This window comes from Schistocerca cancellata, unplaced genomic scaffold (assembly GCF_023864275.1).
Source record: "Schistocerca cancellata isolate TAMUIC-IGC-003103 unplaced genomic scaffold, iqSchCanc2.1 HiC_scaffold_718, whole genome shotgun sequence".
Classification (NCBI taxonomy): domain Eukaryota; kingdom Metazoa; phylum Arthropoda; class Insecta; order Orthoptera; family Acrididae; genus Schistocerca; species Schistocerca cancellata.
In genome coordinates, this window is record NW_026046729.1 from 12,988,571 (window position 1) to 13,565,286 (window position 576,716).

At 42.7% G+C, this 576,716-nt stretch overlaps 2 non-coding genes and 2 pseudogenes across 2 annotated transcripts; 2 read left to right on the forward strand and 2 right to left on the reverse strand.

Moving 5' to 3' along the window:
• Positions 1-76,165: 76,165 nt before the first annotated feature.
• Positions 76,166-76,240, reverse strand: Trnas-uga (transfer RNA serine (anticodon UGA)). The gene has a single exon. It is a non-coding gene; the product is annotated as a tRNA-Ser (tRNA).
• A 200-nt stretch (positions 76,241-76,440) lies between these two features.
• Positions 76,441-76,517, forward strand: Trnas-cga (transfer RNA serine (anticodon CGA)). The gene has a single exon. It is a non-coding gene; the product is annotated as a tRNA-Ser (tRNA).
• A 150,497-nt stretch (positions 76,518-227,014) lies between these two features.
• LOC126141550 (5S ribosomal RNA) lies at positions 227,015-227,132 on the reverse strand (annotated as a pseudogene).
• Positions 227,133-318,318: 91,186 nt separating this feature from the next.
• On the forward strand, positions 318,319-318,436 carry LOC126141552 (5S ribosomal RNA; annotated as a pseudogene).
• The last annotated feature ends 258,280 nt before the right edge of the window (positions 318,437-576,716 follow it).

Below are 576,716 nucleotides of genomic sequence, written 5' to 3' on the forward strand. Positions count from 1 at the left end.
TTATACCTGAACGCACAGAGTTTCCATCACCCTGCTCAGAAGAGAGCCGTTTTGAACACGTTGGTATATAGAGCCAAAACTGTTTCTGACGAGGACCACTTAAGGTCCGAGATTAATCACCTGAAGAACGTGTTCCGAAAGAATGGCTATGGTGCACGCGATATAAAGGCAGCTTTCTCCAATACAAGGATACGTGAAAATGCTGCAACCTCACAGGATGAAACACCGATTGCGGTTCTTCCTTTTTGTGGCGCAATTTACAGCAAAGTAGGAAGAGTCTTGCGTAGACGTGGTATAAGACCGATTTTTCGTCCTCCTAAGAAAATTAAGGTGATGATGCACCTTGTTAAAGACAATCTCGGCCTCAGGGTCCCTGGAGTTTATAATATACCCTGTGAGAGTGGAAGCAATTATATAGGTCAGACTATTCGTACCGTTTCCGACCGCTGTGCTGAACACCAACACCATATTAAAAATAGAGAGCTGGAGAAATCGGCAATTGCGGAGCACAGCCTCACGAACAAACACAGAATATTGTTCGATGAAACTAAAATTCTGTCTCATGCCTCCACGTACTGGGATTCTGTTATTAAGGGGGCTGTTGAAATAACAATGAGCCAAAAGAAGTTTAACCGCGATAGCGGATACCATCTGAGCTGTGCGTGGGAACGAGCGCTTGATGCAGAGAAGCAGCAGAGACGTTCCTTCCGAGGTTTACGTTCAAACGGAAGCGGTGGCGCCACAGGCGCACACAGTGACACCGTCTGAGACAGCAGTACGTAATCGCCGACCAATCATAAGCCGACCTATCAGAAGCCGTCTTCGGGCTATATAGAGGCTACCATAGCAGCAGTGGAGACAGTCAGCTCCTGACGATGACGATGGAGGTAATCGTCGAAAGCTCGAGATTTTATCTAGAACTGACGCGGCAAGAATACCGAGAATGTTTTATACATAAGTGCCGCTGCGAGAAACTTCGTTCCCATACAGGCGATTTACTGCATGTATACCTCTAAAAATGCTTATGCAATACTTTGAGCACTTGAGATGGATTATTATGAAAGCTAAACAGGAACTCTTTCTGATGTGGAGTGCGACGGACAATAACTCATACATTGAAGGAGCTCAAGAGAAGAATATGATCACAATCAGCAAGATAATATGGAAAATGCCTCACATTAGTATATCCGACGAGGATTTTTTTAAGCTTTTAAAAGTCCTGAATTCTGGAACATTTCTGTCACTGAAATTTCACTCATGGGAGGTTTTCGAGTGCCCATTGTTACCGACTGTGAACAGACAAATAGGGAATTAAAACCTCTTCACAGCTAGAGACACCTGGATTCATCATATTGCGTTTCATACTGATATAAGAGGTAATATAGCAAATGATTCCACTGTGCTTGGCAGCTGTAAGTTAACTAATGCTAAAGTGTATCTCAATTCAGAATTATAACCATATGACAATTTACATCTACTGTGGATTCAAAATGTATGCAGTCTAGCCTTTGACATATAAGCAAGGGTTCGTGCTTCTTACTATGAAATTTCCGAAGGAGAGGGAGGAGGGTGTTTACTCAGTCCACATAAGTTCAAGGAGCTTTCATTGACCATCTTAATAGACTGCTCGAAACGGAACGAGATAATTAAGTCTGGACATTTAGACATGCGAACTGAATTAGAATCTTCGACAAATTTCACACAACACACAGCTGAGTATGCTCTAGTTCTACATGAACATGTGATCAACTACTGCCTGCTCACCGGTGTTGTGCAAAGAGCTGTATAAATGAATAAGTGCTGCACTATACACAGTTAAAATTTAAAGATGCGTCGTCTGTAGCATACACAGAAGGTGCTGGAATAAGAGAGACATTGACAGCTAACATTGCTTCATCGAGGTCTTTCAACTATGTGAAGTGTGCTGAGACACAGAAGAGTGCAATGTGGTTAACACATTTCCAACCTGGAATTCACTGGGATGATCCTGGCTCACCCGATAAAGATATGGCAATTGCACTTAAATTATTTGATCACACGGATACCATTGTCTACGTGAAGAGGAAAATGAAGATGTCTTGGATGCGTCGAATCTTTAAGTTTGTTGCTATTCAAGCCTTGGAATTCTATGGGTGTCCCTCCCTCTATCGAGTCAAGAAAATTTATAAAAAAGTGTTGCTGTGTTTGCTTATGAAAATGTACAATTACTTTCTAGATGGATGTGGAATAAATGAATTTTTACCTCACAACCTCTTTGTTGTTTTTTCTCAACCATGTTAACACTGTGACAGTGTACAGTTTTTTAACCACATGCTGTGTCTGTGGTTTTCTTCTAGAACAGGAGATATAATTTGAAACATGTCTGATATTTACAGGGAGTTTCAAAAATGACCGGTATATTTGTAACGGTAATAAAAACTAAACGAGCAGCGAAAGACATACACCGTTTGTTGCAATATGCTTGGGACAACAGTACATTTTCAGGCAGACAAACTTTCGAAATTACAGTAGTTTCAATTGTCAACAACAGATGGCGCTGCGGTCTGGGAAACTCTATAGTACGATATTTTCCACATATCCACCATGCGTAGCAATAATATGGCGTAGTCTCTGAATGAAATTACCCGAAACCTTTGACAACGTGTCTGGCGAAATGGCTTCACATGCAGATGAGATGTACTGCTTCAGCTGTTCAATTGTTTCTGGATTCTGGCGGTACACCTGGTCTTTCAAGTGTCCCCACAGAAAGAAGTCACAGGGGTTCATGTCTGGCGAATAGGGAGGCCAATCCACGCCGCCTCCTGTATGTTTCGGATAGCCCAAAGCAATCACACGATCATCGAAATATTCATTCAGGAAATTAAAGACGTCGGCCGTGTGATGTGGCCGGGCACCATCTTGCATAAACCACGAGGTGTTCGCAGTGTCGTCTAAGGCAGTTTGTACCGCCACAAATTCACGAAGAATGTCCAGATAGCGTGATGCAGTAATCGTTTCGGATCTGAAAAATGGACCAATGATTCCTTTGGAAGAAATGGCGGCCCAGACCAGTACTTTTTGAGGATGCAGGGACGATGGGACTGCAACATGGGGCTTTTCGGTTCCCCATATGCGCCAGTTCTGTTTATTGACGAAGCCGTCCAGGTAAAAATAAGCTTCGTCAGTAAACCAAATGCTGCCCACATGCATATCGCCGTCATCAATCCTGTGCACTATATCGTTAGCGAATGTCTCTCGTGCAGCAATGGTAGCGGCGCTGAGGGTTTGCCGCGTTTGAATTTTGTATGGATAGAGGTGTAAACTCTGGCGCATGAGACGATACGTGGACGTTTGCGTCATTTGGACCGCAGCTGCAACACGGCGAACGGAAACCCGAGGCCACTGTTGGATCACCTGCTGCGCTAGCTGCGCGTTGCCCTCTGTGGTTGCCATCTACGGTCGCCCTACCTTTCCAGCACGTTCATCTGTCACGTACCCAGTCCGTTGAAATTTTTCAAACAGATCCTTTATTGTATCGCTTTTCGGTCCTTTGGTTACATTAAACCTCCGTTGAAAACTTCGTCTTGTAGCAACAACACTGTGTTCTAGGCGGTGGAATTCCAACACCAGAAAAATCCTCTGTTCTAAGGAATAAACCATGTTGTCCACAGCACACTTGCACGTTGTGAACAGCACACGCTTACAGCAGAAAGACGACGTGCAGAATGGCGCACCCACAGACTGCGTTGTCTTCTATATCTTTCACATTACTTGCAGCGCCATCTGTTGTTGAAAATTGTAACTACTGTAATTTCGAAAGTTTGTCCGCCTGAAAATGTACAGTTGTCCCAAGCATATTGCAACAAACGGTGTATTTCTATCGCTGCTCGTTTAGTTTTTATTGCCGTTTCAAATATACCGGTCATTTTTGAAAAACCCTGTATCTTAGGAAGCAGACACGGTCCCATGCCTCATTCGTGCTGCACGATAGGCGCAATTCCATGTAACCATTCTATATATTTTGTTATCTTCCATCATAAACTTCACCTCCTTAATAGCACTCATCTTCAGCAACACTAATATCACTGGAGACATGCACAGCCTTTATATACATATACATATACATACATAATGCAATATGGGATAGGGTTTTTTGTAAATTACAATTATAACAAAGTTGTATGGTGAGTAATTTTTTCTTGTCTCTGCTATTCCAATGCAGATATACTTTTAACTTACATGCTACAGCAGTAACACTGGTATGAATTTTTTTACATTTATAAATCTATGTTAAAAAGTAATTTGGAGATAATTTCTTTACTACTACAACTAAATTCCACAGCCCCAGGAGCATAGCTTTTACAATAATTCTGATGGACTGTACATGCTTAGAATATAATTTCAACAGTACACAATGGCAAAGGTATTTAGAATAACAATTCTGATGGACTGTGAACTATATACGCTTAAAAACTATTCTGGCTAGCAGCAGGTGAAAAACTGTTCTATTTACAACATGCCCATAACACATACATTGCGTGTGAACAAGTAAATCAATCTATAATTTTTTTCTATTTTTTTGCTTTTCCTAAATATTTTTTTGTTTATACTTTTCCCTTTGTTTCACACACATGGTGTGCATGTATAAACATAAATTTGCTTTTTTTTCATTTCATCCTTTGTTTTCCACAATTTCTTTCTCTATGCATGTATTCACACGTGTACATACTACATGAAAATATTTCACCACACACACAAACACACACACACACACACAAAACTACTTACACTATAATAAAAGGATCATACTGCTACTCTGCGGACACTCTCTCTCTGTCTCTCTCTCTCTCTCTCTCTCTCACTCACTGTCTCTCCCTTTCTCACTATCACTCAATCAGAGACCCCACCCCATCTCTTGCTACTACATCAGACCAATTTTAGACTGGAGAACAGTGTACATCTCGTGTCCTCTCGATGGAATACTGGTCTCCCGTACCATATGCAGTGGTTGCTGGGCAGCACCGTGAATACCACTGCACGGGCACGACACGTAGCCTTCGATGGAGAGGGCTCTTGATGCCATACAACACACACCCTTAACCCGCGTCTGGGTGGCACATTCCAACCTGCGATACACATACATTTCTAGCGTAGACCTACAAATTCCGCAATCGGCAATCCATTCACCTCATCCTTCATAATCCCTCTAACCCTCTTGTTCTGTGGAACAATATCATGAAGATGTGTCGAATTCATTACTGTGGCACCTAATTACTTCATGTGGATCATAGTTCTTCACCCAATAGATGAAGCTATCTGTATCCATGTAAAGTAATTTTTGATCTCAGAATCTCTCTGTCCCGTATTCAAATCAGTATACTCCTTCAACCAGCTACATACAAATTTCAGACACTACTGGAGATTACGATAATGAATGAGGTATCTCTGTTTATCCCCCAGCGTTGTCATCAGTTTTGGTGTAAAGCCTCCTCGTGGAACTAGTTGCTCTGGAGACAGTGGCAAATCGGCGTGTGCATCACGCAAACTAATAGGGTATGTGGATTCTGCCTCCACCACATACCCTACATCAGAATCAGCTGCCATACCCCCCATGAATTTTCCGCCTAATCCCTTGCATTGGTCTTTGGGCAGCCATCGGAATTCACCAATCGGCAGTGATTGCTAAATGGTGCGCCCGTATAAGTTATTTACATCCAAGTACATTATGTAACTCGAATAAAAGGAAGTGTTGAACCTGTCACCAATCTGCTGGTTATTTCCCTTCGCGTGCTTATGGACACATTTGCAAAGTTCCCCATCGATCCCTTGCTCAAAGAAAATAGGCATGTCAGTATCAGTCACTAATTCATTGCTGCACTTCGTTTTCTTGAGCATTGTGTCCCAAGAGAATACAGGTGCTGTGTAATAAATGGCGGGATCCAGAGAATATGTGGTCATGTATAGACTCCGGAATTTCTCTAAAACCTCTGCAAGCAAGCGCACGTCTGTGTCCATGTAAAGCCACGCATACTCTCCTAAAGTGGAATATTAAATTCCTGCCAGACATTCACGGCATGATCATACAGTGCATCCGTTATAACATCGCCTGTAAGATTGCTGGAGAATTCGGTAAAGTCGGGTAGCCTGGTTTCGTTCAGATTCGCCGTACTATCCACACACTCATATGGGAAAACCTCCTTCCTAGTCACATGTTGAAACTTTTCCTCATCAGGAAATGCAGCTTGAGTGAGATGCATATCCCCCCCCCCGCCCCCCCCCCCCCCCCCGAGGTAGAGTTTCAACAATTTTCTGGAGTGGTGCCTGCATAAAACGTAGCGTATCAAGGAAGCAGAGAATAATTCTTGGCGTCATTCATTTGGAGAATGCATTGTATTTCTCGATGCTCTCTTTTAGGTCACTGACCTGATCTTTCTGTAAACCGAAATCATCCAAGTACTCAACTAGAAAGTGAGCATCATACACACATAGATTGTGGTAGGAAATGGGTATATGTCTAGGTAACTGGTACTTCAAATTGAATATGTTGTGAGCTGCTCCACGGAATTTCCCCATAAGATGACAGTGGTCCCTACGAGGAGTTTCCGCTTTTCTATCTAATGGTAGCCCACAAATACGACAATCAAACATATTATTATACAAATCTTCATTCTCCTTCTATTTGGTCAGTGTGCACATTGCCGCTGTAAGGCTTATCAACTTCCATTGATAATTAATCGAGCTCAGTGCGCAACCAAACTGCAGGGCTGTCCACAACATAAGATTTGCAGCAATTAAGACTGTAACCATATGACGATACAATTTGGTAAACGGCCACATATGGTACATGTTTTTCTGTAAAGGTGATGTGTGAAGCTGTAGGGTCACCTTCGCAGTGGGTCACAGGACCGAGGAGCCAGTCAAGGTCCGCGTACACTACAGATGGGCATCGCTCCTGATGGTGAGCATTCTTCATCTTCATGAATTTTTTTTTCTCAGTAGGCATAATAAAATGTACCGGATCCTTGAAAGTGCAATCTACTACATGCACAGCTAGTAGCTTGTCTGTGGAGAAATAACTGAGGCACCTTAAGCAATTATGTTTTACACCATGATCAGTTGGTTATTGGGCAGAAAGGAGTCTGGACATGTCTTTGATCCAAGCACAGTGATAATTATCAGAGAAGAGAAGCATGATTACGTGCAGTTCATGATGACCTGCAGATTTTGAGAAATGAAGAGGGCCAACGACAATATGCATGTCTTGCTCATCTGACTTATTTTTTATCTCCAGGCCATAAACATGAAACTTCATACCGTTTTTCTGAGCCTCAAATTTAGGTATGTCCTGGATCGTGACGGGGAACAACCTGGAATATTATTATCAGCTACATGGCATGTACCCAGACGCTCAGGATGATCTCTGTAATTGTAGTTTCCTTGGCAAGCGAGGACTGACCATGCAAAACAAGCATAATCACATTTATTTTCGACGTTAATACAGGGTTATTACAAATGATTGAAGCGATTTCACAGCTCTACAATAACTTTATTATTTGAGATATTTTCACAATGCTTTGCACACACATACAAAAACTCAAAAAGTTTTTTTAGGCATTCACAAATGTTAGATATTTTCCCCTTTAGTGATTCGGCAGACATCAAGCCGATAATCAATTTCCTCCCACACTCGGCGCAGCATGTCCCCATCAATGATTTCGAAAGCATCGTTGATGCGAGCTCGCAGTTCTGGCACGTTTCTTGGTAGAGGAGGTTTAAACACTGAATCTTTCACATAACCCCACAGAAAGAAATCCCATGGGGTTAAGTCGGGAGAGCGTGGAGGCCATGACATGAATTGCTGATCATGATCTCCACCACGACCGATCCATCGGTTTTCCAATCTCCTGTTTAAGAAATGCCGAACATCATGATGGAAGTGCGGTGGAGCACCATCCTGTTGAAAGATGAAGTCGGCGCTGTCGGTCTCCAGTTGTGGCATGAGCCAATTTTCCGCGGGCTACGCGTGAAACTTGCCCGCACGCGTTCAACCGTTTCTTCGCTCACTGCAGGCCGACCCGTTGATTTCCCCTCACAGAGGCATCCAGAAGCTTTAAACTGCGCATACCATCGCCGAATGGAGTTAGCAGTTGGTGGAACTTTGTTGAACTTTGTCCTGAAGTGTCGTTGCACTGTTATGACTGACTGATGTGAGTGCATTTCAAGCACGACATACGCTTTCTCGGCTCCTGTTGCGATTTTGTATCACTGCGCTCTCGAGCGCTCTGACGGCAGAAACCTGAAGTGCGGCTTCAGCCGAACAAAACTTTATGAGTTTTTCTACGTATCTGTAGTGTGTCGTGACCATATGTAAATGAATGGAGCTACAGTGAATTTATGAAATCGCTTCAATCATTTGTAATAGCCCTGTACATGCCCTTTTGTTAGCTATATCTTTAGGGGGCGTTATATAGCTTGACCCTCCATTTACTGTATGTTCATGGATGTCTAGCTGTAGAATTTTGCTGAGTGCTTTTAGCTGAGCCTCTCACTCCCATCTCAGAAAACCAGCCCAATATAGCACTCAAGGTGGATTTATGACACCACTCAGAGATTGATGTGATCCGCGTTATGACGCCATTGTCCCCCCAAACATAATGTGTAGCTGTCCCTTCAACACCAAACAAAGGGGGGGAGGAGGGTGCAATAATTCGATGCAAAGCATGGTAATGCATTTAATGACGGGATACCGTGGATCATTGACTACCTTGAGGATCTCCGTTTCCCTAACAGGAAGGCACGCCCTGAGAATACCAACAGGGTCGTGGTACCTTCCTGCCGCATTCTTCGTCCTGGAGATGGAGATGCTCCTCAAAAGCGTCTGCACTAACCATGTACTCTAACTGCGGTATGGTATCACTGACCTGATGTCCTTCACTAATAGCACGGGAGAGGAAACTGCCACTAGCCGTAGGATCTTCTCTATTACTAATAATACAGGGTGATTCAAAAAGAGTACCACAACTTTAGGAATTTAAAACTCTGCAACGACAAAAGGCAGAGCTAAGCACTATCTGTCGGCGAATAAAGGGAGCTATAAAGTTTCATTTAGTTGTACATTTGTTCGCTTGAGGCGCTGTTGACTAGGCGTCAGCGTCAGTTGATGCTAAGATGGCGACCGCTCAACAGAAAGCTTTTTGTGTTGTTGAGTACAGCAGAAGTGAATCGACGACAGTTGTTCAGCATGCATTTCGAATGAAGTATGGTGTTAAACCTCCTGATAGGTGGTGTATTAAACGTTGGTATAAACAGTTTACAGAGAATGGGTGTTTGCGCAAAGGGAAAAGTTCTGGACGGCCGAGAACGAGTGATGAAAATGTAGCACGCTTGCAGCAAGCATTTGTTCGCAGCCCAGGAAAATCGACTCGCAGAGGTAGCAGGGAGCTGCAAATTCCACAATCCGCGGGAAACAACTCAGTATGAACGTGACTCGCCTAAGGTGAACGTTTTCTGTGCCATTTCAGCCAATAAAGTTTTTGGTCCCTTTTTCTTCGAGGGTGCTACTGTAACTGGACTACAGTATCTGGAGATGTTAGAGAATTGGCTGTTCCCTCAGCTCGAACAAGAAGCACAACAATTCATATTTCAGCAGGATGAAGCGCCACCACATTGGCACTTATCTGTCCGTAACTACCTGAACGTCAACTACCCGAGGCGATGGACCGGCCACCAGGCAGCCCGTGACAGAGCACTTTATCACTGGCCTCCAAGAAGCCCTGATCTTACCCCTTGCGATTTTTTCTTATGGGGGTATGTTAAGGATATGGTGTTTCGGCCACCTCTCCCAGCCACCATTGATGATTTGAAACGAGAAATAACAGCAGCTATCCAGACTGTTACGCCTGATATGCTACAGAGAGTGTGGAACGAGTTGGAGTATCGGGTTGATATTGCTTGAGTGTCTGGAGGGGGCTATATTGAATATCTCTGAACTTGTTTTTGAGTAAAAAAAAACCTTTTTAAATACTCTTTGTAATGATGTATAACAGAAGGTTATATTATGTTTCTTTCATTAAATACACATTTTTAAAGTTGTGGTATTCTTTTTGAATCACCCTGTATAACTACAACTAGTCGATGGAGTTGGCGAGGTGGAGATGGGTGTGCGCTGTACCTCACATGACGGCGCAGGAGGAGACGCTGCTGAATTGAGCCGCTGCGGGAGGGCGGCCCATGGCCGCCAGAGTGATGCTGACGTAGCCGGGGCAGTGGAAGCGGCGGTGGCGGTGGCGGGGGTGGCTTCAGCGGCCGCTTCCCAGTGAGAACAGCCCAGGCTGGGTGCAGGTGCCGATGGAGCATAGCAGATTCGCTTGTCCAACCGTCACTTAGCCCACAGCCACTTGCAGAGGCGCCCGCAGCCACCTGCAACCTCTGACGAGCAGCTGACAAAGGGGTGCGAGCTCGCGATGTGTGCTGGCGGCAACCTGTCGCTTTCGCAGCACCGCATGTATCTGGAGAGGCTGTAGGAGCGCGCACCATGGACTGAGAAGGTTGTTCCGTAAGGATAGGACGAAAACAATAAGTAGTAAGATCGATATTGTATGAGGAATAGAACACTTGTTGATATAATAACAGTATGGCTTGCACGCAGTTGGATGTTGTATATCCCCAGTCTCTGGCCATTTCATGCGCCCACTCAGGCTCTGGGGAAGATGTACATGGATCTACGGACTGAACATGAAGAGCATGAATTAAACAAAAGAACTTCACAAAACATTCTAATACACAACTGAGCAAGGTAACACCGCCTTCATCACATGTCTGTGCATATAATCTAAAGTAGGATGCATGGAGAGAATCACAATATCACACAATAAAGAAATTCAGACTGACAGTTTTGAAGTGATGAAGACTGCTGTTGCTCTCTTATCTCCTCCGCAACCTTCGGATTTATTTCTGTCTAAATCTCTAGCCCGAATGCTGAAACTAAGAGAATATAGTGTAGGAGAGAGAGAAATAAAATTTGAGTGAGGTGAATGCACAAGAACTGGAACACTTATCAGTTCAAAGTGCTGAAGATTGATCACACGCAAAAAAAGATAATCGTAACTTATGCAGTGTCTCGGATTAGCGGACTCGTTTGACATCGTCGGAATCGTGAGCAAGACCGATTCCACTGCTCTTCATCTTGTGGTGACAAAAGTACTAGTGATCACAGAGACACACACATGAACGAATGCTGAGACCAACTAAAGACGAGTGTGAAAGACTGTTGGAGAGCGATTCCTTACACAGAAGTGATGACGCAGCATCACGTGATCTCAGCATGAACCAATGGCTGTTGAACACTTTGCGGCGGGGGGGGGGGGGGGGGGTTGTTAGTGGGGGCAGACTCACTGGCAGTCCTAGTGACTGCAATCTGAACTACGCAGATCCTTTCAGTACCTCAAGGAGACCTGAGTCCATGATACCTTATGGATTTACAGCGAAAGAATTCGTACTATGAGTGAAGATGCTTTTTGGAATACACACTGGATGATATTGTATTCAGCCTCTGAATATGAAGTCATTATGTGTATATTACGATCTCATCTCAGCACAACGCAATTAGATATATTCTTAATCATGGAAGGTATGTTTTTAATGACGTATCGCTCAATGTCTGTAAACTTAGTGATTTTCGAAGGTGAACGCTATATACAGGTAATTCTATATTGCTGGTATTAAAACTAGTGTTTCTTACATTTAGTTTAGCTTTGTAAATGCTGAATCAAATCATATAGAAAGTCTTCAGATGATGGAACAGAGATTTTTTTAGTATTAGGAATGGTGTACAGCAGGAAAGATGAAATACTGGGCATTTTGGTACACAGCTTATGTTAAGGCGAGAATTTTGCTATGCAGAAAAGCTGAGGCATCAAGAAAGTGAACGTTAATTATTTCTGGGACACTATACAATTTCCGAGAGTTCGACTTACTTCTTAGTTTATAAAGCTATGTGACTTCAGTATAAGATTCAGAATGTGGTTAGAGGCGCACTTTTCCTGGCGATGGGTCAGCTACACGTCACACATGTCCCATGCCGTTGAATAAACTTATAATGCCCGATCTGTGATGTCAGAATGCATGCACTCGGGCTAGATGCATCATGTATGTCCCGTTAGGATCGCGAGTAGTGTAACAGATTTCTAGAGCACGATCTGTGACGTCAGTATGAACAGCTATCACGTTAGCAAAGGTGAACACATACGCGAGCGGCCCAGAGGATGACATGGTGTTTATTTAGATAGACATGTGATGTCAGTACAACGCTCGAAGAAGTCTAACTGTAGAGGCACATTAAACATGCCTTCGGGAAGGGGGGCGAGGGTAAATGGCTAGCGCTCCTGTGCTGACGTGTCTGCAAAGCGCGTTGGAGCCTCTGATACGTTGACAAGAGTTCGAAAGCGTTTTTACGTGCAATGTATGTTTGTGGACTACATCATTTTCGGCTGTTTAAGCGTAGTGAGCGTGTTGGCAGGGCGTTATATATGCATTATTTCAGTGAATTACGAGTAGTTTGCAGGTCAGCAGATCAGTGTACCACATTAATTCGGTGATTCAGAAGTAATTTGCTGGTCTACATGCTGTGTACTGCATTATTTTGACAATATATGAGTTGATTTCGTGTTTCCTCATCAGTGTAACGCATGATTTAGGAGTAGTTTGCTTTAGTGCGTTATTTCGATAATTTACGAGTAGTTAACAAGTCTGTAGGCTGTGTAGTATGATCCTATGCATGTAATAGCTTGTTTTTTTTATCAGTGTGATAAATGTACAATCTTAAATCCATCCCTAAATAAAGTACACTCCTTCTTATCTACTGCAGGCCAGCAAAGGCTGAGTCATTTTCCCGCCATTTTTCCCCCCAGACCGCCATCTATGATTACATCTCGAGAGGGATGACAGTGCGATCTGCCGGCAGTATTGTGTACTAGGTCAGTCCAGACCTCGTTGTGGGCAGACCAGATGGCGGTACGGCCTCAAATAGTTTAAATAAAGAATTCATGCAAAATAAAGACTTATGTCCAGCACAGGCTGAGTCCTTTTCCCCTCCAGCTCCTAGCAAGAAGTGGTGGTTGGATGACGTAGGTTAGTGAAGGTGGGCCAAGTGCCCTTTCTTTCCCATCATTTTCTTAGGTTAGTGAAGGTAGCCATGTTGCATTGTCCTGATGAAATTTGAACTTCCCGTCATTTTATGGGAGAGGGGAGTGGGTTAAGTTTTTTGGAGGTAGCCCTTTCCTCTAAAACTCAAACTTCCCGCCAAAAGCCGCCATCTAGGATAACGGTACTCGCATCATCAGTTGACGCCACAGCAGTCATCTTCAACCACGTCAATCGCGTCATCATCTAACGTCACATGACGTCACATACTTGCGTCATCAGCTGACGATATGGCCACCATCTTGGATGACGTCATAAGTTGACATCACGGCCATCATCTTGGATAATGATACATTGGGGTGACACGAAGGTAGTCCCACTACTTACATTTATTAGAGGTGCAAACATCTTCAGTTTCACTTACAAAATAATACCTAATTTGTGACTATGATAGGTCGTTTTTCATATCGATGGGGGTGGCTGCACTTTACTCTGTGGACTGCGTCTGCAACGACAGTGAGTGGTGGTACTGATCATGAATTTGTAACTCAGGTAGTTCAAACAGTCGTCCGATCCATGTGATTTTTCGACTGTTGTGGTCTTGTTACGTATTGTATTAAGACTGCAGTTATCAAACGTGCACATCATGGAAACATACACAATAGCAAATTACTGAGTATAATTGAGATTTGTGGCATGTATTTCCTAGATTTAAGATATTTGTAGTATTTTTATTCACGTTTCCTTTCTTACACGTAAAATTTTGTAATTAATAAAGAGGAAAAGTGCCTGACAAAGTAACAGAGCAAAGTACTATACGTTAAGCACAGACATGACGTAATACGTTATAACAGGCTTACATTGTTTCATTTGTAAAAGTGTAAATGCGATGAATTAATGTAAAGTAATTCATTCATCTTGCGATTCCTATTGATATGATTCATGTAAGTGTATTCGAGTTTAAAATATAATTTAACAGCTAAATTTAACTGAGAAACGTGTGTGTTATTTGGGTATACCGTGGCATATTTCGTTTTCAAGTAAATGGCAAAAGCGCCCATCAGCATTGTAATAACTGAAGCTTTCGATGGAGGAACTTTTGGCTGGCTTCACAGACAGTCAAGGAACCAATTATATCTGCAAAACGGGACCTTTATCTCTTCCAAATTAATTTTGAGGTTGTGATATTTTTTCTACAGGTGACATGGTGATTATTCGTTCCATAACCTCAAAGAGACCCCACAAGTCGATGTTGTTCAAATTTTGTCTTGGAGTTTAGTGAAGAGGGGGGGGGGGGAGATAATATCGTGGTCGCAGAAACGGCATTTGTACCCTACTACATAAATTCACCATGCTAAAGCCGTTCCTAACAGTGACAGCCCTGTGCAGATGCGGGACAAAGGGATAAGAGTAAGAAACAGGAATAATAATGTAACTGGTATCAACAATTCTTCATAAAATGTGGTTATCTGCTACTGCAAATCAATATGAAGTCATCTTTATGCTACTCTACGGCATGAGTAATTCTGTGTTAGCAATATCCCGAGCGGTAGACATAAAGTACTTCTTCTGTGTGCCGCCTGTTCTACTGAGTTTGCCCACACATCGCGACAGCGTTTGACCCATGGGACTTCTCTTCCCATCGAGTCGTTTCGCTTTGCTCCCTTTCCGAGGTAAGTGAAACCCGTTATTAACGTCAGCTTGGTGCGAAGTTTATCTTCGGTGGTGGTGCGAGGCTTCTGGCGTCTTATTGGCCGTCGTCACCGTGTCACTCAAGGCGAGTTAAACGTGGGGTGGGGGGGGAGGGGCGGGAGGGAGGGGCGGTAACAGAAGGGTGGAGGAGGTGGTGGGGGACTCAGCAGAGAGACGCGCCTGGGCTCCTGCTTGGCTTCGCTTTGGGCGCCGCTCTGCTGATTGAGAAAGTTGTGCCGGGGTTTCCACAAACTGCGCGCTAAGAAGGGCGAGCGGCTGCTGCAGGCGTGCTGTCTGCCCGCATGTCGCACAGCAGTGCAGCCGAGCGTTGACTTCCCACAGCTGTGCGCATAACACCTCGTCAACTGCAGTCTTACTCCGCGCGTCACTGAATATTTCGAGTGACTTTTGCGACAAACGCCACTGTCATTATGGTGCTACGTTGCGTTGGCTACATATTGAAAGATAACACTCACCTTAGAACGCTTCCAACATTTCGTCCTGAGTGCTAGTGGGGAAATCTTGAACACCATATTTCGTTGCATATTCAGTAAAACACCCATAGAGATACATATGATGCCACTGTACAACACCAAGCACATAACTTGCCATAATCTGCAAAGATTTCCATACGAGGGCAGTTCAATAAGTAATGCAACACATTTTTTTTCTGTAACAGGGGTTGTTTTATTCAGCATTGAAATACACCAGGTTATTCCCCAATCTTTTAGCTACACAACACTATTTTTCAACGTAATCTCCATTCAATGCTACGGCCTGACGCCACCTTGAAATGAGGGCCTGTATGCCTGCACGGTACCATTCCACTGGTCGATGTCGGAGCCAACGTCGTACTGCATCAATAACTTCATCATCCGCGTAGTGCCTCCCACGGATTGCGTCCTTCATTGGGCCAAACATATGGAAATCCGACGGTGCGAGATCGGGGCTGTAGGGTGCATGAGGAAGAACAGTCCACTGAAGTTTTGTGAGCCCCTCTCGGGTGCGAAGACTTGTGTGAGGTCTTGCGTTGTCACGAAGAAGGAGAAGTTCGTTCTGATTTTTGTGCCTACGAACACGCTGAAGTCTTTTCTTCAATTTCTGAAGAGTAGCACAATACACTTCAGAGTTGATCGTTTGACCATGCGGAAGGACATCGAACAGAATAACCCCTTCAGCATCCCAGAAGACTGTAACCAAGACTTTACCGGCTGAGGGTATGGCTTTAAACTTTTTCTTGGTAGGGGAGTGGGTGTGGCGCCACTCCATTGATTGCCGTTTTGTTTCAGGTTCGAAGTGATGAACCCATGTTTCATCGCCTGTAACAATCTTTGACAAGAAATTGTCACCCTCAGCCACATGACGAGCAAGCAATTCCGCACAGATGGTTCTCCTTTGCTCTTTATGGTGTTCGGTTAGACAACGAGGGACCCAGCGGGAACAAACCTTTGAATATCCCAACTGGTGAACAATTGTGACAGCACTACCAACAGAGATGTCAAGTTGAGCACTGAGTTGTTTGATGGTGATCCGTCGATCATCTCGAACGAGTGTGTTCGCATGCTCCGCCATTGCAGGAGTCACAGCTGTGCACGGCCGGCCCGCACGCGGGAGATCAGTCAGTCTTGCTTGACCTTGCGGTGATGATGACACACGCTTTGCCCAACGACTCACCGTGCTTTTGTCCACTGCCAGATCACCGTAGACATTCTGCAAGCGCCTATAAATATCTGAGATGCCTTGGTTTTCCGCCAAAAGAAACTCGATCACTGCCCGTTGTTTGCAACGCACATCCGTTACAGACGCCAATTTAACAGCTCCGTACAGCGCTGCCACCTGTCGGAAGCCAATGAAACTATACGAGACGAAGCGGGAATGTTTGAAAATATTCCACAAGAAATTTCCGGTTTTTTCAACCAAATTGGCCGAGAAAAAAAATGTGTTGCATTACTTATTGAACTGCCCCTACTTTACGCGATTTCAGTAGCTGAAGTACTAAGTTCCTTCAGCAGACACTGCCAGCATTTTTGTTTTTCAGAAAACATTTATCCTGAGGACTTATAAATTGGTAATTGAGCCGTGGAAAAAATTGCTGTTTTCAAGAGCGTGCCGCAGCGCGTTGTGTGAAGCAGTCGCCCTCCGTTTCTGGCGTTGGCACCGCTGTGACAATCGCAGCTTTGGTGACTCCCGATGGTGGAATAGGGGAAAGGTTGCATGTTCACGTGCATTTAAGGGGCACTATATGCTCACCAGTGGCAGTTGGTCAGTCGGAGTGAAGCTGGGTCAGTCTCGCGTCACCAGTTTCTGGTCTGTCTCTCGTTCGCATTTGTGCGGCAGTGAGTGTCTGTCTGTCGTCGAGGTGCTAGTATGTCTGTCGTTTGGATCGAACTTTAAAAGCCAGAAATTGAGAGTCTTGCCACTCCGCCAGTAACAGAACTCAGCGAGTGGCCGCCCGGTCGAGGCTGAGTTCCTGCATCTGAGTCTGCACGTTAGACCGCCAGACTGCTCGAGTTGCTCGTGCAACGGTCATTGGCTGTTGGATCGTTCGGTTGGTCGTTCGCGCACTGAGACACAAGATGACTTGCCCGCCTTGAGCGTCGGCGCATGTGAGGTCCCCACGTGAGTCCAGTGGGCCGCGCCGTACAGAAAGGGGTAGTGGCTTCGCAGCCGACACGAGAGCAACATGAGTCAACCCACGACATCGGGCTGGCCGGCGCGAGCTGCGACGCTGTGAGACGGGAGATCGGCGCGCCTTCCTGCGTCCGTTGAAGCGGCTGGCAGCGGACGGTTCGGGAGAGCGTTTTCGCTGTGCTGCGCCAGGTCTTCGCCTCAAATCGCACTTTATTAGAAGCAAAGTGATTGCTGATATGTTGTTTCGTTTACTTGTTAACTTCTACTTGTTTTCTTCGACAGTCACTCGTCCCCAGCTTGCTCGTCTGTCTCTCGTCCGCGTTTGATAGGCTGTTAGTGTCCGTCTGTCCGTATGTCGGTCTGCCGTACTTTAATAGCTGCCTGTTTGCCGGACTCGGTGTTAACGAATTTATTGCTTAAGGTGTAAAGGCCGCTTTATGTGTAACGTAGAGCATGTTTGTACATTTTATGTAAGACTGCATTTCATGGGTTTTTATTTAAATGGTCATTTTAGTATATAAAGTTGCCACCATTCCACCGTAAGAGTTTTCTTTTAAAAACAAGTTGTGCTTTCGGTGGCAAGTAATTTTTTTTATGTGAGTCTTTTGTGCAATTTCCATCCCTCCTACGGGGTCTATAGTTTATGTGTTTGTGTGAGTTGTTAACATTTTTAGTTTAAAGTAATCTGGTGTGTCGCAGATTTGCACCAGTGTAGTCTTTCAGAGGTTGTTGTGTGTGGTCATGTTAAAAGGGAGCGGCAAGGTTCTCAGCCCGGAAGCTCATACAGTCAAAAAAAAAAAAAAAATTGTTTCTGCCTCTGAATACAGTGTAACTTGATAGGTGCTTTCTGATTATAATTTTTAAATTTGTTGTTTAAAAAAAGAAAGGGTTTTTAGGAATAAAATTTCCATTTGTTGAAAGAAATTTGTTTTCATCAGTTACCCGCTGGTAACTACTTCCACGCTCACATACTGTGATTAAATGTGTTAATGTTCTTGATGAATCGCTAGTAAATAAAGTAAGTTTTTTAAGAAAAGTTTGACAGTAAATTCACGGTTCAGTGATAATATGAATCAATTTTTGTTTTATTTATATTATCTTTTTAGACGACCCTTATCACCTTCATGTCCTAACTCCAGCGTTGTATAAGAAAACGTATTCCTTGTTTGTAAAAGCTCTTGTCCTGTACCTCTCGCCATGTTCTCACCGCAATAATTACGTTGTCACCATCTTCTAAGCGTGCCCAAATTCATGCCAGTCTGAAAGTTCAACCCCTGGGTTGTATGGTGGGTGATGCAATGATGTCAATCCAAAACTGGCGACGAGTTCACAGTTCCTGAGTCTTGTGTATGAACGTACACTGTAGTACTGTATCAAGAATCATTCTGGAGTCTTGCGAGAGCGAAAATGTCGGAAATGGTTCTTGAGTTTGTACAGAGGCTTAACACATTTCTCTCATTTAATGGCTGATCCTTTTGGCTACATATCCACTGTCATCATGCCAAAAGAAGGATCTCTCTTCTTGCTCCTCTTTTCGTAACTACAGATGGCAGCACTCCAGTGACTGCTATATTGTTTCCGGCTTCAATTGTGCAACAGAGTTTTGTCACAGCTGCTACCAGTGACAGAAAGCCTCTGCAACGGCTTAAAACTGCTCCAATAGTTCAGAGGACGTTTCTTGGAACCTTGTGGTCTGTTTTCAGCATTCGTGGAACCCATCATCACCCTGAAGTAGCTAAGTGTCGCAGTCACTACACACATACACACACAGCGCTCACCAATAACTGTGGAGCCAGTTGCTGAGTTCTGGTGCTCCAGTCTGCCCGAATATTGACATCCTCGAAAGTTACCACGACGGGAGGGAGGTGCCTGTGACAGTTAGTGCCGAATGTGGATGTGGCGGACATTATAGGTCAGTTTCTTCACTTCCTGACGCTTTAACTCTGATTTTTTAATGTTACTTGAAATCCGTCTTGATTGCAAAAGAATTTTTTATTATTCATATGACCGGTTTCGGTTCATTCAGAACCATCTTCAGATCTGTAAAAGTAATTATAATAATTAACTATTTCACGGAAGCAAATGTTTTTCATCCTATCTAATCAACATCAAATGTACCAGAACGTACCTGATATTTCAGTTACAGGAGTAACCCGTCCAAATCCAGCAACTTTCACATGCTACGTCACATAAAATTGGTTGGCAGAGTGCACGTCATTTATATTAATTATAACACTATAACCGACAGGTGGCGTATGGTACATTTGTTAAATTCCATTTGTACATACTGTATTCAGTAGATCTTTTTTATATTAAAAATATTTGGTTAAAATATGTAGATGTCAAAGTTAAAATCTGTACTTGTCAGGATTAAAAAAACAGTAAAATTATCATTTTTAAACGATCTAAAAGCATAGGGCGATTTATATATTTATGGTGCTGGTGTGAACTTGTTTTCCTCTACGGTCTGCTTCCGTGGTTCCCGCCATTTTGGTGTTGTGCCGCGGTGCGCTCAGTCGTCTGATGTCCATCGCCGCGGGCAAGAGGGCCGCACAGGAGGGCCCCGTCAACGACGCCAGGCGCTGCACGCGTCTTCCGGCTTCTCCACCGCGCACCATCTCTCAACCCTCGGCCTGGATGTCCACCCAAAAATTCTTTTGCAATCAAGACGGATTTTAAGTAACATTAAAAAATCACTGATTGCTGTTATCCCATAAGACATTATGTCTGTTTTTGCATTGTTAACTCTGATTGTCTGTACCCCAAATTTAGAGTTATCTGCTGTATCATTAGCATACTGCGCATAAACGTTCCTGGATGTCCACTACGGTTTATATACCCGCAAAATGAATTCAGTTACAGCACGGTACTTGTAACAAGCGTAGACACTATTTGGTTGCTTACTATGCCATCAGTCGGAATTGTTCGAGACTTCTCACGCATGCAAAAGAGACATCTACAAGTATGATATCCTATTTACAGGGTAATTTTGCTAAACGGATACTAGCTGCATGGCCAGTTCCTTAGCTGTTAAGGAGAAAAAAACGTCAGACGGACATACGACGTGGAATCCGTTCAAAGCCACTTGAGAATAGTGGTAAAGAACCCTTGACTGGGGCCCGGCATCGCTACCAGTTAGGAGGCTCGCCAGCATAGCGTAAGCCAGACAACCGTGTGGAACATTGGATGATTCTCCACAACTGCCACTACACATTTAACTAACAACACATTCAGCCCTTACTGCCTATGGACTTGCCCGCGCGCTGACAATGTTGGCACTGATTCGCAGTGGAGACCGACACAGTACTGGGATTTCTGTCGTCCATTGTGTTCACAGATGTGGCTGCCATTACGACGGGGATATTGTCAACCTTTGAAACACCCATCTATGGCCTACGAAGAATCCCCAATGTGGGGTCTTGCCCAATCGTCCCTAGTAGGGTGCCTAAGGGGTACATCGTTCTCGGAGTACTATACAATCATTCAGACAAATTAAATTAGTAGTTTTATTTCTAGAAAGGAAATTGACAATACTTCACTTTGATTACAGCAAATGTCACTAGCAAGAGCCGATATGAAAATAGTAAATTTCTTGACATACACAAAGTCCACGTAAGCACTTGATATGGATCACGACAATCTGATACCGTAACAACGTTGCAAACTGGGGCAATCTGAGCGGCCAAGGCTAGCAGGAGCGGCTTTTATATTCAGTTCTTGAATGGGAGGCTCCTGGTGCGGTGCGGTCCAGTTCCGCCCATCATTTGCCGACGTTTCACCACCGCCTTCTTTAGTCTTGCGTACTGCGTCTTCGTTGCGGCGTTTTTGGTTACGCCAGAAACTTCCTACCCCTCCCCACCCCACCCCCGTCTACCCCACACAAAGCGACGGACTGTCATCGTGTATGGAGTGTGAGCATCGCGGGGGATGCAGAAGAGTGGGCAACTCGACGGGCCGGCAGCTGTGGCTGCAGGGGACGTCCAGCTTCATGCCGTACCTCACCATCTGACTTGCGCTCGGGTGGCGTCCCTACCACAGGTACGCGTCCACTTCCGGCTGCCATGACCCAGATTAAGAAGGCGGTGACTGCTGCGGTGTGGGCGGGTCCAGCTCCATCGGTGGCAAAGGCTCCGTCTCCATGGGGTCGTCCCGCGTTGTCGTGATGCTGCCACGCAGTCCTCTGGACCCGTGGATCTGGGGAAAGAGAGGCTGAAAGGTCATCGTGTGCAGGACAGTTGCGATGTTGATTTTTGATGGCGGCGCTGCAAGCCATCGGGACCTGAAATTAAATACATGCAGGCGCCAACTCGACGGACGACCTCGTCTCGCGCCCACCGTCTTCTGTCGCTAAAAACCCTGTAAAAGACAATACCATGCGGCGCGAGGCGATGCTTGGGACCTACCTTCGGCACCGGATGCTCAGAAGGGTGGAGCAGGTGGAACAGTGTGCGATGGCGATGGCGGTGAAGCAATTCCGCCGGCGATGGTCCATCTCGTGGGTGCGAACGATACGAGGCGAGAAACAGTTGCGATACTTTGTCCCTGCTGTGTGTGGAGCGAAGTTTGGCCATATGCTGCTTGAATGTTCTGACAAAACGTTCCGCCTCGCTGTTTGACTGTGGATGGAACGTTGCACTAATTAGGTGCTGTATGTCATTGCGTTCACAGAACTTGTAAATTCATTTGTCGTGAACTGAGATATTTTGTCAGACACTATTACTTCAGGTAAACCTTCAAGGCAAAAAATCGATGACAGCACCTGAATTGTGCTACGTGACAGTGTTGAGTTCATTGGCACAGCAAAAGCTGTCGACGCGCTATCTGTTTCGTACAAACAGTCCCCCCGTACCCTCGATGAAGTAGCTGCAACACTTCTTTTTGAAAAGCTTTACGGATCAACACACGTGACTGTCCATTGTCGTTCTGAATGAGAATCACACATTTATGTGCAGCGAGGTTATGTCGACGTGCAGAGTATCGGCTCACTACAGAGTTCTTTATGCTATTCAGTGAGTGAGGTCAAGATGTTCAAATGTTCAGATCTCAATCAGCTTCTGTGGCCTGCGCAGTTTTCTTATAGTTCAGTGAAAAAGATTAAACAAATTCAGAATCCTGACCAGCGATGTGACAACAAGATGCAGCAGTAGTGTCAAAGTCTGTATCTGGGCAAATTAGAAGACTTGAAGGTGCGGACGATATACAATCTCGTATTGATATTGTGACAACAAGAAAGTCAGTGTTCACTTATGCGAGCGATACACAGCAGGGAAGGTACACTCGACAGCAAAAAAAGAGGGTCACGCCTGAATTCCAATGTATAGGATGCACCCGAATGTATGTAACCAACGTAGCGTATCTGTGTTCCACATCGTCGCAACCCTCCAGAGTACAGTTGTTCTAAGATACACAATGGGTACCGCTAGAGACTACTAGAGAACAGCGGTCTTTATGACAGTCCATTCAGATGTAAAGTAACACCACGATAGTACAGAAGAGCTCAGACACTCCTTAACATTTGTAAACTAAACTTAATCACAATAAGTGGCATTTCAAACGTTATGGGACAACTAATTATGTCACATAAATCGTTCAGTAATCCTTAGGCACAATTAAGTATTTGAGACAGTATACGGATTTATAAAGTTGTATGGCAATTGGAAACAAGTTCTTTGCTGTCTAAAAGGCTTACCGAACACATGCTGAACATCGTTCAACGTTCAACGAGGAGTGGTTTCGCATCAACTTCATGTAATACTAAGCAGTTAAAAGAAAATGTGATTAACGGCGGCAAGAACTCTACAGAAATCCCAACATTAACAGCGAATCACAAGTAATATCATGTTCACATTACTTATCAACAGTTACTTGTACACAAAGTTGTACTTTAAATGACATGACCAACGTCTTCGTTCTGGATCGGGATGCAAACCCAGAACCTAAAGCCATTGTTAACAAAGCAAAGCTTTGTGCCTTGTCGAAACTCGATCACTAGGCAGAAAGAGACGGTAAATATTGACGTTAGCACCAGTATCAGTTATCAGTTTTGAACTTGAACATAAATGGCGATAATGTTTGTACGAAACCAGGAACCCTAACATGAAAATTACCTACTTGGTAATTAACCTCGAAAGACGTTGTATATAGTTGCAGTGTCAAGGAACAAAGGATACACATGTTTAAAATTGAAATGCCATCATGTAATGCTGGTGACAAAGATTCGAACCCAGCACCTAATCGGATTGTTGAATAAGTACGTAAAATCAGAATGTAAATATCACAGTTTGGCACTAGTAGTGAGGTTGGAACCTTAAATGAGGACTGAAGTTGTATTGCCTGAACGGGATTCGAACCCGGCGCCTACCGCCATTGTTGTCCAACGAGAAATGTCCAATTTTGGTCCACCATTAGCGAGAGGTGCGCACGTTAATTTGAATTAAGGCGACGAAAACATCTATGCTGACTGAGAGTCGAACGCCGCACACATGGTTATGAAGACACTTTAATAATCAAATTCTTATTCAGTAGTAGCTGGGAGTAGCATGCTTATTTGAAAACCTGAAGGCCTTTCTCATCCCTGGTAACGTGTTGCCTAATATCTGCTATATAATGGTGTTAATTTACAAGTGGATTGACTGTCGTAAATAGCAATGTTGTCTAGTAGTCGTGTATCATTGAGATGTAAATGAAGTGTCTCAGCAGAAAGTAATTTACGTAGTGCAGCACGTATTGTTTGAGAGACACTGAGTAGTGTGCACAAAACGTAGTATATAATATTATACGTAGTATATAATATTATTTGGTGAAGCATCCGCCAAACCTGTTTACTTTTACACTCCGCTTAGTTGTCGTGGTTCAATACTCGTTTTCTTAAGGCTACATCTAATCCAGAGCACTTACAAGAAAGAATAGTTTCCTGCCTCATGCTATTGCTAGCTAGGTGAAATATTTTGTGGTAGTTATGTTTAAAATGAATGTATTTTTGAACAGCCCGGGACGAGCAAGCCCGGCTGCGCCGCATGCCCCCGCCTCTGCCGCTCCGTTTGACGTAAATATGTTTACCACCTCTCTTGGCATCAGTGTAAGAGCGGCAAGCTGAATTACATATCAGATTCCACCAACTCCCCCACCCTGATGATGCCCTCATCCCCTCCGTCTATTCCTCCTACCAACTTTGATCCTCCCTTCCTCCAACCCTCCTCTCCCCCGGGGTTCCCCTACCCCCTACCTTTATTCCTCCCCCTCCCGTCTCCTCTTCCACTGGCACCTACACCCTCCCCCCTCTCTCCACCCCCACCTTTCTCCCTTTGGCAGGTCCCCGGACACGTACACGTACAGTGAACATTGGCGCGCCGGCGATCATCGCCACCGATTCTTTGTGTGTGACGTCGTGTTAGTTCTTCAGTGTTTCACCGCCCACGCTCCATCGTTCAAATGTGTCATTTGAGTCATCAGTGTTCGTGTGTATCTTAGAACAACTGTACTCTGGAGGGTTGCGACGATGTGCAACACAGATATGCTACGTTGGTGACATACATTCAGGCGCATCCTACACATTGGAATTCAGGCGTGACCCTCTTTTTTTGCTGTCGAGTGTACCTTGCCCGCTGCGTATCGCTCGCATAAGTGAACACTGACTTCTTGTTGTCACAATATCAATACGAGATTGTATATCGTCCGCACCTTCAAGTCTTCTGATTTGCCCAGATACAGACTTTGACACTACTGCTGATCGTTAATTTATTTTACTACACCTCTGAATGGCTCCGTGTTTTTTACTCATGTGTCTACTGTTTTCTGTCCATCACTATGATTTGTTTTTCTATGTCTTTCTTGTTCTCTATGTCTTATCTGTGGTCGAAGAGCGGCGTAATATTGTCGCTGCTGGCCTACCTTTGTATGAGATGTTAAAACAAAAGAAAGAAAAAAACCAAAGAAGAAATACACATCAGGCTGTCTGCCGTAATAACTCACTTGGCGGTGTCTATTCGAGATAGAGTCGTCGCTCTCATTGAGGAAGGAGGATCTTCCATCAGACTGTATGGCGTACCACATATCACTGCAACGAGATGGTGGAGGATCTGCCTTGAAAGAGGCACCACCAATAGGGCTCCTGGTTCAGGCAGGAAGAGAGTGAGCTCACAGCAGGAAGACAGAGACTTAGTGACTAGGAGCAGAGAAAATCCCTTTCTGAACGCGAAGCAGTTGCGGCGGGAGACCAACTTCCCCGGCTCCAGTGACACGATTCGTCGAAGGCTGAGGGACGCTGGATTGCATGCACGACGATCCGCCGTGAAACAAGAGCTCAGCGAAGACAACGTTTCATACCGGCTAGCATTTGCGGAGGGGGACGACGTCATTTTCACTCATGAGAAGGTGTTTCCCACCAGTAGCGACGGTCCACGAATCGTTTACAGGCCGCAAGGTACTCTCCATCGACGCAAATATGTAACCACGACGAGAAGAAGTGGCCAGGTATCTGTTACCTGCTGTGGTTGGATTTCTGCGAGAGGGGCGGGTATTCTTCACAGGATAGAAGGAACTCTGGACATCGTTCAGTATGCCCACATATTGGAAAATGTGATGCTTCCGTCAGTGCGAATGCTGTACACAGAAAGGGCGTCACATTGCCAGAGGACCATTCTCCCATTAACAAGTCTGCATTTTTTCACCAGCCGCTCTCCACGATTGGCGTCAATGTCATGGACTGGCCTCCATGGGCTGCTGATATGAACCCATGGACAACATGTGGGCTGAGGTCGCCAGAATATTAACAGAGAACTGGGCACGATACCAACCAACTACTGCGGACGCTCTTTGGGACTGCGTCCTGGAAGCCTGGGAGGAAGTTCCTTCTTCAGGCTGTTCCGTCCGACAGCTTATACATTCTATGCCAAGACGCATGATAGACAAAATTTTGTGTATGGCTGCACGTTCAGAGACCGTGAATAGTTATAATTGAAAGAAAAACAGCCCCCAGTCACTATATTTAAACGAGTTAACCGGGTTTCATCACTGCTAGGAGAGTCTTCCCCAGAATTTAAATCAAAGAATGGTCTGTCTTCTATAACATGGTCACATTAGTCATAATTCTGTGCCTGTCATAGAACATAGGCCAATCTTTGATTTAAATTCTGAGGAACACACTCCTAGCAGTGTTGAAACCCGGTTAATTCGTTTAAATATAGTGACCGACGGCTGTTTTTCTTTAAGTTGTACGCATGATAGAAGTACAAAATAATGAGGGATTCTGGATAAAATATTAGAGTCCTCAAAATGTTTTGCTATATCTTCTTTTTCGTCATTTTTCCTCATTGGGAGCTAGTGGAAGATCGCGTGGCAACAGAATAGATACAATATGGGTTAGTTTTCCTTTGAGTTGTCTTTTTAATTCAAGTGGGTTTCTTTTGAATATACAGTTTGTTAAATATTTTATTTTGATGTTATTTATACAAACTAATCAGCGTAGATGGACTCTGTCACAGTAGTTTTTGTTTTTTCAAATACATCTCTCTCCTCCCCTCCATCCACGAATACATCATCTGTCCTCCACACAATACGCAAACGATTTCATATTATGTTTACTGTTCTCTCGCACACTCTCTCTCTGTTTGGCACTATCGCCACAATGGCCTTTCTATTCCATTCCCTAAAAACTTTATAAAAAAATCTAGCGGTTTCCATTGACGCTATATTTTCTCTTTTAATTGCTGCTGTATTTACTCTCTATCATTCCTCTCAACACATATGAAACCGTATTCTTTGATCTCCCTTTCCCTATAACCCATTCTTCGTTCTGAAAACAGTCCTTCCTTTACTCTCGGTCCTAAGATAAAACGAACTGTGGCACACATCTAAGTAAGCAATCCTTTTCAAGCATTTGACGCCCATATTTTGCACTTCTGCACTTCTATCCATTCCCGGATCTGGCCCTCCTTCCTGTTACCCATCCATTAACATCTGCATCTACATCCAAATGAATACTCTGCAATTCATAATTGTGTGCTTGTCAGGGGGTTCTGTGGTCTGGTGGATTAATCTTGCATTGACGTGTAAAACGTGTAGATTCACATATCAAGCCAGGCGAAGAATTTTAACACACCCAAGTAACTCTCCTTCACCCCTAGTAACGCCAAGTGCAGAACGCCAGTAAGCTCCGTAGTTCAATATCCGCAGTAAAGATAACATCCCTTCGCTGTCGACTCGGCCAGAGCGGCATTCGTTTGCGCTGTGGCACGGTTTGAATTCCATTCAGCACAGAACTTTTCGCCGCCCGATGCCTAGCTAAACATGCGCACATCTCGCTACTGGTGAATCAACAATAGCTATTTATCGTCTGTTACTGGCTAGAAAACGATGGCGCTAGATGCTGGGTTCGAATCCCAGTCAGGCAAAAGCGATTCTATCGTCATTTAAAGTTCCAACATCTCGCTATTGGTGAAAACATTTGATATCTAACTTCCGATTTTACGCACTTCGTTAACATCCCGATTAGGTGCTGGGTTCGCATCCCTGTCACAAGCTTTCCATGATGGCATTTTAGTTTTAAACATGAGCATACCTTGTTCCTTGTGAATTACACCATATTAAACGTCGTTGGGGGTAGTTCCCAGGAAGGTGCTATGAAAGGATTCCCAGTTCAGTGCAAAAGTTTTCGTAATTTACTTTCAGGATCTGAATTGATAACTGATACTGGTGCAAACGTCTATACTTCACGTCTGTTTGTGCCTAGTGATCGGGTCTCAATAAGGCACAAACAAAGCTTAGCTTAGTTAGCAATGGTTGTAGGTGCTGGGTTTGAATGCAGGTCCAGAACGACGACGTTGGACATGTCATTTAAAGTTCAAATTTGTGTACACGTAGCTGTTGATGTGTTATGAGGACAATGATATCTCTGGTGGACAATGATTTTACTGGTGATTCGCTGTTAATGTTGAGATTTCCAATTGCCGTACAGCTTTGTAACTCCATATATTGTGTCCGGTATTTAATTTTGACGAAAAATTACTGTACTATATATGTAAAATAATACGTTTTCTCAGAACTTTTGGAATGTCACTTGTTGTAATTAAGGTTAGTTTATGAGTGTTATGGGGTGTCTCATCGCTAAGAACGTGTTTTCTAATGTGTTTTGTATGACGATATTAGTTGACGCTTAGACTGACTGCCATAAAGAGCTTTGGTCTCTAGTAGTCTCTTGCGGTACCCATAGTGTGTAGTCAAACAACTGTACCCCAAGGGTTTCTGGTGCTTAGAGGACTTGCAACACAGGTACGTTATGTTGGTTGTATTGTATTCAGCAGTGACCCACTTTTTTGCTGTCAAGTGTACATGTTCCGACGATGGGAATATCTTGTCCATTACAAGCTCTTAGTATTGTGCTAGGTTCACACAGACATGGAGAGCCTAATAGTTCATATGTGTGACGATTGAGCAATGAGACAGAGGCCCCCGTGTCCAACTGAAATTACACACGTTTCCCACAGATAAGAAAATGAAAAAAAAGTTTGTTTGACTGATCCATCACTGACGAAACTGAACGCTTACTGGTTGCAGACATGGAATATACTGCATTTATGACATGGGGCTTGTGACGAGAGTTTCGTGAGTTGGCTGAATTCTTATGCTAGTTCCGTTGCAAACATACGGACTGTACATGTCCTTTCCGTTCACAAGCGTAACACTGAGTTTGTCGTAAGGGGCAGTCTTGGTGTTTGTGCCTTGTATAATGGCGAGAACAAGACTTAATTGTGTTAGATGTGTAGCCGCCTGTTTAGCGAACTGCTTAAGTGACATGGAAGGTTGTTTATCGAAGTGGCTAGAGCACGCCACCGGTGCGGAATGGGGCGATCACAAATAAGGGATTCAACCCGACAAATAGCTGGCTGGTCAGAATGTATGAGCCGACAAGCTTTGCGAAAGAAGCGGTGAAACTTTCTGCGCAACTCACCCATCATTCTGCATGACAGTGCGCGGGCGCATACAGCGGAACCTATAGCTGCACTGTTCGGTCGATGGGACTGGGAAGTACTCTACCATCCAACATGTTTCCCGGACTTATCCCCTTGTGACTTTGATTTGTTTCCGAAGGTGAAGGAACCACTTCGTGGTATTCGCTTCAGAACTCTTCCAGAGACTCGACAGGCAGTAGACCGCTCCAGTCGCAACAGGCTCTCCTAACGGTGTACTACGCCTTCCACATCGCTGGCAACGGGTTCTACACAATGCAGTAAATGGTGCAAACATGTAACTCTTTTGTATCGGTTGTGAATAAATAGTTGCCACTAATGAAGTTCCAACCCTCGTAACTAAACTATCCCGATTCATCACGTTATACCACGGGAAATAATTACCGTGCGCGGACCAAACTTGGTAGCATTAAAGTCAAGGACATGAGAAAGAAAAGTAACGCAGAATAAATTCAACTGAAACACTTCTAATATGCAGCTAAGGTGCATCATATCATTACACACTGGTACCATTACTGCTACGAAAGGATCTCAACATGGCCTTCATCACTGTGCAGAAAAGACTGAAGGCGCAGGATGGTATTCCGCACAGCAGAATGAAGCATGTCTGTGGGTATTCTGACTACCTCTCTTGATATGCTGCGCTTCAGTTCAGCATATGTGTGAATATTCCAGAGGTAAATCCTGTCCTTCAGGTGTCCCCACAACCAGAAATCACAGGGAGACAGATCAGGTGGCTGTCCCGGCCTAGCATCTGGAAATGATCGGCTGATAATTCGGTCGTTTCCAAACGTGTTTCGGAGAAGGAGGTGAACTTCACGAGCGAGTTGCGGTGAGGCATGAAAACTTGAGTTCAATGCGTCTCTCTCCTGTAGGTCGGGCGTGACATGCTGGAGAAGCAAATCGCAGTAACGCTGGCCAGTCACACTGCACATCTTTGGCCCTTAAGCGATAAACTATTCAAAAAAGATTGGACCAATGATGAACGTAACCGGGAAGCTACACCACACAGTGACACGTTCAACATACAGAGGAATTTCATGCTCTGTCATTAGGCCGTGAAATTGTGTGTTCGCCTCACCCTCCAGAGGAAAATGAGATTCGTCTGTCCATAGGATGTTCCAGGGCCAGCCCTCGTCATCTTCAATCCCACCAAGAAAGTGGAGAACAACGTCAACACTTCGTTGTGCGTCCTGTGATGCAAGTTCCTGTACGATAAGATATTGTACGGATACCGTCTTCCATACAGTGAACCAGGTGGTGTTCAGTTGTCATGACACAACATACGTACTGCCTGACGATCAGGAATTGAGCGCAGCGTTGTCTGCCATAGCAACAGCGATTTCATAAACTATCTGTGGTGCTACCAGTCGTCGGCCTCTTCACATGGCGACGCCCAGTCCTCCAGTTGGTTCAAACTTCATGCTCCGCACAGCAGGTGGAGGAAGAGGACCAATTCGTAATTTTTTCTGACGTCGTTATTTTCGAATTGCATTTGCAGCATTACCGTTGTTTTGATAAGAGAGCTTCACCAATGATGCCCCGTTCCTTTTGTCCTAGCTCATGTTCACACGTCAGGAAGAGCACTGCGAGTGGTCAGGTGTGTGAGACTACGAATCACGATGACTGATCACAGCATCCGTCGGCCATAGTTGGAACCGGACGGAGGCACAGTAATGCATGGAAATTATGCACCCCATACTTTGTACATTAATGCTACCACGTTTGGTACACAGACTGTAAATAGTTTCCATGTTACAAAGTGTTAAATAGGGAAAGTGTAATTACAAACCACCAGCTATAAAAATTAAGGGTGTAGCTCACGATTTGGAGATTGTTGAGGAGCTAATATTTTTCTGCATGTGAAGATAATAACATTTAGCATCACTTTGATATATACACTCCTGGAAATTGAAATAAGAACACCGTGAATTCATTGTCCCAGGAAGGGGAAACTTTATTGACACATTCCTGGGGTCAGATACATCACATGACCACACTGACAGAACCACAGGCACATAGACACAGGCAACAGAGCATGCACAATGTCGGCACTAGTACAGTGTATATCCACCTTTCGCAGCAATGCAGGCTGCTATTCTCCCATGGAGACGATCGTAGAGATGCTGGATGTAGTCCTGTGGAACGGCTTGCCATGCCTTTTCCACCTGGCGCCTCAGTTGGACCAGCGTTCGTGCTGGACGTGCAGACCGCGTGAGACGACGCTTCATCCAGTCCCAAACATCCTCAATGGGGGACAGATCCGGAGATCTTGCTGGCCAGGGTAGTTGACTTACACCTTCTAGAGCACGTTGGGTGGCACGGGATACATGCGGACGTGCATTATCCTGTTGGAACAGCAAGTTCCCTTGCCGGTCTAGGAATGGTAGAACGATGGGTTCGATGACGGTTTGGATGTACCGTGCACTATTCAGTGTCCCCTCGACGATCACCAGTGGTGTACGGCCAGTGTAGGAGATCGCTCCCCACACCATGATGCCGGGTGTTGGCCCTGTGTGCCTCGGTCGTATGCAGTCCTGATTGTGGCCCTCACCTGCACGGCGCCAAACACGCATACGACCATCATTGGCACCAAGGCAGAAGCGACTCTCATCGCTGAAGACGACACGTCTCCATTCGTCCCTCCATTCACGCCTGTCGCGACACCACTGGAGGCGGGCTGCACGATGTTGGGGCGTGAGCGGAAGACGGCCTAACGGTGTGCGGGACCGTAGCCCAGATTCATGGAGACGGTTGCGAATGGTCCTCGCCGATACCACAGGAGCAACAGTGTCCCTAATTTGCTGGGAAGTGGCGGTGCGGTCCCCTACGGCACTGCGTAGGATCCTACGGTCTTGGCGTGCATCCGTGCGTCGCTGCGGTCCGGTCCCAGGTCGACGGGCACGTGCACCTTCCGCCGACCACTGGCGACAACATCGATGTACTGTGGAGACCTCACGCTCCACGTGTTGAGCAATTCGGCGGTACGTCCACCCGGCCTCCCGCATGCCCACTATACGCCCTCGCTCAAAGTCCGTCAACTGCACATACGGTTCACGTCCACGCTGTCGGGGCATGCTACCAGTGTTAAAGACTGCGATGGAGCTCCGTATGCCACGGCAAACTGGCTGACACTGACGACGGCGGTCCACAAATGCTGCGCAGCTAGCGGCATTCGACGGCCAACACCGCGGTTCATGGTGTGTCCGCTGTGCCGTGCGTGTGATCATTGCTTGTACAGCCCTCTCGCAGTGTCCGGAGCAAGTATGGTGGGTCTGACACACCGGTGTCAATGTGTTCTTTTTTCCATTTCCAGGAGTGTATATTTATGATAAAGCAAGCGACCGCTTGCACTTGGCGACCCCTAGCCAGGATGTCGGCTCATGGCACATTTTTAACGTACTTAGTGCGTTGTCTTGCGGAGTAGGCGCGTATTTTGTTTTTTTTTTTTTTCCATGCTGAGATTATGGTGCAGTCAGAATGTTTAAATTCTGTTTTGGTGCTATGCGTTGTATCTCGCTATTTTTTGGTATGTTGCAGTCATTTTATACCAGTGTATGTATTGTCTGTGTCATTCATTTCGTTTTTCATTGAGTCTCGTCTGTGACTTCTGCGTCACTCCTTGTCTGATGTTGTGTCGTTGGTAACAACATTGTACAAGCTTCTGTGAAGCAAATTTGTTTATGGGGATGTGTAGACCATTTCAGAATACGTTTTCTTTCATTGGCTTAAGCGTAATCGTGTGCATTATTTGAGGAATGGTCAGTGTAGAGTTGTGGCACGTGATGCATTTGAGTCGGAATTTTGCGGAAGTAGCAATTGATTTAAATACTTAGGAGAAGCAAAGCTCGTGTGTACCGTGAGAAAGGCTGCGCACTATTGTTGTCCAAAAATGGAACATGATCCACTGATTGATGCAGAAGAAGACAGGACGGTGGAAGAAGCTCTTTTAAATTACTTTGCAAACGGGCCAGAAGTGTCAAATACAGAAACTACGATGATGAGGGTTCAGTTTACTCAGTAAATGAAAGAGAAAACAATGCCGAGTTGGCTGGTCACGTAGATTCTGTAGATACGAAAGAGGTACAGTCAAGGACAGTAATAGTCAGATTACATAGAGCATTTGGGTCGCGAGCGCCTGATCTTGTGGACGTTACTGCAAATGCACAATTAGAATCAATAATTCAATTTATGCAAAAGACAGAGAAGTGATGACGGGAAAGGGAATGAAAGAGACGGCAGGAAGAAGACCAGAGACAGGTGATCCTCATTAATGAGATTAGGGAAATTAGAAGCTGCTAGACAAGGAGATAAAGGGACGAGACGAAGTAATGAAAAATTAAGGAAATTCAAAGGAGGGCTGATGAGTTTGTTGAAAACGTAAATCAGTTCAGGAAAGAAGATAAGGATGTAAAAACAGAGGTTGCAGACATAAGGGAAACGTCAGATGCAGCGCGAGAAGCAGCACTAGATTCCAGACTTGAGGCAAGGTATGCCAGATTACTAGCACGAGACGCACAGAAAAATGCCCAAATTTCGCGAGATCAATCGGCAGTACCAAAGGTCGAAGAGAGCGCCACCAAGAAGGCTATTTATGATCTTGAAATACAGGGACAGAGATAGCTGAAAATACAAAGGAAGAAATGTTAGAAATCGAAGACGAGGAAATACATTCCAGCGGAATGAGCTGGCAGATCAGATGAGACAAATGTGTGAACGGGTCGATCGCGCAGAAATTCTGCCAAAAGCAACAGCTCGTCGCCGTAAAGCGGTAAAGTTCTTCGAAACGCTTGTCAACCACAACTGTTACGTGGACCAAACCAACCACGGTTCGTTGGTTACGAGGAATGTCAAAGACAAAACAGTGAAACCCAACTGGGTGCCACATCCATGGTTCAGGCAGATATCCGGCAGGAGCGCTTGCTTAACGGGGTGCTACGCTAGGCCGTGCGCTCGCAGTAAATCACGCGTAGTACGCAAAGTACTGAACAGGACCACAACTGCGCGCGACTCAGACGTATGGAAACATTCTGATGATAGGAGCCGTGGGTACAACAGCATACAGGGTTCGGTCTGCCATGCAACTCTGGCACACGCGTGTCAGAATTTAGAGAATTTCCAGGGGCGCAAAGTTACGAATATCTTGACTTAAAACATTTTTCCCTCGATTTAAAATATTCAGGTTTACAAACACAACTACAATTGATTACGCCCCAATTCATGGTTTCTTCAGTATGATAGGGTACTAACAGAGTCATGGGCACTAGTATATAATTTAGTGTTAGCAGAAGAGCCAACACCGTGTTATGAGTGGAGGCCGAAATGCACGCGTTTTTAGCTCACGCAGACTGGTGTGAGGAGGGAAGAACTATACTGACGTAAGGTCTGGAACATGACAAGGATTGAGAATTCAGAAAGCGGACGTAATTAGTTTGATACTTAGCTTTAATCCATTAAAGATGAACGTCGATCATGACAGTACATGATTCACAATATTATCTGTTCAGAATACATTCTCGAAGATAGTAATTATAGTAGCTGAATATGGCGCCTTGCTAGGTCGTAGCAAATGACGTATCTTAAGGCTATGCTAAACTGTCGTCTCTGCAAATGAGAGCGTATGTAGACAGTGAACCATCGCTAGCAAAGTTGGCCGTACAAGTGGAGCGAGTGCTAGGGAGTCTCTCTAGACTAGACCTGCCGTGTGGCGACGCGCGGTCTGCAATCACTGATAGTGGCGACACGCGGGTCCGACGTATACTAGCGGACCGCTACCGATTTAAAGGCTACCACGTAGCAAGTGTGCTGTCTACCGGTGACACCACATATAAAATGTAATTTGTCTGTGGATACCTGAAAGGTTCAATAGCAGAGCACATGCGTAGCGTTGTAGCAGACTGTCGCAGCAATGGGAAATACAGAACGCCTTTCCTAAATTCTTGCTGGTTGCAGGACACCCAAGAAAGGATTAAACAGGAGATTATTTTAGAGAAGTATTACGAAGCATCGGGGTGCCGTAGTACGGTAAAGTTTTTCGAGACACTTGTCAACAACAACTGTTGCAAGGAACAATCAACCGACCATGTAGTGATAAGGAATAAAGCGATACGGCTACATGAAAGTACCAGGAACCAATGAAGTAGTCAAAGAATCTGTTTAGTTTGCGGTTCAGTTGCGGTTGTACTTAATGTGAAGTACTGGTTCAAGTCTTTGGCAAGAACAGTGGTATCAGCTGCAGCTTTTACTTTTCTTATAAAAGGCTAAGAAAGGTTTTTCGATAGCACAGCTGGGTAATTTCTGCTGTCGGTTAATGTATGGACATGTCTTGGTGTTGCGTTTCTCACAGCGTGACTGACCCTTTTCCGTACCTGCGTCACTGAAATTCATGAACTCTTTGAAGTCTTCGCATGTTTGTTTTCGTCCGAAACGTTCTAGGAAGTCCATCATGAAAACATGGGTGGACACGCCAAGTGCTGATATTTGAGAGATATAAATTACTGTGTTTGGGAATTTCATTCCAGGTAAATTTATGAGCGTGTGACTGCTGTTTGCATGGTGCATGCAGACCCGTAGTTTCATCGTTGAATATGCAGAAACCCCTTATCCTCAGTCAAGTGTTACTACATGCTCCGACGAAAGCTCGTTTCATGCGAGAGCGTACTAGTTTACAGTGCATAATCACTCAGTGTTTATCATAGATCAGGTTACGAATCACATGCTCGCTGCACAGATACGATTAATTACGGAGTGGCAAGCTATGATCTCAGTTACGCAAACAGGATGTCCCGATGGAGCAGCTGCCTTTCAAAACAAACACACTAACGGAATGACATATGCCATAAACGTGGCTGACGCGTTGAACCATTGCTACAGTGGCGTGCAACTAAGAAGGCGGTAAAGTGAAGTGCTTAGCAAGCAGAGAGGCGGAGTTTAATTTGCATCGTCGCCACTGTGTCCTCGGTCTCTGTCCACTGCCTCATGCTCCATCCATTGCCTGCCCTGTATAATGAATCTTCAGTCCGCGGAACTTTCGCATGTAAACTGAAATGTTCGATTCCTTATAAATTTTGGCCTTACTTGGGTTAATTTTCATACTTTATACGAGGGACGTTCAGCAAGTAACGCAGCACAATTTTTTTCTCCGACAGATTCGGTTGAAACAAATCTGAAGTTTTTGTAGAACATCTTGAAATATTCTCAATTTAGCCCCACAGTTTCATGAAGTTCCGATAGGTGGCACCATTGTACGTAGTCTTCAAAATGGCGTCCATAAAGAGATGCGTTCCTAGCAGAACGCAGTCATTCAGTTTCTTTTGGCGGAAAACTAGGGCAAGGCGGATATTTATAGACTCTCGCATATGTCTACAGAGACCTGGCAGTGAACAAAATCACGGTCAGTTTTTGGGCGAGGCCCACACTAGCCAACGGTTTATCGGCTGAAGCAGGATATGATTTCACATCCCTAAATCAGCGACAGCCTATATTGGTGAACTGTGAACAATGCGTTCGCCAGAGCCAATAAATTCCTTTCCTATTTGTCAACATGTTGCTTATTTTTTGTTTCAGTTTTTAATTTATCGGTTATTTAGACTTCCGGAGCCCTCCGTAACAGATCGTAGGTAAGCACCTCCACTCCACTTTCCTCTCTTTCATTAGATTCAAAATAAATAAACATCACCTCGGAAGCGAAAGAATCCTCAGGAAATATATTCTTCCCACAATGCAGGTAGCTTACAAATCTCTTTCAATTAGTACTATAACGCTGCTCGTCACTCTGGGAACCGCAGCACTTAGGAGTGACATAGTAAACAGAGTAAACCGAAAGAAGAGCAATGCGTTAGGTTACTGGTTCATTAAGTAAGCATCAAACGGAGGTATTGCGCCAACTCCAATCGTAAATGCCGTAGGAGAGCCGTTCCACACCACGGTGTAGTTTACTGTCAGTTCCGAGAGCATACGACTCCAGAAGAGTCAACAAATACAGGTATATTGCTCACTTCTAAGTATTCTTCATGAAAAGATTGTGAAGATTAAATCACAGAGATTCGAACTCACACACAGGCTTACTGGCTACCTCTCCTGTCGGGAACCATTCGTGAGTAAACGAGGGAATGGTGGGCAATAACAGTGGTATACAAAGTACTCTCCGCCATACACCGAATAGTGGCTTGGGAAGTATAGATGTAGAGGGTTAGTGTTTTAGACATTCAATGGTCTTGGAGAAGAACTGAAGGGTTGGCTGCTCCTGTAACTGTTCTATTACATTTTTTACAGGAGAGGGTCCTATGGTGACACTAGGAAGTGAAATTACTCGTATATAGTTGGAGTCTGGGGGATTACAGGGAGGAATGGAGGGAGGGATGGAAAGCCAGTAAAACAGTGGCATTTATGTCAGATTGGACTTGACATTTCGTTAGAGACAGACGATACAGTTGGATGGAGAATGGATGTAGTGCAACAGTCTCCGACACAAATAGACCAGAGGTAGTGGATCCCCGACGTGGTACCGATAGCCGCACCGAACTGCTGGAGAACTATGAATCGGCCGACTCTGACAGGTGTGACTGGACGTCGATTGCTGTGGGCGTCACAGCACCCCTGTCAGCTAAGCGGGCATTCCTTTCATGCAGAGAGTCTTTCAGCAACGAAATCATCACACGGTGATGAACAGTACCAACAGATACCTGACACACGACAGTTCCAGCTCAAAACTTCGGAACTAGATTTCTACGCAGCATCCAAAAAATAATACCTACACATGGGAACTTCAACATTTAACTTGATACACACTACCAGTGGCTCTTACAGGTGGGAAAACATGTATAATACCTACCTGATGAACACTGGAAGCTGCAATGGCGAACTGGAGAAAAATAGAAAAAAATTATTTCAGGACACACTAACACATATTATGTGCTAATAGAACAGAACACTCTTAACTGAGTTAAGAGGATATCTTAGAACGATTATAGATAGGAAGTAATATTGTCAACATATATTTTTTTACAATTTTAAACACGGATGTCAGACAGCAACCGTACAAGAATATCTATAATACAGGCCGATGGCAACATGATTGTACTTTCACTTACTTTGTACTCCGACTACGGGTGTCTTCATCAGAAAATTCCAACAGCTGCATGTAGTAACAGAAGAACAGTTTCAAGAGCAAACTGCTCTCGTCACATAAATTATTTCATGACAACATACTACTTAAACCACATAAAGTTGGTCACTGTCGCTTAAATTATAGCTACTTGGCTTAGGACACCATTAGCCGACTGTAATTTTACTCTATTTCATTCTGCTCTTAAATCGGTTCATCTGTTACTACATGTAATAGCTTGGATTTTTTTGATGAAGATACCCAAAGCCAGAATCGAAAGCAGATTAAAATAAAATCTTGCCCGCATCTCGTGGTCGTGCGGTAGCGTTCTCGCTTCCCACGCCCGGGTTCCCGGGTTCGATTCCCGGCGGGGTCAGGGATTTTCTCTGCCTCGTGATGGCTGGGTGCTGTGTGATGTCCTTAGGTTAGTTAGGTTTAAGTAGTTCTAAGTTCTAGGGGACTGATGACCATAGATGTTAAGTCCCATAGTGCTCAGAGCCATTCGAACCATAAAATCTTGTAGCAACAGGTTGGCTGTGTTATACAGGGTTGTCCACTGATAGTGACCGGGCCAAATATCTAACGAAATAAGCATCAAACTAAAAAACTACGAAGAATGAATCTCGTCTAGCTTGAAGAGGGAAAGCCCGCATCTCGTGGTCGTGCGGTATCGTTCTCGCTTCCCACGCCCGGGTTCCCGGGTTCGATTCCCGGCGGGGTCAGGGCTTTTCTCTGCCTCGTGATGGCTGGGTGCTGTGTGATGTCCTTAGGTAAGTTAGGTTTAAGTAGTTCTAAGTTCTAGGGGACTGATGACTTAAGATGTTAAGTCCCATAGTGCTCAGAGCCATTTGAGCCATTTTTGAAGAGGGAAACCAGATGGCGCTATGGTTGGCCCGCTAGATGGCGCTCCCATAGGTCAAACAGATATCAGCTGCGTTTTATAAAATAGGAATTCCAATTTTTATTACATATTCGTGTAGTACGTAAATAAATATGAATGTTTTAGTTGGACCACTTTTTTCGCTTTGTGATAGATGGCGCTGTAATAGTCACAAACGAATAAGTACGTAGTATCACGTAACATTCCGTTATTGCAGACGGTATTGGCTTCGTGATATATTACCCGTGTTAAAATGGACCGTTTACCAATTTGAAAAGGTCGATGTCGTGTTGATGTATGACAGTTGTGATCAAAATGCCCTACGGGCGTGGACTATGTATGCTTCTCGGTATTGTGGTCGACATTATCCAAGCATCCGGAACGTTCGCCGGATAGTTACGTTATTTAAGGAAACAGGAAGTGTTCAGTTACATGTGAAAAGTCAACCACGATCGGAAGCAAATGATGATGCCGAAATAGGTGTTTTAGCTGCTGTCGCGACTAATCCGCACATCAGTAGCAGACAAATTGCGCGAGAAATGGGAATCTCAAAAACGTCGATGTTGAGAATGCTACATCAACTTCGATTGCACCCGTACCAATTTCTATACACCAGGAAATGCATGGCGACGACTTTGGACGTCGTGTACAGTTCTGCCGCTGGGCACAAGAGAAATTACCGGACGATGACAGATTTCTTACACGCGTTCCATTTGGCGACGAAGTGTCATTCACCAACAGCGGTAGCGTAAACCGGCATAATATGCACTATTGTGCCACGGAAAGTCCATGATGGCAGCGACAAGTGAAACATCAGCGACCTTGGCGGGTTAATGTATGGTGCGTCATTATGGGAGGAAGGTTAATTGTCCCCCATTTTATCGATGGCAATGTAAATAGTGCAATGTATGCTGATGTCCTACGTAATGTTCTACCGATGCTACTACAATATGTTTCACTGCATGACAGAATGGCGATGTACTTCCAACATGATGGATGTCCGGCACATAGCTCGCGTGCTGTTGAAGCGGTATTGGAGAGCATATTTCATGACAGGTGGATTGGTCGTCGAAGCACCATACCACGGCCCACACGTTCACCGGATCTGACGTCACCGGATTTCTTTCTGTGGGGAAAGTTGAAGGATATTTGCTATCGTGATTCACCGACAACGCATGACAACAATCGTCAGCGCGTTGTCAATGCATGTGCGAACATTACGGATGGCGAACTACTCGCTGTTGAGAGGAATGTCGTTACACGTATTGCCAAATGCATTGAGGTTGACGGACATCATTTTGAGCATTTATTGCATTAATGTGGTATTTACAGGTAATCACGCTGTAACAGCTAGCTTTCTCAGAAATGATAAGTTCACAAAGGTACATGTATCACATTGGAACAATCGAAATAAAATCTTCTACGTTCTTTATTTCAATTTAAAAAACCTACCTGTTACCAACTGTTTGTCTAAAATTGTGAGTCATATGTTTGCGACTATTACAGCGCCATCTATCACAAAGTGAAAAACATGGTCCAGCTAAAACATTCATATTTCTGTACGTACTACACGAATATGTAACAAGAAATGGAGGTTCCTGTTCAAACAACGCAGTTCATATCCGATTGACCTATTGGAGCGCCTCCTATCGGGCCAACCTTAGCGCCATCTGGTTTCCCCCTTCAAGCAGACAAGTTTCGTTCTTCCTAGTTTCTTTCGTTTGACTCTTATTTCGTCAGATATTTGGCCCGGTCACTATCAATGGACCACCCTGTATATATCACATATAATTCCTTTTATTTTAACTTTTCTGTTTCTTATTAGATACTTGTATAATGGAGGTTAGATATAAGATACTGATCGGAAACAATGTTATTACCACTTCTTATGTTTATAACGTTTATTCATATTTCATGTCCCCAACAGTAATTCTTCTGTCGGTCCGTGTTTGCATAAAGACCACAATATGGGATTGTGGTTCCGCCTTGATACAAAACACTTTTGTTTCATTTTCTTCTGCAAACTAGTTTCAGCGATAACATCACCATCATTTTTTTATTCTAAAGTATGCTAAATTAGCATCTTTATAAATATTACGGAACGCTGTAACATTGTAATGTTTGGTTCCAGATACTGTACTTTGTGAATAGTTTTATTATACCTCATTTACCTTAAGTCACAGAGTGGTTTCTACGTTTGTTGCCGTTATTTTCAGCAAGTTTTCTTCCTATTGTTACAGCTTCTTCGGTATGCAACACGGCTTCTGTAACTTTGAGAGCGGTTGTTATTAACAAATATGGATACGTGAGTGCTATATTATGGGAAGTTGCGATAGTGTTGTCATACTGTTCTGATGTGCAGTAGTTTGCTATGTAATCTGTACTCACGTTCGTTGGTCGGCTAACAGTTGCTTTTAAACACAAGAGAACGTAACTTTTTCACCTTGCTCGTAATTCAAAACATTACGTAATCCTGCTGTTCGCGGGTGTCGCCAGAATGTATCCAATATTGCGAGAAGCTTTTGAAAAACTTAACGCCAGTTTTGACTGCTTCGTGTTTCTCTTTCTCTCTCTCTCTCTCTCTCTCTCTCTCTCTCTCCGCGCGCGTGTATGTTTTATGTCCTGCGTCCGTTCGCTTGAATCCGTGAAGAGTGTGTTGTTACAAAGTTTTGTGTTTTCATTTATTAGCTTTTTGCCTTTAACCACAGCTTTTCGTGTGTATTCTGTCGTTAGGTTTCGGTGGAAACTGTTACTGTGTTGCAGGATGTGTAAATCAGGTTTGAAATTTGTGGTTCGGTAGTTCTCATTTATTATATGTTCTGCGAAAGCGGAATTTATTCTGTCGCGTGCTCTCACGAGCTCTGTGTACGTTGCGCTGAAGGTTCCCCTTGTTTGTCCTGTTTATTGTGCTCAACATGAGTATTTTATCAGTTGGTACATTGCTGCACCGATGAATTTGTCTTATGCCCTTCTGTCTGATCTTGGACTCTGTTGAACTATCCTGCTTGCTTAGAAAGTTACTGCGGTCCTTTGTTGCCTGAACATGTTTTCAATTCTACGTGCTATTTTATTATTGTGTGTTAGTATGTACCATCTGTTTCTTTTTCCTGGTGTTATGTGGTCTAGTGCGTTGTCTGTGTACTCTGCACTCTGTTCTAAGACTATTTGGCTGTGGTCTTGTGGCGATGGCCACACTAATTATCATTAACCTTTACCTTGCTTACGGAGTGTTTTATATTCATTGCCTACAGCAACTTCACTGACTATATTTAGTTCCTGTTTGCAGTTTTCGGATTTAAGAGGTGCTCTGTTTATCCTGTGAAGCATATGTGTGAAACTGGCGTGCTTATGATAAGTCAGGAGATTGGATGAGCTATGGATAACAGTCCTTATACATGCAGGTTTCCTGCAAACAGAAAATTAATTTTGATTGTTGTTTCTTGTAATAGTAATGTCCAGGAAGTTTCGATTCTCTTTTATCTCAATTTCCGTTATGAAGGTTATTTGTGGCCATACTGTGTTGGTGTTACTGCGTATCTGACGTATCCTAAATTGTGTGCTTTTGGTGTGAGACAGATTCTTAACAGTTTTCTACTGTCGGAAGATAGTCTCATCGGCTCACACCTAAAGTACCAGTCATCAGTTATTCTTTTGCCATTCAGTAACGAATTCTTGAGACGACGATTTACTAATTCAAGTGTTAACGTCAAAGAAGCACATTAGGTGAGACGAATGTTGGCTAAAAGAAGACACTGCGGCAATGGAAATCACAGATTGGGCTTGCAATGTGGTACTCACTGAAGACTCGCTTCCGTGAAGACTGCGAAACGAATGACCAGCTGACCAACCTGTTATTAAATTCCCATAGTTTCCTTAAATCTCGTGAGACACCTACCAGGATCTTCCTCGTCAATCCTCAGTACGTGCGTTTACCGTGTCCATTGGACGTTACATACATGTTTTCCTGCCTTCATCGAAATCACATGTAAGTCCGTCTCAAAACATCGTACGCACATTTTAAGCAACACAGCGCATACTCTCAAATTAACATGTTATATTGTAGAATTAGACACTGGATGGTAAATCATTTATAACACGAGAACCAAGTTTTGCAAGTGAAAAGACATACTAGAAATAAATCGTGTATCACTATGGTTTATAACAAAGTGGTAAATGCATCGTAACTATCGACGCGGAAAATTTAATCATGAGAAAACATGAATGACACTTTGGGTAAAATTTCTAAGTTTATATCATATCCGTATAAAAAGACTCATAATTTTTGTTTTAAGTAATACAGAAAGGTAAAATCTAATTGTTGGTTCAGCATCAAGCACCTGCTGATGAACTATGTTGTTGAGAACCGGCTATGATATGCAAGATGAAAATGAGAAATAACAGCCATTAAACATGTGAGGTAGGCCCACAAAATTTGCATGAAATGCTTGTTGGGGCTTTCACCTAAGTGACTTATGATACTTTATGTATTGAGATCATTACTAGTATGTTAAAAACACTGAGCCCATAAAACTAGTATTTCACAAGCTAGAAGAGGGATGGTTACTTTGGAAATATGACTTGTTTAATGGACGTCATAAAACACTTTGAATACAGTTTCCTTCACTAATATTGACAACGAGAATTAATGAGTAGGATTTATATCTGTAGGAGATTTCAGGATGATTGTAAATATTCCGATTCTAAAGAAGACAGGTTCTGATGGGCGTGAATAATATGAAACCGTCAATTTAATAGATTGTGTTTGCAACATACTGATACGAATTGCTTGAGGAAGAATGGATAGACTAGCAGAAGCAGCGTTTTGGAAAGATGCGTTTATGTTACGGAGAAACGTAGGAATACTCCAGCTGTTAATAACTCTAAGTTTTATTTTAGAAGATAGGTTCCAAAAGAACATTGTAATAGGACATAAAAATCTAAGATTACTTATTAGATGAGGCTTGATGTTTGGTCAGGAAAGTAACAAACTATTTCCGAAGTATATATGACATCAAAAGCGGATATGCAATTAAAAAAATCTCCAAAGATGAGAAATTTTCGAATCTCGATTATAAACACAGGTGTTAAGAAGTTCAATCTGAAGGTGTTTGTCTTGCGTGTAGCCTCTTGCAGAAGCGATACCTGGAACATTAACGTACAACAAGACGTAGATAGAAGCTTTCGGAAAGTGATGCTACAAAAGAATGCCGAATATTATATGACTGTATCGGATATATAATGGAGAAGTACTCATTCTAATAGTGGATAAAAGGTATTAAAGACACAATTAAACCAAAAGAAGCCATCGTTTGATACGACACATCCTGAAGCATCGAAGTGTCGTGAATTTAGTAATGCAGGAAAGTGCGGAGGGGTAAAAATTATTGAGGGAGATGAAGGCTTGCCTACAGTAGGCAGTTTCAAGTCGATTTTTTTGCAGTAACGATGAAGAAATGAAGGAGTTTTCATAAGATAGACTTGCAGCGACAGTTTCTACAAAGCAGTCTTCGAACTGAATATCACTCTCGTAACAACAACGGTACAATGGAAATTGAGGTTTCGAAAAAGATTTAAATACGAGGTGTGGTTATAAAATAACCGGAGTATTCCTGTAAAATAATTTAGTTATTGTCACCCTCAATACACTCCCGTAACCTAGCCCTACAACGCTCCATGCGAACTTTCCATTGATGTAAACAGTGCTGGAAGCCTTCCTCTGTGGGCTCCTCTCTGACGTCTGCCGCTTTCCCTTTCACTGTTTCAAGGGACTCAAATATTATTTCTTTTAATGCAGATCTGACCTAGGGGCACAGATAAACGTCACTTGGTGCTAGACCAGGTGGATAAGATGGGTGCTCTGACAGCTGGATGCTGTACTTCCCTAGAAACCTCTAAACAGACAATGCGGTATGAACCGGTGCAGAATCCATGACTGGTTCTTCTCTAATTATGGTCGTTTTCTCTTATTTCTTCATGGAGTCGAGCAACAACTTCAAGTTAGTAGTAGTGACTAATAATCTGACCTTAAGGTACTCAGTGAAGATACACAATTCTACACAATTACATGAACATCGTAAAAAAAACAGTCATCATCGTTTGAATCTTGATTTGCTCTATCGAGCTCTCTTCGCTCTCGATGAAGTTGGGCCCTTCCACTGCGTGGATTGGCGCTTACTTTCTGGACCGTAAGCGAAAAACCAAGATTCGTCACATGTTATCACCATTTCCAGGAAATTACAGTCATTACCAATGGTATTCAAAGTGTCAGTACAAAAATATCCACCAGCTTCTTTTTTTTCGATCGTGAGAATGTTTTTTTTATCTATTCCTTCCCTTTCAGCAATCGATCCAGTACTCGACCAGGGGCAGATCGAATCCGATAACCGACTTTTTCGATTTTTTAAAATCCGTTTTTGATGCTGTAGGACGTCCAGGGCGTGAGTCAACTTAAACATTTGTGGGCCTTCTTGGAAGCGCTTGAACCAATCAGAAACTTGCGCACATGATGAACAACCTTCGCCGTACAGATCTTTTAGAAATTTCTTGGTTTCAATAGCAGTTTCTCCAAGTTTCATGTGAGACTTCACGAGACTTCGTTCCTCTGTCGTTACATTTGTGGGTTTCTCGGCAAAACAAAATGACAGCTCATATGCAAACGAAGGCCACGCTCATAAATATTATTATAGATACAAGAGTCACGCCTCAATCAACTAAAAAAGCTTCACGCTTCATAGATATTGGTGCTTCATTTTTGGTGCATGTGTACATGCGCTGTGACAGCTGCAGTCCCTTTACTTTATAGCCACACCTCGTGCGTCTATCACCACTGGATATAACCGTACTAACTCGGTCTCAACAGATGCAATGATAACAGCACTACTATTAATAATTTAGTGCCTATTTCACTCTAGACAAAATTTATTTGTATACTTCTCTTATTATTTATAACAGCAACAATAATAATAATAGTACTAATAAGAGTCTAATACGAATTTGTTCATGGGTGAAGCGAAGAGAAATATAATTCTATAGCGAGTTGTAACAGAGAGATTTTCTGTAGACTGCCCAGCTAAGGCAGTGAGAAACAAAGGAGCTGTGCAGTATTAAGTTGTTGGAAATTTGTGGCAAGTACCAATGGGACGAAACAGCTGAGGTCATCGGTCACTAGACTTACACATTACTTAATCTAACTTAAACTAACTTACGCTAACGACAACACACACACTCATCCCCGAGGGATGGTTCGAACCTACGACGGGGGTAGCTGCACGAACCACGGCAATACGCCGTTAGACCACGCGGCTATTAATTTGTTATTTGACACAGTTGTTAAGAGACCAATCCTAAATGACGTCCTTGCAGTGGGCAAGGATTTGGAGAAGGTGGCTCTGTGACTAACTGTGACACACAAAATTTTTGCCAGGTTAAAAAAACGGCTGTCTGATTTGCTGTTCACCTAACTGTTAAGGTCGAGGAGGGACAGCGGGAGCTGTATACTGTAATCAGACAGTAATTCAAATTGTATGATGTGAGGGCCCTGCGGTTGTCTACATTTAACCTAGATTTCTACAGATAAATTGTCAAATGGTTCAAATGGCTCTGAGCATAATGGGACTTATCATCTCAGGTCACCAGTCCCCTAGAACTTAGACCTTCTTAAACCTAACCTAAGGACATCACACACATCCATGCCCGAGGCAGGATTCGAACCTGCGACCGTAGCTGTGTCGCGGTTCCGGACTGAAGCGCCTAGAACCGCTCAGTCACAACGGCCGGCACAGACAACCATAAAAATGAACTATAGACAATGCCTGTTCACTACAGTACTGAAAAACATTACCAAAACAAAGCTTTAGGTTAGTGGAACTTCCGGTGCTGTTGATTTTTCTTAGCTCTACAGTGTATCAGAATTCGAAATTAGTGATGTCTGTTTAATTATGCGCCAGAACACGCACCATGTCGGTTTACACACCACAAATTACAAGTAAAACCAATAGCACCTCTCGAGAACCGTGTTATATAGTGTTCCATGTTCAAACTCGGTATTAGAGAAACATGTAGAGGTCTCTACTGTAACAGACCTTGTACTGATGTGTCATCGTAAGTGTTGTTGCACTACTTTCTATTCAGAGAGGTAAGAAAGGAAAATGTAGAATGATTTAAATAAAATTATGTATTCTCTGAAAACTGAGGGGAATCAGAACATCATTTTAAAAAATCTGGGAATCTGGCAATGTTGTGAGAGCATTCACACTTAAGGTCTAGTAAGCATGGTATGCGAATAGCATTCCGAAAGCACAACTGTCAGGGGAAATATAAACTTTCTTATTACTTCTATTATTGTGAATATTTATCCAGTTACCAAACGGCTTTTAGTGACACTCTATGGCTATACGCTCAACCAGATGTAAACAAACAGGTGTTCAGTTGGTAATAACACAAAGAAATGATATTTATCTGTCATTGCAGTCTATCTCGGCGTATTCTAATTATTAAATCTTATCAGGTTACTAGCCGAGTAGTGGCGTCTTCTCGTCGCAATGTTTTGATGAGTTTCTAACCCATCATCTTCTGGCGAAGAGTCGGGATCCTGTGTTCTGCGTATCTATATAGCTGCTTGGCCGTCGTCCGGTTCTCTAGGCCGACCAATCACGTTCTTCCGAAAGGGGCTACCACGTCGGTGGTTGGGGGGGGGGGGGGGGCGGCGGCGCGGCCCGGTGTCGAGACCCGGTGGCTATCCAGTATGGCTGCGAACGCCGCTGCCTTCAGATAGGAGCGTTCCTGGCGTATTTTGTGAACTGCGCGATTCCACGCTGCACTGAGCTGAAAACCACTATCCCTGCTTACTAAGTTCTTGTGCAGACGTATCTCCACTGCCTCTTTGAAGACCGAGTTCCAGTAACAGTTGGCGCTGCACAGCTTCTTCGTTTTTTTCTAATTTGGAGGTGTGTCCCTTGATAATGGTACCTCAGTCTTATTTGTCTATCCTAGTCGTACGTTCCTGATGTGTTCAGTACAGCGCCGGGAGCTAAATCGTTGTGTCTGCCCGATATATTTCATCCCCCACTCGCACTCAATACTGTAAATTAACGGCGTCTGCAACCTCAGTTGGTCTTTGGCTGAGCCAAGTGTATCTTTAACATTTTTCGGTGCATGAAAGATGGTCGTTATTTCGTACGACTTTAATATTCTTTCGATCTTGGCTGTCAGCGTTCCAGCAAACGGCAGAAGCGGCACACGTTTTGCTTCGTCTCCCTCTGGTTTCTCCTCCCGCCACTTGTCTGCACGCAAGATGCGTCTTATTTCTGTCTCGGTTTAGCCGTTCTTTCGGAAGGTTTCCCGCAGATGCGCTATCTCAATCTGCAAACTCTCGCTGACACAGATCGACCAGGCTCTTTGTAATAAGGTGTTCAGTACCGAGTTACGTTGTGTGGCAGGTGGCAGCTCCGAGCATGGAGATATAAGTCCGTGTGCGTCTTCTTCCTGTAGATCGAGAGTCCCAACGTAACATCAGGACTTTTCTTAATCAGAATATCCAAGAAGGATTTTGCGACAAGACGACGCCACCACTCGGCTAATAATCCGAGAAGAATTCATCATGATATCTATCGACTACACCCTCTGCGTAAAACTGCCTCTAATCTTAAAACTTGAATTAGCGACGAACATTATGAACTGAATTTCAGAAAATTCAGTCTTTCAAATTTGTATCTCCTGTTTCACATATCTTCGTAACAAGCGTTAGTTACAACCACTGATGTATAATAAGTAAGGGTGGTGCTACAGACTTAAGCTGTACATCGCTTCAAAAGCGGTACCACCATGCTAGTAGCCCTTAAATATTAGCAGACTACAGTTTGTAGCTGCTTTTTGTACTTAATTTCTATAGTGTACACGCAACAGTTGTTTAAAATAGTGAATTTTACAGTGATTTCTTGAATAACACAGTGTCGGGTCTTAAAGGTGCATTTGACTCAGTAATACAGCGCATTTGGCTCTCTTAATGCAAGATTCTTTTTGTTGGCCCTTTCGAATAAGGAAGAAGAGAAGTATGCGATGTGAAGAGGTTAATTTCCTAATTCAGAAATTTTCTCATTAGAGAGTAACGAAACTGATGTTCCGACATGTCGTCTTTCCGAAAATGCTGCGAATAAATGTAACTATATCTGGAAATTTTGCCAAATTTAATTCTCACAGCTTCAACTAGAGATATCTTCAAATTGCTTTGATAGGAAATCTAAAGTCAGATTAGAGATGTAAAATCAATACAGTAAAAGTAACCTGCGCAACTAAAATTCATGTGTATAGAATGTTGTGTTGGCAGAAGAGCCAACACCATGTTACTAGAGGAGGCCGAAATGCACGCGTTTTAGCTCATGCAGGCTGGCGTGAGGAGGGAAGAACTATACTGACGTGAGGTCTGGAACATGACAAGGAATTAGAATTCAGAAAGCGGACGTAATTAGTTTGATACTTAAGTTTAATCCATTAATGATGAACGTCGCTCTTGATGGGACATGAGTCACAATATTATCTGTTCAGAAGACATAGCAGCTGAATATGGCACCTTGCTAGGTCGTAGCAAATGACGTAGCTGAAGGCTATGCTAAACTGTCGTCTCTGCAAATGAGAGCGTATGCAGACAGTGAACCATCGCTAGCAAAGTTGGCTGTCCAACTGGGGCGAGTGTTAGAGAGTCTCTCTACACTAGACCTGCCGTGTGGCGGCGCTCGGTCTGCAATCACTGATAGTGGCGACACGCGGGTCTGACGTATACTAACGTACCTCGGCCGATTTAAAGGCTACCACCTAGCAAGTGTGGTGTCTGGCGGTGACAGCACATTCCTCCTCCGCAAATCGGCGGACGGTTGTGGTATAAGGCCTCCGCACGCCGTCGGGAGGATCCTATGTTGACGTTTGCGACGAGGTGAGGAGCCTAACAACAGGCGAGGCTGTGCCACCCGCACCCTGCCATTCGGACAGCGGGGAGCTAGGGAACGCCTGAAAACCTACTGCATGGTGCACGCTAACATGCGGTGTATACGGCTGTAGAGAGACAGGAGGGGCCGAAGGGTCGACCTCCATCGGGCCGGGGCACCCGACGGGTGAAGACGACATATGGTCCGTAGCGAGCAAGGCTTCCATGTCGGAGGGCAACTGGTCCCGGGGAGCGATCGGCGTCGCGTGACCCAGGGAGGCGCCCGGCGGCTGCAGCGACGCGTCCACTGCTGGCGTCTCCGGCGGGAGAACAGGCGGCGGCGGTGGCGCATCGCCATGGGGCAAAATGAAAGGCAGCGTCGTTAACACCTGGGGCTGAGGCGAGCCAGTAGATGGGTCCCAGGGGCGCTGACCGGACGGCACTGTCGCTGAAAGCTGACGGGGAGCGGCAGAGCCCGTGCGATGACAGAGGCGCAGCTGATTGAGATGCCGGCACACCTCACCAGCAGCCCCAAAACCAGATACATAGCGCGTCCGAGGCAGCGAATAATGCGCCCTTCGAGCCAACGCCGTGAACCTCGAAAGTTGCGGTAGTAGGCAACGTCGCCTTGGGCAAAAGCAGGTTTCTGCCGCTGCACAGGAACCTGATGCGGCGGATGTAACAAAGACATCAAGATTCGATGAAGGCGAGCGTGGAGCAACCTAGCCGGCGATCGACCATCTCGGGGCTGAGAGCGATGCGAGGACAAAAAGAGCAATAACGCGTCCTCCCGAGAATGCGACTCTTTTAACTTCAACATCTGTGACTTGAAAGTCCTGACCAATCGTTCAGCGGCACCGTTTGACTGTGGCGAAAACGGCGCGGGCGTCAGATGTTGAATACCACTGGCCTTGCAGAATGACTGAAATTCTGCAGACATGAACTGTGGGCCATTGTCGGAAACAATAGTCAGTGGAAGACCTTCAATGCAAAAGATAGCAGATAACGCTTGGATGGTGGCAGATGATGCTGTGGAAGACATCCGGACTACAAAAGGAAAATTACTGAATGAATCTATCACAACCAACCATCGAGCATTCCAGAATGGACCAGCAAAATCGATGTGTAAGCGTTGCCAAGTGAAAGTTGCTTTTGGCCATGCAAAGAATTTCCGTGGTGGTGCTGATTGTTGTTCGGCACACACCATGCAAGAAGAGCACATATTCGTAATCGCGGCATCGATTCCAAACCAAGTACAGTGTTGACGAGCAAGTTATTTCGTTCTCACTGTACCCCAACGTCCTTGGTGGAGAAGCTGTAAGACAGAGGACTGTAACGAACGTGGGACCACGACCCTGGACTGATCATTATCAGGACGCAAAAGCAAAACATCACGTCGAACAAAAAGTCTCTGCTTCTGTGCAAAAAGTTGGCGAACCAACGGGTCCCCGATCCGTGACTTTGACAAGGGCCATTGCGTAGCAACAAAACGCAGAATGGTAGGAAGGACAGGGTCGGCAGTTCTGGCTGTAGCTACACGACGAGTATCAATCGGAAACGATTCGACCACGTTATCAGTTTCCGAATCAATGATTATGCAAGCAAGTTCGGAGGAATCGAATGCCCTATCCTCAGCAACAGGCAAACGGGACAACGCATCGGCGTTTCCGTGCTTAACAGTGGACCTATACAAGATATCTTAGCGGTACTGCGAGAGGAAAATAGACCACTGAATGAATTTCTGCGCTGTACGTGGAGGTACAAGCTTGTTCGGATGAAAAAGCGACGTCAAAGGTTTGTGGTCTGTGATTATGGTAAAGTGACGATCGCACAAGAAGTCATGAAACTTTGTAACACCAAATACGAGAGCCAATGCTTCTTCCCCGATCTATGAATAAATCCTTTGCGCAGACGGGAGCAATTTGGACGCAAAGGCAATAGGGCGATCGTCTGAGCCATATTTGTGCACAAGCACAGCACCGATCCCGAAATCCGAGCCATCCACCTTCAACAAAAGGAGCTTTTGGGGATAGAATGGAGTAAGGCAAGTATTGGATGGCAACGCCGATTTCTACTGGCGAAAGGCACGTTCGCATTCCGTCGTCCAGACGAACGGAACACCTTTACGGCGTAAGCGATGAAGCGGAGCTGAAATGGAAGAGGCATGAGGCACATATCTGTGATAATAATTGATTTTTCCCAGCACACTTTGAAGTTGCTTCAAATTCTGCGGCGAAGGCAAGTCTTGGATAGCACGGATGTGTGTGGGACTGGGATGTATGCCTTGGGCATTGAGTACATATCTCACGTATATCAAGTCACGTGCAAAACACACACATTTCTCCTTACGTAAGCGAAGACCATTTTGTCGCAAGGCCTGAAGTAATGTTCTGAGATTGGCGAAATGTTCTTCTTCCGTCTTTCTGGAGATCACAATATCATCGAGATAGTTTGCTGCAGTAGGGACCGACGCAGAAACAGTTTGTAGTTATTGCTGAAACAATGCAGGGGCAGATGCACACCCGAATGGTAGTCGTTTGAAATGATACAAACCAAGACGCATGTTGAGCACCAAAACGCGCTGGGATTCTTTGTTCACCGGTATTTGCAAGTACGCATCTGCTAGGTCCAATGTCGAAAAGTATTTGCCCGGCACCGTTTGTAAAAAGATCTTCTGGGTGGGGTAAAGGAAAAGTTGCAATCACTAGTAGTGGATTCACTGTTGCCATGAAGTGCACACAAAGTCTCAATTTTCCCGAAGGTTTTGACAAAATTATAAGGGTGATACACACGTTCAATTACACCTTGTGATTCCAAATCGTGTAATGTTTTTGCGACCTCATCACGCAGTGCGTGGGGAACATTGCAAGCTCTGAAAAATGTCGGTTGAGCGCTTACTTTCAGTTCCAAATGTGCTTTATAATTCTTAGCGCAACCGAGGCCCTGTGCAAAAATGTCTGCAAATTCTTCACATAGACGAGGAACACTGTCTGAAGGCACAGTCTGGTTCACTGATAGGACCTGATTTACTATAGACAAGTTAAACAACTGAAATAAATTGAAATCAAACAAGTTCACAGCAAAAGAAGAATGAAGGACGTAAAATGACACTAGTTTTGTTTGTTCTCTGTATGTTGCAAGAAGGCTGCACTGTCCTAACACAGGGATCTCTTGACCTGAATAGCTATTTAACTTAACATTTGCAGCACACAACGTAGGTGTGCCCAGCAGTTTGTAAGTGTCTTGATTGATCAGTGAAACTGCAGCTCCGGTATCGAGCTGGAATGGTATCACTTTGCTGTTAATGTCCAAGTCTGCAAAAAGTTTATTGTCCTGCTGATGACAAGAGCGACTGTCTCATGCTACGTGAACTGACACTGGTACAAAATCACTTGCGACTTGATGGGAGTCCCAGCTATGTCAACGCGCACTATTTGTGGGATGAACACAGTCACTGTTAGAGAAAGTGGCACTGGGCGGAGTGGAATGAACGACATGAATTCCCATGGGTGAAGTTTCGCGAGCCTGAGTATCCTTGGTTCGATTCCGATTCCGGCGCGAAGCAAAGGGCCTGGAATGGTTTTGAGTTTTCGATAGGAGCTCTTTCTGGCAAACACTCTGAACATGTCCTTTCTTATTACAGTAAAAGCAAATAGCTTGGCATGATGGGCAATTCTCACGCGAATGTTTAGTAGCGTACCGCAGGCATGATTTAAGCACTGTATTTGCTTGCCAGTGTGGCACACGTGGCTGCGAGCGTGGTGGCACCGGCGCGGCCGGGCGCAAGGGCTGTTTACTGCCCCGTGCAGCTCGCCCGGCGGCCGGTTAACGTGACACACGGCTGCCGAAGTTTCAGATGATTTCTGAGCAAAGTCAAGCGTGTCCTGCCGATCCAATATGTCCATCACTTGTTGAAGGGAGGGATTGACTAGTTTTGAAATCTGTTCCCTTATACGAACATCGGAAACATTATGTGCAAATGCATCACGTACCATAGTACCTGAATATGGGAGTCCACATTGACACTCAAAAGCACAATCCCTAGTAAGGCCTTGCAAGGTTGCAACCCACTCCCGATTAGTCGGACCTGCCGTATGTTTTGTACGAAAGAAGGTATACCGTTTTGCAACTATATTGACTGATTGTTTGAAATATGCATCTAATGCAGACAAAATTTCATCGTAGGACTGAGTTGCTATGTCACGCCGGGGAAATAATTTGACTATCACATGGTAGGTTTGCACACCGACGGACAATAAAAAAAAAGGCTGCCGCTCGTTACCTTCAATTCTGTAGGGGGCCAGATGGAACCCAAACTGGCATGACCACATCGTCCAGCTTTCCAGTGCAGCATCAAAAGGTCTGAAATTAGGTGCAACTGTGTATTGTGGCTGCGTTAGAGGTAGAGCGGCGGCTGCAGCATCGTTTTGCATTGCATGTTGACTGTGGACGAGCTGTCCTTGGTCATCCAGTATTGCCTGCGTCTGCTGCTTCTGTAAGGGATAAAATTCACTTAGTACATCTGGAGATTGTGGCGAAGCCATGACACAATGATATCAAGGCAGTATAGATAAGAACACAGTATTTACACTCATCGCCAGTTTCATATAGGCAGAAGAGCCAACACTGTGTTACTATAGAAGGCCAAAATGCATGTGTTTTAGCTCACGCAGGCTGGTGTGAGGAGGGAAGAACTATACTGACGTGAGGTCTGGAACATGACAAGGAATTAGAATTCAGAAAAAGGACATAATTAGTTTGATACATCACTTTCATCAATTAATGATGAACGTCCTACTTGACGGTACATGAGTCACAATATTATCTGTTCAGAAGACATAGTAACTGAATATGGCACCTTGCTAGGTCATAGCAAATGACGTAGCTGAAGGCTATGCTAAACTGTCGTCTCTGCAAATGAGAGCGTATGTAGACAGTGAACCATCGCTAGCAGAGTTGGCCGTCCAACTGGGTTGAGTGCTAGAGAGTCTCTCTAGACTAGACCTGCCGTGTGGCGGCGCTCGGTCTGCAATCACTGATAGTGGCGACACGCGGGTCCGACGTATACTAACGTACCGCGGCCGATTTGAGGGCTACCACCTAGCAAGTGTGGTGTCTGGTGGTGACACCACATAGAATACATCTCTTGAATAAGTCCACTTACGAATGAAATGATATTTCTTTACACTATTATCGGAACGGCTAGTACACCTGTAAATGATGCAAGCAGGTATTTTTTTTCCAAAGACTTTCACCAGAAGCTAATGTTTGGGGCCACTAAAATGGCGCACACGGGCTTCAAGTCTGTGACGTCGTGACACCACCCATTACTATACCATTACGGTTACAACATGTGTTGCTTATTTGGATAATACCGTGTTTGGCCCTGCAATTTGTTTCAGTCAGTGAAATCATACACAGAAGAATGATGATGAAGTATTGCTTTGGCTACGGAAGCTAACTTCAGACATTGTAATTTCATTTTATCCTCAAATGTTTACTTCACGATTACGATGTTACCGGGAAACTATGTAGTAAAAACGGTTATTTGTTTGGTGAAGCACTTAATGAAAAGAATTTTTTTATAAGAAACTCCATTATATTCCTTTTCATTAAATTAAGTGATGGAATTCTTTAACGAAGATGATGTAAGTGGATGTTGCATCTATTGTTAAACATGTTTTTAGAATAGACGTGGAGTTGAAATGATGCTACACTAAGGAAAATGATCGGGGGAAGAGCCATTGTAAGTCTGCTCATATGATATAAAACTTGCCCAATCCTTCTGTGCTCCCTCTTCTGTACGCGAAGTCTCTAAGGTAATAACGATATCACGGTTATTGTTCCTATTTCTTGCGCCTGTGACTTTCGTTTAGTCCTTTGCACTTCAGTTATGCTTAGATCCAGAGATGTTCCAATTATTTGGAGCACACGCCTATGAGTAAAACCTTAAGAGAGGGGACGAACCTAATTTTCGAATTCAAAAGTTAAAGCACATATTAGATGCTTTATCTCTGCGTGTAAAAGACAATGTCCTGACTGATTGACTGAAGACTGACGCATAATCGCCCAGCCCAAACCGCTAAGGATAGAAATGTGAATTTTGGTAAAGGTGTGGATTTTATACCGTGGGCGTCGTTTAAGAAGTGATTTCTCGAAATTCTACCCCTAAACGCGTGAAATAGGGGATATATATTATTTGAAAAATGCCGCTATTAAGTCATTTTCGAAGTTAGACCTACGGTAACTGCTATTTGGTTTCTCGAACGGAAATAAGAAATACATGTTTCAACAATCTTTGAAATTTAATCCTATGGGAGCGAAATAGTGGGAGAAGGCTTTTTTTGAAAATATTTCATTATTAAAGAACTATTAAAGTACTTTTAAAGCTACACCAATGAACACTGGTATTTGACTTCTCGGATACAAATTAAAAAAAAAAGTACGTAGTTGTTGTTGTTATGGTCTTCAGTCCTGAGACTGGTTTGATGCAGCTCTCCATGCTACTCTATCCTGTGCAAGCTTCTTCATCTCCCAGTACCTACTGCAACGTACATCCTTCTGAATCTGCTTAGTGTATTCATCTCTTGGTCTCCCCCTACGATTTTTACCCTCCACGCTGCCCTCCAATACTAAATTGGTGATCCCTTGATGCCTCAGAACATGTCCTACCAACCGATCCCTTCTTCTGGTCAAGTTGTGCCACAAACTTCTCTTCTCCCCAATCCTATTCAATACTTCCTCATTAGTTATGTGATCTACCCATCTAATCTTCAGCATTCTTCTGTAGCACCACATTTCGAAAGCTTCTACTCTCTTCTTGTCCAAACTATTTATCGTCCATGTTTCACTTTCATACATGGCTACACTCTATACAAATACTTTCAGAAATGACTTCCTGACACTTAAATCTATACTCGATAATAACAAATTTCTCTTCTTCAGAAACGCTTTCCTTGCCATTGCCAGTCTACATTTTATATCCTCTCTACTTCGACCATCATCAGTTATTTTGCTCCCCAAATAGCAAAACTCCTTTACTACTTTAAGTGTCTCATTTCCTAATCTAATACCCTCAACATCACCCGACTTAATTCGACTACATTCCATTATCCTCGTTTTGCTTTTGTTGATGTTCATCTTATATCCTCCCTTCAAGACACCATCCATTCCATTCAACTGCTCTTCCAAGTCCTTTGCTGTCTCTGACAGAATTACAATGTCATCGGCGAACCTCAACGTTTTTATTTCTTCTCCATGGATTTTAATACCTACTCCGAATTTTTCTTTTGTTTCCTTTACTGCTTGCTCAATATACAGATTGAATAACATTGGTGAGAGGCTACAACCCTGTCTTACTCCCTTCCCAACCACTGCTTCCCTTTCATGTCCCTCGACTCTTATAACTGCCATCTGGTTTCTGTACAAATTGTAAATAGCCTTTCGCTCCCTGTATTTTACCCCTGCCACCTTTAGAATTTGAAAGAGAGTATTCCAGTCAACATTGTCAAAAGCTTTCTCTAAGTCTACAAATGCTAGAAACGTAGGTTTGCCTTTCCTTAATCTTTCTTCTAAGATAAGTCGTAAGGTCAGTATTGCCTCACGTGTTCCAGTATTTCTACGGAATCCAAACTGATCTTCCACGAGGTCGGCTTCTACCAGTTTTTCCATTCGTCTGTAAAGAATTCGTGTTAGTATTTTGCAGCTGTGGCTTATTAAACTGATTATTCGGTAGTAGTTGAAAGTTTTTATGAAAATATTTGATTGAGCAAGCAGTTTTGATTAACTAAAAACAAAATTGCCTCTGCTGGCCATTCTGTCTACACGAGAGAAGCAGTGGGTGCTAAGATAGTTGCTAATAAAATCTAATTAGTTTAATTTGCTACATGCTATTGGTTATACAGTATTTTACACCAGAAAATCAGACGTGGAAATGAAGATGTGCCGCACTTACAAATTTCTTGGAATGACATCTCGTTTCCATTTACGACAGTGAAAGATGTTTTATCCTTTATATCTGAAAACGTATCTCTCTTTGCATCTCTTTTTCCGGTGTTATACTCTCACGTCACGAAATGGAATTCCCATTATGAGACCGCAAGCGTTTCCCGCAATTAAGGCAGCCAGTTATGGGGTCAGCTCGCTCTCCGGATTTACATAATATCAACGAATTTCTCGGTGCCTGTGTGTGGAAAATATTCAGCCCGTGACTCACAGCCAGACAAACCTAGATTTCGTTTAAGCATTGTCCACGATAAATGCTCACACGTAGATTAAACTGTCTCGTACAGTAAACAAAGAAGAACATTGCTTTAGACTATATTTATCTAGTGAATGAGTTGTTCACATTTACACATTTATTTACGTTCCACTCTCGGGAAAATTTATGTAGTCTGTAAATCCCAATATTTTTTATTATGTCAGTTTCATGTAATATAATTTGCAAGGGATGATTACTAGGTATTCAAATTATTAATCGAGACTCCTAACGCCAATACGTAACGCTTATTGACTAATCCTTTATCGTATCGTCATAGGCTTCCGCAAATGAAGGAAAATGGGGCAATCCTCCACCTCTCCTCCCCCCCCCCCCCCCCCCCCCATCGCCACCATCCATTCACTCTGAATTCTCACAAACTTTTACCAATGATACTTGCCGATTGTACTAGACTACAGATTTAACATTCCTTAGCGTAATAAGTTTCCTTTAATTTACGTCTATGGCCACAACCTTTTTGTTAACAGAGTACCGGTTTCGGTCTTTAATTAACATCATCAGACATGTTTCATAAAAAGAAAGTCCTAATGTACTCTGTTGTAGAATTCCTGAGCGTGGTAGGAAATACCGGGGATTTATCATTTACCTGTAACAGCTATATTTTTTGCGGGAGTTTCACGCCATTCGAGAAAAATTTACTGAGGCGGGCAGCAAGGTTGTATCAGGAGACTTAATGTCCGCCGACAACAATCACGGCATTCAATATCTGCAACAGTGTTACACCGCTCGTCTGAGAGAGGGCCGTTTGAGAAAGCAGGAAATCGTGAAGAGCGTACCCTAAATTTTCGGACATCAGACTTGGAGAAGGAGAAAAATGTGATTAACACTGAGTAAGGTGGCCGCCGTGTCTGTAGCAGGCAGTTGTCCCGTCAGTACAGGGTAAGCCAACTGTTTCAAGTGTTGCGCAGCAGCCTCCAAATTCCTAATATTACTACACGAACAAAGAAATAACATGATCAAAAGAAACCGTTTCCTAGTATTTGAGAGAGAAAGAGAGGTAGTGATTTGCACGAGGGCTCACGAATGTGAGACATACAGCAGGATATTGTGTCAGTAGCAGGCCGCTGTCCCGTCAGTAGAGGGTAAGCGAACTGTTTCACGTGTTGCACAGCAGCCATCAAATTCCTAATATTACTACGCGAACAAAGAAATAATATGATCAAAAGCAGCCATTTTCTAGTATTTGGGAGAGAAAGAGAGGTAGTGATATGCACGAGGGCTCACGAACGTGAGACATGCAACAGGATATCGTTATCCAAGTGGACTGACGTTTCCGAACCTAATAACGAGGAAAGCTAATTTCCATTCATCTACATCTACATGGATACTCTGCAAATCAGAATTAAGTGCCTGCAAAGGGTTCATCGAACCACCTTCACATTATCAATTATTCCACTCTCGAACAGCGCGCAGAGGAAATGAACATCTGTATCTTTCCGTGCGATGTCTGACTTCATTTATGTTATTATGATGTTCGGTTCTCCATATGTAGGTCGGTGTATACAAAATATTTTCATCAGGTTACCTTCCATTGAGAAGGCTGTTGCACGCAGCGACTGTTATATTAACTTGTAAATAACAGATTTCAGCTATCAATCGCCCTTTTTAACTTTTATTGGCGGATCTAGATTTCAGCTAGAAACTAGCCATTCTCAATGCATTGAGAAATTTAAAAAGGGCGGCTGATAGCTGAAATCTATTATTTACAACAAAATATTTTCGTATTTGGAGGAGAAAGTTGGTGACTGAAATTTCGTGAGATGGTTATGCCGCAACGAAAAACGCCTTTGTTTTAATTATGTCCACCCGAAACCCTGTATCATTTCAGTGACACTCTCTACCCTATTTCGCGATAGTAAGAAACGTGTTGCCCTTCGTCTAACTCTCTGGATGTACTCCGTTAATCCTATCTGTTAAGGGTATTAGACCGCGTAGCGTACTCCAAAAGAGGACGGACAAGCCTAGTGTAGGCAGCCCCTTTAGTAGATCTGTTACATTTTCTAGTCTTTGGTTCGCCTCACCCACAACACTTTCTATGAGTTCTTTCCAATTTAAGTTCTTCGTAATTGTAATTCCTAGGTATTTAGTTGAATTTAGAGTCATTAGATTTGGCTAATTTACCGTGTAACAGAAGTTTAACGGATTCCTTTTAGCGATTATGTGGAATACCTCACACCTGTCATTATATAGAGTCAACTGCCAATTTTCGTACAATACAGATATGTTACCTAAATCGTTTTGTAATTCGTTTTGATGTTCTGATGAATTTACTAGATGATAAACGACAGCACCATCAGCAGGCAACCTAAGATCTCTGCTCAGGTTGTCCACTAAATCATTTGTATAGATAAGGAGCCACAAATGGTCTATAACGCTACATTGGGAGCGTGAGTATACTAAGGGAACCAAAAACAAGTTTTACACAGATCTTCTGGTTCACTCGATGACTTTCCGTCCATTAAAATTGAAACAAACCCACGACGTGAGTAGTTATTCCGCTTGAAACATGACTAGAAGGAAAAAGAAAAAAAGAAACAAGACACACGTCCTGCACGAAACATTACTGAGACACGCATAGAAAAGATATTGTAGCAATGAGTATGTAGTGATGTCATCCAAATACGTAAATAATAATACGATCTAGAAACCAGAGTACAGACTGAACAGAAGCCAACGGTCAAGTTCAACACGGTGCAACGCCGTGCAGCCGCCAAGTATGACTTCTTCCTCTCACCCACGTTCTTCCAAATCGAATTTCGCACTGTAGCCTGTGATTGGCTCCCCCAAAGCGAAATCATTGGGGTCCGCAGGACATACAACAGTTGACCACGGAGAGGGGCTGTGGAAGCCAGCCATGCAGTGAAACAATTGAGAATTACTGTACTTTGAAAGGAACAGTGAATTATTCCCGCTCATTGTCCACGTGTTTGAATATGAATTCTTCAACGAAGAATGATAATATTGTAACAGCATTTATGCCACGCTGTGAGTCATAATGTAATTTCATTTCAGACTGACATTCGCGTGTCTCATGATATAGGCAGATTACCTACTAGACTACTGCAGATGCCCTAAACACCTCGACCTGGAGAGTGGGAAGGTTTCAGTTGGTGTGAAACTTTGTCCTAGGGCTACAGCATACCGTAGAAACTCCATATGAAATTGACGCCATTATGCATGACTTCAAGTGATAAAAATTAGTTAGTAGCTTTTTAAAGTACTAAAGGTATCCTTACCTATACATACGTTACGTGCTTGCAATACTGTTTATATAAAAGAACTTTTGGGATGCAAAGCAATGAATCGAATTAACATGATGAATTTCTTAGGAGACGGACGGTTGCTGAAGGATATGCGCCTTGCAAGTGACAGTTGCAGCTAAGCCGTTGCTCGGTGATGTTAACACATAACAAATTATCGTAAACATTGTTTTGTATTTAAGACTGAAACAAATGTTAGAAGACGAGGGCTACTGAGATGAGTAGGTCACTCCCCGATCCATTATAAAATTTAAATAGAATTTACAGTAAAGCTTAAAAATCATTAAATATCAAGACATGGCCACGTGATCGAAAACACTCTGTTAGTGGCTGATGTTCTGACGACGTTACAGACCAGGAGTAAGACGTAATTATATGTGTGTTATAGGAATGCTAGCCAAATTTACGAGGGTTTTACGTACTATTTCTGCAAACAGATTAGATGTTTAGTGATGGAAAACACAATTACAACTTTTAAGTAGCTATAGAAAGGAATTTTGTGAACAGTGATAGTGAAGCTTTGCGAAGCATTTAGCTCTACCAATTTGGAGCGGCGGTATACGCAACGATGTACATTCTTTTCCCTGTTCCCTGCAACATCATTAAACTCGCTCAAAACTAAGGAACTGTAGAACTGTTGCAAATGGGTCCGTGTATTACAACTAGATCGTCGGCTATCAGTCATGAGCTGCGACCCAAAACACAATAAAATTATTGTTGCCAAAACTTAGTGCCGGTTTCCTTTCTAGAAGATACTCAGCAGGCGTTCTGTGGCGCAACAGATAGACTATGGTATTGCAAATTAACAGGTTACATGTTCGACTCCTGGAAGGGTCATGTTTTTTTAAACTTTTACACGAAATACGAATATGGCTTTAGCAAGATCTAGTTCTAGCAGTTGTTTCGATTGTGTGTTTATTAAATATAGCTTCACATTACCCTTAGTCTGAGAAATGTACGACAGAGGATAAATGCATTTACTTTGCGAACAACAATTCATTTTCTTGGGAAGCATTGTTAGTAGTGAAAATAACACCATACGCCCATTGTAGAAAGAGGTGTAGGACGATGATGTTATACGGTGAGATATAAAGCGTGTACAACACGCAGGTGACACAAACGTAAGGGCTGCGATGTTTGCGACAGTAAACTAACGTCTGAAGTCGACTTATTTCATTTTTATGTATGATAACGAAACTGCAAAAGTTTAAATAATAAGGACCTTAACTGCAAATTGCGAATTGTTTCTAATAAAGTAAATAGTGTTTTCTCACATTAACTAGAAAATATCTTTCTGGGCATGACATGTGTGAACATCATTTGCAAATATAAGCAGATGTAAACAGCAAGGAAAGCAGGATCATTTTCTGTTTCTGATCGGTGTGTTGAAGTCTTGCGATTGTGAAGTGGCTTTCATACGAGACTGTTGATTCGTTTTACAAACAAATTAAAATGTTATTTCGGGATAGATTCTAACCAGCGATCTATGGATATCATCTTATAAAAATCGACGTTCTGTCACTCCAACAATTGAGCTATTGATAAATTCAGTTATACACTCCTGGAAATGGAAAAAAGAACACATTGACACCGGTGTGTCAGACCCACCATACTTGCTCCGGACACTGCGAGAGGGCTGTACAAGCAATGATCACATGCACGGCACAGCGGACACACCAGGAACCGCGGTGTTGGCCGTCGAATGGCGCTAGCTGCGCAGCATTTGTGCACTGCCGCCGTCAGTGTCAGCTAGTTTGCCGTGGCATACGGAGCTCCATCGCAGTCTTTAACACTGGTAGCATGCCGCGACAGCGTGGACGTGAACCGTATGTGCAGTTGACGGACTTTGAGCGAGGGCGTATAGTGGGCATGCGGGAGGCCGGGTGGACGTACCGCCGAATTGCTCAACACGTGGGGCGTGAGGCCTCCACAGTACATCGATGTTGTCGCCAGTGGTCGGCGGAAGGTGCACGTGCCTTTCGACCTGGGACCGGACCGCAGCGACGCACGGATGCACGCCAAGACCGTAGGATCCTACGCAGTGCCGTAGGGGACCGCACCGCCACTTCCCAGCAAATTAGGGACACTGTTGCTCCTGGGGTATCGGCGAGGACCATTCGCAACCGTCTCCTTGAAGCTGGGCTACGGTCCCGCACACCGTTAGGCCGTCTTCCGCTCACGCCCCAACATCGTGCAGCCCGCCTCCAGTGGTGTCGCGACAGGCGTGAATGGAGGGACGAATGGAGACGTGTCGTCTTCAGCGATGAGAGTCGCTTCTGCCTTGGTGCCAATGATGGTCGTATGCGTGTTTGGCGCCGTGCAGGTGAGCGCCACAATCAGGACTGCATACGACCGAGGCACACAGGGCCAACACCCGGCATCATAGTGTGGGGAGCGATCTCCTACACTGGCCGTACACCACTGGTGATCGTCGAGGGGACACTGAATAGTGCACGGTACATCCAAAAGCGTCATCGAACCCATCGTTCTACCATTCCTAGACCGGCAAGGGAACTTGCTGTTCCAACAGGACAATTCACGTCCGCATGTATCCCGTGCCACCCAACGTGCTCTAGAAGGTGTAAGTCAACTACCCTGGCCAGCAATATCTCCGCATCTGTCCCCCATTGAGCATGTTTGGGACTGGATGAAGCGTCGTCTCACGCGGTCTGCACGTCCAGCACGAACGCTGGTCCAACTGAGGCGCCAGGTGGAAATGGCATGGCAAGCCGTTCCACAGGACTACATCCAGCATCTCTACGATCGTCTCCATGGGAGAATAGCAGCCTGCATTGCTGCGAAAGGTGGATATACACTGTACTAGTGCCGACATTGTGCATGCTCTGTTGCCTGTGTATATGTGCCTGTGGTTCTGTCAGTGTGATCATGTGATGTATCTGACCCCAGGAATGTGTCAATAAAGTTTCCCCTTCCTGGGACAATGAATTCACGGTGTTCTTATTTCAATTTCCAGGAGTGTAGATGGGTAAAATGTCAATCTTTACTAGGAGTTTAATTTCGTTGGATGACGGTATCCTGCGATGCAATAATGGGAGAACATATCTCGGAGGTAAGTTAATGTTAACTTCGCTGTGCAAGTTAGTGAACCTGTGCGTCGACGTGGTGGCAATTTTCCGATACAGTGCAACCTCACTTTACGCATCTTCTTATTACCTGGAACGCTAAAAAATTGCTTCTCGCGAGTTTTAATGGATGTGTTTGTGCAGTATGATATTACACACCGTTTGTAACACGTTTTCGGAAACGTAAATTCTAAAACATGACATCACTGTGAATTAGCAATATGGTAGTAGCAGCAGCAGTGAGCCAGCTAATAACATCATAGGCATCACATGCCTCGAATGAACCTTTCAGCGGGCTTTCAAAATATTTGAATTTCATTTCCATTTTTATAAAAGGATACTGAAATACAAGTGGGAAAAAGGACGTTGGTAGCATAAAATGATATAATTGATCATTTAAGAAAACTTCCAGCAAACAGTCAAATACCCTGTTCTAGAGGGAACAAAGTCAACTTTAGAAGACATAAATGTACACAGTTTTCTCTTCCAGCAATCAGTGAAACACCGAGTGCAAACTCGTTGTTTATCCACGGTAGTCTTCCACGTGAAGTCTAACATAGGGAACAATTTACGGAGTTAGCATATTCAGATGCAATAATATATCGCGGCAGGAACATTCAGTTCTTTTCACTCATGCTGTAATCGCAATCGCTGCACTGTGCTTACACAGAATGGCAAATCCCACGCCTGGAATCAAGTGAAAGTGTAAAAAAGTTACTGTTTCCAAGGAGGAAGTTAGTAGATAAGGTATCAGGAGTAGTGTGCTTTAGTTTAAACGTCAAACTTGGGAATTTCTCATGAGCAGTAAGAAAAGAAGTAAGATTTTAAATGACACAGTTTATTTTATTTTTTGATTTGTTAATTCAATATAAATTAGGGCTACCACGTCCGCTTTTACATCAGGCTAGACGTTTTGCACGCATTACATTACATTCATTACAGGAGGCACAGGGGTGGACGAAAATATGGAAACACCAAAGGACAGCACATTACCATGCCAACGCGGAGCGGGGAAACCTTTGGCGTTAGAAACAGATTCCAGTTACCTGGGAATTGATAAATACAGGTCCTGTATGGTTTTCTAGGGAATCTAGTACCACTCATCATCATCATCCGTTATCTGCTATATTAGCAGGTCCTTTGCCTCTCCATTTTCTGCGATCCATTGCTTCCTTCTTAAGACTGCTGTATGTTGTACCGTCCATCATGTCATCCAGTATCTGGAATCTCTTCCTTCCTCGCTTCCTTTTCCCTTCTACATAACCTTCTAAAACTGTTTTCATCAGTCCGTCGTTTTTTCTTAATATATGCCCAATCCAATTTCTTTTTCTTCTCTTTATTACATCTAATAACTGTCTTTTCTCTCCCACTCTTCTCAATGCCTCTTCATTTTTTACTCTGTCCATCCAACTTATTCTTTCCATCTTCCGCCATGTCCAGATCTCAAAAGCCTCCAGCCTTTCTCTGTCTTTTTCCCTCATAGTCCATGTTTCAGCGCCATATAGAAGAACACTCCATACAAGACATTTTATGAGTCTCTTTCTGTTCTCTATCCAGACCGCTCCAGAAGATTCTCCTTTTCTTATAAAACGCCTCTTTTGCCATTTCTATCCTTGTTTTAATTTCTGTGGTGCACTTCCAGTCGGTGTCTATCCTGCTTCCAAGATACTTAAAATTTTGCACCTGTTGAAGTGTTTCTCCATTCAGCACAATTTTTACTTCCTTATTTCCTCCTATTGCCAATACTTTTGTTTTATTTGTGTTAATTTTCATTCCATATTTTTTCCGTTGGTTGCAATGGTGTCCACCAAATCCTGTAATTCTTTTTCCCCTGTGGCTAGAAGGACCATGTCATCAGCAATTCTCAAGCACCTTACTCTTCTTCCTCCAATTTCTACTCCTATGTCATCTAATGAGCATTGGTCAATCATATTTTCCAAGTACAGGTTGAAAAGAGTAGGTGATAAACAGCATCCTTGTCTTACTCCTTTCCCTAGTCTGATCCAGTTTGTACTTTCTCCTCTCACTTTAACTGAAATTTTTTGATTAAGGTATAATGAGCTTATAAGTCTTCTGGTTTTCCAGTCCACTCTCTTTTCCCTCATAATAGTCGCCAGCTTGTCCCAAACCACATTGTCAAATGCCTTTTCTAAATCGATGAAGCACATATATAAGTCTCTTCATTTTTCAGTAAACCTTTCTCCCAAGATTCTTAGGAGCCCTATTGCATCTCTGGTGCCCGTATTCCGTCTAAAGCCAAACTGCTCCTCGCCGAGATTCTCCTCTATTACTTTTTCAAGTCTTTTATTAATTATTCTTAACATCACTTTGGCTGCATGGGAAATGAGGCTGATTGTCCTGTGCTCGCTGCATTTCTTGGTTCCTTGTTTTTTTCGGTAATGGAATCATTACTGTTGTCAAAAAGTCCTCAGGCCACCAACCACTGTCATATATTTTATTACATAACCTCAATATTTCTCTTATTCCATTGTGGTTCAAGCATTTTAGTATTTCTCCCGGTGTTGTATCCGTACCTACTGCTTTGCCATTTTTCATTGCAGCAATGGCAGACTTTACTTCTTCCATTATGATGGCCGGTCCTTTCTCTTCATCGCTTACACTGTTGTGTGATTCAAGTTCCAGAGTTTCTGGTTTGCTATTTGTGTCATATAGCTCCTTTATATATTCTTCCCATCTCTGTAGGACATCGTCACGATCTTTGTACACTACCTCTTCGTCTTTACTCAAAATTTCCATAGTAGCACTTCCTGCTCTTTTTTGTTCTTATGTCATAGTCTTTACTCTGTTGTATAGTAAGTCGTATCTTCCCTTCCTGTCCAGTTCTTCAATTTTCTGTTTCTCTTCGCAGTTCGTTATTTAACCTTCGGTATATCTTTCTTGCATCTTCAGTGTTCTTGTTTTTCAATTTTCTTCTCTCCTCCATCTTGGAAATTATTTCCTGTGTGACCCATGGTTTTTTTTACCTTTTCCCTTTTACATATCCTATATTTTGCTGTAATGCTTTAATGATTCCTTCTTTCAGCATATTCCAGTACTCGCTGGCATCATCAGGTGCTTCTTTGTCTCGTACTGTGTTTAGAAAGTACCGAGACAGCATTTCTGTAATTTGTTCTTTGTTGAACCTTATCTTCTCTAGATCCCACTTCTTCACCATTGTCGCCTTTTTCAGTTTTTTTCATTCTTATTTCTATTTCTGCCATAAGTAAGTTGTGGTCACTATTAATATCTGCACCTGATAATGTGTGCACCTTCTTGATTCCATTCCTGTATCTTTCTTCTACCAGTATAAAATCGATTTGGTTTCTGTATTTATCCCCTGGTGATTTCCAAGTGTAGAGCCTCCTCTTATGGTTCTTGAACCATGTGTTTGCCGCTATCAGCTGCCTTTCCCTTCAGAACTCAATTAACCATTCACCTCTGTCATTTCTCTTTCCAAGACCATGACAGCTTACTATGAGCCTAATACCACTGTTCCCCCTGAAATAGTGAAAAGCTCAGCTGACGTTGAACTATGTGGATACCGATCACGCCCCTTTCTCTCCAATGTAGGTCACACACACTCCATAATATTGAGATATTGTGACTGCAGCGGCCAGAGGAAACGAGACAGTCCATCCTCGTACTACCAAAACCAGTTCTGGACTACGTGAATTGTGTGAACAGGTGCTTCGTCGTTATGGAACACAGCATCGTCGTTAAACCATGGAATGGACTGGATTAGCTGGAACGGTCACGTAATCCGTGACAGTACTGTCACGGATTACGTGACAGTAATGCGACCTTGCAGGGTAAGCATGGGGCTGATTCCAGAGTGAGATTTTCACTCTGCAGCGGAGTGTGCGCTGATATGAAACTTGATGGCAGATTAAAACTGTGTGCCGGACCGAGGCTCCAACTCGGGGCCTTTGCCTTTCGCGGGCAAGTGCTCTACCAACAGAGCTAGCCAAGCATGAATCACGCCCCGTCCTCACAGCTTTAGTTGTGCCAGTACCTCTTCTCCTACCTTCCAAACCTTACAGAAGCTCTCCTGCAAGGTTCGCGAAAGGCAAAGGTCCCGAGTATCTAGTCTCGGTCCGGCACACAGTTTTAAACTGCCAACAAGTTTCATATCACCGCACACTCCGCTGCAGAGTGAAAATCTCATTCTGATGATGTGGCTGCCCGAATCGTCATCGACCCCCAACGTTGTTTCACTCATGGTAGCAGGCAGGTTGCATCGTAGGCTTTGTACAGCGTACGTTAGGTAAAAACTGGGCTAGAAGCTGGTAACATTGTCAGTAAGACTCATCCCAACAACAGACTCTCTTCTCCATAGTCCAGTTATTATGGCTTCAACGTTACGTTTTCCAGTTACGGAAACTTGCATGAGTGATGTGTGGCTTCGGAAGTCCCGCTCGCCTTGTGATTCCCTGCTTATGGAAGGCACTTCGTGTTCCGATGGTGACAAGATTCGTGAGTGCCACATTTACCTCTGCTATGACTTTTGCAGTTATCATCCTCTTATTTTTCCTCACAGTCTTCATCAACGGTCATCTGCCACAATAAGTGAAAACCAGCTTTTGGTCCGAATTATGACATAGAGGATGATATTTTCCGCTTTCCCCGTATGCGGTATAAATCTTCGATACAGTGCCTCCTGAAACACCAAACACGTTGAATGGCTCAAATGGCTCTGAGGACTATGGGACTTAACATCTATGGTCATCAGTCCCCTAGAACTTAGAACTACTTAAACCTAACTAACCTAAGGACAGCACACAACACCCAGCCATCACGAGGCAGAGAAAATACCTGACCCCGCAGGGAATCGAACCCAGGAACCCGGGCGTGGGAAGCGAGAACGCTACCGCACGACCACGAGATGCGGGCCAAACACGTTGACTAACTTGGTTTCGGAAACACTCACAGTAAGAGCACTGATAACTGGACCTTGTTCAAATACACTTAGCTCCGAAGTAATGTACTCACAATTACACAGAACCATTATTGACACCTCCAACGTACTGAGGGCATTGGACAGGTGCCGTCCGTGGTTAAATACAATAGAGCCACCTGCACGCTTGGCTGGCCTCTGTATTTATGTTCGAGCATGCATTTCTCGATTTTGGTCAAACCTCCGTACGTCGTAAGAGGTCTTACATGAAGTGCAGAATAAAATAACCAATAAAATTGTCTTTGCAGTTTTAATTGCGTATATTTCACGAATAAGCATACATAGGAAGGTGCGGTGGGCGGCATAATGTTCACATCCTCCTAACATTTTTATTTGTTTTTGATGGTTAGCTATTCACGAAAAGAGCCATAGAACATATCCGTCAACCAGATCCAGTGCAACTTCTGAATTCGTCACACAAGCGTACTTATCACCTCCGACTACCAGACAGCGGTTCACGGTGCTCAAGGAAACCGAAAGTCACCTGAAGAGCACGAGATCTGGGCGTCCGATCACGGACATCGGAGGAACTGGAATATATCTTGGAAATCCTGCGGGCTACAGCTGGCACACACGTTGAAGTATCTTAATCAATACTAAACAGATACTAAAAATTCAGGTGTGGGTGAACATTATGGCCCAAACTGCACCATCAGACATTCCGATTTCTAAAATATACGTGATCAAAGTTGTATGGATAGTTTTGGGAACGCAAAACACATTCGTTCGTGAGAAGTAAAATAACTTCAAGTTAAAGGCAGATAGATCTGAAGTATCAGCACTCGCAGCAATGCCCAAAAAGGAACGAGTGGGTATGAAATATATTGAGGAGTGTGATAAAACACGTCTAATGTGGATGGAGGAAATCATACTGATTGACAGACTAATAGCGGAAGAAACATAACACGAAGAAGATGGAAATATTTCTTTTATAGTTTGACGGAGGCAATCTGGCAATAGACTTAATTCTGGGACGGGAAAGCTTGACAAATGGAATTGTCGTTGCCATCACTCGTTCACCCTTGATGAGAACATTCTGCTTTGCAGAAGTGGTTTAGTGACATTTACAAACTGACTATCTTTAAGTGTGGCAAATAGTTTTGTCATGCTTCACTGGGCCGTATGCAGATCCTACGTGAAGCTGGTCTAGTCCATTTGTTTCTTAACTTCCTATCCTTCATTTATATATTCAGTACGGGACACGATTTGGCTGGTGTAATATTTTCCTCGCCCCTTATGATAGGAGCTATGGAGCTACGAGGACAACAATGTGGTTCAGTATCACACGTTCATACAGTTTGTATTCGTGATATAACTGCGATATTGGGCGACAACAGTTCGGAGGATCTGGCTCTTTCCCACGCTTTAGCAGTGCCACAATCATTGTCGACATCATTGGGATTTTGGACCAGGTCCAGGACGTATTGTTTATCTGTTTCATCTGTTCAACACAAATGTCTTCATCCGAGACTATTTTTTTATATTTTAGTCATATATTGAGGTTTTTGCAATGAAAATGACATAAATAAGTTATTCGAGCTTCGCTGTGGGCATCTGTTGATTTTTGGTTTTCCACATAGAAGGAGCTGATGGGCAGCTTTGATGGGTGCTACTTTTGACATTTGTTTGACTACTTTAGGGTCACTGTCCAGTGTTTTGACTAAATACCACGCCCTTGTTCTCCTGGCAGTCACGTCCATTTCTTCCAAGGTTCTAATCCACTTTCTACGGCTTTTCTCATTTAACATTTTCATTGGTGCAGTCACTCATGAGATAGACTCTTCACCAACGGCATGTTGCTTGTGAAGTACTTCGTATTTGTTCAAGATTTCCCTTCATTCATCTTTGAGACATGAGATAAGACACTGCCTACAATTTTGCTGCATATCTCCCTTCGAGGTTTTTAGGAGATCATCTACGAAGTTTTGTAATTTTTGGTGGTGAACTGAGTTTCCTTATGTCTGCAGCGAAATCTTCAGCGTAGTGTATATATTTGACATTTCTAAAATTAGACGTTCAATGAAATTACAATTGTGTTGTTCTAATAGGAATACATGTCGGGATTCGAGTTCACCTGTGTTACATTTTAGGGATGGTTACCTATACCGTTTTGAGGCATCAATCTCGCTTGCATGCGTTGGCGAAGTAGTGCCGTAACTGAGACTTCACATGTAGCTGTTAAGGGAGCATTTCGGGTAATATAATTACAAGATATTTATTTCAGCGCATTTTTCCAATATGTGGCCGTTGTCAACCGTTTATTTGTAGCGGTATGTGTTGCTGTGACGGTTAAAGTCTCGAATTGTTTTTTTTTTTTCAGATTATGGAATTTTTGTGGCGATGTCAGGCATTGCTGTAGGGGATCTGCGTTTCGTGCTGCGTTCGACTGTTAGCAATTCTCCGTGATTGCACTGTGTATTGTAACACATACAGTGCTGCGTTCGATTGTTTGTAGCTCAGGGTGTTTGCACTGGAAATTACATGCTATATTGTTTCCTGTGGACATTGCGCTGTCATGTTTAGGACGTGTTCTGCGGCTGAGCGCTTACCCTTTGCTTCCCGTCTCCTTTCTTCTTCGACACGGTGCACTTCTCTGATTCACACTATGACCGATTTGTGGGTGCGACAAGGCTTCTACGTTATTTGGTTTTATTTTTTTTTGGGGGGGGGGGAGGTTGGGATTCTGTCAGCGTTTATGGCTTCGACACGTCACGGTTGTCTCCGAGTAGTGACAGTTCTCTTCCTCGTTTCGCTCTGACTTTCGGTTATGGAAGGATTGGCCGTTGCTTTTTATCCCAACATTTCCGTGGGCCGCCGACATTCTCTGTCTGGAAAGTATGCAATTGTGTGTTCCTCCCGTGACCAACCTGCTCTTACTGAAATGAAACAGGGCATTAAATTTTGCGCAGACTGCAGACTAACTTGTTGAAGAGGAGGACTGCAACAAAAGAGAAGGAGATGGAGAGGGGTGTCATAATTTATTTTGTCTGTGTTTGGCAGTGGTAGGATAGCAGACAAGTGAGACTAAGTATTGCGTTATGATGAGCCGACAGATGAAGCGCGCATAGTGTATTGCAGTCACGTATTTTGCGTGGCCGTAACCATTCCAACTGGGCAGTTAAGGCACAGAAATGATGAAATAGGTAAATGTTGCAAATGTAAAGCTTTCAAGTATTAAAAGTCAGTTCTATCCATAAAGTGTTTTCACAGCTCACGTCGTACTGGATTACACAACATTGACATCTAGCTCCGCTTTGCAGCAATGTTGTTATTTCGTCTTTCAGATGGATTTCATTGTTGTGATCCCCACGTAGAAATGCAAATAAAATGTGTTTCATAAGAACGAATATCCTCAGAAGTGCGATTAACTGTAGCAGTGTACTGTGTAGCAGCTTTGCGCTGGCAAAGTGCAACTGCGAAAGAGGCTTCGAGGAGTTCTGCGGTCTCCTAGCAACGGGTGCCTCGGTTGCCACCAAGCGGCAGCAGACGGTCCCCGTAGGCTCGTCTCAGCTCACATCACCGCCGATAATTAAACGGTGACGGCCGCTGCCGCAGAACCGCGCAGTTCTGTGCGTAACTTCGCTGTGCAGAGGCCGGAAAGCTGAGCAAAGTGACGGGGCTGCCGATATATTGAACTACAGACATTAGAATATATTCAGAAGTACACTATCCGCCAAAGGAGAGAGACGGTGTACTGCGCAGCACGGCCGAAGCTAGCTGAGTGAGGCTAGGACCGAGGGCATGGAACTGCCGTTTCCTGGCAACGGGAGCCTAAATTGCCCCAGCGCGACGCAGTGCCGACGTCATTATCCCCGCAGCTTAGTTCATAACACGGCAGATAATTAGAAAGGCGTGGCCGGAAGGTTGACGGCGTTGTCTGTGTACATTCACAACAGCACAGTAGGGAATTCTGTGCAGGCGGTGACCCCTACGAGGTCGCTGTGCTGCTTATTTTCTGCTGCGAATGTTGCAACTGAATGTTACTATCAATTCAGCCCAGGCATCTCCTGTAGCAGAGAAAGTGATTTTACAGCCACAGTTCTATAAAAGGGGACTGGCATCACACTCACTAATTAAGGTTGCAAATAGTTTTATTGTCTGAATCACCGCCGGCTTCGAGCGATAAAAACTCATCTTCAGGTGAATAAGAGTATAACCGCAATATGGAGAACTATAATAAGAACGTATACACAACTTGTCATTTGTTCGGCATAACAGCGTTGGTAATTCGCAGGCCAGCTGTAAATATGATGTCGATACGGTCGGGTTAGTCAGACTGAAACAACGGTTGCAATAAAATTATCGGTATTACTTACAGTGGTGCCATTTAAATAATTTTTATATTTTTAAGAAATGTGACTTCTGTGTAACTATGTTCTTTGATATAACATTGATGTAAATGATTTATTCTTTATTGATGATAATTTATATAATTGTTATTGACCTATGACAATAATTTCAAAAGTATTGTGCTGTAAAAGAATGTAAAAGCTAAAAAGTTAACTGTAATAATGGTGGTTCATGCATAGAGCAAGTACGTTTGTAATCCTGTAAAACTTGGAGGAAAGTCGCGCCACAACGTATCTGGCAAGGCTACCGTCTGCTTCACATCTCCTGTGCAACAAGCTACGTAAATTTGAGTATTAACTGTGTTTTTCTTATTTATTACTTATTCTTCTGTGTGATTTTGCTTTTAGGAAGCTTTAATTTTCGAGTACTAGTAACAGTGTTCCATAGATTTCGTGTTTGTTTTAAATACAGACCAGAGACAGTTTGTGCTTATTTTCATTGTTTCCAACAAGGAGTGTCTAGGAACCACCATTTAGTCAGCTATCAGTCGCCTTTAGTGAATTATACTTAACTCTCTACAGTAAATTATTGATTTCTTAGGATGGATAAGATGTGTGACTGCTGTGTACGGACGCAGGAGGAGCTGGCCACTGTTCGCGGGCAGCTGAACGTGCTGATGGCCGCGGTCAGCCGTCTTCAGGCTGCTGCCTCGCAGTGTAGCGGCAGTGGGGAGTCTGGTGCGTCGCATGGTACACCCCAGGTGTTACATGCTTCACCCTCTGTCCCTGCTGTTGACACATCTTCGCGGGTACCGGGCGCGTTTGGGCCACTCTCTCCCCAAGGGGAGTGGCGGGTTCAACGGTTCGCGTCACACGAGGCGGAGGGTCGATGTGGAGGCTGGCCGTGTGGCATAGCCCGCTCTGCCTGTGCGTGAACATGTGGCCGCTCCTTCACCAAGGTCCGAGCAAGCACAAGGGGGGAGGGGTTTATTAGTGATTGGGAGCTCCAATGTTATGCGGGTGATGGAGACCCTTAGGGAAATAGCGGAAAGGTCGGCGAAGAAGGCCAGTGTTCAATCTGTCTGCTTGCCGAGGGGTCTCATCCGAGATTTGGAGGAGGCCCTACCGGCGGCGATAGAGAGCACTGGGTGCACCCGACAGTAAATTTTTGGTCATGTCGATATCAATGACTCCTGCCGTCTGGGTTCAGAGGTCATCCTCAGTTCGTACAGGCGGTTGGCGGCATTGGTGAAGGCGGAAAGCCTCTCTCACGGGGTGGAATCTGAGCTAACTATTTGTAGTGTCGTTCCCAGAACCGATCAAGGTCCTCTGGTTTGGGGCCGAGTGGAAGGCCTAAACCAGAGGCTCAGGCGATTCTGCGGATATGTAGGGAGCAAATTTCTTGACCTCCGCAATCGGGTGGAGAAATGTAGGGTCCCCCTGAATAGGTCAGGCGTGCACTACACGCAGGAAGCGGCTACAACTGTAGCGGAGTACGTGTGGACTGCACATGTGGGTTTTTTAAGTTAGAGAATTCCCTCCCTAGGCCCGACTAGACACCTCATCAGACGCGACAAGATAGCAGTAGACCAAACGCAACAGGGAATGACAATATTAATGTGCTAATAGATATCTGCAGGAGCGTCTATAGAAAGGTCTCAGAACTGTTGTCATTAATAAACGGTCACAATGCCCACGTATTACTAGGGACGGAAAGTTAGTTGAAACCAGATGTAAACAGTAATGAAATTCTAAACCCAGATTGGAATGTATACCGCAGAGACAGGCTGGACAGTGAAGGGAGAGGCGTGTTCATAGCGATAAGAAGTGCAATAGTATCGAAGGAAATTGACGGGATCCGAAATGTGAAATAATTTTGGTGAAGGTCACGGTTAAAGCGGGCTCAAACATGGTAATTGGATAGAATGAGATTTTCACTCTGCAGCGGAGTGTGCGCTGATTTGAAACTTCCTGGCAGATTAAAACTGTGTGCCCGACCGAGACTCGAACTCGGGACCTTTGCCTTTCACGGGCAAGTGCTCTACCAACTGAGCTACCGAAGCACGACTCACGGCCGGTACTCACAGCATTACTTCTGCCAGTATCTCGTCTCCTACCTTCCAAACTTTACAGAAGCTCTCCTGCGAACCTAGCAGAACTAGCACTCCTGAAAGAAAGGTTCGCAGGAGAGCTTCTGTAATGTTTGGAAGGTAGGAGACGAGATACTAGCAGAAGTAAAGCTGTGATTACCGGGCATGAGTCGTGCTTCGGTAGCTCAGTTGGTAGAGCACTTGCCCGCGAAAGGCAAAGGTCCCGAGTTCGAGTCTCGGTCGGGCACGCAGTTTTAATCTGCCAGGAAGTTTCATGGTAATTGGATGTCTCTATAGGCCCCCTGGCTAAGCAGCTGTTGTGGAAGAACACCTGAAGGAAAATTTGGAAAATATTTCGAGTAGATTTCCAGACCATGTTATAGTTCTCGGTGGAGATTTTAATTTACCAGATATAGACTGGGAGACTCAAACGTTAATAACTGGTATCAGGGCCAAAAGATCCAGTGAAATTATTTTAAGTGCATTCTCTAAAAACTACCTTGAGCAGTTACACAGAGAACGGATTCGTGGCGATATCAGACCTTCTGGTGACAAACAGATCCTAACTATTTGAAATAGCTAACGCGGAACAGGGAATCAGCGATCATAAAGCTGTTAGAGCATCGGTGATTTCAGCCGTAAATAGAAATACCGAAAAAGGTAGGAAGATTTTTCTGTTTATCAAAAGTAACAAAAAGCAGATTTCAGAGTACTTGACGGCTCAACACAAAAGCTTTATCTCAAGTACAGATAGTGTTGAGGATCAGTGAACGAAGTTCAAAACCATCGTACAATATGCAATAGATGAGTATGTGCCAAGCAAGATGGAAGAGATGGAAAAGAGCCACCGTGACGAGTTAGAAAACTGCTACGGAAACAAAGGGAAATTCACAGCAAACATAAACATTCCCTGCAGACAAACAAATATTACACGAAGCGAAATGAAGTGTGAGGAGGGCTATGGGAGAGGCGTTGAACGAATTCGAAAGTAAAATTCTGTGTACTGAATCATAAGAGTCCAGACACTCTATGACCAAAATGGTACTGAAACAGAGGATGACAGACGGAAGGTCGAAATACTAAATGACTTCTTTCAAAGCTGTTTCACAGAGGAAGACTGCATTGTAGTTTCTTCTCTAGATTTTCGCACAGATGATAGAGTGGTAGATATCGAAATAGATGACACAGGGATAGAAGAACAATTAAAATCGCTCAAAAGAGGGAAGGCCGCTGGACCTGCTGGGATACCAGTTCGATTTTATACAGAGTACCCGAAGGAACTTTCCCCTTTCTTGCACCGGTGTACCGTACGTCTCTGGAAGAGCGTAGCGTTCCAAAAGATTGGAAAAGGGCACAGGTCATCCCCGTTTTCAAGAAGGGACGACGAACAGATGTGCAGAACTATAGACCTATATCTCTAACGTCGATTAGTTGTAGAATTTTGAAACACGTATTGTGTTAGAGTATAATGACTTTTCTGCAGACTAGAAATCTACTCTGTAGGAATCAGCATGGGTTTCGAAAAGACGATCGTGTGAAACCCAGCTCGCGCTATTCGTCCGCGAGACTCAGAGGGCCATTGACACGGGTTCACAGGTAGATGCCATGTTTCTTGACTTCCCCAAGACTTTTGATACAGTTCCCCACAGTCGATTAATGGACAAAGTAAGAGCATATGGACTATCAGACCAATTGTGTGATTGGATTGAAGAGTTCCTGGAAAACTGAACGCAACATGTCATCCCTCAATGGAAAGAAGTCTTCCGAAATAAAAGTGATTTCAGGTGTGCCGCAGAGGAGTGTCGTAGGACTGTTGTTATTCACAATATATATAAATGATCTTGTGGATAACATCGAAAGTTCACTGATGCTTTTTACGGATGGCGCTGTAGTATATCGAAATTTTGTAACAATGGAAAATTGTACTGAAATGCAGGAGGATCTGCAACGAAGTGACGCATGGTGCAGGGAATGGCAATTGAATCTCAATGTAGACAAGTGTAATGTGCTGCGAATATAGAAAGAAATATCCTATATCATTTAGCTACAACGTAGCAGATCAGCAACTGGAAGCAGTTAATTCCATAAATTATTTGGGAGTTGGCATTAGAAGTGATTTAAAATGGAATGACCATACAAAATTAATCGTCGGTAAAGCAGATGCCAGTCTAAGAATCATTTGTAGAATCCTAAGGAAATGCTGTCCGAAAACAAAGGGAGTAGGTTACAGTACCCTTGTTCGCCCACTGCTTGAATACTGCTCACCGGTGTGGGATCCGTACCAGATAGTGTTGACAGTAGAGAACATCCAACGGAGAGCAGCGCACTTCGTTACAGGATCATTTAGTAATCGCGAAAGCGTTACGGAGATAATAGATAAACTCTAGTGGAAGACTCTGCAAGACAGACGCTCAGAAGCTCGGTACGGACTTTTGTTGAAGTTTCGAGAACACACTTTTACCGAGGAGTCAAGCAGTATATTGCTCCCTCCTATGTATATCTCGCGAAGAGACCATGAGGATAAAATGAGAGAGATTAGAGCCTACACAGAGGCATACCGACGATATTTCTTTCCACGAACAACACGAGACTGGAGTAGAAGGGAGAAACGATAGAGGTACTCAAGGTACACTCCGGTCAGGTGGCTTGAGGAGTGTGGACGTAGATGTAGATGTAGAATAGGGAAGATGGGTCTGGCAGACGAAGCTCTTGTGTGGCAAGAGTCAGTCGGGGACTAGCAGGCAATGGGTGCACATCTTCTGAATAAGAGGCGAGAAGAACTGGAAAATAATACAATACAGTCTCGGATGCGGAAGTAATGCGGCTTATTATTCATGGTATACGAGGTGCATTCAAGTTCTAAGGCCACCGATTTTTTTTCTCCAGACTGGAAAGAGATAGAAACATGCGCATTGTTTTAAAATGAGGCCGCGTTCATTGTCAATACGTCCCAGAGATGGCAACACCGTACGGCAGATGGAATTTTACCGCCAGCGGCGAGAATGAGAAATGTTTTAAATACTTAAAATGGCGACGTTTTCCTTACTTGAACAGCGTGCAATCATTCGTTTTCTGAATTTGCATGGTGTGATACCAATTCAAATTCATCAACAGTTGAAGGAGACATGTGGTGATGGATGTATGGTTGTGTCGAAAGTGCGTTCGTGGGTGTGACAGTTTAATGAAGGCAGAACATCGTGTGGCAACAAACCGAAACAACCTCGGGCTCGCACAAGCCGGTCTGACGACATGATCGAGAAACTGGAGAGATTTGTTTTGGGGGATCGCTGAATGACTGTTGAACAGATCGCCTCCAGAGTTGGCATTTCTGTGGGTTCTGTGCACACAATCCTGCATGACGACCTGAAAATGCGAAAAGTGTCATCCATGTGGGTGCCACGAATGATGACGGACGACCACATGGCTGCCCGTGTGGCATGTTGCCAAGCAATGTTGACGCGCAACGACAGCATGAATGGGGCTTTCTTTTCGTCGGTTGTGACAATGGATGAGACGTGGATGCCATTTTTCAATCCAGAAAGAAAGCGCCAGTCAGCTCAATGAAAGCACACAGATTCACCGCCACCAAAAAAATTTCGGGTGACCGCCAGTGCTGAAAAAATGATGGTGTCCATGTCCTGGGACAGCGAGGGTGTAATCCTTACCCATTGCGTTCCAAAGGGCACTACGGTAACAGGTGCATCCTACGAAAATGTTTTGAAGAACAAATTCCTTCCTGTACTGCAACAAAAACGTCTGGGAAGGGCTGCGCATGTGCTGTTTCATCAAGACAACGCACCCGCACATCGAGCTAACGTTACGCAACAGTTTCTTCGTGATAACAACTTTGAAATGATTCCTCATGCTCCTTCCTCACCTGACCTGGCTCCTGGTGACATTTGGCTTTTTCCAACAATGAAAGACACTCTCCGTGGCCGCACATTCACCAGGCGTGCTGCTATTGCCTCAGCGATTTTCCAGTGGTCAAAACAGACACCTAAAGAAGCCTTCGCCGCTGTCATGGAATCATGGCGTCGGCGTTGTGAAAAATGTGTACGTCTGCAGGGCGATTACGTCGAGAAGTAACGCCAGTTTCATCGATTTCGGGTGAGTAGTTAATTAGAAAAATATCGGAGGCCTTGAATGCACCTCGTAGTTCGGTTAGCTGTGCGCTACGACAATCCGACGCTAGGAAGAGGATTTTCAGATCGTGGTACACAGGAAGAGTCAGGGATACTTTTCCCATCCTTTTTAGAATATCACATGAGATGGACGCTGCCGCCACCTTCATCCCTCATTAGCAATTGAGTACCGTAAAATTGCATGGACCAGGTATGTTGTTCAGTTTTCAATAATAATTTTGTGTTCTGTGAACTTCCTGTTGAACCACCGTATATGATCCTTAGTCATTTACCTAGAGGGGGTCCGATCCTAAGTGCAACGGTAAATCCGAGAACCCTGTGTAACTGAACTGGAAAGGAATTATTTTCCTTAGCAAAAGTTACAAATCTTCTTGGAGTTGTAATGTGCATAATTATTTAGTGAGCATATGTTCTGAAATACACCACGTAGTTTTCATTGATACAGTTAAAGCAGTCATTTTGAATATTCTTTTAATTGAAGTAATAGTGTTTACAGTTTCGTGTGTAATGTAGTTAACACTGTTTTCCATTGTGTGTTGTAACTAAAGTGTTCAACCACAGTCTGAACCTACCAATAAATTAGTTTCTGGATGTCCAGGATGGTTGTTGAACGAAGCTAAAATGTCACGTGTTAACACACACCAGAAATAAGCCTTTGGCTTCAATTGTTTAGACTGTACTAGATCCAGGTGCCACACACTCCATTTCAGCTAGATAATGTAAGATAATGAACATTCCTTGGGAATGGAAATAATATTCAATACAAAAGGTACTACTAGTTCAAAACTATTTTAATGGTAATAATTTCCTGTAATTAAACTGACAAAAGAATCGCTTGTACGTGTCAATAGTGCTCCACCATTAGTAATCATTTACCTATAATTATCATCATTTTCCTACTATAAAATACAGATAGTAATTGTTATTGAGGGCCAGTTGACGCCTAAACACATTAATAGGTCTCCAGTGTAGTTCAAATGAATTCTCTTGAACACTGCAACACAGAAGTTTAGTATTAAGTAAGGTCAACCCACATACACTATGTGATCAAAAGTATCCGGACACCTGCCTGAAAATGGCTTACAAGTTCGTGGCTCCCTCCATCGGTAATGCTGAAATTCAATATGGTGTTGGCCCACCCTTAGCCTTGACGACAGCTTCCACTCGCGCAGGCATACGTTTAATCAGGTGCTGGAAGATTTCTGAGGGAATAAAAAAGCCCATTCTTCACGGAGTGCTGCACTGATAAGAGGTATCGATGTCGGTCGGTGAGGCCTGACACGAAGTCGGCGTTCCAAAACATCCGAAAGGTGTTACATAGTATTCAGGTCGGGACTCTGTGCAGGCCAATCCATTACAGGCATGTTATTGTCGTGTAACCACTCCAACACAGGCCGCTCATTATGAACAGGTTCTCGATGGTTTTGAAAGATCCACTTTCAGTGGATTCTGATGCAATTTGGAATTCCTGTGTGATGGTCTGGATAGATGTCTGCCTACTACACGTTACGACCCTCTGCAACTTTTGGCTGTGTCATTCAGCAGACGAGGTCGGCCTGTACGCTTTTGTACTGTACGCGCTTCCACTTCACTATCACATTGGAAACAGTGGACCTTGGGATGTTTAGGAGTTTGGAAAGCTCGCGTACAGACGTATGACGCAAATGACACCCAATCACCTGACCACGTTCGAAGTCCGTGAGTTCCGCGGAGCGCCCCGTTCTGCTCTCTCACGATGTCTAGTTACTACTGAGACCGATGATATTCAGTACCTGGCAATAGGTGGCAGCACAATGCTCCCAATATCAGAAATCTATGTTTTTGGGGGTGTCCGGACACATTTGATCACATAGTGTAGTTAAATTTCTAGCTACTACTGAGCACAAGTTTGCCTAATTAGGCTGGGGACCGTTTATTTCCACGTAATTACAATTTGAGTGATTACTAATAGAAACTCAGTTCGATTTCCATTTTTTTTGCTATTGTTTCCCCTCGATAGCAATCTTCCTAGAACCGAAAAATAGTCCTATACGTTCCATTATACATAGTCACGGCCACAAAACTCCTTTCACAGATGTATCGTTATCGGCATAGTACTAATGTAGTAGCAGCCAGTAGTGTTATAGGGTGTCGCACCTGGTAATCAAGAAAAGTACCTAAAGAGATGAACGCTCAAAGCATGAGAAAAGGAGGAACAGTATAAGAGAAAATCAGCTTAGATGCGGTATGATACAGTGGTAGAGCGCAGTTGGACAGTGAAATCTCATTGCTGTAACAAACAGGTTTTCAGAGATATATAATCTCTTATTATAGTTCTTCCGTTTTTCTATTTCTTTCACGTTCACCTGAAGATGTGTTTATAATTGCCCGAAGATGGTCGCGATTGAAACAATTAAATTATTTATAACTGAAGCTGTTTGTTACCTGATTCCATGATCTTCAGTTACGAATGCTCTGTTAAACTAATTTTATTTTACTAGTTAAGCACTTGCTTGACAGCGAGCCTTTAAAAAAAGGAACTTGGTGACTCAGTAAGAAACAAACGTTTAATTAAGAGTCCGTTCAGAATAGTAATTCACATTGGTTCAGTTTTGAAGCATGTCACTTGATGTCCCAAGCATAAGACGGTGGACTCTGAACAGCTTTGCTGTCTCTAGGCAGACTATGATATTTTCATTACAACTCTAAATAACTTTGCAGACTTTTTGACTCCCCTACTACTCCATAAAAACCGACTGCTGAGTAGAAGTGTACTCTTGCAGGAATTAACTGAGCTGACTGCAGATTTGCAGCCACTGATCTAACCTGTTTGCATCATGATTCAAAACAGTGTTCGCATCGGCAGCCTTGTGCAGCGACGTGAAGGGCGTGGTTAGGACTGTTGATATTTTCAAAAATAGCGTGAATCAGATTTATTGATACTTAAAAGAATATTATTGTCGGTTCTCGATGTGCCAAGATAGAGCATCGATATGTGGACAATAAAATATCGACATACTTGCCTATAAAAGCATCGGGTGCACATTCTGTATATATTGCCGGTTTTTGTACTGTGTATTTAAGTATTGATTTACTATTTACTATTGGATATTCTGTACATCAACGAGCCAGCAGCCAACCAGTCCCCTTAGAGTAAAACCTGAAGGAAAACGATGCACGTTCACGCTGGGGGACAGCCACTTTGCTAACATCCGTAACTGCATGTAAGTTGCACAGTAGAAGGTGTCCGACAGGTTCATCGTTAGGTTTCGACGCATATCGTATCTTCACGGAAAGTTTCATGTCGACTTCCCTGTTTTTTTTTTTTTTTCATTTCCCTATTTCTGCAACTCCAGCGCCCTAGCAGTCGCAGTGTAAAAACTGTGTGTTGAACTTAAACGTTGCAGTTTCTGCTGGTAGCACCGAGCGCAGATTAGGTCAGAATTTCCTCTCACCCGTCTCTGCCCATCGTTTAGACGAATATTATTATTTAGTGCTGGTGTGCTAGTTCTTCACATCTAAAATCATGTTACGCCATTCCCACCGCCACCTCCGACTGCAATCGGACTTGTTTTGTACCACATGTTCTTGCTTCACTCAGGCAAAGAGGTACACGGGATGTGACGAAAGCTTCAAACAGTGAAATTAAAATTACGTTCTACTATAAATTCAAAAGAACAACTTCAAATATTTACCAAAAATTGTGAAAAAAGTATAATGTCAAATAAATATACCGGCATTCGATATTGCCATTTTGATATCGATATATCGTGCGAAATATTGTCGTCAAAATATATATGATTAACTTTTGGGAAGCTTGTCGATATATTGATATATCATTAACAGGCCTCAGCGTGACGTGGAAGCAGAGGACCATCTGGAGAATGCTACACGTAACTGAGAAGCACCAGACCAATGGTTGTGCCTGTGTGGTTTCGGCCTCTTGTGGTATTTGATGTGTACCTCTTACGTGGTTCACAACGATTACATTACAACTACAATCAAGCTCTGAAATTTACCGCATCTTTGGATTTTATTGTGATACTGAGGGCACATATCCGACGCCTTGTGAAGTTGTATGTTCCCCACTACGTTTTTCGGAATGAAATTTAGCCCAAATTTACCTCTCACTCTATAAGAAGTCTACGTATTACCCAAACTATGTACCCACAAACTATTCTCCAACTTAAACTCATACGCTAACCTTAGACTAAGCAGAACCTAATTTGAATTGAACTGTATGTAACTGTCCTGAATACAACTTGTCTTTATATTAAATGTCCAACTGAAGTAAAACAGTTACCTGGCCCTAATCAAAATTTCGAATTATCTCACGTCTTCACAAAAATGTTAAACAGTTCTCGGAAGCACAATATCAAACAGCAAGCAGATTTCTATATTTTAAATAAAATTTTTCAAACAGTGTTCTAACTGTTGCATGCTATATAGCGTGATGTGATAATGGGCAACGGTAAAACTTATTTAAGTAGTGTGATGAGTATAGCGACTATTCCTATGAAATGATATCCCAAAACAGAAAATATAGAATGAAGAATGTATTCAAAAAGACAAACAAAATCTTCGCGACACCTTCAAACACAACATTGGTCCGAACAATACTATGCTTAAAAAAGTGAGTAATAATTTAAAAAGAGTCTAACCTTAAAGGCCCCCCCAATCCCCATGAACCATGGGCCTTGCCGTTGGTGGGGAGGCTTGGGTGCCTCAGCGATACAGACAGCCGTACCATAGGTGCAACCACAACGGAGTGGTATCTGTTGAGAGGCCAGCCAAACGTGTGGTTCCTGAAGAGGGGCAGCAGCCTTTTCAGTAGTTGCAGGGGCAACAGTCTGGATGATTGACTGATCTGGCCTTATAAAATAACACTAACCAAAACGGCCTTGCTGTGCTGGTACTGCGAACGGCTGAAAGCAAGGGGAAACTGCAGCCGTAATTTTTCCCGAGGGTATGCAGCATTACCGTATGGTTAAATAATGATGGCGTCCACTTGGGTAAAATATTTCGGAGGTAAAATAGTCCCCCATTCGGATCTCCGGGTGGCGACTACTCAACAGGTCGCCGTTATCAGGAGAAAGAAAACTGGCGTTCTACGGATCGGAGCGTGGTATGTCAGATCCCTTACTCGGGCAGGTACGCAAAAAAATTTAAAAAGGGAAATGCATAGGTTTAAGTTAGAAATAGTAGGAATTAGTGAAGTTCGGTGGCAGGAGGAACAAGACATCTGGTCAGGTAAATACAGGGTTATAAATACAAAATCAATTAGGGGTAATGCAGCAGTAGGTTTAATAATGAATAAAAAAAAATAGGAGTGCGGGTAAGCTACTACAAACAGCATAGTGAACGCATTATTGTGGCCAAGATAGACACGAAAACCATGCCTACTACAGTAGTACAAGTCTATATGCCAACTAGCTCTGCAGATGATGAAGAAATTGATGAAATGTATGGGAAAATAAAAGAAATTATTGAGGTTGTGAAAGGAGACGAAAATTTAATAGTCATGGGTGACAGGAATTCGAGAATAGGAAAAGGGAGAGAAGGAAACATAGTAGGTGAATATGGATTTGGGTTAAGAAACGAAAGAGGAAGTCTTGTGGTAGAATTTTGCAAAGAGCGTATCTTAATCATAACTAACACTTGGTTCAAGAATCATAAGAGAAGGTTGTATACATGGATGAATCCTGGAGATACTAGAAGGTATCAGATAGATTATATAATGGTAGGACAGAGATGTAGAAACAAGGTTCTGAACTGTAAGACATTTCCAGGGGCAGATGTGGACTCTGACCACAATCAACTGGTTATTAACTTTAGATTAAAACTGAAGAAACTGCAAAATGGTGGCAGTTTAAGGAGATGGGACCTGGATAAACTGACTAAACCAGTGATTGTACAGAGACTCAGGGAGAGCATGAGGGAACAATTGACAAGAATGGGGGAAAGAGAAACAGTAGAAGAAGTATGGGTAGTTCTGAGGGATGAAGTAGTGAAGGCAGCAGAGTACCAAGTAGGTACAAAATCGTGGGCTAGTGGAAATCCTTCGGTAACAGAAGGATTATTGAATATAATTGATGAAAGGACAAAATATAAAAATGCAGTAAATGAAGCAGGCAAAAAGGACAAACGCCTCAAAAATGAGATTGACAGGAAGAGCAAAATGGCTAAGCAGGGATAGCTAGAGGACAAATGTAAGGATGTAGAGTCTTATCTCACTAGCGGCAAGATAAATGCTTCCTAGCCGGTCGCGGTGGCCGTGCGGTTCTAGCGCTGCAGTCCGGAACCGCGGGGCTCCTACGGTCGCAGGTTCGAATCCTGCCCCGGGCATGGATGTGTGTGATGTCCTTAGGTTAGTTAGGTTTAAGTAGATGTGAGTTCTAGGGGACTGATGACCTAAGATGTTAAGTCCCATAGTACTCAGAGCCATTTGAACCATTTGATGCTGCCTACAGGAAAATTAAAGAGACCTTTGGAGAAATGAGAGCCACTTGTATGTTTATCAAGAGCTCAGATGGAAACTCAGTTCTAAGCAAAGAAGGGAAAGCAGAAAGGCGGAAGGGGTATATAGAGGGTCTACACAAGGGCGATATGCTTGAGGATAATATCATGGAAACGGAAGATGATGTAGATGAAGATGAAATGTAAGGTGGCTCGCGGAGTATAGATGTAGATACTGCGTGAAGAGTTTGACAGAGCACTGAAAGACCTAAGTCGAAACAAGGTCTCGGGAGTAGACAACATTCCATTAGAACTACTGACGGCCTTGGGAGAGCCAGTCCTCACAAAACTACCATCTGGTGACACAAACGAAATACCCTCAGACATCAAGAAGAATATAATAATTCCAATCCCAAAGAAAGCAGGTGTTGACAGATGAGAAAATTACCGAAGTATCAGTTTAATAAGTCACAGCTGCAAAATACTAACGCGAATTCTTTACAGACGAATGGAAAAGTTGGTAGAAGCCGACCTCGGGGAAGATCAGTTTGGAAATGTTGGAACACGTGAGGCAATACTGACCTTACGACTTATCTTAGAAGAAAGATTAAGGAAAGGCAAACAATACGTTTCTAGCATTTGTAGACTTAGAGAAAGCTTTTCACATTGTTGACTGGAATAATCACTTTCAAATTCTAATGGTGGCAGGGATAAAATACAGAGAGCGAAAGGCTATTTACAGTTTGTACAGATTCCAGATGGCAGTTACAAGAGTCGAGGGGCATGAAAGGGAAGCAGTGGTTTGGAAGGGAGTGAGACAGGATTGTAGCGTATCCCCGATTTTAATTAATCTGTATATGGAGCAAGCAGTAAAGGAAACAAAAGAAAAAAACGGAGTAGGAATTACGTCCATGGAGAGGAAATAAAAACTTTGAGGTTCGCCGATGACATTGTGATTCTGTCAGAGACAGCAAAGGACCTGGAAGAGCAGTTGAACGGAATGGACAGTGTCTTCAAAGGACGATATAAGATAAACATAAACAAAAGGCAAACGAGGATAATGGAATGTAGTCGAATTAAATTTGGTGATGCTGCGGGAATTAGATTAGGAAATGAGACGTTTCGGGTTGTAAATGAGTTTGCCTATTTGGGGAGCAAAATAACTGATGATGGTCGAAGTAGAGAGGATATAAAATGCAGACTCAATGGCAAGGAAAGCGTTTCTGAAGAAGAGAAATTTGTTAACATCGAGTATAGATTTAAGTGTCAGGAAGTCGTTCCTGAAAGTAATTGCATGGAGTGTAGTCATGTATGTAAGTGAAATATGGACGATAACTAGTTTGGACAAGAAGAGAATAGAAGCTTTCGAAATGTGGTGCTACAGAAGAATGCAAGAGATTAGATGGGTAGATCACATAACTAATGAGGAGGTACTGAATAGAATTGTGGAGAAGTGGAGTTTGTGGCACAACTTTTAGTATATACATCATATTCATCCTTGCTATCCATTACAATAAATCTTTTTTCATCCTACAGCTACGATCACAACAAAACAGTGTTTAATATGTTCATCGCCTATAACACTCTACCTAAGAATGCATCAGAATGCGCAGAGGCGAAGACTATGCCATACCAAACCAAAGATTGTTTAACAATAACATAATGTGCACACTCTGACGTGCACATCGGTAAGTTACAAAAAGAAAAATGACATGCCTACCTAACAAAGTGATTACCATCTTCAGAACTAGTACGAACATTTTAGGCGCCTATGAATCGCCTCCAAAGACTTGACTCGACATTCCGCAGTTCAATCAACACTGTTTACTATGTTAACTGCGTCTGGCCGATTTCAAGATATCTAAGGGAGAGAAGAAATGATCTCCTGCTGTTCTCAGATTTTGAACATAACTAAGTGGCTACGCTCTCCTAAAAACGAAAATAGCACACCAATGGATAGATACTGTGTGGCCGTAGTCATGGGAAAGCAGTCGGCTATCGAGTGCTGAAAGTTATCATCTATTAGTCTCTGTAAAGTTCTTACAGAATAGGGTTTCTCGCACCCCACATCCCCGATGACTATCCGTACTTATGATGTAATGGCATATGATGCCACGGTATTACGGTCTTCTGATTCAGGCTATCAGCTAGGCTCCAGCTGTTTTAAATAACGTGGAGAAAAAAATTACTCCAAAACTGCAAGGGAATGCAGCACTGACATCATGATGTTCTGCCAATGAACACAAAAAATTAAACACCTCATTTCAGCAATCATTGATAAGTAACAATGAGGAGACGTAAATTTGATAAAGCGAAGATAAAATGGCTCTGATACTTACATTACAAAACAATATCCTGAAGATAATTGTTAAAACTGATGACAATTATTGATCTAATATGTGTTTTCGTAGCAAAATTTTAATATTTTGTATGTTTGGCATTCTGTTGTTCTCGGTGTTCAAAGATAATAATAGCGCAATGCACTGAACTCTTTATGCAAGTTTACTACTGTTCTGAGGATTTGATATCTGGTGACTAGTACAAACATAGACTTTTGGAAGAAAATAATTACCTATTTATGTGAATAATAAGTACACCCATGAAGTGAGTCACAAGGCTATGAAATACTGAAGTTTTTGATTATTGTAAATATATATTATAGTACGAAGAATATTCGAAGGAATGTTGGGTGAATTCTGGATATAATGGAAGAGAAATTAGTACACAGGGGTGCCACATCTGGAAGCAACAAACGCGTCAACCCATATGGAGGTCGAGACGAACAGAGCTTGGATAGAATGCGTGGTTGCGTCATTCTGTGGTACTTCGATTTCAAGTGGTCGGGCAAACAATGACCCCATATGTCTGGAGGATGATAGTTCTGGATAACTTGCTGGTCAGGATAACACTCGAACTTGCTGAGAGGGAGAGAATGATGCCAAGTGGCCTGAGAATCGTATTTCGCATTTTCCCTGTTGGTGTATACTTGAAACAATAAACACATTCGTTTCCTGTTTATTTAGTTTGGGTGCTGATGATTTCATCGTTGAGTGACCTATACATCTGACCGTCACCACCACCACCTGTAAAGAGTTAGATCAATATAACAATGACAAAAATATGGTCTTGTATTTTCTTATTGACAGACAACGTCACAGAAGTCTCGAAGATATGACACAAGCACTGGGCTAACCGATCAGAGGTGTAATGCGTGGCTCTCAAATTACTGGCTGTGTGTATCAGAGGTGATCATGTAGTGTACCCAGCTGTACCTCGTATCATCACATAATGGGCTGTTACTGTGTGACTGTGACGAATGACATTAGCAACAGGTTGACCACCATTATTGCGTGTGGTGTTTGGTTGCAACGTATTTACTTGAGAGCTATGGTTCGAATGGCTCTGAGCACTATGGGACTTAACATCTGAGGTCATCAGTCCCCTATAACTTAGAACTACTTAAACCTAACTAACCTAAGGACATCACACATTTTCCAAAGTTGTTTCACAGAGGAAGATTGCACTGTAGTTCCTTCTCTAGATTGTCGCACAGATGACAAAATGGTAGATATCGAAATAGACGACAGAAGGATAGAGAAACAATTAAAATCGCTCAAAAGAGGAAAGGCCGCTGGACCTGATGGGGTACCAGTTCAATTTTACACAGAGTACGCGAATGAACTTTCCCCCCTTCTTGCAGCTGTGTACCGTACGTCTCTGGAAGAGCGTAGCGTTCCAAAGGATTGGAAAAAGGCACAGGTCATCCCCGTTTTCAAGAAGGGACGTCGACCAGATGTGCAGAACTATAGACCTATATCTCTAACGTCGATCAGTTGTAGAATTTTGGAACACGTATTGTGTTCCAGTATAATGACTTTTTTGGAGACTAGAAATCTACTCTGTACGAATCCGCATGGGTTTCGAAAAAGACGGTCATGTGAAACCCAGCCCGCGCTATTCGTCCATGAGACTCAGAGGGCCATAGACACGGGTTCCCAGGTAGATGCCGTGTTTCTTGACTTCCGCAAGGCGTTCGATACAGTTCCCCACAGTCGTTTAATGAACAAAGTAAGAGCATATTGACTATCAGACCAATTGTGTGATTGGATTGAGGAGTTCCTAGATAACAGGACGCAGCATGTCATTCTCAATGGAGAGAAGTCTTCCGAAGTAAGAGTGATTTCAGGTGTGCCGCAGGGGAGTGTCATAGGACCGTTGCTATTCACAATATACATAAATGACATGGTGGATGACATCGGAAGTTCACTGAGGCTTTTTGCAGATGATGCTATGGTGTATCGAGAGGTTGTAACAATGGAAAATTGTAGTGAAATGCAGGAGGATCTGCAGCGAATTGACGCATGGTGCAGGGAATGGCAATTGAATCTCAATGTAGACAAGTGTAATGTGCTGCGAATACACAGGAAGATAGATGCTTTATCATTTAGCTACAAAATAGCAGGTCAGCAACTGGAAGCAGTTAATACCATAAATTATCTGGGAGTACGCATTAGGAGTGATTTAAAATGGAATGATCATATAATGTTGATCGTCGGTAAAGCAGATGCCAGACTGAGATTCATTCGAAGAATCCTAAGGAAATGCAATCCGAAAACAAAGGAAGTAGGTTACAGTACGCTTGTTCGCCCACTGCTTGAATACTGCTAAGCAGTGTGGAATCCTTACCAGATAGGGTTGATAGATGTTATAGAGAAGATCCAACGGAGAGCAGCGCGCTTCGTTACAGGATCATTTAGTAATCGCGAAAGCGTTACGGAGATAATAGATAAACTCCAGTGGAAGACTCTGCAGGAGAGACGCTCAGTAGCTCGGTACGGGCGTTTGTCAAAGTTTCGAGAACATACCTTCACCGAAGAGTCAAGCAGTATATTGCTCCCTCCTACGTATATCTCGCGAAGAGACCATGAGGCTAAAATCAGAGAGATTAGAGCCCACACAGAGGCATACCGACAATCCTTGTTTCCACGAACAATACGAGACTGGAATAGAAGGGAGAACCGATAAAGGTACACAAGGTACCCTCCGCCACACACCGTCAGGTGCCTTGCTGAGTATGGATGTAGATGTAGATGTAGATATCCATGATCGAGGCAGGATTCGAACCTGAAAGCCTTGAAAGTCATCTCACTTTTTACTGCCTTTACTGAAACGTAGCGTCCGTGCAATGAACGTTTAGTGAAATCTCTAGGTACTAGATGTTTTCTTAATTTGCGTCAAATTTGGCATACACGTATGTATAGACACTGACAATATAAATTAAAAGATTTTTCTTATTCACTTCTCACACCTCCATGGACAATTGCTTAAAGCTGAGACAAGGAGATCCGACATGTTTCGTCTAATCCTATTCCTCTCATTTTAAAATTTTGACGCTGCTCTAACATGAATGAGAATAGAAAATAGTAGCTACACACATTTGCCACTTTTGTACCACAAAAATATATTCTGGTCACTGTTTAAAGTGTACGTTGCTCTCTATAGTTGTCTCGGAAATCTCAGATCCCAACTCTTCGAAAGGAGAATAATCTTCCTCATGTTCATTTCACACTATTAATGATTACTTTGAAAAGATAAACTGTAGATTTCCACTGTTACAAAATATGTTTTCATTTACCAATAGTTGAACTAGAATCACACTTAATATGCAATAATAACGGATAACTGACGCCTGATCTCTTAATACTTAGTTACAGTAATGTTAATCAACATAAGTACGACCTAATTTGCACACTCTCGGCATGCGACGTCCGCTCCCGTAATACACATATAATACTTGAATTACAGTCAAGACTCTGAGATCCTTTCGGTTTAAATGACAACTGCAATCGTTCGGAAGAAATAACACAACACAGGAAAGAAGTCGATGGTTAATAGTATCTTACTATGCCTGTGCACTACTGCTAAGTACTAGTAAATGACCCCAAAAATGTGATGTTACAGCATCTTTGAGATATGTGAGCCGTTCTGTTAAATATTAGGGCGTGTTGCTTCTTCTCCTTCATGGATAATTAGATATTGGACATTGAGTATTGTCGCTACTCGTTTGTTACCTCCTAATATTAAGACAATACACAATTTATGGTAGACACTGACGCTTTATAGTACACAATCTGATATGGTGGTACACTCTCGATCAACTTGTAGCTAAGAGTATTAACTATACACGTTTCTATTTATAGTATCCATATACTCTAACGTTCCTCTGTCCTATTTCGTTTATTAATTTTGCAGCCTTTGGACTGAAGTATGTGATATATACAGTGATAACCCCTCATCGTTACTAAATAAACCTGAAAATGTAGCCTAATAGGAACACGTCTGTTATATTTTTCAAATATTAAACTTCCACAACAGTAACATTCGAAACGTCACTTTGAAATAATGGCAGTACAGATCATATTACTTCGTTTTATCGTCATTTAGGCATGCAACAAACTCTGTAACAATGTCTAGGATCATTGTATTGACGTTTAAGGAGATTCAGAGTCATGGTGATGTAACTATTGCCAAATTGTATTTCAAAAGTAATTTAAGAAGTAATTGTTCATGGAAGCCCTTCATATCTGCTCACATAGCAACATGTTTCATTGTCTGAAGCTACTGACTAACGGTCACGAGGCAGTTTCTTCAACAAACGTAATAAATAATTCTGTGTGCCGTTTGTCAAATAAACCTAATCGTAAATTACTTTTACACTACAAAAAGATGTAATGTTTTAGAACTCCTAATCAATTGTACAGCTTATTCTTCAGACAATTTATGCAAAAGCATAAGCACGGGACCACACCTAATGGAACCCATACAACGACTCCCTGCTCACAATCATGCATTTGACAAACAGCACTTGGTATTGTTGGCAATAAATAGCAAGACAATGGCCGCACCAGAGAACATGTGTGTGATATGCGTGTGTGAATGACCAGTCTCCTGAGGTCTTCGGTCCCTAGACTTACACACTACTTAAACTAACTTATGCTAAGAACAACTCACACACGCATACCCGAGGGAGGACACGAACCTCTGGCGGGAGGGGCCGCGCAATGCGTGACATGGCGCCTCTAACCGCGTGACCAGCTCGCTCAGCGCACCAGAAGAAAGAAGCTCTCAACGTATAAACATTCGAAAATCAACATTGTGTAAAGAGTACAACACTACTGTGTCGTAACATCAAAGGGTGCAGTACAACTTACATCCCATTTGTAGAGTACTATTTTTAAAAACTCCTAACAAAGTTTTTTGAAAACCCAGAGAGAAACTTGAAATCCCGAAACACGTCCGGACCCAACAACCCGCCCAAATGAACAACCCAAGTGTAGCTCTCTCCTCTAGTGTTATCGTATTATAATACACACACACACACACACACACAGATATATATATATATATATATATATATATATATATATATATATATATATATATATATATATATATATATTATTGTGTTGGCCGAAGAGCCAACACCGTGTTGCTAGAGGAGGCCGAAATGCACGCGCTTAGCTCACGCAGGCTGGCTTGAGGTCTGGAACATTACAATGTAATTAATATAGCAAATAGTTGATGTAATACTTAACTTTATTCCATAATTGGTGAACATCGGTCTGACGGTACAGGCTTTATAAGATAACCAGCAAAAGATAAATGGCGCCTTGCTAGGTCGTAGCAATTGACGTAGCTGAAGGCTATGCTAACTATAGTCTCGGCAAATGAGAGCGTATTTGTCAGTGTAGCATCGCTAGCAAAGTCTGCTGTACAACCGGGACGAGTGCTAGGACGTCTCTCTAGACCTGCCGTGTGGCGGCGCTCGGTCTGCAATCACTGACAGTGGCGACACGCGGGTCCGTCGTATACTAGCGAACCGCGGCCGATTTAAAGGCTACCACCTAGCAAGTGTGGTGTCTGGCGGTGACACCACATATATAAGGTAAACACCGAAATCAAATGAATCTTATTGCTCGGTTAAACAGCAACAAAATATTAAAATTCCATTTTAAAGAAGTAATCAATCAGTATTGATTAAAATAGTGTGGCAAGCCTGTGTTTCATATAGTTCATCTTAAAGTTTTAGATTTCCTGTAGTACGATAACATGTTCCTATTATAAAGAAATATTCAGATAACGGTGCAGATGTAATAGGCCTAGGGTGTGAGAAAAACAGTGTCACTATCTATTAAACAACTCTGAAACATTGCATTAGGTTCCCTTATTCAACCCGATATCAACAAAAGATACTTTGTAATACAACATCAATGTATGATTACTATGTACTTGAAACTTATTTCGGAAAGCTCAGTGAATACAGCACGTGTCCCCTACAAGTAAACATTGGTCACTTCATGTAAAAAGAATCAGCACTCTCATGACCATTACACATTGAACTTTAGTTAATATGTAGAAGCAATCAAATGAAATGCGTCTATTATCAACAAACTCGAATTTCATTAGTTACCAACTGTTTGCCTTAGAACATTATTTCTCAAGCGAAAATAAAATCAATATGTTAATATAATAAAGTAGAAAAACAAAACTACCTTCATCAGAGTAGTGGGTTACTGAGCATACAAAATAACCTTCAAATAACCTTTGGGGTCATATTATAGCACAGACAATAGCACATGTCTTACTCTTATAACAGTGACATGAGTACTTTCATATCACAAAGGTCATTCCAGGTAACACATCCAGCAAATTGCCATGGTCATGGAGGGTTATGAGCAGGGGAGGGCCAAAACCAAGGAAGATAGTTATGTGAGACGCTGCAGTCTGTTGCGAACTCGACTTTTATCTCATCCCAAAGTTGTTCCATTGGGCTTAGGTCGAGTCTGTGGGCAGACCAGTGTATTTCAGGACTGTTATTGTCCACAGATCAATGGCTTGCTTATTCTCTTTTATGACAGGGTCATAGAAGCAATCATCGTCAGGGAACTGATCCCCTATTGTGTGCGGTAAATTTTCCTGTGAAAAGTGTTTATATCCCTCCACATTAAACATTTTTGTAAGCTCAATAACACGACGAACACGCAACTACAAAAATAATCACTCCCAGCAACACCACAACCTCTGTACATCACTGTTTACGCTACACACCACGACTGATCAAGTTCTCAAAGCAATCACCAAACTCAAACCATTCAATGGGAAGCTCATATGTTATAACGTAATTAACCCTCCAAATAACTCGCCTCCATTCATTCACTGTTTACTCATGTCGCCCTTTACTGCACCTCTACCGTCGCTCAGTACCGACTGCAGAAACGTGTGGCATACGAGCAGCCTCTTTGACTCTCCCTGCACTTCTCGACGGCCTCTGATCAACAGTACATGTGGTCTGCATGGTCGGCGTTTTGTCGTGGTATCTCCTTCGCGTTTCCAGTACGCATTCGCATCACCAACGTTCAACTTGCGAGCTTTATAAAGCTTGAAATGTCACTGATGGATGTTGCTCAGGTGACGTCCTGTGAGTATTCCACGTTAGAAGTCACTAAGCTTACCAGATCGTCTAATTTTCCTGTTACTGCTCTTCTCTGGGCAACACTATACCCCTGGGCTATTTCGGTAATGTTGGGTCGACCTCTCGAGACATATAGCGGTCAGTTCTGCTTATAGGAGTATCCAGATATTTTCATCAGGTAGTTTACATCCCATAGGGGGAATTTCGACTAACATCCACAAGATCCGAAATGTTTTCGTGGATAAGAGTGACAAATACTCTGTTCAGCGTACATATATGAAAATACGCTACCTACATTTGGAACAATCAGTAACACAAGACACCATTTTGGATTAACTGTAATGCTCCTGATCCAAATCGAGTACATTCATTTCACTAACCATATTAATTGCATTTCGAGGTTTTAGTGAACGTAAGTTTGTGAAACACTGTAATATAAGCAGACGAATTACTTCCGAAAAAAAGTATTTGCTGTCACGTACAGAACAGCAAACTGGATATTTTTGTCCTGGTATCTCATGTATGAAATTGCGCCGATTCCTGATTGCGCATCGTCGTCACTTGAGAACACTACCGTCAAAATTTCTTCGTACTGTGTCTGCTGTCACAGTTAGCTACGCAACCCATTAGCCATCAGCGTTAAGGGGGTGAACGGACCACGAACAATAGCCTGCTGTGGTATGCATTGCATCACTGTGCGGTGCTTTGTTCTCATCGTAATTGGGTTGTTGTGTTTTGTGCCTGCCAAGTAGCCATGTTGACAACGTTATGCTGAGCACCAGAATACAGGTTTCGAAACTGCTCAAATACTGCCTCCATAACAATGGCAGGGTTGAAGCATCTTTTTTTCTAGCTTGTGTCATTCGTTACTCATGAAAGTGGACGGGCTTTGTTCGTTTCAACCATTACTCCAGCGAGCTGGGATTAGAACAGATGTGAGTCACCAATAGAGAATATTTGGAATCGCATTTACGATTTCAGCACTCGCCTGCTAACGAAGGGTAAACTCTATAAGAACTGATAGGTACGGTGGGACTGAAACTACTTAAGTTTAATGAACGACAATGCTGCCCATTGTTCCAGACTAAAATCTAAATTTTGTGCTGTTTTGCGTTTTATTGTATGTGTGTGTGTGTGTGTGTGTGTGTGTGTGTGTGTGTGTGCGCGTGTGTGTGAATGTGACAGTGAATGTAATTTACTGTCGTAGTCTTCGGTAGCTGATCACGTGACGTGCCATTCAGGTAAGGATTAGGTTGCTGGTTCAAATCTCATCACTAGGAACATTTACTTTACTTTTACTTAAATTCCGTGTATTTTAACCTATGTAGCTGTAAATTAAGAACTGTTGTACCATAATTTTAAAAAAAGTAATGTACAGGGGTCGTTCCGAAAATAAGGTCTCCTACTTTGGGATCGGTTGGTAGCATATTGTCTGAGACATCAAGGGATCACCAATTTAGTGTTGGAGGGCAGCGTGGAGGGTAAAAATCGTAGAGGGAGACCAAGAGATGAATACACTAAGCAGATTCAGAAGGATGTAGGCTGCAGTAGGTACTGGGAGATGAAGAAGCTTGCACTGGATAGAGTAGCATGGAGAGCTACATCAAACCAGTCTCAGGACTGAAGACCACAACAACAACAACATTTTTATTCCTGGAAACTACAGGAAATATATAAATTAAATCGACACCGCTAAATAGAGCAATACTTCACCTACATACTGTGATTTTTCCACATAGTCACCATTATTTTTATGGCGTATCAAGAGAGCCACGCCAGTCGGAAGTAGCCAAAACGCACGCGTTTACACACGCCTGCTGGCGTGAGGTCTGAAACAGAATACGTAATGAATGCTATAAAGAAAAGTACGTAGCTTCTGTAATACTTAACTTTAATCCATCATTGGTATACAGCATTCTTGATGATACAAGTGAGACTCTCTGTAGATATGGTTAATGGCGCCTTGCTAGGTCGTAGCCATGGACTTAGCTGAAGGCTATTCTAACTATCTCTCGGCAAATGAGAGAAAGGCTTCGTCAGTGTAGTCGCTAGCAAAGTCGTCGTACAACTGGGGCGAGTGCTAGTACGTCTCTCTAGACCTGCCGTGTGGTGGCGCTCGGTCTGCAATTACTGACAGTGGCGACACGCGGGTCCGACATGTACTAATGCACCGCGGCCGATTTAAAGCTACCACCTAGCAAGTGTGGTGTCTGGCGGTGACACCACAGACTTTTGCCAAGGGTGAACCAGATCCAAGCCGCATATTTAAAAACCGGAACCTGCTGAGGCTAATCCCAATCTTGAAAATGTTCGCAACCTAATCCACTGTTCAGAGGCCCAAAGAAACAGAGGTCTGAAGGCGCTAAATCGTGACTGTACGGTGGATGTGGTAACACAGTCCTGCCGAATTTTGTGATGAGTTCCGTGGTCGCAAACCTGGTGTGGGGCCTGGCTTTATCACGTTGGTCTTATTCTCTGGCCTTAAGCTGGAATTTCGGGCTTTCAGCTTAGTTAATGTCGTCTCGTAGTGTGCTGAATTGACAGTTTCTCCAGTTTTCAGGACATCCAAAAGAACCACGCTCTGGCTATCCGAGATAACTGTGCACATCAGTTTGCCGGCAGTGTCTTTAATCTGTTCTTTGCCGGATAATCTCCATGTCGCCTTTCAGTTGACCGTCTTTTGGATTCCGTATCGTAGTGGTGACTCCACGTCTCATCGGCGGTGACGATGCCATTCAGAAAATTGTCACCTTCAGCATTATATGGGTTCAGCAAGTCCCGACAGATTTCCAATCGATGTTTTTGTTCTTCTGTAAGCATTCACGGGACCCATCTCGTACAGACTTTGCGACAACCAAGATGTTCCAACATTGTTTCCAAGGAATTTCAGCTGACATTCAGATTTGCACACATTCCCTGGTGGTTATTCGCCGATCTGTTGTGATGACATGATCACGACGCTCTTCGGTGAGAGGGATGACAGCTCTCCAGTGTCGACCGGACCATAGCCTGTCATGCACACACTTTTCACCAACTTTAAAATACCATACCCATTGCATCACATTGCTCACGTCTACTGTATCATCTCCATACAACTTTAGCAAGCGTCAGTGGATTTCCGTCGGTGCAATTTCTTCAGCAGTGTGGAATTCAATCACAAATCGTTTTTTCTAAATGTGCGTCCATATCAGACTAAATTTCGGAACAGTACTCTGCTGGCGCCAGCTACCGCAGAATAACGGAACCACCTGCAAATTAAAGAGGAATGTTCAAGAATTAACACTACACCAACGACATCTGGCACCGACATCCAAAGTCACCACAAAATAGTAGGAGACATTAATTTCGCAACACTCCTGGTATTTATGTTTTTAATTACTGGCTGTAGGGAGGCACTCTACAGCATATTGGAAAAAATTGGATGTCCCGCAACTTTTATGCCTTTAATAGGATCTTTTCACGACAATATGCGTGGCTCTGTAATCTTCGATGGCAGTACATCTAAACCATTCAGTATGAGCTGTGGTGTAAGACAAGGCTGTGTGTTGGCACCTACACTTTTTGAAATTTTCCTCTCGGGTCTGCTCCAAGTGTCTTTCGAGAATTGCAATGTTGAAGTACATCTGCATACTAGGAAAGATGGAAGGCTTTTCATTATCAGTCTTCTGAAGAGTAAGACAAAGCGCTACGATATAGTCGCTCGTGAACTCCTGTATGCTGATGATGCTGCAATTGTTGCGAACTCCGCAGAAGAGCTGCAAGAACTAGTATCAAGATTTAGTCACGCATGCCACCTATTCTCGATGAATGTAAACAGCAGTAATTATGGTTCAGGATGCTAACACAAAGGCGAATATCACACTAGATGGCACATCTTTGCAAGTCGTAGATAACGCCTGCTACCTTGGATCTGCTATAGAATAAAACATGTCTGTTGACAAGGAAATTGATGCTCGCATTGGAAGAGCTGCGACAACTTATGGCAGACTCTCTACACGTGCTTGGAAAAACTCTCTTGGACCACCAAAATTCTTTTGTATCAAACTTGTATCCTCAGCATCCTTTTGTGTGCATCGGAAACATGGACTACCTATGCGAAACATGAACGTCGCCTTAATACTTTCCACATGCGGTGCCTGAGATCCATCCTCGGAGTAACGTGGTAGGACCGAGTGACCAACGAAGCAATGCTATCTGAAACTAACTGCAACAGTATTTTAGCTATCTTGAAGCAGAGACGACTCCGGTGGCTGGGAGACGTCCACCGTATGGACCCTGACAGATTACCACGTGGAGAGATCTCTATAGCCAAAAGACCTGTAGAACGTCCTGTATTGAGGTTCAAGGACTCCTGTAAACGAGAAATGGAGAGCATTGGAATCTACACAAACAGATGGGAGGCACGGACTAGGATGAGACCGGAGTGGCGTGATGATATAACATCTCGAATGTCGAAGCATAATGAAGGCTTGTTAGACAGATTAAGGCAGAAAAGCTTCGCAATGCTACCACTAATCCTGCCTCAGCAGCCAGATACACTGGTGACAAATGCGGCAAGAGATGCCGTGCTGCCATTGGCTTGACAAGTCATATGAAAAAACGCAACCCATAAATACACAGACACTGCAACAATCATCTACCAAGATGTCGTGCTCAATATATAATTACTGGCTGCATATAAATGCCAGCCGTCTCAAGAAATAATTTTTTTGTGAAAATCTGATATGTACTATAAAAAATAAAATACTTCTAATATCTGGACATTAAATATAATGAAACTCAGCATTTTTTTCCTCATACACTACTGTGAACCATGGAGTAAGGGTACCAAGTGGGATCAATGCACCTAGTTTTACGGAAAGTATTTAATGGAGTTTTCCACACCAGACTGTTTGTAAGGTATGAGCATAGGGATCATCTTCGCAGTTACGTGAGTGCTTCGAAAACTTCTTAAGAAATAACCCAAAATGTTACCCTGGAAGGCGACTGTTCATCAGGATCAAGCATATCGTCATGAATGCTCGTTGGAAATGTTATAGGGCTTCTCTTATTCTCCACATGCACAAATGTCTTGACAGGATGGGTGATAATCAATCTGCGACTGTTTGCTATGGTGTACTCAACGACGAACCTGGGTGCAGGAATGGCAAAACGTCATTTTTTCTGATGAATCCAGGTTCTGTTTACAGCATCATGATGGTCGCATCCGTGTTTGGCGACTTCGCGGTGAACGCACGTTGGAATCGTTTATTCGTCATCGCCATATGGCGTATGACCCGTCTTGATGGTGTGCTGCGCCATTGCTTACACGTCTCCGTCACCTCTTGTTCGCATTGACGGCACTTTGAACAGTAGACGTTATATTTCAGATGTGTTACGACCAGTGGCTCTACCCTTCATTCGATCCCTGCCAAACCCTACATTTCAGCAGGATAATGCACGACCGCATGTTGCCTGTATGGGCTTTTATGGTCACATAAAATGTTCGGCTGCCACTCTGGTCAGCACATTCTCCAGATCTCTCACCAGTTGATAACGTCTGGACAATGGTGGCCGAGCAACTTGTTCGTCACAATAGGCCAGTCATTACTCTTGATGAACTGTGGTATCGTGTTGAAGGTGCGTTGGCAGCTGTACCTGTACACGCCATCCAAGCTCTGTTTGACTCGCTGCCCAGGCGTATCAAGGCAGTTATTACGGTCAGATGTGGATGTTCTGGGTCCTGATTTCTCAGGATATATGCACCCAAACTGCATGAAAATTTAATCACATGTCAGTTCTAGTATAATATTTTTGATCAATGAATACCCTTTTATCATCTGCATTTCTTCTTGGTGTAGCAATACTATTGGCCAGTAGTGTATGTCATTATACAAAGATCTCACTAGTGAAAATCAAATGTCTGAGCTGCTACTTACGTACCACTGAGGTGACGAAAGTCATGGTATAGATCTTAATATCGTGTAGGACCTCCTTTTGCCCTGCGTAGGTCAGCAAATCAACGTGGTATGCGCTCTGAATTTCGTTGGAAGTCCCTAGAAGTATGGTCCATAATTTCTAAAGTGTTGTCGGTTCATGGATTTTGTGGATGAATCGATCTCTCCATTGTTTCCCACAAATGTTCAGATGGCGTTCGAATCATCCAGAATGTTCGTCAAACCAATCACGAACCATTGTTTGGCAGTGACCTGCCCGCGCCATTATGGATCCACCACCTTCTTATGTAGAGCCCTGTTGACGACTTGGATCCATGACCCTGTAGGGTCTGCGCCACACACGAACCCTACCATCATCTCTTAGCTCCATAGGTTATGGTCACGAAGCAACGATAGGCGCTACAGATGATGTCGTGTTGTACGTAAAGGCACTCGGGTCGATAGTCATCTGTCAATCCCATTAACGCCAAATTTCGCCACAATGTCCCAACTGATACTCTCACTCAATGTCCCACATTGATTTCTGTGGTTATTTCACGCAGTGCAGTTTGTCTGTTAGAAGCGACAACTCCACGCAAAACCCGCCGGTATCGGTAGGTAAGTGTTAACCATCGGACATAGCGTTGTCAGAGCGCCCTGAGGATGAAGATATCGACTTCGGCTTGGCCAGTTGCCGGCCGAATACAGTCCGCCAGTGACAGGACGACAAAGAACAGAAGCCTACTGGGAAGAGGGAAGAGCAGTTGTCGCTCACTTCGTTATACACTCCTGGAAATTGAAATAAGAACACCGTGAATTCATTGTCCCAGGAAGGGGAAACTTTATTGACACATTCCTGGGGTCAGATACATCACATGATCACACTGACAGAACCACAGGCACATAGACACAGGCAACAGAGCATGCACAATGTCGGCACTAGTACAGTGTATATCCACATTTCGCAGCAATGCAGGCTGCTATTCTCCCATGGAGACGATCGTAGAGATGCTGGATGTAGTCCTGTGGAACGGCTTGCCATGCCATTTCCACCTGGCGCCTCAGTTGGACCAGCGTTCGTGCTGGACGTGCAGACCGCGTGAGACGACGCATCAACTAGTCCCAAACATGCTCAATGGGGGACAGATCCGGAGATCTTGCTGGCCAGGGTAGTTGACTTACACCTTCTAGAGCACGTTGGGTGGCACCGGATACATGCGGACGTGCACTGTCCTGTTGGAACAGCAAGTTCCCTTGCCGGTCTAGGAATGGTAGAACGATGGGTTCGATGACGGTTTGGATGTACCGTGCACTATTCAGTGTCCCCTCGACGATCACCAGTGGTGTACGGCCAGTGTAGGAGATCGCTCCCCACACCATGACGCCGGGTGTTGGCCCTGTGTGCCTCGGTCGTATGCAGTCCTGATTGTGGCGCTCACCTGCACGGCGCCAAACACGCATACGACCATCATTGGCACCAAGGCAGAAGCGACTCTCATCGCTGAAGACGACACGTCTCCATTCGTCCCTCCATTCACGCCTGTCGCGACACCACTGGAGGCGGGCTGCACGATGTTGGGGCGTGAGCGGAAGACGGCCTAACGGTGTGCGGGACCGTAGCCCAGCTTCATGGAGACGGTTGCGAATGGTCCTCGCCAATATCCCAGGAGCAACAGTGTCCCTAATTTGCTGGGAAGTGGCGGTGCGGTCCCCTACGGCACTGCGTAGGATCCTACGGTCTTGGCGTGCATCCGTGCGTCGCTGCGGTCCGGTCCCAGGTCGACGGGCACGTGCACCTTCCGCCGACCACTGGCGACAACATCGATGTACTGTGGAGACCTCACGCCCCACGTGTTGAGCAATTCGGCGGTATGTCCACCCGGCCTCCCGCATGCCCACTATACGCCCTCGCTCAAAGTCCGTCAACAGCACATACGGTTCACGTCCACGCTGTCGCGGCATGCTACCAGTGTTAAAGACTGCGATGGAGCTCCGTATGCCACGGCAAACTGGCTGACACTGACGGCGGCGGTGCACAAATGCTGCGCAGCTAGCGCCATTCGACGGCCAACACCGCGGTTCCTGGTGTGTCCACTGTGCCGTGCGTGTGATCATTGCTTGTACAGCCCTCTCGCAGTGTCCGGAGCAAGTATGGTGGGTCTGACACACCGGTGTCAATGTGTTCTTTTTTCCATTTCCAGGAGTGTAGATCATCGTCCAGGTCTGACTTAGAAAGTCGCTGAGTGAACTCTTATAAGGGAACAGACAGTTGTAAATAGAATTTGCTATGTACTGTGAAGTGTACCTACGATTATTTGAACTTAGGCATTGAGATCCTTTTTTGTGTTATATCACAAGCAGTGTTGCAGACTCCTTCATCAGCTAGTCACATACAAAAGTAAACCTTTTAACTCATTTGTTTCACTTTGTTACTAATATCTTGGAGTGTTGTGGAACTTTCGTTTGCCTATCCTGTTACCTGACCCTGGTGCATAGCTATGCTGCAGCGGCAGGGTGAGATTGTCTTAGCTGTGTAATTCGCCAGTAGACGTTTCCGGAACTCGCAAACTCGTCCTACCGGTAACAACAGTGGCATCTCGGCCTCCACAGCAGTAGCGACGGGGCCGTTGCAGAACTAGCGACGAGGGTTTTGCAAAGAGATAATGAGTGAAATTTAGTTTTCTCGACAGACTCTTCACACTGAGGATCTCGGAATGTTGAATTCCCTATTTCCGAAATGTCAGTGACTACCTTCTGGTACCTCGTTGTCACAGTTTCTGGGACCAGGATAACATCCACAAGCGTTGTACCAAGAGGCCGGCTTGCTCCTAGTGTGGATTATAATTAAAGATAAAAACCGCTGTAGAAATAGCGCCACTATTCAGAGTGACGTCACATTGGAACGGAATATTATCGGAGAAGGCGGATGACGTATAGCGCAAGAAAATTAAGTAGTTACAAAAGGAAATAATAGATGGCGCTGTAAATGTCATAATGTAATGGTGATCGACTACAAATGAAATGAATCATACGGCAGTGCCTAAGGTGTATATTTCACGTTAAGCAAATTGTACTACTCAGTGTGCATGGGTGTACAGGTGTGATACTGTTAGTTACGGATGCCGATCCACCACGGCATCCACCACCGGATGGGGAAAATCGGGTTTTAATTGTCCTGAGGCAAAAAAAAACGCATAAAAAACATCAGTCACTTCGGTTTTTAACTGTCCTGAGACCAAAAACAGCATAATGAGCATCAATCAAAACCAAATCAGATTATCAAATCCCCTGTGACTGGCGGAAAACATGTTCAGTTTGCTGACCAACGTTTTCTGCAACAAGTTGGAATCGAGAAACCGCATGTTCCACACTGGTCGACGTGTTTCCGGGGTCATGTTCAGAATGTGTTGCGCAGTGCGTGCGTTCAATGCAGCTAAGTTTGCAATCGGAACACTGAACACAACATCTTCCAGATAGCACTACAGCCCGAAGTCACACGATTTAAGATCAGGTGATCGGGACAGCCAGGCTGTAGGCAAATGGCGGATGATGATTGTAGCATTATGCGGCGGCAATGTGCGGAGGTGCGCCACCTTGCATAAAAACGTTCCCATCCACACATACATGCTGTTGGAGAGCTGGAATGACTTTGTTGCGCAAAAGATACTCATAGCGCTTACCAGTGACAGTACAGGTAACAGGACCGGAAGCACCTGTCTCTTCGAAAAAATATGACCCCATAATAAACCCGCACCATACAGTGACCATTTCAGGATGAAATGGTATTGATTGATTTGCGTGTGGATTTTCCGTTGCCCATATTCGACTATTCTGTGTATTGACATATCCTGTCAAATGGATTGTGCTTAATCTTCCACTGCTTATCATTGTCCACATCCATGGGAGCAAGAAATTCTAAAGCAAAGGTCTCCCTTACTGGCAGGTCAACAGGAAGCAACTCGTGCACATGGTTGATTTTGAATGGGTAGCAAAGTAAGATGTTTTGTATGGTTTTACGCACTGTGTTCACGGATATGTCCAATGTTCGGGCAATTCTCTGTGCATACCTCCACTCGTCTCCTTCTGCACTGCTGTGGCCACTGCTTCCACCGACGTCGAATAAATTTGGTTCCTCCCTCAACCAGGCTGCACACCAAAAGAACTTATCTATTAGAATTTCCGAATCATTTTCTCCAGACCCACTACAGTCATTGGTCCGACGCCGTTTTTCAAACCCTTCAGTGTCCGGAACTTCTGCAGAGCGACGTGTGGGTACTCAACATTCTTGTAGTACGGCTTTACAAACGGAGCCGGCCGCAGTGGTCTAGCGGTTCTGGCGCTGCAGTCCGGAACCGCGGGACTGCTACGGTCGCAGGTTCGAATCCTGCCTCGGGCATGGGTGTGTGTGATGTCCTTAGGTTAGTTAGGTTTAAGTAGTTCTACGTTCTAGGGGACTTATGACCTAAGATGTTGAGTCCCATAGTGCTCAGAGCCATTTGAACCATTTTTACAAACGGAACGCGATCCTGCATTGGGAAGTCATGGGAAACATCACAGATGCGAAAGAAGGAAAAGTCGTGTACTCGGAGTGTTTATGCCAACTCAGTGGGTTGTGCGCATCACAGGTGTTTTCATTTACGTATTCTCACACATACAGCACCATCTGTTGATTAATTTTTACATTATTTTTTTCTTCTGTCATAAGTTTTCCCCCTTCTACGATAATATTCCGTTGCAATTTGACGCCACTCTGACCAGTGGTGTTATTTCTATAGCGTTTTGAAAGTTGAACTTCAATTATAATCACCTTGTATATACAGTCAGTGTTGGAGAATGGATGCTTTGCGTTCGATTGACGAAAAAATGGTTCGAAAGTCACGTCCGTACCTACTTCCCGTACTGAATACGGTAAATATTGATCACCTAAATGCCCAAATTAGCTGCCTTGTGTTTCAGAATCAGCGAAGGTTGGTGAAGGGAGGACGCTGAATGTGCTCTGTCTGCAGGAGCAATACTCCCAAGCTGCACGGATTGCTTTTGCAGCCGCAACATTGCAAGTTATGAGCAGCATGGGTGATCTAAGGGCGACAATAATCATTACTATTAAGGCACTACGACTAACAGTCCTCGCACAACTTTCGAGCAGGTACTGTAGAATCGTGGAGATACAGTCACTAGTGGGGGTGCTATACGTCAACAATACGTACTTTAAATATGGCGAAGAGATACAAGAGCACCTGGAACTTCTCACTAGGGTGACAACGGCGATGAGGGGCTCTAAGGTGGTGGTCACAGCTGTTGTAAATACCAACTCCTCTGAATGGCTCAGTGACACAAGAGATCCAGATGGAGACAAGGCAGAGGAAACGATTATGTGCTTGCTGCTCGAGGTGACCAGTAGGCTTGGTAATCACACAACCTACAATGTGGGATGGGGCGAAGGCAGGAATATTGATATCACACTTGCTACAGAAGAAATATTGAATTTACTTGATGAAAGGAGGAAATATAAAAATGCAGTTAATGAAGCAGGCAAAAAGGAATACAAACGCCTCAAAAATGAGATCGACAGGAAGTGCAAAATGGCTAAGCAGGGATGGCTAGAGGACAAATGTAAGGATGTAGAGGCTTATCTCACTAGGGGTAAGATAGATACTGCCTACAGGAAAATTAAAGAGACCTTTGGAGATAAGAGAACCCCTTGTATGAACATCAAGAGCTCAGATGGAAACCCAGTTCTAAGCAAAGAATGGAAAGCAGAAAGGTGGAAGGAGTATATAGAGGGTCTATACAAGGACGATGTACTTGAGGACAATATTATGGAAATGGAAGAGGATGTAGATGAAGATGAAATGGGAGATACGGTACTGCGTGAAGAGTTTGACAGAGTACTGAAAGACCTGAGTCGAAACAAGGCCCCCGGAGTAGACAACATTCCATTGGAACTACTGACGGCCTTGGGAGAGCCAGTCCTGACAAAACTCTACCATCTGGTGAGCAAGATGTATGAAACAGGCGAAATACCCTCAGAAGAATATAATAATTCCAATCCCAAAGAAAGCAGGTGTTGAAAGATGTGAAAATTACCGAACAATCAGTTTAATAAGCCACAGCTGCAAAATACTAACACGTATTCTTTACAGACGAATGGAAAAACTAGTAGAAGCCGACCTCGGGGAAGATCAGTTTGGATTCCGTAGAAATACTGGAACACGTGAGGCAATACTAACCTTACGACTTATCTTAGAAGAAAGATTAAGGAAGGGCAAACCAACGTTTCTAGCATTTGTAGACTTATAGAAAGCTTTTGACAATGTTGACTGGAATACTCTCTTTCAAATTCTAAAGGTGGCAGGGGTAAAATACAGGGAGCAAAAGGCTATTTACAATTTGTACAGAAACCAGATGGCAGTTATAAGAGTCGAGGGACATGAAAGGGAGACAGTGGTTGGGAAGGGAGTAAGACAGGGTTGTAACCTCTCCCCGATGTTATTCAATCTGTATATTGAGCAAGCAGTAAAGGAAACAAAAGAAAAATTCGGAGTAGGTATTAAAGTCCATAGAGAAGAAATATAAACCTTGAGGTTTGCGATGACATTGTAATTCTGTCAGAGACAGCAAAGGACCTGGAAGAGCAGTTGAACGGAATGGACTGTGTCTTGAAAGGAGGATATAAGATGAACATCAACAAAAGCAAAACGAGGATAATGGAATGCAGTCGAAATAAGTCAGGCGATGCTGAGGGAATTAGATTAGGAAATGAGACACTTAAAGTAGTAAAGGAGTTTTGCTATTTGGGGAGCAAAATAACTGATGATGGTCGAAGTAGAGAGGATATAAAATGTAGACTGGCAATGGCAAGGAAAGCGTTTCTGAACAAGAGAAATTTGTTAACATCGAGTATAGATTTAAGCGTGAGGAAGTCATTTCTGAAAGTATTTGTATGGAGTGTAGCCATGTATGGAAGTGAAACATGGACGGTAAATAGTTTGGACAAGAAGAGAATAGAAGCTTTAGAAATGTGGTGCTACAGAAGAATGCTGAAGATTAGATGGGTAGATCACATAACTAATGAGGAAGTATTGAATAGGATTGGAGAGAAGAGAAGTTTGTGGCACAACTTGACCAGAAGAAGGGATCGGTTGGTAGGACATGTTCTGAGGCATCAAGGGATCACCAATTTACTATTGGAGGGCAACGTGGAGGTTAAAAATCGTAGGGGGAGACCAAGAGATGAATACACTAAGCAGATTCAGAAGGATTTAGGTTGCAGTAGGTACTGGGAGGTGAAGAAGCTTGCACAGGATAGAGTAGCATGGAGCTGCATCAAACCAGTCTCAGGACTGAAGACCACAACAAACAACTTGCTACTCCAAGCGAGATAAATGTAGTAAATAATTAGAAAGCGAATGATAAGGCCACCACAAGTGATCGTAACTTGATTACTTTCACCCTACGTGATAGAGAGTGTCATTGGAACACAGGTTGAGAGGTGCAATTAAACTACAATAGGACTGATTGGAAGTGCCTAGTTAGGGAGTGCCACATCCCTTGTTTTCCAGATAGTGAAGAGAATGTAGACGAGTGCGACGAGGAAATGATGGGCGCAACCTTTAGGGCGGTAAAGGCAGTCGTACCAACAAGGAGGAGAGCAGTTGCAGTCTCTCTGTCACCACGATCTGCCGATCTGGAGCAGATGCACCAGTTGTCATATGGACGAGGAGACACTACCAGAAGAGTGTCGTCTGGTTGGAGAAACAGAGATGACTACAACAGTACAGAGAGTTAAAAGTCGCAATTGAGTGGGAGCTTCGAGCTGTTAGGCACCAAATTTGGGAGCGGTTCGTACTAAAGCAGTTGGCTACTGACCTTTGTGGAGTACCGGATTCCCGTACAGGTTAGTAAGGGAAAAGATTCGCTCCCAGTTGTGTTACGTACCTTTGGATGCGGAGGCAGGATGACAGAATCCTGTCAGAGTATTGCTGAGTCTCCCCTCCGATCACTGCAACCTGATGATAGCGAAGAAGGAAAAACAGTGTCAGCTCCAGGTACGAAAGAGGATAGAACTTACGTGAACGATAGGAAGGTATATCCTTTTACAGAGAAAGAGGTGGCTGCCCAGATTAAAGCATTAAAGAAGGGGAAAGCACTGTGGCTGGACGACATTGTCATGGAGGTGGTGCAGTTCCTCGCCCCTCAGTTAGTGACACCACTAACAAAGCTATAGAATGAGTGACTCAGTTTGCATAGATTTCCAAAAATATGGAGAAAGGAAAGCATGATGATCATTAAGAAGGGATCAGACAAGAACCCAAGAGAGACAAAACAGTGTAGGCATATTTGCCTATCTGACTTTATGGGTCTAGTAACTTCCACCGCGGAAGTCGAACGCGCGGCTGAACAAATGGACGTGGTCAGCCCATAGAGGGCTCCGCGTCCGCGGCGGCTATTCCGCGCAGCGGCTCTCGCGCAGCAAGGGCGCCACCGCTAAGCCACGTGCAAACAGCGGCCAATAGCCGCTCCCTCCGGTTTCGTATACAGAGACCCGCTCTGCCCTAGTCCAGCCAGTCAGGTACTCGCTCTGGATTTTGTTTCTATCTCGGCGTTGACATTTGCCTGGCTCTGGTTCCGAGTGGATTTACGTTTGGTGTTTGCTGTTGTGGTTTCCACAAGCCTCCGTTGTTTATCTCTTCCTTCTTCTGTCGCTCATAGTCGGTCGTGGTCGGTTGTCGTTGGTCTGTCGTCCGACTCGTCCTGTGTTCACCCGGTGGTGCGTGTTCCACCGCCGGAGGCTTCCCCGCCTAGCGGCTCCGATCCGCAGCCCAAGGCGTTCCCGCTGTTGGTTGTGGTTACTACAATGGGGAGAGTCTTTGAGAAATTACTGTCTGATAGACCAGCATCACACCAGGTGGTATGCAGGATACGTGACAGGCAGTTCAGATTTAGGCCTCGAAGGTCAGTATCTGATGCAATGGCCCTGGAAGCTGACGTCTGTGGCTCCGCCCTGTACAAGTTCATCATTGGCATCACGGTGGATATCAGAGGTGCCTTCAACAACCTGTGGTGGGCTTCGCTCTTCTCCTGCGTGCGGGAGAAAGAGTATCCAGGGCCACTACACGGTTGCCTGAGGAGCTATTGTGACGATCTCGTGGTCTGGCTATAATCTCCTAGCCGTAAAATTAGGAAAATAAAACGAAGTGGTGCCCCTAGGACTCAGTATTGGGGCCACTTTTCTGGGACGTCCATATGAAGCCCTTACTACACAGTATGCAGCAGAGTGAGGACGTGCTAGTGATAGAATATGTGGGCGACGTCCTCTTGTCGGTGGCCATAGGCAGGAGGATTTAGAGCCGAAGATCGAAAGAGCTACGCAGTTACCACAGGAATGGTTCCAGAAGAAGATCAAGATTGCTATCGATAAGTCTACTTATCTTCTCCTAAAAGGGCAACTGGTAAGCAATCCAACAGTAAGAATTGAGGGCTCACCAGTTCTTCAGCCTAGAGGCATCGTAATTAGGGGTCATCCTCGATGACAGGCGGATCTTTGCAAGGCGCATTGAGACTGTAACTCAGAGAGCCTTAGATGTACCCAATAACCTTATAGGTACTGGGCACAAGAGATTTCATTTATTGGTGGAGCTAATAAAATTATATGATAGTAGTACACTGGCACCCATTCTGGGTTATGGTTTGAGAGTCTGGGCATACAGGCTCACAAAGGCCGTGCCTGTCATGGTTGGGAGAAGGGTGCAAAGGAATATGTTACTACATTCGGTAGGGACATATTGGACATCACCAGGAGGGACTTTGTTGATGATAATGCGCCTTTGTACCCTAGACATCAAAATCAGGGAGCAAGCCACATAGTTTTGTGGCAAAAAAGGGGAAAATGCAAGAACACAGAAAATTACGGGTGTTGAAATTGGGGATAAGAAGCCAATCAAAATAAGTGGGTTAGATATGTGGCAAGATTGATGGGAGGCAGAACGTAGTGGGAGAAGAAAATTCCAACTCCTGCCTGATGTTAGGGCACTAATAGCTATGAGGTGTTTCTAGTCAATGAGTGAGGTACTCCACTTTCTCACTGATCATGGAGAATATGCAGCATATACACTCCTGGAAATGGAAAAAAGAACACATTGACACCGGTGTGTCAGACCCACCATACTTGCTCCGGACACTGCGAGAGGGCTGTACAAGCAATGATCACACGCACGGCACAGCGGACACACCAGGAACCGCGGTGTTGGCCGTCGAATGGCGCTAGCTGCGCAGCATTTGTGCACCGCCGCCGTCAGTGTCAGCCAGTTTGCCGTGGCATACTGAGCTCCATCGCAGTCTTTAACACTGATAGCATGCCGCGACAGCGTGGACATGAACCGTATGTGCTGTTGACGGACTTTGAGCGAGGGCGTATAGTGGGCATGCGGGAGGCCGGGTGGACGTACCGCCGAATTGCTCAACACGTGGGGCGTGAGGTCTCCACAGTACATCGAAGTTGTCGCCAGTGGTCGGCGAAAGGTGCACGTGCCCGTCGACCTGAGACCGGACCGCAGCGACGCACGGATGCACGCCAAGACCGTAGGATCCTACGCAGTGCCGTAGGGGACCGCACCGCCACTTCCCAGCAAATTAGGGACACTGTTGCTCCTGGGGTATCGGCGAGGACCATTCGCAACCGTCTCCATGAAGCTGGGCTACGGTCCCGCACACCGTTAGGCAGTCTTCCGCTCACGCCCCAACATCGTGCAGCCCGCCTCCAGTGGTGTCGCGACAGGCGTGAATGGAGGGACGAATGGAGACGTGTCGTCTTCAGCGATGAGAGTCGCTTCTGCCTTGGTGCCAATGATGGTCGTATGCGTGTTTGGCGCCGTGCAGGTGAGCGCCACAATCAGGACTGCATACGACCGAGGCACACAGGGCAAACACCCGGCATCATGGTGTGGGCAGCGATCTCCTACACTGGCCGTACACCACTGGTGATCGTCGAGGGGACACTGAATAGTGCACGGTACATCCAAACCGTCATCGAACCCATCGTTCTACCATTCCTAGACCGGCAAGGGAACTTGCTGTTCCAACAGGACAATGCACGTCCGCATGTATCCCGTGCCACCCAACGTGCTCTAGAAGGTGTAAGTCAACTACCCTGGCCAGCAAGATCTCCGGATCTGTCCCCCATTGAGCATGTTTGGGACTGGATGAAGCGTCGTCTCACGCGGTCTGCACGTCCAGCACGAACGCTGGTCCAACTGAGGCGCCAGGTGGAAATGGCATGGCAAGCCGTTCCACAGGACTACATCCAGCATCTCTACGATCGTCTCCATGGGAGAATAGCAGCCTGCATTGCTGCGAAAGGTGGATATACACTGTACTAGTGCCGACATTGTGCATGCTCTGTTGCCTGTGTCTATGTGCCTGTGGTTCTGTCAGTGTGATCATGTGATGTATCTGACCCCAGGAATGTGTCAATAAAGTTTCCCCTTCCTGGCACAATGAATTCACGGTGTTCTTATTTCAATTTCCAGGAGTGTATTTGCTGGTTTGGGAGAAGGGCTACCCCCATGTGTGACTGTGGAGCACAGGAGCAAACCCCTGATCATGTGGCTATCGAGTGCAGCCTGTATGGCGATGTGGCAGCTGCGTTAAGGCAGCAATTACACAATCACGAAACTTTTAACTTGCTACGATAAGAGGATACATTCCAAGTCTTAAATAATTTGGCCAATGTGGTATTACACAACGTCCTTCAGGAATACTTGAAGCCAGTCACGATTACCTCCTTGTTTCCCTTCGGTTTCTGTTCTCTTTTCCTTGTGTTTCCTTTCCTTTTTAGTGTGTTCCTTCTCCTCTTGTTTTGCCTCCGTATGTGAAGATTTGGTACTGCGTCAGGTCTGTGTCTTTTAGCCGTTCTCCTTGTTCGCTGTTCGACTTAGTACCTTCACTGCATGTGTTCCTGTTTTTATGCGTTTGGGCGCTGATGACCACGCTGTTTAGCGCCCGTTAACCTGAACCACAAACACACAGGAATACTTGAGGGAGAATCGCGAAATTTAGAAAACCATGAAGTGTACACCCATACCGCGGTGGCGTGGGCTGACCGACCGCCGTTATGGTCAGGATTCATCACACTCCGGACTAGGGAGATGGGTGTGCCAAACACTAGACTTGGTAAACACACTGAATTTGACGGAGGATAAGTTTGTGCAGTAGTCATTAGCTGTATGGTAGTATTAGATAACTGAATATTGGGGTGAAAGATAAAGACCTCTGGGCCATCCCACTGCCATGTACACATTCACTGGGATTAGCTCGGTGGGCATGGCCATTTCATAGTAGGTTTGTCTTAAACTGGCCCAACGTGTAATGCTGCAGGTAGTGTAGTAGGTGGTTAGTGTAAAATACTGTTACAGCATTGTCAGTAGTATAAAATAACATTGCAGATTGCCCATAGCAAATTAATCACCAACACACTACTTGAAAATTGTACAACTGTTGGAACAATTAATCAATAATTGTAACATCAATATGAATCACTAATTACATAAGGTCGTGGTTTATTTGGTATAAAAATAAAGAATGAATACAGAATCTTTTTTTAAAAAAACAATGTGCCTCGTCATACTATTACTTTTTTTTATCTTTTAACTCCGAGTGTTTCCCCTTCTCATGTGTCAGCTAAATCTTTTATCCCCATATTTCATAAATTTATTTCTACTGTGACATTTTATGTAGTCTCTTGGCTGCAACTGCCAGCCCACTCCTGCCTGCTGGGGCACTGGGTCGTTGTTTTAATAGCGTTATTACTCATCCTTATCCCAGCAGCAGCTATTCACTTGTTGTTTGACAAGAAGCTACTCTCCTTCAGTGATAGACTGTTTAGAGCAACTCTCTAATGCTAGACTAACAGCGAAAATACCCACTCCACATCCGGCAGTTGTTGATGAATCTGGAGAGAGCTACTGTTTAGAACCCGGTCAATGGCATCTCAAATTATTTAAATGAACAATACACTACATTACATACAGAATGAAGACCATCCTATCTGGCAGCCTAGTGCAGACTTTGTGTTTCCTGCCCCCCCCCCCCCCATTTCTAGATAGGATAGGATAGAGGGTATGGGTAAGATTTGGATGGAGAGGTCCAAGGGTACCCTCTGTTGGTAGTGTTACGAACTAGGTCAGTTGGTCTCCAGACCTTAGGTTTAACACAAAAAATGATATCTTCCCGCCAATAAATTTGAATTTTCCACATTTGTTTTAAATTTCCTGCCTATATTCCCTTTTTACATTTTACCTAGCAGCGGTGGGAGTGGAGTGGAGGGGGAAGATACTCAATTAATTGATAAATTAATTAATTTGCGTAATTAATTTTATATAATTAATTTTATATCAGTTTCATATGAAAAATGTACTAGTACCAGCTCTGTTGTAATAATATGGTGTTCTCTGGTATCTAGATCCCATCAGTAATTTAAATTATAAACAGGCCATTTTTATTAAAAATTACAACTCAGTTACGTTAATCGTCATTACTCTATATCAATTATTATGAAATTTAGATTTAATTAAAGAAAGGTATTGCCACTGGCGAGATCTAACTAGGAATTCATGATTATTAGATATGCATACTACACGTTCAGCTGCCAACACCTAAAAATGCAATTAACATATTTTTGTACTTAACACCAGTCTGAAATGCGATTGTTTGTTTGGGGATTATGTAATGTTGGTATATGGAACTAGTATGTGGCCACTGACCTCCAGATTCTAAAGGGTCTTAAAAGAGTGTCGAACACTTTAAGAGGTGGTAGTGCTCATTGAAAGAAGAAAACTAAGTCCAATACACAAGGTTCGGAAACGGGTGTGTTTATGCGACGTCTGCGCGATACTGGGTGATAGATATCATAGTCGCTGTACTGGCGCTCCGTCAAATGTGTCACAAAAAGAAAGCACTCCGTCTTCAGGCCACTAATGGCCTACCGGGACCATCGACCAACGTATCATCGTCAGTGGAGGATGCGGATAGGAGGGGCGTGGGGTCAGCACTCTGCTCTCCCTGTCATGATGTAGTATTCTTGACCGAAGCCGTTACTATTCGGTCGAGTAGCTCCTCAATTGGCATCACGAGGCTGAGTGCACCCCGAAAAATGGCAACAGCTCATGGCAGCCTGGTTGGTCACCCATCCAAGTGCCGACCACACCCTACAGCGCTTAACTTCGGTGATCTCACGAGAACCGGTGAAGCCACTGCGGCAAGGCCGTTGCCAAATGTGTCATCAGGGTATTATAATCTTACAGTACTCTACCTACGCAGTGGTAGCACACTGGACTCGCATTCGGGAGGACGACGATTCAATCCCGCGTCCGGCCATCCTGATTTAGGTTTTTTTCTGTGATTTCCCTAAATCGCTCCAGGCAAATGCTGGGATGGTTCCTTTGAAAGGGCGCGGCCGACTTCCTTCCCTAATCCGATGAGACCGATGACCTCGCTGTTTGGTCTCTTCCCCCAAACAACTCAACCCCAGTACTACAACTACTATTAAGTGCTCTGCAGTCAGTTGTGTGATTCGAGTCGTGTTGTAACTTACTTTACTTTTCATCGTAATTGTATGCCGTATTATTCAGTACTGTGAAACCTGGGTACATATCATGGTGTTTACCTTCTTCCAAACGCGGTTACACTTATGTGTTTTCTATTATTGCACTGTTTGTACACTCCTGGAAATGGAAAAAGAACACATTGACACCGGTGTGTCAGACCCACCATACTTGCTCCGGACACTGCGAGAGGGCTGTACAAGCAATGATCACACGCACGGCACAGCGGACACACCAGGAACCGCGGTGTTGGCCGTCGAATGGCGCTAGCTGCGCAGCATTTGTGCACTGCCGCCGTCAGTGTCAGCTAGTTTGCCGTGGCATACGGAGCTCCATCGCAGTCTTTAACACTGGTAGCATGCCGCGACAGCGTGGATGTGAACCGTATGTGCAGTTGACGGACTTTGAGCGAGGGCGTATAGTGGGCATGCGGGAGGCCGGGTGGACGTACCGCCGACCATTCGCAACCGTCTCCATGAAGTTGGGCTACGGTCCCGCACACCGTTAGGCCGTCTCCGCTCACGCCCCAACATCGTGCAGCCCGCCTCCAGTGGTGTCGCGACAGGCGTGAATGGAGGGACGAATGGAGACGTGTCGTCTTCAGCGATGAGAGTCGCTTCTGCCTTGGTGCCAATGATGGTCGTATGCGTGTTTGGCGCCGTGCAGGTGAGCGCCACAATCAGGACTGCATACGACCGAGGCACACAGGGCCAACACCCGGCATCATGGTGTGGGCAGCGATCTCCTACACTGGCCGTACACCACTGGTGATCGTCTAGGGGACACTGAATAGTGCACGGTACATCCAAACCGTCATCGAACCCATCGTTCTACCATCCCTAGACCGGCAAGGGAACTAGCTGTTCCAACAGAACAATGCACGTCCGCATATATCCCGTGCCACCCAACGTGCTCTAGAAGGTGTAAGTCAACTACCCTGGCCAGCAAGATCTCCGGATCTGTCCCCCATTGAGCATGTTTGGGACTGGATGAAGCGTCGTCTCACGCGGTCTGCACGTCCAGCACGAACGCTGGTCCAACTGAGGCGCCAGGTGGAAATGGCATGGCAAGCCGTTCCACAGGACTACATCCAGCATCTCTACGATCGTCTCCATGGGAGAATAGCAGCCTGCATTGCTGCGAAAGGTGGATATACACTGTACTAGTGCCGACATTGTGCATGCTCTGTTGTCTGTGTCTATGTGCCTGTGGTTCTGTCATTGTGATCATGTGATGTATCTGACTCCAGGAATGTGTCAATAAAGTTTCCCCTTCCTGGGACAATGAATTCACGGTGTTCTTATTTCAATTTCCAGGAGTGTATTTTCAAATGGTATAATACATATACACTTTCTCTCTTCCATCGCTTGTTAGAAATGCGAGATTATTACTCCACAGGTGAAATGGCCAGTACGATATTCTGCTAAGGGTTGGAATAAGGATGGAGCCTGCAAGCCCGTGCCCTCTGTGCTGAAAACTTTCCACAGCGCAGAGTGCCCTCTGATAACCTGTTCGACAGAGTTTTTCAGTGTCTGAGGGACACAGCTAGCCTTCCACATCAAAAGACTGACAGTGGAAGTCTTCGCACAGCCCGCACACCTCACATGGAGCCTGTGCTGCTTTCCGTGGAAGAAACGCTTCGGACCAGTGTGCGGTGATTAGCAGCAGCAGAAGGCGTGTCTCACTCTCTTATCTGGGGGTACTTTATGAACAGTTGCTACTCCTATATCATCTACAGCGCGTCATCCTCTAAGCCCACAGGATCATCATGATAGACGGCGATTCTGTCAATGGCTGTTGTAGAAGCTTGTCGCAGATCCACTGTTCACGTCTAAGTTTTTATTTACCGATGAGACAAGGTTCATAGAGACGATGATGTGAATTTCCACAACCAGGATGTATGGGAAGATGTAAATCACCAAGAAATTCAGTAAAAAGGGTATCAACATCTATTGTCAACCAACGTATGGGCAGGAGTAGTTGGCGATAGATTGCTACGGCCATAAGTGCTAACGCAACGGTTAAATGGAGCGAATTATCTGGCATTTCTCTTCAATATATTTCCTACGTTGCTGGAGGTTGTGCCGTTGCAGCAACGAATACCGATGTGTTGTATTCATGATAGCGCACCAGCGTACCTTCGTTACTGTGTGCACGAACATCTGATGCAGACAGTCCAGGACCACCAAATTTGTCGTGTATGGGGGGGGGGGGGGGGAAGGCGAGTTGGGGTTGGAATGGGGAAGCACACACTTTGGTCTACTCCTTACCCAAAACACAGTCCTCTTGACTTTTGGTTATGGGGGCATTTGAAGATATGGATCTGTGCCAGCCCATCAACGATTTGCTGGGGTGCGTCTTAATGTTTGCCAGCAAGTACAACAGCTACCAGGTATATTTCAAAGCATGCGTCATTTCTTAAGCCTGAGTGCAGAGGAGAGCATTGTCATGAATGGACGCCTCGTCGAACACATCCTGTAAACACGTTTATGTCACAGACAATATACATTTTCGGACCCAAGCTTAATGGACTTATCTCAGAAAGTATACCTTTATAGACCTATGTTTGCTGGACTTATTTTTCTGGTTTCAGTGAGTACTACCACCTTTCAAAGTATTCGATACCTTTTTTTAACAGCCTATATAAATATGCAGAAAATCCGAGAGGGCTAGTTCTAGGGTCCCTCTGCAAGAAAATGTTTTCAATGAATTTTGAGTCAGGTTTTGCCAACTAGTCTATAGCTTTGCCTACGAGTCTATCAAAAATCCTGAACAGTTATCATATTATATAAAGCAGTGAACGCATCAAAATTATAAATCATCTCGCTCAGTCAGCATATCGTGACCGAAACAGAAGTTCATAGATGTAAGTCACAGACAATGAAATCAATCATCCGTATTTATATCATGGGGACAGTAGTTCAATTTGTCATTTCAGTCGTCTCGCGAAATTTTGTATACTGTGGCAAATGATGGCGGAATAGAAAATCAGTCAAAATCGCTCAACGATTGAAGGTTATCTTAAATGAATGAAATGTGTAAATTATGCGACTGTACGCAGATTGTGCGAAGCAATATGCTATTCTTCAAGCATCAGTCTATGCTATTTCACAAAAACACCGAAGGAAATCTTGTGACTGGGAGAAAGCACAGGTCGTTCCCATTTTTATGGAGGAGAGAACGTTGTACCTAGTAATACTTTTGACATTTCCTCCTCTATTCAACCCTATAAAACAAGTTTAATATGTTTTCTTATTTCATTATCATGGCACTCAGTTCATATTTGCTCCCCCCCCCCCCCCCCATGGTCCTCAATCATACACAATTATAGGCCGATATCTGTGACGTCAAAGTGTTGCAGGATTATAGATCACGTTATGTACTGAAGTATTTATTCGTTATGGGACAACAAAATTCACTTGCATGAAAGTCCACCTCAGTCCCTCGGCAGATGAAGCCAAGATCGCCTTCACGACACCAAGGGCGATGATGTTCTTGAGCTGCGTAAGGATATAGTTCCGTGCTGTGAAATAGCAAATAGAAATTTCTTACAGCATATTGGATATAATTGTGGTTGTATTCAGAATTCCGTAACCGCAATAGTTAATATATTTTCAAAATCGTAACATTTTAAGATATGAGAATAATTTAGAGAAAACTTAGAATGATATACGATCATTATTGTTTGAAAAATGTATAACTGATCTGTCGTATAATGAGGCTGTTCGTAAAGGATGCCGATGTCTAAAGGAAAGATGTACCAGAAAACAGTGTAGTTACTACCTGAATACGTACAGATGGTCGTTGACTGGCGCATGAAGAGGAAGTTGACCCTCAACGTAAATTTATTGCCCACACAGGGGCTGTGAGATCTATTGCTGTTAGAGTTCACGACTCGTTGTAAATTACTGAAAGTAGGAACAATCGTAAAATACCTAGGAGTAGCCGACCCCAGCGATCTGAAGTGGAATGACCCCATAAAAGTAGTTGCAACAGTGCTGAGATTCGAGGAAAGAGTGCAATTAATCCACAAGAGAACCGACGTGAAAAGTTCACAGTTGTCTGACAGCTCGGTGCTGCTGGCCCGTGTGGCTTATTCATCACGTAAAATTAATGTAAGACGTAGAGACAGCGTGAGAACAGAGGAGCGTCCCGTTACGTATCCTCTTAGTAATCGCGATCAAAAGACGCTTATCAAACACCAGTCTCAGACGGTACGAGAAGGCGTTTTGCGTCACTGAGATATCCAATGTTTAATTTCTGAGGACGTACCTCTCAAAAAAAGAATCGGCTTACTACATCCTCAGGGACCCACCACGCTATGTGAACATGTCGAGACTGTCTGAAGTATTCCATTTCGTATGGACACGTAAAGACAGGCGTCCTTTCCATACACCTTTCGCGATTGTATATGGAAATGGAGAAGGTAATAATGTGATCAGAATCACTCTTTGCAGCACATAGTAATGTTTCCTTCGTAGTACAGGTGTATATGCAGTTGCAGATGTGGGCCAGCCTTGCGGCCGTGCGGTTCCAGGCGCTTCAGTCTGGAACTGCGCGACCGCTATGGTCGCAGTTTTGAATCGTGCCTTGGGCATGGATGTGTGTGATCTCCTTAGGTTAGTTAGGTTTAAGTAGTTCTAAGTTCTAGGGGACTGATGACCACAGATGTTAAGTCCCATAGAACTCAGAGCCATTTGAACCATTATTTTATTTTATTTATTTATTTATTTATTTATTTGTTTATGTGGATTGCGAGGTTGCCTATTTCCATCTCAGAATGCCTTCTTAAGTAAAGCATGTACGTACAGCGAAGTGTATTATCTGTGCTCGATACGCTGCCTGCACGCATAGCATCGTTGTAGAGATATTTACTGTAAGCATAATAAGTCTTCCAAATTCTGGAGCAGTTTTCCAACATTTCCATCCGTCAGGTGTGAAAAAGAGATACCGGTCGCCCTCGGTTCTAAAACTTATCTTTGAAGAGCACGTACTGATGTTCAGTCGTGGACAAAACGAGCGAGACCCCTCGCCTTTTCGTTATGCTCATCCGCACAGCTTTAAAGTCAGCTACACAGCATAACAGGCAAGGCGACTAAGTGCTACCAACTTACTATGCACAGGCGTGAAATTTAAAAACTATCCGAACTTTGTCAGACTGTTTTCAATCATCTGTAAGATTATACTAATGCTGACTAGTGTGTTAAACGCATCACGTAACTATAAGATATAAATGATAGAAGAAACGCTAATTAGTACGAATTGTGTTAATAAAAATGAATGTCAGCTTATCGAGATAACCTAACTGTTTTAGTAAGACAAAGTACCCCAGGTCGTTACGAATTAGCAAAATATTATGCGCGTTCAGCCGCGAAACGGTCTGTGTCATCGTTCAGACCAGTCATACTGGATCCTAACATAGATGCTCACTTTTTTACACCACCAAGGGCCGTATACCGCAGGAAGAGCGATACATTTCGCTTATTAAGTCTACTCGAGGTAAACGGGTTTTAAGAGTTGGGTAGACAGTTAGACGGTTAAGAAAGTGAGACTAGTGGGGTTCAATTTTTCCGATTTAGGTGACGAAATCCTAAGACCGAAATAGCTACGACAGTTACTGAAGATGAGGGCCGCATAAATAATTCCCTCTAGTCTTTATTCGAAATGTACATCAGCATATTAATCGTAGCTACGCTTTCGAACCCGTTTACAGGAACGCAAATAAAGTCCATTTCACTATACACGTGATAATTCAGATCCCAGTATTAATGCCAATGCGTTTTAGAAGTGCGATCATTCCCATTGCTAGCTGTCTTAAGAAACACTTCCACTAATGAACGTATTCTCGCTGTGGCGGGTCTAATGGAGAATTCGAAACATTGTAGAATACGTTTGGCAGCTATGTCGCCGTTTATTTCCTGGGGTGGTGCAGAATTATCCCACTAAATTTACTCGCTAGTAACAGTATTTTGTTATTTCGATAAACATTCCGAATGATTGTCACATGAGCGGTGACATAAACGTAGAAAATTCATGTTTTTGAGTCCAGAAAGCTCTGTGCAACAGAAACTGCAAATCATTTTGCATTTTCATTGCGAAAGTGCTGGCTTATTCGTGTTCAAATTATTCAAATGGCTCTAAGCACTATGCGACTTAACTTCTGAGGTCATCAGTCACCTAGGACTTAGAACTACTGAAACCTTGCTAACCTAAGGACATTACACACATCCATGCCCGAGGCAGGATTCGAACCTGCGACCGTAGCGGTCGCTCGGTTCCAGACTGTAGCGCCTAGAACCGCACGCCCACTCCGGCCGGCACTTATTCGTGTCTGGGGTAATACAAGAGGGCTGTTTGCCTGGGTTGTCTGCTAGTGTAGTGAAAGGTGTTTGCTACTGCAAGGGAAGTGTAGTTTGTTTTCTGCTCTAATCTCGAAGGAGGCAGACTATCAATAAAGCAATTTTAAGAAATTCTCGCGCCCCCAATACATTTTATTGCTACCTTTATTCTGTACTGGCTCCCTGTGGATGTCAATATGAAACTCTTGTAGAATTTCATACCTGTTACTGCCTACTTTTTCCGCTTCTGTCAATAGTTGAATTGACTTAAGTGTGGCACTGAAATATTTTTAACTGAATTTCGTTATGAATCTTCACGCATTGCTAAATTTGTACACTTTTATGGTAAGTCAGCTACAATTATCCAGTATGAGTGCTCTGAACGTTGACACAGACCGTTCCGCGGCCGAATGCGCATAATATTTTGCTAATTCGTAACGATCTGGGGTGCTTTGTCTTACTAAAACAGTTGGGTTATCTCGATAAGCTGAAATTCATTTTTATTAATACAGTTCATACTAATTAGCTTTACTTCTTTCAATTATATCTTGCATTTACGTGTTGTGCTTAACACACTAATCAGCATTAGTATAGTCTTGCAGATGATTGAAAACAGTCTGACAAAGTTCGGATAGTTTTTCAATTTCATGCCTGTGCATAGTATGTTGGTAGCACTTCGTCCCCTTGCCTGTTATGCTGTGTAGCATACTGTAAAGCTGTGCGGATGAGCATAACGAAAAGGCGAGGGGTCTCGCTCGTTTTGTCCACGACTGTAGTTTGTAGAGAAAATTCCCAGCAGCGACCATTGGGCACACTAGTACGCAAGCCACGTAATAGTGTGTGGCGGAGGATGCTTTCGGTACCATTATTTGATCCCTCCAACCCTGTTCCACTAGCGACTAGTGCAACGGCGACACTGTACGCTACACTGTTATTAAAATAAAAGCTTGTGCCTAGTAAGCACTCGAACACTTGGGAAATAATCTAGTAACAACACAGATATCTATAAATAAGGTTCACCTGTTGCTAGCTCGTAAAATATATATAACAAAGAAATGGGTACTCGCCTTCTTAGCAGGAGGTACACGAGGTGCTCAGTCTCTGACGGTCTATTCGACCCTTACACCGACCCTCGCATCGTACAGGATTTTGTTTGTTTTTGCTAGTAAAGCTCAGTGTCGGATGAACCGCACACTCAAGTAAACGCAACTCACACACACATGAACGGAGTCTCTGGCCCTATACTGGAATTTCCATAGTTTGATTTCATCTACTTTTCCTGAAGACGTCATGTTTATTATTTATTGGTTAATTTCTTAGCTATTCGTTCAAATTATGTCAAAATACTGTCAAAATGACTGTTGATACTGTGAACTGCGAACCTAACGATGATTGTTGTGTTAATTAAAATCCAGAACAAAAATAAAGTTCCTTCCAGGGTCAAAGAAAGCGTCTAAGGTAATAGCTTTCAGTCACAAATAAAAAGCTGCGAAATTTTTTTGTCAAGTGAAGGCTGGAGAAAAGGCTTCAAGTTAAGCAGAGTGCAAAGGTGGTTCCGTTTCGTAAAATCTGAACAAAAACTGCGTAAATGCAGGAAATATTTATACAAAGTAGGAAATGTGTGCTCCACTGCAACTCGAAAAGTTCGAAAGAAAAACTGTTCTTTACTCAGTGAGATCGTCGAGACTCAGCCCTCTGAATTGCAACTAAGACGGACATTACTAGTATCCAAGCTTCACTGATCCTGTTAAGAAAAGTCAGGAAATTATACAGAAACGAAAGTCGCAAAATCATGAAATTATTTCAACTGAACGTGTGTATGAGACATCATTAGTAGGTAGTAATATAGAAAAATTCGTAGCTGACATGAAAACGAAACTTCTTGTTGTTCCTCACAATGTTATGCATGAAGTCAGTCAGAAACGTTTCGTGCAGTAAGTTTGTACAGACCACACTCTTCATAGTTTCGGCCAAAAACAGACTGAGTAGCTAGAGCAGTGGATGAATCCTATGACACGTTCTCGTAAAAAAAAAGCCTTTGCTTACTATCAGTGGATTACTGGTTCTGCAGCTTTATGTATTTCTTCAGGAACCTCAAGGCAAATTAGGACAAAAAAATAAAAGGAGGAAAGTTTAGTTGCAAAAATATTATAAACGAGGTAGCAAAAAATGCAAAAAATGGAATTAATAATTTTCGGTATTACATACGAAACGGCTTCTTACCAGTTACAGAAAATAATTCAATGTTTTTATTGAACTCTGACGTGAAATGATGACATCTCTATCTTTCGGAGGACAACGAAAATAAATTAATACTCCACATAGAACTAATACTGTGATTTACCCTCTCGATCAAAATGAGGAAAAGTCGGGGATGGTTGCTTTGAAAGTGTACAGCCGTCTTTCATGCCTGTCTTTCCCTAGTCCTCACACTGTCTCTAATGACCTAGTCGTTGACGGGACACTAAATATAAATTTTCAAAGTTTAATGTTACAGCGCCGTTCCTAAGAAGTAATATGGCAGCTGTGACGTCCGCACTGTCAAATTACACAGCCTTAGGCGTTGTATATCCGGTAATATATTCTAGTGATTTACAGTGAATCTGAAAAGGGTAAGATTACACTTTAAGGGAAATTGCTACACTTCATTTCTAACATGCTCTGCTTCTAGGAATAATGTGTCTCAGAGTCTCAAGTAGGGCAAGTAAGGCAATTATTTCTTATTATATGTGTGGACAGTTTAGAATCTGAGTAACAACGCGGTGTATATGGTGTCTCCAGCGTTACCTTGGAAGTCCTCATGGAACATTATTTTAAATCCTATCACCATTGCATACTGTGGCCACATTGTTCTCATCTCTTTCTTCATTATCCCCTCAGCTTCTACAGCATCGTTAAGGTCTAAGTTTAAGTTGTGACTTAATTTTTTATTGCATTGTGTACGTCAATCGTGACGGATGCTCCGTCATGAACTTGGCCGGAACATTTGCACACACCTAGTTTAGAGCTACGCATTCAGTTAAGTGATGTTCGTACCTTAAAGCAAATCTTTGACGTGAGTAAACAAGATAAAGGGTTCGCATATCTTCATTTCCAAAATAATCTTTCACCACTTTAAAACAGCGAAGGATTTCTCGTCACTGTTGAAGTTTACTAATTTTCCCCTTTCCCTTCCCAATTTAATTTTTCCTCATTTTTCCTCTTTTCTCTTCTCTTCTTTTTTCCATAGGTATCTTATCCTCTGGGTCATTGCCATGGTCGTTCCAATCCTGTTATGCCCCTAGTATCGTCGCTGGATACTAGGTTATTAGTATGCGCATATCGTCTAAGAGCAAACAACGTATCGCAATGTGGCGCGATTCTCTACAATACAGAGTGGTCTCTGCAGCGGGCCTCGCAGTTGCTGAGCAACAGTCTGACAGGATGCGACTGGTAAGAAACGTTCACAGGCAACAAAATCTGAGGAAGGCCATGAAATGGAGGAAGTACAGAGAGCAACGACAGAAGTCAGAAGGTAAGCCGTCAACGAACATATGACTTCCGCCAATCCCTGACAAAGCGATGTAGTTTCACGGGGACAAGTATCATAAATTCTCACAGGCAAATGTATTTAATGGATGTGGAAACCATCGACACGACATTTACGCCGGCCGAAGTGGCCGAGCAGTTCTAGGCGCTACAGCCTAGAGCCGCGCGACCGCTACGGTCGTAGGTTCGAATCCTGCCTCGGGCATGGTTGTTTGTGATGTCCTTAGGTTAGTTAGGATTAAGTAGTTCTAAGTTCTAGGGGACTGATGACCACAGCAGTTGAGTCCCATAGTGCTCAGAGCCATTTGAACCCTTTGGACTACATTTACATTGGAGGTAATTAGAATTTACAAACCACTCATCCAGACTGTTTGTCGTAGTTCGTCTGAGTCAGGTTGTGTTGAGTAGGCATAAATATAAAAAAAATATAATTACAGAAAACTCGCAGCATTACAAATTATACATTCTGCTACGACGTTTTACATACCAAATGGTCTCTTTATTCTTTCTGTTGTGGGTTGGCAGGAGAGCCAACACCGGTATGAGAGGAAGCCGAAAGGCACGCGTTTTAGCTCACGCAGGCTCGCGTGAGGTCTGGAACAGGACAAGGAAATTAGACTTTAGCAAAATAGGACGAAGCTGTAGGAATACTTAACTTGAATCCGTAAATGGTGAACGTCGCTCTTGACGGTGCATGTTTTACAGTATCAATACTAACTGGTAATGGCGCCTTGCTAGGTCGTAACAAATGACGGAGCTGAAGGCTATGCTAACTATCGTGTCGGCAAATCACAGCGTAATTTGTCAGTGAACCATCGCTAGCAAAGTCGGTTGTACAACTGGGGCGAGTGCTAGGAAGTCTCTCTAGACCTGCCGTGTGGCAGCGCTCGGTCTGCAATCACTGATCGTGGCGACACGCGGGTCCGACGTATACTAACGGACCGCGGCCGATTTAAAGGCTACCACCTAGCAAGTGTGGTGTCTGGCGATGACACCACACTCTCATATAGATATTGTTCGACAACAACACTAAAAAAAAGTCGACCAAGAATTTCCTTTCTTGACTTCTTCGTGAGTGAATAACGTTGCGTTAAAATTCTTCCAGTGAACTTCAGTCTGATATGTAGTCTGTAGCTATTTGTTCCACATGTAATTGGTGCGGGCTCAATCCCTGTTGCTAGAATCGATTTTCGTGGCGAGAAGTTCACTTGCAGCGGAAGAAATTTGTAGGTGTAGATTTACTTATAGCATAACAGAATGCCATTACTTTGGTTATATTACAAATCTTTCTATAATCCTTTGTGTATAGTGATACCCAGACACTCTCGGTCAGACTCGAGTAGACGGTACATTTTTAAGAGGAGCTTATTGTCATGATCGCCTCATTATCGTTGTTAACACATTTGTACATACTAGAAACGCTCTGCTACAGGCGTCACACATTTGATAATCTATCCACTCTCCAGAAGAAACTGACACAGAAATTAATTTTCTGTTCCTTGGTCTGACAAGCATGATGTTACGCAAAACTGCTGGGCAAATTACTTAAAGATTTGGACGCGTCGGCTGTGTAGAACCACAGTTCTCCTTATCCGGTGCGTCCACTAATTTCAGCGTGAGTCTTAGTATTTCATTCTTCTTACATTTAGCCCTTTGTTGGTTTCTGAAGACGGTGTGTGAAGAAAGAATGGTTTTTACATCTGCAGCCAGGTCCAGTGACTGAAAGATGCTGTGAAGTTCAGGACAGAGGGTAATTTCTTTTTTAGCAAATATTACGGTTTGTTCCCATTGATACTCACCTTCATAGGTTCCAGTACAGGTTTCCCAGTGAAATAAACTTGTTATCATTCGTGTTTCCCTTCTTCGTGAACCCTGAATGTTCGCTGTTAGACCTATTTCGTGCGGCTCCCAACACATTAACTGTAATTTTTTAAAAAAAAAAGGTAGTTCGAGAACCGATCTTCTGTATAAACCGACTGCGTTTTCGCAGTATCCGGCAGTAAAACTAACTAAGAAGAAATACAGTCCACGCCCATTCAAAGTCTCTGTTATTTTACGTATTATAAAAGGCATTGGAATGTCGCTGTGTCAAATGCCTTTTGGAAAACAAGAAATACGTAGTCAACAGCATACAAATGTATTTCAGGTTGTCACGTGAGACGGGAGTGTGTTGGGTTTATCATGGACGATGTTTTCGGAAACTACGGCAGTTGTCATAGAGATGATCATTCTCTTACAGATATGTCATTACATTATAATCCCCTATACGTTTTAGGATTCTGTGACGAATGGATGGCGCCGGCCGGAGTGGCGGAGCGGTTCTAGTCTCTACAGTCTGGAACCGCGCGACCGCTACGGTCGCACGTTCAAATTCTGCCTCGGGCATGGATGTGTTATATGTCCTTAGGTTAGTCACGTTTAAGTAGTTCTAAGTTCAAGGGGTCTGATAACCTCAGCAGTTAAGTCCCATAGTGCTCAGAGCCATTTCAACCATTTTGAACAAAAGGATGGCAAGAAGTTAGTCGATCAGTTCTGCGATCGATTTTGCAGACAGATGCGACCCATGATTTCTGCCGTGCATGGGGCAGTGTTACTAGTTCGTGGGGCTACGGTGTTTTATGATTAGAAAGTCGGCGAATTTAGCTATAAATTCCGTACAATGTCTGTGAGACATTACATCAGACCTTGCGACAAGATCAGCTTCAACGATTTCAGTGATATTTCAGCGCCACTTAAACTAATTCCTATATTAATCATCTCATCAATAGCGTGAGAATTATACTAAAATATACAGGGTGATTCAAAAAGAATACCACAACTTTAAAAATGTGTATTTAATGAAAGAAACATAATATAACCTTCTGTTATAAATCATTACAAAGAGTATTTAAAAAGTTTTTTTTTCACTCAAACACAAGTTCAGAGATGTTCAATATGGCCCCCTCCAGACACTCGAGCAATATCAACCCGATACTCCAACTCGTTCCACACTCTCTGTAGCATATCAGGCGTAACAGTTTGGATATCTGCTGTTATTTCTCGTTTCAAATCATCAATGGTGGCTGGGAGAGGTGGCCGAAACACCATATCCTTAACATACCCCCATAAGAAAAAATCGCAGGTGGTAAGATCAGGGCTTCTTGGAAGCCAGTGATAAAGTGCTCTGTCACGGGCTGCCTGGCGGCCGATCCATCGCCTCGGGTGGTTGACGTTCAGGTTTCATAACTAACCTTTTTCGTAGGACTCTCCATACAGTTGATTGTGGAATTTGCAGCTCTCTGCTAGCTCTGCGAGTCGATTTTCCTGGGCTGCGAACAAATGCTTGCTGGATGCGTGCTACATTTTCATCACTCGTTCTCGGCCGTCCAGAACTTTTCCCTTTGCACAAACACCCATTCTCTGTAAACTGTTTATACCAACGTTTAATAACCACCTATTAGGAGGTTTAACACCATACTTCGTTCGAAATGCACGCTGAACAACTGTCGTCGATTCACTTCTGCCGTACTCAATAACACAAAAAGCTTTCTGTTGAGCGGTCGCCATCTTAGCATCAACTGACGCTGACGCCTAGTCAACAGCGCCTCAAGCGAACAAATGTACAACTAAATGAAACTTTATAGCTCCCTTAATTCGCCGACAGATAGTACTTAGCTCTGCCTTTTGTCGTTGCAGAGTTTTAAATTCCTAAAGTTGTGGTATTCTTTTTGAATCGCCCTGTATCCTGAAATAATATTTATTATACTGAAACAATATTTTCTAGTAAGAAACATGAAAACAGATTTTACGATTTATGCTTTCCTTTTGATACTCCATTTTAGTCTGTATCATACATAATGGATACTAACTTTGATGTCGGTCAGAACGTTAATAAACGATAAGAATTTCTTAGCGTTTGGCTAGGTATCTCTGTACATGATTCCCGTAGGGTAGCTGAAGGCTTTGCGTAGTATCCATTGAAATCGAAACTCTTTTAAATTTGCATCTTTCTATTCAAGTTCCAATGTTTTCGTTATTGTGATGTAGTCATTGCTTCTTTAGATGTTTTCTTTGCAGAGAAGGTGTAGCATGCAGGGTCCTATCCGTCACGAACACTTCCGTTAGATGATGGTGATGTTTGGTTTGTGGGGCGCTCAACAGCGCGGTAATCAGGGCCCGTACAAAGTCCCAACCTTTGCTCAGTCCAATCTCGCCACTTCCAGGAATGATGAGGAAATGATGAGGACAGCACAAACACCCAGTCATCTCGAGGCAGGTGAAAATCCCGGACAGCGCCGGGAATGGAACCCGGGACCCCGCGCTCGGGAAGCGGAAACGCGACCGCACTGCTGTTAGATACATGTATTTCTAGTGCTTGGTCAATTATTCTGTTATACGTGAACCTCAGTTAACATACACACTTCGGTCCAGGGCTAAAAGTTTCGAGTTGCTCCTTGTGAATAAGCATCACTAATTCCTTATTTACTTAACATATAATTCATTCTGCTTGTTTTAGTTACCTTTCATACTTTCTTGATGAACATGTGCACCTTGTTGAATGGTGTCAGTTTAAATATGGACGCCCTCAAAGCGTCCAGTTCAATCTATCGCCACAAAATCTATACTACAGGGTGCGGGAGCGTTGGTAGTAGGATATTAAAAACAGATCATCAGGAAGTAAGTGTAATTTATTTATTACCTTTTATGCCAATTAGTAGTTAAGGATATGCCATTTACTACAATGTAAGACACTGTCCATTGCGTGGATTACATTTTGAATATTACTCCTGTCAAATGATGCCCCCTCTGCACAACACATTCATCTAGGCGGCGTTGGAAGCTTTCCATAACTCGGCGTAACGTATTCCCTGGGACATTACCGGCGGCAGTGCTGATGCGGTCCTTCAACTCAGGAATGGTGGCCAGAATTTGTATGGGTTTCTTGCGACAGACATTTCCCGGTAGAGTAATTGGTGACATTTCCTGGCCGACTCGCTCACCTGACCATTCTGGTGCACACTTTCTCCTTTGGGGCTACCTGAAGCAAAAGTGCTCCGAACACGTTGTGCCATTATTCCTGAGTTGAAGGATCGCATCAGAACTGCCGGAAATACGTTACGCCGAATCATGAAAAGCTTCCAACGCCGCCTAGATGAATGTGTTGTGCAGAGGGGTCATCATTGGACAGGAATCATATTCAAAAAGTAATTTACGCAATGGACAAAGACTTACACATTAGTAAATGGCATACCTTAGACTATTAATTGACATAAGAGGTAACAAATAAATTACAGTCACTGCCTGATGGTGTGTTTTTAATAGCCTACTACGGCCGCTGCCGCAGCCTGCACTATACAGAGACAAGTCGTTGTCTAAAATCTCAAATAGTTCTTCACCTATTTGCTTCAGATGTCTATCCGATACTTTAATCAACGTTCGAGCAGTATTGACTAAAGAGCGTTCGGAAATTCATGTCACACACTTCTACCCCTTGCAGAGGGGAGTGAGTAAATAACATTTTGAATAGGAATCCATGTCCGGAAACGTTGGTGTGCAGTAGGGTAGACAGGATGACGTGTACTACGTAAGACGGTCACCTGATGTCACTTAACATCTGCCTTGCACGAGATCTATTCAATGGCTGTGCGTCACCGATACGGCAGACATGGTTCGGTACATGTTTTCGGTTCAAATGGTTCAAATGGCTCTGAGCACTATGGGACAACATCTGTGGTCATCAGTCCCCCAGAACTTAGAACTACTTAAACCTAACTAACCTAAGGACATCACACACATCCATGCCTGAGGTAGGATTCGAACCTGTGACAGTAGCGGTCGCGCGGTTCCAGACTGAAGCGCCCAGAACCGCTCGGCGACAACGGCCGGCAAACGTTTGCGGAATACACAGACATGCTATTTCCGTATGGCGAAGCTCGAGGTAACAGAAGAGCTGCAAGTCGGCTCTATCACGAGCTTTTTCCAGAACGTAGCTCGAAATTGCACAAACGTCTTCCTGATGAAGCCTTGGTGTACGGTAAGGTCTCGAAGTTGAGGGACTGTAGAAAGATGCAAGGCGACTTAGTCAAAATTTCCAGCTGTTGTGATAAGTGGCAGCTAGTCCTAAACGCCGTTTAAATATCTCAAATTCAAATGGCTCTGAGCACCATGGGACTTAACATCTGAGGACATCTGTCCCCTAGAACTTAGAACTACTTAAGGGGCTCCGGAACGCCCTATACTTGCAATGTTAAAATAACGCTTATAAATTACATCTTTCCTCACAAAGTATTTGAGGTAGGAAGTTGAACTTACAGATTATTTATTGGAATATGGGCTACAACTTAACACAGGGATTTTACAAAATTTTAGTTCAGTTATTAAAGATGATTTTTTTTCAATTGTAATGAAAATTCACAACATTTTTTTGCAATTTTTTATTTACAGATTCAAAAATATACAGTTTTTTGGAAAAAGGCTGTGTTAAATTATGCAGAAGGTACTGTGTAACATTTACTGAAAGTTTGAAACAAATATGTTTGGAAAATCCTTAGAAAACTTGTAATAAGTATGAGAAAATAAAAGTTTTGGGAATCGAGCGACCAAGATTGGATTAACTTTTTAGTGAATTCCAGGTTCATAGGATGGATTATCTTCATCCTCTGCAAACTCCTCCTCCAGCTTCCTCTTGTTTCTCCTCCTGTTTACTCTTGCTTGTATTTCTAGACTCTTTACAGCCCTGTCTGCAGCCCGAAGGCGTTCCTTGTCTAAAGCAAGCATTGCTCGTACCATGTTAGAACCTATCTTCATTCCCATATTTCTAAATACCTTGCACCTTACAATGTTGCCATCATTGAAAGTCGCAACAGCATCATACACACCAAAGTGAAGTGTTTCTATTCCAACAAATACAGTCTTGGGGATTCTCGACCATATAACACTATTTACACTTTCATTGGGGTTTCGAGTTTTTCCGTGAATACACTTTTTCAACAGTTCAGGTGCTGCTAAGTCTCTGAAAATAGGTTAGCCACAACACATACTTTATCTCACATCACTAAAATGTACCTGATGAACACGGACGTTAATAATAACACCATTTGACAGCAGTTTAACAGCGCCACAGTGGGTCACGCCCATATAGAACACATTTCAAAAAACATTTAAAAATAGTTGTAGTCTTCGGAATTGAATAAATTATATATCTATTAAAAGGTAATAGTCTGTAGATTCTGAAAATGCAAAAAAGTAAAAATTGAACTTTTCATTATTTTGAGCCATTCCGGAGCCCCTTAAACCTAACTAACCTAAGGACATCACACACATCCATTCCCGAGGCAGGATTCGAACCTGCGACCGCAGCGGTCGCGCGGTTCCAGACTGTAGCGCCTAGATCCGCTCGGCCACCCCGGCCGGCTTAAATATCTGGGCGTAACGTTACAAAGCGATATAAGACGGAACGAGAATGTGGGAATTGTGGTAGGGAAGGCAATTGGTAGTCTTCAGTTTATTGGGAGAATTTTGGGAAAGAGTGGTTCACCTGTAAAGGAGACTCCGTGTAAGACTTTTCATACTGCTCGAGTATTTGGCATTCGTAGTACATCGGATCGAAGGAAGACGTCGAAATCGAAGCAATTCAGAGACGGGTTGCTAGATTTGTTACCAGTGGTTTGGAACAACACATTAGTGCTACAGAGTTGCTTCAGTAGCTCATGAGGGAATCCCTGGAGGGAAGGTGACGTTCTTTTCCTGAAACAATATTGATAAAATTTAGAGTCTCGGTATTTGAAGCTTATTGCCGCACTATTCTGCTACTGCGAACGTACACTGCGCGTACTATCACGAAGATAACATAAGAGAAATTAGGTTTCATACGGAAGCGTGTAGACAGTCTTTTTATATCGTTCTGTTTGCGAATGGAACAGGAAAGGAAGTGACAAGTAGTGGTACTGAATACCCATCGCCACGGACCGTACAGGGCTTGCGGGGTATCGATGTATATGTAGGTGTGTACGTTACGCAGTGGCTCCGGGAAACAGGTACCTTCATCGTGAGAAGGCAAGACTGTGGCAGTCAAAGGAAACGCTGCGACGCCAAAATTTGAAGAAGATTGTAATGGTCGCCTGGTCGTAGATATTGCTAATTGCTCTAATCGCACTATTTCACTCCCATTTACGGAGCTTCTTAGCACTTGATGTTAGGTTGGCGCCATTACAATGCATTGTAGTACTCACTGCTGCTTGCTGGATCGCTGCTGTGTCTCGATGTTGATGCTGGCTCTAAATCTGGTTGTCTAGGGTTAAAAACATGAGGTCCCGTGTTTTGTTTTATGTGCTTTTGATGATAAAGGATGAACGAAACCAACAAATATGTAAACTTCAAATATTTATTTCTCTGGTGGCCATCTTAATTCCACTGTCCACCAAAGACTATGACACAACACAACTTCCTTTACATGTTCTTTGCATGGTTTATCCACCTCAAACAATAACACACAAACACACTGTACCAAAGTGACATTCCGACTGCCTCTCGACCCTTCTTGCTGCTCGTATTTATAACATTGTCAAAGAACTACTAAAAAGAGATATAGTTTACAAGTCACATGTACATCTGTTATCCTAATTTGTGCAGAAAAGTTATTAATTTGCATCGAGTGACATAATTTAACATGTTATTAAAATGACAGACAGATTTGTTGACTTGACAGAATAATTCTTTGTTACAAAAAGTCCGTTTTCTCGAAGTTTGTCAATTGACTTCTCTAATTTGCATAAATAAGTAATTAACATGAATTATTAAGAAATACATTGGTTTTCGTCTAAAACAGGATTGATTTCGTGAATACTAAGTGAAACCGCTCCTAGTGAACAAATAGGTTTCACTGGGTGATTTTTATTTAAGGAGATCCAAAATACCTAAGTTGGCCACTATTTTTCGTACTTCATATTACTTATTTAAGATGAACTCAGTGTTTTTACATGATGACATTTGCTGTATCAGTGATCAAGTGATATTAACTTTTGTGTGGGTTAGTTATTCAGTATAATTTAATGGGTTGACTGTTTATGGAGACATGTTACGCAATCATTGTCAATATACACAATAACTTTTCTATAATCATAAATACTCGTTAAACTGGTTGAATTTGGAGGGTATCGCATACTTCGGTACAGTAAAGCCTTTAATATGTTCCGTTACAAGATCTACTGTGTCACGTTGAAGAGGGCCCGTCAGTGGGTACTCGAAAAATTGCTTGTTCAGTGGGTGTTAGTCACGCAATCGTCTGTACCGTTCTGCGCAAGCAACTACATCCGCACCAGTTACAGATGGTACATGCTCTGGATCCAGCTAATTATCCACGACGCGTTGCCTAGTGCACGTGATTCCTGCACCGTTGTATCGTCTCACTTCTGTTTCCTCGTCGAGTTCTGTTCTCAGATGAATGTAAGTTCACTAGAGACTGTGTTCTGAATTTGCAAAACAGACACATCTGGGCAGACGGAAACCGTCGTGCAACGCTATTCATGGATTTCGATACCTCTTAGATATTAACGTGGAGGCAAGTATTCCGGGCGGTCATGTGATTGGGCCACAAGTCTATCCACTCAAGCTAACTGTTCTGCATATTTAACCTCCTATAAAACGTATTGGACCCGTTCTTGGATGCTTCGCCACTGAATGTCCGTAAGGAAATGTGGTTCCAGCATGATGGTGTACCACCTCAGTTTTCATGTGCTGTTCGGAGACATCTCAAAAGAGGATATAGTGAAAGATGGGTAGGCCGAGGTAGTAGAACCGCATGCGTGAGGTGATCGCATGATTTAACTGCTATGAACTACTATTTACAAGACTCCAGCAGAGGGAGGGAGAAAAATCTGTTGGCACGACTCTGTCCCCTGCACTAGAAATTGAAAAGAGGACAAGTGGGATGGAGAGTGTAAGCCAGAGTACGTTTCGTAGCTACAGTCTGTGTAACAACGTTCGTTGTCACCACATTGAACAGCTGTTGTAACGCATAAGTACTGTTCTGTACTTACAGTATGCTGGGTTCTTTCTTTCTTTCGGAATAATACAAACACGTAGCGTTTAACTATTACTACAAATGTGCTTAACTGATAAATGGACCTTTCGTTATATTTACTTTCGCATTTTCACCAAATAATTGTACTGCGTCAGACTCAATTCAGTTCCTCAGGAACAATTGGATGAACTGAAACCATCATAGAACGGTAACGGTATTCCGGACATGACTTCATCTTGAGAATAATACGTATTCACTCCCTCTAGAGCTTCTAGAAGTTTGTGACGGCTATTTCCGAACACCCTGTATAAAAAGGGGAAACGTTGTTACCAAAAATCTCATTTCTTTTTTGACCGATTTACTTCAAATTTTCCCCTAACACTGTAATACAGTTTTGGACGCACACAGAATACATGTTTGGTTCACACACACAGAAAGCGCGAGTATTGCTAACAAAAATCGGGAAAATTTCTTGAGCGATTTACATCAAACTTTTACACGATGCTCTGATAAACGTTCAGACGGACGCTGCCTACATACTTTTTTTAATGTGGATGTCAGATAAAAATATTTGTGTAATACATAAAAGAGAAACGTTGTTGCCAAATATTTCGACAAGATCTTGAAAAATTTAGTTCAAATTTTTACTCGACACTCCGATATACGTACCCTAATAAACGATAGGACGCTTACACGTTACCCTTTTTTTTTAAATGTATATGTTAGAAGTGAATCACTCAAGAACTTCTCGAGTGTTTTACTTTATCGAGAGTTTTGCTAGAAGGTTTTCCACTTTCTATAAATGGAAACGTTGTTAGCGAACTCACGAGAAGTTCTGGAACCATTTACATCAAACTTTTATATGACCTTATAACAAAAATTCAAAAGGACAAGTGCTAAATTTATTTAAAATACAAAGTAGACGTTTTCTGTAAAAATTGCTATGCTGTGCTGCGAAAACCGTGGTACTGTTTCCTTTCTCGCTGTCAGTTTCTAGTTCCATAGTAGGGCATTAAAACGATTAAGAAAATCGCTTGTCACATATAAACTTAGGTGACAAAAGTCATGGGACACTTCCTGATATCGTGTTGGACCTCCTTCTGCCGGGATAGTACAGCAACTCGATCTGACATGGAGTCAGTAACTCGCTGGAAGTCCCCTGTCGAAATATTGAGCCATCTGTCACGATGTCTATCCATTGCTGCAAAAGTCTAACCGGTGCAGAATTTTATGCACGAACTGGCCTCTCGGTTACGACTCATAAATGTTTAATGGAAGTCATGTCAGGTAATGCGGATGGCCGACTCGGACTCTCCAATTGTCCAGAATGCTCTTCAAACCAATTGCGAGCAACAGTTTCCCGGTGACATGAAAACGTTGTTTGGGAACATGCAGTCCATGAATGGCAATAAAAGGTCTCCAAGTAGTCGAATATAACCATTTCCCTCCCGTATATTATCGAGAGTATGCGAAAGAACTTGCCCCCCTTCTAACAGCCGTGTACCGCAAGTCTCTAGAGGAACGGAAGGTTCCAAATGATTGGAAAAGAGCATAGGTAGTCCCAGTCTTAAAGAAGGGTCGTCGAGCAGATGCGCAAAACTATAGGCCTATATCTCTGACGTCGATCTGTTGTAGAATTTTAGAACATGTTTTTTGCTCGAGTATCATGTCGTTTTTGGAAACCCAGAATCTACTATGTAGGAATCAACATGGATTCCGGAAACAGCGATCGTATGAGACCCAACTCGCTTTATTTGTTCATGAGACCCAGAAAATATTAGATACAGACTCCCAGGTAGATGCTATTTTCCTTGACTTCCGGAAGGCGTTCGATACAGTTCCGCACTGTCGCCTGATAAACAAAGTAAGAGCCTGCGGAATATCAGACCAGCTGTGTGGCTGGATTGAAGAGTTTTTAGCAAACAGAACACAGCATGTTGTTATCAATGGCGAGACGTCTACAGACGTTAAAGTAACCTCTGGCGTGCCACAGGGGAGTGTTATGGGACCATTGCTTTTCACAATATATATAAACGACCTAGTAGATAGTGTCGGAAGTTCCATGCGGCTTTTCGCGGATGATGCTGTAATATACAGAGAAGTTGCAGCATTAGAAAATTGTAGCGAAATGCAGGAAGATCTGCAGCGGATAGGCACTTGGTGCAGGGAGTGGCAACTGACCCTTAACATAGACAAATGTAATGTATTGCGAATACATAGAAAGAAGGATCCTTTATTGTATGATTATATGATAGCAGAAAAAACACTGGTAGCAGTTACTTCTGTAAAATATCTGGGAGTATGCGTGCGGAATGATTTGAAGTGGAATGATCATATAAAATTAATTGTTGGTAAGGCGGGTACCAGGTTGAGATTCATTGGGAGAGTCCTTAGAAAATGTAGTCCATCAACAAAGGAGGTGGCTTACAAAACACTCGTTCGACCTATACTTGAGTATTGCGCATCAGTGTCGGATCCGTACCAGATCGGGTTGACGGAGGAGATAGAGAAGATCCAAAGAAGAGCGGCGCGTTTCGTCACAGGGTTATTTGGTAACCGTGATAGCGTTACGGAGATGTTTAACAAACTCAAGTGGCAGACTCTGCAAGAGAGGCGCTCTGCATCGCGCTGTAGCTTGCTCGCCAGGTTTCGAGGGGGTGCGTTTCTGGATGAGGTATCGAATATATTGCTTCCCCCTACTTATACCTCCAGAGGAGAGCACGAATGTAAAATCAGAGAGATTAGAGCGCGCACGGAGGCTTTCAGACAGTCGTTTTTCCCGCGAACCATACGCGACTGGAACAGGAAAGGGAGGTAATGACAATGGCACGTAAAGTGCCCTCCGCCACACACCGTTGGGTGGCTTGCGGAGTATAAATGTAGATGTAGATGTAGATTTAGTTGGACCAGAGGACCCACTTCACCCCACGTAAACACAGCCCACACCGTTATGGAGCCACCGTCAGGTTGCACAGTGCCTTGCTGACAACTTGGGTCCATGGTCCCGAGGGGTCTGCGCTACTCTACAACCCTACAGTTAACACTTACCAAATGTAACCGCGACTCATCTGACTAGGCCACGATTTCCCTGTCGTCTAGGATCCATCACGGTCACAGGACTAGGAGAGGCGCTGCAGGCTATGTCGTGCTATTAACAAAGCCACTCGCGCCGATCGTCTGCTGCCATAGTCAAATTTCGCCGTACTGTCCTAACGAATGAGTTCGCCTTACGTCCCACACTGATATCTGCGGTTATTTGACGGCGTGTTGCTTGTTCTTTAGCACGGGTAACTCTGATCAAATGCCGCTGCTGTCGCTCAATAGAAGTGAACACCGTCGGCCACTTCATTGTCCTTGGTGAGAGGTAATTCCCGGAGCGTGGTGGTCTCGGCACTCTGTTGGCACTGTGGATCTCGGAATATTGCATTCCCAAACGTTTTGTGAAATGGAATGTTCCATGTGCAAAGCCCCGACTACCATTCCGCTTTCAAAGTACGTTAATTTCCGTTGTGCGGTAATAACCACATCGGAAAACTTGTCACACGAAAAGGTACCTGAGTACAAATGGGAGCTCCGACAGTGCAGTGCCCTTTTCTACCTTGTGTATGCGATACTACTGCCGCCTGTATATGTGCACATTGCTATCCAGTGGCTTTTGTCTCCTCAGCGTATATTACTTCTCCGTATGTTTTATTTTACACAGAAATTATATGAACAATGTTCTGTCTTGTTTTCTTCCTCGCGGTGGTTGTAACAGAGAACAGGAAAGCTGTATTTAAGGCTAACTTTGTAACACTACCAATACGCAGATTAGAACTATGCGCCGTGGGACTGCTACGGTCGCAGGTTCGAATCCTGCCTCGGGCATGGATGTGTGTGATGTCCTTAGGTTAGTTAGCTTTAAGTAGTTCTAAGTTCTAGGGGACTTATTGTTATGTGTGTCGACAGAAGTGCCGACACAGTGTTATTATGAAGGGGCCGAATAGGGCACGCGTCAACTCACGCCGTCCTGCGTTAAGTCTGAAACAGGATACTTCATAAATGCTATAAAGAAAAGAACGGAGCTTCTCGTATACTCAACTTTATTCTCCTGTGTGGTACATCTCCATGGTGAATACAAGTAAGACTCTCTCCAGATATGGTTAACTGCGCCTTGCTAGGTCGTAGCTATGGACTTAGCTGAAGGCTATTCTAACTGTCTCTCGGCAAATGAGAGGAAGGCTTCGTACGTCTAGTCGCTAGCAATGTCGTCCGTACAACTGGGGCGAGTGCTAGTCCGTCTTTCTAGACCTGCCATGTGGTGGCGCTAGGTCTGCAAGTACTGATGGCGGCGACACGCGGGTCCGACATGTACTAATGGACCGCGGCCGATTTAAGCTACCACCTAGCAAGTGTGGTGTCTGGCGGTGACACCACACTTATGACCTAAGATGTTGAGTCCCACAGTGCTCAGAGCCAACCAGAACTATGCGAAATACTGTCGTTGAAGCTACCATCCTCGCAGGTCCAGCAGCTAAGAGGTGTCTCTGATATCCCGTAAGTCGGTCGGAGTGGCCGTGCGGTTCTAGGCGCTGCAGTCTGGAGCCGAGCGACCGCTACGGTCGCAGGTTCGAACCCTGCCTCGGGCATGGATGTGTGTGATGTCCTTAGGTTAGTTAGGTTTAATTAGTTCTAAGTTCTAGGCGACTGATGACCTCAGAAGTTAAGTCGCATAGTGCTCAGAGCAATTTGAACCATTTTTTTGAAATCCCGTACACCAAAGATCCCAGCTGATTTAGTCATCCTTTTTAAGCGACTTCAATTAGCAATCGAGATTTCGTTTGTATTAACAGTAAACAAGGGTGACTGTGAGCTGCTCATCAAAGAACGGGAGGCGGACAGAGAGTGAGAAGGAGTGGATAGACACAGAGAGAGTGAGGAAGAGAAGATGGAAAGACAGAGTGGGGAGGAGTGGATGGACAGGGAGACCGAGGGAGGTGATGTTCCAAGATAGCTAGGGACAGGGGAGGAAATTTTGGTTTGCATCCAGTTCCCATGCATATTTACCAATTGCGAACCATTGCATTCTTCGTTAGTGTTAACACAAAATCAACTGCCTTCTGTAGAGAGTCCGGACTGTGGAGCCCCCTTGAAATATTAACAGATGGTGGCAAAATAAATAATGCGATTGTGACTGTCATTTTGAATAACTGATTATAAGTATATTAATCGCCGTTTATCTCCGTACAACTATGTTGTCTAAAAAGAAAAAATGGCTAAATTACTGTGCTGCACAATACAGTGATCATTTTGGACGTGCTCCCAGTACACAAAGTAAATGAAAAGAGATAATACACCAACGCTACAATAAAAAAAAGAAAACTATATTTAAACTGGTACAGCACAGATGTGTATGGCGAAATTTTGGCTATTCGTCGTATGAACGTCATGAGACTATTCAGTATTAATTATTACAGAAACAGGTGTAACTATACAAGTCAAAAAATGATATGTTGGATGCGTATTTTTTGAACCTGTTGATGCGTCTTTTCTCACCCTGCTTGCTTCTAAGTCTTACATCAAGTAAATCTATTTGTAAATGAATTGGACCCCGTAAAATTAATTTGTAATTATAACTTAAGTTTGTTTTTAGCTGCTGAACGGTTCTTTATTTCATTAGTTTATAGAATGCTTAACTATGATTGACATAATGTTTATATCTTTATATTCATAAAAATGGATGAATATAATGTTTTTAAAAATTTCACAGAATTCATCTCTCCATAACGCAACTGTATTTTAATTTTATCTCACATTTCTGAAATTTGAACTTACTTTTTCGAGCGATTGCGGCACTTATATTTGGAATAAAATAAATAAACTAATTAAAGCGTCATGCTTACGTAAAGAATAAAATATAATGAATAGAACTCAGTGCTTTATAAGGTAAAGCCTTGTTGAATATGTCGTCCATTTGCCTTTGCCAGACCAATTAAAACACTTCCTCACCACTTTACAACGGACGCTAGAGTTTAAGTGTTCGCATTAAGTGGTCACATTAACAAATCATGGTCCAAGTTGGAAGAAACAAGATTTGTAGCTCAGTCCATATCGAGTGCCACGCAATTTAATGATACTATTTTACATGCAACAAAAGGTAATTTAACACACAATAATAAAAAAATATATATACAAGGGTTGGAACTTAAATAGTGGCTGGTCGTAGGTTGTGTTCCAAAACTGAACGGAACAGAGGCAGAAGTGATGACACTTTCTTCAGGACCTGACCATCATTTTGTAGGGCAATGCTCAAGCACGTACAGTGGAAGCTGTTCCTAATTTGTTTGACTGATGGGGTTGCTAAGTGCTATATCATGTACTGCACTTCCCTGACTTTAGTCCTCGTGCGTTCAACGAGATTTCTAGACTGAGAGAAATACTTAACGGCATTCGCTTCAGAACTGCTGCAAATTCGTCGAGCAATAGACCGCGCCGCTAGAACTGGCAACACAACTGGCACTGCCAAGAGTATCCTAATACTTCCACACCGCTAGCAACGGGTTATACATAATGCTGATGACTACGTTGAAGGTCAGTAAAACTTTGAAAAACGTATCTATTTTGCATGAGCTGTAAATAAATAGTTGCCACTATTAAAGTTCCAACCCTTGTACGTACTGTCAGCTTGTATGAAATGGAGGAATCAAGAAATTAAAGCTGCAAAATAGTGGTCACGCTAATTACTCGTAGTGGACAAGGCGAAACAGTATTCACAATATGAAAAATTTCTTATATGCCTTTCTTGAAGTCTTTTGTAACTTTCTGATAAAATAGCTTTCATTCAGTCTGCACAGTCTTCTCATATTGTTAGTGATTCGGTGTCTCTATGATGAAGTGCCACACTCTGGATGCCAACTTATCATGGTCGCTGTCTGCTTAGTCATCGTATTTTCGTGTCACTTATCAATTCCTTAACGTTCGGCGGTCTCTGGTGATGTGAATAATGTTCTCGGAGTCTATTTTAAACTGTATGTCACGTTGAAACTATCAGGGAAAGTCATTTCAAATCATTTCCAGCATCTGAACAAGGCAATGGCATAACTCGTCCATTATAGTATGAAATATCAGGCTTTAATGGATGCAGGTGACCAGACAGGAAGCTTACGTACGTGTCACCTATCAGAGTCGTATCTAGATGCACCACCAGCGGTCCCATATCTCCCCAGCTCGGCTGGTCCCGGCGGAGGTTCGAGTCGTCCCTCGGGCATGGGTGTGTGGCTGTCCTTAGGATAATTTAGGTTAAGTAGTGTGTAAGCTTAGGGACTGATGACCTTAGCAGTTAAGTCCCATAAGATTTCACACACATTTGAGCATTTGAATCTGTCCAACTGGACGCGCCCAGCACCGTTACGGAGCCTCCACCAGCTTCAACAGTCGCCTGCTGACACGCAGGATCCAAGGATTCATGAGGTTGTCTCATACCCGTATACGTCCATCCGGTCGATACTATTTGAAACGGGACTCGTCCGACCAGGCAACATGTTGCCAGTCATCAATAGCCCAATGCTGGCGTTGACGGGCCCAAGCGAGGCGTAAAGCTTTTTGACGTGCAGTCATCAAGGGTATGCGAAACGGCCTTCGGCTCCGAAAGCCCATATCGATGATCTTCCATCGAATGGTTCCCACGCTGACATTTGTTGATAGCCCGTCACTGAAATCAGGAGCAACATGCGAAAGGGCTGCGCCTCTGTCACGATGAGTGATTCTCTTCAGTCTTCGTTGCTCCCGTTCTTGCAGGATCCTCTTCCGGCACTAATGATGTCGGATTTGATGTATTTTCCGGTTTCCTGATATTCACGGTACACTTGTGAAACGGTCGTACGGGAAGGTCCTCACTTTATCGCTACCTCAGAGATGCTGTGTCCCATTGCTTGTGCGACGACTATAACACATGTTCAAACTCACTTAAAGCTGGATGACCTGCCAATTCCATTGTAACAGCAGTAACCGATCTAGCAACTGCACCAGACACGTGTCTTATATAGGCGTTGAATTATACAGGCCGGCCGAAGTGGCCGTGCGGTTAAGGCGCTGGAGTCTGGAACCGCAAGGCCGCTACGGTCGCAGGTTCGAATCCTGCCTCGGGCATGGATGTTTGTGATGTCCTTAGGTTAGTTAGGTTTAACTAGTACTAAGTTCTAGGTGACTAATGACCTCAGAAGTTGAGTCCCATAGTGCTCAGAACCATTTGAACCATTTTTTTTAATTATACAGAAAGGATCGACACCTGGTGCAAGACTAACAAATGAGGCTCATCATAATCAAATACACAGTATAGCGTATACATGGAGGGAAATATCTGTTATTGTACGATTATACGATTGCAGAATAATCACTGTAAGCAGATACTTCCGTAAAATATGAAGGAATATTAGTACGGAGTGATTTAAAGTGGAACGAACACATAAACGTAATCGCAGGAGCGTCAGATGCCACCCTGAGATTCATTGGAAGAGTTCTCAGCAAACTTAGTCCGTGAACGAAAGAGGTGGCTTGCAAAACACTCGTTCGAATATTACATTTTCTCGTCAGAATGGGATTCCTACTATATGGGATTAACAGAGGGAGTAGGAAAGATCCGAAGAAGAGCAGGACGTTTCGTTATAGATTGTGGGAGTGGACAAGAAGCCGTCACAGAGGTGATCAGCCAGTGGCAGGCGCTGCAAGAGGGGCGTTCTTCTTCAAACAGTGATTTACTGTTCATGTTCCTACTACACGTATCTCACTACAAGAACACCAATATGAAATTAGAGATATTGGTGCCCGCACGGATTGCCAGCAATCGGGGTTCCCCCGAACTATTCGCGAATGAAAAGGAAAGAGGGGAGTGACAGTCGTATACGGAGTACCCTCCATCACACACCGGAAGGCGGCTCGCAGGGTATGACTGTAGATGCAGACGTAGAAAGAGTTGTAGTCTTCATACCAACATGTAGGTTGATGACATTTTTGCCTCTCTTTGTCTATGAAAATAGAATGACGCCAACATCTATCTGACCATACATAGTTTAAGACCGAAGTACTGTACGAATGAACAGTCTTTGTATTCTAGCCATCAACACTTGATGGACCGAAGCAGGTACTTGATGACTGTGATAGTAAAAACAGTTTTATTCTTGAGTGGTCTGGTGGAGGTTCAAACTGTACAACAGATATTCATCATCTTTACGCAGAGCGATCACTTACGATGCATTCGTAGCAATTTCGATTTGTTGTTGCCATAAAATTTCCACTGTGACCTAATGAGACACAAGAGCTGACATGGAAACTTATTTCAGCCAACAATGAACCTTCTAACCACAGGAAAGGCTTTTCAAATATGATATTCCTCTCTCCGCACTGATATCACAATACTGCAAATACTTCTCGCCGTTGAAAACAAAGCTTTCGGCCTTAAATATCCAGTCATTAACAAGGAACCTGTTTCCGTACATAACTATTAGTATAACATCACAGATATATTTCGATCTATAATGTAAGTTATTTGTATTCTTGTATGTAAGACATGGGATGTATAATTTCAAATTGTCATTGCGTACCAACGGATAAAGTTTCACGCCAAGCGTAGCGACGTTCTTCCTTTCAAATCAGGAAGCTGAATATTTTTCCACAAAGGACCTTTCGACTTTACCTACGGGTGGGATAAGGTTACACATAAATGCTGGTATATTTGGTACCTGCGCCATTTCGTAGCCAATTTTGCTCTTTGCTGTTGCTGTCTACTATGCAATTCCCTTATGCAGGAAAGCTACACAGCCATCACGAATTATTTTTAAGTCACCAGAAGTACGTTTTTCATACGTCTTACCTTCCATATTTACATACTTTTGTAACATACAAATGTGTAGTGAAAGCAGCCTACAAATATTGTTTGTGAATCTGATACAGAATCCAAAACGTCGGCCATAATACTGACATATCCAACGAATTGTAGAGGTACAAGGAATGCAGAAGATGTAGATGACAACTCTACATGAAACGAGATAATTCTGGTTCAATACATCTTCGATACACGTTTTGCCTATGAAGGATTACTACATTCCGGCGGTTTGGTAATTCATGTTTTGCCAGTAAGGTTTGGCGATGCTCTCATGTGGAAAAGATAACTTAGGTACCAAAAGTGCCTGTAGAGTAAATCGTGCATCACACATCTTTATATGCGCTAAATGCTTTGCTTTGCGAAAGGTCCTCATATTTTTTTGGGACAGTCTATTTCGTAATACATTACTGGCCGTTAAAATTGCTACACCAAGAAGAAATGCAGATGATAAACGGGTATTCATTGGACAAATGTATTATACTAGAACTGACATGTGATTACATTCTGACGCTGTTTGGGTACATAGATCCTGAGAAATCAGTACCCAGAACAACCACCTCTGGCCGTAATAACGGCCTTGATACGCCTGGGCATTGAGTCAAACAGAGCTTGGATGGCGTGTACAGGTACAGCTGCCCATGCAGCTTCAACACGATACCACAGTTCAACAAGAGTAGTAACTGGCGTATTGTGACGAGCCAGTTGCTCGGCCACCATTTACCAGACGTTTTCAATTGGTAAGAGATCTGGAGAATGTGCTGGCCAGGGCAGCAATCGAACATTTTTTGTATCCAGAAAGGCTCGTACAGGACCTGCAAAGTGCGGTCGTGCATTATCCTGCTGAAATGTAGGTTTTCGCAGGGATCGAACGTACGGTACATCCACGGGTCGTAACACATCTGAAATGTAACGTCCACTGTTCAAAGTGCCGTCACTGTGAACAAGAGGGGACCGAGACGTGTAACCAATAGCACCACATATCATCACGCTGGATGATAAGCCAGTATGGCTATGACGAATCCACGCTTCCAATGTGCGTTCACTGCGATGTCACCAAACACGGATCCGACCATCATGATGCTGTAAACAGAACCTCGATTCATCCGGAGAAAGGACGTTTTGCCATTAGTGCACCCACATTCGTCATTGAGTACACCATCGCAGGCGCTCCTGTATGTGATGCAGCGTCAAGGGTAACCGCAGCCATGGTCTCCGAGCTGATAGTCCATGCTGCTGCAAACGTCGTCGAACTGTTCGTGCAGATGGTTGTTGTCTTGCAAGCGTCCCCATCGGTTGACTCAGGGATCGAGACGTGGCTGCACGATCCGTTACAGCCATGCGGATAAGATGCCTGTCATCTCGGCTGCTAGTGATACGAGGCCGTTGGGATCCTGCACGGCGTCCCGTACTACCCTCCTGAACCCACCGACTCCATATTCTGCTAACAGTCATTGGATCTCGACCAACGCGAGCAGCAATGTCGCGATACGATAAACCGCAATCGCGATAGGCTACAATTCGACCTTTCTCAAAGTCGGAAACGTGATGGTACGCATTTCTCCTCCTTACACCAGGCATCACAACAACGTTTCAGACTGCTACGGTCGCAGGTTCGAATCCTGCCTCGGGCATGGGTGTGTGTGCTGTCCTTAGGTTAGTTAGGTTTAAGTAGATCTAAGTTCTAGGGGACTTATGACCTAAAATGTTGAGTCCCATAGAGCTCAGAGCCATTTTGAACAACGTTTAACCAGGAAACGCCGGTCACCTGCTGTTTGTGTATGAGAAATCGGTAGGAAACTTTCCTCATCTCAGCACGTTGTAGGTGTCGCCACAGGCGCCAACCTTGTGTGAATGCTCTGAAAAGCTAATCATTTGTATATTATACCCTCTTCTTCCTGTCTGTTAAAATTCGCGCCTGTAGCGCGTCTTCGTGGTGTAGCAATTTTAATGGCCAGTAGTGTACTTCCACGTAGGTTGCATGGAAAAGTAACACCAAGATGCGAAGAGATACGAGAAAACTGCGAAGAGATAAAGAGAAATCCATATAAAAATATCTACAACACCCAACTTAGGAGAAAAATGAAACATACCAGAAGTTGCTACAATGAAATTAACACCCCTGGCTGCTTACAGGCGTTGACATACGTCAACGGGGACAGATGAAAACTTGTGCCCCGACCGGGACTCGAGCGCTGGATCTCCTGCTTACATGACAGACGCTCTATCCATCTGAGCCACCGAGGACACAGAGGATAGCGCGACTCGGATTTATCTCTGGCACGCTTCCCGCGAAACCCACATTCTCAACGTATTGTCCCGCACTACATTCGTAGTGCCCCGCCCATTATACTCATTACTCGTAGCGCGTTGCCGATTCGCGTAAGAGTTCGGGCACTGTTTGTGCATTCGCACAGAAGAAGAAGATGGTTAAGTGACCGGTGAGCGTTAGCTATATATTTACTAAGATAGTCCGAAAGAACAGATACCATCTTAATATATATACAAGAAGTAGACAGCAGAAGTTAAAAAACTATGCAGGAAGCTCCATCAAGACGGTTGGGATAACTTTGTTGCCAGGATGGAAAACGATGTCCATGGGAGAGAAATACTTGCATATAAAATGGTAAGACACTTGAATAAAACTGAAAATGATGTGGCAGATATCAGTGTAACAAAGCACAAAGACTGACCGCATTATTACAAGGGAATGTGGACTGATGAAATGAACAAAGAAAATGATGAAGATCTAGAAAAAAATCCAGATCATCTTGAATTCCAAAAATTATAACATGCTCTCACATATATGAAGAACGAAAAGGCAATAGAATGTGATGGCATTAAAAGCGAAGTAATAAAATATTCTTCAGTAGCATTTAAAAAAAGGTTGCTCAGATTTTTTAATCTTTGCTGGATAACAAAGGAAATACCAAAAGTATGGAAGATTTCACTAAATCAAAATTTAAAAAAGGAGACAGATCCCAACCCGAAATTTGGAGGCATATCACTATTAAATATTACGTATAAGATCTGTTGCTGGCGAATAGCCGAAAGACTAAAACCCATTATGGAATGCCTGCTGTCAGAAGAACAAAATTAATTGAGAAAGGGGAGAAGCTTTACAGACAACATATTTATGATACTGCAAATTACAGAAAGACATAAGGAATTCATTAAAGAAACACACATCCGTTCGTCGATTATTTAAAGGCTTTCGATAAAGTAAATAGACAGCTATTGAGGGAAATTTAGTAAGAAGAGGTATACCAATACACATTCTACAGGTAGTTCAAAAGATCTATGTTCGCACAAAAACCCAAATGATTGGGGATAATCACGGAACAACAAAGGTTATTAATTTAGGAGTTCGACAAGGTTGCAGCCTCTCTCCATTGCTTTTTAATACGTATATTGACGACACTATAGGGCACTGGAGAATGAAACTGAAGAACTATACATATAACTTCAACCAAAAAATTTACATTATGACTTTGTTATTCGCATGTGACCAAGTGTTAATTTCGAATAATGAAGATGGACTGCAGAGATCGGCTTACGAACTATACCAAACATGTTAGATATATAATATGTCAACATCAATACGAAAAACAAAGTCCGTGGCTTTCTGTGTAAAAAAATTCAGTAAGATCAAAAGTAACTATTGACAAGATTATAGAGCAAGTAGATAGATCCAGATTTCTAGGAACCATTCTGTGGTACATGGGAAACCTAGATCAAAAATTGAGAAATTTAACTACTTAAATGGAACTATCACAAGAGCCCCTCAACGTAAAGTAAGAAGCGAAATATATCTAAAATTTTACAAAATTATATCAGCTCCAACATTACTATATGGAAGTGAATCTTGGGTAGTGAAAAATATAGATAAAATAAGATTACAAGCCAACGAAAAGAAATTCCTCATGTACATAGCAGAATACATCAAGCTGAACTACAAAGGAAATACAGATATCAGGAAGGAATGAAGTAGTTTCGATATAAACAGTAAGGATGTCGAATAACGACAAAAATGTGTATACCCTCTGTTACTAATGGACAAACCAAGGTTACCACTACATATTTGACGATATACTGACAAAAGATGCATTGGAAGACTTGCAAAACGATGGAAGGACCAGGTGTAGCTGCAACAGGCAGAGGGATAGCCTAATGCATGACGGAAGAAGAAGAAGAAGAAGATGCGAAGAGTAGCTTAGAGAGATAGAGTGCGCCCTTTTTGTTCCTCAAAGCTCTCCCACAAAGCGAATGTACCTCTCCCGTTACTACTTACAAGTTCCCGTGGACGGAAGTTCCTAACAACGGACCACAGTTTATCGGTACAGTACTACTCCCAAAAGGCCATCGCGACTTTCACACCAGTAACATGTCTCAGAGGGAAACTGCAAGTAAGTTAACAGGAGGAGTAGGCCACAACGAAACTTCGGCGACGTAAGATGTACACACAGCATCATAAATTACACGAAACATTTACAGCTCTGTGATAAGGGAAGGGGCTCAGTGGAACAGAAATTGACACCAGTCTTAGCTTACCGTATGAATCATGAGTGTCTCACCAGAAAGGAATCTGGGATACCCTCAAAAAAAATCTGTAAGTATGGCTTCGGAAGAAGAATCGTTATCTAATGTGAACATTAACTACAGCGATAAAGTTGTCCTCATGTTGTATGAAAGTGATAATATTTCCCGATTCCAGATATTGGATAACTTATTTGAGTGATTTAGAGAAAACTGCAGCTCTCTCTCTCTCTCTCTCTCTCTCTCTCTCTCTCTCTCTCTCGGTGTCGTTGGGTATGTGTTTTTGCGAGAGTGCATGTGTATGTGTGTGTGTGTGTGTGTGTGTGTGTGTGTGTGTGTGTGTGTGTTTGAACTTCCCTGGAAGAACAATAAAAATTCTCACTACATCTACAGTGAAAATAGATATTAAAAGAATCTGAGTTAGGATTAATTCCACGTAAAGTATTTGTATAAATTTTGCATTGCAGTTGCTTTCAAGATACATAATCCCCATTGAAAGATAGCTTATCTGGTATGAAAAATAATAGGTAGAAGTAATTAAATAATAAAAGGAAAGTAAATTTTTCATCTGCCTGACGACTGGTACGAGCACCACAGTGCTTTCCTAGGCACGGTCCAATTGGAGAAAGTATAACCTAGTCTCTCTATGACATCTGAACTGATCCAAACAGCCCTTTACAGGGGACTCGGAAAGACGGTGCGACTTGGCATTTTTCAGACTGAAAAGAGGAGGAAAAAGGAAATGAGTTTCAGAAAATGATGTTCCGGCACACTGAGGATTAGTTGTACTTCTTCTACCCAATAGGCCACGAGTATGTGGGACTAGTTATTCTGGACAGATTCGCACTGAGCTGTTAGACAGGTTTCGAATCTATACCCTTATTTTCAAATGGCTCTGAGCACTATGGGACTCAACTGCTGTGGTCATAAGTCCCCTAGAACCTAGAACTACTTAAACCTAACTAACCTAAGGACATCACACACATCCATGCCCGAGGCAGGATTCGAACCTGCGACCGTAGCGGTCGTGCGGTTCCAGACTGTAGCGCCTTTAACCGCTCGGCCACTCTGGCCGGCTCCCTTATTTTCGTGGAGTTAAAAGCCAAGTTCGGAAACAGCTTCAGTCTGTGAGGATTTCTCATATTAATTTTCACTGCTCAGCACAGAGGTACATTCGTTAGAAAGCGGTGAAATAATTACATATGGAGGCGGAAAATTATTATCTTTACATCGCAACAGTTTACAAAATATTTTTTACGACTGTTAAATACCTCCGTTGTATCCAAGCAGCAAGAGTAGAGTAAATATTTCATTGCACAGAAGCTCTAGAAAAAAATGGTCGACAAATTATACTGATGCTTTTAACGGAAGAGTTAGCTTCAGCTAAAAGAGTCGCAATTCCGAAAGCATTCTTTGATTCTAAATGATTAGGAGTGCAGTGTTTTCCTCTGCCGGGCCAACTGAGTTTCGTCTCGGCGTTCCTTTTAGCTCTTTTGAGAGCGCCTTTCTTTTCGGCGGGCGTGAGTTATTGGAACTCAATTGAGGAGGACTGGAAGTGGGCCGCATTCCGAGCTTACAACAACGGACGGAGGGGTGAGTGAGTGGATGGGGGAAGGGGTGTAGGGGAGGAAGCAGGAATATGGTTGGGTTGCAAGGTGGCTACGAGGACGGAAATAAAAGACTAGAAGGGCCAGCAGGTGGGCAAACCAGTGAAGATACTAATGCTACGTGGAATAAATTCGGATGACGTAGTACTGGGTTGGTGCGTATTTCCACAAGTTTAATTATCACAACAGTTACCAATTACAGATACCTTACTCATCAACTGAATATCCTCCTTCATTACTCACAAAGTCTCCCAACTCTGGCGCAACTTTTAGATTTCGCAGCAATTCGTGGAACACCATACTGTCGCGGTTCCACAAGACACATAACATTATCTTTTGTGGATGCCCACAGGCCTTTGTGCGAGGAGTTTCTACCTTGTTTTGGCTCAATCACTCCGTTCTTTCCCCTCCGTTAGCATACAGACACCATTCTCTTCACCAATAACGATACAGTAATGAATGGTCGGCGTTTCTCAAGAGCCAATTGATGACGAGCAAGAAGAAATGCACATATGGCAATCTGCTGATTTTCTGGGTTACGCTAAGAGCACCCAGTACCCATATACCCGAGTTTTGAACCTTCCCCACTGCATGCGAATGCCGAACCATTGTAAAATAACCACAGTTATTCATACACTACACTAAGGTGAACCACTCTGGGTAAGGTGGGTTAATGCGTTTAAACGACCTTCATCAATCCTCGAATGTCCTCCTGAAAGTGGAGATTCACTAAAGTCAAAACTACCCTCCTTAAAACAAGAAAACCATTTTCTAGCTGCGCTCTTTCCAGTGGCATTAATCCCATACATGACGCCAATGTTTCAGGTTGCCACCTATCTATTGAACTCAAACAGAATACTATGTCGGAAGCGTTCCGACTTCTCCACTTTGTACTCCATTATCTGCCACCCACAGTTTTTTAATTATTTCCAAATGGTGAAGTGACAATATGTAACAGCAACAGTGAACTGCAGATAAAAAATGGCACTCAATAAGTAAAGCCATAGTAACAGGAATACCAACATGCAAAAAAAAAGAAGAGAGGGCAAACTTACGCACCAACCTAATATGTACTGGTAGAGAGCCAATTGTGTTAGGGGAGAGGAGGTCACAGATTTTCACACTACCCTTCCACCCTCCACCGAATCTAACTTTCGATTAGTTGCACTTTTAATGAGTCCCAGATTCAGACCATTATAATAAAATGAGACAATATATTACAAATTATTTAACATATTAATAATAATAATAATAATAATAATTTGTTCTCGTCAGTCCTTTGTACATCACTGTAGCACACGCACTAAGAAATGTAATTCAGAGAAATGCAACATCTAAAATCATATGTCGTAAGATTTGAGATGGTATTATGCAAAATTAAGTTCTGGAGGTTATAATTAAAGTGCAATTACTAACAGTGGTCCAGTGTGGGATTCTGTTAACTTCATAGATATGCTAACGTGTTAAAGAGGAACTGATTTAGCTGGAAAAAAATTCGTTCCAGTTTTGGTCACCAGATGCAGATCTGGCGCTGTGAATGCAAACAAGATTTACAGCGAAGCGTAATGTAATGGGTTATGCATGGGACGTGAGCAGAAAACGTCAGACAAGTGAGAAAGGCGTAATACTGATTTCTATTATTAAATGCCACCTACACAATTCGTTCAGTACGAGCACTGATGACGTCGGCGAGATGCTGATTCCATCAATAGTTGCTCGCAGATGTTCTGGTAGAATCTGACCAGCGTTTTCTTGTATACTGGCCGTCAGATCAAATAGAGACCGAATGAGTATATGTTACACGCTTTAGCTATTCCCAGAGAAGAATGTCACATGGATTCTGATCACATGATCTTGCAAGCAATGCATCTGGAAAGCCACTGGAGATAACACGTTTGTGGAAGGTTTTATTAAGCAGATCTTTCAATGGGCGAGCGTCATGGGTTGATGCCCCATCTTGCATGAAAACAGTAGTTTCCACACAGTCGGGCTTTTCGTAAGCAGGAATTAGCATGCCATACAAGGAGGTCTCGATAATGTCAGACATCGTGGTACACCTAACCGGCACTCTGGATGAATTCTCTTACAAGAACAATTGCCCAACTGTAAATCAGCTTAAAATCAATAACACACAATCCTATATGACTGCAGTGGCTTTTCATGCACAACATGCCATTTAACAGTACCCCATACTGGCCATTTTTTCTATTCACTGTAACCTGTAATGCAAAATTTGCTTCATCAGTCCATAAAATACTGACTGGACATATGTTATCAACGTCGATGTGTGCCAGAAACCAACGAGGAAATTCAGAATTAGTTGTGGATCATGAGCTTGCACTTGCTACCATCAGAATCAGCCGCCATACCCTCGATTTCTCCAGCTAATCTCTTGCATTCTTCTTCTGGTACCAATCGAAATTCTCCAATAGACGTCGAATACTGCACGGCGTGCGCGTCTATGTTACTGCCACTGCAGCACAATATGTAACATGAATCAAAGGACGTATTGAACTCCTCACCCATACATCGTTTTTACCTTGGTGTGTCTATGGCCATACGGAGAAAGTACCCCACAGAGCCATCGGTCAAGAGAAAGAAGGATATCAGCATCGGACAATACTTCAATGCGGCACTTCATTTTCTTGAGCATCTTATCCCAAGACAGTTGGGATCCAGAGAATCTACGGTCATGCACAGACTCCTGAATTTCTTGATAACATCCACGAGCTAGCATGCATCTGTGTCCCTACAAAGCTGTACTTACTCTTCTATTGTGGAGATGCTGCAGTCCCTCCAGACATTCACAGCATTCTCATACTATGCATACATTATGGCATTGCCTGTAAGTTTGCTAGATAATGCGGTTATGTTAGGTAGCCTGGCTTCTTTCACTTGAGCCCTGTTATCCACATACTCATATGGAAAGACCCCTTTCATAGTCGCGAGCTGATACTTTTCCTTTCAGGTAAATTAGGTTCAGGTGATGTGCCTAACCTTCTGAGACAGAGTTTCAACAGGTTTATGGAGAGGTGTCTGCATAAAATGCACGGAGTGACTGTGATATTTGTGGGCTGCCATTAGAAAAGTGGAAACTGCTCATAGGGACTACTGTCATTCTACAGCACCGCCCATAACACATGCACTTGAAGTATCAATTCCAATGACACATTCCCATAGTGCTATGATGCTCACGTTCTTGCTGAGCACTTGGGTAATGAAATGGGGAATGAAATACATTGCTCAACACTCTCTTGCAGGACACTCACTGATGCTTCTCCATACCGAAGTTACCCAAGTGCTCAGCAAGAACGTGAGCATCATAGCACTATGGGAATGTGTCACAAGAATTGATACTTCAAGTGCTTGTGTTATGGGCGGTGGTGCAGAATGACAGTAATCCCTATGAGGAGTTTCCACATTTCTAATGGCAGCCCACAAATATCACAGTCAACTGTGTTATTGTACAAATCATCCTCCTCCGATTTCGTCAAGGGAATGTTGTCGCTGTGAAGCAAATCAGGGTACAATTAAAGTTTTTCAGGCTCAGTGAGGAGTTAAACCGCAGGATTATCCCTGACATAAGATTTGTGTAGGTTAAGAATGGAATCATAGTTGATGCAACTTTTTCTATATGAGGTTGTAGGGTCATCTTCACAGTGGGTCACAGGGGCGAGGAGGCATTGAAAATCAGTGTACACTACGAATGGACATCGCTCCTGATGTGAACGTTATTAAACTTCACGAATTTGTTTTCCTCATAACATGTGCCGGGTCCTTGGAAGTGCAGTCTACTAGATTCTTTGCTAATGACATGCCTGAGGAAAGGGGATTGAGGCATCTTAAGCAGATTTCCTGTGTATGAACATGTTTACTAATGTGGGATGGAAGGAAGTGGGACATGACCTTGATCCAGCAGTAATGATAATTCCCTTGCTTCTTATTTTCATCAACTTAGAATGTTCACAAGCATGTTACACTAACCAGTAAATTTTGAAAAATGGGGGTGTCCCACGACTTAATGTTTATCCTGCTTGTTCTGCCCATCTGACTTGTGACTCTCCAGGCCATAAACATGAACTGCGCCTCAAATGTAGGTATGTCCTGGATCTTGATAGGGAACTTGATACCATGAAAGTTATTACACGAAAGTCACTACCTACGCCATATCGAGATGTGTGCTCTGGATTATTTTAATGTTTCTTTCTCAAGCCAGGATTGACCATGCGAAACAAGCCTGCTCTGTTTTATTCCTTACATCTAATACACGCCTTCTTATCAGCTTTGTGCTTAGGAAAGTTGGTATAGCTGGACCCTCCATTTACTGGATCTTAGACATGCATATTGATGTCGAGGTGTTGTATGCAGCTGAGAGCTTTAGCTGACCATTTACGTTCCATCTCCAAAAAACGGTCCAGTATAGCACTCAAGATGGGCTCACAAAATCACTTGGCGACTGATGTTGTCCTCGATATTATGCCCCCCCCCCCTCTCCCCCCCCCCCCCAAAGACAGTGAATGCTATTCTCTTCAGTGCCAGAGCCCTCTTTGGAGGAGAGGTGTTGCAATGAGCGAATAATGAGAAACAAGTACAAGACTGTAGACATTGCCTGCTGCTGCAAGGAGGTTATGCGTGATAGTTTGGTGTACAGCACAGCACTGTATCTAATGGTTGGATACTGCAAGTAATTAATATCCTTGAGGAGTTCCATTTCCAGAACAAGAAGAAATGCTTTCAGATAACCTACAGGGTACTGGTGCCCTCTTGTTGGATTCTCATTCCTAATGAGTGAGATTCGCTCCTCGAAGGCGTCTGCAGTCACCGAGTATTCTGTTGTGGTATGGTGTCCCCATGCCTCGGGAGTTTGGCAATACCACTGATGCTGCTGCCGGGTCAGCTTGAAAAATGCTCTGTGTTGCAAGCAGGCTAACACAGAAACAGACGAACTGACGATCAAACAAACACAGATGTGGACGACATCAAATGGTTCAAATGGCTCTGAGCACTATGGGACTCAACATCTTAGGTCATAAGTCCCCTAGAACTTAGAACTACTTAAACCTAACTAACCTAAGGACATCACACACAGCCATGCCCGAGGCAGGATTCGAACCTGCGACCGTAGCAGTCCTGCGGTTCCGGACTGCAGCGCCAGAACCGCTAGACCACCGCGGCCGGCTGGACGACATCACAATGAGGGCGAGAGTGGACAGGATAGCCTTCATTTCTTTACACTGGTTCAGCATTAGCCAATAGGAATATGGTATTCTGAGGAGGGTTCAAAACCTCAGTCTGCATCTTTCGACACGTTGGCCCACACACAAACTGGAAGTAGGCCTTGAGTGAGAACAGAGGTGATCTCCTCTCTTCATGCCCCTTTTCACGTGTGCAAATAAGAAAAAAAAATCGCACGGAGCCAGGTCTGGAGAGTAAGGCTCGTGGGGCAACAGAGCCTTGCCATTTTTAGCAAAAAACTGTCTGACAGAGATGGCTGTGTGTGCAGATGCAGTTTCCTGCCTGCCACAAATCGGGTGTTTTCTGACGAACAATTTTGTGCAATCTTCTTAAAACTTCCAAATAATAGGTTTGATTGAGGGTCTGATCTACGACCTTGGCATCAAAAAAGCAAATCAGTATCGCTTTGACGTTCAATTTGACTTGACTTTTTTTTTTTTTTGGAAGGGGTGACGATGACATCTTCCAACGCTTTGTTTCTAGGTCGTTACCATAGCACCATGAATCATCACCAGAATCACCTTTGGCAGAAAATCTGTATTAATTTCAAGCTGTTGTTTCAACTTACGACCTGTTTCAACTCGACAGTCCTTTAGATTGTCAATCAGAAACCGAGGAACAAACTTAGCAGCAACCCTTTAATTCCCAAATATTCCGTTATAGTTAGGTGAACCGAGCTCCAAGATAACCCACTAATCACTGACCGTTGATCAATTCTCTGTCGACGGACAACCTCTCAAATTTTTTTAAATATTTTCGTCTGTTCGGGCTGTTGATGGACGTCCAGAACGAACTTCATGGTCAATCGATATGTTGTCATGTAGCTTAATCAGTACAATTCTATACTCTGAGCCTGAGGACTTCTACAGTATTGCTACTTTTGCTCTGCTGCTACCAGTCTGAGTTCCTGTGTGATCCATGAGTGTTTGGACACTAAGTATGGCGCATCTAACAGCCTTTGCTAAGATTTTCAAATGAGGAATTAAAATTCAGGGTGAAAAGATATCGGTGGTAATATTTGCTAATGGCAGTGCTGTGCTCAGTGTAGACGAAGAACAGTTGAAGGCCCTGTTGGGTGGAATGAAGAGTGTACTGTGTGCAGAATGTGTATTGAGAGAAAACCGATCAGAGACAAAAGTAATGAGGAGTAACAGACAGGAGATTAGCAATAAACTTGTCACCACTGATGCCCACAGAATTAAAGGAGTCTGCTATCTTGGAAGTAAAATAATACATGATGGATGAAGCAGGGATGACATGAAACCAGACTAATCAGACCAAAGAGTGCATTCCTGGCCAAAAGAAGTCTGTTAATATCAGACATAGTCCTTAATTTGAGAAAGAAATTTCTGAGAATGTAGATTTGGAGCACACCATTACATGGTAGTGAATCATGAATTGTGAACGCTCGTACAATTGAGTTTTTCCCATAGCATAATCTTGGTAAGCTGTTTTAAATATTAAAACAGTTTCAGAAGCATTTTTACCAAGTAGGAAACAAAATTTCACACTTGCACCTTGTTCACTTAAACTTTCAAAGGTAAAAAACTAAACAAAAGCAAAACAGAGCTAGCCGGAACAATCACAGCAGAGTAACAGACCAAGCCAGGCAGACAACACAGGCGGCATTGAACTGGCAACGAATTGAGCTATACACACCTACCGGCAGAAATGCGTACTGCACACGCTCTGCCCACGACAGTGTTCTTTTTTTTTCCTTTTTTTGGCGTCTTCTCATATTTTAGCCTTGAGCTGCTGGTAAAGTACTTTCTTTGAAAAAGGAGTTTCCGTCATCTTAACATTATGAGGTTCATAACAGTATTCACAGAATCCCGTTAGATGAAATAAAGATTTTATATTTCACCTAATATGACTCCGGGAATAGTTTTATGAACTTGATGATCGTCAGACGACTGAGGCTTGTTGTATAAATAATGCACTTTACCAGCAGCTCAGAGAGGTAATATGACGTTTTGCCGGCCGGAGTGGCCGTGCGGTTCCAGGCGCTACAGTCTGGAGCCGAGAGACCACTACGGTCGCAGGTTCGAATCCTGCCTCGGGCATGGATGTGTGTGATGTCCTTAGGTTAGTTAGGTTTAATTAGTTCTAAGTTCTAGGCGACTAATGACCTCAGAAGTTAAGTCGCATACTGCTCAGAGCCATGACGTCTTTCGAATGTAACGTATTACGGATACCTTGACAGAAAGTCCTTTTTATTTTACGATCACACAAATTCAGAACTATCACTCGAAGCAATTGCTTCCATAAAATAACAATGAGTATGCGTACAGAGCTTTCTGAAATGCAAAGATCTCATAAAACTGGTCGCGAGTAACGCAAATGCCAGGCTGAGACTCACTGGAAGACTAATCACGAAATATAGTCCATCAACAAAGGAAGTAACTTACAAAACACTCGCTCGAGCAGAACTTGAATATTGCTCGTTAGAATGGGATCGGTACCGGATGGGATCGATAGAGGAAATCGGAAAGATACAAAGAAGAGCGGAACGTTCCGTTACAGGTTCATTTAGTAAGCATGAAGGCGTCGCAGAGGGGATCCTTCAGCTCCAGTGGCAGACGCTGCAAGAGAAGTGCTGTGCGGCACCGCGTGGTTTGTTGTTAAGGTACCGAGAGCGTACGTTGCTAGAAGAGTCAACAAGAAACTTCCACTTACGCACACTGCGCGAAAACACTGGGAAGATAAAATTAGAAACATGCTAACTCACTCGGAGGCTTACCAGCAGTCCTTCTTCTTGTGGACTGTTCACGACTGGGTCCGAACTGGAGCAAAGCGACAGTGGTGCGGAAAGTACCCTCCTACGCACATCCCAAGGTCGTTACGGAGTATAGGTGTAGATGCAGATGTAGACGCATATCTACAGTTCCATGGTATTAGTGTCTCGGATAGGTGTTGGGTTCGCATGTGAAGGTGTTGAATGACTCTGTTCTGCTTCCCTGCAATTGGTAATTAGAAGCACAGTCAGTGTCAGGCACCTGGATGCTGAGGATACTATCTACGTAGTACTCGCCGACGTCGACTAAGTGCTCCACATCGTCGCCTACAGACAAAACGCTTTTGCCTTTAGTACTAAAGAACAGCAATGGCTAACATCTGTTAGGTGTTGTTTTGTGAAAATATGGACAAAATTTAGTCACGTGTGAATACAAATTATAGGAACCCGGTATGAATACTAAAATGGACCTTATTGTTATAAACATATTGAAAAACTTTTACTTTTGCCCTAACAGTAGTCTGTTAGTGATTAGTACTTGCCTGAAAAACAGTTTACTTGCTGAACAAAACTAAGAACGTGGTATTCAGGTATTGCGAAATATTGAAATCGAATTTGAATTTCATAAATAGTTCTTTCTTTTAAAAAAATATCTGCATTCTGACACTAATATGCAACAAAAATTTGAGATAATGTTTAAATTTTGTTCAACATTTCACTGTTTCATCACCCTGACAGCTGCTTATTCATGGATGTTCAGTTGCGATAATAGCATCAAGTCAGTGTAAAGAAATAGATAGACACGTTTATATCATTTTCGTAAACTTCAATGGGAGAGCGAATTCATTTATAATTTATATCACACATAAAAGTGCAAAATCATTACTGCAGTGAACAGTGGGTTCCATGACATAGCTTTCTCATGAAAATGAAATTTATTTATTACTAGAAATTTTGGGTTTAAAGATCACCATTATATTGTTTACTCACATATATGTTTGATTTGGCCTAGCAACTATGACATTAGCTGCGGTCGCAGGTTCGAATCCTGCCTCGGACATGGATGTGTGTGATGTCCTTAGGTTAGTTAGGTTTAATTAGTTCTAAGTTCTAGGCGACTGATGACCTCATAAGTTAAGTCGCATATTGCTATAAAAAAAATAAAAACTATGACATTACCTGATACAGTTCGTTACAACAGCCTATGTAATTTGACACAAGCGTCTCAAATAGCCCTTTTTCCGGCATAATGTCTTTCGGGGACGAATAATTAACTATGAGTCCGAGTGATTAAGCAAATGCTAAGTGAAAAAAGCCCTGTAAAATTTCATAAAATAGCAGCACAGGACTTACAGAATGACGACGTGTTGATACGGTTTAGTTGCAATCAAATTGCCGTAAGTTTTATATGACGTTACAATTTTTCGAATCTGACGTGACACTTTGAGCCAAAAAGAATATGCATCACGAAGAAATTATCTGAATGGGTAGGAAATCTGAAGATTTGGTGCACATGCAGACAAACAGATGATTACAGTTTTAGAAACACTGAATTATTTATTGCAAGGATGGAGCCTCACAAATTGAGCAAGTCAGTAACGTCCTGGTCTACATGTGACCCTTATACAAGCAGTTATTCGGCCTGGCATTGATCGACAGAGTTATTGGATGTCATTCTAAGGTATATGGCGCCACGTTCGGTCCTCCTGCTGAGTTAGATCACCAAACCCACGAACTGATTCGAGGGCTTTGTCCATTGCCCTCCAAGCGTTCGCAGTAGAGATCCGGAGACCATTCTGGCAAAAGTAGGGCTTGACAAGGACGAAGACAAGCAGGAAGAACTCTCGTCGTGTGCGAGCGGAAAATGTCTTGCTGAAAAGTAAGCCCAGGATGGCTTACCATAAAGGGCAACGAAACGGGTCATAGAAAAATCGTCGACGTACCTCCATGTTCTAAGGGAGCTGCAGATGACAACCAAAGCCGTCTTGCTACGAAAATAAATGGCATCCCAAACCATAAATCCCGGTTGTATGACCGCAACGCTCTCTGGGGCATCTCCAGACATATCTTCGCTGATCATCGGGGCTCGTTTCGAAGCGAGACTCATCACTGAAGACAGCTGTGCTCCAGTCAGGATTCCAGGCCCAAGACGTGCCTGAGACGTTCCAGACATGCAATCCGTGCATGTCAACAAGCGGTACGTCGTCGATATTTTGCGCCTCGTTTTGTTGTCCTTCATGCCAAGCCATCTTGGCCTTACACGTCAGCAAGATAACGGCCACTCGCACGCGGCAAGTTTCTTTGTGCCCACTAAAACCCTTCTTGGCCAACAACGTCGCTGGATCTCTCCCCAGTTGAGAACGTTTCGAGCACTATGGGCAGGGCCTTCCAACCACCTCGGGATGCTGACGGTCTAACGCACCAATTGCACAGAATTTGGGAAGATATGCCTCAGGAGGATATCCAACAACTCTATCAATCAAAGCTACGCCGAATAACAGCTTATATAATTCCTTATTCACTTCCTCAATTTCTTAAGCTCTTTCTCTTGAATAAATCATACAATTTTTCTGAAATTGCAATAATTTGTTCATTGTGTTCATCTACATTACATCTACCGATTTCCGTCTGATTCAGATAATTCCTAAGTGGTTCTTTCTTTTTACTTTCGTGTATTTTACATGTTTCTGTTTGCAGCGATGACAACTGTGGTATTATGATTAACTTACATGCTAGAATTTTCTGTCTATGCACGTGTGACATGTTTTGATAACTGTATGTCGAAATTCTCCTTCCCTTAGTTATATTCACTGGTGTTAGCTCTTAGCTGTTTGTATGGTAAGCATAGAGGATTATTCTGTATCTATATGTCATTAAGACTATGAACCAGTGGAACAGTGTAGGCTGGAGGCTTGCGTAACAGTACAGACGAGAGCAGCGCATACGTATAAGGGAGTCTGTGGAATCAGTTTCGGGGAAAAGGTACCTCAAACTGCGTTGCGTCACAAACTCGTTCAGCAGATGTCTTACTTATGATTTCAGAAATGAAGCAGGATAACGAAAAGAAGAGTTGGAAGCATAAGGGACGTACAGGTAAAACCTGGCGCAAATAGAAATAAGTAATTATTAGGGAACTTTTAGAGCGTAATGTAAACATTAGAAGAGAAATGGACGAGGTAGCTACTACTTTATCCGAAGATTTCAGAAAGAGAATGAACGAAGAATACAAGGCGCCGACGAAGAGAATCCACGCGAAGAAAGCCTGATGACGTACAAGACACACTGGTCGACGATACACAAACGGAGAGCTGGAAGCAAGTGACATAGTTGTAGGTAAGGTCAGTGACTGAGTGGCTCGAGATATCGACAAACTCAATTGAAAGCAGGCATTGAAGACAATCATTTTTCCTCAGTCGAAAAAAATGCAGTTGTAGTTGTACAGAGCACTACACCCCGAGTTATCGGAACCTGTGACAGAACATGGGGTAGAAATAATACAAGAATCACTGAGCCGTGTTCCTTCCTGAGATGTCAGGGCTCATTTCTAAAGACGTGGATGTCTCCCATAAACTTATCGTTTCGATACAATTGCTTCACTACGAGGAAAGAGTACAGTTTGAGGTTTCTTGTGGAGAGTGTTCAAAGTTTGAACACTTTAGAAACAAGTTCCAAGCATACTACTCGGACCCCACAATACAGACAGCAGTGAAACTGGAGATTATAAAGGGGCACTAATTATTTCAATCACAGCGATCGATGACAACATACATCACGAAACTAGCCATTCTCGTAAGCTCTCCACTGTAACTAGCGAAAAAAGTATCGAATGAATTCGAAAGCAAAAGCTATCAAACAATCTCTCAATAACCTTCAGAAGTTTTATTCTTGGGTAAAAGGGAACAGAAAAATCTGTTCAGTCGCTCACTTGCTACACGTACATCGAAACTGAAGATGACAGAGAGAAGGGTGAAATGCCGAATTCGATCTTGCGAAACAGTTTCACCGCGCAACATCATAATACGATCACTTCTTCCAATCATCGCACGATCTCCCAAATGGAATATATTGAGACATGTGTTCTCCGAACTGAAAAGAAACGACAATCGCTAAGTAGTGGAAAGGTACCTGGACCAGATGAGATACCTGTAATATTCTACACAGATTATGCGAATGAACTTCCTCCTCTTCTTGTAGTAGTCTGTCGTAGTCACTGAAGCAACTAGGGATAAACAGCAACTGGAGAAAAACGCAGGTCATTCCTGATTTCTGGACAGCATTTAGATCAGATGCACACACTTATATGCATATTTTTCTGACGTCATTCAGTTGCAGAGCTGTGAGACATATTTCATTCTCTCGTGCTGTGACGATTTCGATGAATAAAAACGTCATCTACAAAATTCAAAACCGAGTATTAGGACACTCTTCTAACTCCAATCGTCAATGGGATCAAGAGCACAGTAGACAAGGTTGATGTCGCGTTCCCCGATTTAAGGAAGGCATTTTATAGAGATCGTCACTGTGGTTTCGTGAAACCATACGAGTGTACGCTACATCAAACCACATTTGTTGCTGCATTTAGGATTTCCTTGCAGATAAAACTCGAAGGGTCGCTCTCAATCGTAGAACATACATACATAAAAAACTTTTTTCATCAGCCCGGTTCCCACAACTCCTGAGGAGAGACGTTGACTGTGGATATTGTTCACAGACGCAGTCCCTTTGACTATTCAGAGATATAACAAAATCCGCCCAAAAATGTAGACAACCATGCATGAGCAGCGCCTATTAGACCGAGAGTGTACACGACTCGTGTTGTGTGTAGTTCAACCTTGACTAGACGGTTCGATCACGTCCACAATGTTATGTTGTACCAGGAAGGTCGTTCTGCAAGGGAAGTGACTATGTGTCCCGGAGTGAACCAAAGCGATGTTTTCGAGCATGGAGGAGATACAGAGAGGTAGGAACTGGGGATGACATGCCTCTTTCAGGACGCCCAAGGGCTACTACCGCCACCTACGGAATATGGCTCGGAGGAGCCCTGACAGCAACGCCGCCATGTTGAATAATGCTTTTCGTGCAGCCACAGGACGTCGTGTTCTGACGCAAACTGTGCACTATAGGCTGCATGATACGCAACTTCACTCACGACGTCCCTGGTGATGTCTATCTTAGCAACCACGGCACGAAACCGCGCGGTACAGGTGGGCCCAACAACATCCCGAATGGACCGCTCAGGATTGGCATCACTTTCTCTTCACCGATGAGTGTCGCATATGCCTTCAACCAGAGAATCGTCGGAGACGTGTTTGGAGGCAATCCGGTCAGGCTGTACACCTTAGACTCACTGTCCAGCGAGTGGAGTAAGGCGGATGTTCCCTGCTGTTTTGGAGTGGCGTTATGTGGGGCCGCTGGGGAGGGCGCCATAACGGTTTTACAATAGGTGAATGCCATTCTCAGACCGATAGTGCAACCATATCGGCAACATAATGGAGAGGCATTCGTCTTCGTGGACAACAATTCCCGACCCCATCGTGCACATCTTCTGAACGACTTCCTTCAGGATAACGACATCGCTCGACTAGAGTGACCAGCATGTTCTCCTGACATGAACCCTATAACATGTTTGCGATAGATTGGAAAGGGCTGTTTATGGACGACATGACCCACCAACTCCTCTGAGGGATCTACGCTGAATCGCCGTTGAGGAGTGGTGCAACCTGGACCAACAGTGCCTTGATGAACTTGTGGATAGTATGCCACGACGAATACAGGCACGCATCAATGCCACAGCACGCGCTACTGGGTATTACAGGTACTGGTGTGTACAGCAGTCTGGACCACCACCTCTGAAGGTCTCGCTGTATGGTGGTACAACATGCAATGTCGGGTTTTCTTGAGCAATAAAAATAAATATGTTGATCTCTGTTCCTATTTTCTGTACAGGTTCCGGAACTCTCGGAACCGAGGTGATGCAAAACGTTTTTTTGCTGTGTGCAGATACCAGGTGTTGAAGTATGAAACCGGAATTACCCCACAGATGATGCTAGCAGTCAGTCCAGGGCCCGTGAAACCGCGCCTACAACGCCATCTGCTTCATGTAGCGGCTGAGGACGAATGTCAACATACAGTAACCCAAGCGCCATACATCGGTATCTGTTTCAAACCGATAGGCATGTCGAGTTTTGTGCCTAATAACTACGATTTACGGGCAGGAGTGGTTTTTGTTATCATTTGAAGAATACTGCTGCAGAATCGCGTCGATTGCTTGTCGAAACTTTCGGTGAACATGCTCTTAGAAAAGTACAGTGCTTCAAGTGGCTCAAAAAATTCAAAAGTGATAATTTTGACGTGAGAAACGACGAGCGCGGGAAACCACCGAAGAAGTTCGAAAACAACGAATAGCAGGCTTTATTGGATGATGATGGTATTGAAACTCAACAGGAACTCGCGAAACAATTGAATGTAACGGTTGAAATCTATGGGATAGGTGCAGAAAGCTGGGAAATGGATTCCGCATGGGCTGAATGAAAGACAGCAAGCAAATTGATAGACCTTTTGTGAAATGCTGCGCGCCAGATAGAAAAGAAAGTATTTTCTTCTACGAATAGTGACAAGTTAGAAAAATGGATGTATTTTGAGACTACTAAGTGTGATTAACACTAATCCCTACCAACAGCAAATGATCGATTTAAATCGAGCATTACGTGAAAAACGATCGGAATATGGAAAAAGGCAACACAAAGTGATAATGCTCCATGATAACGCCGCATCACACACAGCAAAACGGATCGGGGAAACGATCGAAGCGTTCAGTTCGGAAATACTTGGGCAAGTGGTTTATTCTCCAGACTTGGCTCCGTCTGATTACCATTTGTTTGCATCACTGGGACATGCTCTCACTGGACAACGCTTCAATTTATATGAAAAGCAGCGAAAATGGCTCACTGTCTGGTTCGCTTCAAAACAAGAATTTTTTTTGGGGGGTGGGGGGTGGCATTCATAGCCTGCCGGAGACTTAAGAAAAATTTGTAAAAAACAATGGAGATTATTTTGAATAAATTTTATTAGTTTCTATTTTATTAGTTTCAGACAACGAACGTGTAATTACTTTAACCAAATTCCGGTTTCATACTTCTACACCTGGTATATGGAAAGTTAATGTCACGGACATTACAAGATATATAAAACAGACTTCGTAGTTTCCACCTAGATTGCTTTAATGGAAATACAGAAGCGTCCGATCTTACCCGTCGGCTTTGACCCATGACGTCACAAATACCGCGGAAACGACTATAAACAATTCCAATATGGCGGATATAAAAACATCGCATACGTATTGTAAACACTGAAATCCACAAGTTTCACAAAAAGCCTAATGACTGTAACGGGACAAGCGTGGGAAATTAGGGGTTTTTGGGTGCGGAGAAACTAAATATACAGAAATGTAGCCACCGACCGCCATTCAAAACCACGCAAAACAACGAAATAAATCAACATCACAAAACTGACCAAATACCAAGAAACACATTCCTATCCATAATCGGACACTTCCCTTAACCTATATAGCTCAACAGAACCTACCGATCACATCCCCCAATAGAAAACTAAGAAACGAAAGCTTCCCTTACACCTACATACATCGGCACTTATGCAGTTTAGCAGGTACGGAAAAAATTTTTCATTTTTTTTCAAAATTTGATCATCATGTGTCGTTATGCGGGGGGGGGGGGGAGTCTGCAGTGCCCCCCCCCATCCCCCCACAGGCTTCATTAGTGTCAAATCAATATTTTCGAATCATAGGCGGCCGCTGCCGCGGCCGCATTCCAAAAAAAAAAAACTCCCAACCTAACCTCAAGTGGGCTACGCTACAGATCAATATGTTCATCAAATTGCTTCATATTACGTATACATGTTCATTAGTGTCAAATCAATATTTTCGAATCATAGGCGGCCGCTGCCGCGGCCGCATTCCAAAAAAAAAAACTCCCAACCTAACCTCAAGTGGGCTACGCTACAGATCAATATGTTCATCAAATTGCTTCATATTACGTATACATGTTCATTAGTGTCAAATCAATATTTTCGAATCATAGGCGGCCGCTGCCGCGGCCGCATTCCAAAAAAAAAACTCCCAACCTAACCTCGTATTCAGGGCTACGCTACAGATCAATGTGTAGGTCCCTTACGTCACGGGTCAAAGCCGACGCGTGAGATCGGATGTTTCCAACCTATACCCAATACACAAAACATACATAAATAACAAAAAAAAAAAAACTCACTAATAGAAATTCCGCTTCAAATCCAACACCTCAGCAACAGAAAACTGACCCCACCACACGAAACAAACGAAACAAACGAAAACCATGAACACACCACCAGAGAGCACGACAAACAAAAACAAGACATCTACAAACACGCCACAATCGCAAATCAAACTCCGCGCCGTAATGACGTCACACACCACAACACGCTTACGTCACGGGTCAAAGCCGACGGGTAAGATCGGACGCTTCTGTTGACCCGCTTTAATATTTTGAATTGATCAGCTTGCCGCACGTAGTGGCCGTGCGGTTTGAGGCGCCATGTCACGGATTGCACGGGTCCCTCCCGCCGGAGGTTCGAGTCCTCCCTTATCGTTCTTAGCATAAGTTAGTTTAAGTAGTGTGTAAGTCTAGGGACCGATGACCTCAGCCGTTTGGTCGCTTAGGAATTCACACACATTTGAACATTTGAACAATTGATTCGTTTCGGTTTACTATGAATTAACCTCATGTTTGATTGTACTGTTTACGAGAGCAGACGTCCTCTGACCATCTAAATTCGCTCTCTACCCAACAGTATAATCCTGTGACGCGTCTAGTAAATTTTGCTGACAAGTGACCGAGTTGCTCTTGTAACCGATGTATTCCTAGATGAAGGTCGTTCATGTTGAACGGAAACCGATCAATTTGAAAATTTGAAGCAGTATACACAGATCATAGAACATTTCTTTTACAACTTATGATTTCAGATAATCTCCGTCGAAATTGCGCAAATTTTCGCGTATATGAATGATATGGTTAAACAGCGTCAGAAGATTTGTGAGGCAGCCGATGATGCAATTGTCAACGCGAGTATACTGAAGACAGAAGAGAGTAACGTACTACAGGAAACCTGCCAAGGGTTGACTTGATTGCTGTAGGGACTGGGAATTGGCCATAACGTAAATAACGGTAACATATTTAGCCAAACTGGCGAATAAGTCGACAACTGAACAATTAATTTACTGGCGACAAATCGTTTTAATTTTCAGCTAACGTAAAATATATAATCGTGAGCATTTTGAGAGTTCTAAAGTAGAACGACCACATAAAACAAATAATAAGAAATCAGATGCCAAGCTGAGATTAATAGGAAAAATATTACGGGAATGCAAGTCATCAACGAAAGATGTGGCTTAGAAAACTTGTTCGACCGATTCTTCAGTACTTCTTATCGGCCGCGGGCCCTAGTCTGATTGGATTAACAGCAGAGATAGACAAGTTTCAACAAAGAGCGACCGTTTCCTCATGGAATCGTTTAGTCATTTCGAGAGATCATGGAGATGTTCAAAAGATTCCATTGGCAGACGTTACAAGAGAATCTTTGTGCACTCCGAAGATATTTTCGATTGGAACTCTAAGACAGTAAGTTCTGGGAAGAGTCGGTCAACATATGTCGGTCCTACATATGTGTCAGAAAGTGACCACAGCCAGAAAACCCGAGAAATTATGGGTAACAAGTAGGTTTACCAACAACCATTCTTGCCACACACCATTAGTGAATGGAACAGGGAAGGGGGTGATTTGATAGTTGCACCAGAAATGCCAACCGCCACACTCTACATGGCCTACCGAATGTATTTGTACTTGTAGGTGTAGGATAATTCCGAACTTTACTATTGTAATTACGCAGATGGGCCAAAAGATTATGACCACCTGATTACTAGCTTGTATTTGGGACGAAATACATCACTCATCCTGCGTATCAGGGATCCGACAGTTCTATGGTGGTCTTATTGAGGTACGTATAACTACATGTCTACACACAGGTAATGTAATTGGTTTAAATGACAGGCCGCTGGTTTGCATACGTGGTGATGGCGCTCGACAGCTACCCAGAAGTGTTCCGTAGGATTCACATCAGGTAGGCTCCTCACATAGCTGTAGCACGGTTCTGGCTCCGAGACGCGGGCAAATACTACGGACAGGTGACATCGACGTTGGGGAAGTCATCAAGGACGAAGGGGTGCAGGTTGTTCGCAGATGTCAGTGTGTCTTTGATTATTACCACAAGTCCCTGGGAAGTGGGGGAGAATGTCTCGCACAGCATAAGACTGCTCGCCACCAGCCTACGCCCATGGCATGCTGCACGTTTGGAGCCGCCGTTTACATCAATGAGGGCTTTTGTGGAGACGACTATCGGCCTAGAGCAGCAAAAATGTGATTCACCCGAAGAGCCGACACGCTTACATTGAGCGATGGTGGAATCGCGATGTCCTGTGCCCACTGCAGTGGTGGGTCAATATATGTACACACAGGGGTAGTGTGGTGCGGAGCTCCATGTTCAACAATGTATCATCAATCGTCTGCTCCGAAACACTTGTCCGTACACAAGCATTGTGCTCCTTCTACAGAGATGCCACACATCACCATCTATCCTACTTTACAGAGCAGACAAGCCTCTAAACACTACGTTCAGTGATGAGTCGGGGACATCCAACCATTTAACGTCTAGTGGTAGTTTTGTTGTCCTTTATTTCCTCAGATGCTAACGACAGCAATACGTGAACATTCGAGCAGCTTCGGCGCTTTCGGGATACTCGTTCACAGGCTCTGCATAATAATAATCTGCCCTTTTTCGAGTCGCTTATCTCTATGGATTGCCCCCTTTTTAGCCCGTATCTTCACCACCAGGTAGTATTCCAACATCGTGGTCATAATGTTTTGGATGTCACGGAGGCAGCCTAGGTATGGCGTGTTATCATTCACAGGTGGCGAGCGATATTAAAAAATGGCCGCGGTATTTCTGCTGAGAGATTACTCAATGTAAGCACAGTGAGTGACAGTAGGCGCTGCGACAATAGATTTACGGAGAGGAAAGATCTATCCAGCGTGGACTAGTAGACGTCATGGGCGGTAAGAGTGACACGCGACGGAATGAGAGAGTAACGGGTCCCTACGCAAAAAGAATACTTAAGGCTATTGAAAATAATTTGTGTGTGTGTGTGTGTGTGTGTGTGTGTGTGTTTTGGGATCTTATGAGCTCCCAACGGCCCGAAATTAATGGGGAGCCCACACACTTCATTATGCAATGAGTAAGGGTCAATAGCGCCATTAGGGTAAGAATCAATTATTACGACATGAAGTCGGTTTCTGGCAATCGACAACCAACGATGCTTTCACAGAAGACTTTGGCGCACCAAGTCAAGTGGAGCAAACAATCCGACGTTGTATCTGTATATGCGTTCCAGTTGACATTATAGAGACATGAGCATGTATGCATCCACGATCAGAAGTGCCCATCAAAGCGAACACTTTCTGTGATAACCTGGCTGAGGGAGGTAACAAGCCCCATGAAATTCTTATAACTGAAGATACACTAGTCTCGTGATTTTGTGACAAGAAGAAGCAAGTCGAAAAACAAAAGCTCACTGATACCGTGATTCGCACATATACGTCTTTGGGAAGCTCTCCTGGGAACCAGTAAGCTTCTGTATATTTTGGGAGGTAGGAGACGAGGTACTGGCAAAAATAAGGCTGTGAGGATGGGGCGTAAGTCGTGTTTGGGTAGATCAGATGGTAGAGGTCCCGAGTTCGTGTCTCGGTTCGGCACACAGTTTCAATATTCCAGGAACTTTTCTATCGTAAAATGCATAGAAATTACTGCATAAAACTTGATAAAATTTTGAAAATTAATGGAAAATATGCAAAAATTAGGAAAATATGTCAAAAACGTGGATGAATGATGGTACTTAAACGGGGTACTAAAAATTTTACAATGGAGCGTGTACAACATTCCACGTACACACCATCTGCTGATGCGTGCATCATTCCAGTGATATTGCGAGGACGGAGTGTGGAGACGGAGTGTGGATGAGGACAAATAAATAGCCGGTATGTCACATTATTGTACACAGCACGCATGGCAAAATATGGAAACTGATTCATTTATTTACGATATACCACAGTAACGAACTTACGTGGGTTACCAACAGTGATATTTCTTTTGTTAGACAGACAAATGCGGCGACTGCTGAGTATTCAGACTATGTACAATGACGTTTGTGTAGTGTATATGCATATGATATGGAATACGAGAGTGTTGCAATGTATCCATCAGTTTGAGGGAAGAGCAAGAAGAAGACGAAGAAGATGATGATGATGAAGAAGAATTAACTATTGGATTGAGTACTTGTTTTTTTCTACTGCAACCCAAGTGACAGGTTAGGTTTTATGAGTGTATCAGTAGGAGTATGACTGAATGCAGGTTTGGAAACTATCAGGTTACCAACATCATTCACTAACAGGACACACTGATGAGTATTACTACACCAGCTTGACATGCCATTGCAATGGTAAAAACAGGACCTGCAACAGTGTACAAACAATATTTGTTCAGACTGCAGTTTGTTGTCAAACATAAGAAACAGACTGCTGTGTTTTTTTCCTGACATATGAATAGATAGCGTGACAGACCATTTCTGTATTGATATTTCAGTGTTTAAATACCCACTAGCACAACAGTTTATTTCAAAGATATTAATTTTGAACAATCTCAAGGTATCTCAAATCGTCAACTGAAAATGTCGAACTGAAAGAAATCGACCATATCTGTTCCTGTGGAACCATGATTGTTTCATTATTATCAAGTTGTAGGAGCTGTAACATACTGATTAACTGCTCATGTACAAAGTTCCATTAGTGTATGTCAGCATGGTGACTGCCTTATGACATTTGTGGAGACAGAATAACATGTAATCATTCCCCTTCAACCAGTCAACACAGTATCATGACTCTCGAAAGTATGTGAGAGAATTCAACGTTTGATTTTATAATGGTATGAAAATATTTGAAATAAGTAATGCTTATGACTGAATTGACAAATTCCTAGCAAATACCATAAGGAAGGAAGATTACTCTCATTCTTTTTGAAGCGCCATTCATTGACTGATACGGGAATTCAGTGAGTTGCTGTAGTAAAACTGAGGTAAATATGGCAAAAATATGGATGAATGAGGGTAGTTACGTGTTCGCCTGGCTGCGTGAAAATCATTCCATGGGGAACGACTGCTCTTGGTTGCTTCCAAACCGGAAAACCGAGGTGTCAGCTATCCCATCAGTGTGGAGTGTGAGTTTAAATGTAGCTGTTTGCAGACTATCCACAAACACCACCTCGATCTTCTTTTATTTCAACTTTCCCGTGTGTTGCGGGAGCAGCTTAACTTACATCTTGTGATGCCCAGCCTTGTGTGAGAGCTGGTGGATCGAAACGTGTTAATGCCGGTTTAGCACTTGAAAAAAATCTCAAAGTCTTGGTGGAAAAACAAAATGTATGGCCGTGTACAAAGCTGTAGTAATATACTGTTTGGCTATGTTAAAGCAGAAAACCTGCATCGAACTGTTTATGAAAGAACAACACAGGATCTCTCTCTTGTGACTGATAGTCTGTGGGATGTGGTCCTACTACATTACGGGCGACAATACTTTACCCATGTCTGTGGTTGTGACTTTAATTGCGGGCCACCTGCTCGAGTGGACCAATATGTGTATATTTAATAGGGTCACCAACTAAGCTCGATGTCAACAGGCAAATGGTGTTTGTTTTCGATACATTGGGAGAGACGGACAAGGTAATACCTTATCAAATTCTCTCTGGGTGTCATTAGCAAACTTTTTATATTTCATAGTTTTGCTACATTGGATGCCACAAGAATAATGAAGATTTTCAGAGATACTGTACTATCAACAAAGTCTTTGACACCATTACAGTGTCATATTTCTAGCGTAGTAATAATAGAAACACGATAAAGGAGATCAGGGCATGTAGAAGGTGATATTTATAGACTGTCATTCAGTATCAATGAATTTTAGGTGTTATGCTTCTTAATTTCTTTCTGCAGTTCATGAATAACGTCCATAGTTGAGAATTTGCTCCTGTATGACACTATGCTATTTTTATCGTTGCGATAGCTCTCTCCCTAGTCGGTGATGGATGTATGTCTAGACAGCCTAGTAACTAATAGAACAGTACTGTCAAGATGTAATGGGATTTCGAGAGAATTAGCCGGGGTCTGTGACTTGGATTCATCTATCAGTTCTACTTGCTGTCACAAACGCTTGGTCTCGTGCAAGAACGTATGTAGCATAGGTGAAAGATGTGATGGTATTTTTATAGACGAGGTGGGAGGGTTTGCTTGTGGGAGTCTATGGTAGACTGTACAAAATGACACCACCCAGCTAGTGAGAGTGTGGTCATACCATAATTTTTCAGATGCTATGTACCTACAAAAGATAATCATGCTGTAGGTCGGGAATGTAATTCTGTGGGATCGTAATGTCAGTGTAGTCAGTGTTCTGGCATGTGAAGAGAAAATAACTATGTATATTTGTAAGGGAGGTATAGATCTGACAATGGAAATTACAATTTCAAAACATTAATAGCTGTAAGGCGTATGAATGATTTTACAAGGAAAACTATACCCCATATTAATGAGGGTATGGATTTACATGGATAATTGATACTTCCAGTGACACAGCCATTAGAAGGAGGTATATACAGTGCATGTGTTTATGTTTTTGGATATTTATGTCTATCTACTATATGTATGTGTGTCTGGTGGTCGATAGATATGTGCGGGGTACACAAGTGACGATTTGGCACGATGCAGGATACGAATTGTGTGTTTACTACAACAACATGGTATGGTGGTGCAATTGTTTGAGGTGAGATTTGTTTCATGACGAAACATACATGATTTCTTCGACAGCTGTAGAGCAGTGTAATTGGGGAAGTGTCTCAGGCGATAGTATTCATGACCTATAGAACACTACTGTGGGGTTTAACTGTCTGTTCAGTATGACTGATAAATGTTTTTCGATCAGTAAAAAATAGTTTTCCGCTGAAATTCTCGTAATTTGGCCTTCTGCAGGAAGTGGTGCAGTGTTCCCATGCCAGAAGCAGGATTTTGACAGGTAAATTCAGTAAGAACGAATCAAAACATTCCATTCATAGAAAAGTCCATGACGTCAGAGAGTCACAAGGCGACCTCGGTGGCAGGCATAGGAGTCTCTAAAGACTGGACAAGACAGGAGCAAGGTGTCTGGGGCATGTTCTGTGTCATCTGACAGTCAAGTGCTTTCTTTTTGGTTAGAATTCTCAGAGACACGTCCAGTCGGACCAACGTCCTCTGGTTTGGACAGGTGGAAAGCTGTCCCCCATCTGCCACTGCGGTTTTAGAGCTTCTCCAAATCAGCAGTTCCAGGACATCGAAAGTTCGCCGAAAATTCCAGCAATTTTTCTTTTCTATAGGACAGTGCTTCGAATTCAGTCTGTATTTTTTCATGATCTGTTGCGGGTCTCGAAATATGTCATGAACGTTTTCGATATGTAATTATTTTGGTTTTCCCATCTGTGTTTACATACTAGTGTGCTTCGAAAAGTGAGGAAAATAAGAGCCTTAACATCCCTGACTCCAGCAGCCAACATAAAAAAGTCCACTCAGCGTTTCAGAAAGGTGATGAAGACCAGAGCAGCTAAAGAACACAGAAATTCTTCAGTCTCAGACAGTGCCTTCAAACAAGCAACTGAAACGTCAGAATTGAGGAGTGTCCTATTTAAATTTACAGAAGCATTTATTTATTTATTTCAAGTTGTGGGTTAATTAGTGCTTTGAGTCTGCATTGTACTACTTTCGAGTGGTACCGTCAATTTCTTTAACACCTGTTGTGTGACATCATCAATTTCAAGCTGTATTGCGATTTTTAGAATTAAATAAATAAACTGTGAGAATTCCATCCCTGCAAATTGGTTAAATAAACAATATTCTCCACTGCCTTGTCCCTTCTGAATTATTTAATCAATGTTGTAAAGCCTTGAATTGTTTGATGGAATGTACCTGACGATATATTAGCCTACTGTTATGAAGTTCTCCCAGTCCAAGAGGTCAACTGAGACCCGCCATTTTTTCTGGCAGTGGTGGGAAGAAGGAGGCGATGGATGGGACATCTTCTGTTGGTGGCATTCCTAATTGTTTAAATAAATAAACATTATGAAGTTGTTTGAACAAATACTCTATTGATTCTGCCAGTCTTGCAGCTCAGCACAGGCTGATCGAGTTTTCTGCAGTTTCCAGGGATGGGGGGGGGGCGGGGGGGGATGGAGGGGGAAGGAATGGGTCGTACGTAGCATTTTCCAGAAGGTTGGAGGAAGCAATCCATGTGCTATATGGGGAAAACTCATGATGACGTTAGGCGGTAGGGGTAATTAATTGATGAATTAAGTAATATGATGTCGATTTGGTATCGAAAGTGAGCCAGAACCTGCTTTACCCTACACTACCTACTCCAGAGACATGGCCAGTGGCGCTATGATGCTGGGTTGAGAATCCATGGCGTGAACAGCCCAGATGAGTTTGTCCTACGGATTCTCGATTGAATTGAAACAGGGGACGAATGGTTGACAAGGGTATATGGTAAGTTCATCCCGGTGTTCTTCGAACCACGCAGATACGCTGCGAGCTGTGTGATAGTGTATACTTGTGTTGATCAATTGTGCCTTTCAAAATGATGAGGTCTCACAGGGGATGCCACGAAAATATTCTTCAGATCATAACGATCCCACCTGCGGTGTGGAGCCTTCCATCGAATATTGCAGAGTGTTTACTTTCAGACGTTTAACGTCATACAAACCAATGGCCGATGTGCGATGGAGCAAAAACATGATTCATCTGTAAAGGACGCCTGTCGCCACTTAGCTCACGTCGAGTTTGGACTGGCATGCAAATACAGCCTTATACGCAGATGAACAGCAGTCTGCGAGAGTGTATGAACCATGCGCCTGCCGCAGAGCCTCAGAGCAGCATAATTAGCTGAACCATCATTGAGAAGATAGTGTTGGTAGGGCCGTAGTTCGTCCTGGCTGTCAATTTCTCAACAGTTAAACGCCAGCTATCCGTAAACTTTTCCGCAGACGTCGTTAAGCCCTGTCTTCTATGGCCCATGGAGCACCACAGTTGCTGCAGTACTGGGTTTTGGTGTGCTTTAATCAAAGAGCCATGCGAACGGTTTAAAAATTGAGATATTTCAGAAATGTTTCTCTCCTAATGGTTCAAAAAAATGGTTCAAATGGCTCTGAGCATTATGGGACTCAACTGCTGTGGTCATAAGTCCCCTAGAACTTAGAACTACTTAAACCTAACTAACCTAAGGACAGCACACAACACCCAGCCATCACGAGGCAGAGAAAATCCCTGACCCCGCCGGGAATCGAAACCGGGAACCCGGGCGTGGGAAGCGAGAACGCTACCGCACGACCACGAGATGCGGGCTCTCTCCTAATGCTAATGGTCATGCCGCTTTGGACGTCGGATAAATCGCTCCGTTTCCGCATTACGACAACGACTGCACTGTCTTCAGCGTTCCCACGACACGTTTTTGTTGGCTCAAATGGCTCTGAGAACTATGGAACTTAACATTTTAGTTCATCAGTCCCCTAGAACTTAGAACTACTTAAACCTAACTAACCTAAGGACAGCACACACATCCATGCTGGAGGCAGGATTCGAACCTGCGACCGTAGCAGTCGCGCGGTTCCGGACTCAAGCGCCTAGAACCGCTCGGCCGCCGCGGCCGGCACGTTTAATGTAACCTCAACTGAGACTGCTGCCATCTGTCTTCTATGATTGGCTAATTCACTCTGACGTGGAGCATAAAAGGTGCTCACATTAATGTGACTGGGTATTGTAATAACATGACAGCGATTTGAAACGTCCTCTAAGATAAAAGAAATGTGGACAAAGAGGAAACCACATACATGTACTATTGATCTACAACTCCCAAACCCCTATCCTTCCTATCTTCCTATCCAAACACACACACACACACACACACACACACACACACACACACACACACACAGAGAGAGAGAGAGAGAGAGAGAGGGGGGGGGGGAGTACACAATAATTATTCAGCTACTTTACAGAAGTAAACAATACAGAGTGATTCAAAAAGAATACCACAACTTTAGGAATTTAAAACTCTGCAACGACAAAAGGCAGAGCTAAGCACTATCTGACGGCGAATTAAGGGAGCTATAAAGTTTCATTTAGTTGTACATTTGTTCGCTTGAGGCGCTGTTGACTAGGCGTCAGCGTCAGTTGATGCAAAGATGGCGACCGCTCAACAGAAAGCTTTTTGTGTTATTGAGTACGGCAGAAGTGAATCGACGACAGTTGTTCAGCGTGCATTTCGAACGAAGTATGGTGTTAAACCTCCTGATAGGTGGTGTATCAACTACCTGAGGCGATGGATCGGCCGCCAGGCAGCCCGTGACAGAGCACTTCATCACTGGCCTCCAAGAAGCCCTGATCTTACCCCCTGCGATTTTTCTTATGGGGGTATGTTAAGGATATGGTGTTTCGGCCACCTCTCCCAGCCACCATTGATGATTTGAAACGAGAAATAACAGCAGCTATCCAAACTGTTACGCCTGATATGCTACAGAGAGTGTGTAACGAGTTGGAGCATCTAGTTGATATTGCTCGAGTGTCTGGAGGGGGCCATATTGAACATCTCTGAACTTGTTTTTGAGTGAAAAAAAACCTTTTTCAATACTCTTTGTAATGATGTATAACAGAAGGTTATATTATGTTTCTTTCATTGAATACACATTTTTAAAGTTGTGGTATTCTTTTTGAATCACCCTGTATATAAGGATGTAAATAGTATTGTGCATAGCATTGAACTTGGAGGCTGTGCGACAAGGTGTGAAGCATCCAGTGTGCGGACTGTAAGCGGACCGAGTAGCCGATCGAACGGAATCCACTTACCAGGAGCTGTTAGGAGGGATAGGGGCATTTGGCGTCCGGTCCTGCCGATCAATCGGCAGAGATGGTATGGCGGTCGCTATAGGCGCTCAGCACAAAGGGCTCAAGGGCTGCTGGCTACCGGCTACCGCCACGTCACCCTTAGTCATGAAACTGTGGTGCGACAATGCGCTTGGAGAGAAACATTTTCATTAACACAAGAGCCTTTTAGTTCGACAGACAATAAATAACTCCTCTGAAAGGTAACGATAATACGAAACAAGTCAGTAAGAAGGTAATTTTTACTTACACCGAAGTTTGACATTGCTCACCCAACGATAACGCATTCTTATCCTCATCCTCGCTGTTTCTCCTGTTCGTTAGCCATCTCGAATCGATGAATAACCGCTGACGTATTGATTTAATAGCATTTCATTGTTACTACTCTATTGTTCAGTTTCACCAAGGAAGATATGAGAGGAATGCTTTGTTTCCTGTACTCTCAAGGGGCTAAAGATGCGAAGATTATCTGGACGATTGTGTACGATGTCGTTATAAAAATTCCAGAACGTTCGTTATTCCGCGCCGATGTCGTGTTCGAGCGAAATGCGGTTGACATTCCCGTACAAGCCTTTCTTTAATATGCAGGGTGTTTCAAAAATGACGGGTATATTTGAAACGGCAAAAAAACTAAACGAGTAGCGATAGAAATACACCGTTCGTTGCAATATGCTTGGGACAACAGTACTTTTTCAGGCGGACAAACTTTCGAAATTACAGTAGTTACAATTTTCAACAACAGATGGCGCTGCAAGTGATGCGAAAGATATAGAACACAACGCAGTCTGTGGGTGCGCCATTCTGTACGTCGTCTTTCTGCTGTAAGCGTGTGCTGTTCACAACGTGCAAGGGTGCTGTAGATAACATGGTTTATTCCATAGAACAGAGGATTTTTCTGCTGTTGGAATTCCACCGCCTAGAACACAGTGTTGTTGCAACAAGACGAAGTTTTCAACGGAGGTTTAATGTAACCAAAGGACCGAAAAACGATACAATAAAGGATCTGTTTGAAAAATTTCAACGGACTGGGAACGTGGCGGATGAACGTGCTGGAAAGGTAGGGCGACCGCGTACGGCAACCACAGAGGCAACGCGCAGCTAGTGCAGCAGGTGATCCAACAGCGGCCTCGGGTTTCCGTTCGCCGTGTTGCAGCTGCGGTCCAAATGACGCCAACGTCCACGTATCGTCTCATGCGCCAGAGTTTACACCTCTATCCACACAAAATTCAAACGCGGCAACCCCTCAGCGCCGCTACCATTGCTGCACGAGAGACATTCGCTAACGATATAGTGCACAGGATTGATGACGGCGATATGCATGTGGGCAGCATTTGGTTTACTGACGAAGCTTATTTTTACCTGGACGGCTTCGTCAATAAACAGAACTGACGCATATGGCGAACCGAAAAGCCCCATGTTGCAGTCCCATCGTCCCTGCATCCTCAAAAAGTACTGGTCTGGGCCGCCATTTCTTCCAAAGGAATCATTGGCCCATTTTTCAGATCCGAAACGATTACTGCATCACGCTATCTGGACATTCTTCGGGAATTTGTGGCGGTACAAACTGCCTTCGACGACACTGCGAACACCTTGTGCTTTATGCAAGATGGTGCCCGGCCACATCGCACGGCCGACGTCTTTAATTTCCTGAATGAATATTTCGATGATCGTGTGATTGCTTTGGGCTATCCGAAACATACAGGAGGCGGCGTGGATTGGCCACCCTATTCGTCAGACATGAACCCCTGTGACTTCTTTCTGTAGGGACACTTGAAAGACCAGGTGTACCGCCAGAATCGAGAAACAATTGAACAGCTGAAGCAGTACATCTCATCTGCATGTGAAGCCATTCCGCCAGACACGTTGTCAAAGGTTTCGGGTAATTTCATTCAGAGACTACGCCATATTATTGCTACGCATGGTGGATATGTGGAAAATATCGTACTATAGAGTTTCCCAGACCGCAGCGCCATCTGTTGATTAAAATTGTAACTACTATAATTTCTAGAGTTTGTCTGCCTGAAAATGTACTGTTGTCCCAAGCATATTGCTACAAACGGTGTATTTCTATCGCTGCTCATTTAGTTTTTATTGCCTTTTCAAATATACCGGTCATTTTTGAAACAGCCTGTATAACTGAAGGAAGTTACATTGTTGTATGTCTGTTACTTATTGTTCAGTGCTGTATTGTGTAGGACGTTGTGTCGGACAGTTTGCGAAATTTGAGATGGCAGAGTTAGAGGAGCAACGGGACTGCATTAAATTTTGCATAAAACTCAAGAAAACTTTTACAGACACACACCCAATTATGCAGGAAGCCTACTGTGATGAGTGCTTATGCTGTATTTGGTGTTGGGAATGGTTCACACGATTTCAAGATGGGCGGACGGGAGCTACAGATGACCCTCGTTCAGGTCGCCCTTCGACGTTTGCCGCCGACGGTCATGTCACGAATGTCAACGAAATTGCACGTTACAATCGATGATTGACTGTCCGAGAGATCGCAGAAGTATGTAACTTTTCAGTTGGATCGTGTCATGAAATCTTGCCACAGAATCTTGGAAAGCATCGTGTTGCCCAGCTCATGTAATCTTTGATGTGACGTCACGTGTACTGGATTGCTGTTGAAATTGCTCGTCGATGTTTTATAAAGTATTACTCTTCTGTTACTTATTTTAAAGTTTATTTGTGTTAATATTTGCTGTAAAAGTAACCTATTAGTAGATTGCCATTAATCTCAGTCTTTGTTCTTGTGTTACTGACTCCAGTGGTCTATTACTTGTGAGTGTGCTTACGTCGTACGTCTATGCCTCACGCCTCAGTAGTGTGTTTACATTTTGCGCCTTGCACTGCAGCTGTAGCTGCTGTAAAGCTAAGTACTGAGTAACGTTTTTGTGCACTGTTATGGAGTTACTAAATTTAATAGTTTTTAGCGGCGTTTCGTGCCGTTTGTGGCGAAATAACGATTTCATAAACTTTTGGAAACGTTCGCTCGCTGTGTCTTTTAGAGTTTTCTGTGCGTCGAAGTCGTTTAGTAAATTTCGTGCTTTAGTTTTCAACTGACGTTTCGTATTGTTTCTAGTGAAATATTTAAGTAAAATTTCCATTCAGTCTTAGTGCTCCAGTGGCCGTTTGAATTTTTTGGTTTTAGCTACAAATTTTGAAGTTTTTATAGAATTGGTATTAGCTGTGATACAGTAGTATTAATACAAGTACTTGCTTTCTTAGTAGACAGAGAATATCGAGACTGCTGTTGTTAGTTCTAATAGTTCTACTGGTGTAACTCAGCTTTGGGAACATAGACTTATAGTTTTTTTCAGTAACTGTAAAATTTTACTTTTAGTGAGAAGTGTTGGCTCTTTCGTACGTTTGTGAGTATTTTCATTGAGGGGAATACAGTGGGGAAGCCAGTGCACATTCTAGCGAGATCCTCTCCTGGGAATGCAGAATCTGTAGTAGAAATGAGCTGATATAGCAGCAGGAGCGTAAGATCTGTGCCCTTCAGGTGCAGTTACATCGCGCAAGGTTGAGGAGGGTGGAGGGTGGTGGGGAATAGGGACTGACAGTTGGAAAGAAGGCAGCTAGGAACAGGTGGTATTGTGACAGTTATATGCGTTGCGTGTATGCAGTAGATTGGACCAACTGTCACAGTTGAGAGGAGAGGATCCTCGTGTAGCTGTAGATGTAGGGAACATGTAGCAGTCCTCAGCAGTTAGGAGACCTAGGTCAGTTGCAAAACCTATTAGAAAGAAGAAGCTTCTTCTGCTAGGTAGTTTGCATGGTACAGACGTAGCCCAGAAGTTGCAGAAAGTGTTGGGGAGTGAGTACCAGCTCTCCAGCATTGTGAAGCCTAGTGCAGGGTTGGCTCAAGTGACTGACAGCATAGAGGAGTTATGTAGGAATTTTGCAAAGGAGGATCAAGTAGTAACAGTAGGTGGAGCAAGGAATAGTCCTGATAGGGACGGGAAATATGATGTAGGTCCTGACCTGATAAAGATAGTTACTCCAACTGGTGGCATTAATGCGCATTTCGGGCAACTGTTTCAGTGTCATGATCGGCCTCACCTTGATGCCCCTGTTAAGCGCGTTAACATGTGGCTGAGGAGGGCGCTGATGGCAGAGGGCATGGGTCACACCTCATTGGTGCCGGTTGGGTCTATTAGTATATTAGGATTCACTAGGCATGGCTTGCACCTCAATAGGTATGGGAATGGGAGGCTGGCAAAGCTTATAGGTGACAGTGTAGTGGGTGATGGTGGCGGTGGGATCACTCATGGAAAAATTCCAGTAGTAGTTGATGTTAGAGCTGAACCTTTTTTTAGATTGAAATCAGCTGATATGTATACCTGCTTAAAGGAAGTCCCTGTAACTAAGGGCTCACCCTCTGAGATGTAATGATTCCAAATAGAGAAGGAATTAGCTTATTTCATCAAAATATAAGATGTATTAGAGATAAATTTAGTGAACTGCTTATTGATGTTGACTCTGAAATTAGTGGTATATCAGAGCACCACTTAAATAATTTGACAATTCAGAGGCTTCCTTTACCGGGATACAGATTAGCTGGCTGTTTTTCAAGGAGTTCCTTGCAGGGTGGGGAATTGGCTATGTACGTAAAAAACAGTATTCCATTTGAGTCCATAGAAGTATCGTGAATGACCAGACTTTTGGGTTCACCAACACCGACTTCAAAGCATTTCTACTCAAGCTAGAGAGGGTTATTGATCCACTTTGAAGTAAGTATAAGAAATTAAAATTAGTTATATGTGGTGACTTCAATATTAACTTTTTATACGATTGTGCAAAAAAAAGGATGTTGGTAGATCTCATAAATTCTTATAATCTGATGCAGACTGTTTTTTTCCAACTAGGGTGCAGGTGAACAGTAGCACCGCCATAGACTATAAATTTATTCATTCTTCATTACCTGATGGGCAATCTGTCAGTAAAAGTGTGAATGGCCTTTAAGGCCATGATGCACAAATTGTAACTCTAAATGGATTTAGTACTCAAACGTCATATTTAATTACAAACTATGAAGAAAGATATATAGAAAGCCATAAAGTTGTTTTAACCTTGACAAGGAACGGGAGTGGCTAGATGTTTATAGTGCCCATAACTTAGATGCTAAATATAATGCTTCCCTTAAAACATTTCTCATGATCTTTGAGAGCTGCTTTCCATTAGAACGTTCTAAAAGGGGTACTAGGAGTAATAGACGGTCGGAGTGGGATAAGGATCACTTGTAGAACGAAGTGGGAACTATATCAAAATGTTAGAAGAAGTCACAATCAAATTTCAGTAGCCCATTACAAACACTATTGTCAGGCGCTTGAAAATCTTCTTAGGAAGACTAAGAGTATGTGGTATGGAAGTAGAATAGCTAATTAACAGGATAAAGTTAAAACCATATGGTGAGTTGTGAAGGAAGTGTCTTGTTAGCAGCACAAGGTCGACGATATAAAGTCAGGCAGCAGCAAAGATGTATGTACAGTATTTTAACAATCATATTTTGAGCATTGGTGGTGAATTAAATAAAAATTTTGTTTCTGCAGGGAATCATATAACTTTCTTGGCAAATGCCTTTGTGTGATTTATGTCTGAAATGCCCCTCTGTGATACAGACAAGAGGGAGATTGAGTCAACAATTAAATCACTGAAGACCAAGAACTCTCATTGTTACAATGGAGTGTCTAGCAGAATATTAAAGTACTGTTCTGCACATTTTAGCAATGTATTTAGCCATATTTGTAATTTTTCCTTTAGGAATGGTCGGTTTCCTGAATGATTGAAGTACTCAGTAATAAAGCCGATTTATAAAAAGGGAGAAAGGGATAACGTAGATAATTTTAGACCTATTTCTAAGCCATTAATGTTTGAGAAAGTTATTGACAAGGCGGTATGTGTAGGAATAATTGATCATTTTATACCACACGATTTGATATCAAATGTACAGTTCAGCTTAAGAAGTCGTTTAACAACTGAAAACGCTTGGCATATTTTTGGATTTAACTAAAATATTGCTCCAAAAGTTGGACCATTACGGAATATGGGGAGTAGCTCACAATTGGTTCACCTCTTACTTTAGCAACAGACAGCTAAAGGTCATTATTCACAATGTTGATTATGGCTGTGATGTGGGGTCTGCGTGAGGTACAGTCATGTGAGGGGTGCCCCAGGTTTCAGTGATGGGGTCATTCATGTTCCTTATTTATATAAATGTAATGCCCTCTAATATTAAAGGTAATTCAAAAATATTTCTGTTTGCTGATGACACTAGCTTGGTAGTAAACGATGTTGTGTGCAATTTTGGCTCGGTTTGAAACAGTGCAGTACATGACCTAAGTTCATGACTTGTAGAAAATAAACTAGCGCTAAATCACAGTGAGACTACGTGTTTACAGTTACTAACGCACAGTTCAACAAAACCTGACGTTTTAATTCCACAGAACGGGCATATGAATAGTGAAACTAAACAGTTTAAATTTCTAGGTGTTCATGTAGATTTTTAAGCTGTCGTGTAATCCCACATTCATGATTTTCTTCAAGGACTTAAAACTGCCATTTTTTTATTCGAATGGTATCTGAAGTGAGTGATCATTCGACACGAAAATTAGACTACTTTGCTTATTTTCATTATCTTATGTCGTATTTTATTATATTTTGGGGTAACTGCTCCCATTCTAAAGGTATATTTTTGGCTCAGAAACGAGCGGTTCGGGCAATAAGTGGTCTAAGTTCATGAACCTCTTGGCGACCCCTGTTCATTAGCCTGGGTATTTTGACATTGGCCTCTCAATATATACATTCCTTACTGTCATTTATTGTTAACAGTATTAGCTTATTCCTAAGAATGAGCACTCGGTTAATACTCGGCAGAAATCAAACCAGAATTTGAATCGGACTTCCTTAACTCTTGTGCAGAAATGTGTGCATTATACTGCTGCATCCATTTTCAATAAGTTACTACTCCAATTAAAAAATATTAGCAGTAGTCCACACGCTTTCAAATCGAAACTGAAGTGTCTGAAAAAACTAAATGTGTGTGAAATCCTATTTGACTTAACTGCTAAGGTCATCAGTCCCTAAGCTTACACACTACTTAACCTAAATTTTCCTAAGGTCAAACACACACTCCCATGCCCGAGGGAGGACTCGAACCTCCGCCGGGACCAGACACACAATCCGCGACTGCAGCGCCTTAGACCTGAAGGGTTTCCTCATGGGTCACTCCTTCTATTCTGTCGAGGAGTTCCTTGAAAAATTAAGCTGATTGTTGTTGTATTGTTCATTGCGTTTACTTAAACTTATGGACTGTCGTTTTTCGGGTTCATAAAGATTTATTCAGCAGTAGAGGGTAGGAGGAGTCAGAGCAGACCGAGGGGAAGGTACCTGGATTCGGTTAAGAATGATTTTGAAGTAATAGGTTTAACATCAGAAGAGGCACCAATGTTAGCACTGAATAGGGGATCATGGAGGAACTGTATAAGGGGGGCTATGCTCCAGACTGAACGCTGAAAGGCATAATCAGTCTTAAATGATGATGATGATGATGATGAAAGATTTATTTTTATCTGCTATTACTTTTATGTTGTAATTTCATGATTGGCATGTTCCATGACCTTGTAGATTTGCTCCTCAGCTTCGTCCTACAGAACTTGAAGAGCAAATAAAAATAAATAAAATGAATTAAGACCAGAACGACCATTGCCTCTCAATCTGTGGAGAGCTTTTGGATCGTCTACATGAGAACGAGATGTTTCTTAAGAGAATCATAACTGGTGATAAGATGTGTGTCTTCGGTTATCATGTAGAGAGCAAGGTTCGGTCTTCACATTGGGTCGGGAAAGGTTCTCCAATACCAAAAGGGCTCGTCAGGTCAGGTCAAATGTCAAAGCAATGCTGATAATTTTCTTTGACTTTGAAGGATTAGTTCATCATGAATTCATGCTACAGGAACTATCAGGACGTATTGCGACACCAGCGAGAAAATGTTAGAAGGAAACGACCTGGAATGTGGCGAGACAAGTCTTGGCTCTTGCATCACGGTAACGCACCCGAACGACTGTCCTTGTTGGGGCGTTACTATTGCACAAAAAACGAAATCACTGTGCAGCCTCATCCTCCGTACACTCCAGACCTGGCCACTTCGGATTTTTTTTTTAATTTCCAAAGTCGAAAATTCCGTTGAAAGGACGAAGATTTGCGACGACAGACGTAATAAAAGAAAATTCGCAAACGGCGCTTTGCGCGATCCAGCAAGAGGCGAACCAACACTGCTTCCGAAAGAGGAAACGGCGCTGGGAGCGGCGTCTCAATTGTGGAGCAGAGTAAGTCGAACGAAACCATGCACAATAAGTGAAAGATAAGAGAAGAAAAATTTTGTAGACATAGTTCCGGAATTGTCTGAAAAGACCTCGTAGGTGTGTTCGCGAACGAAAAATATGCGAGTGGATAAATCACTTGATAAGTGACCTTTCATCTGTTTGTGATAAATGGCGTCCGGGTAGGTCATTCTCTTCGAAACCAGAAAGCTGTAGAAGGCATATTTTCTGTCCTCTGAGCCGAAAGACTTACTTTAATAACCGCGTTTCTCTCTGGCAACAAGAATCAGAACACCTGAGCGAATGGGTCTTCATGAGCGTCGTATAATAATGTGCGTAAGTTAAAATTTCTCTACTATTCTGCCTTTGGAATCGTACATAAAACTCTTATGTTTGTGGTCGTAGGGTATCAAGTCAATCGACATTCATGCTCAAACATGAACTAATGTAAATGTCAAAATCACATTTAAAAATTTTGCAGAGAATAAAGAATACTTTATCATATACCTAGCTTCGCCAGTTTTTGGAAGAAAATCTATGGTAGTCTTTTGTGGTGTGGAAGGAAAACTGCTGATCAGTTATACTTCCAGAAGTTAAATACTGAATACTGTAATCTAATACAAGCAATAAAGAGATCTACAACTAAACCTCAAAATGAAACAGATAGGTAAGGTTTAAGAAATTGTGACTTTAACTCAGGGCTACCAACAAGTTTCGGCTTCTCACATGTAGAGCTAAGCAGCTACTTCTGTACGAGATACATGACCTGACAGTAATAAGTTTTCTATACAAACTTTCCTCGTGCATGGGTCTACCTGCTAGTGACCACCGTACCAAAATGCCTACAGTATATTCTGTGGTCAGCCAGAAAATATTGGTTCAGAGCTGCTCGGACGCCCACCGTACAGCCGTGCATCAGGTTTTTACCGTTTTGGCACAGTTAAGAACAATTTTTGTGAGTCGAAATTTTCGTCGGACGCCTATCTTGTGCAGGCAGTGCAAGAGTGGGTGTGCACAATGACACAAATTTTCTTCCAGGATGGAGTTATGTAGCTTGCCGAGATGGACCAAGTGCATAGAGGTTGTGGGAGGTTATCTACAAATTTTATATCACCTGCGAAGGTACACTCCGCTCCTCCCCTTTCCCGCAAAAATTATTGTTTTTCCTTTTTTTAATTGCCTACTTATAACAATCGTGGCCATAGTCAGCATGAATTATTTCCGCCGAAATCAGTAAAGAACTTCCCAGAGCAGTTCGTCATACTGCGGTTTATCAAACGTAAGTGTCCAGTGGGTTCCTGTGACTCTCTGATGCTGTTATTCGCAGTTCGTCGTCAGTTCCGTTTTCGTAAAAAGAGGAAGCCAATTTCTCTTCCTTTCGTCTTTAGTTCGTTACAGAATGAAATGAGAATATATTTGCTGTGACGGTTTTACGTTGACTTTATTCTGCTCGACTTGTGTTGAAAAACACAGTGCAAAACTATTGAAGGATCACTTATTTGAAACCCAATATAATTTTCAACCACTGCAACGCAGAACCGTGAAATTTGGCCCAAAGGCGCCTACAGCCTTCTTCTGTAGCAGTGAAAAAGTACGGCGTCCTGTGACGTCACTCTCTGGCTCGGTGACGCTTCAGACAACAATCTGTCAACAATTATGAAAAAAAAAATCCAGAGGTCAGAATTTCATTTGACATATAATATGGGTTAATTATGTCAAATTGGCACCAAATTGCATCACAATTCAGCCAAATGCCAAGGTGGATGTGTCACACGAGAGGAAGATCGTCACACCATCGTTATCCACATCTCACTCCTTCTCTTGACGCCTCTGCTTCAGAGATGAGAGAAGCGACGCCGAACGACAGCCACCCACAAGAAAACTGCATGATTTTAACGTTAGGCACCTGTGACCGTTGATTTTCTCCAGATACCTGATTTTAAGCTTAACACTTTCCTTCTAATTTTCTACTGGTTGCTTATTGCGTCAAGTCCACTGATGTCTTAGGTTTAACATATTCAGTCATTATAACCGTAGAACTGCCATTATAATTCTACCACCGGATACACGTAGAATCAAACATATGTAAAAAAAATTTAGGAAACGTAGTACCAAATGTTACTTTCGGTTTCTATTAACAATTGTTCTTTAATTTCGGATTCGCTTATACTTTTATCGCTGGTAAGCTCCTAATTTCGTTCACTCTTTTTCTACATCACAAACGTCTTTCCTTTTTCATTGGTGGGCTGCCAGATGCAATGTTGCCACGCCCCTCGTGTACGCATATTAAAACGTGCAAAAAATGGTTTGGACATTAAATAGGAGGTAGAACGTGAGTAACTCTGAACACTGGTGATAATTATGCGATGATGTTACCTTCAAAATTTGTCTTGTAGAAGTTGGACTACTGCTGGATATTTTCCCCTTTCTCACAAATTTCGTCACAGAGTGTCTTAGATCGGCAAAGGGGAAAAGGGACCCACTTGCCATGTTGGGAATGTACCGTATACCATGCACATGCGGAAAAGTTTATGTCGAAATGACTGGACGATCAATCAACACCACGATCAAAGAACATAAGCGACATTGAAGATTAGGGCAGGTGGAGAAATAGGTCGTGGCAGAGCACGCACTGAGTGAGACCGACCACGTAGTAAAATTCGCCGTCACGGAAGTTCTGGCTCTAGAGGAACACTATCACACGCGCTTCTTCAGAGAAGCTGTAGAAATACAAAAACACGTCAACAGTTTCAACAAGAAAGAGGAAAGCCTTAAGGTAAATACTGATCCTGGCTTCCATACTGCAGCGAACGACCGTCGCAGGTAGAAAGAGGAGATCTGCACCGGAAATGACCGCGGAGAAGCCCTCGGACGTTGTCGCGTCAGGTACAGTCATGCTCAAAGTATCCGAACGACCTGACTTGCATTTCGCCTGATTCGCATGCAACCCACATAACGCAGCTGTCTAGCAGGTCCTCTAATCGCTCCTTGGTACAGTCGTTTGACTATTGAAAATGGCTCCAACAAGTCACCACTAGAAAACTCTGCTCTATATCGCAATAACTCAAGATGTAAAGTAATACCATGATACCATAAATATCAGGGAACACCTTATCACAGATAAGACTGTCCTTAAGGCTTGTAAGCTCACTCTTATTGCAATAAATGACATACCTGAAATGTTACCACTCTCATTCTTACGTAGTAAGTTCGTCGTATTCATGATTTCCTCTTCAACGTAACATACTGTACTAGTTATTTAACACAAAATGACATTAAAAATTAAGTAATTCACGAGCAGCTAGTTAAGAATATGTATCAACTTAAACTGACACGACGAACCGTCTCGTTCTGCATATGGATTCAATCCCAGGTCATGCAGACTAAGATTTCGTGACTGACAGAAAGTAGCAGTCATTGATGACTATTCATACAGACAGTGATATACCCCGATTTTAGAAGGTATCAGTTAGCAAATATCAACATTAAATTACACGACGTAAACATATTTAACGGACGCGAATTCCTACCCAGCATCGATTGTCCCCGTCAACGAACTACGAGAGATGTTAAATAATGCTTCTTCACAAGTAACTTACTTGAAACGCCGTGAGGTAAAGCTTTGTTTTGGACCGGGATTCGAACCAGAAACTAATCGGATTGTTATCGAAGCTCAATCAACTGTGACATATCGGATATTCTCGGCGGTAGCCAGAGGTTTTAATTGAAATGACGAGATGAAACACAATTTTTTTCCATCCCAGGACTCCAACCCAGAACCTATCGCTGTTATATCCTAGAGAAAACTAACTTTAAATATGGGTTTGTTACATCAACAGCGACATGTGAGCATGTTTGAACTAGAAATAATATGACGAAGAGTTCAGTGATGACTGTGAATCGAATCCCACACATACCGTTGTTGACTACACACAGAGAGACGTCAGCTACCTAATTTTCTCTCCACCAGCAGCTCGGAATAACATCCTTAAACTTACACTGATCTCTCAAATAGTTGTGTGTCTGACTTAGAGTCAAAGACGTCAGATATCGTTAGTGTTGACAACGAATGAAAATGCATTAAAAATCAAAGTTTTTATCCACCAGCAGATAAGTGTTCTCATGCTAGAGCTTGATAATACATAATGAAAACTTAAGTGCCGGGCCAGAAATCGAACCCATTCACGCGCAATATGTGGAGATGTTGAGGAATCTGCAATTTTGAACAAACAACAAATTGTAGTCAAGCTGTATTGTCACGAAGCGATCAAAATCCGCGTTAAGGGCCGTCTGAGTTGCATTCCAAGTTCAGAACCAATTGAATCGACATACACAAGCTCAAATAAAAGATGGAATAAGGGTCCTGTGACCCTACAAAGCGTTTGTTTCGTTATTAGAAATAGGTGACTAGTATAAGAAAGGTTACTGGTGATGGAGTTCCCTCATTTTGCCACTCCTGACTTTATTGTGGTTCAACATAACGTCTGCATGGTAGAGAAGGAATATCATATTTAATGTGAATTTCAGATCACAATGCCATTATATCTTCTTCACTTTGCGTAGCCAGATGAGAATAGAATCTGTCTATCCCTATTAAAAATCATCGGCAGAAGTTGGAATCGAACCCAGACTATCAGCGTAGGAACCCAGCATCAACTCATTTTTCTATCATATCCCGCTTGCGGCACAATCGATGAGAATTCTGACCCACAGGCTCCCTGTAGAGGTTTGCAACATGTTCAGTATAATCTCGTACTTGTTTGACCGTATCTCAATGAACTAGCTGCCTTTGCTTCCCAGTGCATACATTCGACTCTATTTTGTAATCTCCGAAATAAAATCAAGTAACTGCCACCTACACCGAACTGCTAACAGTGTAGGATGCAGAAATTTAAAATGGGAAGAGTTCCTTTCCATTAGAGCTACTCTATTGCGCTATCTGTTTGTTAAAAACGTCCTGCAGCTCAAAAGAAAAGCTGTAACTGTCTGTCTCGCAGAAGTCTAGATCCTGCCATATACATTATTTCACAGAACTGTGGAATGCGCAAATTCTGTTGGAACTGTTGTTGACTTCTGGAGGTGCTGTAGCTAGATGACAGCTAGCAGCTGGTTAAAGTAGGTGGCTGCCAAGCGAAAGGTGCTGAGTTCAAACCTTCATCGGCGCTTAATATTCTCGGCACGGTCGCTCAGCGTGTTCGGTCAGAGAGCTGGTTGGCCTCAGTAATAAAAAAAAAAAAACTGAGTGGAAGGATCAACAAACGAACTTGACCGGATGTCATGCGACGTCCGTAACGGCCCAACAAAACGATCAATAACGAACAAAATGAAAAAAAAAGAAAAAAAAGCAGCGTCTCGGTAAGTCTCGCCTACTGTAGGTGAAAAGTCGCGGGTTCTATTACATTCGCTGCTACATTTTCTACAACGCAATTCTGCTGTCTGCTGAAGTTACCAGTTTAATGGAACTTTGAACATAATTCCCTTCACCTCTCAACCAAAAATAGCCTCATGTGCAGAAAATGACTAACTTCTGCGACATTTTGTTCTTTTCAGGTGTAATAGACGGCCAGGCAGCAGATGCACCTCGAAGCTTTTGTATTATGTATAGGGAGAGCGCATCGTGCCAAAATAGTCAGAAAAGTGTTTTCTATATTAACTGTCGTCTGGTAGTGGCATTTTATTCCTTTCAAACCTTGTTTAACAGCTTTAACTCAGAACAAGTTTTCTACATGCATGTAATCAATAAACTGCATGTGCATGTCAGACTGTTAGAGAGAACATCAGAGAATTCGTATATATTGTTGGTGATTAATTTCTCTCTCATGTTTAGTATTGTTTTAACAACACTAAAAGAAACCTTACGAAAATTGTGCACTGTATTATAAGAAATGAAATAAAACTACCCACGACAACGTTACGACGAAAGTCTGTTTCGATAAAACTGAGTACCTGTGCGCAAGCGTGTCTCTGTCGGTACGAATTAGTAAAATACTACCCACTTTGATCTCGATTGGGTCTGTGTTTAATTAGTATGCTGTGTCATACTCAACAGGTATGCAAATGTAGCATTTCATAAATAAAGTTATGTATTCCTAGCGACCCAAAATTTGTTTGCCAGCAGCGGAAAGAGGCGTTACCTGTTGTGCAGCATTGTGAGTTTTTCACCATTGCACTATTAGCTGAAAGTACTTTCTTGAGATTTCCTTATCGACGTTTGAGCTGACTGCCTTTAGCTCTTTCAGAGAAGGGATAAAAACGTTAAAGTTAGCGAGACTGGAACTGCGAACCATAACAGCCACTTTTTCACAGGCTGGCGCGTCACCATAGAGCTAGCGAAGAGGTACGTGTTGCATATTTCTCCTACGAGGCCAACAGTGGCTACAACTCGTAAACCGCTATTTAAAGGACGACTTTGGTTGCGATCTCCACATGCAACGACTTTCCTGGGCTGAAAATCGTAAATTTACAATCTTTTGTTACACCTCAAGCGATAATAACTCAGATTACTCAATAGAAATGACAGGAAAAATCAAGTGAACTTTTAGGCTTAATTCCGTGCACACCAGGAAGTAACTCGTCGATCACAGAGCTGCCAAATATACCTTGCCTTGTTTTCAAATTTCAGTTACAGTACTAGCAGGAAAATGACGAACCGATGTGTTCCTACAGCGGGCTGGGAAGTGACCTTAGCTGGCGTCTCAAAGACGCGGCTGCTACGGCCTGGAATACGTAATGCGTCTGATTCGCGTTTCTGTGACTAGGTTTAGGGACCGGATCGTAGTTACTAATAATACTTAGAACTGACTGCTAACTAAGCATCATAAATCAGTAATTCTCCTAGATGTTTTTATATTTCTTGCGTAACTGTACTCAAAACTAAGAAACCCAATCACGGACATTTCGTGCCTCACCGATAGTCAACCACACCAAACAAATAAAAATAGAAAAGCAATGTGTGTGTGTGTGTGAGAGAGAGAGAGAGAGAGAGAGAGAGAGAGAGAGAGAGAGAGAGAGAGAGAGAAATAAAGATAAAAAGAATGAGAGAGAGGATAAAAAAATGTCGTAAAAAATTGAATGCTCATATGTAAAGAAAACTTTCATTAAAATAACAGATCCACATCATTACGAAGTGTCGTATTTATGATCTATGGAACAAGTATTAATCTAATCTAATCATATCATTTTGCTGACTAGCCGTAAAAAGTCATGAATTTCCGAAATTTTCGCCAATATTAGTAACCAAATCTAAACTTGAAAATAAAAGCCTACAGTTATTGAAATAAACCGGGACTCCTATCTAGAACCTTTCATCCCTATTAACTAACCACGAAATATGTCTCATATACCTCCATTGGTGGTGGTGGTGGTTAGTGTTTACCGTCCCGTCGACAACGAGGTCATTACAGACGGAGCGCAAGCTCGGGTTAGGGAAGGATGGGAAGGAAATCGGCCGTGCCCTTTCAAAGGAACCATCCCGGCAAATGCCTGAAACGATTTAGGAAAATCACGGAAAACTTAAATCAGGATGGCTGGAGACGGGATTGAACCGTCGTCCTCCCGAAGGCGAGTACAGTGTGCTAACCACTGCGGCACCTCACTCGGTAATATACCTCCATTGAGATGTAACAAAGTGTGTATGCACTTAAAGATGGAGTGCATGCTGTGAAGTTCTGTGACGGAAGTACGAACCCAATACGTAATCGGATTGTTAACTAAATAAAATCAAATGTTAGGAAAAGGTTTTTCTTACCAGCTGCTGGGTGTTTGAGTCTAAAATAATGATACAAGTTTGTGTGCCTGTGCGACAATCGAACCGCACTCCTATCGTTCTTCTTTATGCTGGGTTCCTAGGCTGAGAGTCGGGTTCGATTCCAACTCCTGCCGATGATTTTTAATAGGGATAGACAGATTCTATTCTCTTCTGGCTACGCAAAGTGAAGAAGTTATAATGGCATTGCGATCTGAAATTCACATTACGTATGATATTCCATCTCAACCATGCAGACGTTAGGTTGAACCACAATAAAGTCAGGAGTGGCGAAATGTGGGAACTCTGTCACCAGTAAACTTTCTTATACTAGTTACCTATTTCTAATAACGAAACAATCGCTTTGTAAGGTCACAGGACCCTTATTCCATCTTTTATTTGAGCTTGTGTATGTCGATTAAATTGGTTCTGAACTTAAAATACAACTCAGACCGCCCTTAACTCGGAATTTGATCGCTTCGTGACAATACAGCTCGACTACAATTTGTTGGTTGTTCAAAACTGCAGATTCCTCAACATCTCCACTTACTGCGCGTGAATGGGTTCGAATGCTGGCCCGGCACTTAAGTTTTCATTATGTATTATCAAGCTCTAGCATGAGAACACCTATCTGCTGGTGGATAAAAATTTTGATTTTTAATGCATTTTCATTCGTTGTCAACACTAACGATATCTGACGTTTTTGACTCTCAGTCAGACACACAACTATTTGAGAGATCAGTGTAAGTTTAAGGATGTTGTTCCGAGCTGCTGGTGGAGAAAAAATTAGGTAACTGACGTCTCTTTGTGTGTAGTCAACAACGGTATGTGAGGGGTTCGATTCACAGTCAGCACTGAACTTTTCGTCATATTATTTCTAGTTCTAAAATGCTCACATGTCGCTGCTGATGTAACAAACCCATATTTAACGTTCGTTTCCTCTAGAATATAACAGCGATAGGTTCTGGGTTGGAGTCCTGGGATGGAAAAAAATTATGTTTCGTCTCGTCATTTCAATTAAAACATCTAGCTACTGCCGAGAATATCTGATATGTCACAGTTGATTGAGCTTCGAGAACAATCCGATTAGTTTCTGGGTTCGAATCCCTGTCCAACCCAAAGCTTTACCTCACGGCGTTTCAAGGAAGTTACTTGTGAAGAAGCAATATTTAACATCTCTCGTAGTTCCTTAACGGGGACAATAGATGCTGGGTAGGAAATCACGTCCGTAAAAAATGTTTACGTTGTGTAATTTAAAGTTGATATTTGCTAGCTGATACCGTCTAAAATCGAGGTATATCACTCTCTGCATGCCCAGTCATGAATGGCTGCTACTTTCCGTCAGTCACGAAATGTTAGTCTGCATGACCTGGGTTTGAATCCATATGCAGAACGAGACGGTTCGTCCTGGCAGTTGAAGATGATACATATTCTCAACTAGCTGCTCGTGAATTACTTAATTTTTAATGTCATATTGAGTTAAATAACTAGTACGGTATGTTACGTTGAAGAGGAAACCATGAATACGACGAACTTACTGCGTAATAATGAGAGTGGTAACATTTCAGGTATGTCATTTATTGCAATAAATGTGAGCTTACAAGCCTTAAGGACAGTCTTATCTGTGATAATGTGTTCCCTGATATTTGTGGTATCATGGTATTACTTTACATCTTGAGTTATTGCGATATAGAGCACAGTTTCCTAGTGGTGACTTGCTGGAGCCATTTTCAATAGTCAAGTGACTGTACCAAGGAGCGATTAGAGGACCTGCTTGACAGCTGCGTTATGTGGGTTGCATGCGAATCAGGCGAAATGCAAGTCAGGTCGTTCGGATACTTTCGAGCATGACTGTACCTGACGCGACGACGACCGAGTGCTTCTCCGCGGTCATTTTCGGTGCGGTTCTCCTCTTTCTACCTGCGATGGTCGTTCGCTGCAGTATGGAAGCCAGGATCAGTTTTTACCTTAAGGCTTTCCTCTTTCATGTTGAAACTGTTGACGTTATTTTGTATTTCTACAGCTTCTCTGAACAAGCGTGTGTGATAGTGTTCCTCTACAGCCAGAACTTCCGTGACGGCGAGTTTTATTACGTGGTCGGTCTCACTCAGTGCGTCCCCTGCCACGACCTATTTCTCCACCTGCCCTAATCTTCAATGTCGCTTATGTTCTTTGATCGTGGTGTTGATTGAACGTCCAGTCATTTCGACATAAACTTTTCCACATGTGCATGGTATACGGTACATTCCCAACATGGCTAGTGGGTTCCTTTTCTCGTTTGCCCATCTAAGACACTCTTTGATCATACTTGTGACGAAATTTGTGAGAAAGGTGAAAATTTCTTCAGTAAATCGCTGATTGGTTCTAGTAGGGTGGAATGTATTTTATTCGGGTGATTGCATCTGGGCTCTAAGACGGGTAACGTACGTACCGAATCAATGAACAAGTGAAAGAGGAATACGTAACCGGGACTTTTGCAGATACAGAACAATTTATTACCTTGGTGGCAGGGCTGTAGTTGAAATCTCGTTCCACCTCGTCGACCGTGACCTGAAGGACCACAGCACTGAGTTTGGGCTGGCGATTGGGAGGTTGCAGTTGTCCGGTGCAAAGAGGACTTGCTGAAGAGTGCAACACAAATAACTGACACATGCATTCGTTAGATACATTAGTATTTGACTTACAACTCTTCTATGTAACAGCATCAGCGCACCCAAGACATGAGTACGTGCCACAGTGGTTCGTGTCAACCAATATTTATCACAAGCCTGAAGCTTTTCGGTGTTGGTCATCTATTCAACCAGAAGTCTGCCAAGTAGCAATAGCTGATTTGCGTAAAAACAGGATAATTGTCTCCCTTTCCGTGTATCTTGTCTCACTTGGAGTCTCTGACACCATCGTTCTATAGCTACTTTCCGTGTGACAGGGACTACGCTATGGCTGAAAAGATGTGGCTGTACGAGTCATTTGTACCTAAAAATATGAATGATGCTGTAGTATCTGCTGCATATGCTAAGAAATTTGAAGTCGTTGACTAAAGCGAAACAAAAAATTAAAAATTCATCAATATTCACTCTGTTGCCGACTCCTTTGTAACGACAAAAAAGCAGCAGATCTCAAAGGTAACGTTGGTACGATTCTCACCAAATATCCCGGAATGACGGAAGTGAAACATATCTTCAGCGAATTGGCAACTTAAAAAATATGTAAGTTTTTAAAAAGTGAGTGGACGTTTTCAATATGAGAAGTGTAATATTCAATCTACTGTAAGGTAAAGAGTACTTAACAAAGAAAAAAAAGTAAACTTATTATCAATGACACCGTATTTTCATGACAAATGCAGACCATTTTACGAGAATTTGTGTCATTCTTATGTGGACTGATTTGGACTTTGGGTTACTTTCAGATAGTGCACTGGTACTAAGCCTGAAACTAACTTTAGCACTTACATGATTTTTGACGGAAATAATATGGATACTAAGATATGTTAGTATATCTGACGTCAATAGTTCATAATACTTATGAGAGATTTAATGTAGTTAATAAAATAAACCAATCTACTTACAACTGTCCTTGAACTGAGTGTACACTAAATTTTATATTAAAATATAAAATGAAAGCTCCTATGTTCCTTTTTTTTTTTAAATATAACTGCTAAACAGCTTTTTGGTAGTTACCAGGCTTTTGGGTTATGCTCTTCAGTTCGGAGCAGGAAACATGGAGACCAAAGAGTATAGTAGGGAGTTTCTGCAGCGGACTGGAGTAGTTATATAGAACAGGTGGAAACTACATGCACAACATTTAGGAAGTTGCTCAACTATATTTTGTGACTGCTTTGGAACACGTGATCTTTGGTCTTAGATGGTTCCGTACAGTGATGATACTGTATTATTTATTCGGTTTGTTACCCCAGTAACTTTCTTTTCCGTGAAAAAAGCTTCAAAGTAATAAAGTAGCCTGTAAAATACAGTCAACCAACCGGACATCACAGCACACAGAGTAGCGAAACATACTCAGACAATGCGTAGACAAAAAAGTATTGTGGTGCCGCTGGCGTCACTGCAGAAACAACTCAGCGAAGCGCCATTGGTCACTCTTCCTTCGCAATCATTGAACCAGTACACGTGGAAAATAGCCAATTCCTTATCAACACACTTACCTATCCATACTGCTTAGTACCACTGATAACGTACAATCTACGCCGCCCGAAAAACTATACTGAGACTGAACCGAAAACTATTGACATTCAGACACAGCCGTCACTTCGTTTGTGTAGATATCTTCAGTGAAAAACAGATACTAAGATAAATGCGTATGAGAAGTTAATCCAAATGCAATTACTCTGTAGTGAGCCACCAAAAATCACGTGTGCCTTACACTAGAACACTTGTAAAGTATCCCTTATGTATGTCCGATATACTCTTATTGTTGGAGGAACTGGACTTAACATTGTAGAGATATTTTTGGTATATGTCATCATGAGGATGTAATAATTTCAAAAGAGCAGGCGGCACTTTATGAGTTGTATGGGGCCCGTTCACGTCCCACTAAAGATAGAGTATAACGGCTCTTCGTGTCATGGTCATCAATTTGGCATAGTACGTGTACGTTGTTCATCACAAGCACCAGTGCGAAGAGCCCACTCTATCTTCTGATACTTTTTCGCTCATTACCGTTACTTGTATGGCAGCAATCCGTCTCAGGGAACTAAACAAGCGGCGAGTGTGACAAGGCAGCTAGAAGTGGAGGCAATATTTCTTCGTGCGCTGCCGGCAAACAGCTGGACTGTTGAAAAGCAGGAAATGACTACTAAACATCAGGGTACAGACTAATGCTTAGAAATTCAACAGGATTCATTCAATCCAACAAAAGACCCTGTATTTAATTAGAACCAGAGAGGCTGACGGATTTAAACATTTTCGTAGAAATGGGCTAAATTTACTGTCATATTGATGCGTTGAATGAATGTTTCTGAAGAGTAAAACTGGTACTTAAACGTTTTGTTATTTGTTACCTGAATACAAGTCTTCTAACGATCAAAATAAGGCACCTGAGTTGATTTCATAAAGTTAAAAATTATATTGTGGTAAGATCTTTGAGCCTAACGCTATGAAAAAGTTTCAAAATACAATGACCGAACTTCTGGCACCGTGAAGTCTATTTGGTATCGTGCTAGCAAAAGAGACATAAATGTATTTACGATAACCGGTCTCGTTACTGAAACGTATGATCTGCCGAGAGTTTTAAGGCGACCATTTTTACATACTGTCATCTGCAGAATGATTTAGCTAATAACGCATTTTCATTTGGATACTGAATACCAGCAAAGTAAAAATCTTCCATAAAACGGTTTAAAGAGAGAAAATAAATTTTAAAGTGCGTTTCAGAGCGTCGCCGAATGCTTATTCTCTTTTGAAATTACGTGCTACGTTAAATATATGGAATAACATTTGTTGCTTTTTTGTTGACCAAATAAATGAGCACTAGATGCGGAACTATTTTATGTTCTGCACCGAATTCACTTTTAACTTACCTCGTTTCTGTCATATACGACAAAAGTGCTGAACACGAGAACCTCACGACACCGTTATAGATTTAAGCAGATGATAGCTTAAGAATGAAATGTGTCTCGAATTTAGTTCATTGCACTACGTTGTTGTCCATCTCGGTAGGTTTAAAACGATTTGCTTTACTGCTCACTCGATGAATGTATGCGCGAAACCAACAGAGAGAAACTCTTGTTTAACTGTGAGATAGAAATATCGTGCTTTGAATGACGTTTCATGTGATGCACGTTAAAGATCGTAATATGTAAAGGAAGTCTACGAATGTTCTGGTAGGGCTTGTTTAACGGTGATGTCATGTCAGACATTACGAAGTCTCTCAGACAACAGATACCGTGTAGAACCACCCAGCTCGCTCTTTTCGTACATGAGATCAGTAGGACCATTGAAAACGGCGTTGTGGTTCATGTTTTGTTCTTTGAATTGTAAAGCAGCTCTGGACTGTAGTAGTCATTTCGCGTTATCTACGTGGGAGGAAGTATTATGTTGCTCGACTGTTCCCGGAACGGGTGCTCCCATATTTGCAGTAGCTGACCTCTCCGTGATACACAACCACACACGTGTATCGTGTGTCACTGGAGTTTCTCTAACATCTCTGCGAAACTCTCTCGCCGAAGAGCCGTTACCCTGAAAAAAAAAAAAAACAATCCACCCTTCATTAAATCATCTCTTGTATTAATACTTCTTCGTAAAAGTCGCAGACTCGTGTACAATAATGGAGAATACATAGTACTACGAGGTGCATTCAAGTTCTAAGGCCTCCGATTATTTTTCTAATTAACTACTAACCCGAAATCGATTAAACTGGCGTTACTTCTCGACGTAATCGCCCTGCAGACGTACACATTTTTCACAACGCTGACGCCATGATTCCATGGCAGCAGCGAAGGCTTCTTTAGGAGTCTGTTTTGACCACTGGAAAATCGCTGAGGCAATACAGCACGGCTGGTGAATGTGCAGCCGCGGAGAGTGTCTTTCATTGTTGGAAAAAGCCAAAAGTCACTAGGAGCCAGTTCAGGTGAGTAGGGAGCATGAGGAATCACTTCAAAGCTGTTATCACGAAGAAACTGTTGCGTAACGTTACATCGATGTGCCGGTGCGTTGTCTTGGTGAAACAGCACACGCACAGCCCTTCCCGGACGTTTTTGTTGCAGTGCTGGAAGGAATTTGTTCTTCAAAACAATTTCGTAGGATGCACCTGTTGCCGTAGAGCACTTTGGAACGCAATGGGTAAGGATTACGCCCTCGCTGTCCCAGAACGTGGACACCATCATTTTTTCAGCACTGGCGGTTACCCGAAATTTTTTTGCTGGCGGTGAATCTGTGTGCTTCCATTGAGCTGACTGTCGCTTTGTTTCTGGATTGAAAAATGGCACCCACGTCTCATCCATTGTCACAACCGACGAAACGAAAGTCCCATTCATGCTGTCGTTGCACGTCAACATTGCTTGGCAACATACCACACGGGCAGCCATGTGGTCGTCCGTCAGCATTCGTGGCACCCACCTGGATGACACTTCCCGCATTTTCAGGTCGTCATGCAGGATTGTGTGCACAGAACCCACAGAAATGCCAACTCTGGAGGCGATTTGTTCAACAGACATTCGGCGATCCCCCAACACAATTCTCTCCACTTTCTCGATCATGTCGTCAGACCGGCTTGTGCGAGCCCGAGGTTGTTTCGGTTTGATGTCACACGTTGTTCTGCCTTCATTAAACTGTCGCACCCACGAGCGCACTTTCGTCACATCCATAACTCCATCACCACATGTCTCCTTCAACTGTCGATGAATTTCAATTGGTTTCACACCACGCACATTCAGAAAACGAATGACTGCACGCTGTTCAAGTAAGGAATACGTCGCCATTTTAAGTATTTAAAACAGCTCTCATTCTCGCCGCTGGCGGTAAAATTCCATGTGCCGTACGGTGCTGCCATCTCTGAGACGTATTGACATTGAACGCGGCCTCATTTTAAAACAATGCGCATGTTTCTATCTCTTTCCAGTCTGGAGAAAAAAATCGGAGGCCTTAGAACTTGAATGCACCTCGTACTTTTTTGTAAGCCACTTCTTATTTGGAAGAGCTACACTTCGTAAGAATCTAACAGTAAATCTCAGTGTAGCTTCTGTTTTCTCTACTACTTCTTGTATTCAACTGTTGGTCGTTCTGGACTGTTACCACTTAGTATTTAACGGTATTTATTGTTTCCCCTGAACGGGGCTCGAACCTGGGATCTTCGCCTTTCGCAGGCAATTGCTCAACCCTCTAACGTACCACCCTTTTATAGGGCCTCCCTTCTACCAGGTAGCCCTCCTTTGATTGGCCAGTCGTCGCGTTTTCGGAACTGACTGCCCCGCTACTGAGTTGTGAATAAGCGTTGATAGCGGAACAAGATCTTCTTCGCGAACAAAAATTGAAAGTCCTTGTGAGATGCTCTTGCAAAGCAGCACAACTTTCCATGGAACTAAGATCTTTTCGCACACAGTCTTCCTCGCAATTATACTCGTAATTAGTATTGTTCAGATGTTTCCAATGGCTCTAAGCACTATGGGACTTAACATCTGAGGTCATCAGTCCCCTAGTCTTAGAACTACTTAAACCTAACTAACCTAAGGCCATCACACAAATCAATGCGCGAGGCAGGATTCGAACCTGCGACCGCAGCAGCAGTGCGGTTCCGGACTGAAGCGCCTAGAACCGCTCGGCACCAGCGGCAGAACATTTAGTATTGTTGTGATCGAAATTTTTAAGACGATTATAAAACATGTTAAATTCCACTTATGGGGGACATTTGTGTATTGAGCCATAGGAAGCACATTTTATATTACACACGAGTGCGACTCTTTCAAATTACCTAAGCGATCAGGATTGTTAGTCGCTGGAGATTAAAGTGATTTATTGTTAAAAACAACAGAGCATTTGGATCATGAATACTCAAACAGAATTTTGAAAATTTATTTTCTCATCAAAAAGCAAATACTAATTTGTCTATTATTCTCGAGCGTACTTAAATCCTGTTTGCTATGCTACAAACTGAAATGGCAGAGGGACCCGAATGGGAGCTGTAGTGCATTTTCTGACGCGGTGATCAGACTGTTATAGGTATGGAGATGCCATCGTTCCTGATGTCAAGTGTCTCTCCTTTCCATCTCGATTATAGGTGCGTCCTCGCATTCCCACTTAAATTACATGTGTCCTTCTTGGACGATCTCTGTAAGTCCTCCAAAGCTATGTTCTTGAGCATGTCCTCTCTATTGTCTCCAGATACTTATTTGCTCGTCGCCAGCGTTCAGTTCGAAGCGGGACCCACCACTGGAGACAATTCTATTCGAATCAGTGAGATTCTAGGCCGAAGACGTTTCTGGAGGCTCCCTGGACAGTGGATGGATACCCATCAGACTTTTTTCTATCATACGGCTTCACCGCAACAAGTGATGGATCGAACGCTCCCTGCAGGAAGAAAGCTGTCGTGTAAGTATTAGTGCTGATGGTGATGAATGTAGTCGGAAAAAAGGAAAACACTTATATTTCTTTATCTTCTCCCTTACATGCATGGTAACATCAGTACCTGATTCACAAAAGGGAAAAGGAAAAAGAAACAAAGCTGATTCTTAGTATAATCCAAACGGTACTACATGTAAGGGCGTCAATGTTAGGATGTCTTCGGATTGTGAGTTTTTGAAGTAGTGATGTTCAAAGACTCCAAATATAGTAATACTAGAGTAATACTGGGACTGCCTGTGTGAGAGCACAATACAGATTGTGTCCGTGATACGTGGGAGCCTATATCCGCTATCAGTGCAGCTAGACTACAATACAGTTACAGCAGAAGACTTCCCAAGAAGAGTAGAACTATGTCATGAGAGCGAGTGAAAGCACTTGCGGGAACCTATCTTCAAAAACTTAATGTAAGCTAGTTATGTGATCAAACAGACACTAGTCTACAGACTCATTTGACAGCCAATTTTCAATGTAAGCTAGTTATGTGATCAAACAGACACTAGTCTACAGACTCAATTGGCAGCCAACGTTCTACTGATTCCACAAGGAATTATGGGTCAGTTTACTGCAGCTGGTGTGACGAACCACCTACACCCTATCTCAGGAAACGGTTGCTTAATTGTACCGCACTTCCTGCTTATCAGTGGATGGAGCTATATATGGTGCATCTGTGACAGATACCGGAATGAGGTTTCAATCATATTTATGAACGTTTATATATCCATTAATATGTAAGAGTTCATAACAATAAAAAACAAGAAGTCAAATGGATACGTATCTATAAAAAACACTGAAGAGTAATACAAATGTGCAGTCATCACCTTGGCTGAGTGGACAAAGTACTGAAGTCGTAAGGAGCTTGTGGTAACATACTTCTGCAGTGATGTTGGGAAACAGAAGAATGATTTGTTAGTGCCTGATAATATACACTCCTGGAAATGGAAAAAAGAACGCATTGATACCGGTGTGTCAGACCCAACATACTTGCTCCGGACACTGCGAGAGGGCTGTACAAGCAATGATCACACGCACGGCACAACGGACACACCAGGAACCGCGGTGTTGGCCGTCGAATGGCGCTAGCTGCGCAGCATTTGTGCACCGCCGCCGTCAGTGTCAGCCAGTTTGCCGTGGCATACGGAGCTCCATCGCAGTCTTTAACACTGGTAGCATGCCGCGACAGCGTGGACGTGAACCGTATGTGCAGTTGACGGACTTTGAGCGACGGCGTATAGTGGGCATACGGGAGGCCGGGTGGACGTACCGCCGAATTGCTCAAAACGTGGGGCGTGAGGTCTCCACAGTACATCGATGTTGTCGCCAGTGGTCGGCGGAAGGTGCACGTGCCCGTCGACCTGGGACCGGACCGCAGCGACGCACGGATGCACGCCAAGACCGTAGGATCCTACGCAGTGCCGTAGGGGACCGCACCGCCACTTCCCAGCAAATTAGGACACTGTTGCTCCTGGGGTATCGGCGAGGACCATTCGCAACCGTCTCCATGAAGCTGGGCTACGGTCCCGCACACCGTTAGGCCGTCTTCCGCTCACGCCCCAACATCGTGCAGCCCGCCTCCAGTGGTGTCGCGACAGGCGTGAATGGAGGGACGAATGGAGACGTGTCGTCTTCAGCGATGAGAGTCGCTTCTGCCTTGGTGCCAATGATGGTCGTATGCGTGTTTGGCGCCGTGCAGGTGAGCGCCACAATCAGGACTGCATACGACCGAGGCACACAGGGCCAACACCCGGCATCATGGTGTGGGGAGCGATCTCCTACACTGGCCGTACACCACTGGTGATCGTCGAGGGGACACTGAATAGTGCACGGTACTTCCAAACCGTCATCGAGCCCATCGTTCTACCATTCCTAGACCGGCAAGGGAACTTGCTGTTCCAACAAGACAATGCACGTCCGCATGTATCCCGTGCCACCCAACGTGCTCTAGAAGGTGTAAGTTAACTACCCTGGCCAGCAAGATCTCCGGATCTGTCCCCCATTGAGCATGTTTGGGACTGGATGAAGCGTCGTCTCACGCGGTGTGCACGTCCAGCACGAACACTGGTCCAACTGAGGTGCCAGGTGGAAATGGCATGGCAAGCCGTTCCACAGGACTACATCCAGCATCTCTACGATCGTCTCCATGGGAGAATAGCAGCCTGCATTGCTGCGAAAGGTGGATATACACTGTACTAGTGCCGACATTGTGCATGCTCTGTTGCCTGTGTCTATGTGCCTGTGGTTCTGTCAGTGTGATCAGGTGATGTATCTGACCCCAGGAATGTGTCAATAAAGTTTCCCCTTCCTGGGACAATGAATTCACGGTGTTCTTATTTCAATTTCCAGGAGTGTATGTTGTATAGTTATCAGTCCATCTGACAGTGCAAACACTAGTCTTATTCTGTCACAGTTAACAAATCTTGAGTCTTTTCAATTGACCGTCTATACTTACAGGGTGTTTCAAAAATGACCGGTATATTTGAAACAGCAATACAAACTAAACGAGCAGCGATAGAAATACACCGTTTGTTGCAATATGCTTGGGACAGCAGTACATTTTCAGGCAGACAAACTTTCGAAATTACAGTAGTTACAATTGTCAACAACAGATGGCGCTGCGGTCTGGGAAACTCTATAGTACGATATTTTCCACATATCCACCATGCGTAGCAATAATATGGGGTAGTCTCTGAATGAAATTACCCGAAACCTTTGCCAACGTGTCTGGCGGAATGGCTTCACATGCAGATGAGATGTACTGCTTCAGCTGTTCAATTGTTTCTGGATTCTGGCGGTACACCTGGTCTTTCACGTGTCCCCACAGAAAGAAGTCACAGGGGTTCATGTCTGGCGAATAGGGAGGCCAATCCACGCCGCCTCCTGTATGTTTCGGATAGCCCAAAACAATCACACGATCATCGAAATATTCATTCAGGAAATTAAAGACGTCGGCCGTGCGATGTGACCGGGCACCTTCTTGCATAAACCACGAGGTGATCGCAGTGTCGTCTAAGGCAGTTTGTACCGCCACAAATTCACGAAGAATGTCCAGATAGCGAGATGCAGTAATCGTTTCGGATCTGAAAAATGGGCCAATGATTCCTTTGGAAGAAATGGCGGCCCAGACCAGTAATTTTTGAGGATGTAGGGACAATGGGACTGCAACATGGGGCTTTTCGGTTCCCCATATGCGCCAGTTCTGTTTATTGACGAAGCCGTCCAGGTAAAAATAAGCTTCGTCAGTAAACCAAATGCTGCCCACATGCATATCGCCGTCATCAATCCTGTGCACTATATCGTTAGCGAATGTCTCTCGTGCAGCAATGGTAGCGGCGCTGAGGCGTTGCCGCGTTTGAATTTTGTATGGATAGAGGTGTAAACTCCGGCGCATGAGACGATACGTGGACGTTGGCGTCATTTGGACCGCAGCTGCAATACGGCGAACGGAAACCCGAGGCCGCTGTTGGATCACCTGCTGCACTAGCTGCGCATTGCCCTCTGTGGTTGCCGTACGCGGTCGCCCTACCTTTCCAGTACGTTCATCCGTCACGTTCCCAGTCCGTTGAAATTTTTCAAACAGATCCTTTATTGTATCGCTTTTCGGTCCTTTGGTTACATTAAACCTCCGTTGAAAACTTCGTCTTGTTGCAACACCACTGTGTTCTAGGCGGTGGAATTCCAACACCAGAAAAATCCTCTGTTCTAAGGAATAAACCATGTTGTCCACAGCACACTTGCACGTTGTGAACAGCACACGCTTACAGCAGAAAGACGACGTACAGAATGGCACACCCACAGACTGCGTTGTCTTCTATATCTTTTACATCACTTGCAGCGATATCTGTTGTTGAAAATTGTAACTACTGTATTTTCGAAAGTTTGTCCGCACTGAAAATGTACTGTTGTCCCAAGCATATTGCTACAAACGGTGTATTTCTATCGCTGCTCGTTTAGTTTTTACTGCCGTTTCAAATATACCGGTCATTTTTGAAACACCCTGTACTTTGAAAACCATTATTTAATCCAAAATACCAGCTACTGCAGAAGATATTACACTGCGTCAATGGAGTTACTTAGTAGTCATTCAGCCAAATCTAAGGTGGTCGTAGATGGCGTTCAAAATATAACGGCATAGAGACAGAAGTGATGACACTTTCTGCAGGACCTGACCATCATTTTGCAGGACAATGCTCAAGCACGTACAGTGCAAGCTGTTACTGATTTGTTTGACAGATGGGGCTGCTAAATGCTATACCACCTACTGCACTCCCCTGACTTAAGCCCTCGTGAGTTCAATTCAATTTCTAACCTGAAGGATACAATTCACGGCATTCGCTTCAGAACTGCTACAAATTCGTTTGGCAATAGACCGCCCCGCTCGAAAAGTCAACACAACTCGCACTGCTAAGAGTATCCTACGACTTCCACATCGCTGGCAACGGGTTATACACAATGCTGGTGAGTACTTTGAAGGTCAGTAAAACTTTGAAACACGTATCTATTTTGTACGAGCTGTAAATAGATAGTAGCGACTGTTAAAAGTTACAACCCTCGTATATTAGTGTTTGATTCATTTTCTTGACTGCCTCTGTCTGATGGAAATCCCTTGTCCGTCAGTAGAGTGCGATATCAGTTTTTATTTCGAGCATTTATGTTCCTGTATTGTATGAAAAAGGGATGTTGTCTCGTCTTTTAGATCGCTGTCGTTACCCGACTTCTGCCCTTCAGAGCAGTTTGCTATGCTCGATGCATCTGTGGTACTTTAAGCCAAGTGATTTCATTTCCTGTTAACGCACCATAGAGATATCCTGTCCAAGTCATTTTGCAGTTCTTTTTGATCATTCGATAAAGTTACAAGATGGTAAATGAGAACATCATCTGCAAACTATCCTAGAGGGATATTCATATTGTCTCCTAAATAATTTATGTGGGAACAACAAATAGTGTAAACACTTCCTTGGGGAACTCGAGATATTAATTACGTTTTTTCCATGACTTTCTGTATTTTATTACGAAATGTGACCTTTCTGACAGGATATTATGAACACAGTCACACAGCCGAGACGATACTCCGTAGGCAAGCAATTTAATTACATGTTGCTTGTGAGGAATGGTGTCAAAAGCTTAGGGAAATCTAAAAATATAGGATCAATATTATATCCCATTCAGATAGTACTCATTACTTCTTGAGAATAAGGAGCAAGTGGCGTTTTACAACAACAATATTTTCTCCTCATCTTTATGACGAGTGTTCTGTCGCCACAAACATTTTCCTAGATGATAACAGCCGTGTTAACAGCACACATTTCTGTTTCGACGGACCGTCGGCCATCCTTTCGTACTCGATTAACCCCATAAATCTCCAGGTCATTTCCCATATGACTATTTGGAGCGGTACGTGAAATGTAGCCATCAAGATACCGGAAATATGGTAGCTCCTTCTGATGTAATAATGAAATGGTGGCTTCAGTTAAGTACGACATAAGCTAAGAAACTTCTGGCAATCGAAGAACTTAGATTATTATCAAGTCTACTTTCCCCCCATGAACCATGGACCTTGCCGTTGGTGGGGAGGCTTGCGTGCCTCAGCGATACAGATGGCCGTACCGTAGGTACAACCACAACGGAGGGGTATCTGTTGAGAGGCCAGACAAACGTGTGGTTCCTGAAGAGGGGCAGCAGCCTTTTCAGTAGTTGCAGGGGCAACAGTCTGGATGATTGACTGATCTGGCCATGTAACAATAACCAAAACGGCCTTGCTGTGCTGGTACTGCGAACGGCTGAAAGCAAGGGGGAAACTACGGCCGTAATTTTTCCCGAGGGCATGCAGTTTTACTGTATGATTAAATGATGATGGCGTCCTCTTGGGTAAAATATTCCGGAGGTAAAATAGTCCCCCATTCGGATCTCCGGGCGGGGACTACTCAAGAGGATGTCGTTATCAGGAGAAAGATAACTGGCGTCCTACGGATCGGAGCGTGGAATGTCAGATCCCTTAATCGGGCAGGTAGGTTAGAAAATTTAAAAAAGGAAATGGATAGGTTAAAGTTAGATATAGTGAGAATTAGTGAAGTTCGGTGGCAGGAGGAACAAGACTTCTGGTCAGGTGACTACAGGGTTATAAACACAAAGTCAAATAGGGGCAATGCAGGAGTAGGTTTAATAATGAATAGGAATATAGGAAAGCGGGTAAGCTACTACAAACAGCATAGTGAACGCATTATTGTGGCCAAGATAGACACGAAGCCCACGCCTACTATAGTAGTACAAGTTTATATGCCAACTAGCTCTGCAGATGACGAAGAAATTGAAGAAATGTATGATGATATAAAAGAAATTATTCAGATAGTGAAGGGAGACGAAAATTTAATAGTCATGGGTGACTGGAATTCGAGAGTAAGAAAAGGGAGAGAAGGAAACGTAGTAGATGAATATGGATTGGGGCTAAGAAATGAAAGAGGAAGCCGCCTGGTAGAATTTTGCACAGAGTACAACTTAATTATAGCTAAAACTTGGTTTAAGAATCATGATAGAAGGTTGTATACATGGAAGAACTCTGGAGATACTAAAAGGTATCAGATAGATTATATAATGGTAAGACAGAGATTTAGGAACGAGGTTTTATATTGTAAGACCTTTCCAGGGGCAGATGTTGACTCTGACCACAATCTATTGGTTATGACCTGTAGATTAAAACTGAAGAAACTGCAAAAAGGTGGGAATTTAAGGAGATGGGACCTGGATAAACTGAAAGAACCAGAGGTTGTACAGAGTTTTAGGGAGAGCATAAGGGAACAATTGACAGGAATGGGGGAAAGAAATACAGTAGAAGAAGAATGGGTAATTCTGAGGGATGAAATAGTGAAGGCAGCAGAGGATCAAGTAGGTAAAAAGACGAGAGCTGGTGGAAATCCTTGGGTAACAGAAGAAATATTGAATTGAATTGATGAAAGGAGAAAATATAAAAATGCAGTTAATGAAGCAGGCAAAAAGGAATACAAACGTCTCAAAAATGAGATCGTCAGGAAGTGCAAAATGGCTAAGCAGGGATGGCTAGAGGACAAATGTAAGGATGTAGAGGCTTATTTCACTAGGGGTAAGATAGATACTGCCTACAGGAAAATTAAAGAGACCTTTGGAGATAAGAGAACCACTTGTATGAACATCAAGAGCTCAGATGGAAACCCAGTTCTAAGCAAAGAAGGGAAAGCAGAAAGGTGGAAGGAGTATATAGAGGGTCTATACAAGGGCGATGTACTTGAGGACAATATTATGGAAATGGAAGAGGATGTAGATGAAAATGAAATGGGAGATACGATACTGCGTGAAGAGTTTGACAGAGCACTGAAAGACCTGAGTCGAAACAAGGCCCCCGGAGTAGACAACATTCCATTGGAACTACTGACGGCCTTGGGAGAGCCAGTCCTGACAAAACTCTACCATCTGGTGAGCAAGATGTATGAAACAGGCGAAATACCCTCAGACTTCAAGAAGAATATAATAATTCCAATCCCAAAGAAAGCAGGTGTTGACAGATGTGAAAATTACCGAACAATCAGTTTAATAAGTCACAGCTGCAAAATAGTAACACGAATTCCTTACAGACGAATGGAAAAACTAGTAGAAGCCGACCTCGGGGAAGATCAGTTTGGATTTTGTAGAAATACTGGAACACGTGGGGCAATACTGACCTTACGACTTATCTTAGAAGAAAGATTAAGGAAAGGCAAACCTACATTTCTAGCATTTGTAGACTTAGATAAAGCTTTTGACAATGTTGACTGGAATACTGTCTTTCAAATTCTAAAGGTGGCAGGGGTAAAATACAGGGAGCGAAAGGCTATTTACAATTTGTAGAGAAACCAGATGGCAGTTATAAGAGTCGAGGGACATGAAAGGGAAGCAGTGGTTGGGAAGGGAGTAAGACAGGGTTGTAGCCTCTCCTCGATGTTATTCAATCTGTATATCGAGCAAGCAGTAAAGGAAACAAAAGAAAAATTCGGAGTAGGTATTAAAATCCATGGAGAAGAAATATAAACCTTGAGGATTGCCGATGACATTGTAATTCTGTCAGAGACAGCAAAGGACCTGGAAGTGCAGTAGAACGGAATGGACAGTGTCTTGAAAGGAGGATATAAGATGAACATCAACAAAAGCAAAACGAGGATAATTGAATGTAGTCGACTTAAGTCGGGTGATGCTGAGGGAATTAGATTAGGAAATGAGACACTTAAAGTAGTAAAGGAGTTTTGCTCTTTGGGGAGCAAAATAACTGATGATGGTCGAAGTAGAGATGATATAAAATTTAAACTGGCAATGGCAAGAAAAGCGTTTCTGAAGAAGAGAAATTTGTTAACATCGAATATAGATTTAAGTGTCAGGAAGTCATTTCTGAAAGCATTTGTATGGAGTGTAGCCATGTATGGAAGTGAAACATGGACGGTAAATAGTTTGGACAAGAAGAGAATAGAAGCTTTCGAAATGTGGTGCTACAGAAGAATGCTGAAGATTAGATGGGTAGATCACATAACTAATGAGGAAGTATTGAATAGGATTGGGGAGAAGAGAAGTTTGTGGCACAACTTGAACAGAAGAAGGGATCGGTTGGTAGGACTTGTCCTGAGGCATCAAGGGATCACCAATTTAGTATTGGAAGGCAGCGTGGAGGGTAAAAATCGTAGGGGGAGACCAAGAGATGAATACACTAAGCAGATTCAGAAGGATGTAGGTTGCAGTAGGTACTGGGAGATGAAGAAGCTTGCACAGGATAGAGTAGCATTGAGAGCTGCATCAAACCAGTCTCAGGACTGAAGACCACAACAACAACAACAACTGTCGGTGTTACATGATAACATCGTGGTGTCTCTAGACGTTCACTAATTTTTGGTTTATTGTTTTAAAAAATATTGAAAAAGATTGCAGTTACCGGAACAAGGTCGTAGTGGGTTTCAAAATTAGTTTGTCGATACAGTCGGAGGGTATGTGACATTGTATACCACTGGTTGGTACTGGCCGGAAAGCATTTAACAAGGTGCTGCATTGCTGGCTGTTAACGAGGGTACGAGCACATGGAATAAGTTCACAGATATGTGAGTGGCGCGATATCTCATCACATAATAGATCCCAGGTTGAGCAGCAATCTGAGTATGTTGCTGTTGTTTGCTGATGATGCCGTGGGGTACGGTAAGCTGTCGGAGCTGAGTGACTGGAGGAAGATACAAGACGACTTAGACAAAATGTCCAGTTGGTCGTGATGAATGGCAGCTAGCCCTAAATGTGGGAAAGTGAAAGTTAATGCGGATGAGTAAGAAGATCCGACCTGTAATGATCGGGTAGAGTCCTGCTTGACACAGTCAACTCGTTTCAATATCTGGGCTTAATGTTCCAAAGCGATATGAAGTGGAACGAGCATTTTGGAACTGTGGTACGGAAGGCGAATGGTCGACTTCGGTGTATTGGATGAATTTTAGGAGAGCGTGGTTCACCTACACTCCTGGAAATTGAAATAAGAACACCGTGAATTCATTGTCCCAGGAAGGGGAAACTTTATTGACACATTCCTAGGGTCAGATACATCACATGATCACACTGACAGAACCACAGGCACATAGACACAGGCAACAGAGCATGCACAATGTCGGCACTAGTACAGTGTATATCCACCTTTCGCAGCAATGCAGGCTGCTATTCTCCCATGGAGACGATCGTAGAGATGCTGGATGTAGTCCTGTGGAACGGCTTGCCATGCCATTTCCACCTGGCGCCTCAGTTGGACCAGCGTTCGTGCTGGACGTGCAGACCGCGTGAGACGACGCTTCATCCAGTCCCAAACATGCTCAATGGGGGACAGATCCGGAGATCTTGCTGGCCAGAGTAGTTGACTTACACCTTCTACAGCACGTTGGGTGGCACGGGATACATGCGGACGTGCATTGTCCTGTTGGAACAGCAAGTTCCCTTGCCGGTCTAGGAATGGTAGAACGATGGGTTCGATGACGGTTTGGATGTACCGTGCACTATTCAGTGTCCCCTCGACGATCACCAGTGGTGTACGGCCAGTGTAGGAGATCGCTCCCCACACCATGATGCCGGGTGTTGGCCCTGTGTGCCTCGGTCGTATGCAGTCCTGATTGTGGCGCTCACCTGCACGGCGCCAAACACGCATACGACCATCATTGGCACCAAGGGAGAAGCGACTCTCATCGCTGAAGACGACACGTCTCCATTCGTCCCTCCATTCACGCCTGTCGCGACACCACTGGAGGCGGGCTGCACGATGTTGGGGCGTGAGCGGAAGACGGCCTAACGGTGTGCGGGACCGTAGCCCAGCTTCATGGAGACGGTTGCGAATGGTCCTCGCCGATACCCCAGGAGCAACAGTGTCCCTAATTTGCTGGGAAGTGGCGGTGCGGTCCCCTACGGCACTGCGTAGGATCCTACGGTCTTGGCGTGCATCCGTGCGTCGCTGCGGTCCGGTCCCAGGTCGACGGGCACGTGCACCTTCCGCCGACCACTGGCGACAACATCGATGTACTGTGGAGACCTCACGCCCCACGTTTTGAGCAATTCGGCGGTACGTCCACCCGGCCTCCCGCATGCCCACTATACGCCCTCGCTCAAAGTCCGTCAACTGGACATACGGTTCACGTCCACGCTGTCGCGGCATGCTACCAGTGTTAAAGACTGCGATGGAGCTCTGTATGCCACGGCAAACTGGCTGACACTGACGGCGGCGGTGCACAAATGCTGCGCAGCTAGCGCCATTCGACGGCCAACACCGCGGTTCCTGGTGTGTCCGCTGTGCCGTGCGTGTGATCATTACTTGTACAGCCCTCTCGCAGTGTCCGGAGCAAGTATGGTGGGTCTGACACACCGGTGTCAATGTGTTCTTTTTTCCATTTCCAGGAGTGTATAAAGGTGACTGTACATAGGACGCTGGTGCGACCTATTCTTGAGCACTGCTCGAGTGTTTGGGTTCCGTAACAGGTGGGATTGAAGGAGAACTTAGAAGCATTTCAGAAAGAGACTGCTAGATTTGTTACTGGAGGTTCGAACAACACGAAAGTGTTACCGAGGTGCATCGGATCTCAAATGGGAATCCTCGGAGGGAAGGCGAGGTTCTTTTCGTGAAACATTATTGAGAACATCTTAAACATGGCTGCGAAAGAGCTACTGTGTAAATTTGAAGGAGTTGAAAAATCAGACAACCATTTGCTAACAAAGGTTTATTAGCCCTTGACCTAGTTTTCCATATTTGTAAAAACATCCTCTTCATTTGTAGTGGCCTTATTACATCACAGGATGACACAATAGATTAGATGAAGCTGAGCGGCTCTTGTCGTAAACAAAATTGATACAACAAGAATTACTGAAAGCCATGGCTTTAGATGGCGCCAGACTACATATGTCGTGCTTCAGAATGAATACTCATTAGTAAATGCCCACAGGTAGAGGCTGTTGTCAATATAAAATTGTAACAGGCGTCACAGGATAAAATATTTGCGTAAGTTACAAATATATACTATTAAAAACAGTCTTGATCACAATTTATTTATTATGGTGACCGGTTTCGACTACTATTGTGATCATCTTCAGACCTACAAGTCGTGTACAAAACTTCAATTAAAGAGCTACATAAATAAAATAAATACATAAAGTTATAAAAATACATGAAGTTAAAAAAACAAAACTAATTGCAATCTACATACGAACGTCATAGACAATATTTCATAAATATGAACAACTACTTAGTATCGTATCTGTGCAGCATGTACTGTACATGTCAGCTAAAGTTTATTGCAGCCTACTCATTGAAAATCGTTTCAGTAAAGACATGTTGCTGCTCAATAGTACATCATCTGACGTGACAGTCTTTGCCATTCGACTTTCGCAACATCTTCGTTTGAAAGAAACCTGCTGCCACATCTTTGCACTGGGGTTTATCCTCACCATGGCAACCGCTACTTTGCCTATCGACATTACAACAACATCAGTGGAAATAAGCCTGCTGCCTCATCTTTGGAACAGCGTCCAACTTCACCATGGCAATCATTGGTTCCAAATGGTTCACTAACAGGCCTTGAGAGGGCAACCCATGTACTGTCAAAACGAAGTTCATTTATCCTACATGTTTAAATTTTTTTAACGCTTCTTAATTGACAATAGCTGTTAAATAAGCTAAGTTTAGTGTGTGTTTATTTTTATTTCTTGACAATTTTCTTTTAACTAAGATACTTTACATTGTTATTCGACTTATAACTCATTGGTTAGTAATGACATCATACCGTCAGAAGTGGCCGGAGCCTCCATTATACAGGGTGAGTCACCTAACATTACCGCTGGATATATTTCGTAAACCACATCAAATACTGACGAACCGATTCCACAGACCGAACGTGAGGAGAGGGGCTAGTGTAATTGTTTAATACAAACCATAAAAAAAGGCACGGAAGTATGTTTTTTAACACAAACCTACGTTTTTTTAAATGGAACCCCGTTAGTTTTGTTAGCACATCTGAACATATAAACAAATACGTAATCAGGGCCGTTTGTTGCATTGAAAAATGTTAATTACATCCGGAGATATTGTAACCTAAAGTTGACGCTTGAGTACCACTCCTCCGCTGTTCGACCGTGTGTATCGGAGAGCACCGAATTACATAGGGATCTAGAGGGAACGGTCATGCGCATACTGCATCGTCACCGCTTTCGTCCGTTTCATGTGTCGCTGCATCAGCAATTACATGGTGATGACTTTAATCATCGAGTGCAATTCTGTCAATGGGCGTTTACAGAGAATGCGTTGCAGTTCTACCTGTTTACCGATGAAGCGGGTTTCACTAACCACGGGGGGGTGGGTGCTGAATCTACGGAACATGCATTACTGGTCCGTGGACAATCCTCGCTGGCTGAGACAGGTAGAGCGACAGCGACCGTGGACTGTAAATTTATGGTGCGGAATCATTGGCGACCTCCTCATTGGTCCTCACTTCATTGCTGGGGCCCAAAGAGCTGCAACATACATCGCGTTTCTACAGAATAAATTGCCAACGTTGCTCGAAAATGTCCCACTGGAAACGCGTCGACGTATGTGGTATCAGCATGATGGTGACCTGCACATTCCGCAATTAACACTAGGCTGAGCCTTGACAGGATGTTCGACGGGCGTTTCATAGGACGTGGAGGACACATATATTGGCCAGCCCGTTCTCCTGAACTTACACCTCTGGACATCTTTGTGTGGGGTACGCCGGCCGCTGTGGTCTAGCGGTTCTGGCGCTGCAGTCCGGACTGCTACGGTCGCAGGTTTGAATCCTGCCTCGGGCATGGGTGTGTGTGATGTCCTTAGGTTAGTTAGGTTTAAGTAGTTCTAAGTTCTAGGGGACTTATGACCTAAGATGGTGAGTCCCATAGTGCTCAGAGCCATTTGAACCATTTTTTTGTATGGGGTACGTTAAAGGGGATTGTGTACTGTGATGTGCCTACAACCCCAGAGGATATGAAACAACGTATTGTGGCAGCCTGCGGCGACATTACACCAGATGTACTGCGGCGTGTACGACATTCGTTACGCCAGAGATTGCTATTGTGTGCAGCAAATGATGGCAACCACATTGAACATCTATTGGCCTGACATGTCGGGACACACTCTATTCCACTCCGTAATTGAAAACGGAAACCACGTGTGTACGTGTACCTCAGCCCTCATGGTAATGTACATGTGCGTCAGTGAAAAAGACCAATAAAAAGGGGTTAGCATGTGGACGTAATGCGCCGTTCCAGTCTCTTCTGAACCTAAGGTCCATCACCGTTCCCTTTGGATCCGTACGTAATTCGGTGCTCTCCGATACACACAATCGAACAGCGGAGGAGTGGTACTCAAGCGTCAACTCTAGGTTACAATTTCTCCGGATGTAATTAACATTTTACAATGCAACAAACGGTACTGATTACATATTTGTTGATATGTTCAGATGTGCTAACAATACTAAAGGGGTTCCATTTAAAAAAACGTAGATTTGTCTTAAAGAACATACTTCCGTGCATTTTTTTTTGTTTGTATTAACCAGTTACACTAGCCCCTCTCCTCACGTTCGCTCTGCGGAATCGATTCGTCAGTATTTGATGTGGTTTACGAAATATATCCAGCGGTAATGTTAGGTGACTCACTCAGTATATAGTAAGACATGCACTGGTTTCTCTGTGGTGTCACCGCCAGACACCACACTTGCAAGGTGGTAGCCTTTAAATCGGCCGCGGTCCATTAGTATACGTCGGACCACTGTCAGTGATTGCAGACCGAGCGCCACCACACGGCAGGTCTAGAGAGACGTCCTAGCACTCGCCCGAGTAGTACAGCCGACGTTGCTAACCATGGTTCACTGACAAATTACGCTCTCATTTGCCGAGACGTTAGTTAGCATAGCTTTCAGCTACGTCATTTGCTACGACCTAGCAAGGCGCCATTTATCATTTGCTATTTATTATGTGATGCCTGTACCGATGTACACCAATTGTGGATTAAAGTTAAGTATTCTACCAGTTACCTCCCTATTTTAGTAGACTCAACTCCTATAACTGTTCCAGACCTCACGCCAGTCTGCGTGAGCTTAAAAGCGTGCCTTCCGGCTTCCTCCAAACTCCGTGAATTGGCTCCTGCCAATTCACAACATTCTCCAGTAGTGATTCTCCAGCAGAAGGAGGTTCTTACTCATTGGTAATTCATCGTTTTATAGATTTATAACTGTATGTTATTTTTTTAAATGTATGTAGCCCTCTAATTAAAGCTTTGTTCACGTCTTGTAGGTCTGAAGATGATGACATTAGTGGTCGAAACCAGTAACAATAATAAATAAATTGTGATCAAGAATATTTTTAATAGTATACAAGAAGTTAACTAAGAGCACAGCAAGTAGCTACAGGGAGTCAAGACCTTCCATTACATTACATTGTCTATGTCCAGCCAGTGCTATAATGTAGTTCAAACCACCTGATACTGAGGTTCTGAGATACCGACTGGAGTACAGCTGGAGCCCTCTAGATGTGACCTGTCGCAGTGCTGTATAGTAATTGTCTGCGCCGCTGCGTGTCTCCCCAGGGCACTGGCTCGGCTTCATTGCATTCATCGCAAGGGAGACTCTCTGCACTGGTTAGGGTAGATATTTCATTAGGAGGATGAGATGCCGAGTTCTCCGTAAGGACAGGCCTCCTCGGAGACCTACAAGTACCTCTGCCGTTCCATCGCATCCCTAGTTTAATATGCTGCGCCACAGGTCCCGAGAGACAAAGGGGGAGGGATAGAGGGAGAACGATGAGAGAGAAATTTCAGCGCAGCCCAAGGATGCTATCAGTAGGATAATTTGTTACGAACGAGCATTTCAGTTACTTACTTATCCCGCTGCTACATCATATAGCATAAATAATTTAAAAGTATCTGTAACGTAGAAAGTAACTTATTTTTTGGACTCCGTACCACAGTCAATTAAAATCGCAGACCTTTAAAGGCTCAGTTTGTTGTCCGTCTGTCTGTCTGTCTGTCTACCTGCCAGTCTGTCTGGTTCATAAAAACACATCTCTTCAGGGGCAGGTTAACGTATCACTTTTAAATTGATGCCACATATTAAGATATACGGTCCCTTGGCCGCGTACAACACTGAAACTCCTACGTAAACGCCGTCAAAACATACGGCAGCTTATGCCACATGTTTCGAGGATCGATAACTCACTCATCAAAACATATAGGGTACGTCCAGTTGACCTAGAATTTCGAAATCTCGCAAGAAGCTAGATCTTACGGTACAGGTAATGGAAAAAATCTGGAAGTTGTTAATTTGTAACTGTATCACAAGAAAAAAAGATTTCTTTGTTTGTGTGCCTGCCCGACTGTTAAGACGGCTTTTTGTCAGGAACAGGTCGACTTATCGAGTTCAAATTTATGTCACATATTAAGGTCTCCAGTCCTTTAGAGGTGTGCATAAGTTAATGTTCTAAGTGAATACAATCCAAAGATACTGATATTTATGTAAAATACTTTGATTCTCACGAATTCATTCATCTAAAACTATAGGTTGCTTTCCGTTTAGCGAGAATGATAAAATTTCAGAAAAACCGGTTTCACAGTACATATAAAGGAAAAATAACCGAAATTATTAAACTCTAAATATATCACAACAAAAATTATTAATGTTATTTGTTTTATTTTGTCATCCGACTGTGCCGGCCGGAGTGCCCGAGCGGTTCTGGGTCTACAGTCTGGAACCGCGCGACCGCTTCGGTCGCAGGTCCGAATCCTGCCTCGGGCATAGATGTGTGTCACGTCCTTAGGTTAGTAAGGTTTAAGTAGTTCTAAGTTCTAGGGGACTGATGACCTCAGCAGTTAAGTCCCATAGTGCTCAAAGCCATTTGAACCATTTTATCCGACTGTCTGTCTACACATCTGTTAAGACCCTTGTCTCTCATAATGGGTAGACGTAAATGTTGCCCATATCGATATAGATAACACGAATAATTACGTATGTACAGAATCCTTGGTACGCTAGTCCATCTCACACTTATTCCGATGTCGTATTACCTGAAATTTCTCCTGTCTCTCCCGAGTCTCACATCTCACAAACTTTCCATCGCTCTTGATTATAACGTACACGCGAGTGGTGGGGCAGGGGCGGTATTAGCGGGAAGTTTCAGTGCGAGTTGCCTACATCAGGGGCGAGCATATATTCAGAGATAAACGTGTTCTTCCCTTTTGATTCACAGGTCCTGAACCTACTGTTCTGCTGAGAAAATTAACATCCTGAGGATAATACACGTCCTTTTGATTGACAGGATCTTAACCTATTGTTGCCCCACCCCTGCCCCCTCCTCCTTCTCCTCCTCCTCCTCCTCCTCCTCCTCCTCCGATTTTGTATCCCGCATGGAAGGCGGCGCGTGGGTCAGCTCCTGTGATCTGCAAAATAGGCCGAATGAAGGAAGCGAGTAGGAGCAGGAGAGGTAAAGCACTACGGTACTGCATGTAAAGTAAGAGCATATTTAATGGAGAATATTAGTCAATGACGTACGACATATAGGTAACTTTTGGTAAAGATGAGCATGTAGGTGGGAAGCCGTTTTCCATGTATCAAAGCTAACAGTTACTAGTAGTTGGACAAACTACTGTATCATCGAAGTAACAGAGGCAAAGTCCGTAATGGCTAGCCCCTTATGAAGTAGAAGCTAAGTTGCTTCGTCGTATGCTGTTGATCAACTTGGCAGAAAGCAGATCGGTGCTAGATGAGCTCCACGGCGTCGGCTAGAGGGCGCTGTGGTCGGCGTAGTTCGTCCGTTCTCGTAGTGACAACCTACGAGCGTATACCTACGTTGTGGCATTGGAACTATCGACGCCACAATCGATGCGAACAAACATTTGCCATCTATTTGATTGACTAACTAATTAAATCTATCAATTAATTAATCCACCCTCTGAGAACCCTCAACCTTTCCTCCCCCTACCAGAAAATGGTTGTAAAAAGCCCCAGTTCATTGGCCATTTAGGGGAATCGAATGCAATGTACGGATAATTGCTTGAACAATTTAGAGTATACAGTTTATTCATTTATTTATTCATTTTGAAGAATTTAATGGGAAATTGATTGCTATGCTGGAGAGAAAGGTTCTCCCGACAGCATAGCATCATATAGCATAGGATGTTGTTGTTGTTGTTGTTGTTGTGGTCTTCAGTCCTGAGACTGGTTTGATGCAGCTCTCCATGCTACTCTATCCTGTGCAAGCTTGTTCATCTCCCAGTAACTACTGCAACCTACATTCTTGTGAATCTGCTCAGTGTATTCATCTCTTGGTCTCCCTCTACGATTTTTACCCTCCACGCTGTCCTCCAATACTAAATTGGTGATCCCTTGATGCCCCAGAACATGTCCTACCAATCGGTCCCTTCTTCTAGTCAAGTTGTACCACAAATTGCTCTTCTCCCCAATCCTATTGAATACCTCCACATTAGTTATGTGATCTACCCATCGAATCTTCAGCATTCTTCTGTAGCACCACATTTCAAAAGCTTCTACTCTCTTCTTGTCCAAACTATTTACCGTCCATGTTTCACTTCCATACATGGCTACACTCCATACAAATACTTTCAGAAACGACTTCCTGACACTTAAATCTATGCTCGATGTTAACAAATTTCTCTTCTTCAGAAACGCCCTCCTTGCCATTGCCAGTTTACATTTTATATCCTCTCTACTTCGACCATCGTCAGTTATTTTGCTCCCCAAATAGCAAAACTCCTTTACTACTTCATGTGTCTCATTTCCTAATCTAATTCCCTCAGCATCACCCGACTTAAATCGACTACATGCCATTATCCTCGTTTTGCTTTTGTTGATGTTCATCTTATATCCTCCTTTCAAGACACTATCCGTTCCGTTCAACTACTCTTCCAAGTACTTTGCTGTCTCTGACAGAATTACAATGTCATCGGCAAACCTCAAAGTTTTTATTTCTTCTCCATGGATTTTAATACCTACTCCGAATTTTTCTTTTGTTTCCTTCACTGCTTGCTCAATATACAGATTGAATAACATCCGGGAGAGGCTACAAACCTGTCTTACTCCCTTTCCAATCACTGCTTCCCTTTCATGTCCCTCGACTCTTATAACTGCCGTCTGGTTTCTGTACAAATTGTAAATAGCCTTTCGCTCCCTGTATTTTACCCCTGCCACCTTCAGAATTTGAAAGAAAGTATTCCAGTCAGCATTGTCAAAAGCTTTCTCCATGTCTACAAATGCTAGAAACGTAGGTTTGCTTTTCCTTAATCTAGCTTCTAAGATAAGTCGTAGGGTCAGTATTGCCTCACGTGTTCCAATATTTCTACGGAATCCAAACTGATCTTACCCAAGGTCGGCTTCTATTAGTTTTTCCATTCGTCTGTAAAGAATTTGCGTTAGTATTTTGCAGCCGTGACTTATTAAATTGATAGTTCGGTAATTTTCACATCTGTCAACACCCGCTTTCTTTGGGATTGGAATTATTATATTCTTCTTGACGTCTGAGGGTATTTCGCCTGTCTCGTACATCTTCCTTACAAGATGGTAGAGTTTTGTCAGGACTGGCTCTCCCAAGGCTGTCAGTAGTTCTAATGGAATGTTGTCTACTCCCGGGGCCTTGTTTCGACTCAGGTCTTTCAGTGCTCTGTCAAACTCTTCACGCAGTATCATATCTCCCATTTCATCTTCATCTACATCCTCTTCCATTTCCATAAAATTATCCTCAAGTACATCGCCCTTATAGCATAGGATGTGCTGTTAATTTTTAAAATTCATTTCGCGGGGGCTGGATCTCACTTTTATTTGGTGTTAGAAGCTCTAATCCAGCAACTACATGTCCTAACTACATAATTACACTGCTGAATATAGGAGGTGTCGTCTGACTGGAAAATTTTCATATGTGTGCTCACTTTAACTTTCAGTGATCGACTGAGCTAGTGCATGGTGCCATCACCGGAGGGCATCACACACACCTACCCTCCACCCTCATCCCTCTCCACACATAACAGAAAAAATTGCTTGGAAAAAGATTCAGTCTGTACTGGAGAGGAAGGATTCCGTGACATGAAATTTAAATGAAAGTCAATAGTACATTGATACATCCTATTTATTTAATCATTTTGTGGGAGATGGGGCTCCCCACTTGGGTATACATCATGACTACACCCCTGATCCTTGTTCCCCATAGTATAATGACTGTAATCACTAGGGAATAGAATGAAGTGTGGTACAGTAGGTGCAAGTATGTGGTTGAGTGGAGAGACTTGATTCCAAAAGGCAGACAGCTTTTCTACCAGAAACTGTAACAGTATGAGCTACACATATGTGTGCCTGTACGACCAAGACTGCTTTCGATGCAGGGTGGCGTTATAACTGTTGTTGTGATTGTGTTTGTTAGTCGAATGCTCCTTATGTAAAATGTATGTTGCTGGTGGTAGAATCCTTCTGTGGTCAATTTCAAATATCAGTTCTCAATAGTGTTCCTCGAAAAGAACATCGTCTTCTCTCCAGGGGTTCCCATGTGAAATATTTGGTGAGAGTAATCCGATTACTGAAAAAGCAAAATTTCTCTCCATGCAAACTGACTCTCATGTTCAATTTAATTAATCAGGCTATCAATTTGATATCAGTGATATGCTGCATGGTAAGTGGGGGCGATGGCTAGGGCACCAAACGTATAATTCTTCACTTGGCGTTTTTTTTAGTTGGGGCGATATCTTTTAACGATAATTGAATCTGTCGCCTACACACGGAGAGACGAGTATCATAATAAAATCAGCTGTATTACCGAATTTATAGAGTGATACATAGTATAAACCTTTGTAACTCACCGGTTACTACGGGTTATTACGTTATTATTGGGAATGTAAATGCTTATTGCTTGTGAAGTTAACTTGAGAAGGTTATTGAAGATTAGGGTCGCCACCGACTCTAACCATACAACTAATCGAAGGTCTGGTCGAGTCGGAAAATAAATTAATTTGATCACAGACCAAAAACTCACAAAATTGCATACGTTGTGAGGTCGCTCACGGCGGATACGATGTAATTAATAGTATTGCCTGTGCACTGTTCACGACAATCAAACAATTAAAATAAAATAGAAAATCCATGAGCACTGCATAAGATCAGCTCCCAGCAACACACCTGAAAATATGACTTAATCTAAAGCATTTGTTATAAAATAGAAGAGGAGACTAATCACTGGACCTGTGCGTAGGGAAACGCATTGGATGTGCTAACGGGAAAGCTACGAGGTGAGTGACTTAGGTGCAAAAACGTAATCTCGGAACACAAGAGAAAATTGTAGATAAAATCATTTATTCTTAAGATAAGGGTGTGAGGCATGTACACGATTCCTGATAACACGTGGTTTGTGGAGACACAATTTCTAGGTATAGTGCCAAATTCCAGCAATATCACATCACACAATCGTGTTAGCATGATCTAAAACAAACATGCGATCTGACAGTTAGTGATGACGGTAGCCCAACAATTATAATGTTCTACCACGTGGTTGGCTCCCCACGGACGAAAGACACATAAAGAAAGGAAAATTTACGAGAAGCCAAGGCTCTAAATATTTAGAAAGGTGAAAGCTTATGCAGGCACAGCTGAAGGCAAACAGACATTCATACAGAAGCGAGTGCTCACTTCTTATCGACACCTTTGTGTGGCGCTCTTCCGGTGGATCCAGGTCTGCTACAGAAATTGTCTGAAAGAAAAATCTGCCAAAGTTTTGCATTCGTTGCTGCGACAAGCCAAAGCAATCTTCCAGATTTCAAAAGCGAGACCAAAAGCTAACAGCTCTCCCCTCGCCAAGTAACAACGCGCCACGCGGTCAGTCTAACTCAGCCTTCTTCGACTGGAGCACAGCTGTGGACGCTTCCCGTACCGGTGGCAGACTGCCCCCTTTTTCCTCTCCAGCCTCCTCCACCACGCTCCGCGTGGACCGGAAAGCCCAAAGATACCATTTGCGCCACCAACCTAACGCAGGAGGATTTCTCACAAGTAGGGAAAACCTCTTTGCCTACTTGACCACTACGAGAGTTGGCTATTCTATACCAGGGCTGCTGAATCTGTACGACTATCGCAGACTTTCTGCAGCAGACTACGCCACCGTCTAGCAACGTGACACACAACCACATTCATTCAATCACGCCACTATGAGAGTAAAGAGAAAATAGAAACAATGAAAAGAAAGAGAAATACTTGTGAAATTGGGCTACCGGACTAATGAAAGGTGGCTACAGGACCCTTTCACCTTATAATTTACAACCTCTCTGTGCTGTTACCTTAAGAGAGAGTCTGAAAGTGAGGGGGCGACCTGTGACTGTGATAGATGTTAGCTCTCCACACTAAAAACTAGACTCTTCCCCAACAGGCCTTGAACACCCAACGGTACTGACCGGCCGCCGTGTCATTCACAGCCCATAGGCGTCACTGGATGCGGATACGGAGGGGCATGTGGGCAGCACACCGCTCTCCGGGCGGTATGTCAGTTTCCGGGACCGGAGCTGCTACTTTTCAATGAAGTAGCTCCTCAGTTTGCCTCACAAGCGCTGAGTGCACCCCGCTTGCCAACAGCGCTCGGCAACCCTGTTGATCACCCATCCCAGTGCTAGCCCAGCCCGACAGCGCTTAACTTCTGTGATCTGACGGGAACCGTTGTCACCACTGCGGCAAGGCCGTTGGCACTCTCTTAGCTCTCCAACATGAGCGATAAATAAGTTTAATAATCTAGTCCTCTGATGCAGGACATGACATATGAGAAAATATATTTTTCTACCTGATGAGACAGATCTTAGAGGAAATATAGCCTATGCCGTATTCCAGTGTAGGATTTTCACAGCCAGTAACGATAATTTAGCGATATGAAAACGCGTGTATGGTCCTGTTTTTTTCTATGTTCGAGAATAACTCGTATAAAAGGGAGAAATTTACATTTCGCATGAGAAGTTCCAGTTGTATCGTTAACAACATAGCTGCCTCGTATTGGGCGCAAAGACTATTAGGCGACCATAACGTAGAGATACTACGGACTGAGTATGAACGAAACAAAGACAAAAGTGTCGAGAAGCAGCAGAAATGAGATTAGCGACAAACTTAGGATGAAGCTAGTAACTAAACTGAAGGGATTCTGCTACGTAGGAATGAAAATTACATTTGAAAGACGAAAGAAGAAGTTCATCCTCACCGAATGACGCGTTGTAGTACAAAATACAGACCTCCAGTAAAGAAAGAAATTACTGAGAATGTACGTCCGGCATCGCTTTGAATTAATCATGGACTGTGGAAAAATGGTTCAAAAGGCTCTGAGCACTATGGGACTTCACATCTGAGGTCGTCAGTCCCCTAGAACTTAGAACTACTTAAACCTAACTAATCTAAGGACATCACACACATCCATGCCCGAGGCAGGATTCGAACCTGCGACCGTAGCAGTCACGCGGTTCCGGACTGAAGCGCCTAGAACCGCTTGGTGGACTGTGGAAAAACCAGAAGAAGACAAATAAAGTGTATAAAATTTGGTACTACAGAAGATGTTGAAAAATGAGAACCGATCAGAAAACATACAACGAAGCATTCCACAGAAGCTCCTAACGCCTGTAGCAGTGGTTTCTATAGGTAAGAAGCCTTTAATTTAATGTTTCTCTGGCGTTCCTCTCTTAACGAGTGGGGTATATACACTGGTGGAAAAAAATTGCAGCACCAAAAAGGAGTTATTTGAAATCAACGAGAGTTGGCAGGCAGTTTTCTACACCTGAAAGATGCTCCAGTCGCATAAGAGTGAGCCAGCAGCGCACTATGAGGATGGAAATCAGATTTGCTTGAGATACGCGCTGTATGGGTCGTGACCGTTAATTACCTTCGAAATTCGACGTGGTGAATAGATGTTAGTCAAGAATGCCTTTAAAGCGACAAAGGCGCCTGAATCAACAAATCACCTAGTTTGAATGAGCTCGTGTGATAGGGTGACGAAAAGTTGGCGGTCTCTTCTGCGATACTGTGGAAAGACTTGGCAGGAATGCAGCTACTGCATACGACTGCTGTCCGCGGTGATCAGCAGTATGCTCTGTTGCAAGAAAACCAGTTTACAGACGGCCACATGGCACCACCATGAGGAATTACCGTCGTTTTTGACGTATGGCTGCACCACAGTGAGACAGAGGACTGTTACAGATCGGTTACTTTAATGAGAGTACCGAGCCAGACGCTTAGCATCGTCCATTCCACTAACCGCAAACCACAGCCATTTCCGACATCAGTGGTGTCTAGCCAAAGCTCACTGGAGGGCAGGGTGGATGTCTAATGTGTTTCCTGATGAAAGCTGGCTCTGCCTTGACACCAGTTGTGGGCGTATGATGGTTAGACGGAGGTCAGTTGAGGGCATGCAAACAACCTGTCTCAATGTTAGACACACTGGACCTCCACCTCGGGCTACGGTATGGGGTATGATTGCGTATGACAGCTGGAACACTCTCGTACTGTAAATCAGTATGGTGATTCGACCTGTTGTGCTGCCATTTATGAACAACATTTGAGGGAGTTTATTCCAACAGGATTACAGCAGCCTATACACCGCTGTTTTAACCCAGCCTGCTCGACAGACTGTTTACGTGTCGTCCCATCCTGCACGATGACCAGATAGATTTCCATTCGAGCACATACTGGACATCATCGGACTACAGCACCATCCACAGACAGCTTTAACTGCCCCTGTATTGAGCGACCAAATGTAACAGGCATGGAATACCATCCCATAAACAGACTACCAGCAGCTGTACAACATAATGCCTGTACATTGGTATGCTTGCATTCAACATTCTGGCGGTTACACCAGCTACTAAGCTACCAGCATTTCACGTTTGAAATGACTTATTGCATACTTACATTAACCTCTGATCCCGCTGTTAGTCACAGACAAATGTATTCCAAAAATGTGTTAGTACATACATTAAAATGTGACCCAGCAATGTTAAACACTTAGGTGTGGTACCTACACAGTTAATTCCAGGCATTTGATTACTCCTCATTAATTATGTTTCGGTGATGCGATTTTTTCGTTCAGGGTATATATGCATCGTGTAATGGGTGTATGCGCAGACATCTTTATATTTGGTAGCTTTATATATACATATATCAGTGTGTTGGTTGCTTTCTCTCTGCATCGAACGGTCTTCCCACAAACACGTCACAGACTTAACTACCACCTGATGTTTTCTGCACGGTCATAGCCACTAAGTGGACTGTGCCTGCAGTATAGACAAAAATTTCGCATGCACACATTCACACTTAGAGACCTGACTTGGTGTGCATGAGAAAATAAGCGTTAGTAGCATGTCCTTGCCACAAGTACTTGGAGGCACGGAAAAACCTAATACCAGAGTAGTCCGAACAGTTCTGTGGAGAAAAATTGTCACTAAATTTTAACCCTGGATAGCTGATGCTAGTAGGAATCAAAACTGCTAATCTAGTGTAGGTCAACAACGCACAATTTTTAAACTACGGAAACTTGGCGCCACGCGCTCCGATTGGCCGTGGGATTGCCAGATGCTCTGGACAACACATGACCGCTATTGCTTTGCCTGCCGGAGATCTCGATGTATCCAATGCAACTCACACTCTCGGTGGTTGCACGCCAGCCTTCCACTCTGGGGACCTGGGCACGAATCCGCTGGGCTCGCAACACATCCATTATAGTTGCACGAGAATTGGCACCGGAAACAAACCCGTCAACAGCTGTTAGTTCGCGTGCAGAAAGTCTTCTGCAGTTTGTGTCGGCCCTGTAAAGGTCCTTTTTTGTAGTTACGACATTGTTTGCTTCAAGCCGGTTCTGGAACTGGCGACCCTGTGACGCAACACAAGCTTGTTAACGTCGAAAAGTGTTTTGCTGCACTCTTTCAAAGATTCCCGGTATTGCCCCGATGTGATTGGCGGCGTGTTGAATGCCATCCATTAATTCCTCTTCGTTTCTAGATGGTACGTCTCCGGGTGGGGGAACTAGAACCTTGAAGAATACTTACAGGAAAAAGTCTGGTGGCGTGTTGTTTGGTGATCGCGAGGGCTATGTCCTACGAGCACATCTGCAAATTTCCCGGCTGTCCAAGAATTCATTTAAATATCCGCGCATAGCACAACTGTTAATTGCGGACGCCCCAACATCGTGCAACCACATGCGTATGCTTACGTCCCGGGGAACATCTTGCAACAGGCCACGTACAGTTTCTTACAAAAAGTGGAGGCAATTTGCCCCGTAACTCGAGGAGGTAGACAGACCGTCCCAATCAGATGGCCACCCATAATGCCAGCCCAAATGTTGAGCGAAAATCGTTCCCAATGTCCGTGGACGTACGTGATGTGAGGATTTCCCCTTGTCCGGTAATGAAACTTTCGAGTGCTGTATAGGCTATCCCGATGGAAGGTTCACAAGTCGGTAACCTACACGATTGCGGGGATATCGGATCCAGTGCAACACGTCGCAGAAACCACCGGCAAAACCCTAGCCTGTGTTCATAGTCCGCTGCAGGATATAAGTCTTGGGCAGGATGGAAGCTAAATGGATGCTGGCCGACATACCTCAAAACCTCCAAGACCAACCAATGATTGACCCCCTTATAATATTTAACCGCTCAAGTACTTGTCGTAGCCGGCCGGGCTGGCCGAGTGGTTCTAGGCGCTACAGTGTGGAACCGCACGACCGCTACAGTCGCAGGTTCGAATCCTGCCTCGGGCATGGCTGTGTGTGACGTCCTTAGGTTAGTTAGGTTTAAGTAGTTCTAAGTTCTAGGGGACTGATGATCTCAGAAGAAGAGTCTCATAGTGCTCAGAGCCATTTGAACTTGTCGTAGGTGCTTCCTCGAAGCACTTGAGAACACTCTCTTCAAACGCAGCGTCCCGTCGTGTTCGAGGTCTTCCAGCATCCTCATGATATCCCGCTAACGAGCCTCTTTTGCCAAGTCGCTGTAAACGTTTGCGGATGTGGGTGGCGTCTTGCTGTTTACCGTTCCTGATAAAACCGTCGAGCTCACGCGCCATTGCCGTCGGCTAGTCCATAAGCAAACAGTATATCGTTGCTCTTCAAACGAATACTATTCCGCCATGCTTACTGTGTGTCTAAATTGCAGGTGACGTGTGTGTGCTCCGAAGTGAAGCTTACGTGTGAATGCCTCTGACGTGAGGTGGAGACATACAGCAAGACCTATTCGACACGTGTGCGTATCACGTTGGGGCAGTGATGGGGCGAGGGACGTTTATATTTACACTCCTGGAAATTGAAATAAGAACACCGTGAATTCATTGTCCCAGGAAGGGGAAACTTTATTGACACATTCCTAGGGTCAGATACATCACATGATCACACTGACAGAACCACAAGGCAACAGATCATGCACAATGTCGCCACTAGTACAGTGTATATCCACCTTTCGCAGCAATGCAGGCTGCTATTCTCCCATGGAGACGATCGTAGAAATGCTGGAAGTAGTCCTTTGGAACGGCTTGCCATGCCATTTCCAGCTGGCGCCTCAGTTGGACCAGCGTTCGTGCTGGACGTGCAGACCGCGTGAGACGACGCTTCATCCAGTCCCAAACATGCTCAGTGGGGGACAGATCCGGAGATCTTGCTGGCCAGGGTAGTTGACTTACACCTTCTAGAGCACGTTGGGTGGCACGGGATACATGCGGACGTGCATTGTCCTGTTGGAACAGCAAGTTCCCTTGCCGGTCTAGGAATGGTAGAACGATGGTTTCGATGACGGTTTCGATGTACCGTGCACTATTCAGTGTCCCCTCGACGATCACCAGAGGTGTACGGCCAGTGTAGGAGATCGCTCCCCACACCATGATGCCGGGTGTTGGCCCTGTGTGCCTCGGTCGTATGCAGTCCTGATTGTGGCGCCCACCTGCACGGCGCCAAACATGCATACGACCATCATTGGCACCAAGGCAGAAGCGACTCTCATCGCTGAAGACGACACGTCTCCATTCGTCCCTCCATTCACGCCTGTCGCGACACCACTGGAGGCGGGCTGCACGATGTTGGGGCGTGAGCGGAAGACGGCCTAACGGTGTGCGGGACCGTAGCCCAGCTTCATGGAGACGGTTGCGAATGGTCCTCGCCGATACCCCAGGAGCAACAGTGTCCCTAATTTGCTGGGAAGTGGCAGTGCGGTCCCCTACGGCACTGCGTAGGATCCTACGGTCTTGGCGTGCATCCGTGCGTCGCTGCGGTCCGGTCCCAGGTCGACGGGCACGTGCACCTTCCGCCGACCACTGGCGACAACATCGATGTACTGTGGAGACCTCACGCCCCACGTGTTGAGCAATTCGGCGGTACGTCCACCGGGCCTCCCGCATGCCCACTATACGCCCTCGCTCAAAGTCCGTCAACTGCACATACGGTTCACGTCCACGCTGTCGCGGCATGCTACCAGTGTTAAAGACTGCGATGGAGCTACGTATGCCACGGCAAACTGGCTGACACTGACGGCGGCGGTGCACAAATGCTGCGCAGCTAGCGCCATTCGACGGCCAACACCGTGGTTCCTGGTGTGTCCGCTGTGCCGTGCGTGTGATCATTGCTTGTACAGCCTTCTCGCAGTGTCCGGAGCAAGTATGGTGGGTCTGACACACCGGTGTCAATGTGTTCTTTTTTCCATTTCCAGGAGTATATATATATATATATATATATATATATATATATATATATATATATATATGTGTGTGTGTGTGTGTGTGTGAGTGTGTGTTCCTGCGTTCAGTACCAATTAATAATATCTTCGAAGTAGTTGTGTAATTTTGGACTATTGACTCATTGACATTTAAGTGACGTGACTCTCTAGTGAATTGTAGCTGTTTAGATATCTGTATAGCAGTTTCCAGTTGTGTATTCTATTTTGCTGTGAAGGTTTTGACATTTAGTGATCTTTATTCTAGAGTGACAACTTTGTAGAGCAGATGTTGAAGCAAGCTTACATGTTTCAAGTTTATACTTTGCGTCCACCGCAGCTAAAATAGTTCCAGAGTCAAGTAACTTCATCTCATGCTGTGGTCTGTTTCTTCTCAGCTAGTCCTGACTATTATGGTTAACGTCAAGTTATATGGCAGTTTGATATAGTCAGGGATTGTGCCTGTATTGTGCTGACGCAGTGAGAAGTAGCTGCTGACTGGAGAAAGCTAAAAGTTGCAGTTATCCATGGTGACTAGTTTAAGGCTGCTGTGTCCTCGCCAATGGACGCAACCAGAATTGGTGCGCTGAAACAGTTTCCGAGTGGCGTCACGGGAGGCGCTTCGAAGTTCGCCGCCAACCACAAGCGAGGCCCAATCAGTAATCTTCGCGTCACCGCCAATGAGGTGGATTTCCGCGTCGTGACAGGTGGCATCCACAGACTGAAACAGGGATCGTGTTCGGTGTTGACCAACGACAGTTCTAGTACGGATTTCCTGGGTTGCTGTTCGTACCTCTAGTTCTTGGTGAAGACCAGCCTGCGAGAACTAGTCTACAAGTGGAGTCGCTCATAAGCTATGCATAGGGACAATTGTTTACTACAGCGATTGACAGTGTGGCACCCAGGACGGACATTGTCTTGTTGACATTTTATTCAGTAACACATGCCGTGACAGCCTACTGAATAGTTTTATCTGTCCGTAAGCACATCCAACGAGTTGCTGCACACATTTAGTTAAGTATCGGAGCTGAATAGAGTGTAAATGTGCGTGTGTGACTAATTTGTTTGCACTGTCACAGTTCCTTCATCCACTTCGGAGCATCTAAAACTAATACTACTATGCATGCAAGCTGTTCTCCCAGACGACCCATACACATCATTTGGCAACGAGAATTTCACTTTGCTATAATTTGCTTGCTTGTTAGTTAACTTTGGTGCTTGTGGACATTTTCTGTTACAGGTTTGTGCTCTTCGTGATTGCTATTTACTTGCTATGCTGCTTTAGTGCATATGTTAGTTTTTGGATTTCTTGTGTGCTTGTATTATCATTCGTTTATCATGTCAAATCCATCGTTCCGAACCCCTCATATGCCGCTCTTACAATTAGCGGCGCCACCGACCGATCTATGTCAGTTCCTTCAGTTATGGATGCGGTCAATGAAGAAGCTTACGGTAGTGACGAAGGCGTTCATCCAAACGCAGATGGAAGAACGTGAGATATACAATCAACGTCGATCACCCACTGCGCAGCCACAAGCCGCACGGCCTTCGCTGCTTCCTCCATTTCGACAGTTTGAAGAAGAAAATCAAGTCTGGTCGGAATATTTGCCTGTTCATTAAGCACATTGGCCACTCACCAAATTCAAGGTACTTGGAGCAGTCTTTTTTCCGTCCGTCGTTGGTGTCGCCGTTTATTGTATTCGCATTAAGTTATTTCCTACTAAGAGGTGAGAACTAGTTAGCCATGAGGAGCTGACTCAACGAGGAACAAATTTTACGACGATAAGATCAAAGAGGCGGCTGCCAGATTTAAATTCTTTAGGCTCGTGAAACAACAACGTCAAACGGACAGTCAATGCGTAACAGATTTGCAGGGACTCACAATGCAGTGAAAATTTAGGTGTGAATGTGGAAAATACTACAGTGACTTGACGATTCGTGACGCTATTAGTTAACACATTGATGATAGTAGAATCCGTGAACGAATATTAAAATACCCTGACTGCTCGATGCAACAGGTTTCGTAGGTTATACACTTTCAAGATTCGCGTGACAGTGCAGTTGGTAGTTTTAAAGCAGGGAACATTTGTGCTACAGCCCCAGGAAATAACATTGCGCGGCAACGTAAGCAGCCCACGTCGAAGGCAAACAGAGAGCGGCCCAGTCGGATAGGCCACAGCTCGCCACGTAAATAACCTGACGGGACATCTGTCGTCGTGAAATCTTGCCCGCGCTGTTTCGAATCTCACAAATGTGACCGATGTCCTTCATATTAAGCGACTTCTTTTGCATGCAATAAGAGGGGGCACATTCTAGCTGTTTGTCGACAGTGGACAGAGAGTTCCGCTCAGAACAAACACCCATGTAGCTCGAACTTTCAAATGCTTGTTGTTCATTGTGAGCCGAGCTTAGAAGCTACTTAGAACATAACAGTGAAACGGTGCAATACGGAGAATCAGTAGTTTCTTCAGTGCAACGCCGCTCCAATAGAGTTTTAGTGTACCTTCTCACTGCTGGCCAAAGTATTCAGTTTCAGACGGCCGGTGTGGCCGTGCGGTTCAAGGCGCTACAGTCTGGAACCGCGTGACCGCTACGGTCGCTGGTCCGAATCCTGCCTCGGGCATGGATGTGTGCGATGTTCTTAGGTTATTTAGGTTTAAGTAGTTCTAAGTTCTAGAGGACTGATGACCACAGATGTTAAGTCCCATAGTGCTCAGAGAAATTTGAACCTTTGATTCTGTGTCCGTTAAGCACGGGTGCTTCCGTGTCTTTGCTATATCACTATCTGCTTGGCATACCTTAGTTAGAGGAGTCAACAACTACGTTGACAGCGTACAATGGACAGGATGTTCCAGTGATTTGTAGTCTTCCTGGTGTCTATCAAAATTTGCAGAAGACAGTGTCATTCCAGGTTTTGTGTTCATGGGACAGTGCTAATATTTTTGGCCTTGATCTGTTTAACTTGTTGTTTTGTATTGTAGACTGTGTGCTAGCAGTTACTTCATTTGCCTCCAGAGACAGCGTCGCTCAGTTGCATGAGGAATTTAAAGATTTGGTTGTTGAGTGTATGTGACTAACACATGCACGGCACTCTACAAATTCTCACTCTTGCCTTTCGGTAGCGCATCTGCACCAACGATCCTTCAACTCTATCTGGAAAAACTAACTGCATCTGTGCCTTCATGTACGAAGCTACCAATCTTGTTGCTCATGTGACGATGGAAGACAATGCACAGCCCCTATTTTGAAGAGCTCTCACTGTACCATACGCGCTCCGTGAACATGTTGCTAAGAAAACAGCACAGTGGCAGGAAAATGGCGTCATTGCACCCATCACAGACAGTTTTTGGGCATCCCCCTTAGTTCCCGTGAAGAAACCTCCAGGGAAATTGATAATCTGCGCAGACTTTGTAGTGACAGTGAATCCTCACGCAGTATTTAATTCATTCAGACTGCCGTGACCTGATAAGCTTATGTACCGCCTAGGAACAGGTCGCTGCTTCTCCAAGATGGATTTTGCGCGATGCCTAGCTACAGATTTCATTAGAGCAATCACAGGAAGTGTTTGTGTTTAACACTTTGCAAATTTCTACGCTGTCGGAAGAGCATCTGCACTGCTGATCTTTCAGTGCTATGTGGAAGAATTAACTGTATCTGTACCTTTATGTACAAGTTACTTGGATGACATTTCGGTATTAGGCAGGAGAGCACCTCAGTAACCTGCATAACGGGTTTAAAGATTTGTCAGAGGCAGGTCTCAAATGTAACAAGGAGCAATGTGTGTTCTTCCAGATTTAGGTTACGTGATCAATTCGAAAGGTATTCATCCGATTCAGTAATACTTGCAGGCTAATCGTTACCTCAAACCACCACGAAATCTCTCTGAGTTGCAATCAGTACTAGGGAAACTGACCTACTACATCTGCTATACTCCTCAGGCAGTTCAAATCGCGGCGCCGTCACATTGTCTGCGACGAATGAATGTGCTTTTCGTGTGCCATTGGCGCGGTCCTCTCGCACGGAATTTGTTCTGCAGACAGACCAATAGCTTTCGCACCCAAACTTCCCAACAAGGCTCAGACCAATTAATCGCAGATAGACAAGGAGGCTCATGCTATCATTTATTGAGTGACTATATTTCATCGATACCTGTATCGAAGGGAATTCTACTTAGTCACTGGCCACCAACAGATGCCGTAAATTTTCAGTTCGGCAAAGACTATTCGAAACTGCACTGCACTAAAATTGCAACGATGCTTTTCTCTCGCGGTATCAGTACAAAATAATATACATGCTCTCATCCAACTACACCGATGCCGATATGCTCTCGCATCTTCCCCTGGGACATGATGCAGACTTTGACACATGAGGAGCATCATGTTGTCACATGGATACACAGGAGCTAGATTATCTGCACCAGCTTCCCTTAGATCACCGGAGGAAGGCTTAGACAATGGCAGTGGACCTGGACTGGCAGATTTTGCTGCACTACATCGTCACTGGCTAGCCTCGCTGAGTGAGACGAAGCATTCGGAGGCCAGCCGATCATTTGAACGTCGGCAATACTTGTCAGTTCTTCAAGGTGTTACTTTTCTATGCTCTGGACGAAAACAATCATGTGTGGTGATCCCAAGGCTCTCCAGAAACATTTATTGAATGGTCCTGATAAAACATTTCGTTCGCCATGGACGCTCAAATAGCAACACGTGATGGAACAGTGCCATGCATGTGCAGAACACCAGACAGTCTCTCAACAACTTTCCTTTGATTGGCCAAATCTAGGGGCCTTGGCAGTGTGTTCATTTGGGCTTTGTTGGGCCCTACTGTGACATTCGTTGGCCGATTGTCGTCGGCACATACAACGAGATTCCTTTTGTCATGTTCATAGATTCAACGTCAACACATTGCACACTCCACTCTTTGCAGTCGATATTTTGCACTGAAGGTCTTGCTGATATACTAGTGACTGGCACCGACATAATTTGTGTCTACATAGTTTGATAAGTTTTGTGTAACCAACGGCATTCGTCACATTACCATCACCATCGACTTTTCACCTTCAATCAAATAATGAAGTGGAGCGCTTCATGTGCACTTACAAACAACAGATGGACGAGCTACGCATCAAACACACACGGGAAGAAGCTTTGCTACTCTTCCTTTTGTCTTACAGCTCTTAGCCCCGCAACGGCCCTTTACGAGTGTAGTTGCCCCATGGACGGCACCACCGCACACTGCACGAGTTGCTGGACCGATGACAGTGGCTGGGGCCTACTCTCCCCTCTCAGGCAACGTATAAAGAAACCTACAGGGTGTTTCAAAAATGACTGGTATATTTGAAACGGCAATAAAAACTAAACGAGCAGCGATAGAAATACACCGTTTGTTCCAATATGCTTGGGACAACAGTACTTTTTCAGGCGGACAAACTTTCGAAATTACAGTAGTTACAATTTTCAACAACAGATGGTGCTGCAAGTGACGTGAACGATATTGAAGACAACGCAGTCTGTGGGTGCGCCAATCTGTACGTCGTCTTTCTGCTGTAAGCGTGTGGTGTTCACAACGTGCAAGTGTGCTGTGGACAACATTGTTTATTCCTTAGAACAGAGGATTTTTCTGGTGTTGGAATTCCACCGCCTAGAACACAGTGTTGTTGCAACAAGACGAAGTTTTCAACGGAGATTTAATGTAACCAAAGGACCGAAAAGCGATACAATAAAGGATCTGCTTGAAAAATTTCAACGGACTGGGAACGTGACGGATGAGCGTGCTGGAAAGGTAGGGCGACCGAGTATGGCAACCACAGAGGGCAACGCGCAGCTAGTGCAGCAGGTGATCCGACAGCGGCCTCGGGTTTCCGTTCGCCGTGTTGCAGCTGCGGTCCAAATGACGCCAACGTTCACGTATCGCCTCATGCGCCAGAGTTTACACCTCTATCCATACAAAATTCAAACGCGGCAACCCCTCAGCGCCGCTACCATTGCTGCACGAGAGACATTCGCTAACGATATAGTGCACAGGATTGATGATGGCGATATGCATGTGGGCAGCATTTGGTTTACTGACGAAGCTTATTTTTACCTGGACGGCTTCGTAAATAAACAGAACTGGCGCATATGGGGAACCGAAAAGCCCCATGTTGCAGTCCCATCGTCCCTGCATCCTCAAAAAGTACTGGTCTGGGCCGCCATTTCTTCCAAAGGAATCATTGGCCCATTTTTCAGATCCGAAGCGATTACTGCATCACGCTATCTGGACATTCTTCGTGAATTTGTGGCGGTAAAAACTGCCTTAGACGACACTGCGAACACCTCGTGGTTTATGCAAGATGGTGCCCGGCCACATCGCACGTCCGACGTCTTTAATTTCCTGAATGAATATTTCGATGATCGTGTGATTGCTTTGGGCTATCCGAAACATACAGGAGGCGGCGTGGATTGGCCTCCCTATTCGCCAGACATGAACCCCTGTGACTTCTTTCTGTGGGGACACTTGAAAGACCAGGTGTACCGCCAGAATCCAGAAACAATTGAACAGCTGAAGCAGTATATCTCATCTGCATGTGAAGCCATTCCGCCAGACACGTTGTCAAAGGTTTCGAGTAATTTCATTCAGAGACTACGCCATATTATTGCTACGCTTGGTGGATATGTGGAAAATATCGTACTATAGAGTTTCCCAGACCGCAGCGCCATCTGTTGTTGAAAATTGTAACTACTGTAATTTCGAAAGTGTGTCTGCCTGAAAATGTACTGTTGTCCTAAGCATATTGCAACAAACGGTGTATTTCTATCGCTGCTCATTTAGTTTTTATTGCCGTTTCAAATATACCGGTCATTTTTGAAACACCCTGTAAACAACAATTGTTCAGCAGACGAAAGACCAGGGAACGCGTTAGTAATGTAAAATGAGTAGGTTGATACGTTTTTGTTATACAGCGTCTAAGGCGTCTTGTCACATTTCGTGCGGCTTCCCCCGTCGGAGATTTGAGTCCTCTCTCGGGCATGGGTGTGTGTGTTTTCTTTAGCATTAGTTACTTTAAGTTACATTAAATAGTTCGTAAGCCTAGGGACCGATGACCTCAGCAGTTTAGTCGCATAGTCCTTTCCACAAATTCCAAAATTTTGTACAGGGTCCAGGAAGTTTGCATCGGTGGCACAAGAACCAACTTCAGCATTGTAAATAGCTTCATCCTTCACCGAGTCTTTGTTTAGAGATTCGTTACCTGTGAAGGTGATGTAGCCTGCACTATATTTGGGACCTGGACCCAGCGCCTGAGCCAGCACTGAATGGGCATCAGATGTCTTCAAGGGGTAGTCGACTCCACGACACAGCCTACCAAGGACCCGTCATACCATATCTCGACACCGTTGCAAGTCAACACCATCAAGACTGCGCTCCATTGTCATATGCAGGAAGCCAGCCGAAGTGGCCGAGCGGTTCTAGGCGCTACAGTCTGGAACCGTGTGACCGCTACCGTCGCAGGTTCGAATCCTGCCTCGGGCATGGAAGTGTGTGATGTCCTTAGGTTAGTTAGGTTTAAGTAGTTCTAAGTTCTAGGGGACTGATGACCAGAGAAGTTAAGTCCCATAGTGCTCAGAGCCATTTGAACCATCATATGCAGGAATGAGCCTTCTGCCTCGATTCCTGGCTGGTGTCCCTCGGCGGCTCAAGGAGAAAACCAGAGCACGAGTGGGGGCTTGACAACAACTAGAGTCTCAGCTCCTCTTCATCGCTAGCTATACCCCGACCTCCTCTCCACACCCCCGCCCCCCCCCCCCCTCACCATCGTATCAGCAAAGAACACTACGCAACGACTATGAGCAGGTTAAGAGGGGGGGGTGACGACAATGTGTTGTGTCCATGCCAATGGATGCAACGAGAGCTGGTTCACTGACACAATTTCTGGGTGGCACCAAAGGTCGGCCGGCCGCGGTGTTCTAGCGGTTCTAGCGCTGCAGTCCGGAACCGCGGGACTGCTACGGTCGCAGGTTCGAATCCTGCCTCAGGCATGGATGTGTGTGATGTCCTTAGGTTAGTTAGGTTTAAGTAGTTCTAAGTTCTAGGGGACTTATGACCTAAGATGTTGAGTCCCATAGTGATCAGAGCCATTTGAACCATTTGAACCAAAGGTCGCCCTTGGAAAATCTCCACCAACCCCAACCACAGCCCAATCAGCCATCTCCGCGGCACCGCTAATGAGACAGATTTCTGCATTATGATAAGCAGCGGCCACAGGCAGCAATGGGTTCATATTCGGCGTTGACGTATGACAGTTGTAGTACGGAATTCCAGCAGCTTTGAAGTTCGTGGTGGAAGTCAGCCCACAAGACTTAGTCTACAAGCGGAGCGGCCTATAACCTTCACATAAGGACAAATGTTTACTACAGTGATTTTCTGGAGCCAAGGACGCACATACTCGTATACTTCTTGACATTGCATTCAGTAATGCACTCCTTGACAGGACATTGCCTAGTTGTACCTGTGTGCAAGCACATTCAGCGAGTTGCTGTACAACTTTAGGTAAGTATCTCTGTACAGTAAGGAGTATATGAGTGTGTCACTAATTATTTTGCCCTGTTACGGGTTATATGTCCACCTCGGAGCACCTAAACCTAATACGGCACTTGTGAGCCATCCTACGAAGATGACCTGTACACACCTGTAGCTCTAATTTGCAGCGATTTTGAGGCTCCAGTAGTGAAAGCTCCTACATCCTACCCGTGGGATTAAAACCCTTCTAACTCACTGCACCTTCTCACGTGGTATTTCTCCATCGCGCCTGAGTGGCAGACAGGGGTAGGTTCGCAGATCCCAGCTGAGCCAGTGTGGTATACGTCTGCCACAGCGCCAGTGAACCGTTTTCCTGCACAATTTCGACAAGTGCAAACGATGGGTATGCTAGTCATTGGAGCTTAAATGGGGTGCAGTTAATGGAGACCCACAGGCAACAGGCCAATCGGGACGGAAATCCAGTGTTCACACAGTATGTTTCCCTTGTATGGTCTTGTCCGAGATATGAGGGAGGCTCTGGGAGCAACTGGCTGTAAATCCTGGCTCATGTCCGCACTAACAACTACTACTGTTTGATTTATGAGGCCATCGTTGGTTCCTAGAGGCCGTTGTGATTGACCAGATCTGGTGAAGGCTGCTAGCGTCACACACGAGGTTAAGACACGGCTCTCTGTTTGCAACTTTGATCCCATAATCGATTGTAAATTTCAGTATTGGAATCGACTGGACTAAATCTGCACTTAGATGATATTGCGATGACATCGGATGCGAATTTCTCGACCTCCATCACTGGATGGAGAATTGTGTGCGCCTGTCGATAGGTTTCATGTGCAGTAGATGTATACCAATCTACTTTGGTGGCGGAGTGCGGATAGTGTGCGCATAGGGATTTATTAGGCTATAATAAACCGTAGCACCCTTTGTATTAGTGATGTATTGCCTAGCGAAGTCCAATATAAATTATTTACGTTACTTTTAGAAATCGTTCATAATCGGACTTCGTCAAGAGAATACATTCTTGTGTAATTTGAAAACTGCAGCAGCATCTATGATAAGGTCCTAGAATTAGAATCGTTAATTAAAGAGTGTAAGACAGAGATGATTTCGAAACGAAACTTTAAACTGTAAGTATTTACTTTATTAGAAGTACACTCTGATAATTATTTATCAGATATAAAGCTCAGATTATAACTGAATAGGTAGTACAAAAACAGAAACAGGGGGACGGCACATGGATAAATTGAAAGAATCAGAAAATTTGTAGAGAGTTTCAAAGGTAACATTAACACGATTACCTGAAACAGTGAAAAGAAGTACAACAGAACACGAACGTGTATCTTTGAGTGATGAAATTGTGAAGACAGCAGAGGGTCAAGTAGCCAAAAAGACAAGTTTTAGTGGAAATCTTTGATAACATATAATATTTAATTTCAGTGATTTATGCAGAAAATTTACACAGTGGCACAGGGTAGAGGGAATACAGACGCCTAAAAAGCGAGATAAAGTACAAAATATAAGGCTCTAGAAGCAGGCGATACTAAGGGAAAGAGGGAAAGATGGATGTCTTTAGGGAAAACTCAGGTCTTTGAGGAAAAGAAAAGCAACAAAGTGAATATTAAATGATCCGACAGACAGACAGTACCAAGCGAACATGAGAAAACTATAAGTAAGAAGGAATAGAATGCAGAAGGCGACTACAAGGGAGATAAAAATTGAAGGCCGTATTATAGAAACGAAGGAGGAAGAAGATGTATGTTAGATGGGAGTTGTGATACTATGAGAAGAATTTGACAGAGTATTAATGATCCATATCGAAAAAACAACCCTGAAGTAGGTGACATTGCCTCAGAATTACTGAGATGTGTGGGAGAGCTGGGTATGGTCAAACAATTCCACCTGATATGCAATATTAATTAGAGGTGCAAAATATCATCAGACTTCAAGAAGAATGTAACTATTCCAGTCCCAAAAACGGCCACTCTTAACTGGCACCAATAAGCCAGAACCATGTGTTTAATAATTCATTGTTGCAAAATAATGACATGGATTATGTACAGAAGAATGGGAAGACTGGTAACGATGCCATTCAGGAAAGTCATTTTTGGTTTTGGGGAATATTAGCACATGCGAGGCCATACTCATCCTACGACTTATCTTAGAAGATAAGGAAGACAAATCCACGTTTGTAACATTCATAGCCTTAGCGATAACTTTTGACTGGCCCAAACTTTTGGAATTGCTGAAGATAACAGGAACAAAGTACAGGGAGAGAGTGGCTTCGTGCGAGGTGTTCAGAAATCAGACTGCATTTATAAGAGTCGAAGGACATAAAACGGCAGCAGTAGTTGAGAGTGGAGTGATAAAGGGTTGTAGCCTATGATTAAGTGGGTAGAACGAATAACTAACAAGGAGGTACTAAACTGAACTGGGGAAAAAATATGAAACAGCATGACTGAAAGAAGAGATCGGTTGATATAACACATCCTGGAACATCTGGAACTTACCAGTTTGGTACTGAAATGATGTGGTATATGTAAAACTTAGGAGACCAAGCCTCGAAAACTGTAATTAGGTTCTAATGGGGGTAGCTTGGAGTAGCTATGCGGAGATGAAGACAGTTACACAGGACACCGTTGCATAGGGAGCTGTATCAAACCGGTCTTCGGACTATCATGTGCAGAAATCGCCAGTTTAGTTCCATGTTTATTTTCGGACATAATGACTGCGTTTTGTCAACCGTGACTCTGTTAGATAATTATTTATTTGTAATTTTTGCTACCAGTCACTTTTATTTGCTTTATATTTAATGTAACATAATACAACGCATTTCGAACATCTTCTGTTCATCATCAGGCCTTTACACATACATACAGTGAAATGTTACTTGAAAATAAACTGTCTTAAAGGTAATGAACGTGGAACTACACTGACAACTGACAGTTCCCCAGCAGTAATATATTTAAAAAGCTATATCCTGGAATAGTATCCGATAAATTAGCAAGACTATTCGAGAAGACAGATGTAGAAATCAGCTTCAGCGCCATCAAAAAACTAAGCAGGGAGCTTATACACAATACAAAACCACCAGATACAAGTCTTGATGCTTCTCACATTTACAAAATTACGTGCAGCCAGTGAAATAAACATTAATTAGGCGAAACAGGCAGAAAATTCACAACTCGATTCGAAGAACATTTAGACTGCTACAAAATTGATAAATGTAACAAATCAGCTGTAGCAACTTTCATTAAAGACAGAGGCCACCCTTTGAAAATCGAAGACAACCTCGAAATTTTCCACAAACTACCAAAAATATTCTTAATGAGATAACCGAATTCAGAACCTCAAAATTCTTCAACAATCTTAACTCAGTTCTGACTCAATAGACTCAAAATGTGTCAATGTAAATAGATGACTACAAATCTGCCAGTACCAAGAATGTTGAAATAAAATCACAATAATCGAGTACATAATGTTTACAAGTATGTCGAAACAATTTATGCTGTGAATTACGTCGGAAAACGGTTACAAAGTGCAATGTTACTGAATAGCTCCGCAATTCCAAGATTGATGCATGTGAAGCTACAAGGCAATAAAATCGTAAATGATCAACTGTCTTTTAAAAGCCTTTCACAATATTTTCGAAACACATAACTGATGCAAAACTAACTGCATCCTATACAGGCTGTGATGTCACACATAACCAACAAGAAGATAAAATGTGTACGTTATTAACAAGAAAAACCAGCAGAAGACATCGCTGACATCGATTTCTGGCCATTCACTGCCCCACTCCCTCCCAAATGCCACACCAGCCAGTATAATAACGAGCAATGGTCAAAAAATTCTACTTTAATTTATTCTAAGACAATCAATTTTTTAGAAACATTTCTCTGTATGTACATATGTATGTATGTATCAACGACTCATGATTACCAGAACACGTTCAAAATACGTTGTATTATGTTACATTAAACATAATACAAATAAAGTGAATGGTAGTAGAAATTACAAATAACTAATTAGTTCCATGTGGTTTCGTCTTGTCTGTATGATGCAAGTTGCTAAGATTGCCACGAGCTTTAGAAGCTCTCGACATTTCCATTCCTTTTACTGCTGACTACTGCTGTATTTTGAGCACTAATTAACCAATTGAAAATTACCAAAATATCGAAGTTACAGTAGTGATTTTAGTTATACATGTGCAGTCAGTGGCTTACATGAAGTCTTTTATTACATATATACACAGAAAACAATAAACCTGCTTCGAAAAAACAGATGGAGAAACATCTAAAGACAGTGTTGAAATCGCAAAAAAGTACAGTTCCTATAGAACTATCATAATCATTGTGCTATATTTATCAATGACGTTAACACAGGCATCTGAATTTGATTATAACAACAGCAACGAAAACTACAGACACGCTATAAATGCATACGATGCAACATGTATTATGCCTTGAGATCTGTTATAAAACAAGCATCTTTGACATACACATAATTAGACTACCATTTGTATTTTACAATAAAATTATGTGTTATGTTTGCTCTGTGCCAAAGTAAAGAGTTCTTTGAAGTGACACGAAAAGGGTAGCTGCTACAAGACTTTTTTTCTATTTAATTTAACTTTTAGACTCATTTAATAAGAAATTTTTTACATAATTGACAACTGGAAGGAGAAAGTAAAGATGGTCAATTGACTAGCAATAACTGCTCCGGTTTGTGCAGAGTGTAATACTTATGTCAGTACTTTAACAATGTGTAACTAAAAAATATTGTATTAGTTTACTATTGTTTAATTAGGTATAACTTACATAGTCGTAAAATCTAAAAACTGTGAACTCTATTTGGAATGATGGTCACACATGCGGCTCTTATGACTTAGGATATGTCACGTGAGGGAGCAGGCACAGCATGTATCGGGGTCTTCTGATGGCCGTCCGTCGTCGGGAAAATTGGTAAGAGCTCGTGCGGCCTATGAGCCAAGTGTGTATTGGGCCATTGGCCTGGGATGCAGTTTCATTGGTCGTATTCATTTCGGTGCATCAGTGTCCAATCTGATGACGCATATTTACTGTGAATTATTGTACACTTTTGCTACTGAACGCTGTTGATGTTTAATTGGTCTACAGACAGACCTGCTCGAACTCTTCAGTACAGGGAATTTGTTCAGGTCAACGTGTTCGTGCAGTGCACAATGCCATTGGGACAAGTACAACTATGCAAGTGTACATTGTGACTGCGCTGCTATATCTAATAATTTTTGTCTCACACTATAAAATATTATCTTCTGTAAGACCACCATTCAATAGAATGTTTTTCTTGGCGTCACTGAAACTCATTGAATGTCGTATCGTTGGTGCTTCTATTCTAATAATCTATTTCATGTTCTTTAATATATCATATTCATTTGTGTTTGGCTGTTTGTATACTGACTGCTCCTTAGGCTAGGCTTTTACGATTCAAAATACACTCCTGGAAATAGAAGAAAGAACACATTGACACCGGTGTGTCAGACCCACCATACTTGCTCCGGACACTGCGAGAGGGCTGTACAAGCAATGATCACACGCACGGCACAGCGGACACACCAGGAACCGCGGTGTTGGCCGTCGAATGGCGCTAGCTGCGCAGCATTTGTGCACCGCCGCCGTCAGTGTCAGCCAGTTTGTCGTGGCATACGGAGCTCCATCGCAGTCTTTAACACTGGTAGCATGCCGCGACAGCGTGGACGTGAACCGTATGTGCAGTTGACGGACTTTGAGCGAGGGCGTATAGTGGGCATGCGGGAGGCCGGGTGGACGCACCGCCGAATTGCTCAACACGTGGGGCGTGAGGTCTCCACAGTACATCGATGTTGTCGCCAGTGGTCGGCAGAAGGTGCACGTGCCCGTCGACCTGGGACCGGACCGCAGCGACGCACGGATGCACGCCAAGACCGTAGGATCCTACGCAGTGCCGCAGGGGACCGCACCGCCACTTCCCAGCAAATTAGGGACACTGTTGCTCCTGGGGTATCGGCGAGGACCATTCGCAACCGTCTCCATGAAGCTGGGCTACGGTCCCGCACACCGTTAGGCCGTCTTCCGCTCACGCCCCAACATCGTGCAGCCCGCCTCCAGTGGTGTCGCGACAGGCGTGAATGGAGGGACGAATGGAGACGTGTCGTCTTCAGCGATGAGAGTCGCTTCTGCCTTGGTGCCAATGATGGTCGTATGCGTGTTTGGCGCCGTGCAGCTGAGCGCCACAATCAGGACTGCATACGACCGAGGCACACAGGGCCAACACCCGGCATCATGGTGTGGGGAGCGATCTCCTACACTGGCCGTACACCACTGGTGATCGTCGAGGGGACACTGAATAGTGCACGGTACATCCAAACCGTCATCAAACCCATCGATCTACCATTCCTAGACCGGCAAGGGAACTTGCTGTTCCAACAGGACAATGCACGTCCGCATGTATCCCGTGCCACCCAACGTGCTCTAGAAGGTGTAAGTCAACTACCCTGGCCAGCAAGATCTCCGGATCTGTCCCCCATTGAGCATGTTTGGGACTGGATGAAGCGTCGTCTCACGCGGTCTGCATGTCCAGCACGAACGCTGGTCCAACTGAGGCGCCAGGTGGAAATGGCATGGCAAGCCGTTCCACAGGACTACATCCAGCATCTCTACGATCGTCTCCATGGGAGAATAGCAGCCTGCATTGCTGCGAAAGGTGGATATACACTGTACTAGTGCCGACATTGTGCATGCTCTGTTGCCTGTGTCTATGTGCCTGTGGTTCTGTCAGTGTGATCATGTGATGTATCTGACCCCAGGAATGTGTCAATAAAGTTTCCCCTTCCTGGCACAATGGATTCACGGTGTTCTTATTTCAATTTCCAGGAGTGTATTTAGCAGGGCATATCGCAAAGCGTTGACTTTCAACAATTTGCTGGTGGTTCTTAGTTTCCCCATATGTATACTTAATATCAGTTACCTTTACCGTTAAAGCGAAATCTTGGTTCGTTATCGACAGTTAATGTAGGTAAAATTCTGTCGTTTTTCATTCCTTCAAAAGTGCTGACGTCATGTTTCCTGACTGAAGAATGAAATTTCACTCTGCAGCGTAGTGAGCGTTGGTTTGAAACGTCCTGGCAGATTAACACTTTCTGCCTAACCGGGACCTTCGCTTCAGCAGGCGAATTTCGTGTATTCTGCTAACGCCAGCACGAAAAATCTGCTGGCCATGTGTACCAAAAGCCGCATTAACACCCAATACACATTAGTGTGGGGAATAGTAGGTTCCCAGCTATTGCAGCGAGCAGTAACCTAGGACCACCTCAGAACCTTGGAAAATGCACTCCTCTCTCTGGTCACACCTGTGATGAGGTGAAGCTCAACTTTTACCGTTTCACATACATCCCGTCTTATCAGTTTGGCAATACCAACTACTAACGCTTTCAGTAGTAGATGAGTCAGTTTCGAAAGGAAGACGAAAGGGATTCTTGATTGCAATGATGCATTCATACGTGTTTAACTGAAGCATACGAATAGTGAAGACCGTCATGCAGTCGACAGAGGTTACAAACACGTTCATTTACGTTTACACACACACACACAGCGCATACAACACTGAATTGCCTGGCAAGAAGTTCTTAGTATTATACCATATATCAGGGCTTCTCCTGCTGCAGTCGCGTATGGGACGCGGGAAGAATGACTGCTTATATGCCACAGTGTGTTCCGTGATATGGTTACTATTGTCTGCGTGATCCCTACGAGAGCGCTAAAAAGGGGGCTTAAGAATATCCATAACAATTCATTTAATTCTGGTTCTAGAAGCTTTATAAGTAGCGCGTAATATTTGACGTCTATATTCAATAATGTCAATTCAGGTATTTCAGCTTTCCGAGAAAATCTGTAACAATTAATGTCGCCTTTTTTTGTAAACGTTCAATACCTCTGACACTCCTATTCCGTAAAGGTTTGACAAACGTAAGCAGTAGTTTAAAACAGTTCATTCAAGATTTTTGTAAGCAGTCCCCTTCGTAGACTGACTGCCTTTTCCCAGTATCCGGCCAATGAATCGTATACTGCTATTACCTTACCTACGTCTATGTAATCATTCCAATTATATCCCTACAAACTGTTACACACAAGCATCTGAATATTTAAGTGATTATAAATGCGAATCATTGGTGTTTTAGTTACCGAATACTTCATTTTTCATTTTCTGTAGGGTGTAATTTCATGTTTCCGTACATTTAAAGCAAATTGAAAATCCTTGCACTACTCCGAAATCCGATCTGAGTGATCTCAATTTTTGCGCATTTTTTGGCAATACTTCGATGCAGGTAACGCCACCACCTGCGAAAGCTATGCTGTATTAATATTGTCAGCCACGTCAATGATGTACAACAGATGTACGACAACAAGAGTCACACCAGATCCCTGGTGCACGTCTGACATTTCTTCTACTTCTTTCGATGAATCTCCATATAGGTTAACTTGCCAAATCGAAATTTAAATTCTCAACCATCTCACAGATGTTGTTTGATTCTCCTTGTAGTCATACCGGGTGATAAAAAAGTCAGTATAAATTTGAAAACTGAATAACTCACGGAATAATGTAGATAGAAAGGTACAAATTGACACACATGCTTGGAATGACATGGGATTTTATTAGAACCAAAAAAATACAAAAGTTCAAAAAATGTCCCGCAGATGGCCCTTCATTTGATCAGAATAGCAATAATTAGCATAACAAAGCAAAGATGATGTTCTTTACAGGAAATGCTCAATATGTCCACCATCGTTCCTCAACAATAGCTGTAGTCGAGGAATAATGTTGTGAACAGCACTGTAAAGCATGTCCGGATTTATGGTGAGGCATTGGCGTCGGATGTTGTCTTTCAGCATCCCTAGGGATGTCGGTCGATCACGATACGCTTGCGACTTCAGGTAACCCCAAAACCAATAATCGCACGGACTGAGGTCTGGGGACCTGCAAGGCCAAGCATGACGAAAGTGGCGGTTGAGTACACGATCATCACCAACCGACCCACGCAAGAGATCTTCCACTATTCTAGCAATATGGGGTGGAGCGCCAACCTGCATAAACATCGTACGTTCCAGCAGGTGTTTATCAGCCAGGCTGGGAATGATGCAATTCTATAACATATCGGCGTACCTCTCACCCGTCGCGGTATCAGTTACAAAACCAGAATCACGCACTTCCTCGAAGAAAAAAGGCCTGATAACGGTAGTCGTGGTAAATCTAGGCCATACCGTGACTTTCTCGTCGTACAATGGAGTTTCCACGACAGTTCTAAGATTTTAGGTAGCCCAAATTCTGCAGTTGGGGGCGTTGTTAGACCCTCGGAGCGTGAAATGAGCTTCGTCGGTCCGCATCACGTTACTCAACCAATAGTCATCTTCTGCCATCTTTCGGAACGCCCATACCGCAAGTGCCCTCCGATTTACTAAATCGCCAGGTAACAGTTCATGATGCCGATGGATTTTGTACTGATAGCATCGGAGGGTACTCCTAAGTGCCAACCAAACAGTAGTGTATGGAATGCCGGTGCGACGTGCGACTGCACGAGCGCGATCCCGCTACAGTCTCCATTTCTTCCTGGACTGTCTCAGCAGCATTACGCCTTGTGCTCGGTCGCCCACTACGCGGTCTATCGTCTAAATAAACCGTGGCTTCGAACTTCGAAATCATTCTCGCCACAGCTGCATTTGTCAACGGACCTTTACCCGTTCGAATCCCCTTCCTATGGCGATAAGATCGTAACGCTGAACTCGCACATTCCCCATTATGATAATAGAGCTTCATTAAGAGCGCTTTTTCAGGTTACGTCAACGTGCTGCGACTGTTGGCGCATTTGATTGTCTCTGTCACTACAGCTCCTTTTTTAAACGATTGTCATGCGCAGTCACTGACGTTTTGCTGTCCAGCGCCATTTGTCGGACATTTTGTGAACTTCGTTTTTATTTTGTTCTAATAAAACCCCATGACATTCCAAGCATGTGTGTCAATTTTTACCTCTCTATCTACATTATTCCGTGGTTTATCAAGTTCTCAAATTTATACTGACTTTTTGATCACCCGGTACTTTTATTAATCGCAAGTAAGGCAGAGGCCAAACGGAGATTCTTTGGAAGAACTCTGAGAGACGTAGTGCAGGCAACAAACGAGGTAGTTTATACAAAACTCGTTTGACCAATAGTTGAACATTGATCGTCAGTCTAGGACCCTTACCAGAGAGGATCGATTGAGAAAACTGAGAAGATCCAGACAAGAGCAGTGCGTTTCATTACAAATTCACTGAGTAAGCGCTAAAGTATCACAGAAATGGTCAACCAACTTCACTGGGTGACGCTGAGGGAGAGGCTTCTGCAGCACGGTATGATTTAGCATTAGACATAAGAGAGCGTACGTTCCTGGAAGAGTCAACCAATATATTGCTTCCTGCTACGTAGGTCTACTACCCGGGAAAAGGTCATGAAGATAAAATCGGACTCGAGACCACACAGAGGCGGACCATTTGCGAGTGGAACAGGAAGAGAAGTAAGTACAATGGTACACAAAGTGCCCACCATCTAACACCGTGAGGTAGTTTTCTGAGCAAAGTTGTAAATATAAATGTTATTAATAATCGTTGGTGTCATACCGAGTAATTTCCTGGAATTTATGAAGTAGGTTATCGATGTGACAGCCTTCACCCATGGCTTTTAGGATTTCGTTTACTGGCATCCAATGGCAATTCGCCAGAATTTCTGACCACACTTTTCAGCAAGAAATTCCATCCATGTACGACTCTTGTGCGAGAGTTCAGAATGTTTTACACCACTGGCCATTAAAATTGCTACACCACAAAGATGACGCGCCACAGACTCGAAATTTAACCGACGGGAAGAAGATGCTGCGATATGCAAATGATTACCTTTTCAGAGCATTCACCCAATGTTGGCGCCTGTGGCGACACCTACAACGTGCTGACATGAGGTAACTTTCCAACTGATTTCTAATACACAAATAGCAGTTAACCGGCGTTACCTGGTGAAACGTTGTTGTGATGCCATGTGTCAGAAGCAGAAATGCGTACCATCACGTTTAGGACTTTCAGAAAGGTAGGATTGTAGCCTATCGCGATTGCGGTTTACCGTATTGCGACATTGCTGCTCGCGTTGGTCGAGATAAAATGACTGTTTGCAGAATATGGTATCGGTGGGTTCAGGTGTGTAATACGGACCGCCGTGCTCGATCCCAACGACCTCGTATCACATTTGCAAGACAACAACCATCGGCACGAACACTTCGATGACGTTTCAACCAGCATGGACTATCAGCTCGAAGCCCTTTGCTGCGGTTACCCTTGACGCTGCATCACAGACGGGAACGCCTGCGATGGTATACTCAACGGAGAAACTGGGTGCACAAAATGGCAAAACGTCATTTTTTTGGATGAATCCCGGTTCTGTTTACACCATGAAGATGGTCGCATCCGTGTTTGCCGACATCGCAGTGAACGCAGATTGGAAGCGTGTATTCGTCATCGCGATACTGGTGTACCACCCGGCGTGATGGTATGGGGTGCCATTGGTTACACGTCTCGATCACCTCTTGTTCGCGTTGACGGGACTTTGAACAGTGGACGTGACATTTCAGATGTGTTACGACCCGTGACTCTATCCTTCATTCGATCCCTGCGAAACCCTACATTTCAGCAGCATAATGCACGACCGCATGCTGCAGGTCCTGTACAGGCCTTTCTGGATACAGAAAATGTTCGCCTGCTGCCCTGGACAGCACATTCTCCAGATCTCTCATCAAATGAAAACGTCTGGTCAAAGGTGGCCGAGCAACTGGATCGCCACATCACGCCAGTCACTACCCTTAATGAACTGTGAGTATCGTATTGAAGCTGCATGGGCAGCTGTACCTGTACACGCCATCCAAGCTCTGTTTGACTCAATGCCCAGGCGTATCAAGGCCGTTATTACGGCCAGAGGTGGTTGTTCTGGGTAGTGATTTCTCATTATCTATGCCCCCAAATTGCGTGAAAATGTAATCACGTGTCAGTTCTGGTATAATATATCTGTGCAATGAATACCCATTTATCATCTGCATTTCTTCTTGGTGTAGCAATTTTAATGGCAAGTAGTGTATAATTAAGGCACAGAACAACCGTAATACTGTTGCAAAATTATTCCTGTTTCGTAGCAGGTTTCCCTATACGTTAACTGGCGTGGTCGAAAATTTTAACAGTAGAGACGTTGAGGAGTCCTTGTCAAAAAAAAAAAAAAAAAAAAAAAAAAAAAAATGTGTATTCTGCCTGATGAAGATTTCTCGCTGTTATTGCTTTGGAAGATACACTAATAAGCCAAAATATTATGACCACCTGCATAATAGCTTGCTTGTCCGTCGTTGAAACCAAATAAATCATTGATCCTGCATATCGGGGATACAACAGTTTGTTGGTAGGTTTGTGGTGCTGTCTGGCATTAGATGTTATGGACTTCGCGTAAATAATAGGCCGTTGATTTGTGTACGTGGTGATGACCCCCGAGGGCGACCCAGATTGGTTTCATAGGATTTACAACAACAAGTGAATCTGGTCGCCGAGCTGTCACCGTGAGCTCAACGTAATGCTCCACAGACCACTGTACCACTATTCTGGCTCCAAGACGCGGACATTTATTCTGCTGAAAGTCATCGAGCGTGAAAGGATGCAAGCGGTTATCAAATGCCAGAGTGTCGTTGATTGCTACCATGGGTCCCGTGCCAGAGCAGGAGAATGTCTCCCACGGCATAATACTGTTCACACCTGACAGTGTCCGTGGCGTGATTCACGTTTCGAGTAGCCGTTCACCTCGATAACGGCGTCTATGGTGACGACCATTCACATCGTCCAGCAAAAATGTGATTTACCCGAAGCGCCGACACGTTTCCATTGATAGATCGTTGAATCTCGTTGGTCCCCCATTCCAAAATTGTTCAAATGGCTTTGAGCACTATGGGACTTAACTTCTGAGGTCATCAGTCCCCTAGAACTTACAACTACTTAAACCTAACTAAGCTAAGGACGTCACACACAGCAATGCCCGACGCAGGATTCCAACCTGCGACCGTCGCGTTCGCGCGGTTCCAGACTGTAGCGCCTAGTACAGCTCGGCCGCCCCGGCCGGCAGTCCCCCATTCCAATCGTAATTAACGATGTCGTTGGGTCAACATGTGAACACGCAGGGGTTGTCTGCTGCAGAGCTTCATCTTCAAGAACAGTGTGCCTCAAAGCATTTCCGCATTCACCAACAGCATTGTGCTCTGTTGACAGAAATGCCGTACGTCACCAACTCTCCAACTTTACAGAGCAGACAAGACTCTGAAGCCCACGTTCTGTGAAGAGTCGTAGACATCCAACTGTTTAACGCCTGGTGGTTGTTTCACTGCCCTTGTACCTCTTTCTGTACAAGCCCACGACAGTAGCACGTGAACATTCTAACAGCTTCCCCGTTTTCGAGATACTCGTTCATAGACTCTGAGTAATAACAATTTGCCCTTCGCTTGTTACAATAGATTTTTCCATTTTCAGGCTATACCTTTGCTATGGTGTCCCCATCTGTGTCTGCTCTGCTTACATGCTTTTGTTACTGTACCACCTGTCCACACCACTACCAACAGGTGTCGAATGTTGTGGTGGGCAGTGGTCAAAATGTTCTGACGTATCGTGTATACGTAATTAAAGACATATAAGGAAACAAACTTTTCTATTTACTAGCAATTTAGAAACAAACTAAAACTAAGGAAACCGAAAGTAAAGATACTCCAAAAGTAAACATAGTCCTTCTCTTGTATCTATTTTCCAATGAAAAAGGGACAAATAAAAACTCTTTTTTTATCGAATTCAGGTTTGGTAAAGTCTAAATTACTAGAAAAGAGGATACGTTTACCTCTGTGGGAAAAATGTAAACTTTAGCAACAGTTCAAACATACATACATACAAAAAGATAATAAGTAGGAGTGTTGTAGATTTGCAGTTTGTGGACAACTCAGTTTTCGTCTTCACTTTCAGTAACCTGCGTCTCGTCTTCATCATCAGATTCATCGCCAGGAGGTTAAAAAGAAATGGTTCAAATGGCTCTGAGCACTATGGGACTTAACTTCTGAGGTCATCAGTCCCCTAGAACTTAGAACTACTTAAACGTAACCAACCTAAGGACATCACACACATCCATGCCGCAGGCAGGATTCGAACCTGCGACCCTAGCGGTCACGCGGTTCCAGACTGAAGCGCCTAGAACCGCATGGCCACACCGGCCGGCCTGGAGGTTCACCTGCTCTTTCGCGACCACTTGGATCAACATTTTAAGTGTCAATGTTGGGATCGCCATCTTGATCTTAACAGTCACCGTCACAGTTCTCGCTCCTTTGTAGTACGCATTTCCAAAGTTCGGATCTGTAGTGTTAACGTTATTTTGGATTCGCAGACATATTCGCTAAACTGAAAATATTACACGAACTGAATTGCAGAGTCCCGGGGACTCTGAGTTCGTTGATGCTTGTTTTCATAGAAGACTGGAGTCATCGGAGCACGTGACTTGTCGCCCCAGCACAGGAAGGTGTTGTGTCTAGACAAGACAGCCTAGACACAATGAGAGGAAGCCGAAAGGCACGTGCTTAAACTCACGCAGCCTGGCGTGAGGTCTGAAACAGGATACGTAATGAATGCTATAAAGAAAAGTACGTAGCTTCTGGAATACTTAACTTTAATCCAAATTTGTAGAACATCGCTCTTGATGATACATTAATACAATCGCAATATCTATACTGGTAATGGCGCCTTGCTAGTTCGTAGCAAATGTAGCTGAAGGCTATGCTAACTATCGTCTCGGCAAATGAGAGCGTAATTCTCAGTGAACTATGGCTAGCAACGTCGGCTGTACAACTGGGCGAGTGCTAGTACGTCTCTCCACACCAGCCGTGTGGTGGCGCACGGTCTGCAATTACTGACAGTGGCGACACGCGGGTCCGTCGTATACTAGCGGGCCGCGGCCGATTTAAAAGCTACCACCTAGCAAGTGTGGTGTCTGGCGGTGACCATTCGGCCTAGACACAATGAGAGGAAGCCGAAAGGCACGCGCTTAAACTCACCCAGGCTGACGTGAGGTCTGAAACAGGATACGTAATGAATGCTATAAAGAAAAGTACGTAGCTTCTGGAATACTTAACTTTAATCCACATTTGTAGAACATCACTCTTGATGATACATTAATACATCCTCAATATCTATACTGGTAATGGCGCCTTGCTAGGTCGTAGCAAATGTAGCTGAAGGCTATGCTAACTATCGTCACGGCAAATGAGAGCGTAATTCTCAGTGAACCATGGCTAGCAACGTCGGCTGTACAACTGGGCGAGTGCTAGTACGTCTCTCCAGACCTGCCGTGTGGTGGCGCTCGGTCTGCAATAACTGACAGTGGCGACACGCTTGTCCGTCGTATACTAGCGGACCGCGGCAGATTTAAAAGCTACCACATAGCAAGTGTGGTGTCTGGCGGTGACACCACAGAAGGTACTGAACAGGGCACGGTCCCCGATCAACATAATTCGAAAGTTACTGCTAGTTCTTACTTCTCTGGAGTCTCAGCGACTCCGCAACGCCGGTTAAGGGTTAAACTAGGTCATGCCGTTAGAAAATGTGTATATAAATGCGTGCCCGAGTGAAAAAACAGTTTGAATGGGGCCAGGATAGTGTCAGTCAGTGACGCGCAATCTCTGCTGCTGTACCCTGGGCAGTGGGCACCTTGCAGCCAGAGAGTCGGCTCGGCTCGCCAGAGTGTTCCCGCTGAATGTGTATTGTGTGCGCCGTCAGCAGTTACTCACGGCTCAGCAGCACGCAGTGTTGCCAACACACTCCACGCCAATAGCGGGAGCCAACGTGTCTTCTTGTCCTGCCAACAGTAGCCGCGGCCTACCGCCGTGCTCCACGATCTCTTCACACTGTACTTAGAGGGAGACAAAATACTCACGCAGTTTGTGCAGACGACCAAATCCCCTATCCTAATAATGATAAATTAAACACATGTATCTTTTGTTTTCTCCGGAACTGTCAAAGGTAATAAAACAAACCTTGGCAGGACGTACAGTCCTATCTTACATAGTCACTGATCCACTGTAAAGTATCAAACTTTGTTAGGAACCAAAATATGCATTTTAATGAATGTGTTAAAAATTATGTATTTAAAAATATTTTTATGATCAGGCTATGAGAACTGTCTGTACAATTGTAGATGTCCTCCTCCATTGCTAAATAGTCAGCGTGACAGAATGCCATGCAAGAAGCCCGAGTTCGAGACAAGAGTTTTTTTTTTTTTTTTGTTTTTGCTTGAAGACTGGGTGTTGAGTTGTCCTCATCATCATTTCATCCTGATTGACACCCAAGTCGCTGAAGTGGCGCCAACTCAAAAGACTTGCGCCAGGCGACAGGTCTACCCGACGGGAGGACCTCGTCCTATGACATTTCATTTTAATCATTGTGGATCCATCTGAATATAACACCGCTCTAACAACAAGCAAAAATTTCAGAGCTTCATCTCAAGTAGTTTCTTTGAAGATGTCAAACATCAGAAAAAAGTAGTGTTTCAGAAATTGCACTTGAAAGATGAAGTAATGGACAACTCACCTTTGAATGAAGAGAGAGTCTATAACTCCCCAGCTTTGTAACCTTTATCTTCATATCGTTAAGCCTAACTGGCCATTGAACTTCTTCTTCTGCACTGGATGCCCACGCATTGCCCGAACTTTTACGGGACTCGGCAAGCTTGTCTGCCGCGAGTAATGAGTGTTATAGGCAGGGCCACTACGAAAGTAATGTGGGGACATTAATTTGGGAATGTGGGACTCAGGGGGGGGGGGGCGTGCAAGGGATAAATCCCTGCAGTCGCTATATCCTCTGTGCCCTCAGTTGCTCAGATGGATAGAGTGTCTGCCATGTTAGCAAGAGATCACGAGTTCGAGTCCTGGTCGGGGCACACATTTTCAACTGTCCCCATTGATGTATATCAACGCCTGTCGACAGCTTAGGGTCTTGATTTATTTATCATTTGTCTTCTTGAGGATGAACTAGGTGCAATCTCTTTCTCAACCTGAGCGATCATGGTGCTTTTGTTATATTTTGGACCACAATTTCTCAATTGGAGACTAGTTCTTGTAGAACTGCTTCTGTATTATGGCCATACTTAATTCCAAATTGCTTCAGAACCTTTATTCTGCCTACATTTCTATCAAAGAATGTGATCACAGCATCACTGACCGCAATATTCAGTGTTTTCAAACCTACAAATACGTTTTTGGTCACCCTCGTCCATTCAGCATTACTGAAAGGCATTTAGAGTTTTTCCTGTGAGGCATTCCTTCAGTAGATCTAGACGTGCTAGATCTCTGTGTTGGCTTTATTATTTGCTCTAATAGCTTCAAATCCTTGGGTAACAGAAGAAATATTGAATTTAATTGATGGAAGGAGAAAATATAAAAATGCAGTAAATGAAGCAGGCAAAAAGGAATACAAACGTCTCAAAAATGAGATCGATAGGAAGTGCAGAATGGCTAAGCAGGGATGGCTAGAGGACAAATGTAAGGATGTAGAGGCTTATCTCACTAGGGGTAAGATAGATACTGCCTACAGGAATATTAAAGAGACCTTTGGAGATAAGAGAACCACTTGTATGAACATCAAGAGCTCAGTTGGAAACCCAGTTCTAAGCAAAGATGGGGAAACAGAAAGGTGGAAGGAGTATATAGAGGGTCTATACAAGGGCGATGTACTTGAGGACAATATTATGGAAATGGAAGAGGATGTAGATGAAGATGAAGTGGGAGATACGATACTGCGTGAAGAGTTTGACAGAGCACTGAAAGACTTGAGTCGAAACAAGGCCCCCGGAGTTGACAACATTCCATTGGAACTACTGACGGCCTTGGGAGAGCCAGCCCTGACAAAACTCTACCATCTGGTGAGCAAGATGTATGAAACAGGCGAAATACCCTCAGATTTCAAGAAGAATATAATCATTCCAATCCCAAAGAAAGCAGGTGTTGACAGATGTGAAAGTTACCGAACAATCAGTTTAATAAGCCACAGCTGCAAAATACTAACGCGAATTCTTTACAGACGAATGGAAAAACTAGTAGAAGCCGACCTCGGGGAAGATCAGTTTGGATTCCGTAGAAATCCTGGAACACTTATCTTAGAAGAAAGATTAAGGAAAGGAAAACCTACGTTTCTAACATTTGTAGACTTAGAGAAAGCTTTTGACAATGTTGACTGGAATACTCTCTTTCAAATTCTAAAGGTGGCAGGGGTAAAATACAGGGAGCAGGAAGCTATTTACAATTTGTACAGAAACCAGATGGCAGTTATAAGAGTCGAGGGGCATGAGAGGGAAGCAGTGGTTGGGAAGGGAGTGAGACAGGGTTGTAGCCTCTCCCCAATGTTATTCAATCTGTATATTGAGCAAGCAGTGAAGGAAACAAAAGAAAAATTTGGAGTAGGTATTAAAATCCATGGAGAAGAAATAAAAACTTTGAGGTTCGCCGATGACATTGTAATTCTGTCAGAGACAGCAAAGGACTTGGAAGAGCAGTTGAACGGAATGGATGGTGTCTTGAAGGGAGGATATAAGATGAACATCAACAAAAGCAAAACGAGAATAATGGAATGTAGTCGAATCAAGTCGGGTGATGCTGAGGGTATTAGATTAGGAAATGAGACACTTAAAGTAGTAAAAAATTTTGCTATTTGGGGAGCAAAATAACTGATGATGGTCGAAGTAGAGAGGATATAAAATGTAGACTGGCAATGGCAAGGAAAGCGTTTCTGAAGAAGAGAAATTTGTTAACATCGAGTATAGATTTAAGTGTCAGGAAGTCATTCTGAAAGTATTTGTATGGAGTGTAGCCTTGTATGGAAGTGAAACATGGACGGTAAATAGTTTGGACAAGAAGAGAATAGAAGCTTTCGAAATGTGGCGCTACAGAAGAATGCTGAAGATTAGATGGGTAGATCACATAACTAATTAGGAAGTGTTGAATAGGATTGGGGAGAAGAGAAGTTTGTGGCACAACTTGACCAGAAGAAGGGATCGGTTGGTAGGACATGTTCTGAGGCATCAAGGGATCACCAATTTAGTATTGGAAGGCAGCGTTGAGGGTAAAAATCATAGGGGGAGACCAAGAGATGAATACACTAAGCAGATTCAGAAGGATGTTGGTTGCAGTAGGTACTGGGAGATGAAGAAGCTTGCACAGGATAGAGTAGCATGGAGAGCTGCATCAAACCAGTCTCAGGACTGAAGACAACAACAACAGCTTCAAATATGATATTTGTATGGATACATTTTGTTTCTGCTGTCTCAACCTTGAGGTACTGACATCAGTCAATAGAAAACATGTTGTGGAGTGGGTTCTTATCACTAGATGTCTTGCGGAAATACGTTGCCTATACTGCACCCTGGCCAGCGACAAGTGCACGCCTGAGCGCACGTCCATTGGGCGCCAGCGGTGCAGTGTTCGAAGCCAGCGATAAATACGAACGAATGGCGTTTGATCAAATCTTTGACAGTGTAGCACTGAATCTTTTAGCAAAGATCTTTGATGAAACCTAGAGGGAAGGCCGTTTTTTACATGTCAATTCGCTGGCTTTAGTGCATTGAAGCTATAAAATGACGAAGTATATCTGGTGCGTGGCTGCCACCGTAGAGATCATTGTGAAGTGGCAAGAATACGAAATTTTTCGTAACTCAAAGTACGCTGGCTGCAAAAACCGTAAGATAAGTTTGGAATCTTATAAAAAAGTAGCTGCAGCAATCAGATGCGTTCGAAGTTGGAGCACTGTGGGTGATGTATGGCTTACATATAAAAAAGAAGGATGTGGAAAGAGATGGAGATGAAACAACGAAATGTACCCATAGAGTACACTACTGAAATAAATGCATTTATTTGTACTATAAAAAACCTTATTTAACCTTCATCAATTCCTCATTAGGTGTATTACATTCTGGTTCACATGTTTCCAGCATATATGTAAAATGGTATATGGGGATTGGAGTACTATATTGACAGCTGGAATAGCTTCCACTTGTTGCTAAAAATCTTAACCAGCTATCAGATGATCTTAAATAGAATCAGCATTCATGATTTAAGCAATTATAGGTATTTTATGTGATGTATCGGAAAATAGGGCAAAATAAATCTGTCCGAGTGCAATAAACCATAAAACACCAGTTCCTGCCCAGAGATGAAAGAACACACTCACTAAAGCCACATAAAATACCTATGTGCATATTTCCTTTTGATAATGAGAATAAGTTCTCGAAAAGTGTCATATTATGTAACTAGCGCAATGTTTCATTATTTAAATCATGAATGACACAGTTGCAGATTTCGCAGAATCATCGATTATGAAAAGGAAATTAAGAAATGGTATTTCTTAAATGAGCATCTTGTATACAAATGTGAGAGGTCACCTCGATGAGGGCAAAATGAAACTTTCGTCTAATCTCAAATAATTTTGTCTCAAATAAATTTTGTCCGAGCACTGCAGCTCACGTAGCTAATTCTGGCGAACACTTCGAGCCTCTCCTCCCGTTGTCCAAGGTTTCACCCTCTATTATATCCATTTCTCGTTGTCTTCAAGCTGTCCGCTAGCCACCAACGTATGCTGTTGCTAACTGTTCGGCATCCATTCCCAAGCAACTTCGACGAAACATTTTACTATAGTGTAATAAGTCCAGTGAAACAGTTGGTAAAAGAAGCTTAAGAAACTCTTTGACACAGCACGCGTTTGTGTCTGCCAACAGCTACCACTACATTGCAGACGACACACAGACGAGTGCTTGGGTCTGTATTTGTCGTTGGCCATGTCAGCACCCCGTTATAGCAACATTATGGCAGTCAGAGATTGCAGCACCCAACGTCTACTGCCAGAAATTAATACTATGTCAGGTATGGACACCGCCGAATTTTCTTCTTGACCTCACGTTCAAAACAAATAATAAGAAACTATTTGTACGTAAATGTCGTAAGACGTAACTAAGTTCAGTTAAAGATTGGAAGTGTATGGAAACAGTGTTCAACGTCCAGAAATTAAGTAATAAAAGCTGAACTCTTTTGCACTTCAAAAAGTGTAGTAATAAACTCAGGTCAGCATTCCCGATATTTATGTAATGGTCGACACAGCGTAGCGAATCCTCTCGCTGTTATTTTACATACAGTTTCACAGATAGTATAATAAACTGCATTCAAGTCGTTTTCTAAGGTTTTAGGGGATTGATAATGAATTAGTCATTTTTACTTCTAGATGGAATATTCATACAGTATTACTGATGTTTCGTGGTTCGGATTAAATTTAAACACAGACTCTTGCCGTAGTTAACACAGGGTATATCATTCACTAAAGCAATTAAAACTATTATGCTTCATACACATGCAGGTCATATTGTGAAGGGAAGACGTGGAACACTGCTATAACAGTACTGTTGTATGGCTGTGGGCATAGTTGTACTGAACAGATGCAAGGAGTATCGGTAGTACACATTTTCGGCATGTCTCACAAAAGTATAAAAAAGTCATCAGATTAGTGAGACTTCGAAACAAGATAGACTGCGTTAACTGCCGAAGTTCTGTCTTATTTTAGGTTAAACTGAAGGGAGTTTGAGGATAAACATTCGAGTCATTCCAGTCATACTGTAGGAAAGGTAAAGGAAGCACATTAGCAGACACTTGACTAATATAGTTTTATGCTTAGCAGACTAGATATTTTGCCTGACGTCGGATCTCTCCAAACGATCATTAATAAATGGTGTGAATTTTGACTCTGAACCGTCATTCAGTAGTAACATTTTTGTAACCACTTTTACGGAACTGTCATAACCCCTTTTATACATGTTACCAGTTGTTTTAGGCTGAGTGTTGCTAAAGTGTACTGTACAAACAGAATGCATTATAGCTTCCAAAAAGTTGCAGTGTCCGCCTGCGGGTTCAGAGGTTAGAATAGGTCTGAGGTGTTCCTGCCGGACAAAAATGCGACTAGGAGTCTCCAACTTTTTGGACTAAGAAGTTCTGGTCTCCTTTTAGAGTCTCGCGTGACACTTTCAATATCTACAGAAGTGCATGCCATTAGGGAAAGGACGCCTTACTTGGTGCTACAGATATTCATAGTGCGATTCAATCTTCTGCTCCTCTTATTATCATCGATCTACAACTCCGCCCACGAATCAGCGTTTTGGTCGAGGGCACCTTCCGGGTTTGCCATCTTCTGCTGTGCATTGTCCTCTTTCGCCCCTGTAACAATACTGGCTTTCTCTGCACCCAATATCCTGCACGGTAGCCAGTCTGTCATGGTGGGTGAAATTTGAATTTACTTTCAAAACCTTTTCTTAAGAATTTACTTTATTTACTAGCGATACATCAAGAACATTAACGCATTTAATCACACTATATGAGCGTGGAAGTAGTTGCCAATGTGTAACTGATGACAAAAATTTAATTTTTTTAAAATAAATGGAAATTTTATTCCTAAAAGCCCTTTCCCTTAATTTTGAAACAGATTTAAAAATATAATCAGAAAGTACCCTGTAAATATCAAGTTACAATTTATTCAGAGGCAGAAATAACAATATCTTTTTTTTTATAGTATGAGCTTTCGGGCTGAGAACCTGCTGCTCCCTTTTTAACATGGCCATAGTCATGACCACTCACAACAACCTCTGAAATACTACACTGGTGCAAATCTGCAACACACGATTATTTTAAACTAAAAATTTTAACAACTCACAAAAACACATAAACTATGCACCCTGTAAGAGGGATGGAAGTGGTACAAAACACTCACATTAAAAATTATTTGCCACCGAATGTGCGACTTGTTTTTAAAAGAACTCTTACGGTGGAAAGGTGGCAACTATATATACTAAAAAGACCATTTAAATAAAATCCATGAAACACAATTTTACATAAAATGTACCGACATGGTCTACATTACACAGATACCACCTTGCAAGACGATAGGCAAGATAAAAACATATTTCAGGAATTCGGTACTCTACACCTTAAGCAATAAATTCGTTAACATCTAATACGATAAACATGATAGAGGCAGCTATTTAAAAAAATGGTAGAAATGGTTCCGAGCATATGGGACTCAACAGCTTAGGTCATAAGTCCCCTAGAACTTAGAACTACTTAAACCTAACTAACCTAAGGACATCTCACACACCCTTGCCCGAGGCAGGATTCGAACCTGCGACCGTAGCAGTCCCGCGGTTCCGGACTGCAGCGCCAGAACCGCTAGACCACCGCGGCCGGCAGGCAGCTATTACCGTACGGCAGACCGACAGACTAACAGACCGATACTAACTACCTAAGAAATACAGACGAGAGAGACAGACGAGCAAGCCGGGGAAAAGAGAGTGACCAAGAAAACAAGTAGAATTTAATGAGTAAATGAAACAACATATCACAAATCACTTAACTTCCAATAAACTGCGATGTCTGGCGAAGACCTGGCGCAACACCCCCAAAACGCTCTCCCAAACCGTCCGCTGCCAGCCTCTTTAACGGACGCAGGAAGGCGCCCCGATCTCCCGTCTCACGGCGTCGTAGCTCGAGCTGGCCAGACCGATTTCGTAGGTTGACTCCTGTTGCTCTCGTGTCAGCCGCGAAACCACTACCCCTCGCTATACGGCACGGCCCACTGGACCGACGTGGCGACCTCACATGCGCCGACTGTCAAGGCGGACAAGTCATCTTGTATCTCATTGCGCGACCGACCAACCGATCGATCCTACCGCCGATGACCGTTGCCTGAGGAAATCGAACAGACTGGCGGCCTAACACATACTAGCACTCCGTACAACAGACAGACACTGACCGCCCCACGCTGAGCCAGCTGACCAACTGACCAGACTCGCCGACTCAGACTGACCCTGACTGACCTCACTCCAGAGCTTCTTGAGCTCCTTACATTAACGTCAACAGGCTACCTTTCCCCTTTCACACCAGAGGGAGCTGCGATTGCCACAGCGGCGCCATCGCCAGAAATGGACGGCAACTGCTTCACACTATGCGCTGCGGCGCGCTCTTCAAAACAGCAATTTTTACCACGGCTCAGTGGGGCCGCCATGTAACCATTTGGTAGTTGCTCCCTGACAACACCAGGATCGCACTACAGATGTCTAAGCTGTAAACTCCCCGTATATGCCTAGGAATAGGTGCTCGCCTTCTTGGGACATTGGGGCTCCTCGCAACGGCCATAATGCTGTGGTTCAGCATGACCTTCTCTTGCAGTCGATGACGAGATACGCACCAATTTACAATGGCGAGGCATTAACTTCATCCAGCATATTTAAAGGGACCGTAAGGATAATAGGACTGCCACCAGTGCCTTCATTTTGGCCTTTGAGGGTGATAAATTATCTGAAAAGGTCAAGATGATGGTCTATCGATGTGACGTAAAACCATACATCCCTCCTCCTATGCAGTGCTTTAAGTACTAGTAGTACACGTCCTCCTGGTGTAATTCCAACTCCACAGGTCGACATTGTGGACGTTCACTACATCGGAATACTCTACGTGACCCTCCTCCAACCTGTGTCAGCTGTAGAGATCACCACTCCCCCTGCTCACCAGACTGCATGGTGTTCCAAAAGTAGTGAAAAATTATGGAGCACAAGACCCTGGACTGGCTGAGATACCAAGAGTCTAAATGGCACTATGAATGGCTGCATATTATTTGCTTGATATCTTCATATGCTGCAGCTACATCGACGTCACCATCACTGGCGCTGGCAGTCACCACATCTGAGGACCGTATAGTAGGCCCTCAGGGCAACCCAAATACATCTGCTCCCTTGGCGGTTGGGGGCACCTCTTCTTCTGTTCCTCCCAAAGTACCTTTTTTTCGAGCAATACCCCCTCAACTGCCAGGAATATTGGTCCTTGTCCGACAGCTGCAGAATCAACAGTCCCTTCCAACTCTGCTCACATGGAAGGAGTCCCTCAGGACCCACCCTTCCAAAGTCTCCCTGAGCGTCATAGTGGGCAGTATTCGGTGGCTGTAGGAGCCATCTGCTGTAGGTCGAAGTGCTCCATGCTCATCCTCTGTCCCTGATACAACTTCAGGACAGCCATCCTAGAGCACCTAAAGAGGAGTGTGAGAGCCAGCAGATGGCGAAGAAGTCTGCTAAGAAAGAGAACAGTCCAGTGGCACCCACACCACCACGCACTAACAGTTCCATGTCTGAGGAGGAGGTGAAGATTCTAGCATCGCCCGAGGACCTAGACCTTGCTGACACTTCAGGCAAGATGGTCCTGGATATCATCATTCAATTTAGGTGTAAACTGCCTCCTTGGTCTCTTCATGTCTTCCAAGATGACTGACAGCGCAATCCTCTGCTGGAACTGCATGAGTTTTTTCTCCCATCCCGCTGAACTACAACAACTTTTAAGCATTACACCTGCATTTTGCGTTTCCCTTCAGGAAACCTGGTTGCTCGCGATGCAGATCGCTGCCATTGGTGACTATTGGGGTATTACAAAAATAATACAGACTATCAGGTAAAGTATTATCTCTGTTTGTAGCGAATCTGTGGCCCTTCATACATCTATAAAAGCTGTGTCTGTCAGGGTGAGGAGAAAGCAGGAAATTACGGTATGTAGCATCAACCTTCCTCCAGATGGTGAAGTGTATTGCCTGCACTAATTTCCCAACTCCCCTCACCTATATTGCTTCTGGGTGATTTTAACACCCATAACTCTTTGTGGGTTGGAACCAAGTTTACTGACTGTGGTAAAGACATTGAGAATCTAGTAACTCAGCACGACCTTTGCATCCCCAAAACAGGTTCCCCCACCTATTTCATTGTGGCACATGGCACGTTTAGGCCATTTATCTCGCAGCTTGCAGTTCTCGCCTTCCTCTCCCATTTATCCACTGAAGAGCTTAGGACAACTTTGTGGTAGTGACCATTTTCCACTCTTCCTGTACCTGTCTCACCATCACTCACCTGGACGCTTGCCCAGATAGGCTCTTACCATGGCTGACTGGGACACTTTGACCTCCACCATACCTGTTGAATCTCCATTGCATGGCCCCATCAGTGAGGTGATTCAGACCATCACTACTAGCAATCCCTTGGCCCCCTGCAGAAGTCAGTTCCCTGGTGGTCGCTGGAAATCGCTGCAGCCATTACCGAACATAGGTGGGCGCTTCAGTGTCGTAAGCACTACCTACCCCTTGAGCACCTTCAGTTCATTAAACAATGGAAGAAAAAGTTTTGGGAATGATACGTCTCCACCATCACATCATGAACGTCCACTTCCCAGGTTTGAGCGAAGCTGAGTCACATTCATGGATATCACACCCCTGCAGGTATACCTGGAATTTCCACACATGGAGCTGTATCTGCCAATCCAGATGTAATCTCAAAATGTCTTGATTAGTATGATGCTCGCACCTATGTTCCTGAGAATAGCTGCCACACGTTTCGCCTCCTGAAACAGTGGGTGGAACAACAACAGCTTTCTTTCGTTTCATGACCCATGAAACACATAATGCTCCCTTCAGCGAGTGGGAATTTCTCAAAGTCACTGCCGATTGTCCAGCCACAACTCCTGGAACATACTGCATCGAATCCCCAAATCATTAAACATCTGTCAGCGGATGATGCTTGCTGCCTTCTACCACATCTGGAGCGATGGCGAATACCCATCACAAGGGCAGGAAAGTATCATCATTCCAGCCCTAAAGCCTGGTAGGAACCAGCTATCGTTCTATCAGCCTCACCAACGTTCTGTGATAGCTGCTTGACTGTGTGGTGAGATGGTGGTTTTGTTGGCTCAGGGCTTCATCCCAGGACGGTTTTCAGTGAGGTCTTTCCACTGCTGACAACTTGGTCTACCTGGAGTCTGCCATCCGAATGACCTTTTCCCTGCGTCGTCATCTCATTGCCGTCTAGGCTTGCTCCCGATTTTTATATGGAACTTTTTGTCAATCTTTACTTTCAGAGTTCGAGTCACTGCCTCACAAAGTTCCTTCCTCATCCAAGTGAAAGGAATGACGCAGGGCTCTGTCCTGAGCGTCCCACTCTTTTTAATTGTCATTAATGGTCTCACACTATCAGTGGGGTCACCAGCATCTCGCCTCCTATATGCTGACGATTTTTCTATTTCCATCTGCTCCTCTCCTATTGGTGTTGCTGAACGTCGACTGCAGGGAACCATATGAAAGGTGCAGTCATGGACTCTCACTCATGACTTTCAGTTTTCAGCTGCCAAGATTTGTATCATGCACTTACGACATCATTGTACTGTCCTCCCGTATCTGGAGCTTTAACTCGATGACCATGTACTTCATGTAGTGAAGACTACGCGCTTTTTGGGAATGGTCTTGGTCACCCACTTAACTTGGTTCCCTCATCTTTGTCAGCTTGATGCAATGTGCTGGCGGAATCTTAATGGCATTTGATCCTGAGATGCTGATCGCCCCACACTGCTGCAGCTGTACAGAGCCTTTCTACAGCAACACTGTCAGCATTGCAGCTGCCGGACCCTTTACAACATTGTGGAGTTTGACTTGCAAACAGGATCTTTCTGAATAAGTCCAGTGAACAGCCACCTCATAGAGGCTGGCGTTCCTCCATTGTGGGTTAGGTGACATGAACTGCTTGCGAATTATACAACCCACATCCATTGTTCGCCTCACCATCGAAATTACAGTCTCCCCTTCCCCAATGTGGCGATCCATCTCCTTCAATGACGGCCAAGATCGCATATTCCAAATGAAGTTCACCTCTGGTCGTTTCTCACTACAGTCGACATTTTCCCACTACCACCTTTCCTGCAGGTTCCCTCACTAAAGCTTCCATGGTCCATACCTTGGTCAATGCTTCGTCTGTACCTATTTCCAGTCTCAAAGTGTTCAGTTCAATCTAAGGCCCACTGCCGGCAATTTTTCTCTTTTGTCGGTGAGTTCCAGGGCTCAGAAATAGTCTGCACCGATGGCTCGATGGTTCACGGTCATGGTGGCTTTGCTTACGCTCACATTGGCCATACTGAACAGCGCTCCTTGCCCGATGCTTGCAGTATTGTCACTGCAGAGTTGGTAGGCATCTCTCGCGTTCTTGAGCATATATGCTTCTACTCAGGTGAGTCCTTTGTCATCTGTGATGAGTCCTTAAGAAGCCTACAAGCACTGGCCGAGCGCATCCGTCGCCATCGTTTGCTAATGACTATCCAGAAGTAACTTTATCCCCTTGGAGACAGTGGACGTTCAGGGACCTTCATTTGGACCCCAGGGTATGTCGGGATCCGAGGCAATGAACTTGCTGACAGGCTGGCAAAACAGGCCACCTGTAAAACAAATCTGGCTTTCGACCTGCTGAAGACTGATCTCCAACTGGTCTTCCACCATAAAGATTTCGCGACCTGAGATACTAGATGGGCACCCTCAGTATACCAAATAAACCACGTGTTATTAAGGAGGCAACAGATATGTGGCAGTCATCCATGTGAGCCACTCGCAGTGGCTCCATCGGCGCCCCATCGGCGATACTTGACTAACTCATGGTCATTTCCCTCCTTTGTGTCACTGTGGTACCAGTATGACAGTCGTTCACATCTTTTTCGACCCACCACTTTTGGCCGCTCTGCAGCGGACGTTTAAGCTTCCTGCCTCACTGCTACCGGTGGTGGGAGGCAATGCCACTCGTGAGGTGGGTTTTTATCACACAATCTAAGGGTGGGTGACTGGCGTTCTCTCCCAGTCCTCCACCCTCCCTCCATTTTCACTCTTCCTCACTCTTTGTTTGCTGTTTGTTTGCCTTGGTGTTCTTCTTTTCTATATCTGTGTTCCTCCAGCCTTGTCTTTTAGACCGAACATTTTAGTGTGTTGCTCAGAGGCTGGCGATCAACCAGCCCAGGCCACCTGATTTATTATTTTAATATCTTCCACTGCATATTCCTTTTAGTGTACGTTTTCCCACTTTTGTTAGCTTCGTTCGTTTTCTCTTTCAGTGTTGTTCGAAGTTAGTTTCACGCTTTTTAGTTTCCCCAAATCCTTTAGGAAATGTTTTTAATATGAGACCAGTTTGAATGTGGAAGAAGGGACCGACTACCCCGTAGTCTGATCCCTTTCTTCTCCAAACCAACCAAGTACCGAAGTCTCAATGTCGCGTCTTGTAACATAGTCCAGAGTACACCGACAGCCAACTATGGCATTAAACCTGCATTTTGTGAGGGTGAAGATGAGGCTGCTGGTGGTTCTGCGTTATTCTGATTGGATACATCGGACCATGATTTCAGCCAACTCTTTGAAGTTTAGCGTGAGCATGAAACAGTATGTTTCTTTAAACATTCTAGGTGATCAACATTATTATCCACACTTCAGCACTTTCTGTTTACTGTACTGAGGTTACTCCCGCCTTCGAAAGTGACATAAGTGGTGTTTACAGGGCAGCAGGCATACGTTCCTATTTGACGTCAACACGCCATCTCAGCCACTTCTTCCCATCTCACCCTGAGACACAAAGTCACCAGATCTTCCAAGGGAAACTCCCCATCGCATCACTCTCAGATTTAATGGTAAGATAGCCCAGTGGATAACATACTGAGCACAGATCGAGCATCAAAGCAGGAAGAAGGTGTAATTAACTGTGAAAAAAGAAACAAAATGGAAGCAGTTAACGCTCCAAACTGAAAACATGCAACATCAAGCGTGTAGGTACAAGTATTGCGTCGTGGTTGTATTGTCACGCTTTTGAACTGCAAAGCAGGAGATCCATGATCAAATCTCCATCCTGCCCTATTTCACAAAATTATGAACTGTCTCTGCGATAATTGATGCATGTGTTCTCTTTCTATAGTTTTGGGAATTGTCATACTATACATTGGTTACAGAATATCAGTCGTGTCATAAGAATTTGTAAAAATCGCAATTACATGTGATGAACAGTGAAAGCAGGTGAGATGTCACGTAGACCGCTCACAGAAATGAAAACAACAAATAATCAGGTGTGAACTACCTTACAACAAATGAATTAAAACGTCAAAATTTCCAAAACGGAAAGCAAGAGTTATAACACGTGGCACTTGTGTAGAACAAATAGGAGATACGTATATCTGGAGGTCCCTTCCTTAAAACTCGCTTTTGAAACGTAGGTTACACCACGACACAGACATAAATCTGAATACAGCGAACAGATATGTCAAGGACCGAAAGGTAGTTCATTATTTTTTTTACAAAATAAATGGGGCAAGATGGAGGTTCGAACACGGATCTCTCCCGCAGTAATCCAAGACCATGACCACATATCCACGACGCTGTCACACATCTTGAACTCGTACTGTTAACTGCTTCCTTTTGCTTACTTTTCCACAGCCCAACACACCTTCCTTCTGTTGTCATGATTCAGCAGTGTACAGATTTTTATCGGATATCAAGTACGCAAACTCACCACTAAATCTGAAGCGGATGCTATGGGGTGCTTCCCTTGTTGGTCCTATACAAAGAGTTGGGAGCTCTCGACTGTTTGAATCCGAGGGTGATGTGTAACTTATAACACTCTCCACTAAAGTGCTACATGTCCTGTCACAGTCACCAAGTACAACACCTAAGGCTGTTACTAAATTAGCAATATGTCGATAATGTTTCTCCTGTGAAATGGTGGCAAAATGAGCGTGAAAATGTGTGATCAATAAGGAATGGGATTGTCTTCTCGTTTCCCGAAAGAACTATATTGAAAAGAATCAGAAGCATAACAAACAAGAATCGAACCAAGGTTCTTTAATAACAGAGTCAAATGTAATTACGTAAAAGGAAAACGGTTTCCACCTTATTATGCAAAGTTAGTAGCAATGTTTATAAAGGAACTTAACTATTGGTATTTACTTTACTTGATGCAGAAGTGCTGTTTTTGAGTGTAGGACTTGAGACAGTAGCGCACCTTAGCAAGCAATATACCAATAGTTCGGCATGAATAACACAGAAGGTGTATTAAAGCGTTTTGACAAGTGGCTGTAAATAACACTTCCTATCTTAATATTAGAGCAGAAGGCTGACGATGTTGGCAGGTAAATGATTACTAGCGGTGATGTACTAGTAACTTGGACATGAGGTTGTTTCATCAACTTAATTGCTGGGAAACTTTGTCGCTGAAATTGTTTTCTGGCAGTTATGTTCTATGGTGTGATTACTATTTTTATTTTCAAGGAGCTTTCACTTCTTCATACTGTATAACTCATATTGGACCTTTGTCTCTAGATCTATTACAGCCTGAAAAATTGTAGTCAGTTAATTATAGTACCACACAAATTTTGTGAAATTGGTAGGTGCTATTCATTTTCAATCTTACTTTACTGTGGAAACTGAAACTGGCTCAACAACTAGTATGGGGCACCACAAACTATTCTACCTCTGACAAATATTAAGGCAAACTAGTTCCCTTTCAACACAATACGAAAAATATTTTTAACTACTATCACATGAAACTATAAAGATTATTATAGAACTGTACAGTAATTGTTGCTAAGGTGAGCTATTCAAGTTTTCTAGCCAGTAACTACTCTGACTGGTCACAATTTTATTCAGGTATATTTGACACTATACTGACATTTCAATAACACTGACATTTACGCAGATTTTCCTACATTTGTACTTCCTTGGAACTTTAACTACCTTTTAAAAAAACTCGTGCAATATTTCAGATATAGGGCTCACTAAATAGTTATGAAATTTATTACTCCAAAAGGTCATGAAATATAGTTATATAAATCAGTCACTTTTCAATTCGGCAAAACAGCCACGGTTTCACCATGTGAGTTTTAGACAAAATTGCTTTAAGTATACCTCGCCAGGTACTGAGAAATGTTCAAGTTTTCAAAAGATGTAAAAGAACCTAACAAAGACAACCCACAACATGAAATCTAACAAGTAATGTCTATTAGCACAAGTAACCCCAAACTACATAAAAGTAAAGATTAATGCAGGTACCAGCACTGCAAAAATAGTCAAAGCAAAATGTGAAATCATGTGGCTCAAGACAGAGATAAAAATGCAACGCAAAACGAAAGAGCTCCTCAATACACAACTGTACATTCTACACCTAGCAGTTGCCTTTCCAGCCTGCAGTTCTCCTACATATTGCAATACATGGAAGACATCATTTCTAAAGAAGATCAAAAAATAACTTGTAGGCACAATAAAAACCTTCAGTGACAGAGATCCCCTAGCTAACCTATATCTCTTCCATGAAAGAGTTATTCATTGAACTAACATAACTTTTAAAAACAAAGAGTTCCCTCATAAACAAAGGCCTTAAGCACAACATAGAGCCAAATTTTAATATCAATAACCTAAAATGCGTTATTGCATCCACTAACCTTGTATGTGTGAAACGGTACAGTAGTTTTCGCTCTATAAGCAGCAGGTTTCACTGCTCGCTCGCATCAGGAAATAGAAGCAGAGGCGGCTCCGCAGCCAATTTTATTACACGACGCGGCCGGCTGCAGGTGCAACAGAACCCATGTGGACGGGTGGAAAGAAATGTGTCAGGCTTCATAAAACGTATTTATATGTGTCGGGTATTATGCATTTCTTGTACGTGGATGTGAATCTGCACATGAACTTTCCTAATCCTCCTCACACCTTTCCGTAAAGCGTGGCCAAATCTTTTTTGGGAAGAAGTTCTGTAGTATAGTAATGCCAACCTTACTCCTAGCTAGGGGATCAGAGAGACAGCACAGGCAGGTAAAAATCAAAGTCTTTCCAGTGTCACAATATTTGGGGTGGAGAGGTTGGTCACGGCCAAGTGGTTCGACCACCCCCTCCACGGGGGCCAGGAAGACCTCCCGGTGCCCGCCATATTCTAGGAGTGTTACGGAAGACGGGTTAGTAAGCAGCCGTGCCCTCAGTGCGTCTGTCTCAATGTTCACGCATGGAAGAGAGGTATTTGAATATGTGTACTAATTCTTTTATTTCCAGCTTCGGATTGTGTAAGGAAATGAATGATCTCGTTAATTCAGGAAATTTGACCACCTGTGTTAATGTATCTGGTCCCCAGTTTGCCTGTTATCCTCCTCACGTAGTGGATGTCCTATGTAAAATATTGAGAGGCTTCCGTGGTTTGCATTTGGCCAACGCAATTCCGTCTTTCCCCTAGAAAAGGGCGTGCAGATTCCTATATACTATACCCGAGCTATAAGTTGTAATATTCTAATATCTGTAAACTGAAACAATTGCTGCTATCGCTGTAAAGTCGAGTGATAATGTTTAAAATAAATAGATAATCAACTGTAATCAATCTTTAACATACCTTAAAAATCACAATGAAGTCAAGTTAAAAGAATTTATTTAAAATAAAAGCTATAGAATGCAGGGACCCACACATTAGCGTGTGAGCCCTCCAGCCCCTTGCCTAGTATCGACAGAAAGGGCACGCTCTCTAGGTAGCGCTCTCAAGCTCGCCTCCCCAGTTATCCGTTGTGCAATTTTCATTCAGGGCTTGACGATATCAGCTTTCATCTGGCATCCCTAGGCAAGCAGGTAAGACGGTAAACTTTCATGTGATGCTGCAAAATTATATTCCAGTGACACTAAGGCAACAGCCTTCAAAGCCAATATAATACTCACAAGACACCTAAGAAATACTTCACATCAAAACAGAGACCAAAAGACACTGAATTGTGTCAACTCCAAACGTTCTGACACTAAAGCTCTAATAGTGAAGGCAGACAAAGGTAACTGTGGGGTTGTAGTGTATGAAAATGAATGTTGTTGTTGTTGTTGTTAAGTGTCAGGAAGTCATTTCTGAAAGTATTTGTATGGATTGTAGCCATGTATGGAAGTGAAACATGGACGATAAATAGTTTGGACAAGAAGAGAATAGAAGCTTTCGAAATGTGGTGCTACAGAAGAATGCTGAAGATTAGATGGGTAGATCACATAACTAATGAGGAAGTATTGAATAGGATTGGGGAGAAGAGAAGTTTGTGGCACAACTTGACCAGAAGAAGGGATCGGTTGGTAGGACATGTTCTGAGGCATCAAGGGATCACCAATTTAGTATTGGAGGGCAGCGCGGTGGGTAAAAATCGTAGAGGGAGACCAAGAGATGAATACACTAAGCAGATTCAGAAGGATGTAGGTTGCAGTAGGTACTGGGAGATGTAGAAGCTTGCACAGGATAGAGTAGCATGGAGAGCTGCATCAAACCAGTCTCAGGACTGAAGACCACAACAACAACAACAATAACATAGTAGAATTAGACTTCGATCCCACTTCTAAATTTCAGGCCAAACTTAAGAAAATTCTTAAGAACTGTAATTTCCTCCTAAGTGGGAAGTGCGTGACTGATTTGCTGTGAACCCCACTGCCCCTTGCCTTCAGTCACAGCCTAAGATACACAAACAGCATTGTCCAATCAGGCCTATTGTTAACTCTAGGAACAGCCCTTCATATAGATTAAATTACAAACTGCTAGCTCTTCTGAATACCCATTATACTTTTGACACCAACTACTCCATTAGGAACACATATGATCTCATTGACAAAATTAAGGATGTGCACGTTCCACCGTCAGCCAGACTTGCATCACTTGACATTGTACATCTCTATACTAACATCCCTATACAGGACACCATAATTATAATTAAGAACAATCTGCCTAAACATAAGAAACTGAGCCTGGCCGAAATCTACGAGCTCATTGCGTTACTCAAGTTGCTACTGTCATACAATTACTTAGAGCACACATTTTTCAAAACTAACAGTAACATCACCAGCAAAATCATCTACTATAAAAGCTTTGTAATTATACAATTATTCTTTTGATGGCACTAATAAAGAAACAGACACATTAGCAACTAAGCTGAGCAGCATGTAGAATAACATCTAATTCACTGTTGAACATGAATCAAATAACAGCATCAATTTCTTGGATTTAAACATTTCCAGCAAAAACCAGAAACATCACATTGAAATTTACAGAAAGCAAACAGCCACAGATGTGTGCATCAACAGCTCGTCTTGCCATCTAAACCAACATAAGATGTCATACTTCAAGTTCATGCTGAATCGCCTGCATAAAATTCCACTGGAACCAGTTGAACAACATAAAGAAGCAATAATTCACAATTGTTATTAAACAATGGGTATGACCCTCACATGATTGATAAATTATCACAAAAAATCTAAGAAACAGCAGACACCAAAGCCCCACACCAGACACCTGTGCAGTCAACACAAAAGTCTGTAGAAAGCAGCAGAAAATTTGGGAATATGTCTCACTTACTTTTCTAGGGAGCATATCCCATAAAATAAGTAATCTTATCAAAAGCACAAACATAAATATAAGCTTCCCCACAAAAGTCTGTAGAAAGCAGCAGAAAATTAGGGAATACGTCTCACTTACTTTTCTAGGGAGCATATCCCATAAAATAAGCAATCTTATCAAAAGCACAAACATATATATAAGCTTCCCCACAAACCATAAAACTTTAGCAGCTAACCATTCATAACATAAAGAATAACAACACCCCCCCCCCCCTGTACAGAAGAATGCCAATGCCAATGCCAAAATTGCTCCCCCTTCTATATTGGACCGACTGGAAGAAACTTTGAGATTTGATACAAAGAACATTTAAATGCCATACAATTGAACAATCCTTCAAAATCTGCATTTGCAATGCACACAACTCTCAGTAAACATGAAGTAAAAAACATTGAAGACCACATCCAAATATTGCATCATGCTGAGAAAGGTAGCCCCATGAATCAGATTGAAGAGATAGAAATATATACACATAAAAGCAAATCACCACAATATATTCTCAATGACCAGACAGAGCTAGCCAGTGCAGCCTTTCTACAAAATCTCTCTCACCTATTATCCAGTTTGAATCATAAATAAACACTACTCCTTTCAACAACAACATACAATCAATAATCCAAACAAAGTAGTACATTATAATATGGCTGCCTGCTCAGTGACACATTGCTGCAACTATAAAATTGATTGAAAAGAATGTTGTGAGCCATACTACATTAATATAATTTCTACTGTCACATTATTCATGCACGTCATGTATATGTTGTTGCACGTTTATGGGATAGTATTTACACAATACCACATAAGTAACATTCATACAAATTTGTCACCACATTTTCCCAATTTATTTGTAATTAATGCTCACTGAATATGGTATGCTTACAATGTTACATCTTTTCTTTGTGATATAAATACTTGCAATGTTACCTTGATTCTTGGGAAAAAAATTCACTGTCAAATTAAAGCGATGTATATATCATAATACATGAAATTCCTTGGCACTACGTTACAAAAAATATAGCTGCCTGCTTAGTCACACTTTATTACAAGTATACTTGATTCTAAATTTCAGTGCGCCATATGATGTTAATATAATTGTTACTGTCATATTATTCATTTTATCTTACCTTGATTTTCTTATATAGTACAGTAATTAATTACGTAATACCATGTAAGTGGTATTCACAGAAGGTGGTCACTACATCTATCAACTTCATCTACAGTGTTATAGGCACATAATGTAAGGTTAATCTTTGTGTTTTAATTTTCATTATGTTATGCCTATTCTTTAAAAACAGTCATATTGTGAAATCAAAGCAATCTACATATTGTAATAGCTCTGAGAGAGAGCATCTCTGGAACTGTTGTACTTGTAAAACTGTAATACTTGCGTAAACTTCACATGTGGCAATTACTTTTTGGTGTGTGTGTGTGTGTGTGTGTGTGTGTGTGTGTGTGTGTATGTGTGTGTGTGTGTGTGTGGTACTTTGCGCAATATGGTGACGTACAAATCATATAAGTGCTGCATATATTATGCATTGTTTCAAAAATACAATCCTGCAACTTCGTAACAAAATTGTGAGGAATTTTCAATGTAAGTACTATAGGCACTTAACCTCAGATATTTGTTTACTCTGTATTTCATCGTTTGTAGGTTAGTTATGTTCACATTGGGCGCTTCTAACAATATTTTCTACCCTAGAGCACCAACACACCAATAATATTTCGCTACAGTGAAAATCGAAAACTGACGATCATTTAATGTGCCTCTTGTAAATCTTGTGAACAGCCGTCTGATGACGAACTTGTTAGTTCGAAATCGGTTACAGCGCTATTTACTAACATAAATAACAGAATTAAGAGTGGCTGATTTTTTCCTTCTTCTTTGTAATAATCAGACTACATTAAAACAGGATATTCGAACATATCGTAGAACTTGGAAAAGTGACTTCTCTAAGTAAATGACTAAGAATGAAATACGGGTGCTAAACACAAAGTTTAAATCAAACAAACCAAATACTGAGTAAGAAACCGCTTAACTGATCCATTCAGCTATACGGTCCTCAACTGATTATTTGAGACAGAGATGAATTCCTGTGGCTGCTCAAAAAGACGGTAAAACTGTCAATGGCTTTTGCTGTACAACATGCTCTGGAAATTCTCTTGTTAGTGGCAGGCTTTCGTAGCACGGGGATAACCAGTGCATGCCATTAATAATGAGCCCAAATTCTTCCAAACTGCTGGACCTATTGAATAATCTTGCTCCACTTCTTGCCTCAGTCCGCATACACGATGCGAACACTTTGCATTCTAGCCACCAACTAACTCTTGCCACAAAGGGAACTTTCAGTTCGGCTGCAAAATCCACCTTCTCTATTCCCGCCATGCAAGTTTCGTTGTGGAGGGCGTCCCTCCAGGTCTGACGTAATTACAATCCTAATTGGCCTATTCATGAACCAGTGCTACAAGTGAATTTTAACATTTTAATGTTTTGCAGAACTTACTTATGGAAAAATATATTTACATAGATGTTGCAATAACGAACATGGTTATACATACGTCACATTAAGTGAAGGCAGTCAAAGAAGTTACAGAAATAAGTACAGGTGATAATTATATTACTGTTATAACCCACCAACTTCTCCACGAATGGGTAACTCCAAGGGATCCCACCGTCAATGAGTGGCTCAGGCTCCATATAACACGCATGATGGAACTTATGATCTCTCTTCTTGTCGGACAGACTTGGCCACATGTAATTTGTCTCGTCACAACCATCCCAACTGGACATATGAAGCCCAGTCGAAAAGACAAACTTTACAATGTAAGGGACATAAGCACTCATGGTTAGTTGGAATACACTGCAATGTGGGAGTTTCAGTTGGGCGAGAGGCTACACAAGTTTGCATTTCACGTCTTATTGAAACAGTTGCGGATGGCCATGGATTCAAGCAGAAGTTTCCTTGCACGTGGCGATAGTATTTTCAACCCATTTGAGATTCTCATTAAAAGCTACTCTTAAATCAGCTTTTTTTGTTGAAAAGTTAATAATTTATTTAAGTAGTTTTTGTATTTTACTACACATTCCTAGTATGCAGCATTGAGGTATAAACTTCATATCTGTATTAATGCTTTCAGGATTGTTTTCGTAGCTGTGTAAGAATTAATGAAGAAGGACATGACTTCTGTGAGCTATGAAACTGTTGCTAACGCAGCGAAGGTCATTGATAATTCACAGTGATGATTTACTAAAACGCAATTGAGTATATGATTTCAAATTAAGATGACAAATGCGTAAAGCAGCCACATCTGACAGTTAAGAAGGAAGTTAGAAAAGTAAGTGAACTATCAGACTGACTTGGGGTGAACTCAGAGAGCACACGAGCTAAGTTATCGTTTTTAATTTGGTGCCATCCTGTTGTGAAGCAACATGCAGCACCATCCATACTTTAATTACCAACACTGTGAAAAGTCTGGGGATAACGCACTGACCACAGTCAGACGTAATAATGCCCTGAAGCACACTGTTAACTCTGTTAAATCTCACGTCGCACTGTTGACAATGCTTTTATGCCGAAAATTTTCCCGGTATTAGTAACTAAAATTCAGTAACGAAAAAAATCGCCACACCAAGAAGGATCTGTGTGACACAGACGAAACTCGGTAGCTGTGATTCTACATCTGAAAGATATCTTTCAAATATCGCACCAGTCGCGTAAGGTTGGCGCTAGTACCGCCACTATTAGGATGCAAATCCGGTTTGCTTTAAATACACATTGTAATGGTCATAAGCGTTAGTTACCTTTGCGACTGGACTTGGTGAGTTGACGTTATTCAAGAATGACTTTAGCGCCGAAGAGACACAATGGTCATCACCTCACTGAGTTTGAGCGGAACTACATTTAATGGAGGGCTACCGAAAGATCATTGACTACATTGAGGAGCTCTTTTTCCACGACAGGAAGGCACGTCCTTAAAAAACCAACAGGGCCACGATAGCCTCCTGCCGGGTTCGTGGTCATAGTGAACAAGATTTGCTCCTCAGAAGTGTCTGCAATGACCGAGTATTCTAATTTCAGTGAGGTATCACTGACCTAATGTCATTCACTAAAAGGATGGGAAGAGAACTGGCACTAGCCACTGGGTCACCTATATTAGTAATAATACTATTCTGAGTCCACACCGCTGATGGTGGCGTTGGGGAGTGAAATCGGTATGCGGTGAGGCACACATACCTTGAGTTCACGCCGATTCCGACAAGAGTCATACGATGATGATGACGATGATGATGATGACAGAGGAGGATGTTGCAGTGATACCAGGTCAGAGCGATGGGAGCAGTCACGCTGTGCCGATGGCTCCTGAAGCTGTTGTAGCCCCGACCCGGTAACTTTATGGGTGGTGGTTCGTTGTTCGGCCCACAGACGGCAGAGCGTTTGTGCTGGGGCGGCGGCGGCAGTGGCGGCTTTCCACTCAGCGAGTAGCGGCGCTCATATAGGCGAGGCGTAGCTTCTGGGTGCCGCTTAGGTGAGGAAGACGGTTTAGCCGCCACTAGTATGCGCGCCACCCCGCTGAGGTCGCGGTGTGGTGACCACTGTAGAAGATGAGAAAAAATAAATAATAGTGAAGTACATTGCTCACCGCTGTTGGCACGGTGAATGAAAAAGTTCTGACGATCACAAGGTTATAAGCACAGTGAGTAATTACCATTCCACAGTGGCTCCAAGGCATTAACACACCGTCAGAAAAATCATCAGCAACATCATCTAATAGGGCCAGATCAGAACGCCTTTGTCTGTCCTATTCAGAATCTGGCAATTGGTCTGTCTCGCCTACAACAACACAGCAAACAAGATATATAAACCGATTTGTTATAGAAAAAAAACTTCCTCTATTACTACTACTACGAGGGCAGTACAATAAGTAATGCAACACATTTTTTTCTCGGCCAATTTTGGTTGAAAAAACCGGAAATATCTTGTGGAATATTTTCAAACATTCCCGCTTCGTCTCGTATAGTTTCATTGACTTCCGACAGGTGGCAGCGCTGTACGGAGCTGTTAAAATGGCGTCTGTAACGGATGTGCGTTGCAAATAACGGGCAGTGATCGAGTTTCTTTTGGCGGAAAACCAGGGTATCTCAGATATTCATAGGCGCTTGCAGAATGTCTACGGTGATCTGGCAGTGGACAAAAGCACGGTGAGTCGTTGGGCAAAGCGTGTGTCATCATCGCCGCAAGGTCAAGCAAGACTGTCTGATCTGCCGCGTGCGGGTCGGCCGTGCACAGCTGTGACTCCTGCAATGGCGGAGCGTGCGAACACACTCGTTCGAGATGATCGACGGATCACCATCAAACAACTCAGTGCTCAACTTGACATCTCTGTTGGTAGCGCTGTCACAAATGTTCACCAGTTGGGATATTCAAAGGTTTGTTCCCGCTGGGTCCCTCGTTGTCTAACCGAACACCATAAAGAGCAAAGGAGAACCATCTGTGCGGAATTGCTTGCTCGTCATGTGGCTGAGGGTGACAATTCCGTGGCAAGGATTGTTACAGGCAATGAAACATGGGTTAATCTCTTCGAACCTGAAACAAAACGGCGATCAATGGAGTGGCGCCACACCCACTCCCCTACTAAGAAAAAGTTTAAAACCTTACCCTCAGCTGGTAAAGTCATGGTTACAGTCTTCTGGGACCCTGAAGGGATTATTCTGTTCGATGTCCTTCCCCATGGTCAAACGATCAACTCTGAAGTGTATTGTGCTACTCTTCAGAAATTGAAGAAACGACTTCAGCGTGTTCGTAGGGACAAAAATCTGAACGAACTTCTCCTTCTTCATGACAACGCAAGATCTCACACAAGTCTTCGCACCCGAGAGGAGCTCACAAAACTTCAGTGGACTGTTCTTCCCCATGCACCCTACAGTCCCGATCTCGCACCGTCGGATTTCCATATGTTTGGCCCAATGAAGGGCGCAATCCGTGGGAGGCACTACGCGGATGATGAAGAAGTTATTGATGCAGTACGACGTTGGCTCCGACATCAACCAGTGGAATGGTACCGTGCAGGCATACAGGCCCTCATTTCAAGGTGGCGTAAGGCCGTAGCATTGAATGGAGATTACGTTGAAAAATAGTGTTGTGTAGCTAAAAGATTGGGGAATAACCTGGTGTATTTCAATGGTGAATAAAACAACCCCTGTTTCAGAAAAAAATGTGTTTCATTACTTATTGAACTGCCCTCGTATTACTACTACTACTACTACTACCACCACTACTACTAGAGACACTAACGTAATCTTTTTTTAAACTTAGAAGTATGCTGCTTGGGCATCTCAATATTTGCCGGATGCTGTTCCGGCATCTGCTGATGAACAGCCTCCAGCTACCTGCCCAACAAATCGAACTCCTCTACAGCTGTTCCTGTAACAGGGCGAGACAGAATTCTATTTATTCTGAACGTCGAGTTACATAGAAAGATGATACGTGGATATATTTCTATACTTATGTGCGTGTTGTTGTTGGTTATCCACAGCTGGAGGCTGTTCCACACAGTGCAGCTGCTGCTGCCGTAGACAGTTGTTTTCAGCCCCCAGATCAGTTTAAATTTGGTTTAATTGAGCTAGATGAACAAAAAAAAGTATTAAGGAAGAAAATTTTGATCCGCTACTATACCAGAACAAATTACAATGAGAATTATACTCACATGGCAGTTCTGGCTGTAAACCCAACACAGGCGGATGGACTTCAAGAGCCTGCCATGGTCCAGGCCCCACCTGCCTCTCCTCTCACTCCAAGACAAAGTCCTGGAGATGTACTATAACAAGAACACGGTATTAATAAGGCGAATTACACATAAACACGGGGGAATTTACACTCAAAGTAAAATTATTTACTCACTGGGTAATCCTGTCTCAAGAACACTACACCTCTTGCTGGTACACTCTGAAGCGTTGCTGCAATTACTTCTCTTCATCTTGTGGAGAGAAACGAACAAGTACACACACACACACACACACACACACACACACACACACACACACACACACACACACACACGCGCGCGCGCGCGCGCGCGCGCGCGCGCGCGCACGCACGCACGCACAAAGAGTGGGAGAGAGACGATGGAACGCACCAGGCAGACAGCTGTGGACTGAGGACAATGGAGCTTAGTTGTGGGTCTGTATATATTCTGAGGCGACGAGTGGGAGAGCTTTATTCGAATGTCCAGCCAATGAGAAGCCTTTATGGAACGTCGCTATTTCTGGAAGGGCTTGATGCGACCATCGTCTCCCTCTCTCTTCAACTACTGAGAATTTATTCATGATTAACTGTGTTTTCGGAAGTGTGTACATTCATGATAAAGGCTTTTAGCAGTGAGAAGTTTACTGATTCCGAGACGTATGTTGAAAGCAGGATATTACGATTTTTGGGAAGGGTAACACGTGATGCCTCGTTAGGACCATCAGGAAGAATGGAATCGGCGTTATTCTGGGCTATTTTCGTTAACAGTTCCTTTTAGGATAGGAATTTCCATTCAGACAAGCTGGGACATCGCGAAAGCTACAACAAAAGTGGGGGTTAACTATGTGTGTGAAAGTTTACCAATTCCTAGAAGGGGACGATAAGTAATGGACGGGTTGTCCCATTAGGTTCGTGAAGGAGAAATCAGTTGCTGTTATTCTGGGCTATTTTCGTTTACGGGTACTGTTAGGACAAGAATTTCTATTGAGGCTAGATGAGATATCACGAAAGCTACAACAAAAGTGATGGTTAACTATTTATGTGACATTTTACCAATTTCGAGAAGGGACTGATAAGTAATGGACAAGCAGTCCCATTTGGATCACGAAGGAGAAAGCAGTCGATGTTATGCTGGGAAGCATTGGAACATATTTCTACAGAGCGACCTGAGACCGCAGTAACCATAGGTAGAGAGGTTTCACTCCAGCAGTGGTAAAGACGCGCGCATGGCCCCGAGGGTGACCAGGCTCTTATTTACATAGCCATGTGACATCAGTATAAAATTGCGAACTTTTTAGATAGTGAGTCGCTACCCGAACATTTCGTGGTGATGCTTCAGCCACGGTAAACATACGTACGGCTAGACACGTCTCACATGTCTTGTTAGGATCACTAGGAACAATGCATCCAGTGTTATTCTGGGAAGCAATGGAACGTCAGTATCCATAGCTACAGAGCATTTGCGCCAGCAATGGTAAACACGCGAGTTTTCTTTGATTAGACTAGGTAGCCATTGTGTGTCGCATTGCCCTGCTGGAATTTGAACTTCCATCATTTTCTGGCGGAGGGGTGGGGGAGGGGTGGCGAGGGGGGAGGTTAGGATGTTAGGTTAGTGGAGGTAGCCCAGTTGACCTATTTTCCAGCCAAAATTTGAACTTTTCTCTTGTGATACTGCAGAGAGACTTGGCTGGAATGCAACCATTGTACAGGGTGTTTCAAAAATGACCGGTATATTTGAAATGGCAATAAAAACTAAACGAGCAGCGATAGAAATACACCGTTTGTTGCAATATGCTTGGGGCAACAGTACATTTTCAGGCGGACAAACTTTCGAAATGACAGTAGTTACAATTTTCAACAACAGATGGCGCTGCAAGTGATGTGAAAGATATAGAAGACAACGCAGTCTGTGGGTGCACCATTCTGTACGTCGTCTTTCTGCTGTAAGCGTGTGCTGTTCACAACGTGCAAGTGTGCTGTGGACAACATGGTTTATTCCTTAGAACAGAGGATTTTTCTGGTGTAGGAATTCTACTGCCTGGAACACAGTGTTGTTGCAACAAGACGAAGTTTCCAACGGAGGTTTAATGTAACCAAAGGACCGAAAAGCGATACAATAAAGGATCTGTTAGAAAAATTTCAACGGACTGGGAACGTGACGGATGAACGTTCTGCAAAGGTAGGGCGACCGCGTGCGGCAACCACAGAGGGAAACGCGCAGCTAGTGCAGCAGGTGATCCAACAGCGGCCTCGGGTTTCCGTTCGCCGTGTTGCAGCTGCGGTCCAAATGACGCCAACGTCCACGTAGCGTCTCATGCGCCAGAGTTTACACCTCTATCCATACAAAATTCAAACGCGGCAACCCCTCAGCGCCGCTACCATTGCTGCACGAGAGACATTCGCTAACGATATAGTGCACAGGATTGATGACGGCGATATGCATGTGTGCAGCATTTGGTTTACTGACGAAGCTTATTTTTACCTGGACGGCTTCGTCAATAAACAGAACTGGTGCATATGGGGAACCGTAAAGCCCCATGTTGCAGTCCCATCGTCCCTGCATCCTCAAAAAGTACTGGTCTGGGCCGTCAGTTCTTCCAAAGGAATCATTGGCCCATTTTTCAGATCCGAAACGATTACTGCCTCACGCTATCTGGACATTCTTCGTGAATTTGTGGCGGTACAAACTGCCTTAGACGACACTGCGAACACCTCGTGGTTTATGCAAGATGGTGCCCGGCCACATCACACGGCCGACGTCTTTAATTTCCTGAATGAATATTTCGATGATCGTGTGATTGCTTTGGGCTATCCGAAACATACAGGAGGCGGCGTGGATTGGCCTCCCTATTCGCCAGACATGAACCCCTGTGACTTCTTTCTGTGGGGACACTTGAAAGACCAGGTGTACCTCCAGAATCCAGAAACAATTGAACAGCTGAAGCAGTACATCTCATCTGCATGTGAAGCCATTCCGCCAGACACGTTGTCAAAGGTTTCGGGTAATTTCATTCAGAGACTACGCCATATTATTGCTACGCATGGTGGATATGTGGAAAATGTCGTACTATAGAGTTTCCCAGACCGCAGCGCCATCTGTTGTTGACAATTGTAACTACTGTAATTTCGAAAGTTTGTCTGCCTGAAAATGTACTGTTGTCCCAAGCATATTGCAACAAACGGTGTATTTCTATCGCTGGTCGTTTAGTTTTTATTGCCGTTTCAAATATACCGGTCATTTTTGAAACACCCTGTACATGTTAGCTGGCAGCGGTGGTCACGAGAATGTGTAGCCGCAAGAAGGCTTGGGTCTGCGCGGGAACTTGGCACTACCGAAAGAGAAGACCACTGTGCTCGGTGTGGGGCTCCGGCGCACCTTATTGCTTCTGCTAGCGCAATCTGAGCAGTAGTTGTCGCCATAGTGACACAACGAACTGTTCCAATTCGGTTTCTTCAAGGACATCTCCAAACCGGCCGCCCTCTAGTGCGCATTCCACTGACCCCAAGCTATTGCCATTTTCCGACTTCAGTGGTGTCAACCATGGCCTCATTGAAGGGTAGAGTGGAGGTCTCTTGTGTTTTCTGATGAAAGCTGCTTGCGCGTTGGTGCCAGTGACGATCATGTGATGGTGATAAGGAGGTCTCTTGAGGGCCTGAAACCAGTCTGTCTGCACGCTGGATACACTGGACCTCAACCTGGAGCTACGAGGTGTGGCTAGAAAAAAACCGGACTAGTACTCGTGAAACAATAAAACGAATGCAATAAGGCTGAAAGTCGCGTGGCCTGTCACGTGACTCTCGCTCCGCCTACTGCTCGAGTTTCATCTGCCTCCTGCACTCAGTCTGCCCGTGGCGTCTGTTTTAAGTAGTTGACGTTTTGTCTGTGCGTCGGAAAATGTTGAGTGTACAGAAAGAACAGCGTGTTAACATCAAATTTTGTTTCAAACTCGGAAAATCTGCAAGTGAAACGTTTGTAATGTTACAACAAGTGTACGGCGATGATTGTTTATCGCGAACACAAGTGTTTGAGTGGTTTCAACGATTTAAAGATGGCCGCGAAGACACCAGTGATGACACTCCCACTGGCAGACCATTGTCAGCAAAAACTGATGCAAACATTGAAAAAATCGGTAAACTGGTTCGACAAGATCGCCGTTTAACAATCAGAGCAGTGTCTGAGTTAACAGGAGCTGACAAGGAAAGTGTTAGGCAGATTCTTCATGGAAGTTTCAACATGAACAAAGTGTGTTCAAAAATGGTTCCAAAGTGGCTCACAATTCAACAAAAGCAACGCCGAAGAATAATTTGTACTGACATCCTGAAAAACATTGAAAGTGATCCCACCTTCTTACAAAATGTTATTACTTGCGATGAATCGTGTTTTTTTAATTACGATCCCGAAACTAAACGCCAATCGATGCATTGGAAAACTCCTAGTTCTGTACGAAAAAAAAAGCACGAATGTCAAAATCGAAATTCAAGGCAATGATTATTGTTTTTTTTGACATCAAAGGGATTGTACACATTGATTGGGTACCAGAGGGACAAACAGTGAATCAGCATTACTACATTAGCGTCCTGGCTTCCCTACGTGAGCGAGTACGGAGAAAACGGAACGATTTGTGGAGAAAAAAGTCATGGATCCTTCACCAAGACAATGCCCCAGCTCACAGTGCGTTGTCAGTGAAGACGTTTTTGGCAAAACACAACATTCCCATCTTAGATCATCCACCCTACTCACCTGATTTGGCCCCCTGTGACTTTTTTCTTTTCCCTAAAGTCAAGTCAGCTTTGAAAGGAACTAGATTTGAGACTGTTGAAGCAGTAAAAGAAAAAGCGACGGAAGTAATGTATGGACTTACCGAAAATGATCTGCAGCATTGCTATGAACACTGGAAAATTCGTATGGAGCGGTGTAGAGACCGAGGAGGAGAGTACATTGAAGGAGATAACATGAAATTGTAAATAATTGTAAATAAATGTTTTTTCCAGCATCAGTCCGGTTTTTTTCTAGCCGCACCTCGTATATCCTGGGGTACGATTGCATATGACAGCAAGAGAACTTTCATGGGTATACCACACGCCCTGACTGCAGAACTGTACGCCAGTCTGGTGAATCGATCTGTTTTGCATTCCAGGAGGTGTTTTACAACAGCATAACGCTCGCCCACTTACCGCTGTTGTAACCCAACATCCTCTACAGGGTGTCGACTTGTAGTTCCGGTCTGCTCGGTCACCGTATGTGTCTCCACTCAAGCACGTATGGGACATAATCGGACGACAGCTCCAGTGTCATCGACAAAACAGCATTAATCGTCCCTGTATTTACTGACTACAAGGAACTGACATGGAACTCGGTCCCACAAACTGACATCCGACACCTACATAACACAATGCATGCATGATTGCATGCTTGTATGCAACTATTTGGCGGCTACGCCGGTTATTAATACACCAACATTTCGGATTTGCAATGACCTGTCTGGAGCTAACATTGACCTGAGATCATGCAATGTTAATCACTTAAATGTGTTATGCAGACAGATGTGTCCCCAAAATTTATTACTCTACAATAATAATTTTTGGAGTTGCAATTTTTGCGTCACTGTATTAATGGTGCTATGTGGTGTTTGTTAACAACATGTAAGTGAAGGCTTGATGACACAATGCGTTAGATGAGTATGTGCCAAGCTAGATCGTAAGAGATGGAAAAGAGCCGCCGTGGTACAACAACCGAGTTAGAAAACGGCTGCGGAAGCAAAGAGAACTTCACAGCAAACATAAAAATAGCCAAAGCCTTGCAAACAAACAAAAATTACGCGAAGTGAATGTGAGGAGGGCTATGCGAGAGGCGTTCAATGAATTCGAAAGTAAAGTTCTATGTACTGACTTGGCAGAAAATCCTAAGAAATTTTGGTCCTATGTCAAAGTGGTAGGTGGATCAAAACAAAATGGCCAGACACTCTGTGACCAAAATGGTACTGAAACAGAGGATGACAGACTAAAGGCCGAAATACTAAATGTCTTTTTCCAAAGTTGTTTCACAGAGGAAGATTGCACTGTAGTTCCTTCTCTAGATTGTCGCACAGATGACAAAATGGTAGATATCGAAATAGACGACACAGGGATAGAGAAACAATTAAAATTGCTCAAAAGAGGAAAGACCTCAGCACCTGATGGGATACCAGTTCAATTTTACACGGAGTACGCGAAGGAACTTGCCCCCCTTCTTGCAGCGGTGTACCGTAGGTCTCTAGAAGAGCGTAGCGTTCCAAAGGATTGGAAAAGGGCACAGGTCATCCCCATTTTCAAAAAGTGACGTCGAACAGATGTGCAGAACTATAGACCTATATCTCTAACGTCGATCAGTTGTAGAATTTTGGAACACGTATTGTGTTCGAGTATAATGTCTTTTCTGGAGACTAGAAATCTACTCTGTAGGAATCAGCATGGGTTTCGAAAAAGACGGTCATGTGAAACCCAGCTCGCGCTATTCGTCCACGAGACTCAGAGGGCCATAGACACGGGTTCACAGGTAGATGCCGTGTTTCTTGACTTCCGCAAGGCTTTCGATACAGTTCCCCACAGTCGTTTAATAAACAAAGTAAGATCATATGGACTATCAGACGAATTGTGTGATTGGATTGAGGAGTTCCTAGATAACAGGACGCAGCATGTCATTCTCAATGGAGAGAAGTCTTCCGAAGTAAGAGTGATTTCAGGTGTGCCGTAGGAGAGTGTCATAGGACCGTTGCTATTCACAATCTACATAAATGACCTGGTGGATGACATCGGAAGTTCACTGAGGCTTTTTGCGGATGATGCTGTGGTGTATCGAGAGGTTGTAACAATGGAAAATTGTACTGAAATGCAGGAGGATCTGCAGCGAATTGACGCATGGTGCAGGGAATGGCAATTGAATCTCAATGTAGACAAGTGTAATGTGCTGCGAATACACAGAAAGAAAGATCCGGTATCATTTAGCTACAAAATAGCAGGTCAGCAAGTGGAAGCAGTTAATACCATAAATTATCTGGGAGTACGCATTAGGAGTGATTTAAAATGGAATGATCATATAATGTTGATCGTCGGTAAAGCAGATGCCAGACTGAGATTCTTTGGAAGAATCCTAAGGAAATGCAGTCCGAAAACAAAGGAAGTAGTTTACAGTACGCTTGTTCGCCCACTGCTTGAATACTGCTCAGCAGTGTGGGATCCGTACCTGATATGGTTGATAGTAGATATAGAGAAGATCGAACGGAGAGCAGCGCGCTTCGTTACAGGATCATTTAGTAATCGCGAAAGCGTTACGGAGATAATAGATAAACTCCAGTGGAAGACTCTGCAGGAGAGACGCTCAGTAGCTCGGTACGGGCTTTTGTCAAAGCTTCAAGAACATACCTTCACCGAAGAGTCAAGCAGTATATTGCTCCCTCCTACGTATATCTCGCGAAGAGACCATGAGGATAAAATCAGAGAGATTAGAGCCCACACAGAGGCATACCAACAATCCTTCTTTCCACGAACAATACGAGACTGGAATAGAAGGGGAACCGGTAGAGGTACTCAAGGTGGATGTAGATGTGGATGTAGACATGTCATGATGCCTACATAACCGGACTTTGATCTGAAGTGAGATGTTCGTTTATCAAAGCAAATCGTAGGAAACTTGGGACGTAGTGAAGCAAACTGTGCACCAAGAGGAGTCTCAATCAGTCTCTCGTTGTAACGATCTATTCTGGTTCTCACGTTTAGTAACTTACTCATCAAGACTAACTGCCTATTGGTTTCTGTCTCGGGTTCTTCGGCTGACGTTCGTCTGATGATTTTATTGGCGTTTCGCTAGCATGAGTGGCACGCATTGTCCAAGCTTCATACTCCATTGCCAGATTATTCACCACTGGCAATGGAGGGTGAAGCCTTGACACTGCCAGCCACTCGTGCTAGCGAAACGCCAGTATATTCATCAGACGAACGTCGGCCGAAGAACCCGAGACAGAACCCTATAGGAAGTTTGTCAACAAGAGACCACGAAGGCCGTCACAATTTTGTATTATTTACCAAGTTTTGTACCAGACGTTTCACAGTCTCTTTCCTTTATCCGAAAATAGAGTTCTAGAAGTTGCTGATTACTTGTGCTTAGATCATCATAAATTACTTAAAATGAAATACTCGTCTCTAGAAGCTGCTGTTCGAGCTAAGCGATACATAATAATTGTCATTAGCAGTCTTCTTCTCGACGACTGGACGGAGGTATTTCATTAGTCGCGTGCACCATCGAATTAGTAAGAAATCTTTTTCGCTTGTATTCAGACTTGTGTGTAATGAAATGTTCTCTTTAAGTACCTCTCGCTGTAGTTTGCAGTTGTGGAACCATAACTGGGAGGTCTTGTCCAGGGACATCGCAGACAGAGGGGAAGAGGGCACAGTACCTCCTCCAAGAGATGAGCAGAGGCTGGGAACAATGGAGTTTGGAGAGACCTGAAGTGGTCTGCGCAGAGTTTGCCCGGGCGCTGAGACGGCCAAGATAAGGTGAGGAGCGGTGAGGAAGTCTGCGCGAATTACGACAGCGTTTAGATGAAAGCCAGACACCTGCTGTTTCTCGCTAAGGGAAGCTTCCGCTTCTCACTGCAAAACGTCACAGTTACTGAGCAGCGTCGGTCATCTCTTATCCCTTACTGAACAGAAGAACTTTTTGTACAATAACAGCTACGTATCCACAGTGAAACACTGATATGCGTGTATAGGCTGTTATTACATTTGCAACTACACGAGAAAGCATGTACTCCTGGTTTTATTTTTAAACAAGCATTTTAGATGGGAATCAAAATTTAACTCTTATTTAGCCTTCTCGTTCAAAGTAGGATAGTACAGTCGACCGTTGAGAGTGTCTTTGGGATTCGGTTTCCCGATTAATTCAAAATTTGCATGCACAGTTTCGTGAGGCACGAAAGGCCCTGCAACAGGTAAGGCGTGGTCTATGGAATAATTTTATCATCTATTTTATAAAACAGCCACTAGTCACTCATTTAAAGTCCTTTTTTCCACAAATTTTATTTTTGCATGCCAGTACCGGTTTCTAACTTCCGTTCATCGTAGATAGTTCCATTAGAATATGAACTGTTGTATAAAGACACTTCGTGGTTTTGTTTGCCTTGGAGCCCTTCTGTGAAATTATATCAACTGATAAAAATTCGTAAGGAGAATGAAGATAAATGAAGTCTGGGAGCTGCACAATGGCTTCGAACACCAATGCTCACAGTGGACCTGCATTAATAGCTCTGAAGACTTGAGTTCATGTTATTTACCGTGCGTCATGCAGTAGTATCATTGTAAACTGTTCCAGAGTTACAATCAATTTCACTAAATCACAAAGTAAAAAGCGGGTCACATTAGTACATTTTCCAATGAGTTCAGAAACATTCCACATGATTAACGTGTACTAAGGGCTACCAATGATTCTATGAAGCAAAGGTATACATTATTTACATTGGTGTCAGAAAAAGATAAGAGTTTAAAATCGATACATTTTCGGCAGTAAGAGACAGATAATGTATGTTCAGGAAAAAATATTAAACTTAATTAGCCTTAAAGAATAATAGGAAATAAAGTTTATTAAATATAAATATCTGCTAGCCGCAGTGGCCGAGCGGTTTTAGGCCCTTCAGTCCGGAACCGCGCGACCGATATGGTCGCAGGTTCGAATCCTGCCTTGCGCATGGATGTGTGTGATGTCCCTAGGTTAGTTAGGTTTACGTGGTTCTAGGTTCTAGGGGACTGATAACTTCAGACGATAAGTCCCATAGTCTTCAGAGCCATTTTTATAAATATCTGTTGTACTTAATATATGTCACAGATATAATTTATTAGAAAGATATATATAGGTAATATATTTGTGATTGAACTGGGGAATTTATTTTTACATCGTGTGACAGAGTAACTTCTGGAAGTTTTTGGGGAAAGCATAACATAATTAGTTAACACTGCATTCCTGAAAACTTCCAGAATCTACTCTCTCATAGGACACAAAAATAAATTTCCCCAGCTGCTATTACAAATACATTTGAACTGAGGCATATATTGTTACATCGTGTGACAGAGTAACTTCTGGAAGTTTTTAGGGAAACCATAACATAACCAGTTAACAACGCATTCCTGAAAACTTCTAGAAGCTACTCTCTCACAGGACACAAAAATTAATTTTCCCAGCTGCTATTACAGATACATATTTTACATCTTTCTAACAAATTATTCATGTACATTTGTTCAGTAACCACCATTCATCCACTGGCAGTTGCTGAAGGCGGATCGAAGATCGGCTGATAGAATTGCTGCAGTCTTAAACGAAATTTTCTGCTGCAGTTCTTGAAAACCACGCGATGTGTTGCGATACACCTTTGACTTGAGGGCGCCTCACGCAACATAGTCGCAAACAGACAGCTCAGGTGAAATGGGTGGCCACCTAGCTCCTGGACCGTACCGACCTCCGCTAACGACTCTGTCAGGCGCGAGGACTGTGTAAACGTGCTCCAGGGTCCGACCGAATGTATGGCCAGTTGCTCCATCCTGTTGGAATAGCGGTAGGTTTTGTATCCCGCTTGGAAAGCGGCGCGTAGGTCTGCTCCTGTAAACTGAATGGGTAGGCCGAATGTAGGAAGTGAGTAGGAGCGGCCTGATTTAGCTTCACTGATGAGGATAGAAAAATCATGCGTATATTAAGGGAATTTTCATTGACAAAGCAGGCTTATCACATTCACACAGTTCAATACTGTTCTATCCTGATTAAATTGAGCTTAACTTAAATTCCATAATGCAGTGAAACAATTTCGAAGTCTCGGTGCGACAAAAATTGTCAGTCGATCTCCTGGAAACATTTTTAATAATTATTAACTTTCGTTGATCACATGGGGAAGACCGGAGATCTGCTGGTAAGACCGTGTTAGCCTATTTATTTGATAAAACTGGATATCTTGAGCATAAAAAACGGCAGGTTCGTCCAGTGTAAATCAGACGTTCCCCACTGATCCCGTGCAACACAGCGTAGTAAGCAGACACTGTCAATAATAATCAGTTAAATAATACGCGAACACACTTACTTTAGTTTAGTTCCTTCTCATACAGAATCTCATCAAGATGGCGACTCGCCCAACAATACATACATATACATCCTTCTTTCACGACTCATCCGCAAGAAGTCACCTATTCTTTTCATAAGAGAAAACATAGATAGCAGAGCAGCTATTCCATGGAGTTAATGGACGCTCCAAGGAATAATTGGGCTTGAAACTACTTTGCATTGATAATCGGTAAGATAAGAAGAGATATTTCGAGATATGTACTGAGTTATATAATTTATAAAATTTCTGAAAATATCGTGGAGAGACCGCTGCAAGAGACATTACACACTGAGGTGCGAAGTCTTATACCCGTTGTAAGTAAAGCGAAGCTGAAGCTAAGTGTCCCAGCCAAATGGGCAGAATCTGGAGCAGAGCTCGTAGAGTTCCACAGCACCGGCTAGAGGGCGCTGTCGTCGGTGGCTCGTATAGTAGTGCCTACCTAGCAGAACGCACCTACTTTGTGGCATCGTAGCTATCGATACCACAGTAGGTCTTTTCCTCCTCCACTAACGCATACATACAAGTACAGTCCTATCCACTCGTCAGGGCCAATTTTATTTGATCCACCCTGTACGAGAGGTATTTTTATTGTAAAAGTATTATTCATAAAAGCTTTTAAAGACAAACTATGTTAAGTTATTTTCTGGTGCACATCGATTTTTTATCTGTTGCTGCCATAAATGTATGGATGTTAAAGTCATATCACTCACTTTATCTCTGACAATAGTATAAACAATGTATTCCTTTGCTTCATAGAATCTTTGATAGCCCATGTTTCTGTTGAACACGAGGAGTGTATGTGAAATCAGAGTGTTGTGGCAAAATGTACCAACGGTGACCTATTTTCCACTTTGTGATTAGTGCAAGTGTTTATAACACTGGGTCTCGGTTACCATGATACTACTGCACGGTGCACGGAACATAGCAACAACTGAAGACTTCAAAGCTACCAACATACGTTCGCTGTAAGTATTGGCACTATACAGACATTATGCAATTTTCAAATTTCAGCCGGCCGGAGAGGCCGATCGGTTCTAGGCGCTACAGTCTGGAACCGCGCGACCACTACGGGCGCAGGTTCGAATCCTGCCTAGGGCATGGATGTGTGTGATGTCCTTAGGGTAGTTAGGTTTAAGTAGTTCTAAGTTCTAGGGGACTGATGATCTCAGACGTTAAGTCCCATAGTGCTCAGAGCCATCATCATCATCATCATCATCATCATCATCATCATTGAAGACTGATTATGCCTTTCAGCGTTCAGTCTGGAGCATAGCCCCCCTTATACAATTCCTCCATGATCCCCTATTCAGTGCTAACATTGGTACCTCTTCTGATGTTAAACCTATTACTTCAAAATCATTCTTAACCGAATCCAGGTACCTTCTCCTCGGTCTACCCCGACTCCTCCTACCCTCTACTCCTAAATCCATGAGTCTCTTGGGTAACCTTACTTCTCCCATGTGTGTAACATGACCCCACCATCTAAGCCTGTTCGCCCTGACTGCTACATCTATAGAGTTCATTCCCAGTTTTTCTTTGATTTCCTCATTGTGGACACCCTCCTGCCATTGTTCCCATCTACTAGTACCTGCAATCATCCTAGCTACTTTCATTTCCGTAACCTCAACCTTGTTGATAAGGTAACCTGAATCCACCCAGCTTTCGCTCCCATACAACAAAGTTGGTCGAAAGATTGAACGGTGCACAGATAACTTAGTCTTGGTACTGACTTCCTTCTTGCAGAAGAGAGTAGATCGTAATTGAGCGCTCACTGCATTAGCTTTGCTACACCTCGCTTCCAGTTCTTTCACTATGTTGCCATTCTGTGAGAATATGCATCCTAAGTACTTGAAACCGTTCACCTATTCTAACTTTGTTCCTCCTATTTGGTACTCAATCCGTTTATATTTCTTTCCCACTGACATTTTTTTCGTTTTGGAGATGCTAATCTTCATACCATAGTCCTTACATTTCTGATCTAGCTCTGAAATATTACTTTGCAAACTTTCAATCGAATCTGCAATCAAAACCACGTCATCCGCATATGAAAGACTGCTTATTTTGTGTTCACATATCTTAATCTCACCCAGCCAGTCTATTGTTTTCAACATATGATCCATAAATAATGTGAACAACAGTGGAGACTGGTTGCAGCCTCGTCTTACCCCTGTAACTACTCTGAACCATGAACTCAACTTACCGTCAACTCTAACTGCTGCGTGACTATCCATGTAAATAACTTTAATTGCTTGCAGAAGTTTGCCTCCTATTCCATAATCTTGTAGAACAGACAATAACTTCCTCCTGGGAACCCGGTCATATGCCTTTTCTAGATCTATAACGCACAGATACAATTACCTGTTCCACTCATAACACTTATCCATTATTTGCCGTAAGCTAAAGATCTGGTCCTGACAACCTCTAAAAGGCCTAAACCCACACTGATTTTCATCCAATTGGTCCTCAACTAATACTCGCACTTTCCTTTCAACAATACCTGAGAAGATTTTACTCACAACGCTGATTAAAGAGATACCTCTGTAGTTGTTACAATCTTTTCTGTTTCCATGTTTAAAGATTGGTGTGATTACTGCTTTTGTCCAGTCTGATGGAACCGGTCCCGACTCCCAGGCCATTTCAATTATCCTGTGTAGCCATTCAAGACCTGACATTCCACTGTATTTGATTAGTTCCGACTTAATTTCATCCACCCCAGCCGCTTTATTGCACTGCAATCTATTGACCATTTTCTCCACTTCCTCAAATGTGATCCTATTTCCATCATCATTCCTATCCCACTCTACCTCGAAATCTGAAACATTACTGATCGCATTTTCACCTACATTGAGCAACTCTTCAAAATATTCCCTCCATCTGCCCAAGGCATCCACAGGATTCACCAGCAGTTTCCCTGACCTGTCCAAAATACTTGTCATTTCCTTCTTACCTCCCTTTCGAAGACTGCTAATTACACTCCAGAATGGTTTTCCAGCAGCTTGACCCATAGTCTCCGACCTGTTTTCAAAGTCTTCCCACGATTTCTTCTTGGATGCTGCAATTATCTGTTTGGCTTTGTTTCTTTCTTCAACATAACTTTCTCTGTCTACCTGGGTTCTAGTATGTAGCCATTTTTGATACGCCTTCTTTTTGCTTTTACAGGCTGCCTTGACTGTATCATTCCACCAAGCTGTTTGCTTCATCCTACTTTTACACACTACTGTTCCAAGACATTCTTTAGCCACTTCTAGTACTGTGTCCCTGTACCTTGTCCATTCCTTTTCCAATGAATGTAATTGACTACATTCAACTAACTGGTACCTTTCTGAGATCGCTGTTATGTACTTGTGCCTGATTTCCTTTTCCTGATGTTTCTCCACTCTTATCCTCCTACATATGGACCTGACCTCCTGCACTTTCGGCCTCACAATCCCAATTACACTGCAGATTAAATAATGAACAGTGTCATCAAAGAATCCCCTGAATACACGTGTGTCCCTCACAGCCTTCCTGAATTCCTGATCTGTTATTATATAGTCAATGACAGATCTGGTTCCCCTGCCTTCCCAAGTATACCGGTGAATGTTCTTGTGTTTAAAAAGGAGTTTGTGATTACTAAGCCCATACTGGCACAGAAATCCAAGAGTTGTTTCCCGTTCCTGTTGGCATCCATATCCTCTCCAAATTTACCCATAACGTTTTCATACCCTTCTGTTCGATTTCCAATCCTGGCGTTAAAATCACCCATGAGCAGAACACTGTCCTTGTCCTTTACTCTAACAACTACATCACTGAGTGCCTCATAAAAACTATCCATCTTATCTTGATCTGTCCCTTCACAATGCGAATATACTGTCACAATCCTAATTTTCTTGCTAGACACTGTCAAATCTATCCACATCAGTCGTTCGTTTACATACCTTATTGCAACTACACTGGGTTCCATTTCTTTCCTGATGTAAAGCCCTACACCCCATTGTGCTATTCCTGCTTTGACTCCTGACAGGTAGACCTTGTATTCTCCCACTTCCTCTTCTTTATCACCCCTTACCCGAATGTCACTAACAGCTAAAACGTCCAGCCCCATCTTACTTGCAGCCTCTGCCAGCTCTACCTTCTTCCCAGAGAAGCCCCCATTGATATTAATAGCGCCCCATCTCATTAACATTTGTTTGCCAAGTCGTGTCTTAGGAGTCCCTGGTTTGTCAGTTAGAGGTGGGACTCCGTCACCTCCAAAGGTCCGAGGCATTTTGCTCTGATTGTTGCCAGCATCATATTTAAAGTACCAGGGAAGCAGGTTGCTAGCCTTACTTGCCCCGAGTCCCACTGGGTTTTACCCCTAACGGCTGAGGGACTAACAGGTGGATTTGGTAGTCTTTGCCGTATGAGCACAAAGGTGACCATGTCTCAGAATATGTCCGAGATGCCTAGCCTAATTCCAAACTAACTGGTATCCCGACTGTCGGGACCACTTACTTGGCCACTCATACGTTGCCCGTGGTTCATGAACTAGGACATGACTACAGGAACCCACACCATGAACCACACCATGAGCCATTTTTTTTCAAACTTCACTTATCTTCACTTCCTTTGTGAATATCTGCCAGATAGTGTATTTTCACAATAGGGCACCAAAACAAACTAATCAACCGATGTCTGATTAAGGCAACCATTTGACGATGAACGAAATTTTGAAACCAGTGATGGCAAGGAAAAGTAAAATGTGTTGATGAAATATGTCTTTAAATTAGCGATTGGTAGCTGTTTTTATAGTATACGCTACAATACTACCACGGGACCTTCTTAATGTCAAATACTGAGGAAAAGCTTTAAAATTTATCAGCTGTACTAATACCGTAAATGACCTACACACATTATGCGTTGGTACTCGGCAGACGGTGTGGTTCAAAACGTGCGAGACACACTTCGCACGCTGCAACGGCGACCAAAGCAAAAGTCCTCCTGTTATGTAAAGATCCATTTAGCGATCTAGATAAGTGAGCAAGCTGACGCGCAAGTGAGGGACGCTTGAATAGAAACGAAGGCTACTGTCCGTGCTGTTTCCTGTCAGTGGCCGGCCGTAATGGCCGAGCGGTTCTAGGCGCTTCAGTCTGGAACCGCGCGACCGCTACGGTCGCAGTTCCGAATCCTGCCTCGGGCATGGATGTGTGTGATGTCCTTAGGTTAGTTAGGTTTAAGTAGTTCTAAGTTCTAGGGGACTGATGACCTAAGATGTTGGGTCCCGTAGTGCTCAGAGCCCTTTTTTTCCTGTCAGTGGGGCACCAATTCCCCAAACTATTGTTGACTATGTTAACAGTTTTGCAATGGCGAACGTCGCTCCAAACAGACATAGGTAAAGACGTTGCTTTAACGTGACCGAGAATAGGGAACTTTCTTCCTACAAAGGATACATCTGTTGCCAGAGTATTCACCACGTCCAATGCTTGGGAGGGGAGAGGGGGGGTAGGAGGCATAATTGCCAGTGCACCACGTCTTCGATTGCAGTTGATATTCTGACAAGAGGGCAGCAGTTTCTCGTTTTGTGTCTTGTCCATCCTACGGGCCATTTTACTGGATGGTTTATACTGAGACGTAACATTGTTGCTTCTTCATTCTTTTATAGCCTCTGAACAAACCAGTGACAATTATCTGAGTAATTGTTTCGCTATTGTGAGTTACCATTTTCTCTTTCGAAATAAATATTTTCAACTCAGTCTCAAGTTTTTTTTAGTAATTATAATAATTACGTATAAAAATTTTAAGCAAATTTTGCTTGTTCCTGCAGTGAAAAAATCTTTGCCCCTTTTTGTCAAGGGTCAGCTAATCAAATATAGCACGGAAACGTCTATACCATTCCATTTACTTCATATTCTGCAAAGATGCTGGTAACCATGCCGCTGAGCGGACTGAAACTAATATGATCATCGTCATTATCTTCGTGACGAATTAAATGTTGCAAGTATGACCTTACAATTTACAATACGTAACATAGTACTCCACACGTTTCGGTTACCATGTACAGTTCCCGTGGTTGGGTATTGCACAAAACGTATATCATTTTAAGGTTGAAAGCGTTGTAACTCGTTTCTGTAGTCGCTTCTTCATGGTATTATCTGTTGGACCACTGTTAACGAATGGAAGATAGCGGGTGTTGTGAACATAGTTCCGCGTAGTCAGCACATACACAACTTTCCCATTAGGGCGCGCCCCGCTAAGCACAACAGCGTAGGCGCAGCGCCCGTCCGTCTCCGAGATGACGCTGTCTTAGAGACGGACCAAATTCTGCTTCCACCGATCCGCGTATTAATATGTCACGCAGCCAATGAGATTGCGGCTAACGTAGAAACTTTTCTCCTCGCGGATCACACTCGCGCAGTGATACATGAACGCACATGGTATTGTAACGAGTGTACAGACCTCCGATTAGTCAGCCTGCATGAGTCTGCATTAGTCTGCATTTATCTGTAGTCAAGTTTCAGTATGCGCCTAATACGATTATCCTATTCCTATACATAGCCATGAAGAGAAATGTATAGACACTTTGTCAAGTATCAGAGATATGTGAGAATAAGATTAACGTACCAAGACCAAAGGAACCTCAGATTGTCAATTGTAAACAGCACCCAGAATCAAGTTAAGTTATTTTTATGCTTTTTATTATTTTAATAAATGTGTGTGAAAATTAATCAAGTTCTGTTGAAAGTTGGTCACCGTCAATTTGCTACTCTAAGCGTGCAAGTGGCATTTCTATCGTCTGACCTAACGGCAGAAGATAAACACGCCACGATAAGACCACGAGACATATTGCTGACACCCACCTACATCGTTAGGGCGACAAGTCAAATAATCTGATGGTGTGTGTACCGAAGGTCTTACAGCACGCACATCTCAGCGGGCCTCAAAAATTATACGATCAGCTTCATGCACGATCGCTGCTAGAAGGCTTATGATACTGACTAAAGCAACGCCAATATCAGCAACGGGCTCCGAGTTAAGAGTTGGTACCTAAGAGTTGGTACCTACCATTTGTCGGTAGCTTGCACTTGGCAATATAGAGGCTGAACATTAATAAATCCGGCAAACTGCAGGGACGGATTTCTCTCTGTAAATGGAGGGAAAAAATGTCGTATGGACATGTGTCCAAAAATGGTCGATGTGGATGCAGTGACACCGAATCGTCCCGAAACACAGTTCAGAAATGCATCACTTCCACGTCACAGCAGGTGTTCAGAGTGGCCCCGATGGGCGGCAGTGCACGCGTTCACAAGTGACATGACAGAGGGCCGCTGTCGTCCAGACTTCTGGTGCAAAAACCATCGATGAATTCCTTCCCTTAGAGGTAAATCCGGTGGTGATAATATTTGCGCTCCTTGCAGGATAGGGATAGTAGCGGTTGGCTTGCAGGATATACATAACCGTACTTTGGCTTACATCATGATGGCGGAGCACTTGCCTGGAGCTTGCACTAGGGTTTGTCTCAATATCCTGAAGGACGCGCTCCTCCAAATCAGGTGTACTCACAGCCCGATGCCACACTTCACGTTCATCTGTCTGAAAGACTCATGATCACACAAAAGACCAAAACCGGTTTGACATGTTGTGTGATGTGCTTGGTTTCAGTGGGGGTACTTGTTTTGGTAAAGCCGTGTCGACTCTCGACCGCTGCACACAAATATTATCTCGGACTGTTCCCGACATGAATACCGGACCATTCTGCTGCTTACAGACTGCAACTCACAAGGGACACAGCCCGAGGCCAGAGGATTAGCCATCTACCGTAGCAATAATGCATTTCTCGACACTTGTTCGTAGGACCTTTTTTCCTCCATTTACAGTCAGAAATTCGTCCCTGCAGTTGGTTGAGTTTACTAACTTATAAACGTTGGTTATTTATGTATAAACGTTCGTTAGCTCAGAATCTATTTTTAAAAACACAACTTGTTAGCGTGTATGTATGATACCTTCAAACCGTTATAGAAATAACGTCACTGGTCAGAATGACGTGAAATTGCAACGAAATATTATCGGAGAAGGAGGCAAACGTGCGGAACAAGAAAAAATATAGCAACAGATGGCGCTATAAGCATCATAATTTAATAGTGGCCGACTGCAAAAGACAAATGAGTCATACAATGTATAAGTTGTAAGTTTGAAGTTAAACAAATTGTACTACTCAGTGTGCATGGGTGTACAGGTGTGATACGGTTAGTTACTTAAGCCTATCCACCAGAGCAAAGTCACATCACATCGGATTGAAAAATCGCTTCTTAATTGCCCTGAGTCCAAAAACCGTACAAAGCATCAATCTCATCCATTTTTAATTGTCCTGAGGCAAAAAACCTCATAAAAAGCCTCAATCAAAATGAAATAGGATTACTAATTAATGTGTGACTGGCGCAAAACATGTTCAATATGCTGTCCACCGTCTTCTTCAAAGTGGTGAAATCGAGAAACAGCATGGTGCACAACTGATCGAAGTGTTCCCGTGGTCACGTTCAGAAGTATTGCGCAACGTACTCTCAATGTAGACTGGCAATGGCAAGGAAAGCGTTTCTGAAGAAGAGGAATTTGTTAACATCGAGTATAGATTTAAGTGTCAGGAAGTCATTTCTGAAAGTATTTGTATGGAGTGTAGCCATGTATGGAAGTGAAACATGGACGGTAAAGGGGATCGGTTGGTAGGACATGTTCTGAGGCATCAAGGGATCACAAATTTAGTACTGGAAAGCAGCGTGGAGGGTAAAAATCGTAGGGGGAGACCAAGAGATGAATACACTAAGCAGATTCAGAAGGATGTAGGTTGCAGTAGGTACTGGGAGATGAAGCAGCTTGCACAGGATAGAGTAGCATGGATAGCTGCATCAAACCAGTCTCAGGACTGAAGACAACAACAACAACAACAACTCTCAATGCAGCTAAGGTTTCAGTCGGAACACTGAACTCAACATCTTTCAGATAGCCCCACAGCCAGAAGTCACACGGATTAAGATCACGTCATGGGGACTGCCACGCTGTAGGGAAATCGTCGCTGATATTTTTAGGATTTTCTAAATGTCGCTTTAGCAGCTGCTTAACTGCTTTTTCAGTGCGCGGAGGTGCGCTATCTTACATAAAGCTCATCCCATCCACACATCCGCGCTGTTGGAGAGCTGGAAAGTTGCGGTTGGGCAAAAGACACCCATGGCGCTTACCAGGGACGTTACAGGTAACAGAACCGGAAGCACCTGTCTCTACGAAAAAATATGGCCGTATGATAAATGATGCCGTAAACCCGAACCTCACAGGGACCTTTCAGGATGAAGTGGTACTGGTTGGTTTGCGTGTGGATTTTCCGTTGCCCATATTCGACACTTCCGTGTATTGACATATCCTGTCAGATGGAAGTAGGCTTCGTGTGTCCACAAAATCTTCCACAGCGAATAACTGTCCACTACCGTGTGAACAAGAAATTCTAAAGCAAAGGTCTCTCTCGCTGGCAGGTCAACAGGAAGCAACCAGTGCACATGGGTAATTTTGAATAGATAACAAAGAAAGATTTTTCGTTGGATTTACGCATCATGCTCACGGGTACGTCCAATGTTCGGGCAATTCACTGGGCAGTACACGTTTCTACAACACCATCGTTTCAGGGGATAGCCTCATCTCTAAGGTATCTGCCCACTTAAGTTTTTGTATCCTCATCCACCACCATAGTTTAAACGCTTGGATTCTATTCTTGTCCGATATTCACGAAGTCCACGAATCTCTCGCGTACTAGGTTCATCAACATAAGTAGCGTCCTCAACGGAAGGCAGATGGTCGTTACTAGTAAAATGCCATCCCAGCTTCGTCCGTCGTGGGCTATTTTTCTTACAAGGAAACAGAATTCCTTCAGTTCATCTACTTCGCTAATCTTGTCTGCACTATTCCTTAACACTTTCGTCTCTTTTTGGTTTAGGGTCAGTCCATATTGCGGTCCATATGATGTTCACTCTGAAGTGCTGAGTTCTAGTAACTCCTTTCTACATTCACACAGGATGGCAGTTTCGCCAGGTAACGTTATTATGGTTGTCCTTTCTTCCTAAATCTGAATAGTGTAGGGTTCAAGTGAAACTGACCCTTTGCCTGCACAAGAACGAAAATGAATTCTCGTTTATTACAGGAGATTCTCATCTTCCATATATCGTTGCACAAGTCAAAGATATTGAACTGAGAAATTTTAAGAATGGACACAGCAACGGTTGATTCACAAATTAAACCACTATAACTCATAGTTTCTGCGAGGGAAATGTAACAGAATACCTCTGTTCACGATATAGCTCCTAGGTATCCGAAGTATGATCTTCTAAACTCGGTAATATCTAGTACATTGTAAGTAGGCTGTTTAGGTTTTTATATTGGTAACGCCACGTAGCGCTCTATATGAATATCACTGACCGTACTGTGGGCAGTCTGAGGCTGGTCAGCATTGTTGCAATAGTCGCTATTGTAGTGTTGGGTAGTTAGATGTTAACAGAGCATAGCGTTGCGCAGTTGGAGGTGAGCCGCCAGCAGTGGTGGATGTGGGGAAGTGAGATGGCGGATTTTTGAGAGTGGATGATCTGGACGTGTATCCATCAGAAACAGTACATTTGTAAGAATGGATGTCATGAACTGCTATATATATTATGACTTTTGAACACTGTTAAGGTAAATACATTGTTTGTGTTCTATCAAAATATTTCATTTGCTAAAGTGTTAGTGCCTTCAGTAGTTGGAATCGTTTATTTAGCTGGCAGTAGGGGCGTTCGCTGTATTTCAGTACTTCGAGTAACGAAAATTTTTGTGCGGTAAGTGATTTGTGAAAGGTATAGGTTAATGTTAGTCAGGGCCATTCATTTGTAGGGATTGTTGAAAGTAAGATTGCGTTGCGCTAAAAAAATATTGTGTGTCAGTTTAGTGTTGATCAGAATAGGTAAAGAGCGAAATGTCTGGGTACTTTCAGTTTTGCTCAGCTGTTCGAAAATCAACTAATGTAAGAGATTAGTCAGCACAGTAATTCAATAATTTTTGTAAGGGGACGTTGCAACATGTCAGTCACATCAACAGTAATTATCCACTTTTCTAAACGAGAGGATATCGAAGTATATGTCAGTCACGGCAACAGTAATTCGCCTGTATTCTAAAGCACTTTAGTGTAACGTAGGAAATTATTACGAGTTGTCGTCTTGCATTGAAAGAGAAGCTTCCCACAGATCCAGAAGGACAGCAGATTTTGTTTCTCACGCTGGCGCAGCTGACGCTGGCTGCTGGGGAGATCGAGCTTTGTACTAGCTCAACGCTGCGTGCAATACATTACACAGAGTCTATGTTAATCTGAAGAAGTGCTATTAAAAAAAAAGTGATTAAAATGGCTCTGAGTACTATGGGACTTAACATCTGACCTCACCAGTCCCCTAGAACTTAGAACTACTTAAACCAAACTAACCTAAGGACATCACATACATCCATGCCCGAGGCAGGATTAGGAGCTACGACCAGAGCGGTCGCGCGATTCCAGACTGAAGAGCCTAGAACCGCTCTGCCACACCGGCCGCCCAAATGCTATTAAGTTTTAATCGATCTTTCCCATACTTTGTATACCAAGTTCTACTCATAACACAAACATAATGTTAAAATTTCGGGTCGGACGGTGTAGCCGAGCGATTCTAGGCGCTTCAATCTGCAACCGCGTGACCACTGCGGCCGCAGGCTCGAATCCTTCATCGGGTGTGGATGTGTGCGATGTCCTTAGGTTATTTAGGTTTACGTTTATCTAAGTTTTAGGGGACTGATGGTCTCAGATGTCAAGTCCAATAGTGCTCAGAGCCATTTGAACCATAATGTTAAAGTTTCAAATCAAGAGATATAAATGTTGCGATAATAGTTTTTAGCTAAAATACATATAAATATGCTTCATTGTGAACCTGATTTAGGGACTGCAATATATCCATCTATAGCATCAATTGAAACTACGACCAAGAGAACAGGTTCTTATAATCTAATTTTCTGGATTTTTCTTTAGTTCGTTGCCACAGATTTCTGACGTAATTGACAGTACATTGGAAAATTATTATTTCATTGTGTTTTAATTGTGCGAGTGTTTTGGAGGGACTGAGATACAATGAAGGACAGACGTAGAGTGAGGAGGCGATATTTTATTAAAACTATGTAAATGTAAGCGTGAGACGGTTATTGTGCAATAGGGGAACTTGTGACGTACGTCCAAGCGAGCTTGGTTTTGTGAAAAGCAGCCTTCAGTATCCCGCCTGGAAGGCGGCGCGTGGGTTTGCTACTGAACACTGAGGGTAGACAGAATGTAGGAAGCCAGGAGGAGCAGGTGAGGTTGAACGCTCGTACTACAATAAAGGTGGTTATGAAACGTCCCCTTTTAAAAATTATACACGTGACTGGGCTTAAACTTACACACAATATTTTTTAGCGCAACGCAATCTGACTTTCAATAATCCCTACAAAACAATGGCCCTGACTAACATTAACCTATACCTTTCACAAATCACTTACCTCACAAAAATCTTCGTTACTCAAGCTACTGTAATACAGCGAGCGCCACTTCTTTTAGCTAAATAAAAGATTCAAACTACGGAAGGCACTAACTACTGATATGGATAGTTAGCAAAAGAAAGATGGCGGCTCACCTCCAACTGCGCAACGCTACACGCTGTTCACATCCAGCTGCCGCTGCCCAACACTACAATGGCAGACAACAATGCAAACTAGCTACAGACTGCACACAGCACAGCCAGTGATTTTCATACCGAGCGCTACGTAACGTTGTCGATAAGAAAACATAAACAGCCTACTTACATATCCACCATTGTTTGCAGCCCGCTCTATTTCCCTGTGTACCATTACCAAATTACTACTTTGAACATTAGTTAATTCATTACTCGGTGGCGCTAACACACTGCTTTCGTCTTCACTGTCATTTCTCAGTTTACTTTGGAGCCTAGTATTACGTTTTTCACACGCCATTATTGTCACAATATTTCACACGATAGCACAGAAAAGCACAATTTGAAGTGCAAAAATAAGAGAACAGATTAACATAGCACTGAAAATAATATGTAGTTAATTGCAAGCGCAGCTGCGAAATACTTGGTGCAAATCTACGTGCATGCCGCAACTGTTTTACTGTACGACAATGAAAGACTGTAACTACAAAGGAGATTCTCTCTACAATTACGCACTAGCAATAAACAAAATCTACACTAATTACACAAACTACAAGAAAAAATCAGAAGATTCCAGTGAGTTATCCTCGGCTAAGGGTCGACATATGAAACTTCCCCTTTGAAAAATTATACACGTGACTGGGCTTAAACTGACACAATATTTTTTTAGCGCAACGCAATCTGACTTTCAATAATCCCTACAAAACAATGGCCCTGACTAACACTAACCTATACCTTTCACAAATCACTTAACTCACAAAAATCTTCGTTACTCAAGCTACTGCAATACAGCGAGCTCCAGTTCTGCCAGCTAAATAAAAGATTCAAACTACGGAAGGCACTAACTACTGATAGGGATAGTTAGCAAATGAAAGATTTTAATAGAGAACAAACAATGTATTTACCTTAATATCATCAAAAGTCAAAATATATACAGCAGTTCATGACATCGAGTCTTACAAATTTTAAAATTCCGCCATCTCTCTCCCCACATCCACCCCTGCTGGCGGCTCACCTCCAACTGCGCAACGCTACGCGCTGTTCACGTCCAGCTGCCCAACACTACAATGGCAGACAACAATGCAAACTAGCCACAGACTGCACACAGCACAGCCAGTGATATTCATACAGAGAGCTACGTAACGTTGCCAATAAGAAAACATAAACAGCCTACTTACAGTTACTATGTACTTAACTTTGGCTGAGACGAGCACGTACGCGCGAAGCTGTACAGCAAGTTACAAAGTTACAAGTAGTGGCTCCCAACTATGAAATAGAAACAATGTTGCTCGGTCGTCGTCTCGAAATCAAATGGGCAGAATCTGGAGCGGCGCTCGAAGAGGTGCAGAGCGCCGGCTGGAGGGCGTTGTCGTCGGTGCCGGTGTCCCTTGTAGTGACCACCTAGCAGAGCGCACCTATGTTGTGACATCGTAGCTATCGATACCACACAGCCAGAAGTGACGTTGAGTATAAAATGTATTAGTAATTTATTTTGTGGAAAGGAATTGCATTTTGTTTTCCTTACATTTTATTTAGTTTCGGAATTGCGAGGTTTCTAATCTAAATTACTTTTGGTAATCTGATTGGCTGTGTTGCACCCTGCATATTTGTCAAATGTGGGGTGTGTGGGAAACCTGCTTTCTCGGATCGCTAGACAACATTCAAACAAATCCTACTAACGAGTTTTATTACGAACGAAAGAAAAAACACAATGCTTAAGGGGCTCCGGAAAGGCTCAAAATCATGAAAAGTTCAATTTTTACTTATTTGCGTTTTCTGAATCTGCAGACTATCATCCTTTTGATAGATATATAATTTAATCAATTCCGAAGACTACAACTATTTTTAAATTTTTTTTGAAATGTGTTTTACATGGGCGTGACCCACTGTGGCGCTGTTAAACTGCTGTCAAATGTTGTTATTATTAACGTCCGTGTTCATCAGGTACATTTTAGTGATGTGAAATAGAGTATGTGTTGTGGCTAACCTGTGATGGTTCAATATATATCGCTGGTGTGATTGTCGATTGTTTCATGTTTATTTACTCTGTCGTTATCTCGAAAATATTCGTAATTAATTCTGTTTCTTGAGTCTCTGTTTTGTTGCAGTATAATAATGAGTAAAAGTAAAGTTTTTAGAAATCGACTGAAGGCTTTTAAGAAAAGGAGAAATGTTGGAAAGCCAAAGTTATGTGTTATTACTGTAAATAATAACATTCTAACATGGTACGAGCGATGCTTGCTTTAGACAAGGAACGCCTTCGGGCTGCAGACAGGGCTGTAAAGAGTCTAGAAATACAAGCAAGAGTAAACAGGAGGAGGAACAAGAGGAACCTGGAGGAGGAGTTTGCAGAGGATGAAGATAATCCATCCTATGGACCTGGAATGCACTAAAAAGTTAATCCAATCTTTGTCGCACGATTCCCAAAACTTTTATTTCCCCATACTAATTACATGTTTTCTAAGGATCTTCCAAACATATTTGTTTCAAACTGTCAGTAAATGTTACACAGTACCTTCTGCATAATTTAACACAGCCTTTTTCCAAAAAAAACTGTATATTTTTGAATATATAAATAAAAAATTGCAAAAAAATGTTGTGAATTTTCATTACAATTGAAAAAAAATCATCTTTAATAACTGAACAAAAATTTTGTAAAATCCCTGTGTTAAGTTGTAGCCCATATTCCAATAAATATTCTGTAAAAAGTTGAACTTTCTACGTCAAATATTTTGTGAGGAAAGATGTAATTTATAAGCGTTATTATAACATTTCAAGTATAGGGTGTTCCGGAGCCCCTTAACTTCGATGTTAAACAGACGTGTCGCAAGAAAAGGGCGACAGACAAAATAAGAAATCTCTTCAGTATGACAATTCCAAGTTTGAGCTACATAGAATGCACGAGTAAAATAATAAGCTTTGCCTCTATTCAGATCGCTGGTCTTAAAGCTTCTCGTAGAACTAACCACGACCATTCGGGCGCGGCGCTTACGTTCTCTTCGCATTGAGACTGGTGCTGTCGTGTTGTTGACCCTGAACGGGGTCGGTCAGCGAGAAATTGGCTGACATCCTTCACAGCCCACCCTAATCTGTCGTTACCGACTCCCGTGCTGGCGCTTGACTATACGCCGTAACAGGCTGGCATTAGATATACTGTGAGGATAGAAGTACTCGAGATGATGTGATTGGCTGCTTAACACACTAGCCAATGGGAATTCAGCATTTCCCGCGCGTTTGAATACGGCTTTGTGCCTCGGATGTATGAAAGGGTTGCTTCCCGCGGAGATCGACAGCCATCTTCATGTTAAATGGCGTTGATCAGGTTTGTACCAAAATGAAGGAACTCGCATTTGATCGGTTACTGTGTCACTGACGAAAAGCGACTGGAATACTGAATATTTTGTGATAGTTTGAGCTTCGTGAGTGGTTTATTTTAGGAGATACACGCGTGTGAATATTTCAGGTGGTACACGAAGTCCGCGTGGCGTGTTTCATGAAGATTATGAGACATCATGGCGTGCGGTTTTAAACTGAACAACTGAATGTGTTAACTCGCAAGTGGCCGAGGGTCAGTGACTGTTTAAGACGTTTAAAATGCCGGGTCGGACTATTTATCTTTTGGCAGCTTTTGAATGTGAACTTGTTACAGAGACAGTTCGTAAGATTGCATAATTGATGTTGTGATATTAAATATACACCTCAAAGCTATTTTTCCGTGTTTTAAAGACAATAAACAAACTTAAAGGAAGTTTTACACACCTTTTTTTAAATGAGTCATGCAAGAATCTCGAATTTTCGGTAGTTCAATTAACTAACACCCACGGACTGCAGTTATGTGGCTTTTGCGTGGTAGGTATTTAGTCGAATTTTCGTCAAAGCCACTTTTATAGGCTAAACCAGTATCTACCATCGCAGAATGAAGGGGAAAACAACCTGAAACCTATCCAGGTATGTGAACTGATTGTGTGATGGGAACTAACAGAGACGAACCCGCCCCACCACAGTTGGTATTAGTTGTTGTCCGAGACGTAGCCCTTTAGGTAGCAGGTATTTAAATCTTAGTGTAAACTACGCAGTTCAGAAGCTCACAGCTTTCACCGATTAAAGAGGTACACCTCGATGAGCTGGGATCGACGCTAAGGTCAAAGTTCTGAAATATGAATAACATATGAGTCTTCGAGCAATTTCGAATACTGCCGAAGTGATAAACCAAAGTATAGGCAAATGCACACGTGCAATGAGAGATTCGGAATGCAACGTGATATTAAGAAACTTTACTGTAGAGCTTAGTTTGTAACGTCCCTCAGAAGCGTAACATTTTAAGGGGCTCCGGAAAGGCTGAAAATCATGAAAAGTTCAATTTTTACTTTTTTGCGTTTTCTGAATCTGCAGACTATTACCTTTTAATAGATATATAATTTATTCAATTCCGAAGACTACAACTATTTTTAAAGTTTTTTTTGAAATGTGTTCTACATGGGCGTGACCCAATGTGGCGCTGTTAAATTGCTGTCAAATGGTGTTATTATTAACGTCCGTGTTCATCAGGTACATTTCAGTGATGTGAGATAGAGTATGTGTTGTGGCTAACCTGTGATGGTTCAATATGTATCGCTGGTGTGATTGTCGATTGTTTCATGTTTATTTGCTCTGTCGTTATCTCGAAAATATTCGTAATTAATTCTGTTTCTTGAGTCTCTGTTTTGTTGAAGTATAATAATGAGTAAAAGTAAAGTTATTAGAAATCCTCTGAAGGCTTTTAAGAAAAGGAGAAATGTTGGAAAGCCAAAGGTATGTGTTATTACTGTTAATAATAACATTCTAACATAGTACGAGCGATGTTTGCTTTAGACAAGGGACGCCTTCGGGCTGCAGACAGGGCTGTAAAGAGTCTAGAAATACAAGCAAGAGTAAACAGGAGGAGGAACAAGAGGAAGCTGGAGGAGGAGTTTGCAGAGGATGAAGATAATCCATCCTATGGACCTGGAATGCACTAAAAAGTTAATCTAATCTTTGTCGCTCGATTCCCAAAACTTTTATTTTCTCATACTAATTACATGTTTTCTAAGGATCTTCCAAACATATTTGTTTCAAACTTTCAGTAAATGTTACACAGTACCTTCTGCATAATTTAACACAGCCTTTTTCCAAAAAACTGTATATTTTTGAATATATAAATAAAAAATTGCAAAAAAAGTTGTGAATTTTCATTACAATTGAAAAAAAATCATCTTTAATAACTGAACTAAAATTTTGTAAAATCCCTGTGTTAAGTTGTAGCCCATATTCCAATAAATAATCTGTAAAAAGTTCAACTTCCTACGTCAAATACTTTGTGAGGAAAGATGTAATTTATAAGCATTAATATAACATTGCAAGTATAGGGCGTTCCGGAGCCCCTTAACTTCGATGTTAAACAGACGTGTCGCAAGCAAAGGGCGACAGACAAAATAAGAAATCTCTTCAGTATGACAATCCCAAGTTTGAGCTAAAGCTTCTCGTAAAACTGACCGCGACCATTCGGGCGCGGCGCTTACGTTTTCTTCGCATAGAGACTGGTGCTGTCGTGTTGTTGTCCCTGAACGGGGTCGGTCAGCGAGAAATTGGCTGACATCCTTCACAGCCCACCCTACTCTGTCGTTACCGACTCCCGTGCTGGCGCTTGACTATACGCCGTAACAGGCTGACTTTAGATATACTGCCAGGATACAAGTACTCGAGATGATGTGAGTTGCTGCTTAACACACTAGCCAATGGGAACTCAGCATTTCCCGCGCGTTTGAATACGGCTTTGAGCCTCGGATGTATGAAAGAGTTGCTTCCCGCGGAGCTCGACAGCCATCTTCATGTTAAATGGCGTTGATCAGTTTTGTACCAAAATGAAGGAACTCGCATTTGATCGGTTACTGTGTCACTGACGAAAAGCGACTGGAATACTGAATATTTTGTGATAGTTTGAGCTTCGTGAGTGGTTTATTTTAGGAGATACACGCGTGTGAATACTTCAGGTGGTACACGAACTCCGCGTGGCGTGTTTCATGAAGATTATGAGACATCATGGCGCGCACTTTTAAACTGAACAACTGAATGTGTTAACTCGCAGGTGGCCGTGGGTCAGTGACTGTTTAGGACGTTTAAAATGCCGGGTCGAACTATATATCTTTTGGCAGCTTTTGAATGTGAACTTGTCACAGAGACAGTTCGTAAGATTGCGTAATTGATGTTGTGATATTAAATATGCACCACAAAGCCATTTTTCCGTGTTTTATAGACAATAAACAAACTTAAAGGAAGTTGTACGCACTTTTTTTAAATGAGTCATGCAAGAGTCTCGAAATTTCGTTAGTTCAATTAACTTTCAACAAACACCCACGAACTGCAGTTATGTGGCTTTTGCGTGGTAGGTATTTAGTCGAATTTTTGTCAAAGCCACTTTTATAGGCTAAACCAGTATGTACCATCGCAGAATGAAGGGGCAATCAACCTGAAACCTATCCAGGTATGTGAACTGATTGTGTGATGGGAACTGACAGAGACGAACCCGCCCCACCACAGTTGGTGTCAGTAGTTGTCTGAGACGTAGCCCTTTAGCTAGCAGGTATTTAAATCTTAGTATAAACTACGCAGTTGAAAAGCTCACAGCTTTCACTGATTAAAGAGGTACACCTTTATGAGTTCGGATCGACGCTAAGGTCAAAGTTCTGAAATATGAATAACATATGAGTCTTCGAGCAATTTCGAATACTGGCGAAGTGATAAACCAAAGTATAGGCAAATGCACAGGTGCAATGTGAGATTCGGAATGCAACGTGATATTAAGAAACTTTACTGTAGAACTTAGTTTGTAACGTCCCTCAGAAGTGTAACATATTAACAGTCCCAATATTGACGTGATTCGACCATATCTTTGACATCGAACCTTCAATCAACCAACAAGGAAGACTGGAAGCACGTAAAGTTTTAGAACTGTATGGCAGACCTCAGCTTTTCAAACTGTACCATTTTCGTAACTATAATTACAGCAACTTAGCATGAACCTTTGTTGCTCATTGTCCCAATTGCTTTGCCAAGCAGGGTCCCATCCTTTTCCGAAATGAGCCCGAGTGTCGTTGAAATTCAAACGCCAGCATCATTTTATTTCACTGCTTTAATTTCAAAGTTCAGTTAAGGTATTCATAGCTGGCTACATTATTTAGATTGCACAAGCACAAATTAAGTTTTGTTACCGTATTTTAGTTACCTGTGACTGCAGCTCAGCTTGGTACGTACTAAATTTTACTATTGTTAATTGTTCAGAATCGTTTAATTCAAGTTCAAAGTTAAATCTCTTCTTTCTAAATTGCGTAGATTCAAGTAGCTTTACAAATGATTGTTGAGGTAGTCCAAGACTAACTGTATTTTACTGAATTTCGATGTGCTTCAGAAAGAAAGCTCACTATTAACTTCAGTCACTAAATTAACTTTCGATTTTCCTGTTTTATTAATTCTTTTGCTAAATTAAGTCAGAGTGCAGCGAAATTTATTACTTCTGACAAACTTTCAGTTTTCACGCTGCACGTGTCAACCTTCAGTTGCCACGCTTCTAGTGCTAAATATATGTGTAATAACCTTTCTTTTCAGTTACTATAGTAATTGTCCTTAGGACTGGCGACCGTAATTTCCGCCAAATCTCAAATATCTAATTACCGCTAGTTGATTGTTAACGTAACGGTCGCACATGTACTTTCGTTATTAACTTTACCCCTTTTCCAAAATTAATTTCCACCAGTTTCATTTGCATTTTTCCTTTCATTTAGATGTAACCCTTTCCTCCCTCCTTACCGACAGGTTAACTTCGGTGACGATTGCTTTTCCAAAATTCCCATTAGGTACACGCGGTTTCATTTGTCACTGTCATTAAGGTCGATAAGTGAGTTACACGTGTAACCTCCCCCTCACTTATCGACCTTAATGACAGTGAAAAATTAAACCGAGTGTACCTAATGGAAATTTGGGAAAAGCAATCGTCACTGAAGTTAATTTGTCGGTAAACAGGGAGGAAAGGGTTACATCTAAATGAAAGGAAAACTGCTAATGAAACTGGTGGAAATTAATTTTGAAAAGGGGTAAAGTTAATAAAGAAAGTAAATGTGCGGCCGTTACGTTAACAATCAACTAGCGGTAATTAGGTATTTGAGATTTGGGGGAATTTACGGTCGCCAGTCCTAAGGACAATTACTATAGTAACTGAAAAAGAAAGATTATTACACATATAATTAGCACTAGAAGCGTGGCAACTGAAGGTTGGCAAGTGTAGTGTGAAAACTGAAACTTAGTCAGAAGTAATAAATTTCGCTACACTCTGACTTAATGTAGCAAAAGAATTAATGAAACCACGTTTGTTGGTATAGCCAACGGGAGACCCCGCCTTGAGTATAAGTGGACTGCCGCTGTGTGGTGGGTACGGACCTCCGGCTTCGAGTATCTCGGCTTGAAGCTCGGCGCAGCTGCGTAGCATCGATAGCGGCTGCCGAAGCGGCCCCGCGGTAGCTGAGTACACAGCCTGGGCCTTCCACTGAATTTCCCCCCGCGTTAGCGGAACTGGGTCACCACCGCCGTGGTGGGAGGTCGGGTGGGAGGGGGGAGGCTGGTGGCACTGCCAGGGCACTGTTCCCGCACCTCTGTCTCCCTACGAGAAGCATTCAGTCAGCCAGTCCCGGGCTTAATCGTCTGACACCCTCAATGTCAGTTTCAAGTACTGCCGTAAACGGAGTCGTAACAGAGGAACTCACTTTGCAGATCGAGGGGGAAACATCGTTCCGGAATAAGGGTTGCGGCTTTACTCTAACCGTAGCCTTGCTCTCGCTTACATTTGTAACGGCGTGAGTTCCCCAGATCTTTCTTCCGTCACTGGAACCGTTGATATTGGATGTCATGCTTCACAGACGTAAGGCAAAAATGTACGTCTTATTCCAATAGCATCTACTTGTTATAGCTAGGCTTGCAGATTGCAGTATACCACAGAGTTTACAATAGAGTTGGGTTACAATGACAGAAAAATGTACGTATTCTGTTCAAGATTCCTTCTCAAAGTTAGTCACTATAATAGTCGTTCCACACAAAGTCTATTTGTAACAACTCGCGTACGTAGAACAATATCAGACATATTAATTTTCGATAGGTTGCTGTTATGGGAAACTGTATCCAAAGAAAGTATTTACAAGAGGGTGGCGCATTTCTCTGAAACAATTAATATTAGACTCGAAATCAGTACAAGAGGCAGCAAAGACTCTTACCTTTCAGTAGGACTAGTACTTCTCGATTACCTATAATCAGTTACAAAAATATATTTTGTTGATCACAAGACATGCGGGAACTTAACATTACACAGCAGTAGATGTAAGGTTTTATGTAATCACTAATATAGATGTTGTATTCTACGTGCCGTCCCCAAGTATATTTATAATTGTTATTGTGAGAAGTATCAAGAATTTGCTGAAAGTTAGGAGAGATTAGAGGTAGTTGTTTCTAAGCAGGCATGTTCAGGAAACTCGACTTGTACCCTGTAATTTAATAAACATAAATTGATCGCTTGAGATTGCATGCGGCAGTGGGAGGTTTCTTAATACCGCACCCTGTGCCTTTGTTCTCAAAAATAGTGGTACTAGTCTTCAATAATTTGGTAGTCAACATTTAATTGAATGGTTTCGACACTTTGAAAGTTTGTGGGTGTATTGGTTTAGTTTTCATTTTCATGTTAATCAGTACAGAAAGGTCAAGTACAGCCTGATACGCTGGTAATTTAGTATCACTAACGATAGTTTTAACAAACTGCCACAAGTTACAGAACCGTTCGTCTACTCACAGCATCTCTGCACACCCACTTGACGTTGCCACACCTTGCGTGAGCCGGCCGGGATGGCCGAGCGGTTCTAGACGCTACAGTCAGGAACCGCGCGACCGCTACGGTCGCAGGTTCGAATCTTGCCTCGGGCATGGATGTGTATGATGTCCTTAGGTTAGTTAGGTTTAAGTAGTTCTAAGTTCTAGGGGACTGATGACCTCAGAAGTTTAAGTCCCGTAGTGCTCGGAGCCATTTGAACCTTGCGTGTTGGAGGGCTGTCTTCATGCGGTGCGCATGCAATGGTGCTGCACGATTCCCATATTTCGTATGTGACGATGGGTTCTTGTGGTTCCGAAATCTATTGCAGTTAATATGGAATGCAAGAAATATCACTATGTGGAATAGAGATAAAAATAAAGCAGCATTTATTTTCCGCCATGAAAAATTGACCCCTTTCTAGTGCATCGTTGGCCACAGGTGTTCAATAGACAACACTTTTTACAGCTTAGGTCGCTAGATCTCTCAACGTCTTACATTTTCTGTAGGTTACATCAACAGTCAAAGCTGTATCTCTTCAATTACAGCGTGATTCGCAAAATTTGAGTTACTTAATCGCAATAATCTTGAACACGTAACAAAATCAGATTGCCGAATTGGTTGTAGGCATCTTTACAAGTCGTATTACACAAGGGACCTCCACATACAGAGACCATGTAAAAGCGCTGAAAACACTTCCGGTAATCATACCGGACACACAAACTGAATGATATTCCATATTTATGTATAATCTTACAGAAAACTACAAGAATTGGTAAATAACTTGAAGTTACTGTGTTTCGTCGTTTCAATTAACGACCTAGAAACGTCAAGTGCACTGCGTGACGTCGAAATAGGTACGTAAGAAGCGCTGACAAAATCTGCAGATGACATTCACCGTTACTGTCATTCAGTTTGACCAACGGCCTTGCCACAGTGGTAACACCGGTTCCTGTCAGATCACCGAAGTTAAGCGCTGTCGGGCTGGGCTAGCACTTGGATTGGTGACCATCCGGTCTGCCGAGCGCTGTTGGCAAGCGGGGTGCACTCAGCCCTTGTGAGGCAAAACAGAGGAGCTGCTTAATTTAGAAGTAGCGGCTCCGGTCTCTGAGACTGGCATACGGCCGGGAGAGCGGTGTACTGACCACATGCCCCTTCATATCTGCATCCAGTGACGCCTATGGGTTGAGGGCGACACGGCGGCCGGTCGGTACCGTTTGGCCTTCATGGCCTGTTAGGGAGGAGATTTTTAACCATTCTGTTTGTCTTGGCGAGCGAATTACTGCACTGCGTGTCTGTTACTAACTGATCAAATATGTTAAGCCTCTTTCATGATGGTGGCAGCACACATGCAAAGTCGCTGTGTTACGGGACAAATGTAAATACTCTTTTTCTCGGGCAGAATATTTACAAGCCGAATCTGCTTGCACAGGCCTTCACAGTAAACACCTTCTTCACAGCGTCGTAACGGCACTTGTGTACTACAGCTTCAACGCAAGCTGGTAGATGAATCGCAAAGACTTAAGGATCTAACCGCCAAATTTTGCTTTTTATTGGTTTTAGCGATAGTCTCTTTGCTCTCAAAGTTACTGTAAATAATTGTTGGAAACGAAGTCCTAAGAACAGTTCCTTGTTATAAGAAGCTGACAAACTTGGTTTCATGTTCTCAATTGGTAGCTGTGGCGCTCTTTTCTGCGGATGATGCTTGCGTCTTTTACATCTGTCTCTCTATCCTATTAACATCTGCAGTCTAGAGCTTCTCCAGTCGAACGATATAAAGCCAGATGGGACTTGCACTGGTGCATGGAGTATATTCCACAATCGTCTCACATACGTAGACGTCTTTACGAAACAATTGAAGGTGCAATCAGGAGTTCAGAGGACTTCAAAGGAAGCGTGAAGACGCTTCAGCTACAAACGTCAGATCTTTTGGCTAGCTTTGACGTTGAATCTCGCTAGAGCCTAGCAGCAGCCAGTATGAGAGAGTCACTGTGGCATCGTTGAAACACATGCTGACCTCAGGTTGTTTTTTATTCAATAACCAGTATTTTGAACAAGCAGACGGTTTCGCCATGGGAAACCCTGGCTCGGAAGGTGGCCAATTATTTTGTGGAAAACTTTGAGGAAAAAGCCCCGGCGGTACGTAAACTATACATTCGTGGTGTGGTCCCATGGAAGAGACACATCACCCATGCGTCTCCAGCATCTGAACTCGCTCCATCCGAATACACAGTTTAACATGGAAGTGAAAGAAGATAGCACCTTACCATTCCTGGTTGTCATGGCTAGAAGAAAAGTCGACGGTACAATGGTACATAGTGTCTACCGTAAATCAACTCAGAGCTATATTTGCAGGTCAAAATCGGTAATGTCTTACGACTTTGGTGCTTAGTGAACATGTGGTTTCAGATACCGGCAATCTGTCTAGTGAGCTATAACATCTGAGAACGGTGTTCGGACACAACCGCTATTCTGCTAGATACGCCTTGCATTCCGTTCAAGGTAAGTTCTAAGTAGGGACGTAAATGAAGACGCGGTGGCACCCCTTGCCACGGTGTTCTTACCGTCTTTTGGTAGTATATCAAGTGTGTTTCCTGGCCACAAGAAAAATTCATAAATTTATTGTGCTCGGTCAAAGGCGATCTTGGGCTTAGGAAACGTGGCCTCAGTGTGGCGAATCTTGTCTTGGACAGACAGTCTGAAACCGTGTAAGAACGTTGTGTTAAACACTATTTTCACGCAGACCTGGGCCAACCTGATAAATCACCGACCACTGAGCATTGCATGGACACAGGATATAGCACTTTTTACAAGAAGAGAGAAAATTTAATCCTCAGCGTCACCTTTCTGGGAATGTGTTTTTAAAGAGGCGGCACAAATCCGTACGAAGGACAGTCTTATAAACAGCGTGAAGGTTTTCAATTAAGCGCAGCCTGGAATCCAGCAATGGCCATTAAATCAGAACAAAAGAAACATGAACCGTTCATGAGACTACGCAGCTCAGTGCAGAGATTTAATTCGGCTGTTAAACAAAGGAGCGCTGGCAGCACGGTGTTTGCCCACAGCCCGCCCGCAAAAGCTCCCGGCAAGGGTCACTATGAGCTTTCCTCCAACTGCGAGCGTCTTCCCGCGCACAGGTATTGCCTGCTCCTGGAGAGAGACATTTTGACGCCGCCACACGCCCATCATCAATCACGCCTCTTAGCAACGACAACAGCAGCTGCGATAACAAGAAGAGGGTAAACAGTTGTATGGAGGAAACATTATGGCATTTGCACAATATGATCCGATGGAAAAACTGAGAAGAATATTGGCAACAGATGCGTCGGGAAGGCCTGATAGGTCACATAATGTCAAACTATATCTATGTGCACAGGCTCACACTTTTCTTGGTTTCCATGCAAAGATAACGTTTCACCCTTGCCCCATACCGTCCGTTACTTCCTTACAAGGGAACCTCCCCATCGCACCCCCCTCAGATTTAGTTATAAGTTGGCACAGTGGATAGGCCTTGAAAAACTGAACACAGATCAATCGAGAAAACAGGAAGAAGTTTTGTGGCACTATGAAAAATAAATAAGCCAATTATACAAACTGGGTAGTCCATGCGCAAGATAGGCAACATCAAGGGGAGGGTGAGCTCGGGAGCGCCGTGGTCCCGTAGTTAGCGTCAGCAGCTGCGGAACAAGAAGTACTTTGTTCAAGTCTTCCATTGAGTGAAAAGCTTAATTTTTTATTTTCAGACACTTATTATCTGTCCGTCCGTCCGTCCGATGCGAGGTAACAGCGCCGTAATATGGGGACGTTAAAAACGTATGTTTTGACAGAGCACAGGGAAAACTGTGCGACTGTGAATCTGTTGCATTCACTTGTTGCAGTTTATGTGACAAACTTTTACGTTTTCATCACTTTTTTGGGAGTGATTATCACATCCACAAGAAAACCTAAATCGGGCAAGCTAGAGGAATCTTTTTACCCATTCGCCAAGTGTACAAGTTAGGTGGGTCGACAACATATTCCTGTCATGTGGCGCACATGCCGTCACCAGTGTCGTATAGAATATACCACACGTGTTTTCCTGTGGCCGAATCGGTTGGCCTATGACCTTGCGATCAAATGTTTTCGGTTCCCATTGGAGAGGCACGTCCTTTCGTCTACTAATCGCACGCTTTTGCGGTGCGGTCGCAAAACACAGACACTGAACTTATTACAGTGAACAGAGACGTCAATGAATGAACGGACAGAGCATAACTTTGCGAACATAAAGAATGTAAACTTTTCACTCGAGGTAAGACTAGAACCAAGGACCTCTCACCCCGCAGTTGCTCACGCTAACCACGGTACCATGGCGCTCGTAAGCTCAAACTTTCCTTGATGTTGTCTATCTTGGGCATGGACTACTCAGTTTGTATATTTGGCTTATTTTTTTCATAATTCCACACAACTTCTTCCTGTTTTCTCGATTGATCTGTGTTCAGTTTTTCAAGGCCTAGCCACTGTGCCAACTTATAACTAAATCTGAGGGACGTGCGATGGGAAGGTTCCCTTGTTAGATAACCGATAGATACACTGGTACTTTTATATACTACAGGGAAGAAGTCATCAGTGACATGGAACTCGTCAGGATATCATCTTATAAAACACACATTTTGGTCCAAAATTTAAATGCTTACGTTTAATGTTTATTTTACCGATCTTAATCGATACGCCTTAGTGAGTGCAAAATGATCTGAAACAAAACTTGTGTGGTTTTCAGGGTTCATTGTTTGCCTAAATCTTTTTTCCCTTTGCTATAGTATTCATGGACTGTACGCCAGAAATAAATACTATTAGTACCTGTATAAGCATGAATTTAATTCTGTTCTTGGCTTGTACTGAAAGATGCACACTGGGAATTTTGTGGGTGGCGCCTCACACGATGTAGTGTACCGATATCGTACTGTGTCGCATGAAGTTGCTAGAGATCTATAACTAACTACAGCGTGCTGTCTTTCTTTAAATGTGTTCTGTCTCTTTACTCATTCAAAGTTGGCTAGATTACCGAACAGACAGATAATAATCAACAATACAGCGGACTGGTACTTTATGGGTGATCCTCTATAAAGGTATGCTACATTTTCTAAACTCTCCTCTGATAAGCCTCCCAGAAACCGACCTGTATGTAACTGAACCACCTTAAATCACTCTGGATAGATATATTTGATGCCTGATGGATGTTCTGATTCCTTTAAATAATATTGTAGTCGACAGACTATATTCAAAGTCTCCATGCTTATTTACGCGTATTCACCGCTGTCGGCTTTGTTGCCAGTGTGTGCATCACGCACTGATCGTATCCAACAATTTTCTATCCACGTGACCTCTGCGCAGTCTGCGAGCATCCAAACAGGTGAAGTATTTATTGCATGACAGGTCACTTGCACTTGTTGTCCTATCACACTTGACTGAAATGCTAATTTTAATATCTGACTATAAATTTCTATCACAAATGAGTTTCATATCAGCACACACTCCGCTGCAGAGTGAGAATCGCATTCTCGCCACAAATGAGGACTACTTTAGTTTCTGACGATAACTTCACACCACAAATGATGGACTGGGTTTTGTTTAAGCTAAGAATTTGCCAGTCAATATACGGATTCCAAGTAGTTGCAGGATGAGCTTCGTCTCAAATTGAGGAATTTACAACGTTTCTTACATAGCTCATTTTCAGGTACCGGATCTGTGCAAACGTCGAACATAGAATACACAATGATTATGTTATTAATAACACGTTCATCATGTTACTAACACAGAGAACAAATTATAGCTTTAAGCAGAAGTACTTCACTGCCAGTAGATTTCCTTCAACTGCTGATAATTGCACCTAAAGGATATGTACTGTAATTCCTTCAGGTATGATGTTACTGGTGCAGTGTGTTTCTGAGAAATGAAAATCTTTATAGAGCACGATTGGTCCATCTAACTCTTTGACCGATCTTAGTCGTAGTAATGGTTTTGGGAAGTGACCTGCTTTCTGCAAAACAGACACAGTAATTACGACAAATTTAGTTTCAATGTAATTCGCTGTGTTTTTCGCACAGCAGACCGGAAACATTCATATTCCCGTGGATACAAAGTATGGATCATCAAGGAGAGTTCGAAAATTACACAAAAACAGAGGACGTATTAAACGCTCCGACACTGAAACGGTTTCGATAAGTATGGGACATCTTTTGTACGACGTCTCTCCACATCTAGTCATTTTTCTCCTTTGTTGATGTTGTGAAAGTGTATAGTTCACACTTTAAACTGTGAAATATTTTACAATATTCTACTTTATATTTAATTTACTCGATATTCTTGGATTTGTACGTGATTATCATGCTGTTCGATTATTTACACACGTGAAATTTGCGAAACAACGCATATCTCTGGTTTCAAATGTGTATGCGCAATTACAGTCATCAGTAATTAAGTGTGGAAGTGTCCAGGTACTTTTACAATATCCCACCTGCAGCTAGGTAATTTACGAAGAGTAATTACCTAAACAGCAGAAAATATGTTTTCAGGCTCCCCAGGTCAACTTTAAACGTCAATAATCATTTACTTTTTTCGAATATCAACAGCTGAATTAGAGTTTTTATTTGACCGATGAAAGTGTCTGTCAGTCCACTTGGTCGAGCACTAGTACTCAACATTTCGTCAGTAGTTAGCATAGACAATGGGATGTGTCGTGGTTAGTTAAAGGTGTTACACGTAGTGTTGAGTGCCATTGAGAAGGGATATCGAATTGGTTCCGTATTTCTATATTTCCAAACGGCTTTTGACGCTGTACCACGGAAGCGGCTTGTAATGAAATTGCGTGCTTGTGGAATATCGTCCCAATTATATAACTGGATTCGTGCCTTCCTCGTTCAGCAGTAACCTGACGGAAACTTATCGAGTAAAGCAGAAGTGATTTCTGGTGTTCCCCAAGGTAGTGTTATAGGCCCTCTGCTGTTCCTTATCTACATAAACGATTTGGGAGATAATAAGAGGAAACGTCTTAGGTGGTTTGCAGATGATACTAACGGTTACCGCCTAGTATATTCATCAGAAAATCAAAACAAATTGCAAAACATACACTCCTGGAAATGGAAAAAAGAACACATTGACACCGGTGTGTCAGACCCACCATACTTGCTCCGGACACTGCGAGAGGGCTGTACAAGCAATGATCACACGCACGGCACAGCGGACACACCAGGAACCGCGGTGTTGGCCGTCGAATGGCGCTAGCTGCGCAGCATTTGTGCACCGCCGCCGTCAGTGTCAGCCAGTTTGCCGTGGCATACGAAGCTCCATCGCAGTCTTTAACACTGGTAGCATGCAGCGACAGGGTGGACGTGAACCGTATGTGCAGTTGACGGACTTTGAGCGAGGGCGTATAGTGGGCATGCGGGAGGCCGGGTGGACGTACCGCCGAATTGCTCAACACGAGGGCCGTGAGGTCTCCACAGTACATCGATGTTGTCGACAGTGGTCGCCGGAAGGTGCACGTGCGCGTCGACCTGGGACCGGACCGCAGCGACGCACGGATGCACGCCAAGACCGTAGGATCCTACGCAGTGCCGTAGGGGACCGCACCGCCACTTCCCAGCAAATTAGGGACACTGTTGCTCCTGGGGTACCGGCGAGGACCATTCGCAACCGTCTCCATGAAGCTGGGCTACGGTCCCGCACACCGTTAGGCCGTCTTCCACTCACGCCCCAACATCGTGCAGCCCGCCTCCAGTGGTGTCGCGACAGGCGTGAATGGAAGGACGAATGGAGACGTGTCGTCTTCAGCGATGAGAGTCGCTTCTGCCTTGGTGCCAATGATGGTCGTATGCGTTTTTGGCGCCGTGCAAGTGAGCGCCACAATCAGGACTGCATACGACCGAGGCACACAGGGCCAACACCCGGCATCATGGTGTGGGGAGCGATCTCCTACACTGGCCGTACACCACTGGTGATCGTCGAGGGGACACTGAATAGTGCACGGTACACGGTCATCGAACCCATCGTTCTACCATTCCTAGACCGGCAAGGGAACTTGCTGTTCCAACAGGACAATGCACGTCCGCATGTATCCCGTGCCACCCAACGTGCTCTAGAAGGTGTAAGTCAACTACCCTGGCCAACATGATCTCCGGATCTGTCCCCCATTGAGCATGTTTGGGAGTGGATGAAGCGTCGTCTCACGCGGTCTGCACGTCCAGCACGAACGCTGGTCCAACTGAGGCGCCAGGTAGAAATGGCATGGCAAGCCGTTCCACAGGACTACATCCAGAATCTCTACGATCGTCTCCATGGGAGAATAGCAGCCTGCATTGCTGCGAAAGGTGGATATACACTGTACTAGTGCCGACATTGTGCATGCTCTGTTGCCTGTGTCTATGTGCCTGTGGTTCTGTCAGTGTGATCATGTGATGTATCTGACCACAGGAATGTGTCAATAAAGTTTCCCCTTCCTGGGACAATGAATTCACGGTGTTCTTATTTCAATTTCCAGGAGTGTATTTCGAAAAGATATTTGTTTGGTGCGAAAATTCGAGATGACGCTAAATCATGAAAAGTGTGAACTCATTCACAGGAATCCGTTAAACTTCTGTTAGGCGATAAATCAGTCTAACCTAAGGGCCGTAAATTCAACAAAATACCTAAGAATTACAATTACGGACAGTTTAAGATGGAAATAAAATGTTGTGGGGAAGGCAAACCAGAGTCATCGTTTTATTGGCAGAAAACTTAGAAACTGTACGAGATCTACTAGAGAGACTGCCTACACTACGCCTGTCCGTCCTCCTTTGGAGTACTGCTGCGCAGTCTGGGATCTTTACCACATAAGATTAACGGAGGGCAGGACGTTCTGTTATCGCGAAATAGAAAAAAGAGTGTCACGGACATGATACAGGATTTGGGGATGCACACCGTTAAAACAAAGGCGTCTCTAGTTGCGGCAAAGTCTTCTCACAATATTTCAATCCCTAACTTTCACCTCATAATGTGAAAATATTTTGTTGGCGCTGAACTACATAGGGACACAAGATCTTCATAATAAAAGAAGTGACATCAGAGCTCGCGCTGGCCGATGGTCGAGTAATATATAATTATTTTTAAGGTGATTCGATGAACCCTCTGCCACGCACTTAAGTGCGATCTGCAGAGGATCCATGTAGATGTAGATGTAGGAAGTAACACCAAGTAGGCCGTTCGTAGACAATTCCTAAGGTAAATGTTAACCATGGAACTCAGAGAGGGAACGATTTGTATTTCATATAATAGGAGAGCTTCGTACGTTCTCCGTACAGGTTCAGTAAGCGTACTATGACATAAAAGTAGTCTTTGAAGTCGGGGCTGCGTACCTACAAAGCTGACCGCACTGCCTTTGTGAGGCAACTACTGTTTTCACACTGTGCTAAACGCATTATGTTCTGTATTTTGGTGGCGTTGCGGTTATAATTACATTTCATATTCTACACTTAAGAGTGAGCGTATATGGAATTTTAATGCATAGCTGACGTATGCAAGCCTCTCTACAAAGAAGATAGGAAATCAAAATAAAACTCCGTGGTGGCAACGTGGGCTGTATGGCTGCTCGCTTTTATTTGAAACTATTAATTTATTGAAATAAAACGTACGTATGAAACGCATCTGGCTATCTGGAAGTGCTAATTGAAAATTACACCAAGTGTACCTGCTGGTTCCCAAAAATTACTTGAACCGTTTGAGAAAGTGCCCTATAGACGCTCCTGACGTTCTGAAATAACACGCGAGTTTCTAACACAATGATAGAGTGACTATTGGCCAGACTATTAGATGGGAAACTCATGTTCGTATCAATGTACTGGTGGATGTGGGACAGATAACTGCAGTGATCTGATTAAATTCTGACCAAGGACTGTCCTAAGGTGTTGCTACTGCTAATAACGTTCAAGTCCTAGTTATCTTGGTTTAGTTTTAATTGCAGAAGTTGTGTCAGTTATTATCAGGGTTGATGGCAGACGGTCATGCATCGTAAATAGCTAATGTTGTTGCACCATTATGTTATTTAGGGGACACCTTGGATCTTACTTCAGTTCATTGTATGGATGACAGTTAATCGTATGGATTGTTTTGAGGCCTATTTAAGTTTCTTTACGGACTGTAGAGCCATGTAGTGTTTTACTTTAATTTTATTAATATTCTATTATCAGAATTAGTCTGATGTTTTATAAGCTAATTATTAGACTTATCTGCCCACCTGCACAACCCCTGTTCAAACCACACTCAGCGTATGGTAGCAAAAGTAGTGGGCCTAAGTTCGTAGGCTAGACTCTCCATCGTTGAGAGATGTATCAAAGATGGCGGTGACGACGTCTTCCTGGATGACAGCCTGTAGACTTGGCAAAAGCACAGGGCGTCATCCAAGACTGCGGCCATGACGTCATCCAAGGAAACGGATTTATTCGTGGAGTTTGAATTTTGGCTGGAAGGTAGGTAAATTGAGCTACCTCCACTAATCTAACCACCCCTCCCCTCCCTTAGAAAATGGGGGGAAGTTCAAATTCTATCAGGACAATGCAACACACCTCTACCAACCTAAGAAAATTGAGGGAAAATACGTCACTTGGGCCACCTCCGCTAACCTAAGTCATCCAAAGTCATCCACTTCCTAGGGATTGACGGGAAATTTTAATTTTTGTGGTAAACAACCTTTACTTGAACTATCTCTACTAACCTAAGGAAATGGCGGGAAAGAAAGGGCAATTTGACTACCTCCACTAACCTAAGTCATCCGATGCCCACCTCGTCCTAGGAAGTGGTGGGGAGAGGACTCAACCTGTGCTGGGCATAAATCTTTATATTTCATGCGCTATTTATTTAAACAATTAAAGGCAGTACCACCATCACATGTAGACGCCATGGGGTCTGAGGTCTACCTGACCTAGTACACAGTACCACAACCAGAGGGCACTGTCATCCGTTCCGTGATGTAATCCAAGATGACAGTCTGCGGTGGAGGGAAATGGCGGGAAACAGTGTGGTCGCCATCAGTTCTGGAGCCCAACTGACCTGGTACACAGTACCACCACCAGAGAATGCAGTCATCCATTCCATGATGTAACCCAATATGGCTGTCTGGTGACAGGAAGAAGTGTACTTTATTTATTTTCCAGCAATTTATTTAGGGAGGAATTTCACATAGTTTATTTATTACACTGATACAAAACACATGCTCTCACATACTTGGGGGCACGCCACACAGCCTACAGACCTGTAAACTACTCGTAAATTACCACAACAACACACTACAATCACACAAATAACTCCTAAATTACGAAAATAATGAACTACACAGCACACAGACCTGTAAACGCCCTCTGAAAAATGTAGTACATTGCTGTGCAGACACAAAATCAACTCATACACTGTCCAAATAACGCATAACACAGCCTACAGACCTGCTCGCAACATAATGCGACATACACACAAACTACATGCACAGGCACTGCCCAAGGCCCCCTGTCCACTGCACCACACAGGAGGCTACCGCACAGGCTCCCAGAAGTTGGGATGCACCGGCAATCCCCCTGCCATGCGACGTGTCCGTCAGCTGCCAAGCCACGCATTGGTTCCCGTTCGGGTCCCTCTAGCATGAGGCGGCGGCATTCCTTTCATACTGGACGGCCGAGAAGTTCCTCTCGAAATACGTGATGACCTAGGCACCATTGCTGACGTGACCGGATGTGAGTGAAGACCTATTTGCAGAGCAAAGACGCTCCAAGGTCGAGTGCATGTCGACACTGCCATTAGCCACCACCAGCCGCAAGCCAGCATGAGCCATCACTTTCACACTGCTGCCAATGGCTTGTCAAAGTCACCTCTACAGTTCAAGTTCTTCGAGTGTCACACTGATGTCAAATGTCTGTCTCAATAAGCACAAAGTCATCCACTGGGCCACACATGTGTGTTCACTGCTGCTGGTGTGATCCATCTCTCTACCTGCAGTCCAGCGCAGACCTAATTGCCAAGTGACTCACCCTCACAGATGCTGCAGAAATCCATTCCAGAACAGCACAGGGTGCACCGTTCCTCGCAATCCTGACAGGACATGTCTGACACACATACTGACGTCACATATTATTCAATAGAAATCTGTTCAAACGCTCGCGATTCTAACAGGACATGAGTGATGTGTGGCTGACACATCACTGTATGTAGCTACATACATTTGTCAGCACATATAGCAATGTTAACAAACTTATACTAAAGTTACCCACCGAATTACTGATACCACCGGTGTGGAAACACTGTCAAACTTTTCTTTCTTTTCCGCTGACAAGAATTTCAGTGGTAATAAACTATTTTACAGAGATAGCCATATTGCACCGACAATTAAACCCTGTAAAGTGCCCCTACATATCGTCAGATAAGGAAAGACTCGTGCTCAATTACACTGTTCTCCCAACAAAGACAGGAGCTTGAACATTAGAGCGTGAAACCCATCTCCAGACCAGCAACATATCACTGTAAACTATGTCGATGTAGTAAGCATACAATTTGTATCCCGCGCCATACAAAATCAGCCCATTTACATCATTTGTACAAATACCGTGTAGACAAACAGCACCGTATACACTCCTCACACACTATATACTTCCCTGTGAGGCTGGCGGTCATCCATCCCAGACAGGTGACCAGAGCACCCTCCGTGGACTGAAATAACTCTCACAACTGTTCTACAAATTCGAGCTCGATCCCCCTCGGCACAAACGCTTACTGTTTCTTGTCTATACCTGTTTTCTTGTTGGCTTTTCTACACTCATCTCCAGACTCTGGGATTACAAGAACACATGTATTTTCGCATGGTTTCACATAATATTATACCATTTTAGCGGTACTTCTCGATATGAAGCACACTGCAGTATCCTACTGATCACTGGCGAAACCTAATTCCAAAGATATGGGCTGGAAATTGTTTCTCTACAAACCCCAAACTTTAGCGAGTTGGAGCATGCTCTAGACCACTGAGTAACTCGAAACTTATCCAGCTGCAAAGACCATTACGTGAGAACTCGAAACAAATAGAGGAAAATGATATTTCCACTTGTGGAATACCAACGTTGGTGATGTAACAGATTCCAAATCATCCCTATAATTTTCAAAGATACCTAATGTGTTTCTCATGTCTGTAGAACCAGCAAACGTTGCTTTCACCAGCTAGATGCGCACACAAACGTGCAGAAGCAGTCAACCCAACAATTTATATGCAAGGGAATAATGGTCCAGCGCAAACGTGCATCCATAATCAATCTTCTCAAATTTCCACGTGATCACGAAAGCTATCTATCACATACTAAGTATTAGTTAGCTATTTCAGCGTCTAGAAGGCAACATGGTTAAGTGAGCTACATTCCTACACTCCAACAGGCCTCTCCATTCAGAAAGATCCTACTGTTAATGGGAAATGTGAATCATTCCCACACAGGTCACCAGCGCTGCAAGCCAAGTACGCCTAGGCAGAATCGTCCTAGAAAAGAAACGGCCTCATATATATTTTATCCCTGTACTTACAACTAAATGTTACAATTGCGGTCTACATTGAATGACACTCGAGAATGAGCGAAGTATCAGAAATACACCATGCTGACAGCTGCAGCTCTGGAAATAGGAATATGGGAACCATTCTTATGACATGACATACTCTTCCCCTTGCTATCACAGTACACCACGTCAAATCCATAACTTACTTACAACAGGACATAGTCATTTTCTTGAACATATAGGAGCACTAATACATACTTTATAAGCCTGATGCTCAAGGCGAACCTATCATGCAGCCCCTAATACTAAGTATAGTACTTCGCCAATAAATGATTGCAGACGATACAAAATAATACCAAGAGAAAATCAGTGATGGATGGGCATGTCTCATAAGTTTTTCTTGTGTGTGGTACCACTATGTCTTAGAAAAAGAGATGTAATTGTCTTACAAACTGCCAAATGTTTAAAATACCGATCGCAATAACTTCTGTATGCTCCTGTCACAAGCGGTCTTGGCTCTACAGGTGTACACAAGTATCCACGTTAAAAGCTATTCCAGCTTTATAAATCAAGGTATGACATTACCTATGAAAGAGGTGGTGTTTTGTCCAGACAAATACCGAGATAATGATTGCTGGAGTATATAATGTCTGAGCAACAGTGCGGTTACACGTCACCGGTGGTGCAACCTCATAATAAAATTACCCAATTAAGAAAGCAATTCGGCTAAGGAACGTGGTATGAAAGCAGTATTTGCGACTCCCTCACACCACTGCAGCTAGATATTTCTACAGTATTTGTAATGCATTCTGCCTTGATGGTATGTCAGTAGTTCTTTAATGATTACAGCCACTAGTGAATCATATTTGTGGCGCTCTCATATCTCGAATTGAGTCACCTCTCTTAAACCTGTCTGCTACAGTAAAACTACAGCCACGTTTTAGGTAGTCACTATGCATCCTGCAACAGCCTCTCAAACTCTGCACTACCACCCCTGCTGCTTTCTACATGTGAGCGTTCCATTGTAAGTCAGAAATGAGTAGAAGTCAAAGGAAACTATATCTACCACATTCTGCATACCATGTATAAACAGGCTAAGCTGCGACAGGACTGTGTTTTGACCATTAATTGGAAACGTGAATTGAGAGAAGGATGAAGGGTTTTTGGTACTGCACTGTGGTGCAGCTGCAAACCACATTCAAGTACTACAGATCCACGTCTATTCACATCTATCTCCCCAACACGCTATCTTCGTTATTCTGTACCATTCATCAGAAAAAAATACCAACTATAAAAACTCAAATAACTTCATCTGATATAGAGCTAGATAAGATTTTTACCACATTCCCACATATCTAAAACAAATACCGCATGACTGCAGGCATCGAGCACATGTGACGATCCTATTAAATATGCAGATACTGATCAACTACACAGACCACTTTAAAGTTTCATCACCTGTACTCTAGGAGGATGATCGTATCCCACAGTCAGTACTGTAAGTCGCAAGATACCCCCTTCTCCCCTGTGGCCCTGTCTCGTTGTTTGAAACCTTATCTTTTTTTTTCTTCTTCTTCTGCTCTGACATGTTTTGTACACTACCAAAGATTTTATTTTTCTGCCAAGACTTTGAGTTCTGTGTCAGGTTCTAAACTGACATTAAGATGTTCTGATCCACTGGCTCTTGCAGACAACAAGAACATCACCCCAAGGTACTGTTTTCAAAGACGTCACACTGTGATGCAATTGATGTCATTCAAGATGGCTGCTGTGACGTCAGCTTATGATTCGAGTTACCCAAGATGGCTTGAATATGCCGCACACCCCTTGCCAAGCCCCCCTGGTGGGAAGTATGAATTTTAGAGGGAAGATAGGTCAACTGGGCTACCTCTAGATGTCGCACGATGTAAATCATATCGTTACTGCTGTTATCATAACACACCACACAAACTGGATGATTCTAAGTAAAAGTAATTTACAACATCAAGAAATTGGAAGAGGTTTACGGCATTGCCGTAGATTTCCAAACTACATTTAAACTCATCCATCGCACTGATATAATAGGTGATGGCTTACATTCCATTTCGACTGACTCCTCATATTGCAGCCATGTACGGAATTCCTGTTTTGCTGCTATCCATCCCCAGGAGGTATCACCCCCTCCCCCCCCCCCATATCTCTTTCTCCAACTCTAACAAGCTTTGTCAATCAGTTATTATGTCATAACCAACAGCATGCCAGTGGACAGATGGGATGGAAAAGACACCACCGATGTACTGAAATATAAGTTGATACTGTGAACAATTTTAGCAATTTTACACTAATTTCAAAAACTGACCAATGATCTGACAGCGTGTTTCCCAATTTCAGTATCGCAGCTAAACTACCCCTTATCTACTTAGTGATAACCATTACAAATGTGGATAGATGACTATGCAGTACATCCATTCATTGTTGTGAACAATTTTAGCAATTTTACACTAATTTCAAAAACTGACCAATGATCTGACAGCGTGTTTCCCAATTTCAGTATCGCAGCTAAACTACCCCTTATCTACTTAGTGATAACCATTACAAATGTGGATAGATGACTATGCAGTACATCCATTCATTGTTAATTCTCGAAAACATACATCATCAAAGTATATCAGATAGCACTCCACACATTTCTAACACCTCAAGCATACTGCTTAATTTACGATCTATCTCTATCCTAATGGGAGTCACATTGCATTCTCGCTGCCTTAGGGTAGAATTAGAGACTCAAAGACAGCCTCACACTGTCATTGACCCTCATGCTTGAGGGACCCGAACAGGCAACTGTGCATGGCTTGGCAGCTGACAGCCATATCACTTAAGGGGGGATTGCCAGTGCATCCTGGTTTCTGGGAGCATGTGTGGTAACCTCCTGTGTGGTCCAGTGGACAGGGTGCCATTGGCAATGCCTCTGCACATTGTTTGCATATCTGTTGCATTATTTTTTGAGCAGGTTGGTACCCTGTGCTATGCATTATTTAGACAGTGTATGAGTTGATTTTGTGTCTGCACATCAGTATACTGCAATATTTAGGTGGAGTTTTCAGGTCTATGTGCTGTGTGGTGCATTATTTCGGTAATTTAATAGTTATTTGTGTGTCTATAGTGCGTTATTTTGGTAATATATGAAGAGTTTAGAGTTTTGTAGGCTGTATGGCGTGACCCCAAGCATGTGTGAGAATGTGTTTTGTATCAGTGTAATAAATAAACTATGTGAAAACCCGTCCCTAAATAAACTGCTCGAAAATAAAGTACACTTCTTCCTCTCCAGTCTGCCATCATGGGTTATGTCACAAAATGGATGACAGCACCCTCTGGTGGCGGTACTGTGTACTAGGTCAGTTGGACTCCAGACCCCATGAAGACCACACTGTTTCCCAACATTTCCCCCCGCCCCAGACACTCATCTTGGATTAAATCATGGAACTGATGACAGTGCCCTCTGATGGTGGTACTGTGTACTAGGTCAGTTGTACTCTGGACCCTAAGGCCTTACACTTGATGGTAGTACTGTCTCTAATTGTTTAAATAAATAGTGCATGCAAAATAAAGACTTTTATCCAGTAAAGGGTCAAGTCCTCTCCCCACAATTTCCTAGGACGAGGTGGACATCGGATGACTAAAGTTAGTGGAGGTAGTCGAACTGTCCTTTCTTTCCCGCCATTTTCTTAGGTTAGTTGAGGTGTGTTGCATTGTCCTGATGTAATTTGAACTTCCCACAATTTTCTGGGCGAGGGGAGGGTGGGGGTAAGACTAGTGGGAGTAGCTCAATTGAACTATCTCCCAGCCAAAATTCAAAATCCACGAAAGAAATCCGCTATCTTAGATGATGTCACAGCCACCATCTTGTATGACGTCCTATGCTGTTGCCAAGTCTACAGGCTGCCATTTCAAAAATGGTTCAAATGGCTCGTTTTTATCGCAGACAATATAGATTTATGGACCCAAGCTTATTGGACTTAGCTCGGAAAGTATGCATTTATGGACGTAAGTTTGCTGGACTTACTTTTCTGGTTTCGACAAGTTCAAAATGGTGCAAATGGGTCTGAGCACTATGGGACTTAACATCTGGGGTCATCAGTCCCCTGGACTTAGAACTACTTAAACCTATAACTAACCTAATGATATCACACACATCCATGCCTGAAGCAGGACTTGAACCTCCAACCGTAGCAGTCGCATGGTTCCAGACTGAAGAGCCAAGAACCGCTCAGCCTCCGCTACCAGCACGCCCCCATTTGGTTGACGTCTTCGCCGCCATATAGGATACATCCGTCAACAATGGAGAGTGGGGCTGTACAAACCAGTCCCACTACTAGCAGAGTGTGGTTGTGCTTTATGCTGAAGGGGACACAGCCTGATAGTATCAGAATATACATTACCAGATAAATGATTCCAATCATCTGTCACAACTAAGGATTCGTGGCTAAAATTGGAATTTCACTTTTAAAATTGTATCATACTCCATGCTTATATAAAAACAAATACTAATTGTAGGCGCCTCTGTTTTGTATTTGACTGGCTGTTCGTGTAGAGGGCCGCTGATGAGTATCCACTGACGTGCCTACACGTAATACAGTTCCATTCAGATAGTCCTTATGCCTTCAGCTGTTCGTTATGCAATCACTTCACATTGGTTTACAGTTCATCGTGTGTATCTAGCAGTGTGTTTCTACACTTCATCAGGTTCATACTATTTTTCGCCGCATTGGGACAGAAGAAGGAGATGTGAATTGAAGAACGTACTGTAACTGTAGTTCTGCATCAGTACTACTGCTTTGGTATGACACTTGCAACAAAAACTTGTGCAGCCCAATTTATATCAGTCTATACATTACAGTGGTTCAAGCAAACTTGTGTTAATGCAAGTGTTTCGCGATCTGCAAGACCCCAAATAACATCATACAAGAAAGACCAGTTCATATGTGTATAGAGGAAACGTCAGAGAACTCGTACTGCTTCTGAAATTCACGAGGAAATAAATAGTATGAGAGCACTTCCATTCTCTGTCTCAACAGTGGAAAGCCGCGCTCGTGAACAAGGTTTAGAAGGGCGCACTGAGGAAAAGAAATCATTACTTCGCAAACAACATAAGGTGAAAAATTTGCAATGGGTACAGCAACGAAAAAATTGGTGACTGCAACAATGGTCCATTATGTTATTCATTGATGAGTCAAAGTGTGAAGTATGTGGAAGCCATCGTTGGATTCATGGTGAATGTATGAAGAGTCAGTGTACGACGACAACGGCGAAGCATGGTGGAGGGTTGGTCATGGTGTGGACGTGTCGTGCTGGGTGTTTTTCAGGTGATAAAGTCGGTGGTCTAGTGTGAGTTAATGGCACATTAAAGAAGGGAGGTTTTCACAGGATGCTCATCGACAATGCAATTGCATCTGGCAAGAGTCTTTTTGGTCATAAGTCCTAGACTTATTTCTAATTAGTGCAGATGGTATGTCAATATAAGAGAGAAATGTGGGTAACTGAGGAATATGATTTGGCCCGCTCGGTCACCAGACTTAAATTCCACTGAACTCTTATGAGATGAAAAATGACTGGGCGGTCAGAATATGAGGTTATCTTACGTTGAAGAGCTATGTAGTAATTTACAGATGTGTTGGATTTCAATACCTGCGAAAGCAATGAAAAATCCTATTTCAGATGCCAAGTACTTGTGTAGCTGTTCTTAAGGCAAAGTTGGATCCATCGAAGAGGCTAAAATCTAAACCATATTATATCGCACTTAAGGACAGAGGGAGAAAATATTTATTTTATTGGCCTATGACGTCTTTGTATACATTGAAATAAAGTATACAGTTTTCCTTAAGGATGATCGAAAACTTTTGAGTGGTAGTGTACAAACTTATATTCAACAAGTACGAAGATTTATATTTTAAGTAAACTGAATAAGGAGAGGCTAGTGATATATGGTAATGAAGAACACTAAACTTTTAACTCTGTGCAGGAGCATTTAAAGGAACTATGGCTCATACTTAGAAGAATAACTGACCAAGCAACAGCCAGATATGTGCCTAATAGAAAAGTTCATTATAGATGGAGCCCTCTATGGTACCCAGTGTACACTAAGGAAACATATAAAGCAACAGTGACTACAGTACGATAACTTAAACAACGTGTTGGACAGAAAATAGACTGTAAATGAAAGCTGTTCTCTTGTCAGATGGGTAGGACACGAAGCCTTCGACCAACCTATCGGACTCGTGCACTAAGATAGCTCACAAAACCCAAATGAATAGCATTTGGTTTTCACAATCTGTGAAACGGAAGTTAGTGTTCAGTCTACGCATGAAGAACGAAGGAAAGAAACTAACTATATCAAAAGTACACTCAACTTTGTTTTTATGTTTTTCTATATAAAGTAATATCGAAGAATACAGCCTTAGTTAGATTTTCGTACTATTGAAGAGATGAGTAATATTGTCAGTAGTGCAAATGGCGCTAAAAAGCTGTTTAAATCCTTATAGTTGAACTTGGTCATAGGGTGCGATATAATCGCTCTCAGATTTAGTACGGAATTTATAACTGAATAATCCAATTTCTAACCATAATACACCGTGGAGTCCTGAAACCAATAACACTGTCCCGTTGGCTGAATACAATCTGCCAAGGAATGTGAACCACTAATCTGTTGGCGTTCATCTGTTGTATCACCCTAGAACGTGTACTGGACTCTAATATACTCATATATGCAGAACATAATGACGATCGGCATACTTTCCAAAATCGTCGCCCATGTGGCAATCTTACAGCTATTTGTCTGGGCGATCAGTTTGACATTGTATTCCTTGTTTTCCGAAAAGCAATTGGCTCATGGTCAGTGGCATTCCAGTGTTTGTTAATGAACGTGAAATCATATGAGATATCGAAGAATGGTGACTGTATTATCTCCTAGTTAGGCCTGTTATCAGGATGCTGCGGAAATGCAGTCAGTCGACAAAAGGCATCTCTTACCAAACTCACGTGCAAACCATATTGGAGTTTTGCCGAAGTGCGTGCGACCCGTAACAAATAGACTAACAGAGGGTATTGAACGTTCACAAAGAAGGACAGACGGAGTAGTTATAGCTTTCTCTGATTGAAAAACCTGTACCGGCACCCATGGAGGTGGCTATTTACGGGAAGGAACCCTAATACGTTTTAAAATAGAAATTATTACCTCTGCCATGGACTTCAAAGACTTTGCTGAGAATTAACTTGGATGCAGATGTAGTAATCATACTTTCTCCTCACTTCGCCTAGAGAAACGTAGAAACAGAAGAATGGAGTACAACAACCCATCGACGCTACATTATAACAAACGGCGATAGCGGTTGAAGTACCTAACACTGATGTGTGGTATTTTTACAGCCGACGCGTCTGACTCTCTTGATAACACTGCAGCAGTCGTACATTAAGTCATGCTTGTACGGCTGACGACTCGTAAATCAAGATCTGTGTTAGTTTCTTCACAGCAGGGGATAGATCGTCAAATGCGTGACGCCTGTAGCAGATCAGTTATAGATACCTGCATGTTTTTACAATGACTGGCCGAGTCGCTCAAGACAAAAAGTTCCCCTCAAAAGGTACAGGGTAGTCGAGTTCGAGACTGCGCGTGAGGTTTCCACAATACAAGTAGAATTACTGGGAGATTTGAAATGTAATTAGTATAACCAAATATTGTTATGTGATCTGCAAATGTACCCTACTAAATTTCCTCCATTATAAGCGAAATTCTTCCCACGAAAATTCTTTCTACGAACGGGGGTTGAATCCAGAATGATTATAGGTGGAATTACCACATCACACATCAGATAACAGATTGAAATTCACAGCACGAATCCCAATAAAACACTATTTACAGCACTGAAAATTCTTGGTCGACCATATTTTTGGTGTTACACGGAACTGTGTTTCAAGACAGCATGGTGACACCCACCTCTTGTGAGACAACGTTTATACGAGGGAATGCAAAGATCACTTGGCACGGAAACGTCCTACGAGAATGTATTATCTGTGTATTGCTAATTTTCTGTTACCAACAGTACAAAATTTTTAAATTCACGCTTCTTCAACAAAAACTGCCACTGACAAACCTCGACAATAGTCTGGATGACAGGTTCGCATAACCTAATTAACTTTAACATAATGACGATGATCTCCATATTCATTAAACACACATGCCTGTGGGAATTTATGTTATGCGCCAGCAGAAAACGCAGTCGCTTTGCCACGGATTGTTAGAAGTCGTATGTCTCACTACATTCTGACTTACCTTCTGACTACTTGCATCGCTCCGTGTTTACTTAAGGCTTCGCTGAATGTGCACTGACACACCAATGTTGCTCGCCAGTCGCATCGTCTCAGACTGCTGCTAAGCAACGGCATGAGCCGCTGCAGATACCACCCTATTGTTGACAAGTGCCGGCATGTGTGGCTGAGCGGTTCTAGGCGCTTCAGTCTGGAACCGCGCGATCGCTACGGTCGCAAGTTCGAATCATACCTCGGATATCGACGTGTGTAATGTCCTTAGGTTAGTTAGTTTTAAGTAGTTCTAAGTTCTATGGGACTGATGACTTCAGATGTCAAGTCCCATAGTGCTCAGAGCCATTTGAACATTTGTTCACAAATGTGTCACGTCGCGATATGTTGTTTGCTCAATAGGGTATGTGGAAAATAATCACCTCAGAATTAAGAAAACTATCCAGCGATGATGGTAGCGACGTAACTGAGTTCGGACGACCACAGTAGTCCCGCCGAGGATAAGGAGGTTCTGGGAAGAGATTACCTCCTTTACCAATGTCCAATACCAGTCAGCATCAGAATACGAACATCAGTTAACTGAATGTTCAGAACACAAGGCACTAGATGCGACCAAGGGTGTCGGTGAAATCTCTGACAGTGCATCGGTCATGAGTGACGTATACAATGGTGTGAAAAAGCAATAAGTGCTCATTTTAAATATAGTCCTTAAAGATGCTATAGAAGCAAAGAGGATAATCAAGAAATAGCCCAGTATTTTGAAACAGATGAGGTCATGTACACATATTTTCCTCACAGCATGCTATGACGGTAAGATTTAAAACCTGTTTCGTGAGTACTTCTAAGGTAACTCTAAAGACACCATATGATAAACCATGTATGCATTTACAAAATGAGTCATTGACGTCCCTTAGGCACTGCCAAGCATAATCAGTAAGAATAATTAATGTAACGAGAGAAGTATAGCAAAAGATCTTGAAAACATAATCTTACCCTTTTCGGACGGAACGCTAAGGACCAGAAATAATTATTGCAGCACTCAAGGCCCTGCAGTCTGAAAATTCGAACGTTGCAGCTGTACATGACATCTTAGGAGCGGCGTTGTAAGAATGAAGATGGAAGATTAGGATTAAACGTCCCGTCGACGGCGTGGTCTTTACAGATGGAGCACTGTCGCAGGACAGCGATGGGTAAGGAAACACGCCTTTACCATTCAAAGGAACCGTCTCGGTATTTGACTGATGCGATTGGGAGGTAAATCGTGCAATAACAGAAACTGAATGGGCGATCGAGGATCTGAATCGCCACATTCGAGACCAGTGTCTTACCACTGCGAGATACATCTCGTTTGGTGTCAGAGGAATATACGGCAAACTGTTTGATGAAACTTTCTACATCTGTGTAAAATGGGGAATGGAGTGCACATTGCCTAACAAATGAATTAGAGCTGTAGAGAAATTGTGGTGTCACCGCCAGACACCCCACTTGCTAGGTGGTAGCCTTTAAGTCGGCCGCGGTCCGTTAGTATACGTCGGACACGCGTGTCGCCACTATCAGTGATTGCAGACCGAGCGCCACCACACGGCAGGTCTAGAGAGACTTCCTAGCACTCGCCCCAGTTGTACAGCCGACTTTGCTAGCGATGGTTTACTGACAAATTACGCTCTCCTTTGCTGAGACAATAGTTAGCATAGCCTTCAGCTACGTCATTTGCTACGACCTAGCAAGGCGCCATTACCAGTTACTATTGGTGCTGTAAAACATGTACCGTCAAGAGCGATGTTCACCATTTATGGATTAAAGTTAAGTATTCCACAACTACGTCCTGTTTTTGCTAGTCTCATTTCCTTGACCTTTTCCAGACCTCACGCCAGCCTGCGTGAGCTAAAACGCGTGCCTTTCGGCTTCCTCTCATAGTGGGTTGGCTGTCTTGCCAATCCACAACAGAAATACTTCGGGGAACCCCGCAAGGACAACAGTCTGACAGAATCCGTAACTCGATTTGTAGTGTCACTTTTTTAGCGAAAGACTGAAAGCACACGCAGATATAAGGAACAGTCAAATAAAAACTATGCAGTGGGAAAAAAAGTAAGTCACCTCTTTATTTTTTCAAAACGCAATCTGCATAACTGTTAATAAGTTTATACCACTGTGAGACAATGTGGTCAATGGTCTTATAGAAAAAAAAAAGGTTCAAATGGCTCTCAGCACTATGGGACTTAACTTCTGAGGTCGTCAGTCCCCCAGAACTTAGCACTTCTTAAACCGAACAAACCTAAGGACATCACACACAACCATGCCCGAGGCAGGATTCGAACCTGCGACCGTAGCGGCCTCGCTGTTCCAGACTGTAGTGCCTAGAACCGCTCGGCCACTCCGGCCGGCCGTCTTATAGAAGAATGTTAGCTGTATCCTATGGAAGGACGATTGTACCCAGTCGTCCATCCCTTCACACGAAGCAAACCGTCGGCCACGAATGTCTTCCTTCAGTACTCCAAAAATATGGAGATCTTATGGGGAGTGATCATGACTGTCCGGAAGGTGTGTAAGGCTTGCCTAGCGAAACTACTGCATGTAGCGTAGTCGAAACAGCAGGCACGCTAGCTCTGGTAAAGTTGTGATGAACGTTTTCTTCGACAGCAAGGGCTCGCTGATCACCGACTTTTGGTAACACGGCTCCCAAATTCACTCACAGCGGTTCGTGGACACTTGTTGTTGACGGACGGCCTCAGTCCGTTGCCGGATAATGCCCTGCCACACGCTGCCGATGTTCTTGCGACTACGCTGCAGAAGTTGCGCTGGGAACCCCTTACACATCCTCAATACGGTCCTGACCTCTCCACATGCGATTTACGTCTTTTTGGATCCCTGAATAAAGACATTCGTGGCCGTAAATTTGCTTCAGACTTCGGACGACTTGTTGCAAACCTGGATAGAGTCTTGATTCCTTAGACTAAAGCAAACATTCTTCTATGAGGCTGCCGGCCGCTGTGGCCGAGCAGTTCTAGGTGCTTGAGTCCGGAACCGTGCTGCTGCTACGGTCGCAGGTTGGAATCCTGTCTCGGGCATGGATGTGTGTGATGTCCTTAGTTAAGTTTTAGTAGTTCTAAGTGTAGGGGACTGATGACCTCAGATGTTAAGTCCCATTATGTTTAGAGCCATTTGAACCATTTGAACTTCTATTAAGCTATTGACCACCTTGTCTCGCAGTGGCACAAATGTATTAACAGTTATTACGGTTACCTTGAAACAATAAACAAATGAATTACTTTTTTTCATTTGCGTTGTTTTCAGTTGACTGACCCTTAGAAAATACGTGTGGCTTGCTACAGACGTATGCGTAACACTGAAGACACTTATTACATGTACGAACTGTAACGAAGGTATTGCGTGTGAACCACTTACGTTTTTGAATGACATTTCTGTTTTATTTTTCTATCTGTGGTAAATTCGACAAGGACTCTATTTAAAGCATAAACATAAAAGCAAGAAGTGTACTGGACTTATGAGAGCTGGGGTCGAGCTGCTCTGATGTGTGCACAGTCCCCCCTGATGTATCCAACAAAAGCTACTGCTGCTGCAAGGATCTACAGTTCTTTTTCCAAGCTAAAAGTAGTTAAAAATACAATGAGTCATGCTTGTGTATTCTGTTTGACAGTACAATTACCAGGAGAATTGTTGCGCAAATGTTAAAAGGTTGTTTGATTGGTTAAAGCGTGTAACACAAATGCTGAGAAACCTTAAATGTCAATATTCAAAGCAAGACTCTATACAATTGTCTTGTAAGCTTCTAGAAGACGCAATGTCCAACTTTTATCCCAACAATGTTGAATGTTCAGTAGTTGTAGGAGCAATAGTCTGGATGATTGAGTGCTCTGGTCTTGTAACATCAACCAATACGGTCTTTCTGTGCAGGTACTGCGAAAGGCTGAAAGCAAGGGGAAACCACAGCTGTAATTTTTTCCCGAGGGCATGCAGCCTTACTCTTCGGTTGAATGATGATGGCATCCTTCTGGGTAAAATATTCCAGAGGCAAAATAGTCCCCCATTCGGACCTCTGGGCGGGAACTACTTGAGGAGGATGTCGTTACCAGTAGAAACAGAACAGGCGTTCTACGGTTCGAACCGAGGAATGCCAGATTCCTTAATAGGGCAGGTAGGTTAGAAAATTTAAAAAGCGGAATGAAATCGAAAAATGGGAAATCCAGGATGGAATGTAACAATATTAGAGAAGGAAAGTTGCTACTCACCATACAGCGGAGACGCTGTGTCGCTGGGGAAAATGTATTGGTTATAGTTAGGTATAATGGCAATTAGTGAAGTTCGGTGGCGGGAGGAACCAAAGGTCTGGTCAGGTGAATACAAGGTTACAAATACAAAATGAAATAGGGTTAATGCAGGAGTAGGTTTAATAATGAATAAGAAAATAGGAACGTGTATAAGCTACAACGAACAGCATAATGAACGCATTATTGTAGCCAACATAGACCTGAAGACCATACCTATCACTGCTGTACAAGTTTATTTGTCAACTAGTTTCGCGAACGATGAAGAGATTGAAGAAATGTATGAAGCGATAAAAGAAACTATACACCTTGTTAAGGCACACAAAAATTTCATCGTCATGAGGGACTGAAATTCGATAGTAGGAAAAGGAAGAAAAAGAACAGTGATAGGTGAATATGGACTAACGGTAAGGAATGAAAGACGAAGCCGCCTGGTAGAATTTTGCACAGAGCACAACTTAAACATACAGTATGTTATCAAAAGTATCCGGTCACTTGGCTGAAAATGACTTACAAGTTCATGGCGCCTTTCACAGGTAATGCTCCGATTCAATATGGTGTTGGACCATCCTTAGCCTTGTTGACAGCCTCCACTCTCGCCGGCATACGTTCAGTCAGGTGTTGGAAGATTTCTTCGGGAATGGCAGCTCATTCTTCACGGAGTGCTGCACTGAGGAGAGGTATCGAAGTCGGTCTGTGAGGTCTGGCACGAAGTCGGCGTTCCAAAACATCTCAAAAGTGTTCTGTAGGATAAAGATAAGGACCCTGTTCATGCCAGTCCATTACAGGTATGGTACTGTCGTGTAACCACTCTGCCTCAGGCCGTGCATTATGAACAGCTGCTCGATCGTGGTGAAAGATGCAATTGCTGTACCCGAAGGGCACTTCAACAGTGGGAAGCAAGAAGGTGTTAAAAAAATCAATGTAGGCCTGTGCTGTTATTGTGCCACGCGAAACAACGGGGAGTGCAAGACCCCTCCGTGAAAAACACGACCACACTGTAACACCGCTGTCTCCGAATTTTACAGTTGGCATTACGCACCCTGGCAGATGAGGTTTACCGGGCATTTGCCATACTCACACACTGCCATCGGATTTCCACATTGTTTACCGTGATTCGTCACTCCACACAACGTTTATCCACTGTGCATTCGTCCAATGTTTACGATCCTTACACCAAGCGAGGCGTCGTTTAGTATTTACAAGTGTGATGTGTGGCTTACGAGCAGCCGCTCGACCATGAAATACAAGTTTTGTCACCTCTGGCCTACCCATCATAGTACTAGCAGTGGATCCTGATGCAGTTTGGACTTCCTGTGTGATGGTCTGGATAGATGTCTGGCTATTACCCATTACGACCCTCTTCAACTGTCGGCGGTCTCTGTCAGTCAGCAGACGAGGTCGGCCTGTACGCTTTTGTGCTCTACGTGTCCCTTCACGTTTCCACTCCACCATCACATCGGAAACAGTGGACCTAGGGACGTCTAGGAGTGTGGAAATCTCGCGTACAGACGTATGACAGAAGTGACACCCAATCACCTGACCACGTTCGAAATCTGTGAACTCCGCAGAGCGCCCCAGTCTGTTCTCTCGCGATGGGTTTTGACTACTTAGGTCTCTGAGATGGGGTACCTGGCTGTAGGTGGCTGACCAATGCACCTGAGGTGTCCGGATACTTTTGATCACATAGTGTAGCTAACACTTAGTTCAAGAATAGTGAAAGAATGCTGTATACGTAGAAGAGGCCTGGAGACACTGGAAGGTTTTAGATTGATTATATAATGGTAAGACAGAGATTTAGGAACCAGGTTTTAAGTTGTGAGGCATATCCAGGGGCAGACAACCACCTGTCTGAATTTCATGTGCTCAAATGGAAAACTATCTCTGCCTGTAGGAAAATAAATGAGTCTTTTGTAGAAAAGACACTGACATGTATGACTTTCAAGATCTAAGACGGAAAATCAACCCCAACCAAAGAAGGGAAAGCTGAAAGGTGGAAGGAGTATATAGTGGGTCTGTACGAGAACGATGTGCTTAAGGGCAGTGTTATGGAAATGGAAGAGAACGTAAATGAAGATGAAACGGGAGATGTGATACTGCATCAAGAAATTGACAGAGCACTGAAAGACCTAAGTCAAAACAAGGCGCAGGAGTATACAATACCCCATTAGAACTACTGATGGCTTTGGGTGAGCCAGCCATGACTAAGCTCTTCCACATGGTGAGCAAGAAGTTTGAGACAGGTGAAATACCCTCATTTTCAAGAAGAATATAATAAGTCTAATCCCAAAGCAAGCTGGTGTTGACACTTGTGAAAATTACCGAACTATCAGTTTAATAAGTCACAGCTGCAAAATACTAAGACAAATTCCTTACAGACGAATGGAAAATCTGGTAGAAGCCAGCCTCTGGGAAGATCAGTTTGGATTCCACTGAAATGATGGAGCATGGAAGGCAATACTGACCCTATGACTAATCTTTGATGATAGGTTAAGGAAAGGCAAACCTTTATTCCTAGCATTTCAAATTATGAAGGTGGATGGGGGTAAAATATTGGGAACGAAAGGCTATTTATTATACACTCCTGGAAATGGAAAAAAAGAACACATTGACACCGGTGTGTCAGACCCACCATACTTGCTCCGGACACTGCGAGAGGGCTGTACAAGCAATGATCACACGCACGGCACAGCGGACACACCAGGAACCGCGGTGTTGGCCGTCGAATGGTGCTAGCTGGGCAGCATTTGTGCACCGCCGCCGTCAGTGTCAGCCAGTTTGCCGTGGCATACGGAGCTCCATCGCAGTCTTTAACAATGGTAGCATGCCGCGACAGCGTGGACGTGAACCGTATGTGCAGTTGACGGACTTTGAGCGAGGGCGTATAGTGGGCATGCGGGAGGCCGGGTGGACGTACCGCCGAATTGCTCAACACGTGGGGCGTGAGGTCTCCACAGTACATCGATGTTGTCGCCAGTGGTCGGCGGAAGGTGCACGTGCCCGTCGACCTGGGACCGGACCGCAGCGACGCACGGATGCACGCCAAGACCGTAGGATCCTACGCAGTGCCGTAGAGGACCGCACCGCCACTTCCCAGCAAATTAGGGACACTGTTGCTCCTGGGGTATCGGCGAGGACCATTCGCAACCGTCTCCATGAAGCTGGGCTACGGTCCCGAGCACCGTTACGCCGTCTTCCGCTCACGCCCCAACATCGTGCAGCCCGCCTCCAGTGGTGTCGCGACAGGCGTGAATGGAGGGACGAATGGAGACGTGTCGTTTTGAGCGATGAGAGTCGCTTCTGCCTTGGTGCCAATGATGGTCGTATGCGTGTTTGGCGCCGTGCAGGTGAGCGCCACAATCAGGACTGCATACGACCGAGCCACACAGGGCCAACACCCGGCATCATGGTGTGGGGAGTGATCTCCTACACTGGCCGTACACCACTGGTGATCGTCGAGGTGACACTGAATAGTGCACGGTACATCCAAACCGTCATCGAACCCATCGTTCTACCATTCCTAGACCGGCAAGGGAACTTGCTGTTCCAACAGGACAATGCACGTCCGCATGTATCCCGTGCCACCCAACGTGCTCTAGAAGGTGTAAGTCAACTACCCTGGCCAGCAAGATTTCCGGATATGTCCCCCATTGCGCATGTTTGGGACTGGATGCAGCGTCGTCTCACGCGGTCTGCACGTCCAGCACGAACGCTGGTCCAACTGAGGCGCCAGGTGGAAATGGCATGGCAACTCGTTCCACAGGACTACATCCAGCATCTCTACGATCGTCTCCATGGGAGAATAGCAGCCTGCATTGCTGCGAAAGGTGGATATACACTGTACTAGTGCCGACATTGTGCATGCTCTGTTGCCTGTGTCTATGTGCCTGTGGTTCTGTCAGTGTGATCATGTGATGTATCTGACCCCAGGAATGTGTCAATAAAGTTTCCCCTTCCTGGGACAATGAATTCACGGTGTTCTTATTTTCCAGGAGTGTATGTACAGAAACCAAATGGCGTACAGTCGAGTCGAGGGCCACGAAAGGGAAGCCGTGACTGACAAGGGAGTGATACAGTATTGTAACCTATCCCCAATGTTATTCAATCTATATACTGAGCAAGCAGTACGGAAAACAAAAGAAAAATCTGCAGTAGGAATTAAAATCTATGGAGAAGAAATACAAAACTTCGAAGTTTGTCTGTCAGAGACAGAAAAGGTCCTGGAAGAGCAGTTAAAACGGAATGGACAGTGCCTTGAAAGGAATATGTAAGATGAACATCAACGAAAGCAAAACGAAGGTAATGGAATGGAATTAAATTAGGTGATGCTGGGGGAATTAGATAAGGAAATGAGACACTTAAAGTAGTTGACGAATTTTGCTATCTGGGAAGTGAAATAACTGATGATGGTCGAAGTAGAGAGGATGTAAAATGTAGACTGGCTGTGGCAAGGAAAGCGTTTCTGAAGAAGAGATGTAGGTGTCAGGAATTACTTTCTAAGAGTGTTTGTATGGAGTATAGCTATGTATGGAAGTGAAATATGGACGATAAATAGTTTAGATAAGAAGAGGATAGGAGCTTTAAAATGTGGTGCTACTGAAGAATGCTGTAGATTAGATGATTAGATGGGTAGGTTATGTAACTAATGAGTTAGTACTGAATAAAAATGGAAACAAGACGAATTTGGGGCACAACTTGACTAAAAGGGATTGTTTGATAGGACACATTCTGAGTCTACAAGGGGTAACCAAATTAGTACTGGAATGGAGCGTGGAAGTTAAAAATCGTAGAGGGAGACCAAGAGATGAAGACACCAAGAAAATTCAGAAGGATGTAGGTTGCTGGACTTACTTTGAGATGAAGAGAAACACTTAGTGTCCAAAGGCTCCATTCGTGAGTACAACAGGGACAGACAGATGGTTCAGTAATACCCTGTGACACACTTCGCTGTGATTGCCAACAGTATAGATGAAGATGCAGATATATAAATTTCAGTGGAAAAATAAAGAGCATGGAATACTGATTTTACAATAATATTGACAAATTTGCGCTTTCAAGAGCGAGTAGAAAACGAAATAATTTTCCTTTCTTTGTTTTACGGATATTAGGCAGTCGTCTTAGGCACATTTCAGTGCTAAACTTTAGTCTCGTAATTTTGGAAATATCCTCAGAGTCTATAAAGTCTCAAGGCCCACAATATGACTCATTTAAACCACTCGAAAGAACAAGAACAACTAGAATAGAAAGTAGTTCCTCAACACAAAAGACTCTTTCAAAGACAAGGAAATAACTCTAACAGGAACGAAGAAAGTATGAACTGAGACAAGTTGGTCTCGGTACTAAATGAAGCATACAGCTCTAACTCTTCCCTACAGGAACCATCATCACATAGATTTGATGGATAGCTGGATTGTATAAAGAGGTCTGACGGCATCAAGAACGGATCTTTTCACGGATATTTGTAAACAGTTTGGCTTACTAAGATTCATTCTATCTGGAATTGCTATCTTAGTCTTTATAGCCTCTGATGGTGTCTCCTGTATTAGGAGGTGAAATGATAGGCACAAAAATATGCCATCGACTACGGTCCAGTGCCTATAAAAGAAAAATGAAGTGCGCACAAACTCTGCAGCTAAGTCCACACTGCGTTAGCATTTAAGTAACGCAACACGACCGGTTAGCCTTGCGGTCTAACGCACGGGTTTCCGTATTGGGAAGGAGCACCTGACACCCGGCACGAATCCGCCCGGCGGACTTGCGTCGAGGTCCGGTGAGTTGTCCAGTTTGCGGATGGTGTTTAGACGGTTTTCCATCTCTCTGTCAGCGCATGCGGGCTGGTTCCCCTTATTCCACTTTAGCTACACTATGTCGGCGATTGCTGTGCAAACAAGTGCTCCACGTACGCGTACACCAGCATTACTCTACCACGCAAACATAGCGGTGTAAGTAGGCTGTTTATGTTTTCTTTATGTAAGTAGGCTGTTTATGTTTCCTTTATGTAAGTAGGCTGTATATGTTTTCTCTATGTAAGTAGGCTGTTCATGTTTTCTTATTGGCAACGTTACGTAGCGCTCTATATGAAAATCACTGGCTGTGCTGTGTGCAGTCTGTGGCTAGTTTGCATTGTTGTCTGCCATTGTAGTGTTGGGCAGCGGCAACTGGATGTGAACAGCGCGTAGCGTTGCGCAGTTGGAGGTGAGCCGCCAGCAGTGGTGGATGTGGGGAGAGAGATGGCAGAGTTTTGAAATTTGTTATACTCGATATTATGAACTACTGTATATATTATGACTATTAAGGTAAATACATTGTTTGTTCTCTATTAAAATCTTTCATTTGCTAACTATCCCTATCAGTAGTTAGTGACTTCCGCAGTTTGAATCTTTTATTTAGCTGGCAGTAGTGGCGCTGGCTGTATTGCAGTAGTTCGAGTAACGAAGATTTTTGTGAGGTAAGTGATTTGTGAAAGGTATAGGTTAATGTTCGTCAGGGCCCTTCTTTTGTAGGGATTATTGAAAGTCATATTGTGTTGCGCTAAAAATATTGTGTGTCAGTTTAAGCACAGTCTTGTACAATTGTTCTAAGGGGACGTTTCAGCAGTTACACCGGCCTGGTGCGAGACGTTCCCTGGGTGGGGGTGGGGGGGGGGGGGAACCACCGGGGGCCGAACCGCACAGTAGCCCTGAATGAGTGGTTCGGCGGAGGGGTGAAGTGGACTGCGGTAGTCGTCGCGGTGTTGTGGACCACAGAGGGTGCGGCGGGAACGGAGCCTCTCCGTCGGTTCTAGGCCCCCAGTTAACATACAATACAATACAATAAGTACATTTCATTAACAGTTTACACTTTTACTTGGATATTCAGACCAATGTGAGCGATCTGGCAACAGTGTGTTTTTCTGTAGACACATGTGTTCATCCCTTCTAGATGCTCAGCCTGAGTTTCGGCCCCGTTCAGCCGTCACTTTATTATTCAGAGTGGCGTGAGTACAGTTGTGTTTTTGATGTGTGTTTCGAAAGTGAAACAGCGGAATTTGGAGCAATGTTATGTCATCACTTGGGAAATTGGAGAGTGCGATCTCTGAAAAGATGAAACAGGGCCATGGGAAACATTTCCTTTTCGAAAGCACAAGTTTTTCGCTGCAAGGCCGGGAACACGTTGAAGCTCGAATGAGCAAATCAAAAATCATAACAGTGCTAATCTGTTTATTTGACAGTAGAGGTTTTGTGCATAAATAATTTGTTCCTCCAACATAATGTGCCAACCAAGTACTTTACAAAGATGTCCTTTAAAATTTCAGGTACAGGGTGTATGGAATGAGACCGTACATTGAGGACATGTGCATGTGTCACACAACCATTTCCATCATGGAATTTATGACCTCGAAAGTCATTCCTGTTGTTCTATAGTCTTCCTAATCTCCTATTCTGAGTCCTTGTGACTTCTGTCTTTTCCCAAAATTAAAAAGTGTCTTAAAGGACTTCATTCTAGAACCCTGGAAAACAATCAAAAGAATCGTCATTTCAGCTGAAGGCCCTTCCATTTGGAGCCTTTCAGCGCTGCTACCAGGACTGGGAAAAACGACTCCACAGGTGTATAGCTGCTAAAGGGGAACTAATTTGAAGGGGACGACATCATTGTCCGAAAAAGAATAAAACGTTGGTAAATGAAAACATCCGTCCCTTTACTTGCCACACACACATCTCGCATACGGATATACAGGGTGATTATAAGTAAGTAAAACTTTCAAATCGCTGTAGATATGGCACCACTGGTCAGAATGACGTCAAATTCCTACGAAATATTATCTGGAGAAGGGGGGAAACGTATGGCAGAAGAAAAATAAGTAGTTATCAAATGTTGCAATACATGGAGCTGTAAGCATCACAATTTAGTGGTACTAGTTGAGAACTAATGACAAATGAGTCATACAATGCCTAAGGCGTACGTTTGACGCTAGACTAACTGTTCTGTTCAGTGTGCGTGGGTGTACACGTGTGATAGTGTTAGTTCCGTAAGCCCATCCACCACGGCAAGGTCATATCACATGGTATGGGAAAAATCGGTTTTTAATTGTCCTGAGGCCAAAAACTGTATAAAAAGCATCACTCACATCGGGTTTTAGTTGTCCTGAGGCCAAACACCGCATAAAAACGTAAATCACATCCGTTTTCAATTGTTCTGATGACAAAAACTGCATAAAAACCATGAATAAAAATCAAATCGGATTATTAATTTCCATTTGACTGGCGGATAACATGTTCCATATGCTGTCCACCGTTTCCTGCAACAAGCTGAAATCGAGAAACAGCATGTTCTACAACTGATCGACTTGTTTCCGGGGTCACGTTCAGAATGTGGTATGCAATGCGTGCCTTCAAAGCAGCTAAGTTAGCAATCGCAACACTGAACACATCTTTCAGACAGCTCCACAGCCAGAAGTCATACGGATTAAGTTCAAGTGACCGGGACGGTTAGGCGGTAGGGAAATAGCGGGTCGGCCGGTGTAGCCAAGCGGTTAAAGGCGCTTCAGTCAGGAACCGCGTGACCCCTACGGTCGCAGGTTCGAACCCTGCCTCGGGCAGGATGTCCTTAGGTTAGTTAGGTTTAAGTAGTTCTAAGTTCTAGGGGACTCATGACCTTAGACGTTAAGTCCCATAGTGCTCAGAGCCATTTGAACCATTTGGAAATAGCGGCTGAGAATTCCAGAATTTCCGAAATGGCGCTTTAGCAGCTGCTTAACTGGATTAGCAATGTGCAGAAGTGCACAGTCTATCACAATAATGATCTCATCCACACATCCACGCTGTTGGAGAGCTGGAATGGCGTGGTTGCGCAAAAGACACTCATAGCGCTTACCAGTGACCGCACAGGTAACAGTACCGGAAGCACCTCTCTCTTCGAAAACTTATGGTCGTATGATTAATGATGCCGTAAACCTGCACCAAACAGTGACCTTTTCAGGATGAAATGGTACTGGTTGATTTGCATGTGGATTTACCGTTGCCCTAAATTCGACAATTCTGTGTATTGACATATCCTGTTAGATGGAAGAGGACTTCGTCAGTCCACAAAATCCTCCACGACCAAACATTCTCCACTTCCATTCTAAAGCAAAGATCTCTCTCACTGGCAGGTCAACAGGAAGGACCTTGTGCACATGGATAAATTTGAATGGATAGCAAAGAAAGACGTTTCGTAGGATTTTACGTACCGTGCCCACAGGTATATCCAGTGTTTCGGCAATTCTCCGCGCACTACACGTTTGCGCACCACCACTCGTCTCCTACTGCAATGCTGTGGCCACTGATTCCACTGACGTCGAACCAATTCGTTTCCTCCCTCTAGCACGTTACACATAAAAAGAACCGGTCTTTTCGAATTTCCGAAACATTTTCTCCAGAGCCACGGCAGTCATCAGACCAACGCCTTTTTCCAAACTCTCAGTGTCCATAACTTCCGCACAGTGACGTGTCCACAGTCATTATTCTTATAAAAGCTTTAGAAGCAGAGCGCGATCCTACATAGGGACAGCCGTGGCTAAAGGAGAAAAGCCCGTGTACCCGACGTGTTTATACCAACTTCTATGGGTCGTGCACATGCCAGTTGTGTTAATTTACGTATTCTGACACTTACAGCGCCATCTCCTGCTCGATTTTCACACTAATTTTTTCCTTCTGTCGTACGTTTTTCCCGTTCTCCCATAATATTCCGTTGCAATATGACGTCATTCTGAGCAGTGGTGTTATTTCTACAGCGTTTGGAAGGCTAACTTTAATTTAATCACCCTGTACATTAAGATTACGTTTTGCTTCATCAAGGAACGTGAAATAAAATTGATTCCCCAGTTTCATATTTGTTCTTCCACAGCAAACAAGTGGACAACAGTTGGAGATTGATGTAAAGTTGTGTGTTTTTACATGTGAGGTAATGGGGTGGGGGGGGGGTGGTTCGGGACAGAGGTTTGAGAGATGGTATGGGGAAGATGTTTTGCAGAGTTCGGAATGGGGTGGAGTGGGCGTAGGTTTGAAAAAGTTCATCATCATCATTGAATATCTTTTGTATATTGTTGGCCCGCACGTTGTTTACTTGCTGCCCCAAACCTTGTTTGGACGAAACAGTGAAATATAATACTAATTTCGTCTTGCTAGTATGTGACGTCACAGTCTGTATCAGACAAAAGCACAACAGTGTTTTCTCTTCCAGCCCTTTCACTTCTTCACCACGTGCACACGGCAAAGTGTGAACAAAAGGGTGCCATCTCATAACTGTAACACGTAGCCCAAAACAAGAAATACCAAAGTTCTGCTTTTGGGTTTTGCTCCTCTTTATCTTAACGGTCACGTAATAATCACTGTTCCAATATCATATTACATTCTTTTCCCAAAAAGCTCATTAGTGAATAAAGTAACTTCATTATAAAAGCAGGGACGGATACCGATGTGGATTTCGTTCTTGTGTAGAAGCTGTGTCAGGTGTTGCTAACTGCTTTCAATGCCTCGTTATTTCAAGAAGCTAACTTCGCTACCACAGTATGACCCATGTTTTAAGCTCTTCCACATTTCTGTGACCACCTTTCGCCAAGGATAGGACATCATTTCCAATTATGAGTGAATTTTTTATCACCAGAACCTGTAAGCAGTGGATCTGTTGTAAATAAATGTCAGTAGGTGTAAGGTAAGTTATTTTTCTAACATTCCTGCATTGCAAGCCCTTATTGCACCAGTCACTTCCGTGTGTGAGGTTCTCATCTGCGGCCATCTTCAACGAAAGGTTACGAATACTTCAAAGAAAATCACCTATGATGAAGTTTTCGTGTTAAGCATACTGCGAGTCCATAAGTTATATAAAGTCTTTGAAGAAAATATGTTTTGTGGCAAGTCCTGAATATTTATTACGTTAGTGTCTCGAACTGCAGTGCATGAAATACATTCGGCTTACAAATTGACTGTTGAGGATAGATGGCCGTGAATACATGGACGGTACAGCAAGGGATTACAAGCTGAAAGGAACCGCCAATTTTTTCTGTTATTCACAGATTATACATACATCTTATACAGATTATACATTCATCTTGTAGAGAACAATGAGTTGCTTTCAGAACCCTTTTAGGCCCTCCTTAGAAACGAAGCATGATATATCTCCCAGCCCATGCACGACTGTAACAATCCTAATGGACTCGAATGTAATGGACTGCAGTCTTCCAATGCATGTCATATTTTACGTCTTGTAACGGCATTCGTTCCTTTACTACCACTGAGTGGCGCCATCACTTACTTTTTAAATGAGTCATGTAACTTCTCTAGTGGCTTAAGTCACTTTTTAGCATCTTCGATAAATAAGAGCATACTTAATCTGTTTCACGGCAATTATTCGAGAGTTTAAACCACACTAGCATACCTATATAGACGATCTAATTCGTCACCATCTACGCAAATAAGTAACGCCCACAACGTCTTGGAAACGCCTTTTCTTCAGTGATACTGTCGTCACCTAGTTAAACTAAACTCTTCCTTCTGTGAAAATTCGTAATTTAGTGAGGTAATCCATAGATCGATGCCTATGAAAAGTCTTTCAAATCGTTACAGTTAAATACTGCGCCTTCCCTCTCTGAAATTATCTTGATTTTAATAACATTGGACTCGATCTATACATTAAAGTTCAAAGTTGTTGATACGATGTGATTCCTTTCTAGGTGGGCAGAGGTGTGCATGCATTATTGAAGTGCGTCAGGTAATCATTTTGATTAGAAAATCCCTGTGATGGTATTATACAGACAGAGTCTAATCGTATTAGTTCCACTATGCACAGTCAAATTCACCGGAAAGCCATCTCATACATTTACACAAATAGATGCTTCCAGTAAAATTACCCGTGTCACTGCGCTTTCAGACATTAAGGCAATGAATACCTGACAGTGGTGTTTCATATTTCTGTTTCATCGGTGACATTTCCGAGTCATTGCTCGCGCTGTTGAAGTTGAAACCACTACTGCATTCGTCTTACCTGCTAGGAACTCGTGCCTCTGATGATTCGCCCACTGTGCGTGTGAGGACCAAGTTAACAACGGCTGAGTTTTAATTCTTTCCCTTCCTTGTTTGAAACTGAGGTGATGTTTTTCTGTACCAAAACAATCCAGTTATCAACAGAAAGACAGCAAGATATCTTTCCACTCATGGATGACGAATGTTTTTGTCTATGCACGATGGCTGACGGAAATTGTTTAGACAGTAAGGCTTTCTTATCCTTAACTGTTATGAGACCGCACTTTTTCGATAAAGTTCGTTTTTCTGTACACCTATCTCCGTAAAATGTATCGCACAACTGAGCGCTTCCTCTCAGCCGCAATCGGTGTTTCGTACAAGCACCGGAGTACACTGTAAAATTAGAATGTTAACTTCAGTAATGGTTCAAGAAAACCGTGCAAAAATAACATTTAGACGGATGACGTGGTGTGATATCAGCTGTACCGGCATGTTACTCTAACAGTCGCATCACAGACAGAACAGCGTGGGAAGATGGAGATCAAATCACTCAGCAGCTCCTTCTCCGGATGCGATCACACACGTGCTTGCGTATATGTATGTCATCCACTTACATCATGCTGGTTTTTTTCCACCAGGTTAGTGTATATTCATAGAAACGTGCATGAAATTTAGTTAGAGACGCAGAGCGTCAGAGGCTACTTTTTGTCCACCATTTCGTTTCCTAACTTCCTTCTAACCAACACCAAAGTTAGTGATTGCCCTACGGGACATGTCTTCCGTAATTTCACTGCAAGCTTGAAGAATAAGTCTTCTGAGCTCCATTAAATCACGTGGACGTTCGGGAAAATTTTTTCCTTTAGGTACCCCCAAAGAAAAAAGTCAGATGGATTGAGGTCTGGACTATTGGGGCGCCAAATTTGCCCGTCATTGATGGGACCTGGAAACCTCAGTGGAATGATCCGCATGTCGAATTGCTCGTGTAAAAATTCCAACACAGTGTTTGCCGTATGTGGCCTTGCTCCATCTTGCATGAACCACTGCGTGTTGAAGGGCAAGGCAGTAGCAAGAAGCTGTGGAATGAAGCTATTGCGAAGCATGCTCAAACAGCGCACGCTGTTTACAGTTTATTCAAAGAAAAAGGATCCAATAAGTCCGTTACTGGAAATTGCTACCCACGCTGTACTCCTAGGAGCACAATGTTGTCATTCATGAAGCGCTTGTGGGTTTTCAGTGGCCCAAAAGCGTACATTTTGTTTGTTAACCACACCGTCTAAATTAAAATGCGCCTCGTCCGAAAACCAAACGTTGTTGAGAGATTCTTCCCTAACCCCGCCCACTGAGCAAACAGTAGTCTCTGCTGCTTGTGTTCTTCAGTGGGCTTCTGTGCACAGGTCATCTTGTATGGGTACATATGGAGGTCACTTTTAAGAATGCGTTAAATGGAGCGTCTGGATATTCCCAGTTGCGCTGCTGCCTTTCTACACGATTTCCCGGGACTTCTCTGCACAGCAACTCGTACCGCTTCAATATTCTCCGGAGAACAAACAGGCTCAAGCCGAGGTCGCTTCGATTCCAATACTGTTCCTTCTAGTACAAATTTATCGTACAAACTGTGGATGGTCTTCTTGCAAGGGACCCATCGTGTGTTAAACTGTTGTCGAAAACGCCTCGCCGGCCGCGGTGGCCGTGCGGTTCTGGCGCTGCAGTCCGGAACCGCGGGACTGGTACGGTCGCAGGTTCGAATCCTGCTTCGGGCATGGGTGTGTGTGATGTCCTTAGGTTAGTTAGGTTTTAGTAGTTCTAAGTTCTAGGGGACTTATTACCTAAGATGTTGAGTCTCAGAGTGCTCAGAGCCATTTGAACCATTTTTGAAAACGCCTCTGAGTCACAGCAAGGCTATTCATTTCATGGAAAAGTAACAAATTGCCGATAGTTGCTGTGTCGTCAGTCTTCCATTGTCAACCATTGCTGCTTACTAGTCTCCAAGCTCTGCTGGTACTGCTGTAGAGGTCCCAGCGGGATATCTAATGTGTGTCGTAAATTGTAAAAGAAACAATTGGTAACACATTTCGTGCGCCACCTTTTATGTGCTCGTAATCGTGCTGTAATTTTAAAGCACTGGCAATAATAGTTCGATAAGGTAAAACTGTGTATTGAAAATAAATTAAGGTATAATATTATTATATTAAACTACACTCACGTTCAGAAAAAAAAGAACACCTTGAAAGGGTAGAGATACGACGTTCATATTCACAGGACATGTACATTAGTATGTTCTGCAGAAATTATTGGCATTCCAACCATGTCGGCCTGCCGGTTCAGCGTCAACATCGATAAAGCGGCACAACACCACCTACAGGTAAAACGTGTCTGCGGCTCTCGTTGTCGCTGTAAACCGAAGGTAATGGATCAATGTGACTTGGGTAGACGTGCAGGATTCCTCGCAGACGTGTGCGCGAATCGTACCTTCAAATCAGTGAGCTTGAAAGGGGACGCATTATTGGCATGAGAAATGCGATGCATCCATCTGGGAAATTGTTGCTCATGTGGGACGAAGTGTTTCGACAGTGCAACGGCTGTGTGGAGAATGGTTCACGGAATGCCGTAGAACACGACGAGATGGGTCAGGTCGTACGACATAGACGCCCGCCCCCTCACCCCACTCCCCCCCACCCCCCCACCCCCCCACCCCCCGCCCCACGAGAAGATCGAGACCTCATGCGAATGGCATTCCAGGACAGGTCTGCGTCCTCTTCGTTTCTGGCGCAGCACTGGATCAGTGTAACACATCGTACACTATCGTGGCCTTTTATTACGGGTTTGGTTACTTGCACGTCGACAACTTCTCCACCTACCTTTGACGAATGTGCAGAAAGAAACTAGGCGGAGAAGGTGTATGGAACAACGTCACTGGGGAAAGGAATGTTTTCGGAAAAATCCAGGTTCTGTTTGAAAATGATGGCCGCATTATGGTTCACCGCAAACAGGGGCAGCGGCATCACAGTGACTGCATTCGCATAAGGCATACAGCGCCAACTCAAGGCCTTATGGTATAGGGTACTTACATGAATGACATTCGACGACCCACAGCCATACCATTTCTGCACAACACCCTTGACGCCATTTTCCAGCAAGACAATGCACGACCCATGTGTTGCTGCACGAAGACGTACCTTCTTATTGTCACAGGATGTCAGCCTGTTCCCCTCGTGCGCCAAATCACCAGACTTGTCGCCAATCGTAAATGTATGGCATATGGTGAAACGACGGTTGCAGCGCTATGATCCAATGCCAAACACCGCAGATGAACTTCGGAACCAGGTGAACGCAGCATGGATGGCTATACCACAGGACGCCATTCATGCCAGTCAGACGTGGAACAATTTTATCAGGGCCTGTGGCGAGCCCTGTTCATCCCCGGCAACAGGACACATGCTGTACGGAAGTGACTGAAATAGTGACCATTTCTGCAGAACATACTAGAGTACCTTACGTGTGAATATAAACGTCCTATCTTTAGTCGTTCAAAGTACTCTTTTTTCCTGGACACGAGTATATATTTCATCTATTACAGAGTAGTATGGGGGGTTTGAATTATTAAGAAGAAGCGCCACAATACCGTTGACAGGGATTATTTAACTGGGACTGTTAAAAAAATGTCGTGTTCAAGTTTTCTTTTTACATCTACATCTTCATACGTCCCCCCCCCCCCCCCCACCCCACAATACGTGATACCGTGAATGGCGGAGGAAGCCTTGAACCGCTACTAGTCAGCCTTTTCCCTGTTTCATTCCCAAAGGCAGCGAGGAGAAAAATGGTTCAAATGGCTCTGAGCACTATGGGACTTAACATATGAGGTCATCAGTCCCCTAGAACTTAGAACTACTCAAACCTAGCTAACCCAAGGACCTCACTCACATCCATGCCCGAGGCAGGATTCGAACCTGCGACCGTAGCAGTAGCGCACTTCCGGACTGAAGGTGCCAGAACCACTCGGCCACAGCGGCCGGCAGCGATGAGAATTGGATTATCTACATGCCTCCGTACCAGCGCTGATTTCTGTCTTGTCTTCGCAAGATGTACCTTGGAGGCAGCGGAATCTTTCTGTCTGCAGTCAGTTCTCTGAAATTTCTTGATGGGGCTGAGCGAAAATAACGTCGTCTCCACAGCAGCAATTCAGATTCGAGTTCATGGGCCATTTCGTTGATACTGGTGTGTTGATCATACCTAGCGATAACGAATTCTGCAGCACATATTTGGATTATTACGATGCCTCCTTCCCTACTAACGACATTATGTGCTCCTTCAGTTTCATATTGATTTGCATCGTTACACCTAGATATTTACTCACCACGTGTGTGTCAAACGTGAGACCAGTAATATTTCATTCTAAAATTACGGGATTGTTCTTCCTATTCACTTAAATTAGCTTTCGTTTCCTACATTGATACAAAGCTGACAATCATAGCAGCAAATAGAAATTCTGTTCCCCTACGGCCACTCAGTGACGTCACTTTACAGCTTTTAACGTGAAGTTACTTTATTCATTAACGAGCTGTTTGGTAAAAGAATGTGATATGATATTGGAACAGTACTTACTACGTGACCCTCAACAGAAACGAGGAGTAAAACCAAAAAGCAGAAGTTTTGGTATTTCTTGTTGTGGGCTCCGTATTACAGTTACAAGATGGATTCCGTTGCATAGTGCGGTGTATATCACCCCTTTATTCACACTTTGGTGAGTGCACGTGGTGAAGAAGTGAAAGGACTGAAAGAGAACACACTGTTGTGCTTTTATCTGATACTGATTGTGACGCCACAGACCAGCAAGACTAAATCAGTATTATGCCTCACTGTTACGTCCAAACAAGATTGGAGACAGTAAGTAAACAACGTGCAGGCCAATCATACACAATGTCAATGCCTAAAAAATCTCCTCACCCTTTCCGTCAGTTCGTGTGTCATCCTGCACAACACAATTACAGGGTGACTTCTTTGAAACACCGTATTTTTCTTCCATGGCGACATAAAATGCTGAAATTTGTCTCAAGGGTACCCATAACTACCTGTATTATCCCAGATAGTCCTGAATTATTTGTTTTTCAAAAATTGATTTATATCTTATCTACATTCATTCACAAGGTTGTAAGGAAGAAAGTAAAAACTATTTTGAGTATTTATTTTTATTTAGTATTTGCAAAAATGGGCGTCCTTCCAGAAGGACGTCAGTACAATAAGGGAACATGTTTTTAAAGTATATGACATCGCACAATTAACTTGTTTTGGTTTTTTATACTTTCAAATAAACATAAATAAATTTCAATTATGGGCTACAACAGCTAATAAATACAAAAAACAAAGAAAATAACCTATACATATATTTTATGCAATAGTAGGGTAAGACAAAAAGCAACAAACATGAAGTGGTTCGTCACATTTTACGCACATAGTAGTAGTTTTCTTGTGGCAACTTCAACATTTCAGCAGTTTCTTCTTTTTTGTTATCTCGTCCGTTGATAATTCAGCAACATAATGTTCTCTTCCGTCAAATCGAGGATCTAGTTTTGCCCTCTTACTAGGACATCCTCTGCTGGTAGTGACTCTTTTGATACTTTCAAGAATTGCAGTGACAATTCGACGACGAAATGTCAGATCTATGGGTTATTCGTTGTGCTTGTAAAGATCCCAGGCATTTTGCTCTGCAATATATATAAAATGTGCAATGATCGTGAAATACCACTTTTTCCCTCTTATAGAGCATCTGTATAGGGATTCATTATGGTCAGTTCGATCTATGTCTTCCATATGAGTATTGTAGGAGAGTAATAAGTTAGGTTGAAGTACGCTAATCCTTTTCTTTTGTTCCCTGGAAAATCTTGCTACAGAGCGTAGTGGTTGCACTCTGTCAAAGTTGGTGGCTACAGTAACAACATTGTTGTTATTCCAGCGTACAATGGAAATCCCGGATGCTGAGACAGAACAAATTTCATATGATCCTCTATTTTCTTTTATCATTTTATCTACAAATGATAGAGTACAATTCTTAACTCTGTTTCCTCTTATTGTTCCTGTTGCTTCCACGCCCCTCTCTTTTAGTTCATGTAGCACAGTAGCATTGAGCTGATTTGCTGGTAATTTATCTACACTTGGATTTTCTTCAGCACCCTAATCTTCATCTGTTATGTCATCGGTTGTATTTATAGGAGGGCGTAACGTTACATTCACACCATATTACCCTGACGTCCTTCTGGAAGGACGGTTGAAAACATTATTGAATTACAACTGACGAAAACTTTCAATCGTAATATGAGCGCATAAATAATGTAGGTTAATTCTTTAAGATATTATACGACAAGTTCCAAAATTATTGACGCAATATGAACGAATATATACATACCCGTCGATGACAAGGTCAGTCAGTTTGTCCATGGTAAAATCGGCCCTATTTTCAAGACACAGTTTCTCACTCACTATGAACGACAGCGTCAAACAGACTGTCGCAGCGCGCAACTGACTCTGCCTACTTCATATAACAATGCGTCACAGTCCGTTGCAACAATGCGTTATTCGCAAAAATAAATAATTTCAACAGTGAGTTACGTCGTCCTTCCAGAAGGACGTCAGGGTTATCTGGGATAATGATACAGAAAGCGTGTGGCCTGCGACGTCCCCCACTGGCTCTACGATGCTTCAAACTGATGCGTAAAATAGTCCACAGCTTGGAAGGTGATGTGAGCTGTTAAGCTGGGTTAATGGTGTCTCATCGGCACCAAATTTCACTGTCGTTGTTCCCAACGTGTCTCACGATGGGAGGGTCATCAGATCACCCCTACCCAGAAATAAATCCCTTGTTTCGACATCTCCGTGCTGTAGGTCAGAACTGCGCCGCCCAACACTGAAATCACTTGGTTCTCTAAAGGAATGCAAAGAAAAACTTTTCAGACCCGAAAAGCCTCACTGCGGGGCCAGAACTTTGTCAGCTAAACCATCCCTTACCTTGGGGCATTGATTCCCCTATACACTGTGTGACCAAAGTATCCGGAGACCCCAAAAAACATACGTTCTTCATATTAGATGCATTGTGCTACTACTGCAAGGTACTCCATATTAGCGACCTCAGTAGTCATTAGACATCGTGAGAGAGCAAAATGGGGCTCTCCGCGGAACGCACGGACTTCGATAATGTTGTCAAGTGATTGGGTATCACTTGTTTCAAACGTCTGTTCGCGAGATTTCCACTCCTAAATATCCCTAGGACGACGGTTTCCGATGTGATAGTGAAGTGAAAATGTGAAGGGACACGAACAGCACAAAAGCGTACAGGCCGACCTCATCTGTTGACTGACAGAGATAGCCGACAGCTGAAGAGCGTCGTAATGTGTAATAGGCAGTCATCTATCCAGACGATCACACAGGAATTCAAAACGGCATCAGGATCCACTGCAGGTACTATGACAGTTAGGCCTGAGGTGAGAAAACCTGGATTTCGCGGTCGAGCGACTGCTCATAAGCCACACATCACGCCGGAAAATGCCGAGCGACGTATTGCTTGGTGTAAGGAGCGTAAACGTTGGACGATGAAACAGTGGAAAAACGTTGTGTGGAGTGACGAATCACCGTACACAATGTGGCGATCCTGTGGCAGGGTATGGATATGGCGAATGTCCAGTGAATGTCTTTTGCCAGCGTGTGTAGTGCGAACTGTAAAATTTCGAAGTGGTAGTGTTATGGTGCGCTAATGTTTTTCCTGGACGGGGCTTGTACCCGTTGTTGTTTTGCTTGGCACTATCACAGCTCAGGCCTACACTGATGTTTTAAGCACCTTCTTGCTTCCCACTGTTGAAGAGTAATTCGCGGATGGCGATTGCATCTTTCAACACGATCGAGTACCTGTTCATAATGCACTGCCTGTGGCAGAGTGGTTACACGTCAGTAACATCCTTGTAATGGACTGCCCTGCACAGGGTCCTGACCTGAATCCTATAAAACACCTTTGGGACATTTTGGAACGCCGACTTCGTGCCAGACCTCACCGACCGTTATCAATATCTCTCCTCAGCGCAGCACTCTGTGAAGAATGCTCTTCCATTCCCCAAGAAACCTTCCAGCACCTGACTGAACGTATGAATGCAAGAGTGGAAGCTGTCATGAAGTGGGCCAAAACCTTATAGAATTCCACATTACCGATGGGGGGCGCCAGGAGCTTGTAAGTCGTTTTCAGCCAGGTGTGCGGATACTTTTGATCACATAACGTATTTCTCGGTCGAGAACGACAGTTCGCAGTGCGATGAGCAACAGTCGACTTTCATGACAGACTTTATGGCATTTCTGACATCTCCGGAACGATTCAGCCCTTCTCTAAGGACACCGGAGTGTTCTTGATTAGACCCCGTGCACTGTATCACGAGTAAAATTTTTGCTGTAGTTACAGGGTGGAACCACTAAAGGCTTTAGAATACCGTTCGACGAAATTTGAGCGTTATCGCCGTCCCGTAGCACCTTCATACTGGGGTGGGAGGAGTAGGAGGAGGGGGTGAGCGTGTAGGCGGGGTGGAAGTAGAGATGGCGACAGTGACACACAAGTGAATAATATGTCGTAGAGTCCCTCTAATCTCCACGTCGTCCCCTCACCCCCCTCTCCACCCCACCATCCGATTTTGGGAATACCCTCTGTGTCACACGAACACATTTTTTTTTTTTTTTTGTACTTTAGGCTGGCCGCAATGGCCGAGCGGTTAAAGGCGCTACAGTCTGGAACCGCATGACCGCTACGGTCGCAGGTTCGAATCCTGCCTAGGGCATGGATGTGTGTGATGTCCTTAGGTTAGTTAGGTTTAAGTAGTTCTAAGTTCTAGGGGACTTATGACAACAGCAGTTGAGTGCCATAGTGCTCAGAGCCATTTGAACCATTATTTTTGTACTTTAAAAATGTTCCCATCCTTTATAGACGGAAAATTCATTTATTTGTAGGCTCAAGCACTCCTTTCGACACGCCTTAGATTTCGCTGGTTCAGAGATGTTGAAGCTCTCAACGGAGGTGTGACGAAATGGTGGCCTCACCCGGGCGCATAGGAATCAGTAAACTGTTTTCTCTGTCCAGGGACGTTTTTAAAATGCTCATCAGCGGTGTGCGAGTATCTAAGATAGTGTTGCCAAACTTTTTCTTAGAAGGACCCCTTACAGTTTTATCAAGCCTAAAAATGTCAGTGTCTTACCCCTTAGTAACGAAGAAACAGGAGGGCAGGATACACTCGAGCTGACGAACCATAAACTCACTTTGCTTTACATTTTAAAGTGAGCTGTACTAATTTACAATCGTTTCGAGGCAGTCTGCGCAATTATGCGCCTGCAGTGAGATACAGCCTTTAAGTATCCTCGCTGACAGACCGAGCGAAGATAAAGATCCGGAGTGTAAGAGCACTCTTGCCAAATGGTCAGAAAACCTGTGTATAAAACGCCTTCAGACGTCTTATTGTTCTAGAAATTAGTTAATGTTTTGAATATTTGACATTAGGAAACATTTGAAATAATGTTTTTCACGCTGACGTCATATCTCCTGAACTACGTGTCGTACGGTGACGTAATCTTGCAGGCACGTTCAGTGGTGTACGTTGGTCCTGTCTGCCAGTGGTGTTGCTAACTAGGCCTCTGAACTGGGGGGACGGGCCACCATGCGCAGGCACACTATTCTCCCCATAGGCTGTGAGGCATGTGACTCCACTTGCGTGTGGGCAAGCGCAGAACCACAGCGACTAGCCGCAAGGTGCCAGGCGTAGGCGTACCGTAATAGAGAAAGAATTATGAAATTAAAAAGTAGCGCCTGATGCTGAAGTTTGACTGAATGAACAGCGTAAATGCAGTAAGCGATAAACTTATGTCGCGTCATCGTTTTCTAGGGTGTGTCAGCTAGAGAAAGATTCGTGAAAATTTGAAATTAAGCGTGATATTTGTTGGAAGACTGTAACGTCCCCTTAGAACAATTTATACACGACTGTGCTTAAACTGACACACAATAATTTTAGCGCAACGCAATCTGACTATGAAAAATCCCTACAAAAGAATGGCCCAGACAAACATTAAACTATACCTTTCACAAATCACTTACCTCACAACAATCTTCGTTACTCAAACTACTGCAATACGGCGACCGCCACTACTGCCAGATAAATAAAAGATTCAAACTACGGAAGGCAGTATCTACTGATAGGGATAGTTAGCAAATGAAAGATTTTAATAGAGAACAAACAATGTATTTACCTTAATATCATCAAAAGTCATAATATATGTAATTTCAAAACTCCGCCATCTCTCTCCCCACATCCACCACTGCTGGCGGCTCACCTCCAACTGCGCAACGCTACGCGCTGTTCACATCCAGCTGCCGCTGCCCAACACTACAATGGCAGACAACAATGCAAACTAGCCACAGGCTGCACACAGCACAGCCAGTGATTTTCATACAGAACGCTACGTAACGTTGCCAATAAGAAAATATAAACAGCCTACTTACATAGCCCCCATGCTCCCCACAAAAAATTTTACAAATTGTTTTGGCCAGTGGTCAATAATGATTTGATAAAATTTTTCATAATTACACTAACCAACAGATCCAATGCACACACTTATTGATACAATGTTGGTCAAAAGCTAAAATTTTCTCACAGTCCATAAAGACAGTCTGATCATTCATCATAACAGTAATTACAGTTTTTTTCACAAAGTCTCATTAGTAAAAAAAATTGCACACAGAAGTAGTGGATGTCCATGCAGTCTTGAAGAAGTAGTGGTGTCCTTCCAACCGAAAGACAGTGCTGACTCTTGACATGCTGACAGGTAATGGGCCACAATGGAGCAAACCCACAGCAGAGTCATTCGAAGTTTTGAAGAATATTGGTAGGTAGGTCATCACAGAGTAGACCCACTGTAGTCCTGGTAGAGATTGTGGTATTGGTGGGCCACCAGAGGTGCAGACCCACTGCATCCCTTGTAGAAATAATGGTATTGGTGGCTATGTAAGTAGGCTGTTTATGTTTTCTTATTGGCAACGTTACGTAGCGCTCTCTGTGCTAGTTTGCATTGTTGTCTGCCATTGTAGTGTTGGGCAGCGGCAGCTGGATGTGAACAGCGCGTAGCGTTGCACAGTTGGAGGTGAGCCGCCAGCAGTGGTGGATGTGGGGAGAGAGATGGCGGAGTTTTGAAATTTGTCATGAACTGCTATATATATTATGACTATTAAGGTAAATACATTGTTTGTTCTCTATTAATATCTTTCATTTGCTAACTATCCCTATCAGTAGTTAGTGCCTTCCGTAGTTTGAATCTTTTATTTAGCTGGCAGTAGTGGCGCTCGCTGTATTGCAGTAGTCGAGTAACGAAGATTTTTGTGAGGTAAGTGATTTCTGAAAGGTATAGTTTAATGTTACTCAGGGCCATTCTTTTGCAGGGATCTTTGATAGTCATATTGCGTTGCGCTAAAAATATTGGGTGTCAGTTTAAGCACAGTCTTGCATAATTGTTCAAAGGGGACGTTTCATAAGACACTTGTTCTCATTCTCAAATACTGGAAGAATATTACCCCGGTATAGGCGCGCGGTCACTTACGCTGCCTGAAGAAAGGCACAGCATTCCTGTTGTACACTGTAAGGCGCGTTAATACGAACACCTGTCAAAAGCCAGAATAACCACCTGCTGCAGCGTGGACTGCTGCCAGACGTGCAGAGAGAGAACGTCCGGAAAGCCGCAACAGGGACGTGGACCCAAGCCGACCTCAGTGCCGTGGGCAGGTTTCTTGGTTGAGAATCCATGGCGTGAACAGCCTAGCTGAAGTGGCCCCACCTATTCCCGACTTGAGACGTGTCGTCCAGGGGATCACGATAAACTTATCCTTGTTCTCTTCGAACCAAGCACGTACGCTGCAAGCTTTGTGACAAGTTGCATTGTCCTGCTGATAGATGCCGTAGTGCCGATGAAAAACCAACTGCATGTATGGGTGGTCATACTCCTCAAGGATGGATACGCACTTGTGATGATCCATTGTCGTTTCCAGAATGATAAGATAAGCCAGTGAATTAGACGTAAATATTCTACAGACGATAGTACTCACTCCCTTGTTGCTGGGTGCTTCTTCTGGAAAGGTCACCTGCCGCCACTCAGTGGATGTCCAGTTGCGGCATTGGCGTGCAAATTCCAGCCTTCGTCACTAATGAAGAGCAGGCAGAATGAACGAGACGCCTGCTTCAGAGGCCCATAAGTAGCATCCACCGCTGAACAGACGCTGAAGAGGCACTGTTGGTATCCCAGTGGCTCATCGGGGCTGTCAGTTTCTTTGCCGTTGCTCGTCTGTTGGCCAGTACACATCTCATCCTTCACCCATGTCATCTATGGCCCTTGGTACGCCACACTTGCCACGGCTAAGCTTATGGATTGCTCATTTTACCATTCACGATGCACTTTAACCATATGGCCCGAAATTGCTAACAAACTTATCTGTTTCAGGAATACTTCCACCCTTGGCCCGAAAGCCAATGATCACACTCATTTTGGATGTCAAATAAAACGCCCCGTTTCCGTATTACGACAACGAATTCACTCTTTTCCGCGTCCCACCGAAATTGCTTTATATACCCTCCAATGCAAGTGCTGTTCCGTTGTTAGTGTTTACTGTACGTTGACGTCGAAATAGGCGACGGTGACAATTATATTGGACTCTGTGCTTGCCTTATGTTACACTTTTAACATATGATCAAACTTTTGCTGTATCTCGAATTCGAATGGTAGGCAAGCTGCAACTGAAATCGGGTTCCGGGTTGGTTGGATAGTAATACACTCCTGGAAATGGAAAAAGGAACACATTGACACCGGTGTGTCAGACCCACCATACTTGCTCCGGACACTGCGAGAGGGCTGTACAAGCAATGATCACACGCACGGCACAGCGGACACACATGGAACCGCGGTGTTGGCCGTCGAATGGCGCTAGCTGCGCAGCATTTGTGCACCGCCGCCGTCAGTGTCAGCCAGTTTGCCGTGGCATACGGAGCTCCATCGCAGTCTTTAACACTGGTAGCATGCCGCGACAGCGTGGACGTGAACCGTATGTGCAGTTGACTGACTTTGAGCGAGGGCGTATAGTGGGCATGCGGGAGGCCGGGTGGACGTACCGCCGAATTGCTCAACACGTGGGGCGTGAGGTCTCCACAGTCCATCGATGTTGTCGCCAGTGGTCGGCGGAAGGTGCACGTGCCCGTCGACCTGGGACCGGACCGCAGCGACGCACGGGTGCACGCCAAGACCGTAGGATCCTACGCAGTGCCGTAGGGGACCGCACCGCCACTTCCCAGCAAATTAGGGACACTGTTGCTCCTGGGGTATCGGCGAGGACCATTCGCAACCGTCTCCATGAGGCTGGGCTACGGTCCCGCACACCGTTAGGCCGTCTTCCGCTCACGCCCCAACATCGTGCAGCCCGCCTCCAGTGGTGTCGCGACAGGCGTGAATGGAGGGACGAATGGAGACGTGTCGTCTTCAGCGATGAGAGTCGCTTCTGCCTTGGTGCCAATGATGGTCGTATGCGTGTTTGGCGCCGTGCAGGTGAGCGCCACAATCAGGAATGCATACGACCGAGGCACACAGGGCCAACACCCGGCATCATGGTGTGGGGAGCGATCTCCTACACTGGCCGTACACCACTGGTGATGGTCGAGGGGACACTGAATAGTGCACGGTACATCCAAACCGTCATCGAACCCATCGTTCTACCATTCCTAGACCGGCAAGGGAACTTGCTGTTCCAACAGGACAATGCACGTCCGCATGTATCCCGTGCCACCCAACGTGCTCTAGAAGGTGTAAGTCAACTACCCTGCCCAGCAAGATCTCCGGGTCTGTCCCCCATTGAGCATGTTTGGGACTGGATGAAGCGTCGTCTCACGCGGTCTGCACGTCCAGCACGAACGCTGGTCCAACTGAGGCGCCAGGTGGAAATGGCATGGCAAGCCGTTCCACAGGACTACATCCAGCATCTCTACGATCGTCTCCATGGGAGAATAGCAGCCTGCATTGCTGCGAAAGGTGGATATACACTGTACTAGTGCCGACATTGTGCATGCTCTGTTGCCTGTGTCTATGTGCCTGTGGTTCTGTCAGTGTGATCATGTGATGTATCTGACCCCAGGAATGTGTCAATAAAGTTTCCCCTTCCTGGGACAATGAATTCACGGCGTTCTTATTTCAATTTCCAGGAGTGTACTTATATCTCGGTCACTACAGATGGATGCCCTGGGCTTTGTCACAACGTGGGGAGCGCTGGTGTCGATTTTAACGGCGTTACACGGCGCACAATGCAAAAACTCAATGCTGAATAACAGCAAACGGTGTGCAGCCGTAAATTTGAGACCTACGCCTTCCTTACTGTGTATATCAGTAACCAATGCTCACAGATCATAACAGCGTACGAGGTCTGTTAAAAAAAAACGATATATTCGTAATTCGCAACCAATGGTATGACGCCGACCGTGGTGGCCGAGCGGTTTTAGGCGCTTCAGTCCGGAACTTCGTGACTGCTACAGTCGCAGATTCGAATCCTGCCTCGGGCATGGATGTGTGTGGTGTCCTAAGGTTAGACAGGTTTAAGTAGTTCTAAGCTCTAGGGGACTGATGACCACAGTTATTAAGTCCCATAGTGCTCAGAGGCAGAGCCACTCAATGGTACGTTGGAGCGAAATAAGGTTGTCAACCCTGCATATACCAGCGTTCAATGCGTACCTCCCGGAAATTTGTTGCATGTCTGTTAGTTACTGTTCAGTGCTGTATTGAGTAGAAGTTACGTCTCACAGTTTGCGCATTGCGAGATGGCAGAGTTAGAGAAGCAACGTGTCTGCACTAAATTTTGCGTGAAACTCGAGAAAATATTTATAGAGGTGCACCAAATGATGCAGGAAGCCTACGGTGATGAGTGCTTACGCCGCACTCGGTGTTATGAATGGTTCACACGGTTTAAAAATGGCTGGAAATTGAAGAGGATCCTCATTCAGGACGTCCTTCGACGTCTAGCGACGACGCTCATGTCAGGAACGTCAAAGAAATTGTGTGTGCCAGTCTAAGACTGTTGGAGAGATTGCTAAATAATATACTATTTCAGTTGGATTATAACATAAAATCCCGACACAGTATCTTCCAATGCATCGAGTTGCCCCATGTTCGTCCAACGGCTCATTAGTCACGACCAGAAAGATCTTCGCCTTTCAATCTGTGAAGAGCTTTTAGATCGCGAAAAATGAGAACGAGATGCTCCTAGGAAGAATCATAACTGGTTGTGAGACGTGGCTCTACGGCTATGATGTTGGAACCAATGTTCAATCTTCACAATGGGTCGAGGAAGGTTATCCAAGACGAAAATAAAACTATTCAGGTCAGTTTAAATGTCAAAGCCACGCTGATTATTTTTGTTTACTTTGAAGGATTAGTTCATTACGAATTCGTGGCACACGGATGACATGTTAATCTATGGTACTATCGGAATGTGTTGCAACGCCTGAGAGAAAATGTGAGAAGGTAACGGCCTGAATTGTGTCGAGACAATTCATGGCTCTTGGATCACAATAACGCGCCTATTAAAAGAACTGTGACCGATGCCCGAACAACAGGGACGTGAAGTGCATTGAGACTAGAAAATAGTGTATTCGTAATGGCTAGGCACTAGTCGAAATCTAGATTTGCCAAATAAAACTTGCAAAAAAGGGTGACTGATTGTTGCGCTCTATAATTTACAAATCGTATCATAGTCGCTTCCAAATGGAAGGTAACCTGACATTCATCCCTGTTCGTGCGTGACCACTTCACAAAAGACAAAACCACTGTGCAGACTGATCCTCCGTACTCTCCAGACGTGGCCCCTGCGGACTTACTTTTATTTCCAAAATGGAAATCCCCTTTGGAAGGACGATGATTTGCAACAAAAGACGAAACAATAGGAAATTCTCATACGGCGCTTCGAGAGATCCAGCAAGGGGCGTACCAAGGCTGCTTCCGACAGTGGAAACGGCTTTGGGAGCTATGTATTAAATGTGGAGGAGAGTATTTCGAAGGAGACCATGCACAATAGGTAAAAGGTAAGCATAGAAAAATTTTGTGGACGGAGTTCCGGAATTTTTTGAACAGATATCGTACAACATGGGTACAAAACGTCCGTCTGCCGGTGTATAGTATATATTAGAAAATAGGCACATAAACGAAGCTCTATATTAAATAACGAATAGGAAGTTGCATGTTTTATCTCAAGTAACGACAGTCGCTGTCTTTCAAAAAATGGCTCTGAGCATTATGGGACTTAACTTCTCAGGTTATCAGTCACCTAGAACGTAGAACTATTTAAACCTAACTAACCTAAGGACACCACACACATCCATACCCGAGGTAGGATTCGAACCTGCAACCGTAACGGTCGCGCGGTTCCAGACAGTAGAAACTAGAGCAGCTCGGACACTCCGGCCGGCCGCTGTCTTTCAGAAAAGCTTTGAATATGGTCCCCTAGACTGAGTATCTGAAAGACTTTTGGTTGCAGAAATGTGGCGAAGAATGTGGAAGAATGGTGCGAATATGTATCATGAAACTTACTGAGAAACGCCTGTGTATTTATTACAGCTGTGCCAGAAACTTCGTATGTGTGGAATTTGTATTTGACTTGTTTAAACTTCTTTGTATTCAGTTTTTGAAGTGGCATGTTTTGCCACGCGAACAACGAGCTTGTTTGCTTTACTATCATGGGAGAGAACCAGGTAGAGCTGGCCGAGTGAGGGGATAGAAACTAATTTCCACTCCAGCAACATGCACCGCCTGCACTTGTGCTTTGTTTATAGTTATGGCACACAAAAGCTTATCGCTAATTGTATCCGATGAAAGCTTGATTGGAAACTGTTAGAAATAAGCGGGATTAGGGGTGTCAAAACACTTTCACTTACGCCACCTCGCGTAAAAATTTCCACTTCTCAGCTGTTACGCTAGAGAGAGTAAGTTTAAGCCTCGTATTATTATACAATTTCAGTGAGCTTAAATTTCGCAACAGATTAATTGGGATGCCATTTTTCAACTTAATTTTGTGTAGTAGATGGCAGGGTGCGCTAAAAGAGTATAAAAAGTGGATTGGATCATTATTAGCCTCATCTTCTTCCTTAATTCTATTAACGGAGATTACTCAATACTTTCTCCCTCAGCACTGGCTTGATGCAGCACAATCTGAAGCGGAGCAGTCAGGTCATTGTAAAGTTGTGCAAAGTCTTCGTTCCTAATACTTACCTGTTCTTCATACTTACAAGCAAAAGATGCCTGAAGAAACTGGGGCTCATTTTTAGGCTCCGAAGCACGGGTAGGGCGGCAATTCTAGCTCTCAATCATATAGATAAGCGCGAATAGTGATTCCGTTATTTGTATCACGCCAAAAGTTGTTATTCGGGATGCATTTCTGAACGCCCGGACATTATCCACAAAATGGTTTTGTAATCCTATAGTTAATATTACCATTGCTTCCCTATTTCAGAGACATTTTCTACCGCTCATTTTAGATATGATCTTGTTTTGAAACAAATGATAGTGTCTATACACTCTTTTGTACTCTGTTCTGTCTCGTAGCCATCTTAGGGAAATGAAGTATTAAAAGATTGTTTCTTATAACGTTAATTACGATTAGGTTAATTACAATAACATGAAGCTCTACTTTATCCTTTCATGTTATTTGATTTATTCCTTGTCCTAATGTAATAATTTATAATCTTTCTCAGCAAATTTTCGCTGTTGATTTTCCTAATACGATGATGCAAGGTATCGTCCGCTATAGTCGCAGCTTTATGTACTCATAGCTCGTTCAACAAAACGAACCTATCTTCATTCAGTTACATGATGACGAAGTCGGATGCCGATTTATAAGTGTCATTTTATCTCAAAGTTGATTGTGACACACAAAACTGATTAATCATCTTTCCGCGGCCACGCATCGTCGTTTTGAAGTTAGGCCCATAACACAGCCATTGCCGATGTTTGTCATTCATTCATAATATTAGTCGTTCTTTTTCTCTTCTGACTTTTATCATTCACTATAACCAATATCAAATACGTACTAAACGAGAAGAACGACGACTGGGAATGGTCACCATTCAGTAAAGTTTTTAAGATCTGAGGGGAGTTCTGAAAAATTTCAATATACATTTTGCCACTCGAGCAACACTTCCCAACCGTTCCGTTTCACCATTTCAGAGTCCCAGAAAATATACAATATACGTCCGTTCCAGCAACTGAAACAAATGTGGCACAATTTTTCTTCATCAACCCAAGGAATTACAAGATCCCCCTCTTCTACTTGTTCAGACTCTTCTGAATCTTCAGATGAAATTGGTATTCTACTGAACGAGTGTCGAAGCCGTTCAGCGTCTAGGCGAGCGTGTGTTCTTCTGTGTCTGCCTGCTGTACGAACATGGCATCTGTTCTCTGCCTTTGAATCACTTAAAATTTGCCGGCCTGAGTGGCCGAGCGGTTCTAGGCGCTACAGTCTGGAACCGCGCGACCGCTACTGTCGCAGGTTCGAATCCTGCCTCGGGAATGGATGTGTGTGATGTCCTTAGGTTAGTTAGGTTTAAGTAGTTCTAAGTTCTAGTGGACACACGCCCTCAGCAGCTAAGTCCCATAGTGCTCAGAGCCCTTTGAACCATTTTTGAACTTAAAATTCTCACGCTCTTTACTAGTGCATCAGCAGTTCTCCCTAGCAAATTCTAAACACCGCTGGTATTGTTCATTAATCTGTAAGGCCCTAGCTATATTGTAACGATCTCGTTCATTATTTAAGCACTTATGACGCTACAGAAATATTCTAGAAGTGCGAGATAATGAATGCCACTGACGACCAACATTCAGTCACGCTGACAGTTGATCACTGCTTTCGAGAGAGAGTGGAGCTGTGCGAGTACGCTGAGATCTTCTGCGGCTTTCTCTTTGGTTGAAGATTTCTGGGGAACGAGATAACAGCATGATTCTCTGCACCAGAGTAGCGTCGTGCCGTGGGTTTCGGAAGGAGGTTACTGACAGCAAGTTTCCCCTTAGTGTTTTAGCGGTTACAGTGTGTTGAGGAAGACTCGGCCATTTTTAGGCACTTTAATCGTTAATAAAACGAAATCACAATATAACATGGAGGCACCTAAATCACAAAGCAAACTCAATAAATTCGTTTTTCCTAGCCAAGAAATCATATAAATATAAAACCTATCTAAAGAAGCAAAGCAGACTCGTTATGTTTTTAATATGCAAAGCGAAGTCAGTAAATCCTTATATCCTACCCAAGTCAATTCAATATTAGTATCTATTCATAAAAACAAGATTGCGGCGCTCAATTCTGTCACTGACGTAAACGTTCGAAAATAATTCTGTCAAATAATTGATGATTTAGTGGTACTTTGTTGGACTATAAAACTTACAGCGCCTGTATTGATTCTTTGTCGTAATATGCCGGGATGATCGATATACTGAGATGAACATTGGAGCTACTAAGCTGAACAGGTTCATAAAACATTAAATTGTCTTCTTTTTTTGCGAAACTCTCATAATGAAATAAGCCTGTATGTCGCCCCAAGGTATGTCCAAATTACTCGAGAAAATCCCATGAAAATGGGTCTGGCAAATTTGGGGATCATCGAGATCAAACACACAGACGAAGTTTTTAAAATAAATCTACATGCATACTCTGAAAATCAATCTTAAGTGCCTGCCAGAGAGTTCGTCAGAAAACCTTCACAATGCGAGGTGCATTCAAGTTCTAAGGTCTCCGATTTTTTTTCTAATTAACTATTCACCCGAAATCTATGAAACTGGCGTTACTTCTCGACGTAATCGCCTTGCAGACGTACACATTTTTCACAACGCTGACGCCATGATTCCATGGCAGCGGCGAAGGCTTCTTTAGGAGCCTGTTTTGACCACTGGAAAATCGCTGAGGCAATAGCAGCACGGCTGGTGAATGTGCGGCCACGGAGAGTGTCTTTCATTGTCAGAAAAAGCCAAAAGTCACTAGGAGCCAGGTCAGGTGAGTAGGGAGTATGAGGAATCACTTCAAAGTTGTTATCACGAAGAAACTGTTGCTTAACGTTAGCTCGATGTGCGGGTGCGTTGTCTTGGTGAAACAGCACACGCGCAGCCCTTCCCAGACGCTTTTGTTGCAGTGCAGGAAGGAATTTGTTCTTCAAAACATTTTCGTAGGATGCACCTGTTACCGTAGTGCCCTTTGGAACGTAATGGGTAAGGATTACGCTCTCGCTGTCCCAGAACATGGACACCATCATTTTTTCAGCACTGGCGGTTATCCGAAATTTTTTTGGTGGCTTTGAATCTGTGTGCTTCCATTGAGCTGACTGGCGCTTTGTTTCTGGATTGAAAAATGGCATCCATGTCTCATCCATTGTCACAACCGACGAAAAGAAAGTCCCATTCATGCTGTCGTTGCGCGTCAACATTGCTTGGCCACATGGCACACGGGCAGCCATGTGGTCGTCCGTCAGCATTCGTGGCACCCACCTGGATGACACTTTTCGCATTTTCAGGTCGTCATGCTGTATTGTGTGCACAGAACCCACAGAAATGCCAACTCTGGAGGCGATCTGTTCAACAGTCATTCGGCGATCCCCCAAAACAATTCTCTCCACTTTCTCGATCATGTCGTCAGACCGGCTTGTGCGAGCCCGAGTTTGTTTCGGTTTGTTGTCACACGATGTTCTGCCTTCATTAAACTGTCGCACCCACGAACGCACTTTCGACACATCCATAACTCCATCACCACATGTCTCCTTCAACTGTCGATGAATTTCAATTGGTTTCACACCACGCAAATTCAGAAAACGAATGATTGCACGCTGTTCAAGTAAGGAAACGTCGCCATTTTAAGTATTTAAAACAGTTCTCATTCTCGCCGCTAGCTGTAAAATTCCATCTGCCGTACGGTTCTGCCATCTCTGGGACGTATTGACAATGAACGTGGCCTCATTTTAAAACAATGCGCATGATTCTATCTGTTTCCAGTCCGGAGACAAAAAATCGGAGGCCTTAGAACTTGACTGCACCTCGTAGTTCTCTATTATTAAGGCAAATGGTTCAAATGGCTCTAAGGACTATGGAACTTAACATCTGACGTCATCAGTCCCCTGGACTGAGAACTACATAAAACTAACTAGCCTAAGGACATCACACACGTCCATGCCCGAGGCAGGATTCGAACATGCGACCGTAGCAGCAGCTCGGTATCTGACTGAAGCTCCTAGAATCGCTCGGCCACAGCGGCCCTTTGTTATTCCATTCTCAAATAGCGCGCGAAGAAAACGAACGCCTTATCTCTCCGTGTGATCTCTGATTCCCCTTACACTTTATGATGATCGTTACTCCCTATGTAGGTCGGCGTCTCAAAACCTTCTCACATTGAGAGGAGATAGTTGGTGAAATGCCTTTATTTTAATGAAGTCCACCCCAAGTTCTCAATCAAGTCCGTGACATTCTCTCCCCTATTTCTCGACAACACAAAACGTGCTGCCCTTCTCTGAACTTTCTCGATGTTCTCCATTAATCCTATCTGGTAAGGATCCCACACCCCACATCCCACGGTAGTACTCCAAAAGACGAAGAACAAGTGTAGTGTAGGCAGTCTCTTTAGTAGATATGTTGCATCTTCCAAGTGTTCTACCAATAAAACGCAATTTTGGTTCGCCTTCCTCACAACATTTTCTATGTATTCATTCCAATTTAAGTTGTTCGTAATTGTAATTCCTGGATATTTGGTTTAATTTACGGCCTTTAGATTTGGTTGATTTATCGTGTAGCTGGAGCTGAACAGATTCCTTTCAGCATTCATCTGGATGACCTTACAATTTTCATCATTAAGAGTCAACTGCTAATTTTCTTATAATACAGATATCTTTTCTAAATCGTTTTGCAATTTGGTTTGATGTTCTGATGATTTTACTAGACGTTAAGCGACAACCTCATATGCAAACAGCCTAACACGGCTGCTCAGATTGTCTCCTACATAGTTTATACAGACAAGGAGCAGCAGAGAGCCTATAAAACCACCTTGGGGAACGCTAGTTATCACTTCGGTTTTACTCGATGATTTTCCGTCAGTTACGACGAATTGCGACATCGCTGACAGGAAATCAAGAACACAGCTGCATAACTGAGATTATATTCTGTAAGTCCGCGATTTGATAACAAGTCGCTTTGAGTACAATGTCAAAATCGCTACTTGTGTTCCATAATAACAATGTTTTCTAAATCCGTGTTTGTTGGCTGTCAGTATACCGTTCTCTTCAAGGTAATTCATTATGTTCCGACACAGTGTATGATTCAAAATCCTGCTGAATATCGACGTTATGGTATAGGTCCGTAATTTAGTGGCTCACACCTGTTGCCTTCCTTGAATATTCGTGTGACCTGTGCAATTTTCCGGTCTTTGGGTATGGATCTTCAGTCGAGAGACTGGTTTATATGACTGTTAAGTATGGAGCTATTGCATCAGCATACTCTGAAAGGATCCTAACTGGTGTACAGTCTGGACTGGGAGACATGCTATTACTAGTGATTTTTGTTCATACACTACTCCGAGGACATCTGCTTATAATTTACTCATTTTGGCACCCGTTCTTGATTCGAATTCTGGAATATTTACTTCACCTCTTTGGGTGAAGGAATGTTAGAGGGCTGTGTTTACATAACTCTGTTCTGTCACCGAAAGTATATCCATTGCTATTGAGCACAAAATGCACTGATTCTGTCTTGCCGCTAGCATACTTTACGTACCACTAAATCTCCGTTGATTTTGTACTAGGTTTCGAGACAGAGTTTTGTTGTAAAAACTACTATAAGCATCCCGGATTGAAGTCCTCGATAAACTTCGCGCTTTTGTAAAAGATCACCAATCTTGGTGATTTTGCTTTCGTTTAAATGTGCTATGCTTTTTTCTTTGTTTCTGCAACAGTGTTCTGACCCGTTCTGTGTACCACGGGGGATCAGCGGCGTCATTTGTTAATTTATTTGGTGTAAATCTCTGCATTGCTGTCGATACTTCTTGGAATTGAAGCCACATCTGGTCTACATTTACAATGTTAATTTGCAAGAAGTGGAAATTGTCTCTCAGGACGATATCAACCGAATTTTTATCTGCATTTTTTTTGAATGGCTGTAATTTTCATTTATTTTTGAACGATTTGAGAGTTACGGTAGTCAGTATTGTTATGACAACCCTGTGTTCACTAAGCTCTCCGTTTTGATGCTCGTTATTAGCTCAGAATTATTTGTTGCTAAGAGATCAACTGTGTTTTCATAACCGTTTAGTGTTCGAATGGGCTCATGAGCAAACAGCTCGAAATAATTTTCAGAGAATGCGTTCAGCACAATTTCGGATGATGTTTTATGCGTACCTCCGGATTTGAAAATGTATTTCCGCCATCATATCGAGGGTAAACTGAAGTCAGCACCAACTGTAACTGTATGAGTCCGGTGCATGTTTGAAATTAGACTCAAGTTTTCTATGAACCTTTCATCAATTGTATCATCTCAGTTGAGAGGTAGCTAAAAGGATCCAATTATTATTTTATTCCACTTGTCAAGACTGACCTCTACCCATACTAACTCATATCTACTTCAATTTTGTTTCAATATGAACTACTACTAACAGCAACCAACATGCTACCGCCAACTGTGTTTGGTCTATCATTTCCGAACGGCGTTAGGTCTTTCGCTAAAATTTCGGGTGAAATTAATTACAGCTGTAGCCAGCTTTCAGTGCCTATGTCGTTTGGAGCATCAGTGCTTTCTATTATAGCTTGGAGCTCTAGTACTTTCCCAACATAGCTACGACAATTTACAACTGTTATACCGATGGTTCCTATACCTACGTTCTTCCTGTGTTCGAGAGGTATCCTTCGAGACTGAAGCTCTTATACTCTCTTGCTCTCCCTACATCACCTAGCAGTCAGATTTCCCAAATATTGTCAATATACAGACCCTATGGTTTTATTGTTTTCTAGTATGGTGGATAATTATACACTAGAATGTCGCTATCCCCGCCATTCCTGTCACATATGGGTGCCGGATTAGTGGAAGTGCCGCATTGTTGAGTGTCTGAAATTTATTTTATTTATTTATTTTGAAAACATAGGGGATATATTGCACTGTACTTTACTAAACCGAATGATACAATTTTAAAACATAGAAGATATACTCTATTAAACCCAAAGATACATTAATTTTCAAGGAAAACTTAGTCCTTGAGTGTAAACTGTACGTAATTATATAGTCGTATCACTCAATATGAAATATGTCCTTAGTTTTTAACTGTGGAAGTGATGATACGTGACGGTGGCATGCTTTATCACGCAACCGCTTTACAAGCATTACATCGGTACTGAATGTATCTGTTTGTTGCATAACGTACTCCAGGAGGCCCTCGCCTGCTCCAGCACCAGCAGTGTGAGAAATCTTCATGATCTCTCCTCCTGCGTCCTCTTCTTCATTACATTCGTTACTACTTTTTGCACGCTTTTGATTATTCCTTCATCTATTAAAGTTTGGTTCGTGGCTACTCGGCGCGGTCTAGGGCACCTTGTCACGGTTTGTGCTGCTCCCCCCATCGGAGGTTCGAGTCCTCCTTCGGGCATGGGTGTGTGTGTTGTCCTTAGCGTAGGTTAGTTTAAATTAACCTAAAAAGGTGTCCAAAAAAGTGTGGTCGCTATCACGGTTTTCCTCAATCAGCCACTAAGTAGCATCTTCATCATCAATATCTTCTCCTCCTGGAAGGTAGTGGAACATGTTAGTGTACAAAGTAATTGATAATTCCGAAGTCACAGGTTCATCGCTGTCACGCCCTAATGGATCCAACTCGGCATCAATGGATGGCCACAATTTTCTCCAGCTCTTCTTTATGGTAGCGTTCTCCACTTTATCCCATACTTCGGCTGCTTGAAAAACAACATTAAGTATGTTCATTGCTTTCCACGCCTTCAGCATAGTCTCGATAGGGTCGTTTTCACTTTCGTTCAGCAAGGAGACGAGAAGTGAATGTCGATATTGACGTTTAATTGATTCCAAAATTCTCTGGTCCATGGGCCGAATTATTGTAGTCACATTGAATGGGAGAAAGAGTGCTTCTATATCGTCGGTTTTCATAAAAACATCTGAAGGATGACTCGAAGCTTTTTCGTCTTTAGCTCTTTTATCACTGCTCGTACAACGTTTCATGGAACCGCCGAGAGAATGTTTGTCTGTCAAACCACGATTTCTTCTGAGTGCAATACTGCACTAGGAGAGTATTTATGTCAGTGTGTTGAAAATTACGTGGATTTTGGGATTTTACAATCACCATAAGCGGTAGTTTATGACTCCCAGTTTCATTACAACACGCATTAGTGTTACGCGCTGTTTCTGTTACATGTAACCACGAGCTTCCTTCTCGTTCTTGGCAGCTAATGTTTTTGAAGGAAGCATCATGTAAAAGAGTCCTGTTTCATCAGCATTATACAAGGCATCATCAGTTAAATCTTCCTCCTCTATTATCTTCCGTACCTTGCTCACAGACTCATCAGCATCCTTAGCGTTAGCTGAGTGACATTCCCTGGTGACTGTCAGCTGCCGAATACCATGGTTTTTTCCAGTTTGATAACCAACCTTCGCTCACTGCAAACAAGTTACTACCGCCAAGTTGTCTGTTAAATGCTGTTGCTTTTTACTTTGTAATCGGGCCTCTGACTGGAATTTTTTTACTGCGCTGTTGTATGAACCATCTATAAACACCTAGGTCCAGTTCTTCATTCCCACTCTTTCGCATAACCTTCCGTTTTCCCAACTCACTACCCGTTTGTGTTGAGTACTGTCGAATAACATCTTCTTTCTTTTTGATGTCATAAATAGTTGCTCGTCCAACAATGAACTCAGCGGCAATGACTTTCTTCGAAGAACCTCCACTTAACATACGTTAAATTTCGAGTTACAGCTTGAGGTTTAGCGTAACGTGTTTTCTTTTAGAAGACGTGATTCCGAACTATAAATAAAGCCACAATTTCAAATACAGTATATAAAGCATTGTTTAACTATGCATTGTTGCGCACGATAATTCATTGAGCACGTGTTTTTGGACGTGCGGTGGATTACTGAGAGGCCGGACTACTGAGGACCGGATCAGCTAGAGTATAGTGTATAAACCAATCAGTCATGAAACCTCTCGAAATAATATATTCAGGCACTGAAAAATGTAGTGAATCACATCACTAAACAAAGAACCCTATTAAAGCCACTCTTTCTCTTCCTCTCCATCTCTCTCTCTCTCACTCTCTCTCTCTCTCTCTCTCTCTCTCTCTCTCTCTCTCTCTCTCTCTCTCTCACTTACTCTCCCAGCGTAAATTGTAACATTCAGCGTTTCAGTATGTTTTCAGTGAGACAATATCTGCAATCAATCCGCAGATATTAATAAATAGAAAAGGAGTATTCTGCACCGCACAGATATGAGAGGTGTGTATTTTGTTATAAAAAGGTAATCAATGTTCTCGTCAATGGCCGCGTTCGCCACATCAGGTTTTCGGCTGACATTGATTTGAACTTCTGTTATCCAGTACCTATGTGGTCCATTGTGATTTATGTTCAAAATATTTCTCTCCCAGTTGCCTCATGACTGGAACGGAGGAGTATATGCACACGACTTCTTGTTCATAATGTAGTTCTAGTTTACCAAGAGCTGAATAATTATCCGAGAAAGCATCTAAATAACCGTACACAACTGGGAAGTTACTTTCGATAAACGTCGTAGCCATAGAACAGTTGCGTAATATAGCTGTGATGGGAAAAGATGGTAAAACGAATCCTGTAATTTGTATGTTCTCCTTTATCCTGGCAGGAGCTGTTTCAAAATATTTCTTCAGTGCCTCGTAAAAGTTAATAAGGGTTCTAACCTTCATCCTGTCACAGTCCACCTTCCATCAGTCTTACTGAACCATCTGGAACGAGTCCCAGCGAAATGTCACCACCTTCGAATCAACCTACAACCGTTACGGGCGGTGGTGCAGCAGACGAGCAGGTAGGTATTTCCATTACACTTCTGGAGTTTCTTGGAGTCAATGCCACCACTTGTCACCACCATCGTCTACTTGAAACGGAAGAACGGGAAAAAGTCAGGGTTTTAACGCCCCATCGACGAGGAGGTCATTCGTCCCGCAGCACTAGATCAGATTTTGGAAGGTGTGGCGGTCCTCTTATATCGTTCAGGCACTCAGTAGTCGTGGTAGAATCTATTTTGCCAACCAACGGGTCAGTAGTCACCTAGGGGCACCGACGACAAGTTACCTGTCTGGGGTTATGCCACACGAATATGTGACCTGAATTACTATCACCGTAAAGTTAGCTGTCTCACAATAATAATCTAGTCCTCAATTAATAACTTTGCCGGACTACTCAGTACTACTCAGTACTACTCAGTACTTGTTTAGCAAACTCAAGTGGCAGACTCTGCAAAAGAGGCGCTCTGCATCGCGGTGTAGCTTGCTCGCCAGGTTTCGAGAGGGTGCGTTTCAGGATGAGGTATCGAATATATTGCTTCCGCCTATTTATACCTCCCGAGGAGATCACGAATGTAAAATTAGAGTGATTCGAGCGTGCACTGAGGCTTTCAGATAGTCGTTCTTCCCGCGAACCATACGCGACTGGATCAGAAAAGGGAGGTAATGACAGTGGCACGCAAAGTGCCCTCCGCCACACACCGTTGGGTGTCTTGCGGAGTATAAATATAGATGTAGATGTAGACGATCGTGGTTATTGGGATAAACCATCCTTATAATAAAAAAACTCATCCACAGGTAGTAAACACAATGCAACTTCCGTAAAATATGTCTCCCTCTCTGTCACGACAGTCAGTAAATTCCGACTTTGAACTGTCTCGCTGCACATCATATCCATCTATCAAAACACCACTATAGTGTCAACTATAAATTACAGTCAGTGCAGGTTAAATTCAACACAAACGTACGTGGTATAGAATTCATTACAGTTATGCTCCACTTATAACACTGACTGTAATAGATGATTACAATCAAATCGCTTTACACTCAGTATAATTCGTGAATGTCTGGGAGGTGAGGTCTCTACAGACTGACCTGCAGATCGGAACAGAACCTTCTTTCTGCATTTAAAAAAATCTAAATCTGGTCCGTTTGGCTGAGCCTCATACCCGCTCGGCAGTCGGCTGCACGCTGCTAGCGGTCAGTTACTTGGTTCACCGGTCGTTTCATCTGGAGCGGCGCCCTCCAACTTACACTATTCTTTCTGCAACAGACGGGCTATATCACTTTCTATTGACACACGGAATGTCACCCTTGTCCGGACAGTGGTTGCCCTCTCAGCTGTCTATGCAGCGTCACATCACGAAGTCCCCACACAGAGCGATTTCTGCGCAAACTAATTAAAGATGGCCGATGTAAGCGGTGCGTCATCAAGGATGTCGAAATTAATTGGTCGTGGCCCTTCAAATTAACATCTCGGCGTTCACCGTAAGTGATTTAAGTATTCGATTTGGATGGTCGGACCGGAATTTGAATCGCCTCCCCTTCCGAATACCCGTCTCGTGTCTGACCTCTGCGCCGGTTCGCTTGCATGAGTCCTACCTCTTAACAGGTAGATTGTAATACCAGTAATCGATAGATTAATGTATATTGCGTAGAAGTTCTCTGATGACATTTTCCACTAGTTTATCTGCATAATAATGTCTTTCGTTGTGAAAATATTCAATAATTACCTTGATTATTTTCGAATTTTGAGAATTTGTGTCGTAACTCTACCTCTGGTTTTATATGTAATACTCTGAGAATGAATTAATTTGTAAAAACTCTGTACATTTTAATGGTCCATAAACCAGAAACTACCAGTAGTAAAGCCCCGCCGTTACGGAAGTAATTTGGCGGGACTAGGAGAGGTGGACTTGGCGCGCAAAGTGCTTCATCCCCTTGTGGCGAGTGACATAAATTCGAGTTCAGATTGCGTTACTGAGTGGTGGCGTCTGCCTTGGTCAGCTACTGTAGTTAATTAGGAGTATAAATTGATACAAGAAGTACTAAATCAAGGTGTGTCTATCATAAACAACCATGGTTTGTGTACTGCCAATTTAAAGCCACTATGCCGGCCGGTGTGGCCAAGCGGTTCTAGGCGCTTCAGTCATGAACCGCGCGACCGCTACGGCCGAAGGTTCGAATCCTGCCTCGGGCGTGGATGTGTGTGATGTCCTTAGGTTGGTTAGGTTTAAGTAGTTCTAAGTTCTAGGCGACTGATGACCTCAGACGTTAAGTCCCATAGTGTTCAGAGCCATTTGAACCAAAGCCACTGTAATTTGCCACAAGCCGCACCACCTTTAGCAGTACTATTATCTAAACATTTTTACACCCAAGGGACCAGGCATTATGTATGGAATAATAACTTTTTAAGGAATTTCTGACGTACGTGTGGCCACCTGTGATTATACCCAGTCCACATAGTAGACAGAGTCCTTATGAAGTGAATTAATTCCGAGTTCCCTGTCTTTATTAGACAGACAATGTTGGAAGTAGAACATTTTGCAGATTTTATGAACTTTGTGGAGTTTGGTTTGTTTTCTGTACAGTAGTCAATGAAACACATATAAAGTGCTTATAGCTGTCTGTAAGTAAAAGCTATACAAGACAGTAGAGTTATTTCACTTTGGTCTGGTTTGCAAATTTGTAATCGTTTGTTTCTTTGTGCATGTTGTCTTAAAGTAGTTTTTTTCATGTTGTGCAGCCATATACAAACTCAGTTTGACTTAGAGTCCGGTGAGAGACTAGTTGGTATGACCCTTGTTAAATGCTGAACTAATTTTGTATTAGTCATTAGACTTAAATTTGCTACTGAATATATTTCCCACTTTCTTAATATTGTGTGTTAATATTTACAACTGACTACAGTTCTTCAAACCATGTCAGTTTAATGGACCCCACAAGCTACTTCTGTGATAAATGAAAGTAAAGGCTCATTCTGAGCAAGTGTAGCACTAATTACAACCATATATTTCGCACATAAAGACTGTACTGGCCATTTGCGTAGAGTAACTTCATGTTCAAATCTATGAAGCCCATATAAATTAGTAGTGTTTCAAAATAATGGTTCTTTTGGTGATAGTTAATTAAAATAATGGTAGTCCATGTTACTGCCAGTTAGACTTTGTTAGTAGGTTCATATGTCCTTCTTCATTTGTTTTATTATACTGCAAGTACCTCTTGCCAATAGTAAGTGTTATTGTGAGCCAGTGTGTACTGCTGTATTTGCTGACCATTGTATGTTCTGCGTAAGGATTAGCTGTTGTATTGTTTACTAGGGTAAGTAGCAGTATAATATTGAGAGTAAGTGTGTTAGGAGAGATTGGTTAGGGTATCAAGTGAGGTTAGTTATCTTAGGTGAAGTTTATATCAGCTTAACCATAAAACTTGATACGGTACTGCCTAATCGGGATGGCGACCGAATGTATATATCTTTACAGTTTACTTTCGTATTAGTAGAACGTCAGCTGAAAACCCGTTCGTTTTGCTATTGTTACTGTTTCGCTTCCTTCGCGATTACGAAATTATAGTCCGATTCCTTGTCATTAGGTACAGTCACAGTTCGGCTGAGCCCTTCACGGAAGGTTAATATTATCGGCGATTGCCAATTTGGTAAAGGCCGCTACTATTACAAGTTGTCTGTAATTTAGTCGCTACTAAGTGTGGATTGCCTTGTGGGCCATTAACAGAGACATTCGCTAGTCACCAGGCAGTCGGTAGCATTCAAGAAACTCGTCTCTTGGAGTTAGTGACCTTGTCGCTTAACTGATTCCCTCTCACCCTATCGCAGTTGACTAGCAACAAGTGTCAGGCTATAAACAATCCTGCGCTACGGTGAAATACAACCTCCTTGGTCAGATTGCTCCCTGAGGAGCAGCAGGCTATAAAGATAAAGGGAATACCGCCCACAAGGACTAAACTGCCATTCCGAGGAAACCACTACGGCGGCATCTAGAGTCTCCGTTTTAACAATTACGACGGAGCAGGGAGAGGAAAGTTATGACGTGCCAATGGTAGGCGATACTTTCTTCTGCAGTTGTACTTTTCCTCAGAACGGTGACCGGTCTAGTTAACCTGGTCCCTAATACCCACCAGTGTGCGTTCCAGCTGTCATGGTAGGCGGTAACTGTTTTAATATATTTTCATTAGGTTTTCATAGTATTTTGGCATCAAGTGTTTAGTAACTAAATATGATCATGTGTTTTAACTTGCTATAACTTTGATTTATAAATTTTGTAAAGTTATTTCCCTAAATTATAAACAACCCTTACTGAGGAATTATTGGACTGTTACAAAATTATACTACTTACATTAATACAGAAGTGGGCGGTAGGTAAAACGATTGACTACCCCTGGTCTAGCGGAACAAGTACACCGAAGTATATATTGATGAGGATTATTAGATTGGTGCATAAGTTCACAGAGTTTCTCCAATAAGGTTAATAAATAAAATAGATATACATAACAGAGACATCAGTCACCGACGATGTATTCTCCTTCACTATTTGCAACAACCTGCCAACGCTGGAGCAGCTTTCCCATTCCGCAACGCGTGGTTTTGAGGGGAGGGGCTAGTCGAGACAAATGTCGTAGTGCATTTTCATCCGGGAAGGAAGATCCTTGAAGGATGCTCGATAGAGAGCGAAAATGGTGAAAGTTTGAGGGCGAAAGATCAAGTGAATAAGGTTCTAAGAGGTCCGAGCAGATGTAATTTCGATGTATTGCTCATGCGCTGCCTGCGATATGCAAGGTAGAACAGAATCTCTGACCAGAGAGCAGAGTTGACTGCAGTACGAACTGTGTAGCTGTAGCAGTAAGTTGTGGCTAGTCTGCCGTCTGCTCTGGTCTGGTCTGGTGTATCGTGTTGGCTGGGCCGGTCGCGGTGCAGCGATGCCGGAGCCTGAGTATTATTGTATAAGGTAAACAACAGCCTCGCGCATATGTAATAATGTCATCTCAAGTCCCATGTAAATGTTTTACAAATCTCGTAATAATAATCTTTTTCATAAAAAGTAACTTTTAACAACCATTCATTTCAATTTAAAGAATTTACTAATTCCTCCCATTCATGATCATCCCGATTGTTGCAAAAGAAAAATCAGTTGCTTCCTTTCATAAATGACGATCTATCGGCCAGCATTGCACAGGGCTGTGTCAGAAAACATTATTTTAAGAGCTGATATATATGCGTTATCCGGCGACTTCATAGAGGTAACCATTTTTCTCTTTTTTATTCAGAATGATCTTTAAGGGCCTTGACGCAGCACTGCTGACATCCAAAATTTACCAGGTTAAATTCACAGTCAATTATTGAAAAGTTATAAGTGAGTGACAATTTAATTGAGAGGTTAGTTACATTGTATTATAGCCAAGTTACTGAATTTATTTATATTGTTGGGACATTACACTGAATGTGAACGACATAATTATAATTTTTTAATGTTGAGAGGTTTAGGAATTTTTCTGTTTTGAGTTTACACTAAACGTGAATATTATTTATGTTAATATTTTCTGTTGAGAGGTTGCGGTGAATTATTTTGTGGGGAGGTTACAAGGTGTGTGTGGAATGAGTTCCCAAACTACTGTATGGTCTTTTTTTGTCAGTGTAGCAGACTGTGGGTAGGCGTTATGGCAGAGTGGGATCTCTTCACACAGTCTTTTTAGTCGTTGTTCTCGGAGTGCGTCTGCATGACGTCTCAGTTGTGGACTATAAATATCAGCAGTTATGGTTATACCTCGGGGAAGGAATTCCAAGCACAACATACCGTCGCTGTTCCACCAGATGCATAACATTATGTTTTGTGGATGCGCACATGCTTTGTACACGGAGAGTTGCTACTTTGTTTGGGCTCAGACTTAGCGTTCTTTACCTTATGTTATTATAAAGACACCGCTTCCAGACACCAGTGACGATACAGGATCGGAATGGTCTGTGTTGTTCATGAGACAGTTGATGAAGAGAAGAGCAGAGACGCAAATATGGTCACCAGCTGATTTTTGTGATTTTGGCTTAGAGCCTGCGGTACCAACACAACAGATTTTTGGATCTTCACTATTGTATGCAAACGTCGCACGGTGGTGTGCTAAGCACAGTACATCACACTTGCCAGTTCTTCAGTACAATGACCTCGACCATTGTGGATGAATGCGTTTAAACGATGTTAATCAAATCTCGAATGTCTTCCTGAACCTGGAGAGTCACTAATGTTAAAACGACCCTCCTTAAAACGATAACGCCCTGTTCTTGCCGTGCTCTGTCTAATGGCATCATCCCAACACGACTCAAACGTTTCTGGCTGCCTTCGCTGCTTTCACACTTCTACTGAACTAGGACAGAAGAATAGGTCGCGATTGTTGCGATTTCTCCACTTGACACTCCACTTGCTAGCGTCCACAGTTGCACTCAGCATCTCCAAATGACAAAAGGATTCAAATAGCAACAGTGAAGTACAAATGAAACTGACAGTCGATATGCCGAGAGGTTCTAGGCGCTTCAGTCCGGAACCGCGCGACTGCTACGGTCGCAGGTTCGAATCCTGCTTCGGGCATGGATGTGTGTGATGTCCTTAGGTTTAAGTAGTTCTAAGTTATAGAGGACTTATGACCTCAGATGTTAATTCCCATAGTGCTCTGAGCCATTTCAACCATTTGACAGTTGATAAACAAACCTATTGCAACCGCAATACCAAGATGCAAAACAAAAACGATGCAACAATCTAATACTATCTGCTAAAGAATTCTGTTACTAATGCATTATGTTTAGTTTTTAAACAAAGCATGTAGAAATTAGTACAAGACAAAGAAAGTTGATGGTGACTTCTGGCTACACACACATGTAAATATATTAGAAAAGGGATTTTAAACTAAAGTTATAACCGATGGCATGCAGTTCTCAACAAACGTTATAGGCACGGAGATAACTAATGGAATTTTCAAAAAGACCTTGCAAAAGAAGAAAAATTTTGTGGGTCAAAAGATATACATTTTTCACTTGTCATCTACTGTATGTCACTGAACGGATAACACAAATTCTAGTGGCAGGTTGCCTACCTAATGGCTTCTAGAGAAAACGAAAATTTCGATCTCAGTATTTCACATAAATATTGACCGAATTAAAAAAATTGAAATGCTGTCATAATCTACTTATTAACAGCTATAATCTTACACTAAAATTTTAACACTGTAAGTCAAGTATTAAAGTTCGAAGTCGTGTATGTGTCTTGAGGAATCGTAACTCAATGCTAGCAAATTAGCCAGACTATTTTCATTCAGTATTTGAGAGTGCGGCTACTTAACGTCTTCCAAAGTGCCTTACAAATAATTTTAAGCCTTATCGAAACCTTTTCTCTCAGGCGCCCCCCCTCCCCCCAAAAAAAAATTTGAAAGAAAAACAATTATTCTTTACTAAATTTTCGCCATTCAAGCAGTAAATCCTTACCATTAAGCACGACGTTTTGATTTCCTGTTTCCTTGTTACTAACACAATGCACAACTCATTTTGTAGACAGTAGCCAAGTATGCCACTCAAAATACCTGCATAATTATATCATTGTATGTCACGCAGTTCAGGAGAGATTACATTATAGACATGGAGATGCGTGAAAAACTAGCTTTCCCTAGTTTATTAAATTAAACCGAAGCTTAAATAGCAGTCAACTCTGCCCTGACTCGCTGCAGTGAATCAATAATTGGCTGGTTTAAATGGCTCTGAGAACTATGGGACTCAACTGCTGAGGTCATTAGTCCCCTAGAACTTAGAACTAGTTAAACCTAACTAACCTAAGAACGTCACAAACATCCATGCCCGAGGCAGGATTCGAACCTGCGACCGTAGCGGTCTTGCGGTTCCAGACTGCAGCGCCTTTAACCGCACGGCCACTTCGGCCAGCAATCAATAATTCGATGCCAAATAGTCGTTACTCTGGCTCTGACACGTGCACACACGCACGTAGGACTCTTTCTTATTGTTGTTTAGTCTGTTTGCTTAATATCTACCTCAGCTCATAAAAAACCTTAGTGTTCCTTTGCACTGTCTCCCGATTTCCCTTGCTATTACAACCAGTATACCTACTCACACATACATTCATGCACCATAACAGTACAAAAATGCAAAACGATGAAGTAAATCATATAAATTATTTGAATAAATAATTAAGTTATTGTTGACTGCTGGATAGTGTTTGTGATCATATTTTAGTGGAACCACGAAATATCAACGTTACTATTCGAGTTCCTTAAAAGAAAGTTACACTTCTTCAATCTGTTATGACCCTTTTAAAACTTGTGAAACTCTACAAATTACCTTGAGCATCACTAATTGAATATGCAATGAAACTTTATGGTAAATATATATATACATGAGAGAAATAACTGTTGTACACAGTTGCATATATACCAAGAACTGATCACATGAATTTATTCCTACAGATTCGAAATGTCAGCCTAATATAACTTTTGTTGATAAGTTGCTGCTAAAAGTAATTGTTTTTTGTATGTCATGCATCAGAGTCTACGTCGCAGGGTATTGACGAAAATGCTTTTCTGTGTTGGTGTTCTGAGGGCGACAGTTCCAAAGACGTGCTTTCATACTACCTGATACAGTCATTGATGATGAAGGCAGGAACTGCCTTATTGCCAAGATGGTGGTGGAACAAGATGCTGACATTATGGCACTGACTCAAGATGCTAACTTCGTGAAATACATAAAAATATTTCTTTCTAAAATCAAAATACAAAATTTAAATTAGTAACATGATGCAATAAACTTCTCCTAGAAAACGGATTAATACGGTGCTGATGTGGTTTGCGGCTATAACACGTACAGTATGTTTTATCAACGCATTCATAAGACTGATTTATTTGATCGAGCTCCGTGCACTTTATATTCGAGGCTCCACTCAAACGTACTATGCCCCTACACCGTAAATCTATACTGATCGAAACTGTTTGATGATAACGTAAGTCCGTCTTTCACATGCATATTCCGATTAAAACAGTTCTAAAGTTCGCAACCAGTCCTCCACAATCTACGATTCGAATAAACGCTGCAGTATGTTGAATAATAAACTCCACTAAACTCCACTCACAGTACATCCCAGTTCGTTCAACTTCAGATTAACGGATTCAAGTCCAAGCTCCATTACGTTGCCCTGCTCCTCAAAACAGCGTCGCATCTGCCGTCCGAAATCATGCGATTCTAGATCCTTGCTCTCGTCATTTCTTGATATATAAACTTCACCTTAAATTATTTCTGCTTCTTATTCAGTCAATAGAGCAGCTTCTTCACCTACTGAGCCGTCTTCACAGTCTCTTAATGTTTCGCCCATCCGAAGTTCAATCAAGATTATGACAAAACGTTCCGCCAAGGCAGCATTACTCGGACTTAAACAGCGTTCTTCGTAGCGTCTGATAATCTTCGAAAACTGCTTCAGTTTAACTTCTCCTTGGCATCTTTCGCCTTTCTCCCTCTGCTCCAAGCATTACAGTCCGAACCTTGACTTAAAGAATATCTTATTCCCACAATGCATAAACAGATACCCTCTCAACGTGCCTCCGTGGCATGGATCATCTATCCAACTCCGTCTTCGTGTTAATTTTTCTTCACACAAATATAATTTTTCTGCTAATGGACATAGTACTGTCTTTACACAAATACACAACGGTTTCATTAGCATTACACAAAATTACAACAATATACATTTACAGACAGTATCTCTATATCTCTCTACATATAAAGCATACCTGTATATGCCCGGGATTTCCTCCCAGACCGCTGGATCAATTTTACCCAAATTTGTGTCAGTAGCTCCGGAAGAATAGATGGGAAGAGAGTGAGTGAGGAGAAAATGGGCAGACATACAGGGGGGAGGACATGGGCGGAAAGAGGAGTTGTTAGAGAGGATGGGCTGAGAGGGAGGAGAAAGAGAGGACGGAAGACGGAAGACGAGATGGACAGAGACGGAAAGAGAAGACTGATAGCGAGAAGATATTTGGAGGGAAGATGGAGGATGAAGTGGTCAGAAAGTGGAGTTAAGAGGAGGAAATAGGGAGGTAGGGCACTCAGAGATGGTGGATGGAGATGGAAGAGGAGAAGATGAATCAAGAGTGGAGGGCAGGAAGAGATGTGAGCATTATACATGTGTGACATACATGTTTTCTTCCGAGGACGGAATGGAAACACATTATTCTATTTCATAGTTTCTATAAGAAAAGACAACAAAGCACAATTTAAAACGACGTTACAACCATAGACAATAAACAAGGCATAAAAGGGAAAATACTGTTCGAATCAATCTTACAAACGAGAAAATCTCTGCCATAGTTTCTTTAAAGAAATGGGATGTTGGGTTTATATATTTATATGACAGGTCTAGTAAACAAAGTAAGTATTTTAAAAATTTCATCGCGTGTATTCCCCTACTAGTGGGTAGCAACTTACCAACTGTCTTTTCTTTTTATTACAGTTTCAGTAAATATTGACTATTCACGTAGACATTACTGTAATTGTAGATGTAACGCACTTATGAAAGACATGAAGCGCACCTTTGAACGGGTACATCAAAGTTGCATGAATCATCATAGCCAAAACCCCTAATAGTGATCGCCCGTCAGATTGCAAACTGGTATATAGTCAATCATATTGATACTGGCCATAGCAATTCTTGGACCACTGTTTTTACATTGTATTCAGAAAAGGCGATTCACCATTCTGGAATAGTTATATATCCTGCACTGTTTCACGAAGCAAAGTTCTAGGAGAAGCTCGTGTACTTAGAAGAGACCGTATCTACAAACAACAGTATCTCCTTCTCTTGCCGAATTTTCCCTGGTGACATTCAAACGCGGGAAAGCCGCATTCGCTTACAGTAGTTCGCTTTCGCCATTCCGCACCTAATACTGTGGCTCTCGTAAATATTTCTAGCCCTGAAATGTACTGCCGCAAACACTGCCGGGTAACAGTGCCGAAATAAGGCTGCAATTCCTGTAGCCGGCAATGTTTGCTCGGCATCGTTATCTGGCTACACTGTCAGCAATACACAATTTCTATGGCCCGTACCACAACGAATGCTGCCTGTACTGACGGTACTATCACGAGTGCGAACCACTTACTACGTATCCGTGAGAAAGCTTTGCCAGCACCGCAAAGCACTTGTTCCGAAGTCAGCTCTTTCTGATGGTGACTGCAGGTCGTTAATAAAATCTAAAATATCTATTAAACGTCCAGCATCGCTGGTCATGCCACACAATACTGCTGCTCTGTGTTTGGAACTATCGTATACACAGCATCTCAAATGATTTTTCCAGCAACACAAAAAAGGGAATGCTTCTTTTACCGCAAGTCTCAATTACTTTATTTTACATTTGCTAATTCCACCCGTTTGCACGATTATTTGTTTTTCTCGGAGCGAGAAAACTTTGCTTAAAAATATTACTATAGAAAAATTAGACTACTTCGTGCCTCTGGGGAGAGTTGGAACAGTAGGGACACAATGTCTCTAGACGTACTTGGCCAGTTCAAAAAGTTACTAGAGTGGATTAATAAAATAAAGAGAGGAGTTAAGTCTCTGGTTCAAGTGCTTCAGGTCTTCTACATAATCTTCCCTCATTTTAATACAAAGCACCAAAAGTGTAAGAAAAGCACTTGTTTGGGTTGTTGTCCAACTCTTGCGTCACACTTGCTCTAATATCATCGAAGGACTGACAGTTCATCTAAATCTGTATCTACAAAGATACTCCACAAGCCACAGTACAGTGCGTTGCGGAGGGTACGCTGTAGCAGTAAAAGTCATCTCCTTTCTCGTTCCTCTCGCAAACAGAGCGAGGGAGAAACGACTTTCTACATGCCTTCGTGTCATATCTAATTTCCCTTCGTCCTTACATGCAATGTAGGTTGGTTGCAGTAGAATCATTCGGCAGTCATCTTCAAATGCCGATTCTCTATACATTCTGATTATAATCGTCCGGCAGTCATCTTCTATTCCCGATTGTCTAAACTATCTAAATAGCGTTTCACGAAAATAATATCGCCTTCTCTCCACGGAATCCCATTTGAGTTCCCGAATCATCTCCGTAACACGTGTTGTTCGAACCTACCGGTAAAAAAATCTAGCAGCCCACCAGCGACCTATATGCGGTTTCCTATACACGTAAACCACTCTTTCCTAAAATTCTCCCAATAAACGGTAGTCGACCATTCGACCTCCCTACCACAGTTCCCACAAATTCGTTCGATTTCATATAACTTTGCATCGTTAGGCCCAGATATTTAAACGTCTAGACTGTGTCGAGCAGGACACTACAAAAGCTACATCGGAACAGTGCCGGTTTGTTCTTCCTACTCGTCCTCATTTACTGACATTTCTCAACATTCTGAGCTAGATGATACTAGAAATTTTGTCAAAGTGTTTGTATCTTCTTACAGTCACTCAACTTCGGCACCTTACCGGACACTACAGCACCCCCAACAAACAATCACATGAATAACAGCGGTCCTATAACATCCGTCAGGGGCACCCATGACGATACCCTTCCCTCATTAACACTCGCCATCGAAGACAACAATGCTGTTGTTGTGGTCTTCAGTATTGAGACTGGTATGATGCAGCTCTCCATGCTACTCTCCTGTGCAAGCTTCTTCATCTCCCAGTACCTACTGCAACCTACATCCTTCTGAATCTGCTTAGTGTATTCATCTCTTGGTCTCCCTCTACGATTTTTACCCACCACGCTGCCCTCCAATACTAAAATAGTGATCCCTTGATGCCTCAGAATATGTCCTACCAATCGATCCCTTCTTCTGGTCAAGTTGTGCCACAAACTTCTCTTCTCCCCAATCCTATTCTATACTTCCTCATTAGTTATGTGATCTACCCATCTAATCTTCAGCATTCTTCTATAGCACCACATCTCGAAAGCTTCAATTCTCTTCTTGTCCAAACAATTTATCGTCCATGTTTCACTTCCATACATGGCTACACTCCATAAAAATACTTTCAGAAATGACTTCCTGACACTTAAATCTATACTCTATGTTAACAAATATCTCTTCTTCAGAAACGCTTTCCTTGCCATTACCAGTCTACATTTTATATCGTCTCTACTTCGACCATCATTAGTTATTTGGCTCCCCAAATAGGAAAATTCCTTTACTACTTTAAGTGTCTCATTCCCTAATCTAATACCCTCAGCATCACCCTACTTAATTCGATTACATTCCATTATCCTCGTTTTGCTTTTGTTGATGTTCATCTTATATCCTCCTTTCAAGACACTGTCCATTCCATTCAACTGCTCTTCCAAGTCGTTTGCTGTCTCTGACAGATTTACAATGTCATCGGCGAACCTCAAAGTTTTTATTTCTTCTCCATGGATTTTAATACCTACTCCGAATTTTTCGTTTGTTTCCTTTACTGCTTGCTTAATATACAGATTGAATAACATCGGGAAGAGGCTACAACCTTGTCTTACTCCCTTCCCAACCACTGCTTCCCTTTCATGTCCCTCGACTCTTATAACTGCCATCTGGTTTCTGTACAAATTGTAAATAGCCTTTCGCTCCCTGTTTTCTACCCCTGCCACCTTTAGAATTTGAAAGAGAGTGTTCCAGTCAACATTGTCAAAAGCTTTCTCTAAGTCTACAAATGCTAGAAACGTAGGTTTGCCTTTCCTTAAACTTTCCTTTATGATAAGTCGTAAGGTCAGTATTGCCTCACGTGTTCCAGTGTTTCCTGGGAATCCAAACTGATCTTCCCCGGGGTCGGCTTCTACTAGTTTTTCCATTCGTCTGTAAAGAATTCGTGTTAGTATTTTGCAGTTGTGGCTTATTAAACTGATTGCTCGGTAACTTTCACATCTGTCAACACCTGCTTTCTTTGGGATTGGAATTATTATATTCATCTTGAAGTCTGAGGGTACTTCGCCTGTTTCATACATCTTGTCACCAGATGGTAGAATTTTGACAGGACGGGCTCTTCCAAGGCCGTCAGTAGTTCCAATGCAATGTTGTCTACTCCGGGGGCCTTGTTCCGACTCAGGTCTTTCAGTGCTCTGTCAAACTCTTCACGCAGTATCATATCTCCCATTTCATCTTCCTCTACATCCTCTCCAATTTCCATATTATTGTCCTCAAGTACATCGCCCTTGTGTAGTCCCTCTATATACTCCTTCCACCTTTCTGCTTTCCCTTCTTTGCTTAGAACTGGGTTTCCATCTGAGTCCTTGATGTTCATACAAGTGGTCCTCTTATCTCCAAAGGTCTCTTTAATTTTCCTGTAGGCAAGATCTATCTTACCCCTAGTGAGATAACCCTCTACATTCTTACAATTGTCCTCTAGCCATCCCTGCTTAGCCATTTTGCACTTCCTGTCGATCTCATTTTTGAGACGTTTGTATTCCTTTTTGTCTGCTTCATTTACTGCATTTTTATATCTCCTTCTCTCATCAATTAAATTCAATATTTCTTCTGTTACCCAAGGATTTCTACTAGCCCTCGTCTTTTTACCTACTTGATTCTCTGCTGCCTTCACTACTTCATCCCTCAAAGCCACCCATTCTTCTTCTACTGTATTTCTTTCCCCCATTCTTGTCAATTGTTTCCTTATGCTCTCCCTGAAACTCTGTACAACCTCTGGTTCTTTCAGTTTATCCAGGTCCCATCTTCTTAAATTCCCACCTTTTTGCAGTTTCATCAGTTTTAATCTACAGGTCATAACCAATAGATTGTGTTCAGAGTCCACATCTGCCCCTGGAAATGTCTTACAATTTAAAACCTGGTTCCTAAATCTCTGTCTTACCATTATATAATCTATCTGATACCTTTTAGTATCTCCAGGGTTCTTCCATGTATACAACCTTCTTTCTTGATTCTTAAACCATGTGTTAGCTATGATTTGTTGTGCTCTGTGCAAAATTCTACCAGGAGACTTCCTCTTTCATTTCTTAGCCCCAATCCATATTCACCTACTACGTTTCTTTTTCTCCCTTTTCCTACACTCGAATTCCAGTCACCCATGACTATTAAATTTTCGTCTCCTCTCACTATCTGAATAATTTCTTTTATCTCATCATACATTTCTTCAATTTCTTCGCCATCTGCAGAGCTGTTGGCATATAAACTTGTACTACTGTAGTAGGTGTGGGCTTCGTATCTATCTTGGCCACAACAATGCGTTCGCTGTGCTGTTTACCCGCATTCCTATTATCCTATTCATTATTAAACCTACTCCTGCATTACCCCTATTTGATTTTGTGTTTATAACCATGTAGTCACCCGACCAGAAGTCTGTTACTCCTGCCACCGAACTTCACTAATTCCCACTATATCTAACTTTAACCTACCCATTTCCCTTTTTAAATTTGTTAAGGTATCTGACATTCCACGCTCCGATCCGCAGAACGCCAGTTTTCTTTCTCCTGATAACGACATCCCCTTGAGTAGTCCCCGCCCGGAGATCCGAATGGGGGACTATTTTACCTCCGGAATATTTTACCCAAGAGGACGCCATCATCATTTAATCATACAGTAAAGCTGCATGCCCTCGGGAAAAATAACGGCCGTAATTTCCCCTTGCTTTCAGCCGTTCGCAGTACCAGCACAAAAAGGCCGTTTTGGTTATTGTTATAAGGCCAGATCAGTCAATCATCCAGACTGTTGCCCCTGCAACTACTGAAAAGGCTGCTGCCCCTCTTCAGGAACCACCCGTTTGTCTGGCCTCTCAACAGATACCCCTCTGTTGTGGTTGTACCGACGGTACGGCTAACTGTATCGCTGAGGCACGCAAGCCTCCCCACCAACGGCAAGGTCCATGGTTCATGGGACAACATACTGAAGACAACATACTGAAGACAACATACTGAAGACAACATACTGGGTTCTATTACTTGAGAAGTCTTACAACCCTACCACTACTGTTGTAATTTAGTATGCTTTTACTTAAAAACAGAAAATCTTTATTGGAATTTACCTGCCGCGTATACTGTACCCCACCTGAGCAAAGTCTTGTAACAGGAAAAGCCACGTTTAATCCGCTTATTACAATTTAGTTTACTTTCGGAATATGGTACACTATGAGAGGAAAAGCTAATCAATTCCCTTTTTACAGGATTTGACCGTGTTTTGTGTCTAATTGATAAGTAAATCAGACTATTCACTTCGTCCCCTAAGATATTACAGGACGTTTAGATAGAAACACTATATGAATAATATTATACTGAAGCTACGGCAACTGAGTTACAAGTTCATTTTGTTGTTTAAAACATGTACTAATGGTCGCCAGCCTATACAGACCAGGATACAGTGAAGAATTGGAAGAGCAGAAGTATGAATTTTGCCTACTTTCTTGCTAGTATTTAATTTGGTTCTTCAGATAAATATTACTCCACTTAAACAATCTTGGGCTACACCCTTATACATTACGTTATTAAAAGATAAAAAGCCCAGTACATAACTTCAAAGGAACTAAAAAATATGTCCGCACGAGGGGCGGGGGGGAGGGGGCGAGGGGGCACCTTCAGTAAATCACTTTCCATTATCAACAAATTTAAATGATAAAATGCTTAGGTAGTAAAGCACACAATTTTCATATTGAACATTTCCGTTCAAGAAAACCACTTTGTTATTGAAATGTACTTTCAGAAGCTATTATTCCTAGAACTAAATCTGTATACTCATTTAACAGATCCTAGTAACTTGGCTACGCTCTGATTGAATTTTACGTAATAAAACCTTTACTATAACACTTTACAATAGTTAACAACAGACAAAACCATATTAAACGGTTCCTCTTTACATTAACTTGGCACTTCCTAACTCTGTAAAACAGAAAACTCGAATTAATCGAACACCAGGTAGGAAGCCTACATGGATGTATGATTAGGATGAAATAACATGCCAAATCAGTTTCTTTAAAGTTCAAGAACGATTATTATCACACAGTTAGAATTAATGTTTCACGCTGTACAAAAGTAAAAATACAGTAAATCATATATGGTGGCTGTAGGGTTTGGTGTGGCGAACAGTTATGATGGCCTGAAAGCATCCTTTCAGTTTCTCTTCTTGGCGTCGTTCACAGTTACATTCAGTAGCCCAACAACTCGCACGTATGCCGTAAGCTGTTTGCAGTCATCATCCGAGGCAATTTCGTGCAAATCTGCAGGCAAAGCTTGTCCTCCTGCTATAGGGTGTTCCATCAATCACTGCTACCTACAGACTGGGTGACTTACTTCCCGCGCTTGCTTTAGGTAGCGCGCCAATTCGTCCTTGCCACCTTATCCTCTCCCCAGAGCCACTTTCGTTACAAACAAAAGCACACAGGCTTTTACTTAACATTCATTTCTTACATTGTTCCTAACCGTGACCATTTCATATACAGGGTTATTACGAATGATTGAAGCGATTTCACAGCTCTACATTAACTTTATTATTTGAGATATTTTCACAGTGCTTTGCACACGCATACAAAAACTCAAAAAGTTTTTTTAGGCATTCAGAAATGTTCGATATGTGCCCTTTTAGTGATTCGGCAGACATCAAGCCGATAATCAAGTTCCTCCCACACTCGGCGCAGCATGTCCCCATCAATGAGTTCGAAAGCATCGTTGATGCGAACTCGCAGTTCTGGCACGTTTCTTGGTAGAGGACGTTTAAACACCGTGGTTCAACAACCGAGTTAGAAAACTGCTGCGGAAGCAAAGGGAACTTCACAGCAAACTTAAACATAGCCAAAGCCTTGCAGACAAACAAAAATTACGCGAAGCGAAATGTAGTGTGAAGAGAGCAATGCGAGAGGCGTTCAATGAATTCGAAAGTAAAGTTCTATGTACTGACTTGGCAGAAAATCCTAAGAAATTTTGGTCTTATGTCAAAGCTGTAGGTGGATCAAAACAAAATGTCCAGACACTCTGTGACCAAAATGGTACTGAAACAGAGGATGACAGACTAAAGGCCGAAATACTAAATGTCTTTTTCCAAAGTTGTTTCACAGAGGAAGATTGCACTGTAGTTCCTTCTCTAGATTGTCGCACAGATGACAAAATGGTAGATATCGAAATAGACGACAGAGGGATAGAGAAACAATTAAAATCGCTCAAAAGAGGAAAGGCCTCTGGACCTGATGGGATACCAGTTCAATTTTACACAGAGTACGCGAAGGAACTTGCCCGCCTTCTTGCAGCGGTGTACCGTAGGTCTCTAGAAGAGCGTAGCGTTCCAAAGGATTGGAAAAGGGCACAGGTCATCCCCGTTTTCAAGAAGGGACGTCGAACAGATGTGCAGAACTATAGACCTATATCTCTAACGTCGATCAGTTGTAGAATTTTGGAACACGTATTGTGTTCGAGTATAATGACTTTTCTGGAGACTAGAAATCTACTCTGTAGGAATCAGCATGGGTTTCGAAAAAGACGGTCATGTGAAACCCAGCTCGCGCTATTCGTCCACGAGACTCAGAGGGCCATAGACACGGGTTCACAGGTAGATGCCGTGTTTCTTGACTTCCGCAAGGCGTTCGATACAGTTCCCCACAGTCGTTTATTGAACAAAGTAAGAGCATATGGACTATCAGACCAATTGTGTGATTGGATTGAGGAGTTCCTAGATAACAGGACGCAGCATGTTATTCTCAATGGAGAGAAGTCTTCCGAAGTAAGAGTAATTTCAGGTGTGCCGCAGGGGAGTGTCATAGGACCGTTGCTATTCACAATATACATAAATGACCTGGTGGATGACATCGGGAGTTCACTGAGGCTTTTTGCAGATGATGCTGTGGTGTATCGAGAGGTTGTAACAATGGAAAATTGTACTGAAATGCAGGAGGATCTGCAGCGAATTGACGCATGGTGCAGGGAATGGCAACTGAATCTCAATGTAGACAAGTGTAATGTGCTGCGAATACACAGAAAGATAGATCCTTTATCATTTAGCTACAAAATAGCAGGTAAGCAACTGGAAGCAGTTAATACCATAAATTATCTGGGAGTACGCATTAGGAGTGATTTAAAATGGAATGATCATATAATGTTGATTGTCGGTAAAGCAGATGCCAGACTGAGATTCATTGGAAGAATCCTAAGGAAATGCAATCCGAAAACAAAGGAAGTAGGTTACAGTACGCTTGTTCGCCCACTGCTTGAATACTGCTCAGCAGTGTGGGATCCGTACCAGATAGGGTTGATACAAGACATAGAGAAGATCCAACGGAGAGCAGCGCGCTTCGTTACAGGATCATTTAGTAATCGCGAAAGCGTTACAGAGATGATAGATAAATTCCAGTGGAAGACTCTGCAGGAGAGACGCTCAGTAGCTCGGTACGGGCTTTTGTCAAAGTTTCGAGAACATACCTTCACCGAAGAGTCAAGCAGTATATTGCTCCCTCCTACGTATATCTCGCGAAGAGACCATGAGGATAAAATCAGAGAGATTAGAGCCCACACAGAGGCATACCGACAATCCTTCTTTCCACGAACAATACGAGACTGGAATAGAAGGGAGAACCGATAGAGGTACTGAAGGTACCCTCCGCCACACACCGTCAGGTGGCTTGCGGAGTATGGATGTAGATGTAGATGTAGATGAATCTTTCACATAACCCCACAGAAAGAAATCGCATGGGGTTAAGTCGGGAGAGCGTGGAGGCCATGACATGAATTGCTGATCATGATCTCCACCACGACCGATGTATCGGTTTTCCAATCCCCTGTTTAAGAAATGCCGAACATCATGATGGAAGTGCGGTGAGCACCATCCTGTTGAAAGATGAAGTCGGCGCTGTCGGTCTCCAGTTGTGGCATGAGCCAATTTTCCAGCATGTCCAGATACACGTGTCCTGTAACGTTTTTTCCGCAGAAGAATGAGGGGCCGTAAACTTTAAACCATGAGATTGCACAAAACACGTTAACTTTTGGTGAATTGCGAATTTGCTGCACGAATGCGTGAGGATTCTCTACCGCCCAGATTCGCACACTGTGTCTGTTCAGTTCACCATTAAGAAAAAATGTTGCTTCATCACTGAAAACAAGTTTCGCCTGAACGCATCTTCTTCCATGAGCTGTTGCAACCGCGCCGAAAATTCAAAGCGTTTGACTTTGTCATCGGATGTCAGGGCTTGTAGCAATTGTAAACGGTAAGGCTTCTGCTTTAGCCTTTTCCGTTAGATTTTCCAAACTGTCGGCTGTGGTACGTTTAGCTCCCTGCTTGCTTTATTCGTCGACTTCCGCGAGCTACGCGTGAAACTTGCCCGCACGCGTTCAACCGTTTCTTCGCTCACTGCACGCCGACCCGTTGATTTCCCCTTCAGAGGCATCCAGAAGCTTTAAACTGCGCATACCATCGCCGAATGGAGTTAGCAGTTGGTGGATCTTTGTTGAACTTCGTCCTGAAGTGTCGTTGCACTGCTATGACTGACTGATGTGAGTGCATTTCAAGAACGACATCCGCTTTCTCGGCTCCTGTCGCCATTTTCTCTCACTGCGCTCTCTAGCGCTCTGGCGGCAGAAACCTGAAGTGCGGCTTCAGCCGAACAAAGATTTATGAGTTTTTCTACGTATCTGTAGTGTGTCGTGACCGTATGTCCATGAATGGACCTACTGAGAATTTAAGAAATCGCTTCAATCATTTGAAATAGCTCTGTATTTTCGAATTGTCATCAACATGAACAATTTATACAGATGTATTTTTAAATTATAAATGTCATCAGAAAATTATTCAATGTAATGAACATTTACTTAGTATTTTAAGTACATTACTCACATACAATGCAAAGAATTTCAAACTCCAGTATAGCACACTGAGATATCCCCTTGGAAAAATTAATTAATTACTGTGCTGATAAACCTCTTACATTATTTTATTTTCGAACATAAAAACCTAAACAGCCTACTTACAACAATTTACAATTACAAGTAATATGGTACCAATATGCGAAAACTTTCAAGCAAAATAATTATAAAAATTTCAATGAACCATAAAGAAAAAGTAATATAGTCTCACACACCTAAGAACGTGTTCCATACGCTCCTGCCTTCGTTAACAGCTTGGAATGGGGAACCGTGTCAAATGCCTACGGGAAATCTAGAAATATTGCATCTGTCAGTTACTGTTCATCCATATTACGCAGAACATCGTGGTAGGAAAGGGCAAGCTGAGTTTTTAAATGAGCGATGCTTTCTAAAATCATGCTGATTCCTTAACTTAAGTTTCTCAACCCTAAGGAAGTTCGTTATATTCGAACTGAGAATACGTTCAAGAATTCAGCAGCGAACCGAAGTTAGGGATATTGATCTGTAATTTGGTGGGTCCCTGCTTCTGTCCTTCTTATGTAATTGACTCACCTGCGCTTTTTTCCAGTCTCTTGGGACTCTGTGTTGGGCGAGAGATTCATAATAAATGCAGAATATGTACTGGGCTAACACCGTACAGTACGCTTTGTTAAACCGAATTGGGATTCTATGCACTCCAGGTGTTTTATTAACTTTCAAATCTTTCATTTCTCTCCGTACCGCAGAGGTGCTTATTACTTATACTACGTGTCCATACCGGAATCTGTCCGATGGTCAAATTACGATACTTTTGTACGATTCAGCCTTTCACGTATATTTCTACACTTTGTCATTTTGTGGTACGTTCTTGATAACACAAGAACTGTCCACGTTATGCGTGTAAACCTAATCACGGCAGGCGTGCCGGCCGAAGTGGCTGAGCCGTTATAGGCGCTAGAGCCTCGGTCGCAGGTTCGAATCCTGCCTCCGGCATGGATGTGTGTGCTGTCCTTAGGTTAGTTTGGTTTAAGTAGGTCTAAGTTCTGGGGGACTGATGACCTCAGAAGTTGAGCCCCATAGTGCTCAGAGCCATTTGAACCATTTTTACGGCAGGCCTCCACGTGTCGTTTTTGTTCCGCAGTCAAGTTGCGAGAGATACAGTTTTTCTTCTTCTTCAAAACGTTCTGTAGAATGTCCATAATACGTGATTTTGAGGTTTTTCTCCACGGATTTTTGTGACACCACGACACTGGCACACTGCTGCCGCATCTCTTTTACTTGACACTGCCTGCACAAAAGTACCATTGTTGTTTACACTTGTGAGTTCGAGCTGCAACCGTAGTTCCTGGACTGACATCGCCCGTAAACCACGAATACATTGTCCCGTAACTCTTTGGATGGGCGGTGTGGATGTTCCTATTAGCATTAGTGTAGACGTATAAGGGTTGTTGTCTGTGTGATACGTATTGCAAAATGATTTATGCTGTGGACCGTAACTTTGAACCGCGTGATGTCTAGGAGCTACTATAATGCACAGAATTATCCGAACGATTTGAATTGCGTTCCGCTCGATTTCCATATCACGCATATATGGTAGCCCTATTGTAGCTCCACGAATGTCTTTTCGATACAGTTTTGCTTCACAGAATAGTTATTATATAGGGAACACTCCTGTGTATGGTTTTCAATCAAGGCGTACAGTAATACCACGACGTAACAAATATATGCACAATGAAGGCGACGTAGTCCTTAACGCCCTTTAAACTCACATTTATTACAACAAGTGACACTCCATAAATGTTGCGATTATGATTGATATATGAGACCTCCAACTGCATTCACTGTATCCAGATTATTTCGTAGTCCTCAACCAAAACTGGACTTTCGTGAATATGAGATTTTGCAAGAACATCTAAGCTACCAAAGCTTTCTTGTTCTCTGAACGATTTTCCATCCCGTCGTTCCCTTAGCAGTTAGATCTTGCGTAGACTTCCTAATGAATGGGAACCACAACATCAACAGGATAGCACTAGTAACGTCTCTTTATTCATGATGACACGTGGAACAACGTGCAGGTCGATACTCATCCACTGCCCTTGTTACCTTGCACAGAGTGATGTTAAACCTCTAAATCATTCATGATGACATGATTTATTTTTTAATTATATGCCTCCATGTTTTGTTCTGCGTGCGATCCAGACCTAGCAGACCTAGCTATTGAAGGTAGGTGACGAGACTTGGACACAGCTTTTTTCGTCATTGCTGACTAGGCATGAAAATACATAAAATATCTTATTTGTGACCCATAACCAGTTGCACGATTTTCAGTTTAACTATATAACAGAAATTTTATCTACTGACAAGATTTCTAGCGGGTTTCTTTCACCAATAGAGATATGTGCATATATATGAGCCACAAATAACATGACGAAAAGATCTGTACTGACTGGGAGTCGAAGTCTCCATAAATCGTCAACTTTTGACTGCACACAAAGAAGGTTAAATATCATACTCTGTTCTACAGTAGGAGGGCAACGGGGGTGCTCGTGTATTTTGTTAGTGCGAGTCACCTACATCAGGGGCAGGTATGCACTCACACGAAAACCTATTATTCTCCTTTGACTGACAGGTCCTCAACCTATTGTTCTGCTACAAGGACCCTTCCTTTCGATTGACAGGCACTTAACATACTGTTTGCCCCCCCCCCCCCACACTCCCCCCTTCCCTTATTTATTTTCGCCTCTAAGTTATTGATATACCCTCCCCTTTTTTTTTAGGTCATCAGTCTACTGACTGGTTTGATGCGGCCCCCCACGAATTCCTTTCCTGTGCTAACCTCTTCATCTCAGAGTAGCACTTGCAACCTACGTCCTCAATTATTTGCTTGATGTATTCCAATCTCTGTCTTCCTCTACAATTTTTGCCCTCTGCAGCTCCCTCTAGTACCATGGAAGTCATTCCCTCATGTCTTAGCAGATGTCCTATCATCCTGTCCCTTCTCCTTATCAGTGTTTTCCACATATTCCTTTCCTCTCTGATTCTGCGTAGAACGTCCTCATTCCTTACCTAATCAGTCTACCTAATTTTCAACATTCGTCTATAGCACCACATCTCAAATGCTTCGATTCTCTTCTGTTCCGGTTTTCCCACAGTCCATGTTTCACTACCATACAATGCTGTACTCCAGATGTACATCCTCAGAAATTTATTCCTCAAATTAAGGACGGTATTTGATATTAGTAAACTTGTCTTGGCCAGAAATGCCTTTTTTGCCATAGCGAGTCTGCTTTTGATGTCCTCCTTGCTCCATCCATCATTGTTTGTTTTACTGCCTAGGTAGCAGAATTTCTTAACTTCATTGACTTCGTGGCCATCAATTCCGATGTTAAGTTTCTCGCTGTTTTCATTTCTACTACTTCTCATTACCTTCGTCTTTCTCCGATTTACTCTCAGACCATACCGTGTACTCATTAGACTGTTCATTCCGTTCAGCAGATCATTTAATTCTTCTTCACTTTCACTCAGGATAGCAATGTCATCAGCGAATCATATTATTGATATCCTTTCACCTTGCATTTTAATTCCACTCCTGAACCTTTCTTTTATTTCCATCATGGCTTCCTTGATGTACAGATTGAAGAGTAGGGGCGAAAGGCTACAGCCTTGTCTTACACCCTTCTTAATACGAGCACTTTGTTCTTGATCGTCCACTCTTATTATTCCCTCTTGATTGTTGTACATATTGTATATGACCCGTCTCTCCCTATAGCTTACCCCTACTTTTTTCAGAATCCCGAACAGCTTGCACTATTTTATATTGTCGAACGCTTTTTCCAGTTCGACAAATCCTATGAAAGTGTCTTGATTTTTCTTTAGCCTTGCTTCCATTATTAGCTGTAACGTCATAATTGCCTCTCTCGTCCCTTTACTTTTCCTAAAGCCAAACTAATGGTCATCTAGCGCATTCTCAATTTTCTTTTCCATTCTTCTGTATATTATTCTTGTAAGAAGCTTCGATGCATGAGCTGTTAAGCTGATTGTGCGATAATTCTCGCACTTGTCAGCTCTTGCCGTCTTCGGAATTGTGTGGATGATGCTTTTCCGAAAGTCAGATAGCATATCGCCAGACTCATATATTCTACACACCAACGAGAATAGTCGTTTTGTAGCCACTTCCCCCAATGATTTTAGATATTCTGATGGAATGTTATCCGTCCCTGCTGCCTTATTTGACCGTAAGCCCTCCTAAGCTCTTTTAAATTCCGATTCTAATACTGGATCCCCTATCTCTTCTAAATCGACTCCTGTTTCCTCTTCTATCACATCACATAAATCTTCATCCTCATAGAGGCTTTGAATGTATTCTTTCCACCTATCTGCTCTCTCCTCTGCATTTAACAGTGGAATTCCCGTTGCACTCTTAATGTTACCACCGTTGCTTTTAATGTCACCAAAGGTTGTTTTGACTTTCCTGTATGCTGAGTCTGTCCTTCCGACCAACATATCTTTTTCGATGTCTTCACACTTTTCCTGCAGCCATTTCGTCTTAGCTTCCCTGCACTTCCTATTTATTTCATTCCTCAGCGAGCTATATTTCTGTATTCCTGATTTTCCCGGAGCATGTTTGTACTTCCTCCTTTCATCAATCAACTAAAGTATTTCTTCTGTTACCCACGGTTTCTTCGCAGCTACCTTCTTTGTACCTATGTTTTCCTTCCCAACTTCTGTGATGGCCCTTTTTAGAGATGTCCATTCCTCGTTAACTGTACTGCCTACTACGCGATTCCTTATTGCTGTATCTATAGCGTTAGAGCACTTCAAACGTATCTCGTCATTCCTTAGTACTTCCATTTCCCACTTCTTTGCGTATTGATTCTTCCTGACTAATGTCTTGAACTTCAGCCTACTCTTCATCACTACTATATTGCGATCTGAGTCTATATCTGCTCCTGGGTACGCCTTACAATCCAGTATCTGATTTCGGAATCTCTGTCTGACCATGATGTAATGTAATTGAAATCATCCCCTATCTCCCGGCCTTTTCCAAGTATACCTCCTCCTCCTGTGTTTCTTGAACAGGGTATTCGCTATTACTAGCTGAAACTTGTTACAGAATTCAATCAGTCTTTCTCCTCTTTCATTCCTTGTACCAAGCCCATATTCTCCGGTAACCTTTTCTTCTACTCCTTCCCCTACAACTGCATTCCAGTCGCCCATGACTACTAGATTTTCGTCCCCCTTTACATACTGCATTACCCTTTCAATATCCTCATACACTTTCTCTATCTGTTCATCTTAAACTTGCGACGTCGGCATGTATACGTGAACTATCGTTGTCGGTGTTGGTCTGCTGTCGATTCTGATTAGAAAAACCCGGTCACTGAACTGTTCACAGTAACACATCCTCTGCCCTACCTTCCTATTCATAACGAATCCTACACCTGTTTTACAATTTTCTGCTGCTGTTGATATTACCCGATACTCATCTGACCAGAAATCCTTGTCTTCCTTCCACTTCACATCACTGAGCCCTACTATATATAGATTGAGCCTTTGCATTTCCCTTTTCAGATTTTCTAGTTTCCCTACCACGTTCAAGCTTCTGACATTCCACGCCCCGACTCGTAGAACGTTATTCTTTCGTTGATAATTCAATCTTTCTCTCATGGTATATCCCCTATTACTACTATTAGTTTGATTGACTGCTTAATTAAGTATAAATTAATCAATCTCTCCCCCTGTGGTAAACACCCTTCCCTCCCACTCTCTGCTCCCCAGAAAACGGAAGGAAAAAGACTCAGTTGATATGACATTTGGAGGGAAATCGATTTCTGTGTATGGAATACAGCTTAAACAATTTACACAATGTGTGGAATATATGGTAATGGTATATTGTTTATTTATAAGAAATACAGTTTTTGTGGGTTGGATTTCTCTTTCTCATCATTCTCTGCTAGACTTGCAAGAGACAATTACACGGGGCAAACACGTTACATAACCTAATGTTCGGCCATGTACACTAGGTGTCACCTAATGTTTCGGCCTTTGTCGGCACCTAACCTATTGGTCTGTTAAGTGGTTTTGCATGTCACCCCCATTTTATTAAACTATTGTAACGCCTTTGAGGCCAAATTAAGTAATCAGTTTTGTCCTCCCACCATTTCCTGGTACATTTTCCCAATTTCACATGCTTTTGAACGTCATTTCTATCGCATTTTTCTCTATCACCTACCCCATTAAACTACTGTACTGCGTTTTACGTAAATATCATTCAGAATAACTTAGTGTTTTGCACTCAACCTGTTGTTCTGCTCCATGTCACCCACTCACACTCCCTCCATCCTAAACAATTGTACCGTGTTGATATAAAAATTAATGAAAATTAATTAAATCGCTATTCTTCACATGTATGGGTTAGTCCTTTCTAATTCGTTGCGTCCTATTGGCCTTAGAGTATTGTTTGTCTGTATGGGCCCCTTACCAGTTTCATGTGATGCATGAGATTGAGAAGATCCAAAGAAGAATGGCCACATTCATGACTGGTACATTTTGCCATCAGGAGAGCATTGCAAATCTCATAGAAAGTTTGAAGTGGGACACACTTGCAGATAGACGACGTGCTAAGCAGAAGGGGCTGCTCACTAAATTCCTGTTGTGGATTGGCAAGAGAGCAAACCCGGTTTTGAGAGGAAGTCGAAAGGCACGCGTCTTAGCTCACGGAGGCTGGCGTGAGGTCTGGAACAGGACAAGGAAATTAGACTAGCAAAACAGGGCGTAGCTGTGGAATACTTAACTTTAATCCATAATTGGTGAACATCGCTTTTGATGGTACATTATTCATAATCTCAATAGTAACTGGTAATGGCGCCTTGCTAGGTCGTAGCAAATGACGTAGCTGAAGGCTATGATAACTATCGTCTCGGCAAATGACAGCGTAATGTGTCAGTGAACCATCGCTAGCAAAGTCGGTTGTACAACTGGGGCGAGTGCTAGGAAGACTCTTTAGACTTGCCGTGTGGCGGCGACCCGTCTGCAATCACTGATAGTGGCGACACGCGGGTCCCGCGTATACTAACGGACCGCGGCCGCTTTAAAGGCTACCACCTAGCACGTGTGGTGTCTGGCGGTGACACCACATTCCTCCCCCGCAAATCAGCGGACGGTTGTGGCATAAGGCTTCCGCCCGCCGTAGGGAGGACCCCATGTTGTTGTATGCGACGAGGTAGGGAGCCTAACAACAGGCGAGGCTGTGCCACCCGCACCCTGCCATTCGGACCGAGGGGAGCTAGGAAACGCCTGAAAACCTGCTCCAGGGTGCACGCCAACATGCGGTGTATGCGCCCGTAGAGAGACAGAACGGGCCGAAGGGTCGACCTCCTTCGGGCCGGGGCACCCGACAGGCGAAGACGACATATGGTCCGGAACGCGGAAGAGTTCCATGTCGGATGACAACTGGTCACAGGAAGCGATCGGCGGCGCGTGACCCAGGGAGGCGCCCGGCGGTTGCAGTGACGCGTCCACTGCGGGCGTCGCCGACGGGAGAACAGGCGGCGTCGGTGGCGGTGGCAGCGCGTCGCCATGGGGCAAAATGGAAGGCAGCGTCGGTAACACCAGGGGCTGAGGCGAGCCAGTAGATAAGTCCCCAGGGCGCTGACCGGACGGCACCGTCGCTGAAAGCAGACGGGGAGCGGCAGATCCCGTGCGACGACAGAGGTGCAGCTGATTGAGATGCCGACGCACTGCACCACAGGCCCCCAAAACCAGATACATCGCGCGGCCGAGGCAGCGAAGAATGCGCCCTTCGAGCCAACACCGTGAACCTCGATAGCTGCGGTAGTAGACAACGTCACCTGGGGAAAAAGCAGGTGTCTGCCGCTGCATAGGAACCCGATGCGGCGGATGTAGCAAAGACATCAAGGTCCGATGAGGGCGACCGTGAAGCAACTCAGCCGGCGAGCGGGGCTGAGAGCGATACGAGGACAAAAACAGCAATAACGCGTCTTCCCGAGAATGCGACTCATTCAACTTCAACATCTGGGACTTGAAAGTCCTGACCAATCGTTCAGCAGCACCGTTTGACTGTGGCGAAAACGGCGCGGACGTCAGATGTTGAATACCATTGGCCTTGCAGAATGACTGAAATTCTGCGGACAGGAATGGTGGGCCATTGTCAGAAACAACAGTCTGTGGAAGACCAATGCAAAATATAGCTGATAACGCTTGGATGGTGGCAGATGACGTCGTGGAAGACATCTGGACAACAAAAGGAAAATTACTGAATGAATCTACCACAACCAACCATCTAGCATCCCAGAATGGACAAGCAAGATCGATGTGTAAGCGTTGCCAAGGGTAAGTGGCTTTTGGCCATGCAAAGAATTTCCGCAGTGGTGCTGATTGTTGTTCGGCACACACCATACAAGAAGAGCACCTATTCGTAATCGCGGCATCGATTCCGAACCATGTACAGTGCTAACGAGCAAGTTGTTTCGTTCTCACTATACCCCAATGTCCTTGGTGGAGAAGCTGTAAGACAGAGGACTTTAACGAACGTGGGACCACGACCCTGGACTGATCATTATCATAACGCAACAGCAAAACACCACGTAGTACAAAAAGTCTCTCCTTGTGAGCAAAAAATCGCGAACCAACGGATCCCCGATCCGTGACTTTGACAAGAGCCATTGCGTAGCAACAAAACGCAGAACAGTAGTAAGGACAGAGTCGGCAACTGTGGCTGTAGCTACACGACGAAAATCAATGGGAAACGATTCGACCACGTCATCGGTTTCCGAATCAATGAACATGCAAGCAAGTTCGGAGGAATCGAATGTTCTATCCTCAGCAACAGGCTAATGGGACAACGCATCGGATTTTCCGTGCTTAGCAGTGGACCGATACAGGATATCGTAGTGGTACTGCGAGAGGAAAATAGACCAGCGAATGAATTTCTGCGCTGTACGTGGAGGTACAGGCTTGGTCGGATGAAAAAGCGATGTCAAAGGTTTGCGGTCTGTAATGATGGTAAAGTGACGACCATACAAGAAATCATGAAACTTTGTAACACCAAATACGAGAGCCAGTGCTTCTTTCTCGATCTGTGAATAACTTCTTTGCGCAGACGAGAGCAATTTGGACGCAAAGGCAATAGGGTGATTGTGCGAACCGTCTTTGTGCGCAAGCACAGCACCGATCCCGAGATCCGATGCATCCACCATCAACAAAAGGTGGTTCTGGGGATCGAATGGCGTAAGGCAAGTATTGGAAAGCAACGCCGATTTCAACTGGCGAAAGGCGCGTTCGCATTCCGTCGTCCAGACGAACGGAACACCTTTACGGCGTAAGCGATGAAGCGGAGCTGAAAACAAAGTGGCGTGTGGGATATATTTGTTAGAATAATTAATTTTTCCTAGCACACTCTGTAGCTGCTTCAAATTCTGCGGCGAAGGCAAGTCTTGTATGGCACGGAGGTGCTTTGGACTGGGATGTATGCCTTGGGCATTGAGTACATGTCCCAGATATTTTAAGTCACGAGCAAAAAACACACATTTGTCCTTCCGCAAGCGAAGACCATTTTGTCGCAAGACCTGAAATAATGTTCTGAGATTGGCTAAATGTTCTTCTTCCGTCTTTCCAGAGATCACAATATCGTCCAGATAGTTTGCTGCAGTAGGGACCGACGCACAAACAGTTTGTAGATTTTGCTGAAACAATGCAGGGGCGGATGCACACCCGAGTGGCAGTCGTTTAAATCGATACAAACCAAGATGCGTGTTAACCACCAAAACGCCCTGGGATTCTTCGTCCACCGGTATCTGCAAGTACGCATCTGCTAGGTCCAACTTTGAAAAATATTTTCCCGGGCACAGTTTGTCAAAAAGATCTTCCTGGCTGGGTAAAGGAAAAGTTGCAGTCACTAGTTGTGGATTCACTGTTGCCTTAAAGTACACACAAAGTCTCAATTTTCCGGAAGGTTTTTGCAAAATTACTAAGGGGGATGCCCAGAGAGAAGTCTGCACACGTTCAATTACACGTTGCGATTCCAAATCGTGTGATGTTTTTGCGACTTCATCACGCAATGTGTGGGGAACATTGTGCGCTCTGAAAAATTTCCGTTGCGCGCGTACTTTCAGTTCCAAATGTGCTTTACAGTTCTTAGCGCAACCGAGGCCCGGTGCAAAAATGTCTGCAAAATCTTCACATAGACGAGAAACACTGGCTGAAGGCACAGTCTGGTTCACTGATAGGACCTGATTTACTATATACAAGTTAAACAACTGAAATATATCTAAACCAAACAACTTCACTGCAGAAGAAGAACGAAGGACGTACAATGACACAAGTTTTGTTTGTCCCTTGTATGTTGCAAGAATTCTGCACTGTCCTAACACAGGGATATACTGACCTAAATAGATAGTTAACTTAACATTTGCGGCACGCAACGGAGGTGTTCCCAGCAGTTTGTAAGTGTCTTTATTGATCAGTGAAACTGCAGCCCCGGTATCGAGCTGAAATGGTATCACTTTGCTGTTAATGTCCAAGTCCACAAAAAGTTTATTGTCCTTTTGACGACAAGCGCGACTGTCTCGTGCAACGTGAAGCGACACTGGTACAAAATCACTTGCGACTTGACGGGAGTGTCTGCAATGTCGACGCACACTATGTGTGGGACAAACACAGTCACTGTTAGAGAGAGTGGCACTGGGCAGAGGCGCATGAACTAGATGAATTTCCATGGGCGAAGTGTTGCGAGCCTGAGTATCTGTGGTTCGATTCCAATTCCGGCGTGAAGCAAAGAGCCTGGAATGATTTTCAGTTTCCAATCTGAGCTTTTTCCGGCAAACACTTTGAACATGTCCTTTTTTATTACAGTAAAAGCAAATAGCTTGGCGTGACGGGCTATTCTCACGCGAATGTCTAGTAGCACACCGCGGGCATGATTTTAGCACTGCATTTGCTTGCCGGCGCGGTACACGTGGCTGAGAGCCTGTTGGCAGCGGCGCGGTCAGGCGCGAGGACTGTTTGCTGTTCCATGCAGCTCGCCCGGAGGGCCGGTGAACCTGACACACAGGTGGCGAAGTTTCAAATGATTCCTGAGCAAAGTCAAGTGATCCAATATGTCCATTACTTGTTGAAGGGAGGGATTGACTAGTTTCAAAATCTGTTCCCATATACGAAAATCGGAAACGTTCTGTGCAATTGCATCACAGACCATAGTATCTGAATAAGGGAGTCCACACTGACACTCAAAAGCACAATCCCTAGTAAGGCCTTGCAAGGTTGCAACACACTACCGATTAGTCTGACCTGCTGTACGTTTAGTACGAAAGAAAGTAGACCGTTTGGCAACTACAATGACTGATTCTTTGAAACATGCATCTATGCAGACAAAATTTCGTCATAGGACAGAGTTGCTACACCGCATCGGGGAAATAATTTTACAATCACACGGTATGTGTGCACCCCTACGGAGGATAATAAAAAAGGCTGCCACTCGTTACCTTGAGTTCTGTAGGCGGCGAGATGGAATCCATATTGGCGTGACCACTCCGTCCAGATTTCCAGTGCAGCGTCAAAAGGACGAAAAGTTGGTGCAACTGCGTGTTGTGGCTGTGTTAACAGTGGAGCGGCGGCTGCCGCGTCGTTTTGCATTGCACGTTGACCCTGGGCGAGCTGTCCAAGGGCATCCAGAATGGCCTGCGTCTGCTGATTCTGTAAGCAATAAAATTCGGACAGTACACCTGGAGATGGTGGCGAAGCCATTACACAAGTAAATGAGGGCAGTATAGTCACGAACGCGGTGTGGCCTCGTCGGCAAATGTTGTGGATTGGCAAGAGAGCCGACCCGGTTTTGAGAGGAAGCCGAAAGGCACGCGTTTTAGCTCACACAGGCTGGCGTGAGGTCTGGAACAGGACAAGGAAATTAGACTAGCAAAAAAGGACGTAGCTGTGGAATACTTAACTTTAATCCGTAATTGGTGAACATCGCTCTTGAGGGTACATTATTCATAATCTCAATAGTAACTGGTAATGGCACCTTGCTAGGTCGTAGCAAATGACGTAGCTGAAGGCTATGCTAACTATCGTCTCGGCAAATGAGAGCGTAATTTGTCAGTGAACCATCGCTAGCAAAGTCGGTTGTACCACTGGCGAGTGCTAGGAAATCTCTCTAGACCTGCCGTGTGGCGGCGCTCGGTCTTCAATCACTGATAGTGGCGACACGCCGGTCCGGCATATACTAACGGACCGCGTACGATTTAAATGCTACCACCTAGCAAGTATTGTGTCTGGCGGTGACACCACAATTCCAAAATCCTATCTTCTCTGAGGATGTAGAACATATATTATTACCACCAACTTTCATATCAGGCAATGATCACCATTCAAAGCTAAGAGAAATTAGAGCTCTTACTGAGGCGTTCAGACAGGCGTGATCCGTGAGTGAAACAGAGGGGGGGAATATGACTTTGCGTGAATAGTGCCCTCCACCACACACCACTTGTGGCTAGCTTAGTATAAATGTAGGTATAGATGTAGATGGAGATGGAATATAGTTTAAAACGAAAGATCACTAACAAAAAACACATCCTGCCACCTGATGACTCATGCTGATGCCGGTCGGGGTGCACCAGTGGTACCTGCGAAGCTAAACGCGACTCTTTGGGTCCTGCAAGGATGAGGTAGTGGCATCTCTTTTAAACTTGATGCCTGAGAAATTCCTGTCGAAATACTTGGTCGCTTACATACTGTTGCTGGCGGGATGACGCGTAGGTTCCAGCGCCGAGAGAGAGAGAGAGAGAGAGAGAGAGAGAGAGAGAGAGAGAAAGAGTGAGTGAGAGAGAGATGTTGCAATGTTTCCCTTAAGAGCACAGGTTGCTTTCCCGATGGGACACCCCGTCTGTCACTGAATTGACCTGTCAAACTGCTGCTGCTGCTACTGCCAGTGTGGGGGCACCATCCACCATTTGTTTTTTACACAGACGAGACTTTCAGTAGGAAAATTATTTTTGACAGATCGCTACACTGCACAGACAGTTAAAGCCCGCGAAAGTTGTCTACAGATCATCAAATACATAAAAGACTCACAAGAATATTGGAAGCCAGGAACGTATGTACTAGTCTGACTACAATCTAATATTACGACTGCTGCTGCATTCTGACACCGATCGATGTACAGGTTATGTCTCCTCTTGACGGCTGCAGTTCTGGAACGAATCTCAGTATCTATAGCGCACAAAATTTTCCACTTAAAAAATCTCTCTCATACCCTCACAGTTATCGATGTCCTAAATCTTTACATCATGATAGTACACACACTCATCATCTCTGGTCGTGCCACAACATGAGCCACAGTAACTTTACACTGCAATATATACACATTTCACACAACAGTGCAGATATCTTTTATAACCGTACACTGCCCGAAAAAATTATGGTATACCTACACGCACTATATGTTTCGATTCTCATCATTCCTAGGAAATTATCTAAGAAAGTCGTCGAATCAGCGCTTTTGGAAGGTGCTGCATCCTACCAACATTGTCTCAAACAAGTGTTATGAAGGACAGGCGTTCAGAACTGTGTGAGATAATGAATAACGCACCAGTGGACATAATGCTTCGAAAGGCATCATCTATGGTGTTTCATATAGATCTACATCTACATTTATACTCCGCAAGCCACCCAACGGTGTGTGGCGGAGGGCACTTTACGTGCCACTGTCATTACCTCCCTTTCCTGTTCCAGTTGCGTATGGTTCGCGGGAAGATCGACTGCCTGAAAGCCTCGGTGTGCGCTCGAATGACTGTAATTTTACATTCATGATCCCCTCGGGAGGTATAAGTAGAGGGAGCAACATATTCGATACCTCATCCAGAAACGCACCCTTTCGAAACCTGGACAGCAAAATACACCGCGATGCAGAGCGCCTCTCTTGCTGAGTCTGCCACTTGAGACTGCTAAACATCTCCGTAATGTTGTCACGCTTGCCAGATAACCCTGTGACGAAATGCACCGCTCTTCTTTGGATCTTCTCTATCTTCTTCGTGAACCCGAACTGGGACAGCTCCCACACTGATCAGCAATACTCAAGTATAGGTCGAACGAGTGTTTTGTAAACCACCACTTTTGTTAATGGACTACATTTTCTAAGGACTCTCCCAATGAATCTCAACCTGGTGCCCGCCTTACCAATAATTAATTTTATATGATCATTACTTTTCAGATCGTTCCGCACGCATACTCCCAGATATTTTACAGAAGTAACTGCTACCAGTGTTTGTTCCGCTATCATATTACCATACAATAAAGGATCCTTCTTTCTACGTATTCGCAATATATTACATTTCTCTATGTTAAGGGTTAGTTGCCACTCCCTGCACCAAAGTGCCTATCCGCTGCAGATCTTCCTGCATTTCGCTGCAATTTTCTAATGCTGCAACTTCTCTGTATACTACAGCATCATCCGCGAAAAGCCCCATGGAACTTCCAGCACTATCTACTAGGTCATTTATATACAGGGTGAGTCATCTAACATTACCGCTGGACATATTTCGTAAACCACATGAAATACTGACGAATCGATTCCACAGACCGAACGTGAGGAGAGGGGCTAGTGTAATTGGTTAATACAAACCATAAAAAAAATGCATGGAAGTATGTTTTTTAACACAAACCTACGTTTTTTTTAATGGAAACCCGTTAGCTTTGTTAGTACATCTGAACATATAAGCAAATAGGTAATCAGTGCCGTTTGTTGCATTGTAAAATGTTAACTACATCCGGAGATATTGTAACCTAAATTTGACGCTTGAGTACCATTCCTCCGCTGTTCGATCGTGTGTATCGGAGAGCACCCAATTACGTAGGGATCCAAAGGGAACGGTGATGGCCCTTAGGTACAGCAGAGACTGGAACAGCACATTAGGTCCACATGCTAACACCTTTTGATTGGTCTTTTTTAATGACGCACATGTACATTACCATGAGGGGTGAGATACACGTTCGACGGGCGTTTCATAGGACTTGGAGGACGTATAAATTGGCCAGCCCGTTCTCCTGATCTTACACCTCTGGACTTCTTTCTGTGGGGTACGTTAAAGGAGAATGTGTACTGTGATGTGCCTACAAGCCCAGAGGATATGAAACAACGTATTATGGCAGCCTTCGGCGACATTACACCAGATGTACTGCGGCGTGTACGACATTCATTACGCCAGAGATCAATTGTGTGCAGCAAATGATGGCCACCTCATTGAACATCTATTGGCCTGACATGTCAGGACACACTCTATTCCTCTCCGTAAATGAAAACGAAAACGACGTATGTACGTGTACCTCACCCCTCATGGTAATGTACATGTGCGTCAGTGAAAAAGACCAATAAAAAGCTGTTAGCATGTGGACCTAATGTGCTACTCTAGTCTCTTCTGTACCTAAGGTCCATCACCGTTCCCTTTGGATCCCTACGTAATTCGGTGCTCTCCGATACACACGATCGAACAGCGGAGGAGTGGTACTCAAGCGTCAACTTTAGGTTACAATATCTCCGGATGTAATTAACATTTTACAATGCAACAAACGGCACTGATTACGTATTTGTTTATATGTTCAGATGTGCTAACAAAATTAACAGGGTTCCATTAAAAAAACTGAGGTTTGTGTTAAAAAACATACTTACGTGCATTTTTTTATGGTTTGTATTAACCAATTACACTAGCCCCTCTCCTCACGTTCGGTCTGTGGAATCGATTCGTCAGTATTTGATGTGGTTTACGAAATATATCCAGCGGTAACGTTAGGTGACTCACCCTGTATGTTGTGAAAAGCAATGGTCCCATAACACTCCCCTGTGGCACACCCGAGGTTACTTTAACGTCTGTAGACGTCTCTTCATTGAGAACAACATGCTGTGTTCTGTTTGCTAAAAACTCTTCGGTCCACCCACACAGCTGGTCTGATATTCCGTAAGCTCTTACTTTGTTTATCAGGCGACAGTGCGGAACTGTATCGAACGCCTTCCGGAAGACAAGGAAAATGGCATCTACCTGGGAGCCTGTATCTAATTTTTTCTGGGTCTCATGAACAACTAAAGCGAGTTGGGTTTCACAAGATCGCTGTTTCCGGAATCCATGTCGATTCCTACAGAGTAGATTCTGTGTTTCGAGAAAAGACATGATTCGCGAGCAAAAAACATGTTCTAAAATCCTACAACAGAGATATGGGTCTATAGTTTTGCGCATCTGCTCGACGACCCTTCTTGAAGACTGGGACTACCTGTGCTCTTTTCCAATCATTTGGAACCTTCCGTCCCGCTAGAGACTTGCGGTGCACGGATGTTAGAAGGGGGGCAAGTTCTTTCGCGTACTCTGTGTAGAATCGAATTGGTATCCCGTCAGGTCCAGTGGACTTTCCTCTGTTGAGTGATTCCAGTTGCTTTTCTATTCCTTGGACACTTATTTCGATGTCAGCCCTTTTATCGTTTGTGCGAGGATTTAGAGAAGGAACTGCAGTGCGGTCTTCCTCTGTGAAACAGCTTTGGAAAAAGGTTTTTAGTATTTCAGCTTTACGCGTGTCATCCTCTGTTTCAATGCCATCATCATCCCGGAGTTTTTAGTTATGCTTTTGCTAGCCACTTACTGATTCAACGTAAGACCGGAACTTACTAGCATTTTCTGTCAAATCGGAACATAGAATTTTACTTTCGAATTCACTGAACGCTTCACGCTAGCCCTCCTTACGCTAACTTTGACATCGTTTAGCTTCTGTTTGTCTGAGAGGTTTTGGCTGCGTTTAAACATGCAGTGAAGCTCTCTTTGCTTTCGCAGTAGTTTTCCAGCTTTGTTGTTGAACCACGGTGGGTTTTTCATGTCCATCACAGTTTTACTCGGCACGTACCTGTCTAAAACGCATTGTACGATTGCCTTGAACTTTTTCCATAAACACTCAACATTGTCAGTGTCGGAAAAGAAATTTTCGTTTTGATCTGTTAGGTAGTCTGAAATCTGCCATCTATTGCTAAACAGATAAACCTTCATCCCTTTTTTTCATATTCCTATTTACTTCCATGTTCAGAAATGCTGCAACGGCCTTATGATCACTGATTCTCTGTTCTGCGCTTACAGAATCAAAAAGTTCGGGTCTGTTTGTTATCAGTAGGTCCAAGGTGATATCTCCACGGATCGGTTCTCTGTTTAATTGCTCGAGGTAATTTTCGGATAGTGCGCTCAGTATTATGTCACTCGATGCTCTGTGCCTACCACCCGTCCTAAACATCTGAGTGTCCCAGTCAATATCTGGTAAACCGAAATCTCCACCTAAGACTATAACATGCTGAGGAAATTTATGTGCAATGTATTCCAGATTCTCTCTCAGTTGTTCTGCCACTAATGCTGCTAAGTCGGGAGGTCGGTAAAAGGAGCCAATTATTAACCTAGCTCGGTTGTTGAGTGTAACCTCCACCCATAATAATTCACAGGAACTATCCACTTCTACTTCACTACAGGATAAACTACTACTAACAGCGACAAACACGCCACCACCGGTTGGATGTAACGTATCCTTTCTAAACGCCGTCTGCGCCTTTGTAAAAATTTCGGCAGAATTTATCTATGGCATCAGCTAGCATTCCGTACCTATAACGATTTCAGCTTCGGTGCTTTCTATCAGCGTTTGAAGTTCCGGTACTTTACCAATGCAGCTTTGATAGTTTACAATTACAATACCGATTGCTGCGTGGTCACCGCATGTCCTGACTTTGCCCCGCACCCTTTGAGGCTGTTTTCCTTTCTGTACTTGCCCGAGGCCATCTAATCTAAAAAACCACCCAGTCCGCGCCACACAAGCACTGCTACCCGTGTAGCCGTCTGCTGCGTGTAGTGGACTCCTGACCTATCCAGCGGAACCCGAAACCCCACCACCCTATGGCGCAAGTCGAGGAATCTGCAGCCCATACGGTTGCAGAACCGTCTCAGCCTTTCATTCAGACCCTCCACTCGGCTCCGTACCAAAGGTCCGCAGTCAGTCGTGTCGACGATGCTGCAGATGGTGAGCTCTGCTTTCATCCGCTAGCGCGACTGGCAGTCTTCACCAAATCAGATGGCCGCCGGAAGCCAGAGAGGATTTCCTCCGATCCATAGCGACACACATCATTGGTGCCGACATGAGCGACCACCTGCAGACGGGTGCACCCTGTACCCTTCATGGCATCCGGAAGGACCCTTCCCTCATCTGGAATGACTCCTCCCGGTATACACCCGGAGTGCACATGGGTTTTCTTCCCCTCTCTTGCTGCCATATCCCTAAGGGGCCCCATTACGCACCTGACGATGGAGCTCCCAACTAACAGTAAGCTGACCCTATGCGATGTACTGCGGTGTACTCGAATCAATATCACTATCGATAGAACAACAAGAAAAATGTTAGGGTACGCCTAAGGGTGCCGACTATGGAACGTATTGTTACAGCCGTATTGCCCATCCTGTTTGTACCCTATAGCAGGTCCAGTTGAACATTTGCATTGCTGTATTGTGCAGCGGTTTACGAAATCAATCTATCACCACTTACGTTCGCATATACTTCTCAGTGCATTTTAATCACAAATCACCATGTCCATCATTCATTTACGAGCAGACATACGCAATCATTTTTCTTGTTTTTACGTGAACAGCAGTTTGATTACTTACAATAAACGAATGTCGGAACTTAAGCCACGGTACCTTCAAGTTCAAGCAGCAGCATAACATTTCTGTCAGTTACAGGTTACAAAAAAATTATGATACATCCACACTTACACCAGCTGGGTTTCGTTTTCGTACTGCAAAAAAGTCTACCGCCATTACGGATTTGGCGATGAGTAAAGGATGAAATTACACCTTAAAAATGCCGTAGAGTATTTTCGGTTAACGATTTCACCACTTCCACGAAACCTTTCGTTATTTTCGATACACACATTGGCGTATTTTATTTACTCGATCAGCCAAGTCAAGGTTTGTGTTAGTGCGTCCCATGCATAGCTTCCACCACACGCACAATATTCCCCATAACAAAGATATCATGGTGTGTCAGAAATATACTAGGGTACGTTCCTTCGGAGTTAATTTTCACTAGCGGAGCATGTAGGTGGAGACACTGCAAAACTGTTGTAGTCTAGGCGCTTTTTTTAGTTCATGTTGCTGTTTAACACTTTGGAGCAGGAATAGGATTGTACCTGTTTAACACTTTGGAGCAGGAGTAGGATCACTGCAGGACGGATATGTTGTTTCAACTGACGAATTTGAGTTTGTTCCGAGAAACAAAAGAGCCTGTTAGAGCGTCATACAAAGATTTTGTTTGTTACTTGTGTGAGAAACGGTGACTTAGTAGTATAGCCCTGTTTATATCCTATAACGTGTGTGTGTATGTGTGGGGGAGCTGAACTTTCAAAGAGCAATATCATGTTATGTAGAAACCTCCTACAGGGCTGAATGCAAAGAATGCTTTATTACAAGCGTGCAGTAGACTGGTGTTTGTCTTTTTCAGGGCACTAGCTTTATGTAACTGAATAATCACTGTGATTCCATCGTAATTCAGTTATTCAACTTGAAGTGTGTCTTGGATGTCTGTGAATGAGGTAACGCCTTAGTTCTGATTAGCGGTAGTGAGTGTAGTGTGTAAAGTATGGTCATGCCTTAGTTATTGCTATTGAAGAGGGATAGTGACTGCGCGACTCCTCTTGTTTAACAACAAAGCGACAGCCACACATTAGAAAAACTATTCTATAGCTCTTATTCCTTAATATGTTACGAAAATTAACCTTGAGAACTATGGATCCAATGGAAAAGAGAATGATACTGCTTACATCGTGCTTGAGCTGGTGAAATCAAGAAATGCGTGTAATGTGCTCTTGGATATTTATTATAAACTGATAAAGAGTAGTCGCCACGTGAATGCTTTTGATTATTACATGTCCCCTTCACAACTTGTACCCTTACTACGTGATATATACCTGATGAATGTCAAAGTATGAGCCACGCTTTAAGCACTATGACTCGAATGAACGGTGCCACACTGATTAGCCGCCATCAGTGTCCCTTATGTCACTTTAATTTAAGCTTTACAGCAGCGTCATTCTCTGTCTTCTGAGTCGTGTAGCGGTTAATTTTTTCATGAAACGAGGGAGGCGTGACTACAAAGCAGAATGCTGGTCAGGGAATAGCAGATATTAAGTATCACTTAGCTGACGTAAAGCACTTAAATAATTGGACAGTTGCTTTGTTTCGAAATCATTTAGAAATAGGAAATTAGTAACAGCGACGAAATTAGCAAATCTGACGTCATACCGGTAAATATCATCATGTCTTAGAAATCGGTGAACTGTACTTTCACGCTAAGCTACAAACTGTTTAATGTTTCTAAAGCCACAAAAACCATGACGTTGGGCATAGAAAAATCAACAGAAATTCAAAAATAATTATTAGCACCAGACACCGACAAAAAAAAAGAAAAAAATCGTAGCTGCAACTGTTCGCAACTAAAAGCAGCTTTTGCTCCAATCTTTCACTAATTTTTCCCTACTGGAAGCCTTAGTGAAGTAAGCTTTAGTGAAGTAGCCCGCTTTGACCGATTTATCCATACCAAATTACATCCAATTTTAGTCAATTTCAGGGAAATGCCCCCGTTTGTCACATAGAAATTGTGCTAACCCTAGATACAAAGAAAGATGAACGTAAAATTATCGCGAAATCTTACGTTCAGTTTTGTCTAATAGGAAAAAATTTCACAACCAGCTGGACACAGGTAGTGCTCGCAGACCGGCAAAAGCTTGTCCAGCGTGGTCAGATGGTAGTGACCTGCCCAGCGCGCTCAGACAAACATTCACCTGCTGGTGGGGTAGAATGTTGTTTTCCTATTGGCTCCCTGAGGGAAGTGGTGGATTGATGGTGCAGAGACTGTTAGGCAATGATGAAGAATTACCTGGTAAGTATATATTCAATTCGGTAACTGTAACTTTTCTCTGCCACTAAGAATTTCATAGTATTGAATACATTTCTTCTTCTTATTGTTTCAGCACATATCCATCAACACCAAAGCGTGGATTACATGTACCCTGTCGTGCAACAACAGACACAGTAGCACCAGCTGATCCATCAGCAGCAGCAACATTGGCAGCATTGTAAGCGTATATACCATATTTTCACGACTGGTGTGACCAGCGAGTCTGTATATGATTTCGAGAAAGATCAAAATCTATAACGAAAATTTGTTTTCCTTCACTAAGAATTTCGTATTGAAAACATGTCTTATTATTTCAGCATATATCCAGCAAGTAATTGATGAAGCTGAGAGGCAAGAGCAACAGCAATGGCAGCAACAACAGTTGTTGCAGCTGCACCAACAGCAGCAACTGCTACAACAACAGTGGCTGCAGCTGCAGCAGCAACAGCAACAGCAGCGCCATCAGCTGCACCATCAACAGCGGCAGTGGCATGAACTGGAGCAGCAGCAGCAACATCATCTTAACAGTATATATGTCTTTCATTGTATATGTAACCTATTTTGACCAACATGTCCAAGGTTATTGTAGATGTTTTAGAGGAACCAAATGGATAAATACTACTTTTTCACTAATAATTTGGTAATGCTGCAGTATATGCCGTGTACAAGTAGTTTGTTTCTACAAAAATTCGTCGTTTACGTAAAATATTGTAGCTGGTGTTGTTGTTGTACATGATTTCTAGGATCAAAAACGATAAAACGTTCTTTTTCTCTTTTCACTAGGAATTTCGTCATATACATAATATGGTGTACATCATTCATTGTTGTAGATGATTTCTTGACATGTAAAGAAGGGGAACAGGAAGGGGTATATGCTAGAGATATCCAGGAGCCATTGCAGGTCTCTTGTAAGTGCCATTCTCCTTTGGACCTTCTCAATCTCTTGAGTGAGACCAAACTGGTAAGGGCCCCATACAGTTGAACAATGCTCTAAGACAATAATTCAGACCTGAAAGTGTACCTGTGGCAGCAAGGGGGAGGATTCCTGAGGGGCGAGGGGAGTGGGAGGGGGTGGCGTAACAGTAGGTTAAGTGCCTGTCAATCAAAATGAAGGATCCTTTTAGCAGAACAATAGCTTAGCGACCTGTCAGTCAAAGGAGAACAATAGGTTAAGTACCTGTCAATCAAAGAGAACCATTCGTGTGGTTCATAGTGCATACCTGCCCCTGATGTAGGTAATCTGCACTGACAAAATGCACCAGTTCCCCCCTTGTACTCCTACTTTGTACCACTATCAAGGAATGGCATGCTTTAACCAGTAATGATGGGGCAAAATATTCTGTGAATGACTGAGAGCGCAAACCAGTTGCTGTTGTTATTGTTGAAATACATGTGACCGGTTTTCTTATAAATTAAAAGCCACTAAGCAAGAAAGTGAGGGAGTTATGCTGAGATAATATCAATACAGTATCTTTTGCATAAGAGATTTTGCTTTAAGTCCTTACACATGCAATGAATTATCATCCAAAAGTTTTGAAATAAGGAAAAAAAAGGTAGAAGCTGAAAGATTATTAACAAATGCCTAAGTCGCCGCAATATACTGTGGGAAGGGGCTGCCAATACAAACTTTCTAATCTTTTTAGAATAAAACAACACACAAACACACAGGTTATCCAAGACATTTACTGATCAAGTAGAAAAGTAAGCTATTTTAATATCATGTAATATAATAACTTAAAAAAATTGGTTCAGAAAAATCTTCTATATAAGAAAGGAGCCACTAGATGGACAGAAATTATACTATCACAAAGAAAGTTACAACAAAAAATTAGTATCTACGAATACAATGCAGGGGGAAACAAGAGTGTGCTATATATTAGTGGATGCCTAACACTGAGCTGTACATAGGGTAAAAGAGAAACTTGTGTAGAAGGATTATAATAATAATAGTGGAGCCACTATAAACGACGAACTCTTGGAAATTATGAAGTAGTGCCTAAATATATCGGAATACAGAAAATATGACGGAAATGTTAAGAAGCAATAGACTGATTTTCATTTATCATTCACACAAAAGGTTGACATCTAGTAAGTTAAACAGATCCTCAAATATCCTCGGCGTTAAAAAGTATTTGAAAACAACACAAAGGTGCAGTTCTAGTATCAGTTTCAGGGATAGGACTCCAAGAACGTAACAGACAGAAAGTAGATTAAAAGTAAAGTGAGACGATAGAAAATTAATACAATGATAGGGCAAACACATACCGGGAAAAAACAAGGGCTAACAAGATTTATTTATTTAATCGTATGGCTAGGGCCCGCCGTCGGGCAGGCCGTTCGCCGGGTGCCGGTCTTTCACTTTGACGCCACGTCGGCGACCTAAAGTCGATGAGGATGATAGGTTGATGATGAGGACAGCACAACACCAAGTCTCTGGACGAAGAAAATTCCCCGACACAGCTGGGAATCGAACCCGGACTAAGAGGAATGACAATCCATCACTCTGACCATTCAGCTACCAGGGGCGGACGCAAACAAGATAAGAAGAACTGAAATTGGCAAGTGGTACCCTGTACTCTTATACTGAACCAATCGGAATGCAGTGCATTCCTAAGTCGACTTCTTAAAGTCTTTAAAGGTGCTGGCAGTAATTCCCATTTCGTTACTTAGGAAACACTGTGAAGGCCTCTTCAAATTTTGTAGTCCTGTATTCCTCATCTGCGTGTAATATTACGGTATTTCGAAAATTTTTACTTTTGGACCCCCAACTACAACTGAATCAAACACAATATTCGTGTCATAGGCATCTTTAGTGGCAGGTTGCGTGGACGATTTTCTACATGTTATGCTTCTGTTTCTACATGTTATGCTTCTGTATTTTTGGTGCTGTTCCACTTCAGATAAATGCCACTTGTGGTTTTTTGTTTTCCACATTTCACAGCTCTAGGAACTGAAAAGCTGACGTCCCAAAAGTAAAAATTATCAAAATACCATAATACAGTGAAGGCAGTTTGATACCCGAAAAAAATATTATTCGGGATGAGAAGGCTCAGTTATTGATGTAAGTTACCTCATGGAGGAACACAACACGCTGAGAGCTGAGAGGAAAATCTGTGCGTGGGTAGCCTGCAGTGGGAGGTTGGTGCTCGCCAATATCGGCTGTTAACCTCCACCATTACGCCCCCAGGCATCGGGTTAATTCGTTTCCGATAGCAGGCGCTAATGAATCCTTTGACCTGGCCTCAGCTGCCCTAGAGCGTTTTACGAGACGCTGCTCCCACACAGCATTCGATGCATCAAATCAATGACCAAATTTACACTTATTTAAGAGATATTGCGCAGGGGAAAACTAATACTTTAAGAATCTTACAAATTACTATTATAAAAGTAAGAGAATCGTTTATAATTCTCTTACTGCCAGAGGAACTAATGGAACATGGAGCCTCAGTTTCTTGGTATATGGAAAAGATGAAGCGTTGAATCCTTACGAAAATTAGTAAGAATTAAGAAGCGACAAGTATTGAAAATTATATTGAAACAGTTACCAGTTTTCTGCTATAGGCTATTCTAAACGATAAACAGATCTGGCGTGGACCGCAAAGTATGATCGAAGGTCATCGGAAAAGCCAAACGTGTTGCTGGTGGGAAGTTTGTTTTACATTTCTTTTATCTCTAACGATTCTCACGAGGCCAGACATACAGAATTTCCACTGCCTTGGCTGTGGTTTCTTATTGATATATTACCAAACAAGAGAACTTGCGTGCATATTTCACAATATTTATTTTAGACTAGTAAGTTTAAGAATGAAACAAACTTTCAGACCTCCTGTTCCAATATATTATTGTAGAATGCTTTTTGCATTAGATATATACAAGACTCGTTAAGGTCTTCCTTCCGTAATTGTTGATGCAGTTCTGTTTTTTACATCAAATTTTAATCATCACAGTTACTTTTTTTATTTCATTTATGTTAAAACCTAGTGTGATGTAAGAGGAACCTGAGTTGTATAAAATAAAAGAAAATATAAAGGCGTACATTCTCCTTTTACAAACAACGTCACTTTGCCTGCGTAAACATAACAAATGAGAAACGAATACGAAAGCGACGTCAACGTCAATTTTTTTTTATACTGCGAAATATTTTCTTAAATCCCATAAAATAATTTTCTTCATACCGTTAGTTAGATCAGTTGTGTGTGTCGATTTCAAGTGTTCTGTTACATCACAGTAAGGCGGGTTATATGGACAACGATTTCGGAGTAGAATGGCAAAAGACTCACCCAAAAAATCGATATGTGTTACGTGAGGAAGGAACAGGCAGATTTCGAGACTTAGCTTTTACAAGAGCTGGTCTCAGCACCTGAGTGTTTTATTTAGAAACCTTCTCTGTCAGAGTGTACTGTAATTATAGAACGGATTAAGAGCGAAAACTCTCTGGGCAGTAAGTTCAGTGTTATTTAACTGAACATTTTATATTGGCATGAAACGCCTATACGTTGGCCGTTTTCCTTGATCATTAGAGAAAATAAAACGAGTTTCAACAAGACGTTAGACACTTGTATACATTAGTGACATACTTGTCTTCACAGCAGGTCTCCTACTTCTTCTTCTTCTTCTTCTTCTTCTGTCTTTCACGGATCAGGTCTATCAACCTGTTCTGGCCTGAGTTACAGCTTTTAACTGACCGTCCAATATCCTTCTTTTCGTTGAACCTGTGTATGAAGGACATCATATGAGTTTTTCTTTCTTCCACTCGATCCAGATATTCCCTCCCATTTTGCTTACTTTCCGCTGTTTTGTCATTCGCCGCAAAAAATTTAGTTCTTGTCTAACGTATTCTTAAAGAATGCTGGCCATCTTAGTGCTAACTTCGACTGCTCGTAAAAATTTCATTTAATCCGTCCGAACATAACTAGAATCTTCCCTCTTCATAACTAACATTTGCTGCCATACAGTACAACAATTACATAGATCACCTTGCAGATCATAATTTGTGTGTCTTCGTTCATTTTTTAAAGTTCTTCTTACTCTGATATCTGTAAAATTTAATATCTACGTCGTTTGACCTACGTAACTGATTTGTTGAACTTGATCCAAAAACCGATCTTCGGTAACAATTTTGCTTTGTAGATGGTTCTTCCCATGGCTTGCCATTGTCTTGGTTTTATTTACTACTGTATTACATTACCACACTGCAGAGCAAAATCTAAAAGCTATACTGATTTTTATAGATCATCTTCAGAATTTGGGATTAACACCATGTTATCAGTATATAATACTATATTAAGGTATTTATTCTTGTCTGTGTTGTCTCTTTTCTGGCGCTCCTTCTCCCCATTTTCGGATAGCATCATCTACACGTATAATAAAAAGGGTAGGTTATAATGTACACCATTGCTCACGCCTTAGCTTATTTGTGTCACACCTTGGCTCATTAATTTTTTATCCTCTGAAATTGGACACATCAGATTTAATATGAGCTTCATTATACAGACTCTTGATGCAATTTGTTAAGGGAGTTGGGGATCCACCTGCAGATGAAAGCCATCTTTGAAACGGAGACTGTTTCTTTATATAGTTATGGAAACCGGTTGCTGTACAAATCAGTCCATCATGAAATGGAATAAACTTTACTTATATGTATTTTGGTTGCAGCGTTTATAGTACTGATACTTCTATAATATAAGTATTTCTGCGATCGCCATTTATAAACGGAACTAACTCTTCTGCTGTAAGCCAGTCTGCTGAGCAGGCATCGATCACTTGTAAGACTCTAAACTTAAGCAGTAATCTCCCACTTATAATAAACAGTAAATTAAAGACGCCAGGTCCTGGGCATTTGTTGCATTTTTGTATTCTAATAACATGTTCCATTTCTTGTAAGGTAATCAAAACTCTACTAACATAATCACATGTGCATAATGACCACTGACATTTGGTTTATAGCAGACATTCTTGTTCTGGTAATGTTCTGTCCTTTGATCCTAACTTATTACGTTTATATGAGCTAATCTTTCTCAGATTTATTTAACTGTCTTAATATACTGAAAAGGATGACTTGTCTGTCATACACATCATGTTCAATGTCACAGATTCATCCCAGTTATCTCGATGAGGTTTTGTTATAAGTAATTTAGCTTCATTTCTCGTAATGTCTGGTCATTGCGAGATTGCGGAGAACATTCATAGGTTTCTAGTTGTTTCTTGTTTTCGTTTGCATTTAGATGTCCTACGCCTTCACTTGCCGCTATACTTATACACTACTTCATGTTGCCCAATTTAAGATTATGTAATTTTCAATAGGTATGTTTATTAAGCTGAGGGGTCGTTTAAAATCTTAGTTTCAAAATGGACGATTTATCTTTGTCTGTAGACAGTGTGCCCTCGTGTCTCTTCCAAAATTTTGGTGGTAACCAAAAAAATGATCGCTGCAGATTTCGCATCGTCTCAAAATTACACCTCGTACTAATGAGGTTGACTTCTTACTCGCTAGAATATAACCCATAATTGATCTATTTCCTCTGTTAGCCCACATGTACTTATGGATATTCTTTAGGAAGAACTTATTAGTTCGAGGTTACTAAAATTACAGGAACTGCTCGTCTGCTTACCATCGGCATTTACAATATATTCTCCTTATTTTCCCACTACGACTTTAATAGGGCTATTACCTACTTTGGCATTTCAGTCTCCCCATATGTAAAATGAGTTTGTTTTACTTATTCCATCGCAGACAAACTGGACCTTTCCAGAATTACCTTCTGACTCCATTACTCGTCCTTATTGAAGCAGTAAACCCAATGAGAGTTAGATACCGTCACTGTATTTGAAAACTCCCAGTCACTAATTTCTCATTGTGAACAGTGTGGGATTCACTTGTTTCCTTCGATTTTGACTTTATCATCGAGACTAAGTCAAACTGTCCACGAATGTGTTTTTCAACATGGCTATAAAACAATATAGAGCTGCAGATCGATTGTTTCTGTCAATTCCTTCTTTGTTTCTGTCAATATATAAAAATAATCCCTTTATTCTTTAATTGCTTCTGTAGTATCTCATTTCAGGATCTCTGACATTCCATGCTACGATATTAAGCGTTGTAACCTCCCCACACGAATTATGACAATGAAAATGTAAATGAGCCAAGTGTAACCTCCCCATACAATTATTAAATTAAATGAATTTTTAAATATTGTAACCTCTGAACAAAATTAATGTTAATGTAACCTCTAAATAAAATTGGTTCCCATTTATAGTCTGTGTGCAGAAATGCATTCACATTTAATGTTCCCACAAAATTCTTTTCTCATTTAATATCAAGTTCGAAACAGAATAATTCCTAAACAGCAAAATAATAAAAAAGTTTAGTAACCTGATAAATTTTATGAGCACAGCAGCGCTGCCCTTCTGCCCTGTATTCTGAATAAAAAAGCAAAAAATTCTTACCTCAATAAAAGCTGCAATTATATCTGCTCTTAAGTTGGAATTTTTCGACATAGCTTCGTGCAATGCTGGCGTATATATATATTTTTTTGATTATTGGAAGGAATGATCATGCATTTGAAATATTCTTTAAATTGAAATGAGTGCTTTTCTTTAAAAAAGTTACTTTATATTATAAAAATTATTATTCGGGCATTTTTTGGACAAATTAAATTACAATTAACATACATTATTTAATATGCGCAAGGCTGCTTCTTTACCTTCTACAACAATACTCATCCTCCAGAGTCCTGACCAGAGTCGCGAACAGAGCACACAGCCGACGCATGCCGACTCCCGTCGACTAGCACGGACTAGCACGGACTGACTACTACTGTCGACCGACAACTACTACTGTCGACTCACTACTACTGTTGACTCGCGCGGTCAAGCTCAGACTAGCAACAGCTAACGATAAACTACTATCTGGTCAGAGATTCTGTCATGCCTCGCCCATCGCCGGCAATGTATACGTCTTTCATAACCCAGCACTGGGGGGGGGGGGGGGGGGGCAAAAATTTGGCATTGCTGATGAGTCAATTGGACTTGCCAGGAGCATCAAATTTACCTTAATTATCTAACTTTGCAATCACAGAATATATACATACATATAAGTGCAGAACATGAAATAAAATATAGTGCACATGCACTGAGTATACAACATATCAGGCAATGACAAAATATATACACAATGAGTACAAAACATATTAACAAAGGCAAAAGTGCTCACACACTGTAAAACTCTTTAGCATTTTTACAACAAATAAACATAATGGGTACAAATCATATTGACAAATGACAAAAGGGCACACGCACTGTAGTTCAGAACATATCAGCAAATCACAAAATGTATACGTAATGAATACAAATCATTTTAACAAAATGACGAAAGTGCACACGCACTGTAGTTCAGAACATATCAGGGAATCACAAAATGTATACGTAATGATTACAAATGGCATAAAATGCACACGCACTGTAGAACTCCTTAGCATTTTTACAACAAATAAACATATCACGGAGTGAAACAAAGTGCACACGCACTGTAGAAGTCTTTAGCATTCTTACATAACATATCATGGAATGAAATAAAGTGCACACGCACTGTATAAGTCTTTAGCATTTTTACCTATCATGGAGTAAAATAAAGTGCACACGCACTGTATAAGTCTTTATCATTTTACAAGAATTTAAACGCATTGTATAAGTGTTTACCATTTTACAAGAACTAGGAAAGGAATGGGAAGGATTGCGTCATGGTTCCAGCACTTTAGGTTGCACGCATCTGCACTGAAAGTCCATATCTTTCTACAGAAGCACAACACCAAGTGAGACAATCTCAAGTTCTTTTCCTTGAAGTATTAATCTGTGTAGCCAAGACACCGAACTGTCGTAGTAATATTCATGTTATCATTTTGGTAGTACATTAGGTACACCAAACAGTGGGACTATTATAACATCTCCATCGCTCAAGGTGGTGGACAGCATGTCGTGTCAACACCACGTTCTTGTAGAGTACACCAACGTAGAATTAGTGCAAAAACCAAATATAGTGCTCCACGAGGATAGACAGGACAAATGGATATTGCAGTAATTTATGGTAATTAGGTCAGAAGGTGAAGGAAATTAAGTCACATAGTAGTCTTCATTGAGAATTATACTAGTCTAACAATTGATTTAAGTAATTGGTGTCACTCATCACCCAGTTACTGAACATTTCTGTACCATGTATGCAGTATTACAGAATAATGTTCATAAATTATCTGTTTACAGAGAACATTGGCTCTCTTGGCCAGTTACAAACCATCAGAAGTCATCATTCAAAACAGGAGCTAATGAATGGCATACTATTAACATAATTCACATAATTATAGTAATTATTGCCACTCATTGGCCAGCAAGTATTGAATAGTACAAAACATTTTTCATCATTCAAGTGACATACAACATAGTTAAAAATAATTATTGGCACTCATTGGTCAGTTACAAGACATATAGCTAGTATTGAATAGTACAAAACATTTTTCATCATTCAAGTGACATACAACATATTTAAAAATAATTATTGACACTCATAGTTCAGGTACAAAACATATAGCAAATATTCAGTAGTACAAAACATTTTTCATCATTCCAGTGACATACAACATATTTAAAATGTAGCACACTATAACTATTACTCAAGTTCCATGGTTAGAGAACATTATGCAGAACACATCATTCAAGTGACATAGGACATCGTGAAAATGTAACATACTGTAACTATTACTCAAGGTCTGTGGTTAGAAAACATTACTCAGTATTACTTAGAATTCATCATTCAAGTGACATACTACTCAGAACTGATCATTCCAGTGACATAGGACATATTGAAAATGTAACATACTGTAATTATTACACAAAGTCCGTGGTTACAAAACATTATTCAGAACTCATCAGTCAAGTGACATAGGACGTAGTGAAAATGTAACACACTGTAACTATTATTCCAGGTCTGTGGTTAGAAAACATTACACAGTATTACTGAGAACTGATTGTTCAAGTGACATAGGACATAGTGAAAATGTAACATACTGTAACCATTACTCAAGGTCTGTGGTTAGAAAACATTACTCAGTATTACTCAGAACTCTCTTAAACTGGTAGCATTATTTGCGAAAGGTAATACTTTTTTTGTGCTAGGAATGCATTGCGTTGGGATCGATAATTAATAACTGGGGCATAACAATATTTGCATTTGACTTATTGCTGCAAATGAAGATGTGAGACATCATTCGTCATGAGTCAGCTGTAGCAAGGTTATGAAACAAGCAGAGTATATGTGATCACATTCATGAATGACATACGTTTAATGACCAACTGCTTATAGCACATTAATTTCATGAATAATTTCTCCTGCAAAAAATACAAAATGGACTGTTAAGCTGAAAGAAGAAACGCATATCATGCTGAAAAGTAATGAACTTCGAATTAACAGGTAGTGAAATGTGTATAAAATATATATGTTCTCTAGCTGTCCTTTCCAAAACTTTCAGTCATCATACCATGTAACATAAAACATACTGTCAAAACGAACTGCAACAAATACTTAAATAACTACATAGCATAAATACATAACTTCAACATTATCCTCATGTGCAAAGAAAACTTCATTATCCATATCATCATAACTCCATTATTATCATCACCTGTAAAGAAAAACTTCATTATCCATATTAACATATTCTTCATCATTATTCATTACCATTCATTATCATCTGCAAAAAAATCACTTCATTATTCATTATACAATTATTCCTTATTTGTAGCATATTTCATCACTAAAACTAAGATGTGTAGTTCTGTCTGACAGCCTGCATCAATCGCCTCGTATTCTGAAAGAGAAAATTAGTTACGACTGCTATCATACGATGTGTATAGTATATTCTTGTTAATACTCGTTAATTCTGATCCATTTTCTCTTCGTGATGAGGTATTGCATCTTCTTTCGTTCATTCCGAAGGTGAAATTCCCATTTCTGTTTAATTTATTTCTTTTACACGTTATTTCATTCTGAAAATGATGAACAAAGATTAATGTCTTGCATTTAAATCATATAGCCATTAAATGGAAACAGGTTTCTGGTGATATAATTGAGCACACAGCATAGCATGACAGAAAACGTAATATGTCAAAATCACAGACAGTGTACAGGTGCAAAAATGTACACGAGTATCACAATGTAGCATAAAAAAAAATGTAAAATAGTCACGATGTTGAGGTATCACAAGGCAAAATGTCAAAGTCAACTGGTGTTTGTTGTATCTTGAATATTTCATAGTGCATACAAACAAAACAGGGCACCAATCATACATACATGAAGAATGGAAAATGTGCACAGTCTGATGTGTAGCGACAAGAAAAGCGACCTGCTAACCTTACCTTGCCGGGCACTTGCCAAGAAAAAATACGATAATCATCAGTAAGTAATCACATAAATATAATTGCATAAGTGGTCATAAAAAGTGTAAGTTCATCTGGAAAGATATGCACGGTCTGATGTGTAACGACAAGAAAAGCGACCTGCTAACCTTACCTTGCCGGGCACTTGCCCAAGAAAAAATACGATAATCATCAGTAAGTGTTCATGTGAATATAATTGCATAAGTGGTCATAAAAAAATTTGTACATGGCATTACAGTGTGATAAATCATAAAGTATGTTCATTCAATAAAAGGTTTGATGTTGGTGACATGGTGATTGCCCTTGCTTTTCTGTTTCTCAAAGTTTCGACGTGTACTACATTGGGGTGAGGAATGCTGCGAATTCGATATGGACCTGCGTATAGAAGCTCAAATTTACTGCATCTACTCTTTCCTCTGTTGGATAAATAGTGTGTACGTACTAATATATTCTGTCCAATGTGAAAGTCACGGCGTGTACAAATCTGTTTTTGCTGTCTTCTCCGGCGCTCTGCGGAAAGTTTGATGTTGTTCAGCGCAATTTCAATTATTTCATGGTGTCGTATTCGACGCTATGTAGGAAAGGTTACTAATTCTTTAAATTTGTTAGGTGGTTCAACATTTTTTAGTATAACAGATGGAGATAGCATAGTAGATTCATTTGGTGTGGAATTAATTACATCCTGGAATGAGAGTATGTGTGTGTCCCAATCAATATGTCTTTTATGGCAGTATATTCTACACAGTTTACCAATTTCTTTCATTAACCGTTCACAAGGGTTCGAAGAAGCATGGTACCTGGATATATAGATCGAAGAAATGTTTCTAGCTCGTAACATACGTGTCCATATAGCAGATCGAAACTGTGGTCCATTGTCGGAAATTACTTTCAACACATGCCCTACATGAAGTAGAAAATGTTTTACAAATGCTCTCGAAACAGTTTTAGCAGTATCTTTGCGTAACGGAGTGAAGGTAACAAATTTTGAAGTGAGTTCAACAGCGACAAAGATGTAGCAAAAACCTCTATTAATTCTGGGAATCGGACCAAAAATGTCTACAGCGGCCATGTGTTTCAATTTAACTGGTACAATGGGATATAATGGAGGAATATGTGAAGTCGTATCTGACTTAGCTTTCTGGCAGATTTTACATGACGCTTAAACTCGTCGAATACGTTTCTCCATGTTCGCAAAATAGCAGTTCTGTCTCAGAGTAAAAAAACATTTTCTTGCTCCGTAATGTGCGTAACGTAAATGAGTATACCAAATTAATTTGTTAACAAGTTCGTCAGGAATGCATAATAACCAATTGTTGCTGTCAGGGTGAGAGCGGCGAAACAGAACATTATTGCGTACAGTGTAATGGTTTCTAATGGTAACATTATTCCTATCTTGCCAAAGGGGTTTAATCTCTTTCCATACGTTGTCTTTACTCTGCTCTTGTGCTACGTCTCGTAATGACGACGAAATGAAATTTTCAAATGCAACTTGTTGAATGTACATGACGCTGAAATTTGCTTTGCAGAAGCTGGTGCGATGTCTTGCTGATTGTTGCTGAGAGAACGGGATAGTGCGTCTGCTACAATATTTTGTGTGCCGGGAATGTGAACAACTGTAAAATGAAATTCCTGTAAATAAAGTTTCCATCTACTTAATCTGTCGTCTGTAAATTTAGCCGAAAGTAAAATTTGTATCGCTCTATGATCTGTGTAATCGGTAGTGTGTCTTCCATAAAGAAAATGCCTAAATCTGGTAGAAGCCCATACAACACATAATGTTTCAAGTTCTGTAACAGAATAATTTCGTTCAGCAGGTGACAGAATGCGACTTGCAAAAGCGATGTTTTTAATTACTGTACAACCATCTTCTTCAATTTCCTGAAAAATATGTACGCCTAAAGCGGTGTTAGAACTGTCGGTGGCAATGGAAAAATTTCTGGTAAGATCTGGGTGCAATAAAAGTGGTGCATTCAACAAAGCATGTTTCAAATAACATTCTCGTGAACAAGATTCTGCGTGTCAAAATTATTACTTGCGTTATTGGAATATGCAACTTGTAATGTATCTAGTCAAATTCTATCTGACGTGTTATTTTTTCAGGAGGATGTTGTGGCATTTCCACTATTTGTACTGTTCTATTATTTCTTCCTGACGTATTACGTTCTGGATGATACCTACTGTCTGGTTCATTCATGATAATATGTTGTTGCAGATCTTCTTGCTGCTCATAAGATCGACTGTTATTAAATGTACGCTGAAAATTGTGCTCATTATTTTTACGTCTGTCATGATAGTCATTTCTATATGGCGCATTGCGATAAGAATTGAAATGGTGTGTTTTCTATACGTAGTTATTTCCTTGTTGCTGTGCATTACTATTTGTTGGAGCTGACGCTATACGTGCAGGCGGCGAAACACTAAAGCTTGGTTGACCTTGTACATTACATCATTGGTTAGGTATGCTAACCGGTTGGTTTTGTTGCTGTTACGGAGAAAAACCTCTATTGTTACAAAAATGTGTCCTGTTGCTGATAATTTTACACATACTAATGATTAAATTTTTGTCTGTTATTAAAGTTCTCGTGGTTGTCATTTCTGGAGCGTCTAAAGAAAAATTGTCACTTTCGGTAAAACTTGTCATATCAGGTTTTCTTTACACGTTCTTAATCCTAGATAGAGCAATAGTTGAAGAGCTGTTTTGATAGATATAAAGGATAGTAGAAGAGAAGGCAGCAGTGCAGAAAACTAAAAATGAAACAGCACTACTACGGCTCGGGGCCCTGTGCAGGCTACGGCACATATTCATTAAAGCGTAATGAATCCCCTGAGGTCTATTACGCGCTGCAAATAAATCTTAGATTTTGCATTACAGGCAATGCCGGTGAAAATTTAAAAGTAAATTGTAGTATCCAGTCCAAAGCTAGTTTCTGCATTACAGGTAATGGCGGTGAAAGTACAAAAATAAATCGACGTATCCAGTTCAAAGCGTGTACCTGTGCTCTGTCATTTTCAAACACCTTAGACTTTCTTACGGATAAAAATTGCTCGTAATCGTTATCGTCACTGAATGTGTGAACAGGTTCACGATTACATAAGAATCTGTTTGTCTGTATCTTTTCGGGTTTTAACTCGCGTAGTCTCTGTAAATTACCTAAGTTACACTGGCTGTGTGAATGTGACGAATGTTCGGAATGTGCCGTATGCTGTGACATGTTAGTGACTGAAACATTTTTCATTTCTGTCACTTTGCTTGTTCCGTTGTTCACATTTCTTATCGACTTCCGTATCCAGAGTGTGTGAAAGTTCTGGTGATTTTAAATTAAACTCGTCGCATATCTGTGTTGTGTTTTCTGAACATTGTTCAGTGACTGCATTAATTTCATCTACAAGTGATTCTGTTGTGGCTGAATGTGTATTATTTAATTCACGTGCAACAGATCTAATTTCTTCACTACTATTACTAGCACAAGCCTCAATTTCGCCACGTAACTGTTCTTTAGTATCATGACGTTTATAAAGACTCCTATTATTACTAGGCTAATTACTATTTAGCTCTACAGGGCCTTTATACTGAAATGGTTCTCCACACCACCTAGTATTGACTTCTATGTGTGTGAGTAACTGTTTGTTCACTGTTGTGGGTAAATACATACAGCGTACACAGGGCGGTGTGTGAAACTGATAGCGATTACACTCTTCCGCTGTTGTAGAAATCTGCTCCAGATGCTGCAGATACCGTGTTGAGCTGAAAGTGGTAACCAAAGTACGGAGAAATATTCTTCGGGGCTCTGTTGCATAGCAATCAGATTGCTTTCAGTTCTGAGAAGTGTCCAGTTACTATTGTGGATTTGAATGATCCATGAAGTGACTTCTTTTCCGAAGAAAACATCGAACTATTTCACTAGAACTGAACGCTCCCGTCGGAACTGTTCTCAGCTGTGGGATATTAGTAGATCACAATAGCAGTATATCGCTGGGTGTATAATAAGACGTACCTTCTTGAAATGAACAATATTTTTATTGTTCTATTAACTGATTTCCTTCCATATGCACTTATATTTTACAATATGAATCACAAACTCGCAATGGCGTCGATTTTTACATCACAAGAATGGCTCTCCTCTCCTCAAATTACTCTTCACAAGCACAAAACAAAAAAAAAAACTATATCCTAAGAATAATTATGTGAGCGCTGACCGCCACAGAGTAATAAACAATATCTTTGTCTCTCTCTCGCACTGTCACAGCAAGTTACGCTGCATGATACATCATAATCGCCTCTGGTTTGCCAACCTTGACTATATAATCCTTGACCAGCTTCTTGGCTATGGATGCAGCAGTAGCTGATTTTAATGGATAAAGTTTGACATACTTAGTAAATATATCAAGAAAAGCTACAATATATTTGCATCCTCCCTTTGATGATGGTAGAGGACCACAGACGTCGACCGAAATGATTGACAGCGGTTTAGTGGGTATAATAGGATGTAGGAAATCTTTCACACAAAAATTTCCTGGTTTGGCTAGCTGACAAATTTTACATTTCCTTAACTGTCTGTGCACTTTCCTGCGAATGTTTGGGAAGTAGCAATATGCTTGAATCTTCCGAGCACACTTTAATACTCCAAAATGTCCCCAAGTGATGTGCGTGTGCAAAATTAAGTCATTCTCATTCTTCTCGGGAATACAACACACCTTCCAATTATCTGAATCAAGATGCCCTTTGAAGAATAAGACGTCGTTCTCAACTTTGTACAGTCTCTTCAGATCATCGTTTCCAGGCTTTGCTAAAGTTTCCTTTATTGAATGCCAACGAGGATCTTCATTCTGCAGTTTTTCCATGTTGTTACACATGTCAAGAAAATGTTTCCTATATATTCTATCAGTCATTATAAGAACATTAAATTCGGACGGATTGTCCGTGATGTTGATAGTTGACAAATCTCCATCTGGCATTCTAGACAGTGCATCAGCGATGAAATTATCCTGTCCGCTTAAGAATAATTATGTGAGCGCTGACCGCCACAGAGTAATAAACAATATCTTTGTCTCTCTCTCGCACTGTCACAGCAAGTTACGCTGCATGATACATCATATATGCCCCTCTTGTGGACGAACGTTTTTGGGCAAAAACAAACACGAGCGTTCACACAACACTATATCGATGATTGTTTATGACGCTGTATTAAAGTCCACTAGAGTATTAATGTCCACTGTATTTCTTATGATATTTGGTATTATCATTTGGTATCCAACCTGAAGTTTGTGGTTGGTTGTGATATTCTTGGGTTGGTTGCTGATATCGGCGTTTTTGCTGATAATTCCCTTCTTGATAGTATCCTTTCCTCTTCTTATTATTCTTCCTCCATTTCCGTTTATATGTTTGTTCACATTGTTGGTCATGATTACACTGGTCGGGATTTTCGTTACCAAATTTCACGTTTTTCTGGAAATAATTCACCTGTGGGTTTGGTGAATTGTGTGCAAAAGGTTTGTTTCCATACTGTTTGTTGTTACTATTATATTTGTTAGGTTGGTAACTTGGCTGGTTATAGCGCACACGTGATTCTTCGAACAGAATGTCTATTGAATCCAATGTGGCTAGAAAATCTTCCACATGTTGTTCAGGCACATGTAGAAGTTTTTCCTTAACTTCAAGTGGAAGTTTGCCCTTTAATATTCGAATGACATCCTGCGTCGGGATTGGTTCATTCCAGTATTTACTTTTATTTATATACTTCTCGAAATACTTTCTTAAAGATCCATTTTTGAAAGAATAAGGTTGTGGGTCAAAAACTTCCTTACGTAGTCTTTCTTGTACTCCCTTATTCCAGTATTTGTGCAAGAAAGCGCGTTCAAATTGGTCATAATCTTGACACCAATCGGATGCTTCTGACGCCCACATCGATCCATCTCCATGTATGAATCCTGCAACGTACATAATTTTTTGTTGCTCAGTCCACATTTGCGGCAATATCCCTTTAAATTGCTTGATAACTACCACGGGATTGATCGACTTCCTTTCGGGAATAAATATCTGGAATTGACGATATTTAAGCATTTTTTCTTCATTCATGGTCACAGGTGTATTCTGGTGGCTACTTCGCGGCGAATGATAATCTCGATCATCTGTTTCTGGTTGATTACGTAAATATGCACCAATACCTGGATATTGTTGCATGGATTCGGTTTCACTGGTTTCATCAGGAATAATGTCTGCCTTTGATAAACTGCAAGTAGTATGTGCCCCTCTAGTATTAACTAGACCTTGCTGGCATGCTTTTAATGTATTTTCTATCTTTGCTTTCCAAGCAGGAAATTCATCTCCTATATTCTCCTTAATCTCTTTAACTTCTACCTTAAGTTGTTCTTGTGCAGCTTCGTTGTTAACTTGCACGTTAGAAACCGTTTCTTTCAAGGTTTTGTCAACATAATTTCGCACTGTCTCGGTTTGCTCTTTCGCCCAATCTTCAATGTCCTTAGAGAATGCGATCTTATGTTCATTGAAAAGTTTCTCTATGTGTTTCTCGCCTTCGAGACTGAGAGTGTCTATCCTCCGAGTAAGCTCAATGACAGCTTGCTCGTTATCGTGCTTAATTGTATTCACGTCTTGCGCAATAGTGTTCTGTACATGAATAACTTCCTGCACTTGATGATTTAGTGTATCTTGACGACATAAGATGTCTTTGTATTTGTTTGTTAATTCCTGATACTGTTGTTCTTGTGTAACTATGAGTTGTGCCTGACTGGTAATCAAGTGACTCTGCTTTGTTTCCAAACTCTGGAATTTTTCAGTAATCTTATCATTTATTTCTTTTAGTTTATTAGATTGCTCCTGAGCCAAATTAAATTGCGCACTCTCCAATACTTGGAATCTACGATTCATGTCGTTTGCAAAATTAGATTGCGATGTTTCCAATGTCTTAATCCCTTGTGTTATGACAGTCAAACTTGACATCAGCTGGGATAACAAATCGGTATTGTCAGCAATTGGCGATTGCACTGGGCTTAATGAGGATTGTACCGACACAATTTTCGGTACAGTCATTTCGTTTTCGCACGCGTCTGTGTCAGAGATGAAATTCATGTTGTTTGTTGGTTGCTGCATATTTCTCTGGACTTCTTTCGACATATGAATGTCGGAACTAGCAACCGTTTGTGTCGACGGCGTGAGCGCATTAATTATTGCTGGTTGCTCAGCCGTAATCGACATATCGCTAACTACGGCGGTATTAAATTCTGTGGCACTAGTTGACGATGCATTCACACTATTTAATTCATTTTGTGGCATTGTGATGCGTGCTTGTTTATTGCCTTTGAACTTAGATCTAGTTATCACCATGTAAATGAGCAATTGACAGTTTCTCCTCTAAATAAGTCCTACAAAAGTGACTATTGAACTTTTACACACGCAAAAAAACGTTAATGTCCTAATGCTGTCAATGTACACTTTACAATGTGACACAAACACAGTACATAGATAACACATAAAATATTGTCTTACTATATCTACTGAAATACAGGAATTCTAGTAAAAGTAATATAGCAACACTATTTATACTTAGAAAATTAATAGCTGATAGGTAACTAAATGCATAAATGCTCAAGAAAGCTAGTAATTCAAATGTTCTGGCCTTTTAGAAGTTTCTGCTCGGCTACTGGGACGGCGTACTCGTTCTCTTCACAAGATACTCCCGCACGTTCAGTTAGCATGAAACATACAAAGGACCATAATGTAGTTACTCTATAAAACTAGACATATATACACACACAATGAAGCATTATTTACTAAATTACTAACATGGTTATATTTCATGTTCACTATGAGTGTTGTATCAGGATCGTGTCCTGTCTAACGGTCGCCATTTATAAAGACTCCTATTATTACTAGGCTAATTACTATTTAGCTCTACAGGGCCTTTATACTGAAATGGTTCTCCACACCACCTAGTATTGACTTCTATGTGTGTGAGTAACTGTTTGTTCACTGTTGTGGGTAAATACATACAGCGTACACAGGGCGGTGTGTGAAACTGATAGCGATTACACTCTTCCGCTGTTGTAGAAATCTGCTCCAGATGCTGCAGATACCGTGTTGAGCTGAAAGTGGTAACCAAAGTACGGAGAAATATTCTTCGGGGCTCTGTTGCATAGCAATCAGATTGCTTTCAGTTTTGAGAAATGTCCAGTTACTATTGTGGATTTCAATGATCCATGAAGTGACTTCTTTTCCGAAGAAAACATCGAACTATTTCACTAGAACTGAACGCTCCCGTCGGAACTGTTCTCAGCTGTGGGATATTAGTAGATCACAATAGCAGTATATCGCTGGGTGTATAATAAGACGTACCTTCTTGAAATGAACAATATTTTTATTGTTCTATTAACTGATTTCCTTCCATATGCACTTATATTTTACAATATGAATCACAAACTCGCAATGGCGTCGATTTTTACATCACAAGAATGGCTCTCCTCTCCTCAAATTACTCTTAACAAGCACAAAACAAAAAAAACTATATTCTAAGAATAATTATGTGAGCGCTTAACGCCACAGAGTAATAAACAATATCTTTGTCTCTCTCTCGCACTGTCACAGCAAGTTACGCTGCATGATACATCATACGTTGCACGGTAACGGCTGTAATCTGTTCACTAAGTTGTTTGTTCTGATCATTAAGGTTGTCGTGTTTTTCGTTCGGCTGTTTAAAACATTCATTAAATTCTTTTCACGATTCATTAAGTTGTTTGAAATGGTTGTCGATACTTTCATTAAGTTGTTTGAAATGGTTGTCGAAATTTTCATTCCGCTGTTTGAAATTTTCATTAATTTGTTTGAAATGTTCATTAAGTTGTTTGTGATGGTTATCTAGCATTTCATTCCGTTGTAGCAATACTGCCACAATTTGATCCAAAGTAACATTACCTACTCTATTCCCTGTACTGTTTGATGGCATACCGGCAATTCTCACGTTTTGTGTAACCATTTGGTTATTCTGTAAGTCTTGAAAAGGTTTGCTCGTCGGATGTGCACTGTTAGTCACTAAATCGGAATCGAATAAAATTGACGTACTTTGAGTACATTGTTCATTTTCGTTAGAAATAATTATCTGTTTACTACGTAAATTTTGCAAACCGGGTGTGTCAAGCTGGGCAGCGTTCATTGCAACAGAACGTGCCGCGTCATCAATTGTCGTTAAATTAACAGACGACACAATTGAATTTATTTGCTCATCACTAGCATTAAACTCAATATTAGTGGTCGGTGCGCACTGATTGCCTGTAAATCGAGGATTGTCATCATTACACTGAGTGTCGCAAATATTATCGGTCAAATTATTCGAGTCGGCTATTTAGCTCATTGCACATCGCGATGTACTGTTAACAGTTTTTCGCGGCATTTTATCACAAATCGAAATTAAGCACAAAAATGAAACAAAGACAATGCAAAAATGCAACAAACAAAATCACAAGAAAGAGCAACAAATTGCGGATGATCTGTGAAAAAAGAGTGACAAATTAGTAAAATGCGTTGCGCCAGATGCAAACTACATTTAAGTAAATAACAGCAGATATATGACTACTTATCAGAAGATTCACAAAGAAATACGATCCCAGCCGGATGTCGCCAAGTGTAACCTCCCCACACGAATTATGACAATGAAAATGTAAATGAGCCAATGTGTAACCTCCCCATACAATTATTAAATTAAATTAATTTTTAAATATTGTAACCTCTGAACAAAATTAATGTTAATGTAACCTCTGAAAAAAATTGGCTCCCATTTATAGTCTGTGTGCAGAAATGCATTCACATTTAATGTTCCCACAAAATTCTTTTCTCATTTAATGTCAAGTTCGAAACAGAAATATTCCTAAACAGCAAAATAATAAAAAAGTTTAGTAACCTGATAAATTTTATGAGGACAACGGCGCTGCCCTTCTGCCCTGTATTCTGAATAAAAAAGCAAAAAATTCTTACCTCAATAAAAACTGCAATTATATCTGCTCTTAAGTTGGAATTTTTCGACACAGCTTCGTGCAATGCTGGCGTATTTTTTTTTTTTTTATTATTGGAAGGAATGATCATGCATTTGAAAAATTCTTTAAATTGAAATGAGTGCTTTTCTTTAAAAAAGTTACTTTATATTATAAAAATTATTATTGGGGCATTTTTTGGACAAATTAAATTACAAATAACATACATTATTTAATATGCACAAGGTTGCTTCTTTACCTTCTACAACAATACTCATCCTCCAGAGTCCTGACCAGAGTCGCGAACAGAGCACACAGCCGACGCATGCTGACTCCCGTCGACTAGCACAGACTAGCACGGACTGACTACAACTGTCGGCTGACAACTACTACTGTCGACTCACTACTACTGTCGACTTGCGCGGTCAAGCGCAGACTAGCAACAGCTAACGATAAACTACTCTCTGGTCAGAGATTCTGTCATGCCTCGCCCATCGCAGGCAATGTATACGTCTTTCTGCGTATAATGCGATTCTCCAAATCCTTTGTCCTTGTCTGTGCTGGTGTTGTACCCAGTTTGAGGCTTACGGGTAATGTGGTCTCTTTACAAGGCAGAACAGAAAAAACTCACCGTTGATTAATAACAAAATTCGGTAAATGCTGAGAAAGCAGGGACTGTTCCTGTCTCGATTGGAAAACGAATGCACAAATGACCGGAGGCAAAAATTAGCAGAAATTGGTGTGTCTGTAAAACGACGAATCATGAAGTGTACAACAGCTACAACAGTCGTACCTTGCCTAGAACCCTAGAAAATTCTGGTACTACGTAAAATCGCAAAGCGGGTCCCAGGCTGTTAGACACTCGTTGACAAGTCTAGCGTGACAAGAGAAGAGAGCAAAAAGAAACGAGCGAATCAACAGATAAAACGGTCGCCAAACCAGTAACTGCATATTGCTCGTCACTCTGGGATTAGTAAAAGACAGGACTGACAGAGAAAGGTCTAAAGAAGAGCAGCACGTAGCTTCACAGGTCCATTTAGTAAGCGCGATTGGATCACTTAAGTGATCATCCAACTCCAGTGGCATACGCTGCAAGAGAAGAGTTGTGCTTCACAGTTTGGTTTACTGTGCAAGTACCGAGAGTGGAGTTTCGTACAGGAGTCAATCAATATATTCTTCTTCCTGTGTAAATATCTTAAGGGTGGAGAGAGTTTAGTTCCCACGGACTCTTACCCAAAATCGTTATTTCCACTGGTCGTTCGCAACTGAAACGGGGGGACTGAGGAAGTGACAGCAGTACACAAAATTGTCACTGTCACACGATCCAAGGTGGTTGGTGCAGAATAGTGGTAGATGCGGTTGTAAGTAGGCTGTTTAGGTTTATATGTTGGTAACGCAACGTAGCGCTCTGTATGAAAATCACTGACTGTGCTGTGTACTGTCTGTGGCCTGGTTCGACTCATTGTTGAAATATTCGCTTGTGTAGTGTTGGGCAGTTGTATGTGAACAGCGTGTAGCGTTGCGCAGTTGGAGGTGAGCCGCTAGCAGTGGTGGACGTGGAGAGAGAGATGGCAGAGTTTTGAGAGCGGACGATCTGAAAGTGCGTCCGTCAGAAAAAGGAAATTTTTAAGACTGGATGTCATGAATTGATATGTATATCATGACTTTTGAACCGTATTAACGTAAATACATTGTTTGTTCTCTATCAAAATCTTTCATTTACGAACTATGCCTATCAGTAGTTAGTGCCTTCAGTAGTTAGAATCTTTTATTTAGCTGGCAGTATTGCCGCTCGCTATATTGCAGTAGTTCCAGTATTGAAGATTTTTGTGAGGTAAATGATTCATGAATGGTATAGGTTATTGTTACTCAGGGCCATTCTTTTGTAGGGATTATTGAAAGTCAGAATGCGTTGCGCTAAAAATATTGTGTGTCAGTTTTGTGATGATCAGAATAACTAAAGAGTGAAATGTCTGAGTACGTCCAGTTTTCCTCAGCTGTTTGAAAATCAAATAACGTAAGAGGTTTATCAGCACAGTCATTTATAATTTTTCTAAGGGGACGTTACACGGTGTAGTGCTAAATGTTAGTGGTGTTCTTTCACTTTCGGTCGGCGGAGGCTGCAGGCTGCAATTCGCTGTTAATCACGTGAATCGCACCTACTCTACAACGATTTACTGATATCAGAATACAGATACAAAACGAAACAGTAAAACACAATGATGAATTGTGGAACAGGAAAAATTAGGATCTGTGCAAGGAAAATAAAGTGCTAAACGAACAATGATAAAATGTAGAAAGATGTCTACGGCCATCTGTTTCGGAAGGATGACAGCGAGATATTAAAGAGAATTTTTTAACATGACATCAGGAGGAAAATTCAATCGTCCCATTGCCTACAAGAAATCAGATATGATCCTAAAGAGACATAGAGTGACCATCATAAAATTCTGAACACAGATTCGTTTCGGAAGAAACTTTTAAATTGGCACCTCCAGAGAAAACCAGGAAAGAAAAATGAAACACGGTGGTCAGAAGATACGGAATAACACACTGATCGAATAAAACAATATTGGAAAAAATGGTTCAAATGGTTCTGAGCACTATGGGACTTAACTTCTGAGGTCATCAGTCCCCTAGAACTTAAAACTACTTAAACCTAAATAACCGAAGGACATCACACACATCCATGCCCGAGACAGGATTCTAACCTGCGACCCATTATTGGAAAAATCGATTGCTATTTACGTGGTCTACAGGAGGCCCTAATCGATAGTAAAAAAATGTAAAGAAATGGCGTTCATAGAAAAATACGCACGTGGACATCAAAATAACTGCTGATAATAACCCAGTCGACAAAGTTCTCATTTTAGATATTAGGATGCGATTCAGTTACAGCTGTGATACGAATAAGTGGTGAAATTAAATTCTAATCTCGTTGCTGCACAAATGAACAGTATCTGAAAAGAGAAAAACAAAAAAGCAAACAAATCTCAAACTTTATAACACTCTGTTTCTTCTGGTACTTCTTTACTGAATCGAAATGTGGGTAATGGCGAATGTCAAAGAGAGGCAAAAAGAAAAAAGCTTTCTGTCTTCAGGCCACGAGTGACCTACCGGGATTATCCGACCGCCGCGTCATCCTCAGGGGAGGATGCTATAGGAGGGGCGTGGGGTCAGCATACTGCTCTACCACTCGTAAGATGGTATTCTTGACCGAAGCAGTTACTATTCGGTCGAGTAGCTCCTCAATTGGCATCGCGAGGCTGAGTGAACCCGTAAGTATGGCAACAGCGCATGACGGCTGGATGGTCACCAAACGAAGCGCCAGCTACGCCCAACAGCGCTTAACTTCGGTAATCTCACGGAAACCCGTGTATCCACTGCGGCAATGCCGTTGCGAGATAGAGGCACCAGACCTGAAAATGTTTCCTATAAGTCGAAGGATACACACAAGATATAATTTATTTAGATTATAGGTCAAAGGCTTTGCTGTTAAATGATGACACAGGGAAGTGGAAGCAGCATTTAAATATATTGGGAAATGTACTACCAAAAATCCTTTTTCTGTTCTAAGCCAGAGAGTCACAGTTGTTTCACAGGTGTAGAAACTGATTAGAATATACTGAGCAGGGACAAATCTTACCACTTAAATTCCGTGAGAGGGAGGAAGAAGATGGCAACAAGGTGTATTTAGTAGAGGGATTTTTTTGCTGCTACAATCGCGTAACCCCTCCACCGTTCGTATAAGTACTAATTAAACTGATAATACGGATCAGGTCTTTGAGTAGAATAAATCTTTACTCGTTTCGTTATTACGAAGCTCCAGTGAGGGCGCGGTAATAATATTTCATTATTTCTGCCCGATGCTACGCTCCACAACAGAAACGCGGCAGGAATTATTTTGCAATACTGGCGTTAAGCGGGAGCTTGTGCATTTTTTTGCAGCTCTGTCCGTGGTCCCGGGGAAGCCATCAGACCCAGGAAAAATACAGCCACCCACCCCAGCCGCAAATCCGCTGAAATCAAATTTCGCCGGCCGCAGAAACGAGCCCACACTCCCAGCGGCGAGTGTGATGACATTTTTTTCCGCAGCAGCATCGAATCCGACTTGTGAACTGAAAGTAATTTGTGCGTCCTGTTATGCTTCCCTAGGTGCAAATGAAATCATGTCGAAAGGAATTCCGCTTTTTATCGAGCAGACATAATTCATGTAGTTAATTACAGCGTGGCTTAACACGGCTCGCGTGCAAATATCTCGAACTTTGCGTTGAGAGTAATCAGCAAAAAGGGAATTCGAGGTTCGGTAACAAACACCGAACCAACACGTTTTTCCATACTTACAAACAGAAGCTTTATAACGACAGCATTCATTACTGCTCTACAGGGTGTTTCAAAAGTGTACGGCCAAACTTTCAGGAAACATTCCTCACAGACAAAGAAAGAAAATATGTTATGTGGACATGTGTCCAGAAACGCTTACTTTCCATGTTAGAGCTCATTTTATTACTTCTCTTCAAATCACATTAATCACGGAATGGAAACACACAGCAACAGAACGTACCAGCGTGACTTCAAACACTTTATTACAAGAAATGTTCAAAATGTCCTCCGTTAGCGAGGATACATGCATCCACCCTCCGTCGCTTGGAATCCCTGATGCGCTGATGCAGCCCTGGATAATGGCTTATTGTATCACAGCCGTCCACAATACGAGCACTAAGAGTCTCTACATTTGGTACCGGGGTTGCGTAGACAAGAGCTTTCATATGCCCCAATAAATGAAAGTCAAGAGGTTTGAGGTCAGGAGAGTGTGGAGGCCATGGAATTGTCCTGCCTCTACAAATCCATCGGTCACCGAATCTGTTGTTGAGAAGCGTACGAACACTTCGACTGAAATGTGCAGGAGGTCTATCGTGCATGAACCAAATGTTGTGTCGTACTTGTAAAGGCATATGTTCTAGCAGCACAAGTAAAGTATCCCGTATGAAATCATGATAACGTGCTCCATTGAGCGTAGGTGGAAGAACTAAAATGAGATCTAACATATCCACATAATATCTTTTATTTATTTGTGTGTGAGGAATGTTTCCTGAAAGTTTGGCCGTACCTTTTTGTAACACGTTGCTTCTAAACATTTCGGATGTGACGTAATAGTTCAGTTTTCAGAATGAACAGCGAAATAATTGCCGTAGTACGTAAATGTTATGTTAAGATGCCTCACTTTTTGAGTTTTTCAGCACTTCAGAGGCAAATTTTGGGGGTCGATCCCTCAAAGTGTAGCCACATTTATTGGTATATGACTTACCTACCTTACGTACCGCGTATGTTTTATGTAGATTTACAAATTTATGTAGATTTATGTAGATTTACAATTCTATCCTATTAATCAGATTCTATTCGGAATTATAGTAGTTGTATGCTTATTAACATTAATTGGTAAACGACCTGTTGAAGAACCTTATATTATAACAGGACATATCATAACATTTATCTACTTTACATACTTCTTAATGTAATGTAAAGAGTCAAAATCAACCAGTGTAGCGAGTATTACCCCTAATAACATAGGATCTTGATATGATTTCGAAGTAATGCAGAGACTGGCAGTTTGTTTTATATCTTGATAAATGAGAATCCACAAAATGAAGGGAAGTGGTAAGCTGTGACTATAAAATCAATTAGTCGCAGCTGGAATATGCCAACTCATACAAATGCCCAGATATAACAGTCGGTTGGGGGATATTAAATGGAAAAACCACATAACTCAGTCCTAAGAAAAGTAGGCGTTGGACTTCGTTGGATTGGTAGAATACTAGACAAATGTTTTCAGTCTCCATAGGAGATTACTCGTAAAACATTCGTGTGACCAATCCTAAAATGTATGGGAACTGTACCAGATAGCAGTAACAGAGTCTATTGAACGTATATAGAGGGGAGCAGGAATGGTCACAGGTTTGTTTGACGCATCAGATAGTGTACCACTATCAGTCTCCTTCTTTGTTGTCACATTTGCAAAGGGTAGAAAGACTTAAAACAAATCTCCGTTGTAGCCATCATTTCTCTGATTTCCTTACCTGTTGATTCTGCAAGGTGTATGTGGGTGGCAATGGCCGAAAGTTTCGAAAGTATCTACGAAACCCGGCCCGTAGGCTTCAAATAACAATACAGTAGATCAGCTCAAATCAGCCCCCGCATAAATGCACATATCCGACTTCCACATAAGGAACAGTCTTCATGAACTCTGTAAACGCAATGGGAAAGATTCCAGTTAAAACAAATGCCCTCATTAAAGGACTGGGGGCAGACACTGAACAGGGCACAGGAAACACGGTCATAGAACAAACGGATACGACCTGGGCGAGACACAACAGTACCTATCCGTAAGCTAGCCGGTACCATATGGGATGTCCAGTCACAGACACTCATTACTAGCCATGTTTTACTCGGCAGCTGACCATGAGTGTCTAGTATGCCAAATGTCACACTATCGAGGAAACCTGTTGCGCCATCATTGGCTACTGTGACCGTCGCCATTAGAGAATATATACCGTACCCACATCATGTTTAGCACTCTCTAACATCAGCCCAGTAGCGACCTCGAAAGAAAAACATCCAGTTCACAACTCCAAAGCACACATTAAGTATGACCACGAACCCACCAGCCAAAGCCTCATATCGAGAAAAAAGCTTTTGTACATTTAAACTAACATCTCACTGGATCATCCCAACATACCAGTCTACAATTGTTTTCACACCAGTTCCATGGGTTTTATTTATGCCCCACTAACATATTAATTTGCAATATAAACTATGAACATATTAATGCCAAACTGTTGCTGAGCGACGGGCGAGGGTAGACAAGTCGAGAAAAATTCGTTTATTAATGATTTTTTATTAAATTGTTTGACGACATCTTCAAAGAATTTCCGAGTCACCACCCAGCTTCGAGTTCGGATTGCAGTACTCACAAGCCTGACGTGTAGGAGGTTGGAGCTGATGGACAATGGTGAGAATGCACGAAGTCAACAACCCGCTGTGGCCACGCAGAACAACATAACACCCCAATGACGCCATCGCTCCTTGCACTATACTAGTTTTGCGCTGACATTTGTAGGTGCTCTACATTAATGCCATTTCAGTTATTGTTAGATTTTCAGCAAGTTAGTTATGCGATTCGCAATGCCTCTAACATTATTACAAGAAGATATTCTGTTGTGTTCTCAGCAGACCTCGGTTTCTTTTTCAAAACTGAATTAAACTGACGATATTGTATTTATGTTTCCCGTAACTGAATGCAGTCGGCAGTTCTTCCATTAGCCGAAGTGTAAAGCTGAGACATTTATTTATGCTTTGTTTTGTCCTTTAGTACTCCTCGGTGGTTTTCGGAGCCCAGGACAGCATAACACCAGTAAAAACAGTCAGATGCGAATTCTAGTGTCCCAGTTATGATTATTTAACTGATAAATTGATTATTCCGAGGTTCGTTTTTTAAATTTTAGGTCCGTTACAAGGGGCGGGGGAGGGGTGGTTCGTCGGAGACAGCCTAAAATACCGCAAATAATTAATTGAGAAATCGCCAAAAATCTGTTGATCTGTTTTCATCTGATTCCTTGACTATAAAAATGCGGCAGGTGATTGGAGAATTCGGTGTCCCACCAAACTTGATAAAACTGATCAGACGTTTATATAAATGACACTTTGATGTTGTGAAGGCAAGTGCTAGTGAAAGACAAGCCAACTTCAATTCCTGACCGTTTGTTGTTAATTGATAACCGGGTGCAATCCCTTCTGAATCCTTCTACGTTTTAAAGTTGATATCTAGGATGCAACGGATATTTATTTTCGTGCATCATTCCACACTATCTGTTTCCACAGATAATATCTTTTTAGTTACAATCTGTGAGAGTGTGTATTCGAATGTTCCGATGAGGGAAGCAGAGGATTTCTTGTATGGTCTGTGCTATGTAATATCGATACCGATAACCCTCCCCACAGAAGTCTAGCACTACCCACTTTGTTGGAATGGCCGTTTTGAGATCTCCAGCCACCCACCTCCCTAAAAATCGCTCTACCGCCTCCGCCTCCGCTAGCCGTTTGAAGCTGGCATTCGGGTTACAGACAATGACTTGCTAAGACTTGATGTTTCTTGAAACCTTAACTCGAAATTACTGTATCACGCGTGGCGTGCTTAGGTACTGATTAAGTATGCAGAAATCCTTTTTAATTGCGTTCCAGTAAGTGCTTTGTTCATTTTATTGAATTTGTTGTCTATTTTCGTGAAGAATGGGTGGTCAGGCACTTTGGCTTTGTTCATACCAGAAGCGACCACGTGTGCCCAGCAATGGTCTACCTTTCAATTTCCTACATTCGATCCGAATAATAATATTGCTTCTGACTAGTTTTCAGTTTGTTGTCGTGATGGCCCGCATGTGACGAGCAATAGTCAATTTGGAATTGCTCGCATCAGCTGATCGGCTTCAGAAATCTCCGCAATCTAACAAGCAGCTTGCAGAATGCTGTAGTTAATCCTCGTACTTTGAGAAACGACTTTGCGTGCAGTATCACGGCCACATGACGGTGAAAGTGCAAGCTATTCCGTAGTTCAGAAGATTCAACGCGATACAGAACGAACACAATTTTCTGTAATATTGCTTGATTATATGGATGTGTGGTGTCTGATCTAATCACTGCGCCATCGGTGACGTAGTGTTAGCACTGTTAGCACAAGCACGCTGACTTCTCGGCACGTTTCAAAGCATGTCCGAAAGAACAAACACCACACATTCGTATAACTAATTTGTCCAGATGGGCAATGGATCCACCTTCTTCATTGCGGACGTATAGGTACATTCGAATTCCTGCTGGAATCTCAGAGCTGCGAGCATGAAGGAAAGGTGGATAAGTGGCACTCGGTGGGAATGTGGATCGAGCACGAGGCGTGCTGAGATAGTCCACGTTTTGTCGCGGATGGCAGAGTAGTTAATGCAGCTGCGCAGTAAAATGGAGATTCTAGGTACGAATCGGGGTCCGGTGCACGTTTCCACTCGTCGTAGCTCATTCCGCGTAACGTCCCGATGCAGCTGACAGCAGTGATCCCGTCGCTTTTCTTTCTTTTCTCCTCCCTCTACTTTCAGTTTACATATAATTTTTTGATCGGCAAATTGACAAATATCCTAGTTACCAAAATGAGGGCTAAAGTTCTGCTCCTGGACTGGCGACCACTCCAGCTCACTGATGGTGGAATGTAATGTTTCATTTACATATTAAACTTTATGCCGGGTAGATAACTACTTAAATGAAGAAATATGTTCCGAGTAACTGCCCATTTTCGCTCTGTCTCCATCTCAAAGCTCATACACTGGTATATTCCTTGCAATTAGCTGTTCCACATGCAACCATTGTAAGTTAGTTTCAATTGTGATCCGAAATACTTCGATTCTGTAACATTGGGCACTCGTCACCGCAATAAATCGACAGTGTCAGTGAAATTCATTTTAAGAATATTTCCACTTCACATCTCGTTTTTCTACTTTTTGAAATTTCTCTCCTCAAATGATTAGTGAGATAGACGGTCACATACGGTGTCAGTGTGAAAGTGGATAATATAACGTATTCTCGGCATGGTCATTGGGAGCGTTTCTGTTCAGTCATTTTTGTATCAGGATTCAATCCCGATTGGTCAAACTTGCAAGTATGGCCGACGTTTACGCTATTTATATATTCACGCTGCATTGGAACCTGATTTACTGCGCCCATCAAAATGTTATGTATAGGTTTGTGTGTTATCCCCCCAACTTTACAAGATATGTCACTAAGAATGCTCTTAATGTTTGGAGAGAGGAGGAGGATATTAGTGTTTAACGTCCCGTCGACAACGAGGTCATTAGAGACGGAGCGTAAGCTCGGGTGAGGGAAGGATGGCGAAGGAAATCGGCCGTGCCCTATCAAAGGAACCATCCCGGCATTTCCCTGAAGCGATTTAGGGAAATCAAGGAAAACCTAAATCAGGATGACCGGAGACGGGATTGAACCGTCGTCCTCCCGAATGCGAGTCCAGTGTGCTAACCACTGCGCCACCTCGCTCGGTTTAATGTTTGGAATTAGGGCATCTCTATTGGCGGAAGAAGCATTAACAACCTTCGATTTGCTGGTGACACAATGCATTTTCCCAGCAGCGAAGATGAACTTGCTGAGCTACTCACAAAAGTCCGGTACATTAGTGTACCATATGATTTCGACATCGATCGTAGCGAGGAAGATGTGAAGATGAGATAAGAAGACAGATCACTCTAGGGCGAGTGGCTATCAAGAAGATCACCAAAATCTGGCAGAAACAGACCGATAAGAAAGAGCACAAAGATCTTCCCTGCCGTCTTTTACGGTTGTGTCCCATGGGCCCTTAAGTCAACAGACAAGCAGTGTTTTGATGCACTGATGTCTTTTGCCGGTGTAGGACGCTGTGCATGAAATGGACCAAAACTAGAACAAAGCTGTCCATTATTGTGCAAGAGGGTATCTCCAGACGTTTTTCTTCTCATGTCAGCCACAACGTTTCCCAATTCTTTGGACATGTTCTGAGAAGAGATGGAGATAGTCTTGAGGAAATAATTATTGGAGGGAACGACTAAGGGCACGGACCGGAGAGAAGAGCTGCAAGCAAGTGTACTTGTCTCCAGTCAGTCTCGTAAACTGGCTAATGCATTGGGCCCAACTCCCTTTCACCGAATCCATCGGTCATAATCCATATGATCGTCTTGGCGCCCGTGTCAGGTTAGGGAGACACAACGATCAATGTAGTGAACAGTATGGAGAGTGATTAGGCTCGGTGTTGGTTGTAGCGTAGTTTTGCATGTTGTATTTCGAGTTGAACGGTTTGTGCTCAAATAGGGAACGCGTTTCCCTCGTGGCCAGCGAAGGCTGCAGTAGTTGATGAATCAGTGGTGGGAGGGGGAGAGAGAGTGGAGCGGCGCTGGACTAGATAGCAAAACGGCCACTTTAGGTTCGTATGAGCAGTTGCCAGCGGGCTCGTGCGCATGCGCAGAGCTGAATTCGCGTATGAGCAGTGCCTTCCTCCCGCTTCTGGCTACTTGGAGCGTGGCTGTTTGGTGTATGAGCAGTAGCAGCAAGCAGCCACAAGCTACCGGGAGAAATTTTCCTGGCGCGCCCAAGCTGCCAGATCCGCGCATGCGCAGAGCAAGCTGAGTTATAGTGGGGGGGTCCTTCCCCACGTGACCCGTGGCCGTGTCTTCGTTTACAGCGTCCACGTCAAATGAAAACAAAACCGATTTCTGTGGCTGGGAGCCATCATGTGAATTAATATACGTTCTCATAACCATGAAAGACCAAAATAAGTTAGTAGTTTCAATTTTCTGATTTTAAATTATTTCCACGTTATTAGCAATCAACCATTAATGTCTTAATGAAGCTATTTCTGTCCGTTTTATACAGAAATTTGCTTCAGTTAATTTTTTTTCCGCTGAGGCAGTTAGTTTAGTTGAAACGAAGTGTTTCATTCCGCGCTGTTGGCTACTTTCAGCCTTGTTCAGTTTAAAGTGCAAATTTTCATCTTCTGGGACGAATGACGTTATACCATAATACCATTATACCATAATAAAGAACCAAACATGAGAATACAGTACTGGACCTCCAAGAAAATTAGCATCACGAGAACCACATAAAACGCTGAATATCAGGTACTTCAGAGTCCATCTGGATATAGAAATGTGCAATTAGAGCGGAATGAAGCATTTTAGTATGGTTTATGAAATTCCGATGCTGCTGGTGTAGTCTCTGATGCCCTGTTCCTTTTATGACACTGTAAGATCTCTTAATTGTATATTCGTACGAACATACGTAAACATTGACTTGAAGCTGAGTAGGCAAATTTGCTCAATAGTTTTGAACTAAATATTTTGTTTCAAATACACTCCTGGAAATTGAAATAAGAACACCATGATTTCATTGTCCCAGGAAGGGGAAACTTTATTGACACATTCCTGGGGTCAGATACATCACATGATCACACTGACAGAACCACAGGCACATAGACACAGGCAACAGAGCATGCACAATGTCGGCACTAGTACAGTGTATATCCACCTTTCGCAGCAATGCAAGCTGCTATTCTCCCATGGAGACGATCGTAGAGATGCTGGATGTAGTCCTGTGGAACGGCTTGCCATGCCATTTCCACCTGGCGCCTCAGTTGGACCAGCGTTCGTGCTGGACGTGCAGACCGCCTGAGACGACGCTTCATCCAGTCCCAAACATGCTCAATGGGGGACAGATCCGGAGATCTTGCTGGCCAGGGTAGTTGACTTACACCTTCTAGAGCACGTTGGGTGGCAGGGGATACATGCAGACGTGCATTGTCCTGTTGGAACAGCAAGTTCCCTTGCCGGTCTAGGAATGGTAGAACGATGGGTTCGATGACGGTTTGGATGTACCGTGCACTATTCAGTGTCCCCTCGACGATCACCAGTGGTGTACGGCCGGTGTAGGAGATCGCTCCCCACACCATGATGCCGGGTGTTGGCCCTGTGTGCCTCGGTCATATGCAGTCCTGATTGTGGCGCTCACCTGCACGGCGCCAAACACGCATACGACCATCATTGGTACCAAGGCAGAAGCGACTCTCATCGCTGAAGACGACACATCTCCATTCGTCCCTCCATTCACGCCTGTCGCGACACCTCTGGAGGCGGGCTGCACGATGTTGGGGCGTGAGCGGAAGACGGCCTAACGGTGTGCGGGACCGTAGCCCAGCTTCATGGAGACGGTTGCGAGTGGTCCTCGCCGATACCCCAGGAGCAACAGTGTCCCTAATTTGCTGGGAAGTGGCGGTGCGGTCCCCTACGGCACTGCGTAGGATCCTACGGTCTTGACGTGCATCCGTGCGTCGCTGCGGTCCGGTCCCAGGTCGACGGGCACGTGCACCTTCCGCCGACCACTGGCGACAACATCGATGTACTGTGGAAACCTCACGCCCCACGTGTTGAGCAATTCGGCGGTACGTCCACCCGGCCTCCCGCATGCCCACTATACGCCCTCGCTCAAAGTCCGTCAACTGCACATACGGTTCACGTCCACGCTGTCGCGGCATGCTACCAGTGTTAAAGACTGCGATGGAGCTCCGTATGCCACGGCAAACTGGCTGACACTGACGGCGGCGGTGCACAAATGCTGCGCAGCTAGCGCCATTCGACGGCCAACACCGCGGTTCCTGGTGTGTCCGCTGTGCCGTGCGTGTGATCATTGCTTGTACAGCCCTCTCGCAGTGTCCGGAGCAAGTATGGTGGGTCTGACACACCGGTGTCAATGTGTTCTTTTTTCCATTTCCAGGAGTGTATGACAACTGTAGCAGAATTTTATAGATCTGCCTTCTGTGAAAGTGTTTTTCGATCACAAGGCACTGGTCTGGTACTACTTCTGGGCCTGAAGTTATTTCTTAATTTGTGTTTACGTCTTAAATTTATAGAATGCCATTCCATGCTAAATTTTAGACTTGCAGCATACCATGTTTTATCGTTTTAACTCCCCACATGGCTTCATATTTATTGCTAGAATAGAATATAAACTGTCAGTTGTACAGTTTCTTTGCCTCACAGACCACCATGTTAATTTTTTCACATTTTGAAATAGTCATGAAATTTATTGTCCTTTATTCCGGTGTAAGCTACACAAGAAACTATCTCTTTTTTTGTTGGAAGTAATCTGTATTCCAGCCTAGTAGCTTTTTGCGGTGCTGTGTAGATGTAAACCAGTTGGAAATGCTACATAACGATATTGGTGAGTACGAATTTAAAAAAAAAAGTCAGTCAAAGTCACCCCTTAGCAAGATTTTATGGTACTTCGAGCTGTGGAGTCTAATTTTGAAATGATATTTTGCCAAGAACTGCTTCCTTATTTGCATCCTTTATCTGTGTGGGATATGATAAAACAGTTGCTCTAAGTACTATTCAGTATGTCCTCTCAACAACATGCCGCACGGCTACACATGGTCACGTGATGCCCCACCAGAAATACGACGAAAAGCGTATGAGCAGAGCAAGCACCAAGCACGGGCTGCTTACGTCATCGTAGCTGCGCATGTGCACTACAACCTGTTGTCTGGCGCTTTCTGGTAACTGCTCAAACGAACCTTTTATGTTAGGCGGTTTAGAAAATGCGGGGGCCTATGCTCAGGTATGCCGGGCAAGAGACGGGGAGGCTCGGTCGGTGCTTCCCCAATGTGTTTGGAACGGTGGCGGTCAGACGCTAGCAGCGGGGGGTGAACCCGTGTTTCGCAGAAACATTCACTTAAGCGAGACACAAACAAGGCAGTTTGTTGCAGAGCCCATTACCAGAGTATTATTGCATATTCACCGAATCACGTAAACACATGGTGCTAGTAATTGTTCCTTGCAGAGGAGACACCACACATAAGCTTTCACAGTTTGTCCTGACTATGTTTTTTTCAATGGGCCTTGTGCAGAACAGCGTTTGGCCCTGTGAAAGAAAACACAGAAATACGTATACAATATGTAGAAGAAGCTAGTAGGAAAGGTGAGACTGGAAGAACAGAAACAAAGTGCCTGGATTAGAAAGAGCGTAAGACGGGGATGCAGTATTTCGTTCCTACCGTCCAGTCTAAAAGCAATGGAGGGAGTACACTTCAGTATGAAATGATGCAAATGATAGGTTCAATGATGACATCGCTGCACACTGTGAAATTTAGGGAAAAATGTACTATTAAATGCAATGAACATTCTGATGATGACACCTTGAGATTTGAGAGTACAGCGAAGGAATGATAAACAGTAGAAATGAGACTATCGATAAGGTTAACATATAAATTGTGTAACACAAAGCAGGCAAAGAGAACCAATTGTGCCACCTTGGAAGCACAATAACTCATTACAGACAAAATAAGGAAGTCAGAAAAAGTAGGATAGCGCAGTTTAAGAAGATATTCCTGGGCAGAAACATTTACTTTCACTAAAGAATTTGTTTAAATTGAGGCGGAAATATTTAAAACTATATATCTGGAGCACAGCACAAGGACGTGAATCGTCGGCCATGGGAAAACAGGGAAAGGAGCTAGTCTAACGGCTCGAGATGTGATGTCATAGCAGAATGTTGAAAATTTGGAGTACTTATAAAATAATTTACAGGACAACGGTCTCGCACAGTGGTAACACCGATTCCCGTAAGACACCGGAGTTAAGAGCTGGCGGTCTTGGCTAGCACTTGGATGGGTCACCGTCCGTGTCTGCCAAGTGCTGTTGACTCGCCCTTCTGAGACCAATTGAGAAGCTATTTGACTGAGAAGTACGGCACCATTCACGAAAATTAACAACGGCCAGGAGCGAGGTGTGCTGGGCACACACCCACATCTGGTCACACCTGAGGATGACACGGCGGCCGGTCGTCACTGTTTTGCCTTCAAGGCCTGTTCGCACGGTGTTTGCTTGTTTTTCATAAAAGTAGAAATGAATTTCCCAGGAGAATCAGCGAGGTGAGGGATTTGGAACATGTGGAAAATATTGACAGAAAACAGCATCAGGATGATAGAACATGTGTAAAGATATCAATGAATAAAGGCTATAGTGCCTGAAAGAGTTGTAGCTGGTGGAAGCTGAAGAGAGAGACAGTATTAGAATAAATCCAAAAAATCATTAAGAACGGTGCTCACAAGCGCTATTCTGAAACGATTACGTGGACGGAGAAGTAAAAAGTCGTGACAGGCAGTATCGAACACAACAGAAGAGCTAAGAAAATGGGTAAAAAGTATCTTGCATTTCCTTTTCGACAATGCTCAATTTATGTAGAGTACGAAGTATGCTGTCTACAGTTACGAATCAGATGTCAAGAACTTCATCCACCAATATAAAAGAAAACATGGTTCGTAGTAGCCTATAATCCAAACGTCATTACTTAACTCGTGAAATTAGTTACTTTGAACCATAAATCAGTTTCAAGTACGAGTGTGACGAGAACGAAGTCATTCACGACGGCACTGTCGTATAAAACGTTCTCGGAGTTCTTGCCGCGTCAGTTCAAATTGAAACCTCGATCTATCGCTGGTTACCTCCATCGTCCATGTTAGGAGCAGCTGATTGTCAAAACTGCTGCTGTGATGCCCTTGTGCAGCCCGTGGTCTGCCATAGATGGTGTCAACGTCTGCGCTGTTGTCACTGGTTCTTCTCACACATTATCATTAATTACAGAACGCCAGTTCGTTGTAGCCTGGGGCAAAACTTTTTTTAGTCAAACAATATTTTGTGTTTGTTTGTAAGGTTGTGCATATTTCTCAATTTCTCGATTTTTAATAAGCCTTCAGTGTTCTGCATTATGGTCGGAAACTGTACGGATGGGCTGACAGATTTAATTTGCATCCACATTCACAAGGAGTCTTATAAACTGCAGGATCCTGAGACCGATAGTGTGCTCAACAAGTTGAAGCATCTCCCTCATCTCAGGACGTCAGAAATTAGGTGTTATACAGGGTTATTACAAATCATTGAAGCGATTTCACAGCTCTACAATAACTTTATTATTTGAGATATTTTCAAAATGCTTTGCACACACATACAAAAACTCAAAAAGTTCTTTTAGGCATTCACAAATGTTCGATATGTGCCCCTTTAGTGATTCGGCAGACATCAAGCCGATAATCAAGTTCCTCACACACTCGGTGCAGCATGTCCCCATCAATGAGTCCGAAAGCATTGTTGATACGAGCTCGCAGTTCTGGCACGTTTCTTGGTAGAGGAGGTTTAAACACTGAATCTTTCACATAACTATGCGTGAAACTTGCCGCACGCGTTCAACCGTTTCTTCGCTCACTGCAGGCCGACCCGTTGATTTCCCCTTACAGAAGCATCCAGAAGCTTTAAACTGCGCATACCATCGCCGAATGGGGTTAGCAGTTGGTGGATCTTTGTTGAACTTCGTCCTGAAGCGTCGTTGCACTGTTATGACTGACTGATGTGAGTGAATTTCAAGCACGACATACGCCTTCTCGGCTCCTGTCGCCATTTTGTCTCACTGCGCTCTCGAGCGCTCTGGCGGCAGAAACCTGAAGTGCGGCTTCAGTCGAACAAAACTTTATAAGTTTTTCTACGTATCTGTAGTGTGTCGTGACCATATGTCAATGAATGGAGCTACAGTGAATTTATGAAATCGCATCAATCATTTGTAATAGCCCTGTACTTCGTCTTCGCAGGACTGGATGTAACGCCGCAGAAAGGAAGAAATGCAGTTGGACTTGAATGTTCAATATTTTGATTTTTCCTTTTCTTGGAGAAGGCTGACATCATATCACGTTACTTGTACTTATATTTCGCAATACAAGTTCTCCTCGTCAAAAACAGTTTTTACTCTGTGTACCAATGCAGTTACAACAACTTTCTTTTTTACTGGATAATGGAAACTCTCGGCGCTAAGATGTAAATCGGTATTCGTAGGCTTGCGGTACACTAGAAGTCCCAAGGAAGTGCTCAAGAGCTTCTTCGTCGTGTGGCCAGAGCGTAAACTTGTCGTTAAGGTGGCCTTTAAATGGAGATGGGCGAAGAGATTTAACGCACGCTCCTCAAAATGTTCCATAAAAAAGCTGGCCATTGGTCGGGACAACGGAGATCGCATGGCCATTGCCTCCGTCATTTCATAAGCTTTACCACCATACAAGACGAAAGTGGTCGTCATAACATGTCGGAACGACTTCATCGTTTCGACCGCGTCTCCAGACGCTTTAAAGTTTATGCTCTTATTGCATCAACCACACAATCTCATATCAAGTCCCCGAGCGAAGTCGGGTGCACCTCAGCTAGTCAACTACAAAATTGTTGTTTCTACCGCCATTTCAGAGAACACCTTCAAGCCTCAAATGGTCCGCAATGTTCCAGAATGCTACACAATATTCTAGAGTGTTTGGGAAAGTACACAATGTACTGGGATCACACGGAACTTTCCATTCTGGAATATTTCCGAATGTTCCAGGCTACTTCGAATGTTGAAGAACACCCCGGATCATTGTGTAGCATTCCGGAACATTCTGGATGTTGTGGAGTGCTCTCCAATACTCTGGAATGCTATGGAATGTACTCGAATACTCTGGAATATTCCGGAATGTTCTAGAAATTTCAGAGGGTGAGACTTCGCAGACCTTATATCTTTGTAAGCAGGCTGTTTAAGTTTTTATGTTTGTATCGCCACGTAGCGCTCTATATGAAAATCACTGACTGTGCTGGGTGCAGTCTGTGGCTGGTTGGACTCATTGTTGGAATATTCGCTTGTGTAGTGTTGGGCAGTTGTATGTGAACAGCGTGTAGCGTTGCGCAGTTGGAGGTGAGCCGCCAGCAGTGGTGGATGTGGAGAGAGAGATGGCAGAGTTTTGAGAGCACGGACGTGTGTCCGTCAGAAAAACGACATTTGTAAGACTGGATGTCATGAACTAATATGTATATTGCGACTTTTGAACAGTATTAATGTAAATACATGGTTTGGTCTCTGTCAAAATCTTTCATTTGCTAACTAGGCCTATCAGTAGTTAGTGCCTTCAGTAGTTAGAATCTTTTATTTAGCTGGCAGTATTGGCGCTCGCTGTATTGCAGTAGTTTGAGTAACGAAGATATTAGGGAGGTAAGTGATTCATGAAAGGTATTGGTTATTGTTAGTCAGGGCCATTGTTTTGTAGGGATTTTTGAAAGTCAGATTGCGTTGCGCAAAAAATATTGTGTGTCAGTTTAGTGTTGATCTGAATAGGTAAGAGTACGTTCAGTTCTGCTCAGCTCATTGAAAATTAAATATTGTAAGAGGTTTTCCAGCACTGTCATTTTCAAATTTTCTAAGGGGATGTTTCATATCTTCAAAAGCACACCCTTCAGATAAAAACGGGAGCCTTCTTCATGGGTGGGGGATAGAGGGTTAAAATACCTTACAACTTCCTTGATCGTAAGAGCACTCGTTTCTGAGTTTTACTGGCATGCACATTGTACACTTACTTTTATAATACATACATTTTGTAGCTCATAATGACACAGTCTGACACCTAAAAGAATAAGTACCGTCGTACACTCACAAACACATATATCAATGAAATATTAATTCATAGGAACTCGTCTCATGCATCAATTAATTAAAATTTCTGCCAATATGTTTTAAAATTGAGTGAGCTGTGAACATAGGCTAAGTGAAGAAAGATGGAAACTCCAGTTGCATAGCGATAATCTAGGAAAGTGTGTTTTGTGCATGAACGATATCACAAGCAAAACAATCGATCGACCAGTTGGTCAATACTGGTCGTCGGTCTAGGTGCTGTGCGGCGGTGTGCATAGCGAAGAGGCTTAAAGTAGCTCAGTGGGACCACAGTCCATAATGTGTTCCGCTCCTCCCTGCATTTCTTGTGGACTCCAAAACACTTTCTGAAATTCTGAACGTAGCAGCGATAGACTACCCAAAACTTGTAAAGAAACCAGTTTCCAACTATGAAGGTCCTAGGACGTGAAACGGAGGAAGGGTTCCAGTCTATCAGCCTATATCCTATGTCTTTCAAGCTGCACATGGTCTGAGTAAGCGGTAAGGCAAACCAATGAGACATTTGGAAAATGAACCAATAACTGATGTCAACGAGAGGAGATCTGAACTTGAAATTATGACATTTAATGAGATTTCGGTTCTTTCAGAGATTACAAAGAGCATGGAAGAACAGTATAACGTAGTTCAATGTATTTCTAGAAGAGGTAAAAACTTAAAAATTAACAACAGTGTCAAGATGGAAATGAAGTGTAATTTAATAAAATAGTGTGATTCTGAGTAAATTCGATGAGGAAAGGAAATGGCAAAAATAGTGGATGAGTTTTCTGCTAGTACAGAAAAATAAGTGATGGTGGCCAATGTAAAGAGAATATACAATGTAGATTGGCAACACAAAGATATGCATGCCTGAAGAAGGGATGTTTGTAAATATCGAATATAAATTTACGTGTTTACGAAGGCCTCACTGGACGCATTCGTATGTAGTGCAGCGTTGTCTGGAAGGGAATCGTGGACAAAAGCAGTAGTCATGAAGAAAACAGTAGCTTCTGCGCTGTGGGGCTACAAAAGAATGCTGAATATTAGGTGTTTAGTTCGAGTAACATAGGAAGAGGTACTGCATTGAAATGGAGGACAGCCTATTTCAGCACTGAACTGGAAGGAAGAGTAGGACGATGAGGCAAATGTTGACGCATTGAAGAAAAGTTAATTTGGTGACAGAGAGGCGTGTGGGGACTGAAACTCGTAGAGTGACACCACAGCATGATTATAGTTACTAAGTTCGTGTGACTTTAGGTCGCAGTAGTAACGCACACACAATCCGACTTGCACACTGCAGATTATCGTGCACATCTGGATCAACCAAGAAAGTCAATAAATATCAAATTATCTGAGAAACAAATGGAAGCACTTTGGGAAGAAAAGCAGGAAACTAAACACAAATGAAATTCTATAAAGTTATAGCTGTACCTACACGTATACAAGCAGCAGAGACACAGTTCATGTGCCATGTATAAAGTCGTAATAAGATGGTTAAAATAAGGAATGAAGCAATATGATCAGTTTTAAAAATCTTTTCAGTTAATGTCAAGATAAAAGAAAGTAGAATGGAATGGAGAGATCGAGAGAATGACACGAAACAGACTGCCAAAAAAGATGATGACTTACCAGCCGACTGGTAACAGACAACCACGTAGACCTCGTAAGAGGGGAATCAGGGATCGGAACAGGTGATTAGAATACCTAACCTTGGTAGGAGACGAAGATGGTGATGACTTGAGCATAATAGGAATGTTATTCCATATTTGGTTGATTATTACAGGAAATGGGTCCATACTGACATTCGTGAATATCTATAGTAGAGGTATAAGGAAGGTTACAGAAGAGCACATATAAGGCCGGCCTGAGTGGCCTTGCGGTTCTAGGCGCTACAGTGTGGAACCGAGCGACCTCTACGGTCGCAGGTTCGAATCCTGCCTCGGGCATGGGTGAGTGTGATGTCCTTAGGTTAGTTAGGTTTAATTAGTTCAAAGTTCTAGGCGACTGATGACCTCAGAAGTTAAGTCGCATAGTACTTAGAACCATTTGAAGCATTTTTTAAGCACATATAAAATTCAGAATTTGGAGAGGACTCTGATGCTAGTGATGTATTTACTAATTCTACAGTTTCAAACATCACTACAGTAACTGACGTTTGTCTGGATAAGGCCGTGTGAAGTACAGGCTCAACAAACAGGGCAAGCTGCCTGCCTGTACTTGAAGGATCACAAGTCGTGGAACTCATTGTGTTACCGAAGAGGTTGCAAATGTGGATTTATGTGAATAGTTTAACGTTGGTTGTGCACCCCAGTTCTTTGGCAAATGTCTTCCTCCTGAGGGCATATCTTTACTAACAGAAACTGACGCTGCTAATTTTTTGCAGATTTTTCAGACTTTTTCCGCATAGATTTTGTTCTCCTGATTATTTACTTTGAATATTCACTACCACGTCTCATAACTGTTTCAAAAGAGTACACACTGGCATGGGTTTGGTATGCAAGACTAGACATTTTATAAGTTATTTGGTTTAAGTAACACCAACAACTTTCGTTGAAGCTTCATTGACGTTAAACTGTCCAGGAATTTATGACGGTACGGATTCCCATTTCATTCATTCGAACGAAACACGTGTTGTGGCGTTGCAAGACAGCCACGCCACTCGGAAGTAGCCGAAATGCACGCGTTAACTCACGCCGGCTTGCGTGAGGTCTGAAACAGGATACGTTAATGAATGCTATAAAGGAAAGTACGGAGCTTCTGTTTACTTAACTTTAATTCATCATTGTGGTACATCGCTCTTGATAATACAAGTGAGACTCTCAGATATGGTTAATGGCGCCTTGCTAGGTCGTAGCCATGGACTTAGCTGAAGGCTATTCTAACTATCTCTCGGCAAATGAGAGAAAGGCTTCGTCAGTGTAGTCTCTAGCAAAGTCGTCGTACAACTGGGGCGAGTGCTATTACGTCTCTCTAGACCTGCCGCGTGGTGGCGCTCGGTCTGCAATTACTGACAGTGGCGACACGCGGGTCCGACATGTACTAATGGACCGCAGCCGATTTAAAGCTACCACCTAGCAAGTGTGGTGTCTGGCGGTGACACCACAACACGCACTACGTGAAAACAAAAAATACACGTGAAAAAAATAATTCCACGCGTCAACCTGATATTTGATTTACTGTTATTGTGCAACGTCTACTAACAAATGAAATAAAATGAAAAAGACCATCTGAAGGGCATTTTGTCAGATTGTTTTTACGTGAGCGACGGTAGTTGAAATAAAACGGCCGGGCGTAAATCAGGTGCGGCCTCTGTACTTACTGTGTGGTGTGAGAACGTCAGCGGCTTACAGGTAGTAGCGCCGCGGCCCACATTATTTGCTGAGCTGCCTCTCCAGTAGCCTTTTGGGACCACAGAGAAAGAGAGAGAGGGAGAAAGGGCGAGAGGGAGGGAGGGTAAGAGTGTGGGGTTGTCGAGGAGGGGGGAAGAGGGGAGAGGCACTTTTGCAGGTTTCTCCCGATCCGCGCGGCTTAACTCGGCAGCACGTCCGGTCGGCGGCAGCAATATCCCGCCCTATCCCGTATCCTGTAACTTTGGCCAGTCTTCCGTGCCCGCTGATCCGCATCCGGCGGACGTCCATGTGAGCAGAGGCCCGCATTCTGCCGGAAATGAACCGCTTCGCCTGCAGCGGAACTTTCTCAGCGGACCGTTACACGCCTCTCTCTTTGTGTGGCCAGCTGAAGGCGACAAACCTGTCTATACCTCGGATTTTATTTAAACTTTTATTGATATGGGGCTGAAATGGTAGCAGTAATGGTAAATCTTAATTCTGGGACAGGAAACGATAGTGCTTGAACCTTTGTGAAATAGCTGAAAAATATGAATAATGCCGAAAAACGTTCTCTTCATCGTGAAACAGATTCGGACATACAAAATTACGTTACGAGTCTTACTTTTTTTCTTTTCAAAAATCTAGCTTTAGTCCTAGGTATTCGATATTCATGGAGGCCACAGACACACTCTACCAGCTTCTATTCAAATTTAAGTCAGGCTGTTTCCGCAAGATGGTTGCTGTACTTGATGCTCGCCTTAGGCAACTTGCTGTTTCAATTGAGTTCCTGTGCAGAAAGAACGAGACAGTGAGAAATATTCACAACAAACTTAAAAGAACGCGTGTGGGGATTTTGCTGTCTACCGCAGTAGAATTTAGCCTGTATTAGACGACATCAATACCTTCACTGCGCGATAACAGTGATGAAGTCATTGATGACAGTACCACCAAAGCAGAGTTATTAAACATGGTTTTCCGGAACTCCTTCACCAAAGAAGACGAAGTAAATGTTCCTGAATTCAGATCGAGAACAACTGTCTAGATGAGAAACATAGAAGTTGAAATCCTCGGTGTAACAAAGCAGCTTAAATCGCTTAATAAAGGCAAGGCTTCCAGTCCAGATTGTATGCCAGTCGGCTTCCTCTGAGTATGCTGATACAGTACCTCCTATACAACCGCTCGCTCACTGAAGAATCCGTACCTAAAGACTCGAAAATTGCTAAAGTCACACCAATACCCAAAAAGGGAAGTATGAGTAATCCGCTGAATTACAGGCCCATATCACTAACGTCTATTCGCAGTATGGTTTTGGAATATACACTGTATTCATAAATTATGAAGCACCTCAAAGAAAACGATTTATTGACACACAGTCAGCGAAACACAACTAACTCTTTATATTCATGAAGTAGTGGGTGCTATCGACAGGAGATGATTCCATAGTTTTAGATTTCAGGAAGGTTTTTCAGATCCATCCTGACAAGCGTCTTCTAATCAAACTGTGTGCCTATGGAATATAGCCTCAGTTGTGCAACTGGATTGTTGATTTCCTGTCAGAAAGGTCACGGAAAGTCATCGAGTAAAACACAAGTAATGTCCGCGTTCCCCAAGGAAGTGTTAGAGGACCTCTATAGTTTCTGATCTATATAAATGACATAGGAGCTAATTTCTGTAGCCCTCTGAAATGGTTTGCAGATAATGCTGTCATTTACCGTCTTGTAAAGTCATCAGATAACCAAAACGAACTGCAAAACGATTTAGGCAAGAAATCTGTATGGAGCGAGAAGTGGCAATTGACCCTGAATAAAGAAAAGTGTGAGGTTATTCGCGTGAGCACTAAAAAAAATGCACTAAATTTCGATTACGGGTTAAGTCACACAAATCTGAAGGCTGTAAGTTCTACTAAATACTTAGGGATTACAATTTGAATTACGATAAATTGGAATGACAGTAGATAATGTTGTGGGTAGAGCAAACCAAAGACTGATATTCATTGGCAGAACACTTAGACAGTGCAACAGGTGTACTAAAGAGACTGCTCACACCGCGTTTGTCCGCCCTTTTCTGGAGAATTGCTGTGCGGTGCGAGATCCGCATCAGATGGGACTGACAGATGACATCGAAAAATTACAAAGAAGGGCAGCTCGTTTTGTATTATCGCGAAATAGGGGAGATAGTGCCAGAGACATGATACGTGAATTAGAGTGGCAGTCTTTAAAACAAAGGCGTTTTTCGTTGCAACGGGATCTCCTCATGAAATTTCAATCACCAGTTCACTCCTCTGATTGCGAAAACGTTCTATTCGCACCCACCTACATAGGGAGAAATGATCATCACAATAAAATACGGGAAATCAGGGCTCGCACAGAAAAATTTAAGTGCTCGTTTCTCCCGCGCACCGTTCGAGAGCGGAACGGTGGATAGACAGCTTGAAGGTGGTTCATTGAACCTTCTGCCAGGCACTTTACTGTGAATAGCAGAGTAATCACGTAGATGTAGGTGTAGATGTAGATGTAGATGACGACACACCTAACGTGTTCAACTCAAGTACAGAGGGCCTGCCACCTAGCGGTAGAACGGCTGGTTCAAATGGCTCTGAGCACTATGGGACTTAACATCTATGGTCATCAGTCCCCTAGAACTTAGAACTACTTAAACCTAACTAACCTAAGGACAGCACACAACACCCAGTCATCACGAGGCAGAGAATATCCCTGACCCCGCCGGGAATCGAACCCGGGAACCCGGGCGAGGGAAGAAAGAACGCTACCGCACGACCACGAGCTGCGGACCAGAACGGCTAGAATTGCGATTTTAGCAGGCGTTATATGGGCCTGGGATAGATACGAAACGTTCCATTTTGCCGTGGATCCGCGCTTGCGCAGTAGAAGTAGTGTATACGCGCAGGCGCAAATTTCTATAATTCAAGCGAGCTTTTTGTTTTCACTTGCGGCAACAGACGAGCAATACTGGGGGGCTTCAGGACTCTTTTGGCTACACATTCCTCAGTGAATAATTTTCATATTTTCATTAACACAACAAACGAAAATTCTTTTGTATATTGCCGCTGAGTAATACTGTACATCTGTACTTCTTACAGGCATTAAACCAAAACCGTATAAGCACGCTTACTGATGTTCGCAGCAAGAAAGAGTGTCTATATCAATCTCTAGATACGCCGCACCAAAGTAAGATAAGTCAACAATGTTTAGTTCCGAGTTTACATGTTTTACGTAAATGTGTTTATAATTTTACATTGGATGTGTGTGTGTGTTTTGTTTCTTGTGTGTGTGTATCCTCATCAAAATTGGTGATAATATTGCACGTATTTGAATTAACTGCCATTTCTGTATCACTTGAGCATACCTGGAAAGATAATGTTGAAAGGATAGTCATAAGAGTCAAAGCAGTTTGGCTGGCCACAACCGATGAGGACTGTAAAAGCAGTATTGCATAGCACTGTCTTGGAACAGCCTTCCTCGTTACTGTGTCACATGTGGTAATCCCGTCATGTACGATCGTCAGCAACTCGTCAAAACGGGGTACGTCCTTCCTGACGATGTTCCTAAGTTCCTGTGGATCCTACGGTCTCAAATGCTTCGTTAACAGAGAGTATAAGTCCCAGCTTTAACCCCTCCTAGTCCGCCAGCGTCAAACCCAATTCCTACTGCTTGCATTATTTCGTCGTTCTGACCTTGTCTTAACGAATAAGGCGGAAACAGTCACGCCAAATTCTGCATTCACAAGTGCGGCCTCCGTACCTAAAACGCTGCGAAACGCAATCATTTGCTTGTCCCAGCATGACATAAAACGAACATTTTAGTCCATAAATTTGTATTAATCATAACGCAATTTCATTTTACCTGCGCAGGATAACAGTAACTGCTTAATAAATATGAAACTTGTCCTCTCAGACGTTCCTGAATTAGTGCATAGCGCAAAAATATCTATTTTCACAATTAACGATGTCCAAAAGCCTGCAGTTCCGAATATGTACCGTTGGGGCGCCGATGCAGACTTACGCGTCAAATGTATCATGTAATAGGGGTAAGGAAAATGTCAGTTCCATACTTGCAAGCTTGGGGCGCTGGTTCACACTTGTATGCTATATGTGTGTCATGTAACACCGGCTTACGCACTGGCTAAGCAGTTTATAATAGTAGACAAGCCAATAGCTGGAACTCACGTATAGCGACAGACACAGCGAAGCACAAACTACTGACAATGTGCAACATACTAACAATATGATTTTAGCTGATAAATGCAAACTGTCAGTCAGAGTAGAAGCAGGAGAAGCGTCTAAGTGCAGAACACTGAGACCTTTGAAGCTGAAAACTTTTTGCGCCAAGTGGGTTAGAAGAATTTTGAAGGATGCCAAAGGGGAAATATCCGCCCACTCTACAGGCCTGATATGTCACCGTGTAATTTCAAACATTGAAGGAATCCCTGCTTCGGACTAGATCTAAATATGATGAGGGCTCCTAAAGAGTGGTTTGGACATTATGGTCCCGAGTTGAACCATGGGTGACTACAGGCCTGAGTATCACTAAGGCAGTCGAAAGGGACAGACATTATGTGGAAAAATACATTTTGTCTCTCGTAACGTCACGTAAAAGCCTATCGGTGTGGCCGAGCGGTTCTAGGCGCTTCAGTCTGGAATCGCGCGACTGATACGGTCGCAGGTTCGAATCCTGCCTTGGGCATGGATGTGTGTGATGTCCTTAGGTTGGTTAGGTTTAAGTAGTTCTAAGTTCTAGGGGACTGATGACCTCAGACGTAAGGTCCCATAGTGTTCAAAATCATTTGAATAATTTTTAACGTAAAAATAAGAAATGTATGTAAAATAAATCAGATGCTTAGAAAACTTTGTGCATTTCTTTTAGTTACTCTTGTATTAAGGTTTTTGGTAGCAAGTGGACTCGAATTCTTCGTCTTCGCAGCCCTATTCCTCATTTACTTAAAACTGCAATAGCGCGTTTTAGGTTTACTCTTTACGTTTTATTTAGGAACTGAATTGTTGCAACTTCTAACGTCACCAATCGATTGCGGATGTAGGAGAGGCCCGCAATAAAGTTCTTTGATGATAGCTGGGATCTTAGGCTTCAATTGTCTTCTAGTAACGTCGACAACTTCAGTAATACAAAAGATTGTCTGAATCTGAAAGAACTTGTTACTTTGTGAAAAAAGAATTAGGGATTACGTTGACAAGTAGTTGCATTTGCCTTTTGGCAGTGTTTGCAGTTCCTTTTAATTAGTTTACGTATTGCTGTAGAATGTGTTCCACGGAATACATCTAATGATCAGTGCTGGGGATATCATTACTATCACTTCGGGAAACATAATCATATCTGTGACGCAAATACGCGTAATGAGGTCCGTGAGGGATAAATCGTGAAGTACCCTGTTCCACGCGATTAAAATTCATTCGTAGAGTGTCCGGAAAGTGAGCCCACTATGTTAACCATTGTCCAATTTCGCCCTGTGCATATTCGATGTAAAGGTATTTCATAACGCCGCAGCAAACAGCTCACTCGTTCTGAAAACTTAATTATTCATTCGTTGAAGCTTCAGTTGATTGGTTGGACTGTAAGATTATTCTGATACATTCCGCATTAACAGTTTCATACGGAATTGCTACTGTTGACTAAATACCTGAACTTAAGGAGAGACTGTAGTTTAGAAATGGATGTTGCAGTATAACATTTCGAAATGTCATAACAGCTGATATGCCCACTAGCCCAGCTGTAAACAATGGACGCAATGAAAAATGCACCTAAAATATTTTTTTAGAATAAATTTCATTTCATTATTTATTAAATGGAACGAATGACATTCAGCGTTTGGCATTTGGCGTCAACTGGAAAAAAAAAGATGTTTTATGGCGCTAGCTGTTGAATTCACTTAATACGCTGGACGAAAATTAAAAATCTTTCGTCAGTACTAGCCTTGTACAGGCTCACGATGAAATAGAATCATCACGGATGTACACCTTGAGTCATTAACATCGGTCATCCCATTCACAATATTCGCATGTGAAAAAAACACTGAGAAATACACGTACGGCTAACCAGCTTCGTTTTTGCAAGTGGATTATTAACTTAACCCTACGACGACCTAGGTATTTAAGAGAAATATACAACATGACCGAAATACATTACTTTTTGATTACTGCTTAAGAAGGAATTCAAATTCGCTGATGAAAGGGCAGTACTGGACGGAGGTCAACTCGTCCTAAAATTCTTCACTGAGAGGCAGCAATTCTTCAGTCTCATACTTCTAGCACGTAAGTAAAATACTCTGATTGTTCTTATTACCTCAAAAACGCCTGTTACTCTACCTGATATACCTATATTAATTTCTTACTCTCACTCAGGCTGTGTGCACTGAGGATGAACTGTATATTCTCATACTCTATTTTCCACTCGTGTAGTGCTAGCTTTCATGCCATGGTTACATCCACACAGGTAATAGAAATGCTCAACCCTGGCCCAAATTATATATTTCGCAGCTTGTTAATGTACTGATATCTGTGTGTTTACTTCGAGACGCTAATGTTCAGGTTCTTGTAAGTAGGTTATCTGTAGGGGCTTAAAGGTACTTCATGCTCAATTGACCTTGAAACGTGTAAATGGTAGTTTCGCGAATTATGACGTCATCAATGGTCTTCAATGGATGGCGTCATCAACGTGACGTTCTCGTGAAGTTTAACCCAAATTGATTGGTGCACCAACATCGTTACTGGCGCAAGCTGTTGGAAAAACCCCAAAGTTTATGACACTAAATTAAGTTATAGCGCAAAAATATATATTTTGATGTTATTGTACTCAAGTCAAACTCTTCAACAGCTATATACGCTTTATATGTATTGGTAACATAGAGTTAAACACGAACACTACACAACTGAATAAAAAATTTATTTCGTCCTCTGTTCACTTAATACATATATCTTAGTTTTGTCAAGTTTTAACGCTTTCTACGTTATTTTATGTTTCATTTCAAATCATGAAGAAAATGGTTCAAATGGCTCTAAGCACTATGGGACTTCACATCTGAGTTCATCAGTCTCCTAGACTTAGAACTACTTAAACGTAATTAACCCAAGGACATCACACATCCATGCCCGAGGCAGGATTCGAACCTGCGACCTTAGCAGCAGCGCGGTTCCGTACAGAAGCGCCTAGAACCGCTGGGCCACATCGGCCGCTTAATCATGAAAATGTTCTCGATCGAAGCAATCATTACGTATTTTAACTCTGACACGTTTACAAGCACATCATTGAGAAACTTTTAGTTTTCGTGTCTTCACTATTTGCCCATTCTGTACATCTTTGTTTCTTGTTTCTTTTATCATTCACATTCTGTTTGCAAGACCTCGTCTTTCAGCTAAAGGTCCTTGGTTTTCATCTTCTTGAGTTTTGTGTTAGATGAATTAGAGCAGGCATGTCGTCGCTCCTCTCTTCAACATAGCAGGTTGCATTAGCAGATCTTCTAGTTCTACTACACAGAACTTCTGGTTATATTATTGGTCTCATTCTTTCTAGTAAATATTATTTCAGAATTTATTGCCGAAATATCGAAGGTTTGAAGTAATATTTGACTGGGCCAACGACTTGATTTCCTTGTTGTGGAACAGATGGCACACATTTCATTGAATGTCTCGATTACTGTTTTTGTAGAATTGTACACTTGGATAGTCTTCGACTTTTTTTCGTCTCCTATGCTGCCATCTATTTTATTATCGAAATGCGCAGACGAAAGAATATTATGTTTTTGTACTTTTGACGATTGTCAAATCCTTTTTGAATCAAAATAAGGTAGAGTTTACTTCACGTTGATTCGCGATCAAAAATTCAGGAGTATGTTCGGTTTCATTTTTACGTGCAGTTCCGATCAAAGTATGTTTCTTTTTCAGCAGGTTTTCAGACAAGCGGCAACTGGCGAACAAACTGTCAGCCTTTACATTACGGCCACTTCCTCAGCTGTTATGTTAACGAGAATTAACACATCTTGCAGTAAGTCTGAAACTACGAATAGACCATCTGGCTGTTTTCCGACAAAGGCGTACCGAAGTCATCGCATTGCACACCGATAGAATTTTCAGACCATAATTCAATATCTTGCTTGATGTACACTGGGAAAAACTACACTTTCCTCTGGCAATGACTAATTGTTCATCCACTGTCATATGTTCAATAACTGTCTTTTTTCGCTGCAGTTCGTATACAATAGTACAAATGTTTACCTCACTGTCACGAGTTTACCTGTTTCCTTTCTCCCTTGCCTGCTTTGGATATCAACAAAAGGTATGCATCTGAGTGTGTACAGGAACCGTTACAAACTCACCATCGCGTTAAACACCTGAATTCCAAAACAATTTGTGCTCCTTGGTCTTATAGGTTCGTATGTCAAGAGCAGTAAAGCCGTCAATAATAAGTAATCCACCAAAAGCCTTAATTTCAGCCGCATCTGTCTGTTTAGCGTTTCGTTTCCGAGGAATACTTATGTACACATTAGTATTGTTATATTTATCGAAAATACCGTCATCAAAAGACAAAAGGAAGCAATCTAAGACCGAATTTTCAATTCCAGCTGTGCTTTTCAAACCTGTTAGATGACTAATCGTATTTTGAAGTCTTGTCCTTAAATTTCTTGATCGACGGTTTCTTCAGTTATTTCCTTTATTTGTCTTTTCTCAAGCAAAGTTTTTTATACGTATTTCGTTATCAGCACCATCCCTCTGCGTATCAATTTCATTTTCCAAATATTCGTAGTCATTCTGATTCTGATTTATCATGATCCTTCTGCTTCAGCTTCTTCAAAATACCTCTGTTTCCATCTTCAATTTTCTTCAAATGCACAATTACTGTATGCCTTCTACCCTACTGTGACAGGAAACAAGAGAGCAAACTGACTCCCAGGTTTTTATTTTACTTCGGAAGCAATAAAAATACTAGTGTTAGACAAAGTGGGTACATATAAAACAACATAAAATGCGACAACAGCGAAACAGGTATGAAATTTTAAAAAATTGTCATTTGGTATAATTGTGATTTTTGTTACGTTAGTATTGGCACGGGGTGGCGCAGAACATCTCAGTGTACGTTCTTGGCTGTTGAACAACAACGATAACTGAAATTTTGTCTTGCCTAATTTAATTTATATACATAACTGTTACAGAGAAAGTGAACAGGAGTTTTAGGCAGTTATGAATGTTTAAACTATTAATAGAAGCGGTTTTTAGTGTGTAATGTCCCACGACACACCACATGTGCACTACAGAGGTAGAAATCTGAGATGACAGATGGCAATTATTTTAAGTGTGAAATGTCAGGGGTGGTACATTTGAAAATCCTAGTGGCAGTGCATGGCAAGTTCAAAAATGCACAAAATAGTGATTTTTGGTTAACTGAAAAAGTTGCAATAAGGCAGTCATGTGAAATTCAAATAACTAATGCGAGCTAATGTTCGTGGGAGTATTTTTATCATTCATTAATTTAGCACCCATTAAAATGGACCATACCATGACAGTACAAAATCTTTACCAGACACTAAAACGAAACAAAGATGGTGCTGGCAAGAAACTTCTTAGCACCTATTAAAAAGGAAGAGCCAATCACAGCATGCTAATTTTAAAAACAGTGGCCTTGCCCAAAAGTAAGCAAATGATCAGATTTTTATGATCGAAAGTATCTATCCTAAAGATGATTTACACGATTTAATTTTAAAAAATCCGACATCAAAAACTATTTTGCAGGGTGGTAAAATAGAACATGTAAACACAGTGTGGCCACAGAGCAGTCATCTTGAGCGTTTGGGAGAAGGATCTGAAACATTTTTATTGTTTTCAATAGTATTTGTACAACAAACAGAAGGTGTAACTTGTAGCACTTCCACATCTATCTGAGGAGAGCTCATGGCACCTGGAACTAGTTACCAATGCCACTGTTTGTAATATCTATGACGTTCTTCCATTTGATAATATTTCACCATCATATGCACAGCTGCCCTGGCTGTGTGCATAGAAATGCATAGATTTACCTACGCTCTGTCTCTTCTATTCTCATATCAAAGTACATTGTACGTCACATTTCTCATCGACCTTAATTCTCTTATCTCAGTAACATGGCTGAAACACACATATCAATCACAGCAAAATTCTTTCTGTCCCACTACATAGTTGAATGACTTTCTCGAAGGCATTTTCAGCAGCAGTAACACCACTCTGAAATAATCTCCCACATCACAATAGACAACTGAATAATATGTCCAGCCTCCAAAGACAGTTGTTCACATATCTACTGAAGTAACGGTATTGCCTAGTATTGTCCCTGTACTCTCTCACTACACCTGTACATTCATGCTTCCAGCCTGATTTCTTTTATTTAACAGTATCCTCAGCTGGTGCAGTCTCCTCACACTTCCTTTCCCAAGAACTCGCTATATCAGAAAACACCTGTTTTGTACATCTATAAATATACTCCTGGAAATTGAAATAAGAACACCGTGAATTCATTGTCCCAGGAAGGGGAAACTTTATTAACACATTCCTGGGGTCAGATACATCACATGATTACACTGACAGAACCACAGGCACATAGACACAGGCAACAGAGCATGCACAATGTCGGCACTAGTACAGTGTATATCCACCTTTCGCAGCAATGCAGGCTGCTATTCTCCCATGGAGACGATCGTAGAGATGCTGGATGTAGTCCTGTGGAACGGCTTGCCATGCCATTTCCACCTGGCGCCTCAGTTGGACCAGCGTTCGTGCTGGACGTGCAGACCGCGTGAGACGACGCTTCATCCAGTCCCAAACATGCTCAATGGGGGACAGATCCGGAGATCTTGCTGGCCAGGGTAGTTGACTTACACCTTCTAGAGCACGTTGGGTGGCACGGGATACATGCGGACGTGCATTGTCCTGTTGGAACAGCAAGTTCCCTTGCCGGTCTAGGAATGGTAGAACGATGGGTTCGATGACGGTTTGGATGTACCGTGCACTATTCAGTGTCCCCTCGACGATCACCAGTGGTGTACGGCCAGTGTAGGAGATCGCTCCCCACACCATGAGGCCGGGTGTTGGCCCTGTGTGGCTCGGTCGTATGCAGTCCTGATTGTGGCGCTCACCTGCACGGCGCCAAACACGCATACGACCATCATTGGCACCAAGGCAGAAGCGACTCTCATCGCTGAAGACGACACGTCTCCATTCGTCCCTCCATTCACGCCTGTCGCGACACCACTGGAGGCGGGCTGCACGATGTTGGGGCGTGAGCGGAAGACGGCCTAACGGTGTGCGGGACCGTAGCCCAGCATCATGGAGACGGTTGCAAATGGTCCTCGCCGATACCCCAGGAGCAACAGTGTCCCTAATTTGCTGGAAGTGGCGGTGCGGTCCCCTACGGCACTGCGTAGGATCCTACGGTCTTGGCGTGCATCCGTGCGTCGCTGCGGCCCGGTCCCAGGTCAACGGGCACGTGCACCTTCCGCCGACCACTGGCGACAACATCGATGTACTGTGGAGACCTCACGCCCCACGTGTTGAGCAATTCGGCGGTACGTCCACCCGGCCTCCCGCATGCCCACTATACGCCCTCGCTCAAAGTCCGTCAACTGCACATACAGTTCACGTCCACGCTGTCGCGGCATGCTACCAGTGTTAAAGACTGCGATGGAGCTCCGTATGCCACGGCAAACTGGCTGACACTGACGGCGGCAGTGCACAAATACTGCGCAGCTAGCGCCATTCGACGGCCAACACCGCGGTTCCTGGTGTGTCCGCTGTGCCGTGCGTGTGATCATTGCTTGTACAGCCCTCTCGCAGTGTCCGGAGCAAGTACGGTGGGTCTGACACACCGGTGTCAATGTGTTCTTTTTTCCATTTCCAGGAGTGTAGTTTTTATATTTGCCAATATCATTTTTTTGATCATTGCCATTATTATGGTCTGATGTAAGAGAGTGCGTGATGGCTCAAATCAGATCAGGTGAATAGATAAATAAATAAAATAAAAAGCTGTACTGTTTGTGTATATGAATATAAAACACATACAGCTAAAATAACGTGTTAAGCAGAGTGAGAGTGTGTTACCGGTAGTACAAAAGTAATTTATCAAATAATAAATTATTACACACACACGCGCAATATCTTTGTCAATATGGTGACTGTTACGGCGAAAAGTCCAGCGCTGGCACGCTAGTCGGGAACCAAAGAGAAGAGGTGGCTGTAAGAAGACCTCAGCCAATCGCATGCTGACGATCTTTCTCCTGGATGACAATGCTACAGCAGCAGCCCCTATGTGAAGAGGACATAAGCACCATGACCGACTGGCGACGACTCAGCTGAACAGCAAGTTGAAGAATAGGCACTTGTATATCGGTGTCAACTCTGTTCATTTCGCTTGTACTTTTTATGTAGCACAGATCTGGAATTGTTTCTACTGAAGACGTTTAATCTTTTTTATGTCACACTTTGCTAGTGACACATCTCTGTAAATGAAAAGGTTATCTATTATTATTTACTTTTTGTAATAAAACTCATTAATACGGTTTGTTTGAATGTTTGTCTAGGAATCCGATTTTGCAGGATTTCTGAACACAACAGTAATCATAAATAATTTATTGTAGTAACTCATGTTTAACTAGGAAAATTAATATGTAACAAACATTTGACAACATTAATTACCATAGTGGTATTTCCAAGCTAAATTGTTCTACAACAGTAGAGAACTAATGTACTATGCAATGCAGTTGTATTCAACATATCCTCTTAGATTTAAATGAGTTAATGTTAGTAATGGTAGCAAAACGAAATTTCTGCACCTGGGTAAGCACCAATTTAGGGGGTGGAGGGGGGGAGGAAGGTAATCAATGTTACTGACTGGCTATTATTACTTTTTAATTACTTTTCTTCTCAAATACCTGTGGTAGTAAGACTGTCCACTAACATCACCTTTTCTGACACTTAATTGCAAATAATCATACTGAACTAATGCATTTTCAAAACCCAGGGAACATGTTGTATTACTTAAATTACACATTTGCGCCGTGTACAAAGCAAACTCCATTATCCAAAAAATTCAGAACGTTTACATTCAACAGGACATGACCAAAGATGGTCATGGTGAAACAGGACGTAGATGAAGCATGTCCAAGGAGAGAGATGAAAAATTGGTATCTCTAAAATAGCAACAGTAACAATACTTGAAATGTGTAACAAACTAAAATTGCCACTCCAATCATAGAGACACCCAGTGTACTTTGTCCACCTACCCGTTCTCTCATGTCCGTTTAACATTGGATACAGTTTTGGCCTTATGTTGGCGCCTTTGCTGTTAAGGTGGTCAGCAAAGAAGATACACCAAGCAAGGGAAGTCGTAAATCGACCTACGTGCAAGCTAGGTTCCTCAGCCAAGACGTCGTTCCATTTCACCAGTAGGTGCTCTGACTCGCTCCACTCAGTTGTTTCTTCCTTGCTGTAACCGAGTTTAAAGATTCCACAATTAACTTGGTTCTGGTGACAGGAGCTAACTTTGTGACAGAGTAGTAGACGATGAGTCCTCGAACACATGTTGTGTGCCACACTATGGAGGGTGGGGGGGGGGAAAGAAGGGAAGAGGGGTAAGTTCTCCGAATCTCCCCTCCCCCCCCCCCCGGCCAGTCGAATCTAGGAAATGCACTTTCATTCATTCGAGGATTATAACACATTTCTTGAAATTTGTGGTTACGATTTTACTAAGTCTCATATTTAGTGCTGACAAGCGCAAAGGGAAATACACAATTTGGTGGTTCGTTCATAGGAAATTTTGTCCTATCTTTGGCGTTGTGATTGAGCCTGGCGGCCAATGAGAATGTGAACCCTCACAGAACATGTCCGAAATAGTGCTCAAACTGTCCTCTGTGTCGTGCTCGTGTGCCTCTTACCAGGATACTGAAACGGACATCCGACACAGTGTCACACACTAGTGACCCCTACATCCTCATCTTCCCACTCAGCGAAATATACACATGACAGTAATACACCTGGCCGACATCCATCCCCAAACCTGGCATCAACACTCTCTCGCCTGGCAGCTGAGCTAAATCACAGTAGTATGATTCCTCCAATCCGTGGCAAAACAGCACCTCTTCTGAGACTAGATTCAAGGTAATAAGTAAGAGCAACTATATCAATTATTGAAAAAATAAACTGCGATGTTTTCCTGTAGGTCTACTTGTCTATGCTTAATTTGTGATTCCAAATGCAATATTCGGGAAGTGAAAATCGTATTTTCTAAATTGGCAAACAGAAAAAAAATCGTGAAATTACCAAGCCATAAAGTAGGCACCTACTCTTTCTCTACACAGTATGCAGCCACAAAGTTCAAAACTGAAATTCCAGTTGGAATGAGTGCGTAAAAGGGCCAGAGTTCTGGAGGAACTACAGAATCAGTTCTACTCCACGGTTTGTAGGTATTCTTGGGATGTTTTCTCGCATTCACGAGGTCGAGTGTTTTTCTTGTTATGCGTTTTATTGAGACAAATTAAGAAATGTATCTTTCGAAATATATTTGCTTCAGATACATGATTAAATCAACATCGTTATAAAACAGAATGCGTGAAAATAGCGCAAGAAATCCATTAACTTGATCTGATTCGAAGAGTTATAAGTGGACATGTGGCAACAGTTTGAGGAGTTATACTGAAATTTGTAGCTGTTCGTGTCACGTGACAGTAAAATATACGTTCGTGAACAAGATATTATTTGGAACGTACTCATGTGCAACAGACTATGAGAAAGCAGTATTATCGCTAACGCTCTATCTATTCCTTGAACAAAGAGACCTTTGGTTCGATGTTAATTATTGTGAAAAGATATAGAGAAGGCATTGTTGAGAGACCGCCATCTTTAATTGAAAAGCATTTTCTGATTTTGTGCCAGAAGAATAAGCCAATAAACCAGTTTCTCGGCAGGATAAACAATGTGGAATTGCGTAAATTATTCTGCATCTCATGGTTTCACATTTTCAAATATTTGTGCATGCCTACGAGACATTTCTTTGGGCTGTGGAAACTCGAACCTGCTGACTCTATACGGAAATTAACTTAAGGATTCTTAAACAAATCCACTTCGACGGACGGGCTTCCTTAGAAAGGAGAATTGGATGGTCGTTAACGTAGGCTATGATTCCTACAGATTCAGCACGCATTTCGACGACCGGCAGAGACATCGAGTAGAGCTTAGCCAGCGTGGAGCGGCCGATCTATGGTCTACCATGCACAATCCCCTGAACATAAATGTTGTCTAGTGAGGTCGCTTTGGTTATTTATTTATTTCTAAGTTCTGAATTCTTTTCTTACAGAGACTGAATACTCAAGAATTAATTCCTTCAATCGGTAATAATAATAATAATAATAAAATCAAAGCAATTATTAAATGAATAAAAGCAGTGCATCGAGGTCACCTTTTGTCTCTGCAATGAAATTTTCAACACAGATCTCCATACAATAACTAAGTTCAGGGTGAAATAATGACTACTCTCATGAATCATTAAATCTCAGTAAAATTATAATAATTTACCTTGAGAGGTGGCATGAGCCCCCTCTTATATTTCTATCTTACGATTTTCCTCTCTAATAGCATGCAGTGAAATGTCGCTATTCCTTCACACGCGGACTTCCCACGCAGCGTCTCTCGTCACCCGGGTGGTCCGGTGACAGGCGGGCTCTGCTGATCTGGAAAGCGTTAAGCCGATGGGTGTGAGGAAGTCGAGTGAATGCTTTGCAGACGCCGACATTGTCAAAAGACACGCCCGGAGGGGTCTGAAGTAGCGGCTGGGCTAGAGGTTCCGTTACTTCGCAGAAACTTAGCGAAAACACTTTCTGGTGGGCTACCAGCGAGGCGTGGGGATGACTTGTGTACCAAGGCAGTTGTGTCGGGAAAATTCCCGCGCTTTCTGCAAAGTAGTAACTGTGATTGGCTTGCTCAGGGCATAGCTCCGTGACGTAGCAAAATCAGCGCAGAAATTGGCGCCAAGAATCTCCATTGGTGGAATGGTAGTGCTCCGGCAATAGAGTGGAATTTTCCGCCGGTTTTCGAGTTGCTGATTGGAACGTTTAACCACGGCCACTGTCGTTGGGGCGGGAATGTTGTGTGTTCGGCCTGTGCAGGTGCTCTAGGTAGTCAGCTCTCGCCTTTCGGTCGTGGATGTCGAAGCAACCAGCCATCGCCTCCGGTACGCCAGATCGTGTTCTGGCAGTTAAGAAGACAATTTGGTAATGTATGTCCGCAGCACCGGCAGATAGGGATTTTCCTAGGTGATAATCAGAGCTCAGCATAGCGCGCCTGTTCGACTTTTCCTAACTTTGTTCTGTCTTGAGTAGCAGCAATTAATGTTGGGTTAGCTGTGTGTCTCTCTTAAGATTTGAGTGGCAAGGAATTGGCTCCACATACCACTTCGTCTTAAACCTCACAATCTAGTTTAGGGACAACTTCACCTTCATAGCGTTTGTTTGAGTATCCAATTTGAGCCAATTTGATGTATCGTAAATGTTTCATGTGTTTTTGTTTATTATTTTGTGTTTAGTCTTAATAAAACATATTGTTATTTTCGACAGAACTTTCATTCTGTTAATCGGTAGAGCAACCCATCATTTCTCACTACGTTAATGAAACCTTCCTTTATTTAACTTATTTATCAAATTAAATTATTGCAGTTGCCAAACTCTTTTCTAGTGCACTTGCAGGGTTGATTACAGTCAGTTCGCGTGTATTTTTTAATCCATATGCAACAGCAAAAGTCGGAGTTAGAATAGGGGGGGCTTAGAGCATCATTGACATATAGAGATTACAGAAGAATTTAGTGTTAAATACACTGCTTGCCCCGGCACCTCACAACCTTTCAGGTGAGAGGGAGTTGCAAGTGTAACTGTTGACACCCAAATGGAGTATCTCAGTTGCTTTGTTTCTTTTTCTTTCTTTTTTTTCAGTTTCAGAATTTTAAAATAGCGTGTCAACCAAACATTAGTGGATCATGAATTCTTAAGAAAAGACATAAAAGTTTTCTAAGTAAGGTAACACATCAAAAAAAAGTGTAAAAATCTGTAACCCTGGCCAAAGCGTTAGTTTCTTCAGTAATAGTAGTTTCTTTTAAGTTTTGAAGCGATACCTTACTCAGAAAACCTTTACGTCCGCTGATTCTGATATGATGGATTCAGTTATACACAGACACAATTTAGACTCATTAACTCTTGGAGAGGCAGGTGAACGCCCTAGAAATTTACTCTAGAGGGGCATGAACAATAATTTACATATTTTAAATTTAATCCACTTATAACAATTTAGTTTAAGTATTGTGATATGTTTTCTACAGAAGGTTTCTAAGAATTCACCTTGACAACAACAAAATATTAGCATCAAATGTGGTCATCGCATCGAACCATCACTCCAAACAATACACGTGTTCGATAGCTGGTGCTTCAACTTTGGTATAACTTTCTTTAAATTTTCGTGTTAGCACCTGAAAGAGTTCTTGCTGCTTTAAGACAAAAAGATACTTTGCAAACTGAACATAGAATTTTTCTTGAACTGCGAAGTGCGCATCTTCTAGGTGATGAGTGAATAGGCTGATATTTACTGATTTCGTCTGCGTTAGGCTTGTGTGTCCTGGTCTGAAGTAATAAATTATTTTTCTATCCAGGGGATGAAGCAGCAGCCACTGAAACTACTTTTGGAGCCAACAAACCTCTTTATATTACCTAAGAAGTGAATTTCAGGTAGTTTTCATGGCTTTCATCGCCGTCGACACTGTTGTCACTAGACGAAATTTATCAAATAATATTCGCTAACACTATTACTCTGTTATTCTTTTTGGGGGAGACATGCTGGGTGGAGAAGAAGAAGGACGGTGGTTAGCACCACAAACCTCACAGGAACACATCTGTGAAGTACAGAATATTCTATTCGAATAAAAAGTAACATTACATGTACAGGGTGTTTCAAAAATGACCGGTATATTTGAAACGGCAATAAAAACTAAACGAGCAGCGATAGAAATACACAGTTTGTTGCAATATGCTTGGGACAACAGTACATTTTCAGGCAGACAAACTTTCGAAATTTTCAACAACAGATGGCGCTGCGGTCTGGGAAACTCTATAGTACGATATTTTCCACATATCCACCATGCGTAGCAATAATAAGGCGTAGTCTCTGAATGAAATTACCCGAAACCTTTGACAACGTGTCTGGCGGAATGGCTTCACATGCAGATGAGATGTACTGCTTCAGCTGTTCAATTGTTTCTGGATTCTGGCGGTAAACCTGGTCTTTCAAGTGTCCCCACAGAAAGAAGTCACAGGGGTTCATGTCTGGCGAATAGGGAGGCCAATCCACGCCGCCTCCTGTATGTTTCGGATAGCCCAAAGCAATCACACGATCATCGAAATATTCATTCAGGAAATTAAAGACGTCGGCCGTGCGATGTGGCCGGGCACCATCTTGCATAAACCACGAGGTGTTCGCAGTGTCGTCTAAGGCGGTTTGTACCGCCACAAATTCACGAAGAATGTCCAGATAGCGTGATGTAGTAATCGTTTCGGATCTGAAAAATGGGCCAATGATTCCTTTGGAAGAAATGGCGGCCCAGACCAGTACTTTTTGAGGATGCAGGGACGATGGGACTGCAACATGGGGCTTTTCGGTTCCCCATATGCGCCAGTTCTGTTTATTGACGAAGCCGTCCAGGTAAAAATAAGCTTCGTCAGTAAACCAAATGCTGCCCACATGAATATCGCCGTCATCAATCCTTTGCACTATATCGTTAGCGAATGTCTCTCGTGCAGCAATGGTAGCGGCGCTGAGGGGTTGCCACGTTTGAATTGTGTATGGATAGAGGTGTAAACTCTGGCGCATGAGACGATACGTGGACGTTGTCGTCATTTGGACCGCAGCTGCAACACGGCGAACGGAAACCCGAGGCCGCTGTTGGATCACCTGCTGCACTAGCTGCACGTTGCCCTCTGTGGTTGCCGTACGCGGTCGCCCTACCATACCAGCACGTTCATCCGTCACGTTCCCAGTCCGTTGAAATTTGTCAAATAGATCCTTTATTGTATCGCTTTTCGGTCCTTTGGTTACTTTAAACCTCCATTAAAAACTTCGTTTTGTTGCAACAACACTGTGTTCTAGGCGGTGGAATTCCAACACCAGAAAAATCCTCTGTTCTAAGGAATAAACCATGTTGTCTACAGCACTCTTGCACGTTGTGAACAGCACACGCTTACAGCAGAAAACGACGTACAGAATGGCGCACCCACAGACTGCGTTGTCTTCTATATCTTTCACATCACTTGCAGCGCCATCTGTTGTTGAAAACTGTAACTACTGTAATTTCGAAAGCTTGTCCTCCTGAAAATGTACTGTTGTCCCAAGCATATTGCAACAAACGGTGTATTTCTATCGCTGCTCGTTTAGTTTTTATTGCCGTTTCAAATATACCGGTCATTTTTGAAACACCCTGTACATTTATGGAAAGTAAACATACAAATACAAACAACTACCACCAATTATAGTTGTATCGAGAAGAGCTAAAGCGAGAAATGCACGACACTTCCAGGGGTAACAACAACAATGCATGAAGCATCAATTGTAAATACGCGGTACTGCAATGCTCGTGTCGTCTGCTGACATTGTAATCAAAAATTCATTGGTAGTTGAGAGAACAACCGCGTCTGAGCAGTAAACTGAGAAAACTATGTGGTTAGCGACAGTGAACATCGCCCTTTCAAAGTGTCGACATATGTGTTAGTTTATAATGATGCCCGCCCTCCAAAGAATTGATTCAACAAAAATGACGATCATAGTCACATAAATAATACGGAGAAATTGATTTCGCGTATCTTCATGAAACAGCCTTACATATTAAGTTCAAATTTACAAAAAAAAAAAAAAAAAAAGAGAGAAAAGAAAGAAGTGTACACCCGTAAGGGATGGAGTAAATAGTCTGTATTGCCTGCGACGTTTAGTTCTGTGGTTCCAAAATTTCATGAAACTAGCAGAATCAGCTATATAAGCGATGGGAGCTGCACCATATCATAGACACTTAGACAACTTTCGTGGACACCCATCATTGTATCGGAATATTGCCGTAAGCGTTCCCGCCTTTGCACATACTTTTCCGGTGTTCTTTGCATCACATTTCCCCATACCGATGATCTTTTCTAACAAATGTTTCTACCAGTAGAGTAAGACAACCATTAGTCTGTTAAATTTGTTACGTTGTTCAGTGTGTCCCATCACCATCTCATTGAGCTAGTTAGTATCCCATGACAGTTGATAACGCTACGTGACAATCCATGCACAGTGTACGTGTTATGAGAATCCCGGGCCTGGCGAATCTCTTGCACACAGTGGAGGCAGTGAGCGGACTCGTCCATCTCCGATACGGCCATAGATCAATCACGTCACAGCTCCGGTTCCCGACAAGAAATGAATTTTGTGGGCCGTACATCACTGCACAGCCATTCGGGCCGACATGTTTGCACTTGTCCTCATCGCTGGTGTATCTTTACCGACGTGACGTTACGTGATGAACTGTTGTATTGGAAAATCTCAAACCTAGCAGAATATGATAGTAATTCACTCTCCTCCTGCCCAGATCACTCGTGAAGATACTAAAACTTATTTCTGACAAACATCCAAGTCCGATTTCTCTACATATGAACTATTGACACATTTACTACTGGTTTAATTGTAAGTTTCTACCACGCAACGTAAACTTCCTCACCTAAGATCGCTTCATTAGGTGACGAAGAACTGGATCTTGTCAACCCAGAAGATAGAATAGTCGATCTTAAATATATATTTTCCTATATTATTTGCTACAGGATATCTGCCATGACAGCCGTGTATGTTAATGCACCATTTCCGGAATTAGGGTAGTTGTGTTGCCACGGATCAAATACCCGACCCCCCCCCCCCTGTAAATCAATGACGTGGGTCGGTGTGTCGCGTTTTCCCACATGAGACTAGGTGAACGCCGGACTGGCCACGAGTACTACATGAGTTACATATTTAGAGAGTCGACTGACTTTTAATACTAAAATTGCCTCTCATTGTCGCTGTGTGATACGTAAAATCGCTATGGAGGTGCAAAATAGAAATGAAACAAACTATAACGAGCCATTATGTCTATTATTGTATATTACCTCTACTTTAGGGCTGAGAGGTACAATAAAAAAGAGAAAACTCTCGTGGGGTTCTAACAACCCTACCACGACAAAGGTCAAAAATTAATAATCATTGTAGTGTTGCTCACGCTGCTAAATATTGCATTTTCAGACAACAACAAAGGTATATTATGTGGCGGGTGTCATTAGAGCAAAGTTAATTAAGTCATTTCTTGAAATAATGGATAAACTAGGCACTCATCTTTTCGTAATCCCCACGCTGTTCTCGTTGTGAACTCTTGGCTCAATCGTCGAAAATCTAGGTAGTGATGATTCCTAGCTCGGATGCAAAGAGGCCTAGGTGTTATTCTGCGATATTCAAAAGTTCTATAGATGTGTTTCATAAACCATGCTTGAAGATTAAACTTTTGAAAGTTAGGACAATGGTGATGTAAAAAAGTAATCAGCACTCCGAATTTAAGTTACACATTTTTTTTATTACTGTTGTTGCAATATCACGTAACTCGATCCAAAACATCACTTCAATATATAAAACATACTTGAAAATATCTTCCGCACTGTTAAAGTTCTCATTTCATAAACTGACTACAGTTTGCGTTTTTTTAACATGACAACCAAAGCTTGACTCTCTAATAACCGCTTACGCGACCAAAAATCAGAGTTACAAGTACGTCAAAGATCATAGTGACAAAAGAAAGAATACACATAAGAATAATATCACTGCAATATATACATATCGATGCATCGAAGTACTTCTACATTTATGAAATCAAATCTCAATGTTATCACAGAAATATGAGAAATATGTTAACTATTTTACAGAAACACAGTAGAACATTGCTGCTATCGAGAGGTTAAGGTGAGGTGCAGTAATGGTTACGTAATTCAAGTACCATTACAGGGTGATTCTGACACTTAGGGTGCTGGCTAACTATGACGTACACTGACAACAGAGGAGCACTCAATATCAGTGAAGGAATGGCCTTGTTGAAAATTTCTGCAAGAAAGGAAACTCTGAAGAAAAAGAATTTCCAGAGACAGATGTTTGGCAGATACGTCAGATAAAATATACACCCGAATGATCTCTAAATGAGTACAAAGGTTGGTGGACGCCTTCTTTTGACGACCAGAATGCTTTTTATCAGGGCAGTTTGTACCAGCAACGCACTTATCGTAAACCACATGAAAAAGAAATGAAGAGTGTGCAACAATACAAGGCATGTAGTATTTATTGATAACTCTCTATTCTGCCTATGGATCTCAACTGCTAAATTTCTGTGGGAATTGGATATATGTTCTCATCTACTTCTGTGCCCTGTCTCCATCCATCTCTTCCTGTCCCACCTCTCTGTTTATCTCCACCTCCTTGCTCTCTCTTTGACAATCATCTCCTCATGCCTCAATGCCTCGGTCCATCTAATCCGCTACCTATGTCTCCCCACCTTCCCCTCCTTCTTCTCTCCCACCATCTCCCCCTTCCCTCCCTCTCAGCGCATTCCCCACTCCTTCCTATATGCCCGTTTCCTCTTCCCTCTTTTCCCCTTGTTTATTATTACAGCCAACAAAATCTTGACTGTGAATTGAAGCCGCTTGAAACAAAAGGGTAAATCTGTTGTGATCATTTGTATACGAGGTATGAGGGACCGCTCCTACAGGTGGATCTTTTAGTGTAGTAGCTTCAGTGACAGCATCTGGCATAGTTTTACTATGCAGGATTATACAGCTTCGACCAATTCGTATTCCATAGCAGTATTCTAATCATATCACTGTAAGCCATAAATAAAACATCCCTGTTTCCTTTTAAAAGCGACTGTGGGGCAGGAGACAAAGCAGCACATAGTTGTGTATAAAGTATTTGTTTAAAATTATACAGAGGGAAAAGTAAATATGTATAAGAAACAATTAGTGTAATGTTTAAATACCCTGCTTGCATAGCCGAAACTGACTACGAGAAAGAAAAGGGAACTGCACAATTTTCGTATTCGTTTCTAAAAGAAGACCTGTATATTGTTGTTTATAAATGTATAACCCACGCCAGTCTGAATGTTTATTAGTGTATAGTGAAAAATTTGAAGTAAATTGGTCCAAAACTTTTCTAGATTATTACTAGCAATTTTTCCCATTTTTATTAGAATATCCTGGAAAACTTTTGAGATATTCGCTAGTAATTTTGCCTACTTGTATAGTATACAAATATCTATACACCACGTCTGTTAAAGTAAGTAGCCTATGTCCATTCGAACGTTCATTAGAGTATAGTGAAAGATTTAAAAAGAAATCAGTCAAGAACATTTCGAGATTTTGGTAAAAACGTGAAACATCGACTTGTCTTTGTACAGTAGTATAGATTTTAAATGTATATTTGTATACTACATGTATTACAAATATATAGCTTATACCGTCCAAATGTGTGTTAGTGTATGGTGCAAAACTTTTGGATAAAAGGTTCAAGTACTTTTCTAGATTTCTGTTAAAAGCCTTGTCCCCTAACATAGTATATATATACATTTATGTACAATATATATTTAAAAAAGTAAGTGGCCTATGTCCGTCCGAACGTTTGTTACGGTATTCTGTAAAAGTCTAAAGTAAACTGGTGAGGTACTCTTAGACATTTTTGGTAATAAAGTTAAACAATGACTTGTCTTTATATGGTAGTATAAAAATGAAGACTTTTTGTATGTACTGTTAGGTCATAAAATCCTGCTCAACTGCATGATAATGATCTGATTCGCCTTTGTAACGCAATACAGCTGTGTTTTTATGTGGCTTAGATTTGATGAGTTCTTGGTAGGATTCCGATGGTATGGGGCACCAGTTATGCAGGAACAGTTCACGCGTTTAGGTTCCATCGGTTACAGATCAGGCGAATCTCGTCACTAAGAAATCAGCATTGTTTCACTATCATACTCCTCAAACCATTGCAACGCGTTTCTGGCCTTGTGACACGGACACGTGGAAGACATTATCACAGTTGTGGGAGACATCAAGAATGAAAGGATGCAGGTGTTTCACAATAACGTCCACGTAATCCACATACGTTATGGTGCCAACATGTAAGCGCCGGTTAACATCTCCCATACCATAATAGTGCCCAAAACCGCCTGCGTCTGTGTCGCTCTATATTTTTAGAGGAGCCAGTTGCCTCGACGACGGAATATTCTCACATAATCATCGGCCACTTGTAACAAGAAACGTGATTCCCAGAACAGGAGCGCGATCCCATTGGCATAAGGTCCAGACTCTATGATCCAGTGGTCATTGCAGTTATAATTGACATGGTCGTTGAAGCAACATCAGTCACTTAGGGAACGTCTGCTGTGGACCGTATGTTAGTGGATATCCGCATCTGTTGCCCGTATAATCGATAAAATGAATGCCGTGCTAGACTAATCTGGATCCCGTTCAACTGTAAAGGTGCATGAAATTCAACTTTAAGAATCGTTTTGTTTATAAAGGGAAACAAACCGACGCTTTCCGTCGGAGAGTGCCGCATGAAAGACGTAACGAGCAATATTTGTTTGGTCTGACTCCAGCTACACGTTGCAAAAACGCATTTGCAAACATGTGCTGAATCACCAAAGCAAAAGCGCCTGGCAACTTTTAGAGGAGATGCCCTGTATAGTCCAGTTAAAAACTAGCTCAAAATTTCCCAATAAAATACAAGTGAATCAGGAGTTGACAAGGGTGAAGTCTATCGCTAGTGCATTTGCTTATATTCGTTTATGACCCTCTTGATCCGTTAAGGGAGTGGGTTGCTTAATTCGTTCGAAAGCGAAATTTTTGCTATTCGCTGACAACAAGTTAATTATTTGTGATGAGTAACATAAACTCATAATCCCAAAATGAGCTCTCTGGGCCTAGAATACAATATGACGTGACAGTGTTTAAAGCATTCCAACATAATTACAAGACTGGATATTGTCATTTAAGACAAGATAACACAGCAAATCGACATCACATAATAGATTTACGACATCAAGATGTATGTGAGAATCTTTTAAAACTTCATTATATGTGTGACACTGTGGACAGATGTTTAAAAAATTGTTGAGGAAATCAACCAAAATTATTTCTTTACAAAACAATATACGTTCCTCAACGAATCTCTATATGGGTGTCAGTTCTCGGCCCTTACCAAAACACATCCACAACGATACAGGAATCAAGAACGAAGCGTTTGAAACGGGGCTCCAATGACTTGTAACTTGATGTATAAAATTACATAAAATAAGGAATTGGAAAAGAATTAAAATTCGAACCAATAACGGAGATTATAGATTAATATGAGGATAAGTGGAAAAGTTGTCAGAGTAGTGAACGCTATAAGAAGCCACGGAATACATACCATATACAATAACACATCTTTGAAGATCCGAAAAAGAGGTGGCAGGGATAGATCCGACAGACGAATAAGGAACAGGTGTCATGACATCCCTGCAAGTGACAATTTGATAATCTGGATTTCAACGAGACAAAAACCCCAGTTCCCTGCACAGAATCGCTCATATGAACTACAAGAGTAGGAACTTAAATAGTGGCAACTATTGATTCACAACCGACACAAGAGAGTTACATGTTTGCACCTGTTACTGTCCTTCAAAGTAGTCACGAGCGTTGTGAGAAACCGGAGCCAGCCATGTGGAAGGTGTAGTATTCCGTTAGCAGAGCCTGTTCTGTTGATGGTGCGAATGGAGCGAATCTCTGGAACAATTCTGAAACGAATGCTAAGAAGTGGTTCCTTCAATTTCGGAATCAAATCAAAGTCACAAGGACCTAAGTCCGGGATGCATGGTGGATGGTACAGTACTTCGTACTCCAGTCGACCGAACACAGCAGCCACGTCTTGCGCTGTATGCGCCCACGCATTGTCGTGCAAAATGATGGGTGGGTTGCGCAGAAAGTGCGCCGCTTTTTCGCAAAGCTTTTTTTTTTCGAACATCACCTGCGACCAGCTTTGCGGAAGAAGCTGCGACACTTTCTGCGCAACCCACCCATCATTTTGCACGACAATGAGGGGACGCATACAGCGCAAGCTGTGGCTGCTCTGTTTGGTCGATGGGGCTGGCAAGTACTGTACCATCCACCACACTCCCCAGACTTAAGAGCTAGTGACTTTAATTTCATTCCGAAGATGAAGGAACCTATTCGTGGCACTCGCTCCATTCGCACCATCAAAAGAACAGGCTCGGCTAACGGTGTAGTACGCCTTCCAAAGCGCTGGCAACGGGTTCTACACAACGCTGGTGATTACTTTGGAGGACAGTAACAGGTGCAAACATGTAACTTTTTTTTATCGGTTTTGAATAAATAGTTGCCACTATTTAAGGGGCTCCGGAACGCCCTATACTTGCAATGTTAAAATAACGCTTATAAATTACATCTTTTCTCACAAAGTATTTGAGGTAGGAAGTTGAACTTTTTACAGATTTTTTATTGAAATATGGGCTACAACTTAACACAGGGATTTTACAAAATTTTAGTTCAGTTATGAAAGATGATTTTTTTTCAATTGTAATGAAAATTCACAACATTTTTTTGCAATTTTTTATTTATATAATCAAAAATATACAGTTTCTTGGAAAAAGGCTGTGTTAAATTATGCAGAAGGTACTGTGTAACATTTACTGAAAGTTTGAAACAAATATGTTTGGAAGATCCTTAGAAAACATGTAATTAGTATGAGAAAAAAAAAGTTTTGGGAATCGAGCGACAAAGATTGGATTAACTTTTTAGTGCATTCCAGGTCCATAGGATGGATTATTTTCATCCTCTGCAAACTCCTCCTCCAGCGTCCTCTTGTTCCTCCTCCTGTTTACTCTTGCTTGTATTTCTATACTCTTTACAGCCCTGTCTGCAGCCCGAAGGCGTTCCTTGTCTAAAGCAAGCATCGCTCGTACCATGTTAGAACCTATCTTCATTCCCATATTTCTAAATACCTTTTGCTTTCCAAAATTTATCCTTTTCTTAAAAGCCTTCAGGGGATTTCTAATAACTTTACTTTTACTCATTATTATACTTCAACAAAACAGAGACTCAAGAAACAGAATTAATTACGAATATTTTCGAGATAACGACAGAGTAAATAAACATGAAACAATCGACAATCACACCAGCGATATATATTGAACCATCACAGGTTAACCACAACACATACTTTATCTCACATCACTAAAATGTACCTGATGAACACGGACGTTAATAATAACACCATTTGACAGCAGTTTAACAGCGCCACAATGGGTCACGCCCATGTAGAACACATTTCAAAAAAAAAATTAAAAATAGTTGTAGTCTTCGGAATTGAATAAATTATATATGTATTGAAAGGTAATAGTCTGCAGATTCAGAAAACGCAAAAAAGTAAAAATTGAACTTTTCATGATTTTGAGCCTTTCCGGAGCCCCATAATAGCGTTTCTTACTCTATGCCACTGTTCATTCAGCTGTGGCAGCACACACACGGGCTAGATTAGCCACACCATGATAACAGCCCGCAGTCGCCGTGCCAGCGAGTTCACTGACGCGGGTAACGGTTTCATTGTGCAGCCGACCGAAGATGTTCGACGGTGACTGTCACAGAGAGGATGTACAGGCGCAGTGAGCAACGTCACATAGTTCTGGCAACGTATGGCAGCGGTGTAAGAGATGCATAGTAGTCTGCTGACGGATATAAGCCATCAGGAACAGAATTCAGACATGAATGAGACAGGGTGGTTACCACTCCCCGACGTTATTCAGTCTGTACACTGAGGAGGAAGCATTAAAGGAAAATGGGGAAAAATTTGGGGCCGAATTAAAGTTCAGGGAAAGGAAGTAGAAGCTTCGAGGTTTGTCGATGACACCGTAATTCTGTCAGAAACGGCGAAAGACTCGGAAGAACAGTTGAACAGAACGCATAGAGGTTACCACAAGGAATATCGACATATGTAAGACATGTGTAATGAAGTGAACGCGGACAGAAACATGTTATGTTTATAGAATTACATTAGAAAATGAGAAACTGAAAGTGGCTGACAAGATTTTTAAATGGTGGAAAGTAAATGACAGTGGCCAAAGTAGAAAGAATATAAACTGCTGTATGACATTAAAAGAAAAAGTATTTCCGAATAGGATGATTTTGTTAAGATCGAACATATATTTGAGTGTTCGGATCTCTTTTCATGAAGGTTTTTGTCTGGAGTGTAGCCTGGTACAGAAATGAAACGTAGACGGAAAGCAATTCAGATACCGTACGAAGAAAATAGGTTTTCAATCTTATGCTATAGGAAAATGTAGAAAATGTGATGGGTGGATCGAATAACTAATGAGGAGTGTCAGAGACACAAAGGAAATAGGAAGTTTTGAAAGTTACGCTACACAACGATGTAGAAAATTAGATGGGTAGATTATAACACAAACTGCCTACACTTGTGCTATCGGTTACCAAATTTGGTTTTTAGATGCAGTTAATGTTAACCTCTGTGCGGAGTTTTTCAGAATGGACCGTAAAGTGCCTAAAGGGGTTTGCTTATCAGACATGTAATTGAAGTTACGTAGACACACTGAAGGTAGGTGATCCAATTTAGAAACTGTTTTTAAAAATCAAAACTTGCTCATCTGAAATAGAATACAGTTGCCAGCCTAATTAGGCGTAGAAATGTATCACATTTCTTTTAATGACAAAGTAAACATGCCAGTTCTCACAAACACGCAAGACACTGTTACACTCATCAATATAAATACTTTGTCAAACATGAGTAACTTCATCAACACCACAAATACAAGCCAATACTAAACTATAAATTGGGCCTGGGTGTAGTCTCATTTTGTCAGATATTTTCTAGACAGCACAAATTCAATTAAATTTCACTTGCATAAATATTCACACATTTCTTAGAAGCAAAGAAGAAACCATATTCATGGCTAATGTTATTCATAGTAACTTAACTTTCAGTAAAAATAAAACAGTACGTGGATGCTCATAAACTGATACATCTACATCTACATCTACATCCATACTCCGCAAGCCACTTGACGGTGTGTGGCGGATGGTACCTTGAGTACCACTATCGGTTCTCCCTTCTATTCCGGTTTCGTATTGTTCGTGGAAAGAAAGATTGTCGGTGTGCCTCTGTGTGGGCTCTAATCTCTCTGATTTTATCCTCATCGTCTCTTCGCGAGATACACGTAGGAGGGAGCATTATACTGCTTGATTCGTTCGTGAAGGCGTGTTCCCGAAACTTCAACAAAATCCCGTTCCGAGGTACTGAGCATCTCTCTTGCAGAGTCTTCCACTGGAGTTTATCTATCATCTCCGTAACGCTTTAGCGATTACTAAATGAACCTGTACGGAAGCGCGCTGCTATCTGTTGGATCTTCTCTCTCACTTCTGTCAACCCTGTCTGGTACGGATCCCACACTGCTGAGCAGTATTGAAGCAGTGGGGGAACAAGTGTACTGTAACGTACTTCCTTTGTTTTCGGACTGCATTTCCTTAGGATTCTTCCAATGAATCTGGCATCTACTTTACCGACGATTAATTTTATATAGTCATTCCATTTTACATTACTCCTAGATAATTTATGGAAGTAACTGCTTCCAGTTGGTGACCTGCTCTATTGTATCTAAATGATAAAGGATCTTTATTTCTATGTATTCGCCGCACATTACACTTGTCCACATTGAGACTTAATTGTCGTTCCGTGCACCGTGCGTGAATTCGTTGCAGATCCTCCTGCATTTCAGTAAAATTTTCCATTGTTACAATATCTCAATTTACTACAGCATCATCCGAAAAAAGCTTCATTGAACTTCCCATGTTATCCACGAGGTCATTTACATATCTTGTGAAAAGCAACTGACCTATGATACTCCCCTGCGTTACACCTGAAATCACTCTAACTTCGGAAGACTTCTCTCCATTGAGAATGACATGCTGATGCTTCACCTTTTAACACACAATGTGCACAAAACTCAACATAAATTTCAAGAGCAGTTGGAACTTTCTATACTCAAGTAACTTTGTGCATTTAGAGCACTGAGGCGGCCCCCTAATCTTGACTACTATATTAAAGCAAACTAAACACACTTTCATGAACAATATAAAGAATGCGAACTTAGGAAAACAGTTCTGTGTAAATTGACTCACCTTGTGTACATTTGAACGGGTTATACATACAATATATTCACTAGGTATTGTTTTTCAAACAAATCGTTAAGATCATTAACTTTGGACTGACCTCAAAATGGTTTGTTGTCTGTTTGTTATCATCTCAGTGGTTTTCTTTTGAAACCAGTGGTTAAGCAAGTAATTTTTAAGAGATCACTGAAATGTAAAATGAAGATATCCAATTAGAGGGATACTTTCACAAAAGTTAGACTTACTTCCTCCCTCGACGTCACCAAAATACAGAATAATTTTAGAAAACCTAAAAATGGTTCAAATGGCTCTGAGCACTAAGGGGCTTAAGATCTGAGGTCATCAGTCCCCTAGAACATAGAACTACTTAAACCAAGCCAACCTAAGGACATCACACACATCCATGCCCGAGGCAGGAATGGAACCTGCGACCGTAGCGGTCGCGTGGTTCCAGACTGAAGCGCCTAGAACTGCTCGGCCACTCTGGCCGGTTTAGTAAACAGATTTCACTCAATTTTCAACAAATTTAATCACATGTCTTTCTTTTTTGATAATCATTTCTAGCAATTAGTTCACTTCGAAATCATAGTGCAAAAGGAGAGGATCCTGATAGCTGCTATGAAAGGGAAAAAATCAAGGTTGGTACATACATTTTGGTATGAATTACCTCGTATTGGCACATACAAAATGTGCTGATCCATCACTTTACAAATCTATGATTCCACATCTCTGTTACAGTGACTGCGCAATCTTACTAGCTAGTATATGATGACAGATGGACTTACCGTTGTAATCGAAGTGCTTTGCTCTTTTCTTCATTTTCACGATCATCAGATTTTATAATCCCTTCAAACCACAGTGCATTGTATTAAATCCATTCATCCACCTGAGGCTTTGTCATGATAAATCCAAGCACTAAAAACCTCACTCGGCACCTGCACAATGCATTTTCCAATCACTAACTGCCAACTGTGCGGTAGCTAGCCTCCGACTGACTCTAATGTCAGCCTTTTTACTCGCACCAACCGCAATTAGCGTGCGCTATATAACTTTATCATAACATGAAACAAGAGCCTTAAGTGTGGATCAGCAATTACAAAGTAGCAAGTAAACATTTTTAAGCAAATATTGCATTTACCCATAGCAACAAATCAACACAAATCTATTTAAGCAAAATCATCCCTTTCGGAATACAGCAAAATTAATTAGTCAGCAAAGAGAAAACAATGTGCAACATATCAAAGAACACATATTAAAGAAAATTCTCTTGATGCAAAGCATAATTAATCAGAAGAAAAAGAATAAATAATATCTTATTATGGTATTACAAGATCGAATAGCTAACGAGGAGTTTCAGAGTCGACTTGGAAAGTAAAGATATTTATGGTCCAGTTTGTATAAAACAATGGATCTGTTGATTGGACACAACTTGAGGCACAACGAATTTTTCAGGTGCATCGTGGGAAGAAGTGTGGAGTCAAACATTGGAGAGGTAGAGCGAGCCTTGAACACAGTCAATAGATTCAGGTAGAAGTAGGCTGCAGTAGATACACAAAGAGGGAAAGGCTTGGACGGAATACACTGGCGTGGAGATCTCCAGTCTTTGGTCTCAAGACAACAACAACAACAACTACTACTACTACTATTACTACTACTACTACTACTACTACTACATGAATGACCGGGTGTGATGCCTCTCTTCTGCAAGTGAGTAATTTTTTTTGCTCAGTATGCTTATCAGTACCGTTGCGTCAACAAGGTGGTGCTCTTCACTATAGGGAAACTACAGTCACTAAGTACAGGACTGCTTGCGCGATGGCATTTAAAGGGGCAACTCCACTAAATACTCAGTATACGTAGCGTGCACATGATCTCATTGTCCTCAGATGTGGAAGCACTTCGTAACGTGACTAATTTCAGATTTTGTGAAACCGTGAACTGTAACATCCTAATGTAGAAAAAGCAATGGAGACAGCTTACTTAATTTCGGCTGCTGGTTAAGCCTAATTTGATGGAAGAATGTACATAGTCTGATAGCTATCTTTCTACCTCTTGTTCCATCACTGCTGCGGCTGTACATAGTAAAGAGAGGAACTGCGAAATGTCAGGGTAGTGCAGCTCATTCACAGCTCTGTCCAATGTATTTCGATTACGTTTTTGCATTACTGTACATGCAAATACCATAAATTTTACTTTCCTTTGCCATATACTTCACAATGTTTTGTTAGAGTAATGTGCTACTAGCGAATCATTGTTTTAAAAGAATCCATAGAGATTCGTTTATCTGATTATCTTATTAAAAGAGACAAGGGTTATCTTTTAAGTAAGACTTGGAACGCTGTGTTATCAGACACTAAAAAGCAACGGTCTGTGTTTCGATCGTCGGAATAATATTACTGATTTTTAATTTTTGATAGCGATATCTCGATTTCGCCTGAGTCCACCACTGGCGGCGCGGTATGTTTACTTGCGCTAGGGGGCAGTTACGCCACCTTCTCGCGCACGCGTTGTGGGCCTTCTGCGGCCTATATAGGAGCCGCCGCTTACGCTGAGGAGTCAGTTCCGGTGAGATCGTGTACAAGCACTCTCATCTGAAGATGGCGGCCAGTTGGACCGCGGAAATATTGTGTCAAGATGACGTTATGATCCGGCTTTACACCCGAGAAGAATATTATCAATTATTACAACCCGGGAAAGCCTTCGTAATCTCAAAACTAAGAATTGCTTCAAGTTAAAAAAGTGTCTAAAATTGTGATGCTGAAGAAGAATTGGACCTTTTAATTGAAATTTATTCTGCTGTGATTCAAGTTCTTCCATACTGAGGGGAGCCAGTCTGGTTATGGGGAAATATGATAATTTAAGACCAGGCGAATTGTTTACAATCTAAATATTATCAACCTTAGATAAAATGAAATACACAGAAAATCCTCATTTGACAGTAAGAGAGCCTCACGTTGGTGTAATCATTTATTTATTTTATTTATTTATTTATTTATGCATTAATTTTACCTGGCAAGATTAGGGCCTTCAGGCCCTCTCTTACACCTAACCAGGCATACTCAGATTCAACAAATTTCAGTTTCTACAGAACATTAGAGACATATAACATGTTATACAGTATTAATGGTAAAGAAAAAAATAGAGATTATAAAAGTAGTACAATGATAATTATAACAATCAAAAAATAATTATAACAATCAAGAATAATAATAATAATGACTATGTATATGAAAGTAAACATATTTTTCTTTTATGAATGTCAGTCCTATTGCTAGTTGGGAATTTTCTCGTTATATTCTTGCAGCTTGTGAGTTATTCCCATCAAGCAGAGACATAAGACGATAGAATGGGGTGAAAGAGATATGGAAGAAGTAGATAGGTTAGAGGAAGAGAAATAGAATGGTAAAATTCGAAGCTATGACGGAGAGTAGAAAGAAAAAGATGAGAGGGGCACAACAATGGTGGCTATACCGTCCCTAATATGTAAGTCTTGAGTCCCTTGGTGCTTAGTGAAAAATGAAAGATTATTCTAGACAAGGGCAACCGTAAACATAAAAGATAACGAATTGTGGTACTTCTGACAGTGGCTCACAAACGACAATGCCTCGCAAACTGAGACGAACTTTCTGCGACACAGGTTTTCTTTCAAATGCAGTATTTCGATATCTCAGAATGATTTAAAGAAGAGGACACTGCGTGTATTATGATCCTCTCTCTCTCTCTCTCTCTCTCTATCTGACTGCCAAACTTCAACACAAAGAGTCTGTCCAGCTTTTCTGAACTGAGTATTCGACACTGAGGGTGAAACATGCTCTTGTGGGCCGTTATTTTTGATAATGCGTGAGGTAGAGAGTACTAATCCCAACTGTGATCACAGTGCTACGAGTGGAGGGATCCAAAATTGTTAATGCCAAAACAGTTACAGGTTGGGTAAAATGAACGTACATTTTAAATGGTCTGCATTCTCATCATTTTATAAGGGGCCGTCAAATAAAAACGAAAGTGATGGAAGAAAAGTAAGTAAATTGTTTATTATTTCAGTGTTAATCGACGTAACTATTAATGTATCCCCTCGTGAAAGAATTCGATCAATGCCCTCATGAAGAAATGTCTGCGGTTTCCTGCGGGACCACGGTCGTGCTCAAGCGTGCACCTCTTCGTCCGAAGTAAATCGACAACTAATGTCTCCATTCAGGCATCCAAAAATATTGAAACCGTATGGGAAGAGATCGGAACTGTATGCAGGACATATAAGAGCTTCCCAGAGAAACTTCTGCAGTGTAATCCAAACAATGTTCGCAACATGTGGGTGGGTGACATATGGGAAGTTATGTGACTCTTGAGGTCAGCATAGTTCGGTCAATTAATGTTCTTAACGAACTGCTGAAATATCTCATGATGATAACGATAGAGAAAGTCGTCGAGAGCTCAGGATCGACAAATCTGACGCTGCTAGGACACTGTGAAGCATTTATTCAAGGACATCGCCGCGAAGAACTATTAAGCTATAGATTTAGGTTTGTCTTTCTTCACTCTGTCTTCTATGATAAAGTCGTAAGGTCAGTCTGGCCTTGTAGTTTCACACATTTCTCCGGAACCTGACGTGATCTTCCCTGAGGTCGGTGACTATTAGATTTTCAGCCTTCTCGCAATAATATGTCGCAGCTTATTGAAACCATGAATCATTAATGTGATGGTTTGGTAATGTTCACCTCCGCCAGCAATTGCTTTATTTCCAATGGTAATAATTACCTTTTCCATGAATTCTGAAGATATATCGCATGTGCGAAAGGTGGAGAAGTCTTGTCTTGGCTGGCGGTTCCAAGGATATTAATAATTCTAAGTGACTGTCACCTACTCCATAGAACTTATTTCGGCTTACAATAGGTCATTCAGAGCACTGTCCATATCTTCTCGTATTATTATGTGTCCTTTCACAACTACATTTACTTCCTCTTCTCCTTTTGTACACTAACTGATTAATATCGCAAAAGCAAAATATGATTAATGTAGAGTAATGCTGCATTGGGAATACGGTCGTCTATGTAACATATGGAATCAGTTACCATTGTAACATAATTAATTTAGACTAACGATAGTTCGGGATTATATTTGTCTGGCTAGCGTATTTAACTAATTAACGTTATAGGATCACAGGTTAATGCAAACGCGACATAAGCAATCGTAAATGTGAAATAATGATACATTAATAACCGGTGTAACTGCCAGAAAGCTGGATGCTAGCACGCAGACGTGCTTACGTTATGCTGTACACGTGGCGGACGTCAGTTTATGGGGTGGCGTTCCAAGCGCGTTGCACTTGGTCGGCCAATACAGCAACGGTTAATGCCGTTTGGGGATGACGCTGGAGTTGTCGTCCGATGACGTTCACTATGTGCTCAATTGGAGAAGCATCTGCTGATCGCGTAGGCAGAGGCAACATGTCGACACTCGCTATAGTATGTTGGGTTACAAGAGAGGTATGCGGACCAACCTTATCCTGTTGGAAAACACCCCCAGGAATGCTATTTATCGATGTCAGAACCTTTAATTTTGCTGTCAGGGTGCGGTGAGATTGCTCATGCTCTCGTAAGAAATCACAGAAAAGAACTCCAGGTGTAGACCAGTAAGCCTAGCATGCACTCATGTTGGTTGCAGGCAGTCAACTGGCTTCCTTCTAACCAAAACACGGCCATCTTCACCACCGAGGCAGAGCCAGTTTTCAACAGAAAACACAGTAAACCACGCTGCCCTCAAGTCAGCTTTCTCTAGGTACCACTGAATTCGCAAATGGAGGTGGTTTTGGGTCAGTGGAGTGCACGTTGCATGACGTCGGCTCCAATTTTACCTTTAGGTATTCGATTTGTGACACTTGTTTGTGTCACTGTTGTGCCAGCTGCTGCTCAGATGGCTACTGCAGATTCAGTGCGATGTAACCGAGCCACACACGGTGGTCTTTATCACGGTAGTGCCATATGGCCGTCTGGAGCCCAGTCTTCTTACGACCGTACATTCTCGTGACCACCGCTGCCAGAAATAATGTACAGTGGCTACACTCCTACCAAGTCTTTCTGCAGTATTGCAGAAGAAACCTCTAGCTTCTCGTAGGCCGATTATACTAACTAGTTCAAACACGGAGAGCTGTTGATAATAGCGTCTTTATCGTCTTAAAGCCATTCTTGACTAACATCAACTCACCAAATCCTATCTCAAAAGTAACTACGAGGGCAGTTCAATAAGTAATGCAACACATTTTTTTTTCTGAAACAGGGGTTGTTTTATTCAGCATTGAAATACACCAGGTTATTCCCCAATCTTTTAGCTACACAACACTATTTTTCAACGTAATCACCATTCAATGCTACGGCCTTACGCCACCTTGAAATGAGGGCCTGTATGCCTGCACGGTACCATTCCACTGGTCGATGTCGGAGACAACGTCGTACTGCATCAATAACTTCTTCATCATCCGCGTAGTGCCTCCCACGGATTGCGTCCTTCATTGGGCCAAACATATGGAAATCCGACGTTGCGAGATCGGGGCTGTAGGGTGCATGAGGAAGAACAGTCCACTGAAGTTTTGTGAGCTCCTCTCGGGTGCGAAGACTTGTGTGAGGTCTTGCGTTGTCCTGAAGCAGGAGAAGTTCGTTCAGATTTTTGTGCCTACGAACACGCTGAAGTCGTTTCTTCAATTTCTGAAGAGTAGCACAATACACTTCAGAGTTGATCGTTTGACCACGGGGAAGGACATCGAACAGAATAACCCCTTCAGCGTCCCAGAAGACTGTAACCATGACTTACCGGCTGAGGGTATGGCTTTAAACTTTTTCTTGGTAGGGGAGTGGGTGTTGCGTCACTCCATTGATTGCCGTTTTGTTTCAGGTTCGAAGTGATGAACCCATGTTTCATCGCCTGTAACAATCTTTGACAAGAAATTGTCACCCTCAGCCACATGACGAGCAAGCAATTGGTTCTCCTTTGCTCTTTATGGTGTTCGGTTAGACAACGAGGGACCCAGCGGGTACAAACCTTTGAATATCCCAACTGGTGAACAATTGTGACAGTACTACCAACAGAGATGTCAAGTTGAGCACTGAGTTGTTTGATGGTGATCCGTCGATTATCTCGAACGAGTGTATTCGCACGCTCCGCCATTGAAGGAGTCACAGCTGTGCACGGCCGCGGCCCGCACGCGGGAGATCAGACAGTCTTGCTTCACCTTGCGGCGATGATGACACACGCTTTGCCCAGCGACTCACCGTGCTTTTGTCCACTGCCAGATCACCGTAGACATTCTGCAAGCGCCTATGAATATCTGAGAAGCCCTGGTTTCCCGCCAAAAGAAACTCGATCACTGCCCGCTGTTTGCAACGCAAATCCGTTTCAGACGCCATTTTAACAGCTCCGTACAGCGCTGCAACCTGTCAGAAGTCAATGAAACTATACGAGACGAAGCGGGAATGTTTGAAAATATTCCACAAGAAATTTCCGGTTATTTCAACCAAAATTGGCCGAGAAAAAAAATGTGTTGCATTACTTATTGAACTGCCCTCGTAAATCACTTTACCTTTACAGTGTATGTTTAAGGCAAATCTGATTTTCATGCTCATGTTCGGTGTACGAGGCGAGCTGTGGGCCCAGGTTGTGACCGCCCTGCGGTCAAGGGTGGCCCCTCCAGATCTTCTCTAAGACGGATGCTGGCTTCATTCTAGTTGTACGTCGATGGCTGTGGCTGGATTCGAGATCTGGACAGACGGTGAAGGGCGGTGGCGGGCGAATGGCGCTGTGTTGCCTGCCCGGGCTGGGCACACCGACAGAGGTCCCTCCTTCGAGGTCCAGCGGCGGCAAGGTTCACAGCGAGGACTGCCAGCTGACACACGGCAGGCGCCGGGTGTGGCCCTCCTGTGCCCGAATGTGGTACTCGGCTAGGCCAGCTTTTAAATGCTGGTCCCCGGCGCTGAATTCTCGGAAGGCTACGTTTGTGGCCCACGGCGAACCATCAGGAAGAGGTCAGCGACTGGGGTCTGGCGTAATCGTCGACGACGCGAAAGTCAACCGTGCCGGAATGGCTTATCGAAGGCTGGCCCAGGACATTGACACCCTGGACGGTGTCGCGGAAGTGTCGCTGCTGCTGAGGGGTGCTGATCAAGCTGAATGAATTCTGGGCTCGTGGTCCGACGACATGAGAGCCAATCGCTCACTTCAGTGACCAACACCTGCTGTCTGGCTACGGCCTTGTTCCAGGTCTCGTCTCTGAATTCTGCTCCAAGTTCTCCTCTAGTTTTCTCCCGTAACAGTACGTGTCACTGCTGTCCATAGATTACGTAGCCTTGGTAGCCCTCTTGTAAACAGCAGTAGTAAGTGGCTGGAGGTCCTTGTTAACAGAGGTAGATTCTGTTGCTCTGCCGTGTTTATATGGCTGCTGAACTGCAATGTAACCCAAGGCAGAGAGTCTGGTTATTGTTCTTTCTGTCCTTAGGTTCTATGTTGGTGTCCGCATATGTTTCACGTGGGGTCAAACACATCTGCATTCTACGTGTACAGTAGTGATGCAGAGGATTTTCTATCTCGTTTATTATTGAATTTATCTCATTTTTTAAAATCAGTTTTAACGATTGACGGGAAAATACTTAAGTTGTCAATAAATATTTTTATAAAATAAGTCCTTGATGCACAACCTGAAGCCAAAACGCTACGCTACATATATCCCTGGCTACACTTTCTAAATGTAACAGTTTAACATGTAGTATCTGATCACGTTTGTCTGGAATAAGTCAGCCCCTGGTAGCTGAGTGGTCAGCGCGACGGAATGTCATTCCTAACGGAGGGGGTTGTTTTGGTGGGTGGGTCGGAGATTTTCTCCTCTCAGGGACTGGGTATTGGGTTGTGCTTATCATCATCATTTCATCCCCATCGACACGCAAGTATCCGAAGTGGCGTCAGCTCAAAGGCTTGCACCAGGCGAACGGTCTGCCCGACGGGACGCACTAGCCACACGGCATTTCCATTTTGTGTGCAATAACTGGCTTGTATAACGGTGCGCTGGAGGTGAACAGGGGTGCAATACTGTGAAAAGTGTGGAAGAAAGTGAAATTATAGATTCGATTGAACAACTAGATTGAGAACTCTGTACATGGCTGCTTTATTGCGCAAGCAGAAAACAAGAAAATGAAAGTAGCTGTGAGAAGGAAACACCAGACTAAATAGGGAAATAGAATGTTTCCAGATTTGTCAGTGATAATAGCCAGTTTTAAGGTGGGAAATAACCTAATTAGTTTTGTCGCGTCTGGGAACAACGAACATGTATCATGATGCATGAAGAAGTTATACCGTAACACTGTATTTGCGACGACTGATTATTTGAGAAATGTGTGTTATAAAAGATGCTGAAATGTGAAAATTAAGGTGATTATAGATTCCATGTTACTGTTTACATACATGTTAATACCGAAATATATTAAGGGCTGTTGAGAGATAATTTATGTCGCTATTATAGTCATTCGTGTAATTATCACATGCGTTACGGAATCGTATGCAATAACATCTTTGTAATATTTACAGTTGAGCTTCGTTGTGCCTTTTTTATGTTTAAACTGATTCAGTACAGTAAAATTTGAGAAGCTTCCGCACTGTTACAATGAATGAGATACTACACTCCTAGAAATGGAAAAAAGAACACATTGACACCGGTATGTCAGACCCACCATACTTGCTCCGGACACTGCGAGAGGGTTGTACAAGCAATGATCACACGCACGGCACAGCGGACACACCAGGAACCGCGGTGTTGGCCGTCGAATGGCGCTAGCTGCGCAGCATTTGTGCACCGCCGCCGTCAGTGTCAGCCAGTTTGCCGTGGCATACGGAGCTCCATCGCAGTCTTTAACACTGGTAGCATGCCGCGACAGCGTGGACGTGAACCGTATGTGCAGTTGACGGACTTTGAGCGAGGGCGTATAGTGGGCATGCGGGAGGCCGGGTGGACGTACCGCCGAATTGCTCAACACGTGGGGCGTGAGGTCTCCACAGTACATCGATGTTGTCGCCAGTGGTCGGCGGAAGGTGCACGTGCCCGTCGACCTGGGACCGGACCTCAGCGACGCACGGATGCACGCCAAGACCATAGGATCCTACGCAGTGCCGTAGGGGACCGCACCGCCACTTCCCAGCAAATTAGGGACACTGTTGCTCCTGGGGTATCGGCGAGGACCATTCGCAACCGTCTCCATGAAGCTGGGCTACGGTCCCGCACACCGTTAGGCCGTCTTCCGCTCACGCCCCAACATCGTGCAGCCTGCCTCCAGTGGTGTCGCGACAGGCGTGAATGGAGGGACGAATGGAGACGTGTCGTCTTCAGCGATGAGAGTCGCTTCTGCCTTGGTGCCAATGATGGTCGTATGCGTGTTTGGCGCCGTGCAGGTGAGCGCCACAATCAGGACTGCATACGACCGAGGCACACAGGGCCAACACCCGGCATCATGGTGTGGGGAGCGATCTCCTACACTGGCCGTACACCACTGGTGATCGTCGAGGGGACACTGAATAGTGCACGGTACATCCAAACCGTCATCGAATCCATCGTTCTACCATTCCTAGACCGGCAAGGGAACTTGCTGTTCCAACAGGACAATGCACGTCCGCATGTATCCCGTGCCACCCAACGTGCTCTAGAAGGTGTAAGTCAACTACCCTGGCCAGCAAGATCTCCGGATCTGTCCCCCATTGAGCATGTTTGGGACTGGATGAAGCGTCGTCTCACGCGGTCTGCACGTCCAGCACGAACGCTGGTCCAACTGAGGCGCCAGGTGGAAATGGCATGGCAAGCCGTTCCACAGGACTACATCCAGCATCTCTACGATCGTCTCCATGGGAGAATAGCAGCCTGCATTGCTGCGAAAGGTGGATATACACTGTACTAGTGCCGACATTTGCATGCTCTGTTGCCTGTGTCTATGTGCCTGTGGTTCTGTCAGTGTGATCATGTGATGTATCTGACCCCAGGAATGTGTCAATAAAGTTTCCCCTTCCTGGGACAATGAATTCACGGTGTTCTTATTTCAATTTCCAGGAGTGTATATTCGGTTTATAAACGCACTATTCGTCAATTTGTACTTAACATCTAAGGAACAGAAAGAAACATTTTGAGGCTCTGACATAAGCGAAACAACACGAATATAGCTACTGCAAATGACTATAACTGAGTAATCCATGGCGATACACCGATAATAACAGCAGGTAATATAATCAAGAGTTCATAAGAAAAACAAAATGAATATAGCTACTGCAAGTGACTATAACTGAGTAATATATGGCGATACACCGATAATAACTGCAGATAATATAAACAAGAGTTCATATTATCTGCGTGCTTCGTTAGTTTCCATTATGAGACGTCTTGCTCATGTGGGTAACAGAGAAGAGATAATGCATTTCTCGTCATACTTCAACAACATATACACAGAGTCATCGACGTCACCACATTAGAAATCCGTTTTTTGAGCTCCAAAATTGTTTTCTCAAAATGCGGCAGATGTACAACGCCTTTCACGCAGTCACATAAAACAAATTCCATGGGTTTCAGGTTCAGAGATGTATGTGACCAACGGCAGATACCAGCGCCGTCTACTCCAGTACGATCTACTCTATTGTTTGAAAGATGTTGATTTAGAAACATGGGAACTTCCATTACGCAGTGCGGGAATCAGCCATCTTGCTGAAAGGTATGATCCGCATGAAGCTGTGGCATCAGGCATTACGCAAGCTTGTCCAGGTAATTGTTTGTTGAAACATCTAGTTCAATGAAGAAAAGTTGACCGTACTACTTTACTTTTGCTATCGCACTAAACATGTGAACTGTCGCTGGTGTTCAATTAAACATGAAGGCTTTTCTACAACAAAAATTTGAACGTAGTGTCTGTTAATTTAGTCACTTATGTGAAAGGCTGTTTCGTTGCTAAGAGTTAGACATGCAGAATACACTTCCTGCTCCATGGTTTCCAGCATTGCCATAGGATACGCTGTAAGTTTCATGTAGTCTTCCTTTTTCATTTCCAGTATAATTTTAATTAGATACGGCATCATTCCGAACTTCGTTTTGAGAACACGGGAAATTCCTTGTGATTTTTTTCTGTCCCTACTGGAATAACAAGCTAATGTTCATGGACTACATTCGGAAGAAAGCCCACTTTTTCCAATACTTATGCTGATACATGTTACCAGCTGCTACTTTTTTCTTTGAACAAACTCCTGGGTTGTTCCGACTGCCGATGACAACTCCAAATGACAAACGAATCGACAACGGATTCACTGTACTTGTGCTACGATCAAAATTTTGATCTTTGTTTTACATTCTTTGTAAATCTTATTGATGGATTGTTACACATTGAACAGTTACAACTTTTTGTAATCATTGTATAGATTCCTAATTACCAAATACTACTAGGTTCCTCATATATTTGACTACGATCCGGGAAAGGAATGTCTTAAATCGCATTCCTATATCGAGATTTAATTGTCTTTTAATTGCACAGCACTTTGAAGCAGATTCCTGCATTGTAAATAAGTCATGTTCGCTTTGAGCCGTGCGTTGCTCATGTTCCCACCATCATTTATTTTACATTCTGCCTTAAAAGATTATGGTAATATATTTTAAAATTCTGAAATTTAATTGTGGCCTTCAGCCGTTTGTATTGCACCTTGTATATGTCTGTTCTTTCCACTTTTGCCTTTAGGGTTTCCGCTAATTTGCAATTTTAACTGCATATCTTCTGTCACTTGAAATTTATCTTGTTGCTTTTTAAGATTTCTTGTTTGGAGGCCTTCAGCCGTGACAGAATTGTATTTTGAAACTCGTAGTTGTAAAGATTTGGCTATGTGCTGTGTTGGTTTTAAGGTGTTATTAAATTACGATAAATTACAATTTTGAAGCGAAACAGACCGACACCTTATTTGGCCCTTTCCACAAATCCTAATCACCTATTCTCCCCAGCGTATTTAGCGGGCGTTTCACGCTTATCTGGTCCGTTTCACTGAAATTAATTTTTATATTTGTCTAATAATCTCTATGTCGGTTACTGTTGGTTCCCCGTCTTCAGTATTTATTTATTTGGTTTTTTTTTTTGCTTCTTTCTTATATTTGCGATAGGATAACCAACAATGATCTATGAACGCCAGAGGAACCGCATGTGTTACTGCTCAGTAATTGTGAGAATCGTTGTGTACTTTTCCTAGGGAACGTGAAGTAAATCAGTAATTCAAAGAGGAGATATTAGCAATCGGAACAAACCCATGTAGAATCATTGGTGCTGGCATTTGCCCGGACCATAACCCATTCGTGGCGAATAGCCAAACCACAGTGCCATAACGGAACAACTCTGCGATTGACGATGCCTCCATGGAGAATAGCTGTGGTCTTCAGTCCATCTTTTTATCTGTATCTGCATCGATACTCTTCAGTCTGTCTTAGGGCGCGTGGCGGAGTGTACCCCGTACCGGTCATTACTAGTCATTTCCTTACCCGTTCCACCCTACGACAGAACGAGGGAAAATGACGATGTATATGCCTCCGTAAGACCCAAAATTTCTTGTATCTTATACTGACGATCCTTACGCGTAATGTATGTTGGAGGAAACATAAGCATTCGGCAGTCAGCTTCAAATGCCGGTTCTCTAAATATTCTCAGTAATCCTCGGAAACAACGTCGCCTTCCCACCAGGGGTTCCCATTTCGGTTCCCGAAGGATCTTCGTAACACTTGTGTGTTCTTCGAACCTTCTGGTAACTGATTTAGCAAGCAGCCTGCCTAGGAACTGCTTCGATGTCTTCCTGCAATGCGACATGGTACGGATCCCAAACACTCGAGCAGTGCTCAAGAATAGGTCACTCAACCGTCGTTTACGCTGTCTGCTTTAAAGGTGAACCACACTTTCGTAAAATTCTCCCAATAATCCGAAGTCGACCATTCGCCTTTCCTACCACAGTCCTCACGTACTCGTACCATTTCATATCGCTTTGCTGCGTTACGCCCAGATATTTATACGACGTGACTCTGGCGAGCGGGACACGACTAACGCTGCATCCAAATATGCGGGTTTATTTTTCCTACTCATGCGTATTAACTTATGTTTGTACACATTTAGAGCTAGCTGCCATTCATCACATCAACTAGGAATCTGGTCAAAGTCAAGTTCTATCCTCCTCTACTCACACAAGGACGACACCTATCAGCAAACGACCTCAGACAGCAGCACACCCCACTGGCCAAATCATCTATGTATACAGAGGGTAATAGCCGTCCTATCACATTTACCTGGATCATTCGTGCAACTCACATATCTGGGAACCTATTCCATATGCTCGTACGTTTTTTAACAGCCTCCAGTGGAGCACCGCGTGAAACTCTTTCCAAACATCTAGAAATATGGTATCTACCTGTTGCCCTTCATCCACTGTCCGCAGGATTTCGTCTGAGAAAAGGGCAAATTGGATTTCACAGGAGCTGATTCGCCGACATAAGATGCTCGGTCTGAAGAAAATTTATTTTCTTCGAACTGAGAATATGATCAAGGATTCTGTAGCAAACCGATGATAGGAATATTGGTCAATAATTTAGCGGGTTCCTTCTCTGGGGTTCTATCCGGACCTGATGAATTGTTTGTTTTCAATTCCTTCAGTTGTTTTTCTGCCCCAAGAATACTTATTACTGAGTCGTCCATACGCAAATCTGTTCCACTGTCAGACCTGAGTGTCTCCCTCATCACATGCATGGCCGTTCCTGCTGTTCAAAATACCACCAAGACCAAATGAAGTCTCGTCAGTACATAGCACGATTTGGAGGAAATCTGAAAGATTAATCCACTGTTCGATCAACCACTGACACAATGCAAAGTTAGTCACTAGCATTGCATGGACTTGTTGTGGGTGATATGGGTATAACTGTTGTTCGTGGATTACACGCCACACGATAGTACGTGAGGTGCCCATTTTATGTGCACTACGACGAGCACTTGTGGTGGCGTCCGCTGCAACATGTTCGAGTACCTCCTCTTCAAAATCGGGTCTGCGAATTGTCCTCACGTAGCCAGGTGCCACATTTTCTATCCAATAAGCCCGTCTTTCACATTCGTCGATCGAGGAAAATAAACTCTCGTGGTGACGGATCATGCCCGTTAGGAAACCGTTCCCAGTACAGCCTTTCAGTAATGAGAGCATTGCAACATACTTTCAGAGACACAAGGTGCATGTCTCTAAGTTCTGCGAAATTGTCTCGGTACTGCGCCATCGTATTTTACTGTGCGTCTCTGAATAACACTCAGAAATGAATGGGTCTCTCTTTGATTCATAGCACGTTGTGTATGGGACAATGCAAATACGTTACAACAGAGCCACCTTATGGACAAGTACAGTAAACAAACCCTGCATCATGACTTCCTAGCAATCAGGCACGTCACCCCTGTTTCTTCGCTGAAAATAAAGAATGTACATGTAAATAAACAGCTCTCGTACGCATGTTAGTTGTAAATAAGCTGGAATACAGTAATGCTCGACAAAGCGGTAGACAAGTTCACTTCCATATCTCCTTAAGATGACTTCTCAGACATAGTTCCCTATCTCAAATAGTTCAGTAGAGCATTCACTATGTCCTGTTACATATTTGCTTGCTGTTTCGGAAATACATTGTATCCTCGCATAGGAGTCGCGCTACGTTGCATGTAAACTGCAGCAACCAATTTTTTTTTATCGCCCCTTATAACTCGTGTCCGTTTAGCTTGAGTGGGGGCTTAGGTCCGAAGTGAGTAAGGGTTACACATAATCTCGCACTGGATAAGGAGGTGTGGGACTTCAATGCAGACACGGCGCATCGCAATGGCCGATAAAAAAGCTTGCTGAAGATGTTCAGGACAAGTGTGGTAACGGCTTAGCTCAATCAGCACCACCGAATAAACAGAGGTAAAGGGGAACGGTCAACGGTTCCAATGGCAGAAGAGGACATATACCAGCAGCTGAGAGGACGGAGATCTTAGTTAGATCTCCACTTGGAGTCTTATTTGCAACATGCGCTTAAGTGGACAGCTTGGGATCTCCAGAAGTGAGACTGGAATTCTTGGTCTAGAACCAACACTCCAGAACTGGACCTCTGTTCAATCATCATCATCATCATCATCATCATTTAAGACTGATTATGCCTTTCAGCGTTCAGTCTGGAGCATAGCCCCCCTTATACAGTTCCTCCATGATCCCCTATTCAGTGCTAACACTCGTGCCTCTTCTGATGTTAAACCTATTACTTCAAAATCATTCTTAACCGAATCCAGGTACCTTCTCCTCGGTCTGCCCCGACTCCTCCTACCCTCTACTGCTGAATCCATGAGTCTCTTGGGTAACCTTGCTTCTCCCATGCGTGTAACATGACCCCACCATCTAAGCCTGTTCGCCCTGACTGCTACATCTATAGCGTTCATTCCCAGTTTTTCTTTGATTTCCTCATTGTGGACACGCTCCTGCCATTGTTCCCATCTACTAGTACCTGCAATCATCCTAGCTACTTTCATATCCGTAACCTCAACCTTGTTGATAAGGTAACCTGAATCCACCCAGCTTTCGCTCCCATACAACAAAGTTTGTCGAAAGATTGAACGGTGCACAGATAACTTAGTCTTGGTACTGACTTCCTTCTTGCAGAAGAGAGTAGATCGTAGCTGAGCGCTCACTACATTAGCTTTGCTACACCTCGCTTCCAGTTCTTTCACTATGTTGCCATCCTGTGAGAATATGTATCCTAAGTACTTGAAACCGTCCACCTGTTCTAACTTTGTTCCTCCTATTTGGCACTCAATCCGTTTATATTTCTTTCCCACTGACATTACTTTCGTTTTGGAGATGCTAATCTTCATACCATAGTCCTTACATTTCTGATCTAGCTCCGAAATATTACTTTGCAAACTTTCAATCGAATCTGCCATCACAACTAAGTCATCCGCATATGCAAAACTGCTTATTTTGTGTTCACATATCTTAATCTCACCCTGCCAGTCTATTGTTTTCAACATATGATCCATAAATAATATGAACAACAGTGTAGACAGGTTGCAGCCTTGTCTTACCCCTGAAACTACTCTGAACCATGAACTCAATTTACCGTCAACTCTAACTGCTGCCTGACTATCCATGTAAAGACCTTTAATTGCTTGCAAATATTTGCCTCCTATTCCATAATCTTGTAGAACAGACAATAACTTCCTCCTAGGAACCCGGTCATATGCCTTTTCTAGATCTATAAAGCATAGATACAATTCCCTGTTCCACTCATAACACTTCCCCATTATTTGCCGTAAGCTAAAGATCTGGTCCTGACAACCTCTAAGAGGCCTAAACCCACACTGATTTTCATCCAATTGGTCCTCAACTAATACTCGCACTTTCCTTTCAACAATACCTGAGAAGATTTTACCCACAACGCTGATTAAAGAGATACCTCTGTAGTTGTTACAATCTTTTCTGTTTCCATGTTTAAAGATTGGTGTGATTACTGCTTTTGTCCAGTCTGATGGAACCTGTCCCGACTCCCAGGCCATTTCAATTATCCTGTGTAGCCATTTAAGACCTGACATTCCACTGTATTTGATGAGTTCCGACTTAATTTCATCCACCCCAGCCGTTTTATTGCACTGCAAGCTATTGACCATTTTTTCCACTTCCTCAAATGTGATCCTATTTCCATCATCATTCCTATCCCATTCTATCTCGAAATCTGAAACATTACTGATCGCGTTTTCACCTACATTGAGCAACTCTTCAAAATATTCCCTCCATCTGCCCAAGGCATCCACAGGATTCACCAGCAGTTTTCTTGACCTGTCCAAAATACTTGTCATTTCCTTCTTACCTCCCTTTCGAAGACTGCTAATTACACTCCAGAATGGTTTTCCGGCAGCTTGACCCATAGTCTCCAACCTGTTTCCACTTGGATGCCGCAATTATCTGTTTGGCTTTGTTTCTTTCTTCAACCTCTGTTCAAAACATGAGATAATCAATTATCATGAGGCACTGCAGGAACTTTTACCCCACGTGATGACCAATCGACTGCTGTCAAGAGCAGAACAGTCAGAATATGGTATTCTGGTGAGTTTTGACTGACACGCAGGAAGTCGGAACCAACTTCGTCCAAATACCAAAACAGTTTTCGGAACACCCTCTCATCAACAAGAAAGTTGTATGAAGGAGATGAAACCCTAAGCGAACAAAAAGTACGAAAATTGGCACTACGAGAAACGAGACTGACTCACGAAAATGCAGTGGATTTTGGGAACTACAGAGGTTTCAAAAGTAAAACGGACAACTCGATAGTGAAAAGCAGAGCACTTTTAGCTGTCGGTTTTGCAGTCAAGAAAGACATCATCACCTCTATAATAAATGCGAAGATTGTAAACGGCAGATTAATGACAATCACTCTGAAATGAGGAAATAAAATATAGACACTAATTAATAGACACATGCTCATCAATGCTGAAAATAAATTCCAACCACGAAAAGATAGACAATTTTAGAAATTTTAGAAACAACAGCGTCTAAAATTCCACAAAATCATGACAATATCGAAATAGACGACTTCCATACACAGCTAAGCGAGAGAAGTAACTACAGCAAAACAAATGGGAATTCCTCAGCACATAAATGCTCCAGCCCAAACGGACGAAAATTAGCTGAACCTTGCAGGATATTCAACCTCACAGTAATGTCAACGCACTTACGTAAGAAACCGAAAAACAGATGATCAGAATCGCTCGCCGATCAATTTCAATCTACTATGTAGTATTGTCTTAACACAATACACAGAAAAATTATGAACGTCCACGTCAGAAAGTGTACAACCATAGACTCAGACCATTACATGACAAGAATAAAGCTGCGTTTACAAGAGCAAAAGCTCTCAAATAAAAGACACAAATCCCCAAATTTGACACTAGCTGTATCCAAGCATGTCTCACGGAATAATTAAAGAACAAGATGTCAAACAGTTGTCAACAACTCAAAACCAAATTGATGGTTCAAATGGCTCTAAGCACTCTGGGACTTAACATCTGAGGTCATCAGTCCCCTAGACTTAGGTCTACTTAAACCTAACTACCCTAAGGACATCACACATCTTAACTGCGACCGTAGCAGCAGCGCGGTTCCAGACTGAAGCGCCTAGAACCACTTTGTCACAGCGGCCGGCGAAGCAAATTGATCGAAAGAGCATAAACACTAATTCCTCTACATGTAAAAAAAAAGGAACTCTTGCTGCAATGACGAACGTGAATAAGCAATCAAATCTGGTCTTAAAACGATTGTAACAACATTGATACAGAGGACAACTACAAAACATTACTGACAACAAGGAGACACACAGCCAAATTAATCGAAAGAATCTAAGAAAAATGTGAAACGACAGTTACCTGAAATCAAGAAAAACTTGTCGAGAAATAACTCATGATATTTGTATAAGGACTTTAAGACAAAGCTTATAGGATATCAACCAAAAGTGCCAAAAGGTTCAGACGAGGTCATTCGCCCACTCGCCTTCAGAACGAATCTTGAACATGAAACTAATCCTAAAATATTGGAAAATTTGTAGCAAAATTTTTGTCTATATATTTTCGTATTTCAAAAGTGTCTGGAACTCAGTTGACGGCGAAACAATTAGCCGAATATTAAAATAACAATGTACAGGTCTGAGAACGCTTCAAGTCATAAAACAGAACTTCACAGAACATTGCCAAAAAAAAAAAAGTAAGACAAGGAAATGATCTCTCTCCATTAGCTTTTAACTGCGCCCTTGTGATATTAACCCAAGAATTGTGCTCGCAGGAGCCAGTCCTCAAATTTGGCCGAAGAATCACTTTAGTCAGGGTAAATTTATCTATAAGTTGAATTTGCAGACGGTTTAGCAATCTTACCTCGCGACGTTTCATGAGTGTTCTCTTGAAAGAAATTGCAAAAAAGTTGAGTCCTTAGGTATCTTTTGAAGACAGAATACATTACAACAAAATTCATTGATAAAAAAAAAATTCGTGAAAATCAGGCAAGTTCCACAGTTTAAATATCTCGAGGAAGTCATTCAGGAAAATTGAATCAAATAAAAGCAGACGAAATTAGATGCCAAGAAATAGAAGTTGCAGACCGACCTATCTACAGTATATGGTGCAGTGGAAGGAGAACGAGATAAACCGGGAAAAAGTATGTAATCTGTTTATTATCTCAAGAGTAATCCCCGTAACTGTTAGTACACTTATCCTAGTATCAGAAAAGACTACCAACGTCATCACAGAAAAAAAAATTGCTGCTATCCACGTTCAGAAAATCTTACGAAGTACTTTTTAATATACCGAAAATTGTCTGGAGCAGCTAGTTCGAAAGCCCACACAAATTGAAATATTTTAGCCTTTGTAGCTACAAAGATGTCTGATCTTATCGACGGTGTCAGTATACAGACAGTGGTTAGTGATCGTAATGTCATCATAGCGATGATGGTTACTAAAGTTAACAAACAAATTAAGAACGCTAGAAAAATGTTTTTACTGCAAAGAGCGTATAGTCAGTTGCTAGCATCCCACTTGAACAACAAGTACACATCATGTTGGTCTAATTTGATGGAGGGAGAAGAATTACACTGCCCGTAAATCGTGCTCTGGAAAAATACGTGCTAAATAAGTGAATAAAGGACGGGAGAGACCCAACGTTGTTTAATAGCAAAATTCGGAAAATTCTGAGGAAGAAAAGATTGCTACGCTCTCGCTACAAAAAAGAAAGCACAAATGATGACAAGAAACGTTTCTAGTGATTCGAGCGTCTGTAAAACCGCTATTCGCTGAATACGCTACAGTTACCTCCGTCACTCCATAGCAGAAGATCTTGCGAAAATCCCGAGAACATTCTGGTCCTATGTAAAATCTCTGTAAGTGACCCTAAGGGTCCTGTTCACCCCCTCGTTGATCAATCTGGTGTCGCAGTAAAAGACAGCAAAAGGAAAACTGAAGTATTAAATTCCACGTTTAAGAAATCCTTCACGAAGGAGGATCCTACATTCATATCGTTCTTTGAAAATCGCACTGACTCCCGTGTGGATAGTAAAGGGCAACACTGGAATAATGAAACAGGTGAAAAGTTTGAGGGAAAAGTAAGTTGCCAGGTCCCCGGATGGAATCCCAGTTCTGTGTTACGAATAGAATTCTGCGGCATTGGCCCCTAACTTAGCGTGAATTCATCGCGAACATCTCGGCCAGCAAACAGACTCAAGCGCCTGGAAAAAAACGCCGGTGTCTCCTGTACATAAGACGGGTTGAAGAACGGACCCGCAAAATTACAGACCAGTATCCTTAACTTTGGTGTGCTACAGAATCCTTGAACGTATTCTCAGAATATAATCAGTTTTCTTGAGACTCAAAAACGGCTGTCCAAAAATTATCACGTATCTAGAATGCATCAATCGTTGCGAAACTCAGCTTTCCTTGCACGCTAATCTGAGAACCACTGATGAAGTCGAACAGATTGTTTCCATATTTCTAGATTCCTGGAAAGCGTTTGACACGGTATCCCATTACAGTTGTTGAAAAAGGTGCGAAGTATGTGAAGTAGGTCCCCGAAATGCGAGTGGCTCGAAGCCTTCTTAAGTATCGTCATGGCATCGCCAGGAATGCTCCAGGCAAGCGTTATAAAACCACTGTTACTCTCTACATGCTCGTACATAAATGAGCTGACAGACAGGTCGAGCATCAATTTAAGGGTGTTTGCTCAACATGCTGTGATGTGCTGGAAGGTGTCGCCGTTGAGTCATTATTGTAGGATACAAGATGACTTAGACAAAATTTTTAAGCACTTTGATGAATGGCAGCTAACTCTAAATGTAGAAATATGTAAGTTAAAGAAGAGGATTACGAAAAACAATCGCGTAATGTTCGAATCAGCATTAGTATTGGCTGCTTGACACAGTCAGGTCGATTTAAATATCTAGGCGTCACGTTTCAAAGCTACATATAATGGAACGAGCGTGTAAGGATAATAGTGGGAAAGGTGAATGGTCGACTTTGGTTTATTGGGAGAATTCTAGGAAAGAACAGCATTGCGATCTCTACTGCGATGCATTCTCGAGAACTGCACGTGTATTTGACATCCGCACCAGGTCGGGCTATATTTGTTAGCGGTAGGTTCGACCACCTTAGAAAATGAAGGTTAACATTCTATGGACACATTAAAAGAATGAACCCAGACAGACTTATAAAACAAATAGTCGAATTTTTTAACAGCAGGAGTAAAGTCGAAATGTTCACGATGAAATGGATTGACGAGATAAAAACTGATATGAAACTAGCAAGAATTATACCAAAAGATGTACGAAACCCTGAAATCCTCAAGTTTAAAACTGACAAAACGCAAGTTGACCAAGAGTAAAAACCAAGGAAGAAGACTAGAACAACATGCAATGAAGATATATGGAAGCCCACAAGAAGAGAATGAAAGAAATATGGAAGAGAAAGGTCCATCCTGAAGTACTCAGCGTATTTCGAATGGGCTTATGTGGAAAAACTAATATAAGCCACACTACTGCACTTTCCAAATACTCTTTCAATATTTTCGATGCAGTTAGATGTGTTGACAGGCTGATATCTTTCCCTTAGTAGACGACTCACAGTTTTCGACATTTCATATCTTTTCGTTTCACGAATTTTAGCGCATGCTACAGAGCAATGAATGGCAGATTTTTCAGGGTATCAGCGAGATCTCGATATTCGACGACTTTGTCTGTTTCGTAACTTTATTGACGTTGTGTGAACGTATTTTATTTTGAGCTGCTTTAAGAGAGTGGAAAATATGATTTACCTAATGGACAAAGACCATGATAAAATCGCACATCGGCCGCTCCATTGAGGCGCAGCGACCGGAACAACATAAAGGACACACTCGCCATGCGGATAACAGAATTCACAGGACCCAAATTTGAAAAATCTGGACTACTTACTGTCGAAACAAAAATCATAAAACTTGAATTAACGTGCAATAAACTCTTATAAATTCGCCATTCTCGGTGCTACTTTCACAGCACAACCTCACAACGCGTTTACTTATTATAATTAATTTTGTTCCGTCTTTACGATTTTCTTTTTGTGTCCCACAAAGCAATACAAGTTATGTAGAATGATTTTTGAAAGTGAATCACAGAATCCAGTAATTACACGGTACATAGTCACCAACAGCGATCTAAAAATGAAAAATAAATGTGGCACAAAGTTAATGAACGAAAAGTTACTTGGTCGCCACAAGCAATATTAGACGTTAATGCCGCTGACACTATACGAATAGATATTAACTATTACGTCCCTTTACTATACGCTATGCATACCGCTCTTGTTGATGAAACACGATTGCTTAGAATATTGCTAAGAATTTTATGCAAGTTTTAAGTGATTGTACGTGACCAGATTAGCGCTTTTTAATTTTCTTTTGTACTAACAAGGCGGGGATATTAAAGGTCGATCAAAAAATACTTCTGGCACCTCATAGCAGGCACCCAACATAAGTTGTCCGCTTACGGGACGGATGATGTAAATAGGAATGCATACATAAAGGTAAACGAAATATTTTACGGTCCTCTTTCATTTCTCCTACCCCCATAGGTAAAACTGTAATGATGTCGACAATGTCATATACGAAAGGAGAGACTGTCTTGTACAAGTAATTCCAGCTACAATTGGTCCTACACACGATGCCGACTGTGTCGCATACTATCTTTGCAGGTAATGTCGGCGGTAATGTTGACTGAACCAGACAGTGTCCCACCATTCACAAAATGTGTCAACAGAAGAATGAACCAACGTTCGTGTTTGCCAGCGGAGAATTTTCTATATCACGATTACCGGTTTTGGCCATATACAGTATGTCGTTAGCGCTCTCACGTAGCCACGAGTGTAAATGAAACCGAGACGGAAGTCATTCTCTACACTGAATACTTAGTGCTGATTTACGGGATTACTCAACAACAGTTTATAGCGTGATGTGGTTGATGTAGGTATCAGTCTGTATTTCTCGCGTTTTCTAACCCAGTACGACACACCTATGTCCATTCTTCGGATCGTGAACAGTGAGACAATCAGCGGCGAGCAGCTTACGCCCTACGTTTTTGGCAATTCCTTAAAAGTATCATTCAACAGTCGGCAATCCGTAGCGGTCTGCGATACACAGCAGCAGCGTTTGCCCACCTTTGGAACGAGATACAGCAGCGATTCTACATGCCACGAATTCGACAAGTTCTTGGTAGATGTTTACGCATAAGTGACATGTGTGCGGAGCTGACGCCTAATGTGTTCCATGTGGCTCAGATTAGGTGAATACGGTGGCAAAGACGTGAACGCGAGTTGACTGTCATGGACCACGTACGAAACTTGCAATTTGCCTAAATCAGTACTATAAATTACACGAGTTGAATTCAGAGTATTGTCATCACGGTAACCTATAAAGCATTTGAAGCACTAACAACGATGTCGCGATCCAATACGTTAAATGAAGATTACTCAGTGGAAAGTCGCCGGTGTGTGGCATTTAGAAGAGACGCAATGCGTCCCACTGGTCTTTCGTCAGTGTGTTCGTGTTTTTCCTTTTTCTCGTGTCTACACTTATTTCAGTCGTCCTTGAAAACGATCTCAGAACAATAAAAGTTTAGTAATGCCGCTAAGACTATGGATTTTCTTATCTACAATTTTATATTGACTGCTGCTCGAGAACTTGTGTATTATTTTATTTAACTAAGGCGTTTGATTGTGTTAATCACAAAATATTGCTCCAGAAGTTGAATCAATACGGAATACGGGGAGTAGCTCACAATTGGTTCACCTCTTACTTAAGCAGCAGACTGCAAAAGGTCTTTATTGACAGTGTTGAGAATGGCTGTGATGTGGGGTCTGAGTGGGGGGGGGGGGGGGGGTGCGCCAGTGATCAGTGTTGGGCCCAAGCCTGTTCCTTATTTATATTAACGATATGCCCTCTACTGTTACGTGTAACTCTAAAATATTTCTGTTTGCTGATGACACTATCTTGGTAGTAAAGGATGTTGTGAGCAATATTGGCTCGGTTTCAAATAGTGCAGTACATGACCTAAGTTCATGGCTTGTAGAAGACAAACTAATGCTAAATCACAGTAAGACCCGGTTTTTACAATTTCTAACACACAATTTAAAAAAAAACTTGATGTTTCATTTCAGACAGATAGTAATCGGCCGAGGTATGTCCACATTCAGGATCTTGTTCAAAGACTTAATGCTGCCATATCCAGAAGTGAGTGATCGTTCGACACGAAAATTAGTGTACGTGGCTTATTTTCATTCGCTTACGTCGTATGGTATTATATTTTGGGGTAATACTTCCCATTCTAAAAGGATATTTTTGGCTCAGAAACGGGCGTTTCGGGCAATAAGTGATGTAAGTTCACGAACCTCCTTTCGACCCCTGTTCAATAGTCTGAGTATTTTGACATTGGCCTCTCAATATATAAATTCCCTACTGTCATTTCTTGTTAACAATATTAGCTTATTCCCAAGAATAAATAGCTTTCACTCAGCTAACACTCGGCAAAAATCAAACCTGCTTTTGGATCTGACTTCCTTAACCCTTGGGCAGAAAGGTGGGCAGAATTCTGCTGCATCCATGTACAATAAGCTACCACTGAAATTCAAAAATCTTGGCAGTAATCCAAGTGCTTTCAAATCGAAACTCGAAACTTAAGGTTTCCTCTTGGGTCCCTCCTTCTATTCTGTCGAGGAGTACCTCGAAACATTCAGCTCATTTTTGTTGTATTGTTGATTTCTTTACTTAAACCTATGGATAGACTTTTTTCGGGTTCATAAATATTTTATTTTTATCTGTGATTTCTTTTATGTTTTAATTTCATTTACTGTCACACGTTCAATGGCCTTGGAAATTTTCTCCTCAATTTGGCCTAAGGGAATCCTCGACCCGACAATGATTGCGGGGGGGTGGGGGGGGAAGGGGGGGGGTGAGCCCCGCGCACCATGACAAAGCGCCAAAGACCACGCGGCTACCCAGAGAGGCAATAAATACTCGTAAATGAGAAGGATGTTGTGCAATAGGGGAATTTCTGACGTATGTCCGAGTGAGTTCGATTTTGTAGAAAGCAACCAGAAGGGGCGTGGAGTATTACATTTATTCTTAATTTATTTTGTGGAAAGGAATCATATCTTGTTTTCATTAAGTTTTAGTTAGTTTCGCAATAATGTGATTTTCCACTAAATGATTTGTGTTAATTAGATTGGCTGACATTAGAAATACCGAGAGTACAAAAATGCTCGTGGTGACTTGATTGGCTGCTTAACATCGTAGCCTATAGAAATTCAGCATTTTCATGACGTTTGAGTAGGGTATCGTGTCTCAGATCTATAAGTCCAATGAGTCGATCGGGAGCCGTCTTCTTAAATCGGGTTGAATAAATTTGTACCAAAATGGACAAATACGTGCGTTTCATCGTTTCTAGTGTAGTTGATGAAAAACGACTACAGTGTGGAGTATTTTGTGAAATGTTACTTTTGTCAGTGATTTATTCAAGGAGATTTCACTTGTGGACATTTCACGTCGCCCATAAACTCCGCGTAGCTCGTTTCGTGCACACTACGAGACATTTTGGCGAGCACTTCTGTACAGGAAGAATACTGAACGACTTGGTGAGTAGGATATTTAAATTAGCCGATCAGACTAAATATAGTCTGCCTTCTTTTGTATGTGAACGTGATTCAGAGACAGTCAATAACATTGCACAATTGATGTCGGGGTGTTAAATACAGACTTGATAGCCATTTTCCTTATTTTAAAGACAGTAAACCAACTAAACGGATGTTTTTCCATTTCTTTCAAACTACTCACTCAAGAATCTCGAACGGTCGGTAGTTTAACTGTGACCTACTGCCCATGTATTGGAGTTGTGTAGCGTTTGCATGGTACGTATTTAGTCGAATTTTCGTCAACGCCCGCTTTTTTCGGCTAAACGAGTATCTGCCATCGCAGAGTGAAGGGGCAGAAAACCTCAAGCCTATCCAGGTAGGTGAACAGGTTATTTGATGGATAGTTAGAGAGCAACTCGCCCCGCTGCAACGGGTTTCCAACCACGGTCTATATTTCTCCTGAAATCGTCTAATATCTCCGAAGTTTTTCGGCACACAGGATAAAGACAAACTGCAGAGGGAAATCGATGTCCGAAACCGCGATACAAAAAAGGTTACAGAGCGTCCCATTCACATGAAACAGGGTCTATATACATAGCAGCTACCTCCACATTCTCCACTGGCGACCGTGGTGATCAGTCGCAACCACAGAGTAACAAACATAATTTCGAGAACTTCCGTCTGCTGTCCGTCAACGTACAAAGTCACGTTCGCTGCAGAAGGTGTAGCCTAGACGGAGCACCAGAGACATTAACTTCGACGCTCTGTAGTGTCGCTGGATGACTTTTCCGGACCCGGGATCTTACCCGCAATTTGGCCTTCAAGACATTCTCTGTAACCCCCCGAATTTTGTTGCAGCATTTCTGGTGCCATGTCTTCTCATCGACCTCGACCTTATCTACGGTCTGTCTTTGAGACAGAAGGCGCGTAGGTTCTAATGAAATTGTTACTTGTTGTTGTGGGAGTCCTCTTTAGTTACATACATTTCAGCTTGGCCATACTAGCCAGCTCTCTCATTGCGCTACTGACATCCAGAGAAGCTTATTCGTACTATAAGAATTTCATTTTCTCAGCTCGTTCCGTGATCTACATCTACAGCCGAACTACGCAAGCTGCCATACAGTGTATTTAAGAGTTTAGGTGAAGTACTTGAATCACCATCCCTTTGTTTCCATTTCAGACTTTTTGAGCGGAAAGGAAGTCAGACGACTGCGCATATGTGAGAATTTTCTAATGGTACCCTTGAAGCCATTAGGCAACATCCAAATCGGAGGAAGGCATACGTTTCCTGACACAAGCCGTAAGAGAGTTCTCAGAATTATTAGTCTCCCCGAGAATGGAAAGTCTTCGCTTGTATCGTCTTTCATTGAGGTTGCTGAGTATTTCAACAACATTCTGTCAGCTTACAACCACACATGACTCGGCTTCAGTCTCGAGACAACGAACTACATACGTACGCGTGTTATCCCATCTGTCTGCACCTAGAGTGTGTCTCAAGATATGATAGAAGTTTTTATGAATGTTTGTGTAGCCTATATTCGAGGCGTGACGTGGCTACCACAACGGTATTTATCTAGATCGGAGTGGGAAACCATCTGAAAAACCACACCCAGCGTGGCTGGCTCAACATCTCTCGTCGTTAATCAACGATGTAGATTAGAAACCAGGCAGGATCGCTGTACGACTTTCGGAAGCGGCGCATTAAGGCGCTAGGCGTTTCGGGTGGGTGGAAATTAACACGGCATTTGTGCAAGTGAAATGTCCCCTTAGAACATTTATACAAGACTATGCTTAAACTGACATACAATATTTTTTAGCGCAACGCAATCTGACTTTCAGAAATCCCTACAAAGGAATGGCCCTGACTAACATTAACCTGTACCTTTCACAAATCACTTACCTCACCAAAAATCTTCGTTACTCGAACCTCTGCAATACAGCGAGCGCCACTACTGCCAGCTAAATAAAAGATTCAAACTACTGAAGGCACTAACTACTGATAGGCATAGTTAGCAAATGAAAGATTTTAATAGAGAATAAACGATGTATTTACCTTAATAATCATAATATATATGCCATCCAGTCTTACAAATTTCAAATCTCCGCCATTTCTCTCCCCACATCCACCACTACTGGCGGCTCACCTCCTACTGCGCAACGCTACGCGCTGTTAACATCCAGCTGCCCAACACTACAATGGCAGACAACAATGCAAACTAGCCACAGACTGCACACAGCACAGCCAGTGATTTTCATACAGAGCGCTACGTGGCGTTACCAATAAGAAAACCTAAACAGCCTACTTACACAAGTATATCTAGTCACTGTTTATTTAACACAAGGCATTAAACTGTATGGTTAAGTACTTAATCAAACCACATGACTGTAGCGTATACGACAGATAACTGTGCCATCTATTCGTCGATTAAAGCAAGTAAAATGAAGTGTGAGAGATCCAAGACTTCTCCGTCTCTGGTCTCTCGTGGAGACAATATCACATTCACAGTAAAGTTTTCGAAATCGGCAGGCTTTTCTTCATTTTCATAACGTACTTTTAAGCTCCCTGTACGTTCTCCAGCACCACCCTCAACCTCTCCCACCAGCCAACTCACTTGCAAAAAGCAAGCTTCATCCTCTCTGCAGAGTTATCACAGAAGAGAAAATATTGCAGAAGAGGCCTTCCCCTTTTACTGCGTTCCGGAGGATCGGATGCCTCTCAATAATAAGAATTTTTACTTTGCTGAAACGAAAGTTTACTTTAGACTCACAGGCAGAGAAGAAGAGGGGAGGGGGAATGGCCGCAGAGAATCGGCATTGGCAACTGCGAACTGAGGTTTTGTTTCGAACGTAGGATTCACTGGGCGCCTCATAAACTTCGTAACTACTACACAGTTTTTGCAGGTAAGATGTGATGAAAGCGTGTGTTTTGGCAGTCGGTTATTGAGTGACGACCATGTTCTACGTAAATTAAAAACTAAACTTTCTTATTTAGATTTTCAGGTGGCGGCAGACATTTATTCTTTCCAGCAGTGCGCTATACTAGTGTACACGCTGCAAAAGCATTAGTTACAGAAGACCGAAATCATATACAATATTTAATAGACTTGGGGAAAAGCATATTGACAGTGGGTAACTATTCAAAAAATGGTTCAAATGGCTCTGAGCACTATGGCATTTAGCTGCTGAGGTCATCAGTCCCCTAGAACTTAGAACTACTTAAACCTAACTAACCTAAGGACATCACACACATCCATGCCCCAGGCGGAATTCGAACCTGCGACCGTAGCGGTCTCGCGGTTCCAGACTGAAGCGACTAGAACCGCTCGGCCACCCCAGCCGACGGTAACTATACATGACAAATAGTTTATTACGCTTGAAGTTTTCTGAGAGAGACCACGTTTCATGAGAGTTACAGGAAGGGACTTGCAGCCACTTTACAACATTTACGATCTGATATTTTCCCAGGGCGTTTCTAACGCAGAATTTTCGGGTGTCCTTCCGGGCCACACGATAAGTTCGTCACGATGTTTCACCAAACAGACTCATTGCCATCTACAGAGGATTATGATGACAACAGCTCTGCTCTTTTTCGGTATCCTACATACAGTGGCCGTTACGTACTCGATAACGTCGCTTATATCGCCTTCAGTGCGGCCTTTGTCTTCAGTGGTGGCAGTGGTGGAGTGCCGACTTCCGGCTCTGAACTGTAGCATCTGCTGTCTCTACATCGGGTGCCGACCTTACCATGCTGTTACTGTGGTCTTCAGTCCTAAGACTGAGTTGATGCAGCTCTTCACGCTACTCTATTCTGTACAAGCCTTTTCATCTCCAAAGACTGCAGGTTACATCCTTCTGAATCTGCTTACTATAGTCATCTCTTGGGCTCCCTCTACGATTTTTACCCCCCACGCTTTCCTGCAGTACTAAATTAGTGATCCCTTGGCGTCTCAGAATGTGTCCAATCCACGCTCCTTGTGATGTTGTGTCACAAATTTCTTTCCTCCCCAATTCTGTTGAGTACCTCTCCATTAGTTACGTGATCTAACCGTCTAACCTACTGCATCCTTCTGCAGCACCATATTTCCAAACTTTAAGGAACCATTTGCACTCGAGCACAGACAATATTTAATTTAGTTAACTTAGATTATATGTATCGATTTTTTAAGACAAGAGAATGCAAAATAAAGCAATTAACACCGCTCTCTTGTCACAGCCAGTAGGCATAAACACTCTTATGTCATTCGTTGTCCTAGAAGGACGTAATATTTTGTGTGGCTCCACAGTTAGCCATTTCATACTTATTTGCAGAAAAGAGGCGCAGAATTAATAAGTCGCTCTCATTTGTAAATGATCTGCAATTATTTCCCTATAATTTTACGTAAGTGTAATTTATATCGTAATGTATATGTTAAAATGAATATATGTTTTATTTAATAGTATGTTTTTCTTTGTTTTAGTAATTTTAGTCACTCCATTTTCGTGATTGAAGCTCAGGTCAGATATTAGACTTTGTCTACAGAAAATATATAATGAGCCCTGGCTACGTTCCGTACATCTTCGGACGTGCGAAGCTCGATAAATTCACGGCGTAAATTTTAATCTCTCAATTACTTACTCAACCAAACAAACAAGTATTATTATTATTATTACAAATATTACTATTATTATAATATTATTATTATTATTATTATTATTATTTTATTTGCTAAACTGGCGACTATGTGCCAGGACTCATTATTGTTTCTGTACTACAACTAATTGTTCTTTTTCATGTACATTCTCACCAGCAACAACCCATGTGACGAGAATATGGAAGAAGGCGAATAAAATCTGGAGACAATTTGGACTGGAAATGCAATCTTCGCATCAAGACGACATGTACGGTAAGACGCAGCACTCGCGCATCCACAATTGATTCCAAGCACATTTTTCATTCAAAATTATTTTTCTCAGCATTAAATTCAATATTCAGTTTCCATTCAGTAATTTTTTCCAAATTCCGCGAAATCTCATTATCCAGACGATTACATTCCGATCCAACAATACGCAAGTTACATTGCACAATATGGCCGATATTGTACAAGATTCAAGCAACATGGCTAGTCACCATTAACACGTATGCTACTTTCGATCTTTAAAGTCATCTCTCAATCATTCTCAGTCATTTAAACACACACATAGGCAGTACATTTTCGCACTACGCGTTTAAACAATTTTTTTTCTTGCACACAATTTATTCTCGATATGGTAAAAACTCGACACCAGTACACAATGGAACAACAATCAAGTAATGCAAACATGGATACACAGACACATTCAGACACAGAAATTAATGCAGACACGCAAACACATCAAAATAACCTGCTACACACACACACAAACGCCGAAAGGAGCAATTCAGAACCAAACCTGAGAGACCACATCACGTCTAATGACGCGGCGGGGGCAAGTTCATTTTGCAATCAAAATTTTGCCGCTATACTGAATTCAATTTTGGAAGGCATATCCAATATTAAGCAAGATAATGACGAAAAATTCTCACAATTAATGACAGACAATGCAGCCTTCAGAAATGACATAAAATCAGACTTCGCCACACTGACTCAAAAGGTAGATGAAATTAATACACGTCTTTCCAAACAGGTCGACGATATTACGGAAAAATTCGAAAATTTAGAGTTACGACAAAGCGACAATGCCAATCGCATCCATGAATTGACAAAAACCTGTGAAACTGTTAGTTGCAAATTAGAATCAAACACGCACGCATGTGACGAAATTAATTTAAAGGTGAATACAATAGAAACAAACGTAGCTGACATTCACAAACAGATTCACACAACAATACAGAGAGAGGCTGAACCCCATTTCTCTCGCATTAATTCACAATTTAAAGAATGGACAACACACAAAGACCAAATTTTTGAAGAATGTATACAAAACAAATTGCCACATATTGTGCACGATTCTGTAGTGGAATACATGAACAACAATAGACAAGTGATCGATGACGATATGCAAACAAAGACAACTCAATGCCAAGCACAACATAATAGTACACCCACTACACATTTTTACACACACAAAAGAAAATCTCGATTCGGAAATGAACACATGTACACACACGAATTTCAACACTCAAATACACAATACACTGACACGCATAGCAGCAGATACCCATCACCTGAAATACAATACAATTATTCTGATGAAGAACCATGTACACACAGGGAAGAATTCAATGATTACACGGAAAGAAACAGACGAACACGTAAGAAAGAAGACGAAAGTCTATTCAAGCACCGTAAATTCCAACCTTTTATACCAGGCAAAAACACTGTACACCCTGTCATCTTCTTAAAAGCTTTTAGGAACGCATTCCCACGTTCGTGGAGCGACCACAAACGCATTGCGTACGTTGTGGATTACATTCAAGGGGACGCTGCTGTCTGGGCTTACCATGAAAGCGACAGATGTGTAACATACGAGCAGTTTGAACGCGCCTTCTTGAATAAGTTTTGGTCACCCACTGTGCAGGAACGTATCCGCAAACAAGTCACTGAACCCGAACACTTCAATCCTAAAAACGGCAACCTGCGCAGATATTTCGAGAAGTACCTAAACATGATACACTTCCTTAATGAACCAGTGAAACCAAAAGATGTGATCCGATCACTGAAAGCAAGACTTCCTTTTAATATTAAAGAGAAATTACTGTACTTACCGGACGACGACCCTGAATATTTTTTGGAAAAGTTAGATGCTGTTGATTTACTGTATGAAGAACAAGAACCAACACACAACTCACGCAGTAGGAATCAACATGTCTACATTGCTACATTACCAAACACGCAGCAAAATTCACAACACACAGTAAACATGCAAAACAATCACCAAAACTCAGAGCTGCATACAAACAACAACTGTAACTATACACAAGGAGATAACCCGTACAAAAAACGAAGAAACGACAATTTTAATTCAAGAAGGGATAATGGAAACAACGGACACAAAGCCAAACAGAAACACTGGCAAAGGAACAACAACACAGATTACACACGAAATGGAACACTTACACCGCACTTTAACCATAACGACAACCAGTATTATGTGAGACAGTGGCAAACACCGCAACCGCCACCACAAAATCATATTCAGATGCCACAAGGGAATTTTGAGCAAACAAGCAACACAAACCAACAAGTGACTTCAGCCAACCGAAAACAGACAGGCGATTGGCAGAGACAATATCCTAATGTAAATATTATTGAGGTAGCTAATGAAACTACAACTACACTTGCCAATGACCAGACAAACCAGGTAAACTAGAACCAGTCATTACTGAGCCCCAGGTCGTGACTGAGGAACATTTGGGGGGCAACTTCAATTTAGAAACTATGTTTGAATACACACTTGCTACCCTGAACACGTTACTATGCAGATTCACACAAGCTGGTATCACTGCCAATATTTGTAAATCTAGATTTGCTCGTTCTGAGATCAAATACCTAGGACACATCATCAACACACAAGGCATTAAACCTGACGATTCAAAATTAGATGCTATCAGACATTTCCCCAATCCCACTACAAAGAAACAGTTAAAATCATTTCTCGGTCTATGCTCATTTTTCAGACGATTCATATCTAAACAGTTACTCAATAGCAGATACTTACTAAACTTATTTAAGAAGAACCCGGTATGGATTTGGAACCAAGACTGTGAAAGTGACTTTACTAAAATCAAAGAAGCCTTAGTAAATTTTAACATGCTGGAACATCCAGACTTCAATTTGAACTTTTGTATTGCTTGTGATGCATCAAACATTGGCTTGGGATGTTGTTTATTCCAACTTGTTAAAACAGAAACTTCAGAACATATTAAGATCATTGGTTTTGCCAGTCGGACTTTAACGGAATGTGAAAGATCTTACTCCACCACAGAATTGGAAACATTATCTATTATATGGGCATTTAAAAAGTTTAATTATTATCTGTATGGAAGACACACCATTATATACACTGACCATCAAGCACTTACCTTCCTTTTGTCATGTAAACTCATTCATCCTAGACTTACATGATGGGCACTTGCATTACAGAATTACTCTTTTGAAATCAAGCACATCAAGGGAAAAGACAACATAATAGCTGACACACTTTCAAGACTACGGCAAGGATTACACCATAACAATACAGACTTTGAGAACACACACGATTACAGAATACTACTCATGCAAGACAAACAGTTTACACAATACTACATAGACCTATGCAAGAACATGGCAACACTGTAAGATTCAGATCCACACTGGTACAAAAAAAAAAACAAATCATAGTACAACAACACAATGACACTTTACAAGACAGATACATGTTACACAACAACATACTTTTCTACAAAAGACACACAAATGCTACTAACTGGTTTGCATACCACAAGATTCTGTGCACAAACTCATTGCACACACTCACACAGTTTGGGGACATTTGGGGACACTAGGGAACAAAGAAATGTCTAAACAAGTTACAAATGTATTGCTATTTTCCAAACATGAGAAGAAAAATACATGATTTTGTCTCGTATGTCAAAAAATCCAAGCCACAAAATCAATCCACCAAAACAGATTTGCACTCTATCTTACCCACTGGACCTAGAGAGATACTTTGTACAGATGTTAGCGGACCTCATCCAACTAGCATCGGTGGTTGTAAATACATTCTAGCATTTTATGACATATTTTCTAAGCACATCAAACTTTTTGCCATTAAGTCACCCACAGCAAACACCATCATCAGAAGATTCACAAATGTTTACATGCCATACTGTGGAAAACCTAAAGCCATTCTATCAGATAATGCCACGTATTATGCAGGATTCGTCTGGAGAAAATTTCTAAAGGACAATAACATTAAGAATATCTTTATTTCAAAGTTTCATGCATCAGCCAACCCTTGTGTGGGAATTTTTAGAGAGTTAAATAGATTCATGAGAACTTATACCTCAACACAGCACACAAACTGGATACATTACTTAGCACTTTTTGAGGAAATACACAACAATTTAAATACATACAACACACCCTATACTCCCAGAGAAATCATGTTTGACACAAAGGAAACTAATGAATGGAGCAACCCACTACCAAAATTTTCTGACACCAAACCTTCACACGAGGAAAAGGTAAGGGAAGTACTCTTTGCAATTACTGAACAAGCTGACATTAGAAATAAGAACTATGGTGCTAATCTGAAAAGAAGGCAAAACTTTACAATAGGCATGCAAGTTTTACTTAAGACCCACTACAAATCGTCATCACCTCTAAAACGTAATGTCAAGTGGCATCCATTATATGAAGGTCCTTACACAATCACTGATATACCACACCCTGGAGCATATCTGCTACAAAATCCCAAGAATAAGAGAATTTTAGGTTTGTACCCTCACAAAGATTTGAAAACTTTTAGTGCTTAGCAGAGTATGCTGATACAACAACAAGGTAAGTCACATCTGATACTTCAAGCTGAAGAAAAAGAAGATATAAGCTATAATCTTAAGTAGGCTATCTACATTTTACAGCACCAGCAGCAGCAGCAGCAAGAAGATAAGGCACAGGAAGAACTAACAATTTTCATGCAAAGCACAGTTACTGATTATATTTATTAATACACTGTAGACAAGCTGACAAGCTAAATGACCGGAGACAATTGCTGCCCTGAACCTGATATATTAATTGCCATGATAGACACTTGATTTGCTATTCACACTCGCACCACAATCCACATGAATACAACATGCACAAAAGACACTCTACAGAAAATGACAAATGAGATTAATTGAGCAAGGCTATATACTTTATTTTATTTGTAAATGATACTTTGTGCATGTGCTAATTTGGAATTGATTGTGGATGTGACGTGTCGTGTCTTATTGTAATCATGACTTTTCAGGACAGATCATCTCCAAGATGTTTTCTAACCTACTATGTTGCAGGAAACATTTAATGAGGAAGAAAACTTATTGTGTAGTACTGATGTAAAGGAAAATATACTTAAAAGGAAAACTTTATTAAAAAGGGGAAGAGACCTATAAAAGAAAATGGATTTTCTGAATGTATCACAATACACTGAACCTATAAGATAATTTTTTCTATGTCTGACCCAAATGTACTTGTAAATATCTAGTTTAATGCAACTGAAAAATGTAAAATATGTATATGTATTACCAAACAATGTAATGTAAATGTATACGTACATGTTTCACAGAAAATTTTTTTTATATCTATGTAAACATGTAACAGAAAACTGTACTCAAAGTGAAGTGATATTTGTTATGATTTGTGCACTCTGTTGTGAACGAACATTTTGTTATGCAACGAACAATGTAAGAAAAAGTTGTGTGCAAATATTTAAAAAAACGGTTCACTGCGCTCATGATGGGACACTATAAGTGACGTGAGTCGCAAAACCACGGCACAATTTTCGACGAAACGACGACACAATATCCAGGAGACGACATACGCATTTTGGAAGACGAAATTTGAGATTATTGAGTAGACGTAACACGGACTGGTCAGTACCGAACCACTGACACCATGTATTCCTACCAAGACGAAACCACATTTTAACTACGTCTTCCAAAGCACGCTTCATTGCAAGATTCTTGACCTCCAACTTGTTTCTTCAAGAACTTTCGTCTCAATGTAAACAAAACGTGTGACACGTGACATTTATTTTAAAGTGCAAAGACTTTAGCACAGTATAAACCTTTACTAACAAGTGACATTCTAAAGAGAATATGTTCACATATCTCTGAAAATGCACAAAACCATTAATTAATTTTATTTATTGAATGAACATGTGTAATAACATTTTGAAGAGAACAACGGATTATATACCCAACAATTTATTACAAGGTAACAGCACAAGTGAATACGAACTGTGAAATTTGTTACAGTCTATGTAAAACTACAAATGAATAATAAGAGCAGTGATAGCTCTGAGACAGTTCCGCTTGGGACGCGACAGCGATCGGACGTTTCGGTACTTCCGCGTAGTCGTAGCGCCGCAAGCCGTGTTTATAATAATTCTTGGATTGTGACCTGTGATATTCTCAGTGCTTCTTCACTACCGTCGTACACAAGCTTCTTAATTTACTCACAGCGGTCCCGACCGCGCATATAGTGCAGTTATGGCTCCCAGTGTACCACGTAAAAATACCTTGTGTTTTGCATTTGAGAAATCTTCCAGGAATGTGCAACCGAGTTCTCTAGAAATCCATGACTGGATAGTAGATATTATTGGCATCACATCCGATCAGGTCCACACAGCATATTATGACATGGCGGACTACTGTTTCTTTGTGAAGTTTTTGGACCAGACACAACTGGAGAAAATTTTGGTGAATACTGGAGGGAAAGCAGAGTTCCGACATCGTGATCAGTCGGTGAGTACAGTTTCAATAACTAACGCTGACTTTGAGTATAAACAAGTGCGAGTGTTCAATTTGCCACCTGAGGTTGAGAATTGTTTTCTTAGAGATGTCCTCGCCAAATACGGTGACATCCGACAGATTAGAAACGAAAAATGGTCGAGCCGTCACAAACTCCAATGTTATAGTGGGATTCGCTCAGTTGACATGGCCGTTAAAGTCAATATCCCATCCTATATAATGGTTTGTGGTTATAAGGCTCATGTCATTTACGAGGGGCAAGTAGGTACTTGTTTCATCTGTAACACGAGTGGCCATTTACGAGAGGATTGCCCACGGCGAGTTGTCGTACTCCGAAACAATCTGCAACAACGACAGAGATTAACATTGGCTGATGTCCTAACTCAAAATCAGACGCCTTCTGTGACTGACTCCCAACCGAGTGCATCTGTGTCAGAGGAAAACGATCTCGGCAACGGCACCTTCCCACCCTTGCCTCAAAAACCCGTGGCCAGTCACCCCTTAGCCACCGGTGTTGCATTATCTGGCGGTAACAAACGACGACGTACTATAAGTGAAGGTAGTGGTTCCGGCGAACAGGCAGTAAAACATCACACCGATGACGCGGAGCCACGGGCCTCCACACAGGACACGCATGTGTCGGATGGTTCAGTTACGACCCGCCAAATTCCCATTCAACCGCCCGACGCAGGAGCTGTCAATACGAGTGCAGCCGAGTGTTTACAGCAATCCGTTCCGATGCCGCTTGCCGACTCGCCGCAGGTGGCCAACACACAAGTGGCGGCAGTCAGTCAAATGCAACTCGTAAACACGGCGGATGAAGCACGCGGTGTAGAGCATAACATAAACAGCCGCCACCTCGAAACTGCTTCCACACAACACGAGGACCCGGACAGCTGTATACAAACAGCCAGTGCGGCTCCAAACAAACACAGTGAGCCTACTGACGCCGCGTCTTCGAACTTGCCGTCACCCGTTCCGAGCCCGCATCTCGTGGTCGTGCGGTAGCGTTCTCGCTTCCCACGCCCGGGTTCCCGGGTTCGATTCCCGGCGGGGTCAGGGATTTTCTCTGCCTCGTGATGGCTGGGTGTTGGTGCTGTCCTTAGGTTAGTTAGGTTTAAGTAGTTCTAAGTTCTAGGGGACTTATGACCACAGCAGTTGAGTCCCATAGTGCTCAGAGCCATTTGAACCAACCCGTTCCGAAGCAAGGACTTTCACATACTGCTTACAGCCATGACTCGCCGACTCCGCCGTCTTCAATGACACTTCGGACGCCTTTGCGACGGCAAAATAAAGTTAAACCAAAGGACTCCGTGGCTCGAAGTAACTCAAAAAGTAAAGTCAGCGCAAAAACTGGTACAAAACCTGCGGATGTAGGTTCGAAGTCCGACGGTGAGATGGACTGGGCTTCCTACGCTTCCCATCACCCACAAGTCTCGGACGATCATGAGTCAAGCTTATAAGTTTTTGTCCCTGAATATTAATAGAGTTAGGACAGATTTAAAATTAGCAATGCTACGGCAGTTTATCTACGAGTCCGAAGCTGATATAGTTCTGTTACAGGAAGTGTCTATCTTAAGTTTTCATGTATCAGGATTTGCAACGATCGTAAACACCGTGGCGGACGGGGGTACAGGTACGGCCATTCTATCACGAGACGGAATCCCAGTGAGCAATATCGAAATGTTGGACTCCGGTAGAGGCATAGCTTGCCAAATTTTTGATGTCACCCTCGTCAATATCTATGCTCCATCTGGAACTACCTTAAAATCAGAAAGATCTAACTTCTTTAAACAAGACATAATATACTTGCTACGCCGCAACCCAACCCAGTTGATAATTAATGGTGATTTCAACTGTGTGATCCACAGGAAAGACCAATCGCCAAACTTTAATTACTGTAGGGAACTACATGATCTGGTGCGTCACCTGCAGCTGAAGGATGCGTGGGAACTAAAATTTCCTACCCTGGTAAAGTACACGTACCTGACCACCACCGCATGTAGCCGTCTAGACCGATTGTACATCTCTGAGAACATTTGCCAACATGTTCTGGACGCCGATGTCATTCCGGCAAGCTTCTCCGACCACTGCGCCCTCTGTGTCACAATAAATCTGGACAAACAGCATACTAAATGGCATAGGATTCCGTGAAGCCTAAATGTTTCTATTCTCGCCGATGCCTTGCTACAAGATGTCATCTCCACGACATGGGCGGATTGTCTCAAGCAATGCTGCAGATATCCGAGCAAGATAGCCTGGTGGAATGTTGTGGTCAAACGGAAAATGCGATTATCTTTAAGGAACTACAGTTGGCAACGGGCGCAAGATGTCAAACGCACGATTGATTTTTACCAAACAGTTCTGCGAGAGTTGTATGCGACTACGACACCCACCAACACACAGCTGACGACCATCAAACAAATAAAGGCGAAGCTTATAGGCATAAAGCGAACGCAGCTTGAAGGACTGAAGGTCAGATCTAAAGCAAAATCGCTTCAAGAGGACGAACTTACATCGCTGTATCACCTCATAAAACATCGTGCCCATCGCAAGCGAGCTTTTATCGGAGAGCTGGACACAGATGATGGACTCCGTTTGACCCGACAGAGTGATATTCTTACTGCAGTTTACCGGTACTTCACGGATCTGTACTCGCAATGCGATACATATGGTGATGACGGCGGCGAGATCGTGAGTGCTCTGCCCACCGTAGTCACGCCTGCGGACAACTTGGCGGTCGTACACGATTTTGCTCCAGACGAAGTCCTTGAACTGATTTCTGGCTCGCCATCAAATAAATCCCCTGGCCCTGATGGTTTGCCACGGGAATTTTATGTGCGCTTCTGGCCCATAATCGGACACGCATTTACAGATGTTCTCAATGAAGTGATGCGAGGGAGTGACGTGCCGGCCGAAATGAAGGAAGGCCGAATTGTATTGATACCAAAAAGCAAACACCGAAAAACCTTAGATAACTTCCGACCTATTGCTTTACTCAATTTTGATTACAAAACCTTCGCCAGAGCACTCAACAGCAGATTGTCTCCGTTAATGAAGCAAGTGATTCACAACCATCAATCATGCATCCCTGGTCGCACTATTATGACGCCCCTTGCGGAATATAGAGATGTAATAGCCATAGCGTCAGTCACTAACGTGAATCTCGCATTGCTGTTTATCGACTTTTGCAAGGCTTTCGATCGCGTCCGCCACGAGTACCTCCTACAGCTACTGCAGCGGTGTGGTTTTGAGCAACGGGTTATAAATGTCGTGCAACATTTCGTCACGGGCATTACAACCAGAATCAGTGTAAATGGACAGCTTACTCAACCCATCGAGGTCCAAACAGGAGTGCCGCAGGGGAGCCCTCTCTCCATGATGTTATTTGTTTTATCGCTCGAGCCGCTCTTACGCTCTGTTCATGACAAACTTGCAGGCCTTTCGATCGCCGGGACGTCCTTCGTGGTTCGTGCTTACGCCGACGACGTCGTAGTGTTACTGCGTAACGACGGAGACGTATCAACCCTCAAGACCGCGGTAGACGAGTACTGTCGTGCTTCCGGTGCTAAAATCAACGCCGGTAAATGCACCTTTGTCAACATTCGAGGATTCGACGCAGTTATTATACCTTGGGCGAAGCGTGTCGAAAACCACACCACTCTGGGGATGATTATCGACAAATGCCCGCTAAAACTGAATGCAAAAAATTGGAAGCAGGTCACCAATAAAATGCAAGGTGCCATCTATGAAAACAATTGGCGGTCCGTTAACATTCTCCAACGCATACGACTCCTCAGCAGTTATATATTCAGTAAAGCGTACTATATGGCCCAACTATTTCCCGTCCCCAAGATGCAGGCCAAACACGTGATGAAACTCTCTAATAGATTTATCTGCCAAGGGCATCTGTTCAAAGTGAAATACACCACGCTGACGTCTTCCAGACAGGCCGGCGGACTAAACATGCCTGACATTAACCGAAAGTGTACTGCGTTATATATTAAACGAATCACCCATTTGTTGGACAAGGAACCTCTCAGCGTAACCAGTTGGCTCTTCCGAACCTTACAACCCACCGATACGCATCCACCCATTGATGTAGGTAAAATACATTACAAACTACGACATGTCAAGCAGTTTTTTCTTGAAGTAAGCTCTATATTGATGGACATTATTTCACGCAGGATTTACCGACGACGCACCTGTTATTAAAAAGATGGACATCTCCAATAGTCCGAAATCCTATTGAACTTAAATACCCGAGTGTTCATTGGAAGGCAGTTTGGGACAACATAAGTTTAACCGTCCACACTGCTGAAGTGGCGTCCACATGGTATAAAGTGGTAAACGATGTTATACCCACAAATGAAAGGTTGCATAGAATCGGTTTAAGTGATAGTGATAAATGCGTCCGCTGTGGCCTGGTCGACACCTTACGCCATCGCTTCAATTGTGGCGGTCATCTCATTAACTGGAAATGGGTGCAGCAGAGGCTGGGCCTGATTACCCGCAGCAGCCCAGCCAGCCACTGCACCGACATCCTGCTCTGGCCGGACGCGAAACATTTTCCCGCTACCAAGAACAACACCGTGATGTGGATATTAGGACAGTTTGTGACATATATCATCATCCACAATAGTGAAGATAATCTCATTAGTTTCGAGGCTTACATGAGAACGGCACGCTGGAAGATGAAACGTTACCCAAATTTCAGGAAGATGTTTGCTAACATGTTAGACATAATTTTTGAAAAACAAGGCGTAGGGTAATTCTCGATGCCGGTAATGGCACAAATCACATGCAAGACTATGTAGCGAACAAAATACACCACGAGTAAGGGGTTATACCAGTTCCTAGGACTACTCCCGACTTCTCAATGGTGTTATTAACTTCATTATGACGTTTTCATTAATTTATGTACCTGTGCATTCTTGTTATCCGTTTGTGTGCTCCAAATGACTTTGAGTTTGGACGGTTATGAATCAAATGACAGAGCTGTCATTCCAGTTAAGACAATCAATTATATATATGTTTGCGTTTCGGATCTATGTCTCTCTCTGGACTGAAGAGGCTACTATTTATGTTCTATTTTGTAAGCTTACAAATGGCACTATATTGAAATGTGTTCTTCAGTCTATTGTAGGATACAATTCGTGTTGAATCAGTTCCAGCACTTCAATATTTTGTTTTTGGCTTATGTACATATATGGTTGTTTTAATAAAGAAAAAAAAAAGCCAGTGCACTCCACTCTGGTACTGGGGTTCCCAGGTTCAATACCGCTCGGAATCAAATATTTTTGTTTTCTCTTTTCACTTTCATTTATCTTGTATGTAAATATTATTTATGTATTTGTATAGATATATGACATTTATGATATTATATGTATGTTGAATCTGTGAAACATGATACGTAACAACTTATGATTCATAACATGATAAATAAAGAAAATACGTCAACAAATTGCTCAGCTGCAGGTGGTACACCTTTGCCTTCGCAATTTGGGGGGCAGTTTAAGGAACCATTTGCACTCGACCACAGACAATATTTAATTTAGTTAACTTAGATTATATGTATCGATTTTTTAAGACAAGAGAATGCAAAATAAAGCAATTAACACCGCTCTCTTGTCACAGCCAGTAGGCACAAACACTCTTATGTCATTCGTTGTCCTAGAAGGATGTAATATTTTGTGTGGCTCCACATTTAGCCATTTCATACTTATTTGCAGAAAAGAGGCGCAGAATTAATAAGTCGCTCTCATTTGTAAATGATCTGCAATTATTTCCCTATAATTTTACGTAAGTGTAATTTATATCGTAATGTATATGTTAAAATGAATATATGTTTTATTTAATCGTATGTTTTTCTTTGTTTTAGTAATTTTAGTCACTCCATTTTCGTGATTGAAGCTCAGGTCAGATATTAGACTTTGTCTACAGAAAATATATAATGAGCCCTGGCTACGTTCCGTACATCTTCGGACGTGCGAAGCTCGATAAATTCACGGCGTAAATTTTAATCTCTCAATTACTTACTCAACCAAACAAACAAGTATTATTATTATTATTACAAGTATTATTATTATTATTATTATATTATTATTATTATTATTATTTTCATTTTGTTTATTTGCTAAAAAACTTTACATTCTCTTCTTTTCTAAACGCTTTATCGTCCATGTTTGCGATCCATGCATGGCTACACTCAATTCTAATACTTTCAGAAAAGACATCTTAACACTTATATCTATATTCGATGTTAACAACCTTCTCTTCTTCAAAAACGTTTTTCTTGTCATTGCCTGTCTACATTTCATACTACCTCTACTTTTGTCGTCATCAGTAATTTTGCTGACCAGGTAGCAAAACTCATCTCACTTCCTAATCTAATTCCCTCAGCATCCACTGATTTAATTCGTTTACATTCCGTTATCCTTATTTTGCTTTTGAAGTCCGTCTAATATCCACCTATCAAGACACTGTCACATTCCGTTCAAGTGCTCTTTCAAGTCATTTGCTGTTTATGAATGATTTACAATATCATCTGCGAACATCAACGTTTTTATTTGTTCTCCGTCAACTTTAATTCGTACTCCACGTTTCCACGTTTTTTTTTTTGTTTCCTTTACTGCTTACTATACCTGTTGGGTTTTCCATAAGTTTTCTGCCATTGTAAACATTTCTCCCATACTGTATTGGGACAAAGATGCATGAGCAAGCGCCACTAGTGGATGTTTGATGTAATATGTTGTGTGCTTGGTCGCCAGACAGTTGTGCAGCGCTATGGCATTCTTACACTGAAGCACCAAAGAGACTGCTACAGGCATGCGTATTCAAATACGGAGATATGTAAGCAGATAGAATACGACGCTGCGGTCAGCAACGCCTATACAAGACAGCATGTGTCTGACGCAGTTGTTAGGTCGGTTACTGCTGCTACAATGGCAGGTTACCACGATTTAAGTGAGTTTGAACACGGTGTTATATTCGGCGCACGAGCGATGGGACACAGCATCACCAAGGTACGAGGGCAGTTCAATAAGTAATGCAACACATTTTTTTCTGAAACAGGGGTTGTTTTATTCAGCATTGAAATACACCAGGTTATTCCTTAATCTTTTAGCTACACAACACTATTTTTCAACGTAATCTCCATTCAATGCTACGGCCTTACGCCACCTTGAAATGATGGCCTGTATGCCTGCACGGTACCATTCCACTGGTCGATGTCGGAGCCAACGTCGTACTGCATCAATAACTTCTTCATCATCCGCGTAGTGCCTCCCACGGATTGCGTCCTTCATTGGGCCAAACATATGGAAATTCGACGGTGCGAGATCGGGGCTGTAGGGTGCATGAGGAAGATCAGTCCACTGAAGTTTAGTGAGCTCCTCTCGGGTGCGAAGACTTGTGTGAGGACTTGCGTAGTCATGAAGAAGGAGAAGTTAGTTCAGATTTTTGTGCCTACGAACACGCTGAAGTCGTTTCTTCAATTTCTGAAGAGTAGCACAATACACTTCAGAGTTGATCGTTTGACCATGGGGAAGGACATCGAACAGAATAACCCCTTCAGCGTCCCAGAAGACTGTAACCATGACTCTACCGGCTGAGGGTATGGCTTTAAACTTTTTCTTGGTAGGGGAGTGGGTGTGGCGCCACTCCATTGATTGCCGTTTTGTTTCAGGTTCGAAGTGATGAACCCATGTTTCATCGCCTGTAACAATCTTTGACAAGAAATTGTCACCCTCAGCCACATGACGAGCAAGCAATTCCGCACAGATGGTTCTCCTTTGCTCTTTATGGCGTTCGGTTAGACAACGAGGGACCCAGCGGGAACAAACCTTTGAATATCCCAACTGGTGAACAATTTTGACAGCACCACCAACAGAGATGTCAAGTTGAGCACTGAGTTGTTTGATGGTGATCCGTCGATCATCTCGAACGAGTCTGTTCGCACGCTCCGCCATTGCAGGAGTCACAGCTGTGCACGGCCGGCCCGCACGCGGGAGATCAGACAGTCTTGCTTGACCTTGCGGCGATGATGACACACGCTTTGCCCAACAACTCACCGTGCTTTTGTCCACTGCCAGATCACCGTAGACATTCTGCAAGCGCCTATGAATATCTGTTATGCCCTGGTTTTCCGCCAAAAGAAACTCGATCACTGCCCGTTGTTTGCAACGCACATCCGTTATAGACGCCATTTTAACAGCTGCGTACAGCGCTGCCACCTGTCGGAAGTCAATGAAACTGTACGAGATGAAGCGGGAATGTTTGAAAATATTCCACAAGAAATTTACGGTTTCTTCAACCAAATTTGGCCGAGAAAAAGAATGTGTTGCATTACTTATTGAACTGCCCTCGTAGCTGTGAAGTGGGGGTTTTCCTGTACGACTATTTCATGAGTGTATCGTAAATAACATGAATCCGGTAAAAAACAAATCTCCGACATCGCTGCTTCCGCAAAAAGAACCTGCAAGAACGGGACCAACAACGACTGAAGAAAATCGTTGAGCGTGACAGATGTGCAACCCTTCCGCAAGTTGCTGCATATTTCAATCCTTGGCCATCAAAAAGTTTCAGCGTAGGAACCATTCAATGAAACACCATCGATAAGGGCTTTCAGAGCCGAAGGTCCTCTCGTTTACACTTGATACCTGCACGACACAAAGCTTTACGCCTCGCCTAGGCCCATAAGCACCGACATTGGCCTGTTGATGACTGGAAACACGTTGCCTGGTTGGATGAGTCTCGTTTCAAATTGCAACGAGTGGATGTACGTGTAAGGATATGGAGACAACCTCACGTATTCATGGAACCTGCACGTCAGCAGGGGACTGTTGAAATTGGTGGAGGCTCTGTAATGGTGTAGGACTCACGCAGTTGTGTAACGTCCCCTTAGAACAATTATACAAGACTGTGCTTAAACTGACATACAATATTATTTAGCGCAACGCAATCTGACTTTCAAAAATCCCTACAAAAGAATGGCCCTGAGTAACATTAAACTGTACCTTTCAGAAATCACTTACCTCACAAAAATCTTCATTACTCGAACTACTGCAATACAGCGAGCGCCACTACTGCCAGCTAAATAAAAGATTCAAACTACGGAAGGCACTAACTACTGATAGGCATAGTTAGCAAATGAAAGATTTTAATAGAGAACAAACAATGTATTTACCTTAATAGTGTTGAAAAAGCATAATATATATAGCAGTTCATAATATCCATTCTGTACTCAAAAATCCGCCATCTCATTTCCCAGATCCACCACTGCTGGCGGCTCACCTCCAACTGCGCAACGCTACGCGCTGTTCACATCCAGCTGCCGCTGCCGAACACTACAATGGCAGACAACAATGCAAACTAGCCACAGACTGCACACAGCACAGCCAGTGATTTTCGTACAGAGCGCTACGTAACGTTGCCAATAAGAAAACATAAACAGCCTACTTACAGTTGGAGTGATATGCGACCCCTGATACTTCTAGATACCACTTGACAGATGACATGTACGCAAGCATCCTATCTGATCACCTGCATCCATTCATGTCCATTGCGCATTCCGACAGACTTGGACAGTTCCAGCAGAACAATGCGACACGCCAAACGAACAGAATTGATACAGAGTGGCTCCAGGAACACTCTTCTGAGTTTAAACACTCCCGCTGGCACCAGACTCCCCAGAGACGGATATTATTGAGCATATCTTGGATGCCTTGCAACGTCCTCTTCAGAAGAGATCTCCAGTCACCCTTACTCCTACGGATTTATGTGTAACACCATAACTCTAGTACTCTACTGATTTATTTTGCTTTTTTTTCATTTAATATTACATCGTTAAGCTCCTGTAAATGTCTTTGATTGAATAGATAACACATAATTGTATACTCTTTTCTTTGTTAAGACTTTGATTTGGTTTGCTTCTATGCAAATTAGTGTATCTGTCATTTAAATTCTTTGTCCCATTTGGAGGGAAAAAAACTTACCATATATAACAGTAATTTCTGTGTGAATAATTTTTTGTAGAAATGTCAATATGTGCAAATGTTCTGTTTTATTTAATGTATTTGTTTGCTGTTATGTAAACTGCTGATCCTCACTTAGGATTCTTAGTTAGTTTGTATGTAAAAGGTGTAGTGGTTCCCCTCAGGAACGGAACTATGTAGCGCGCGAAAATTGTGGTTGGCCTAGGTAGAAAAGGTGGAACTGATAGTCAGTCGGGGACGGGCTACGAGTCGGGAACGAGCTACGAGTCGGTGAACTGCTATGTAAAAGATGCATATTATGCTGGTTCCGAGAGAGGCTTTTCCTGCCGCTTTCAAATGCCTCGGAAGAATGGATAAATAGCTGAAAATATTCTGGGATTGGTATCAATCATCGCCACCAAGAAATGACAGAGTCCAGCAATTCTACCTGCAATTCCACCTAACAACATGCAGTTGCCACCACATTGCGTAATCATTACATCGGAATACTACAATGATGTACAGTGAAGGATCAGCTTAATGGATGTGTTAGTGTGCTCAAATATAAGGTAATTTGTATCTGAATTTATGTACCTACCTTGATTTTTCTCCTCATCATAACACCTCTCAGGTTCCTCTCCTTTTGAGCTAAAGTGATATCCGAGTGTCCCTAATGAAAGAACATTTATGACCAATGTTATGCTAATTAATGCCTCTTGAACTTAGTAAAAAGAAAGTTAAAGTTAATGTGGCAAGAGAATGAGTTAAAGTAAATGTTGTTTGCTGAAAATATTCCTATTAAAACTGCTTATTAAAGTGCCGTTGCCAACTTCAAAATTAAAAGTTCTTAAGACTGAGACTTAGAAAGTAAATGATCACATTGTTGTCTGTAGTAAATTCTAATAGGTGAGTCAGTTTCTTGCAATTTTGTCAACATTGTGTTTCGCTGTAGTAAAAGTGGGAAACTGCAATAGTAGAAAACTATATGTTCATGATTGCTAAGTGTTTGTCTCTCTTGTGTATTGGAAGTGCATATTAATAGTATAACAAGATACACAGTTTGTCTATTGTATTAATGAGCGGTAACCAGTAACTGAAAGACCACTAATTAGTAAAATCATAATTTCTTTAAGCCCTGAAAGTAATAGTGTGTTTCGCTGTCTCTTATATTTTTGCAAATAGTTTGTGCTGCTCCAGTTGTTAGCTTCAATCTTACTGTAAACATATATATGTGTCAGAGTTCACTGCACTCGCGTGTGACAAAGTATAGGTTGTGTTTATCCATTAAAGTTATTAAAACTATTTTCTTGAACGAGAATGTTAATCATTCTCTTGCCTAGTTAGGCTGGCGACCGTTTTCTTTATCAGTTAAACAGTGCAGATAGGCAAAATTTTGTTTGTTACTGTTCAAATATTTACGTAGTTCTGACTTTCATTTCCGATAAGCCACCTCCGTTAGGAACAACAAGGTCAACCTAGCAAAATTCCTCTCAGAGGGTAACACTGTTCTGTTGCTTTATACCATTATTAATCCAACAAAATAATTCTGTTTTACAAATTGCCTTCGGTTTTGAGGTTATGGTATAACAGTAGCAAACAGGAGTGTTAAATATGGAGAAACCTGCAGGATTCCTGGTGTATCAGCGATTTCAGACAATTTAAAATGCACTTCATCAACTTTCAGTACTTCAGTATTTCCCTTCAATCCGTATTAAATCTTCTTAACGATTCTCATAACTACAGCAGTCTTCATCATTACTAAACTGAGGTCTGAATCTTCATCTGTTCCTGGATACGTCTTACAATCCAACCTCTGACTTCGGAAGACCTGTCTTACCACGATGTAATCTTCCTTGTTTCCACTAGTTTTTCAAGTATACTTCTCTCGTAATTTTTTAATAATGTACTTGTTATAACCAACCTAAGATTACTGCTGAATTGTGTTAGTCTTTCTACTCTCTCATTCCTTTCACTGGGGCGTTATTCTCAAGTAACCTCTAATCCCTGCCACTGTAGAAGTTTTCCAAACTGTTATTAGAATTTCATCATCATTTACGTACTGGATTACCCTTTTAATAACATACTTTACTGTACCTACCTCTTAATTTTCTGCTTCTGACGACGGCGTGTGTAATGAATTACTGTTATTGGCGTTGATTTGCCGTCGATTCTGATGAGAACAATACTATTATTGTGTTACTCAAAGTATCACACTCTTGTATATCTTACTATTCATAGCGAATTCTTACTACTACTGTCACAGTACTGTTATCAAATTTTTGCTGTTGTTACTACCGTATGTTTATCCAACCGGAAATAGTTACCTGACAACAATGATACCAAGAATTTGAGTTCGTAAAATAACGCATGTCAATAGGGCATCTTCCTCCCATTCATTAACTTTCTAAATTAACTGTGTACATTGCGTCCTATACACGCTGAATCCAATTGCAGATCTTACTAGTCTTTTAACAGCCAGCGTTATTCTATTGTCCGCCAGTGCTGCTGTCGGTCACTATTGTGTTAGATACGGAAAGCTACCTAACGCAAGTTTTACATCGTGCTCCACTTGTAGCTGGAGAGAGAAATGACTACTTCTCTCAGCGAATTCCGCAAGCAGAATTCGAAGTGTTCCTTTCACTAACAGCAGACGAAGTGTCCATTAGTTCATCCTGTCTTCCCTCGTAACTTTCGTCCCATGTTCGAGCGCCAATCCTAGCCTCTCGCGAGCAGTCATCCAACGACAAGTTTCAATTCTCCTTGGGTGTCCTCTCACTTCTCCCATTTTTTTTTTTTCAGAACTACTACTTCAGACCAGGCTGAGCAATGAAATTCCCACTTTGTTGCGCCCAGAGGCCTATAGCTAAAGAGAGGATTTTGTTTTGTCTCTGTCTTGTTGGCACCTCAAAGGAGTGTGTTATTCTGTTACAGCGTGTTGTTTGCTACGGCCTTTCAGATACTCCTATCTGCTTTATATGTATCAGAAGACAGCTACACGTATTTTTGGGATGAGAAAGTTGCAGTCTCACGCTAATACAACTCTTGCAGCTCCTTGCCATGTTTTGGTGAGTCCATAGAGCCATAAATAACAGTTGCTTTCACAGAGCCTGCATAGTGTTCACCGGTATATTGATCTCCAATCGGCATATTGGCGCAGTCTTCTCTGCATTCTCCGCCCAAAGCACGTTTTCCCGACTACCGGAACCGTTACTGTACTTTACAACGTCCTCACCATAGAGAAACGCTTAAGGAACTTGGGAGTGGGGGGTCATCTCTTGCAGAATTCTAACGATTCCTCTGCGGCTGTCACCATAGCCGTGGCATTACCCGCTGTTCGTTGTTTGAGCGCCCCGTCATCCTGTCGAGTATACACAGAATACTTGGCGAACACTGTCGTTAGCGTCACCTTTTATAACTTGTATTAAGTTTGTGAAACTGCCAGCACAGCGACATGTAATTCTCACGAAATAAAAACACCTACTGGTACTTCATATATTTGCAGTGATTGTCGGATAACTTAAATGAAAATAAAGGACTACGCCATTTTCAAAACGAATTAATTCTGTTTACGTAATGCTTTTAATAATTTGCATGTTAAATGTCGATAATGTGAAAGTCAAAGAAACCGTCAATGTCGCCGCCTTTCACAGCGTAATAATATCCAAAGCTATGAATAAATATTACAGGTTTACCTCTGTTAGTCATAAAGTAAGGAAGACTGACTTGATATAAAAGCAAAACATCGGAGAAAAGACGATAAGCACAATTCATAAGGATTATATTTCAAGTGTCGTTGAAATCAATCTGGGAAGAAATTAGCGCAGGCTGTGCAGCATTGAAATGATTCTGGGACTGAAGTTACTCTGCTGCCAGTAAGATCGTTTACCCATTATTCGTCAGGTTAGTTTCGTGGGGTTACTATGCGTTCTTTCCAGCGAGCGAGGAGCTAGGTAGGAACCGAACATGAAACTATTAGTCACAGTATAACGACGAATCAGTATTTTTTAGGTTTTGCTTGTGGTCGTAAAAGTGCCGTTAGCAAAGATAATGAATTATTTATACACTGAGCCGTAAATGACACAGAAAGGAATCTTATTTATAAAATATCAATCCATAGTGTTTCAAAAACAGCAGGAAGGGGCAGTTTCGTGCCATACAGGAAAAGGTCCGAAATCTTCAGTGCGAAGAAGAAACTCACAAAGTCAGGTTTAATTATATGTGAGGATCTCACCTCTGAAAGACTATCACCGTATAAGTGTATATGTATGTATATTTTTATTTTTACAATTGTATTTTATGATTTTGGTTGGGGTGGCTCTAAGTATTGTGGGCTAGCATGAGACTTTGCATTAACTTATACCGTGATAACACTCGTACGGGCATCGGCTGCCCCGAAGTACGTACGATATAAATTTTTTAAACACAACGCGTGACTCACCGCCTTCTAATAAATAGTTTGCGTAAGCGCTGCTATTTAGAAAAGGAAATATGCGTATTCTAACGCAAACTGTAATTATTAGTATCGGTCTCAGGGGCTACTAGTTATTTACGTACCAAACGTCACAAAGGTTAACTGAGATATTGCGGAACTTATTGAATGTAATGATTTTTAATATTTCTTGTTCATTCTTTGCAAGGCAAAACTGGAGATAATCTCATCTGCCGTTAGGCGGCCCAATTCGAAACATACTCAGCTCATTCAGTCTTCTAAATGTTGATAAACGAAAGATATTTTCACTCTGTTAACTCTGAGACTATTGTACCATAAAGGTAGAGAAACCTCTCACATTTACATTTAATGTTACGACATGGAATTTTAATTAAATAACACAGTCTCGAGTTTTGGACTGCAAAATGTATGGACAAACGACGGCAGAATAATGGTGAAGACCACAAATGGCAAAAAAGACATTTTGTAATGCAAATCAACTCCAAAGCCTGTGCTTTATCAGCTAGGAACTTGTAAACTCTGCTACCCATAGCTCATTCGTTATATTTTTGTACCTCTATTTTATGAAGAACTAAGTTATTTGCTTGTACTTTCCTTATAACAGTTTCCTGTTATTATCATTCGTTTGATTATGTATAATTTTAGTGACAGCTCTAATTTTTCTGTTAATTGTTTTATTTTTCGAAGTCCAGAATTGTCACTATTTTACACTCACTTCACTACTCACATAGGTCTCTGATTCTAACGATTAAGTTACTCTAAACATATTACTTTATTTATTAGCAGCACAATCCTAGGCTGTTTTCTCCATCCTTCTTTTACTCTATTACTCTACTTCACAGTAATTTTTTGTGGTTGTTACCTTTTACATTACTATTTTCTTTCATTACTTATTTTCAAGTACTTTAACAGCTCCATGTATTGTCGATCTCTGTTAAGATTCATGCGCTCAGTACTGCCACACTGCTTTTGGGCCCACGTACCTGCCCTTGAACCTCAACCCGCGCCCCCTACCTGCTACCTTTGTCACCGATTCTGCCTGCTGCGTCCCCATCCCCTCTTCCCTGCATTCCACAAACTGCTTGGCCATGAATGGCCCTGATGCCCCAGTTCATTCCGTCTACCTGCTTATAGCCAGGACGGTGCTATATTGCAGATCGCCCGTACTAATGATCGGTCTTTACCAGCCCACATAACTGAGTTGCGCTGCATATTCCAGGATCTTAGGTTCCACGTTATACTCCTGTCAGAGATGTGGCTGAAGCCGAGAATCCCTTCTTGGTTCAAATGGGTCAAATGGCTCTAAGCACTATGGGATTTAACATCTGAGGTCATCAGTCCCCTAGACTTAGAACTATTTAAACCTTACAAACCTAAGGACATCACACATCCATGCCCGAGGAAGGATTTGAACCTGCGACCGTATCAGCAGCGGGGTTCCGGACTGAAGCGTCTAGAACCGATCGGCCACTGCGGCCGGCTCCCTTCTTGCTCTGTAAGTCTTGATGGTTAAGTCTTTCTGAGACGTGACATATGACAAATGCAATATATAAGAGCAAATTTGTTCCACAAGATTGTGCTCACGTCTCAGAACGAAGACAATCAGCCTGAATACATGTTCATTGAAATTAAAACTTTAAACAGAAAATGTGTCGTCTGTGTCATATACAGGGTTATTACAAGTGATTTAAGCGATTTCACAGCTATACAATAACTTTATTATTTGAGATATTTTCACAATGCTTTGCACACACATACAAAAACTCAAAAAGTTTTCTTAGGCATTCACAAATGTTCGATATGTGCCCCTTTAGTGATTCGGCAAACATCAAGCCGATAATCAAGTTCCTCCCACTTGGCGCAGCATGTCCCCATCAATGAGTTCGAAAGCATCATTGATGCGAGCTCGCAGTTCTGGCACGTTTATTGGTAGAGGAGGTTTAAACACTGAATCTTTCACATAACCCCACAGAAAGAAATCGCATGGTGTTAAGTTGGGAGAGCGTGGAGGCCATGAAATGAATTGCTGATCATGATCTCCACCACGACCGATCCATCGGTTTTGCAATCTCCTGTTTAAGAAATGCCGAACATCATGATGGAAGTGCGGTGGAGCATCATTCTGTTAAAAGATGAAGTTGGCGCTGTCGGTCTCCAGTTGTGGCATGAGCCAATTTTCCAGCATGTCCAGATACACGTTTCAACCGTTTCGTCTTTCTACGTATCTGTAGTGTGTCGTGACCATATGTCAATGAATGTAACTACAGTGAATTTATGAAATCGCTTCAATCATTTGTAATAGCCCTGTATAATCCCGCTAAAGAAGGAGAGCTCTATAGTTTTGAATCTGCACACTCAAATATAGAATGCTTGTACGAACGCGTACTAATAGATAGAGAAGTGAACATAAATTTCCTAAACAACAGTGCTTCAGCGTCAAAATTCACGCGCATTCTTTCCTGTTCAAACCTTACACTTATCCTGCTCTGGCCTACTCACTATACAGTAGACACTTACACGTTTATAGATATTTTCGCTACTAAAATTTCGAATACAGTTATTCAGACGAACCAGATCTTGGCACCTGGCCTGTCCGGCAATTATATAATATTAATGACCCACTCGATGCAGTTCCCGAAGACCAAATTGCAATTGGCTAGTTTTAGGGATTTTAAGAACATTATTATGGCTGAGATTATAACTGACGCCCATGATATATCTTGGCAGGCAACGTCTGGTAATAGTTCCGACATAAATAACGATGTGTCTTATTTCACTGAGAGAATCAATAAATTATATGATAAACATGCTCCTTTAAAAACAGTGATAGTAAGGAGAAAACCTGCTCCATGGCTCACAGATCACCGCAAATATATAATGAATGTCAGAGACTCATCACATAGGACATACAAGCGGCACTCGACCCCTGCTACCTTTTCCACCTACAACCAACTACGCAATCGAGTCTGTCAGTCAGTGAGAAATGCAAAAGATATGCCCACTAACTAACTGAGGACATCCTCAGGCCTGCTGTCTTGAGGAAAAAGTCTTCGAGGCCTAGGTATAGGCAAACCTATATCTGTTGATGAACCTCTCCTTACAGCTGAGAATCTAAATGATTACTTTGCCACGACACCTCCACTCGACCAAGACATAAGGGCTCGAACTATAGATGCCCTGGCCCTTAACGTTTCAGTATGTGGTACAACCGAAAAAAAATTTCTGCAGTCGGTAAGTCCTAACATGGTCAGCAAATCCATAGCGTGAATTCATTCGGCAGCCGCAGGACATGATAATATAACGGTGCAAATGATCAATATCCTTGTCGACCCATTACTGCCCAAAATAACTTCTTTAACCGCTCTCTGACGTCCAGCACTTTTCCTACATCGTGGAAGAAGGGGCTCGTAAAACCATTACCAAAGAAGGAATCTGCAAACAACCCTCTGATTAGAGGTCCATTTGCGTTCTAACAGCACTGTCCAAGGCATTAGAATACGTAGTCCATGAAGAGGCTACCAATTATTTAACACTGAATAACCTCTTAGATGAATACCAGTCTGGTTTGCCGGCCAGAGTGGCCGATCGGTTCTAGGCGCTACAGTCTGGAAGCGTGCGACCACTAGCTTAGTTAGGATTAAGTAGTTCTAAGTCCTAGGGGACTGATGACCTCAGAGGTTAGGTCCCATAGTGCTCAGAGCCATTTGAACCATTTAGAGCCAGTCTGGTTTCCGGCAAAATCGCAGCACAACGACTGCTCTTATAAAAGTGACTGACGAATTAAAACATGCCATGGACATAACAACAGGCCACTATTATGTTCTTCCTGGACTTCATCAAAGCTTTCGACACTGTTGACTTTGACATTCTGCTTGCTAAAATGAAACGTAAATTTTTTTTTCAAGCTGTGTACAGTGTTTCCACTCATACCTTACATCCCGTCTGCAGTGTGTAATGGCAGGTACTAAAACATCGCAGTGGAAGGATATTGTATCTGGGGGTTCCACAAGGATCTATAATGCGCCCATTACTTTTCTCATTATATGTTAATGATGTGTCAACTATTCTCTCCCACCGCAGAATCCACCTATATGCTGCTAACTTTCAGTTACATCTCAGTGCAAGTCAAGCAAACCTGCACACAGCTCTCGATCATGTAAACGCTGACTTATTTGCTTTATCAGAATGGTCGCGGACTTAGGTCTGAAACTAAACCCTTCCAAAACGCAAGCAATCTAAGTAGCTCACAGAAGAATTATTACAACACAGCATAAAGAATTTCTTCCATGCTTAATTTTAAATGGCACGGAAATAACCTTTTCTCTTTCTGCAATGAACTTGGGGATAATCCTGGACCACCACTTAGACTGGACTGAACACACTACTGCAGTCTGCAAGAAAGTTTATGCATCCCTTCACTGTTACAGATATACAGGGTGTTACAAAAAGGTACGGCCAAACTTTCGGGAAACATTCCTCACACACAATGAAAGAAAATATGTTATGTGGACATGTGTCCGGAAACGCTTACTTTCCATGTTAGAGCTCATTTTACTGCGTCTCTTCAAATCACATTAATCATGGAATGGAAACACACAGCAACAGGACATACCAGCGTGACTTCAAACACTTTGTTACAGGAAATTTTCAAATTGTCCTCCGTTAGCGAGGATACATGCATCCACCTTCCGTCGCACAGAATCCCTGATGCGCTGATGCAGCCCTGGAGAATGGCGTATTGTATCACAGCCGTCCACAATACGAGCATGAAGAGTCTCTACATTTGGTACCGGGGTTGCGTAGACAAGAGCTTTCAAATGCCCCCATAAACGAAAGTCAAGGGGGTTGAGGTCAGGAGAGCGTGGAGCCCATGGAATTGGTCAGCCTCTACCAATCCATCGGTCACCGAATCTGTTGTTGAGAAGCGTACGAACACTTCGACTGAAATGTCCAGGAGCGTCCACATAAGATCTTTTCTTTATTTGTGTGTGAGGAATGTCTCCTGAAAGTTTGGCACTACCTTTTTGTAACACCCTGTATAATATAGTATTTCGATCCGAACTTAAGAAGAAGCTTGTAGAATCTCTAGCACTCCCTATTCGCGACTATGGCGATGCTATACCTCAAGGATTTTCGTACGAGAATTCTCGCAGGCTTGAACAGGCGATGAATCCGATAACTTTCGTTATTACGATGATATCACTCCAGCCTATGAACAACTATCGTGACTACGTGCTGACCAACGTAGGGACTACCATACTTTATGTTTACTCCATCGTCTTCTCAATCATCGGATTGCCTCTTACTTATCTTCAGCCATTACATTACTGCCTGAAAAGCACAGCAGAAGTTCTCAACAAAGAAAAATCCTCTCAGTACCACCATACAACACCGTCATGTTTTCTATATCATTTTCTGTATCTGTAACCCAAGTTTGTAACGATCTTCCTAAAAATATCAGAGAAACTAAATCACTTCCAGGCTTCAAAAAGCAGCTAATAGCTCACCTTCTCTCGCAATAGCTACCTCTTCCACATACTGGTCTGCAGCCCACACTGTTCAGTCCCCTCTCGCCCTACAACTTTTCCCTTCTTTTCGCATACAAACTTATTTACTTAAATCAAGACCTCTCATAACAGCCACTATTACTAACATTCCAGTTTTCTTGCTATTCATCTTTTCCTTTTCTGAGAATAATAACATGATTTAAGTTGTTCTAGTCTATATTATTTTTAATGCACTATGTTTTATTATTACTGTTACTATTGCCATTTATCCTTACCAACGTGATTGTCAACTGTTATTATTGTATTGTTATTACTATTATTACTATTATGCTTATTATCATCTCTAACATTGTTATCATTTTCATGAATGTGTTATGCCTGGCCACATTTAAGAGAGGGATTTAAGGCCCTAATCTTGTCAGACTAATGAAGCAAATGAATAAATAAATAAATTACCATATCTTTGTGATGTTATCATTATCATTTGTCTTCCTTCTGCTGTTACCTCTTCGATACCTTTCTTTCTCCTGCCTTGGTACGTTAAGATTTATGTATCATTTTAAACTCACATAAGAATGAATAACTATTTATTTCGACAAATTAATGACTCTTGTTTCATTATTTCCTAACATTAATCTCTTTAATATCTTACTGAAAGGTTGTCAAGTTAAATGTGTTTGGGTGCTGTTGTATAAGCGCGATTAAGCAGGCACGGGCGATATTCGTTTAGCTGCGGTCGTCTGACACAAACAGCTACAAATTACGATAATTGCTTAGAACCTACATATCATTTGTTTAAAAAAGTCAGATTCCTCAGTGCGAAGCAAATTAGTGCTGTAGATATTCCAAATCTTCAGAGTCACGAAAATACGAAGCCAAGCCAGATATTCCGAGAGAATGTGAACCATGGAGCTTGCCGTCGATGGGGCGACTTTCGAGACTTTGCGATACAGACAGCCGTACCAGAGGTGCAACCACAACGGAGGGGCATCTGTTGTGAGACTAGATAAATGTGTGGCTGCTAAAGAGGGGCAGCAGCCATTTCAGTAGTTGCAGGGGCAGCAGTCCGCATGATTCACTAATCTGGCCCTCCAACATCAACTAAACGACCTTGCTGTGTGGTACTTCGAACGGTTGAAATCCATGGGAAACTACAGACTTAATTTTTCCCAGGGGCAAGCGCCCCTACGCATTGTGAATGGATGATGGCATCCTTTCAGGTAAATTATTCCGGAGGTAAAATAGTCCCCCATTCGGTTCTCCGGGAGGGTACTACTCATGAGGACGTCGTTATTAACAGAAACAAAACTGGCGTTCTACGAACCGGAACGTGGAATGTCACACCCCTTAATCCTTTGTAAGGGGAAATTTATCGGTTAAAGTTTGAAATAGTGGGAATTAGTGGAATTCGGTGGCAGGACGAACAGGGCATCTGGTCAGATGAATACAGGGCTAAAAATACAAAATCAAATAGGGGTAACGCAGGAGTAGGTTTATTAATGAATAAAAAAATAGGAACGCGGATACGCTATCACGAACAGCATACAGAACGCATTATTGTAGCCAAGATATACATGAAGCCCACGCCCAACACAGTAGAACAGATTCATAGGCCAACCATCTCCGCAGATGAGAAGGAGACTGAGGAAATGTATGATAAGGTAAGAGAAATTATTTAGGGAGTTAAGGCAGACGAAAATTCAATAGTCATGGGGAACTGGAATTCGATGATAGATAAGGGTAGTGAAGGAAATGTAGTAAGTGAATATGGACTGGGGGAAGAAAGAGGAAGCCGCCTGATATAAATTTGCACCGATGATAAATTAATAATAGAAAACACTTGGTTTTAGAATCATTAAAGAAGATTGTTTACGTGGATGAGACCGGGAGACACGGGAAGATTTCAGATTAGTTATATAACAGTAAGACAGAGATTTGAGAACTAGATTTTAAATTTTAAGATATTTTCATTGGCAGATTGGGTTGACTCTGATCATAAAGTATAGGTTATTAACTGCAGATTAAAACTGAAGAACCTGCAAAAAGTCAGGATGTTAAAGAGATGGGGCCTGGATAAACTGAAAGAAGCAGAGGTTGTAGAGAGTATCAGAGGGAGCAATGGCGAAAGATTGACAGTAACAGGGTAAAGAAATACAATAGAAGAAGAATGGTCTTTGAGAAATGAAATAGTGAAGGCAGCACAGAATCAAGCAGATAAGAAGACGAGGGCTAGGGGAAATCCTTGGGTAACACAAGACACATTGAATTTAGTTGATGAAAGGAAAAAATATAAAAATGCAGTAAATGAAGGAGGCGAAAAGGAATACAAATGTCTCAAAAAGACAGGCAGTACAAAATGACTAAGCAGGGATGGGTGGAGGACAAATGTAAGGACGTAGACGCATATACCCCTACCGGTAAGACAAATATCGTCTATAGGAAAATTAAGGATCCCTTTGGAAAAAAGACAATCAAATGTATGTATTTCTGGCGCATCTAAGGAAAACTACTCTGAGCAATGAAGGGAAAGCAGAAAGGTGGACGAAGTGTGTAGACGGTCTATACAGGGGAGATGTACTTGATAGGAATATTATGGAAACAGAAGAGAACGTAGATGGAAATGAGAGGGGAGATATGATACTGCGGGAAGAAATTGACCGCTGGAAGACTTAACTCAAAACAAGACCCCGGTAGTAGAAAACATTCTGTTAGACTTACTGATAGTCTTGGGAGAGCCAGCCATGACAAAACTCTTCCATCTGGTGAGCAAGATGTATGCGACAGGCGAAATGTTATCAGATTTCAAGAAGAATTTAATAATTCCTATTCTAAAGAAAGCAGGTGGTGACAGATATTAAAAATACCGAACTATCGTTTAACAAGTCACGGTTGCAAAATACCAACACGAATCCTTTACAGAATAATGGAAGAACTGGTAGAATGTTAGCAGCTGTCCTTGGGGAAGATAATTTTCGATTCTGCAGAAATGTAGCAACACGCGAAGCAATACTGACCCTACAACTACTCATTGAAGATAAGGATAGTCAAACCTACGTTTATAGCATTTGCAGACTTAGAGAAAGCTTTTGACAATGTTCACTGGAATACTATGTTTCAAATTCTAATGGTGGCCGGGGTAAAATGCAGGGAGCAAAAGGCTATTAACAATTTATAGAGAAACCAGATCGCAGTTGTAAAAGTCGAGGTGCACGAAATGGAAGCAGTGGTTGATAAGGGAGTGCGACAGGGTTGCAGCCTATCCCCGATGTTATTCAGTCTGTATATTGAACAAGCAGTAGAGGAAACAGAAGAAAACTTTGGAGTAGGAATTAAAGTCCAGGGAGAAGAAATAGAAACTTTGAGCAGATTCAGAAGGATGTAGGTTGCAGTAGATACGGGAGATGAAGTGGCTTGCAAAGGATAGTGTAGCAAGGAGAGCTGCATCAAACCTATGTTTGTATTGAGAACCAAATAACAACAATGATATTTTGTATCTTACAAAATCCAATCGGTAGGCCTTCCTTCGGATTAACCTGCCTGGTGTTAATTAGGATGAGGTAAAACAGGTATACTCATAAAATAGGAATCTCAGCAGAAAATATCCGTTAATGGATGTTTCCAACACTTTCAGTACTTGCTATTACTCTTCTAGGAGTTTGGTTTCCGAGTGGGGGTAATCAGCATATTACTAAACTCCACACACGAGTTACATTATAAAGAAACTCTTTACTCGAATAACGTGCTTTATTTACCCCTCAGCAACATTTCATTGAATGGCGTGGGTAAGATAAATTCCTTGGGGCATCCACTATGCATTATACATAGTACGGCAAATTTTAGCGCGTAGAATAAGGTCTGTTTTGTAATCATTGTCCAGACCCGAAAGACAGTTTTTGCATTTTGTCCCAGAATGAATTATTTATGGTATTTCTGCGCCACTACAGTATCAAAATGAACAACAACCTGCTACTATTTGTTTCAGGTAATCAGTGTTGTGATACGCTCGACGTGTTCACCAAGACTTCTCCTACTGCGCGAAGATGTTAATTTTACGGTACGCTCGTCAACCGATTTCGAGAAATCAGGGTTCAATGTTTTACGATTGTCTTGAATATGCTGCAGGGAAGCACCAGTCTAAGACGGCAGACGAAAAGTTGTCTCGCACTGATTTCGTGTCTCACCATTTTTTATTTTCCATTAAAATTCCACCTAACAATCGTATGATTATTTTAGCAGTATGATGATTCTTCAGTCGCCGTTCAAGATCATCACTGTTCCGTCTCGAATACACACCAAACCATTTTTGCAGTTTGCAGTAACCAATGAGCGTCTGAACTGTTGACCGACAACTCGATCACTTGTAACAATGACGTGAAACGGTTGGCAAGGAAGCAGGTAGGACAGCAAACACCTCCCAGCCATTCCACGTATTGATAATACGGATACCTTATATTCATGGCCATAGGGCTATACAGATACGTTGCCCATTATTCGAAGGAAGTCCAGCATAACTTCACTACTATACGCGTGTGAATGTGGCAATAAGTAAATATTAATTTGAATACTAGTAATTATTAAACAATGACAAAATATAAATCTGTGTAACTGAAATTTGGCTCTGTGGAGAAAATTTTGTTTACAAATCGTGTCAAGAGATCAACCGTATGCCGTATGATTTTACTTCTGCACTCGTAAAAATCACAGGTAGCATCGTTACTATGAAATAACGTTAACTGTGAGAATTGTATAGACTATCAAGACAATATGAACAGCGATCTAGTGAGATAACTGTGCCGGTTATCAAACAGAGTGACTGAACAGCGACAACAGGCCAATCAGGACAGAAATTGACAGTCAGTTAATACTACAGTAGTATTAATTACAGCTGGTGTGTGACCAACTCACCTGTGAACAGCGCAGTCCACATTACAGTGCCTTACAGCTTGAATGTAACTGGGAGCTCGCCAAACATTTGCGGTCCTAATTGCGAGGATGCTCCATCAAAGAGCAGCTAATAAGCAATTCCAGAAACAATCTGAGTTGATGGGTGTGGAACCAAGGAAATACACGCCGAGGGGAAATAGCTACGCGATATATAGGCACAAAGTCATTAAGTACCCCGTCCACGTGCATATGTTGTGTAACACTGCACTGTGTGGTGCAATCGCATGTGAGACTGTACGTTGTTTAATGTCCCTGGGTCACTTTCAGCGATGATGACACCTTGTAACGCTGCACCCTAGCTGTTTTGCCTAAAATTTGCTGAATGATGTGTACAGGAGTGATGTGTCGAAGGGTGAAAAATATTCTTGATTAATGCTGTGGTGCAGGGAAGGTTGGCAGTGGCAAATGGTTGTGACAGTGTAGAAATGAAAATATCTATGAACCCTACTATAATTTATTAATAACACTATCATAAACCGGAGAGGCTCTGATTCACTAATATAGGAAATTAGTTGTCCTAGTGTATTTCAAACTTTATTTGAAAAAAATTGTAAAGCTAATACTGGTTTACAGAAAGTGAAAGAATGTGGCAACTTGGTAAGATAGTACATATCTAACAATAAAATGGCATACCGAATGAATCAGCAAAAGTATAACTAACTAACATGGAACTGTAAAGAATAGCAACTGAAAAAAATTGTTTCTGAATTAAAGCAACAACTGCACAGAAACCCACAAAAAAAAATTAAATTAATTCTACTGTCCATGTTCATCTCCGCAATAATTATACTATGCAATCCAGACAAGGCACAAACGTTGTTGGAATATTACGATACTTAAATGAGTCAATAGTTGCAGAAACAATAGTTCATAATCCAAATATAAGAAATCAAAGTGCCTAACACAAGCTATCCGATGACATAATATTGCAGGCGGCGGCAGTTTAACGTAGAACACTGCTGGACAGAATCCTGTTACAGGATAGCACTACTTGCATGTGCAGTATCACTGACCCTAAAGCTACCGTTAACAGAACGACCATGAAAGATAATGCTTGCTTAGACAATATTAAAGAGAAACATAGCCCAAGCACGCCCAATCAATGTTACCTTCGAGCACTTCTGGGATATCCCTGTCTCTGTCTCTCGGTGTCCCGCAATGCAGGGACCAAATATCAAATATCACGTGTTCACAGCCACTCCATCATTCGCAGTCGCCCTGGCAGTCGACACCGAGCGCCCGCTCCACTGCTGACGCGATGTCGATGCGTTACTACGAAGTTCCCACTAGCTCATCACCGGGCTCCAAGTGGAGGCTGCCGTACCACTGACCACACAACCTGAACCTCCGTCCGTGATGTGAAATACGACTGTTGACATTTTAAAAATATCGGTAATCCGGTATATCTATATCTGAAAACAAATAATTATGGGCCCTGAACATATCGAAACTATTCCGATTATATCGACCTTCGACTTACCGGTTAAAAAGAAAACAATATCGGCTCCATATTGCAAATATTGCATTTGCAGTCTTAGAACTTCAAATTTAAGTGCTGATTTTTTTTTTTTTGTCATCACACTTCTGATTGGTTTTATGCGGCATGCCACGAATTACTCTCCTGTGCTAACCTCTTCATCTCAGAGTAGCACTTGCCAAATAAGTTCTCGATTATTCGCTGGATGTATTCCAACCTCTATCTTCCTCCAGTTTTTATCTCTACAACTCCCCCTAGTACCATAGAAGTCATCCCCTCATGCCTTAACAGGTTTTCTCTCATCCTGTCCCTTCTCCTTACCAGTGTTTTCCACATGTTCCTTTTCTCTCCGATTCTGCGCAGAACCTCCTCATACCTTACCTTATTAGTCCATCTAATTTTCAACATTCGTCTGTAACACCATATCTCAAATGCTTCGGTTATCTGCTGTTCCAGTTTTCCCACAGTCCACGTCTCACTACCTTATAATGCTGTGCTCCAGACGTACATTCTCAGAAATTTCTTCCTGAAATTAAGACTGATATCTGGTATTAGTAAACTTCTCTTGACCAGGAATGCCCTTTTTGCACGTTGTTAGTCTGCTTTTTATGTCTTCCTTGCTCTGTTAGTAACTCTTTATTTTACTGCCTAGGTAGCAGAATTCCTTACCTTCATCTACTTCTTGACCATCAAACCTTATGTTAAGTTTCTCGCTGTTCTCATTGCTATTACTTCTCATTACACTCGTCTATCCTCAACTTACTCTCAACACATACTCTGTACTCATTAGACTGTTAATTCTGTTCAGCGGCTCATGTAATTCTTCTTCACTTTCACCCAGGATAGCAATGTCATTAGTGAATCGTATCATTGATATCCGTTCATATTGAACCTTAATTCCACTCCTAAACCTTTCATTTCCATCATTACTTCCTCGATGTACAGATTGAAAAGTAGGGGCGAAAAGCTACGTCCTTGTCTTACACCCTTTTTAATACGAGCATTTCGTTCTTGGTCGTCCATTCTTATAATTCTCTCTGGCTGTTGTACATATTGCATATGACTCGTCTCTCCCCACAGCGTATCCCCACTTTTTTCAGAATTTCCAACATATTTTGCCATTTTACATTGTCGAATGCCTTTTTCCAGGTCTAAAAGTACTATGAACATGTGTTGATTTTTCTTTCATCATGCTTCCATTATTAACAGTAACGTCCGAATTGCTTCTCTAGTACCTATACCTTTCCTAAAGCCAAACTGATTGTCATCTAGCGCATCCCAAATTTTCTTTTCCATCCTTCTGTATATTAATCTTGTTAGCAACTTGGATGCATGAGCTGTTAAGCTGATTGACCGATTATTCTCGCATGTGTCAGCTCTTGTCTTCGGAATTGCGTGGATGACGCTTTTCCGAAAGTCAGATGATACATCGCCAGACTCATACATACTACACACCAACGTGAATAGTCGTTTTGTTGCCACTTACACCAATAATTTTATAAATTCTGATCGATTGTTATCTATCCCTTCTGACTTATTTGATCTTAATTCCTCCAAAGCTATTTTCAATTCCGATTATAATACTGGATCCCTATCTCTTCCAAATCGGCTCCTGTTTCTTCTTCTATCTTCTCCCTCATAGAGGCTTTCAATGTATTCTCTCCACCAATATGCTCTCTCCTCAGCATTTGACGGTGGAATTCCCGTTGCTTTCTTAATGTCATCACTCTTGCTTTTAATGTCACTGAAGGTTGTTTTGACTTTCCTGTATGCTGAGTCTGTCCTTCCGACGATTATTTCTTCCTGCAGCCATTTCGTCTTAGCTTCCCTGCACTTCCTATTTATTTCATTCCTCAGCGACTTGTATTTCTGTATTCCTGAGTTTCCCGGAATATTTTTGTACTTCCTCCTTTCATCAATCAATCAAGGTATTTCTTGTGTTACCAACGGTTTCTTTGCAGTTACTCTCGTTGCACCTGTGTTTTCTTTCCCAGATTCAGAGATGTCCATTCCACTTCAACTGTACTGCCTATTGAGCTATTCCTTGTTGCTGTATATACAGCCTTAGAGAACGCCAACCGTATCTCGTCGTTCTTTGGTACTTCCGTATCCCACTCTTGACTACTGTCTTAAACTTCAGCCTCCTCTTTATCACTACTATATTATGGTTTGAGACTGTATCTGCCGCCGGGTACGCCTTACAATCCAGTATCTGATTTCAGAGACTCTGTCTGACTATGATGTAATCTAACTGAAATCTTCCCATATCACCCGGCGTTTTCCAAGTATAACTCCTCCACTTGCGATTCTTGAAAGAGTACTCGCTATTACTAGCTGAAACTTGTTACAGAACTCAATTAGTCTTTCTCCTCTGTCATTCCTTGTCCCAAGCCCATATTTACCTGTAACCTTTACGTCTACTCTTTCCCCTACAATTGCATTCCAGTTCCCCACGACTACCAGATTTTCTTCCCCCTTTACATACTGTATTACTCTTTCAATATCTTCATATACATTCTCTATCTCTTTATTTTCAGCTTGGGACGTCGGCATGTGTACCTGAACTATCGTTGTCGGTGTTGGTTTTGAAAGGCATCCACATGCCTTGCTCGTACTGTGACATCAAGCAGTCAGGCCCCCAAGATGAGTGCTCTGCCAAGCGAGTGGATTCATTCTTATTTATCGAGTAACATGAACTCTCGTACTCACAGTTGTTACAAATTACCCTCCGGTATGAATATTACGCAACGGAAACGCACATCTGACTATCAGTAATTTACAGAACTCTGACTGTTCACTACGCACAGGCAATACCAAATTTTATTTCTTATTTAACGGCTTTGATCAACACGTGGTCATCGCACTGAATATTAATGGCGCACACATTATAAATTCTGGATATCATGACAACATACGATTCGAAGGAAAAGGCCAACAATCTTTTTCTTTTCACTATCTTATTTATTCCGATAAATTCTATAAACTAAACACACAAATTCCTTAACCTACAACCATAACACATTAGAAATTCCGCCCAGTGGGCATGGCTTTACATTGGTGATTCTCTATCTTATGGTCTCGTAATTATTTAATGCTACAATGCACTTTCTGGATAGGATGGTGGATCTTTTTTGCTATAACTCACACTTCGACTCTCACAACCATCATCACGAAACTTTCCTCCAGACCGAGTGCTAAAGAAGGAACATGCATAACCCACTACCTCTGAAACTACCTTGCTACTCTCCCATGCAAACCACACATACTTAAATTACATGACATACACCACACTGCAACATGGAATACAACATAAGGAATAGTCACAACATTACAATCACATCACTTTCAGCTTTCCCACTCCAATTAGTATTCATCCCAATTATCCCAGTTTCACACGACACTGCCCCACTTCGTAACTTTTCTTTCCTACTACGAACTCTGGACGATATATGCACGTCTTCCCGTGCGATGCAAGCCAAGTGACGTTGCTGGATAGACGGCTGACTCACCTTGCTTCTCTCTCAGAGTATTATAGTTTGAATCAAGCGTCACACGGAAACATAACACGCAAAGCAATATTAAGAACATATTCATCACACACGCGAGTCCTCAATTGATACCATGGACGAGTACTTGTCTTTATCCTTTGTCTCACACACAGATTGAGATTCACACAGTACTCACCACGTGGAAGTACTCGTCTCTAATTTCAAGTCCTGCACACGCCATTTCTTAAATATTTCCAACACACGCTAGTAATTCAGCTTAACTTAAGCACTCGGAAGTATTGCAACTGATTGCTACAAGTGGTTTCATTGTGACCGTTGGTCACTTCCGAAGATTACTACGATCCCATTAATATTACCTGCCTGACATTTAATTCTCCCCACAAAAGTTCCTGAAATAAATTATTATTCTAAACTACTCTGAAGTATTTCACATGCATACCATGTCTCCACCCTTTTGTCCTTACGGAGCACGGCTAAGACAGGTCTTACCAACACTAGATCCAGCGGCAGAGTGCTGAAACGTGGCCGTCCTTCGGGTCATCTCGCACCTCTGTCGAAGTGGGGGAAGACCATGCTACCGTATTGGTCAGCCACATTTCAGGCACCCAAAGCTCCGGTAAGTTTCATCTCTATGGTTTCCACAAAAGGTGGCCAAAGGATCGTCTCAAAGATGATCATATATTCACATTTACTATCTGCGGTTAGCAGACGACCATACATTCATTCATTTCACAGATCTCTCCAAACTGGATGTAGGGATTTATTTTGTGGGAGTGCACATGTGATCAATTAAATACCACACTGGTATCCAGCTTCGCTGTATTAATTGAAATTGAGTTATTTTTACAAAAAATATGTTGTACTGAAAAGAATAACGAAGAATGTTGTACCTATTTTCAATGTCGGGCGGTACTGTACCCTTTCACCACCGACTATCCATGCAGAAAAAAATGGCACGGTACTATCCGTGCAATGCGAGAGTAGTTCCGAACATTTTTTTAAGGAAACTCTATTAGAAAAAATGTAGCAAGTCATCAAAATAACCAGGAGGAGACCTTAGCCCCTGGTGACCTCAAATAAACGACCAAATGCTGTTACTTTATCAAATTATTGATACAGTTGTTGTATTATTGTACTCTCCACAATCCGGAGTAACGTACACATACAAATTTACAACAATGCAAATGACAAATAAAACATTACATCATACAAATAAAAAACAATGGTGAAATAAAAATTTGCTTAGTTACCGGGATCTCCGTTATTTTTAAGAGTAATCCAAACTTCAATAACCCTAAAACAAATAAAAAAATACTAATTATACTCATAAAATTTTAAATAGCTCACCTGTCCAAAACAGAATAAGTAATCTGACATTCATAAATTGCGTTGTAATAATCTTTACACGGCAATGCCTAAATACAAAACAAAATCAACAAAAGAAAAAAATTGCGTACACTAGTTCCATGTATAATGTCAGGCTCCATACCATTACTCTAAAATATACATCAAACCTACAGAGAAATAAAACTGAGAAGAAAAACAATGATATATACCACAAGTTATATACTGGTTACGTAATATAGTTCATCTAAGACATCATGTCATACCTCATTAACTATATTCACTTAAGCAATTGCCACCACTACTCGTCTGTGAGTTTAATCTTATCCTTGTCCACCAGTACAAATACCTGCTGCTGAGCTAGTAAGTCCTTCAACTTTGATCAATACACGCAGTAAATAGTTAGCAATAAGTGCTTGAATCCACCAGTAGCTCTCGTATCTTACTCTACTGCTCATTTCTCTGTTGTTACACATTTAGACGACAAGAACTTGCATTTAGACTAGCCTTCGTTACACTTTAATGTGAAATATCACCACTGTCATAGTGAAAATAAGTGGCATCAGTCAACACACCAGCAACGTCATTACTGTCCAAGACATCAAAATGCATCAGTTAATTCCGATATTTGTTGTGCAACGCAAACTCTTGTCCCTTGTGACAAACTTACTGACCAATGCAACAAGAGCTGCTACGTTAGTATTACGACACCGGCTAATATTTAAAGCATCATTGTACCAAATATTCTAATAAACATGCTACGTGAACTTGATAACCCAGAACGAAAGAAAAAACACTAACTATCCTAAACACAAATGTTAATGAATTACAATTACACTTGCTGTCCCTTCAGGAATGAAACATATAAAAAAATTTACACAATTACAAGTACAAATACATTATTCCCTATCTTGCGAGTCACACGGAATCATTTCAATCTGTGGGGTCAAAAACGTTGCTGACTGGTTCCCTAGAAACACTGTCTCGGTGTCAAAGCTCTCCCATGGTTACCCGGACGAAAATCTTTGGGTCACTCACATCGGCATTTTGAACACGCACTGAATAGTAAACTGCATCTCACATTAAACACAAATGTCATAGTCACTCTCAGAGTACCATTCACACGAATATGGTCGTCCAGAAATGGCCCTACAACTACTATTACCCACAGTTCTGTCCTTTCAGTTCATGGTGTAGTTAAGAGTTGTATGTTCCAACAAACAGCACTTATTCCCACACCAATTAAAGAAATGGCTCCTACTACAAATGCAAATGTCAATGTCGCACTTTAGTTTCTTGCGTTCATACAATAATTAGTCACCAAACGACAACTGTCCTCTTTAAGTATACCAAGCGCCCCACGTGAAATTCACAAAACAAACGTAACAAGTCACTGCCAAAAGTTAATGGATTCCACCGTTCAGTGGTCAAGACAGAACAAAACAATCGTTCTGTCTGCTAAAGACAAAAATCTTTTCCACCACTCACAACGTGGAAACACCAGTCCTTCACTTTCCACCTTATGGAGACATACAAGCAGTCATCTTGTTTCACGGCTCCACAGTCCAGTACTAGTTAATAGTTGCAGGTAAAAAATGCCTGCCGGACTCTGCTGCGTGTCGTTCATTCTGCCGTCACTCCGCCGCCGCGTGAGCCGTTGAGCGGAAGAAACCACCCGCTGTTGTGGGATACTGTCTCCAGTCTTAAGGGTGGCGGAACTTATGAATGGCCAGTGGTACGTGCGTGTCGCCCCAGGCCGGTTACCTGTTATAGCAGGCGCGTGGAGTGTACCCCGACCGACAGTGGAGTGGGGAGCGCCGCGGCTCTGTCGTCTCTCCCATGGCGACGTCAGGTTGGCCTCCTTTATTTTTATGTAGGTACCGGCGCCTTCTGCGTGGGCACCTCAGCGCTACGACACCCAATCAGTCAGACCCTTCCGTGCATCTCGCAACATTACAGACAAAAGGATATTCTTACAGTATTTAAATACTCATTGATTACATGTATGAACTATTAGAAACATTGGTAATAAAAGAATCTTTGTTCTAAAAATCATACACCCTAGTTTTCTACACATACAACATCAACATTTATCTCTTTTCTATATACAGCCCACACTTGTGCTATTGATTGTACCTGTCGTCCCTCATACAAAACATGAAAGTGTCAAAAAAAGGAAAAACAAAAGGAATAAGAATCAATCTATACAGCTCATAATTACAATATCAAATGATAGACTACTCTAACATCCTATCACAGTGAAAACATTAGAAACTGTTGATTCTAAAACTACAACATACAATGCACCTTTGTGCTTGTGACAGACTGAAATTAGTATCTCTTTATATATTTTACCTTTTTATTATATATAACAACATTTATAGGACATGTATGTACCATTCACATGATGTCAGATCCTGACCTGCCATCGAGGTTCATCCAAATCAAACAATAAAGCACAATAATGTTTTAGTTATGGATCAGTATCATCCCCTTTACAGGAGTGTGCGCATTGATTACACTACTCTACGACACTCACTCATCGGACACCACAGTTTCCTTCTCATTCAATCCTTTAATACACCAAAAGAATAGGTCTAGAAGTCAGCGAATCTTAACACCACCACACTCACGACAACATACCATACCTTTTCTCCCTTATACTCAACCACATAACACATGAAGTTGTTTCGGAGATAGCATTCCAGTCTCCGAATTCGTCCTTTCACTCTGGCAACTCTCTCCATCGGCTTACCTCTGCATTCACTTTACCGATTATTCATCCTGCTAAATATCAACTTAGAATTTCGACATTTCATCTAAGAACAAAATATACACAAATTATTCATCCTGCAAAATAACTGTACACATTCTTGGTACCGTTTTGATTAGTTACACTGGTAACAAGCTTCAACAACAACAACAACAAAAATTTTTTTAGTATTGCAAATGTTATGGTAAGAATTAGATTTAAACCTATTTTACATCTTACGTCAGTATTCCACAACGTTCACGATCTAGATCTCATACGCCCTTAATATCCCTTTACGTTGTGCAGCTGTCCTCATCTCTTCATTCGTATTTCGGCTGTCCCTCGGTCCATTACTCCATCATTTCCTGGTCTTCCTTCGCCATTCGCATCAATCTCGATTGCAGCATACACAGGTCTCTCTGTAACATACATCTAAGACATCCTCACATTATTCAATTCTACCTACCTTTATCTACCACTGTTTCATCACGTCGAATCTCTCTTTATTAATCGCACTGCTTCACGTCGCTTCCCTCCTTAAATATCACCTTTTTCCACTACTATTTATCACGTCGCTTCTCTTTCTATCTACCATCTTTATCCACTCATTAATCATCACGTCGTTTCTGCTTGATCCTTATTCATATTACAAAAAATACGTACATACACAACTCTGTCGACTCCTGTTCATGACTCATTCGACCAGTCTATTCCGTCATACGTCTTGACATCCCGCCTGAATATTCTTATGTTCGATTTGACCCTGCACAACGTTACACACCAAAAATAAATACACTGACTATCTACCATAAATTGCCTACTTCCGATCTGTTCTTAACTTTTCCGTAATTTGATGTTAGAAATGTGATGAAGCCCACGAGATTGTTTTCCCTTGATCGTCTCAATCAGTACAGCATTTTCATGGACAATCCGCCTTACTCTGAATGGTCCACTATACACCGTAATGAATTTGCTAGTTAGGAATCTGTGCTTCTTTCATAATCGATGAGTTTTAATTAGAACCTTGTCTCCCACTGCCAATTCGATCTTACGGATCTTTCCTTGCTGCTTCTCCTGCCTATCCTTAGCTGCTTTCTTAATACGCTCTATCGCAACCTTGACAATTTCTGTGTGCCTCTGCTTTCCTGATCGCGGAAAATCTACCAGCTCCCTGACTCGATCTGGTGGTGGTTCATTCTTTAGTAGCGTAATTGGTGATAAACCAGTTGCTCCATGTGGTAGGTCATTGAGGCTGTCCTGAAAATCTTTGAGAAAAATACTCCAACTTCTATGTTGCCCATGGCAATAGATCTTACACAACTCTCCCAGTTCTTCTACCACTCTTTCACTGGGGTTACTTGCAGCATGCTATCGGGATATGAACACCGGTTTTATCCTTCTTCTCTTCAGTGTGGTTAGCCATTGTCTGGATCTATATTGTGGTCCATTGTCAGCTATGAACTTTTCTACAGTTCCTACTTCTCGCAAAAAGTTTTTAACGATCGCTGCTGCTACTATCCTTCCCGTCGCACGTTTCAGTTCGGTAAAAAGTCACATACTTAGACACCAATTCCACTGCTACTAAAACATATCTATATCCTTGCACTGACTTAGGTAGCGGGCCAAACAAATCTGTTGCTCCGAATACCCTCACTCTACCTGGCACTATCGGAAAAAGCGGTGCTTTGCATGAGTTAGTTAACGATTTTGCCTTCTGGCACAATTTGGAACTACCAAGCACGTTCTTGATCCTCCTCTCCATACTAATGAAATAAACTGATTGCCTTAACTTCTTACAGCATTTCCTTGCCCCGTAATGACCGTAACTTAGGTGCGTGTACCAGATCAGCTTGTTGACTATTTCATTTGGTATACACAACTCTCAGTCCTGTGTGTTCGGATTTCTACGGTAGAAAAGGACCCCGTTCTGAACTGTATAAAAGCGCGCTATATTGGCATCCAAGTTCGCTTTAATCCTGTCCTTCACCATTCTCCATGACGCGTCTTTATCCTACTCTTTCGCGATATCTGTGAGTACCGCCAATAAGTATTTCTCGAACGGCACGCCCTGCATATACAATATGTCATATCTGTTCTCGTTTACCGCCTCATCAAAGCATTGACCATGACCTACTGGGTTCCTTGACAACGCATCTGCCACTATATTCTGTGGCCCAGGGTATACATGACCGTAAACTGAAACTCCTGTAAACAGAGTGCCCGCCTAGCGAGTCGTCTATGGTTAAGTTTGGCTGACATCAGAAACTGTAGTGACTTGTGTTCAGTATAGATTTTAGTATGCCTCTCATACAAATAGTATCTAAACTTACTAAAACCCCATACTATTGCCAAAGCTTCAAGCTCAGTTACCGTGTAATTTCTCTCAGCTTTGCTCAGCACTCGGCTCGCAAATGCAATAGGTTGTTGTACTACTTCTCCTCCTTGCCCTTGCTCTTGGAACAATGTTACCCCAAGTCCACTACGGGAACTGTCCGTGGCCATACAAAACTCTTTCCCTAGGTCTGGATGCCCGAGAAGAGGTGCGATAGTAGTGCCTTCTTTAACGCCTCATACTCTTCCTGCGCGACAGGGTCCCAAATCCATACGGTTTTTTTTCAGTCAGCTGACATGGTCTGGGTGTCGCTGCATCCCCAATCTTAATAATCCTCCTGTAAAAATTGATTAATCCTAAATAACCCCGTAGCTGACGTTTTGTTCTTGGCACCGGAAAATCTCTGATTGCTTCGAGTTTGTCTGGATTTGGTCCTATTCCCTCTGGTGTCACAATGTGACCTAGAAACTCGATTTGGTTTCGTCCAAATTCTGACTTTCCCAAATTCACGGTTACCCAATGACTCTCCAATGCACCGAGCAATATGCTTAACGTTCTATTGTGGTCTTCCCAGTTTCTTTCTGCTATCAGGACATCATCCACGTACTGTGTTACCTTATCTTTATTTCATTAGGAATGACAGTATTTAGCGTTCTGATAAATGCCACGGATGATACATGTAACCCAAATGGTAGTTTCCGGAATTGATACGATTCCCCTTAGCACAAGAAAGCAGTGTATTTTCTACACCCCCTATCTAACTCCACCTGCCAGAAACTCATTCTCAGATCAACTGAGCTGAGAACTCTGATCCCGTGAAACTTTTGTAGCAATTCGTCAATTGTGAGTGGCCGATCTGTCTCTGGCACTATTATCTTATTAATCCTTCTTGCGTCCAAAACTAATCTAATTGACCCATCCTTTTTTTTCAACACAAACTAAAGGGCTGTTGTACGGACTGGATGCTGGTTCGATAATCCCTTGTTGTAGCATGCTTTCGATCTCAGCTTCTACTCTTTCTTTGTACACAACAGGTATCGGGTACACTTGGGCCATAAACCGTTTATTGGGCTTGACTTTGATTCTATACACAAAATTTCTTATTGTACCCGCATCATGTTTAAATACCTTCCTGTTCTCGTATAAAATTTTTTGCAATTCGCCGTAGACCGTGGTCCCTCGTGAATGCCATATTTTCTCCTTGATCTCCTCTTCCAAACATTTATGAATTTCCTCCTTCTCTTGTTAGAACCCCTTATTCTGTGCCTGTCTACCGGACTTTACCGCGAGACATAATGCTAAGTGTGCGTTACCTTTAGCACATAAGCAATCGTCGAATCTTAATGTAATTTCCTCCGAATCTCGTTTCAACTCCATCGAACCATTACTCATGTTAACGACTGCTTTATATTGGTTCAAAAAATTTACGTCTAATATCCCTTCAACAGTTAGAGATGACACAATCGTGAAAACTGTACTAAACCTCTTGGCCTGGCACACAAAGTCTACCTGCGCTTGTAACTTCACCTCAATTCCTTTTCCTGTAACTGCCCCTCTCACTGTTGTCCTTTGCAATGGCATCTTTGGCCATGGTTTTGTAAGGCTACAACACTTAAGCACATATTCCCTCAAAACACTCATTACACTGCCTGTGTCGATGACACAAGGTACGATTATATTATTTACTTCCACGCTAATTATTGGGTGGACTTCACTCCCCACATCTCTTACCTCCTCTAACAGACTCTCCCTTAGTTTTCCGTAGTCGATATACCTAATATTTACATCATTAATAGTCCTGGTTTGTACCCGTGTATCATGTAGTCACCTTCTTGTCCCTCCGTCATTGTGACAGTGATTGTCCTGTCGTGAACCCAATGACTGCCTATCCTCTCTTCGCCATCATTTTCATTTTCCCTTCTTCTTCCATCTCTGTCCCATCTTCTATTTTCCCGGTTTGCCGGTCGATATCCCCGTCAATTCTGCCCCCTATTTCCTCGAAATCTTCCATTTCCGTCACTCCTCTGATTCCATGCTCTCCTGTCATTCTGATAGTTTCTGCCGTTCCTATCCTCGACTCTGTCTGACCTATGAGCCGTGTCGTCGTTCAAAATGTTGCTCTCATTACCCAATTCCTGTAACAAGTGCTGAAATGACGCGGAATAGTCTAAGCCTCTGCCTGCTATCACTATATCTCTGCGCAATCTCACTGGCAACTTAGTTATACAAATCCTAATGAGCTCCCCAGTTTCGTATGGCACATCCAAATACCTATTTCGTTTCAGAATTTCCTGATAGCACACCACTGGATGTCTTATACCAACTTCGTTACAATTTGGCATCATTAGTATGCTTTGCTTAACCTGGTTCTGCCTAATTTCCGACCAAAATTCATTTAAAAACTTGTCACAAAATACCTTGTAGCCACTACAGTCTTTAATAACTTCCTGCAATTTCGCTCTAGTCTCGTCCCTCAAATGTTTACACACAAACTTCATTTTGATGAGCGGTCCCCACGATGATGTTAGTGAATTTAGAAATTGAGGCAGCCGCAGGCATGGATGTTGGTAGTTATCAGGGACCGGAAAACAAGTGTACGTTTGTACCGACACGAAGTGCCTCCTACATTCTTCTTCCGCATTTATGTTTTCCGACCTTGGACTATACTCAGTTGGGTTTGACACCTGTTTTATCCGACACAACCGTTCTTCTAACTCTCTGAGTTCGTCTTCCTCTTTCTGCCTATTTTCGTTTTTGGAATTTATCTCACTCTCCCTCTGCAATCTACCTGGTGGTGTTTCACCTTCGCTACTGCACGCTAATTGCAACTGTGCTAGTTCTTCCCTATGTTTCCTATTTATTTCTAATAGTGCCTCTTTAAACAGTAATACTGATTGTATCTCCTCCTGGACGGCATGAACCGCTCGCTGTGTACTGTCAGAGCCTGTTTCGCCTCTTATACTGATCTTTTCTACATCAGCGCTAATCGTATTCAATCTGACCACTACCTCCGCAACTTCATCCCTGTGTTTATGTAGCGCCACTTCCTGCCGGGTGACTTGAGCTTCCACTCTGTCTAATGCCCCTTGTTTATCTGCAAGTAAGTCCTTCGCTATCTCTTAGACCCAAGGTCAACACCTGCTTCATGCTGCACTGCTACGTTCACCCCAGAATCACTATTCTCCATGGTGACTACACGTTTCGACTGCAACCTAGTTACTACGGACATTACACAAAAAAAAAAAAATATTATGCAAAGATCTTCCAGCCTTGGACGATATAGCAATTAATTACATAAAAAAATAAAAGATCCTCACCAATCCAGAACGAAATTGCAAACAAAAAACATTTACTTCTTGGCACTATCACAATATATTCCATTAAAAAAAATCTTAACAGCAAACCCTAACAGCAAAATCCTGGCAGGGTCGAAATTATGAGAGGCACCCACATGCCTTGCTCATACTGTGGCATCAAGCAGTCAGGCCTCCAAGAAGAGTGGTCCGCCATGCGAGTGGATTCATTCTTATATATCGAGTAACATGAACTCTCGTACTCACAATTAAGTTACAAATTACCCTCCTGTATGAATATTACGCAACGGAAACGCACATCTGACTATCAGTAATTTACAGAACTCTGACTGTTCACTATGCACAGGCAATACCACATTTTATTTCTTATTTAACGGCTTTGGTCAACACGTGGCCATCGCACTGAATATGTATGGCGCACACATTATAAATTCACTATCATATTTATTCCGATAAATTCTATAACCTAAACACACAAATTCCTTAACCTACAACCATAACACATTAGAAATTCCGCCCAGTGGGCATGACTTTACATAGGTGACTCTCTATCTTAAGGCCTCGTAA